This window comes from Saccopteryx bilineata, chromosome 2 (assembly GCF_036850765.1).
Source record: "Saccopteryx bilineata isolate mSacBil1 chromosome 2, mSacBil1_pri_phased_curated, whole genome shotgun sequence".
Taxonomy (NCBI): Eukaryota; Metazoa; Chordata; class Mammalia; order Chiroptera; family Emballonuridae; genus Saccopteryx; species Saccopteryx bilineata.
In genome coordinates this window covers 385,048,589-385,550,533 of record NC_089491.1, presented here as the reverse complement: position 1 = coordinate 385,550,533, position 501,945 = coordinate 385,048,589, and the positions used below count along the sequence as shown (strand labels likewise).

General features: G+C 48.1%; 13 protein-coding genes, 1 long non-coding RNA gene, 9 other non-coding genes and 1 pseudogene across 39 annotated transcripts; 18 read left to right on the top strand and 6 right to left on the bottom strand.

The window, feature by feature from the left end:
* Nucleotides 1-15,905: 15,905 nt before the first annotated feature.
* On the top strand, nt 15,906-16,069 carry LOC136327663 (U1 spliceosomal RNA). The gene has a single exon (XR_010729838.1). It is a non-coding gene; the product is annotated as a U1 spliceosomal RNA (small nuclear RNA).
* A 5,984-nt stretch (nt 16,070-22,053) lies between these two features.
* RAD51C (RAD51 paralog C) lies at nt 22,054-51,565 on the bottom strand. 2 transcript variants are annotated; one of them, XM_066264066.1, is made up of 10 exons: nt 51,398-51,565; nt 47,585-47,843; nt 46,486-46,652; nt 43,945-44,078; nt 41,248-41,379; nt 35,296-35,362; nt 33,436-33,496; nt 26,930-26,993; nt 25,826-25,983; nt 22,054-23,129 (listed from the first exon to the last, which is right to left on the bottom strand). In XM_066264066.1, exons 1-9 carry the CDS (start codon nt 51,513-51,515, stop codon nt 25,867-25,869), a joined length of 1,119 nt encoding a protein of 372 aa, XP_066120163.1. In that variant the 5' UTR covers nt 51,516-51,565; the 3' UTR covers nt 22,054-23,129; nt 25,826-25,866. The 2 variants fall into 2 exon arrangements, with proteins under 2 accessions (XP_066120163.1, XP_066120164.1); XM_066264067.1 differs by having other exon boundaries at nt 26,930-26,990.
* Nucleotides 51,566-54,763: 3,198 nt separating this feature from the next.
* Nucleotides 54,764-54,865, bottom strand: LOC136327373 (U6 spliceosomal RNA). Its single transcript, XR_010729608.1, has one exon. It is a non-coding gene; the product is annotated as a U6 spliceosomal RNA (small nuclear RNA).
* Nucleotides 54,866-55,819: 954 nt separating this feature from the next.
* On the top strand, nt 55,820-55,983 carry LOC136327637 (U1 spliceosomal RNA). Its single transcript, XR_010729817.1, has one exon. It is a non-coding gene; the product is annotated as a U1 spliceosomal RNA (small nuclear RNA).
* Nucleotides 55,984-59,822: 3,839 nt separating this feature from the next.
* LOC136327670 (U1 spliceosomal RNA) lies at nt 59,823-59,986 on the top strand. The gene has a single exon (XR_010729842.1). It is a non-coding gene; the product is annotated as a U1 spliceosomal RNA (small nuclear RNA).
* A 21,341-nt stretch (nt 59,987-81,327) lies between these two features.
* On the top strand, nt 81,328-180,328 carry TEX14 (testis expressed 14, intercellular bridge forming factor). Its single transcript, XM_066264063.1, has 33 exons — nt 81,328-81,382; nt 90,941-91,077; nt 112,608-112,722; nt 114,924-115,089; nt 115,861-115,997; nt 121,134-121,215; nt 122,474-122,604; nt 123,648-123,761; nt 124,766-124,889; nt 126,472-126,650; nt 132,031-132,182; nt 133,412-133,602; nt 134,396-134,546; nt 139,514-140,439; nt 143,762-143,865; nt 147,227-147,352; nt 147,561-147,637; nt 149,366-149,647; nt 150,898-150,998; nt 153,025-153,144; nt 154,958-155,033; nt 157,926-158,007; nt 160,479-160,541; nt 161,021-161,148; nt 161,746-161,948; nt 163,542-163,635; nt 165,041-165,115; nt 168,696-168,770; nt 169,507-169,603; nt 174,269-174,361; nt 176,211-176,314; nt 177,931-177,982; nt 180,037-180,328. The coding sequence occupies exons 2-33, from the start codon at nt 90,942-90,944 to the stop codon at nt 180,071-180,073; spliced, it is 4,593 nt and encodes a 1,530-aa protein (XP_066120160.1). The 5' UTR covers nt 81,328-81,382; nt 90,941; the 3' UTR covers nt 180,074-180,328.
* LOC136327627 (U1 spliceosomal RNA) lies at nt 81,736-81,899 on the top strand. Its single transcript, XR_010729807.1, has one exon. It is a non-coding gene; the product is annotated as a U1 spliceosomal RNA (small nuclear RNA).
* LOC136327628 (U1 spliceosomal RNA) lies at nt 88,337-88,500 on the top strand. The gene has a single exon (XR_010729808.1). It is a non-coding gene; the product is annotated as a U1 spliceosomal RNA (small nuclear RNA).
* LOC136327747 (small nucleolar RNA U3) lies at nt 97,633-97,846 on the top strand. The gene has a single exon (XR_010729869.1). It is a non-coding gene; the product is annotated as a small nucleolar RNA U3 (small nucleolar RNA).
* On the top strand, nt 111,947-112,160 carry LOC136327744 (small nucleolar RNA U3). The gene has a single exon (XR_010729866.1). It is a non-coding gene; the product is annotated as a small nucleolar RNA U3 (small nucleolar RNA).
* A 5,138-nt stretch (nt 180,329-185,466) lies between the features above and the next one.
* On the top strand, nt 185,467-192,134 carry LOC136322686 (uncharacterized). Its single transcript, XM_066254584.1, is given in 4 exon segments — nt 185,467-187,039; nt 187,680-187,730; nt 187,733-187,799; nt 191,783-192,134. Coding segments are annotated over 4 exon segments (2,043 nt in total).
* A 6,308-nt stretch (nt 192,135-198,442) lies between these two features.
* LOC136327156 (septin-4) lies at nt 198,443-209,758 on the top strand. Of its 5 annotated transcripts, none has more exons than XM_066264058.1 (12): nt 198,443-198,700; nt 203,501-203,794; nt 204,159-204,252; nt 204,693-204,779; nt 205,259-205,382; nt 207,899-208,033; nt 208,147-208,264; nt 208,354-208,455; nt 208,655-208,751; nt 208,845-209,007; nt 209,166-209,265; nt 209,535-209,758. In XM_066264058.1, exons 1-12 carry the CDS (start codon nt 198,458-198,460, stop codon nt 209,592-209,594), a joined length of 1,617 nt encoding a protein of 538 aa, XP_066120155.1. In that variant the 5' UTR covers nt 198,443-198,457; the 3' UTR covers nt 209,595-209,758. The 5 variants fall into 5 exon arrangements, with proteins under 5 accessions (XP_066120155.1, XP_066120157.1, XP_066120159.1 ...); XM_066264062.1 differs by having other exon boundaries at nt 198,619-198,700; nt 203,501-203,544; XM_066264059.1 differs by lacking the exon at nt 198,443-198,700 and adding an exon at nt 201,331-201,477.
* A 1,421-nt stretch (nt 209,759-211,179) lies between these two features.
* MTMR4 (myotubularin related protein 4) lies at nt 211,180-235,128 on the top strand. Of its 8 annotated transcripts, none has more exons than XM_066264056.1 (19): nt 211,180-211,201; nt 212,661-212,699; nt 216,438-216,527; nt 216,864-216,980; nt 217,511-217,593; nt 219,988-220,148; nt 220,239-220,335; nt 220,513-220,626; nt 221,434-221,630; nt 221,891-222,019; nt 222,416-222,527; nt 222,991-223,186; nt 223,432-223,617; nt 223,693-223,863; nt 223,989-224,143; nt 228,728-230,165; nt 231,997-232,107; nt 232,487-232,575; nt 232,867-235,128. In XM_066264056.1, the coding sequence occupies exons 2-19, from the start codon at nt 212,697-212,699 to the stop codon at nt 233,042-233,044; spliced, it is 3,627 nt and encodes a 1,208-aa protein (XP_066120153.1). In that variant the 5' UTR covers nt 211,180-211,201; nt 212,661-212,696; the 3' UTR covers nt 233,045-235,128. The 8 variants fall into 8 exon arrangements, with proteins under 8 accessions (XP_066120153.1, XP_066120148.1, XP_066120149.1 ...); XM_066264051.1 differs by lacking the exon at nt 211,180-211,201 and adding an exon at nt 211,362-211,475; XM_066264052.1 differs by lacking the exon at nt 211,180-211,201 and adding an exon at nt 211,726-212,011.
* Nucleotides 235,129-236,113: 985 nt separating this feature from the next.
* Nucleotides 236,114-288,238, top strand: HSF5 (heat shock transcription factor 5). Its single transcript, XM_066255521.1, has 6 exons — nt 236,114-236,777; nt 244,427-244,801; nt 257,525-257,622; nt 260,391-260,912; nt 263,010-263,187; nt 288,168-288,238. Exons 1-6 carry the CDS (start codon nt 236,114-236,116, stop codon nt 288,236-288,238), a joined length of 1,908 nt encoding a protein of 635 aa, XP_066111618.1.
* Nucleotides 238,389-238,464, bottom strand: TRNAA-UGC (transfer RNA alanine (anticodon UGC)). Its single transcript has one exon. It is a non-coding gene; the product is annotated as a tRNA-Ala (tRNA).
* A 4,656-nt stretch (nt 288,239-292,894) lies between the features above and the next one.
* RNF43 (ring finger protein 43) lies at nt 292,895-362,928 on the top strand. Of its 2 annotated transcripts, XM_066264064.1 has the most exons (10): nt 292,895-293,446; nt 294,478-295,110; nt 346,248-346,370; nt 352,520-352,594; nt 352,705-352,836; nt 353,441-353,545; nt 354,912-355,073; nt 355,602-355,704; nt 356,285-357,631; nt 361,466-362,928. In XM_066264064.1, exons 2-10 carry the CDS (start codon nt 294,859-294,861, stop codon nt 361,507-361,509), a joined length of 2,343 nt encoding a protein of 780 aa, XP_066120161.1. In that variant the 5' UTR covers nt 292,895-293,446; nt 294,478-294,858; the 3' UTR covers nt 361,510-362,928. The 2 variants fall into 2 exon arrangements, with proteins under 2 accessions (XP_066120161.1, XP_066120162.1); XM_066264065.1 differs by lacking the exons at nt 292,895-293,446; nt 294,478-295,110 and adding an exon at nt 336,312-336,457.
* A 1,786-nt stretch (nt 362,929-364,714) lies between these two features.
* SUPT4H1 (SPT4 homolog, DSIF elongation factor subunit) lies at nt 364,715-368,795 on the top strand. Its single transcript, XM_066255520.1, has 5 exons — nt 364,715-364,836; nt 365,329-365,435; nt 367,663-367,718; nt 367,988-368,041; nt 368,408-368,795. Exons 1-5 carry the CDS (start codon nt 364,723-364,725, stop codon nt 368,473-368,475), a joined length of 399 nt encoding a protein of 132 aa, XP_066111617.1. The 5' UTR covers nt 364,715-364,722; the 3' UTR covers nt 368,476-368,795.
* Nucleotides 368,796-374,708: 5,913 nt separating this feature from the next.
* On the bottom strand, nt 374,709-376,151 carry LOC136323653 (uncharacterized). The gene is made up of 3 exons (XR_010728997.1): nt 376,077-376,151; nt 375,833-375,913; nt 374,709-374,988 (listed from the first exon to the last, which is right to left on the bottom strand). It is a non-coding gene; the product is annotated as an uncharacterized lncRNA (long non-coding RNA).
* A 10,328-nt stretch (nt 376,152-386,479) lies between these two features.
* TSPOAP1 (TSPO associated protein 1) lies at nt 386,480-414,255 on the top strand. Its single transcript, XM_066264047.1, has 31 exons — nt 386,480-387,608; nt 388,403-388,510; nt 388,801-388,929; nt 389,501-389,680; nt 390,192-390,377; nt 391,612-391,692; nt 391,776-391,859; nt 392,114-392,203; nt 392,374-392,496; nt 393,146-393,250; nt 394,629-394,679; nt 395,031-395,051; nt 395,858-396,056; nt 396,646-396,818; nt 398,428-398,543; nt 398,817-398,926; nt 402,432-403,262; nt 403,420-403,571; nt 403,915-404,292; nt 404,376-404,615; nt 404,946-405,128; nt 406,087-406,950; nt 407,575-407,674; nt 407,770-407,924; nt 408,858-409,026; nt 409,432-409,476; nt 409,893-409,925; nt 410,101-410,204; nt 410,289-410,360; nt 410,576-410,686; nt 413,071-414,255. Exons 1-31 carry the CDS (start codon nt 387,279-387,281, stop codon nt 413,242-413,244), a joined length of 5,697 nt encoding a protein of 1,898 aa, XP_066120144.1. The 5' UTR covers nt 386,480-387,278; the 3' UTR covers nt 413,245-414,255.
* A 7,398-nt stretch (nt 414,256-421,653) lies between these two features.
* On the top strand, nt 421,654-431,275 carry MPO (myeloperoxidase). 2 transcript variants are annotated; one of them, XM_066264046.1, is made up of 14 exons: nt 421,654-421,783; nt 421,873-421,950; nt 422,105-422,198; nt 422,504-422,679; nt 422,882-423,005; nt 423,122-423,251; nt 423,328-423,534; nt 424,314-424,632; nt 426,915-427,075; nt 427,749-428,004; nt 428,420-428,590; nt 429,295-429,532; nt 430,250-430,464; nt 431,185-431,275. In XM_066264046.1, the coding sequence occupies exons 2-13, from the start codon at nt 421,875-421,877 to the stop codon at nt 430,455-430,457; spliced, it is 2,160 nt and encodes a 719-aa protein (XP_066120143.1). In that variant the 5' UTR covers nt 421,654-421,783; nt 421,873-421,874; the 3' UTR covers nt 430,458-430,464; nt 431,185-431,275. The 2 variants fall into 2 exon arrangements, with proteins under 2 accessions (XP_066120143.1, XP_066120142.1); XM_066264045.1 differs by having other exon boundaries at nt 421,665-421,950.
* Nucleotides 431,276-433,925: 2,650 nt separating this feature from the next.
* On the bottom strand, nt 433,926-454,189 carry LPO (lactoperoxidase). Its single transcript, XM_066254582.1, is given in 18 exon segments — nt 433,926-433,987; nt 433,990-434,132; nt 434,320-434,581; nt 435,205-435,398; nt 436,168-436,308; nt 436,310-436,420; nt 437,142-437,274; nt 439,254-439,340; nt 439,343-439,408; nt 439,840-440,094; nt 440,097-440,163; nt 442,514-442,720; nt 443,832-443,932; nt 444,331-444,474; nt 449,652-449,812; nt 452,582-452,669; nt 454,115-454,153; nt 454,156-454,189. Coding segments are annotated over 18 exon segments (2,295 nt in total).
* Nucleotides 454,190-461,202: 7,013 nt separating this feature from the next.
* On the top strand, nt 461,203-461,866 carry LOC136323652 (ubiquitin-conjugating enzyme E2 variant 1 pseudogene; annotated as a pseudogene).
* A 12,580-nt stretch (nt 461,867-474,446) lies between these two features.
* MKS1 (MKS transition zone complex subunit 1) lies at nt 474,447-487,485 on the top strand. 3 transcript variants are annotated; one of them, XM_066264042.1, is made up of 18 exons: nt 474,447-474,539; nt 474,942-475,051; nt 476,133-476,203; nt 476,624-476,779; nt 478,107-478,204; nt 478,378-478,506; nt 479,875-479,979; nt 480,629-480,737; nt 481,376-481,432; nt 482,874-482,916; nt 483,149-483,214; nt 484,427-484,497; nt 484,887-484,956; nt 485,064-485,171; nt 485,820-485,953; nt 486,430-486,512; nt 486,597-486,694; nt 486,791-487,485. In XM_066264042.1, exons 1-18 carry the CDS (start codon nt 474,460-474,462, stop codon nt 486,880-486,882), a joined length of 1,680 nt encoding a protein of 559 aa, XP_066120139.1. In that variant the 5' UTR covers nt 474,447-474,459; the 3' UTR covers nt 486,883-487,485. The 3 variants fall into 3 exon arrangements, with proteins under 3 accessions (XP_066120139.1, XP_066120138.1, XP_066120140.1); XM_066264041.1 differs by having other exon boundaries at nt 474,942-475,105; XM_066264043.1 differs by lacking the exons at nt 486,597-486,694; nt 486,791-487,485 and having other exon boundaries at nt 474,942-475,105; nt 485,820-486,016; nt 486,430-486,513.
* A 141-nt stretch (nt 487,486-487,626) lies between these two features.
* On the bottom strand, nt 487,627-501,469 carry EPX (eosinophil peroxidase). The gene is made up of 13 exons (XM_066264040.1): nt 501,286-501,469; nt 501,087-501,180; nt 500,695-500,870; nt 500,379-500,496; nt 500,147-500,276; nt 498,580-498,786; nt 495,944-496,262; nt 493,542-493,702; nt 492,758-493,013; nt 491,412-491,582; nt 489,172-489,409; nt 488,419-488,631; nt 487,627-488,104 (listed from the first exon to the last, which is right to left on the bottom strand). Exons 1-12 carry the CDS (start codon nt 501,413-501,415, stop codon nt 488,430-488,432), a joined length of 2,202 nt encoding a protein of 733 aa, XP_066120137.1. The 5' UTR covers nt 501,416-501,469; the 3' UTR covers nt 487,627-488,104; nt 488,419-488,429.
* Nucleotides 501,470-501,945: the final 476 nt, after the last annotated feature.

Genomic DNA, 501,945 nt, shown 5'->3' with positions numbered 1-501,945 from the left:
TGATTTGAGAGAGAGGAAAGAGAGAGGGAAAGGCAAGGGCGGGAAGTGGGAAGCATCAACTTGTAGTTGCTTCTCATATGTGTCTTGACCAGGCAAGCCTGGGGTTTCAAACTGGCGACCTCAGCATTCCAGGTTGATGCTTTATCCACTGCGCCACCGCAGGTCAGGTGATCTGTTTCTGTATGTGGCCTGATAGGGATCAAACAAGCAACGGGAGGATGCTGTAACCAACCCAGCTATCCAGCTAAGGCCAATAATTATTTAATATCTAAGAATTTGACAGGATGACATTTAGTTCAAGAGTACATAGCTTTCAACTGTAACAATTCATATCAAGCTATACCTTCCTACTTTGTAGGGTGCTTGCCTTCCTCATCTAGGTGACATTTATTTGTGACATTAATTTATGACTCAACCCACATAGTAAAGGGAAGTGTTATATGTTGGGGAAACATCACTGCTAAGAATGAAAGAAAAAGCCTACACCTCTATATTACAATAAATGAGAGGTGGGTTTGCTTATCTTAATAAAGATATTACTTCACAAAAGATCAATTCTAGTGCATCCATTTGACAGCGTAGCTTTGCCAGAAGGTTGCTGACAGCAGTGCTGGGATCTCAGAGCAGCTGTGTAGGATGATTTTGCCATTGTCAAGAAGTCTTTTTAGTCATTATTTTGCCATGCTTTACTTTCTTTTTGAGTTTCTTTCTTCTTACACTTCCCTCATTCCTTTCTTACTATTTAAACATTGGGTTTTGAAAAGCATATGTTGTCAAGGGTATTTAAATGTTTTGAGATTTTTTTTTCTCCTAAGAGTTGTTCTCTCTCTAACACTTAGCTCTTTGAAGAAAATGCACTATGTCCTTTCAGGAGCATTTATGGTTATGATGATATTTATAAGTTTAAAAAGAATTATGTCTGTTTTTTATCATAATACCCAGCAATTCCTTTCCCAGATATTTACACACAAGAAATGAAAATATGGCCTGACCGGTGGTGGTGCAGTGGAGAGAGTGTCCATCTGGGATGCTGAGGCCCCAGGTTAGAAACCTCAAGGTCACCGGCTTGAGCATGAACTCATCCAGCTTGAGCATAGGCTTGCCAGATTGAGTGCAGGTCACCAGCTTGAGCACAGGATCATTGACATGATCCCAAGGTCGCTGGCTTGAGCCCAAGGTCACTGGCTTGAGCAAGGGGTCACTAGCTCAGCTTGAGCCCCCTGGTCAAGGCACAGATGAGAAGCAATCAATAAACAGCTAAAGTGATACAACTATGACTTTATGCTTCTCATCTCTCTCTCTCTCTCTTCCTGTCTGTCTCTCTTTCTTAAGAAAAAATGAAAACATGTCCACCAAACATATGCACACTGTAAAACTCTTGTACATAATGTTTATATTAGCTTTGTTCATAATAGCTCAAAGTTGGAAATAATTCAGATGTTCATCACTAGGTGAATGGATAAATAAATTGTGGTATATTCATACAATAGAATACTACTTAGCAATAAAAAGAAAAAAAATCAACCACTGCCTGACTTGTGGCACAGTGGATAAAGTGTTGACCCGGAACACTAAGGTTGACACTTTGAAACCCCAGGATTGCCTGATCAAGGCACATACTAGAAGCAACTACGAGTTGATGCTTCCCACTCCTCCCCCTTGCCTTTCTCTCTCTCTTTCCTCTCTCTAAAATCAATAAATAAAATCTTTAATAAAGATTAACTGATAAACACAACATGGATGAATCTGAAAAACATGCCAAGTTAAAAAAAAATAACAACCCAGGCATAAAAGAGTACATATTCTATGATTCCACTCTAGTACAGGCAAAACCTATAGTGACAAAAAGCAGATTAGTGGTTGCCTGGGACTGAGGTGGGGGTGGAGGATTCATGGCAAAAGAGTAAGAGGAAGTTCTGTGGGGTAATTATAATATTCTATATTTTGATGGGGCAGTTACATAGGTATTCATTTGTCAAAAATTATCAAAGTGTACCTTTTTTTTTTTTTTTTTCTGAAGCTGGAAACAGGGAGAGACAGTCAGACAGACTCCCGCATGCACCCGACTGGGATCCACCCGGCACGCCCACCATGGGGCAACACTCTGCCCACCCACCAGGGGGCGATGCTCTGTCCATCCTGGGCGTCGCCATGTTGCGACCAGAGCCACTCTAGCGCCTGAGGCAGAGGCCACAGAGCCATCTTTGCTCCAATGGAGCCTTGGCTGTGGGAGGGGAAGAGAGAGACAGAGAGGAAGGCGCAGCGGAGGGATGGAGAAGCAAATGGGCGCTTCTCCTGTGTCTGGCCGGGAATCGAACCCGGGTTCTCCGCACGCTAGGCCAATGCTCTACCGCTGAGCCAGCCGGCCAGGGCCAAAGTGTACATTTTAATTAAGTGTATTATATGGAAATTATACCTCAATAAAGGTTTCTTTCGAAGTTAAAAATAATTGATTACGTTGTTACTCCTCATCCTTTTTGCTTTCACATCCATTCCTCCTCCCTTGTTCTGCTCTGTATTTTGGGAGGACAGACCTTTTCAGGCTGTGTTGACCATGTTCCTTGACAGTTGACCTGCAACTGAGATTTTCCCAAGGGGAGATATTGGCAGGAAAGGGGAAGGTGGAAGGAAAGGAGAAAGATCAGGGAACTTGTTCCCTGCCCCCTACCTCAGTCCTCATGCCTGCTGGATTTCCTTTTGTAGTTTTGCTTGCCCTGATCATGTCCACTGATTCCAGCTTTTGCCTGTAACAGCACTCCCTGAGCTCTAGAAATATCATCTTCTTCCATTTGTCTATAAGCCTAGAAGTGGTAGCAGCTTCTAGCTTCCTAATTTTGCCTGCTATGGACTGAATATTTTTGTTCTCCAAAGATTCATATGTTGAAATACTACCCACCAAAGTGATGGTATTAGGAGGTGGGGCGTGTGGGATGCAATTAGGTCATGAGGGTGGAACTCTCAGGAATGGAATTGAATACCCTTAAAAAATGGTCCAAGACAGACCCCTCTCTTCTTCCGCCCTTCTTTTTACTATGTCTACATATGTTCTCTGTGAGGACAAGACACTGGATCAGCCAGAGCCCTGATCTTGGACCTCCAACCCTCCTGAACTGTAAGAAATATATTTGTGTTGTTTATAAGCCACCCAATTGATGGTGTTTTTGTTATAGCAGCCCAAACCAACTAAGAATGCTGACTCACCTTCCCTTTTGACTTTTTAGCTCATCTATCACTTGTGTAACCTAGTACCTAAGTTTTCTTAGCTGGATCTCAATTGATACAATAGCAAATAATACTGTAAAGCACTATTAAATGGGTTAATCTATAAAAGAACCATAAACAGATTAAGCTGACATTAAAGCAAGTTTAGGTCTTCTTCAAAGGTGCCACTGAAACATTGGGTTTACTTGAAATTAGGAGTAAAAAATTTCCTAAGTTAAAGTTATGAATAAGTTGCCAGGGTCCCAAAGGGAGGCAAGAGAGGATGAATAAGTGGAACACAGGATTTTTAGGGAAGCAAAATCTATTCTGTATAAGATAATGGATATTTATCAATAGACATTTGTCAAAATCCACAGTATGTACAACACAAAGAGTGAACCCTAATGTAAACTATGTACAGTGCTTAGTTAATAGTAATGTACCTCACTAATTCAAGATGTTAATAATTGGGGGGGCCTGACCTGTGGTGGCACAGTGGATTAAATGTCAACCTGGAATGCTGAGGTCACAGGTTTAAAACCCTGGGCTTGCCTAATCAAGGTACATATGGGAGTTGATTCTTCCTGCTCCTCTCCCCCTTCTCTCTCTCTCTCTCTCTCTCTCTCTCTCTATCTGTCTCTCTTCTCTAAAATGAATAAATAAAAATAATTTAAAAAAATAATTAGGGGAAAATAATAATTAGGTAAACTATAGTGGGGGATGGAAGAGGACATTATATGGGAATTTTGTCCTTTCAATCTTTTGTTTGAAGATGTAAAATTGCTTTAAATATAAATTGTACCAAGTTTTTAAACCTAAAATATTTGATATATGTTTGACAATTGGTGTTTGTAGCTTTAAAAAATGTATTAACTTCCCAATTTATCTCCAGTTAATATTTTGTCTATTCTAAAGTATGCCTGTTTTATCTTTTTATGGGCAAAAAATAGAAAATTATTTCTCAAAAAAAAGCCTCAATTTTGTTATCTAATTGTAAAAAAAAATTGATTTGAAGCTGACACCACATCTCAAATTATAAAACATTTTGTGTACATAAAATATTGGCATTTTATATGTTTGAGAAAGTAAAATAACAATAAAGTATATATATATATATATATGTGTGTGTGTGTATCTCAGATCTTCGTGCTTAAGCAAATGCTTAAGGCTAGGCCGAATGATGAATGTTAAATTGCAAATGTAAAAATATGTAATTTTTTACTTATATTTTAAAAATTAAATTAAAGCAAAACTAATTAATATATAAGTACTTTTTAAAAGATATTAATCTGGCCTGACCAGGCAGTGGCATAGTGGATAAAGCGTCAGACTGGGATGCAGAGGATCCAGGTTTGAAACCCAGGTTGCCAGCTTGAGCACGGGCTCACCAGCTTGAGCATGGGATCATAGACATGACCCCAAATTTACTTGAGAAAGTGGTCACTTGCTCTGCTGTAGTCCCCCCCCCCATGAAGGCACATATGAGAAAGCCATCAATGAACAATTTAGGAGCTGCAACGAAGAATTGATGCTTCTCATCTCTCTCCCTTCCTGTCTGTCTGTCCCTTTCTCTGTCTATCTCACTGTCTCAGTCACACACAAACACAAAAGATATTAATCTGTGTTGTCAAACTGACAAGTAGGGCAGAACAGAACACCTGACAACTGAAAAAATTTGAGAAACATTTTCAAATAAGAATTTCTTTTTCCTTCTTCTTAATACACCCTCAGTACATCTTCTATAGCCCAGACCCCTGGTTGGCAAACTGTGGCTCACGAGCCACATGCAGCTCTTTGGCCCCTTGAGTGTGGCTCTTCCACAAAATACCATGTGCGGGTGCTACCTTGATAAGGAATGTACCTACCTATATAGTTTAAGTTTAAAAAATTTGGCTCTCTTGCCTAACCTGTGGTAGCGCAGTGGATAAAGCGTCGACCTGGAAATACTGAGGTCGCCGGTTCGAAACCCTGGGCTTGCCTGGTCAAGGCACATATGGGAGTTGATGCTTCCAGCTCCTCCCCCCTTCTCTCTCTCTCTCTTTCTCTCTCTCTCTCTCTCTTCTCTCTCTCTCCTCTCTAAAAATGAATAAATAAAAAAAGAAAAAAAATTAAAAAAAAAATTGGCTCTCAAAAGAAATTTCAATCGTTGTACTGTTGATATTTGGCTCTGTTGACTAATGAGTTTGCCAACCACTGGAATAACATAACTTTAAAATCGTCTCCATTTGCTGCCAGAAATATTACTGCTGTATTAATTTTTATTCCTTTTCTATTGTTGACTAATATGGTTATGTTACAACAGTCCAAAGCTGTCAAAATTAAAATTACCATCAGGTAATAACAGGCCAACATGCACTATTCTCATCAGTCTTAAAAAGCAAAGAAATTCCCCAAATAGGTTCTAACTTTTTAAAATTATTTAATCATTAATGGTAATGATCTTTGTTTTTATCTAGCATAGTTCTTAGAGAAACCAAAATGACTTTTGAACTTTCTGAGACATGCTTCTGAAGGAAAGGGCATGGAGAAGATGATTCTGAGGAAGAGGACAGGGGTTGATGGTAATTTCTGATGGAGGTAATTTATAAATGACTAACATGGTATATTCCTTCTATTATAAAGGTTCTTCTAAAATAGATTACTCTATTCTTTAAAATCCACTTTAATCTTTTGCTAGTTTTTACTTTTTTAATTTTTAATTTAATTTAGTTTTTTGGGTGGTTTTTTTTTTTGTATTTTTCTGAAGCTGGAAACGGGGAGGCAGTCAGACAGACTCCCGCATGCGCCCGACCGGGATCCACCCGGCACGCCCACCGAGGGGCAATGCTCTGCCCATCTGGCCTGGCCGGTTGGCTCAGCGGTAGAGCGTCCGCCTGGCGTGCGGGAGTCCCAGGTTTGATTCCTGGCCAGGGCACACAGGAGAGGCACCCATCTGCTTCTCCACCCCTCTCCCTCTCCTTCCTCTCTGTCTCTCTCTTCCCCTCCCACAGCCAAGGCTCCATTGGAGCAAAAGATGGCCCGGGCGCTGGGGATGGCTCCTTGGCCTCTGCCTCAGGTGCTAGAATGGCTTTGGATGCAACAGAGCGGCCCCCCGGATGGGCAGAGCATCGCCCCCTGGTGGGCGTGCTGGGTGGATCCTGGTCGGGTGCATGCGGAAGTCTGTCTGACTGCCTCCCTGTTTCCAGCTTCGGAAAAATGAAAAAAAAAAAAAAAAAGATTTTATTTATTCATTATAGAGAGGGGAGAGAGAGAGAAGGGGGAAGGAGCAGGAAACATCAACTCCCATATGTGCCTTGATGCCTTGACCAGGCAAGCCCAGGGTTTGTTTTTTTTTTTAATATTTATTTATTTATTTCAGAGAAAGCGGGAGAATCAGAGAGAGGAATAGATAGGGACAGACAGACAGACAGGAACGGAGAGAGATAAGAAGCATCAATCATCAGTTTTTCATTGCGACACCTTAGTTGTTCATTAATTGCTTTCTCATATGTGCCTTGACCACGGGCCTTCAGCAGACTGAGTAACCCCTTGCTGGAGTCAGCGACCTTGGATCCAAGCTGGTGAGCTTTTTGCTCACACCAGATGAGCCCGCGCTCAAGCTGGCGACCTCGGGGTCTCGAACCTGGGTCCTTCCTCATCCCAGTCCAACGCTCTATCCACTGCGCCACCGCCTGGTCAGGCAAGCCCAGGGTTTTGAACCAGCAACCTCAGCGTTTCCAGGTTGATGCTTTATCCACTGCGCCACCACAGGTCAGGCAGTAGTTTTTACTTTAAAAAACCAAAAAAGTGCTTTATGGTGGTAAAAAAAAACCAAACTCCATTTATTATTATCATCTAATTTTTAATTCTCTTTATATATAGACTTAGAATAAATACATGCAAGAATTGAGAGTGTATTGATCATGTTCTATTTCAGTTAGCAGATGCCCCTCCCCACTCTGGAGCATTCATCAAAAAATCCAACTAGTTTTTTAAATGAAAATTAAGGAACTAAATACGAAAACTCACAAAGATAGCTTCTGTGCTCAGATAGTTACTGAACACTTTATTCTTCAAGTGTGACGCTGATGGAATTGAGCCAAAATGACATTTGTGACTAGAAGGGAAGATGAAAATGATTCCATTAACCTAGAGTGCTGCAGCATATGGTAATCATGGGTGGTAGAATGGCTGTGTTGGACAAGGTTAGAAGTAAGCCATGTGGCACAGACATTATCAATTACCGCACATGGTAAGCATGCTGACACAATGTATCTTCTCCAGAAAGGAAATGATTTGGGCATATGAAGTGGTTTGCTGTCGTATGAAAGAGTGATCTACAAATGACATATCTGGCACCAATCTGGCACACGTGGTTTCCAGTAATTCTGCAAGTTGAGGACTATTAAGTTTTGATGAATCTCCATATTCCTAAATATCAGTACAATAAATTACAGTTAATTACACAAAGGCAGCAAAGCAAAAGATCTGTGCAAAATAAGCTTGAGTCCTTCACATATAAAATTATTTTTCAAATATCTTTAAAAATTGTCACATAAAATTCTGAAGCTTTTGTACCTGTGAATACATGCTAGTAATTTCATGATTCTTTAAGGTACAAAGTCTATGGGCATGGGCAAAAGTTCAACATTAGATCTGAGCTGTACTGGAAGATGGAGTTACAAAAATTTGTTCCAAGTATTGGTAAAAAATGAATTTGAAAGAAAATGATGAAGTATTTTGAGAAAATTTGGTATATAAACATTCTTTCAGGTGAGTGAAGAAAGATTGAAGGCTGAAAGATCAGTTGGGCAATGGAGATAGTGAGGATGGAAGAGAATGGTGTCGGGGGATGAACGTGAACAGTAGGAGCTAAAAGACGCTATAAAGACCTGAAATTCTAAGGCAGTAATTTTCCGATGGCTTTAGGCGACCCCTGTGTTTTGGTCGTTCGACCCCCACCGGGGTCACGATCCATAGGTTTGAGAACCGCTGTTCTAAGGCATCTGAAGACACAACTTGGGGAGAGCCGGAAACCCACCCGGAGAGACTCCAAAGTGGCTGTTCTGGCTATTACTACCTCAAAACATAGTGGCTAAAATTAAAATCATTGTACTCCATTTTATAGCTCTGTTGGTTGACCGCTCAGCTAGGTGTTTCTCATGAAATTGTACCCAGTTGGTTGTGGATAAATTCATGAAGACTCAAATGAGCTAGATATCCAAAATGACTCAATCATATTATACTTTTCATTTATATGTTTAAAAAATTGAGTGGAAATAAAGACTAGTATGTAAATTGTTTGCAAGATACTATGTTGTGAAACGGGAAACTAAAGCTGGCTGTTGACTGGGATCTCAGCTTGGGCTTTCATTGTAATGACTGCACATAAAGATTCCAACGTGGTGGCCTTAGAGTAGTCAGACTTCTTACATGGTGGCTTAGGTTGCCAAGAGTGAGTGTTCCAATGAATAAGGCAGGAGGAGTATAGCATTACTTCTGCAGTATTCTATAGGTCCAGGCTGTAATAAACCCATTCAGATTCAAAAGCAGGGAACATAATACACCCCACCTCCTGGTGGAAGAAGTGCCAAAAAAATCATTTTAAGGCCCTGGCCGGTTGGCTCAGTGGTAGAGTGTCGGCCTCGTGTGCAGGAGTCCCAGGTTCGATTCCCAGCCAGGGCACACAGGAGAAGCACCCATCTGCTTCTCTACCCCTCCCCCTCTCTTTCCTCTCTGTCTCTTTCTTCCCCTCCCACTGCTGGGGCTCCATTGGAGCAAAATTGGCCCGGGCACTGAGGATGGCTCCATGGCCTCTGCCTCAGGCGCTAGAATGGCTCTGGTTGCAACAGAGCAACGCCCCAGATGGGCAGAGCATCGCCCCCTGGTGGGCATGCTGGGTAGATCCCGGTCGGGCGCATGCGGGTATCTGCCTCCCTGTTTCCAACTTCAGAAAAATACCAAAAAAACCCAAAAAAAACATTTAAAAATTACCATAGTGACATTTACCTGCATGAATTTATGACAAAGTTTAGCAACTTGAACCTAGAGGCTCAGAAGTTTGAGTGTCCCAAACTTAATTAAACAGAGGGATACTACTACACTGACAGATCTCATAAGAAACTGATGTATATTAAAAAAAAATACACACCCGTATGATAACATAAGAATTTACAATGAGAACTGTTACTTCATTTGGGCTGTAACTAAAGCACCTGGCTGTCACAGGTTTATAATTGATGTGCAAGAAATCAGATGAATTTTTTATTCCAATATATAATAGCATCCAACTGATGCCTGATACAATCATTTCCACACTAAGAATCAGTTATCAGGACCAATCTAAGAAGAACCCTCCTGCCTGATCAAGCAGTGGCATGGTTGGTAGAGCATTGGACTGGGATACAGGGGACCCAGGTTCAAAACCTAGAGGTTGCCAGCTTGAGCATGAGATCATAAATATGACCCCATGGTCGCTTGCTTGAGCCCAAATGTCACTGGCTTGAAGCCCAAAGTTGCTGGCTTGAGCAAGGGGTCACTCACTCTGCTGTAGTCCCGTCCCCCCATCAAGACACATATGAGAAAGCAATCAATGGACAACTAAGGAGACGCAACAAAGAATTGATGATTCTCATCTCTTTCCCTTCCTGTCTGTCCCTATCTGTCGCTCGCTCTGTCTCAAAAGAATAATCCTCCTCCCCTTGAACAGGGTACATCAAAATATGCTCCATCTGACCCTCCTTTTTCTACATACGGTATTGTTTACCAAAACTTATTAATACATTTTAAGGGTATAGCTCCATGCTCTATTTTCCCAGGTTACAGTGCCTAACCTTAACATTATTTATGTTGTGGGCCAAATAATTCTTAGTCATAAGGGGCTGTAATGTGCATGTTAGAATGTTTAGCAGCATACCTGATCTTTGCCCACTACATGCCAGTGGCACCAGCCCTACAGGTGTGATGATCAAAATATCTCCAAATTACCAATGTCCCCTGGGAGGCAAAATCTTCCCAAATCGAGAACAACTTAATTGATATAATTAAGAGCAAGAACATGGGCTCTGGAGTTAGACGTATCCTGAATTCCCGATAGGCTGTTTCCTAGAAGTATGACTTGGAGAAAATCATAAACTGTGATGTGCATTCCTTGTTTGTGGTGCCCAGCAGCTATACTGCTTTCCTAGCAGCATCAGTCTCGCTGGGGGAACTACCTTTCCTCTGTTGTATAGAGTTTTTGCAGGTGTTAAAATCAGATTCCTGGCCTCTTCTTACATAAGCCGAAGATAACGCTACCAACTTCTCCCAGATGCTATCACATCCTGGGGTCAATAAAATATTTCCTCCCCAGGATTTGAATCCTGAGCAAGAAATAAGAAAAGAAGGGTGATAGTTCAATGGGCTCCCATCAAAAAGACCATTCCTTTGGTCTGGGCTGTCTGGTGCTCTAAACTATCTAGGTCATACCATTTCCAAACTGGCTCCTTAGCCTTCCTATTGTTTCTGTAAGTTTTTTTTACTTTTTAAAATTGATTTTAATTTATTATGTTTACATAGATTCTAGTGTTGCCCCGAATGCATCCCCCCTCCACTGTATTCCCCTCAACATCTCCCTTGCCCTCCTCCTGACAGCGCCCTCCCCCCTTCCCTTCAGGTTTATCCCATCCTATCATCCCCTTTCCCTCTGTCCTCTTTTCCTCTGGTCCCTTTGACCCCTCCTCTGTCTCAATTCCGTTCCTCAGTTCAAATTGTTCATTGGATTCCTCAAATGAGTAAGGTCATATGATATTTTTCTTTTTCTGCCTGGCTTATTTCACTTAACATAATAGTTTCCATGTCCATCCATATTGTTGCAGAAGGTAAGATTTCCTTCTTTTTCATGACCCCATAGTATTCCATTGTATATATGTACCCCGCTTTTTAATCCATTTGTCCACTGACGGACACTTGGGCTGTCCGCCAGATCTTCGCTATGGTGAACAATGCTGCCATAAACATGGGGGTGCATTTCTCCTTTTGAAACAGTGCTATGATATTCTTGGGGTATATTCCTAAAAGTGGGATAGCTGGGTCAAAAGGCAGTTCAATTTTTAATTTTTTGAGGAATCTGCATATTGTTTTCCACAGTGGCTGCACCAGTCTGCATTCCCACCAGTAGTGCAGAAGGGTCCCCTTTTCTCCACATCTTCACCAGCGCTAATTCTGTGTTGTTTTGTTGATGAGCGCCGTTCTGACTGGTGTGAGGTGGTATCTCATTGTGGTTTTAATTTGCATTTCTCTAATGATTATTGATGTTGAGCATTTTTTCATATGCCTATGGGCCATCTGTATGTCCTCTTCGGAGACGTGTCTATTCATTTCTTTTGCCCATTTTTTTATTGGATTGTTTATCTTCCTGGTGTTGAGTTTTACAAGTTCTTTACAAATTTTGGTTATTAAATCCTTATCAGACGTATTGTCGAATATGTTTTCCCATTATGTAGTTTGTCTTTTTATTCTGTTCTTATTGTTTTTAGCTGTGCAAAAGTTTTTTAGTTTGATATAGTCCCATTTGTTTATCCTGTTTTTATTTCACTTGCCCGTGGAGATAAATCAGCAAATATATTGCTGCAAGAGATGTCAGAGAGCTTACTGTCTATGTTTTCTTCTAAGATGTTTCACAGCTGCCTGACCTGTGGTGGCGCAGTGGATAAAGCGTCGACCTGGAAATGCTGAGGTCGCCGGTTCGAAACCCTGGGCTTGCCTGGTCAAGGCACATATGGGAGTTGATGCTTTCCAGCTCCTCCCCCCTCCTTTCTCTCTCCCTCTCTGTTTCTCTCTCTCCCTCTCTCTCTCCTCTCTAAAAATGAATAAATAAAATTAAAAAAAAAAGATTAAAAAAAAAGAAAAAAGATGTTTCACAGCTTACATTTAAGTCTTTTATCCATTGGAAAAGAAGTTTATTTTTGTGAATGGTGTAAGTTGGTGGTCTCTTTTCATTTTTTTGCAGGTAGCTGTCCAATTTTCTCAACACCATTTGTTAAAGAGGTTGTCTTTACTCCATTGTATGCTTTTACCTCCTTTGTCAAATATCAGTTGTCCATAAAGCTGTGGGTTTATTTCCGGGTTATCTGTTCTGTTCCATTGATCTATATGCCTGTTCTTATGCCAGTACCAGGCTGTTTTGAGTACAATGGCCTTGTAGTATAACTTGATATCAGGAAGTGTGATACCTCCCACTTTATTCTTCCTTTTCAGGATTGCTGAGGATATTCGTGTTCTTTTTTGGCTCCATATAAATTTTTGGAATATGTGTTCTATATCTTTGAAGTATGTCATTGGTATTTTTTTTAAACTATTTTATTTTTTTACAGAGACAGAGAGAGAGTCAGAGTGAGGGATAGACAGGGACAGACAGACAGGAACAGAGATGAGAAGCATCAATCATTAGTTTTTCGTTGCGCATTGCGACACCTTAGTTGTTCATTGATTGCTTTCTCTTTTTTTTTTTTTTTTTTTTTTCATTTTTCTGAAGCTGGAAACAGGGAGAGACAGTCAGACAGACTCCCGCATGCACCCGACCGGGATCCACCCGGCACGCCCACCAGGGGCGACGCTCTGCCCACCAGGGGGCGATGCTCTGCCCATCCTGGGCGTCGCCATGTTGCGACCAGAGCCACTCTAGCGCCTGAGGCAGAGGCCACAGAGCCATCCCCAGCGCCCGGGCCATCTTTGCTCCAATGGAGCCTTGGTTGCGGGAGGGGAAGAGAGAGACAGAGAGGAAAGCGCGGCGGAGGGGTGGAGAAGCAAATGGGCGCTTCTCCTGTGTGCCCTGGCCGGAATCGAACCCGGGACCTCCGCACGCTAGGCCGACGCTCTACCGCTGAGCCAACCGGCCAGGGCTGATTGCTTTCTCATATGTGCCTTGACCATGGGCCTTCAGTGGACCGAGTAACCCCTTGCTTGAGCCAACGACCTTGGGTCCAAGCTGGTGAATTTTTGCTCAAACCAGATGAGCCCACGCTTAAGCTGGTGACCTCGGGGTCTCGAACCTGGGTCTTCCGCATCCCAGTCCAACGCTCTATCCACTGCGCCACCGCCTGGTCAGGCGTATGTCATTTGTATTTTAATTGGTATTGCATTGAATTTATAAATTGCTTGGGTAATAGACATTTTATTTTATTTTATTTTATTTATTTATTTTTTTTTTGTATTTTTCTGAAGCTGGAAACGGGGAGAGACAGTCAGACAGACTCCCGCATGCGCCCGACGGGGATCCACCCAGCACACCCACCAGGGGCGATGCTCTGCCTACCAGGGGGCGAGGCTCTGCCCCTTTGGGGCTTCACTCTGTCACGACCAGAGCCACTCTAGCGCCTGGGGCAGAGGCCAAGGAGCCATCCCCAGCGCCCGGGCCATCTTTGCTCCAATGGAGCCTTTGCTGTGGGAGGGGAAGAGCGAGACAGAGAGGAAGGAGGGGAGGGAGGTGGAGAAGCAAATGGGCGCGTCTCCTATGTGCCCTGGCCGGGAATCAAACCCAGGTCCCCCGCACGCCAGGCCGACGCTCTACTGCTGAGCCAACCGGCCAGGGCCTGGGTAATAGACATTTTAATGATGTTTATTCTTCCTAACCATGAGCACGATATATACTTCCACTTGTTTGTATCTTCCTTGATTTCTTTCATCAATGTTTTATAATTTTCCGAGTATAAGTCTTTAATCTCCTTGGTTAAGTTTACTCCTAGGTACTTTATTTTTGGGTTGCAATAGTGAAAGGGATTGTTTCCTTAATTTCTGACAGTTCATTGTTGGTGTATAAAAATGCCTCTGTTTGGTTTTTTTTTTTTTACAGAGACAGAGAGTGAGTCAGAGAGAGGTATAGACTGGGACAGACAGACAGGAACAGAGAGAGATGAGAAGCATCAATCATTAGTTTTTCATTGCTCATTGCAACACCTTAGTTGTTCATTGATTGCTTTCTCATGTGCCTTGACCATGGGCCTTCAGCAAACCAAGTAGCCCCTTGTTGGAGCCAGCGATCTTGGGTCCAAGCTGGTGGGCTTTTGTTCAAACCAGATGAGCCCGTGCTCAAGCTGGTGACCTCGGGGTCTCAAACCTGGGTCCTCTGCATCTCAGTCTGATGCTCTTTCCACTGCGCCACTACCTGGTCAGACAAAAAATGCCTCTGATTTCTGAGTATTAATTTTATATCCTGCCACCTTGCTGAAGTCATCTATCAGGCCCAGTAGTTCTTTGACTGAGACTTTAGGGTTTTCTATATACAATATCATATCATATCATCTGCAAATAATGATAGTTTTACTTCTTCTTTTGCAATTTGGATGCCTTTTATTTCTTCTTCTTGTCTGATTGCTGTGGCTAGAACTCCAGGACTATGTTGAATAAGAGTGGTGAAAGGAGGAACCCCTGCCTTGTTCCTGATGTTTAAGGAGATTGCTTTTAATTTTTGCCCATTATGTATGATGTTGGCTGTGGGTTTGTCATAGATGGCCTTTATCATGTTGAGGTATGTTCCCTATATTCCCACTTTGCTGAGAGTTTTGATCATGAGCGGGTGCTGGATTTTATCAAATGCTTTTTCTGCATCTATTGAAATTATCATGTTTCTGTAAGTTTTTGATATCTTTGTAATATATTCTTTTTGTAAGTTTTCATTATTTATATATAAAGAATCTTCATAGATATAACTAACTTCTCTGAGAATAAAAATACCTACCTAACAAAATTAATGAATGGGCTACTTATGATAATACCTAAAAGGACTTAGCATTATCCCTGGAATATAGCAATCATGCAATAAGCAAGGGTCTTAAAGATTTCATGTTTAATTCTGAGAACAAACTTATTTTTCTAATCCCCAAGTCCTTAAGAGTACAACTTTCTGGCATTTGAGTGTACCTCTTACAGCATTAATAAATTGGCAACTGATTAAACATGTAGTTATCATGAGAGTAAGTATTTGAGAAAGGTTCTGACATTAAGAGAAATGAAGTAAAAAAAAAACAGTTTGGGAGAAAAATGAGGTTGGTTTTAAATATGTCAAACATTTGGTAGAACTGTGACATTGTTAATTTAAAGAGTGCAGTGGTGCCTGACCAGGCGGTGGCGCAGTGGATAGAACGTCGGACTGGGATGCGGAGGACCCAGGTTCGAGACCCCAGGGTCGCCGGCTTGAGCACGGGCTCATCTGGTTTGAGCAAAGCTTGGACCCAAGGTCGCTGGCTTGAGCAAGGGGTTACTCAGTCTGCTGAAGGCCCACGGTCAAGGCATATATGGGAAAGCAATCAATGAGCAACTGAGGTGTCACAACGAAAAACTGATGATTGATGCTTCTCATCTCTCTCCGTTCCTGTCTGTCCCTATCTATCCCTCTCTCTGTCTCTGTAAAATAAATAAATAAATAATAATAAAAAAAGTGTGGTGGTGGTTTGGAGCATGGGTGATAGAGCTTATAATGCTGATTTGGGTCCTGGCTGGATAGTTCAGGTGGTTAGAGTGTCATCCTGACAAATCGAGGTTGCAGGTTTGATCTTCAGTTAGGGCACATACAAGAATCAACCAATGATGGCATGAATCGGTGAAATCACAAATCAATGTTTCTCTCTTCCGCTTGCTGTTTCTCTCCCTTCTTCTCTCTCTAAAAATCAGTTAAGATTTATTTTTTTAAAGTTGATTTGGTACACAAAAAATGAATTAATATGGCAACTAAAATAAGGAACTACTACATACTTACCCGGCAGGGGAGATACCATGATCATGAATGTGGTTTCCCCAGGGCAAGGCTCATTCATTGCACTCCGAGTGTGCTGACGACCCCTGCAACTTCCCCAAATGTGGGAAACTCAACTGCATAATTTGTGGTATTGGGGGATGACTGCATTTACGCTTTAAAAAAAATAAGGAACTACAGTAATTCTTCCGAGGTTGGAGAGAAAAGTCGACGTCCAAAGGGATTCTTTCATTATAAACAGAAGCCAGTTCTGGCTGATTTAACCAAGAAACAATCTGTGGGAAGGCTATTGAAGTAACTCATTAGTAGAAAGTAATTCATTAGTAGACATAGGGTCACTTCAGCTATCTGGTTAGTAGAAACTACTCAACTATTCAACTATCTTACCCAGTCATTGCTGGTAGAATGAATGCATTTCTTTTTTTTTTTTTTTTTTTTTTTTTTTGCGAGAGAGAGGCAGACAGACGGGAAGAGATGAGAAGCATCAATTCTTCGTTGCAGCTCCTTAGTTGTTCATTGATGTTTTCTCATATGTGTCTTGACCCGGGTGCTGCAGCCAAGCCAGCGACCTTTGGGCTTAAGCCAGCAACCATGGGGTAATGTCTATGTCCCACACTCAAGCCAGTGACCCCGCGCTCAAGCTGGTGAGCCTACTCTCAAGTTGGATGAGCCCGTGCTTAAGCTGACAACCTTGGGGTTTCAAACCTGGGTCCTAAGCGTCCCAGGCCGATGCTCCATCCACTGCGCCACCACCTGGTCAGGATAGAACGAATGCATTTCAACCACTTTTTCCCAATCCTAGGTCTTCCGCTCAAGTTTCAAGATCCAGGCATATGAGTTCAATTGATTGGACTTCAGCCACGTATGGACCCCTCACTAACAAGAGAACAAGGCACCAACATTGACAGTCCCACTAACACTGCATACATTGGAGAATGGGAATCACAACTGTACAAAAGGCAAATGGGAAGCTATTAGCAAAAGGACATGTCTGTTGATTTTCAAAAAAGACCCTATGATTGTACATTCAAGGGGTCTCCAGTTTAGGTAGAGGAGCAGGATGGTCTAGTATCAGGGATGCCAAGGGAGGAGAGTTCCAAAGTGTCAAATATTGCTTAAAGCATACTAGTCAAATCCAAAGAAGACATACAGATGGCCAAGAGACATGAAAAGATGCTTGACATCACTAACATCAGAGAAATGCAAACTAAAATCACAATGAGATGATCACCTCACCCTCATCAGAATGACTATACTCAACAAATCAATGAACAGTACCCCAGTTGGTTAGAGCATTGTCCTGAAGCACACAGGTTGCTGGTTGGATCCCCGGTCAGGACACATACAGGAGCAGATGGACATCCCTCTCTCTCCCCCTTCCTCTAAAACCAGTAAAACAATTAAATAAACAAGTGTTGGCAAGGATGTGGAGAAAAGGGAACCCTCTGGTGGCAATGCAGATTAGTACAGCCACTGTGAAAACAGTATGGTTTCCGGAACTGCCTGATGACCGAGTGATTCTACTTCTGAAAATGTATCCAAAAACCCCCAAAACACTGACTCAGAAGAATATATGCACCCCTATGTTCACTGCAGCACTATTTACAATAACCAAGATTCGGAAGCAGGCCATGTCCATCATTGGATGATTGGATAAAAAGCTGTGGTACATTTACACAGTGGAATACTACTTGGCCATAAAAAAGTAAATCCTACTTTTCAGGACAGCATGAATGGATCTAGAGGGTATTATGCTAAGTAAAATAAGCCAGTCAGAGAAAAACAAATACTGTATCACTTACTTATGTGCAGACATAATATAAGGAAAATCAACAAAACAAACCCAATATAAACAGACTCACAGAGAACAGACTGACTCCTGTCGGGAGTAGAACTGGAAGGCTAGGTGAGAGGTGAGGGACCTCTCCAAACAACAAAACCCTCATGGACACAACAGTGTGGTTATTACCAGAAGGGAGAGGTGGTGGGAGCAGGTGGAGGAGGGTAAATGGGGGTACATGGTGACAAAAGACTTGCCTTTGAATGGTGAGCACACAGTGCAGTGATGATGTATTTGATGTATTGTAGAATTGTACACTTGAAATCTATATAATTTTATTGACCAATGTCACCCCAAAAGACTCAATAAAAAAGAATAGTAAGGTCAAAGGCCTATAAAACCAATGTTTTAAAAGATTTTATTAACTTTTTTAGAGGAGAGAAAGGGGGTGAGGAGCAGGAAGCATCAAGTTGTAGTAGCAGTTGCTTCTCATATGTGCCTTGACCAGACAAACCCAGGGACTTGAACCAGTGATCTCAGCATCCCAGATCAATGCTTTATCCACTGCACCACCACAGGTCAGACAAGACAATCAATTTTATTAAACTTTAGATACATTTTGTTAGAATAGTGAAAACCAGGTTAGAAAAGAAATGCAATAATGAGAAGTCCAGTTTTTATTTTTATTTATTTATTTGTAAAGATTTTATTTATTGATTTTACAGAGAGTGAAAAGAGAGGGGTGGGGGAGTGAGAGGTATCAACTCATAGCTGTTTCACTTTAGTTGTTCATTAAACTGTTTGTTGTGTGTTCCTTGACCCAGCAAGCCCAGGGCTTCGAACCAGAAACCTGAGCATTCCACGTCGATGCTTTATCCACTGCACCACCACAGGTCAGGCAAGTCCAGTTTTCAGTAAGTTTATAAAGTGCTTCCTTCATCCACAGTATCAGTGTACTTTATCTAGATTAAGCAACTCAAGGCAGCCTTGAAAGCATAGCCAAGTCTTTCAGTTTAGAGCACTGGTACTAAGAGTTTCACTTCCATTTTCATTGTGTGTGTGCGTGTGTGTACACACACATACCCAATTTTTTTTTTTTTTTTTTTGCATTTTTCTGAAGCTGGAAACAGGGAGAGACAGCCAGACAGACTCCCGCATGCGCCCGACCGGGATCCACCCGGCACGCCCACCAGGGGGCGACGCTCTGCCCACCAGGGGGCGATGCTCTGCCCATCCTGGGCGTCGCCATGTTGCGACCCTCCTGGGCGTCGCCATGTTGCGACCAGAGCCACTCTAGCGCCTGGGGCAGAGGCCACAGAGCCATCCCCAGCGCCAGAGCCATCCCCAGCGCCCGGGCCATCTTTGCTCCAATGGAGCCTTGGCTGCGGGAGGGGAAGAGAGAGACAGAGAGGAAGGCGCGGCGGAGGGGTGGAGAAGCAAATGGGCGCTTCTCCTATGTGCCCTGGCCGGGAATCGAACCCGGGTCCTCCGCACACTAGGCCGACGCTCTACTGCTGAGCCAACCGGCCAGGGCCCAATTTTTTTTTTTAAGTGAGAGAGATTCCCACATGTGCCCTGACTGGGATCCACCTGGCAAACTGTCTATGGCTGATGCTCGAATCAACCAAGCTACTTTTAGCACCTGATGTACACAGACTAACAGCAATCCTCAGTGCCTGGGGTCAAGACTCCAACCAATCAAGGCACTGGCTGTGGAAGGGGAAGTGAGAGGGGGGAGAGAAGCAGATGTTCACTTCTCTTGTGTGCCATGACGGAAAATTGAACCTGGAACATCCGTACACTGGGCTAACACTCTATCCACTGAGCCAACTGGCCAGGGCTGTCTATATTTTTTTCTTTAGTGAGAGAGGGATATGAGAAGCATCAACTCATAGTTGCAGCATTTTAGTTGTTCATTGCTTCTCCCATCCAAATACTAACCAGGCCCAACCCTGCTTAGCTTCCAAGATGACTGCTTCCTCATATGTGCTTTGACTGGGGGGCTTCAGCTGAGCCAGTGACCCCTTTTCAAGCCAACTACAATGGTATCATGTTGATGACCCCACGCTCAAGCTGGCAATCTCAGGGTTTCGAACCTGGAACCTCAGCATCCCAGGTCAACACTCTATCCACTGTGCCACCACTGGTCAGGCTTTCATTAGCTATTCGAGACCCAGTTGTGTGCCAGGTATACTGTTCTAGAACTCAGGAAATAATAGTGAAGAAGGTCCCTGCTGTCACAGGCCTTACAGTCCAGTGGAAGAGTCAATAAATAATGCCTTCGGATAGTGGCAAATATAGTAAATAACATTAGGGTACTGTACACCAGAGGGAAAGGGGAGTTCAGGGAGGTAGAAGACGGTGCAGGGGGATAAATGATGATGAAAGGCTTGACTTGGGGTGGTGAACACACAATACAGTATGCAGATAATGTATTACAGAATTGTACACCTGAAACCTATATTATTTTATTAACCAATATCACCCCAATACATTCCATTTAAAATTTTTAATTAGGGTATTTTGAAAGTAGTAAGAGAGGTCAACATTTTGTATGATGGGCAGGGAAGTCCTGTCCAAGGAGGTAATATCTGAGCTCAACCTGAACGAGTAAACCACGTAAAAACCCAGAAAAGCTTGTACAAAGGTCCTAAAGCAAAGATGAATTTGTGTGGGCTCTTGCCAGGTTGCTAAGTGGTTTGAGTGCTGACCAATATGCCAAGGTTGCAAGTTCAGTCCCCAGTCAGAACACATACAAGAATTAACCAATGGCGTGGTCTATGGTGGCACAGTGGATAAAGCATTGACCTGGAATGCTGAGGTTACTGGTTCAAAACCACAGGCTTGTCTGGTCAAGGCACACCTTAGAAGCAATTACTATGAGTTGATGCTTCCATTCCTATCCTACTCTCTCTCTCTAAAAAATAAATAATAATAATAATAAAGAATAAATGTGTGCCCTGGCCAGTTGGCTCAGTGGTACAGCATCAGCCCGGCATGTGGAAGGTTCAATTCCCAGCCACGGCACACAAGAGAAGCGCCCATCTGCTTCTCCATCCTTCCCCCTCTCTTTTCTCTCTGTCTCTCTTTTCCCCTCCCGCAGCCAAGGCTCCATTGGAGCAAAGTTGGCCCGGGTGGTGAGGATGGCTCCATGGCCTCTGCCTCAGGTGCTAAAATGGCTCCAGTTGCAACGGAACAACGCCCCAGATGGGCAGAGCATTGCACCCTGGTGGGCATGCCAGGTGGATCTCTGTCAGGCACATGTGGGAGTTTGTCTCTGCCTCTACACTTCTCACTTCAGAAAAATACAAAAATAAATAAATAAACAAACATGTGTATCTGAGGAACAAAGTTCAGTGTGACTGAGCATAGGAATCCAATGAGTAAATGGCATCATGAACATGAAAGGAAGAGAAGCTAGATCATAGAGCATCCCCCTGTAAGAAGTCTGGCTTTCATTCTATTTATTTACTTTTTTAGATTTTATTTATTCATTTTTATTAGAGAGAGAGAGAGGGAGAGATAGAGAAAGAAGGGGGAAGGAGCAGGAAGCATCAACTCCCATATGTGCCTTGACCAGGCAAGCCCAGGGTTTTGAACCAGCGACCTCAGCATTCCAGGTCGACGCTTTATCCACTGCGCCACCACAGGTCAGGCCTGGCTTTTATTCTAAATGCAACAGGAAACCAGTAGGGAGTTGTAAGTAGGGAAGTAACATGAACTAATGTATCTTTTTAAAAAGATCCCTTTGACCCTGGCCCACAAGCTTAGTTGGTTAGTGTGTTGTCCTGAAATGCCAGGGTTGTAGGTTCCATCCCCGAATCAACCAATGATTGCATAAATGTAAAAAACAAATCGATGTTTCTCTTTCTCTAAAACTGAGCTTTGTGACTAAGGAATAGGGGAGAAAAAAGACTGACTTTTCATTGAATTTAAAATCTTGTGCAAATATTAGTTACTAAAAAACAAAAAACAAAAGCAAAAATACTGTTTTTTTTTCTCTTAAAGAACTCGTATATTTCCTATTATTAGAGCTAGAAAGTTGTATAATCAATTATGTTTTTTTCTTTGCCTTGGTTTATATGAATTAATACAAATTCTCTTTACTTTGCTATTGGTTTTACTTTTTATCTGTGTTGACTTATTTTGAAAATAGAACATAAATTCCATGAATTCTCAACTTCTCCTGAGAGTACAAAACATTTATATTCTCATAAAATAAGCTACACAAAAAATCACTATCAGAGTAATGGTGTATTTAAAAACTCACATCTTACTACACATTAGAGTCAAAGCACAAAAAGGTCTATGTTAATATGAACTAAACCTGAAAACACACAAAGGAATATATTTTGGTCAAAAATCCAAAAAATCCTGTAAACATGTTTTATGCCAAAATCAGTTCTGAGGGAGCAAAATGTTCTGTAAAATTTAACAGTAACAGTAAATTTAGGTACTGATGTTAACTAAAAATACGTATTGTGAACAGCCAACCTCTCTTCTGTAACTAAATCTTTTATTTTAAAGCAACAGAACATTTCAATATTGTCGCAAAAATGAAAACCTTAATATTGATTTTAAAAATTAAAAATGTGTAAATGTCACTCTTCCCCTATTGCTCATTTAAAGTGAGTAATTATGTCTGTGACCTGTGGTGGCGCAGTGCATAAAGCGTCAACTTGTAATGCTGAATTTGAAACCCTGAACTTGTCTGGTCAAGACACATACGGGAGTCAGTGCTTCTTCCTGCTCTTCCCCCCTTCTCTCTCCCCTCTATAAAAAATGAATAAGTAAAAATATTTTTTTTTATTTCAGAGACAGAGAGTTAGAGAGAGGGATAGACAGGGACAGACAGGAACAGAGATGAGAAGCATCAATCATTAGTTTTTTTTTGCGCATTGCAACACCTTAGTTGTTCACTGATTGCTTTTCTCATATGTGCCTTGATCTTGGGCCTTCAGCAGACTGAGTAACCCCTTGCTTGAGCCAGTGACCTTGGGCTCAAGCTGGTGAGCTTTTGCTCAAACCAGATGAGCCTGCACCCAAGCTGGCGACCTCGGGGTCTCGAACCTGGGTCTTCCGCATCCCAGTCCAACACTCTATCCACTGAGCCACTGCCTGGTCAGGCTGAATAAGTAAAAATCTTAAGATGAGTAATAATATCTTTACAAAAGTAGAAATCATAAAATTTTAACCAATGAATTTAGTAATAATCATTTAGTCCTCTCATTTTATAAATAAAGGAAAGGCATGAAAAAACAAAGGTGACAAAATTGACATGGCTTATTAATGTTTCAACTGAAATAAAAATGCTGGTCTTCTTCCTGGGCCGGATGGCTAGGTTGATTATAGCATCTTCCTGAAGCACAGAGGTTGCTGGTTTGATCCCGGGTCAGGGCGGCTCCATGTTCCTGTCTCTCTCTTACCCATCCTCTCTTGCTAAAAATAATTTTAAAAAAAATGCAGGTCACCTGACCAGGCAGTGGTGCAATGGATAGAGCATCAGACAGGGACATAGAGGACCCAGGTTCGAGATCCTGAGGTCGCCAGCTTGAGCGCGGGCTCATCTGGCTTTAGCAAAGCTCATCAGCTTGAGCCCAAGGTCACTGGCTCGAGCAAGGGGTCACTCAGTCTGCTGTAGCCCCCTGGTCAAGGCACATATGAGAAAGCAATCACCAAACAACTAAGATGCCAAAACGAAGAATTGATATTTCTCATCTCTCTCCCTTCCTGTCTGTCTGTCCCTATCTGTCCTTCTCTCTGTCGTTCCCCCCCCAAAAAATTACAGGTCTTCTAAATTCAATAAATTAAAAAAATATAGGCCCTGGCCAGTTGGCTCAGCGGTAGAGCGTCGGCCTGGCGTGTGGGGGACCCGGGTTCGATTCCCGGCCAGGGCACATAGGAGAAGCGCCCATTTGCTTCTCCACCCCCCCTCCTTCCTCTCTGTCTCTCTCTTCCCCTCCCGCAGCCAAGGCTCCATTGGAGCAAAGATGGCCCGGGCGCTGGGGATGGCTCCTTGGCCTCTGCCCCAGGTGCTAGAGTGGCTCTGGTCGCGGCAGAGCAACGCCCCAGAGGGGGAGAGCATCGCCCCCTGGTGGGCAGAGCTTTGCCCCTGGTGGGCGTGCCGCGTGGATCCCGGTCGGGCGCATGCGGGAGTCTGTCTGTCTCTCCCCGTTTCCAGCTTCAGGAAAAAAAAAAAAAAAAAAAAAAAAAAAAAAAAAAATATATATATATATATATATATATATATATATATAAATATATATGTTTGTCACAGATAATCAATTGTTTGAATAATTTCCTTCCACTGGGAACCAAAGTAAATTTTGTGAATGTATTGAGAAGCACTAAGAAGAAGGAAATGCTGAAACATTTTTTAGATGATTTTTAAACTGCTCAATCCAAAATTTTAATTTACTTAAGCAGTGTAAATTATTCAAAGGAAAATATCAATACACCTAGAATTCTATAGTTGAATGAATCACACTATGTTTCAAAAATATAGAAATAATCAACTGTGAAATTATTTACTTGACTATTCTGGAAGATATACGTTCCAGACAATTTCTAAATGGAGTTCCAAAGTCCTTCCTTTAACATAAAATAAATTACAAATAAACAAAAGGCTTAGATTTTAGGACTGAGTTCACTAAGATCAGACTGGTCATCTAAAACATGTATCTTACTTACCTATGAAACGGAATAGACTGATATGCTGACTCAGCATGCTGAGTTTCCTTTATAATAATAAAATGGGTCATTTTAAGAATTATCAAAGCTACTTTTAAGGAGGAGAACACAAAACGAATGCAAAAAAAAGAATCTGTTCTTCCTAGGATTTTCTAGGCAATTAGCAAAGAAAAGAGGAAAAGCTTGATTGGCCACATGAGCTCAGCTTTCCACATTTGCAAAATACAGTGTGTCTGTAAAGTCATGGTGCACTTTTGACCAGTCACAGGAAAGCAAGAAAAGACGATAGAAATGTGAAATCTGCACCAAATGAAAGGAAAACTCTCCCAGTTTCATACCTATTCAGTGCAGTTCGATGTGGGCTCACGCACAGATTTTTTTAGGGCTCCTTAGGTAGCTATCCCGTATACCCTCTACAGACTAGTCACTGACTGATGGCCTACCAGAACGGGGTTTCTCCACCAAACTGCCGGTTTCCTTTAACTGCTTATCCCACCAAATAATGTTATTCCTATGTGGTGGCACTTTGTTATAAACACACCGATATCCACGTTGCACTTTGGCCACGGATTTGAATTTAGCGAGCCACAGAACACACTGAACTTTCCTCTGTACCGTCCACATCTCGACTGGCATGGCCGTAGGCTGCTCCGCTGTATACACGGTGTTACATCATCATCTGCACATGCGCACATGCTGCCACATCATCCTACAGAAACTGGGAGGGTTTTCCTTTTATTTGGTGCAGATTTCACATTTCTATTGTCTTTTGTTGCTTTCCTGTGACTGGTCAAAAGTACACCATGACTTTACGGACACACTGTATAACTGGCTCTGGCTGGTGGCTCAGTAGATAGAATGACAGCCCTGGCCTATGGATGTCCCAGGTTTGATCCCTGGTCATGGCACATGGGAGAAGCAACCATCTGCTTCTCCTTCCATCCCTCTCCCCCTTCTCTCCTTCTTCCCCTCCTGCAGCCAATGGCTCAATTGGTTCAAGCATGGCCCTGGGTGCTGAGGATAGCTCCAATGAAGTGCATCAGCTGAGGATAGCTCCAATGGAGCACATCAGCCTGAGGCACTAAAAATAGCTCTGTACTCAGGCATTTTCCCTAGATGGGGTTGCTGGGTTGATCCCAGTCTGGGCACATGTGGGAGTCTCCCTCACTATCTCCCCTCCTCTCACCTGAAAAGAAAAAAAATATATAGATAGATAGAGTTATACAGAGATATATCTCTATATAGAAAGATATATATAAAATAACTATCATCCCTCCTGAATGTTGCTAAAAATGAAAATAGGGCACAATTGTAGAACACTGCTTTAGAAAAATTCAGAGATTCATATAAATTAAGTATATATATATATATTTCACTTGATATATTCCTGATTCATTTATGCTATAGTGTGTGATTATATTTTAAAAAACAAGTCTACTACTTACATACATTGCATCTCATAGAATCAATACATAACACTTTGGAACTAGTCTTTGGATTCCTGTTCTTCTTCTGACTCTCGAGACCGTTTCCGGGAATTTAATGAACCTTCTGTTTGCAATGAGCATGCAGTAGCAACAACAGCATCTCTAAATCCCTGAGGCTGCAAGATGAAAAAATATATAAGTATGCTTTAAGAACATCTATCATAAAAATTGGTCTTCTGAATATTTTAAGTAATTGATGAGAGCTACTTTATTCTTGGGACAGAAATGATCAACTGTTATGAATGAAGAGGACAAATCTCATGGACAGATATCCAAGCCAGGGCTATACAGAATATTTTATATCTGGCATATTTTATATGTACATACACACAGAAAAAAACATTGCATTATAAAAATGTTCTCTAAAAGATAACCCTAACAAACTTCGTGGTAGCACTATTGGAAGAGGTGAAAGATTAACATGTAATAATTACTTAGGTGTTTTATAAACTTATTTTCAGTTAAATACTCTAAAATAAAGTTTTTTAATTAGAATACTTTAAATGCCCCTAAGCAATGCAAAGACTAAATGGATAAGTCAGTTTCAGAGTATTTATTTCTGTTTTTGTCCTTAAAATGAGATGGCAAGAATAAAACTATTGATAAGTATGCATATTTCAGTCAAAAATGTACATTCTACAATGTACAATTACAAAAAAATTAACATTTTAAAGTGGGATATATTTAGTGACTATGATAGAGCTATAATATCTATAGACCAAAATGAGTACAGCTAGTATTTTTTTATAATTTTTTTAACAACTTTCACTTTTTTTAACTTTCACTTTTAATATATTTAATATCTGATATAACATATGGCATGAACACACTACCCTATAAGTAACTATTTCCTCAGTTTTTTAAAATAAATTTCAGTCTGTGACTAGTATATTATGTACATATATATAAAACTGGTATTTTTGGGATAATTCTAAGTATCAAAAGCTGTTCTCACATTCGCTTGCTGCCCACAGAAATTAATAGAAACAATTTGTAAATACTCTCTTTAGATCATTATTGCCCACCAATACCAAAACTGTACTCTAATCAAATAATACTGACTGTGATTTGAAATAGTACTGTAGATTCCTTCTGGCTGGGTGATTTGTACAATGTTGCCAACCTGCTTAGAGAAAAAAATACACATAAACACATGATCTTAATTTTAATTAGTTCAGATGACTGATTTGACAATTTATAGTTTTGTAATATAATTCTATTATTTTGTTCTCTAAGGACACAGAAAGCAAAGAAATATCAGAAGTATTCCCTTCAAACAACAGCTACATGTACACATGTGATCATTTGTACATATATTATTACATGCTACAGTAAGTGAAAGAAAGTCAGTCACAATAGGGCAAATTTGGGATGATTCCACTTATTTGAGGTGCTAGAGCAGTCAAATTCATAGAGACAAAAGTAGAATGGTGGCTGCCAGAGGCCAGTGGGAGGGAGGATGGAGAATTAGTGTTTGATGGGTACCAAGTTCTAGTACAGGAAGATAAAAGTGTTCTGGAGATGGATGGTGGTGATGATCACACAATAATATACATGTACTTCATGCCACTGAACTGTACACTTAAATGGTTAAAATGATATGTTTTATGTTATATATACTTTACTACAACTTTAAAAAAAATTTTTTTTTATTTATTCATTTTTAGAGAGGAGAGAGAGAGGAAGAGAGAGAGAGACAGAGAGCGAAGGGGGGAGGAGCTGGAAGCATCAACTCCCATATGTGCCTTGACCAGGCAAGCCCAGGGTTTTGAACCGGCGACCTCAGCATTTCCAGGTCGACGCTTTATCCACTGCGCCACCACAGGTCCAACTTTTTTTTTTTAAGCAGGAGAGAGAGAGATAGAGAGAGAGAGAAAGGGGAAGGGAGAGAGATGAGAAGCGTCAACCTGTAGTTGCAGCACCTTAGTTGTTCACTGAATGCTTCACATATGTGCCTTGTCAGAGGGGCTCCAGCTGAGCCAGTGACCCTTTGCTCAAGCCAGCGACCTTGGGCTTTAAGCCAACCCCATGCTCAAGTTGGCAAGCCTATGCTCAAACCAGCGACCTTGAGGTTTTGAACCTGTGACCTCAGAATCCCAGGTTGATGCTCTATCTACTGCACCACCAGTCAGGCCTTTACCACAATATTAAAAAACTGACATAACTGCACTAGCTTAGAGATAAATTACTCTCAGAGTTAAAAGGGTCATATATTTACATATATCATTGACTTGTTTTCAAAGACAATTCATAAAGGACATCTTGATTTATGATCTGTTCCTCAGGCACAATTTAAAAGAGAAGCAATCAGAGACCATGGTCCATTAGCTTAATGTTTGGGTTAGTACTTTCAGGATGAAAACAGCAGAATCTAAAATGTCATTTACTCTATAATTGCAACTGTATATGCATAAATAAAATAACTGCTAACTAATATGTAATATAAGAATAATTGTGATAGGGAGATTATAAATTTTTATAATGCTTTTAGAAATACTCCATCTTTAATGTAAAATATAACAAAAATAGGAGTATGTTGTATTTTAATCCTTATTAAAAAAAACCTTTTTGATTCAATGTAACAAAAATTAGCTAACCTTCTGAAAATTAGTATCTAATACCATGTCCCAAAAGGTACCCAGTTCATTGGCCTTTCCTTAGAAAATTATCAAAAAATAAATAAGCTTTTAAGAAGCATTTACAGCCTGACCTGTGGTGGTGTAGTGGATAAAACGTTGACCTGGAAATGCTGAGGTCGCCAGTTCGAAACCCTGGGCTTGCTTGGTCAAGGCACATATGGGAGTTGATGCTTCCAGCTCCTCCCCCCTCCTCTCTCTGTCTCTCCTCTCTCTCTCTCTGTCTCTCCCTCTCCTCTCTAAAAAAATGAATAATAAAAAAAAAGCATTTACATGTTTATTAAGAATCCTAAGATCAAATGGGCATTAAGTATTCAAGTTAAAAATGTTCCTCAAATTTCTAATTAAAAATAAAATTTTATATTTTATGTCTGTATCTCAAGAGATCTTTTTAAACAACAAACTAAACCAAAGAATCACTTGGCTCATGGCCCCTGCTGAGATGAAACTTAACATATGGCTGAACTACACCGTTTGGGTCAGAAAGAAACAAGACAGAAGCACAATTTGTGCTCTGAAGCTGAGTACACATATGAAACACTATGTGGGGGTGTTGCTATATCATTCCACTCTACCATCAGATCTTGGCAAAGAGTGGTATAATTCTGAACAATCTCAGTCTCATATTATCATGAATATGTAAATTAAAGAACACGCACAATGTACATAGAGGCAAAAGTTTTTTGTTTTTTAAGTTAGAGGAGGGGAGATAGACAGATGCGTGTGCCCTGACACACCAGAGTCCACCTGGCAACCCCTGTCTGAGACCAATGCCCAAGTCAACTGAGCTATCCTTAGTGCCTGAGGTCGACGCTTGGACCAGTCAAGCCACTGGCTGCAGGAGCGGAAGAGAGAGAGAAGGAGAGGGAGTAGAAGAGAAGCAGATGGTCGCTTGTCATATGTGTCCCGACTGGGAATCAAACATGGGATGATGCTCTATTCACTAAGCAAACCAACCAGGGCCTAAAAGAATTTCTTTTAATAACTGTTGGAATGTTACTCCACTCTTAGTCAAAGGGTGAAGATCAGGTGTTGCTGGTAAAGAATGGGAAGGGACTTGGTCATGAAATGGGATATTAAATCCAATTTTCAATATGTATTTGGCTAGTCAAGGTTTTTAGTTTTCTGTTTAAACTGAAAGTGTTCATTTTCATAACTATTTTCCTCCAGTGTGAATTCCTATTTCCATCCTTTCAAGATAAACTAAAATTTAAACTACATATAAGATTTCATGCAACTTGAATGACTTCAAGTTAGTTGGTTTCAAACAACGAAGAACAAAACTACTTTAATTCTGGCCTGACCAGGCGGTAGCGCAGTGGAAGGAGTGTCGGACTGGGATGCCGAGGACCCAGATTCAATACCCCGAGGTCGCCGGCTTGAGCACGGGCTCATCTGGTTTAAGCCAAGTTCACCAGCTTGGACCCAAGGTCGCTGGCTCGAGCAGGGGGTTACTCGGTCTGCTGTAGCCCCATGGTCAAGGCACATATGAGAAAGCAATCAATGAACAACTAAAGTGCCACAACGAAAAACTGATGATTGATACTTCTCATCTCTCTGCGTTCCTGTCTGTCTGTCCCTATCTATCCCTCTCTCTGTCTCTGTAAAAAAACAACAAAAAAAACTTTAATTTTATTAAATAAAGTCAATTTCTTCTGGTTATAATAAAGTGTGCACATTATTTATCTTATGTCCACAGCCTGGGAAAAAATAGTTTGCAGAAACAGGATTTTACCTAAAGAGGATAAGAGCTATACCATCAAATGTGCTGGCAACAACACAGTACCAGAATTACATTCTAGAAACAGCAGTTGTAGGTGAAAAAGAATGAACTCTATTACAGTCAGCTATAAAATGTGGATACTACATATTTTATAAAGTTATTAGGAAATAAAAAATTATATACACACAGGGCTTAGATAAAAAAAGGACAGTTAATAAATATTCAATAAATGGTAGCTATTATTTACTAGTCAATTCATCTTCTGGGCCTTGATCTTCTCACTGTTAACAATAGGTATAGATTCTTATTGAAGGGATTATTTAAGTGTTGTACATAAAGTGATTGTACAAGCAAGCACTCAGTAAAATAATAGCATGGGACATAGGAAATGTTCTATAGAACAGTAAATTTCCCCTAAATCTATCTATTCAATGTCACTACACTATTCTCTAATTTCTTGGAAAGGATTATTAGTAAGAAGCTGAAGTCATAAAATAGTTAACTCTTCCCCCCCCCAAGTGAGAAGTGGAGGGGGTGGGAGGCAGACAGACAGACTCCCACCATGTGCCCAACAGGGATCCACCCGGCATGCCCACTAGAGGGCGACGTTCTGCCCATCTGGGGCATTGCTCCACTGCAATTGGAGCCATTCTAGCACCTGAGGCCGAGGCCATGGAGCCATCCATCCTCAGTGCCCAGGCCAACTTTGTTCCAATGGAGCCTTGGCTGCAGGAGGGGAAGAGAGAGATAGAAAGGAGAGGGGGAGGGGTGGAGAAGCAGATGGGCACTTCTGTGTGCCCTGGCTGAGAATCAAACTGGGGACTTCCACATGCCAGGCTCACGCTCTACTGCTGAGCCAACTGGCCAGAGATAACTCTTTTTTTTTTTAAGGTGAGAAGAAGGGAGTTAGTGAGACAGACTTTTGCATGCACCCCAGCCGGGATCAACCGGGCAACCCCATTTGGGGCCAAATGCTGGAGTTCCCAGCTATTTTTAGTGCATGAGGCTAATGCTCTGGGACCTCAGCAGTGGGGGCTGCACTTGAACCAGTTGAGCCACTGCCTGAAGGAGGGAAAGAGGGAGAGAAGGGGGAGTGGAAGTGGGAGAGAAGTAGATGGTTGCTTCCGTGTGCCCTGACTGGAGATCAAACCCAGGACGTCCATATGCTGGCCGATGCTCTATCCACTGAGCCACCAGCCAGGGCCTAAAATAGTTAACTTTTAAAAATTAATCATGCCCTGGCCGGCTGGCTCAGTGGTAGAGCGTCAGCCTGGCGGGTGGAAGTCCCGGGTTCGATTCCTGGCCAGGGCACACAGGAGAGGCGCCCATCTGCTTCTCCACCCCTCCCCCTTTCCTTCCTCTCTGTCTCTCTTCCCCTCCCGCAGCCGAGGCTCCATTGGAGCAAAAGATGGCCCGGATGCTGGGGATGGCTCCTTGGCCTCTGCCCCAGGCGCTAGAGTGGCTCTGGTCGCGACAGAGCAACGCCCTGGATGGGCAGAGCATCCCTCCGGGTGGGCGTGACGGATGGATCCCAGTCGGGCGCATGCGGGAGTCTGTCTGACTGCCTCCCCGTTTCCAGCTTCAGAAAAATACCAAAAAAAAAAGAATTAAAATTAAAAAATTAATCATGACTTTCTGATCTCATGGGTATCTAACCAATGCTAATTTATAGAATTAGATAAAGAAGGCAAACTTCTCCTTCTGATAAATACACAAAAAGATGAAACATCTTACTCTGCTTCTATTATTTTTCTCATTTCTTAGATGTATTCGACTAGTGAGTATTTAATAGAGCAACAGTGGAAGACTATTATTGTACACTAGCTAAAGGGAAATTCCTAAGAGAATAAGTGGATGTACTTTGCAGAAAACCTAAATCTGGGAAGGTATAAACAGTATGTTCAAGATTCATCTGGAGAAATTGTCAAATCTTTACAATAGGTTTTGTTGCTGAGAAAAAAATTCCTTTTGCGAATCCAGTTTATAATGATTTATTTATAGAATTGGGGAGTAGGAATTAATTGTAAAGCACTATGTATTATGGGGGAAAAGAGTGACCTGAGCTCTGGAAATGCCATTTCAAAAAGAAACACAAACTGCATGATTTAGTTGCAAAAAGTGTATGTAGGCCTGACCTGTGGTGGCGCAGTGGATAAAGCGTCAACCTGGAAATGCTGAGGTCGCCAGTTCGAAACCCTGGGCTTGCCTGGTCAAGGCACATATGGGAGTTGATGCTTCCTGCTCCTCCCTCCCTTCTCTCTCTCTCTCTCTCTCCTCTCTCTCCTTTCTAAAATGAATAAATAAAATTAAAATAAAATTTAAAAAAAAGTGTATGTAAATGTGATCAGTTCAGCTATGAGCTCAGAGTCTTTCAAAGAGAAATGCAGATAGAGAAACAGACAATATCACTGACCAGACCCAATATGCATTTAAGTAACCCGTTTCCCATCTTTGCCAACATGCTGTGTCAATTTTTCCCTTTCATTAGAGCATTTCAAAACCAAGTTCTCTAGGTTATACCAATTAATCTCAAAGCAAAGAGGCTGGCATAAATCTGACATTTCTAGAATGCAGAATAAAAGGTTCTGCAGCTTTCAGATGCCTATTTTTTAAAGAAAATAAAAGCTGGTTTGTTCACTTGCTCAGCAGCTTTAAAAACAGACACAAAGGTTTCATGCTGTCATAGTTTTATTTTAAAGAACAATACCAGTGAAAGTCAGGTAAGAAACTGAGTAACAAAAGCAAGATAGGAATATACAAAAGAAAACAAAAGTAGACACAATTTCATACAAGAAATATATTAAGCAACTAAGAATAACCATCCTATTTTCCACATAAATCAGTCCTAAAGCTAACTTTTTGTCCTGATTTTATTCTTTTCAATCCCTCACAGGAACACAGAGTACCCACCTCCTTCTGCAGGGCTAATAAATGGTACTTGATTTCTAAGAGCTTTCTTGATTTCTAAGGCATTCCTTAGGCACCTGCTCATTTCAGGTGCACCCCAGCATTCAAATATGCCAAAGAATTTTCTATGCGGATAAAAACATGTTCTTATGTTTGCTCTAGGTAATTAAGGACAAGGTAACAAAAGCTTTAGTTCATGGGGCACTGTAGATTTCATCCACTGGATTAGCTCTAAAAAAACTGGTAAGTGTTCAGTATAATTAGCTCAATATTCAGAATTATTAACTTGTTTCTATACTGACCTTTGCTTTTGATCCCAATGAAAAATCAGCCGTATTGTAGCTGCATGTCCCCAACTTTCCCCTAAAGAAAAAAGAATATAGTAATTGTATATTGCCTTACTGACTAGGTCTCTTAGAATGTCTCTGACCAAATATAGTTTTACCTTGCTTAATTTAACATGAGAGTATACTTGGTTTCAAAAAACAAAAACAAACAAAAAAGCTCAACAGATGTTACTGGATAACATCCTGAGATTAATGGCTTTTTACATATCAAAGGAAATACTGCAGATCAATATCTTCTATTTGTTTTTAGAAAACGTTATAGCTTAAATTAACATATTTGTTAATCTTCCTTAAATCAGAACTACTAACATATTTCTGACCCTTTCCCCCAGAAAAGCAAAAACTCTGACAGACTATTCTTAAAGATTTTTTTTTTTGGCAGAGACAGAGGGACAGATAGGGACAGACAGACAGGAAGGGAGAGATAAGAAACATCAATTCTTCGTTGCAGCTCCTTAGTTTTTCATTGATTAATTTCTCATATGTGCCTTGACCGGGGGCTACAGCAGACTGAGTGACCCCTTGCTCGAGCCAGCAACCTGGGGCTCAAGCTGGTGAGCCTTGCTCAAACCAGACGAGCCTGTGCTCAAGCTGGCGACCTCAGGGTCTTGAACCTGGGTCCTCCACATCCCAGTCCAACACTCTACCCACTGCACCACCGCCTGGTCAGGCTCTTAAAGATTTTAATAGAAATAAATCTTGCCCTGGCTGGTTGGCTCAGCGGTAGAGCGTTGGCCTGGCGTGCGGGGGACCCGGGTTCGATTCCCGGCCAGGGCATATAGGAGAAGCGACCATTTGCTTCTCCACCCCCCCCCTTCCTCTCTGTCTCTCTCTTCCCCTCCCGCAGCCAAGGCTCCATTGGAGCAAAGATGGCCCGGGCGCTGGGGATGGCTCCTTGGCCTTTGCCCCAGGCGCTAGAGTGGCTCTGGTCTCGGCAGAGCAATGCCCCGGAGGGGCAGAGCATCGCCCCCTGGTGGGCAGAGCATCGCCCCTGGTGGGTGTGCCGGGTGGATCCTGGTCGGGCGCACGCGGGAATCTGACTATCTCTCCCCGTTTCCAGCTTCAGAAAAAATACAAAAAAAAAAAAAAAGAAAGAAATCTTGAGCCTGACCAGTGGTGACACAGTGGATAGTGTCGACCTGGGACCCTGAGGTTGCTGGCTAGAGCATGGGCTCATCCAGCACAGGCTCATTAAGCACAGGCTCACCAGCTTGAGTGTGGAGTTGATGGCTTGAGTGCTTGAGCATGGGATCATAGACAGGATCCCATGGTCGCAGGCTTGAGTCTAAAGGTTGCTGGCTTGAGCACGGGGTCACTGGCTCGGCTAGAGTGCCCTGATCAAGGCTAGTCTTGTATGAGAAGCAATCAATGAACAACTAAAATGCTGAATATGAATTTGTTTCTCAGCTCCCTTCCTTCTCCATCCTACCTGTGTCTCTCTAAAAAGAGAGAGAGAGAGAGAGAAGAAATCTTGAAGCATTATATTCTAACAAAAACCATGACTGAGTTGTAGTATAATCTGGATTTGAGTGTATTCACCCTTTCTACTGCCTAAGATTGTGAGCTTTCTGAAGGCAAAAATCATCATATGAACATTATAGGCTCAGGACCTGACACAACAGTTTGTTATATAGTAGATGCTGAATTAATGTTTGGTAACTGAAAGATGAGTATCTAAGAGCACTGTACTAAGATTTATTAGTGAATAAGACTGATACAGTCTCTGCTTTCATGGAGTTGACACTATTCAAAAAGCATCAAATGAAAGAAGTAGAGCTAATATGTTTAACTGAAAATGTGTATCTGATTACCCACCCAATGCTGGTATCAGCAAGGCCTGATTTCTATCAATCTTTGTTGTCATCTGATTAGTTAAAATGACCTACAAAAACAAAATGTGAGAAAAGAGATCAGTCTCCCCTAGAACTTATCAATAGTTCTGTGATTTTTAGTATTCTGAATATAATCGAATTTAAAGAAAGACATATTTAATTAATGAAAACATTTCTGATAATATTTTTTTCTTTTTTACAGAGACAGAGAGTCAGAGAGTGGAATAGACAGAGACAGACAGGAACGGAGAGATGAGAAGCATCAATTATTAGTTTTTCGTTGCGCGTTGCGATACCTTAGTTGTTCATTGATTGCTTTCTCATATGTGCCTTGACCGCGGGCCTTCAGCAGACTGAGTAACCCCTTGCTCGAGCCAGCGACCTTGGGTCCAAGCTGGTGAGCTTTTTGCTCAAACCAGATGAGCCCACGCTCAAGCTGGCGACCTCGGGGTCTTGAATCTGGGTCCTTGGCATCCCAGTCCGACGCTCTATCCACTGAGCCACAGCCTGGTCAGGCCATTTCTGATAATTTTAAAAAAATGTATCAGACAAGAACAAAGATGCTTTCATTGTGAAAATAGAAAAATAAAAATAAAATAGATAATACATAAAGGCCCAATAAGACCATGTACAAAACTTGATAAATGGTAGAATCAGAAAAATCCTTGCTTTTAAATTTAAGTTTTGCATAAGCCAATAGGAACAACTAGTCCAACAGCAGCAACATCAGCAGTGGTAATAAACACTTTTGAATACTTAATAACTGCCAGAAACTAAGCTAAGTGCTTCCCTTGATTATCTTATCTAATTTCTACAATCACTCTATGAATGAGGCATTATTGTTATTATTCCAGTTTAACACATGAGAAATCAAAAGTTTAGAAAGACTGAGTCTTGCCTGACCTGTGGTGGCACAGTGGGTAAAGCGTCTACCTGGAATGCTGAGGATGCCAGTTCGAAAACCCTGGGCTTGCCCAGTCAAGGCCATATGGGAGTTGATGCCTCCTGCTCCTCCCCCTCCTTTCTCTCCCCCTTTTCTAAAATGAATAAAATCTTAAAAAAAAAAAAAGACTGAGTCTGTGTTCTTTAGCAGTGTTGCTTCTCTGGAATATGTTTATTCAAAAGAATTTAAAATCCTTAATAAATAACTCAAAGTTTACATTTTTACAGAAGAAACAAATACAAAATTATGATTTTACAGAAATAAAAAAGAAACTAAGGCAAAGAATTATGAGAAGACACCTAAAGTCAAAGAATGTACTATATAAAAATATAAGAACTGGGAAAAAATAAAACCCAGAAATTAGGCCAAATGATGCCAAATTATGACCATGCTAGTCTGCTGATAGTACAGGTGTGCTTTACTCAGACTGCTCTACACGCTAAAATGATTGCTAATTCTTTCGGATTAAATAGTGGCCTGTACAAAAGATCCCATGTTTTGAAAGTAGTAGTAGCTTTAAAGTAGAGAAAACAGAAGTGTTTAAGACTGACTTAATACAGTAAAAGTCAGATTATCTAGCAAGCTTTTTATCCAAAATGCTCCAGAAATGATTACTTTATATACAAATCTTGCAACACAAATCTTCCCTCCAGATATAAGAGATATGACTGCCAGCTGAAATGGATAAAGCACTTCTATGAAAAGGTATCTACTTTGAAAAAGTCATCAGTTTCATACAAAAACTAAGAAAGAAAAGGCCATTTGGCTATTCCCACTGCAGTGGGAACACCCTAAAATTTTTGTTTTACCTACAAAGGAGAAATATGCTATCCATCTAGATCTCAAGTAGGCCCTCACTGGATGACACGACTTTCTTCCCTTAAGTGCCACAGGGGCTTCCCCATGTGTTACCTCAGGTCGGGAATCTCAGGACAAGCTAAATGGAAGTTTAAGTTGGCAATTAATTGAAATATATGACCAACTGGTCTCCTCGACGTGCTCAATAATATAAATACCCTTTTGTACATACTACTAAGCTTTTAAGCACTAGCAACTGAGATAATTACTTATACTAGCACTTTTTGGTTAGAGGTGCACTACCCAACTCTGAAACCATTAGCTGCAACACGCTTTTAAAAATTAAAATAATAAAACTAGAAAATTCAGTTTCTCAGTACCACTAGCCATATTTCAAGAGCCTAACAGCCATACAACTACTGTATTAAACTGAGCCTTTACATCTGTGCAGAAAGTTCCATCAGATAGGGTTAGGAAGCTAACCCATTCCATTTCTTGTGGAAAATATAAGTAAACATACTGCTTACCAGCTGTTCAACATCCCAAAATTAGAATTTGCAATGTTAGCAAATATTTATAAAATAATTACACTGCTTCTGCAAAAATGTTGGATTTATCAGAATCCAAATGAAAAGTATTGTCATTACTCCAAGGAATCTTTAAAATGGTGAAGAAACAATCACTTTGAGATTATTAACTTCATAAATCACTTTGAGATTATTAACTTCATAAATACTTCCAAGTATCCTTAAATTGATAAGCAGATAAACAAAATGTGGTATATCAAGAAAACACAGAAGTAGTCGGTCATTAGAAAGGTACTGATGCGTGCTGCAGCACGGGTGAATCTGGAAAACAGGGCGCGAAATGCAAGAAGCCAGACACGAAAGACCACACAGTGCATGATTCTACTTACGTAAGACTATCCGGAAAAGACAGATCCCTAACCACAAAAGGCAGACTAGTGGTTAAGAGCTAAAGGGACGTGCCTGACCAGGCGGTGGCGCTGCTAAAGGCCCTTGGTCAAGGCACATATGAGAAAGCAATCAATGAACAACTAAGGTGTCACAACAAAAAACTGATGATTGATGCTTCTCATCTCTCTCCGTTCCTGTCTGTCCCTGTCTATACCTCTCTCTCTCTCTCTCTCTGTCTCTGTAAAAAAAAAAAAATAAATAAAAAGTCAAATATCTTAAAAAAAAAAAGAGCTAAAGGGACGTGTAAGGGGGGGGACAGGTAATGAGTAAGGGATTTCTTTTTGGGATGATGGAAATGTTCTAAAATCAGATAGTGGTGATGCTTGCACAACTCCAAATATGCTGAAAACCAGTGAACTGTATACTTTAAAACGGTGAATTTCAGGGAGTGTTAATTATATCTTAATAAAATTGTCAAATAAGCACTTTTGTTAATAATCAAATAAATGCATCTATAAAAGGACTCTTCACATCAGCTTGGCAAAGATTTAAAAGATTCAAAGTTGGTAAAGATGTAGAAAAACAAGAATTACCATTCATTGCTGTAGAGAACATACTTTGGAACATACTTTCTGAGGGTAATTTGATAATATATAACAAAATATTTAAAATAGACGTAACCCTTTGGCTTACTACTTTCAGAAATAACTGGATGAATGAACAAAGAAGTATATATAGAAGTCTGTTGATTGCAGTGTTTTATTTATTTATTTTTTTTCTTCTGAAGCTGGAAATGGGGAGAGACAGTCAGACAGACTCCCGCATGCGCCCGACCAGGATCCACCCGGCAGCCCACCAGGGGCGATGCTCTGCCCACCAGGGGGCAATGCTCTGCCCCTCTGGGGCGTCGCTCTGCTGTGACCAAAGCCACTCTAGCGCCTGGGGCAGAGGCCAAGGAGCCATCCCCAGCGCCTGGGCCATCTTTGCTCCAATGGAGCCTTGGCTGCGGGAGGGGAAGAAAGAGACAGAGAGGAAGGAGGGGGGGGGAGAAGCAAATGGGCGCTTCTCCTATGTGCCCTGGCCGGGAATTGAACCCAGGTTCCCCGCAGGCCAGGCCGACGCTCTACCGCTGAGCCAACCGGCCAGGGCCTGCAGTGTTTTATTTATATGTATATTTTAAAAAATTTATTCATTTTAGGAGAGAGAGAGAGAGAGAGAGAGAGAGAGAGAGAAGGCAAGGAGAAGCAGGAAGCATCAACTCCCATATGTGCCTTGACCAGGCAAGCCCAGGGTTTCAAACCGGCAACCTCAGTGTTCCAGGTCCACACTTTATCCACTGCAATAGGTCAGGCGATTGCAGTGTTTTAAATGGTGAAAAACTGGAGTCAACTTTAAAGACAATCAATTGGGAAGTTTTTAAAAACTACAATCATACAACAAAATACTATGTAGCTGTTGCTGACCAGGCGGTGGCGCAGTGGATGGAGCGTAAGACTGGGATGCAGAGGACCCAGGTTCGAGACCCCGAGGTTGCCAGCTTGAGTGTGTACTCATCTGGTTTGAGCAAAGCTCACCAGCTTGGACCCAAGGTCGATGGCTCGAGCAAGGGGTTACTCCATCTGCTGTAGCCCCACGGTCAAGGCACATATGAGAAAGCAATCAATGAACAACTAAGCTGTTGCAACGAAAAACTAATGATTGATGCTTCTCATCCCTCTCCGTTCCTGTCTGTCTGTCCCTATCTATCCCTCTCTGACTCTCTGTCTCTGAAAAAAAAAAAAAAAATACTATGTAGCTGTTAAAAAAGGTAGACATATAAAGTAAATATATGTGGAAACATGTTCACAATATATTAAGTGAATGAAATACTGCTTTGCATAATAGCATGCATAAGTGATCTTATTTAAAAACACGTTTATATATGCATATAAGTTTGGGAAAATGTGTATACCAAACACCAATTATCTCTGGGTAATATAATTGTGTACTTTCTACATTTTGATAGTTTAGAATTTTTTTTTACAGCAAGCACATAACTTAAAATTATAAAATGTATTTATTTTCAAAAGTCATACATGCTTCTATAGCTGCTACAAAAAATTAAAAATCAAGCTAAGAAGAATTTATAACATGAGAGAGGAAAATATGTCCTCAACCCCACAATATCCTATCTCTAGAAATAACCACTGTTAATGTTTCGGTCCTTTCCTTATTTTTCTTCAAAAATATAAATAGAAATGCTCAGATAATTTTTAATTTTCTCAAAAATGGATCCACTGAATGTACTGTTATGCTACTTAAACCTTTTTACTTAAGCATATACATGGATATACCTTGTTCCATGTTAGTGTGCATATATTTACATTACTCTCCTTAAACACTCTATAGTATTCCATGTTGTTTGGATTACTTTTTTAATCAGGAAAGATAAAGCCATCTCTGTTCAAAACAAACACCTAAGGAATTGTGCAGAACATTAGTCTTGAGTGCCCCCTACTGGAGGCTCTTCACTGATAGTAACAACACATAAAATTGCAAATTAATGGCAAGAAAGAATTCAAAAGGAGGACACTATGCTTTTCAGCACATGACAAAAAAAATCTAGTAACTCAGAAGAGAAGATGTATGTTTTGAAACAATTTTATCGAAGAATTCTTTATTTATTTCTACAGGCATGTGCTAAGGACTCGGGGTAAAGACAAAGAAACCAAGTTAAGCAGTTCAACCTCCCATCTCCCTCATGAACCAGGTTGTCTGTCCATGTTAGTGGTGGGACAGGGCTGCAGGGTGCGAAGTGCTGGCAAACAGGCAGCTAAAAAAAGTTTTTACTTCACTCCTTTTTATCTCTTCAGTTTTGAAGTTACCTTTACCTCTCTCGTCACATTCCAAATCTGGAAGCGGTAGCTCCACCTCTATAAACATCTTAGTTGTTTACACTCTGTAATTTTCCAATCTACTCGAGTCTGTGATTATACACTATGTAATAATCAAAGACTCAGAGTAAAAGAAAAAATTGGAATGTTGAAAAAACTTACCTAAAACACAACAAGTATATGTGAACAAAGAAAACACTGGAATTACTAAAGGTAGCATTTCTTCTTGATAAACTGATAAACAACACTTATGACTGGAATTAATTTTTTATAATAAAACAAAACTATACTTAAACCTGTCTATGTTATTTGCTTTTAGTGAGACAAATTCTATTGTTTCTAGACATTAATATTTGATACATTCTTATAAAAATTTTGCTATAAAATTAATTAATTATACTTACAGCTAATCTGTGATTATTTGCAAGGCTGATCATTTGCTGGGCTAGGCCATTTAGTAATCGAGTACGAAGGGATAGGTCATCAAGGTCATGACGAAAAGGAAAAGCAATACCATCCACTATCACTAATCGAACCTAAATACAGAACAGATAATGATATTAGGTTTGGTATTAAAAATAAAATTAACAAAAAGCATAGCCCGCTGTATAAAAAAAAACAATAATAAACCCTTAAAATTCAGGGTTCTTTTTTTACAGGGACAGAGAGAGAGTCAGAGAAAGGGATAGATAGGGACAGACAGACAGGAACGGAGAGAGATGAGAAGCGTCAATTATCAGTTTTTCGTTGTGACACGTTAGTTGTTCATTGATTGCTTTCTCATATGTGCCTTGACCGCGGGCCTTCAGCAGACTGAGTAACCCCTTGCTCGAGCCAGCGACCTTGGGTCCAAGCTGGCGAGCTCAGGGTCTCGAACCTGGGTCCTCCGCATCCCAGTCCGACGCTCTATCCACTGTGCCACTGCCTGGTCAGGCACAGCATTCTTCTTCCAACTCTACACAACCTTTATTTTGCATAATTACATATCTACTCACCTGACCAGGCGGTGGCACAGCGGACAAAGCATCAGACTGGGAGGCAGAGGACCCAGGTTCAAAACCCCAAGGTCGTCAGCTTGAGGGTGGGCTCATCTGGTTTAAGCAAGGCTCACCAGCTCAAGCCCAAGGTTGCTGGCTTGAGCAAGGGGTCACCGGCTCAGCTGGAGCCCCCAAGGGCAATGCATGTATGAGAAAGCACTCAATGAACTAAAAAGTGCTGCAACTGCCTGACCTGTGGTGGCACAGTGGATAAAGCGTCAACCTGGAAACACTGAGGTTGCTGGTTCAAAACCCTGGGCTTGCCTGGTCAAGGCACATATGGGAGTTGATGCTTCCTGCTCCTTCCCCCTTCTCTCTCTCTCTCTCTCTCTCTCTCTGCCCCTCCCTCCCTCCTCTCTATAATGAATAAATAAAATCTTTAAAAAATAAAAAAAAAAACAGGGGGGAGGGGGGAGAGGGAGAGGGGGAGGGAGAGGCGCACAAAGAAAACTAGATAGAAGGTGACAGGACAATCTGACTTTGGGTGATGGGTATGCAACATAAGTGAACGACAAGATAACCTGGAGTTGTTATCTTTGAATATATGTATTCTGATTTATTGATGTCGCCCCATTAAAAATAAAATTAAAAATAAATAAATAAATAAATAAAAACAAAAAAAAAAACAAAACTCACCCTTCTAAAAAAAAAAAAAGTGCTGCAACTATGAGTTGATGCTTCTCATCTCTTCCCCCTTCCTGTCTGTCTGTCCCGATCTGTCCGTCTCTCTCACAAAAAAAAAAAATTACATATCTACTCATACAATGCTTTTTGTACAAATTACCAAAAATTAAATGTACTCTGGTTTGATCATTTATCCACTTAGAAAAGTAAGTTAGTCCTGACTGGATAGGTCGGTTGGTTAGCACATCATCCTGATATGCAAAGCTTTTGAGTTCAATCCTCAGGGCACATACAGGAACAGATAGATGTTTCTGTCTCTTTCTCTCCTTTCCTCTCTCTCTAAAATCAATCAGTAAAAATATTTTTAGCCTAATCTGTGGTGGTGCCATGAATAAAACACCGACCTGGAATGCTGAGGCTGCTGGTTCGAGGCCCTGAGCTTGCCCAATCAAGGCACATTTGAGAAGCAACTACAAGTTGATGCTTCCCGCTCCTCCTTGCCTTCTCTCTCTCTCTCTCTCAAAATCAACTGAGAGATTCAGGAACTTTGATCTGTTCCCGTACGTATCCTGACCAGAGATCAAACTGGCAACCTCTGAGCTTTGGGATGATGCTCTAATAACTGAGCCATCTGGCCAGGGCCAATCAATGTTTTTTAAAAAGCATGTAACTCGGCAAAATTAAAAAGAAGCATCTGCCACTATACATAGTTTTTAAAGGGATATTTTTACATTGATAAAAAGCCCTTTTGAAGTGTTAAACAAGTTTCTCAATTAAATACATCACTTTTACCTTCAGGATCTTTTTTATGTTAAAAAAAATAACCCTCTTCAAATATCAAATTATAATACTTTCTTCAGAAACTTAATGGTATGCTTTTTTCCCCTTAATATTAATTTTTTCTATTGATTTGAGAGAGACAAAGGAGAGAGCAACAGAAAGGGAAAGAGAGAAAAGAAAAGGGAGAGAGGGGGAGGGGGAGGAGGAGGGGGAGGGGGAGGGGGAGGGAGGAAGAGAGAGAGAGAGAGAGAGAGGCATCAACTCATTCCACTTAGTTCCATTTAGTTGTGTGCTCATTGATTGCTTCTCATATATGCCCTGACCAGGGACTGAACCCACGACCTTGGTTCGCTAGATAGCAGCAGCAAAAGGGAAGTTTTATATTTCACTTTATACCTCTCTTTACTGTTTGTTTGATATGAGCTATTCCACCATTACTGGAGGTGGAAGCTCTTTCTTTGTTATTTCAATTTCTTACTTTGGGCATAATATTAGTATATTTGTGCTAAATAAATGTAAATATAAATAAATTGTAGGACAAGTAAGGAAGAGATTTTCTAAATTGGCTTATTGGACATCATACTATTTACTTATTTTTCATGCTAACCAAACACCTCCAAAGATACTTGGTTAGTTATATTTCAGTACTTTGAGCCATACCTTTGAGTGCTCTAAAAGGAAGTCTGAAAGGAGATAAACTTGTGCCAGTAGCTCTGGATAGTCATGACAACGAAAATAATAAATATGGGAAAGTATATTTTCAAGAGTGAAATTCTCCAAAGCCTTTGGGTACACTGAAAGAAACAACAAAACAAACTTAAAATAATTAGTTTTACCAGTTTTGATATATTGGTGACTACAGAAAAACAATACCTTTGAATAACAAAATGTTTCACTACAAATTACAAAATGCTTTGACTTTAATTGAAAGATGAGAAAAATTGTAGCAAAACTACTATGAACTATCATTTCACAATTCCTTCCCTCTTATTTTCACCTTTTCCACTCTTTCATATTAGTCTATCTAGAAATTTTTATACACATATACAACTAGTTTTAATGCCTGTCTTTTCATGTTTCTAGTTAGTGGTTTCTAATAAATAGAAGTAACATAATGAAATTCTTTCTTTTTTTTAGTGAGAGAGAAAGAGATGAGAAGCATTAACTCCTAGTTGCAGCACGTTAGTTGTTCATTGATTGCTTCTCATATGTGCCTTGACCAGGGGGCTCAAGCTGAGCCAGTGACCCTGCGCTCAAGCCAGCAACCTTGGGCTCAAGCTGATCCCATGTGAGTTTGCACTCAAGCAGGTGACCTCATAGTTTCTAACCTGGGACCTCAGCATCCCAGGTCGAAATTCTGTCCACTGTACTAATACAGGTCTGGCTCTTTCTTGTTTCTTTCCTAGGACTAAAAACTAATAGTTAAAAGGAAAAATCTTCAAGAGAAACAAAACATTTTCCCCTTAAATGCTATAATACAACAATAATTTAAATAAAAACGATTTATATATATATATATTTATTCTTTTTTGGTATTTTTCCGATATGAGAAGGGGGGCAGCAGACAGACTCCCACATGCGCTAGACCAGGATCCACCCTGCATGCCCACCAGGGGGCAATGTTCAACCTATCTGGGGCGTTGCTCCACTGCAACTGGAGCTATTCTAGTGCCTGAGGTGGAAGCCATGGAGCCATCCTCAGCACCCGGGCCAACTTTTGCTCCAATGGAGTCTTGGCTGCAGGAGGAGAAGAGAGAGAAAGGATAGGGGGAAGGGTGCAGAAGCAGATGGGTGCTTCTCCATGTGCCCTGGCCAGGAATTGAACCCCGGACTTCCACACACTGGACCGATGCTCTACCGCTGAGTCAACCGGCCAAGGTTATATATATTTATTTTATTTTATTTTTCTTAAGTGAGAGTAGGGGAGACAGATTCCCACATGCGCCCTGACCAGGATCCACCTGGCAACCCCCGACTGGGGCCAATGCTGGAATTCGCCAAGCTATTATCAGTATCCGGGGCCAATGTTCAAACCAAGAGAGCCACTGGCTGTGAGAGGGGAAGAGAGAGAAAAGGGGTAGAGAAGCACATCACTTCTCATGCGTGCCCTGACTGGAGATTGAACTGAGGACATCTACACGCTGAAGCTTCCCTCCCCCTTTCTTTCTTTCTCTCTCTCTCTCAAATCAATAAAATCTTTAAAAAAAAATCAATATACTAAATGCATTGAATATAGTGAAAGTGAATGCACTGAGACAACATTTTATATTAAAGTCTCCAACAGCCTGACCTGTGGTGGTGCAATGGATAAAGCATCAACCTGGAATGCTGAGGTCACCGGTTCAAACCCTGGGCTTCCCTAGTCAAGGCACATATGGGAGTTGATGCTTCCTGCTCCTCCCCCTTCTCTCTCTCTCTCTCTCAAAATGAATAAAATAAAGTCTCCAACAAAATTAGTTTACACTTGGCAGGCCCAAGTATAATTGGAGGGTTGGGGAATACAGAGGGACAAATACACGGTGATGGAAAATGATTTGACTTTGGGTGATGGGCACACAGAGCAGTCAACAGTTCAAATGCTCTAGAAATATTTACCTGAAACCTATGTACTCCTGTTGATCAATGTTACCCCATTAAATTATATTTCTAAATAAAATTAATAAAAATTTAAAAATTGAGTTATGTCAGAAAAACTATAAACATTTTTAAATGGTGGTTTAAAAAGAAAAGTATGACCTGACCTGTGGTGGCGCAGTGGATAAAGTGTCGACCTGGAAATGCTGAGGTCGCCGGTTCGAAACCCTGGGCTTGCCTGGTCAAGGCACATATGGGAGTTGATGCTTCCAGCTCCTCCCCCCTGTCTCTCTCTCCTCTCTCTCTCCCTCTTTCTCTCCTCTCTAAAATGAATAAATTAAAAAAAAATTAAAAATAAAATAAAATAAAAAAAAAAGAAAAGGATGGTTTGAAGTCACACAGTCTGCCCTCGAGCTGCTGCAGTAGAGGCCATTAAAGGGGGAAAAAAAGTCAATCCTGGTTGTGGTACTTCTCATTTTGTAAGACTGGGTATGAGAATTTAATACCAGTACATTGTCACAGCATTAAGTTTCACTTTCCAAATGGTCTCTCACTAAAGCTTGAGATGAGAACAAATGCAAATTTCTTTTATTATAGAGAAATAAAGAGAATCATTTGCTAACTTACCCTCTCCCATCTGTGTTCCTGCGATAAGCTGAAGGTGCTGAATGCAGGCAGTAGCAAGGTCTACCACTCTATCAACCATAAAACTTCCCTCTGTGTCAATAAAAACTGCTTCACCTTCCACTCCTCCAAAACATTCTGGTATCTGCACATCTACAGCCAACTGCATACTATATCAAGAGAAAGAAGTCAAATAAACAAATCGTTAACAAGATTTTTTAAGTTTTAAGGTAGTGCTTTTCAAACTCCAGATCACCACCCATTAGGTACCAGTAAATATTTTATAAATACAAATATATTCCCCCAACAACAGAGACGACTGATTCTCCATGACTCCAAATATGTGAATCAATTGATGCTTGGATTAGAAAAAGGGAAATGCCAGGCCCTGGCAGGTTGGCTCAGTGGTAGAGCGTCGGCCTGGCGTGCAGAAGTCCCGGGTTCGATTCCCAGCCAGGGCACACAGGAGAAGCGCCCATCTGCTTCTCCACCCCACCCCCTCCTTCCTCTCTGTCTCTCTCTTCCCCTCCCGCAGCCAAGGCTCCATTGGAGCAAAGATGGCCCAGGCGCTGGGGATGGCTCCTTGGCCTCTGCCCCAGGCGCTAGAGTGGCTCTGGTTGAGGCAGAGCGATGCCCCGGAGGGACAGAGCATCGCCCCCTGGTGGGCAGAGCGTAGCCCCTGGTGGGCGTGCCGGGTGAATCCTGGTCGGGCACATGCAGGAGTCTGTCTCTCCCTGTTTCTAGCTTCAGAAAAATACAAAAAAAAGAAAAAGAAAAAAAGAAAAAGGGGATGCCTATAAAATGATTAAGGAATTTCAGTGGTTTTTTAGGCCTCTGGGAATGGAACCCTTTCTTATTATATATAAATCTACTTTCAGACATTTAACTTTCCAATATATTCTCTGGTATTAATTAATGTAGTAACTCTTCAAGATGGAGCACTAAAGTAATACAAATGTTGTTGGTTTTTGTTTGATGCATGTATGCACATACAAAAAATTATGAACACATTCATGCCTTTTTTGGTCTGACAGGACAATACTCTATACTAATATAAAATGTTATGAAGCCCACCCTTAAGAAGAGAACGTTTTATTTTTACCATAATTGTGTTTTTCCAACACCTGGTGCACCACAAATTTCTGTTATTTTGGTTAAGGGCACTCCACCCCCAAGAACATTATCAAGTGCTGAACAGAAGGTTATTATGAAGTTCTGCGTGTGCTCCTGCTCAAGAAGATCCAGTGCTGTACAATTCTTGCCTGACTCAGCTGTACCAGCAAGTCTTGATTTATCTGTGACACATTCTCTTCTGATTATTTGCAGAGTTTCTAAGGCTTCCTCTTTAGATATCCCAATTTCTAAAAAGTAGAATAAGAAAAACAAAACCTTACTTACTTTAGTGATTTAGAACAGTATAACATTGCCTTACCTGTGGTGGCACAGTAAAGTGTCAACCTAGAATGCTGAGATCACCAGTTTGAAACCCCAACTTTGCTGGGTCAAGGCACAAAAGAAAAGCAATTATTAAAAATTGATAGGCCTGACCTGTGGTGGCGCAGTGGATAAAGTGTCAACCTGGAAATGCTGAGGTTGCCAGTTCAAAACCCTGGGCTTGCCTGATCAAGGCACATATGGGAGTTGATGCTTCCTGCTCCTCCCCTCTTCTCTCTCTCTCTCTCTCCCCTCTCTATAATGAATAAATAAAATCTTTAAAAAAAATTGATGCTTCCCGCTCCTCTCCCCTGCTTTTCTCTCTAATATCAAAATAAAGAAAATCTTAAAAACAAATAGAAAAGCTCTGGCTGGTTGGCTCAGTGGTAGAGCATTAGCCCGGTGTGTGGATGTCCTGGATTCAATTTCCGGCCAGGGCACACAGAAGTGCCCATCTCCTCCCCTCCCCCTCTTTCTTCTCTCTCTCTCTTCTCTTCCCCTCCTGCAGCCATGGCTCAATGGAGCAAGTTGGTCCCAGGCGCTAAGGATGGCTCCATGGCCTCTGCCTCTTTGAAAAAAAAAAAAAAAAAAAAGGCTCTGATTGCAAGGGTACATCGCCCCCTAGTGGGTTTGTTTGCCAGGTGGATCCTGGGTGGAGGCACATGTGGAGTCTGTCTCTGCCTCCCCTCCTCTCACTAATAAATAAACAAATAAATAATAAAACAGTGTAACCTTGAGCATGGAGTTGCTGGCTTGAGCATGGGATCATAGACGTGACCCCATGGTCACTGGCTTGAGCCCAAAGGTCGCAAGCATGAGCAAAGGGTCACAGGTTTGGCTGGAGCCTCCAAGTCAAGGCACATATAAGTCAATAAATGAACTAAGGTGCCGCAATGAAGAATTGATGCTTATCTCTCTCCCTTCCTGTCTTTCTCTCTCACACTCTCTCTCTCCCCCGCCACCTCTCTAAAATGAATATAATTTTTAAAAAAGCCCATCAGGCCTGACTTGTGGTGACGCAGTGGATAAAACGTTGACCTGGAAATGCTGAGGTCGCCGGATTGAAACCCTGGGCTTGCCTGGTCAAGGCACATATGGGAGTTGATGCTTCCAGCTCCTCCCTCCCTTCTCTCTCTCTGTCTCTCCTCTCTGTCTCTCCCTCTCCTCTCTAAAATGAATAAAAAAAAAAAACAACCATCAAACTTTGGGGGACACAATGTGTGATGTAAGATTTAAAACTAGTTAACATTGGGTCTACATTTATTTTTGACCACAGGTTGTAACCCCTTTATTTTACATTAAGGGCAATGACTTAAAATTCTCTTCTCTCTTGATAGCATAGTTCTAAGCATACCATAATATAATGGGTACAGAGAGACTGACCACAGACAGCTTTATTTTTGTATGCCTCAGGATGCAGTAGTTCCCACCAAGGTATTATCTTCAGTGTTCTGGAATGTGAGATTTAAGTTATTTTTTCTTTTTTAAAATTACTTTTTTGGGGGCGAAATATTGATTTGCTGTTCCATCCATTGGTTTTCTTTTTTTCCCCAGAAGAAAGAAACTAGCTATGCATTTTAGTACTTTTTTTTTTTTCATTTTAGTTTTTTTTTTTTTTTTTTTTTTGCATTTTTCCAAAGCTGGAAACGGGGAGGCAGTCAGACAGACTCCCGCATGCGCCCAACTGGGATCCACCCGGCATGCCCACCAGGAGGCGATGCTCTGCCCCTCTGGGGCTCGCTCTGTTGCACCCAGAGCCATTCTAGCGCCCGAGGAAGAGGCCACAGAGCCATCCTCAGCGCCCGGGCCATCTTAGCTCCAATGGAGCCTCGACTGGGAGGGGAAGAGAGAGACAGAGAGGAAGGAGAGGGGGAGGGGTGGAGAAGCAGATGGGCACTTCTCCTGTGTGCCCTGGCCAGGAATCAAAACGGGGATTCCTGCACGCCAGGCTGATGCTCTACCACTGAGCCAACTGGCCAAGGCCGCATTTTAGTATTTTTAATGGCATTTTTCCCCTGCTTTTTTGGCCAAAGGGCAAATTTTCATTTTGCACTGTACCCAGTGAATTATGTATTTGGCTCTGGGTAGTCAACACCTTCGGTTCTGGCAGGTGGACCAGAGGGCAGTCTGGGTTCAGCAGACCTCTCTGTAGTAAAATTTGATATAATGTTTTCCTGGAGTTATAGGCACTGGTGTTTGAAGCATTGGTGTCTTGGTTTTACTTTTCTTTTCTGTCCCTAGCTGGCTGCTTGCCTCTTCTCTCCAAAACAAGTTCTGCAGCACCAGCAGTATGACTACTGTTACAGACTTTCTGATCAAAATGAGCGATTTAGGGTTTATTACTTCTCACCCACCCCATAATTCATTCTCCCATTCTTAAATTCTCTGCTTACAAGCTCTCACTTCCTTTGCAACTGAGGGCACTCTCCCCCCTTCTTCCCATTCATTCTTCTCTGCCTGTCGGTTGTTTCTTGCAAGTGCCCCAACCAGGAATCAAATCTGCAACCTTGGCATGCCAGAACGATGCTCTGAGGTTTAGGGTTTTTCCAGTGTTACATAAAAGAAACGATGTCTTCTTTCTAGTGTTTTCTTCAGATCTAGGGATTCTATTTCTTTTTCCACTTTTAGTGTCTCTAGTCCTATCACTAATCCTTTATTTCTCAAATTTTTTCCCTGTCCCTTAGATTTGGGAAGAACGAAAATTAGGCTATGAGCCCTGGCTGGTTGGCTCAGTGGTAGAGCATCGGCCTGGCGTGTGGGAGTCCCGGGTTCGATTCCTGGACAGGGCACACAGGAGAAGCACCCATCTGCTTCTCCACCCCTCCCCCTCTCCTTCCTCTCTTTCCCTCCCCCCAGCCAAGACTCCATTGGAGCAAAGATGGCCCGGGCGCTGAGGCTGGCTCTGTGGTCTCTGCCTCAGGCGCTAGAATGGCTCTGGTTGCAACAGAGCAACGCCCTAGAGGGGCAGGGCATCGCCCCCTGGTGGGCATGCCTGGTGGATCCTGGTCGATGCATGAGGGAGTCTGTCTGACTGCCTCCCCGTTGCCAGCTTCTGAAAAATACAAAAAAAAAAAAAAAAGAAAAGAAAAAAAGAAAATTAGGCTATGTGAGTTCCAATCCTGGCTCCACAACTTCCTAGTCCAGTCATGAAAAGTTACTTAACCTCCCCAAGTATCATCAGTTCTTTCATCTGTATACTGGACAGGGTCCACCTTAAGAGTGTTAGTTCTTTTTAGCATCAATGAGATAATCCTCAGAGCATTCAGCAGGCACTGGCAGAGAAAGCAATTAGTAAAGGCTTCGAAGACCACAGTTCTAACCATGAAAACCATGTTTAAGTGTAGCCAAGAAGCCTTTCACTTTGTAAGGTGGACTGCAGCAGAAACTGCGGAGACTCGGCTGCAGCCGGAGGGCGAGAGAAGACATGGTGGCGGCACAGACGCCGGCCAGTATACCACGGTTTAATGTCGGGAGTCGTTACCTTTGCTGAGCTCGGAAGGTTTCACCTCCAACAATTCTTCAGCAGTCTGGAAACCTGCAGAAACCATCTTAACCCGCACCGCTGGGGACAGGGGAAAACTCAGTAAACCCCGCTGCATTTCAAAGCTGGACGTCTACGCGCGCAGTCGCAAAGAACCGCTCCACTCCAGACAGCGGAGCCCGGCTGCGCCCGGCCGCGGCCGCGTGACGTCAGGCGTAAAGCGGAAAGGGCGGGGCCTGCGGCCAGGCTGCCCGCGGCCTTGGGTTTTGCGCCTTTGCGGAGGCGGACTAAAGTTTCACACGACAGCACCGTTTCTGTCGTGAATCTTCGAAATTCCGTGACAGTTTCCCCATTAAAAGTACATCCTGACATTAAAAAGATAGCTGGAGACCCCAGGATGGAGATCCAGGCTCAGTGGGGCCTACATCCCACATTTTCTCACCACTGCCCAGGCCCGTTGGGTGAAACCTCAGGGCTGTTCATGGGAATGATCACTGGGGTGGGAGTAATGCGCCCACACACCGGCCATTTACCGGTTTCGCATATGAAACGGACGTATAGAGGTTAATCTGGGCCCCTGTTACAGAGTTCCAGTCCCTGGGCTCTTCTTGCCTGCTGTCCCGTCTTCCTCGTCCCCTCGCCTTTCCCGCCCTCGCGAGGCATTGTGGGCCGACCGGACCCCTCCGCGGGTGTCGCTTGGCGCCCAATTCCTGCACCCCCCTCGCCCCCCCCCCAACTGGCCGCCATTCTGAGACTTGAGAACGTTAGTTCTTAACCGCCTGCCAAGCTTAAAAAGTAGCTGGAAAAGTAAGCAAGTAATGTCCCCATAGTGGGCTGGGCATGGGCTCCCCTTGTTCTGAGACGGAGTAGTTGGGCTACGCAAGAGCTCCTCTTCTGGTACAGAGCTGGAGAGGGACTGCTTCTAACACAGAACTGTGAGGGACTTGAGACGTGGTTTACGAAGTCTTTCCTCGCCTAGGTGAGTTACGGTTTCTTTCGAGAAGTAATTCATTCCCTACCTTTGAGCAACAATTTTTTTTCCTGATGAAAGGTATTCCCTAAATAGGGCACACCAGAGCCCTTTAAGTACATAATATCTGAAGAAGAAAACACGTTTTGACTGTGACATCTTAGGACAAGCGGTGCAGGCCACCAGCCATGAAAACTGAGTACATCTAGTACATGGCTGGAGGAAAAAATATAGACAACCGTTAGAAATGTAGTAATATTTTCTACTGAACTCTATGTACCCAGCAGCAAGGAAGCCCTACCCTAGAGACTTAGCCAAGAATGAGGTCAGCTAACCGCACCTCTCCCGCCCTTGTAAACGCTGCTTGCTTGCTTAGACTAGATAACCACCCTATAAAAAGGAGCCATTTTAGAAGCTCGGGGCTGCAGTGTTCCCTTGCGTGGGTCCCTGCGCAGGTTTGCAATAAAACTTATGAAATTCACTTTGGGTTTGCTGTGGTCTATCTCCTGGGATGTAACACTGACCACTTTAGCAAATCCTACACATTCCAAATGCAACCATTCCACCAGAAAAAAAGGGGACACAGGAGCTCATAGCAGTTTTACTGAAGCCAAAATGAAAGCCTTGTACCCTTTTTATACCACGAGCTACCTCCAGATTGTGAGCTCCTCTTGGGGTAGGCGGAGAATTCGAGAATTGGTTTTCATATCCCATTTGGTAGGGCAGAGAAAGGCCAGTAGGACTGCTCAAAATGTGGTGGTTTGTCGTTCAGTATGTTGCCTGACCTCTACAGTGACTCACAACTGGCCACGCGGTGGACGTTTTGTAAATGTTGTCTGTAGGGAGGAGAGCTCATGCTTATGCTTGTAAAGCAACCAGGGCCTCGGGGGAAGGAAGAGATGGCGTTAACACGGTAGCTCTTCAGTTAGTTTGATCGGGTAGGTTGTGTTTAGAATTGTTTCATTGTCATTGGAGAGTTAAGAAACTAGCTGACTCTTATCTATAGCTATACAATTACGTGTTATTTATATCTTATTCTGACCCTTGAATTGCTTGTAATTATTGTCTTCATCATCATTCTTAAGATTTTTTAAAAAGACTTTATTGATTTTACAGAGCGAGGAGAGGGAGGGGGGGAAGCAAGAAATATCCACTCATAGCTGCTTCACCTTAGTTGTTCATTGATTTCTTGTCATATGTGCCTTCACCCGCAAGCCTGGGGCTTCAAACCAACGACCTCAGTGTTGCAGTTAGATGCTTTGTCCACTGAGCCACCACAGGCCAGGCAAGATTTTTTTTTTTAAGCCTGTATAATCAGGCTTTCAAACTGGGATCCAGGTTTATGGGGCCATGCAGCAGGAGCTAACAAAACCATAGGATTTATATGGAAGGTGCAATTTCCTTCCTGTAGAGTTGGGTTTTCTCAAATATTTTTTAGAGAAGAATTGAATGATTTAATTAGCAAGCCCTTTAAAATGTTTTCTGTTACATGAACTTTAATATATTGTAGAGTGAAATACAAACATAAAAATTTAAGATCAGCCTGACCAGGTGGTGGTGCAGTGGATAGAGCGTCGGACTGGGATGCAGAGGACCCAGGTTCGAGACCCCGAGGTCGCCAGCTTGAGTGCGGACTCATCTGGTTTGAGCAAAAGCTCACCACCATGGACTCAAGGTTGCTGGCTCGAGCAAGGGGTTATTCCTTCTGCTGAAGGCCCGTGGTCAAGGCACATATGAGAAAGCAATCAATAAACAACTAAGGTCTCGCAATGAAAAACTGATGATTGATGCTTCTCATCTCTCTCCATTCCCGTCTGTCTGTCCCTGTCTATCCCTCTCTCTGACTCTCTCTGTCCTTGTAAAAAAAAAAAAAAAAAAAAAAAAGATCATAAGACTTTCAAAGAAAGATCCTGTTTAAACTGAATACTTCAGTAGTTTTTAAAATTTTTTATTTATTTATTCATTTTAGAGAGGCAAAGTGGGGGGAGAGAGAGAGAGAGAGAGAAGGAGGGAAGAGCAGGAAGCATCAACTCCCATATGTGCCTCTACCAGGAAAGCTCAAGGTTTTGAACTGGCAACCTCAGATTTCCAGGTCAAAACTTTATCCACTGAGCCACCACAGGTCAGGCAGAATTCTTCAGTAGTTTCCCAAAGTTTCCGGGGTATATGTTTTTATTTTCACTTGCAATTGGGATTACGTTCTGAAAAAGTTTGAGAGGCACTGTGATGGACATATGAATTGGTTTTTATAACATTTCTAGAAATTACAACTGTGAGACTTTCAGCAAGTTTATTCAGTTTTCTCACCTATAACTAGAAGATAATATTTCATGGGGTTTTGCCGTGGCCAGGGTAGCTTATCTTTGTGTATAAACATGTGTGTATAATTTTTTATTTTTTAATATGGGAGCTTCACAACTTTGCATTTCATCCTTGTGCATGGGCCATTCTAATCTCTGTATCTTTCCAATTTTAGTGTATATATTGCCTAAGCGAGCCCCTGATATTTATTATGGGGACGTGAAATATGGAGATTATTAACCATGTTGCTTAAGACAGGATATACAGTACTCTTTTCAAAGAGTGTATTATGATTCTAGGAGGGCTCAGGAGTTTTTCATAGAATGGATTCTCTGTAGTCTTGTTCTGGATTCATAGGCACCTGTGACAAACCAAAAGGATAACCGTAGAAGTGTTGAGCACGAGAAGGTTAAGGATAGGTCAAACACCACTCATTCTTGCCTGGGAGCGGAGACACTCTTATGAAGCTGGATTTCCAGTGGTGAAGGCCATCATTATACTCCCGCTGTGCAGATAGCCCCGTGCAACTTCTTCAAATGTGGGAGTGTATGGAGGGGCCTCCGCATGAGCTTTTCCCTAGTTTGCTCAGTACAAAATTAGAATGTGTGCCATTGATGTTTCAAGTAAGGGTGATCATTTGCCACATATTTTGTACTTGTGCTTGAAACTTTGAACTGACAACCTATATTTAACAATACATGGTCAGCATTTTTAAATGTAGTTTTGCTAAATTTCATCTTTTCAAACTTGCTCTTTCAGTTATAGAGATAGCACCTTGATGACTTGCGCCAGACATCGCAGTGATGCCATTAGTTCTTTAAATCTGTAGCATCTTTATCTTTGTTTTCGAACAGCACCACTAACATAACAGCACCGCTAACTATACCAGGAAAAGGACAGGCTAAATGAGATCATCAAAAGGGGTGTGGAATATGTAGATAAGCACAGTGACTGCTGGTTATGCTTACGCTAGACATATATTACTTAAGATTTTGGCAATATCCATATATATAAAATATTGCTGCATGGTAATTATAGTGTGGAAACTCTTTCTCTAGAAGTAAGAAGGTCAACAGAATCTATGATAAAGTGATCCTATCTTTAGAGTGATTTGAATCTGAGGGTTAAGTGTCACAGAACATTTGCAACTCATACTTACCTGGCAGGGGAGATACCATGATCACGAAGATGGCTTCCCCAGGGTGAGGCTTACTCATTGCACTCCGAGTGTGTTGACCCCTGCGATTTCCCCAAATGTGGGAAACTTGACTGCATAATTTGTGGTAGTGGGGGACTGCGTTCGCGCTCTTCCCTGGTTTTGCATGTTAAAAGAGAGATTTGTGGGGAACTATTCCCCAATTTTGTGTAAATGATCGGTTCTTATGTTTCTTTTATATTTTCATTAGTGATTGTTTAGAGGGGAGGGGAGGAGAGGATCAGGAAACATTAACCCAGAAGTAGGAAGTAGTTATTTTCTGCTTGTAGTTTTATCTAGTGACTCTGTGGTTTTGAACTGGTGGCTTGCGTATCCCAGGTTGATACTTTAACTTCTGCCCCTTCATAAGTTAGCTTGCTTATTTTATTTTAGAGAGAGGGTTACAGAAGGAGAGAACACCAGTTTAGCTGTTCATTGGTTGAGGGGTCCGGCCGAGCCAGTGACCATTGACATGATCCCACGCTCAAGCTGGCGACCTTGAGGTTTTGAGTCTGGGAAATTTTCTATCCACTACACCTCCACCAGTCAGGGACTTCCTTAAAGCTTTGCTGTAGCAAGTTAACACAGAAATAAATTCCCTTACAGCCTGGAGGTCAGAAGTTGAATCGCATGGCTATCTTTCTTATAGTCTGGAATTTGTTTCCTTGTGCTTTGGTAGCTTGAAGAGGCTACATCTAGATGCATTCTTTGTCAACCCTTCCTCCATCACACAGCCAGCAATTTAGCATCTTTCCTTGACTGCACAATTTGTGGTAGAGGGTGCTGTGTTTTCACTTTCCCCTGTTTTCGACAATAGTGTATTTTGGTGTTGGCCAGAGTTCCTGTAAATTGATTCACACTGAATTGTCTTGCAAAGTAGAGTGTAACTGTTTTATTGACCAGTAGAGGGCTGACTTCTCACCACCTAAACTATCTTAATCTGTTTTTGTATTTTTGTACTAATTGTTACCAAGATATGATATATATATGGAAGGAGGTTTCTAGGGAAGATTGAGTAAAGGAGTACACTTAGGGTGAAGGTTAAAAAAGGAGTGTAGAATTCAAGAGGGACTGTTCTCAGTTTGTTGAGTAAGAGTGTTAAATCATAGATTATTTTGCAAAAGGCTGGGAGTTTCATAATTTATAACTTTTACTTTCCTAACTGAATAGTTATGACATCAGATGGGTTTTTCACTCTTTAATCAGATGTGTCTCATTAGCTGTATCCTTAGATTTCCCCACAAAATGAGAAAGTAGACAACAGTATAATCTGTGCTAGTGACAGTCTTTGTTTTCTCCTATAACTTGCTTTGTTTTTGTGTTCTCCCCCAAAATAAGGTTTACTAAAGTAGCATTATGTGATTTTTAAAATACCATATAGAGCCTGACCAGATGGTGGCACAGTGGATAGAGCGTTGGACTAGGAAGCAGAGGACCCAGGTTCAAAAAACCGAGCTCACTGGCTTGAGCATGGGATCATAGACATGACCCCATGGTTGCTGGCTTGAGCCCAAAGATTGATGGCTTGAAGCCCAAGGTCACTGGCTTAAGCAAGGGGTCACTGGCTCAGCTGGAGCTCCCCCCCAATCAAGGCATGTATAAGATAGCAATCAATGAATGTACAACTAAAGTGCTGCAACTACAAGTTGATGCTTATTTCTCTCTCCCTTCCAGTCTATCTCTCTTTCTGTCTCTCTTGCTATAAAAAAAGAATTTCAGCCTGACCTGTGGTGGTGCAGTGGATAAAGCGTCAACCTGGAAACGCTGAGGTTGCTGGTTCAAAACCCTGGGCTTGCCTGGTCAAGGCACATATGGGAGTTGATGCTTCCTGCTCCTCCCCCCTTCTCTCTCTCTCTCTCTCTGCCCCCTCTCTATAATGAATAAATAAAATCTTTAAAAAAAAAAAAAAAAAGAACTTGCCTGACCAGGCGGTGGCGCAGTGGATAGAGCATCGGACTGGGATGCGGAAGACCCAGGTTCGAGACCCCGAGGTCGCCAGATTGAGCGTGGGCTCATCTGGTTTGAGCAAAAAAGCTCACCAGCTTTAACCCAAGGTTGCTGGCTCCAGCAAGGGGTTAATCGGTCTGCTGAAGGCCCGCGGTCAAGGCACGTATGAGAAAGCAATCAATGAACAACTCAGGTGTTGCAATGTGCAACGAAAAACTAATGATTGATGCTTCTCATCTCTTCATTCCTGTCTATCCCTCTCTCTGACTCTGTAAAAAAAAAAAAAAAAAGAACTTCAGATAAAATGGAATCCTATAGTGTTTAGTGTTTTTTGTCTGACTTCTTTCACATAGCATAATGTTTTTGAAGTTCATCAATATTGCTACATTTATTACTACTTTGTTCCTTTTTATTGTTAAATATATAGTATTGTTACAGGATATACCATAAATTGTTTATCCATTTTTCTCTTTTATTTCTTTCTTTCTTTGATTTAGAGAGAGAGAGAGACAGGGAGAGATGAGAAGCATCAACTTGTAATTGCATCACTTTAGTTCATTGATTGCTTTTCATACATGCCTTGACCAGGGGATTCCAGCCAAGGCAGTGAGTGACCCCTTGTGCAAGCCTACGACCTTGGGCTCCAGCCATTGACCATGGGATCATTTTGATGCTCCCACACTCAAGCTGGTCGATTCTCTATCTACTGCACCACCACCAGTCAGTCATATTGTGACTTTTTAAAAATTTTTTAAATTAAAAAAAATTTTTTTTTACAGAGACAGAGAATCAGAGAGAGGGATAGATAGGGACAGACAGAGATGAGAAGCATCCAGTATTACTTTTTTCGTTGCGACACCTTAGTTGTTCATTGATTGCTTTGAAACCTTATTCCAGTTTTCAAGTATTACAATAATGCTGTTATGGGTATTTGCATACAAGTCATTATGTAGACATGTTTTCATTCTCTTAGCTAAATACATAACGAGTAGAATGGCTCAGTCATATGGTAAGTGTATGTTTAACTTTTTTTAAAAATTGATTTTAGAGAAAAGAAGGGAGAAAAATAAAGGGCATTGATTTGTTGTTCCATTTATTTATGCATTCAATGATTGATTCTTGTGTATGCCCTAACCAGGGATCAAACAGGCAACCTTGGTGTATCTGGATGATGCTCTAACCAACTGAGCTACCTGGCCAGGGCATTGACTTAATTTTTGAATAAAATGTGAGGTAGGGTCCCATCAAGTTGTCCCAGCTCTACTGTTGAAAAGACTGTTCTTTCCTCCAATAAGTTATTTTGTCACCCTTGTTGAGAATCAATTGATGATCAGTATGAGAGTTTGTTTTCTGGATTCTCCAATTCTGTCCCTTTGATCTATTGTATATGTCTACTTTAATGTCAGTACCACACTGTTATCATTACTGTTGCTTTGTAGTAAGTTTTGAAGTCAGGAAGCATGAGTCCAACTTTTTCTTCAGATTTTCCCCCCTATTTTGTGGGTATTTCCTTTGAAAAGTGGCCATTAGCTCTAAGCACTAGGGAATTGTTGGCGGTTGGATAAAATGGATATTGAGCCCAGAAGTATATGAATTAGCAAGAGTCCTTGGTTGCCAAAGAACCTCAGACTCTTCAGTTTTCTTAATTAGTGTGAAAATCTCCAAAGTGTTTTATTTACACCTGTTGTATCCTGTAATTCCCAGACACAGGTTAAAATTGTTTCTTTTAAACAAGATAGACATGAGGGGGGGGTGTGGGGGGAGACAAGAGGAAGTGATATCACGGGGCAAAGGGTGTGGATGTGCAAATAACATGCAATGCATGCTCAGAGCTTCAGGGATGCCAAGTATTCTGAAAATGTCAGAAAAAAATTAGAAGCAATATTGAAACTTCTGTTTCTTGAAATATCTAATGATACTAAAGTAGGTCTTGTGAATACTGGCTTTTGTAGTGACCATGTATAAAAAGTTGTGTGCACAGAAGAGTTTGGAGGCTGATGACAGGTGAATCCATACTTATTTGGCAGGGGAGTATTATGATCAAGTAGGTGGTACCCCCAGGGGCTTGCTCAACCCATTGTACTCTAGTTGTGCTGATTTCTGCAATTTCACCAAATGTGAGAAACTTTGGTTCATGATTTATGGTAGTAGAAGACTGTGTTTGCCCTCTCCCCTGGTAGTTTGTATTACAAAATTTGGTTTTCTGTTGACTTCATGTACTTTTATTTTTTTTTCAGAACAGAGAGGTATAGTTAGGTACAGACAGACAAGAATATAGACATGAAAAGCACCAATCATTAGTTTTTCATTGTGACACTTTTGTTGTTCATTGATTGATTTCTCATATGTGGCTTGACCATGGACCTTCAGCAGACTGAGTAACCCCTTGCTCAAGCCAGCAACCTTGTGTCCAAGCTGGTGAGCTTTGCTCAAGCCAGATGAGCCTGCGCTCAAGCTGGCAACCTCGGGGTCTCGAACCAGGGTCCTCTGCATCCCAGTCTGACGATCTATCCACTGCGCCACCATCAGGCATAATTTTCTGTACTTTTTGTTAGGTATTAATTCTTGATTAAGTTGTTTTTTTTCTTTTTCTTTTTTTTTTTTTTTTACAGAGACAGAACGAGAGTCAGAGAGAGGGATAGACAGGGACAGACAGACAGGAATAAAGAGATGAGAAGCATCAATCATTAGTTTTTTGTTGCGCGTTGCGACTTCTTAGTTGTTCATTGATTGCTTTCTCATATGTGCCTTGACCATGGGCCTTCAGCAGACTGAGTAACCCCTTGCTGGAGTCAGCGACCCTTGGTCCAAGCTGGTGAGCTTTTGCTCACACCAGATGAGCCAGCGCTCAAGCTGGCGACCTCAGGGGTCTCGAACCTGGGTCCTTCCACATCCCAGTCCACCGCTCTATCCACAGGCTTGATTAAGTTTTTGGAGAGAAATACATTCGCTCTCTTAAGCTTTTTTTTTAATTTCTTTTTTTTTGTTTGTTTGTTTGTTTGTATTTTTCTGAAGCTGGAAACGGGGAGGCAGTCAGACAGACTCCCGCATGCACCCAACCGGGATCCACCCGGCACGCCCACCGGGGGGCCAATGCTCTGCCCATCTGGGCGGCACTCTTTTACCACCAGAGCCACTCTAGCGCCTGGGGCAGGGGCCACGGAGCCATCCCCAGCGCCCGGGCCATCTTTTCTCCAATGGAGCTTCGGCTGCGGGAGGGGAAGAGAGAGACAGAGAGGCAGGAGAGGGGGAGGGGTGGAGAAGCAGATGGGCGTGTCTCCTGTGTGCCCTGGCTGGGAATTGAACCCGGGACTTCCGCACTCCAGGCCGACGCTCTACCACTGAGCCAACCTGCCAGGGCCTTTTCCTTAATTTCTTGAGGTGTTTTATTTATTCCACATTTTTTGGTAAAGATTTTGCTTTTCGTATTTAGCACTAAGAGTATTTAGTATTTACTCCTGCCATTAAGTTAAAAGATTTTATTTACTTACTGATTTTAGAGATATGAAGGGAGAGAAACACTGATTTGTTGTTCCCTGTATACATTCATTGGTTGATTCTTGTATATGCCCTGACTCAGGATCAAACCCACAACTTAGGGCATGTGAGGATGATGCTCTAACCAGCAGAGCACTAGGCCAGCATTATAATTACTATTAAAGCCTGCAAAAATTAATACCGAAAACGGTAGAATTGGGGATGATTGTTTTCCTTTGTACTCTTACATTTTCCCAAATGCTGAGTGGTTGCTTTTAAAACCAGAATGTTTTTTCCCCCAAAACATGTGTTTCTGTTTGGCTGTTTTTCTCCCTTTTAAATTTGAGAGTGGGTGGCACAGTGGATATAGAATTAACTTGGAACATTGAGGATCTAGGTTTGAGACCCCGAGGTCGCTGGCTTGAGTGCAGGCTCACCAGCTTGAGCGTGGGGTCACTGGCTTGAACATGGGATTGTAGACATGACCCCATGGTCACTAGCTTGAGCCCAAAAGTTGCAGGCTTGAGCAAGGTGTCACTGACTCGGTTGGAGCCCCCTGGTCAAGGCACATATGAGAAAACAATCAATGAACAACTCAGACGTCACAACAAGTTGATGCTTCTCATCTCTCTCCCTTCCTTTCCCTTCCCTTCCCTGTCTGTCCCTCTCCCTCCCTCCCTCCCTCCCTCCTTCCCTCCCTCCCTCCCTCCTTCCTTCCCTCCCCCCCTCTCTCAAATAAACAAACAAACAAACAAATAAATAAATACATTCGAGGGTGGGGAACTCTAAAGTCAGCTGCCTGGGACTTGTGATGTGGTCATATAAAGGAAAGGCTCTATGAGCTAAAAGCCTTTTATATTTACAGTGATGTCTTTGTTTTAAAAGTGTAAAGTGCTGCCTGACCTGTGGTGGCGCAGTGGATAAAGCCTTGACCTGGAATGCTGAGGTCACCAGTTTGAAACCCTGGGCTTGCCTGGTCAAGGTACATATGGGAGTTGATGCTTCCTGCTCCTCCCCACTTTCTTTCTCTCTCTCTCTTCTCTGAAATGAATAAATAAAATAAAAATAATTTTTAAAAAAATGAAAAGTGCTGCCTGACCTGTGGTGGTTCCAGGTTAGTGGATAAAGCACTGACCTGGAATGCTGAGGTCGCTGGTTCAAAACTTTGCTCTTGCCTGGTCACAGTACATGCTTCCTGCTCCTCCTCACCTTCTCATCCTGTCTCTCCTCTCTAAAATGAATAAATAGCCTGACCAGGCGGTGGTGCAGTGGATAGAGAGAGCATCGGACTGGGATGCAGAGGACCCAGGTTTAAAACCCTGAGGTCGCCAGCTTGAGCAAAAAAGCTCACCAGCTTGGACCCAAGGTCGCTGGCTCCAGCAGGGAGTTACTCGGTCTGCTGAAGGCCTGTGGTCAAGGCACATATGAGAAAGCAATCAATGAACCACTAAGATGTCACAACAAAAAACTGATGATTGATGCTTCTCATCTCTCTCCATTCCTGTCTGTCTGTTCCTATCTATCCTTCTCTCTGACTCTCTCTGTCCCTGTAAAAAACAAAAACAAAAACAAAAGTCATAAAATGAATAAATAAAATATTTTAAAAATAAAATAAAAATGAAAAGTGCTGCTATTTTATCCAGATTCTCTCTCTCTCTCTTTTTTTTTCTTACATAGGCAGAGATAGACAGGGACAGACAGGAATGGAGAGAGAGATGAGAAGCATCAATCATTAGTTTTCCATTGTGCGTTGCAACTTCTTAGTTGTTCATTGATTGCTTTCTCATATGTGCCTTGACCGCGGAGCAGACCGAGTAACCCCTTGCTGGAGCCAGCGACCTTGGGTCCAAGCTGCTGAGCTTTTTGCTCAAGCCAGATGATTCCACGCTCAAGCTGGCGACCTCGGGGTCTCGAACCTGGGTCCTTCCACATCCAAGTCGGACACTCTATCCACTGCGCCACCACCTGGTCGGGCAAAAGTGCTGCTATTTTAAATGGGTTGTGCCTTATGGAGTATTCAGGAACAGGTGTTTTGGGAAGTGGGAAGTAAATAGGGATAGAGGGGAAAGAAAAGGAAAGGTATGGAGATTACATACAACTGTGGCTGCAAAGAGATCACAAAATAGCTTTCCCAGTTTGCAGCTCATTTACTGACCCTTGCAAAGGATAGTTTGTGGTAACAGAGGCGGTAACTGGACTTTTTGGTTATGATCTGTTGAAAGTGAAGTGCAACCTGGCCTGTGGTGACGTAGTGGATAGAGCGTCAACCTGGAACGCTGAGGTCGCTGGTTCGAAACCTTGGTCTTGCCTGATCAAGGCACAAACGACAGGCAACAAGCAACTGAAGTGAAGCAACTATGAGTTGAAACTTCTCGCTTCTCGCCCCTCCCTCTTTCTCTTCTTCCTGTAAAATCAATAAGTAAAATCTTTAGCCTGACCAGGCGGTGGCACAGTGGATAAAGCATCAGACTGGGATGTGGAGGACCAGGGTTTCGAGACCCCGAGGTCGCCAGCTTGAGCACGGGCTCATCTGGTTTGAGCAAAGCTCACCAGCTTGGACCCAAGGTCGCTGGCTCGAGCAAGGGGTTTCTCGGTCTGCTATAGCCCCACGGTCAAGGCACATATGAGAAAGCAATCAATGAACAACTAAGGTGTCATAACAAAAAACTGATGATTGATGCTTCTCATCTCTCTTCGTTCTTGTCTGTCCCTATCTATCCCTCTCTCTGACTCTCTCTCTGTCTCTGTAAAAAAAAAAAATTAAGTAAAGTCTTTAAATGAAAGTCTAGTCCAGAAGATGCTCTGTGTTCCCACTCCCAGCAGTGCTCAGTTACTAGTAACTGAAATTCTTTTGGAGTTGACTATTGGCTGTTTATATTGGAGGGATAGCAGGCCATTTAGTTAACCAGCAGCTCAGGATTGGGAGCATGCTGTTGACGAGTATCATTCATAGATCTCTGTTGGGGCTGAGACAGAGGTGTGAGATGCAGATTTGGAAGTGAGCTAGCTACAGAAAGGGCCTAGTTCAGTGGTCGGCAAACTCATTAGTCAACAGAGCCCAAATATCAACAGTACAACGATTAAAATTTCTTTTGAGAGCCAGAGTTTTTAAACTTAAACTATATATATGTAGGTACATTCCTTATCGAGGTAGCGCCTGGACGTGGTATTTTGAGGAAGAGCCGCACTCAAGGGGCCAAAGAGCCGCGTGTGGCTAGCAAGCCATGGTTTGCTGACCAGGGGCCTAGTTGAATAGTTGAATTTACACCATAGTTGGCATCAGGAAAGTGGATGAATTTTTTTTTTTTTTTGAGGAAGGCAGCATGCAAATTGAGAAAAACATCATTCAAGAACTGGGCTTTGAAGAATTGTCCCAATTAGAGCAAGAGAGGAGAAAGACACCCTTGAAGGAAGCTGGGGAAAGAACAGAGGTGAGCACTGTAGTTAGGCATTGCAAGAAGAGGTCACTGCTGATGGTGCAGAGGGATTGCAGAGGAAGTGCACTTTCACAATTAGTAGTCATTTGTGACCTTTGCAAACATGCAGTAATTTTCTGCATTTGGTGGAGCAGGGAGAAATGGAAAGAAAACAAACCTAATATGTGCTGGCCACCATTAGGAATTTCTAATGAATGGTGGGAACACCAAGGTGATCAGTTTGTTTGATTTTAAATAGTATAATTAAAAAATATATATTTATTGGCTTGACCTATAGTGGTGGATAAAACAAACGTCGACCTGGAATGCTGAGGTCACCAGGTCAAAACCCCAGGCTTGGCTGGTCAAGGCACATACAGAAGTTGATGCTTCCTGCTCCTCCCCCCACCCTTTTCTCTCTCATTCTCTCTCTCTTCCTTCACTAAATAAATAAAAAATTTAAAAAATAAAATAAAAAATCTATTTATTGATTTTAGAGAGAGAAGACAGAAATATTGATCTCTTCCTATATGTGCCTGGACCAGAGATCAGACTCACAACCTTTGCATGTAAGGACAGTGCTCTAACCAAACAAGCTATCTGGCCAGAGCCAAGGTGATCAGCTTGAGGCTGAAGATGAAACAGACTTAGGAACTACCAGTTAATAATTTAATCACCCATTTTGCCTGACCAGGTGGTGGTGCATTGGATAGAGTGTCTGCCTGGGATGCTGAGGACCCCTAAGTCACCAACTTTAGTACAGGTTCACCAATTTAAGTGTGGGATCACAGACATAACCCCATGGTCACTGGCTTGAGCCCAAGGTCACTGGCTTGAGCAAAGGGTTACTTACTGGCACAGCTGGAGGCCCCCAGTCCAGGCACATATGAGAAAGCAATCAATGAACAACTAAGGTGCCGCAACTATGAGTTGATGCTTCTCACTTTTCTCCTTGTTTGTCCCTTGTCTGTCTCTAACTAAAAAAAAAACAAAAAACGGTCCTGGCCGGTTGGCTCAGTGGTAGAGCGTCGGCCTGGCGTGCAGGGGTCCTGGGTTCGATTCCCAGCCAGGGCACACAGGAGAAGCACCCATCTGCTTCTCCACCCCTCCCCCTCTCCTTCCTCTTTGTCTCTCTCTTCCCCTCCCGCAGCTGTGGCTCCATTGGAGCAAAGATGGCCCGGGCGCTGGGGATGGCTCCTTGGCCTCTGCCCCAGGCGCTAGAGTGGCTCTGGTCGCGACAGAGCAACGCCCCAGATGGGCAGAGCATCACCCCCTAGTGGGCATGCCGGGTGGATCCTGGTCAGGCGCATGTGGGAGTCTGTCTGACTGCCTCCCCGTTTCCAACTTCAGAAAAATGCAAAACAAAACAAAACAAAAAAAACCCCAACCAACCCAAAAAACAAACAAACCCCGTTTTACAAATTAATCAGTACATCTTGGAAACTCCTCATAGTCTCTGGGCTTGAGCATATCTTCATTGATTTTTTTTTTTTAAAGAGAGAGAGTCAGAGAGAGGGATAGACAGAGACAGACAGACAGGAATGGAGAGATGAGAAGGATCAATCAGCCTGACCAGGCAGTGGTGCAGTGGATAGAGCATCGGACTGGGATGCAGAGGACCCAGGTTCGAGACCCCGAGGTCGCCAGCTTAAGCGTGGGCTCATCTGGTTTGAGCAAAGCTCACCAGCTTGGACCCAAGGTCGCTGGCTCAAGCAAGGGGTTACTCAGTCTGCTGAAGGCCCACGGTCAAGGCACATATGAGAAAGCAATCAATGAACAACTAAGGTATCGCAACGCGCAACGAAAAACTAATGATTGATGCTTCTCATCTCTCCGTTCCTGTCTGTCTGTCCCTGTCTATTCCTCTCTCTGATTCTCTGTTTCTGTAAGAACATAAATAAAATTAAAAAAAAAACAGGATTCTATTTTAAATCACAACTAAAAAAAAAAGATAAAAAGAAGCATCAATCATTAGTTTTTTGTTGCATATTGCAGCACCTTAATTGTTCATTGATTGCTTTCTCATACGTGCCTTGACCGCAGGCCTTCCGCGGACCGAGTAGCCCCTTGCTTGAGCCAGAAATCTTGGGCTCAAGCTGGTGAGCTTTTTGCTCAAACCAGATGAGCCCTCGCTGAAGCTGGCGACCTCGAGGTCTCGAACCTGGGTTTTCCGCATCTCAGTCTGATGCTCTATCCCCTGCGCCACGGCCTGGTCAGGCTCTTCATTGATTTTGTTGACCATATCACATTGAAAGGGTCCATATCCTTTGTCCTCTTAAATTCCCTGATGCCAGAGAGACAGGAATTGTTCTGGAGGGTTTTCCCATTTTGCTCTCAGGAAATTAATTCCCCCAGTATTTCTAAACTGATGCTTTCTCCACAGATTAATATTCTCTGACTATAATAAAGTTTGATTACACTGGGGAACAAAATTTTTGTTGCATCCACAAAAACACTTGTTCTTACCTAATTTGAGTGTGCTGATCTCAAATCTGACATTAGTTTTTCTCTGTAAGTTACAGGGTTTTTTTTGGTTTTTTTTTTTCATTTTTCTGAAGCTGGAAACAGGGAGAGACAGACAGACTCCCGCATGCGCCCGACCGGGATCCACCCGGCTCGCCCACCATGGGGCGACGCTCTGCCCATGAGGGGGCGATGCTCTGCCCATCCTGGGCGTCGCCATGTTGCGACCAGAGCCACTCTAGCGCCTGGGGCAGAGGCCACAGAGCCATCCCCAGCGCCCGGGCCATATTTGCTCCAATGGAGCCTTGGCTGAATCAATAAATCAGGGTACATATATTCAAAGAAAACATGTCCAGGTTATCTTTTTTTTGTGTGTGTATTTTTCTGAAGCTGGAAACGGGGAGGCAGTCAGACAGACTCCCGCATGTGCCCGACTGGGATCCACCCGGCACGCCCACCAGGGGGCGATGCTCTGCCCATCTGGGGCGTTGCTCTGTGGTAACCAGAGCCACTCTAGTGCCTGGGGCAAAGGCCACATAGAGCCATCCCCAGCGCCTGGGCCATCTTTGCTCCAATGGAGCCTTGGCTGCGGGAGGGGAAGAGAGAGACAGAGAGGAAGGAGAGGGGGAGGGGTGGAGAAGCAGATGGGCACCTCTTCTGTGTGCCCTGGCCGGGAATTGAACCCGGGACTTCCGCACGCCAGGCCAACGCTCCACCACTGAGCCAACCGGCCAGGGCCCAGGTTATCTTGTCATTCAATTATGTTGCATACCCATCACCCAAAGTCAGATTGTCCTCCGTCACATTCTATCTAGTTTTCTTTGTGCCCCTCCCTCCCTCCTTCTCTCCCTCCTTCCCTCCCCCTGCCCCCCCTAACCACCACACTCTTGTCCATGTCTCTTAGTCTCGTTTTTAGGTCCCACCAATGTATGGAATCCTGCAGTTCTTGTTTTTTTTCTGATTTACTTATTTTACTCTGTATAATGTTACCAAGATCCCATTTTGTTGTAAGTGATCCGATGTCATCATTTCTTATGGCTGAATAGTATACCATGGTGTATATGTGCCACATCTTCTTTATCCAGTCTTCTTTTTTTTTTTTTTTGCATTTTTCCGAAGCTGGAAACAGGGAGAGACAGTCAGACAGACTCCCGCATGTGCCCGACCGGGATCCACCCGGCACGCCCACCAGGGGCGATGCTCTGCCCACCAGGGGGCGGTGCTCTGCCCATCCTGGGTGTCGCCATGTTGCGACCAGAGCCACTCTAGCGCCTGAGGCAGAGGCCACAGAGCTATCCCCAGCGCCCGGGCCATTTTTGCTCCAATGGAGCCTTGGCTGCGGGAGGGGAAGAGAGAGACAGAGAGGAAAGTGCGGCGGAGGGGTGGAGAAGCAAATGGGCGCTTCTCCTGTATGCCTTGGCCGGGAATCAAACCCGGGTCCTCCGCACGCTAGGCCGACGCTCTACCGCTGAACCAACCGGCCAGGGCTCTATTTTTTTTTTACAGTGATTAAAGCCTTTAAGGAAACTCTTGGCCAATACAGCAAGAATCCATAAAAGAGTTGTGTCCTTAACATGTTCACCAAGTCCAAGTTGGCACCATCATCACCATGCCAAATCCCTGAAAAATGCAACCCAACCCCAGTTCAGTCTGTTAGGAGCTATCACAAGGAGCAGGAGTCCAGGAAAAGTCCGCATGGCACTGGAATTGTTGTCACAATTCTATACTTTGCAGCTCACATCCAAGTCCCAATGATCACTGCTTCTAGCTGGTAATGATTCAGGTAGACTGGAAAAGCCATCTACAGCATGTGTGGATATGGAGCTTCTGTTCTCCTCTGCCTGGAGAGATGAGACCAGGTTGATTTTCCCTGGAGCTCTGCGACTGTTGTGTGGTAAAGAGAACCTTGGGATACACTAAGCTGAGTAAAGAGAACCTTGGGATACACTAAGCTGAGTGGCAAAGGTAGATTCATAATAGAAGTTGGCAAAAGGGGGAAAGAGAGCTCTAAATTAGGAGTAGGTCCCAGCCTGAAATATGTGTGGGGCATTGAGGTAGGAGGAATAGAAGAAACACTATATATTAAACAAAGCAGCAGAAAATAGGACTATCAACACCCACAGCAGAGATCTTCAAGGGAAGAATAAAAAACCTGACTATTCATAGTTAAGTGGCCCTTGTGCAAATGAGATCAGTTTACCTGCTTCTTGGAAGAAATACCCTAGGCTCGTCCACAGTGTTGTAGATGGGGCCGACGGCCCTGGGCACCTTCAGCCTTCAGTGGCAAACCCCAGCATTCTGGGCAAGGTTAGGTCATAGGTGGCTGGAGCAGGGCTGGAAGAGACTGAACCCTCCCTTAGAGGAGCGAGGGGGAAGCCTACCTTCCAGTGTCCCTGTTTCCTCACAGGAGAGGCATGTAGGTCTGGCAGGCTTTAGCTCAATGACCTTCCTTTCCACTATTGAAGCAGGACCCAGATGGCATAATGAGACCCCTTTGGGGCATTGGAGCCTTTAAGGGCATATCGTAAAAGCTGGTAGTTCACCTGATCTCTATTGGGCTTTTTCTGCCTCTTGGTATCTTAAAAGTCATGCTCAGAAGATCTCGCTGAGGGGTTTGAGGATCCTCATCTGCTTATATAAATCTTTTCCATATATCTGGAGCTATTTGAAAAAAGACAAAACAGTGTTATTAGCTGAATCAAATAAAGAAGGTAGTAGTTTGCAGGAGAAAAAGATTTGGCGTCTCCTGTTCATCAGCATTCAAAAGAAATTTAAAAATTTTTAAGTAAAAAGCATGATATGGTTAACTGTAGGAGTTCTAGGATATGACTCCCCCCTTTAAAAATTTTTTAAATTGACCTTAAAATATTTTCTGGGTACACTTTAATAGTACCTTGACTTTAAAGATTGTAAGAAATACACATAATTCGAAAGGTTTGACAAAATACAGTAAATGCTTTTGCTCCATATGCAGGAGCATCGTCAGCTTAACCAGTTTAGGAAATCCAATAATAGAACAATGCCTACAGACAATGAGCTATAACATGCTTAGCAGCCTTTCCTGTTCTGACAGAGGTTACTATAAATCCAGAATATGTATCCACTGTAACGTGGACATAGAGGACTGTTTGCCAGATGAAGGTATACCAGTAACATCCATTTGCCAAAGTTGTCCTGGTAGGGGTCCTTGAGGGTTAACTCCAAATGAAGGAACAGATTGTAGTATAGGACCTCTTAGACAGGATTTCCCAATCTGCCGTGCTGCTTCCCGAGAAAGTTGAAACTGTTTACACAGGGCTGCAGCGTTCTGGTGATGAATAGTATGAGACTGAATTGCTCGATCTGTCATGGTTGCTCCAAATAATTTTCTTTTGGGTAGCTTGCTCAACAAGGGCATTCCCTTGTGCTAAAGCTCCAGGGAGCATGGAGTGAGCTCGAGTATGTCCTATAAAACATGGAGCTCGGCCTGACCTGTGGTGGCGCAGTGGATAAAGCGTCGACCTGGAAATGCTGAGGTCGCCGGTTCAAAACCCTGGGCTTGCCTGGTCAAGGCACATATGGGAGTTGATGCTTCCAGCTCCTCCCCCCTTCTCTCTCTCTGTCTCTCTCTCCTCTCTCTTCCTCTCTGTCTCTCTCCTCTCTAAAAATAAATAAAGTAAAAAAAAAAAACGAAAAAAAAAAACATGGAGCTCTATGTTGACATACAAGTCTTTGAAGAAGGAGGAACTGCTGAAATAGTTCATCAGCATTTGTTCCTAAGACAGCAGTCTTTATAGTGGAAACACCATAAGTAAATATTTGCTGTCTGTATATAGATTAAAGGGGGAATATGGCAAATGTTGAAAAGCCATGATAATGGCATATAATTCTAGTCTTTGAGCTGATTTTAAATGGACAGTTTCAGTATAAAGTTGTCCATTGATTTGCAAGAGCGATTTGCCATTTAGTGGAAGTTTCCCAGAGCCATTGTTGTTGATCCTTTGAAAAAAGGAACAACAATAATTTTGAGGCTCAAAACTATAAACTGTAAGGGTCGCCTATGCCCCTTGATAATCCAGGAGGCAACAAGATCAAAATATAGAAGTGTATTCCGGGCCTGAGCTGTGGTAGCCCAGTGGATAAAGCATCGACCTGGAAATGCTGAGGTCGCTGGTTCAAAACCCTGGGCTTGCCTGGTCAAGGCACATATGGGAGTTGATGGTTCCAGCTCCTCCCTCCCCTCCTCTCTAAAAAAAAAATGAATAAAATAAAAAAAAAGAACTAAAAAAAAAAAAAAAAAAAAAAGAAGTGTATTCCATGGGCTATTAGATGGTTCAATGTGCCCAAGCTGTAGCTGCTCTTGTACCAATTGAGCAGCTGCCCTAAGTTTCTCCTGAGAGAGGGGCCATTGGTCTACTCATACAGGATTATCTGATTTCCAAGTAATTGGGTCTGCACAATGCATTATTGAGGTAGCAGGAGCTACCAAGGCCCCTATGCTAAATTTTGATATCCTAATCCACACCTTCTGGTATTGGGTGCCACTTCTATGGGGGTGAGAATTCCTCACTGTTCTTTCCCTAGTCCCTTGGTGGGCAAGAATCCCTGATCAAGCATCTGAATACTGACTAAACCATTAGGACTGACAAGCAATGCTCCCGTATTTTTTTTAAAACATCTCTACCCCACAAATTAACTGGCCATCCAGGGAGCAAATAAGGCTTAAAAAATCCAGAATGACCTTCTTAATCTTCCCAATGTAGAAAACTAGAACTTTGTTGAGGGGATTTACTCTGCCCTATACCTTGTAATTCTGTGGCTGCTGCATGAGTGGGCCAGGAAGGAGGCCAATGTAGTTTAGCAATAACAGATATATCAGCTCCAGTATCTAAAAGTCCTTTAAGCCTGACCAGGTGGTGGCGCAGTGGATAGAGCTTTGGACTGGGATGCGGAAGGACCCAGGTTCAAGACCCCAGGGTTGCCAGCTTAAGCGCGGGCTCATCTGGCTTGAGCAAAAAAAGCTCACTAGCAGCCCTGGCCGGTTGGCTCGGCAGTGGAGCGTCGGCCTGGCGTGCAGGGGACCCGGGTTCGATTCCCGGCCAGGGCACATAGGAGAGGCGCCCATTTGCTTCTCCACCCCCACCCCCTCCTTCCTCTCTGTCTCTCTCTTCCCCTCCCGCAGCCGAGGCTCCATTGGAGCGGAGATGGCCCGGGCGCTGGAGTGGCTCTGGTCGCGGTGGGGCGGCCCCCCCCCCCCCGGAGGGGCGGAGTGTCGCCCCCTGGTGGGCAGAGCATCGCCCCTGGTGGGCGTGTCGGGTGGATCCCGGTCGGGCGCGTGCGGGACTCTGTCTGGCTGTCTCTCCCCATTTCCAGCTTTGGAGAGGTGCAAAAAAGAAAAGAAAAGAAAAAAAAAAAAAGCTCACTAGCATGGACCCAAGGTCGCTGGCTTGAGTGGGGGGTTAGTCTGCTGAAGACCCACAGTCATGGCACATATGAGAAAGCACTTCAATGAACAACTACGGTGTCTCAACGAAAAACTGATGATTGATGGTTCTCATCTCTCTCCGTTCCTGTCTGTTTGTCCCTATATATCCCTCTATCTGACTCTCTCTCTGTCCCTGTAAATAAATAAGTAAATAAATGTCCTTTAAATTTATGCTCATGTATTTGTTAGTTCCATTTCAGGGCGTTCCGAATGACCTATTTTTTAAAAATCCAATTGGCAAAATCAGAGGAGTCAAATCACCAATTTTCTTGGGGCCCCTTTTGCAGGATGTGGCCTGAGAAGCAGAATTAGCCTCCTTATATTCTTCTTTTTTTTTTTTTTAATTCATTTTTAGAGAGGAGAGAGAGAGGGAGATAGAGAGAAACAGAGAAAGAGAAGGAGGGAGGAGCTGGAAGCATCAACACCCATATGTGCCTTGACCAGGCAAGCCCAGGGTTTCGAACCCGCGACCTCAGCATTTCCAGGTCGACACTTTATCCACTGCGCCACCACAGGTCAGGCCTTATACTATTCTTATGACTGCCTGAATTAGCCGTGAGACAAATTCTTTTTTTTTTTTTTATTAATTTTAATGGGGTGACATTGATAAAATTGTCTTCCGTCACCTTCTAACTGGTTTTCTTTGTGCCCCTCCCCTCCCCCAACCCTCTCCCTCTCCTCCCCCCCACCCTGTAACCCCAACACTGTTGTCCATGTCTCTGAGTCTCATTTTTTTTTTTTTTTTTTTTCATTTTTCTGAAGCTGGAAACAGGGAGAGACAGTCAGACAGACTCCCGCATGCGCCCGACCGGGATCCACCTGGCATGCCCACCAGGGGCGACGCTCTGCCCACCAGGGGGCGATGCTCTGCCCATCCTGGGCGTCGCCATGTTGCGACCAGAGCCACTCTAGCGCCTGGGGCAGAGGCCACAGAGCCATCCCCAGCGCCCGGGCCATCTTTGCTCCAATGGAGCCTTGGCTGCGGGAGGGGAAGAGAGAGACAGAGAGGAAAGCGCGGCGGAGGGGTGGAGAAGCAAATGGGCGCTTCTCCTGTGTGCCCTGGCCGGGAATCGAACCCGGGTCCTCCGCACGCTAGGCCGACGCTCTACCGCTGAGCCAACCAGCCAGGGCTCTGAGTCTCATTTTTATGTCCCACCTATGTATGGAATCATATAGTTCTTAGTTTTTTCTGATTTACTTATTTCGCTCAGTATAATGTTATCAGGGTCCATCCATATTATTGTAAATGATCCGATGTCATCATTTCTTATGGCTGAGTAGTATTCCATAGTATATATGTACCAAAGCTTTTTAATCCACTCGTCCTCTGATGGACACTTGGGCTGTTTCCAGATCTTTGCTATTGTGAACAATGCTGCCATAAACATGGGGGTGCATTTCTTCTTTTCAAACAGTGCTATGGTGCTCTTGGGGTATATTCCTAACAGTGGTATAGCTGGGTCAAAAGGCAGTTCGATTTTTAATTTCTTGAGGGATCTCCATACTGTTTTCCACAGTGGCTGCACCATTCTGCATTCCCACCAGCAGTGCAGGCAGGAAGTGAATCTTAATACTCATGTTACATCCAATGTCTCGGAAAGCCAACAGTATCCTTTGAACCAGAAGTTCATAGTTTTCTGCTTTTTTGTTGCCAAGGAAGTTCCTTGTAACTGCCACAAAAGATTGCCATGCTGCTTTCTCCTCCTTATTCAGCTTTCTGGCAAATTCTTCGTCACGTATGAGGGTTCGAATTTGAGGGCTATCGAATACACCTGCTTTTATCTACTCGAAAGATAAGGCAGGAATAATATGTTGAAAGCATTCATTTTCTCTACTTAAAGCCTGAACAAACTGCTTCATTAAGCCAAGTTTGATGTGAAGTGGGGGGAAAATGATCCTGCCTCGATTAACTACAGGTTCATTTATTCTTTTTTTTTTTTTTAGAGAGAGGGAGAGACAGAGAGAGAGAGAAGGGGGGAGGAACTGGAAGCATCAACCCCCATATATGCCTTGACTAGGCAAGCCCAGGGTTTTGAACCAGCGACCTCAGTATTTCCAGGTCGATGCTTTATCCACTGCGCCACCACAGGTCAGGCCTACTACAGGTTCATTCATAATATTTTGCATCCCTACTTCCAGAGCTTCACATTTTGGCCACTCTTTCTGTGTCCAGTGTTTCTCCCAAGCTCAGCTGTCCCACAAACACAGAAAGCAAGAATACTTTGTGAAACCTCTCTGTTGTGCTAGCAGAAAATTTACTATTTTAAGATTCACACAAATGATCCAGTTATGCTTCTCATGCTTCAGAAAGTTGAGGACAATTTTTATGTCATTCTTACTAAGTTATTCAATTCGGGTTGGCTAAACTGCTGAGGGGTTAATGACTGCTTGGCATCAGAAGAAGACCCTTCAGATTCTACAACCATTTCCTCATGCATCTTATCAAAATACATTTGATCACCATGTTCACTTTTTTCATCCTTAGAAGAAATAAAATCATTGAAAACTGAAACCAGGAGTGTCTCAGAGTGTAGGATAGGTCGTATTGCTGAAGGAATATTAGGATATGTGATCAGATGCCGTTTTTTCTTGCCGATGCCCTTTGTATGGATCAGACAGAAATAACAGTAACTACTGTGGTCCTTATACGCCAAACCATGGGAATACCAAAAGGTATTTCTTTGCATTTTCCTTTTGTCTAGTCAGGAAGCATTTTCTCACAATTATGACACACAATATGAGGAGCCCAATTCTTGTCTTGATCGCCAAGGGGAACTTGAAAATAAGCAATATATGCACGTGTCACAAATGATGAAATACTGTGCCTTTGATGTTGAAGTGTGTAACAGCCACATATATAACAGAAGGTGTCAGGACTATTCTTTTTTTTTTTTTTCCTTTTTTTGTATTTTTCCGAAGCTGGAAACGGGGATAGACAGTTAGACAGACTCCCGCATGCACCCGACCCGGGATCCACCCGGCACGCCCACCAGGGGGCGACACTCTGCCCACCAGGGGGTGTGTCGCTCTGTCGCGACTAGAGCCACTCTAGTGCCTGGGGCAGAGGCCAAGGAGCCATCCCCTGCGCCCGGGCCATCCTTGCTCCAATGGAGCCTCGGCTGCGGGAGGGGAAGAGAGAGACAGAGAGGAAGGAGAGGGGGAGGGGTGGAGAAGCAGATGGGCGCTTCTCCTGTGTGCCCTGGCCGGGAATCGAACCCGGGACTTCTGCACACCAGGCCGACGCACTACCACTGAGCCAACCGGCCAGGGCCATCAGGACTATTCTTACATTTACGCCTACTTGAAGAAGCCATGATTCAATCGTAAAACAAAATAAGAGGGTGTTTTTATCAGATAGTAATTTTTTACATTTAGAAACTAGTTATGTAAAAGTGATGTTTGTAAAACATTAATTGCCTTGTGGTTATGTTCAATCCAAGAGTCATTGCCCTTTAACTCCAATTTAAAAACCAATGCATGCCATTAACTATAACAAAAAGAAGTTAAAATTGCATAAAAACTAGAGCGTGCACCCAAAAACGGATTTCAGATTTGGAATCAGCAATGCAGAAATATATAGAAATAGTTCTAAAACCTCATGCAACAGAAAATGAAAAAATATTTGTTCCCCAGTGTTATATATCAGTCTATATGCCACTGAGTATAAAGGGTAAGAATATCTCCTCACTAGCTCTACTACTACTTAAGTGGGTTGAATTAGGTAAATTAGGAATAATGGTCTTGTGCCTCATTTTCTTTGTCTCTAAGATGCAGATGTTATAATAGTAACAGAACCAACCTAAAAACCTACTGGTGAAAATTAAATGAGATAATATCTGTAAAGTCATAGATCAGTGTCTGATATGTAGGAACTATTCCATTAATGTGATGTTAAGGCCCTGGCAAGGTCGCTCAGTTAGGTAGAGTGTTGTCCTGATATGCCAAGCTTGAGGGTTTGATCCCCAGTTGGGGCATATACAAGAATTCAACCAGTGAATGCAAAAATGAGTGGAACAACAAATTAGTGCTTCTTTGTCTCTCCATTCCCTCCTCTCTGTCTCAAATCAGTAAATAAAAGAACCCAACATAATTATGATATAAATTAATGGATTAACTCCTATGATCCAAGTCAATGAAAGAAAAAGAAGAGAATAGTGATGTAGGGGGACTATGCAAATGAGAAAGATTTCTTTTCTGGACAGAGGATATCTGTTTATATTTGAAAGGAGAGGCTCTGAATCCAGGGCAAAGGAAGGGACCGAGCCAGAGAATGAATAGGGAGCATATGTGGAATGAGAGTCTCATAAGAAAGGTAAGGTGATCTCTCTTCCACTGACAAAACAAAGCGCCCAGTGGTGGTGATTTTTTTTTTTTTTTTTTTTTTTGCTTTTGAAAGACAGAGACAAGCAGGAAGGGAGAGAGATGAGAAGCATCAGCTCAAAGTTGCGGCACTTTAGTTCCTTGGGCTCAAGCCAGTGACCAAGGGGTCACATTAGTGATCCCACGCTCAAGCCAAAGATCCCACACTCAAGCTGGTAAGCTTGTGCTCAAGCTTGGCAACCTCAGGGGTTTGGACCTGGAGTCCCAGGTTGATTGATGCTTTATCCACTGTGTTAGTACTGGTCAAGCAGGCCCAGTGGTTCTTAAACTTGAGTGTAAGAATTATTTGTAGGGCATGTTAAAAGCACACACACCAGGTCTCATCCTCACACATTCTGATTCAGTGGGTGATGTTCATACAGATAGTGATAACTTGCATTTTGAGAACACTGGTGGGATAGAGAGTTCACTATACTTAAAAAAAAAGAAACTAACTTATTTTTACTCCCTTAAAGAGGCTATATGGGTGTGATTGGATTAGGGTTGTTCTGTTTTGTCAAACTCAGAGCTCCCTTGTGTGGCAAATAGTAATGTTCCCTTTACTATCCTGAAGATGTTCATAGGACATTTAAGCTATATATACAGTGTGTCTGTAAAATCATGGTGCACTTTTGACCGGTCACAGGAATTAACAAAAGACGATAGAAATGTGAAATCTGCATCAAATAAAAGGAAAATCCTCCCAGTTTCTGTAGGATGATGTGGCAGCATGTGCGCATGTGCAGATGATGATGTAACACCGTGTATACAGCGGAGCAGCCCACGGCCATGCCAGTCGAGATGTGGACGGTACAGAGGAAAGTTCAGTGTGTTCTGTGGCTCGCTAAATTCGAATCCATGACCAAAGTGCAACGTGAATATCGGTGCGTTTATAACAGAGCGCCACCACATAGGAATAACAATACTCGGTGGGATAAGCAGTTGAAGGAAACCGGCAGTTTGGTGGAGAAACCCCGTTCTGGTAGACCATCAGTCAGTGACGAGTCTGTAGAGGCTATACGGGATAGCTACCTAAGGAGCCCTAAAAAATCTGTGCATGAGCCTGACCTGTTGGTGGCGCAGTGGATAAAGCGTCGACCTGGAAATACTGAGGTCGCCGGTTCGAAACCCTGGGCTTGCGTAGTCAAGGCATATATGGGAGTTGATGCTTCTAGCTCCTCCCCCCCCCCGTCTCTTTCTTTCTCCTCTCTAAAATGAATAAATTAAAAACATTAAAAAAAAAAAATCTGTGCGTGAGCCCACATCGAACTGCACTGAATAGGTATGAAACTGGGAGAGTTTTCCTTTCATTTGGTGCAGATTTCACATTTCTATTGTCTTTTTTTTTTTTAATTTTTTTTATTTATTCATTTTTAGAGAGGAGAGAGAGACAGAGAGAGAGAAGGGGGGAGGAGCTGGAAGCATCAACTCCCATATGTGCCTTGACCAGGCAAGCCCAGGGCTTTGAACCGGCAACCTCAGCATTTCCAGGTTGACGCTTTACCTGCTACGCCACCACAGGTCAGGCTCTATTGTCTTTTGTTGCTTTCCTGTGACTGGTCAAAAGTGCACTATGGGCCCTGGCCGGTTGGCTCAGCAGTAGAGCGTCGGCCTAGTGTGCGGGGGACCCGGGTTCAATTCCTGGCCAGGGCACATAGGAGAAGCGCCCATTTGCTTCTCCACCCCCCTCCCCTCCTTCCTCTCTGTCTCTCTCTTCCCCTCCGGTAGCCAAGGCTCCATTGGAGGAAAGATGGCCCGGGTGCTGGGGATGGCTCCTTGGCCTCTGCCCCAGGCGCTAGAGTGGCTCTGTTCGTGGCAGAGCGACGCCCCGGAGGGGCAGAACATCGCCCCCTGGTGGGCAGAGCATTGCCCCTGGTGGGCGTGCTGGGTGGATCCCGGTCGGGCGCATGCGGGAGTCTGTCTGTCTCTCCCCGTTTCCAGCTTCAGAAAAATACAAAAAAAAAAAAAGAAAAAAAGTGCACTATGACTTTATGGACACACTGTAACTTCCTCCATAAGTGATATAATGATATAATGTCAGAGGTGGATTAAGGTCGGTTGAGGTCCTGGGCACAGAAGAAAATATTGGGCCCCTTAAAAAAAGACAGGGAAAATAAAAATACATGTTAACCATATATCTTTGTGTGTGTGTGACAGAGACAGAAAGAGGAACAGATAGGGAGAGCTAGACTGGAAGGGAGAGAGATGGGAAGCATCAATTCTTCATTGTGGCACTTTAGTTGTTCATTGATTGCTTTCTCATATGTGCATTGACTGGGGGGCTATAGCAGACCCAGTTACCCCTTACTCATGCTGGTGAGCCTTGCTCAAATCAGATAAGCCCACACTTAAGCCAGTGACCTCAAGGTTTCAAACCTGGGTCCTCTGCATCCCAGTCCGACGCTCTATCCACTGTGTCACTGCCTGGTCAGGCAACCATATTTTTAAATAAATACAAAAATCATGTACTGTTAATGTTAAAAATGCACATATGAAACCAAAGTTGGTGTCACTGGAAAAAAAATGTAAAATTGAGGTTTTATAGGGCCCTTCAAAAGTCGAGGCCCAGGGTGCACACCCGGTGCACCCACCGTTAAATCTGCCTCTGTATAATAATGTCCTGCCATATAACAGAGAAATAAAAAATATGTTATGATAAAGTCTTTTCATATGTAAATGCTTGGTATGACTAACAGGAAACAAAAAAACCATCCCCATAAAATTGCAAAAGTGCCCCTTGGTAGTAAGTGGTGGCAGAGTGACTGAGAACCACTGGTCTAAGTACGGGTTTAAAACAGTAGTGTGGCCTGACCTGTGATGGCACAATAGGTAAAGCATCGACCTGGAATGCTAAGGTCACTGGTTCAAAACCCCAGGCTTGCCTGGTCAAGGTACATATGGGAGTTGATGCTTTCTGCTCCTCCCCCTTTCTCTCTGTCTCCTCTTTCTAAAATGAATAAATAAAATTGAAAAAAAAAATAAATAAAACAGTAGTGTGGCCTGACCTGTGATGGCGCAGTAGATAAAGCATCGATCTGGATTCCTGAGGTTACTGGTTCCAAGCCCCAGTCTTGCCCGGTCAGGGCACAAATGAGAAGCAACTACCACAAGTTGATGCTCCCTGCTTCCCCCTAACTCCCTTTCTCTTTCTCTCTCCTCTCTCTAAAATCAATCAATAAATAAAAATCTATTAAAAAAACCACCCAGTAGCAGGGAGGAAATGTAAAAGATATGTATAAAATGAAGATGTGAAACCCTGGGCTTGCCTGGTCAAGGCACATATGGGAGTTGATGCTTCCAGCTCCTCCCCCCTTCTCTCTGTCTCTCCTCTCTCTCTCTCTCTGTCTGTCTCTCCCTCTCCTCTCTAAAATGAATAAATAAAAAAAAGTGGCCCCTGAGCCACTTTTAAAGATGTGGGTGCAAGTGCATGAATTTGAGCAGAAGGGTCACAGCTTCTTCCGGTAGCACTGGGAAAACAGGAGTCAAGGAGAAGATGACTGACTGTTGGATCTCCAAGCAGATAGACTGAGGCAGTGTGCTGTGCTTCTGTGGAAAGGGAGGAAGATGAGGCGTTTGAGGGGCCAGTGGCTAAAATGGCATCGAGGGATAGAAGAATCGAGAGGCTGAAGAATCAAATGAACTGAGGTCAGACTCCCCCCTCTCCTGTGATAAGTAGACTGGAGCCAACAGACTTAACTGGTTCCAAACACATAAAATGCTAGGAAAACAGAATAACAGCAAAACAGGTTTTTCAGATACATTACTTATCTAGCAAACAAACCCCCCCCCCAAAAAAAACACAAACCTCACAGACTCTTTCTTCGCCATTATGGTGCATGTGGTTGACTCTTCTTCCCCCTGACTTCTCACAAGACTTTCAGAATCAAAGGGTTCCTGGCCAAGAAACAAAAACACAATTGGCCCTTTCTCTAGTAGATTTGGATGAAAATTCCAAGAGAAGACAATGGAGAAAAACCAAGCTGGGTCTATAAGAAATCGCACATTAAATGGCTCACATATTTATGCTGTATCCCGGTTGCTTGCATCTTACCATTTCACTGAAAAGATCACAGTTGTGGTGTGTTCTACCGGGAAATGATTGGAAGAATGGTTTTTTCTTTGTTAATATTTTTCTGCACTAGTAGGTTGGTTCAGTAATAAATGTGGGACCTTTAAAAAAACAAACAAAAGTAAAAAAAAAAAAAAGTCAGAAGAAAAAAAATCCATCACAAAACTTGGGCAGGAGACAAAGCCTGAGCTGCGTGGGACGTCCGACTGGGTATCTCCTCCCCATTCTGTACCAACTGCCGGAACTGACCCAGAGGGTAGAAGCTAATCTAGAGTCATGCAGTGTGAACACTGAACTGCAGTCCAGATCTTGGGTTTCTATCAGGTAAACAGCCTGACAGAAGTCACTTAAATCGGGGACACGGGGAGGAAGAACGGATCTTCTCAAGCGGTCGCGAGGATGCGCACTGCGGGCTCGGATTTGCCAGGCTGCGCTGACGTAACGCGGGGAGGCGGAGTATGTATATTACAGCTTTAGGGCCGTTGGAACTGTGCTCCCTGGGAAGATATGCATTATATTTTCTGTTCTCAATACTAAGACATCTGAGTTTTTGTACGAAATTCTGAGTTTTGGGTAGCTATATGTAGATCAGGACCAATTAGAGTCATTTCATGAGTCACCCTAATCTTACAGAGGTGTGCCCAGCAGCAGGTAATGCCGGGGATAATCTACAACTCATACTTACCTGGCAGGGGAGATACCATGATCACGAAGGTGGTTTTCCCAGGGTGAGGCTCACTCATTGCACTCCGAGTGTGCTGACCCCTGCGATTTCCCCAAATGTGGGAAACTCGACTGCATAATTTGTGGTAGTGGGGGACTGCGTTCGCGCTCTCCCCTGGTTTTATCCGGTTAAAAAGTTAGTTTTAAGTACCGCATGTTTGTGGTTTGTGAAGTAGCTGCAGACGTAAAGTGTTTTGACTTAACTTTCTAAAATGGGGTGTGTGAGGGAGAGAAGCAGATCCTTGTTAAACTGCTTTTCTGAGACTGAAGTACACACCGAAAGAGCATGTTTAGGCTTGTTGGCACATAACATGAAATTGGCAGGGCATCTGTTACCTGAGAAGAGGCCTTACAACCAGTAACATTATTTTAGTGCATTTTCTAATTCTAATTTTCCTTTAGGATACACATTTTTATAACATTTCAGTCGTCGTATACGTCGTATACATACCATTTCGTATCCCTTTTTCCTGTTAACCTTATATAATGAATTTTTTTCATTTTTTGTGAATTGTTAATATATTACTGTTATGTTTGCTAAAGGCTCCACTTCTCTGGCTTTGACATCTAGGGTTTTGGGGTGATTTTGGTTTCTTATCATTGTAAGTAAATCTGTGAAGGAGATACCCTTGTACATAGATAAGGACATTGTCTTTCTCTAGAATTGTTTCCTTTAAGTAAATTAAAAGAAATTTCTAAGTCAAAAAAATATGAACAGCCCTGGTTGGATAGTGCAGTTGGTTAGAGCATCGTCTTAATGCGCAGAGGTTCTCGGTTAGGGCACATATACAGGAACAGATTGATGTTGCTGTCTCTCTCTCCCTTCCTCTCTCTCTGAAATCAATAATTTTTTTAAAAAAGGAACTTTTTTGTAGCACTAGATGTATATAAGTAGGGTTAAATTTTTTATTTTACTGTAAGTAATATACTCATGTTGCACAGTATTTAGAGGGGAAAAGCTTTAGTCCAGGGGTCCCCAAACTTTTTACACAGGGGGCCAGTTCACTGTCCCTCAGACCGTTGGAGGGCCGGACTATAAAAAAACTATGAACAAATCCCTATGCACACTGCACATATCTTATTTTAAAGTAAAAAAACAAAACGCGAACAAATACAATATTTAAAATAAAAAACAAGTAAATTTAAATCAAGAAACTGACCAGTATTTCAGTGGGAACTATGGGCCTGCTTTTGGCTAATGAGATGGTCAATGTGCTCCTTTCATTGACCACCAATGAAAGAGGTGCCCCTTCCGGAAGTGCAGCGGGGGCCAGATAAATGGCCTCAGGGGGCCGCATGTGGCCCGCGGGCCGTAGTTTGGGGACCCCTGCTTTAGTCCATAGTTCTGTACTGACACTAACATAATTATGTTAGTTTGCATTCTGATATATTTCCTTTAAGTTTCTTAAACTTTGCCTTTTTAGAAATAACTTTAATCATAGTATATATTTAGTTTCGTATGCTGTTTTTGCATGCAACATTATACAATTGAGGCTTTCCTCTTTTTTTTTTTTTTGTATTTTTCTGAAGCTGGAAACGGGGAGAGACAGTCAGACAGACTCCTGCATGTGCCCAACCGGGATCCACCTGGCACGCCCACCAGGGGGCGATGCTCTGCCCCTCCGGGTGTCGCTCTGTTGCAACCAGAGCCACTCTAGCGCCTGGGGCAGTGGCCAAGGAGCCATCCCCAGCGCCCGGGCCATCTTTGCTCCAATGGAGCCTCGGCTGCGGGAGGGGAAGAGAGAGACAGAGAGGAAGGAGAGGGGGAGGGGTGGAGAAGCAGATGGGCGCTTCTCCTATGTGCCCTGGCCGGGAATCAAACCCGGGACCTCTTGCACGCCAGGCTGACACTCTACCACTGAGCCAACCAGCCAGGGCCTCTTTTTTTTTTTTTTAAGATTTTATTTGAGTTTACAGATGAGGGGGGAGTGAGAAGTATAGCCCATGGTTGTTTCATTGTAGTTGCTCATTGCTTACTGTTACATGTGCCTTGAAAAGGCAAGCCCAGGGTTTTGAACCAGAGACCTCAGTGTCCCAGGCTGACGCTCTATCTAGTACCCTTTTATTCTTAACTTGAAGTTCGTTTTTGTTTGTTTGTTTGTTTGTTGTTTGTTTTTTGTGGCATAGATAGAGTCAGAGAGGGACAGACAGACAGGAAGGGAGAGAAATGAGAAACATCAATCATCAGTTTTTCGTTGTGATACCTTAGTTGTTCATTGATTGATTTCTCATATGTGCCTTGACCCGGGGGCTACAGCAGACCGATTGATCCCTTGCTCAAGCCAGCAACCTTGCTCAAACCCGATGAACCCGTGCTCAAGCTGGCGAGCTCAGGGTCTCGAACCTGGGTCCTCTGCATCCCAGTCTGACACTCTATCTACTGTGCAACTGCCTGGTCAGGCTGAAGCTCTTTTCATACTTAAATATGAACCCTGAAATTGAAAAGAGAACTAGACTTTGAAAAATTAACTGAATCAGGGAAAAGTAGTTTCTAAAGAGTTTAAAAATATTTATATGTTACCTCTACTCCCCCAAATAAGCACTTCTTAAGGTGCCTAAAATACACTGCTCACAAAAATTAGGGGATGTTTTATAGCTTCATATTTATTTTTAAATATCCCCTAATTTTTGTGAGCAGTACATTAAAATAACAGAAAACAATTAGAAATTATCCTAAGAAATTAATTATTCACAAAGATATATCTACAAGTCTGTTCATTGCATAGATAGATAGATATATAGATAGGATGGCAGTAAACAAAGCAGAATATTGGCCATATGAATTATAAAACAGGGCCCTGGCCGGTTGGCTCAGCGGCAGAGCATCGGCCTGGCGTGCAGGAGTTCCAGGTTCGATTCCCGGCCAGGGCACACAGGAGAGGCGCCCATCTGCTTCTCCACCCCTCCCCCTCTCCGTCTCTGTCTCTCTTCCCCTCCCGCAGCCAAGGCTCCATTGGAGCAAAGTTGGCCCGGATCTGGGCGCTGAGGATGGCTCTGTGGCCTCTGCCTCAGGTGCTAGAATGGCTCTGGTCGCAGCAGAGCGACGCCCCAGAGGGGCAGAGCATCGCCCCCTGGTGGGCATGCCGGGTGGATCCCGGTTGGGCGCATGTGGGAGTCTGTCTGACTGCCTCCCCGTTTCCAGCTTCGGAAAAATACCAAAAAAAAAAAAAAAAAGTATAAAACAGTATAAAGTAGTTATGAAGTATAATCCTATTAAAATATATATGTATAAAGAATTGGGGCCTGACCAGGCGGTGGCGCAGTGGATAGAGCATCAAACTGAGATGCCCAGGACCCAGGTTTGAGACCCCGAGGTCACTAGCTTGAGCGCGGGCTCATCTGGGTTGAGCAAAAGTTCACCAGCTTGGACCCAAGGTCGCTGGCTCGAGCAAGGGGTTACTGGGTCTGCTGAAGGCCCGCGGTCAAGGCACATATGAGAAAGCAGTCAATGAACAACTAAGGTGTCACAACGAAAAACTGATGATTGACGTTTCTCATCTCTCTCCATTCCTGTCTATGTGTCCCTATCTATCTGTCTCTGTTAAAAAAAAAAGAAAGCGCAGAGGTTGCTGGTTGGATCCCTGGTCAGGACACATACAGGAACAGATAGACGATGCTCCTGTCTCTCTTTCTTTGTGCCTTCCTTTCTCTATAAGATCAATCAATAAAAAATTTTAAAAATACCCTCCAAAAAATAAAAGCAAAGCTTTTTAAAAAAAATCTTGTGGCTAAGAGGGAAACATTCTCAAGGATTATAGAATATGCTACTCCAAAATATACCACTTTGGCATAAGGATTATTTTGAGCTAAAAGCATTTGAAGAACAGCAGATGTATGAAAAGCATTCAGACCTTCTCTTTTCTTCCTGAAGGCAGGAGATAAAGCTCAGGTGTAAAAGATAAATTTCTCTATACAAGGGGAAAAGAACATTCCCAGAGGAAGGGAGTCGAACAATGCCAGAGAATTCTGTACAAACAGATCTTGTTAAAATAATTCTGCCTGACCAGGCGGTGGCGCAGTGGATAGAGCGTCGGACTGGGACGCAGAGGACCCAGGTTCGAGACCCTGAGGTTGCCAGCTTGAGCAAGGGGTTACTCAGTCTGCTGAAGGCCCACGGTCAGGGCACATGTGGAAAAGCAATCAATGAACAATGAAGGTGTCGCAATGAAACTGATGATTGATGCTTCTCATCTCTCCGTTCCTGTCTGTCTGTCCCTATCTGTCCCTCTCTCTGTCCCTGTAAAAAATAAATAAATAAAAATTTAAAAATAATAATTCTGATCTACCATTAGATTCCCCATTTATGTTACTTTTTCATAAGTGCCTCTCTTTGTTCAACCTAATATAAAAGCATTTAAGTTTTGCCACATCTTTGGGTCTTCATTTTCTTATGAAGGAGCCTGTGTCAGGTAAACTTACGTTAAATAAGTGTGAATGCTTTTATGGTGTTAAACTTTATCTGCCAATTTTATTTTCCTTTTTTTTTTTTTTTACAGGGACAGAGAGAGAGAGAGAGAGTCAGAGATAGGGATAGATAGAGACAGACAGGAAAGGAGAGAGATGAGAAGCATCAATCATCAGTTTTTCGTTGTGACACTTTTTTTTTTTTTTTAGTTGTTCATTGATTGCTTTCTCATATGTGCCTTGACCGTGGGCCTTCAGCAGACCAAGTAACCCCTTGCTGGAGCCAGCAACCTTGGGTCCAAGCTGGTGAGCTTTCTGCTCAAGCCAGATGAGCCCGTGCTCAAGCTGGCGACCTCGGGGTCTCGAATCTGGGTCCTCTGCATCCCAGTCCGACGCTCTATCCACTGTGCCACCGCCTGGTCAGGCATCTGCTAATTTTATTCTTAGGCCCAGCCAGAGACCCTAACAGTCAGAGGTAGTTTAGCCTCTACATCAGGGATCCCCAAACTACTGCCCCCACGGCCCCCTGAGACCATTTATCCCCGGCCACACTTCCGGAAGGGGCACCTCTTTCATTGGTGGTCAGTGAGAGGAGCACATCGACCATCTCATTAGCCAAAAGCAGGCCCATGGCCTGACCTGTGGTGGCGCAGTGGATAAAGCGTCGACCTGGAAATGCTGAGGTTGCCGGTTCGAAACCCTGGGCTTGCCTGGTCAAGGCACATATGGGAGTTGATGCTTCCAGGTCCTCTCCCCCCCCCCCTCCCCGTCTCTCTCTCCAAAATGAATAAATTAAAAAAAAAAAAAAAAAAAAAAAGCAGGTCCATAGTTCCCATTGAAATACTGGTCAGTTTGTTGATTTAAATTTACTTGTTCTTTATTTTAAATATTGTATTTGTTCTCATTTCGGTTTTTTCTTTTTTTACTTTAAAATAAGATATGTAAAGTGTGCATAGAGATTTGTTCATAGTTTGTTTGTTTTTTAAAGATTTTAATTTTTTTATTTCTTCATTGTAGAGAGGAGAGAGAGAGAGGGAGAGAGAGAGAGGAGAGAGAGAGACGGGGGGAGGAGCTGGAAGCATCAACTCCCATATGTGCCTTGACCAGACAAGCCCAGAGTTTCCAACCGGCGACCTCAGCATTTCCAGGTCGACGCTTTATCCACTGCGCCACCACAGGTCAGGCCATAGTTTTTTTTTTATAGTTGGGCCGTCCAACGGTCTGAGGGACAGTGAGTGAACTGTCCCCTGTGTAAAAAGTTTGGGGACCCCTGCTCTACATACACCACCAAAGCCTTTGATATTACAGTTGTTGCAGAGTTGTTTTGCCCAGATGCCTATCCAAAAGAGGAGAAAAGAAAACAAGTGTCATTTATTTTCATTGTCTAAAAGAGGGGAGGAGCAAGCGTCTTGTTACCAAATCCAAGCCAAAATGCTGCTTGCTTTATGCGGAGAACTGCAGACGAATAACCGTGAAGCAGGGCACCTCTGCTTCCTATGTACACCAGGCACCTCTGCAGGAGCCGAATGGCCGGGGTGGGGTGGGGTGGTAGAAGGCTTGAGGCTGCATGTCACACGCATTCTCTTATTCAGTCTTCACAGAAACCTTGTTAGGTAGGCAGGCATGTTACTTCCACTTTACAACTTGGGGAAATGGAAACTGAGAGAGACTGAGGGTATGACCAAGGCCCATAATGGAGCCGCGACTCAGACACGACATAACCACTGTGCTGCCTTCTTCTCTGCGGGCCGCAGGCCTCCGCCTCCCAGACTGCCCTGCCTTGTCCTGTCCTGCAGTGCGGAATCCAGACTCGTGCCCTGAAAGGCGAAGAATGGAAAACTATCCCCAGCCACACCTCCCGATTGCTTTCTGTATGTCGCAGGAATTAGCTAGGTCGAATCCGCTTCAAGTATGAGTGACGTAAGTGGCAAGAGGCGGGGATATGTAGATGAGAAGCGCGGTGACTGCTGGTCCGAGTATTGTTCACGGAGCAGAATTTCCTCTGGGCATCCAAAAGAATGCACCTTAGTCTCTGTTACATAAATATATTGCAGTTCCTAACCAAAGGCCTAAGGAACTCGCGATGTAATTCACCATGATTTAAAAGTATGTTGAGGATGATGGTGATGTATCAGGTAGTCCCTCCAACTCATACTTACCTGGCAGGGGAGATACCATGATCATGAAGGTGGTTTTCCCAGGGCGAGGCTTACTCATTGCACTCCGAGTGTGTTGACCCCTGCGATTTCCCCAAATGTGGGAAACTCGACTGCATAATTTGTGGTAGTGGGGGACTGCGTTCGCGCTCTCCCCTGGTAAATCGGTTTAAAAATAAGAAGTGTAGTTTTTTTTTTTTTTTTTTAATAGAGGGAGGGAGGGTAAGTACCAATGATTAGTTTTTTGTTTTATAGCGCCACATCGCGGGCCTGCTCTCAAGCTAGCTATCTTGGTTTTGCGAACCTGGGTTTTGGGTCCTTTGTGTCCTAGTTTGACGTTCTATCCATTGCGTCACCGCGTCGTCAGGCTAGATTTGATTTAGTTTTATGTATATATTATGCTGTTTCATTGGTGAGGGTTTTTTATTGTGTGCTATTTCTGTTAAACGCTGTTGATTACAGACTGGTGAGTGTGAAAATATATCACTAAACTAAGCTTCTTGACCTTTAACGCAATTCTACAGTGGCTAGCTTGAGTAAGGAATACTCAAGTAGCTGGGTGGAGTCTTCAGTAAAGACACTTAAGAGAAGGTGATCAGCCTGACCTGTGGTGGCGCAGTGGATAAAGCGTCGACCTGGAAATGCTGAGGTCGCCGGTTCGAAACCCTGGGCTTGCCTGGTCAAGGCACATATGGGAGTTGATGCTTCCAGCTCCTCCCCCCTTCTCTCTCTCTCTCTCTCCTCTCTAAAAATGAATAAATAAAATTATAAAAAAAAAAAAAAAAAGAGAAGGTGATCAACAGACAATTAAGGTGCCACAACTATGAGTTGATGCTTTTCATCTCTCTCCATATATATATATATACACGCACACAACTCTTTTTGTATCTGCAAATAGAAAGGAGGCAAAAGTGGGGATGGGACATGACTGCTTTCTGTAAAAGCTTCAGTTCATCTTTAAACATTTTTTTCATAGTTACTTCTGTTTGCTTAAGCATGTTTGCCCTGAGGGATTGTTTGGTTGGTTAGAGCAGTGGTCCCCAACCCCTGGGCCGCGGACCGGTACCGGTCCACAGAGAAAGAATAAAGAACTTACATTATTTTTGTTTTATTTATATTTAAGTCTGAACGATGTTTTATTTTTAAAAAATGACCAGATTCCCTCTGTTCCATCCGTCTAAGACTCACTCTTGACACTTTCTCGTAAGTTCGACAATTATATTTAAAAATACCAGTTTTTACGCCAGTTGCATACTTTTATTTTGTGCATTTATCCTTCCCACCCTAAAGGCTGGTCCATGAAAATATTTTCTGACATTAAACCGGTCCGGGGCCCAAAAAAGGTTAAGGACCACTGGGTTAGAGCATTGTCCGGAAGCACAGAGATTGCTGGTTCCGTGCCCAGTCCAAGTACATACAGGAACAGATTAGGGTTCCTGTCTGTGTGTGTCTCTCTCACCCTTCCCCTCTTACTAAAATTGATAAATAAACATTAAAAAAATAAAAAGAAAAGAACGTTGTGATATTGTATTACTAGGATGCTGCTTTTAGTCACTGGTGTGGATATTAACATATACAAAAGAAAATGCATAAAGTTAAAACACTCAAGTTATTCACACATTCAAGTTTCCCACATTCTTGTCAGTGGATAAATTAAGAAAGTGTTACTTCTCAGTAACCTAAAAGCCTCCTGGCTAGTGAAGACCTGCCAAGTGTGTCAGCCTTCATGGCTTTTCCTTTTACTACATCTCACATTACACCCTCTTCGTCCCTCCGTGCAGCACAGAGTTATGCCCTGATGTGCGTTTTTGCCGATTCATGTGGAAGGGACGTTTTTCTCTTACCCACTGTCTGTGGAGCATCAACATGGTGCCACTTTTCTGCCCTGCTAAACTGAGCATTGTGATGCAGCATTCCACTTTCAGGTGTCTTACACTTGCACCTGTCACATTTGAGACACATGTAGGTGTCGTGCAAACGTGACTGTACAGGTATTGTGGTCAGGTGTGAATGCCACGTGTAGAAAGTTAAAATTCCTCAGCATGGTTTGTATCATGTACAGTAACAGTTAACAACACAGAGGGCTCACTTGGTGCCACGCACACTCTAAGCTTTTTACACATATTGGCTTATTTAAACGTCTCAGCAACCCTCTGATTATTATTATCCCCATTTACAGTGGAAGAAATTGGGGTCTATTAAGGTTAAATAAATTTCCAAGGTCATAGAGTTAGGAGGGTGTGACAACTTCAGAGATTGAACCCAACCCACTACATTATACTGTCTACATTCTTACATAATGACTGCAGTTGTGCACTAACCTTTCAGAGTTAATATTCTCCTAGTTATCTGAGTGATACAACAAACATGCTTATTTCCAATTTTACTTTGTAATAGTCATCACTATCTTGGTCCTGGGAATTAGTAATGAATATATTCAGTTCTTCAATTTCAGCAGTAACATTGAGAATAAACATTAATCACGTAAGATTTCAGTAATTGCTTCCCTAACCCTGTTTATTATAAATGAAAGAATCTAAGTTGCTTGCTTACATTTCTGATTCACTTAGAATAAGCATGTTGCTTTCTTTTGAAACAGGATGTCTCGAGCTGTTCATCTTCCAATACCCTGTCCTGTTCAGATTGGTTCCTTAAGAAATGACACCTTGGAAGCTCAGCTTCATGAGTATGTCAAACAGGGGAATTACGTGAAAGTGAAGAAGATTCTTAAGAAAGGTAGGCACTAAAAAAAGAAAGAAAAAGGCCTGTGGTGGTGCAGTGGATAAAGCGTCGATCTGGAACGCTGCGGTCGCCAGTTTGAAACCCTACACTTATCTGGTTAAGGCTTGTAAGGGAGTTGATGCTTCCTGCTCCTCCCCCCTTTCTCTCTCTCTCTCTCTTCTTTAAAATGAGTAAATAAAAAAAATTTTTTTTGGCCCTGGCCAGTTGGCTCAGTGGTAGTGTCGGCCTGGCGTGCAGGAGTCCCGGGTTAGATTCCCGGCCAGGGCAAACAGGAGAAGCGCCCATCTGCTTCTCCACCCCTCCCCTCTCCCTCTCTGTCTCTCTCTTCCCCTCCCGCAGCCAAGGCTCCATTGGAGCAAAGTTGGCCCGGGAGCTGGGGATGGCTCTGTGGCCTCTGCCTCAGGCACTAGAATGGCTCTGGTTGCAACAGAGCAACGCCCCAGATGGGCAGAGCATCGCCCCCTGGTGGGCATGCCTGGTGGATCCTGGTTGGGCGCATGCGGGAGTCTGTCTGACTGCCTCCCTGGTTCCAACTTCAGAAAAATACAAAAAAAAAAAATTTTTTTTAAAGGTAAAGCACTGTTGAAATGGCAGATGCAACTTTGGTCCACATTTCTGAATAGTATTGGAAGGAAAAATAAGTATATCCTAAAACTTTGAGTTCTTAGAGAAGTCAGAAATTAAATTAATGAGGTGAGATGTTCTCTGCCGGTTCAGTCATACTGTTTAATGGAGGTCTTAAGTCTTAAATCACTGGAGACTGTTTTGATTTGCTTTGTGCTAAGAACCTTATGGTTTGTTTCTTTTCCCACCCTGGCCTCCTGCCTTTGAGTCTGCCTGGTTCCCTTTCTTCCTTTAAATCTACTCCCCCAAATGGGTCTTCTGGGGGCAACTTTCAACAGCTCTCTCGAGGTGTCAAATCTGGGACCTCAGCATCCCAGGTTAATGATGCTCTATCCACTGCGCCACCATTGGTCAGGCCAGACCGTATTTACTTTCTAATTACACATATGTTAACTGAACCTTGGGGTTAGAGCAGCCAAGAAAAGACGTATGATCTGGCCCTCTAGGAGTGTAGGACGGCAGAAGAAACAGACACGACTGAGTATCTGATGTACTGAGAAGGGCAGGAGAAGAAAGGAGCACACCTGGTACATCTCAGCCTCCTTGTCTTGAGGGTAATTGAGGGAAACTTCTTAGAGGAAATGATATGTAGGCCAGGATGTTAATAAAGAAAGGGAGTTGGGGTTAGAGTTGGAGGTCAGAGGTAAAAGTCAGAGGTAAGGGCCAATGAAAGGGATCCAAAGGCCTTGAGGATGGAGAGGGTGACCAGTTGGAGGAGAAAGGAACGGGGTAGGAGGGAATGGTGTGGGTTGGGGGAAACAGGCAGGGCAGGCTGTGGCTGCACCTGGCCTCATGGGCTGTTGGAAGGATTTTGATATTAGGTGCATACACGCATTAGATTGTTATGTCTTCCTGATGAATTGGCCCTATTATCATTATGTGATGTCCCCCTTTATCTCTGGTAATATTGTCTTGAAGTTTACTTTATCTGATATTAATATAGCCACCTTAGCCTCCTTGTGCTTACTGTTGTGTGAAATATCTATATCTTTATAGTTAAAATGTCTTCTTGAGAGAATATAATTGAAGCTTGTTTTTTGTTTTGTTTTGTTTGTTTTTAGCGAGAGATAGAGACAGAGAGAGGGACAGACAGGAAGGAAGAGATGAGAAGCATCAATTCTTCTTTCTGGCACTTTAGTTGTTCATTGATTGCTTCTGGTATGTGCCTTGATGGGGTGGGTGGGGGGGAGAATGTAGTGAGTCACTGACCCCTTGCTCAAGCCACGAGCTTTGGGCTCAGGCAGCGGCCATGAGGTCATGTCTATGATCCCATGCTCAAGCCAGCGACACAACACTCAATCTGGTGAGCCCGCACTCAAGCCAGCAACCTCGGGATTTTGAACCTGGGTCCTCTGAGTCCCAGGCAGATGCTCTCCTCAACTGTGCTACCGCCTGGTCAGGTGAGGGTTATGTTTTAAAATCCATTCTGAAGACTATACTTTCAGAGATCATTTCTATAGTCATTAAAATTCATTCTGACACACTCTGCCTTTTAATTGGGATGTTTAGTTCATTAATATATATTTTTTATTTTTTTAATTTTTCCTTTTTTTCTTTATTCATTTTTTTAGAGAGGAGAGAGAGAGACAGAGAGAGAGAAGGGGGGAGGAGCTGGAAGCATCAACTCCCATATGTGCCTTGACCAGGCATGCCCAGGGTTTCGAACCGGCAACCTCAGCATTTCCAGGTTGACATTTAATCCACTGTGCCACCTCAGATCAGGCTGTTTCTTCTTTTCTGTCTTCTTTTTACTTGAATATTTTTTTAGAATTCCGTTTTAACTTATGTGTTGACTTTTTAGCTATATTTTTCTGCATTATTTTTTAGTGATTGCTCTAGTGATTCGAGTATACATCTTTAATTTTTTTGTTTGGGTTTGGTTTTTGTTTCTTTTTAAAAAAAAACCTTTTTTTGGCTTAAATCTTTAATTTTCACAAGCTACTTAATATTGTACCACTTCACATAATATAAACTTTAACCATATAGGCTCATTTCTCCCCTTCCCCATCCTTTATCATAAAGATTCCATCAGGCCCTGGCCGGTTGGCTCAGCGGTAGAGCGTCGGCCTGGCGTGCGGAAGTACCGGGTTCGATTCCCGGCCAGGGCACACAGGAGAAGCACCCATCTGCTTCTCCACCCCTCCCCCTCTTCTTCCTCTCTGTCTCTCTCTTCCCCTCCCGCAGCCAAGGCTCCATTGGAGCAAAGATGGCCCGGGCGCTGGGGATGGCTCCTTGGCCTCTGCCCCAGGCGCTAGAGTGGCTCTGGTCGTGGCAAAGTGACGCCCTGGAGGGGCAGAGCATCGCCCCCTGGTGGGCAGAGCGTTGCCCTGGTGGGCCTGCCGGATGGATCCCGGTCGGGCGCATGCAGGAGTCTATCTGACTGTCTCTCCCCGTTTCCAGCTTCAGAAAAAAAAAGAAAAAAAAGATTCCATCAGTATTATATTTGTATGAGTTATGAACCTTATAATTTTATAATTTTTGCTTTGAAGAATCATGTATACTTTTTTTTTGGGGGGGGCTGATATTCTTTATATTTATCCTTCCTGGGTGCCATGAACCAGCACGGCTAGTAAATCCAGGTCCTAATTGAGAATGATGCAGAATGAAGAAATAAGCTCAAAGAGAAAAAGGATGGGATCTGGAGGCCTCTGCAACACCTTTAGCTTGCAAGAGAGCAAGTCTCCACCCCCAAACCTGCTGTATTTATAGGGCAGAGTAAAACCATTAGCAAATCAAAGATCTTTAAAACAAGGTCACAGCCTGACCAGGCGGTGATGCAGTGGATAGAGCGTTGGACTGGGATGCGGAAAGACCCAGATTCGAGACCCTGAGGTCTCCAGTTTGAGTGCAGGCTCATCTGGTTTGAGCAAAAGCTCACCAGCGTGGACCCAAGAACGCTGGCTTGAGCAAGGGGTTACTGGGTCTGCTGAAGGCCCACGGTCAAGGCACATATGAGAAAACAATCAATGAACAGCTAAGGTGAACAACTAAGGTGTCGCAACGAAAAACTGATGATTGATGCTTCTTTCTCATCTCTCTCCATCCCTGTCTATCCCTCTCTCTGACTCTGTAAAAAATAAATAAATAAATAAACACAATAAAAGGTAAATAAAGAAAAACTTTATAAAAGATATATATATTTATATATACATATAAAACAAGGTCACATTTCCAAGGCAACCCAATAATTCTCCCAAGTGCAGAAAACCCCCACCATAAATAATATCTTATCTTCACAAAACAAAGGATAAAAGGAAAACTGCCTCCAGCCTCTCTGAAGGACATGGGGGAAAGGATAGGTAAAAACAATCCAACATCACAGCTAACTTGGAGGTGTGGGGAAAGACTTAGCCAAGCAAGTGAGGTGGGGGGTTGGGCAGACTGTTGGCTTACTGCCAGTCCCCCACACCTCTGTCCCCCAAAAATCGAAACCATAAGGATGCTGTCAGCTTGCAGTCCCCAACAGCTGCGGGTTGCTGACCTTGAATATGGAGATTAAAATCTTTTGCCAAATTTGGGAATCATTCTGCTATTATTTTTTCAGATACTTTTTCTGTTCCATTCTTCACTTGCCTTCTGGAAATCCACTTATAATTTATATCAGACTTTTTGGTATTGTCCCACAGTTCCCAAAGCTCTGTTGATTTTCTTTATGTAAAAAAATTTTTTTAAAGCCTTGCTATTTGTTTATTTGAGAGAGAGAGAGAGAGAGCGCGAGAGAGGGAGAGAGAGGCCTGACCTGTGATGGCGCAGTGGATAAAGCATCGACCTGGAAATGCTGAGGTCGCCGGTTCGAAACCCTGGGCTTACCTGGTCAAGGCACATATGGGAGTTGATGCTTCCAGCTCCTCCCCCTTCTCTCTCTCTGTCTCTCCTTTCTCTCCCTCTGTCTCTCTCTCTCCCTCTCCTCTCTAAAAATGAATAAATAAAAAAAATAGAGAGAGAGAAAAAAAGTGTGAGAGAGAAAGAAGGGGTAGGAGCAGGAAGCATCAACTCCTATATGTACCTTGACTTGACTGGGCAAGCCCAGGGTTTTGAACCGGCAACCTCAGCATTCCAGGTCGATGCTTTGTCCACTGCGCCACCACAGGTCTAGGCTCTATTGATTTTCTTTTTCTTTTGTGTCCTTCGATTGGATAACTTTTCTTGATCTATGGTCAACTTGGTGACTCTTCTTCTGTCATCTCTAATTTGCTCTTAACCTTATCCCGGTTCAATAATTTACTAGATAGATTCGATAAAAAGTATAAATAAATACATAAATAAACTGCTCGAATGACTCACATAACTCAAGAAAACATGTTACTTACTATTACTGGTTTATTAGAAAGGATACAAGTTTCCATGCCCTATTCTTTCACACCACCCACTCAGCACTTCCTGCATTCACCAATCTGGAAGCCCTCTGAACCTTATTGCTTAAAACCTTAAAAATGTATTGTATAATAAATATGTATTTTCCGATGGCTTTAGGCGACCCCTGTGTTTTGGTCGTTCGACCCCCGCCAGGGTCGCGACCCACAGATTGAGAACCGCTGGCTTAGGGGTTTTACAGAGGTTTCATTACCAAGGCAGGATTGATTTAAATCATTGACCATTGGTTATTGAACTCAGTCTTTCTTCCCTCTCCCTTTCCAAAGGTGGGACCGGGTTTGAGGCAGTGGTGGGGCAGAAAGTTCCAATCCTCTAATCCTGGCTTGGTCATGACTTTTCTGTTGACCAGCCCCTCTCCTGAAGCTACCTAGTAACCCCTCCTCTTTCTTTAAAGGCTAAGGAAACCGGGTCTCTGCAAGTTGGTGGACTTATATAGCAGGTGAGAGGCAGTCGACTCTGACCAATAGCAGAAGCAGCGATTCCTTAACCCAGGGGTCCCCAAACTTTTTACACAGGGGGCTAGTTCACTGTCCCTCAGACCGTTGGAGGGCTGGACTATAAAAAAAAACTATGAACAGGCCCTGGCCGGTTGGCTCAGCGGTAGAGCGTCGGCCTGGTGTGCGGGGGACCCAGGTTCGGTTCCCGGCCAGGGCACATAGGAGAGGCACCCATCTGCTTCTCCACCTCCTCCCCTCCTTCCTCTCTGTCTCTCTCTTCCCCTCCCGCAGCCAAGGCTCCATTGGAGCAAAGATGGCCCGGGCTCTGGGGATGGCTCTTTGGCCTCTGCCCCAGGCGCTGGAGTGGCTCTGGTCTCAGCAGGGCGATGCCCCGGAGGAGCAAAGCATTGCCCCCTGGTGGGCAGAGCGTCGCCCCCTGGTGGGCGTGCCGGGTGGATCCCGATCCCGGTCGAGCGCATGCGAGAGTCTGTCTGACTGTCTCTCCCCGTTTCCAGCTTCAGAAAACAAACAAACAAACAAACAAAAAACAAACTATGAACAAATTCCTATACACACTGCACATATCTTATTTTAAAGTAAAAAAACAAAACAGGAACAAATACAATATTTAAAATAAAGAACAAGTAAATTTAAATCAACAAACTGACCAATATTTCAATGGGAACTATGCTCCTCTCACTGACCACCAATGAAAGAGGTGCCCTTCCAGAAGTGTGGTGGGGGCCGGATAAATGGCCTCAGGGGGCCGTATGTGGCCCGCGGGCCGTAGTTTGGGGACCCCTGCCTTAACCTATAGTGAGGCGGTGCCTGTTGTGGTGGGCAGGTTAATAGCATTTTGCTCTGGGTTAGAGTCAGATACATGCAGTGTGTGATTGGCTGCTAGGAAGACATATGTTAATAAGGCCTGTTGCTGCTTTGAAGCATTTCTGGAAGATTTACAAGTGAAAGTGATGTATTAAGCTTTGCTATTCAACAGAATTGTTATGATACATGAGACAAAATATATTTATAAGGTTAAATTGACCAAAATATGTCACCGTGAGTCAAAGGTTGTGCCTGCTATAGACCCACTGGAGAATGCAGAGTTAAGATTAAGACTATACTTTCAGGGATCATTTCTATAGTTTGTTACTAGAGAAGTTTCTCTGATCGTGTAGAGTACCCAAAACCACGAGGAGGAGTTGCAGTGTTCTCTTCTGAGCGTGAAGCTGGTTCTTGGTGTTGCTTGTGCAATTCCCTCTTGCCATTGATGATCGTTCTTCTCTTCTCTTGGGAGAGGAAGAGGGAGAGAATGCAGTCTGAGTGGTTTTTGTATTTCTGAGTTAAATGTGAGGCTATTTTTACTAAATAGATTTTGGGAGTTCTGTTTTATTTTCTCTTCAATGTTAGGAAACTTTTGCGTATTTTTTCAGTGTAGTAGTGTTAGGGAGGTAGACAGTCTGACTTTTGCATGTACCTGACTGGGATACCTACCAGGGCGTGATTCTCTGCTGCAATTGGAGTCATCATCCTTGCCCAGGTCAACTTTGTTCCAACTAATCTTTGGCTGTGGGAGGGAAAGAGAGGTGGAGAGGGGGAAGGGTGGGGAAGCAGATGGGCGCTTCTCCTATGTGCCCTGGCTGGGTGTCAACTCGGGATTTCCACACACTGGGCAGACTCTCTACTGTTGAGCCAACCGGCCAGGGCTAAGTTGGTCTTTTTTTTTTTTTTTGGAAGGGTGAGAGGTGAGAAGTATCAATTCTTCGTTGTGCCTCGATGGGGATGGGGGTGGACGTGTTACAGCAGACTGAGTGACCGCTTGCTCAAGCCAGTGACCTTGGGATCAAGCTGGTCAGCCTTGCTCAATCCAGATAGCCCCGCGCTCAACTTGGCGACCTCCGGGTCTCGAACCTCAGCCTCCCAGTCCAATGCTCTATCCACTGCACCACCTCCTGGTCAGGCTAGGTTGGTCTTTTTAAACTTTGTTCTATTGATGAGAGAGAGAGAGAGAGAGAGAGAGAGAGAGAGAGAGAGAGAGAGAGAAGGTAGAAGCTTCCATCTGTTTCTGTATGCTCTCTGAGGAGGGGGTTATCTGGCCAAGGCAACATGTTGTTTTGAGCAATGAGGTATACTGTATAGTCTGAGTGACCAGCTTTTAAGATTTACAGAGAAAAGCAGCTAAAGTAGTTTTAAATTTTTTTAAATTAATTATTTATTTATTTTTTATTTTTCTGAAGCTGGAAATGGGGAGAGACAGTCAGACAGACTCCCACGTGCGGCCAACCGGGATCCACCTGGCACGCCCACCAGGGGCGATGCTCTGCCCACCAGGGGGCGATGCTCTGCCCCTCTGGGGCGTCGCTCTGCCGTGACCAGAGCCACTCTAGCGCCTGGGGCAGAGGCCAAGGAGCCATCCCCAGTGCCCGGGCCATCTTTGCTCCAATGGAGCCTTGGCTGCGGGAGAGGAAGAGAGAGACAGAGAGGAAGGGGAGGGGGTGGAGAAGCAAATGGGCGCTTCTCCTATGTGCCCTGGCCAGGAATCGAACCTGGGTCCCCTGCACGCCAGGCCGACGCTCTACTGCTGAGCCAACCGGTCAGGGCCTAAATTATTATTATTATTTTTAAAATTTTTATTTATTTATTTATTTATTTTTTACAGAGACAGAGAGTGAGTCAGAGAGTGAGTCAGAGAGAGGGATAGACAGGGACAGACAGACCGGAACGGAGACAGATGAGAAGCATCAATCATTAGTTTTCCATTGTGTGTTGCAACACCTTAGTTGTTCATTGATTGCTTTCTCATATGTGACTTGAGCATGGGCCTTCAGCAGACCAACTAACCCCTTGCTGGAGCCAGCGACCTTGGGTTCAAGCTGGTGGGCTTTTGCTCAAACCAGATGAGCCCGCGCTCAAGCTGGTGACCTCGGGGTCTTGAACCTGGGTCCTCTGCATCCCAGTCCGACGCTCTATCCATTGCGCCACCGCCTGGTCAGGCTAAAGTAGTTTTAAATTATTTTTATTTATTCATTTTTTAGAGAAGAGAGAGAGAAGGTGGGGAGGAATAGGAAGCATCAACTCCCATATGTGCCTTGACCAGGCAAGCCCAGGGTTTTGAACCGGCGACCTCAGCATTCCAGGTCAATGCTTTATCCACTGCGCCACCACAGGTCAGACTTTTCTTAGTTGTTTCAAGATGGTCTGTTCTGTCTACAAAAGAAGTTCCAAACCTAAAGAAAGATTTAGGAGTTTAAGCCAAGGTTTTGTTCTAAGGTAACTAAATCCACAAATCCACGGGTGTTCGTAGAGGCACGTAGTCCAAATAAGTTTTTGAAGTTTTATTAAAGGAGGAAATTTGGCCCTAGCCAGTTGGCTCAGTGGTAGAGCGTCGGCCTGGCGTGCAGAAGTCCCAGGTTCGATTCCCAGCCAGGGCACACAGGAGAAGCGCCCATCTGTTTCTCCACCCCTCCCCCTCTCCTTCCTCTCTGTCTCTCTCTTCCCCTTCCGCAGCGAGGCTCCATTGGAGCAAGGATGGTCCGGGCGCTGGGGATGGCTCCTTGGCCTCTGCCCCAGGCGCTAGAGTGGCTCTGGTAGCGACAGAGCGATGCCCCGGAGGGGCAGAGCATCGCCCCCTGGTGGATCCTGGTTGGGCGCATGCGGGAGTCTGTCTGACTATCTATCCCCGTTTCCAGCTTCGGAAAAATACAAAAAAAAAAAAAGAAAAAAAAGGGAGGAAATTTATTAAATATGCCGGCCGCATCTGGCTGACACAGGGCAACAGACCCAAATTGTGCAGCTTCAAATATAGCCGAGGCAGGTTATATACCCTTGATCACACACAGGTTGGCGGGAACAGGAGGGGTGCATATGACACAATCATTATTGTTGGAATCCATGGGAGTCCGAAAAGACCAGAGTAACAGGCTTTTATTGAAAGGAAGAAAGGAACCCTGCCGGGCACTTCTTCGGGGAGAAGAGCACCAGTACAAGCTGGGGGACGCATTTTATAGGGTAAAGTGGGTGTTGAATCAAAAGTCCTGGTATGTCCGGAATGCTCCTCCTTGGGGCGGCTTGCCAGCTTCTTGGAATTCCTCTGTCTCAGGGGCGATAGTCCAGTGAGTAAGGGTGAGGTCCGACAGATAAGCGGAACATCAAAAGAGTAGTTGGAATTTCTGGTAAATTCATGTATTTATCATAGTTGGAGTAGGAGTTGTAAAAGCATTTGATTGTAGGTAATCCTGGAGATTTCTCTCATTCGGGCCTCTAGGAACTTGATAAAGAAAGGGGCAAGCATTAAAATTAGGCACAAAATTAGGATTGGTCCTATAATTGGTGCAAGGGGTTTTTCCACCATTGTTTGGAGTAGGGGTGTATTTATATGGTTCCAGATTCTTCTGTTTCATGAGGGCAGGTTTCAGGTGTAGGGTTAGGTAGATTTTCCAATTTTCTGATTGGCGAAGGTCTGCATGCGGTTTGATAAGAAACTGGTGAACAAACATAAGGGTCTAAAAGTTGGAAAAATAAATAGGAGAGTGAGTGGACTAATGAAAGGCAATATAGTCAAGACACCCAGTTTGTGTGAAACCACTGATTCCATGTTTACAAATTCACTGGGCTTCAGAGGGAGAGAGAGTAAGAATAAGACAGGGAAGTGGCCAGGCCCCCTGCCCCTAGACCCACTTTCATAAGAAATTCTTAAAGCAACAAGGAGAGGATTTACCTGTATAGCTTGTTTGGTCCTTAGATTGATGGGCAGTGTACTAGGAACTGGAAGAGGTTCATGGGGTGGAATTAGGTTGATATTTGGGGTGAGATAGATTAGGGTACAGGTTTTTGTCCAATTAGTAGGGAGACACATATAGGTGTTATGCCGTTTTTCTACTTTAGCAGCAGTGGGAGTTGTCAGGATCACGGTGTGTGGACCTGTCAACGTAAAAGTCAGTCCTTGGGTGATGTATTGCTGGAAGTGCCTCTTGGACAGTCTTTGAACAATTTGCTGAGTAACCTGTAAATCCTGCAAGTACTTAGGGAAAGGTGGTTAAATTTCTACACTTTGCAGTTAGAGTTTAAGTCCTAGTGACCACTGCTTCTAGCTGGAATTAGCAGCAGGTCCCAGCCTATAATAGGCATGGGGCATTGAGACAAGAGGAATAAAGGAGATACTATACATTAAATAAAGCAACAAAATCAGACTGTCAATACCCACAGTAAAGATCTTCGAGGGATAAATAAAATTCAAATATTCAGGCAAGGCATAGTAGATGGCCCTTGTGTTTACAAGAGATGAGATCAGTTTATCTGCTACTTGGAAGAAATATCTTAGGCTCGTTGTTGGACAGATAAAATATATTATGCTCACTTTGTTAAAGATGGTACTGCCCACATGGAAGCCCATCACCCAGGTGATATTAATGTATGTTGGGTGCGGGCTGTGGGCAGGCAGGATCCTTGTAGCCTGGGGCTTGGTTTTAGGACTAAGCTTTTCCCACTTTTTTTTTATTTACAGAGACAGAGAGAGACGAGAAGCATCAATCATTAGTTTTTCGTTGCAACACCTTAGTTGTTCATTGATTGCTCTCTCATATGTGCCTTGACCATGGGCCTTCAGCAAACAGAGTAACCCCTTGCCAGCGACCCTGGGCTCAAGCTGGTGAGCCTTGCTCAAACCAGAAGAGCCCAAACTGGCGACCTCGGGGTCTCGAACCTGGGTCCTCTGCATCCCAGTCTGACGCTCTATCCACTGTGCCACCGCCTGGTCAGGCTTTTCCCACCCTTTTTGATGTGGGGTGGTGCAATCCCATCATACCTCAGATAAGTGACTTTGTATTAGAGACTTCCTTCCCTATTTTGTATATTGGATTAAAGGTTTTGATTTCTGCACTATAAAGTGGGGCAGGCTGGGAGCTTGCTCTCTCTTGGTTCCTGGGATTCGCATTCGAGGAGAGAGCAGGGAAAGCCCACGTGGAGAGAAGGCCAGGAGAAGCAGCTAAGATGATGGAGTGCTGAAAGAGAAGCCAGTTGTGCAGAGTTTGTGTAGAGCAGCGGTTCTCAACCTGTGGGTCGTGACCCCCACCGAGGTCACGACCCACAGGTTGAGAACCGCTGGTGTAGAGAGAAGGAGATGGGGAACAAAGGAAAATGAGGCTAGTGAGCTAGAAACCTTTGATTCTAGGAAACTCGGATAAGTCAGTAGCTTTGTGAGCACTGAATGAGTGGGTTCTGGAGCACAGTGTGTGTTTTTACTTGCCCACTGGGTGCAAGCTAGGATTAAAGATGATGGCCCACCAGTTTTTGGCTCCATTGTTTTATTACCGTCTGTCCAAATGCAATGTGAACCTGCATGGGTCAGGCGGCTGTGATGGTGGCTGCAGCAACTGGCTTTACACTCGTGAACGATGTCCTTGGCCCTTCAGTGGCAATTCCCAGCATGCTGGGCAAGCTCAGGTAACAGGTAGCTGGAGCAGGGCTAGAAGAGACTGAACCCTCCCTCCATGAAGCAAGGGGGCAGCCTACCTTCTTGTGCACCTCTATCCACAGCAAAGACATGTAAACTGGTGGGGCCGGAAGCCTGGCAGGCTTCAGTTCAATGACCTTTCTTTCCACTCTGGAGCAGGGCCTTGATGGAATTCTATGAAGCCCTTTAGGGCGCTGGAGCCTTTAAGAGCATATGCCAAAAGCTGGTATTTCCTGACTTCTTTTGGGCCTTATTTGCCTTTTCTGTTACTTCCTTGGCCATTATAGACCTTAAAAGCAATGCTCAGGCCTGACCTGTGGTGGCGCAATGGGATAAAGCATCAACCTGGAATGCTGAGGTTGCCGGTTTGAAACCCTGGGCTTGCCTGGTCAAGGCACATATGAGAGTTGATGCTTCCTGCTCCTCCTCCTCTCTCTCTCTCTCTCTCTCCTCTCTAAAAATGGAATAAATAGAGTCTTAAAAAAAAAAAAAGCCGGCCCTGGCTGGTTGGCTCAGCAGTAGAGCGTCGGCCTGGCATGCAGGAGTCCCGGGTTTGATTCCCGGCCAGGGCACACAGGAGAGGCACCCATTTGCTTCTCCACCCCTCCACCCCTCCTTCCTCTCTCTCTCTCTCTTCCCTTCCCGCAGCGAGGCTCCATTGGAGCAAAGATGGCCCGGGCGCTGGGGATGACTCTATGGCCTCTGCCTCAGGTGCTAGAATGGCTCTGGTCGCAACAGAGCGACACCCCAGAGGGGCAAAGCCCCTGGTGGGCATGCCGGGTGGATCCCGGTCAGGCGCATGCGGAAGTCTGTCTGACTGCCTCCCCATTTCCAGCTTCGGAAAAAATGAAAAAAAAAAAAAAAGCCATGCTCAGAAGATCTCACTGAGGGGCTTGACTAAGAGAGCAAAATTGGGAATCCAGTGTCTAAAGAAGCCTATTAGACTGAGGAAAGAAAGGATTTGATTTGTGGTGGTAGGTGGTTGGAGACTGCAGAGGGTCTGAGTTTGATTTAGGGTGAGACCTCAGGTGGTGGGGCTTAAGGTGATGCTCAAAATAGACTACAGACTGAGAGTGAAATTGAGCCTTAGCAGAGAAGACACTATATCCCTTCATGGTGAGGAAGTTAAGAAGGGTGGCGGTGTGTCTCCTTGAGGCAGGCAGGGAGGGGCTACAGAGGAGTAGGTCATCTACATATTGTAAGAGAGTACTAGTTTTAAGATTGCATGATGTTAAATCCTGAGCTAGTGTCTGCCCAAACAAGTGTGGCTGTTTCTGAATCCCTGGGGTAAGACAGTTCACGTAAGTTGCTGGGCTCCATTAGTGTCTGGGTCAGTCCAAAAAAGAAAACAGAAAGTAAGAGTCAGGGAGTAGAGGAGTGGTAAAGAAGGCATTCTTGAGATCTAGGACCGTAAAGTGAGTGGTTGAGAAAATATGTGACAGTAACTTGTAGAGATTAGTGACTACTGGATGGAAGGGAATTACTGCCTCATTGATTAGGTGTAAGGTTTGTATAAGGTGATAAGCCCCTGAAGGTTTTCGAACAAGAAGGATGGGGGTATTGTAGGGACAGTTCGTGGGAATGAGTAAGCCTGGTTTAAGAGGTGGGTAATTAATGGTTTAAGGCCTTAGAAACAGACACAGTTACACGTTAAACAAAGACTTCAGATACACATTATGAATTAAGGAATTTAAATGAGCGTGCTTTACTTGTTTCAAATTCAAATTATACTAGAGATATTTTCTGACAAAGAGAAAACAGGTTACTCACTCACACAGCTCAATAGACAACTCTGCTTTTTTAAGCTTTTCGAGATGGCAGGGAGTTGCCAGCATAGAGGGGAGGAAGAGAGAAAGCAGGCGGATGGACAGCGTGAACAGCTGGACGGAAAGAAGGAGGGTCAGAATCTGCAAGAGGAGGAAGAGGAGGTTGAAGTGTTGGTGGTGGTGCCACGTGGTCAGAGGAGTTAAAAATATTTAGAGCTCTGAGGAGAGGGGAGGGGACGAGGGGGAGTGGAAGGCACAGTCAATCTCTGAGGAGGGGGAGGGATGGGTCAAAGAAGAAAAAGAGACAGAGCCGCCCGTCTGTAAGGAGGGAGGAGAGGTTTAAGAACACAGTGGAGAAGGGAGGGGCCCCTGGCCAGCAGGGGAGGAGAAAAAGAGACTAGTATTTGCAAGTGAATGAGAAACAGGATTTTGCGAAGAGAGGGGACTTTCTGGGGGAAGAGACTCAAGGGGAAGAGATTTGCAGAGGGACCAGAGAGGGGTCCCAAGAGAGGATTGCCCCTGGGGGTCTGGCAGGAGGGGAAGAGAGTTGGGAGTCCGTGAAGAAGGAAAAATTAGGAGCAGAGATTTTAGGTGAGATTTCTTTGGCCCAGAACGGCCTGCGTGTAGAACAAGCGGCACAGAAATTAAGGACAGGAGAGAAGGGAGAAGAAAGCCTGCACATAAGGAATCTCTGATGCCCTTCCAGTCCGGTGGCAAAAAATTGTCAAGATCTCTTAGGATATTGTAATTGAATGTTCTGTTTTCAGGCCAATGGGAGTCATTGTCTAATTTGTATTGGGGCCACGCTGTGTTACAGAAGAAAATGAGTTTTTTTGGTTTAAGGTCAGAGAGGCCCAACTTAGTGAGGTTTTTTTTGTTTTCTTTTTGAATTTTTTAATTTATTTTTTAATGTTTTTACAGAGACAGAGAGAGAGAGTCAGAGGGATAGATAGGGACAGACAGACAGGAATGGAGAGAGATGAGAATCATCAATCATCAGTTTTTTGTTGTGGCACTTTAGTTGTTCATTGATTGCTTTCTCATATGTGCCTTGACTGCGGGCCTTCAGCAGACCGAGTAACCCCTTGCTCAAGCCAGCGATCTTGGGTCCAAGCTGGTGAGCTTTTTGCTCAAACCAGATGAGCCCGCGGTCAAGCTGGCGACCTTGGGGTCTCGAACCTGGGTGTCTGCATCCCAGTCCGACACTCTATTCACTGCACCACCGCCTGGTCAGGCTTAGTGAGGTTTTTTTATGAGACATCGTAGAGGGGTCTGGTCGGAAGGCTTAGACTCTGAAGAGCTGTGGAGACAGGTGAGCAAGAGGGGGAGTCCCCACCTTTTGTCACTGTCCCAAGAGGAGAAACTTTCCATGTGGGGGAGTTGTCCCTGATAGAGGTCGTCACCACCTGTCAGGGAGTTCTGAGAGAGAGAGTGGAGAGGTTTGGCTACGCGCCTAGTCTTCCGTGCAGTCTACTGAGACTGAAAGTCAAACCCCTCAAAAGCTGAGGCGTGTTAGAGAAAACTGTCCGACCAGAGAAAATTTTTTGGAAAAGAGAAGCCGACTGGGAAAGGGGAAGGAAGAAACTCCTTACCCTTCTGGTCCAGCAGGGATTCAGGACAGGGACAGATCGCTGGCCAATAGACCTACAATTACACGTCCAAACAGAATCAGGGAGGAAGCCCGGGCCGAGCTGCCGCTGCCCATTGCTTCCCTGATTGTAAGTTTGGACGGCAAAGAGGGATCGTCCAGGCAGTTAGTACCCTGTCCTGGGTTTCGGCACCAAATGTTGGAATCCATGGGAGTCCGAAAAGACCAGAGTAACAGGCTTTTATTGAAAGGAAGAAAGGAACCCTGCCCAGCACTTCTCCGGGGAGAAAAGTACCAGTACAAGCTAGGGGGACGGCCTGACCAGGTGGTGGCGCAGTGGATAGAGCGTCGGACTAGGATGCGGAAGGACTCAGGTTCGAGACCCCGAGGGCTTATCAAAGCTCACCAGCTTGGATCCAAGGTTGCTGGCTCGAGCAAAGGGTTACTCGGTCTGCTGTGGCCCCCAGTCAAGGCACATATGAGAAAGCAATCAATGAACAACTAAAGTGCCACAATGAAAAACTGATGATTGATGCTTCTCATCTCTCTCTGTTCCTCCCTATCTCTGACTCTCTCTCTCTGTCCCTGTAAAAAAAGAAAAGAAGCTCGGGGGACGAATTTTATAGGGTAAAGGAGAATCTCGAGCAAGTGGGTGTTGAATCAAAAGTCCTGGTATGTCCGGAATGCTCCTCCTTGGGGCGGCTTGCCAGCTTCTTGGAATTCCTGTCTCAGGAACGATAGTCCAGTGAGTAAGGGTGAGGTCTGACAGATAAGCAGAACATCAAAAGGGCAGTTGGAGGCCCTGGCCAGTTGGCACAGTGGTAGAGCATCAGCCTGGCGTGCAGGAGTCCCGGGTTCGATTCCTGGCCAGGGCACACAGGAGACACGCCCATCTGCTTTTCCACCCCTCCTCCTCTCCTTCTTCTCTGTCTCTCTCTTCCCCTCCCACAGCCAAAGCTCCATTGGAGCAAAGTTGGCCCAGGCACTGAGGATGGCTCCATGGCCTCTGCCTCAGGCGCTAGAATGGCTCTGGTTGCAGCAGAGCAACGCCCCAGATGGGCAGAGCATCGCCCCCTGGTGGGCATGCCGGGTGGATCCTGGTGGGGCGCATGTGGGAGTCTGTCTGACTGCCTCCCCGTTTCCAACTTCAGGAAAATACAAAAAGAAAAAAAAGAAAAAGGGTCACTCACCTCCCTTCCAAAAAGCAAAGCTAGAACCACTTCACAGCCAGTAGGATGGCTACTATTAAAAAAACCCAAAAAACAAAAACAAAAAACCTCCAGAAAAAAGAAAAAGAAAAAGGGGGGGAGCAGTTGTAATTTCTGGTAAATTCATGTATCTATCAATTATCAAGCTTATATTTGTCTATAGGATTTATAAAAAAAACATTCCTATATATTAAAATTTATAAGGTAACACAATAGCGAAAAATGTTATTTTTCATATTAAAAGACATTCTCAAATCTTTTAGTGTTCATTGGCCATCCCTTTGTCTAGAGGTATATGAATTAATCACACATTTTCAGGATGGGAGGGGGAGCTTATGTGGTATCAGGGGATAAGTGTTTGTGAATGGTGTAAGGTATTTTTCCCCGCTGAGAAGGAAGGAAGAGGGCTTGGAGCCACCAAGTGTGGAATAACAAATAGGCTTTATTCAGTACAGAGCGCGCATCCCGCCCGGCAAGGTTCCCTGGCCCCGAAGTAAGATGGAGGCCAGGGAAGTCGCGCACTGAGAGACCGCGTGGGTAAATTTAAAAAGGGGTCCCTCTAGGGAAGTCGGGCTAATATGATGTAGTGAAATCTCACTGGCTGACAGTCAGTCGCTTTTTTTCCAAGGACTCCTAGGAAGTTTCTTTTGGCGCGCTTGGCTGTGGGCGGTCCTAGCCAAAGTTCGCGGGCCTAGGTTCCCCACGTGACCATCCCTTATTATCCACCAATCTTACAAATGGCCCATTAAAGAAAGAAAGAGGGGAAGAGGAAAGGGCCTGCTTAATCCTCCCTTTTTCTGCACCTGGCTAGCTATTCACCCCTCCTCCCATAGGTATGGGGAAAGGTCAGGGAATCCAAGTCTTCCTCTTCTGCATTTACAACACAATGCCATTGGCCATCTTAGTTTTGATGCTAATGACACAAGCATAGAAATCACACTTACACGCCTAGTCCAAACTAATAAAATGTTCTTTAAACTTCCTAAAATATTAATATTAATTCTGTAGCTTTTGACACTTTACAACAGTTTAGAGTTCAGTCCTGAAAGCAAAATTGCAAAGGATTGAGAAAATGCTTGAAGGAATAGCAGTTGTTTTTGTAGTTTATTTTATTTATTTATTTTTTACAGAGACAGAGAGTCAGAGAGAGGGATAGACAAGGACAGACAGACAGGAATGGAGAGATGAGAAGCATCAATCATTAATTTTTCGTTGCACATTGCGACACTTTAGTTGTTCATTGATTGCTTTCTCATATGTGCCTTGACCGCGGCCCTTCAGCAGACCGAGTAACCGCTTGCTTGAGTAGCGACCTTGGGTCCAAGCTGGTGAGCTTTTTGCTCAAACCAGATGAGCTCGCGCTCAAGGTGGCGACTTCGGGGTCTCGAACCTGGGTCCTTGGCATCCCAGTCCGATGCTCTATCCACTGCGCCACCGCCTGGTCAGGCTTTTTTATTTTATTGATTAGAGAGAAATGTTGATTTGTTGATTCACTTATTTATATACATTCATAGTTTGATTCCTGCATGTCCCCTGACTAGGATCAAACCTGCAACCTTGGTGTACCAGGACAATGCTCTAATCAACTAAGCAACCTGTTCAGGGCCTGCGGTTTATTTTATACAATAGAATCAATGGAGAAGATGTAAAAAGTTATGTGAAAATCGGGAAATCTCTAGAATTAGATAAGCGAAATGGTGAGAGATGCATACTTCTTTTACATTAGTGGTTGTAGAATAGGTAACATTTTACATATATAGTTTACAGAAGGGTGAGGGTAAAAGTTGATAAAAAATATTGGGGTTGTCCTGTTCGGTTGGCTCAGTGGTAGAGCGTCAGCCTGGCCCTGCGTGTAGATGTCTTGGGTTCAATTCCTGGTCAGGGCACACAGGAGAAGCGCCTATCTGTGTCTCCCCACCCCCTCTCGCTTCTCTCTCTCTCTTTCTCTCTTCTCCTCCCCTTCTGCAGCCATGGCTCGATTGGAGCAAGTTGGCTCTGAGCACTGAGGATGACTCCATGGCCTCCACCTTAGGCACTTAAAAATGACTCCAGTTGCAAAGGAGCAACACAGCTCCTAATGGGCAGAGCATTGCCCCCTAGTGGGCTTGCCGGGTGGATCCCAGCTGGGGTGCGTGTGAGAGTCTGTCTCTCTGCCTCCCCTCCTCTACTGAATAAAAAAAAAAAAAAAAGAAATACTGGGATTGAAAGAATGAATAATAAGTGTTTTCTACTAGGAAATCATCAAAGAGCTGTTATTTGTGTTTTGAGAACAGTGGTTTTCAGCCTATTTTTATCCCTAGCGTCCACCTGTATCCTCTCAAGAGTTGTTTAGTGCCTTCCTAAGTGATTCCTGATCCCTAGAGAAGTCCTTAGAGGCCATGGTTGATTTAATATATTTACTTCATGAATCCCAGGGATTAACTAGTCTGCTTCCCTTGACCGTGTTCCCTTCCTGTCAAGAATTATGAATAGTCTGTGATTTTACAGGTTACCCTATTATATAGGTTTATCGATGCAGGTAGAAGATGAGATTCCTGCTTCAGAATTGAACGACAGCAGTAGAGTATTAGCTAGCTAGAATATTAGAACATTAGTATGTTGGATGCTTGTTCCTCAAATCCCAATTCCTACAGAGCTATAGAAAGAACTATATATAACACTGCACATATAGTGGATTCTTTTCTTTTTTTGCTAATTTTTTTTAAATATTCTTTTTTGTTTTTTTTTTAAATTTTATTCATTTTAGAGAGGAGAGAGAGAGACAGAGAGGGAGAGAGAGAGAGACAGAGAGAGAAGGTGGGGAGGAGCTGGAAGCATCAACTCCCATATGTGCCTTGGCCAGGCAAGCCCAGGGTTTTGAACCGGCGACCTCAGCATTTCCAGGTCGATGCTTTATCCACTGCGCCACCACAGGTCAGGCCATATAGTGGATTCTTTTGTAGTAGTAGTACTCAGAATTTAGGGGAACTCAACCTGAATCTTTTATAATAGACTGAATATCCTTAGCTTCAGATGGAGACAGTCTTTATGTACTAGACAGTAAGCATGCCTGCACTTTGCTCTAAGGATAGATTCTGTCTTTCCCAAAGTTTGGTATACAAAGGTCTTCAAAAAGAGTCTAGCAAAGGGTAGTTACTGACTCACTTCATAATATGCAGAAATAGGAGTAGTTCATGGAGAATTGTCTTCCCACACTGGTGCTAATCTTCCTTACTCTCTGGCTAGCTTTCACGGATAAATTTACCAGGCGCTGAAGATTAATCAATTGGACAGTGCCCACCTCACAGGTTAGTGAGATAGTCTGGCGGGGGAGACAGATATGTAGGACCTTATAAGTTATTTAGAGAAGTTCTATGTTTAGTCCAAGAGCTGGGAAGCTAGGAAGCTTTAAGCAGGGGAATGATTTGTTAAAAATAAAAAACAACAAAATTCAACCACGTAAATCTGAAGATCTAATTGGCTTTATTAAACGATTCATGAATTGGGAACCAGCTCATCTCCAAACTAGAAGGACACTTGGAGGGGTACAAAATAGAAGGAGATTTTTATAGGAAGGAGGGTGGAGCAAGGGAGCTATTAATGCAAGAAAAGAAAGGGTCATTTTTGGGGCTGGGACATGTTTTCTTGGGGGAAAGAGAAAGGAAAGGTTTTTAAATCATGTAGATTGCCTCGTCTTTATATGGGGGATGGAGACTACTATGACAGATTGCTACTGGTGCTTGACTACGAAATTACAGACAGGTTAAAATTATATTTCTAGGAGAAGTTAAATCTGCAGTTAGATCAGGTATTAAATTTTGGTTTGGTATTGTAGCCAGGATGGCACCATTTTTGGATCTATGTTTTTTTCTTTAACAGATGTATTGTTCTGATTGTTTAAACACAATTCACAATTTTTATGTACGTAAAATCCCTTGATTTGGGGTGGGGGGGGGTCCGAAAGAACAAGTATATGTCTGGTACTTTAATCACAGGACAAAATGTAAAAATAGGGCTCGCTTTGCAAATGTCACGGAGTTTGGCTTTGAGTCGTCACTTTCACGTATTTATGGTGAAAGATCTCCGCTTCCACGAATTGGTCTAAATGAGGCTTGTCCTAACGCCCGCGCACGTTGTAGTCGTCAGCGTTTACGTAAATTTGACGCTGCGGAACGGCCGCGAGAAGCAGGGCAGGATTGGAAATCACTGGTGTATGATTGGCTGTTTGGCAATTATATGTTAATTAAGTGTCAGCTTGCACTGTTTTCGGAACTTCAAGAGTATTCAAAATGCTTTACTGAGCTTTGTGAACAAAAAATGGTTTAGAATTCACATGTTAGTATACATGTTAATAAAAGAGTACCATTAGAAAAATTCACCATCAGTAAAACGTGTGTGGTTTTTGTAGAGTTCGGAAAAGCAGAGATGGAGGGGTTAAGACTATACTTTCAGGGATCATTTCTATAGTTTGTTACTAGAGAAGTTTCTCTGATCGTGTAGAGTACCCGAAACCACGAGGAGGAGTTGCAGTGTTCTCTCCTGAGCGTGAAGCCGGCTCTTGGTGTTGTTTGTGCAACTGCCTTTTGCCATTGATGATCGTTCTTCTCTTCCTTTGGGAGAGTAAGAGGGAGAGAACGCAGTCTGAGTGGTTTCTCTTAATTTCTGGTTGAAAAGAGAAAAACATAATGGTTAGTGTTAGTTGGGGGTTAGTAGTATTGTATGTGTAATTTTGAGGAACTATTTTTAAGTTATTTAAGCTTAAAGTGATAGGATTACCCCCTTTCGATGTGTGTTATGTTTTGTTTTAGTTGTGTATAACCGATGAGAGCCTTTGTAATGCAGTGTAACTCTCTTAACCAATTGATCTTTTCTTTCCCAGTGCCAAACCACGTTTCTGGTGAAGGCTAATGTGGATTTCTTTTGGATACTCTGTGTAGCCTTTTTTTTCTGTGTGTGCAATAAAGTTCTTAATTTTTTTCTTTTTACAACGCAGTAGTTATAGGAGACAGTGCTGTATAAAGGAATTATAATTTTTTTCCTAGTTTTATCTCAGGAAGTGTCCTGTTATTTGCATTAATCCTGGTATTTGCTTTGCAGGAGTTTATGTTGATGCAGTTAACTCCCTGGGTCAGACACCGCTTTTCATTGCAGCATTGTTGGGCCTTACAAAAATAGTTGATATTCTGGTGGATTATGGATCACATCCAAACCAGTAAGTGCAATAATATCGCTATCTAGGAAATTAGTGTATGCTGTTAAAATGAGGTGGGCATTTGGAAACTGATGATATTAAAGTAACTTTACTAACATATCAGTGATATGTGGTACACTGGTACCACAAGATTTTTTAAAACATGCAATATCTGACTGTAGAGTCAGGGGCAGTGACCTCTTTTCCCTTAGATTGTCAAACAAACAAAAAACCCAAAATAGCCAACACAGCAATAGCCATTTGGTGTGAATAAATCAAAATTAGACCAATTTTTTTTTTTGGTTAGACTGACAAAAAAAAATTTTTTTTTGGTGTGCCACAGATTTTTAGTAGTTATGTGTGCAATGAGATGGAAAAGGCTGAAAATTGCTACTTTACACAGCTGTATGTGTTGAAAACATACCTGCTAATAAAAATGGGTTTACTAGGCCCTATAAAATAAATGAAACTTAGTAGGCATTCATTCATTTGTTAGTCATTAACAATTCCACCCCAGGTTATTATTTGTATGATTCATTTAAGCAGTTTAATATATCCCACAGTCAAGTTTTTACCAGTTAATATACTTGGCATCATTTTATGAAAGGATGGTTTTTTCCTAGTGTGATTTAAAAGAATCTGTGATGAACAGTTCCAAATTTTAATGTGGAGAAGCAACACAATGTAATGAATATTACCCCTTTTCTGTGTGTAACACTTTTGTCTTTTCCAAGGTCTTCCCAGGCACTGAGCAATCTAGATCTTTACAACCACATCCTTGACAGGGAGGGGACAGCATGTATTTTTACAGTTGACATCGGACAGACCCAGAAATGAGTTTTGAGCACTTAAATGATTCCACCTGATTTTCACAAGAATGCCAGAATCTGAAAACTCATAACAGTCATAGAGTAGCTTTCCCATATTACATCAGGAGGTCCTATTTATGTGCTTAAAAACTAGCCATATTGATGGCAGGAAGCTTTATTTTTCTGGGTTTTTTCTTCTGTTTTTTAAAAGATTGCTTGCTTAGTAGGAGAAAACTTGGAAGTTGGGAAAAGCAAAAGGAAAAAAGCCAATCAGTATGAGAATAATTCTGTAACCCAGAGATAATACAATGACCATTTTGCTGTGTTTCCATCTAGAATTTTTTTTTTTTTTTTTTTTTTTTTTTTTTTTAAAGCAAGAGACAGCCAGGAAGGGAAAGAGATGAGAAGCATCAATTTGTAGTTGGGGCACTTTAGTTGTTTATTGATTGCTTCTCATATGTGTTTTGACGGAGATTGGGGTGTAGGGGTGGTTTCCAGCCGAGCCAGTGACCCCTTGCTCAAGCCAGCGACCTTGGGCTTCAAACCAGCAACCATGGGTTCATGTTGATGATCCTACGTTCAAACCAGCAACCCTGCACTCAAGCTGGTGAGCTCCGGGTTTCAAACCTGAGACCTTAGCATTTCAGGTCGATGCTCTACCCACTGCATCACTGCCTGGTCAGGCTCTCACTGTAATTTGAACACAGTAAAGGCCAAGATAGTTTATTGGCTTTGGTTCAAAAATTTTTTCTTTTTAGATTTTATTTATTGGTCTTTTGAGAGAGGAGGGGGGAAGAAGCGGGAAGCATCAACTTGTAGTAGTTGCTTCCCATATGTGCCTTGATCATGGCAAGCCCAGGGTTTCGAACTGGTAACCTCAGCACTCCAGGTCAACGCTTTTATATACTGTGCCACCACAGGTTAGGCTGTTCAGTTTTTCTGAGCTGTAGATCCTTGACAGATTGCTGATGCCAACCAAGGTTTGGGGGTCTCTACCATGGGAGTTGGGAGACAGATGTTCTCGCATGAGAGAAATGACCTTTGATTAGGCGGGGCTTCACCATCCTGACCCCAGGATGTAGCAAACCGGAAGACATTATTTCAGGGCAGCCAGTGTTGGGTTAGTGGGGGCATAACATCGATTTGGAGCCAGCGCCGTACCTGGCTGTGGGGCTCAGTGCTCTTCTGTTCTTTATCTGCACCTTGGGAAATGGTGCATTGAAGGGTAGTGGTGAGAGGGGATGTGTATAATGCTCGTGCTGGCACAGACCAGGGGCTTTCCAAATGGTATAATTATATTCCTTGTCACTAAAGGTCGCCTCTGTAGAAAGGGAGCCAATGTCACCCACTGAATTCCCCTGCTCAGTGGGAGGGAGGAGTGTTGCCATAGACACGCATTGTATCCCCCTACAGTCGCTGCTTTGATGGGAGCACCCCTGTCCACGCAGGAGCATTTTCAGGCAATCAGTGGATCCTCAGCAAACTGTTGGATGCAGGGGGTGACCTTCGACTCCACGATGAGAAGGGTCAGAAGCCACAGACCTGGGCCCTTACTGCAGGGAAGGAGCGCAGTACTGTGGTGAGCCTGGACCTACCTGCAGTCACACCCCCAGCAGGCAGCGCACTGGGCTGGGAGGCTGGACAGGGCTGGAGGCTTCTCCTGGGGACAACACGGGGCTTGCTATTGGCACCGGTCACACAGGCCCAAGCTGAAACAAGTTAACCAGATGTAGAGCCTCAGGCAAGTCTAGTGAGCCTTTCTGGTCTTCTCTTCAGTGGGGAAGGAGAACAGCTGTGACTGTCTGATTGGAAGTAGCACTTAGTGTCAGACATTATAATTGAATTAGTTAAATATGAACTCATTTTATCTTCGCCACAGTCCTCCCAGGGAGATACTATTATTAACTGCATTTTACAGATGGGGAAACAGGCCCACTGACATGAAGTAGTTTTCCTGAGGCCACACGCTGGCAGGTGTGATGTGTTATGAGGACTGACTGACCTAAATGTGGGGGCCTCATTGCATGTGCTGGGCTCATGGAGGGAAGGGGGAGGCGGGCAGAGTTTTCTCCTCCACTCCCCTCCCTCTGGCTCTCCTGCTTGGTAGCATGGCCAAAGCATTTCCCTCTTCCTGCCTCAGTTTCTTCATCTGTTGAGGGAGGGGATTGGAGGAAATTATCGCCAAATCATCTCTCTGAAAACATTCCATACCATAGCTGTAGAAAATCACTTGGGCCCCTCCCTTTCCTGTCTAGGGCTCCCGGCCCCTCAGACCACAGTGCCACCTAGGGGCTGGAGGGGACGGCGCAGGGGCGGGGCGGCGCCTCACCGCGCACCTGTGCTGTTGCAGATGCTGGAGTTCATGCAGCGCTGCACCGCGCACATGCAGGCCATCATCCAGGGCTCCTCCCTGGACCTCCTGAAGATCGACTCCCCGCAGCGTCTGGTCTGCAGCAGCCTGCCCCGGTTTGGGGGCCTCATGCCCGGGTGAGTGCTGCCTCCAGCAGAGCGGGATCTCCCCAGCCTCCCTCACGGGACCCCTACAGTGAGGGCCGCAGGGTTCCTTTCCAACATCTGGCCCGCCCACAGGGATGAGCTCAGAAGGAGAAGATGTGGCCACCGGAAAAGGATAGCCAGGGGAGCACTTCGGCCGTGCTCCCTTTCAGGAATGTCAGGGGATGGGTTCTGGGCCCCATGGGAGCCACCTGTGCTCAGCAGAGGCGGAGCTTTTCCATCTGGGCAGCTTAGCAGAACACCCGTTCTCAGAGCCTCTGGGTGGCTTTTTTTTTCTTTTTTTTGGACATCTTGGAACTATGGAAAGTATGTTTCTTTATTGCTAAGATTGCAAAAGACCACAGATGTTTAATTGACAGTTCCTCAGGCTATTTTAAGCCAGTGTGAGAGGCTTGCTGCTAGCTGGGTGAGCAGCTGCAGGAGGTGGCCCCGGCTCCGAGTTACAGTGGTACCTTGAGATACGAGTTTAATTCGTTCTGTAACCGAGCTCGTAAGTCAGTCAACTCGTATATCAAACAAATTTCTCCCATTTAAAATAACTGAAATAGATTTAATCCGTTTCAGCCCTGTGAAACATCCCCAAACCGTTTTTGCCTTTTTGGCTGCACTTTCGGCACTTTCACTTGCAGGACTTTTGAATAAAAATCTATCCAGAGAGGTTTGCTTTTGCCTGCCTTTTAAAATGTTACAGAAATGTGACAAACAAGTGTCATTAAAATGTGCTGAAGCACGACCAATTGAAACTTTTTCTGGGGGTTTATTTTAAATGAAACTTGAAAGCTTCTTCCACATTGCCAGCCTGTCTTTAATTTCACTTGCAGAAATCACTTCCTCTGACTGGGCCTCCTCCTCACTACTAATCTCTTGCAGAAGCTCCCTATGTTGCATCATCTGTAGCTCCTTCAACTCCTCAGTTGAGAATTCCTCCTCGTGTTCCTTGACGAGCTCGTTTACGTAACCCTCATCTACCTCCAGACCCATCAGCTTTCTGAGGGACACAGTCTCCTTCAATGCTTCTACCTCGGTCTTGGTCTCTGGTTCGAATCCTTCAAAGTCCCTGTCTGCAACAACATCAGGCCATGACTTTTTCCATGCCGAGTTCAAGGTTCTTGTAACCTCTTGCCATGCCAAGTCAATAATGCGTAAACGTATCACGATGTTGTGGTGATCTTTCCAAAACTCTCGAAAGGTTATAATTGTATTCTCAGTCACCTCAAAGCAGCGGCGGAACAAGTGCTTTGTGTAAAGCTCTTTAAAGTTGGAAATGACCTGCTTATCCATAGGTTGCAAAATTGAAGTCGTGTTGGGTGGGAGGTAGAGGACTTTCACGAATTTGAATTCATCGAGAATGTCATCTTCAAGACCAGGTGGGTGGGCTGGAGCATTTTCAAGAATTAGTAATGCTTTCATCAGGAGTTTATTTTCTTTTTTAAAATTTTTTAAATTTAATTTAATTTTTTTACAGGGACAGAAAGAGAGTCAGAGAGAGGGATAGATAATAAACTTAGGCGGGAGTTTATTTTCTTGAAGAATTTCTTCAAAAAAAAAAAAAAAAAAAAAGAATTTCTTCACTGCAGGACCAAAGACGAGATTTACCCATTCAATAAAAAACTACCGCGCTGCCTGACCAGGCGGTGGCGCAGTGTCGGACTGAGATGCTGAGGACCCAGGTTCGAGACCCCAAGGTCGCCAGTTTGAGCGCGGGCTCATCTGGCTTGAGCAAAAAGCTCACCAGCTTGGACCCAAGGTCGCTGGCTCAAGCAAGGGGTTAATCAGTCTGCTGAAGGCCTACGGTCAAGGCACATATGAGAAAGCAATCAATGAACAACTAAGATGTTGCAACGAAAAACTGATGATTGATGCTTCTCATCTCTCTCCATTCCTGTCTGTCCCTATCTATCCCTCTCTCTGACTCTCTCTCTCTCTCTGTCTCTGTAAAAAAACCCAAAAAAACTACTGCGTAACCCATGCCCTAGCATTGGCACGCCACATAATGTGCAGTTTTTTTTAAGAATCTTGTGAGTCTTAAAGGCTTGAGGATCTTCAGAACGATATACTAGCAGTGGCTTTACTTTATAGTCACTGCTAGCATTTGCACACAATGCAAGGGTCCTTCATGGGTTTATGACCTGGCAGCTTCTTCTCCTCTGTGGTGATGAAAGTCCTCTGGGGCATTTTTTCCCAAAACAATCCTGTTTCGTCACAGTTGAACACTTGTTGGAGGATGTAGCTTTCCTTTGCAATAAGCACAGCAAAATGTGCGATGTACTCCTCAGCTGCCTTAACATCAGCACTCACAGCTCCACCATGCCTCACCACCAAGTGGATGCCAGATCTCTTCTTGAAATTTTCTAACCAGCCGTGACTTGCCTTAAATGTATCTTCAGCTGCCTCTTTTGAGGTTGGTGGTTCTTTCTTCTTCAAGTCACCATAAATAATTCGTGCCTTTTCACATATTACAGTCTCCATCACTGTATCTCCTGCCAGCTCTTTCTCTTTCACCCACACGAGCAAAAGCTTCTTCATTTCTTCATGGATATTTGTCCTTTTTTTTTTAAATTTTTTTATTTATTCATTTTTAGAGAGGAGAGAGAGAGAGGGAGAGAGAGAAACAGAGGGAGAGAAGGGGGGGAGGAGCTGGAAGCATCAACTCCCATATGTGCCTTGACCAGGCAAGCCCAGGGTTTCTAACTGGTGATCTCAGCATTTCCAGGTCGACACTTTATCCACTGCGCCACCAGAGGTCAGGCTTTTTTTTTTTTTTTTTTACAGAGACAAAGTGAGAGTCAGAGAGAGGGCTAGATAGGGACAAACAGGAACACAGAGAGATGAGAAGCATCAATCATCAATTTTTCGTTGTGGCACTTTAGTTGTTTATTGATTGCTTTCTCATAAGTGCGTTGACCGTGGGGCTACAGCAGACTGAATAATCCTATGCTCAAGCCAGCAACCTTGGGTCCAAGCTGGTGAGCTTTGCTCAAACCAGATACACCCATGCTCAAGCTAGTGACCTCGGAGTCTTGAACCTGGGTCCTCCGCATCCCAGTCCAATGCTCTTTTCACTGCGCCACCGCCCGGTCAGGCCTTTCTATTATTTCTTGCTTTACTTGTATTGACATCATTCTCTACTTCTCACTACTGTCCTTTACACTCACTTTCTTCGGCTCCATGATAGCACACAAAAAAGTTAGTAAAAAATGCAAAAATGATGCAAGAATGAGTACAACGCATGAGATTCGACTTGATTCTGCGGGTAACACATGAGAAAGAACGAGATATTGGTGTTGTGCTGCCGATACTGGACCTGTGCACCAACTAGCGGCAGCTTCCCGAATCACAACTCGTATCTCGGAATTTCGCTCGCATTTCGAACAAAAATACGGACTGAGTCGCAGCTCATATCTTAAAAAAATTGTATGTCGGTCTGCTCATATCTCAAGGTACCACTGTACTTTAAATTCTCCGTACTTAGGTTTGTATTCAGAGAATCCGTTTCATTTTTTTTTTTTTTTTTTTTTTTTTCATTTTTCTGAAGTTGGAAACAGGGAGAGACAGTCAGACAGACTCCCGCATGCGCCCGACCGGGATCCACCCGGCACGCCCACCATGGGGCGACGCTCTGCCCACCAGGGGGCGATGCTCTGCCCATCCTGGGCGTCGCCATATTGCGACCAGAGCCACTCTAGCGCCTGAGGCAGAGGCCACAGAGCCATCCCCAGCGCCCGGGCCATCTTTGCTCCAATGGAGCCTTGGCTGCGGGAGGGGAAGAGAGAGACAGAGAGGAAAGCGCGGCAGAGGGGTGGAGAAGCAAATGGGCGCTTCTCCTGTGTGCCCTGGCCGGGAATCGAACCCGGGTCCTCCGCACGCTAGGCCGACGCTCTACCGCTGAGCCAACCGGCCAGGGCGAATCCGTTTCATTTTGATTTTTTCTGATGGCATCTCTTTCTGTAATCAGGGTGGCTAGACTTGTCACACTCTCGAAGGCTTCCCCAGCTTGTCCTTCCATGCACATTGAGTCCTGGTTTTCCTCTGATGGCCTGGATGCCCTGGCTTCTTAGGCGAGATGAGTTCGAGAGAGTCCCCCAAGGACTCTGACTGCCTCCCTGCTGCTACTCTTACTGGTCTGAGTTCTTTACCCAGAAAAACCTGTTAAAAATGGAAATTGGGTTGTGCCACCCTTTGCTAAAAACGCTTTAGGGTCTTTCCGTTAACTATCAGGAGAAAGTCCTAAACCCCTCATCTGGCCTCTGTGCCTGTGTTGGTCTAACCCCTCCCCCCGATGACACTGCCTGGCATGCCAGTGTTTGGATCTTGGCAGACCAAACTCCTACTAACAGGTCCCAGGACTAGTGTCTGCCTCTGCTCTGAGACCCCAGGCAAGCAGTTTTCCCCTTTCTGGATCCACTTTCCACATCTGTAAAATGAGACAATTGGACAAGATAAGCATTATGATTCCTCCCAGCTTTTACTGTCTGCATTCATTATCTGTTGCTGCATAACGAGTCACCCCCACTTCCCGATTTAGCAAGTTTCAAACAGCAATGAACATTTGTATTTCACATCATTTCTGTTGGTCAGGAATCAGGAAATGGTCTCGCTGGGTGGTTCTAGCTCAGGGTTTCTTTTGAAGTTGTAGGAGAGATGTCAGCTAGGGCTGTCATCATCTGAAGACTCGACTGGGGCTGGAGGATCCAGTTCCAAGATGGCGCACTCCACAGTGGCTGGGTGTGGGCTTACCCAGTGGGCTGCTGGAGTGTCTTCATAATATGGCAGCTGGCCTCCTCCAGAGCAGATGACCTCAGAGGGGTCAGGGCAGAAGTCCTGGTGGATATAGCCTTGGAGGTCACACCACTCTGTCACTTCTGCAGTATCCTGTTGGGTTAACAGCTGAGCCCTGTCTCAGCTTTGAGGGGCTACACAAGGGCATGAATACTAGGAGATGAGAATTGTAGGGCCCTCGGAGAGGCTGGCCATTAGATCATCCTTAGTTCCATGATAAGTCAAGGAGTAAAGACAAAACCCACTATACAGTCTGAAAACTTGGTTTATCATTGTGCCTCTGGATATGGGTGGTTATTCCTTATTTTTTCCTCTTTTAAATATTTTTAGAAGCCCTATTGGCTCTCCTAACCGACCGCATAAAGCTGGAGTCATTTCTGCCCAAAATATCTACAGCTTTGGCTTTGGGAAGGTAAGAGGTGTTCAATGACGGCCAGTGTTTGCAGGACTAACTGGGAGTCACCGGGCCCTGGTTCTGGACCTGTGTCCCTCACCTTTGTCCAACTCCTCTTTCTTGTCCTCTTCAAAGCGCTGTTTTTCCTTCTTCACTGCTATGCAGGACAAGTACCATTGCTTAATGAATAAAAGGTGGAAAACCTTACAGAGAGCCCTTGAATGACCTTGAGCTAGATTTGGGGCATTTAGAAAATGACCCTTTAATTCCCAGTGAAGGTGCCAAACATGGTCTCCTGAAGAGAGGCAGAGAGCTGTGCTGACCTCGTCGGCCTTACTTATGATTGACCTTGCCCTTCTGCAAGTTTATGAATGTTATTGGGAAGCCTTTAAGGAATTGAAATTAAAAAAAAAATTTTTAAGTTAATTTTTACAGGAACAGAGAGAGAGAGTCAGAGAGAGGGATAGATAGGGACAGACAGACAGGAACGGAGAGAGATGAGAAGCATCAATCATCAGTTTCTCGTTGCGACACCTTAGTTGTTCATTGATTGCTTTCTCATATGTGCCTTGACTGGGGGGCTACAGCAGACTGAGTAACCCCTTGCCCGAGCCAGCGACCCTGAACACAAGCTGGCGAGCTTTTTGCTTAAGCCAGATGAGCCCACACTCAAGCTGGAGACCTCGGGGTCTCGAACCTGAGTCCTGTCGCATCCCAGTCTGATGCTCTATCCACTGTACCACCACCTGGTCAGGCAGGAATTGAAATTTTAAGTTGAGAAATGTTTTGAAAGGGAGAGTATCTTTGGGATCCTTGGTTCTGCCCATCAAAGAAAGAGTTGGGAAATGTTGCTGGGTGGCTGGGTGACATTTGCCCACACGACAGCTCAGCCCCCAACCCTGAGTCTGTTGGTTTTGCCAAGGTAGCCCGGGGGTGCGTGGGGGGGGGAGGAATGTCCGTTTTGGCTGTACACGGATAGGCCGGGGTTCTCTGGGGGCCACTGGAGACCCCTGAGCCCCTACCCATTGCTTCAGGCAGGTAGGTGTCTGATCTCTTTCCACGAGCCTCAGTTTCCTCACTAGTAAAAGAAGGCTGTTATAACTGCCAGGTTTCTAAAAAGATTAAAGACAGTATAGATTAAAGAATCATGTCCCCAGGGTGCTCGGCAGGTTGGTAAATAACCACCATCATTACTTTTATCTGGCTGATAAGATTCTGGAGGTATTTTACTTTTTCTCTTTTCCCCCCACAATTTGAAGCTGTGCTTTGCTTTCAGTTTTATCTCCCAGGGGGGACGCAGGTGGCCTATCTCGGATCTTTTCCGATAATTGGAGAAAAGGAAGTAATTCAAGCCGATGATGAACCTGCCTTCTCTTTCTGCAGTGGTCCCTACATGGTCATGACCAAGTAAGCAGGGGCTGGCCTGGGGGTTCTGATCTAGTCCCTTGGGACTGTGAGCTTTGTGTGTCTTCCTTATGTGTGGAGGGTTTCTAGTCTCACACAAGGAAACACTGAAGGACGTGTGTCCGAATCAGGGGCTCTCCACCTGGGCACCTTTGACATATTTGGCCAGATGTCCGTTACTGGTGGCTGTCCTGTGCATTGTGTGATACTTAGGAGCACCCTGGTCTCTGCTCTAGATGCCAGGAGCAGCACTCTTTCCCCTGCCCCATCCAGTTGTGCCTGTAACAGCCGGAATGTCTACAGACATTGCTAATGGCTCCCCCTTGAGAACTTGCTCTGGAAGATTCCTCATGACCGTTGTTAACCTCTCTGCTCCTAGAGGGTTGGAGGCAGCACAGTGGCAACTGTGGCCTCGGACACAGGTCAGAGGGCACTGAGGCGCCCACAGAGGTCAGTCCTGGCCCAGTGCAGCAGGGGTGCCAGTAACAGGATTAGACTGTGATAAAAAAAAAACCCCCCGGAGGGGGGACAGTTGTCCTAGCCACGGTCCCTTGGACTCCTTGAACCTGGAGATTTCCTGCTTAGAAGAAATACCCTTCTGAAAAGACCTCTGCCAGGCTCCCGAGGCTCCCTGTCCCCTGCAGATATGCTCCTTGTTTTCCCGCCCACGCCACCAATTTGTCATCACGTTCCTTCCTCCTCTCTCTACTGCTGTGGCCTCTGCCCAAGTCATCACTGTCTTCACCCAGCCTGCCTCCTACCTGGCCTCCCCTTCTCCAGGCCACCCCTGCCCCACCCTTTTCCACTCTGCTGGTGCCATTGTCTTTCTAGAACAACCTGGTTGAGTTGCTGCCTCCTTTAAAACTTTCAGTGACTTCCCGCCACCTGTGCCAAGTTCCTCAAGGTGCTTCCGGACAGGGGCGGGGGAGGAGTACCGAGCGGGTACAGTGCAGGTGCTGTGCAGACACTGCTGGTTCCCGGCTGGAGTTTCCTCCCGGAGGCCTGGGGCTCGCTCACGCCTCTGCCCGGCCCCTCCCGCCCTGCAGCCTGGTGTGGAACGGGAGCAGGGTCACGGTGAAGGAGCTGAGCCTACCCAGCTCCCCGCACTGGAGCAGGCTGCGGCTGGCTGACCTGGTCATCGCTGCGCAGGAGCACAGCAGGTGAGGAGGAGGCCGAGGGCACTGCCTGTCCGTGCTCAAGGCTGCTCGGGGCTCCCTGCGGCATGGAGACCACCCCCCAGAGCCACAGCATTTCCTGACTGTTGTCTGGTTTGACTTCCAAAGTCTCCTTGTTTAGTAGGAAAAGGAGTTAATGAAAAGCCTGAGGGGTGAGGTTGGTGGTGAGGGCGTCAGTTCTGACCCCTGTAGCCCGGGCTATGATGGTCCTGCCTCCAGCCCTCTGGCTGGCCTGCCCGATCCCAGCCCTGTGCCTCCCCTTCTCCAGACCCCCCTGGGGCACATGGGACAGCTCGTGCTGTCCTGGCTCCATTGATATGGCTGTGCATGGGATGCTCACGTCTGAGGAGCTGCTGTCCGCCGTTGAGGACCCGCCTGCGGTGCTTCAGGCCTGGGGAAGGGGTCCGTGGGTCTCAGCATCTTAGACTTTTGCTGGGCGAGAGCTCTTTGGTTCGCTCCAGGGCTGCTGAGGCCTGGGATGGACCCTGGCTCAGCCAGCTCTTTCCTGAGAAGGTCCCTCAAGTCCAGCAGCAGGTGTGTCAGAGGCCAAAGGGGCTTTTTTTGGGAAGTCAGTCTCAAGGGACCCAAGGAGGCTGGAGGGCTCATCAGCCCAGCATGGACTTTGGCATGAGACTGAGTGGGGTGTATGATCTTGAGCAGGCCATTGTCTCACCTCAGAAACGACTATAATGATACATTTTGCAGGTGATTGTTAGGATGGAGGTGATTTATGTGAAGTGCCTTGCTCAGTAGCTCTTAGTAACATTGTCCTTGACGACTCTACGCCCTAAAGGTCTGGTCAGTGAGACACCTCAGATTCTACTAACAGAGCCCCTCCCCACCCCACCCACACACTGTTTTTTTTTTAGAAAAACGTGTGTGAAGTGGTATTTGTGTAGAATGTATTCAAGGGGCCTAGAAGAAAGGAAAGCACCGATTTTTTCATCATGTCCTTCTTCCTTCTGCCTCACCCGAAGCTTTCTTTGTAGCAAGCTGCGGCACCCCCACCTGCTGCAGCTGATGGCGGTGTGCCTGTCCCAGGGCCTGGACAAGACCCGCCTGGTGTATGAGCGTGTCACGGTCGGCACGCTGTTCAGTGTCCTCCATGAACAGGCAAGTGGCTGTTCCCCTGGAGTTTTCCCCTGCTGCACTCCCCACTTCTCTCCCCTGCCTGAGCAGGAGGGCTCCCATCTGTGCACGCCTGGGGGATAAGTCTTAACTCTTTACTTCATTGTGCCTGTGTAATGCACCATTTAAGGCTAAGTGCATTAGAACTACTGGGATTTCATTATTGTTAGTCCTGTTCTGTACCAGACATCTAAGAGCTTACCAGGCCCGGAAGGCACACAGGTGCTTTTCTAGCTGACTGATCAAATAGCACTGGTCTTACTTCCTTGCATTTTCATTTGTGCCCTGCAGCACGCTGGCGGTAGAGAGAGGCTTAAGCCTCTCTCAGTCCTGTCTCACTGTTTGGATTTCCTGAGAGGTGGGGCATCGACTCTGGCCCACAGATTTTCTGCCTAGTGTGCTTTGGGCTGAGATGTGGCTATAGGAAGGTCCTGAAAGATAATGTTTGTTTGTTTTCTCCATGACTTTGTTCTAAAGGCCCCTGGTGGGAGTGAGAAGAGGCCTCCAGGAAGGGCCCTTTGTGTTAGTGTCCCACTTTCCCTTTCTGTCCCCTGGGCGAGAGCATTAACTTGAAATGCCACTTCTCCGGGAATGAGAGAGACTGGTATGACTTCAGTTACTTCAGCGTGTTGGTGTGAGTGATTTTCCACCTGCTTAGGGTGACCTTCCGAGGTAGTATGACGAGTGGGAGCTGGGTTAGTCCTCTGCGCCCCCAGTTTGTCCCCGCAGCACAGCTGGGTTAGTTCTCTGCGCTCCCAGTTTGTCCCCGCAGCACAGCTGGGTTAGTCCTCTGTGCCCCCAGTGTGTCCCTGCAGCACAGCTGGGTTAGTCCTCTGCGCCCCGCAGTACAGCTGGGTTAGTCCTCTGTGCCCCCAGTGTGTCCCCGCAGCACAGCTGGGTTAGTCCTCTGCGCCCCCAGTTTGTCCCCACAGCACAGCTGGGTTAGTCCTCTGCGCCCCCAGTGTGTCCCCGCAGCACAGCTGGGTTAGTCCTCTGCGCCCCCAGTTTGTCCCCACAGCACAGCTGGGTTAGTCCTCTGCGCCCCCAGTGTGTCCCCGCAGCACAGCTGGGTTAGTCCTCTGTGCCCCCAGTGTGTCCCCGCAGCACAGCTGGGTTAGTCCTCTGCGCCCCCAGTGTGTCCCCGCAGCACAGCTGGGTTAGTCCTCTGCGCCCCGGTTTGTCCCCGCAGCACAGCTGGGTTAGTCCTCTGCGCCCCCGGTTTGTCCCCGCAGCACAGGCTTGGGCGAGGGCGAAGGGGCGGAGCGGGCTCCTTGCTGGCACTGGTGAGACCATCCTGGGTGCCCTTAGCAGGCTTTGAGAACTTCCTTCTCCTTTTCCTGGTGTGAAGCAGCTGAACTGAGGGGAAGGGACCCAGGCTTGGAGCCAGGGGGCCTGGATCGGTGGGACCTTAGAGCAGTCACGTAGCCTCACCAAACTTCAGGTTCCCATCTGTAAAATGGGACCACAGGCAGCTGTGGAGATTGACGGGAAGACTTCAGAAGCTGCCCAGCGTTCTCGTGTCAGGGCCCGGCCTTCCGTTCCTGGCCAGCTTATGTCTTGCTTGCAGCGGTCCCAGTTCCCCCTGCTGCACATGGACACGATCGTGCACCTGCTGCTGCAGGTCTCCGACGCCCTGAGGTACCTGCACGCCCGGGGCTTTGTCCACCGCGCCCTCAGCTCCTACGCCGTCCACATCGTCTCCCCGGGGGAGGCAAGGCTCACCAACCTGGAGTACATGCTAGAGAGGTGGGTGCAGCTTCCCCATGACTTCCAAAGAGGGTCTTTCTGGGCACCCTTTGCTGGAGAGAGAGCCAGTCTGGGCAGGGCTCCTCCTCGTTGGTGGGCTGGACTGTCCATCAGTGGGACAAGAGGTTTCCCAGAGGCTCTGCCAGGGTTAGAGGGGCTTTGGGGAAGTTACTTCTGCTCAGTACATTCTCATTTTACACAGCGTTAAACAAGCAGGAGCACAGGTTACCCAACGTGTGTGACGTTCTGACCGTCCACTACAATATTTTCAGTGGCTTAAGAAAAGCAAGCGTGTTTCTCACTCACACTGCAGTGCAGTGTGTGTGCCCGAGGGGGACAGTCACTGTGTTCTGCGTTCCTCTCATTCATGGCCTCACCACCCCCAGGCCTCAGTGCCCCAGTGTGTCTTCTGCATCACTGGTCGGTGAGCGTGGAGGGCACACAGTGGGGTGTGGTGGGCTTGTCACTGCTTCCCGCTTTGCAGTGGTCAGAGCCAGTCACCCTGTCAGTTGCGGGGGAGCTGGGAGATGTGCCATAGGTGTGCATCCTGGAGGCAGGGGAAGGTGATGGGTGCTCCGCTGTACAGTCCTGGCCCAGGGGGCCCTGACGGTGTCCCGCCCTCAGGGGTCTTAGCAGTGAGGGAGGCAGTGACAAAAACAACACCTTCATTGATGGGCTGGTGGATAAGCTGCATTTCCTGGTTGGCAGGAGTCTAAGCCGTCCTGAAAGTTGGGGGTCAGGGGCTGACCCCCACTGCCTGCCCCTAGGCTCCGGGAGGCAGAGGCTCTCTGCTGCGTTCACAGCTCTGAGCCTTCGGCCATGTTGGCTCTGCTCGGCTGTGAGGCGTCCGCCTGCTGCTGGCAGGCCCCTTGCTTAGACCTGCCTGCTCTTGCTTGCCCTGTCCCCACCCTTCCACCTGTCACTGAGCTCCCCCCTGCCAGTCTCTCAGCAGGTCTTCGCTTCTCATGGACTCCTGATGTACTTCTCCCACCGCATGAAAAGCTCAGGGGCAGGGGTTTCTGTTGTCTCCATTGCTTTATGTCAGGCGCCCAGGACAGGCCTTCACACAGTAGGCGCTCTGCGTGTGTTCATTACGTGGGTGAAATGGGGAGACTCACTTCCAACCTTGGGTGCCCGTTGTCTCTGCCTGGAGAGGGGAGTCAGGGCCTGACTGCTTGACCTTGTGGGCCTTGGTGAGGACTTTGAACTTTACCCTAAGAACGCTGGGGTGCTGTGAGAGGTTTTTTACTGAGCAGGATGGTGTCCTGGATCATGTACAAGTTAAGAATATCCCTCTCGCTCCTGCATGAGCAGGGGCCATGAGGAGACAAGAGAGGCAGGGGGCAGGGAGGGTGACGAGCTGGTGGAGGCCAGAGCACTGTCACCAGCTCAGCTCCTCAGCCTCAGATCTGGTTTTCTCAGTCCCGGTTAAAACCTTTCCGGTTTTTAGCCCTGGTCAGGTATTTCGGTTGGTTAGAGCGTCGTCCTGAAATGCAGAGGTTACCTCCCTGGTCAAGGCACATATAGGAACACACAGATCAGTGTTCCTGTCTCTTTCTTTCTCTTTTTCTTTTTTTCTCTCTAAAATCAATAAATAAAAACAAACAAACAAAAAAACCCTAAAAAAATACATTTCAGGTTTTTTTTTTGTTTTGTTTTGTTTTGTTTTTGTATTTTTCCGAAGCTGGAAACGGGGAGGCAGTCATGCGCCCAACCGGGATCCACCCGGCATGCCCACCAGGGGGCGATGCTCTGCCCATCTGGGGCGTCGCTCTGCCCCAGTCAGCCATTCTAGCGCCTGAAGCAGCGCCCGGGCAAACTTTGCTCCAATGGAGCCTTGGCTGTGGGAGAAGAGAGAGAGAGGAAGAAGAGGGGGAGGGGTGGAGAAGCAGATGGGTGCTTCTCTTGTGTGCCCTGGCCGGGAATCGAACCCGAGACTCCCGCACGCCAGGCCGACGCTCTACCACTGAGCTAACCGGCCAGGGCCACATTTCACTTTTAAAAACTATTGCTTACAAGGTTAAGTCCAGGCACTCTACAGGGTGGGGCTTCGCCCACAGTGCCGGCTTTATTCCCTCCCCTCCCCCCGCCTGACCATCTGAAGTCCACACCATTTCACGTCTCTGCCCACACGTCCAGAATGCTTGGCACCCACCTGTTTGTCCTTTCAGCCCACTCAGTCTCCATCAGCTCTCGTGACGGCCGAGCCAAAGCCCTGTCCCAGCACTGCTTGTTTCCTTTCTCCACGCTCGGGTAGGTCTCACGCGAAGGCTCGCGGAGAGGGCAGGGCCCGTGGCGTGTCCACACTCAGCGCCCAGCTCAGGGCCTGCCCCTGGTCAGTGCTCAGTGAACTTCAGTTAAGGGAATGCATGAGTCTCAGCGAAGGGAGAACTGGGAGTGGTTTAGAACAGGGTTGACCGCCTGGCTGTGTGTTTGGGAGCACAGGAAGCTAAGGGCTTTGGCCATAATTGCTGTTGATAACAAAGGCTTTTCAGGGAGGCTGTGACAGAATCCGAGCCATCTGCCAGTGACGGGGTGCCACCTGTTGTTGACTTGAAGGTATAACCATTTCTTCTGTGGGCACTGTCAATGGAAATGTGACTCCTAGAGAGACTGGAGGTTCGGAGAGGCCCCGACCCCGTCCCCTTATAGATGGAGAGACAGAGCCCCAGGAGGTGAAGGGGGCTGTGAAGTCCCCCGGCTGTACCTAGAACCAGGTGGTAGAGGGTGTTTCCCGGCTGAAGGGGCAGGATGGAGTGGAGGCTAAAGGTGAGAAGACTAACCAGAAGGCCGTGGGGCGGGGTGTGGTGGTGACCGAGGACCCAGGATAGACAGGAAATGTGAGCTGCACAGAGCAGCTCGAGTCAGACTGGCCGAGGGAGGGTCTGGGAGGTAACTGGTAGGAAGGGTGAGTTTGCTGTTGGGCTCGTTGATCTCAGAGTGGAACCTCAGACAGAAATGCCAGTCGGCAAGTGGTTGCGTCTGTTTAGCAGTGACCCCTCTTTGACAGTTGATAACACGAGTTGATTATACAAGAATCCAAAGTAGCTTTCGGTTCCACATTTGTTTTTGGTTACACTCCATTGGAGTAGGCCAGTTTGTTGAATGTCGCTGTCGAGGCTAGCATGCCATCTCTTGCTGTAAACATCGTAGCAAGCAGAGTCTCCGGCTCTTCTGCTCCTTCCTACTGGAGTCCTGGGGGGTGGCGTTGGCCTTGGCAGCGGCATCACGTAGCCACAGCCAGGTGTCGTTTTAATGATGTCAGAGCTGAAGCCCAGAAAAGTAGCTGCCCTGGAGTGACAGCCAGGAAAGAAGCCTCCCTCCCACACTCAGCTGGCTCTGACAGAGGAGGAGGGAGAGGATCGGAGGAGAGGAAGGGGAATGGGAGTGAAAGAGGGAGAATGTAAATCCTGGTTGTAAGTGATTGCCCCTTGCTAGCGCCTTAGACTAGCTTGGGAGGTCCGACAAGATCGGTGACTGCCTCCCTGGGAGAATCACCCACAATGTAAAGAGCCAAGCTTGCTAGGTTTGCAGGGCGCAGCCCTGCCCGTAAAACACTCCTCTGCTTTTCCTGTGATGCTCACGTAACATCGGCGTGTGTATTCGTGCTGTTCACACTGTACCAGGGCACGCCTAACTAGTTAGCAGTGCACCTATAAAGTCAGTATCAGCTTTTATAACTTCGTGCCTTCCTGAACTCACTGCTGTCTCTCAGAGGCTCTGCTGGACGGAATATCATTTAGGGAAGTTTGTTCAAAGTCTGAGAAGCCCATCCTATCCTCTATAACCTATCCTTTACCAAACCAGCAAAGAACTGCTGGTCACTTTCTTTTTATTTTCCTTGTCAACAGAGACCTTTATTTTCTTTGTTCCTCTGCCGCTTTTACTTTTAGGGGAGATAATTTGCTTGGATCAGTTTCTCACCAGCCAGAAAGGAGCACTAGTACGGAATAAAGTCTCACTCACACCGCCTTAGAGCGCGTCCCCCTCCACAGACTGCTAGATGCGTGCTTGCCCTCACTTCCTCGGGCATCGCTCCTCCCTCTCCCGCAGTAACACGCTGCTTTTTAAAAGCTTAATATTTAGTTTAATTGTCAGCCTCTAGTCAGCGAGTCTTTACCAAGTGCTGGCCATCCCGTTCGCGTCAATTCTTAATCTCTGTAGTACTTTATGGCTCACGGAGTATCTCACGGGGGCCGAAGTCAGCGCCAACCTCACTCTGAGGACTCGTGCTGCCTCAGGATACATGAGGGATGCTCTGACTTAGCTCTCAAGGAGTCTGGTTGGGAAGTGGAGCTATTTAAGCAAATCTGGGACCTTTTGAGCGCTGAACTGAGAGGGCTGTTTCCCAACAGGGCAGAGTTCAGAGAGGAAGCCCCCCAGGGACTGGAGAAGTCCCAGAGGCTTTGTAAAGCAGCTGCAGCTTCAGGAGGGTCTTGAAAGAGTCTTGGTCAAAAGTGAGAGTTGAGGCCCATGTGTAAGTCTTCGGGGACAGTGATATAAAAGACAGTCAAGGCCCCCGCCTCCCCTTGAGGAGCTGACTGGTTGGGGAAGACAGATAGTAAACGATAAGTAAACAAAACCTTCAGGTCATACCTGCTGTGAAGCCAATAAAGTAGGACTACTTTATTTATTTATTTATTTGGGGGGGGGCTACTTTATTTTTATTTTATTATTTTATTTATTGATTTTAGAAGAGAGAAAGGGAGGTAAGAGTGGGAAGCATCAACTCCTAGTTGCTTTGTAAAAGAGGACTACTTTAAATTAGATAGTTGGGGAAGGCCTTCCTGGGAGGTGATTTTTTTTTTTTTTTAGTTCATTTTAGAGAGAGGAAATAGAGAGAGAAGAGGGGGAGGAACAGGAAGCATCAACTCCCATATGTGCATTGATCAGGCAAGCCCAGGGTTTTGGACTGGTGACCTCAGCATTCCAGGTCGACAGTTTACCCACTGCACCACCACAGATCAGGCCATGAGGAGGTGATTTTTGAGTTAATGCCTCTGTCACAAGAAGCAGCAGTCATGCTGGGGACTGGGCAGAACGGGCCAGGCGGAAGAAGCCACCAGTGCAAAGACTTGATGCAGTGATAAGCCCGGCACATCAGAGGGACTGGACGAGGGCCCCTGTGGTTTGGGAGTTAGAAGTGAACTGGGGAGACCAGCTGGTAAGGCAGGAGGGCGGGCAGGGCCCACCGGGGAGGGCTGGGGAGGGGTTGCAGGTGTTGGAACAGCAGGCAGCTTGGGTAGCCCAGAGTCTAGCTGAGTTTCTAGAAGCTCAAGGGGGTTGCTGGTCTTCAGAGGCAGATGTTTTACAAACATACCATGGGATGATCGCAATGGTCCTTTAAGACACTAGCCCTGCCTTGCTTCTTCTCCTGCAGCCAGGACAGAGGTGCACCCAGGGACTTGACTCATGTGCCCGTCCCGAGCCAGCTGTACAGCTGGGCCGCCCCAGAGGTGGTTTTACAGAAAGCAGCCACAGTGAAGTCGGACATCTACAGCTTTTCTATGATCATACAGGAGATCTTAACAGGTGCGTTGCAGAACACACGGACCGACCAGAGTTCTTGTTCTTAGGTTGGATTTCCCCTTTCCCCTCATGAGAAGTACTTAATTTTATGAAAATGCAGGAGGACATGGAAGAAAGATTTGTCCAAGGAAACCTCTTTCTGTTTATGGGAAATCTAATCTCCCGGAAAGCTTTCTCTTTTATTCTGTTCTTTTATTTTTATTTATTTATTCATTTTAGAGGAGAGAGAGAGAGAGAGAGAGAAGGGGGGAGGAGCAGGAAGCATCAACTCCCATATGTGCCTTGACTGGGCAAGCCCAGGGTTTCGAACCGGCAACCCCAGCATTCCAGGTTGACGCTTTATCCACTGCGCCACCAGAGGTCAGGCTTATTCTGTTCTTTAAGACTCAGCAAAGCCCACCTGTCAGTCTGACAACGGTAATACATTTACTTCAAGCAGAGTTTTAAACTGAATATAGGCATCTCTGTGAAGAGCCCCTGGGGAACTTGTAAGTGAAGGGGAAAGGCTGAGTTCTGAGAAGTAAACTGTGAAATTAAATACACCCAAGTTCCTTGTACGTATAACCAGTGTCACTTAAAGACGTGGAAGCTCTTCCAAACATACAGGACGCTCATGTGAAGGAAGTAGTCACAAAACTGAAGACAGAAGGAACCCTTCAGGTGGGGGACTCATGCACACATCATAAACCACATTTACCGTGGGCGGAGAGTCTGCCCGCATTTGGCAGTGTCCACAGTCTCCGGGCAGAACCACACCTCCCACGAGAGGAACGCATTGGGCAGCCAGCCTGACTGTGAAGTATTCCGTGTGGTCCCAGGTCTGTCAGTGGGAACCCGTGTGGACACGGTTCTGTGACGACTCTTTCCTGTTTCTACAGCAGGGATTTTTCTAGTAAATGAGTAAAGTGGCTCTTGTTTGTGATTGGACTTCCTGGTAGTTTTTCTACAGAGCTAAATTAATATTTAAAGGGGGTGAGTGTCTTGACCAAGGGTACCCAATTTCATTTGATTTCTTTTTTTTTTTTTAATTTATTTTATTGATTTTAGAGAGAGAGGAAGGAAGAGAGTGAGAGAGAGACAGAAACATCAATCTGTTCCTGTATGTGCCCTGACCAGGGTTCGAACTGGCAACCTCTGTGCTTCGGGATGATGTTCTAACCAACTGAGCTATCTGGCCAGGGCTCATTTGATTTCTTAATGTTACTCCCTCTTCTGACCTTTTCCTTTGACAGACAGCATACCCTGGGATGGCTTAGATGGCTCGGTCATTAAAGAAGCCCTAGTTTTGGGAAATTATTTAGAAGCTGATTTTAGGCTTCCGAAACCGTACTATGATATTGTTAAGTCAGGCATCCAGGCCAAACAGAAAGACCGAACTATGAACCTTCAAGATATCCAGTACATCCTGAAGAACGACCTGAAGGTGAGCTCGGAAGCTGTTGGGCATTTCTTCCTGTTTGCTCAGCTCGGGAGGGTCGAGGAATGGAGACCCCGGAGAAGCTAGGGGTCACGTTGTCAGAAGTTTTGGAAATCCTCACTTCGTTACACCTTTTCTGTGCTCCTGAGAAAAGCCAAACTGCCTAATTTGGTGAAGGCAGCCAGGAATTGACGAGGGAAGCAGGGGAGGGTCCTTGTATTGAAGGGAAGCAGGGGAGGGTCCTTGTATTGGAGGGCGCCCTGTAGGCACACCCAGTGCGAGTCAGTGAACAGTAGCTGTTGTGACTACTTGTAAAATAGTAACAATGAGTTAGCCAATTAGAAATGCAGTCAGTCTACCCAACAGGAGTAAAAGGGAGTTTATTTGATACCTAGATCTGTTTAAGAAAACACCAGTGACATTCAGATGATTGCAGATATGTTCTTTTTTTTTCTTTTTTTTTTATTTAATTTTTTTTACAGAGACAGAGAGTGAGTCAGAGAGAGGGATAGACAGGGACAGACAGACAGGAACGGAGAGAGATGAGAAGCATCAATCATTAGTTTTTCATTGCACGTTGCAACACCTTAGTTCATTGATTGCTTTCTCATATGTCCCTTGACCGTGGGCCTTCAGCAGACCGAGTAACCCCTTGCTGGAGCCAGCGACCTTGGGTTCAAGCTGGTGACCTCGGGGTCTCCAACCTGGGTCTTCCACATCCCAGTCCAACTCTCTATCCACTGCGTCACCGCCTGGTCAGGCTGCAGATATGTTCTTGACAACATCTCTCTCATCACAGAATTTGATCGAAGCCCAGAGAACTCACCCAGCTGAAAGCTCCCGAGTGCAGAGATATGAACTACACCCCGACGTCAATGTCTACCTAGGACTGACTTCAGAGCAGCCAGAAGAGACCCCTGACTTGGAAATAAAAGAGCTCAAGGAAGCAGGTATGGTCTCAGCCCCTGAGCTTTGGCATGAGTATGTTATGAGAGTCATAAACTGCCACTAATCTATTCCTCCAAACTGTTCACTTACACTGGGAAAAGATGAATGCCTGAGGGGGAAAAGTAAGATCCTTGAGATTATTAAGTTAATTTTTTTTTTTTTTCCATTTTTCTGAAGCTGGAAACAGGGAGAGATAATCAGACAGACTCCCGCATGCGCCCGACCAGGATCCACCCGGCACGCCCACCAGGGGCGACGCTTTGCCCACCAGGGGGCGATGCTCTGCCCATCCTGGGCGTCGCCATGTTGCGACCAGAGCCACTCTAGCGCCTGGGGCAGAGGCCACAGAGCCATCCCCAGCGCCCGGGCCATCTTTGCTCCAATGGAGCCTTGGCTGCGGAAGGGGAAGAGAGAGACAGAGAGGAAAGTGCGGCGGAGGGGTGGAGAAGCAAATGGGCGCTTCTCCTGTGTGCCCTGGCCGGGAATTGAACCCGGGTCCTCCACATGCTAGGCCGACGCTCTACCACTGAGCCAACCAGCCAGGGCCGTTAAGTTAATTTTTGAGTTCCATATATACTCCTTGGTTAGATCCAGAAGTAAGTAGTAGCAACAAGTTAATTTCTCATATGATTACCTTAGGAGTTTTATCTAATTGCTTCACAAATAAAAATGATTTTTTTAAAAAAAATTTTATTTTTCTGAAGCTGGAAACAGGGAGAGACAGTCAGACAGACTCTCGCATGCGCCCGACTGGGATCCACCCAGCACGCCCACCAGGGGCAATGCTCTGCCCACGAGGGGGCGATGCTTTGCCCCTCCGGGGCATCGCTCTGCTGCGGCCAGAGCCACTCTAGCGCCTGGGGCAGAGGCCAAGGAGCCATCCCCAGCGCCCGGGCCATCTTTGCTCCAATGGAGCCTTGGCTGCGGGAGGGGAAGAGAGAGACAGAGAGGAAGGAGGGGGGGGGGTGGAGAAGCAAATGGGCGCTTCTCCTATGTGCCCTGGCCGGGAATCAAACCCAGGTCCCCCGCACGCCAGGCCGACGCTCTACCGCTGAGCCAACCGGCCAGGGCCTGACGCTCTACCACTGAGCCAACCGGACAGGGCCTAAAAATGATTTTTTAATTTAAAAACTACTGCCTGGGCCCTGGCCGGTTGGCTCAGCGGTAGAGCGTCGGCCTGGCGTGCGGGGGACCCGGGTTCGATTCCCGGCCAGGGCACACAGGAGAAGCGCCCATTTGCTTCTCCACCCCACCGCGCGCTTTCCTCTCGGTCTCTCTCTTCCCCTCCTGCAGCCAAGGCTCCATTGGAGCAAAGATGGCCCGGGCACTGGGGATGGCTCCTTGGCCTCTGCCCCAGGCGCTAGAGTGGCTCTGGTCGCGGCAGAGCAACACCCCGGAGGGGCAGAGCATCGCCCCCTGGTGGGTGTGCCGGGTGGATCCTGGTCGGGCGCATGCGGGAGTCTGTCTGACTGTCTCTCCCCGTTTCCAGCTTCAGAAAAATACAAAAACAAACAAACAAAAAAAACCTACTGCCTGTTCATTATAAAAATTTTGAGACACTACAAAGAATAAAATTACCATTTTAATTTTGCCACTTAGAAATAATATGTTAACATTTTGGTGTTTCTTTCTAACTTCCCCACAACCTTACTGCTTTTTAGTATGTTTTGAAACCTTAAACCTCAGATCTGGAAAGGGCCTTGCAATCATCCTGCTTAATGCTTGTCACAGAGCTGGAACCCAAGCCACGTGACCATTCTCTCTGACATCTTTGGACAGGGGCAGAGGCTTCCAGATGGCCCCCAAGCTCTCATTGCTTTGGCTCCTGTGCCCAGTTCTCTGCCTGCTGTACACATCAACCATGGGCAATGGGTGGTCAGTCCTGGCATTTCTTACTGACGTCTTATTGTTCCCATGATGCAGTGGTGTCTCAGGCAGCATCTGCTTTTGTCAGATGCTCACCAAGAGCATGAGTTTAACTGACGTGAATATTCAAACTCTCGTGTGTGTAAAGGAAGCTATGAATTTAGTCCTTAAGATTTAGGGGCCTGCCTGACCAGGTGGTGGCGCAGTGGATAGAGCATTGGACTGGGATGCGGAAGGACCCAGGTTCGAGACCCGAGGTCGCTAGCTTGAGCGCGGGCTCATCTGGCTTGAGCAAAAAAAAAAAAAAGCTCACCAGCTTGGACCCAAGGTCGCTGGCTCCAGCAAGGGGTTACTCGGTCTGCTGAAGGCCCGCGGTCAAGGCACATATGAGAAAGCAATCAATGAACAACTAAGAAGTCGCAACGCGCAATGAAAAACTAATGATTGATGCTTCTCATCTCTCTCCATTCCTGTCTGTCCCTGTCTATCTCTGCCTCTGTAAAAAAAAAAAAAAAAAAAAAAAAAAAAGATTTAGGGGCCTGGCCTGACCTGTGGTGGCGCAGTGGATAAAGCGTCGACCTGGAAATGCTGAGGTCGCTGGTTCGAAACCCTGGGCTTGCCTGGTCAAGGCACATATGGGAGTTGATGCTTCCAGCTCCTCCCCCCCTTCTCTCTCTCTGTCTCTCCCTCTCCTCTCTAAAATGAATAAATAAATAAAAATTAAAAAAAAAAAGATTTAGGGGTTTGTAATTTGCACGTCCTGACAGTTATGCATGTTTTTTTAAACCAAGTATTTATTTATTCTTTTTTTTTTACAGAGACAGAGAGAGTCATAGAGAAGGACAGATAGGGACAGACAGACAGGAAGGGAGAGAGATGAGAAGCATTGATTCTTTGTTGCAGCTCCTTAGTTGTTCATTGATTGCTTTCTCATATGTGCCTTGACTAGCAAGGGGGCTAGTGACCCCTTGCTCAAGCCAGCGACCTCTGGACTCAAGCCAGCGACCATGGGGTCATGTCTATGATCTCATGCTTAAGCCAGCTACCCCACGCTCAAGCTGGTGATCTCGGGGTTTTGAACTTGGGTCCTCTGCATCCCAGTCCAATGCTCTATTCATTGCGCCACTGCCTGGTCAGGCTAACCTGAATATTTAATACAATTTGTAGGAATAGAAGGAATGCAACAAAGACCGGAATTTTATCATATACATTAGACATTTATGTAAGAGGTGTTGCTTTTATTTTCAAAGACATTTCTCTTATTTCCGTGTCTTTGCTGTCTTTTTCAGAGCAACAAACAGTATTCCCCAGTCTTGTAGGTAAGCTGCTCTGTTGTGTTGGGCAGCAGTTATAACTTTATGTTTCAAGTCGTTATCATTTCTTTTTTTCTTTTTTTTCTTTTTCTTTTTTTTTCCTGAAGCTGGAAACGGGGAGAGACAGTCAGACAGACTCCCGCATGCGCCCGACCGGGATCCACCCGGCACGCCCACCAGGGGCGACGCTCTGCCCACCAGGGGGCGATGCTCTGCCCATCCGGGGCGTCACTCTGCCGTGACCAGAGCCACTCCAGCGCCTGGGGCAGAGGCCAAGGAGCCATCCCCAGCGCCCGGGCCATCTTTGCTCCAATGGAGCCTCGGCTGCGGGAGGGGAAGAGAGAGACAGAGAGGAAGGAGGGGGTGGGGATGGAGAAGCAAATGGGCGCTTCTCCTATGTGCCCTGGCCGGGAATCGAACCCGGGTCCCCCGCACGCCAGGCCGACGCTCTACCGCTGAGCCAACCAGCCAGGGCTCAAGTCGTTATCATTTCAAAAAGGTTCCTTTCATCTGACTGCACAGTTTTCACTGCCATGCTCCACAGTGTGTGTAGCTCCGCTCCAATCAAAGAGCCTGAACAAAAAGCCAGAGGCCCCAGGAGGGTTGGGTGCTGAGTTAGTAACAGTGTCACTGGTGCCAGCCTTCTATTTATTTATATTATTATAACTGCAGTAATAGAAATGAAAGCTGCTTTAATGAGAAAGGAACTCAGGAATGAGATTATTAAATATAACTAAGTACATTTTAGATATAAATGCCATGTGTTTCCTGATTAGTGACAGGTAAATAGCTAAACTATCTTGAATCCTGTTCTAAGAGAAAAAGGTCCGAGACAGTTATGAAGAAGGTGCTTCAGATCATTAGGCCCATTTTGAAAACAGCAAGGTGCTCTGGGACAATGACTCAGTCTTTCTGTCAGAGATTTCTGGTGGTCCCTTGCTGGTAATCCATTTATGCTGGCATCCTCATAGCCTACTTTGCCTTTGCTTTTTTTTTTTTTTTTTGCATTTTTCCGAAGCTGGAAACAGGAGGCAGACAGACTCCCGCATGCGCCCGACCGGGATCCACCTGGCATGCCCACCAGGGGGCGATGCTCTGCCCCTCTGGGACGTCGCTTTCTTGCATCCAGAGCCATTCTAGTGCCTGAGGCAGAGGCCACAGAGCCATCCTCAGTGCCTGGGCAAACTTTGCTCCAATGGAGCCTTGGCTGCGGGAGGGGAAGAGAGAGATAGAGAGGAAGGAGAGGGGAGGGGTGGAGAAGCAGATGGGCGCTTCTCCTGTGTGCCCTGGCTGGGAATCAAACCCGGGACTCCTGCACACCAGGCCGACGTTCTACCACTGAGCCAACCGGCCAGGGCCTGCTTTTATCACTAGATTGGGAGGTATCAGAGGGTATGTGTGTGGCTCTAGGAACTTCTTGGACTCAGAGCAGACTGGAATGACAATATAGGGAATGCACCCCACTGCCCCAGTGTGAGTCCTGAACCACAACCACAGAGCCCACGTGGAATGTCCAGTTATTCGTGTTTTGGCCACACTATACTTGAAGTATAGAACATCCCCCCAGGGTTTGGTCCCTCCCAGATTTTCCACTGCAGCCCGTGTCTCCTGGGTTAGAAATACCCTCTCCTGCTCTGTGAGTGTAGCAGGTAGTCTTCCCCACCTGGGCAGGGCTGGGAAAATCGAAAGCTTCTTTCTGTATTCTTGGGTCACTTGAATGACCAGCTGGGCTGCTTAGCTGTCGCATGTGGTCACCTTAGACATGTGTATGTTGCTGCTCTTTTCAACAGGCAGTCAATTTCGTTTACCAAGGAGTCACTGCCCTTCCAGTGCGAGAGCAATACCAGATGCCCAGGCCCCGGATCCCAGTCTGAGGGTGGCCCAGGAGACCAAGAACCCAGGCATGGCTTCTCCTGCCCGCTCTGTGGCGGAAGAGGCCGGCAGCCCCAGCCCGGGCCGGGCCAGCCTCTGCAGCTTCAAGGCCGACGAATTCTACTCAAGCTGCCTGGACGAGGAAGGCGACAATGAGCGAGAGCCCCCGGGCCCGGAGCCCTCTCTCTGGAGGGCCAGCCCAGACCTGGGGGGTGAGCTGTGGCCCCTGGAAGAGGAGCTGGAGAGGATGGAGAGAGAGGTGTGCTGCTCTTGCGACGAGGACGAGAGCTCTTCGGAAGCTTTCACAGAGCTCTCCTTTGGGGACTGGGACTGGCAAAGAGGCTCCCTTAGCCCCCCCAGCCTGCCAGAACCAGCCCGCGAGGCCCAGGGCCGGGAGGGCGACAGGTCCCCGACCGAGGAGCACATCAGCAAGTGTGTCCTGAATCTAAAGATCGCGCAGGTGCTGCTGCGGCAGAACGAGGAGCTGCTGAGAAAGACGGAGCAGACGCTGAACGAGGTGGAGACGGCGCTGGAGGCGCGGGGGCGCGGGGCGCTGTGGGCTTCCTCATGCGTGCTTCCCGAGGCCCGCGACTGGCCTGCGGCCGTGGGCCCCCAGTCTGCCGTGTACATTCCTCCCATCTTGCAGCTGCCGGGCGGCTGGTTGCCAGAGGCAGGTGGCCACCACCTGACCCTAGCCAGGTCCCCAGGAACAGCTAGAAACTCTCAAGGGGGACATCTAGGGAGAAGGTCCAGGAAAAAAAGTAGCTGTGGCGGGAAGCCTTCCAGCCCTTTCACGTCTGTCTCTGAGAAAAGCCCTGGGGGGCCATCAGAAAAGAGCCACCAGGTAGAGCTGGAGGGGGGATTCGAGCAGACCCTGTGCTGGGTTCCACATGGCCCCTCACCCACGCGCCGGGACGGACGTGCATACAGCCAGCCTGTAGCCAGGTCCTCTTAGCTGTGGCAGGTGCTCTTAGTGATGGGAAGTGAGGACTTAGGATGAAATTCCAAGGTCGTTACTCTTCACCTCCCGTTCCAAGTCCAACGCACAGCTGGTGTCCTTCTCCATGAACTCTGTGTCAGGTTGAACCATATGAAATTGCTGGGTTTTTATTATTATTATTATTATTTTTATTTTATTTTATTTTTTTTTTACAGAGACAGGGAGTGAGTCAGAGAGAGGGACAGACAGGGACAGAGAGAGATGAGAAGCATCAGTCATCAGTTTTTCATTGTGCATTGCAACACCTTAGTTGTTCATTGATTGCTTTCTCATATGTGCCTTGACTGCGGGCCTTCAGCAGACCGAGTAACCCCTTGCTAGAGCCAGCCACCTTGGGTTCAAGCTGGTGGGCTTTTGCTCAAACCAGATGAGCCCGTGCTCAAGCTGGCGACCTCGGGGTCTCGAACCTGGGTCCTCTGCATCCCAGTCCGACACTCTATCCACTGCGCCACTGCCTGGTCAGGCTGAAATTGCTGTTTTATAGGTCAAAATAATCAAGTATTGACAATTTTACATGGTTCAGCTTAGTAATTATGGTATTAGTAAGGTCTTAATTCCCATTCTAAACTGCTTATTCAATCATTTACTCATTCAACAAACCTGTATGGAGCCAGAGGCTATATATTAGACCCTGTAACATGATGATTGAGCCACAAGCTCTGCCTATGAGTAGCTCACACATCAGTGGGGGGCAGAGGTACCTGCTGGTCAAAGAAGATGCGTCAAAGGAGGTGAGACGACACCATGTTGCTGGCTTGGGAGGTTTTGCTTGAGGATTAAAGAGGTTGCAGAACTGCTTCTCTGTGAGCTGCTTAAAGACAGGTCCTCGTTCTTACTCATTCTGTGTCCTAACACCTAGGTGGTCACTGAGGGAATGAATGAATGAATGAATCTGAACAAAGTTATGCATACAGAGCTGGCTGCCTCTTAATCATAGCATCTTAGTGCTGGATCAGCCCCGCCTTGCTGCACACAGAGCACGAAGGTCAAGCCCAGTGATGTCAACTGCCCAAAGTTCAGGAGTTACTAAGATGGGAGCAGAGCAGGAGAGGACGGCTCCCTTGGAGGGAGGATTTCATTACTGAAATTAATTAGAATTGCTGACCCATGGTGATACTCTTAGTGGGTTTTGTTACTGTTTTAAAATTCTCCATGTGCAGTGCCCCCCTTATTGCCTGCACAGGATGGGCAGCTGCCACCACCCATGCCTTGCTCTTCTATCTCCAAGGCCCACAGCTGGCTAGGGACAGGTTTCCTGACTCCTAGTCCACAGGCCTTTTGCTGTACCCTGCTGAATGTCAGTGAGGCTTCTGTCCTAACTTAGATGAGAACCATCAACTTGCAGTCTTGTCTTTTATTTGTTCATTGATTGCTTCTCATATGTGCCTTGATTGCTTCTCATACGTGCCTTGACAGGGGCTGTGGGGGATCCACCTGTGTCAGTGACCCCTAGCTTAAGCCAGTGACCTTGGGCTAAAGCTGGCGACCATGGGGTCATGTTGATGATACCACGGTCAAACTGGCGACCTGGTGCTCAAGCCAGTGACCTGCACCTCAGTGTCCCAGCTTGACTATCTACTGTGCCACCACCAGTCAGGCTGGCATTTTTTTTTGTGTGTGTGTTTTTCTGAAGTTGGAAACGGGGAGGCAGTCAAACAGACTCCTGCATGCGCCTGACAGGAATCCACCTGGCATGCCCACCAGGGGGCGATACTCTGCCCATCTGGGGCATTGCTCTGTTGCGACCAGAGCCATTCTAGTGCCTGAGGCAGAGGCCATGGAGCCATCCTCAGCGCCCGGGCCAACTTTGCTCCAGTGGAGCCTGGCTGCAGGAGGGGAAGAGAGAGACAGAGAGGAAGGAGAGGGGGAGGGGTGGAGAAGCAGATGGGCGCTTCTCCTGTGTGCCCTGGCCGAGAATCTAACCCAGGACTCCTGCATGCCAGGCCGACGCTCTACCCCTGAGCCAACCAGCCAGGGACTGGCATTTGTTTTTATAGAAAGAGAAAGCATAAAGAATTTACTTAGACTCTAATATTGTTTCTTTTGAAAATTGGAGTTTGCTAGAAAACTATAAAAATAACTTTTCTTGTATATTATGTTTTGGTTATCTATTGCTGTGCAACCAAGAAAACCCCAAGTTTAGTGGCTTTAAACAATAATGGTTTATTATTTCTCACTGTTCTGTGGGTCAGACATATACCAGGGTTCCTGGGGTGATTCTTCTGCCCCGTGGCATGGGCTGGCCTTTCTTCCTCTGCTGCATTCAGCAAGAGGTTGGTGTGGGGGGGAAGGCTCCCTTTCCCTGTGCGGTGCCCCAGGTTCCTCCAGGGGGCCTCTCTTTGCACTTGATCTTTTCTCATTCACTAACTAGTCTCACCCAGGCTTCTCTACAGCAGGGCAGCTGGCTTCCCAAGTGAAAGCTGAAGATGCCAGGTTTCTTAACAACTCGTCCCAGCCCTTGGACAGTGTCACTCTGTTGGCCAAAGTCAGGAGTCCAGTGGAGATTCAGGGGAGGGAAATAGATTACAGCTCTCAGTGGCAGTGTGGACAGAAGGGAAAGAGTTGGTGGCAGCCCTCTGGAAACCATCTACTAGTATATGTGACTGTGTATAAAACAATGATACCACATTTAATTTTTCTTTAAAACGTCTGCTCTGGTTCTTTTAGCATAATCAAGGAATAAGGCATTGTCACCTAAGTGAGTTTTTCAGACAATTGAAATTCATTCCTTTTTCTTTCTCAGTTCTTTTAAATCCTACTGAATGAAAGCATTAAAACTTCCCATTATTCGAAATACTTTTTCTGAATATATTCTAAATATATTATTGGTGACTGTGCCATTTTTCTGAACCTCTGTTACTCGGGCCCAGGACCCCACCACAAAGCCTGCCCCTTACTATAGCACAGGGGAAAGGTTTCCGATCTTTAGTGTCTGTTTTGTCTGCTCACTTTCCACTTGTGCCCTGTCTGGACTGAGATTCTAGGGGCCGACAGAATGTCCCCAGGTAAGAAGTGACTTACTCCATTTGGAACATGTGAAAGGAAGTTGTCTCAGTAGGTCTGGTTGTCTCCACACATAGAGCAAGAATGGCTTTAAAAACAGAGTAGAGAGTGAAGAGAAGAATTCCTTCATCAAAGCACTGAGACATGTTTACTGCTTTTCAAGCTGCCAGCTCTTTGTGGCCCTGGGGAACGGAGCACAGGTGAACGTCAGCCCACTCCAGGGGCCAAGGACAGTTTGGAAAGAAGTAGGAGCCGAAATACCAGCAGGTGGGTCAGCGTTTTATTGTTTTTTGTGTCATGTCCTTAGACTTCCTTGTGACCCTGAGGCCACTGAATGATCTTCTATGTCTCATAACAGAGAGTCTGTGAGTGACAAGAATAGTAACACCAACAGATCTTGGCAGGTTCTCTGTTAAGTGAACAAAAAGAGCAGTGTAGACCTGACCTGTGGTGGCGCAGTGGATAAAGCGTTAACCTGGAAATGCTGAGGTCGCCGGTTCGAAACCCTGGGCTTGCCTGGTCAAGGCACATATGGGAGTTGATGCTTCCTGCTCCTCCCCCCCTTCTCTCTCTCTGTCTCTCTCTCTCTTTTCTAAAAAATGAATAAATTAAAAAAAAAAGAGAGCAGTGTAATGGGAACTTTTAGGCGACATCAGAGCTAAAGCACCTGACGGGTGAACCAGACAGAACTCTTCAGCTGTCAAAAGCAAAGCATCTTGTCTAGCCAAAGCTGCCTGGGTGGTTTTTCTTACACAAAGAAATGCCAAGTATTCCATTTGCAAGTGCTCCAGAAACCAAACTGGTTCAAAATAGGTGTCTCTGACTGGAGGGCATAGAAGGGGGTGTCCCTGGTACTGTGCAGCCTCTGACTTCCAGCCGATCAGGAAGAGAGGGAGCTTCAGCAGTCACTAGAAAGAGAGCCTATGTATATGCTGGATTTTTTTTTTAACTGCCATATATTTTTTTAAATTATTTTATTTTATTTTTTTACAGAGACAGAGAGAGAGTCAGTGAAAGGGATAGATAGGGACAGACAGACAGGAACGGAGAGAGATGAGAAGCATCAATCATCAGTTTTTCGTTGGGACACCTTTTGTTGTGACACCTTAGTTGTTCATCGATCGCCCTCTCATATGTGCCTCGACTGTGGGCCTTCAGCAGACCAAGTAACCCCTTGCTCAAGCCAGCGACCTTGGGTCCAAGCTGGTGAGCTTTTGCTCAAACCAGATGAGCCTGCACTCAAGCTGGCGACCTCGGGGTTTTGAACCTGGGTCCTCCGCATCCCAGTCCGACGCTCTATCCACTGCGCCTCCACCTGGTCAGGCTGAACACTGGGTTTTTAAGAACTTGGGTAAAACTAATTTTATCTTGCATAGGGGGAATGACTAAAGGAGCAATAAATGTTTTTCGAGATAGACTAAAATGTCAATTTTAGTTTTCCTCTTTTGTGGTTAAATGGTAACATTTATCCACAACTTTGAAATCAATTCTGGAAAATAAAATTTTGGTTCCTTCCCTAAGTGGTGACTGAGACTAATAACAAGAGTCTGCTGCTCCTTTTGTGCTGGTAAACGTGTACATTAAGCGAGAATCGAGGAAAAGGCCCAGACACTAGAGCATAGTGTATTTTACCTTTACAAAGGGAGTGACGGAAGAACTACCTACCCAACATCAGAAGGGTCAGCACTCATTGCTGACAGAGCAGCTGGGCTGCCGGGATTGCCATTAGACGACAGAGCGAGAGCAGGGGCTGTGGCCTTCCCTGCCCAGCTCCGCCCTCTTCCTCCAGAAGAACAGACAACAGCCTGACCAGGCACAGTGGATAGAGCGCAGGACTGGGACATGGAAGACCCAGGTTCGAAACCCCGAGGTCGCCAGCCTAAGCGTGGCTCATCTGGTTTGAGCAAGGCTCACCAGCTTGGACCCAAGGTCACTGGCTCGAGCAAGGGGTTACTCAGACTGCTGTAGCCCCCTGGTCAAGGCACATATGAGAAAACAATCAATGAACAACAATGAAGAGTTGATGCTTCTCGTCTTCCTTCTGGTCTGTCTGTCCCTATCTGTCCCTCTCTCTGACTCTCTGTCTTTGTCACACACAAAAAAACCCGACAACAGACCAAAGTAAAGTTTAACATTTTGCTACCATCCACCTAGCCTTTTATGGATATATCTTGATTCCATCCTGATTACATTATTTTACTTATAATGTATTATTATATCCCTATTTTTCACTTTACATTAGAACATGAGCATTATCCCACATTGTTAGGAACACTGTTGTAATGTAAACTGATTTTGAAATTGTTGGATTTCACCCATCGTTGAATTAATTTTATTTATTTATTTTATTATTATTTATTTTTTACAGAGACAGAGAGAGAGTCAGAGAGAGGGATAGACAGGGACAGACAGACAGGAACGGAGAGAGATGAGAAGCATCAATCATTAGTTTTTCATTGTGCGTTGCAACACCTTAGTTGTTCATTGATTGCTTTCTCATATGTGCCTTGACCGTGGGCCTTCAGCAGACCTAGTAGCCCCTTGCTGGAGCCAGTGGGCTTTTGCTCAAACCAGATGAGCCCACGCTCAAGCTGGTGACCTCAGGGTCTCGAACCTGGGTCCTCTGCATCCCAGTTCGACACTCTATCCACTGCGCCACCGCCTGGTCAGGCTATTTTTTTTTTGGTGAGAGAGGGAGAGACAAGAAGGGAGAGAGATGAGAAGCATCAACTCGTAGTTGTGGCACCTTAGTTGTTTGTCAATTGCTTATCATACATGCCTTTATGGGGGGGGGGCTCCAGCTTAGCCAGTGACCCCTTGCTCAAGCCAGAGACCTTGGACTTCAAGCCAGTGACCTTTGGGCTAAAACCAGTGACCATGGGGTCATGTCTATGACCCCACGCTCAAGCTGGTGACCTCGGTGTTTCAGGTCAGTGCTCTATCTACTGTGCCACCACCGGTCAGGCTTAAAGATTCTTGATAGCTGTTGTTGCCAAATTGGTCTTGAAAGAAGGTGATCAGATTGACCTTTCCAATGCAGTAGTCTCTGCCCTCTGGTCCCATGGGAGAGCAGGGCATCTGGATAACAGGGAATTCATATACATGCCACAGATCACACATTTTTAACAGTTTAGTAGCTGGTAAAATATATATAATCATGGGATATTTAGAAGAGTAGAGACTCCCTTGTTTTGCCAACAAGGAAACCTTGGCCCAGAGATATTGAAGTTTGCCAGTCAGCCAACCTGTGGCTGGTCAGGGTCTAGAACTCAATGAAACTAGGCTGAAAATCTCTGGATGTCTTTAAGATCCCTGATGCCTTAAGTCCATCTTTATGAATGTCAGTTATCATGCTACCTCTGATACGCACGTTGGCCTCTTACAGAGAACTCGGATCAAAGGGCAGGAGCCACGACGGAAACATCACTTGTGTTCTGTGGCGTTGAGGGGGAAGAAGGGGCTCTGTGATAGCCTCAGGACCAGCGTCCTGGCCGGTGAAACTGCATTGCAGTTAGGGGTTTCTTCTACTTAGGAAAATTTTGCAAGAGCATTTTTATCTTGAAATCTGAACTTGTAAACAAACTAAAAAACACTAGAGACCTTCTAATCCAGTTCTTTAATTTCTTAGCCAGGGAAAGCCTGCAGATTCCAGTGCCCACGCCAAAGTGACACAGCTGAATAGTGCCCTGCTCGCCATGTCCAGCCACCTGAGAGGACCTCCAGCGATATCTATCCCTGTCCAGGACTCTGCCAGGTAAGGAGTCTTTCTAGCTTCAAGTTGGCAAGTTGGGTAGTCTGGCGCCCTCTCGTGGCAGGTAGGAGTTAGTGCAAACCCAGGAATGGCTCCAAGAGTGGAGCACAGTCCTTTGGGTGAACTGGTGGGCTCCGGGTTGTGTCAAGACTTGAGCAAACTGATGTGTCTGTATCTACCCTGCTTTTCCTCCAAAACACGTACAATTTAGGATTAATATGGACTCTGTGTCTTCTGCCAAATTAAGAAATAATGAAGATGTTGGAAAAGTACACTTAGAATGGAAAAGTAAGTATAAAGTCTTGGGTTCTGTTGGCCAAAATGAAATTTAAAGTCTATTTCTAGCCTTTTTTTTTTTTTTTTTTACAGAGACAGAGAGAGAGTCGGAGATCATTAGTTTTTGTTGCATATAGTGACACCTTAGTTGTTCATTGATTGCTTTCTCATATGTGCCTTGACTGCGGGCCTTCAGCAGACTGAGTAACCCCTTGCTCGAGTCAGCAACCTTGGGTCCAAGCTGGTGAGCTTTGCTCAAACCAGATGAGCCCGCGCTCAAGCTGGAGACCTCGGGGTCTCGAACCTGGGTCCTCTGCATCCCAGTCCAACGCTCTATCCACTGCGCCACCACCTGGTCAGGCCTCCAGCCTGGTTTTTATCTCTAATACACAACCTGTCTTGCACTGTCGACTTTCTGTTAGATCACTCCATTTGAAAGTAAGGCCTTTCTGATTACTGACTAGAAGAGAAATACTTTTTCCAGTTCTAGACCATAAAAGAACATTTCTAGTATATATTACTGTATGTTACAGAACAAATGTACTGAACGATGTAGATATTTAATATATAACATTATCAAAGTAGAAAACATGCAGTGTCACTCGCACATTCCCTGTGGGCATTATTCTCTTGTATCAGTAAGTAAACTTAAAACAGTACACTGTCCATTTAAAAAAAAATACTAATGGTAGGTGACATTAACAAATTGGATCAGCCTGACCTGTGGTGGCGCAGTGGATAAAGCGTCGACCTGGAAATGCTGAGGTCGCCAGTTTGAAACCCTGGGCTTGCCTGGTCAAGGCACATATGGGAGTTGATGCTTCCTGCTCCTACCCCCCCTCCTTCTCTCTCTCTCTCTCTCTCTCTCTCTCTCTCTCTGTCTCTCTCCTCTCTAAAATGAATAAATAAAAAAATCTTTAAAAAATAAAAACAAAACAAAGAAAAGTTGGATCAAAGGACAAACATGTATGCACACTCTCAACATACGAACTCACCGTGACCTGGAAAGGCTAACAGACTCAGAGAGAACCCTGTAGGACCTCCACAGACTGGGGGCCTCAGAGGTCATCTTCCCGTGAGACCCTCACAGCAAGCAGGTCCATCTGCAGGTGTCTTGCTGCCAGAATTCAGCAACAGGGGCCGTAACTAACAAACTCTTTGCCCTTTCCTCACATCAGTTCTCCCCTCTCCTCCCGTTCAGTGTAACAGTGTGAGCTAAGGGTGATGCAATTATTGTGACAATATGAGCTATGAGAGTATATAGCTCTTTAAGAACCAAGAGCTTTTGTTTCCAGTGTTCACAGCACTGTTTTTATTTTTTATTTTTTTAAATTTTTTTGTATTTTTCCAAAGTTGGAAACGGGAAGGCAGTCAGACAGACTCCTGCATGCGCCTGACTGGGATCCACCCGGCACACCCACCAGGGGGCGATGCTCTGCCTATCTTCGGGCATCGCTCTGCTGCAATCAGAGCCGTTCTAGTGCCTGAGGCAGAGGCCACAGAGCCATCCCCAGCACCCGGGCAAACTTTGCTCCAGTGGAGCCCTGGCTGCGGAAGGGGAAGAGAGAGACAGAGAGGAAGGAGAGGGGGAGGGGTGGAGAAGCAGATGGGCGCCTCTCCTGTGTGCCCTGGCCGGGAATCGAACCTGGGACTCCTGCACGCCAAGCTGACGCTCTGCCACCGAGCCAACCGGCCAGGGCCACAGCACTGTTTTTAAATATGACTTTCTCTTGTGTCCAGTGGAGGTGAAAGAAATGGCAAAGAAAGCAGCGACCGGGGAGCTGGCCGTGCCTCAGTGGCACCCTCCGAGTAGTTTGATTTCAGAGAACGAGGCTGAAAACCAGCCGGATCTCTTCCCGCGGCCTCCCAGCAGGGACCCTGCGAACGTGACTTGGTGGCGTGTTGTAGACTATCCCAGGAAAAGTGATGAGCCAGGAGGGCGTGGCAGGTGTGACAGAACGGCCAGCAGTGACCACAACAGTGACCAGCATGGCAGACAGCCTGGGCCTGGAAGCTTTACCAGTAAGTTCAGCTGGAAGAATTGGGATCGGTGAACTCTATCAAGGTATCAGCTCTCAAAAATAAGTAAGCCTCCTGGCATTCCTTCCCAACTGTCTGGGAACCCTGAATTTCGGGGGAAAACAAACCCTTTTGATTCCACGTCCTTCCCACAGGTAAAGAGATTCAGACACTCATGAGTTTTTCTCTTGGGGAGCAGACCCATTTTCTCAAATGAAGTGAAATAATCTTCATACCCTGACCTCGGTTCTGGCTGTGACCTAGCAGGGAATTAACCGTTCCTGCCCAGGGGCAGTGTGGGCAGCCAACCCTGCAGCTCATTTCTTTGCATTGTATGTATGTATGTATGTATGTATGTGTATGTATGTATTTAGAAAGTGAAAGACAGGAAGGGAGAGAGATGAGAAACATCAACTCATCGCAGCACTTTAGTTCATTGATTTCATTGATTGCTTCTCATATGTGCCTTTGGGGGGGGCTAAGCCAGTGACCCCTTGCTCAAGCCAGTGACCTTAAGTTTCAAGCCAGCAACTGTTGGGCTCAAGCCAGAGACCATGGGGTCATGTTTATGATCCTGTGTTCAAGCCAGCGACCCCACACTTGAACCTGCAACTTCAGGGTTTCAAACCTGGGTCCTCAGCATCCCAGGCCGGTGCTCTATCCATGGCGCCACCTCCTGGTCAGGCTCTGCATTGCATTTTATGCTGAAAAAATTCCACTCGCTCCCAGCTAGTCAAAGGCAGAGGAACCTTTGGCTGTCATCACTTTATAGATTTGTGAGTTAAAACTAAAGGCTCTGTGTTTCTACCTGGTAGATTGCTTGCAATCAAGGCGTGGTATGTTATTTCACAGTTGTTTGCAAGTCAGAGGAAGGTACATCTGAAATGATCATTTGTTTTAGGTAGAACATCTATTGGCTTTTTTTCAGTATTTCAAATCTATTCCTTGTCAAGCTTCACTTTTGTTTTGTTTTGGTTGTTAGTTTATTTTGTTGATTACATTCCACAAATCAGTGGAATTCAAGCTTCACTCTTGCGTGGGTGAACAAAGGGTGATGGTGCAGGGCTGCATGTGGGGGCAGGATGCACTGATAGTCTCCGCTCTCTACACTGAACCTGGCCTGGCCGTATGGGACATGGTGCCCTTAGCAGAATATGCAAATGTCTCTTCTGTCCCGCTGCCCGTTGTCCTTCCAGGCCTTCTGAAGAGCACTGAATGACTGACTGTGGCCCTGGTTGTGTTATAATCATTAGGTATCAGACACCTGTGCCCCAGAAGAAACGAGCAGCCTGAGCTTAGTGAAGTTTTTCCAGCAAGTTTGGAAGCATCTGCGGCCATTGAGAGACCTTGCAGTGTAAGTTCTATGTTCTGGGGAGCCGAGTTGAACCCAAGGACCTACTAACGCAGAACTGAGTTGTTGTTAGGTATTATAACATTGAAATGATATCTGTGGTATTTCTTTTGTTGGAGTATGTGCCCTCATGTCTCTGACATGAATGAAGAAATATAGCTCACTGTGTATTACTTTTTTTTTTGTATTTTTCGAAGTGAGAAGTGGGGAGACAGAGTCCTGCATGTGCCCGACCGGGATCCACCCGGCATGCCCACCAGGGGGCGATGCTCTGCCCATCTGGCGCGTCGCTCATTGCAGCCAGAGCCATCCTAGCACCTGAGGCGTAGGCCACAGAGCCATCCTCAGCGCCCCGGCCATCTTTGCTCCAATGGAGCTTTGGCTGCGGAAGGGGAAGAGAGACAGAGAGGAAGGAGAGGGGGAAGGGTGGAGAAGCAGATGGGTGCTTCTCCTGTGTGCCCTGGCTGGGAATCGAACCCGGGACTTCCACACGCCAGGCTGACGCTCTACCGCTGAGCCAACCGACCAGGGCCGCATATTACTTTTTTTTTTTTTTTTGCGTATTACTTTTTGAGTCAGTCCAGCTCAGCGTTGTGTATTGTAGAGCTTGAGGGGAGCACATGCAGGTGTCAGATTCAGCTCTGGCTCTTGTGCTTCCCATCTAGCCAGGTGGGCAGGACCAGCCCTGGAACCATGGCACGAGGTTAGCTACTCAAGCCCCCAGCAGGTGACCGAGGCCAGCCTGGAGAAGGAGCAGAGCTGGGACCGTGAGGGGAGGCCCTGTACTGGATGTCCTCTAAGACCCACAGTCGGTTCTCAGCTCAGCGAAGGAGTGTGTTCAAGCCTGACAACTGTGTCTCAGCAGGGGCAGCGGGGTTCGGTCATTTTCTAACATTTGTGTTGAGGGGAGAGCTTCGCTTTGGGGGTTAATGCACCTTCGCTTTGGGGGTTAATGCACCTTTGCTTTGGGGGTTAATGCACCCTTGAAGCCTGTGATTGGGTCACTGTCCAGACAGATGCAGGAACCACAATGTTCTGTCATCACTGACATGGGGCCACAATCACTGAAAGGATAGGAACAGTAATGGAGAGTGGGGCAGTGTAAAAATACAATTGTGATAACATTTTAGGTCTTTAGAGAACATACTATTGTATTTTGTCATTGCACATAAACTGCTGTCAGGTAATTTATTCTCCTGTCGCGGGATGGCTGGAAGGACGTGTCATCGTAGTCAGCTGGCGTGGCTGGAGAAGCAGGCCATGGGGAGCAGGCACAGGACAGCAGGCGGGCTCGGGGAAGACGCTTCAGTTGGATATGAGGAGTGCAGGCGGGCAGCTGCGGAGTGCCCAGCTGCGGAGGAAGTGGGGGGCGGGGTTGGAGTCCAGGGAGTAATAATGCACAGAACCCCTGCAGAGGGGGGCTGAGGTGGGGGAAGGATACACCAGTGTCCGCCATGTGGAGACCGGGGCCTGGCCACAGAGCAGTCAGCAGCCAGGGGAGGGCTGGGGCCGAGGTGCTGAAGAAATAACTGTTAGGTTCAAGTTTTTAATTTTTATTTTTACTGTTGAGAATCCATTGCTATTTTTAAAATCACAATTCTTCACTTGCCTTTAAACTGTAACAGCACCCGAGGGACTCCAGCTCTGAGCAACCTCAGCCTTCTCCTCTCGAGGATGAGGCCAGCACATGGTCTGTGGCCGCAGGCCTGAGGATCAGGGTGTGTGGATTCATTTCCCAGCTCGAATGGTCTGGGCCCTTTTCTTCCTGGGGTTCTGGAGCGGAAAGGTTGCCCACCCCCTGCGCTCCACTGTGCAGGGGCAGACGCTGAGACTCGGGCACGTTCTGGTCCCAGCTCGCTGTGGGGAGAGGGCAGAGGCCGGTGTGCAGGCAGGCGGCGGGCAGCTCGGGGTTCGCCCTGGCTGCTGACTAGTTTTAGATACCCTGTTACTGACACTGCATCCAACTGGAGAGGAATTCTTTCTTTACAATGGACACCAACTCAAAAGTGATTTTCTGCATTACTAATAGGATCAGTCGGGGCAATCAGCTTGTTCACCAGAGTCTTCTGAGGACATAACAGATGAATTTTTCACTCCAGAGAATGAATATTTTTACTCCTCGACTGCTCAAGAAAATTCAGCTCTAGAGGTAAAAATGTACAGTTCTGGGTAAAGTACATGTTCAGCTTTCTCTACTGCCTTATTCTTTCTCAATTATTTTCACTGAGGAAAAATAGCTTACACATTGGAAGTATATAATGTCGACGTATCAGTGTTTTCATGTGCTTTGGAAATACATCTGCAAAATAAGACTTTTGCAAATAGAGCTCAAATGAAGTTTCTGCCAAATTTGTGGTTCCTGCATTTATTTGTACAGCACTTTGTACTTTTTTCCAAAGCACTTTCTTTCATGTTAGCTAATTTACATATTCTTTCTGGGGGCAGAGAAGAAGGTCTGCTGTTATTCTCCTGTGAAAAGAGGAACTGGTGACCACAGATGTGGGCAGTGAGCGCTGGCCTGCCAGGCGTTAGTGCTGGGGTGCAGGTTAGAGCAGGGGTCGGCGAAGAGGAAGCTGTCCCGTACGCCAGGGTTTGTCACAAATCTGCTTCGCTTTTACGAGAACCAATTTGTACAGCATATTTTCATTTATAAAATGAAGCTCATCAGATTCTCTTATTTACTTACATCATTTCTACCTCATCTCCCCACTAATTGCCACCTCTTTTTGTTTTTTTTTTTATCAGGATAGAAAGTGGGGTAGAGGAAAGGGAGGAGATAGTACATGTCAGTCACAGTGTTTGACTGACAAGAAGGATTCAGTGATGCATCAGAAAGCATCGCTTCCCCTTGTCGGTACTTCCGAGAACTCAATCAGACCAGTTTTCCATTATTAACCCTTTAAACATTCTTGATTTTACTGTGAGCAGACTGGGAAATTATTAAAATCTCGAACCAAAAGATAAGTGTGTGTATATATATATACACACACACATACACACTTATATGCATATGTATACACACACGCACATATATGCATATGCACATACACACATACATATGTATACACACATATATGCATATGTATACATACGCATATATATGTATGTGTGTACGCACATGTATATGTATATACGTGTAACATATACATGTATTTAAAAAGTATAACAGAAAAAAGTGCACAGATCTGAAGTGTTCAGCTCATGAACTTTCCCAAACTGAATACATTCATGTAACTGGCACCAAGATCGAGAACCAGCACATGTGTTGGTCCCAAAAAAGACCCACTTTGTGCCTCCGCCCTGTCACTGCCTCCCCTTAAGGATGCAGTGTTCTGGCTTCCTACCCCAAGGAGTAGCTTTGCAGTCTGGGCATTTTCCTAGCTCTTTGGCTCCCCTGATACAGCTCCCAGGAACCAAAACATCTTTGTTGGAAGGTTGGGGTGAGAAGGGTCTAACAATGAAGGGAAGGTCACCTCGCTCCTCACAGTGAGAGGTGGCGGGATGCCTCATGGTCAAGGAGGCGCACACAGCACAAATGAGTTCTTAGTGTCTGCAAAGCAGATCTGTTGTTTTTCTATAGAAGATGCAGGGATATTATAAAGATTTTCAAGGCTTAAGAACATCAGGAAATTCTCTCTTGACCATTTTTTTTGGTTTGTTTGTTTTGTTTTGTTTTTGCAGCAAGTAAAGGAAGAATTTATGGGCTACAGGAAGAAAGTTAGAGAAAAGGAGACAGGTTCAGGAGGTCAGCCTGGGATGAGCTGTCGCTGCTACTGCTCCCCTGGTTGTGTCATGGGGGCCCTTAGAGCTGAGGAGAAAGCGAGGGGCAAGGAACACGTGCCTGAGGGAAGAAGAGGAGAAGAAGGGGGAAGGGAAAGGCACCGGTATACCCAGAAGGGAGCGCGCCATCTCTCACGACCTTTCGATTTATCTGCCTCCTTTGAACCTCCTTTCTTTTGCAGACCTCAAGTCCCGTAGAGGAGGACTGCGAAGGAATGCTAGATGCATACTCCCAACACCAAGGACATCAAAGCTCTGGTAATAAGCCAGTAGGGCAGAGTCCTTTGAGCCCACTTGCCTTCACGCTGTGTTGGAACACAGATGTGTAGAGCTGGAACGGTCCTCAGAGGAAATCTCCGGGCCTTTCATTGTACAAAGGAGAAAGCCGGGGCTCATGAGTGCCCTCATTAGAACGACCTCCTGCCTGTCCCTCACCAGCCGCAAGACATCTACACATCACGTTATTTATAGCTAGTTCCCCTTGAGTTCTTTTTAAAAAGATTTTTATTTATTGATTTTAGAGAGAGGAAGGGAAAGAGAGAGAGAGAGACAGGAACATCGATCTGTTCCTGTATGTGCCCTGACCAGGGATTGAACCAGCAACCTTTGTATATTGGGACGATGCTCCAACCAACCGAGCTATCCGGTTGAGTCTTCATGACATGTGTTGTAATTGTTGCTTCTTTTCCTCTAGTCTTTCACTAGATTTCAGGCTCCTCCGTGGCACATATTAGGTATGCATTTATCTTTGCTGGGCTGACCTGAGGGATTTTCCCAGGCCACACGGCTAGTTATTGATACAACAAGAACTGGAACTAGGTGTCCATGTCCTTCTCCACCCCAAAAGGCAGAGTTTCACCATCATTTTCCTTTGCTTGCTAAGCATCTTAGCGAAGAGTTAGTAACAACCACTAGGCAGAATCAGCGTAATGCCTTTCCCTTGGGAGGCCTTAGGTTCTATGTAGCTTAGCAACTGCTTTCTGTTTGTTACCTGGGAAGTTGACCTTGGATCAGCGGATAGGGTGTGGCACAAGCCAAGATTTAAATGTACCACTGGTTCTGATACAGACATTTAAAAAACTGTATACTTTGCTCTTTTAAGGTATGTAGCTATCTATTTTAAAACCAGAGTTATCCACCTACAAAGTCATGTAGCTGTCCATTTATGTCTCAACACTTTTTTTAAAATTATTTTTTATTTTTAAAAGAGAGAGACAGGAAGGGAGAGGGATGAGAAGTATCAACTTGCAGTTGCGGCACTTTAGTTGTTCATTGATTGCTTCCCACGTGTGCCTTGATGGGGGGGGGGCTAAAGCTGAGCCATTGATCCCTTGCTCAAGCTGATGAGCCCACTCTCAAGGTCCAGGACCTTGTGGCTTTGGACCTGGACCTCAGTGTCCCAGGTCGGAGCTCTGTCCACGGTGCCAGGCCACCGCCGGTCAGGTGTGCCTCAAGACTCAGCCCAGCCAGGCAGGGCGGGTGCGGGCTCCGCACTCCCTTCCTCCTGCTGCACACTCCGGCTTCCCCTCCAGCCTGGCTCAGGCCCCGGTCACAGTTGGGAGCGTTTCAAGAAGCTGTGTGCTCTTAGATGAACAGTTAAATTCTCAGGATAACATGTACTAAAAGTCCCCAGGCCTAGGTCTTGGGCCACCCACTTTTTCCTGCGGAGGTTCTGCCCGTGATCGTTTCTGAGTGGGCCTGGCCTGCACGTGGCCACTGTGCTGGTGTTTGGAAGAGGGTCGGGTGGAGTAGAGAAGTTGTGAGGCAGGCAGGTCAGGAAGCCTGGGCCAGTTTGGTCCAGACATCTGCGGGGCATGAAGAAGGCTGGTTCCTCCTGTGTCATTCTTTCAGTCTCTCCCCCCCTGTCCCACTAGGGCTCTGACATATAGCCCTTGCACTGCAGGTGATGAAACAGGGGTAACAACTGGGCACGTGCTGGCTTCCAAGCCCAGTTCTGCCACTGCTTTTCTTTCTACGTGACCTTGGGCAAGTCACTTCACCCCAAGACCTTACTCTCCCATTGTGTCAAGTAAAGGAGATGGTTAGCCTCTAAAATCTCTAAATGCCCCTCCTGCTCTAAATTGTGCTTATTAGGAACTTGTGGGTGCTTTCTAGATATTTGAAAGAGGGTCACAGGAAGAACAGCTCCAGCCTTCACTGGTGGGGTTTCAGAGCTCCTTGGTATCTGCTAAATGCGGCGTTGTTCTTGTGCGCCTGCCTGCCTATCCATTGCCCAGCAGGCTACCTGGCCATAAGGAATGGCAGGGCAGCATGAGCATTTGCCAGTAGGGCAGGCTGTTTCGTCCGCTTCTCTGTAAATCACAGCAGCACGGGGGAGGGGAGAGAACACGGATGCCAGCCCTGTCTGTCCGGAGGTCTGCACAGCATCTTACTGAGGACTGGGGAGGAGTAATGTCAATCGCTTGCTGCCAAGGGGAACAGAAGACAGTTGAGTTAGCTCCTTAGTACTCAACACCCCACTTCCACTTCTTAAGTGGTATTTGATGGCCAAGGGATGCAGTTAGCAATGGGAAAACTCAGCTAATGGTCTTTTCTATTTGGAATCTACTGAACAACCAGTTCTTGGTTTCAACGCCCCCTGGTGTCTGTTGACAGGAAGCAGGTCAATTTGCCTTCCTGAAAAGACAAAACAACATTTGTCCCCAGAAATAACTGTGTGGTTGTAACTGTGGAAGGCCAGTAAATGGCTTGATTGTATTCTGAGTGTCAGAGTTCTCCCGCCTGAGCAAGGAAAATAAACGTTCAGAGCAGAAAGCTCTCCTCCAGCACTCAATCCAAACCCATTAGGAGGCACTTCTGTTTGTCCAGAGTGTTTCTTTTTATTTATTCATTTTTTTTTTTTTAGAGAGGAGAGGGAGAGACAGAGAGAGACAGAGGAGAGACAGAGAGAGAGGAGAGGGGGAGGAGCTGGAAGCATCAATTCCCATATGTGCCTTGACCAGGCAAGCCCAGGGTTTCGAACCGGCGACCTCAGCATTTCCAGGTCGACGCTTTATCCACTGTGCCACCACAGGTCAGGCCCAGCGCGTTTCTCAGTCTGGACAAGACCAAGGGAAATGGAAGGGAATGCAGAGAATAATTCGGACTGGCAGAAACTCAGTACAGAATGCATTTCCTTTATTCTTTCAGGTGAAAGACAGTTCCAGGTGGGCAGAGACCTCGGAGAGAGTGCTGAGCCTTCGACCAGGTCTCAGTTCCAGCCAACACAAAGGTGTGTGCTGCTCTTTTGTTCTCGATCCCAGACTCAGAGACGAATGTTAATTGGTGATCATGCCCCATATTTATATAGTACCCATCATAAAATGGACTGGCCACCATGCAACAGAAATGAGCTTCGGCAGCTTAGGTTTGTTAGGACTTGCTCAGCAGAATTGCGAGCAGTCGTGAAAAGCAGTCCTTGTCAGTGTTCAGATTCTGACTGCCTCTGCGTCCAGGTCACCTTGGTCAGATTTCTCCTCTTCCTCTTTTCTGTGTCCCCGTTTGTAAAACAGGAATAGGATTTTTACTGAGAATGTTGACATACATTGATGAAAAATGATGAAAAATAATAACTCCTGGGCATTCATCGCAGAGAGATGAAGACTTATGTTCACGAAAAGACATACGTGAAAATTAGAGCCACTTTTTTTTGTTACCCAAAACTGGAAACCGATATTTTCTCTAACAAGTGAATGCTTTAACAGGCTATGCTGCTTCCATGCCATGGACTACTCTTCAGTGATAAAAAAGATGAACTATTGATACATTCAGCAACCGGCATAAATCTCCAGAGATTTCCACTGAGTGCAAAAAGCACCCCCCAAAAGTTATTTATGATTTCACTCACATCACATTTTTGAATTGAAGTTACAGAAATGAAAGACACAGTTGTTCCCAGTAATTAAGGAAGAGGTGGGGAGTGGGAGGGAAGCAGACAGGGCTGTAAGAGGCAGCAGGAGGTACCCTTGGGGTGGCGATGTCTCCTTCTTCGCTGTGTCCATGTCCGCATCTCCGTTGTGAGGTTGTCCTATAGATTTGCAAGATGTTTCCATTGAGGGAAATTGGGTAAAATGTCTTTCTTAAAACTGCATGTAGGCCCTGGCCAGTTGGCTCAGTGGTAGAGTGTCACCTGGTGTGTGGAAGTCCCAAGTTCAATTCCCGGCCAGGGCACACAGGAGAAGTGCCCATCTGCTTCTCCACCCCTCCTTCCTCTCTATCTCTCTCTTCCCCTCCGGCAGCCAAGGCTCCATTGGAGCAAAGTTGGCCCAGGTGCTGAGGACGGCTCCATGGCCTCCACCTCAGGTGCTAAAATGGCTCTGACTACAACAGAACAATGCCCCAGATGGGCAGAGTATCACCCCCTGGTGGGCATACTGGGTGGGTTCTGGTGGTCAAATGCATACGTAAGTCTGTCTCTCTGTCTCCCTGCTTCTCACCTCAGAAAAATACAAAAACAAAAAACCCCTGCGTGTAAATATACAGTTATCTCAAACTAAAAGGTTTAATTAAAAAAGAATAGATGCAAAGGGCCTGGTACAATGACGTTCAGTTTACTTCCCCCTTCTGGGCCTCAATTTCCTTATCCATTAACAATTATAGCTAGTACTTCTACGCAGTGCAGTTACCGTATGCCAGGTACTCTGTTTTGTTAAATTCAAATCCTATAACAACCCTCCAACCCTTGGAGGTATGTACCGTTATCTCCATTTTGCCAATAGGGAAAACAAAGTTCAGAGGGTTTAAGAGTTTTTTCTAAGGTTGAACAGTTGATAAGCGACTGTATCAGTTAGGATATGCTGGGCCATTCCACAGAACAATTCCCAGATTTTAGCGGCTTACAACAGTAGCAGCTTATCTTTGCTCACCCTCGCGGAGGCAGGAGGGTCCTGTGCTGTGTTACTGTCAGTCAGAGATGCCGCTGAGGGTGGGCTCCACCTTCACCCTTCCCTCCTCGCTTAGGCAGCGAAAGGGGACACGATGAATTGTGCACTGTCCTTTCAGGGTTCTGTCCAAGAGTTACATCACTTCCACTTACATTTCACTGGTTAAAATAAGTCATGTGGCCATTTATGTAAATTAAGAGAGCCAAAAAGTGCTGTCCTACTGCTGCTTTGGAAGAGAAACAAATATTTTAGTGAAGAGAATAAAGCCACAGCTCAAATTTAAAGTCCATCCTCTTTCCCTTTTACCAGTGGCCTCAGAGGACTGTTGCAAAGATGAGAAATGTGGAAACATGCAAGGAGTTAGTGTGAGCTCTGGCTCAGAGCTTGTGTTCAGCAAGTATTGGAATTGAACCCCAAGTGCTGTTAGAGTAGAAACAGATCAAATTCGTCTGCAGCATTCCTTTCTGGCCATTCGTTGGCCCCAGCCGCTCTTGGCCTTCCCTGCCGGTGTGTGCCAGGGAGCTGCCTCGGGAGGCCAGGCCCGCCCTTCCTGCGTCCCCCACCCGGCGGCGGGGCCTGTGCTCCGCTAGTGTCCTCACTGCCCCGCCACACTGCCAGCTGGTCCAGGTGTGCTGACCCTTAGAGAGCATTTATTCAGTCTGAGAGGAGACAAGACGTGCGTGGCTAGTTGATGATGGAGCCCGGACCAGAACCCCACTTTCTGCTTCCGAGCTTAGGACCCTTTCCTGCTGCTTCTCAGCCTGGTCAGTCTCACTCCATTGGCAGGGAGTTCCCAGAAGTTTTCATTTGTCTCTTACAGTACTGCAGGTGAACAAGAGGAGACTTTAAAGGAGTCACCAAAGGAACTGAAGGAGAAGGACATGTACGACCACTGGAGGGTTGCCGGAGGGTACCTGTAAAGGTTTTGGCTTTAGGGAAACAGCATTTCCTGGTGTGTGGGAATCGGCATTCTTTCCATTTATGTGAGCCTGTTTCTTCTTTCACCAACAAGACGTGATCTAAGTCACGGGCGCTCGCAGTCAGGGAAATACAGCGATGCTGATAATAATAGCCCAAATACGTTTGTACTCGAGGTATAAACATTCTTATGTAAACAGATTAAACCTGGTGTCCACACAAATACCTTTCATCAATGAACATAGTTTATTTTTAGCTGCTGAGATATATTTTAATATAGTAGCTTTTGGTAAGATATTCTTTAATATTCTCTGCAAGATACATATATAAGATATATTCTCTAATTCTGGCCTGTTGCCAAATAAAGATTTTTGTCAAGAGTATCCTTAAAAAGTACCTCTCAGGAATATATTGCTTCATTTTTCCAAATAATCTCTTTTATAGATCATTGACAGACATTCAGGACCTGTCTAGTATCTCCTGTGAAAAAGATGGTTCTTTTAAGGAAGTCTCCTGCAAAACACCCAAAATAAGCCATGCACCTACCAGTGTCAGCACCCCGCTCAGCCCAGGTAACCCCTGCGGGGAGCAGCAGCATTTGGGAGAGGGATGGACACCCTCTGCCCTGCTGGCTCTGAGAAGCTAGGCCTCAGAGGCACACCTGGCATCTTAGCAGGTGTGTTCTCACAGTGCGGAGGTGTTTCTTTAGGGCCAGAGCACGAGGGGTGGTGGTGGTGATTAAGCAGTGACGAGGAGATGTTTTTACTTTAGTGGTAGAGATGTGCAAACGTAAAGAATACTCTGTACCCTGCGCACTGTTGAATTAGTGCAAATACATTGCATTCTGTAGAGTTTGTAACTTCAATCAGTCCCTGGGCTTAAACGTGCATAGTTCTGAGTCCTGCAGCTGTGTGCAGCCAGCATCAGTCCTCTCAAGTGTCCTTATTTCTACTGTATTTGTAGTTTAAATAATCTCCCTTTGTTTTGATGGCTAAGTTTAGAGACTGTCATTTTTTATCCCTTGAGGAGTATCTCAGATCACTGATTATTTCAGTTATTAACAATTTAGAGAATCCCTGGTATAGGTATAGAGTCATGTGGGTTTTTTAAATTTTGTTTTTAAATAGTATAAAGGATTCAGACACTGACTACCCTCCTTTCTATACCAGAGCCAGTTTCTTCAGTGCCTAGTAGCTATAAAGACTGCCCTGAGAGCATCACGTTTCGGGCTGAAGCAGGGCCCGTGTGCTGGAGCAGTCAAGACCCGGTTCTGACTGTGTCTGAGAAGTTTGTAAGTGTCCGAGAGAGAGCCAAGAGCCTGGAGTCCCTTTTCACTTCCCCCGAAACTCTCCCTTCGAGACGCATTGGCCTTGTAAGTATCCCAGCGCTGTGTCAGGCTCTCGTAGAGTCAACGTGAAGACCTCTGTGTCCCAAAATGCCACCATTTCTCCAAATCCATTTTACAAGGACAGCCAGCCCCAAGCCGGGTCCTCTCCAGGCTTCCCTGGTTCCTCTCTGAGTCTGTGCTGTCAGGTAGAGCCTGGGTGTTTGTGCCTCCCCCGCCGGAGATAGTGGTAGGCAGTTTCTCTGAAGAGCCAGCCTCTGCCATGGCTTGTGACGCTGCCTTCACCAGCTCGGTTCTTTTTCTCTAACCATATCCTACCCATTGGAGGCTCGAGTTCTGCTTCCTCCTGAAGCCTCCTCTGGTTAGTTCCCTGAGAGTTTTGATTGGTACCCATCTTCTCTGAACCCCTGAACTGTCACTTCTCAACCATTTGGCTAAGATGAAGTGAACTCCTCAACTAATTGTCTGCAGTGAAAACAATTGTGTACTGCCTTCTTTTCTTCTCTCATTGCTCTTTTCCTTTTCTCTCTTCCTCATATGTCATATATGTAGTCTCTTCTAGAAAACTACAAGTTCCTTGCTTGGTACCACACATTAAGAACCTGTGGTTCTTGGCCCTGGCCGGTTGGCTCAGTGGTAGAACGTTGGCCTGGTGTGTAGAAGTCCTGGGTTCAATTCTCGATCAGGGCACAAAGGAGAAGTGACTATCTGCTTCTCCCCCCACCCCTTCTCTCCCCCTCTCCTCTCCCCTCCTTCCCCTCCTATAGCCATGACTCAAAATGGTTTCAGCAAATTGGCCCCAGGTGCTGAGGATGGCTCCATGGCCTCGCCTCAGGCATTAAAATAGCTCGGTTGCCCGAGCAATGGAGCAGTGGCCCCAGATGGGCAGAGCATCACCTGGAGGGGGCTTGTCAGGTAGATCCGGGTCGGGGCGCATGCGGGAGTCTGTTGGTCTGCCTCCCTGCCTCTCACTTAATAATAATAAAAAAAAGAGCCTGTGATTCCATTCCTTTGCATTGTAATTTTGCCTGTCCTGCCACCACCAAGGCCTTAGACACGTGAATCCTTCAAACCACTATCCCCCCTGCCATCATGGGAGCACTTCCTGCCCAGTGCTGCCTGCAGCTCTGACTCCCAGAATCACAAGTAATGAAGTAGTTGTGTTTATTCACTAAAAATCAAAGCAAAAAGAACCTGTTGACTGACCATTCTATAGCAAATTGATTACTGGATTTGGCCCTCAATGGAAAACCAACTTTTTTGGGCATTTGACTTGCAAAAGGCCTGTCTCACTCTAAAGTAGGGCAACAAAGAATTGTATGCTTTCCCTCAGGAAAGGCCTTCTTCCAGGCACCCAAGTGTGAGTATAAAAGACAGTCCTGCCCAGAGGAGCTCACCACCTAGTGAGAAAGACTAATACAGAGGTGACTGCTGAGGGCTGCAGGAACCAAGGGGCTGAGCAGACTTCCTGGAGGAGGTGACATTTGAATGAGTTTGACTCAACAAAGAACTAGTCTCTTCCAACAGTAATACGCAGCCTTAATGTTGGAAATGATTGAGCTGTATGAGCCCTTTTATTCAATACATAAGTCAGTTACCATATTTCTGTCTTACTTTTAGAAAAGATCTACATTTCCTGGGGCTGGTCCCTCCAGCAGTGCGGAAGGGCCTCATGCTTCAAGCCGTGCTGCCCAGAAAAGGAGTCTGCCGAAAGGTGCCTGTGTTTAACGTTCAAGCACAAGTTTGTAGTCATTAGTCTCATCTTTGATGCTGTGTTAGATGTAAACAAAAATACTATTTTCCCCCTGATTATAAAGCAAAACACACTCATTATTGAAAACTTGGAGAATAAAGAAGAGTTTAAAAAAGAAAAACATTGAATTCTACTACCATTTCTTAACCTCTTGGACTATTTTGTTACATACCTTTTTTATATTTTTAGAAATATACAAAAAACATTGTTTAGCATGAATGAGATTATATTGTATACCAGCTCTGGCCTGCTTTTTTTTTTCAGAGACAGAGAGAGAGTCAGAGAGAGGGATAGACAGGGACAGACAGACAGGAATGGAGAGATGAGAAGCATCAATCATTAATTTTTCGTTGCGTGTTGCAACACCTTAGTTGTTCATTGATTGCTTTCTCATATGTGCCTTGACCGCGGGCCTTCAGCAGACTGAGTAACCCCTTGCTTGAGCCAGCGACCTTGGGCGCAAGCTGACGAGCTTTTGCTCAAACCAGATGAGCCCGCGCTCAAGCTGGCGACCTCGGGGTCTCGAACCTGAGTCCTCCGCATCCCAGTCCGACGCTCCTTCCACTGCGCCATCGCCTGGTCAGGCGGTCTGCTTTTTTCTTGGATGATGTATTTTGAGGATTTCCCCTTGTCAGTAAAAATGATTTGTAAACCTATGTAATGGCTACATAATAGTCTATTCCACATGTTGCTTAACCATGACCTTATGTTGAAGAATTGTACAAAACCTGTGCCTGCACCCCCACCCCTTCCCTCAGGACAGACTTAGAGACAGTTTCAAGCAAAGGGTGCGAGTGTGTGACGCCCTTGAGACAGGCTTATTGTCTGTGCCCCATTAGTTTGAATGTCTCACATTTTTGGTACAAGTCTTAGACTCTTTCTCAGGGGGATAAAGACTTTGTGATTTATGCTGAGGGGTTTCAGTTAATGTTGTAATTGAGCATTTAGGGGAGAGCCCAAAGTATGGTTGCTATGTCCTCTGGCCTCATAATGGAGAGAGAAAGGCCTTCTACTTTGTGTTTTGTTCATTTTGACTAGTCCAGAGCCTCTGTGTCCCTCAAACAGTCCCCCAGCCCCTCAGTAAGAATTTGTACTTCACCTACCCCAAATGTCCTTGGGGAGCCAGAGGCACAGATGAAGCAGTTAGGGGGTAGGGCTGATGTAGGAACGGGTTTGGAGTAAAAGAGAGAGTAAAGCAATTCCCATGTTTGGAGGTCTCAACTAGAACTGTTAAGTAAGAGGTCTTCTCCCTGCCTTAGTTTGTTTTATTGTCGAGAAATCCGAAATCAAATCCATGTGAGAGCCTAAAAAGTCCAGTTTAGGTCCAGGAGGGTGTTTAGTCATTTTCCCCTTTATCTTTCTTAAGAACTAGTGGAAGCCATCTTGCAGTGTCACATTGACGAGCTGCCACCTCCATCTCAGGAGCTACTTGACGAAATAGGTAAGGGCTGTTCAACACAGAAGGCACTTGCTGGCCCCGTTCGCTGCGGTCACTGACCACAATGTGCTTCTTTGTCTCAGGTACGAGGACTGGTAGGAAGGCCCTATGAAGGTCTGATTGAATGTCTAGAATTCAGGAAGGGACAGTTTTCCGATAAAATGGACCTCAGATTCCTATGGAAGCCTGGCCAGGGTGACTAGCCTGTGTTTTGCTGTCATTTTATTATTTAGAGGGTCCGTGGTAATGGAACTAAGAAGAAATAACAACATTCAATGGTTTATTATGATGAACTTCTATTATTAAAGGAATGATTTCCTTTTCAAACCAAACCAGCCACACCTTGGAGGCATGATGTCTGGCTCCGAGGCCGAGACACCCTGTTCTTTTAGTTTTGCCATTAGCAGGAAGTATTGGAGGTATTGGCGTTGTGGATGAATCACTCTCCTGAGGGCAGAGCAATCAGTGGCACAAGACCTAATGTGACCGAAATTTTCCATTTTAGGCAGAGACTGAGCAATACCAGCTCAATTTAGTTGTTGTTGATTGGCTGGCCCTTCCTAGCTGAACTGATGCTGGAAGTACATGTCACAGAGACTTTGAGGCAGGTGGTTTGCTTCCTCTGACTGCTCTTTTCTTGAACAGCTGGCCAACCAGCCTCTTCAGCCTCAGAGGAACATCTTGTCCAATCTCTGATATTCAGTTCTTGGTATGGGGCCTCAGAGAACTGCCTGAGGGGTACCTATTGGTTTGCAGCATCTCAGAGGTTTTGTGTCTCATCAAGAAGAGACAGGTGAATGGGGACTTACCTGGTCTGACTCAACAGAAAGCTATTGTTTATGTTGTCACAAGCCCCAGCCCCATTGGCCTGATGAACTTGAGTAGAGCCAGTTGGAGCTGCCAAACCTTCCTTATATTCTTTTTCTATAGTTTAGGCCAGGGGTCTCAAACTCGCGGCCCGTGGGCCGCATGCGGCCTGCCGAACAATTTTGTGCAGCCAGCAGACTAATCCACGAAGTTCAAAATATTTTGGATAAAATTAAGTAAGCCTAGGGGCCTACTTGTATTTTTCATTTCTCTAGCATCCTAGCTAGATATTAGCTTAGTTAACAGCAGTTGTGATGCAAACTACAGTTTCTGATCGTTTTGTGACACTGAGTAAACTGCATGTACGATTGTGCTTGTTGTACTGATTTTTTTTTGTTTTCAACTGCAGTGAGAAAAGTGTTGCGTAACAGTTGCCTTTTGTAGACCTAGTGCGGCCCGCCTAACGGCTATGATCTTGCTCTGTGGCCCACATGCTGAGTTGAGTTTGAGACCCCTGGTTTAGGCCCTTCATGCCTCACTGCAGCCCTCCTCTGATGCTCTTGGGTCACACGGGTTACAGGATCATTCTCTGGGCCCCATCTCCATACCTACTTCCACCTCTGGAACTCCCTAGGGCCGTGATGGCGAACCTTTTTATAAAAACCACCTACTTTTGCAGTGCTGGTCAACCTGGTCCCTCCTCCCCACTAGTGGGTGTTCCAGCTTTCATGGTGGGTGATAGCGAGCAACCAAATGGTGTCGCGATTGGCCCACCATGAAAGCTGGAAAGCCCACTAGTGGGCAGGAGGGACCATGTTGACCAGCACTGCAAAAGTGGGTGGTTTTTATAAAAAGGTTCGCCATCACGGCCCTCGGGAGTCCTTACACAGTTCTCTCCAGTGGCTCTTTTTTTTTTTTTTTTTTTTTTTTTTAAGTAAGAGGAGGAGAGATAGAGAGACAGACTCCTGCACACTCCCTGACTGGGATCCGTAACCCCCATGAGCAGCTGATGCTCTGCTCATCTTGGGCCCATGCTCACAACAGAGCTATTTTTAGTGCCTGAAGTGGAGGCTCAAGAGAGCCATCCTTAGAACCTGGGGCCGATGTGCTAAAACCAATCAAGTCATAGCTGCAGGAAGAGAATAGAGAGAGAGAGAGAAGCGAGGGGGGTGTGTGTGTGTGGAGAAGCAGATGGGCGCTTCTCCTGTGTGCTCTGACTGGGAATTGAACCCAGGACATCCACACACTGGATCAATGCTGTACCACTGAGCCAACTGGCCAGAGCCTCCAGTGGCTCTTCTTAATATAGCAGTAGAACTGCCACCATGAGAGCAGAGATCACCACACATGTCCTGCTCAGGTGTCGGTTCCCTGGTCCTGGCTCAGGTGGTACTTGTAGGCTCCTTTGCAGTGTGACTTTAGTGATGCCTGTCCTCTGGGTTTGGCTGTCTTCTCTCTTCAGTTAGCACACAGAACCCCCACTTCAGCATCTGTCCCCAGGCTTCTTCCGGGCTCCTGTCTCGTGGCACTGCTGTGTCCCAGTGCGCTCTGCAGAAACCCTCCCTCATTTTGCTTATGGGAATTATCTGGGCCAAGTTTCTAGGTGATGTCTGCCCTCTGAGATGGGTCAGTAATTTTCCAGAAAGGCAAGGGCAGAGGGCATGTGGGGAGTTTCTCCCAACGATGGGTGCTCCCTTGTGGCTATTGTATGTCATCACTCTGTTTTCCCTTAAGTGAGCTTTGGGGGTGACCTGGGGCTGCCACCTGTGCTTTGGGAGCACTTACACCCAAAGCCCTCCATCAGATAAGGACCTAAATGAGAGGGTCCTTTAGAACCCTAGGACATTCTTTGAGGTCAACAAGGAGAAAATGTTTTATTTCAAATTATATTACATGGTCTTATGGGCCCCTGGATGGCCAGGAACCGCTGCGGGAAGGGGAGACCTGTGTGTGCACACAATGGGCTGTGCCGTGCGCGGGCCCAGGGCTCGTGTCTCTGCTCTGCCCTGGAGCACTTGGAGGAGACCAAGCACCTAACAAACACACAGCAGTGTGCTGAGATTAGCAGACGCTTGTCTGGGTCTCATGAGCAAGCTTTTAGGAACTGGATAATATAGGTATTCTTTGATCTCTGTCTTTCCCATAAACTGGGTAAAAATATAAAATATGGTCCAACAGAGATGGGGAAATTATGGATTGCTCCAATGCTGTTACAAACTGAGAGATTAGAAAATAGAGATTAACATAAACCTTAGAGCTAGACTACTTGGATTCAAACTCTATTTCTATATCTTACTATCTGTGATTTTAGGAAAATTCCTCCTTAACTTTTCTTTACTTTTATTCCCATATCTGTTAAACAGGAAAAACTATAATGTGATCAATATTATAGAGTTGTTGTGAGAATAACGGCAAACATTAATCTTGATTTACTGTAAGTTAGAAACCATACCAGCTGCATAGGGCTCTGCAAGTGTTACCTGTCATCATCACTTCATATTCATTGTTGTATGGGATTGAATGTCCTCAAGTAGTGGTTTTCAAACCTTATAAGGCATCAGAGTCACCTGGAGGGCTGGTTGATCTACAGAGCGCTGGACCCTAGCCCCAGAGTTTCTGATGCAGTGGGTTTGGGATGAGGCAGGGAGTGCGTGTCTAACAAGTTTTTACTGTGGCTCTGGTCTGAGGACCACCCTTTGAGAGCCACTTCCCTAGAGAAGGCGTGGCGTGCTAAGGGAGAAGTGAGTTAACTGCCTTCTGCTTTTGTGTTGGACAGAGCAACTGAAACAGGAGCAGGCCTCACCTACAGCGCTGGGGGAGAACACAGCCAGTCCGTGGGGCATCCCGAACGGTAAGCCAGGGACCCAGGTCTTTCTCGTCAGGGTCTTGCTGTGCTGCCGCCCTTGACAGCACGGTGGTGCATTTGGGGGAGTGTGGACCTTGAGGTCAGGCATAACTCCACCTTCCCCCACTTTTGTATCTAAGACCATTTCATGTCTCTGAGCCTCAGTCATTTCCATCTTAAAATGGGGATGATAATTCCCACCTCATGATGGGCATACTAGCTCCATACACAGGGCCTGGAACATTGAAAGATACTGAACAAGCGTTAGTTCCCTTCGCTCGCTCCGTAGGACTGCTGGCAGGGTGGGAGGAGAGAGCGTGCGTGTGTAAAATGCACTGTGTGCGTTGAAGGGCACTACCCTTCCCCACCCACGGACTGCCCCTGGGCTCCAGCCCAGAACCAGCTAACAAGTGAGAGCAGGGTGGTCTGTTTCCAGGGTCTCTCCCTCCTCCCTTGCGTGCCCTTTCCTTGCTGTGCTTGCTGTGTCCTTCTGGCCTTGGCACAGGCAGGGTCTCCTGTGGCTCCACCTGGCACCAGAGAGCCCCTGAGACCCCAGAAGCAGCTGCTGCGCGTCCAGGCACCCGCAGACCGCCACCTGGCCCTGCTCTCCTGGGAAGGGGGAGCTAGTGGGTTGCAGACTGCAGGGGCCACGGACTAGCCCCGAGTTTTTTGCCTCCCATTTTAGGGCAGTCTTTCTCCATTATTATTTTGTTGTTCAAATAAAGTTTTTCATCTTTTTTAGATCAAAGTCATTTAGAAGAACAAGAAACCAGTGAAAAAGAAGCCAGCAGTATGCTTTGGACCAAAGAAACTCAAGATCTAGAAGAGGACACAGAGAGGTAACAAAAAGCTGGACTTTTTCAAGGATCTGAAATACTGGATTACTTTTTCCTCTGCTATTGAAAAATAAGGGAAAAATGGTCTTTTTTCATACTATTCTAATAGCCCCTATTTCTAAAAGGCTTAATAATTTTTTGATTGTCGTAAAATACACATAACCTAAAATTAAGTGTGCAGTTCATTAGTGTTAATTATATTTACATTGTTGTGCCTCCAATCTCCAGGACTTTTTCGTCGTGTGAAACTAAAACTCTACGCCGGTTAAATATCCACTCCCCACTTTCCCCTCCTCCTGGCTTTGACAGCCACCGTTTCTACTTTCTGTTTCTGAGTTTGACCATTTCTGATAGCCTCATAGAAATGAGATCATATAGTATTTGTCTTTTTGCAAGTGACTTAATTCACTCAAGGTCCATTCATGTAGTGTGTCAGTGTTTTCTTACATTTTTAGGCTTAATTCCATTGTGTGTGTTTGTGTGTGTGTGTGTGTGTATCAGATTTTGTTTTTTTGTTTTTTTGGGTTTTTTTATTTTTTATTTTTTATTTTTTTTAACAGAGGCAGAGATAGACAGGGACAGACAGACAGGAATGGAGAGAGATGAGAAGCATCAATCATCAGTTTCTCGTTGCGCGTTGCGACTTCTTAGTTGTTCATTGATTGCTTTCTCACATGTGCCTTGACCGCGGGCCTTCAGCAGACCGAGTAACCCCCTGCTGGAGCCAGCGACCTTGGGTCCAAGCTGGTGAGCTCTTTGCTCAAGCCAGATGAGCCCGCGCTCAAGCTGGCGACCTCGGGGTCTCGAACCTGGGTCCTTTCGCATCCCAGTCCGACGCTCTATCCACTGCGCCACCACCTGGTCAGGCTCAGATTTTGTTTATCCATTCATTTGGTGACACCGGGTTGCTTCTGCCTCTCGGGTATTGTGAATAATGCTGTTGGGAATACACAAGTGTACAAGTATCTTTTCAAGGTACCCTGTTTTCAATTCTTTTGGATGCATACCCTAAAGTGGCATTGCTGGATCATATGGTAATTCTGTTTTTAACTTTTTTAAGTTTTTGTTTTTATTTTTATTGATTTTAGAGAGAGAGGAAGGGAGAAAGAGAGAGACAGGAACACTGCTTCATTCCTGTATGTGCTCCGACCAGGGATCAAACCGACAACCTCTGTGCTTCAGGATGATGCTCTAGCCAACCGAGCCATCCTGCCAGGGTTATCTTTAATTTTTTGAGGAAATACCAGTCTGCTTTCCACAGCAGCAATGGGAATGTAAAAACCATTTTACATTCCCATTGACATTGCACAAGGGTTCCAGTTCTCCACGTTCTTGCCAGTGCTTGTTGCTTGTTACTTTCTGTTGTTTTTTCTTCTGGTAGCCATTCTAATGGATGTGAGGTGATATTTCATTGTGGTTTTTTTTTTTTTTTTTTCCAGAGACAGAGTCAGAGAGAGGGATAGACAGGGACAGACAGACTGGAATGGAGAGATGAGAAGCATAAATCATTAGTTTTTCGTAGTGCGTTGCAACACCTTAATTGTTCATTGATTGCTTTCTCATATGTGCCTTGACCATGGGCCTTCAGCAGACCGAGTAACCCCTTGCTCGAGCCAGCAGCCTTGGGTCCAAGCTGGTGAGCTTTGCTCAAACCAGATGAACTCGCACTCAAGCTGGCGAACTCGGGGTCTCAAATCTGGGTCTTCTGCATCCCAGTCCGATGCTCTATCCACTACGCCGCTGCCCGGTTAGGCTCATTGTGGTTTTGATTTGCATTTTCCTTATGATTAGTGATGTTCAGTATCTTTCTATATGTGCTTGATAGCCATTTGTATATCTTCTTTGGAGAGATACCTAGTCAACTTCTTTGCCCATTTTTAATAGGATTATTTGCTTTTTTTTTCTTGTCAAAGTTTTTTTTTTTTACTTTATTCTTTGAGGCAAAACATAGGTTTTGGCTTTTTTCAAAACATTTTAGTTAAAGGTATTGGAAGAGAATTGTTAAATCCTTTTGGTCAAAAGAGAAAAAGGAGTCAATCATCTAGACAATTAGTCTAAAAACACAAGGTTGCTCAGTAAACGTGGCTCGCTCCCTGACTCGGCTCTCTGCTGACCTGTGGTGGTTGGTGAACCGCTTCAGCTCATCTGCATTGCCTCCTGACTTCTCTCGTCTGTCCTGTCAATCAGGGCAAGGACTCGGATGGGACAAGGGGCACACTCTGGGCACAAAATTGAAGGAGACACCAAAAAACTCAGGAGTCAAGATGAATACTATTGTGATGCAATATCTTTTTTAAAGATTTTATTTATTGACTTTACAGAGAGAGGGGGAAGGGGTAGGGAGTGAGAAGTATAGTTGCTTCAGTTTAGTTGTTCATTGCTTACTTGTTGCTTGTCGTATGTTCCTTGACTAGGCAAGCCCAGGGTTTCGAACTGGCGACCTCAGTGCTCCATGTTGGCACTCTTATCCACTGCACCACCACAGGCTTAATGCAATGTTTTTAAAAAATCAAAATCAATACAAAAGCATCCATGATGAACAAAGATCTGAATTTATTGGGGTGACAGTGGTGAACGAAATTGTACAGGTTTCGAGGACACAATTCTGCCTCACATCTTCTGCACACTGAGTGTGTGCTCACCATCCCCCAAGGCCAGGCTCCATCCATCACCATCAGAATACCTGAATTTTAAAGAAAGGCGGATTTGAGTCTGCCCTTGCACCCCTTGCTTCATCCTCATTCTTGTCGTCCTTAGGGTAGCCTGCAGCATTCTTCCTGCTGCAATGACAGAAGCCCCACCATCGTACTTAAATGACTCTGTCTCGCATACCAAGAAGCCCACGCACGGGTTGGCAGAGCGTGGTTGGTGTAGCAGCTCAAAGGTGCCACCAGGGACTTAGGCTCTTTTGATCTTCCTGGTCTGACACCTGTAGCAACAGAGAAGTATATTGGCCTTTATTTTCAGACTTGTCCCCTTCTGGTTGCCAGATGACCGCTGTGCACACACTGGGCAGAGATCAGAGGATGAGGCAAAGGGATATTCTCTGCCCTTTTTTATTTGGAAAGAAAAGTTTTCCCAGAAGCCTTTCCCAGCAGATGCCCACACCTCTCTCACTGGACAAAGGGGGTGCGTGGCCGTCTGCAGTTACAGGGGAGACTGGAGACAGCTCCTAGCTGTTCAGCTGCTGTAGAAGAGGCCCAGGAGAACAGTGTTATGGGTAATCCTGTTTTTGTCACACTCTCCAAGGGCAGAGTTATTCTGCATGAAGAAGGAAGAGAGAGAGGCCTGGAAGTTCTGGGAAGTGGAGTTGGGAGGCAAGGGCCCTGGGACCTGTGAGGGATGGGAAGAGGTTTTGAGGGGAGACAGAAGGAAAGGAGGCAAGGACAGGAAGATAAATATGGTTTTTTTTTTAAGTTTTAGAAATCTTTTGACTGTAGTGTATGATGTAACTCCAGTCCTTCTGTCTCCTCAAAACATCTCCAGTAACATCTGTGCCATTACTCAAGGCTCAAGAAGAGCAGCTTGAGAAGGCCAAGTTCCATTTGATTGTATAAATATAAAGTGTTTTGCACATGATCAGAAGTTAGCTACTATTATTGTTGTCTTTCTTTCCAGCAGGGGTGGCTGTGCCGGGCACAGGGAGGTGCCCATGTGCTCCGTGGTACCAGTCCTCAGCACCAAGCCAGAGGGGAATATACTGTTCACAGGGCAGGATGTTACAGGCTGAAAACACACACTGCTTCCTTTAGTGTCAGAGACAGTTCTTTTTTTTAAGAGGGATGAGGGAGAGAAAGGGAAGGGGGTGAGTACCAGGAAGCACCAACTCACAGAAGTTGCTTCTCGTTAGTGCCTTGACCAGGCAAGCCCAGGGTTTCAATCTGGTGACCTCAGCATTCCAGGTCAATGCTTTATGCACTGCACCACCACAGGTCAGGCTCAGAGACAGTTTTTTAAAATTTAATTTATTATTTATTTATTTATTTATTTATTTATTTTAGTGAGAGGAGAGGAGGCAGAGAGATAGACTATCGCATGTGCCCCAACTGGGATCCACCTGATATGCCCACTAGGGGGTGATGCTCTGCCCATCTGGGACCATTGCTCCATTGCAACCGGAACCATTTTTTAGTGCCTGAGGGGAGGCCATGGAGCCATTCTCAGTGCCTCGGACAACTTGCTCAAGCCAAATGAGCCATGGCTGCAGGAGAGGAAGAGAGGGGGGAGGGGCAGAGAAGCAGATGGTCGCTTCTCCTGTGTGCCCTGACCAGGAATCAAACCTGGGATATCCACACACTGGGCTGACATTCTGCCACTGAGCCAGCCAGCCAGGGCCCACAGTTCTTAATCCAAAAATAAATTGTAGGAATGAGTGTACGGTTCTAGCCTCAAGTAGAAATTGACTCAATGACCAAGAATTAAGAGTCTAGCATCAGATTTTGGAAGGTGGTGATTTCATAGCTGCTGAAGCATTTTGTTGAGGGATTAAAGGAGGGTGCTGTGCATATTTCAATCAGACCTAGGTGACCTCTACAACTGCACACAGTCTCAGCGAGCTCTCGTTGTCTTACGCGGGTAGTGAAAACACAGGTCGGAGGTCCTTTGCACTCCTTGTCAGGGCGAAGTGAGATGACGTGGTCTCAGTTCTCCTCACTTGCCCTTGGACAGAGCTCACTCCTCTCTCGATGAGGACCTGGAAAGATGGCTGCAGCGACCTGAGGACGGCTCAGAGCTACAGGATCTCCCCAAGGGCACTGCAAGGTTATTTCTTGTCCTCCAGCAGGGGGTCATTTTCTTCTTTTTCTGGAAGGGGGGGCTAGATTTTGGTTTTAAAAATAAATGCTTTGACTCCTTAGAGAAGGAATGCCTGATGATGGCATTGCATTGCTGTCGATAAGCCCACCCTGACTCCTGTCTGCCCCTCTTGCTCCAAACACCCACAGCGCTCAAGATAGTGATTAGCTGATTGCTCTCAGTATAGAGAGAGGCCTCTGAGATTGCTGTACCTTGGCCCTGTCCCTGTCACCATCTTCATCAGTCATTTAAATGGTCAGAAAAGGCATGCTTATCAAATTTTTAGATAACACACATATAAAATGGATACTAATTTGATGGGTGGGAGGCTGGGATTCAAAATGGTCTTGATGGGTGGAAATGTTTGATTTCTCTAAAGAAGGAAGCTGAGCCTTTGGATCCAGAAGTCTAGATTGTGAGAGATATGACCTAACTGAGGGTTTTTTATTGGAAGCAGATCCTGCTCACTGTAATTTCATTGAAGCAGGAGTATGTCTTATTTTAATATGCCCAGCATTTAGCGTGCATTTTGAGACAGGGTAAGAATTCAAGCAACTCTTGTCAAGCAAGGGATGGACAGTGACCCCACGAGGCCTCAGTTTGATGCAGTTGCTAAAAAAGTTAAGGAAAAAGAAATAAATAAAAAGGTTGGTGCAGCGTGATGAACAGGCAGGAATGTATGGACCAGATCGCAGAAACCTCTCATGCAGCGAGAGGACTCCTGGGACACCGGGCGGGGCTCCTTTCTGGGTGTCACAGTTTAAAGGGGACATCACAAACAGAAGCAGATGGCCCGTAGACAGCCAGAAGTCTGGAAGCTGTGTCGCCTGAGAACAGCTGAAGGAGCAGGAGGCTCGGCCTGGGCAGAGCAGATGGAGCAGAGAACTTGAGAGCTATCCTCACATACCTGAAATTTTGTAACGCGAGGAGAGGCAGCTTTCTCTCTTCCTCCCCAAAGGGCAGAGCTAGTGCCTAGACACTGCCGAGTAAGGGGTCCTTTATTCACAAAAGCTCACGCTTTCTCATGGCCATCGCTACCTGGCAGAGGGCACAGCTGCCTTCCCCATAAGCACAGGCTGGGTGGTTCTCTGGTCCAGGCACTATGACGGGGAAGAAGCTAACCTGAAGGCCTCCTCTGGACTCAAGACTATGATTCTGTTAGTGATGAGACACCCTACCTGACTCTATTGTCTCTCTCATTTACATATCTGTTTTGAATATCTACCGAATGAAAGCAGAAGCAAAATCTCTGAACAGGGTCAGTTTGGGGGCTGTGCCATTCTGGGGGTACAGAGGGACAGATGGCTCTGCCCTTACGGACTCCCCGCTGAGTGGAGAGACCGTTTCTGTTTCCGCTTGCTGGTCCGACAAATGTGCTCTTAAGTTGTTAGATACTCTAACTAGATATTTCACTTCCAAGAGAGTTTCAGGAAATGAGGATGAGGTAATCAAGTGGCGGTTGTGAAAGGACACCAATTACAGCCTAAGTGAAATGCTTTTTTCCTTTGGGACAATACAGCCTAGTGATTGACTGGAGAATCTGAGACAGACTGCCTCGGTAGGATCCCAGCTCTAGGGCTTAATGGCATGTAATTTAACTTCTTTGTGCCTCAGTTTCCTTATCAGTTAATGGGGATGGTAATGGTTACTGCCTTATATAGTTGTGATGAAAATTAAGTGAGTTCATACATATTATGGCACTTGAACCGATGTCTGGCATTCCATTAGTGGTAGCTATTATTGTGTTTCCTTTGGAGCGCAGTCCTGTTCCTCTAGCCATATGTGAAAGTTTTACCAAAAATCATTGTCATTGAAGGGAGACAAATACCAAGGATCGTGAAGTTGGTGAAAAGAAGAGAAAAGAAGAAGGCATGAAACCAGAGAGAATGTCAGAGAGCTTTTTGGGGACTTCTGCAGAAGGTGTGTATGAGTGAACAGTCGTCTTGAATGTGGCTTGGAGTCCTTGGGCTTTGATGAACATCAGAGTTACTTAGAAACGTTTCCCAGATGCTATGCGTAATCCTCCTACACTACAAATTTTCCCTGTAGTTCAGCTCAGGATTTCTTTTCATTGCCAATCATGTCTTCATCACAAAACAGTAATAACATCCAATTTCATTTCTAAAGCAGGCCTTCAGCCAGGCTCATCATTCTTTATCTAGCACATTGTCTGGAAAGATGTTTGCTTCTAACTGTCTAGGCAGGCGTCCCCAAACTACGGCCCAGGGGCCGCATGCGGCCCCCTGAGGCCATTTATTCGACCCCCACCGTACTTCTGGAAGGGGCACCTCTTTCATTGGTGGTCAGTGAGAGGAGCACTGTATGTGGTGGCCCTCCAACGATCTGAGGGACAGTGAACTGGCCCCCTGTGTAAAAAGTATGGGGACCCCTGGTGCCTTCAAAAGGGTTCTAAATTTAGCTCATACAGAGGCTGCAGAATCCAGTAAGAAATCATAAATTGTGGTCTGCAAGTAATGTGAAAGGTATAAATTTACCTTAATTTCAAAACAATTTGAAAGAGCTTTAAGGCATCATTCGCAAATGACATTGTCCCATATTGAAGTTCCTTCTGCTCAGGAAGTTAGGCACACTAACTCTTCCAGGTCATCTGGTCTCCCTTTTCTCCCTTCTGCAGTCCATTCTCATCCTCCTGCTTTCTCTGCCCCGCTCTGTGCCCTGGGTGCTGGGTCTGCAGCTCCTGGGCTTCCTGGCCAGCTGACTTCCTGTTGTCTGGTGGCAGGTACCAACCTGTCAGAGGACAGGGGAGCAGCAGGTGTATTACTTCCGCTGCGTACCCAGTGCAGCACCTCATCTCTGCACAGAAGTGCTGCCCGTCCACAAGCACAGCCCAGCCTTCCAGTCCCGCTCCCACTGGGCTCCAGACCTGTCCTGCCCTGCAGCCCCCTTCAGTCCTTTCACGCTTAGTGATCATGGCTTCCCGCTGCTGCTGGTCACTGGCTGCCTTGCCATCCCATTTGCTCTCTAAGTAGTCACTTCAGTCAAGGGCCTGGGGTCGCATTCTGTTTCCTCCAGGCCCCTGACTGGACAGAGCCCCGAGTGTGTGAGCCATTAGCTGGTACTGAATTCACTGAGAACGTAATGCGGAGTCTTTATGAATTGGCATTGTGGCATCATAGCTATGACAGGGAGCTGTGGGGTACTAGGAGGGGAAACCCACCAGCTGTGTTTAGAAAGATTCTCATAAAACAGTCTGCCCTAAGCTAGACAGAGAGCACCAGTGTGACTTCTGGATACTGGTGCTCCTTGACCTAGACCCATGGTCGGCAAACCGTGGCTCGTGAGCCACATGCAGCTCTTTGGCCCCTTGAGTGTGGCTCTTCCACAAAATACCACATGCGGGTGCTTCCTTGATAAGGAATGTACCTACCTATATAGTTTAAGTTTAAAAAATTTGACTCTCAAAAGAAATTTCAATCGTTGTACTGTTGATATTTGGCTCTGTTGACTAATAAGTTTCCGACCACTGGCCTAGAGAGTAATCAGGTTGTTTTTCCTTCTTCCTGTATTTCACCCAGAGGAACTGAAACCTTGTTTTTGGAAGCGACTGGGTTGGTCGGAACCATCCAGGTAATGAGATATCAGGTGTTTATGTAGGCCAGAGTTCACTATTGCTAGACAGCATGCACACTTTAAACATGTATCAGCATCGAAATGAACATTCATGACAAAGATTTGAATTCAAATTTGCTAATTTTTTTAAACGACATAATAGATCCCAGAGAGATTTTTTTTTTTATTATTCATTTTTTTAGAGAGGAGAAAGAGTGAGAGAGAGAGAGAAGGGGAGGAGGAGCAGGAAGCATCAACTCCCATATGTGCCTTACTAGACAAGTGCAGGGTTTTGAACCAGCAACCTTAGAGTTCTAGGTTCATACTTTATCCACTGTGCCACCACAGGTCAGGCCCCAAATTTGCTAAAATTTTTTTAAAAGGCTTTATTTATTGATTTTATAGGAGAGAGGGAGAGAAGCATGGAGAGGAGGGAGTGGGAAGCATCACCTCAGTCATTGCTTTTCATAGGAGCTTTGACTGGGCAAACCCGGGGTTTCGAACCAGTGACCTCAGAATCTAGGTCAACACTCTATCCATTGTGCCACCACAGATCAAGCTAAAGTTGCTCAATATGTATGTATGTATGTATGTATGTATGTATGTTTTTCTGAAGTTAGAAGCAGGGAAGCAGTCAGACAGACTCCCGCATGCGCCCGACTGGGATCCACCCGGTACGCCCACCAAGGGGCAATGCTCTGCCCATCTAGGGTGTTGTTCCGTTACAACTGGAGCCATTCTAGCACCTGAGGTGGAGGTCATGGAGCCGTCCTCAGCACCCCGGCCAACTTTGCTCCAATAGAGCCTTGGCTGTGGGAGGGGAAGAGAGAGAGAGAGAGAGAAAGGAGAGGGGGAGGGGGAGAAGCAGATAGGTGCTTCTCCTGTGTGCCCTGGCCGGGAATTGACCCTGGGACTTCCACACTGCTGAGCCAACCAGCCAGGGCCTAGTTGCTTAATTTTTAAAATGTTAACGTTTAGCCCTGGCCGGTTGGCTCAGTGGTAGAGTGTCGGCCTGGCGTGCAGAAGTCCCGGGTTCGATTCCCGGCCAGGGCACACAGGAGAAGCACCCATCTGCTTCTTCACCCCTCCCCCTCTCCTTCCTCTCTGTCTCTCTCTTCCCCTCCCGCAGCCTAGGCTCCATTGGAGCAAAGATGGCCCGGGTGCTGGGGATGGCTCCTCGGCCTCTGCCCCAGGCACTAGAGTGGCTCTGGTTGCAACAGAGCAACACCCCGAGGGGCAGAGCATCGCCCCCTGTTGGGCAGAGCGTCGCCCCCTGGTGGGCGTGCCAGGTGGATCCCGGTCGGGCACATGGGAGAGTCTGTCTGACTGTCTCTCCCTGTTTCCGGCTTCAGAAAAATACAGAAAAAAAAAAGTTAACGTTTACACTTCTTTAAACATAAGGTAAAGTGCATACTAACTTTGGCTAAGCAGTCAGTAGAGGCAGCACAAGAACAGGTTTGGACGGAGGTGTACAGAGATGCTGCTACTAGTTGCTTTGCAGTCATTTCCATGATACTCTGGTTGAGCATGTCTCCCTTGATTATAAAAATGAAAATTATGTTATTAATCAATGTTACTTTAATAAATTTGATAAAAGATTTTTAAAACTTAAAAAAAATCAAAATCTCTTTGCTTTAAGTTCAATTGAATAGAAAGAGGCAGTTTTTTATATCTTTAAAAAATGTATGCACCAGCCTGACCAGGCGGTGGCGCAGTGGATAGAACATCAGACTGGGATGTGGAGGACCCAGGTTCGAGACCCCGAGATTGCCAGCTTGAGCGCAAGCTCATCTGGTTTGAGCAAAGCTCACCAGCTTGGACCCAAGGTTGCTGGCTCGAGCAAGGGGTTACTCAGTCTGCTGAAGGCCCACGGTCAAGGCACATATGAGAAAGCAATCGATGAACAACTAAGGTGTTGCAACGAAAAACTGATGATTGATGTTTCTCATCTCTCTCCGTTCCTGTCTGTCTCTGTCTATCCTCTCTAACTCTCTCTCTGTCTCTGTAAAAAAAAAAAAAATGTATGCGCCAACTCAAAACCCCCTTTTTGTTTTTTAAAAACACACACACAGGATAATCGTGCTGGATCAGAGTGACTTGTCCGACTGACCGGAACTGGATCAGAGGCAGACTCCTGGCTGAGTGTGAGCGTTCGGTTTCTGAGCGACCTTCTTCCCTGCCCACCTCAGTCACCCTCAGGGCAGCGCTTCCGTAATCCACACTTTGTTCAGGTGCCACAGCACACAGAAAGCCTTGGTCCTGTCTGTTTATAGCACACGGAACCATTTGTTTGCAGTCAGATTTCCGAAAAGTGAAAGGTAGTGTCACTCATAAAAATTCCTCATTGTGCCCAGAATGGCTTTGGTTTTGTTGACATAGATTTTTGGAAATGTTTACTTCTGTTATATAATAAAGTGTTCACTTTTAATACCAGTGGGTTTCAGCTGTGTAAGATATGTTTCTTATGGTTATTGGGAGAGAAGCCACCACTTAAAGAAGCTTAAAGATCTGTTATAAAGTTTGACAAAACCAACGTACATAAAAATGTCAGGACTAAGAGCAGAAATCCCATGTTAAATGGTGAGTTATGATATTGTGCATTATTTATTAGTATTTAGGAAGGCTACAAGTCCTACACAAACTCTCACTGATGTGGTTTGTAACCTTTTGTCTAGCAGTCTGGCAGAGTAGATGCTTCTGTCTGGCCAGTGACCCATAATAATGGCTAATGTTAACAATAATAATGTTGGTAGATAGTGTTGGTTGGTTGTGGAGCACGTCCTTGTTCCAGGCCATTTGTAGAAATGAAACCTTTTCCTGGACGTGGCAGTCCCACTTGTTTCTTTGGTATGCTGCTTCTCCCACTCAGCAGCTCTTACTTCAGACTTCATCCTTCACTTGCCAAGACATTCAACAGATGACTTCACTTCCAACTTCACAGAGAAAATAGAAGCCATCAGGTGGGGACTAACTCAGCTTTCCACCCCTAAACTACTAACGTGACTGCATCTTGCACTGTAGACTGGAACAGTGGTGGGTGAAACAGTCTATCCTAAGCTAGAGATGGAACTGCCCTATACCTAGTATTTGTACTGTCCTTCCTGTTACTCTGAAGGAAGTGGCTCTCTTCCTGTCCGAGGCCAGAAGAAAACACACTTGGGTTTTTTCATCTTTAAAAGATATTCTTTGGATCTCACCTATGTTTTAGCCACTGTCCTATCTCTTTCCTCTTGCTTCAGTTAGAGTTCTTAAAAGAATTGTCTGCACTTGCTGTCTTGAGTGCTTCACCTCCCACTCACTCCTTCACCCACCATTCTGTGAATTCTGCTCCTTCCATTCTCTAGCAGTTCCGAGTTCACCAGAGACTTGTATATTTCCAGATCCCAGGGATCCTTTCTGGTCTCATTGTCTGTTTGCTCTCTCAGCCTATTCTTGGCTCCCTGGTGTTACAGTCTGGGTTTCCTCTGGCTACTCTACCCCAGCCTCCTTTGGAGCGCTGCCTCTACCTTTTCCCACTGCAAGCCTCCCTTCTAAGAGGCTTTGTTCCACTTGAAGTTGATTCACACGGAGAGAATGACCTAGCTTTCCAATCAGCTCAGCGGTTGTGTGTCTCAAAGTATATTGGTAAGTTGCTATTCTGGTTTACATATCGGGCTCTGTGTTTGGTTAATGAGAGTCTATACTAGAGAAATGGGACCTACAAAATCAGTTTTGAAGAAATCACCTCCAAATATCAGTGATCTAAATCAACAACAACCATTTATTATTTCTAACAGTTTCTGCGGCAGGACTTTGGCATGGCTCAGCTGGGCAGTTGTGTCTCAGGGTCTCTCATAAAGTTGCATTTTGATGTTTTCCAAGTTGGCTCACTCTTATGACTGGCAGATTGGTCTTGGCTATTGACTAGGAGCTCAGCTTCTTTCCATGTGGCCTCTGGTTTCCCCCAGAGCGAGCCATCCAAGAGACCGAGGCAATAGTTGCAGTGCAGTAAAACGCAATGCCGTTATGATCTGTCCTCAGCAGTCACGTACCATCATGTCTGCCATATTCTGATGGTCACACAGGAAAAGCCCCAGGACGAGAGAGGACCACACAAAGGCGTGAACGGCAGGAGGTGAGGGTCACTGGAGGCCGTCTTGGACACTGGCTACCACAGAGCTCATCAGCCAGGTGGCCATCCCTCCTACACCTGTACCTCACTACATGCCTTTCATTCAAAATAAGACAGTATACTGTAGCTTTTTCATCTGTCATTACAGTTAGCTCTTTGAGTCCTGAGTTTTTTCATGCTCACTAACCTCTAGGAGTGAGTTTTTTTGTTTTTGTTTTTTAAGGAGTGAGTTATTTTTCAAAAAGTGAAATTAGTTCCAGTTATAGTTTTATTAACTTAAAATTATGTTTGGTTTGATAACCAATTTATGGAAACAAGAACATACATTTGCCTTTTTTAAATGTTGCCTTACACATTTTTAAAATAAATTGATCATACTCTGGATGGTCAGGAGGCACGAGGACATGCATGAACGTTTGTACTACCCAAAGGGTTAATCTCCCATAGGGAGAGCAAGAGAATGGGATCCCCCTTGACCCCAAGCTGTAACTCAGACACAGATTGATTTGAGTTAGACTCTTCACAATGAGGAAATGTCAAGATCTTGTGTTTTGCAACATTTCTGCTAAATCACCCTTTATTAAATCATACTTGTATGGAAATTGAACACTGCATGGAAAAAATACATAGTCTCCAACATTAGGAAAATATAAAGAATTATTCAAACAACTGTGCTGATTATAAGAAGATCAGAAAAGTGATAGCAGCCTGACCAGGCAGTGGCGCAGTGGATAGATCGTCAGACTGGGATGCACAGGACCCAGGTTCAATACCCTGAGGTCACCGGCTTGAGCATAGGGTTGCTGGCTTGAGTGTGGGATCATAAACATGATCCCATGGTCGCTGGCTTGAGCAAGGGGTCACTTGCTCTGCTGTAGCCCCCTGGTCAAGGCACATATGAGAAAGCAGTCAATGAACAACTAAGGAGATGTAACGAAAAGTTAATGGTTCTCATCTCTCTCCCTTCCTGCTTGTCTGTCCCTCTCTGTCCATCTCTCTGTCTCTCTGTCACAAAAAAGAAAGAAAAGTGATAGCAAACGTAATGTTACATGTTGATGGAGTAATTCAAACTCCCTTTTATTTATTTATTTATTTATTTATTTATTTATTTATTTATTTTAGAGAGGGGGGAGAGAGAGAGAGAGAGAGAGAAAGGAGGGAGGAGCAGGAAGCATCAACTCCCATACGTGCCTTGACCGGACAAGCCCAGGGTTTTGAACCGGCGACCTCAGAGTTCCAGGTCGACGCTTTATCCACTGCACCACCACAGGTCAGGCCTCCCTTTTATTTTTTTAATTAAAAATTTTAAATTAATTTTAATTTATTGTGTTATCATGGATTCAAGTGTCCCTCTCAATGTAACACCCTTACCCTCACCCCCGTGTCCTCTATTTCAAACTCCCTTTTAATAAACTCACAAAGAGAAAATCTTTCTAGACAAACAAATAAGCATTATAGTCTCATGGTTAAAGGCTCTACATCAGTAAACCATCATATTTAAAGTAGAATCTCATAGGAGAGCTTTGTTCAAGTCAGCAGGTCTCAATTTTATGATGCCAACATAACAAATAACTACAAATCAGTAAGAACCATCTTCACTTCAACCTGTCTTACCCTTAGCATCTTCAAGATATCTGACTTGTTCCCTGTAGGGGTAGCTCAGTTGATTATAGAATGGTCCCAAAACAGCAAAGTTGTGGGTTCGATCCCCAGTAAGGGCACAGGGAAAGGAATGAATGAATGCATAACTAAGTGGAACAACAAATGAATAATGCCCTCTCTCCCCCTTCCTCTCTCTGTCTTGCTAAAATTCAATAAAAATATTTTTTTAAAGGATATCTGACTTATAAACATTCTCCCACTTTTATCCTTTTCTATATATATGTAAAAAATATAATGGCTAGTCAAGTATTTTACATTCTAAAGACTTATACTTGTAGCTCAAAGTTTCTTAATCTGTCGAGATCCCAGCTACCTAAAAATTTCAACTTTGTCTCTAACCAAGACTGAATATAAAGATTCAGAAACAATGAATCTGACCAGGCTGTGACTGTGATGACCCTTCAGAGTCAGCAGTGAAATGTCGGATGTAGAATGGTCTATGTCTGACAGAGACAGAGAGACACAGAGAGAAGCCTGTGAAAGGGAGAGAAAGATGACAGTGTCTCACTTGTTCAAAATGGTCATCTACATTGGAAAGTCACTTCAAACCCAGGAATCACCCGAGTCCAGCTGATTAAGAGAGTTGAGAGGAGAGGATCACAAGAAAGGACACTAGAATTTATTGTGACACCCACCTACTGGACAGTGGTTTCCAGATGAAGAACCCAAGGCTCAGGCAAGCCAAGTAACTTATCCAAGGTGCACAAGTCGTCACTTATAATTGAAACGAGTGACTTAATTCCAAATCATTTCTACAATTCTGTTCTTACTCCTGATATAAGAATGTGAGAGCCTGACCAGGCGGTGGCGCAGTGGATAGAGTGTCGAACTGGGATGAGGAAAGACCTAGGTTCGAGACCCCGAGGTCACCAGCTTAAGCGCGGGCTCATCTGGTTTGGGCAAAGCTGACCAGCTTGGACCCAAGGTCGCTGGCTTGAGCAAGGAGTGACTCGGTCTGCTGAAGGCCCGCGGTCAAGGCACATATGAGAAAGCAATCAATGAACAACTAAGGTGTCGCAACAAAAAAACCTCTGATGATTGATGCTTCTCATCTCTCTCTATTCCTGTCTGTCTGTCCCTATCTATCCCTCTCTCTGACTTTCTCTCTCTGTCTCTGTTAAAAAATAAATTAAAAAAAAATGTGAGAATTTGTGACCTTGGAATTTTACCCCAGGGTCAACCAAACCACCCATGGCACCTGGAAAAGGTTGGACCCTATTTTTGACTTGTTTACAGTGCAGTTCCAAACCAAGTTGGGACAGATTTGGACCTTGCACCTTATTAAGACTAGGGCTAACAGTGTGATTGATGTGAGTAGCCTTTCCGTAATAGGGTATTCGGGCTGATTCCTTCCCTGGATGAGTCTCTGAGAATTCTTGGAATCTAGGGAGAGTCAGGGAGGGTATGGGGCCTTCCATGTACATCACAGAATCCTGGTTTTGCTAAGAACTTGGCCAAAGCCTTGGTGTTGTCAACTCCAAAGACAAATCCAACTTCCTTGCAGTTACTGCTTGAGATTCTCTGAAGAATTGTGGTCACATGCCAGGATATTTCATAGGAAGCTCCTTCCTTTATGACATCACCAGGCAGGTAGCTAAGGGGACTATTTGAGACACCTCTTAGGACAACAACAGCCACTTTTGTGGGAATGCAAGAACAGCAGCTTTTAAAACTGAGGGTAAATATTCAGGCTTCATTAGGATCCTGAATATAAGCCAGCTGGTAAAGTATGGGTTCACACCAGAGGGGCAGCCTCTATCAAGAGGTCAAGACAAATAAAGTTGGGTCCAGGGTAACAGTTTCAGCACCGAAAGGGGCTGAGATTACTAACACAACCCCTCAGCGAGGACGTGCATCCATTCCTGCTTCAACCCCGCGAACTGCTGCAGGCTCTGTTAGCCCTTCGGGGCATCGAAGATCAGACCTTACGCATTCCATCATTCCCTCTTCGTCAGACTATCATCGCTCTTTCTCCCTCCAAGCAGGACCCAGCGTCTCTGGAACGCCCATCCCTAGAGGAACCGAGAACCGATCAAAGTCAGAAGCGTACCGCCATTCCTCTCTTCAGCGAAAGATCCAGCAGACCCACACACCAGCTTCCCCTGCTTCTCAGATGCAGCGGAACATTAGTCCAGTCAGAGAGGAATCAACACGAAGATGGGGTGAGAGCAAGTCAGGGCGTAATCGTCACTCAGTCGCAGACCCCAAATCCTCTCACCAGTTGAGTTTTATAGACCAGAAAGGTAACATACAAACCTTCCAAGAAGACCCACCCTCCAAGGTGCAGTACCCACAAGGGGTCCGAGTTCCCCGTAAGACTTCGGTTTACCCAAAAGATGAAGCAGTCCAAACTGAGCCTGTCCGCAAAAGTGTAACTGCTGCTGAGATAAGATCTCCAAGAAAACCTTCGAGCCCAGAACACGGCAGCAGCCACATCTTTGCGGACTCTCGGACAGCTCAGAGAAGGCTCCCTGGCCAAGAGTCTGAAGTAGGTCGTCAAAGCTCAATTTCTGCAGAACCCAAGGCCTTGCATAGGAACAAGGACGTGGAATCTGACCTTGTGCTCTCTGTCCTTAAGGACTGGGATAGTAGATACCGAGTTCCTATGCACACAGAGCCTGAGTCTTCCCTCAGGGATTCAGGCCACACCGAAACCAAGCCCTCAGCAAAAGTCTTAATGTCATCAGAAGTGGACGCCAACGTGAAGTCCTCAGTGCGAAGAAATGGAGAGGTCCGCCGCCGAGTCACCATCTCAGAAGTACATTCGGCACCGTTAGCTCACTGTGCGACATCTCAAGCACTGCCTGTTACCTCTCCCAAGCCTGTCTATAAGCAGTCCACTCAAAGATCCTCAGAAAATGTCTGCACGTCCCCAGGATCCATACTCAAGTATCCAGAATCCTCCCAAGGTTCCTCTGTTCATGCAAAAGTAGAACTGACCCCTCGGCCCTTACCCCCGCGGTCCTTACCTAGGTACGGACCTGAGTCCTCATGGTGGGCCTTACTCAATACTGAGGTTGAGATGCCCCAAAGCCGGCCAACAACACCTGATTACGAGCCTGAATCCCCCTCTCCCGTAGACTATTCAATGCCCTTTTTTGAAATGGACTCAAGCCCTCTCTGTGAGGACCTGATGTTCCAGAGAGAGAAGACACGTCTGTTACCACCACCGGTACCAGCATCACCACCGTCTCCACAATTATCAAAGGAGCCTCCAAGCCGGGCGCCACTGAGGGAAGTGCCACAGGCCCCCAAGTACACCTCCAAACCACCCATTCAAAGGTTTAGTGCTTTCTTCTTGGGTATGTGAAGAAGCAGACTGCCCAGGTGCCACCCCGATGTAGTGAGGTGGGGCGTGGGCAGGGGAGGCCCCCCACCTTCATTTTGGGCCTCGGAGCTGCTCTCCTGCCAGTGCCCAAGCTAGACCCACCCTTAAGCCCACTGCTCCATTCCTTCCCTGCCAGCTTCTCTGAACTCCAAGCTAATGACATTGATGACGATGCTTGGGTCGGCGTCAGGCATTGACTCTTCCAGGCAACGCTGCTTAACCTTTCAATGGAAGGTAGTAGAAAGTGGTTTGCAGGGTGGGGAAGCTGCTTCCTGAGAGTGGACGTGAAGGACTGAGCTGGGGTGAGGCCGGTAAGGGCTAGAAAAGAGGATGAGGTCCTCAGGCAACTATCCCGGTGGCAACAAAGGGGAGGAGGCGGGGCATAGATGAGCTGAGACTTAAGTCTTCCCATAGGGGAAAGGCTCTCACAGCTGCGCAGGGACAGGAAGAGAGGGAATGTGACAGTCCTGGACTGGAGGGGCTTTTTGGAGAGGATCAAAGGCTGAGGGCACTTGGGGTGGAGAAACATGGAGTCTGGAAAGGGAGCCGTTAAGGAGTGGGGGGAAGGGAACGTGTGTTCTGCAGAAAAAAGCACAAATCTCTGTTCCTTTCAGATGTGTCTGAGGAAATGTGCAATCGTGTCATCTGGTGGCTCAAAGGTCTGTGCCTTCCCCCCTCTGGGTCCACTGTGGGGGTCTGGGAGGCAGGAGGAGAGGCGGGAGGGCAGCCTTGACGTGTGCACAGAGCTGGGTCTGTTAAGATGTGGTTCTCGCTGGGGTTTTGGCTTGAAGGAGCAGAGGAACTTATTGACTAAAATTCTACTATTAATTATTCCTTTGGGATTTGGAAACTTTTTTATTTTTTTAAAAGGATTTTATTTATTGATTTTATAGAGAAGAGAGGCAGGGTGGGGGAGGGGCGCAGAACGAGAAGTATTAACTCATAGTTGCTTCACCTTAATTGTGTATTGACCCGGCAAGCCTAGGGTTTTGAACCGGCAACCTCAGCGCTCCAGGTCAACACTTTATCCACTGCACCACCACAGGCCAGGCTGGAACCTTTTTCTTTTCTTTTTTTTTAGAGAGAATCAGAGAGAGGGATAGATTGGGACAGACAGACAGGAACGGAGAGAGATGAGAAGCATCAATCATCAGTTTTTTGTTGTGACACCTTAGTTGTTCATTGATTGCTTTCTCATATGTACCTTGACCGCGGGCCTTCAGCAGACTGAGTAACCTCTTGCTCAAGCCAGCGACCTTGGGTCCAAGCTGGTGAGCTTTGCTCAAACCAGATGAGCCCGTGCTCAAGCTGGCGACCTCGAGGTCTCGAACTTGGGTCCTCCACATCCCAATCCGACACTCTATCCACTGCACCACCACCTGGTCAGGCCCTTTTTTGTTTTTAAGAGTCTCCTTTTAATGGGAAAGTCACTTCTGGACTGGAGAACAGTTTAAGCCTGTAGCCTTTAATAAAAGCCTTAGCACCTGACCAGGTGGTGGCGCAGTGGATAGAGTGTCGGACTGGGATGCCGAGGACCCAGGTTCGAGACCTCGAGGTCACCAGCTTGAGCACGGGCTCATCTGGTTTGAGCAAAAGCTCACCAGCTTGAACCCAAGGTTGCTGGCTCGAGCAAGGTGTTACTTGGTCTGCTGAAGGCCCGCACTTAAGGCACATATAGAAAGCAATCCATGAACAACTAAGGTGTCGCACCGGAAAACTGATGATTGATGCTTCTCATCTCTTCGTTCCTGTCTGTCTGTCCCTGTCTATCCCTCTCTGTCTTTGAGAAAATAAAAAAGCCTTAGCTGATCTTACCTACCATGTGCTGTACAAACAAGCCCCCCAAAACAGACTGCCTGCTTCAGAGCCTTCCTCAGGGCTAAGCCCACACAGTCAGGTTGAGGGGTTTCGTCATGTGTCCCTCTGGAGGCTCAGAACCCTCCTCACACCCCTATTCTAAGACCTGGGAGGGACTTACTAGCTGTTGCCCAGTGGGATCTGCAGGGATGTCTGGGCCTCCGCCTGGAGGCCGTCAGTGGGTCCCGTGGCCAACTCTAAGGTCCTTAAGAGAAGGGTCATCGGGGCCTGGTGACCCCCTCATCCCCTTGTATCTTGGCTTCTCTGGTGGGAGGGAAGGCAAGGACCATCCCTTAGACCTGCATGTTAGCGGCAAGGAGTTTCTGCTTCAAGCACTGGGGTCCAAAACATGTTCCAAGCCTGTGAGAACGAGGGAGGCCAGGGCTCTGGATGAGGAAGTTCCTAGGAAAGAGAGCTCTGGGAACGCAGTCCGATCCCAACCAGCGTGGGCCTCAGCAGAGACGGGCAGCCCTGCCCCGCAGAGGGAGCAAGGCTGGACACGGTAGAGGTTTAGTCAAGTATGGATTCCAGAGGTATGTTTTGGGTTTGAGCCCTGTGCCCACTATTTTCTAATTATGACATGGGTAAGTATTTACCTCTGTGATCATTAGTTTTCCTATCTCTTAATGGGAACAATGGCTTCCTTTGAAGGTTCTTGTGGGGACTGACCAAGCTATCACATGTAAAACACTTAGCATGGTACGGTGCCTGGCCATGGCAAACACGCAGTAAATACTAGCTCTTGTTATTTGGGCAACTGGCATGAGAAGGGGACTTGGGCCAGGGTCTGCCCATTTGTAGTAAAATTGTCTCTTTCCTCTCCTGTCGGCACTCTCTGATTTCCATGTGCTGCCCTCTGGGAACGCCTGGCTTCTACTTCTCCATGGTGGCAGATGAGGAGGTAAGAGGGCCCCTGGAAAGTGACTTCGGTCACTGGTGCTCCCCCCATCCAAGGCCCTGCCTGGCCCTCTGATGACAGCAGGTGTGGAGGGAGTCAGAGCTGCTCCCTGCTGTTGGCAGGTTGTTCACTGCACAAGGGCACCTGGCAGAAAAGGCCGGCGGGGGCTGAAATCCAGCCGGAGTGCCACTCGCCAAGTAGCGCTCTGATGGGGCCGCACCTCCCTAGAGGGGAATTTGCAGGCGGGTGCTATGAGCTAGTTGCAGCCTTGGAAAGAAAGAGTAGAGACCTTTTGGCAAATGATGAATCCTGCCAACAGGGAAGGCTGTCTGGGAAGCCATGGTCGGATTGGTCCCCACTTAGCTCTCCCCTCTCCAGCCTAGGGCACTTCAGAAAGGGGACACTTTTCTGGGTTACACACTATTTGAGTCCTCACCTTGGAGAGCCACAAGGTGAACTCTGCTCTCAGCAGCCCTGTGTCCTGAATTTGGCAGTGCCCTGATTTCATAGTGCCTGGTTCCCATAAGTAGTCTAGTTCTTGGCCCATGTTTGGTGAGATAGTTTAAGCTCTTCCTACCTCCATTCTGTCTCATGCCATCTCTCTTTCTCAGCCAAAGCCTAACACGGCCTCTAATGGGGCTCACCCATGGGCAAGCCCAGGGTGGACAGTAGACTACAGATGAAAGGCGGGGTGGCAGGCAGGACAGCCCGTGCTCAGACTGGGACAGCTGCCCAGGAGTTGGTCCAAGTGCGGCTGCCGCCCCTCTGCCGCGGCTTCTCCAGCCCTGGTCCGTGAGCCCCGCTGTGGGGGTGCAGCTACTTTTAGAGATTATCTCAGTGCAAGACAGTAAGTCCTTCTCTTCCTCCCTTTCTCTCTCCTTTCTTTCCTCCTTCTCTCTCTTCCTTCCACAAACATTTTTTTTTCTTTTTATAGAGACAGAGAGAGAGTCAGAGAGAGGGATAAACAGGGACAGACAGACAGGAACGGAGAGATGAGAAGCATCAATTATTAGTTTTTCATTGTGTGTTGCAACACCTTAGTTGTTCATTGATTGCTTTCTCATACATGCCTTGACTGCGGGCCTTCAGCAGACCGAGTAACCCCTTGCTTGAGCCAGCTACGTTGGGTTCAAGCTGGTGAGTTTTTTGCTCAAACCAGATGAGCCTGCACTCAAGCTGGTGACCTCGGGGTCTCGAACCTGGATCTTCCGCATCCCAGTCCAACGCTTTACCCACTGCGCCACCGCCTGGTCAGGCCACAAACAATTTTTATTTGGATGCCTAGCACTCTGCTAGGCACTACTGGGGGAGCGTTGAGGCCAAATAGCACACCTGTTCTTCGGCCTTGAGAAACTTAACCATCTGGACGGGCAGAGAAGGCATGAGCAGGAAACACAGTATGAAGTGGTCTGTGCTCAACTGTCCAAATCAATGCAACAGTCGCAATAGGTGCTCCTAGGAGAGAGGGATTGAGCCAGGAATTTTTTTTTTTTAATTTTTTTTTTATTTTATTTATTTTTAGAGAGGAGAGAGACAGAGAGGGAGAGAGAGGAGAGAAAGACAGAGAGAGAGAAGGGGGGAGGAGCTGGAAGCATCAACTCCCATATGTGCCTTGACCAGGCAAGCCTAGGGTTTCGAACCGGCGACCTCAGCATTTCCAGGTCGACGCTCTATCCACTGCGCCACCACAGGTCAGGCCGCGCCGGGAATTTGATGGGCTCAGGGTACCCTCGACTTCCCAAAGCCAGGGGGAGGATCTTAACAGCTAGCCTCTTGCTCAGCCCTTGAAGCAAATCTATACCTTCGGGAAGGGTATTTCCCCTATCTCAGGATATGATGTTTTTTGATTGAGCAAGTTCCTCCCTGTTCTCCCCCATCTTGTTTGAGTTTAGGAAGTCAAACGCCTTGGCAGCAGGACAGCTCCTTCCCAAAATAGACCTTATCCTGTCTGGGTGCTTGCAGCCCTCCAGCCCTGCTCAGCAGCAGAGCCGCCCGAAGCCGGGAAGGGAAGACTGGCAGGCAGCTGGGCCTGCTGCTCTTCTCGGCTCTGGAGGGGAGTGGCATGGAGGCGGGCCAGGTACTGTCCTCACACAGGGAGAGAGCTGGGCCTTCCCCAGCCTCCCTAGGCTACGGGGCCCCTGGGCGGTCCCAGGACAGAGACTCCCTGGTGCTGGTGTCCAGGACCTCTGGTGCCTCTGATCTGGGCGTGGTTGACTGTGGAGTCTTCCAGACCCCGTTCCCAGCAGAAACTCTCTGGTGTCCTGGCCACAGCGCCCGGCTCGTGGACGGCAGCATGTTTGCTGTTGAGCTCTAAGTGCCCTTCAGGGTCCACAGCCAGTGACAGAGCACAATTCAGCTCGTGTCTATGTGTCAGTCTCCTCCCGCAGCTCTCCAGGCCCTCCTGTCTAAGGGGTCAGCTGGACAGATGCTCCTCATCCTTGGATTGGGACAGGGGCCAGAGTCTTTGCAGAGGAGGTTGTAGTATATTGAGGGACACATTCTTGATGTTTTCTTTTTGTTGTTGTTGTTTTATATCAGAACTAGCCAAAGCTCAACAGGAAGGTCCTAAGGGTGCTCTGTGTGGTCAGTGGGAGCTGTCCTCTCACACAACCATTGGGGATTCTACAGACTAAAATAGCTCTTGATGGGAGAGGCTACCACACTCATGATGGGATGGGAGACCCTAGCCCCAAGATCCCGTGTCCTCAGGGCACCCAACCTACTTGTCCTTGGATGTGGCTTCTCAGGCTGTCAGTGGACAAGGTGGCTTACTTCCTGCTATCTCTATCAATTATGCAAGAAACCAACTCTGGAAAACAGGCCAGGAACCAGAGGAGGCTGGCTCGGTGATACTGAAGGCGGACTTCAGCGTCTGTAGGGTGCCATGTCCTTTGGCCTCTGGGGATGGTTCAGCTAACCTCCTGTTGGCTCCAGGCCACAGGGCTGGTTTGCCCATGGAGGCTGTGTAGACAACTCCAGGGCAGGGAGGAACACAGCGGCTCCGCATCCATGGGGACCTGAACAGAGCCTGGGATGTGGTCTCAGGAAGGAGCCCTGGAGCCATCTTCCCCACTCCTCTCCTTTTCTCTCGCTTTGTACAGACACTCATAGTTGAGAGGAGAGGGAATTGTTGAAAGAATGAGGCAGAGATGCCGGAAATGGGACAGGGCACCCCAGGAGGCCTCTCGTGGCAGCTTGGCCCCACTCCACAGCTGCTTCTCCTGTCAGATGGCACCTTGTTCGTTTCCAGTCACCACAGGCAGTCAAGTCCAGACCAGGATGGGAGGCTGGTGACCTCCAGCCCAGGCTTGCCGTTCTGGGGACAGGCTAAGGTGACCACCTCATCTGGCTTTTCCCAGGACTCTTTTGATTCTGGATCTGCAAGGAGTAGCGCCCTGAGAACTCCCTAGTCCTGGGCAGCCCAGGGCGATTGGTCACCCTCGGACGGACAGGCTGGGCTGCGGTGCGGGTCAGTAGGGGCCACCGGAACCCCCAGGCAGAGGAGTACTGATGCCCTGCCACCTGGGCAGATGTCTGCGCTGCCTGTAGAAGCGGGCAGGAGAAGCTGCCCCCCCCAGGTGTGGTGGGGAACAGGAAGCCCTGAGCTCTCTGTTCTGCCCACAGTGGTTCCAACGTAGGGAAGATGCTAGCACATCCATTCTGGACTTTTTCGTGTATGTCCAGAAGCTACTTGGTTCTCTGCCTGGAACCATCTCCAACATTAGGTCTTTCAGGGCAGATTCGTGATGTTTGAAATGGAGGGGTTTCTTTCAAGTAAGAGGAGAAACGGGGGCCTGTCTAGATTAGGGAGCTTGGCTGCAGAGGGCAGAGTGCATGCTTGGGGGAGGGAGCAGCCCTGTGACAGAGAAGCCCCCTGACAGCTGCTCAGCCAGAGTAAGGAGTGGCGGAAGTGACCGTGTCCCTCAGCCTTCCCTGCTCAGCTGCCGCGGGCCAGCTGCCATGGAAGGAGAGCCCGGGACAGCTGTAGCCCAGGGGCTGGGAGCCGGCCTGCGTGCAGGCCTGGAGGGGGCACGGAACGCCAGGCAGTTCCTGAGAAGGCCGCTCTGCCCTGTAGGTGGGAGGGCCAGGCCAGCCACGGTCATTTCCTGGCACACCCACCGCAGGCAAGGTCATTGAGCTCCAGGAGCCTCCACAGTGGCTGCTTTTCAGAATCCGGCTCAGTGAGTCCCAAACCAAGACCTGTTTTCTAAAGACGGAGAGGTGTCTAGCTGGAGAAGCCGACTGCGCAGTGGGTGGCAGTGTGGTGGCTCCCGCATCACTCCAGTCTGAGGCTCTTCTCCCATGGCTGCACACCCAACACCCTGCACACGGCCAGTCCTTTGGAGAGGAGGCACTTGAAATCGTCACCGTTGGCAGTTGCTGCTTCGGTATTGATCATTTTCTTGTTAGCTAAGATGATAGCTACCACTCATTGCAGTGATTATTCCATCCTAGATGTGTTGCCTTAGTGAGCCTTCAGAGCACCCCGATGAGGCAGACTTTTTTCTCCCCGTTTGGGGAAGAAACAGGCTCAGAGCTGGCTCATTAAATCTGGGAGCAGTTGAGGGAGCGCCCCGCCTCAAGGGTTCAGATGGGGTGTAGAGACCCTTCTTCCGTAGCCTGGTCTTCCTGGGAAATAATTTCTCCCTAGTTCAGCAGCACCTTCAGAGATCTAGGATGGCAAAGAGCAAGGCTTCGGTGGGGGTAACATCTGTGTCCCTGCACCCCGCATGGGGACAGGGAGGGAGGCTGGGAGATGGGTGTGAGCTGGTAAGCAGCCAGAATGAAGGGCAGGCTGTGGGTCAAAGCAGCCCAGAGCCTCCAGGCTTGTCTGTGCTGCACAATCAGAGTGGAAAACTAATCAATGAATCCTTCTCGTCGATCCATATTGATCAGATGTCTCCTGGGGGCAGAGGCCTGGTCACTCACCCAAGCAGACATCACATCCCTCATTCACTGAATTGAATAGAGGTTAAAATAAAAGACATAGTCCCTGTTCTTGAGGGGCTTGTTGTTGGTTTGAGAGAGAAAAGTATACAGATGGGTCACTTGAGAGGGTGTGGGCATCCCAGGACAAAGCACAGTCCAGTGAAGTGGGTGAGCAAAGCTTCTGGCATGGAGGCACTCGGAGGTGAGGGTCAGGGAGACAAAGTCCAGCTCAGTGTAACCACCTCGGGAACTCACTGCCTGGACATGGAAAGGCCATTGTTAGGGTCAGTGAGGTTTGGTCACACGAGATAGTCAGCGGTTCGGAGGTCAGGGGGTCCTTCAGGGACTCAGACTCCAGGGCGTGGTGGCATCCTTTCTCTCCCTGAGCTGTGCCCTGCCTGCTGTTGAGACGGGGTTGGAAGGGCCCTCCGCTGCCTTCTAGCATCCTGCCAGTTCCGAACTGCAGCCATTCAGCAGGTGCCAGGAAACACAGCAGTCCCTGGCCTTGCCACCCACACCCCACACCTGCCAGTGTCCCCGGATCATGGGGCTCCGAGGAGCAGAAGGGGAGGAGTAGGGCTCAGGTTATTTTGGTTTCTTGCCTTTGTACAGACCTTGCTGGACAGACTGGCTAAGTTTTCTTTGAAAGACACAACCCCATGCTAGCCTTCCGTGCTCGCTTAGCAGCATGTACCCCGACGATAGCCTTCTGGTCTGCTCTGCAGGGCTCTCGGACCATGTCACCAGTGCCTCCTCACCTCTGGGGGGAGGGAAGCACGATTAGTTCTTGTACCACGTAAGGAAAGCTGCTACTGAGAGGCAAAGTGGCCTTTGCTAGTCATGCAGCTCTGAAATCCTGATTCCCTGTGGTAATTAATCACTCTTTTAAAAATTAATTAATTACTTAAAAGGTGTTAAAGAAGTGGGGGGAGAAAGAGAAACATCTATTTGTTGTTCCACCAATTTATGCATTCATTGGTTGATTCTTGTGTGTGCCCTGACCGGGGATCGAACCCGTAACCTTGGCAGGGCCAAGTGCAGCATTCTTGTCTAATTCTGCTATGCAACCTTCACTGATGGGAGGGCAGGAGAGAGCCAGTGGAGGGGCCAGGAGGTTTTCCATGTAGACCGTCTTGGTCTAACCCGAGCAGAGAGAGCCCAGGACAGCAGGCTAGAGCTGTGGTTGCTGGTCTAAGTTTCCCAAAAGAGGCACCCTCTGTGCCAAGCTAAGTGTCCACTCCTCAGACCTCTGGCTTGAATCCCCCACCCCGGCAGTGCCAGGGAAATGGTGCTCTAGTCAAGGACATCAGTGCCTGGAGCGATGTTGGACGGTAAGGGAGAACCAGAGCTCCAAGAGCCAAAAGGCACTGAGGGGAGCTTGGGCAGGCCACCTGATGGCTGGAGGTGGAGCAGGCGCTCAGAACTCAGTGACTTTCACAGAGGGCTGCTGTATCTGAGTCCTGCTTCTGACCAGGTAGGTGTCAGACTCTCCCTGCACCAACACAAGGAGGGAAACAGCCCCAGGGAGGGGGAGGGGCTTGCGGGGAGTGCAGTAATCGCCAAAACCGACATGGCCACGTTCTCTCAGAGGTCCCTCATGTTGCAGGGTTGGCATGAGGGGGTCTGCTCATGCGGAATGACTCACAGTCTGTCTGCAGCTTCTATTTCGCCCAGCATGCCTCATGTCGGGCCTGTGGTGCGGTGATTGCAAAGAGACTGACCATCGAGACCTCAGGATTCTTGGCTTAGGGATGAGTTCTCTGGTCCCAGGCCTCTCTTGGGGCCTCCCTTCCCTCAAAGCAAGTTGGCTCCAACGTGCCGCAGGACACACAGGACTCTCTGGGGCCTGGGCAGCAGGTGCCAGCACAGAGCTGGGATTCCAGCCGCAGCTGAGGGCGAGCTAGCCGCATAGCCTGCTGAGACGGTCTGTGTCCACACTTGGACTGCAGCCGGGATTGGGGGAAGGAGGGATGTTATGATTGTAGAAAACAAGGCTTTGTGCTGGGAACTTTCTCCACTGACGTAGGCTTTCTCCCCTGGGCCCAGCACCCCAGCCCTGGCCGTGCTGGTGGCAGCACCCAGGAGGTAGTTTTATGGGTGTGTGTGAGCACTAGCGGCCTCCAGCTAGTTCTCAATAGTGGGGCTTTGTATATAGCCCAAGTCTGACATCTGGATCCGATGACAGCAGCTGCTGCTGCTGCTTCAGACTTCCAATAGCCTTTGGTTTCTTTCTAAAGAAACTTCTTTATGTCTTTGTTTTCCTGAGGACAGCTTCAGATCTCCTGATCTCTCCTAGACCTTTTCCCGGAGACTTTCTCAGCCTCACTGAAGCCAAGCTGCTGACTCTTAGCCTGGTTTAATCCCCTCATTTTCAGGTGTAGAAATTGAGACTCAGAGAGGTGAAGCGAGGTCACCCAGCTAGAAAGGTTCCTCTGCATGAACTGATTTCTTGTTGCGAGACCTTAGTTGTTCATTGATTGCTTTCTCATATGTGCCTTGACCGTGGGGCTACAGCAGACCGAGTAACCCCTTGCTCAAGCCAGCGACCTTGGGTCCAAGCTGGTGAGCTTTTGCTCAAACCAGATGAGCCTGCGCTCAAGCTGGCGACCTCGGGGTCTCGAACCTAGGTCCTCTGCATCCCAGTCTGACGCTCTAACCACTGTGCCACCGCCTGGTCAGTGAACTGATTTCTTTATGCACCAACGCCCCTTCCATCCCGCAGCCTACCTGTGTCGGATACCCACTACCATCTCCAATAGCAGCCCCTGGTTTTCTGAGCGGGACCTCCTCTGCCTACCCAGGCCCCCTCCCTCCATCTGATGAGTTTTAACTGATCCCAGCTATGGCCACAGGGTCACAGATCCTACCGAAATAGGGTAGGCAGACCTCTAGCGCTTCTACTAATAGGGCTGTGACTGTGGGCTTCAGTTTTGTCCAAAGTGTATTTAGTCCAGTAAGCCTGCTGTGTGTGGGGCGGGGGGCTCTTGGGAGCCAGGGAGGGGCATGCTTCTAGAAACTTCCATAGAAACCTGACCAGCTCAGACCTGTATTAGCTCAGGAAATCCCCACCAACTCCCCACCCCTAAGGTCTCCCCCCAGACTGCTGCTGAGACTCTGAGCCCCTGATGCCTCTAAAACTGCTAGGGCATCTATGCCCACAGCCTCTCACCTGCCTGCCCAGCGTGCCTGGGCCGGTCTCTCTGGGGACCACCCCACTTTCCTCCGCCACAGGCAAGGCCGCTCTCCTGCAGATGATCCCTGGGTAATTTATGCAGCAAATCCTCTTTCATCTTTAATCCAGGGTCCTGCACAAAGGGCACCTGCTGTCCCCTCCTCACAGCTTGGGTGGAGATGGAGAATGTCTGCTATTCCACCTGAGGAGGTGTGGAGGGGGTGTGGATAATCAGTAACTTGGACATCAGTAGGATTCGCTTCCCGCAAACCTCGAGGACTCTGGGGGAGCTAATGGTTTCTCTCCAACGCATGGAGCAACCCCCCCCCCTTCCAGAGGCTTCTCCTGGGGATGCCAGGTGGCCCTTTCTTCTTCTTTGGGATCTGGCGCAGGCCCTGGGACTGAGGAGCTGCCCCGAGGCCATCCTTTAGGTGTCCCGAGCTGAGTAAGGACGAGCCAGGTGACAATACAGCATTGTCCCGAGCGCCTTTTCAAACCCTGCTCCTCCGGGAGTCGCAGGCTGCAAGACTCGCCTCATGCTGGCTGTCCCCAGACTGGCCGCCCCCTGCCCTGCGCGCGCCCTCACCTCCCTACCCACTTCACCGAGGTGCAGACCCCGCCTCGGGCTGGCTCGCCCCGCCCCGGGCCCCGCCCCCGGCCTGTCCGCACTCGGGGCGGCGGGCGGGGGCCGGCGGTGCAGCGAGGTCGGCGCGCAGCTCCGCCGCGGGTCCCTCGGGCGCTGTCCAGGCAGAGCTGGCCCTGCCCCGGCCGCAGTCATGGTAAGGCCGGGGGCGGGGGCGGGGTTGGGGGCGCGGGGCAGGGCCGGGGCGCGCAGGGCCTGCGGCTCCCGGGCGGCTCGCGGGGACCCGCGGCGCCGCAGCCCTGGATGTGCCGGTCAGGAGGCGCTGTCGCCGGCAGTGGGCACAGGCGAGCACTGCTGTGTCGCCGTTCCCAAGTTTCTATTTCTGATCTCAGCAGCTAGAAGCGGGCCCCAACCCCCGGGTTGTTACCCCTGATTTTAGACGAAGGGGTGAGTCCATGCTGGGGTTTGGGGTGCGCCGGCAAATACGCCCTTGTTGTGCCTGGGAGGGCGCGTCAGCGATGATCGGAGGGAGGGTCCCTGTCCTTGAGTGGGTTAGCTGTTATCTGGGTGAACCTTCCTCACCCACCTACCCTAAGCTCAGGGACCAGCACCAACTTCCTTTGGAAAACACAGAAGAGGCCCATAAACAGTGCCTGCCTCCCCAAGAGGTATGGTGAGAGACGCGTGGGCCCGCCTTCCCAAAGCCTGGCAAGGGGCAGCACCTAGGCCCGTCCCACAGGGCCATCTTCCCAGGGCCGGCTGGCAGAGGGAAGTCCAGCCCACCATGTATGCAGGATCAGCTATAGCCCTGTGCCTCTTAGAAAGGAACCATGGGAAAGCTGCTTCCTGCAGCATCCTAACCCCCACCACCACCAGGTCCCTCTGCAGTGGTGGGGGTTGGGGGAGACTCATTCCTGCCACCTGCCTGTAGTGGGAGGAGGAGCCAGAACCCCAGCCAGCCTCCCTGGAGGCTCCCAGGTAGGAAGTTTGGATGTTTGGCCATCTCTCCTCCTGCCATTGTTGCCAGAGCCTACCACAAACACTATGCCAGGTGTCAGGGCCTCCAGGCCCAGTGCCAGCTTCTCCTCCCAGTCTGGAAGCCCCCCAACCTTTGCCCTCCACGTTAGGAGGCAGGGGCTGTTTCCAGCAGGCGGAGATCCGTGACCAGCCTGGGGGGCAGGATGTTGACTGTGGGCAGCCTCCAGAAGGGAGCTCCCCGGGCCCCATGGAATCAGAAGTTTCTGGGTCTGGAAAGGACAATCTTTTGGGCTCTTGTCTCTCAAGCTGTGTCCAGGCGGAGGCCCAAGTCTTGGCCAGGAAGTCTTGGTGACCCTGTGACCTTCCTCAAAGGGGGGTTCCTGGGAGAGGCCATGTGGTGCCTGTCTTTATCCCTGCTTCCATCCTCCTCCCCACATGGGGATGGACAGACTGATTGTCCCGGAGATGGAAGCCTGGGGGGGGAGCACTGCTTGTCCCTCGTGCCAAGCCCAGCGGAGGCCAAGAGGGGCTTTTTCTGCCACACACTAAGTTCAGTTCAGCTGAGGTCTTCGTGCTTATAACTCGGCTGAGGCCACCCTGTTCCTCTCTAATTAAAGACACCCCACTGCCACCAGAGTCCTCAGTCTGTGGCCCCTGCCACCAAGCCAGCCCAGTCCTTAGACTGGTTCATATCAAGCCACACTCCTCTGTCAGGGTCTCTTTGTGAAAGGAGACCAGTGGGGAGAGTTCCCCAGCCCAGGAGCCCCAGGCGTTTTAATTCGCATGCAGAAAGAGTGGCAGGCCAACGTTCAGAACCATCCTGGGACTTGTGAGGCACCCTCCTCAGGTTCAAAGCATGTGAGGTGTCTGTCATCTGGGAGTGGTTCTCTCCCTAGCCTTCCTGGGAGTCCAGGAAGGGCCATTCACAATTGAACATTAAGGCCCCGAAATGAAAACACTAGTCAGAATCACAAAAGGTGTTTCTGGCCAAACCAGAAACACTGGGCTCCTGACTCCTGTAGAGTGCTGGCCCGCACACTCCCGGCCAGACCGCTTAGTCTGTCTCCCACCTAATTGGCAACAGAAGCCACTGGGATGCCAGCCTCCCCTGGGCCTGAACTCATGCCCCTCAGGCCAAGGGCTAGCAGCGCCCTCACTGACTCTCTGCAAGAGATGGAAGTGACACAGGTTCCCATGAGTCAGAGGTCAGGTATCCTTGGGTTGGAGGAGTCCCTGTGGGGCTCTCTGCAGGAAAATCTAGGGGCAGATTTCTGAAGAGAGTGGGGTTCTTTGCTGGGAAAACACAAAGGGACACTTGGAAAGAAAACTGGGTCGGCTTCCACGAGAACCTATGACTGGGGTTATAGGGCATCTCATGCTGCTTCAGCACTGCTTCAAGTTAAGCTGAAAGAGAGAGATTGGAATCCGCTGGGAGTGGAGTCGCTTGGGTAGCCAGTCTCATGTACTGATGGGACAGGTCACCTTGGGGACAGCTCCCAACCCTCTGACAGGTCTTGGTGTCCTTGGGGGTTAACAGGAGGGGCCAAGCAGCTCCAGATCTTGTGCTGCAGACAGGCGGGGGAGGCTGCTGCTGTGCCCACCAGGGTAGGCAGAGGACAGGCCTCAGGGGGCAGCCAATCAGAAGAGGAAGGAGCTGCGGAGAAGCCCAGTGATCCCGCTGCAGCTGAGCTGTCCTTGGAGGGTGGGAGCCAAGGGAGGGGAGGAGGAGGGATGGGGAAGGACATTCCACAGGCTTTTTTGGCCCCTGACAGAGACGGGGGTGGAGTGGGGGTCACACAGAAAGGAAAGGAGCAAGCCTGGACTCCGGATTACAACAAGAGCATCAAGACCAGGCTGTATCTGTGTGTGAGGAACTTTGCGTGGCAAATAAAATTAGACCTAGAGCTTGCCGACAGGGAGTCTGAAGCGTGGGACATGGACCTTTCAATGGGATGTGGAGGCAGTTCTGTCCCTGAGGACAGGGCCGAAGCTGGGGTAAGGTGTTGCTCTGGGGAATGGGTGGACCCGACCTGTCTTCCCCGGCCTTGGCTGGAATTAGGGCTCAAAGTCAGAAAATGGTTTGGTCACTGCAGAGCCAGGGGTGGAGAAGGACAGACAGGAGGAGAAGCCCCCTGTGGGCTCCATGCTGCAGAGTAGCCAGGGCTGGCAGGGAGAATGGTGCTGGATTCCTGCAGCTCTGCTGGAGAGTGGGGGTAGGGTCTCCATCAGTGCCTTCCCTCGCCCTCCCCTCTGTTCAGGGCTCCTAGGGGAGCCAGGTGGAGCACAGTCCTCTCCCACCCTTAGCTGAAGCCCAGACCAGCTGCTGGGCCACTATGGGGTTGTCCAGAGGGCGAGATTTCCTGGAATTCCCCAGACTATAGCCACCAGCCCCATCCCTTCTCTACCGCCATATAATTCATCGTCCAAGCTGGGACACTTTTGAGATTGGGAAGGGACACAGTTGATCATTGGACAATAAGCAAAAGCTGGAATGTATGGTCACCCCACTGGACTCGACAAAGAATGTGGGTGAGAAAAGTCTGTAAGGTCAGGCTTGCCTCAGGACAGCCTCTTCTGGTCACTAGGCCCCCACCTGCTGGGTCCAGTTTTGGGCTCAAGGGCCTCTTTTCCTCCCCCATCTGGGCAAGGCCTGGAGACTGTGTCTATAGGCAGTATGGTGACAGCCTGGACGTAGCTCTGAGGGACCTGTCCCTCTCACCTCCCTATCTCAGTCCCTCCCCTCTAGCATAAGCCTGGCAGTGGGCATGCCACCCCTCAGCCCTCCCCTTTGTGAACCAGGGACCTGCAGGAGCACTGTGACCATCTGACCTCCCCCGGACCCTGGCCGGGACCCCACAGTGGTCCTGGGTAGCCCCCACTGGCTTGGCCATTCCCACAGGGTGAGCCAGCCTCTGAAGCCGGCCCTTGTCCATTGTCCGGGGGTAGCACGTGGCCACTGTGAGGCAAGCTGAGCCCAGCACCGCCAGGCACACCACAAAGGGGGCTGCCCCCCAAAGGAGAGTGGAAGGATTCGGGTCTAGAGCTGAGGGTGAGTGAGGGGCGTGGCCTCTCATCCAAGATGGAGATGGGCTGGAACCAGTCTCTACTCAGGAGCCAGCCTGCCACCCCTGTGGTTTCTAGTTCAGAGCAGATGGCCTCCGAAAACCCAGCTCCAGACTGTGAGGACAAGGGGCAACTGAGGGGTGCTTCCTCCTGTAGGCCCCTCCCAGCTGGGGCTGTCCGCAGCTCTGGAGGCCAGTGTCCTCCTGCCCTACATCACCAGCCCCTCCCAGCTCCCCTCCACCTGCACAACGTCCATCAGCAGGTTGGCCCTTCTCCCCAGGGCCCAGGCTCTGGCTCTGGTGCGGCTCACTGTCTGGGTACGGGAGTCTGCTTGGCTGTGCTGAGCTTGGGCAGTCAGCCCTGGGGAGTGAGCACTCCCGGGGGAGTCTGCACCTCAGCCCCTGTGCCCTGAGCCGCTGAGGCAGGAGGCACGGAGCCCCCTGCTGGTTCTTGGTTGAAGGTCAGGCAGCTCCCTTCTCTCTCCCCTTCTCCCCTCTGTCCCTACCCCGTCTGAGTCTGGGCACTCTCCTGGAATCCAGCGCCCCTTTCTCTCCTCAGCTCTAATGCCTCTGTCTGCCGCCTCTCATTCAGTCTGACTTTCTGGCCTTTGGGGTAGTCCTTGGCCCCCAGCTTGGCCAGATCCCAGGAAGGGCAGCCTCAACCAGCACCCCACTGAGAGGGGGTACAGGGGCTGGAGCTGCTGGGTTCCCATTTGCCATTTCTAGGCTTCGGGTTGCCCAGGCAGCTCCTGGAGCCCGGGCCCTCCAGGCACCTGACCTGTGTGAGCAGGCGAGGGGCACGGGGAGCACTTGCTTTGGCTTGGTTGCTAGCGCAGTTTCCTTCCCTTCTAACCACCAGCGCTTTCCTTTCTCCCTCTTGCCTTCTCCTGTGTTCCTCCTTCCTTCTTCCCTTCCTGCCACCTGCCCACCTACCCCGCCCCACCCCCAACCCTCAGATCAAACGCTTCCTGGAGGACAAGGATGATGCAGAACTGAACAAGTTCGTGAAGGATTTCCCAGGGGACGAGAGCTGCCACCAACCAGAGGCCAAGACCTGGGTGTCCCGGCCCCAAGTTCCCAAGCCAAGGCCCCAGGCCCCCGACCTCTACGAGGATGACCTGGAGCTCAGACCCCCCCTGTGGCCCCAGCCCTCTGACAGCCAGCAGTGCTTCTCGGCCTCTGCCCCTCTCAGCCCCTCGGCCCGGCCCCGCAGCCCGTGGGGCAGGCTTGATCCCTATGACTCCTCCGAGGTAGAGCCATCAGCCCTGTCCTTACTTTTCCTTGGGCTGATGCAGGAAGACCCAGGGAGGGAGCAGAGAGAGCCTGAGTGGATGTGCGTGGATGGGCACGTGTATATGTGTGCACGTGCACACGTGTTCGTGCATGTTGAGCCGGGGCATCTCTCTCTCCTGTGTTGGCCCCAGCTGTGCCTTGGAAACTGACCGCATCAGTGGAAGCGGGAGGCCAGCTGGTGGCCCCAGATGGGGCCTCAGGTGTCTGGCACTGCTCCCCTAAGGCTGGGCAAAGACCTCGGACAGAGGTAGAAGGCCCGTGGTGGGTCCTGGGGCCCCTCCTGCCTCTCGCCCTAATGTTCTCTGACTCCTTATACACTAGGATGACAAGGAGTATGTGGGCTTTGCGACCCTCCCCAATCAAGTTCACCGAAAGTCTGTGAAGAAAGGCTTTGACTTTACCCTCATGGTGGCAGGTAGGCAGGGGCAGCGTTGGGCTGGGTTGGGGTGCTTAATGGGGTGCCTCAGGTGGGAATGATGTATATGTGGGGAGGGGGTATGGCTAGGGAAGGAGGAAGCAGCAAGCAGCTATCCCTTTTTGCAAAATAACTTGGCGCCATGGGGGCCCCAAAGTGTGCACGCCAGCTAAGTGGTGCAAAGAACCAATAGGTTTCTTATATTTGCCTTTTTCTGGGTGACCTTGGGCTATCTCTCACCCTCTCTGGGCCTCGTTCACATGAGAAGGCTGGACAAGCTATTCTCTCTGCTTCCTTTCAGCTCCAGAATGCTATGGTTTGGTTGGTCTCATGCTAACTAAATAAGAAGCAGCTCCCTCACACCCTGGTCTCCTGGGGTGGCCTCTTGGCTGCAGGTCTACTCTTCTGACTTGGTGCTTTTGTCCTGTCTTCCTTGTCAGGAGAGTCTGGCCTGGGGAAGTCCACTCTTGTCAATAGCCTCTTCCTCACTGATCTGTACAGGGATCGGAAACTCCTCAGTGCTGAAGGTGAGGAAAAGGGGGAGCATGAAGACAGGCCCCCTACCTGCCTTGGGAAAAACTCGCTCCGGAGTCTGGGGGATGGAGCCTTCCCCAGCATGCAGGAAACCATGGTTTCTAGAGAGACTGACAGCATCTCTCTACAGGCCCGTCTAGCCTGGCAGCCCACCAGGCAGCTCCCTAAAGATTTGGGTGCCGAGGCAGGGCAGAGACCAGAACCCTGCCCTTTGAGTGAGCCTCTGACCCCCAAAGGATTCCAGGAATCCAAGAAAAAAGCCGGGAGCAGCAAGAGGCTGGGGCCAGAGCCAACGGCCACCGGCATTTCCTGTTGGGAAATGTGCTCCTTGCTGGTTCCCAGAGAACAGTCCCCCAGGCAGCCCTGGGGTGGGAGGGGGCAGTCTGGGCAGCCAGGCTGGTTGGGGTGGGCGGCCTGTCCTGATGGGGCAGGTCCTTGCTCTGGGCCTGGCCTCAGTTTCCCCCTGCTCCAGAGCGGATCATGCAGACTGTGGAGATCACTAAGCATGCAGTGGACATAGAAGAGAAGGGCGTCAGGCTGCGGCTCACCATTGTGGACACGCCGGGTTTCGGGGATGCAGTCAACAACACAGAGTGGTATGTCCGCTCCAGCACAGCCCCAGCAGCCTCCCTGCCTACCACCCTTCCATACACATGCCCAGGGCACACACAGGCACAGGCATCTTCAAAACTGTCGAGGGGGAAGAGGCTGGTGACCTTGAGCATGCACTGCTCCTTGCTGGAAGCTGCCTCCTCTGTAAAGTGAGAGGCAGAGGATTGGAACAGCAGATCTCTGAGGTTCCTTCCGACTCTGACCTATAATTCTGCAGCGGGGATGAGGACGGAAGATGAGAGAGAAGCGCCTCAAAAAGGCAGAGGCGAAACATGTCGAACAGGGCCTGACCCGTAGTAAGTGCTCAATAAACAGCACCACTCTCCTCCCCTTGCCTTTCACTGCAAGGCTTTAGGCACCACAGACAAGTGAGGCTGAACGAGGGAGGAGCAAATAGAAGGGGAAAAGAAGAGACAAAGGGAAAAAAGTGGAACTTTGTTTAAACCCCACATGCCCTCAAAGCTATCTGCCAAGTGAGAGGGTGGCTTTGTCACACTGTCCCTCACCCCCACTGTCCCTGCTTTTCTTTGCAGCAATGGGAGGAATAATGGTCAGACCTAAGTGAGTAGATGAGGGGAAGAATGGATGGCCCAGATGGGAGAAAGGGCGGGGCCTCTGTTGAAAAAGCCCGGCAGGGCAGTGCTAAGGCCTCTAGGCCAGTGTTCACATCTCAATCCAGCATTTAGTAACTGCACGATCTTGAGCGAACAACTGCATTCCTGGGTCTTCCGCTGAAAAAGACTGGCCCTTACTGCCCCACCCCATTGATCTGAGAATCACCTAGAATGATGTGTGTAAATGTGCCTCGAACACTGTAAAGGGCTGTTTACATTACGCTCATGAATTTTAAGATGATAACTGCACTGTAGAATCAAAACCTGCAGCTCCTTGTTCAAAATTATTAAGAACTTGTAGATGGTCACAGCAGTGACTCAAACCAAGTGTGGACTGTTCTGAACACAGGGCCCTGCGTGGCTACACAGCTGCCTGTGCAGCTGACCCTGGATAATTGCTTCATGGACTAACCAGACCCTTACAGTTCCTTTCTGTGCTCTGAACCTTCATTACATGCTTTATCATTACAACACGTGACTTCGGGCTCAGCACACTGGTTCATCTTTGACTTCCTAGTCTAAGCCTGGAAGGAAGGGCTATTCCTCACATGTTTGCTACAGCACTGTGCTAGTACATGTTTGTGGTCTCTACAAATATTCCTGGTGGACTGAGGAGGCCTCCATGTCACCATCACCCTTCCTGCTCTAGGACTAGTTCTCAGCAAATGGGGCTGACCCTGAAACTCTAACCTCAACCAGCACCTGGTTCCTGCTGCGTCATCCCCTCTTCAATCTACTTCACTCCTCTTACCTCCCATAGTAATATCTTACGTGCCCAGCACCTCACAGTCTGCTGTGCTCCTCCACATACACTCACTTAGTCAACCGGCGGGGATTTATTGAGCATACACTAGGTGTCTGGCCTGTGCTGGACATTTTAAGGGATGCAGAACAAGTATGCATGATCCTGGTCCCTGAAAGGCTTACAGCCTAATGGCAGGGCAGTGGGGAGCAATGGTTCTCTAATACGTGTATCACTTGGGGAACAGTAGTGGCTCAGGCAGTGTAGTGATAAACACACCGAGCTGAGTAACAGAAGGCCAGTGACTCGGTGGGGAGGGAATTTTCTAGCCAAGGTGATCTGGACCAAATCTCTTAGCTGCTCTGGATTTAATTCTTCATGTATAACATGAGAGATGATGTTCAGAATGTCCCCTTGTCTGGGCACCTATCAGTGAGGATTCAACTAGATAACAGAAGAGCAACGGACTTGAAAATTGAGGGTCTTGATAGAAATATATAGACAGATAAGTTCACATTAAGATAACCTCACTCTTTACCACACAGTGAGGTTATATATATATAATCTCTCTATAATAATATTGAAGAACCTCAGTTTTTCTATCTATATATCTATCTATCTATCATCATCTATTTATCTACCTACCTGCCTGCCTGCCTACCATCTATCTGACTGTGTTGTGAAGAGAAGGGTGAGCAATGTGCATTGGTATAAAGGAGACTTGGTGGAAGAGATGGTTCTTGGATGTGGCCTTGAAGGATGGAGTGGGTTTGGAGAGGGTGGAACCATATGAACAAAGGCCGAGGCTGGACCGTGAACCTTAGGGCTGCCTTGGCTTCCCCCAACTGGTGTTCACCTGCAGGCCCCTTCCTATCCTTACTGCTTGGTTTGGTCATCGGGGCTCTTTCCCTCTCATCAGACTAGTATTTATTGAACTCTGCCTGTGGGCTTGGCCTGGTTTCCCATCAGGACACGTCAGCGGCCCCCCTGTCCCACAGCTGCCTCCCTGAAGAGGTAGTGAAGCAAGCCAGGGAATAACCAAGTCTTGCAAACACTGCTCAGGGCGGGAGCTACTCTGCAGTCTCAGAGCTCACTGGGCAACGGCCACTGTCACAGTTTCTCTGCTTGTCTGTCCCTGCCCCAGCTGGAGGCCTGTGGCAGAATACATCGACCAGCAGTTTGAGCAGTATTTCCGAGATGAGAGCGGCCTGAACCGCAAGAACATCCAAGACAACCGGGTGCACTGCTGCCTGTACTTCATCTCACCCTTCGGCCACGGGTATGGTCCGAGCCTGAGGCTCCTGACGCCACCGGGTGCTGCCACGGGCACAGGCCAAGAGCACCAGGGGCAAGGCTGCCACAAGCAGGTGGTCACAGATTCCTGTTCCCCAGCCTCCGGCCACTGGATGTTGAATTCATGAGGGCCCTGCACCAGCGGGTCAACATCGTGCCTGTCTTGGCGAAGGCGGACACACTGACAGCTCCAGAAGTGGAGCGCAAGAAACGCAAAGTGAGGGAGTCCGGTGCAGGGAGGGAAGCAGGTGGGCCTCTGGAAAGGACGGGGTCCCCAGAACTGTGGGCCCCTCGTGTGTTTGCCAGATCCGGGAGGAGATAGAGCACTTTGGAATCAAGGTCTACCAGTTCCCAGACTGTGACTCTGATGAGGATGAAGACTTCAAATTACAGGACCAAGCCCTAAAGGTGGGGCCACCCCAGGGCATCCCTTTCCCATCTTGTTTCTTCTGGGCAGAAGGAAGAAGTGGAATTCTATATAAGGGTGGGCTGTTTGGGGTGGGAGAGGACCCTGGTTTCCTAGAGTGAAGCGGAGAAGGTGAAGACATAGGTGGAAAGAAACAGGTGAGGATGGGGGCTGTTGACAGACACCCCAAACTTCTTCCAGGAAAGCATCCCATTTGCTGTAATTGGCAGCAACACTGTGGTAGAGGCCAGAGGCCGACGAGTCAGGGGCCGTCTCTACCCTTGGGGCATCGTGGAAGGTAAAGCACTGAGCTCCTGATCAGGGTACCTCCTTGCTCTCAGTGGCTCTCCCTTACCCATGCCCCTGGCTGACCCCTAGCCTTGCTATACAGTGGAAAACCCAGGGCACTGCGACTTTGTGAAGCTGAGGACAATGCTGGTGCGTACTCACATGCAGGACTTAAAGGATGTGACGCGGGAGACACATTATGAGAACTACCGGGCACAGTGTATCCAGAGCATGACCCGCCTGGTGGTCAAAGAACGGAATCGCAAGTATGGTCAAAAGCCAGGACACAGCTGGCAGGGGGGACCCCAAGCACAGCCTTGGGCGAGACCCAGCTCTCCCTTTTTCTTCTACAGGCTCTGGGCTCAATCCAAGCAGGTGTTGGGGTCCCCCTAGTCTTACCAACCCTTTTCCCCCTTTCCCTCAGCAAACTGACTCGAGAGAGTGGTACTGACTTTCCCATCCCTGCTGTCCCACAAGGGACAGATCCAGAAACTGAGAGGCTGATCCGAGAGAAAGACGAGGAGGTGAGAGCAGTGTGGGGTGGTAGGGGCTGACAGCCTGGGAGGTCCCCTGCTGATTATAGACTTCAGTATCTCTCAATTTGGGAATAGGAAGACCCCTGGCTCTGGAGCCTATCTGAGTCCAGGATTGGTGGATTAGTAGTTCTACCCAGGATCTCCATCATACACCTAGGCTACCAAGCCTCTGGCTCAAAGGATTAGAGCTTGGGGACACTTCCTGACACTATAGGGCTCTCTGAAAGTACCCATTTTGATGCATGTGCCTGTTTCAGCTGCGGCGGATGCAGGAGATGCTGCACAAGATCCAAAGACAGATGAAGGAGACCCATTAGCTGGTGTTCCACCCCGGATATTTAATAAATCTCCTCGTCACCCTGCCCACGCCGGCCCCTCCCAGCACCAGCTCTGCTCAGGCCCCTGCAGCTACTGCCACTTCGCCTTACATCCCTGCTGCCTCCCCAGAGACTCAGAGGAAATAAAGTTTAACAAATATGTAGGTGGCTTCTCGTGTCTGTCTGTATCTTGACGACCTCATGGAGATCAAAAAGATCCTAGGACCCAGTTTTGAAAGGCTGCTGGAGGAGGGAGCTAGTCTGTACGGCTTTCAGTAAGAAAGGAGGAGTGGGGGAAATCTCCCCTGATGGGGTTCAGTCCTTGCCCAGAATCCTGTCTGACCCCTCTTTTTTACTGACCATATCTCTCCTGCCTCTATATCTGGGGCCCGGGCCGCTTCATTTTTTTTCACATACAGTATATTCACTTCTACAGAAGTTTTGGATCTGATGATATTCGCCCTTAGGAAAACATGGTGTCAACGGCATGCAGCCTCCTGACTTCCTGTTCCTCGATTTGGGGAAAGGGCTATGCAGAATTACGCTTTGCGCTCTAGGAAGCCCGTGTGATAAAGAGCATTGAAAGTGTTGAAATCTCTGTAAGCACCCAACACTACAGTACAGGCTGGGGATGAAAAAAGTAGTACCTGCCCTGGAAGGGTTCAGTATTTAACAAATATTCATTAAGCATCTCCTAGGTTGCAGACCGTGTTCTAGCTAGACGCTGGACGTAAAGCCGTGAATACAGGAAATCTTGTGTTCCTGGAATTTACTAACTGGAGTAAAAGTTCCCCTTGTTCTAGAAGCAGACACGTTACAACATTTTGGCTCCGAGGGCTGTAAAGCATTCCGGCCTCTTCTAGCTCCAGCTCTCGACGGAGACTGAATAAACTTCATGTCAGGATTAGTGGTGTCGCGGGGCCACGGCGCCCTCCAGCGGCCACCCGGCCCGCTGTCTGCTCCGGCTCCCCAGGAGAGGAAGGGAGGAGCGAACCTGGCTCTCGGGAGTCCTCGTCCCACTCCCTTTCCACACTAGAAGGTGGCGGCTCGCTAGGAGCAGTCTCAGATCCAGGCCTCCGGTCTCTCACATAGGAGATCTTCACCCAGGACTGACGGCACCACGCAGGTCATGAAGGGCGGCAGGGCTGGTTCGCCGATGAAAAGTGACGGTCGGAGGATCCCGTTAAGACGCAGAAGAGGGAAAACCCTGCCGCCGCCCGTTGGAGAAGACGGAGACGGAGCCTCAGGCCCAGCCCTCGTTCTTCTCTTAGCCTGCGGGGTCTTTTCTCCCATTCCGGCTTTGGGACTGGACGACAGCAGCGAGACCAAAACGGGAAATGGATAAACTGAGGTTCCCCATAGGGGTCTCTTTTCCAGAAGCATTCCCAAGGCGGGGTCGTCACCGGAAGTGGCTGTAAAGGCCCGTGCCCCTACAAGGCCCCGCCTCCAATTGCGCTACCAGTAGGCGACAGGCCTCTCCCACTTCCGGCCCCTGGAGCTTTAGCCAGCAGTCCCCCTTTTACTGCTCTCCCATAGGCTGCCGCAGCGACGCGCTGTGATTTCCCATTGGTCGCGTTCTTTCTCCAGCACCGCACCTCCTCCTCCAGGTATAGTCTGGTCTTCCGGCACCCGATAGGCTAAAGGTTGGGAAGGCGTCTGCCCATTTTGACCAATGAGTGGCGTGAAGAGTGAGGGCGGTGGCTGCGTGATGGGGCAGGGCGGGACTTGGTGTGGCGATTGGCCAGGGCGGGCACAGACCAGGGATACGATTGGTTGGGGATAGGGGCACCGTGGTGGGGTCGTAGCTGCGCGGCCGCAGCAGCTGCGGGAGACGGAAGTGGTGAGAGCGCGGCCTCGGAGGGTCGGGCGGACGCCGCCTGGGTGAGTCACCGTGCCCCGTGCACTACCAGTCTTGGAACCGCAATTACCGCGTCCTGCCCGGCCCCGCCCCTACCCCACCGGCTTTCGTGAGCCCCGCCCTCTGTCATCGGGGCTCCGCCTCCGGGCCCTTAGGCCCCGCCCCTAGAACCTGGCACTTGGGCTTCCCTGCCAGCCTGACCCGCCCCCCTTCCCCCTCCCGAGCTAGATCCTTTAGGTCTAGGAACCCTGGGCCTCTCAGGCTTGGTCCATATTTCTTCCTCCGTTTCTTCGAGGCTGCGTGCCAGTGGGCGGTGAGGCAGCACCTTCGGCTTGCCGCTTGCTGGCTCCCCCATGAGGAAGCGTGGGCTGTGATCAGGGAGGTGGGCAGGAGTACAGATGGAGGCTTTCATCCCTGCACCCTTGGAGGGGGGGTACTATTGGACTGCCCGAGCTCAGATAGAAGGCATAAAAGAAAGTGTCAGTGAAAGCTGGGCCTCGCTCCCTAAGTGGGCCAAGCAGGCCCATCCTGGAATTTGTTGCTTGTGCCCATTTGACAGGTGCGTACTTTGAGGCCTGGGCTGGCCTGATTCTATCCCTGTTGTGTGGCCTCTTCTCACTAACCTGCACCCCACTAAGTGTCAAGTACATTCAACAGGACCAGTCCAGCCCTGCTGCCTTCTGATCACAGATTATGATCCCCTCCCTCTTGTCCTCTGCTCTGGACTCTGCCCCTAGTAAACAGGTCAGGTGGGTGCTACTCCCAGACTCAGAGACTGCAGAGCATTCCTGTGGATTCATGTCCGCACCAGGGCCAGAAGTGAGTCCTGGTTGAGCAGCCTCTGTCTCTTCAGAGTTGGCAGTTCTTTTGTTCTCCCACAAAGAACAGGGTTTGGAGTGTTTTCTACTTCTCCTTCTGGACCTGGGAATCAGGACTCTTGAATTCTGCTGAATAATCTTGGATAACACTCATTCTTGCTGCAGAACTTCATGGCTGATTTCATACCCTGCAGGATCACTTGTTGCTTTCTCCCCATGTTGCTCCCATTACCTCTCTCTGGCATGATGGTTTGTGGAGGGTCTGATTCTCCGTGAGGAAGGTGAATAGGGTTGTAGAGAAGTTCAGGAGTAGATGTATATATAGCATTTGTTGATTCTATGGTGATGTTAATGGTGTTCTTCACTTTACGTTCCCCTGTCTCCTTACAGTGAAAAGCAGGCAGCCAGGACCCTCACCACGGTAGAATGGTGAGTAGTTTCTCTTCCCTCAGACTTTTGTGTTTTCTGTAATCCTTGTGTCCTCCTCCGTGAAGCTGCCCAGCCCCTCCTGGACCTTGAGCTCCAGGCTACTCTGTTCAGTTGCTCTGGATATAAGTTAAGGTTTCTTTAGATTGCAAAACAGCCAATATACGGCACTGGGACAGGGAGCCTCCAGAAGTCTTTTTCTGCATGTGTTGTGCCATGCTTTCCCCACACTGCCATTGGCTCTATTAGCCTTTCATAATGGCCTTTCTTTTGGGTCTCTAGTAAAGCTCTCTGTTCTAGTCTGAAAAGTCAAGCCTCTTTATCTCAACATCCTTATACTTCCTAATGGGCCCTTGAATGTTGTAGGTGCTGTATCAGGAGTGACTTCACCAAAGCTGTGGGGCTTTTCCAGCTCCAAGATGCTGTTGTCTGTGAAACTACTGCAGGCAACAGATGGCTGGATATATAGTAGGATAGCACCCTCAAGGGGCCAGAATATCTCTGTGGGTGGTGGGGGTGGTTTTACTGATCCCCTGTATTTTCCATTAACTGTAACTGCGTAATTTCTCTCTAAGCCTGAAGTCTCACTAGTAAAACAGGATAAGGCTTACTTCTTGGAGAGTTGAAAGATTTTAGTGAGATAAAGTTTGAAACATGTCTGGCTCATAGTAGATGCTTAATAAAATGTCAGTGTTTTCTCCCGTTCTTCCCTTCCTCTGAAACCTATTGGGGACCGAAAGCCAACAGGGTCTCTGCAGTTTAGATTTTGGGGGACAGAGGTGTGGGGAACTGGCAGTAAGCTGACAGTCTGCCCAACCCCTCACCTCTCTTGTCCTGTGAAGTTACTAAAGGCTATTTTTTCCCACACCTTTCTGTTAGCTACAGTGCTGGGTTGTTTATACTCATCCTACCCCCCATGTCCCTGGGAAAGACTTGAAGCAAGTTTCTTTTTATCCTTTGTTTTGTAAAGTTAAGATGTTAGGTATGGTGGGGGTTTTCAGCACTTGGGAGAATTCTTGGGACGCCTTGGAAATGTGACTTTGCTTTAATGGTCTCTTTGATTTGCTAATGGCTCACTTTGCCCTCTAAATAAAGCAGGTTGGGGAATGGAGGAGTGCTTTTTGCAAGCTATCTTCTGCCTGGCAAAAAGTTCTCCTGAGCCCATCCTATTTCTCTTTAGGTCTATTTTCTTAATTCCAGGCCGTTCCCACTCAAGACCTGAAATTACTAGCCACATTGGTTCACAGCAGAAACCCAAGGCCAAATTCAAACCCAAACCCCAATCCAAATTAAAGCCTTGGTTTCTGAAAGCTATCAGGCGCAGTAAGTGTGGGATTCCAACAGCTCCTTCTGTGACTCTTGGTGATGTTCTGAGCCTGTTAGCACTGCTCCTTATTCCTTGGCCCTCCACCCAGCTCACACCGTCCCCCTACCCTTAGGTTTCAAGTTTTGTTTTTGCATAGCTTCTGTGATCCATAGTTCTAGCTCTTCTCTATCTCAACATAAGAAATCCTTTCTGTTCCAAGAAAGATGTTCTTACCCAGAAGTCAGAGGATGTGAAACAAAGGAGAGACGGAATGGAAGCAGTAGGTTTGGGCAGGGGCCTTGTTGTAATACAGCACTCCAAGAATTTCTCTTTTAGGAGTGTGGAAGGTCCAACCTGGCATTATCAGTGTCCATTCTACGTGGCAAAAAGGGAGTGGGATTTAGTGAAGTCGGGGACTGGAGGACACTGATGGACACGGGTACGATGGGTGGTGGTTTTGGAGGGAAATGACGAAGCCTTGAAACTGGAAAGGGCATGAGATGGGAGTAGGTGAGCTCCATCTTGGGAATTCAGAACAGGTATTGAGGGAACTCAGAGGTGGGAAGGGGCACACCGAGGGTCGGATTTGTGAAAAGAGGGGTGTGGGCGGCTCACCTGGGAATATGGGAAATGAAAAGATGTAGGCATCTCACCTTCCCCTTTCACGCGGTCTGGGACAGTCCTGCAACCCAGACTCCCGAAAGCCCCTAAACGTCCCCTGATGACGCCCTGAGGGGCTGCGGGGAGGGAGGGGCCTGAGGTTGGGGGCGGGGCCCGAGGCCCGCCCCCCCCCCCCCTCGCGCTGTTTCAGGCGCTCCCTGGCTGGGCTCCCCGCCCTTTCGCGCTCGTGCTGGAGGGCGGAGCTGGGCTCGCTCCATTGTGGAGAGGAGGGGAGCGGCGCGCGGGAGTCGCGTCGAGGCCCTGTCGCCAGCGCGCTTGCCTCCTGGCCGCCGCGGCTGCACCTGGCGGGCTCCGCAGCCGGGATGCGGCGAGCGCCTGGAACTGGCGGGCAGCGCAGTGGCTCCGGGGACATGTGCACTGGCCCAGACCTCCCGCGACCATGAGCCTGACCGCCCGCGTCTCCTGCTCCATGCTCAGCTGCTTTGTAAGTGCCGGGGGGCCCCAGCGCTTGCTGTACCCGCAGCCCCGCCCAGGGCCAGCCCTCGAGATTCCGAATTTCAGCCCATCCCCCTTCCTAAGGCCTGTGGCAGGAGTGGGGGTGGTTATTCCTTTCATTTCTTGGGGGTTTCCTTTGATCTTTGGGTGCTGGGGGTTGTCGAAGGCCGGGGATGGAAATTCTGTGACCCGTGCTGGTCCCGCAGCCACTGCCCTTGACTGCAGATCTCTAGGCCCCGCCCTGCAGGGGTACATCCCTTTACCTCCGCCTCTCCATCTTGGTCCCACCCGCTGCATTCTTGCTAGGGGATGTGGGATGTGGCAGTATGCCGTCTGGGATGTTAGGGGGCTGGTTGGGGAGCAGCGGATGTCTGAGCTGTCTCCCTGGCTCCAGTCCCCTCCCCCTTCCACCACTCCATCCCTCACCTAACACGACAGTCTTTTCTCCTTGACTGTCCCCCAGACAGCCTCTGTTCTCCATCTTCCCTGACTCTGCAGGCCTCCCCTCCTCCCCTCTGGTTCACTGCTCCTTCCCAGCTTCCCCATCTGTCCTCTCAGATGTTCCCACCCTCCTCTCCTCACCCCCTGTGGGTGTCTGCCGGCCTCGCTACCCTGGCTGTCCTTGGGTCTCTGTTCCTCCTGGGCCCGTGGATCCCCACTTCCCCCCTCCCTGGTGGTTGGGATAGGAGTGACTTCTGCTTGCGTGTGTGGGTATCCTCAGGAATTCCCCTCAGATCAGCAGCCAGGGCCAGTGGCTTGGCAGGTGTTGGGGGCTGGTTAGCAGTGTGGGCCTAACTGGAAGATAAGCTCAGCTCCAAAATCCATCCTCCCTTTGCAAGCATCCCTGAAGGCCCTCTAGAGGCACAGGACTGAATCCCCCAGCCCACTCCTTTGTCTCCGTCGCCCACCGGTCTGAAGGTTGGGTGGCCTTAGGTGCTTTCTCCCCTCCTGTCTCTAAACAGCTGCCACGTTTGTTCCTTTTCCTCAGGGCAGCACTTCCCAGTCCCACTTCTGTCTTACTGTTTGTTATATTAGTCTTTCCTTTTCTTAGTGGGAATTTTTGCTTCTGCAGGAGATTCCCCTTTGACAAGTGTAGATTCCTAGTTCTTTGGCCCTTACTCTTCATGGGGCTCACTAGGCTTGAGTACCCCCTCCAGCCACCCCTTCCATTGAGCCAAGTCTCCTTTCCCTCCTCTGGTCTCCTTTCCCTTTGTAAGTGTCTATGGGATGTCTGTGGGTTTACTGAGGAGAGGGGAGCAGAGTGAGGCCTAATGGGTCAAGTGGAGCCTGGTGACTTAGGACCGAGGCCTTCCCCACAGGGTGAGGAGGGGCCCCCCAGCCTGGAATACATCCAAGCCAAGGATCTGTTTCCCCCCAAGGAACTAGTGAAAGAGGAGGAGAATCTGCAGGTAAGGAGGAGTTGGGGGGCCCAGGGTGGGTGAAACTCTCAGCCTTCCCTCTCCCCAAATATCTCCAGGGGCCCTTAGTACCGGAGCTCTGGCTTCCTGCTCCCAGGTCTCTGAAAGACAGGGAGCCGGGCTGCATGTGCACTCTGGAGCCTTGGGCCCCAGGGAAGGAAAGGCAGCTTTCCTGTACAGCTGTTGCCTGGTTCCGTCACCGTGGAGAGGACTCTGCGGTCCTGCCTAGGCCCAGCTTCTCTAGCGCCGATCCTGCAGGTCAGGGGCTGGGGAGGGGATTGCGAGGGTGACTCCTTCTGGACTGAGGGTTCCTCTGCCCCTTGGCAGGTGCCCTTCACAGTGCTGCAGGGTGAGGGAGTGGAGTTCCTGGGCCGGGCAGCTGATGCCCTCATTGCCATCTCCAACTACCGGCTGCACATCAAGTTCAAGGACTCTGTCATCAACGTGAGTTCCTGTCTTGTTCTCTCAGAACCGAGCCAGAACCCTACAAGGTGCAAGGTGGGACTGTGCCGGTGGTGCTCTACTTGATCATGTCTCTTGAAAGTTGGGGTTCCCTGTTTTTTGTTTGTTTTCCTGCCTCGTTCTCCCAGCGTTAGGTCTTCTGTCTCTCTTACCTACTTACTGTCCCTTCCCTTCTTCTCTCTCTGACTCTGTTGCTAGCTTTTCTATGGGGCATAGTGGCGTTGTTGGAAGAGTGCCACACACAGTGTGTCCATGGTCAAGTCACCATCAGAGGCTCAATATCCTTATAAATAATAAGGGGTGAAAGCACTTGCCTTGCAGGGTTCTTGTGATTATTAATTGGGATCACATATGGAGAGGGCCCAGCACAGTTACCGAGCGTATAACAGGCACTCAGTAAATGTCGGTGTCCTTGCTGCTGTTGACACACCCGCACCTGGGCTGGGGTGGGGGGGGATGAGGAGTGATGTGGAGAGCGGGGACCTGAGCTTCAGTTGTCCCTTCCTCCAAAGGTCCCCCTCCGGATGATCGACAGTGTGGAGAGCCGTGACATGTTCCAGTTGCACATTTCCTGCAAGGACTCCAAAGTGGTGAGGTGAGGACAGAGGGGCCTCACTCTGGTCCTCACACCCCAGTCTTGCCCAGACCTCTCTACTGCAGGATTTCCGTGGAGCAGGATAGGAAAAATAGTGTCTCACCTTCGCAATTTGAAAAAAAAGAGGTGAAAACTTTGTCTGGGTTGGGAGGTCAATTTTCTGATCCAAAGTATTTTGACATGAAGAAGTGGAGATAATACTTAGCTCGTGGGTTGTCCTAAGGGTTAAATGAGGTAATATGTATGAAAGCATATAGAATGATACCCTGATTGTTGGATCATTTATCTATTCATTAAACGTACATTTATCGAGCACCCTACTCTATGTCAGACTGTTCTAAGCACTGAAACAAATAGACAACATTTTCTATTCTCATGGAGTTTGTATTCCCATGGGGAGATACTAGCAGTAAATACTAAGTGAGTAAAATATGGTATATCATGCCAAGTGTAAAGGAAAAAAATATATAGCAGGGAAAGGGATGTGGAGCGCTATGGAGGTGAAGATTGTAGTGATTTGAGAAGGCTGTACAGCAAAGATGACATTTGAGTTCAAGACCTAAAGAAAAAAGTGGCCATGGGGATGTTCGGGGAAGGGTGTGCCAGACAGAAGTGACAGGTGGGCTGGTAGCTGGCATATTGAAAGAATGGTAGGGTGGTTAACATTGCTGGTGTGGAGCTCACGTGGCTGAGGGTACTGGGGTATTAGACCCAAGAGGTCAGGGGGGTGCCAGGCTGTCATGTGACTGGCTTTTACTGTGAGAGAAGTGGGAGACCCTTGGAGGGTTTTCAGCAGAGTGACATGGTCTGATTAGTGTTTTATAGAATCACTCTCACTGCTGTATTGAGAATAGATGGAAGAGGACAGGGGCAGAGCAAGGGCAGAAGCTAGAAGACTAGTTAAGGAGCCATTGCAGTGACGCAGGCGAGAGAGTATGCTGACCTGTGTAGGGCTGTAGCTTTGCTATTCTCAAAATAGCCAGAAGTGGTTAGATTTTTTTTTTTTTTAAGTGAGAGGAAGGGGAGATAGTGAGACAGTCTCCTTCATGCGTCCCGATTTGGATCTATCTGGCAATTGCCATCTAAGGCTGATGCTCAAATCAACCGAGCTATCCTCAGTGCCTGGGACTGAAGCTTGAACCATTCGAGCCACTGCCTGTGGGAGGAGAAGGGGGAGAGAAAGGGAAAGGGAGGGGGTGAGAAACGTGTGCCCTGTCTGAGAATTAAACCCGGCAGGTCTGCACGCTGAGCCCACGCTCTGTCCACTGAGCCAACCGCCCACGACCCGTGGTTAGATTTTTGAAGTTAAAGATGTCAGGATTTGCTTATAGATTGGATATGAGAGGAAGAGGAGCCTGGAATGGCTCCAGGGGTTACTGAAAGGATGCCCAGTTTAGAGCCCGCCATGTGCTCAGTCTGTAGGGATGCAGGAGACTCCACGTTGCCCTTCCCTTTCGGTGAGGGTCAAGTCTAGTTCTGAAGGAAGAATTATCATGTGGAATTATCATAGAAAGCCTTACCGGTTAATACTCCAAGCACATTAAGAATAATAAAGGAGCCTGACCAGGCGGTGGCGCAGTGGATAGAGCGTCAGACTGGGATGCGGAAGACCCGGGTTCGAGACCCTGAGGTCGCCAGCTTGAGCGTGGGCTCATCTGGTTTGAGCAAAAATTCACCAGCTTGGACCCAAGGTCACTGGCTCCAGCAAGGGGTTACTGGGTCTGCTGAAGGCCCTCGGTCAAGGCACATATGAGAAAGCAATCAATGAACAACTAAGGTGTCGCAACATGCAACGAGAAACGGATGATTGATGCTTCTCATCTCTCTCCGTTCCTATCTGTCTGTCCCTGTCTATCCCTCACTCTGACTCTCTCTCTGTCTCTGTAAAAAAATAAAAAATAAAATAAATTAAAAGAATAATAAAGGAAAGGTCTGGAATGAGTAAGCTGGGAAGACCTCAGGAAGAGGTAGGACTGGGACTGTCTTCAAAGTATCAGCAGGATGTGCTGGGCCGAGAGCAGACATACCCAGCAGAAGTGAAAAGAGAGGAGGCGGGAAAAACGTGAGCAGGACCCCCTGCCTGAAAAAGAAGGTTTGTGTTAAGGAGGCATGAGAGATAACACAAGGAATAGTAACTTTCGGGGCCACATGGTGGCCTTTAGATGTGATATGAGCAATGGTCGGATCCCATCGGAGGAGACGTGTCTCAAGGACGAGAGTTCTTGGGAGGAGAATGGTCACAAAGACAACTTACTTTTGAGTGCAGACTGGGGGCCCTGGTACCTCCTGCTTTGCAGCCTCCTCCTTCCGCAGCCTTCCTGTGGCCGTTTTTGACCCTTTTGGCCCCAAATCACACTTGTCTTTTGCTTCACTCAGTGCCTTCTTGCCTGGCAGGTGCCACTTCTCCACTTTCAAGCAGTGCCAAGAGTGGCTGTCACGGCTGAGCCGGGCCACAGCGAGACCTGCAAAGCCTGAGGACCTGTTTGCCTTTGCCTACCACGCCTGGTGCCTGGGGCTGACGGAGGAGGACCAGCACACCCACCTGTGTCAGCCAGGTGAGGGAGCTTGTCTGGATGCCCGTCCCTCCGCTCCCCCAGCCCTGGGCCTGGAGCTCTGGCCGCTGACAGACATGGGGGCTCTTGCAGGAGAGCACATACGATGTCGGCAGGAGGCGGAGCTTGCACGGATGGGCTTTGACCTGCAGAATGTCTGGCGAGTCTCTCACATCAACAACAACTACAAGTGAGAGGGCGGGGGTGGGCGCCCGAACACAGCCCAGACCTAGGCCCCCCACGTGGATCAAGCCCTGCGCCACAGGGAAGAGGGCTCCCAGACCCTTGTTCCACAAAGCCAACCCTGGGGACCTTGTTATTGCCTGTCTTGGATCAAGCTCTCTGATCCTCTCTGGTCTCTTCTCAGGTTGTGCCCCAGTTACCCCCAGAAGCTGCTGGTTCCTGTGTGGATCACGGATAAAGAGCTGGAGAACGTAGCTTCCTTCCGCTCATGGAAGCGGATCCCCGTGGTTGTGTACAGGTGAGGCGGTGTGGGGTGGAGACGGGATGTTTTTATGCAGCAAGGAAGGAGTCAAAAGTGGGGACTTGTGGGAGCAGGTGGACTGAGAATTGACACCCTGCAGGGAAGGAGTATGAAATTATTTTAAAACAAAAACTGCCTCGGTTTTCTCTCTCTCAAGGATGAGGCTTTTGGGGAGCTGATTCACTTTCATTTTTGGGGAGATGTGTGTGTGTGTATAAAATATTGCATTACTATAGGTAGAGGTTGGCAAAATAGCCCATGAACCAAATCCAGCTTGCAGCCTGTTTTATGTAGAGTCTGTGAGCTGTGAATGGTTTTCACATTTTTAAGGGATTACTTAAAAAAATAAAAATAAAACAGAGAGAAGAATGTGTTGACAGAATGGCCAACACCTGCAAAGCTGAAAATTTATCGTCTGGTCCTTTACTAAAAAACTTTGCCTATGCCTGACTAGGACGTTGTAACTAAGACAGAGTGAGGCAGGTGTTGAGGTTTGGCGCTGTTCATGCTCTGGGCTCAGGCTTGTTCTCCTGCTGGGTGTTTGTACCTGGAGCCGGTGCTGTGCAGATTTGATGAGTCAAGGTCACCTTGGGACTAGACCCCATCCTATTGGAGAAACATGCATGACAGCGCTTTGGGAACTATAAAGCCCCCTAGGGACTTTTGTTTGCTCTTTTCATGGCCTGGGTGAACTGGTAGCCTCTCTTGGCTTTGCAGATGATGGTCTGTCCCCCTGGCATCTCAGTGGTGGCCTCTGGGGTCTGTGAATGCCAAGGGCATGACGGTTTTCCTTTGCTCTCTCAGACACCTACGCAATGGGGCTGCCATCGCCCGCTGCAGCCAGCCCGAGATCAGCTGGTGGGGCTGGCGCAATGCTGATGACGAGTACCTGGTCACATCCATCGCCAAAGCCTGTGCCCTCGACCCCGGGACAAGGGCCACCGGGGGCTCTGTCAGCACCGGGAATAGTGATGTCAGCGAGGCATGTGACACTGACTTCGGTAAGGTGTGGGTGGTGCTGGCCCCCTGTGGAGCAGGTCCCCACTGCGGCGTCGTTGGCTTCCAGGGAGTCCTCAGTGAGAGGATGGGAAGAAGATGACAGCACTTGGGCACCCAGGTCCCTGCCGTTGGGGAGGCCGTTGGGGAGGCCGTTGGGGTATGCGGAGTCTGTAGCTGTACCTTCTTCTGAAACGGAGTGCCCCGCCTAGTGGGGGGCTGGTTGGAGGGCTGACACGGGGTCTTCTCCCTGCCGTGTTTTCAGATTCCTCCCTGACCGCGTGCTCCGGGGTGGAGAGCACGGCTGCCCCCCAGAAGCTGCTGATCCTGGATGCTCGGTCCTACACGGCGGCAGTGGCGAACCGGGCCAAGGGCGGAGGTTGCGAATGCGAAGGTACTGCTGTTCTAGCGTGTCCACAGGCAGCTTGGGCTCCAGGCGGCCACTGAGAAGGGCCAGACCAACCTGGCTGAGAGTCAGGACTCCACCACTGAGTAGCTGTGCCTGTGCTTTTAAGTCTCTTAATCTGAGCTTTACTTTCTTCTCTGTAAACGGGGACGACACATACCTCACAACGTTGTTGGGGAGTTAGAGATTAGGTATGATTACAGCTATTAGTGTATGCTACCTGAGGACCCAGATAAAAGGTGCTTGAGGTTTCTGGAGTGTATTTAGTTCCCATCCTGGAGTGGTGGCCCTGCCTGGGGAGCTTTGCTCACTGGGACCGCCCTTGTCCTGCATGCCTGTTTCTGGGACGTGCTCTTAGGTGCCCCTTCCTCTCCGCGTCTGCAGAATACTACCCCAACTGCGAGGTTGTGTTCATGGGAATGGCCAACATCCATGCCATCCGGAACAGCTTCCAGTACCTCCGGGCTGTGTGCAGCCAGATGCCGGACCCCAGCAAGTATGTGCTCCCTGCCCAGCCTCAGCCCTCGCCTGGTGCCTCGTGTTCTTGGGAGGTTGGATGGGGAAGGGGTGTGTGTGCAGGTGCAGCAGACCTGAGGGCCTGGTTGCAGGGAGCCGGTTCCAAGAACACTTCCTCCGCTCCTCAGCCGCACTTTGGCACAGCCGCAGGACATTGGGTTCCTTTCGTTTGGATCAGTTGTTCTACTCAAAGTACACAGAGCACCAGAGAAAGAAAGTAGCTAAATGTGCATGTGATGCTGCCCAGTTTCGCTACTGATCCTGAGTTCTTGTTCGCCTCAAGTCCTGGTTTCCTGCTCTCTCTCTCGGGAGAAAGGCCCAGGCTGGGCTCTTGCTTCAGCCCCCACTGGGGACTTGGTTAGGTGTGGCTGGCCGTGGGCGGTGGAGGGACCCGTGTAGCCTCAGTGCTTTTTGTAACCGACTTGATTTCCGCTCTCGTGCAGCTGGTTGTCGGCGCTGGAGAGCACCAAGTGGCTGCAGCACCTGTCGGTGATGCTGAAGGCCGCTGTGCTTGTGGCCAGCACCGTGGACCGGGAAGGCCGGCCGGTACTGGTGCACTGCTCCGACGGCTGGGACCGGACGCCGCAGATTGTAGCCCTGGCCAAAATACTGCTGGACCCGTATTACAGGACGCTGGAGGTACTGAGCAGGTGGGATGGGGTGGGCTGGCAAGGAACAGAGGGAAAGGGGGTGGGGGGAGGTGCTGGGCCTTTGGGATCTGTCCTGAGGATTTTTACCAGAGGCCATTGATGCTTTGAGTCCTCTTCTACGTTCATTCCTATTCTTTTGTGAAGTTGGCAGCCTCTTGCTGCGGGTGTGCCCTGGGGAGTAGCACACTAGCCTTGCCAGAGAGGCCCTGTGCTTCAATTGTGTCTTCTTTTCAGGGCTTCCAAGTATTAGTAGAGTCTGACTGGCTGGATTTTGGACACAAGTTTGGAGATCGCTGTGGCCACCAGGAGAATGCCGAGGACCAAAATGAGCAGTGTCCTGTGTTCCTCCAGTGGCTTGATTCTGTTCATCAGCTGCTCAAACAGTTCCCCTGTCTGTTTGAGTTTAACGAAGCCTTCCTGGTAAGTTCTAAAGCCTGTGACCTGGATGGGGGATGGCAGCGGAGGCCCCCGGGTGCAAGCTGTCTCGCCCTCTAGGTCAAACTGGTGCAGCACACGTACTCCTGCCTCTACGGCACGTTCCTGGCCAACAACCCCTGTGAACGAGAGAAGCGAAACATCTACAAGCGGACCTGCTCTGTGTGGGCCCTCCTGCGAGCTGGCAATAAGAACTTCCACAACTTTCTCTACACGCCTGGCTCAGACATGGTAAGCCTGAACACCCATCGTGTAGGTGCTGCTTACAGACCTGGAGGGAGAAAAGGCCGAGTCAATGGTGAGGACGTAGGGCCTTGGACATCACACAAAACACTGGTATGGGCCTGCTTCCCTAGGTCCTGCACCCCGTGTGTCACGTCCGGGCTCTGCACCTGTGGACAGCTGTTTACTTGCCAGCGTCGTCTCCGTGCACACTCGGGGAGGAGAACATGGATCTTTACCTCTCCCCCGTGGCTCAGAGCCAGGAGTTCTCTGGTCGCTCTCTGGACAGGTGAGCTTGCGCTTCTTGCTCTCTTCTCTCTGCCAGGAAGGCAATAACGTCTTTGTGTCTTGCCTAAATGTTCTCTCTCTCTCTCTTTCTCTCTCTCTCACTCTGTCTCTCTTTGTACCTTGTTTTAAAAAAAATTACAGTTTACATTCAGTATTGTTTTGTATTAGTCTTTTTAAAAATGAAATATTTAAAAGCAACTTCTTGAGTTGGTTGAAGGAGAACCTTGCCCCAGGCCTTGTAGCTGGCCTGGATTGCACAATGTGCATTGCAAGGTCCTTGCTTCAGAAGGGTCACCTTGTTTCCTGGAACTGCTATCTCCCTGTGACATGCCCAAGCAAGAAAGGGAACAGGACAGAAAGGATAATTTCAAAAGCCTTGTGGGAATGATCTTTTGTTCACGGATAGAAGGCGTAGGGAGCTTGCCATCTCAGTGGTAACCTTTGCTGTGGCCAGCATTAGCTTCTAGAAGCTTCTGACTCTCAGGGAAATGGGCTCCCAGAAGCAGCGCGGCCTTCCTATTACTTTCTCAGAAAAAGGCCAGAATTTAAAAGGAAACATAAAAAGTAAAGTTATCTTCTAGTTGAATATTTGAGGGGAAGTAGGGTGAAGGTTGTTTAAATTATAAGAGTTATACATATTCCTTATTTAAAAGGAAGTCAAATAATGTAAAAGAAAATAAAAGGCCTCTCTCCCTGACCCTGTCCCCACAGGTACCAGTGCTAACACTTTAGTGCCTGTCTGTCCAGATCTTTATCTCTGCAGAGCTATGTCCACACTCACACAGTTATATAGAAACATTTTTTAAAATACAAAAAGCAATTATATTTTGCGTATTCTGCAAGTTGTTTTTTCCCATTTTGTGTTGGACTGTCCACTCATGACAACGTAAAATTGCTTTATTGTTTTTAGTGGCTGCATAATAGTCTAACATTAGAGTATATTATTATTTGTGTAACTAATTTACTATTGGTCATTTAGGTGATTTCCATTTTTGTGTTACTACTACAAGTGTTTTAGTTATTGTTATATGGTATCTTGTTAAAAAATTTGTGGTACGATACACATAATATTTACCATATAAACCATTTCTAAGTGTACAGTTCAGTAGTATTACCTTATAGGTATACCTTCGCATTTGTGCTATTTCCGTCAGATAAACTCCTGGCAATGGAAATGCTGGGTTTACAGGGTATGTAGTACGTACATTTCAAATTTTGATCTTTGTGTACTGGCAGAAAGTTTCTAAAATTAAAATATACCTTATGTAATTGGTTGACTATTATGAAGGAAAACAAAGAAACCCCTAAATTATCAGTTTTAGGGTTTTGGCGATATACCCACGTCAGGGGCACATGAAAAGGCTTCTGGAATTCTCTGATTTTTCTCCTTTCCCAAACTATGCAGAATGTGGGTATAGTTTCATAAGGTTACTTTTCTAGGGAGAAGGGCCAGAACTTTTTATCAGGTTCTCAATAAGTTCTGTGACCCATTTAATATCACTGCCTTAAATCAATGTAATTTTTCACATCAATAAATGTTTCTTTAATACCCACAGGTTGTCTGGTGCTATACTAGGTTTTATGGGCTATTCTAGTGGTCGGCAAACTCATTAGTCAACAGAGCCAAATATCAACAGTACAACGATTGAAATTTCTTTTGAGAGCCAAAATTTTTAAACTTAAACTATACAGGTAGGTACATTACTTATTGAGGTAGCGCCCGCACATAGTATTTTGTGGAAAAGCCACACTCAAGGGGCCAAAGAGCCGCATGGGGCTCACGAGCTGCGGTTTGCCGACCACTGGGCTATACCAAGGAAAATAGATAGTTAAGATACTTTGAAAAGCTGTGAGATACAATATAAGACAATTAGAGAGCAACTCTTAAGTCAGCTTCTAAGCAAATAAGACTATGTATAGTTCAAAGCTGTTAGAGAAATGAGAAGTAAGAAAGAGGTCATTTGGTGACTGTTTACCCAGAGGACTTCTCATGGAAGACCAGGTAGGAACCATGGCTCTTTTGTACTCTAGTATCTGGCTCAGGGTCTGGCACGTAATAGTAAATACTTAAATGAACAAACAAAAATGGAATAAATAGAGTTGTGAGCTTGGTAACAAGGTTAGTGAAGAGGGGGCAAAAGGGAATTGAATGCATGAGAGATAGCTTTATTAAAAAGAAGAAGCTCTCGAGCTGGCAGGGGTTGGCAAAGGGCTGTTTTGAGTAATAGAAATAAATAAATAGAGGATAGTTAATTTGAACATACACTGAGTTTATTTTGATTCAGTTGTCAATAGTAAATCATTGTAGAAGACATTGTGGCCTGGTGACAATGGGATTTTGGGAAAACCAATTACTGAGCCTGGCAGTTGGAGGCACAGAGACCAACAGCACTGTTGTAATTCGAATATAAGGGGAAGAGTCCTTGGAGAAGATAAAGACTGAATTCAGGGATGTTCTAGACATTAGCAGGCTATGGAGTTGATTGAATGTTGGAGGGTAGAAGTGAAGAGGAAAGAGGATCAATGTCAGGTCCCAAGTTTCTGAGCGTAGAACCCAGGAGGACATCAGTACCACCTATAGACATTGAAAGCTGAGGAGTCAGTTTGGGGAGAAAGGAGATACAAGCAGGTTGGGACTGAAATGTTAGTTGACCGCAAAGGGGGAGGGTTGGATCTGAAGGAATAAGTGGTATGAAGGCCTGAAAAGAGATGGTTTCTTTAAAGGCTGACTTGATGTAGCTTTGGTTCTACCTTTTCCTAGATTAAAAGTGGCCTGCCTCTTGCCTCTTCTTCCATTCAAGTCCAACACATTATTCTGTACCCAGCTGAAATCCTTCCTTCTGTGTGTAGCCTTCCCTGACCACCCTAGCTGGATGAGTTCTCTCGTTGTTCCAGACTCCTCAGAATTTATCATCTCTGCCAGCGTTATTTTATTTATCAAACCTTGGGTGCACGTAGGAGCCCACTGTGGAAGATGGTAGACTGTCCATACTGTGAATCTGGTTAAAGAGCACGGGGGAGTTATTCATATTCTTTTGTCTACTTCTCCTTTTGCATGTTTGAAAGTTTCCATAAGAAAAGAAAACAACAACTAAAAACTAAAAAGTTGCCAGGCTGGGGGACTCCAGGGACTGTAATCACTGCTATTGCCTTCCTGAAATTCATGCCACACAAAAAAATCCAAATTGATTACAAAAGTCAAATCAAACACTAACACATCTTTCAAACATAGTAAGTTTTGAAAACCAAACTTAGGAAGTCAGCTTATACTGTAATTCTATCTTTTTTTTTTTTCTCCTTATTTTTTTGCATTTTTCTGAAGCTGGAAATGGGGAGAGACAGCCAGACAGACCCCTGCACGCCCACCAGGGGCAACGCTCTGCCCACCAGGGGTGACGCCTGCCCCTCCGGGGCACCGCCCCCCCGCTACCAGAGCCACCCCAGCGCCCGGGGCAGAGGCCAAGGAGCCATCCCCAGCGCCCGGGCCATCCCCGCTCCAATGGAGCCCTGGCTGTGGGAGGGGAAGAGAGAGACAGAGAGGAAGGAGGGGTGGGCGGAGAAGCAAATGGGCGCCTCTCCCATATGCCCTGGCTGGGAATCGAACCCGGGTCCCCCGCACGACAGGCCGACGCTCCACCGCTGAGCCAACCGGCCATGGCCTGTAATTCTATCTTTAGGAGATCTTTCTGTATGGCTGGACTGAGGTATCCGAAAATAGGAGCCAAGTGATGTCTATGCTGTTTCCTGGCAACGTTTTCTGAAGTTTTTGTTGCTCTTAAGGACTTTTGTACTGTGTTAAAAAATCAGGGAGGCTATTCTGAAAATGTTGCACATCTGGCACACACAAATGCCTCTAGAACTCTTTTGAGTGCTGTATGTAGACTAGAAGTTTCCATGGTGACTCAGGAGCAGAGTACTGTTCAGTGTTGTAAAAAGCTGTGATCGCTGTTACTGTGATCGAGGGGTAATTTATAAGTTATAAAAGTGAGTTGTAAGTGTAGTCTTAATAAAATTTGTGGTTGGTTGCCTATATTTTGAATCATAGCATCTCTACAAGGTATAATGTATTGTCATTTTGTGGAGGAAGAAACCAGGTGTCTGAGAGGTTAAATACCTTCCTTGTAATCATATAACTAATCATTGTCACAGCCAGTGTTGTCTAGCTCCAAAACCCATCTTTCTGTCTTACCGAGTGTGACAGAGGCAGTGGAATGGTAGGGTGGGACTCAGGTTCTCCCGGCTGGAAGAGTAGCTTTAGAAGCCGTCAGCCTGGAAGGCAGTTACCACCCGGGAGTGGTTAAGGTTGAGCATGGGGTGGGTTGCAAGGGGAGCCACGACTCCGGGGAGCTGTGTAGAGTGAGGACTGATGAAAGCTTGGGACAGAGCCTGGCTTCTTCAGGACAGAGTTCATGTCCTACACTTTTTTGCAGAATAGACTTTTTTTGCAGTGAGCATTGGTTGTTCTTAATCTTCAATGCCATTATTTCTTGTGAATTCTATCTTTGAAATTGCTTTGATGACCTGATTCTATACATTGGATGTGGCTCCCATTTTATGACCTAGAGGTGTTGTGTTGTCATTCCAGATTACCTAAAACCAGATCTATGGATAATCTTCTTTCTGCCTGTGACACAGCCAGCCCACTGACGCGCACATCCAGTGACCCGAACTTGAAGAACCACTGTCCGGAGGCCAGAGGAGGCCTGGAGCCCTGGCCCAGCCATCCCGACGGGTCGGAGACGGCCTTTGGGGAATGTGGGGTAGGAAGTCCTCAGCAGACTGCAGGAGAAACGGGTCTTTCTCCCCCTCTGCCCAGCAGCCAGAAAGACTACTTGAGCAATAAACCTTTCAAGAGTCACAAAAGCTGTTCTCCAAGTTACAAACTGCTTAATGCCACAGTGCCCCAGGAAATGAAGGGCGACACCTCTGATCCTGAGATCAAAGTCCTGGAGGAGACTACGGCACTGGCACCGGCTCCGGCTCCGGCTCCGGCTCCAGCTCCAGCTCCGGCTCTGGACCTCCCTGCCCAGGATGAGCTGTGTAGGACTTTAGATGGCACAGAGGAGGCGCCCGAACGTTGTCCTGAGAAAGCCGCCAGTGCGGTCTCTCAAGTCATTTCCAGCAAGTGCGGCGGACTTCGTGATTGTCCTGAGTCTTCCCAGGGCTCCCTTCCAGGTGCCCCCCCACAGGCTCAGCTAGACCCTGTGCTCGGTGTGCCCCCCGGAGCTGCCCGGGACCACAGCCGTGGCTCCCTTTGCAACCCACCACGTGCTACCTGCCACACTCCAGGCGCAAGTGCTGACTGTCTCAACCAAGACTCCCCAGGGTCTGGGGCAGGCGCCCCCCAGCAGGAGCCGCCCAGTTCTGTGCCAGCTCTGATTCCTGGGGAGGAAGACACAAGCAAGAGAGGGAGTAATAGGAATGGGCAGTTATTGGAAAATCCTCGCTTTGGGAAAGTGCCATTGGATTTGGCTCGAAAGCCAATTTCGCAGAGCCAGATCAGTGAGTTCTCTCTTTTAGGGTCCAACTGGGACAGTTTCCAAGGGATGGTGACTTCGTTCCCGAGTGGGGAGACCACCCCTCGGCGCCTGCTTTCCTATGGTTGTTGTAGCAAGAGATCAAGCAATAAGCAGATGCGGGCGACGGGGCCCTGCTTCGGGAGCCAGTGGGCTCAGAGAGAAGGGGTGAAGTCACCTCTCTGTTCTAGTCATTCCAATGGACACTGTACTGGTCCAGGAGGGAAAAACAACCGGATATGGTTGTCTGGTCACCCAAAGCAGGTCTCAAGTGCAAAGCCTGTTCCCCTGACCTGCCCTTCTCCAGTGCCTCCTCTCTACCTGGACGATGACGGACTCCCGTTTCCCACGGACGTGATCCAGCACAGACTGCGGCAGATTGAAGCAGGGTACAAGCAAGAGGTGGAGCAGCTACGGCGACAGGTGCGGGAACTGCAGATGAGGCTGGATATCCGGCACTGCTGTGCCCCTCCGGCAGAGCCGCCCATGGACTACGAGGATGATTTTGTAAGTGTTCACCTCCTGCCACCCATCCACTCATTCTGCCCACCAGCCTTCCATCCATTCAACATCCATTCATTGGCTACTTGCTGTGTGCCACTATTAGGTGGTTGGGCTGTAGGCTAAAACATAGAACGTGCTCTCAAGGTGCTCACAGTCTGTTGGGAGAGACAAGCAAACAATTAGAATGGTTATTTCTTAAGTGTTACTTGAGGGAGGCTTCTAGTGTTGGGGGCCAGGGTAGGGTGAAAGGTCAAGGAAGGTGTTCCCGTGAAGATGATGCTTGAGCTGAGTGATGAAGACCATGTCATATTTAGCTTGGTAGACAGTGAAAAGGAACTAACCATTTGCAGAAGAATGGAGGCAAAGTATTCCAATAGTGTGGCTTGAACAAATGGGTAGTGTGTGTGTGTGTGTGTGTGTGTATGTTTGTTTATGTGTGTGCAGGCACACTAGAATGGTCAGGGAGGCAGTTGGGTAGTGTGGTTGGTGGGAGGTGATATTGGAGAGGTAGACAGGGATTGGGAAGGTCAGCTTGAGTTCTCTTATTGTTTGGATTCTATCCTGAAGACAGTAAGTAACATTTTTGGCCAGTAATAACATGGTTGGAGTTGTATTTTAAGAATATTGCTCTAGCCTGACCTGTGGTGGCGCAGTGGATAAAGCATCGACCTGGAAATGCTGAGGTCACCGGTTCGAAACCCTGGGCTTGCCTGGTTAAGGCACATATGGGAGTTGATGCTTCTAGCTCCTCCCCCCTCCTCTCTCTCTGTCTCTCCTTCTCCTCTCTAAAAATGAATGAATGAATAAATAAAGAAAGAAAGAAAGAAAGAATACTGCTCTAACAGTAGTGTGCCCAGTGGGTGAGGCAGTTGAAACCCAGGTTGGGAGGCTGGTAAGGATGTTTTGGAATAATCCAGGTGAGGGGTGACGAGGACCCTTCAGGCTTGCTGTGTTGGGACCTCAGCTTCTGGTATGATAGTCCCTGGGGAGCTTCTAGGAGTCAGCACTTGCCCATAATATCTTGTCACCTACACAGGCACTTGACTTCCTCCTGTTAAGACATCCCACTTCCGTGCTGCCCACTTGCTGGGGTGGGATGGGCAGTGCCAACAACTTCTAACTCTTCAGGATGGTGATTTAGAACAGGAGTCGGCAAATTTTGGTAAGGGGCGAGATAGTAAACACTTTAGGCTTTGTGGGACATGCAGTCTCCTTTGCAGCATTCAGCAGAAGCAGCTTTAGACAGTATGTAAGTAAATGAATAGAGCTGTCTTCTAATAAAACTTGGTTTATAGCAGGCATCCCCAAACTACGGTCCACGGGCTGCATGAGGCCCCCTGAGGCCATTTATCCGGCCCCCCACTGCACTTCTGGAAGGGGCACCTCTTTCATTGGTGGTCAGTGAGAGGAGCACTGTATGTGGCGGCCCTCCAACGGTCTGAGGGACAGTGAACTGGCCCTGTGTGTAAAAAGTTTGGGGACCCCTGGTAGGAACAGGCAGTGGGCTAGATTTGGTCTGTGGGCAAACCCCAGGTTTAGATGTAAGACCAGAAATACAGAAATAGTCTTCCCATACTGTGATATAGCATATTGTTTAAGAGCATGGGTCGGAAGCCAGAATCCTGGGTTCAAATCCCAGGTTTAATATCAATCAGCTCTTAACTTTCTCTGTGGAGTAGTTTCATTATTTGTAAAGTGGGGATAATAATAGTATACGTCATAAGATTGTTATGAGGAATTAAAGAAGTTCGCACATGTAATGCACTTAGAACAGTGAGTGAAACACTGTAAACAGTGTTAGATGATGACATTGACGTTTTCGTCTTTTCTTCAGACGTGTTTGAAGGAGTCAGATGGCAGTGATACAGAAGATTTTGGCTCTGATCACAGTGAAGACTGCCTTTCAGAAGCAAGCTGGGAACCTGTTGATAAGAAAGAGACTGAGGTATGTGCAGGCAAACATGGGCACATATGCCAGCCAGTGAGTTCTCATGTTTCTGAGATGAGTGACATGCTGGAGACCAGGTGTTTTCTTTGTAGGCGAGTAGTGGCCAACTATAAGGACAGGCCTTTCTTGCCCTGGCCAGATAGCTCAGTTGATTAGAGCATTGTCCTGAAGCACAGAGGTTCTGGCTTGGTCCCTGGTCAGAGCGCATAGGAACATCATTTCCTTTGCTCCCCTCTTTCTCTTTCTCTCACTAAAATCAATTAAAACAATCAAACAAACAGGCCTTATCTTTCTTCCTGGGACACTCTCCTTTTGTGGTGTTGCTCTTCTGCTTGGCTGACAAGGGCCTGGAATTTTTTCTTGTCCCTTCTGTTAGGTGACTCGCTGGGTTCCAGACCATATGGCATCACATTGCTATAACTGTGACTGTGAATTCTGGTTGGCCAAACGAAGACACCATTGCAGGTAGGATGTTTTATATGAGTTGGTATGGCTTGAAAACCAGTGAGGTACATCTATATGAATGAATTTGAATTAATCTGAAAATGGAGACATCACTATAGGAACTATTTCTGTTCACTCCAACTTTCCTTTATTTACTCATGTAAGGCCTTTTAGTGTACATTTGTTCTCAGCATATTGACTTTCATTTTATTTTAAAAGTTCCAGTGTACATTCAGTATTTTTTTGTATTAGTTTCAGGTATCCAGTGTAGTGGCATTTCTGATGAACTCTTCCCTCTTTGTGCTTTGGCAGAAATTGTGGGAACGTATTTTGTGCTGGCTGCTGCCACCTGAAGTTGCCCATTCCTGACCAACAACTCTATGACCCAGTTCTCGTCTGTAACTCTTGTTATGAACATATCCAAGTATCTCGTGCCAGGGAACTTATGAGCCAACAGCTGAAGAAACCCATTGCTACAGCTTCCAGTTGAATGCCGGAGGAGATGACCTGTCCAGTGATAGCAGGTTTGAAGGGAGAATCTGCTTCAGGTGTAGTTATGAAGGTTCCTTGGTGTGGCTCATGAAATCACAGAGCTCAAGGATACCATCTTGAGAAATCCTCATTATCATGAGACTGGCACAGAGGAACTCCATTTTGACAGGAGGTCCTCTACGGGTGAGACGCTCACCTTGGGGCAATGGTCCTGATCCAGACCCAGAGTCTGGAAGCTTAACACTGAGTTGGTGACTCCAGCTTCTTTCTCCTGGGGGTCACAAGATAATGATTTCATAGATACTGCCTGGTGATGTGTGCCCCAAACAGCAATAGAAAGGCATATGTACAACCAAACTCCAAGTGATAACCAGATCCATCTCTCCTCCACCTTGAAAAAAGCAGATTATAGTATATAAGATAGGAATTCCTATCCTAGTTGAAATGAACTATATCCTGTACCTCTGTGCTCTGTGTCTGTGCATGAAGGCTCAGTCTTTAGAGGCATTTCCTCTAGTTGCATTAGTTCTGTCTTTCTGTGGAGTTTGGTTTAAAGACTGGTTCAGCAAGCGGAGGTTTTGCTGTATTTTTCACTTGGCTCATCAGCCAGCATCAGTGAATCTTCAGGTTAGGGGGACAGTTCTAGGGAATGAGACATTTTTGGGAGCAGAGGAAACCTCTGCGGATATTGAGTCCTGGCAAAAATCAGTTATTTTGAGCTATGAAGGCAGTAATCTGTGTTACTCAGTGATGGCTCTTGAGGTATGCACTGTGAAGAATAAGAAGGGAAAAGCAGAAATTATTCTTGTGAAATATTTGCTGATTGTGCCCTACCTTCGCGCCTGACTTTTCCTAGTTGTCCTGGTGCTAACACCTTGCTCCTCGCCTGGCATGAAAAGAAAACCATGGTTCTTTTTTTGTTGTCGTTCCCTTGCCACTTCCCTCATGTTGTCCTTCCCTTGGCTGCCTCCTCTGGGTCACACTGCTTCTTATCCTGAACACTTGACACCTTGAGGGTAGAGTTTAGTGTTTGGTTTTTACCTCCTAGAATATGCTGTTTGGTATGTGAGGGTTTCAGTACAAATGCTGCTGTTTATTTCTGTGCACTTAACAATGGAACCCAAACAGAAGAGAATAAAGCCTTGATACCAAAATTGGGAGAGAAATGTGTCCGTTTGGACCAAACATTGTTTTTTTGTTTTGTTTTTTGGGTTTTTTTCCTTCTCCATCTTAATATGTACCCAGTGGCACTTAACCAAAAGATACAGTGATATAGCCATGTACTGTGGGTGGGGCAGATACAGTCTTCTTGACCTATAATGAAACCGCTAGGATTTCCTTTTTATGTTCTTCTTAATTTGTTGGTGTATAATAGGTAAATTACACTTAGGCTTATCCTGTTTTAAAACTACTATGGTAGCTGTTACTTTTCATATTGCTTCCTAGAAAAAAAAATTTTTTAAGTTAAAAAAATAACTAGGATCTGCATTTAGAACAAGAATCGTATTTGTCCTGACCTTTTCTTCAATCCTACAGAGAAGCATCTGTGCTTTTATACTTGCCATGGATGTAACCTAAAAAGTTTTGGCGTATTTAGGTCAGCCTAGCAGAACTCTTTTTGGTTTAAATGGAGTTGAATAATGGAGATTTTGTTTCTGGGAAATTCCTGAGATCATTGAAAAAGTAACAAACTATCCCTTGTCTCTGACACATAAAATTCTTTTAAGCATTTTCTCAATCATTAAAATTTACTGCCAGTTGTGAGTGGCTTTTTAATTAACCTGACTTTCATTGCGCTTCACCCGTTTTCACGGGGAGTAAGATTGGTAAAGTTTGAGGGGACTGTATCTGTCTATTTCCTTTGGCTGTTTTGAGGGACTTATCCCATCAGTGAACATACTGCATGGCCTTGGAGAGAGACTGGGCTCTCAGCTCAGCTGTGTTCATCAAATACTCCTTTCAGAGCTCTTGTGGGTGTAAGTGACATGATGTGGCCAAAAATCCAAACTGTGCAGTTGCGTTGTGACAAACATGCAATGTGCTGTAAAAACTCAATACAATTTAAATAAAATCTCTATATTAGTGCTGCTTTGTTGGGTCTTTTTGTTCTTTTCATTTCTAAGAAAACATAGCGCGTACTCATTTTTTTCTCTGACCATGAGAAAGGACTAACAGATTATACCTCTTCCTCCCATGTCCTTTTTTTTTTTTTTAATGGACTTCTCTTTTGATCAACACAGCTCCTCTTGCTCTCATTTATTGCTCGAATAGGCAGTTGTCCTTATTGATACAGTGGAATTCTATCACATCTTGTGAGGTTTATTTCTCTTTAAAGGCTAAGATTTCGCCAGCCAGTTCGATCAGGCACACAGGATTGTGTCTATCTTCTGATTCCCTCCTCGAAGTCAGCTCAGTTCTCATCCCACCTTGAATAGATTGTCCTCAGCAAAATCTTGGTTTAAAAGTGTATTTAAAAATAAAATGCTATCTAAAAGGTGAATTTGTTTACTCAGGATACTCCCCCACCATCACCATTTTTATTTGGAGAGATGAGCAATTCAATTGTTAGTACTAAGATGATAGAGTTAGGCCCTTCTGTTCTCAAGAACAATTGACTTCTATTGCCAAGCGCACATGTCCTCAATTCTGAGTCCCGCACCGGCCTCGATGAAGGAACGGAATCTCAGAGTTCCACATCGATTACCAGGGCTTGTCTTTGCAGGACCTAACCCAGCCTGGCGGGCGCCAAGCCCTCACCGAGGCGGGCGATCTGCGGGAGCGTGGCGGCCTCCCGCCGCGGTGCGCCCTGGGCTCATGCTGCCGCACGTGGCCCCGGGGCCTCCATGCTGGGGGTGCGGCGCCCTGCCCACGCGCGCGGGGGGAAACTCGAGGCCCCATTGGCCGCGCAGCGAGGCGCGCTGGGGGCTCGTACACCAACGGTCCCCAGGTCCGCGAAGGCCGGGCGCCGGCAGGAGGGGGCAGGGCGAAGGAAGGCCGGCGGGGATCGAGAACGGGGTAGGAGAGCAGAGTCAGGCTCGGCGGGCGAGGCCCGGGCCCGGGCGGGGCGATGGAGGAGGCGCTGCTCTCCACCCCCATCAACCCCAATAACTTCCCGGCCAAGCTGTGGCGGCTGGTGAACAGCCCTCGGTACCGCTCCATTCGCTGGGACGGACGCGGCGAGGGGCTGCTCATCGACCAGCCGCTCTTCGAGGCCGAGCTGCTCAGCCCGCCCGGGGCGGGAGCCGGCGGCGGCAGCGTCGGGGGCGCCGGGGCCGCGGGAGCCGCGGGGGGCGGCGCCGTCGGAGGCATCGGCGCCGTCGGGGGCGCGGGGGCCGAGCCCGAGCTCTTCAAAACCACCAACTTCACCAGCTTCATCCGCCAGCTCAACCTGTACGGCTTCCGCAAGGTGGTGCTGGGCGGCCCGGGCGCCGCGGGGCCCGGGCCGGGGCCGGGGCCGGGAGGCGGCGGGCCGGCGGGCGACGGGCCGCTCCACCACTTCCACAGCCCGCACTTCCGCCGCGACCAGCCGCAGCTGCTCGTGCACCTCAAGCGGCTCACCAGCGCCAACAAGGCCAAGCTGGCGGCCGGCCTGAAGGTGCCATGCCGGCCGCCCAACCGCTTCCAGCGGCTGCTCATCACGTCGGCCTCGGCCTCCGCCTCCGCCTCCTGCAATGCCGCCGCCGCCGCCGCCCCGCTGCAGCCCCCGGAGCCGCCGCGGCCCGACCCGCACGGTGAGTCCCGCGGGGCCGCCTGGCCCTCGCCCTCGGCCTCCGCGGGGCACACGGGCTTTGCCAGCAACCACCATCTCAAAGACATTGTCGCACGTCTTCGTCTTGGGGGTCTCTCTCCGCTGGGCATCCCTAGAATGAGGTCAGGGCCCGTCATCGCTGTCCCTAGCACCAGCACCCCCTTTCACCCTGCCTCTTGCGGGAAGAGCCCCTAGGCTTTCAGGCCCCAGGTCCACCAGCAGCCAAAGGGACCTCTGCCTGAGGCTCCCATTCCCCTTTCCTGTCTCCTCTTCAACGCCGTGTCTCCATTCCGTAGCCAGTTACCTTCTTGAGACCCGGGAGCATCTAGAATATATAGCCCTTTGTTGAAGCAGAGGGTCTGGAAGAAACACAGAAGGTTCTCCTTCGTTCTAATAGGAAGCAGAACGGAGTTACTGTACAGGGAGAGAACTGGTGAAGGGGTCAAGGTAGGAAGGAACAACGTCCGAGCCAAGTTTCTAAGAAAAGCTTTAGACCATTCATACCAACCGAGGGAAAGTGAACCAAGGTACCAGGAGGGGAAGCTCGTCCTTGAAGAGACATACCATCTTCCACCATTGACACACTAAGAAATCTTGAAAAAAGTGTCTCGACAAGAATCATATTTTAGGCTCTAAGTAATGTATAGAAGGTTAAGACGGTTATATATTTTAGAGCAAAACTATAACAATGTATTTTATTGTTAACCAGATATTGTTCCTCAGTGGAATGAATTGGCTAAACAATTCTTGCTTAGAGCTGATGCTTATTTTAAAAGGTTATGGTTGGACACCCAGGCAAAACTGATTTTCTTTATAGCTGTTAAGTTTTAGTTACAAAGAATCTTAGAAAGCTCACATTTATGGCTTTTGGATTTTTCACTTTTTTTTTTTTTACAGGGACAGAGAGAGGGATAGAGACAGACAGGAACGGAGAGAGATGAGAAGCATCAATCAGTTTTTCATTGCACGTTGCAACACCTTAGTTGTTCATTGATTGCTTTCTCATATGTGCCTTGACCGCAGGCCTCCAGCAGACTGAGTAACCCTTGCTCGAGCCAGCGACCTTGGGTCCAAGCTGGTGAGCTTTTTTTTTGCTCAGGCCAGATGAGCTCGTGCTCAAGGTGGCGACCTTGGAGTCTCAAACCCGGGTCCTTTCGCATTCCAGTCTGACTCTCTATCCACTGCGCACCGCCTGGCCAGGCAGATTTTTCACTATTGGCAGTAATCTTTCAGTATTTGAAAAACTTTGTATTTATAAATCTGTATTTACTAAAAATAGAGAAATTCTTTTTTTTTTTTTTTTTGTATTTTTATGAAGCTGGAAACTGGGAGAGACAGACAGTCCCGCATGCGCCGGACCGGGATCCACCCGGCACGCCCACCAGGGGCTACGCTCTGCCCACCAGGGGGCGATGCTCTGCCCCTCTGGGGCATCGCTCTATTGTGACCAGAGCCACTCCAGCACCTGGGGCAGAGGCCAAGGAGCCATCCCCAGCGCCCGGGCCATCTTTGCTCCAATGGAACCTCAGCTGCGGGAGGGGAAGAGAGAGAGAGAGGAGATGGGGTGGAGAAGCAGATGGGCGCTTCTCCTGTGTGCCCTGGCCGGGAATCAAACCCGGGACTTTTGCACGCAAGGCCAACGCTCTACCACTGAGCCAACCGGCCAGGGCCCAGAAATTCTTTGAGATAGAAAATTATGAACTTGAGTACTGATGCTCTTCCTCTTCTTCTAGGAAGGTAAGAGTAGCAATATTCCCCTTGTCTGTTTAAGGATCTATAATAGGACCTTTAAGAAAGCAACCAGATATAATACTGAGAATTCATTCCTTACCTTCAAGTAGGAGAATAATAGAAACAGCTTTAGCATGTTAACATGGATTTAACATAAAGATTTCAGGGTTACTTTTCAGTCATGGGAAACTTAAAAAAATAAATAAAGGTAACACTGTGTTCAATTTAAGCTAAGCCTAGAGTTATGAATGAGACAGTACTTTGTTCCTTTGGAATTTAGAGGATAAGGGATCAGGTTATATCTGTGGAGTTTAGAAAAGGGATTAGGTAAGAGTTCTAGTAACAAGTTGGAAAAATAGCAGTGGCATAGGAATGTTCTAAAGGAATTCTGAAGGAATATTAAGCTACTTCCATCTGATGGCCATTGATTTTGGTGGGGAATTGACTGGGGCAGGGCAATGGAGACAGTATCATGAATTACATTTGGCAAAAGAAATGAGCATAGAGAGAAAAGACTGGGAAATGTGCTCTTGAGAGAAATAGGATAACCATTTCAAACAAAGAAACATACATACATACATGTAAACATAAAAACAACTCTTGCTCACTTTTTTCTCTTCTCTGATTTTCTCCCCCCCTCCACATACCTTAAACTCAATTGTATTCTAAGGATAGAGAGCCCATTTTTAATTGAAGAAATACAGGGTTTAGCTAGGATCTGATTTTCTTCTATTTCAGTTGTTCAGCATTTTAAAGATTATTTGTTGAAAAATATGTATTAAATACTAGTTTGGGTGGGATGTAATTCTAAGTTCAAGAATACTGGCCCACCTTTGTTTCGCTTTAATTCCATGTTCTAAGTCCTTGGCTCTTCTATTTTTGCTCACTTAATTTTTATTTTCCATGATTGTCTTGTTTCTGTGCCTGACTATACTGCCATGTCTTTGTTTCCCATTTTGTTTTTTGTGTTGTACTTCAGTTTAGGGTTTAAAAATACTTATATCTCTTTTACAGTACAATCCTCTGGGTTTCTTTTTTTTTTATTCATTTTTCTGAAGCTGGAAATGGGGAGGCAGTCAGACAGACTCCCGCATGGACCCAACCGGGATCCACCCGGCATGCCCACCAGGGAGCAATGCTCTGCCCCTTTGGGGCGTTGCTCTGTTGCATCCAGAGCCATTCCAGTGCCTGAGGCAGAGGCCACAGAGCCATCCCCAGTGGCTGGGCCATCTTTGCTCCAATGGAGCCTCAGCTGCGGGAGGGGAAGAGAGAGACAGAGAGGAAGGAGAGGGGGAGGGGTGGAGAAGCAGATGGGCGCTTCTCCTGTGTGCCCTGGCCAGGAATCGAACCCAGGACTCTTGCATGCCAGGCCGACGCTCTACCGCTGAGCCAACCGGCCAGGGCCTGGGTTTCTTTTTTTTTAAGCAAGAAGAGGGGAGATAGACTCCTGCATGCACCCTGACCGGGATCTAATTGGCAAACCCCGTCTGGGCCAATGCTTGAATCAGCTGTGCTATCCTCAGTGCCTGGGGCTGATGCTTGAACCTATCAAGCCACTGGCTACAGAAGGGGGAGAGAAGCAGATGGTCTCTTTTCCTGTGTTCCCTGACCAGGGATCGAACCCAGGACATCTATACACAGGGCCAATACTCTATCTACTGAGCAACCTGGCCAGGGCTACAATCCTCTGTTTCAGAGTGTATTTCTTATATCTAGATCCTTGAGCCAGCTGCCCTTTTTACTTTTTGAGAATGTACTTGTTAAGAAATGTGAGGTTCACATGTTTTCCCTTTTTTTGTTTGTCTACTTTTGTTATTTTGTTTTTAGTGGCAATTTAAAAAATATTTGTTAAAACTTTCTAAACTAAGTAACATAAGGCTGAGCAGTAGATAATCTATCTTTGCCTAGGACTGCCAAGCTCTCAAGAGGCAGGTTTTGGATAAGAGGCAAGTTCTTTTCCTGGGGATTGATTAGTTCTGATTTATTCATACAGAAGGAATAGACTAAGAACAGAAATTCATTTTGCCCTACATTTCCAGAATTCTGAATTTAATTTTTGCCAAATATATCTTAAAGGCATTCTGAAGATCTGTAGGTGATGATCTGTAAAGTTAGAATAGAATACCATGAGGTCACCCTTAACAGAATAAATAAGAACTGAACATGGTTTAGATTTTTATTTCAAAAAATAATTTAAATGAGTGTCCTTTTAACCTGACCAGGCAGTGGCACAGTGGATAGAGGCCAGTTATCCGACCCCCGCCGCACTTCTGGAAAGGGCACCTCTTTCATTGGTGGTCAGTGAGAGGAGCACTGTATGTGGCGGCCCTCCAACGATCTGAGGGACAGTGAACTGGCCCTGTGTGTAAAAAGTTTGGGGACCCCTGGGATAGAGCATCGGACTGGAATGCAGAGGACCCAGGTTGAAACCACAAGGTTTTTGGCTTGAGTGTGGGGTCATAAATATGACCCCGTGGTCACTAGCTTAAGCCCAAAGGTTGCTGACTTGAGCCCAAGGTCGCGCTGGCTTGAGCAAGTGGTCAGTTGCTCTACTGGAGCCCCCCGCCCCCCTTCAAGGCACGTATGAGGAAGCAATCAATGGACAACTAAGGAGCTGCAACAAAGAATTGAGGCTTCTCATCTCTCTCCTTTCTGTCTATCTGTTCCTGTCTGTCCCTCTTTCTGTCTCTCTCTGTACCACACACAAAAAGGAGTGTCCTTTTAATTCTAACAGCATCCTTATGTTAGCAGCATCTAAAATAGGTAAATATTTGGCCGTTACTCAGAATTTATCTAGATAGAAGTAGAATTTATATTTTAATTCAGGTCTAAACCAGAAATTGAGAAATCAAGGTAGAGAATTCTTTAATTAGGTGCTTAAATGAACAGTTTGAAAGTTCATCAACAGCTTAACCCTAAAAATCGTAGAAAAAGGATTACTGAGCTGTTGCACACTGTAGCAGTATGTAATTTTTAGCATGTGAGGAAAAGTCGAGTGTTGAGTAGTTTTGGACCTTAGAAATACCTATTATGAAGAGCAAAAAATGTTTCTAGATTTCAAGAGGATTGTCAGTGGTAAGGTCAAAGTATGTATACATTTGGAATTACTAGTCAAGTGGTATAAAAACTGCCTTTTTTACTTTAAAGTAAAAAAGGAAAAAGTACTATAGTTTTTAAGAACTATACAATTTAACAGGGCCCTGGCCTGTTGGTTCAGTGGATAGAGTGTTGGCCCCTTGTATGGACTTCTGGGGTTGGATTCCTGGTCAGGGCACACAAAAGAAGTGATCACCTGCTTCTCTCCCCCTTCTTCTTCCTCTCAGCCAGTGGCTCGATTGATTTGAGGGTAGGCCCCAGGGCACTGAGGATAGCTAGGCTGGTTCAGGTTTCCACCTCAGGCACTGAGGATAGCTTGGTTAATTTGAGCATCAGTCCCAGATCGGGGTTGCCAGGTAGATCCTGGTCGGGGTACATGCAAGAGTTCTGTCTTCCTATCACCCCCAACTCAAAAAAATAAAAACAAAAATATAAATAAATAAATAAATGCAATCTTTGGAACTAAGATTATTTTCCCCATTAGGTTTAGAGCTCTACTTCCAGGGTTCCAGATTTTTTTGTGCATATTTGTATGTTTGCATTTGTTTATTTTTATTTTTGGCATTAATGCTTTTTCTCTCTCTTTTTTTTTTTTTTGGACAGAGACAGAGAGTCAGAGAGAGGGACAGATAGGGACAGACAGACAAGGACAAGAAAGGGAAAGATGAGAAGCATCAATTCTTCATTGCGGTACCTCAATTCACTGATTGCTTTCTCATATATGCCTTTGACGAGGGAGGAGGGCTACAGCAGAGCAAGTGACCCTTGCTCAAGCCAGCGACCATGGGGTCACGTCTATGATCCCACGCTCAAGCCAGTGACTCTGCGCTCAAGCCGGATGAACCCACGCTCAGGCCGGCGACCTCTAGGTTTTGAAACCAGGTCCTCTGTGTTCCAGTCCGAAGCTCTGCCCACTGCGCTAGTGCCTGGTCAGGCAATGTTTTTTAAAAAATTTTTATTACTTTTTTAAGAGTTTATTTGAGCAAAAATCAATTCAAATTAGGTAGAGCCAAATCAGAAGTAGAAGTACTCCCTAATGCGTTATTCTTTAGAGCAGCGGTTCTCAACCTGGTTGCGACCCCGGCGGGGGTCGAATGACCAAAACACAGGGGTTGCCTAAAGCCATTGGAAATATGTATTTTCCGATGGCTTTAAGCGATCCCTGTGTTTTGGTCATTCGACCCCTGCCGGGGTCGTGACCCACAGGTTGAGAACCACTGCTTTAGAGGAACTAAACACCATAGAAATAAAATGAATGGTGTGTAACTTGTAGAATGGATTTACAGGTTAAATATTTGAAAATTAAGTTTTTGAGGGCCATTTTTTACCATGTAGTTTAACAGATGAATAGCATATAAATTAGACTTTCCCTGTTTTATAGATTTGTTTAATAAAACAATAGAACAGCATTTGTGAACCATGTAATTTAATACATAAAGCCCTCTAGGAATCAATTAGGCTAGCTTTGTTTATGTTCAAGATATACAGTCTGTAAGTTTAGTTTGAGTTTAGCTTGTAAACATATTTTCCTTGTTATATATAGTATTGCCCTTTCTCTTCCTCATATCTGCTCAAAATTTTACTTAATTATTTTTAGAGAGAGAGGAAGGGAGAGAGAAACATCAATTTGTTGTTTCTCTTATTCATGCCGTCATTGATTGATTCCTACGTATGCCCTGACGGGATCGAACCCGCAACCTTGGCGTTATCTGGATGATGCTCTAACTAACTGAGCTACCTGGCTAGGGCAGTTATGTGGATTTTTTTTTTTTTACAGAGGCAGAGATAGACAGGGACAGACAGACAGGAACAGAGAGAGATGAGAAGCATCAATCGTTTCTCGTTGCGCGTTGCTACTTCTTAGTTGTTCATTGATTGCTTTCTCATATGTGCCTTGACCGTGGGCCTTCAGCAGACCGAACAACCCCCCGCTGGAGCCAGCGACCTTGGGTCCAAGCCAGTGAGCCTTTTGCTCAAACCACATGAGCCCGCGCTCAAGCTGGTGACCTTGGGGTCCCGAACCTGGATCCTTCCGCATCCCAGTCCGACGCCCTATCCACTGCGCCATCGCCTGGTCAGGCCAGTTATGTGGATTTTTAACGAACAGACTCTCCAGGAAACTCAGATGTAAGTCAGTTTTTGAGAGCCACTGAGATCTTGGCTAGAGATATTCTGAAGAAAAAAAGGACATGGGAAATTATCAATTTAAGGAATGAAGAAGAGAATTAAGTCAGAGTTTTCAAGCCTGACACCTCTGTAAGAATTATCATTAAAAAAAAAAAAAATTGAAGGGGAGCAAAGAACATTTCATTTCTTTTTTGGATTGTATTATAATTTTTATTTTCTCATTTATGTATATGGTAGACTGCTTATTTTTGTGCTTATTATTAAGGTTCCTAAATGATTTGAAAGACAGAATGGAATTTCTAAAGCTTTTAGGAAGTAGCTTACAGATCGGAGAAATCTGGGTGAATAAATTGAGGTAAAAGGTAAAATGACTGAATATAAAAGGCTTTTAACATTGAATATTTGATTTAATATTTGATTTGATGATAGAGTTTGGCCATTTTGTCCCTTATGATAGTCATATTGAGAACCAAACAAAAGTTTGATTATTTTTTCAGCATCATACATGTAATCTCATGTCCTGGATTCTGAACTACTTTTTACAGTACTTAATTTTTGTTGTGTTAAAAATGGCTGAAAACATTTCATAGGTAAAGAGTACTATGTATTTCTTAACTGTTGATTTACTACCAGTGGTGCCATTAAAATTAACAAACGTGCTCTTCCTCTTTTATGCAGGACCAGTGGCTGTAGGACAATTTCATCGGTCATTTCGGCGAGATAGTCTGTCTCCTTATTCCTACATATCAACATCATCCCACAACCACAATACTTTCCCTCTGAAAGGTTTAGATCGGACCCCGATTCCACCTAGAACATGGCAGAACTCTCTTGGCATGCACCCAGGACAAGTAGAAACGTCTCCCACTTTTTCAGATAAAGGGATTCCATTTCCTGTACTGCAGAGGTTTCCAGCTGAAGTTACCTATACCCTGCAGCCCAGCGCCACATCTATACACGTTCAGCAAGGTCCTCAAGCAATGGTCGGAGCCTCCCCAAAATATAGTAACTACACACCCTCCACACAGTACTCCCAGGCCTACTATCCTACAGGTATGAGAAATTCAAGTTCAACAGCTTCTCTTACGGGCCTTTATAAAGTGCCTTTATTTTTTCAGTGCATTTCTGCAGGCTTATAAATACTAGGAATATTAACCTAAGAAATGTCAAAGATGTCTCATCAAGACATTTTTAAGCAATATATAGAATTTCATGTGTTCTTAAGGGTTGTGAGCATTTTGTTGGTGTATGTTTTTAGTGAAGCTTTTGTACCCTCAAAATGTGTCCTAGTCATGAAATTAAAACGTAGTACACTGAGCTTTGCTATAACTGTCCTTGGTGCAGAATTGCTTTTTCTTTTTTAAAAAATATTTATATACATATTACGTATTTTATATATTTTTAATTTTATAGGTGAAATTACCTCATAGGACATTTTCGTATCTCAGTAGTGAAGTTTAATAAAAGAGCACGCTCTCCATCTCTTAAAACTAAATTATATTCTTTTAGTAAAAGTGTAATGGTGTGGTTTGACAGTACAGTGCCTGCAGTGTTAATCCCGGCCAGCTAAGAAAGGGGGGGGGGGGGCAGAGAGACGAACCTGACGATGACAACTGACTTAGAGCTCAAGCAAGGGCCTTGAAGACATGTTGGGAGATAGATCTCAAGCTGCTAACTGGGAATCCTTATGATAGTGACCATCTGTTTAGCTTCTGGGGGGTCTTTTTGGGGGGGTACATTTTTGCAAGGTATTTTGTTCAAACGTAAATTCCATTTTGCAGAAGCACTGTAGCTGTAGTGTGCGTTTCATGTAGCGTGCTTTACACAGAGATGAGATGGGGCAGTAGAAGCAACAAGACAAGGGTCAGGGCTTTCGGAAAAGGCCGGAGAAAGAAGAAAGGGGGCATCTCTTTGCCCTATTAGTTACAACTCTAGAAATATTAATTTACTCAAGATATGTAGATCTGGAAGCAATCTCTAGAGGTATTTTTTAGACTACAGTATTTCTTTCCGGCAGGATGACATCAAAAGCTAAAATAAATAGAAGGAATGTAAATTAGATAAAGGAATTGAATATCATAATTTGTAACTGTTCCATTTGTAGCACTACTCACTGTTTTCTAGCTGTAATATCCAACTGTATTTTGCTATCGGCTCATTGCATTCTACCTAAATGTAGTAGTAAAAGGGGTTAATTTCCCCAAAGCATTTAACTTCAATAATATTAAAATAATAAAACCAGAGTTTAAATTACATTGGGTTTTATAGATTTTTTTTGAGCTGCTACTGTTTTTGATGATGGAGTCGAGAAGGAAAAGGGGAAGGGATTAAACCGAGTAAGGATGATTTAGCAGTTTTAATCATTTTGCCTATTAGAAATTAAAATTTTTTTCTCTTGTTTATATAGAACAAGGTTGAAGCCTAGTATTTTTCCAGATTGTCAGCTTCTTCTTTGAAAAACAAAAATATCTGTGTGAGCTTTAAAAATTGATGACTAATTTTATGTTATATATCTTATGCATAACAACAAGAAGGATCAGATATTTTTTTCTTTCTCTTTTTTTATTTTTTGAGAGAGAAACAGGAAAGGATGAGAGATGAGAAGCATCAACTCATAGTTGTGGCACTTTAATTATTCATTGATTGCTTTTCATATGTGTCTTGACCCGTGGGTGGGGGCTCAAGTTGAGCCAGCGACCCCTTGCTCAAGCCAGCGACCTTTGGGCTCAAGTCAGCAATTGTGGGATCATGTCTATGATCCCGTGCTCAAGTCAGCAACCTCAGGGTTTCGAACCTGGGTCCTCAGTGTCCCAGTTTGAGGCTCTTTCCACTGTGCCACCACCGGTCAGGCAGGATCAAATTTTTATTAGTGAGTTTAACCCAGTATTTTAATAAACACATTAAGCATGGCTAGCTACATTATTATTTTGGCTTCATTCCCTGTATTCATTGAAAATATATGTAGAGATAGCTGTGTCTTCCTTATACTTGCTTTACATTTTGTAGCCCGTAAACTAGACAGTAACTCTACCTCCCCTCCTTTTACAATAAATGTTTTACAAGAAATGTTTCTCTTTCCTTTCCTAACTTCCTTCTAAACCTTCTCAAACTTCCTAAAGACTTAGAAACTTCTGGGGAGTTGAATTTGGAAGGACTGTAGCAGGGAGCTGTAGAATGTGCTTGGCCTTCCAATTTGGAATTTTAGAGGCATTTTCCTAGGGCAGATTAGATATGGTGGTTAGGTTCTATATTGCTATTAGTCATACACTTAAGGTACAGCTGATTATAGTCTGGCTTAGGAGCCAAACTAGCCTGTATGATGGTGTTTCTATGGGAAAATATGTTCCAAATTCCAAACAATCCTCTTGGAGACTCCTGGTTCTAAATTTTGTAAGAACCAGTTATATATTATTTATCAGAAAACACTAGAAATAGTTAATATTATTTATTCATTATAGGAAAACTGTTAAATTATGATTTAGGATGTTACTTAAAAATAGTTTATATTGCCGTGGCCGGTTGGCTCAGCGGTAGAGCGTTGGCCTAGCGTGCGGAGGACCTGGGTTCGATTCCCGGCCAGGGCACACAGGAGAAGCGCCCATTTGCTTCTCCACCCCTCCGCGTGCTTTCCTCTCTGTCTCTCTCTTCCCCTCCCGCAGCCAAGGCTCCATTGGAGCAAAGATGGCCCGGGCGCTGGGCATGGCTCTGTGGCCTCTGCCTCAGGCGCTAGAGTGGCTCTGGTCGCAACATGGCGATGCTCAGGATGGGCAGAGCATCGCCCCCCTGGTGGGCAGAGCGTTGCCCCTGGTGGGCGTGCCGGGTGGATCCCGGTCGGGCGCATGCGGGAGTCTGTCTGACTGTCTCTCCCTGTTTCCAGCTTCAGAAAAATGAAAAAAAAAAAAAAGTTTATATTAACTTGTATATAAACCATAAATTGCAAATTGTCTCCAAGAATTTAAGGTAAGGACTAAGAAAGAAACATTAAAAGAACAAGTAAGTGCTGCTGAAGTGTTTAATATGGTACACTGCATATGAAGTAGAATCTTGTGTTATCTAAATGTTTCTTCCTTTTTTAAAAAATTTAGAAATTAAATTTAATGGTGTGCCATTGATCAATGAGAGTACATTGGTTTCAGGTGAACGTCTCCATGACATTGGAACTGTTGATTGCATTGTGTGCCCATCACCCAAAGTCAGATCATTCTCTATCACCATATATTTGTCCCCCCTTACTCTCTTCCCCGCCCTCCACCCCTCCCTCCGGTAACCACTTCAGTTTTATCTGTGTCCATGAGTCTCAGTTTTATATCTTACCTGTGTGTGAAATCATATTGTTCTTAGCTTTTTCTGATTTACTTATTTCACTTAGTATAATGTTCTCAAGGTCTATCCATGTGAATTTTTGTTTTGTCTTTACTAGGGATAGTTGAAATGACTATAAAGTTTCTGAGGTTATGAGAATAAGAAACTCACAATCACATGATCACTTCTAATAATGTAGAGTAGTTCTATGATGTAATGTATGTAAAACTGCTTTGAACATTCTGAAGTACTATATAAATAGAAAGTTGTATTGTTACACACAGAGGATCTACTGTGGAAAAGAAAGTGCCATAAAAATATTGTACAAGTACTTAATTCTTTCAAACTTTAGGTAAAGGAAACAAAATATAGTAAGCAATTTAACCAATAACTTAGTAATTACCTACTTATGAAGAGCATTACAAATAATTTCCCCTTGAGAATAATGTTCTATTTAACATTAAGTAGATATTATTCTCAGAGGCAGGATGATAATCACTCCCAAATTCAGTTCTGTAAGTCGTAATAAAGTAACTAATTTTGGAATAATGTCCATATTAAATGTCCATTAAATCCTTTCAAAGTGAGCTACAATATATGACTTGAGGTTTTGATCAAGTTTTAGTAAAAAAATCTAACTTCATTTAACAATTACTTACATTGAAAATAAACTTGAATCTGGTCTTTCTATAGTTTAACCAGTAAGTTTTGAATTTTGTTGTATTTCATTAATTACTCTAGTAAAGCCAAACACTGAGACAAAAAAATTGCCATCAGACTGACTGATAAAATGACTCATATGAGTCATTTCCTACATTTTCCATTCCTCTCTTGAAGTGTCTGTTTTCTTTGCCTAGCTCATTTACAGTTTTTCACTCTTATCTCTCCTTCAGAGACAAAATGTTGTAGACCAGTAGTAGTTGGTCTGTTTACTTTTGTCCTATATTGAATTCTGAGTTTTTCCTTGGATGTTATTTTCACAGTGTGCTACTATAATTTAATTTCCCTTTTTAATAAAAAGCTTTATTTTAGGCCTTTTTATTTTCCTCATGATACATATATTTGAATGAACATAAGAATATTAATATATTCATATTTATAGAGAGAATTCTATATTGAGGAATTCTTGTCCTTTGACTAATGTTATAATGCTGAATTGACTCAAAATCAACTTTGCCTTTTTTTCAAAGTTAAGTTTTAAGCTCAAAACAGTGTTTAGCAATTTGTAGCTGCCCTTCATCTCATTTTTTTTAAAATTTATTTATTTGAGAAAGGCAGGGGGAGAGAGACAGGAACATTGAGCTGCTCCTGCATGTGCCCTGACCTGGAATCGAACTGGCAATCTCCGTGCTCCGGGATGACGCTCCAACCAACTGAGCTATGTGGCCAGGGCTCATATTTTATTTAACAAATATTTATATAACAATCACTATGACCAGGCACTGTTCTGAGTACTTTTCAAATGCTCAATCATTTAATTGTCACAACAACCTTATAAGATAGGAAACATAATTATCCTCATTTAATAGATTAGGAAACTGAAGCACAACCAGGCAGAAGCAGAGCTGGGCACAACCCCAGGCGGACTGACTCAAGAGTCCGTTCGTTTGGGCACTGGGCCCTGCTGCCTATCTGCCTCTCATACCACGAGGGCAGTTTTGCTTTGTTTAGTTTTGCTTTGCTTTTTATTTTTTTTATTTTTATTTTATTTTTATTTTTTTGTATTTTTCTGAAGCTGGAAACGGGGAGGCAGTCAGACAGACTTGCATGCGCCCGACTGGGATCCACCTGGCACACCCACCAGGGGGCGATGCTCTGCCCATCCGGGGCGTCACTCTGTTGCGACCAGAGCCATTCTAGCGCCTGAGGCAGAGGCCATGGAGCCATCCTCAGCGCCTGGGCCAACTTTGCTCCAGTGGAGCCTTGGCTGTGGGAGGGAAAGAGAGAGACAGAGAGGAAGGAGAGGGGGAGGGGTGGAGAAGCAGATGGGCACTTCTCCTGTGTGCCCTGGCTGGGAATCGAACTCGGGACTTCCGCACGCCAGGCTGACGCTCTACCACTGAGCCAACCGGCCAGGGCTTGCTTTGCTTTTGAGGGACTCTTTTCTGGTATATCTCCTCCCCAGAGTTAGTTCTTTCCAGATAGGGTAGACAGCAGAGATCAGTGGAGGGACCTTCCTGTCTGTACTGCTGGTGGCAGAGGGACTGTCCTGAGTTCCTGACTTGTTCTACTGCAGTAGAGGGAACATATTTCACCTGCTAGAGCGGGAGGTCCAGGTGGGGGCCTCTAAAGAGGGGGACTCCCTCTAATTAATTTCTGTATCTCTGTACACCTAGCATAGTGCCTGGCTATACTGGGCCCTTGGTAAATAATTTATTGAGTGAATGAAATAATTCTAGTTTTAGCTTTGCAGTGAATCATCTGACATGACCTTCAGCGGATTATTTCATGTCAGTCCTCCTCAGTGTCCCTTTATATGAAATGGCAGTGATCATTTGGATCAGGGATTAAATGAATACATTTATATGAATACACAGTAAAATTTAAAACACTATACATATAAAAGACAAGATATTTTAAAAGCTGTCTTTCAAATAAGACTAGATATTAACACTTTAAAGGCTAAATATTTTGTAATCATATATACTTCCCCCCAAGGTACATAGGATTTTAAAATTTTTATTGAAAAATATGTATCATATCATTATTTAAAAATTTTTCTGAATTGACTCGGGCAAAAAGTGCTGCTTATTATTGTTTTAAAGTACATTTAAATTCTAAAGATCTGCTCTTTGAGCTTCTAATCTTACCTAATGAGCATAAACAAATGTAGGCTTTTGGCATGACCAAGAGTGTCCTCATGCTGTCACGCCTGCACTCAGGCAGTCTGTATTGTCAGCTTCTCTGAAAAGGCTGGATTTCGTTCTTAATGGAAAGAGGGATTTGGTGTAGTTATACCAGGAGGTTCTCTTCAGCTGCCACAGGAAAAGCACAGTTATTATTTGCCTTTCTTTTTTTATTGAGATAAAATATACATAACATAGAATTTACTGTTTGCTTTTTTTTTTCTTTGAAAGAGAGAGAGAGACAGGAGGAGAGAGAAATGAAAAGCATCAACTGGTTGTTGTGGCACTTTAGTTGTTCATTGATTGCTTCTCATACATGCCTTGATGGGGGAGGCACTCAAGCTGAGCCAGTGACCCCTTGCTCAAGCCAGTGACCTTGGACTCAAGCCAGCAACCTTGGGCTTCAAGCCAGCAATCTTTGGGCTCAAGTCAGTGACCATGGAATCATGCTTATGATCCCTCACTCAAGCTGGCCACCTCAGGGTTTTGAAACTGGGACCTCAGCGTCCCAGGTCAATGCTCTAACCACTTGCACCATCACTGATCAAGGCAGAATTTACTGTTTTAACCATTTTTAAGTGTACAGTCTGTGGCATGAAATGCATCCATATTATTGTACTATCATCATCATCCTCTACCTCCAGGACTTTTTCATATTCCACACCTGAAACTCTGTACCCATTAAACACTGACTTCACGTCCCCCTATTCTCCCGGCTCCTGGCAACTATCATTCTACGTTCTATTTTGAAGATTTTGACAACTATAGGAACCTAATATAAGAGGACTCATATAATATTTGTCCTCTTGTGACTGGCTTAGATCTAAGGTGACCAACTTTTTTACAATGAAAAGAAGGACAAAAATAAATTGAAGAAAACAATATTGTAAATAAAAGAAACATTTTATTCATTGCAACAATAATACACTATAATATGATAAATGCATAATTAAAACATTTGTAGTATTTTATATTGTAATTATGCTTACATGCCTATTAATTTTTAATAATTGTAAGAAAAAAGTACTCATTTAGATACAAGTACATCACATTACAGGCAATGGATTGACTGCATCGATTGGATACAGACATTTACAGATTAGTCTTCTAATATCAAAAATAAGGATTCATAAAATAAATGTTTTTGTCTCAAAGGAAAAAAAAAAGAACATGTAGGAGGACACTTCGAGAGAGGATGGAACTTATAAAAGAAAGACTGTCCTCCCTAAAGGGAGAAAATTGGTCACTGTTGGGCAGATAAAATATATTATGCTCACTTTTTTAAAAATGGCGCTGCCCACATGGAAGCCCATCGCCCAGGTGATAATATTAGTTGCCCTTCTTGCTTGGGATGGGCGTGATTATGTTAATGTGTGTTGGGGGAGGGCTTTTGCGCCAAAAGGTCTTTTGGTTTTTTTTTTTAATTTTTTAAAGACTTTATTCATTTTAGAGAGGAGAGAGAGAGAGAGAGAGAGAAGAGGGGAGGAGCAGGAAGCATCAACTCCCATATATGCCTTGATTGGGTAATCTCAGGGTTTTGAACCGGCGACCTCAGCATTCCAGGTCGACGCTTTATCCACTGCGCCACCACAGGTCAGGCTGCGCCAAAAGGTTTTAAAAGGAAGAGAGATTACATTCTAGGAGAGCAGAGAAAGGCCACGTGGAGGCCAGGAGAAGCAGCCAAGATGGCAGAGTGTTGAAGGAGAAGCCAGTTTGTGCAGGGAGAAGATGGGGAACAGCGGTGAATAAGGCTGGTCAGGTAGAAACTTTGATTCTAGGAAAACTCAGATAAGTCAGTGGCTTTGGGAACCTTTAATGGAAAGGGAAGTGTTTTTCATTGTGTGTATTTATTGCCCGCTGGGTGCAAGCTAGGATTAAAGCTAATGACCCACCAGTTCTTGGCTCCATTGTTTCATTACTGTCTGTCCGAATCTAATGTGAACCTGCATTGGCCAAGCAGCTGTGATGATGGCCATGGCTACTGGCCATACAGTCACCTTATTGTATCATTTGGCAAAATATCTTTAAGGGGGTCGTTGGTGTTGTGGCATGTGTCAAAATTTCCTTTCTGTTTTTTTATCGCAAGAGAGACAGAGAGAGGGACAGACAGGGACAGACAGACAGGAAAGGGGAAGAGATGAAAGGCCTCAACTCATAGTTGTAGCACTTTAGTTCATTGGTTGCTTTCTCATACGTGCATTGCCCCAGGGGGCTCCAGCTGAGCCAGTGACCCCTTGCTTAAGCCAGTGACCTTGGGCTTCAAGCCAGCAACCTTGGGCTTCAAGTCATCGAGCTTTGGGCTCAAGCCAGCAACCATGGAGTCATATCTATGATCCTGTGATCAACCTGGCGAGCCCACGCTCAAGCTCGTGAGCCTGCACTCAAGCCAGATGAGCCAGCGTTTTAGCTGGTGACCTCAGGGTTTCAAACCTGGTCCTCAGCGTCCCAGAGGGATGCTCTATCTACTGTGCCACTGCCCAACCAGGCCAGATGACCTTTTTTTTTACCTCATCAAAAATAAGGAGATATTGGGGTTCTAGTTACAATAGTTACTTATCTTGAAATTAAATTTACTAGTAAGATGTTTTTCCTTTTGAGCATTTATATTGAGCATATTCTCACTGTTGACACTGTACTATTCTGGAGTGGATTTAAGTTCAAAACATTTTAATTGTATATTTGAGTTACTTCCACAGGATCAAGTATATGAACTTATTTTCCTAACCTATAGTGGGAGTGAAAAATTTTACCTTCATTTTTTTTTGAAAATTTTTACCTTTAGATAACTTTTTGTAATTCGGCTTTTTAAAAGTGCTAGAATTGTTTTAAAAATGTAATCAACTCTTATAATTATATCTGAAATAGAATCTTGTTTATTATTCCAGTTTTTCACACTACATGCGATTTAATGCCTTCACACTGGCTTTAGGAGGACACTGGATGTTTTTTATGTGGAAGAATGTATTTTAGGACAGTGCTAAACTCATAATACAGACTAGATTAATTTGTCATGTATTAAGGACACAGTTGCATTTCTTAGATGGATTTTCATGTTCAGTAAGCTTACTAACACCTGGCCCTGTTCTATTTTGTGGACTATACAAAGTAGGACCGCGCTGGTAAGGAAACATACACTAAAGAATCTTTTTGGAGTATCTCTTCAAGTCCTTTTTTCATGAGGTATCTTTCTGCTTTCCTTTGTTCCTGGACACTTTAAAGGACATGCACTGTTTTGCCATTTCCTCAAGTACCAAATCAGCTATCAATCAACTACAAATATTTTATCTGTTGTATAGTCTATTTTATTCAAGAAATTTATTTTAAAATACACTTTTTTAAAATTTTAATTTTATTTATTTTTTACAGAGACACAGAGTAAGTCAGAGAGAGGGATAGACAGGGACAGACAGACAGGAATAGAGAGAGATGAGAAGCATCAATCATTAGTTTTTCATTGCGCGCGTTGCAACACCTTAGTTGTTCATTGATTGCTTTCTCAAATGTGCCTTGACCACAGTCCTTCAGCAGACTGAGTAACCCCCTACTGGAGCCAGGGACCTTGGGTCCAAGCTGGTGAGCTTTTGCTCAAACCAGATGAGCCCACGCTCAAGCTGGCGACCTCAGGGTTTCGAACCTGGGCCCTCTGCATCCCAGTCTGACACTCTATCTACTGCGCCACCGCCTGGTCAAGCTAAAATACACTTTTAACAACTTTTTTTTTTTTGTATTTTTCTGAAGCTGGAAACGGGGAGAGACAGTCAGACAGACTCCCGCATGCGCCCGACCGGGATCCACCCGGCACGCCCACTAGGGGGCGACGCTCTGCCCACCAGGGGGCGATGCTCTGCCCATCCTGGGCATCACTCTGCCGCGACCAGAGCCACTCCAGCGCCTGGGGCAGAGGCCAAGGAGCCATCCCCAGCGCCCGGGCCATCTTTGCTCCAATGGAGCCTTGGCTGTGGGAGGGGAAGAGAGAGACAGAGAGGAAGGAGGGGGTGGGGGAGGGAGAAGCAAATGGGCGCTTCTCCTATGTGCCCTGGCCGGGAATCGAACCCGGGTCCCCCGCACGCCAGGCCGACGCTCTACCGCTGAGCCAACCAGCCAGGGCCTTAACAACTATTTTAAATGTGTATTTTTAATAGTCAGACATAACAATATCAGAAAAATAAAGCTAATAATCTTTATTTAATTTATTTTTAATGAAACATTGATGGGTGTAAACCTGCAGCTTCTGACTGAGGTTTTTTCTGCCGCTAGGGGGCTAGGTTTTCCTCAGCTGTTAAAACTAGAAACAAGTCCAAGTTTTTTCAGTTTTGGCAAACCCTGCAGACCCTCCTCAGTGTTCAGCTTTTTTATTTTATTTTTTATTTAATTGATTTTAGAAACTGATAAAGAGGGGAGAGAGAGAGAGAAACATGGATTTGTTGTTCCACTTATTTATGCATTCATTGTTGATTCTTGTATGTGCCCTGACTGGGGGTGGAACCTGCAACCTTGGCGAATTGGGACAATGCTCCAGCCAACTGAGCTACCCAGCCAGAGCTTTGTTTGTTTGTTTCATTTAATTTATTTCTTAGGATATTTATGGTTTCAAATATTCTGGCAAACCAAACTCAAATCCAAAACATTTAAATTATACATTTGAATATCTCCAAGGATAAAGTATAAGAACCTGTTTACCTAACATATGTTAGAAGTGACAACAGCTTGAATTTTACATGGCCATCTTAGTAACACCTGTATTTGAATTAGAATTTTGTCTGTTGTTTCAAGTTTTTTCTTTCATGTGCAAAATTTAATGCCTTAAATTACACATTGATTTAATAAAATTTTCCATATACATTTATGAATTTCTGACATTTTAAATATCAATAGTCAATAATAGAGAAATAGGGAAACATTTCAATGCATTTTTACAATCCTTGGGCTAATTTACTTTCAGAGATTATGGAATGAGATTATTTAGTAATTTTACTAGCACACTGGCAATTTGAAAAATGTGGACATAAAAAGAGAAAGTTTCACCTTATAATAAAGACACTAAAAGCCCTGGCCGGTTGGCTCAGCGGTAGAGCGTCGGCCTAGCGTGCAGAGGACCCGGGTTCGATTCCCGGCCAGGGCACACAGGAGAAGCGTCCATTTGCTTCTCCACCCCTCCGCCGCGCTTTCCTCTCTGTCTCTCTCTTCCCCTCCCGCAGCCAAGGCTCCATTGGAGCAAAGATGGCCCGGGCGCTGGGCATGGCTCTGTGGCCTCTGCCTCAGGCACTAGAGTGGCTCTGGTCGCAATATGGCGACGCCCAGGATGGGCAGAGCATCGCCCCCTGGTGGGCAGAGCGTCGTCCCTGGTGGGCGTGCCGGGTGGATCCCGGTCGGGCGCATGCGGGAGTCTGTCTGACTGTCTCTCCCCGTTTCCAGCTTCAGAAAAATGAAAAAATGAAAAGAAAAAAAAAAAAAAAGACACTAAAATATTCAAATAGAGTTCTAGTAAAGTCAAAATGTTACATTTTAGGAAGAAGGAAAGACTTGGGAAGTATTGTGGGATATTAAAGGCATATGCTTTGGAGTTTGATTTCTGCATCTGTCATTACCAGCTTTGTGACTTTGGGGGGATCATTATCTCTGAGCTTTAATTTCCTTATTTTGGGGAAGTAATGTTAATACCTCATTCAGTTGTTATTTGGATGAAAGGAGGCACCACATGCACCTAGTACTGCGCCTGGAACATGGTAGGTGCTCAGTAAAGGTCATCCTCTGTTTAATCCAAAGCTGTGAAGTAAGAACTGATTCTCATTCATTCTGAAGAGTCTCTCTCTGGAAAAGAGGAGACTCAACCTATTATTAAGACTGCTTCTGTAAATATAACTCTTCCAGTATAAAGAGTTCAACCTTTTCATGGTATCCTAGCTATAAAGAGAAAGTTTGGAAAATGTACTTTTTTACTTAAAATAATAGCAGTGTTAGCTATTTATTTACTGGCTGCTTACTCTATGCCAGTACTATTTTAAGTGCTTTATGCATATCAACTCATTCATTCCTCACAACAAACATGTTAGGCAGTTATTATTATTATCTCTATTCTAATATGCAGAAATTGAAACCCAAAGAGATGAACTTTGCTCAAGTTTATACAGCTATCAAATTTTTGAATCTGGGCTCCAAAGCCAGGCAGTTTGGCCTAGGATCCAAATTCCTAACCACTTGTCTAAATGCTTAAAACATTTTTTGCATAGATCTGGATGCACCATATAACGGTAGGAACGTCTACAGAGCATTTCATACTTATCCTTAAAAAGACATCCTCCTCCAAATGTTTACGATTAAAATAATTATTTTGGAATTCCAAATATGTTCTGATATTTTCAACAAAAAGAAATTACTTTTAGTAAGAAAGGTAGCAAATGTTTAGGTGCTAAAGAAATCCTTTATAAAATTAGACAGGATACTTGTAAGTGATTTTTTAAATTAATTTATATTATCATGTTTTCTGCAAACAAGAGCACCTAACTGGACTAAATATATTTTATTGCACCCACAGAGGAAAGGTATTTTCCAGAGGAAAAGGAGAATACCGTGCACGCTGCCGAAGTTTATGTCGACTGATGGTTTTTCTGTTCTGACTTTGTTCCAGCTGTGTTACAGTGCTGCTCACCGTCTACCCACATGGACACCCTGAGCAACTGTGTCAACCCCACTGCCTCCACCTATGCACACTGCAACTACTTCCAGGTAAGACCTTGCCACAGCACACATGCTCCATGCGTCAGGTGCAGCGGTATTGACCTTGCAGAGTTTCAAAGTGTAATTTTATCTACATGGATAGCCAGAGGTAAACTGTGGATTATGGCCTCAGTTTTCTCAACTCTAAAAAAAAAGAGAGTTGATATCGATGGTGTCTGAGGATTCTTCTAGGCCTGCACTGTCCAAGATAGTAGGTACTAACCGCATATGATTCTTTACATTAAAATTAAATAAAATTTATTCCTCAGTCACACTATCCACATTTCAAGTGCTCAGTACTCAAAAAGGCTAGTGGCTACCAAGCCGTATAGCACAGATGGAGAACGTTGCCATCATTGCAGAAAGTTAGTTGGAACAGGGCTATTCTAGGCTCTTCCATGGTAAAATGAATACTAGATAAACTCTAAAAGTATGTAAGTCACCAAATGACAGATTCTTCCAAGGTGTTGTAGATGATTACTTTTTTAAGAAGAAAAGAAATATTATGTAAAAAATGAACAATTTAAGTGGTGTTTCCCTTGGGCCTCCATGTTGTAAACACTGTATTTCAATGGTTTTATTTATTATGAAACAATTGTTTTAGATTGCTATTTCTAGGATGAGATTAAATTCTGTGCTTTATGCTGTAATTACTTAAAGATTGGAATTATGTGTTTTCCTTTGATATCTTGTAGCCAAGATAACTTCTATTATTAAGACAGTATCTTACTAGTGGCATTCTAGTACTTAAGAACATTCCTTTTTTTTTTTTTTAGTAAGTCTGCATTGGGAGTCAAATTGTAATCAGATTGTTCTTTGCCAAGTATGGATGTTTTATTTAATCATAACTTTTCTGTATTTTAGGTTTATAATCTGAGATAATCAACAAAGTTTCTACTCTGTGCAAAGTACAAGGTATAAGAGAATACATGTTGGCCCTGGCCGGTTGGCTCAGTGGATAGAGAGCATGGGCCTGGCGTGCGAGTGTCCCAGGTTTGATCCCGGGTCAGGGCACACGTGAGAAGCAACCATCTGCTTCTCTTCCCCTTCTTCTTCCCCTTCTCTCTCTTTCCTCCTCTCGCAGCCAGTGGCTCAGTTATCTGAGCATCAGCCTCAGGTGTTGAGGATAGCTTGGTTGATTTGAGCATCAGCCTCAGATGGGGGTTGCTGGGTGGATCTTGGTCAAGGTGCATGCAGGAATCTGTCTATCTCCCCTCTTCACACTTAAAAAAAAAAGAGAGAGAGAGAAAGAGACTACATCCTAAAGATCAATCTGAAAGTGACAGCTATTTTTTAATCTACATTTTATTATTAAAAATAATCTCAGGAACCAAAGGATAGTTGATATTTCATTCATTTTTTTCGCAGATCATTTGGAACAGTACCTTCCCCTGAAACTTTAGAAGATTGGTCTTAAAATGACAGCTTTTAAAATCTATTGTTTTATTATTATTATTATTATTAATTTTATTTTTAGCAAGACAGAGACAGAGACAGGAAGAGAGAGAGATGAGAAGCATCAACTTGTAGTTGTGGCACTCTTAGTTGTTCATTGATTGTTTCTCATATGTGCCTTGACCAGACGGAATCCAGTGAACCCTTGCTCAAGCCAGCGACCTTGGGCTCAAGCCAGTGACTATGGGGTCATGTCTATGATCCCACACTTAAGCTGGCAACCCCACGCTCAAACTGGTGAGCTGTGTTCAAGCCGGGTGAGCCTGTGCTCAAGCCGGCAATCTCGGGGTTTCGAACCTGGGTCCTTAGCATCCCAGGTCGACACTCTACCCATCGTGCCACAACCTGGTCAGGCTCTCTTGTTTTATTATTAAAAAGAAACAATTGTGAACCAATGTCACCGCAATGAATTTAATTAAAAAATCGCTCAGACTTCTGTATGGAGAATAGAGAATAAAGAGCGGAACCAGTGGGCCTGATTAGAGCCCTACAGTAATCCAGAGGAGACATTGTGGTGGCTTGAACCCAGGGAGTGACAATGATGGTTAGCTGGATTCTACTTAGGTTCTGAGAACAGAATCCACAGATTTGTTGATAAACTGGATTTGAAGAGAGAAAGAATGAAGGAAAGCATTTAAAAGATTTGAGTAGAGCTGCCGTTAACCGAGAAAAGGAAGCCAGAGAAACAGTTCTAGTTTCCCAGAACCCAGTGAATTGCTCAGTACATAGTAGACACCCAGCTATTATTTGTGAATTAAATTTAACTGAATAAATTCCCCAAGTGAAGCAGTAAAACAAACAAACAATCTTAGGAATCAAAGGCCATTCGATACTCCATCCATTCTTTCTCAGATCATTTGGAACAGTCCCTTTCCCTGAATCTGTAGACGCATGGGTGACTTGTAGGCATCCTGTGTTTGAAATTTCCTTACTGCTTTCTCAAAACAGTATATGATAGATACAAGTGAGGTGTTTGTCTGTTGACCTTTATGGAAGAACTTGGTATATAGACATTTTATCAGCAAATTAGGTATGTATTTGAGTACTATATCTTTTTGATTTTGTAAACTTTAACCCTGAGATATATTGGTCCATTCCAGTATTAAACTTAGAATAATAGTTGACATGTACTAGTTGCTAAGTAAATGTTAACAAGAGAATTGAAGCTACCATTGCTAAAAAGTTGATTGGCGTTCAAGTGTTTTTAGTAAGCTTTAAGTTCAATCTACTTATGTTTAGCATTTATCAGCCTATATGTTTCTTTCCTCCTTAGTCTTATATTTGATTTTCTATCCAAACAGTCCTATTTTCTCTTTTCCCAGAATCCTCCAATGCAATCCTCCTATCCAGTTGAATTTCTGCCTTCTAATTGGCCTTGCAGTACCACTGATGAAAATAAAAAGACAGAAGTAAACCTAGAGGCTGTTTTTCGGATCTTAGATGAATTGCATTCCTCCCCTAAACTGGAGATGGTAAAGGTGGAGCCTGTCGAGAATCAGTGCCCAACATCTCAGTCTAACAGAGGCCAACACATCCTGGCTAATTCAGGCGGCAGCCATGTGTCCTCCACAAGTCAGGCCAGCCAGCTGGAGCCCCTTACTCCTGTAGGTTCAGATATTACATCTTTTGTGGTCGGAACAGAACAAGCAATGACTTGCTCTCTGCCACAGTCCCCTGAGTACATGTATACCATCCACACAGCTCAGCCTGTTGAAAATACGCCAATGCAGGAATCTACAGCCATTCAACAAGCTCATGTCAAACCGAAGGAGCAGCTGAGTCATAACCCATCTCCATCTTCAGTAGTATTTGTGCAGGAAGGGCTACCGTTCAGCCCACACCAGGTAAGGTGAAAAGAAAAAATGGTAATACAGCCTGAAGTACCTAGTTTTCTTGCTGTTCTAGTGGACAGTTTATTCAGATTTTATTTGAGTTTAGTACCAATTCACTGCGCTCTCTAAGAAGGATCACACCCCAGTGGTTATGCACAAAAGATTCAGAAAGAAGTATGTCCACCCTCAGGCATCCTCTCACTGTGTTGTGGTCTGAATTCAACTTCTAGAGAGGCAGTCTGTTGGAGCGTTGTGGTATAGGCTTATTTTCATGTTAAAAGCATACCTTGAGTTTTGCTTCCTACCGTAATTTAGATGGACGAGTTGTGCTTGGCTGATTAAAGTTCACTAAGAAGGGATGGTGTATCTGACATATGACATCAGGGCTTCCTAGCCATTTGTAGCATGGAAATGAGATGGTTGGGGGTCTTTTTATACGTTCTTACCACATTATTGAATTCTAATTGACTTGTGAATATACTGTGTTTGAATTTCCTTACTAATTATCTGCATTCCTAAAGCAGAACTCAGACTCTAGTTTGAGGCACTTCCTGAAGGTAGAGGCTTTTCTTTTATTGCTGCCAGTATTTGACCAGAAAATGAATAAACTTTTGTTATAAATAAAAGTATATACAAAATAAAATCACTGTTTAAGAATGAATAAGTATTTTTTTCCTTAATAACTTAGTAATTTTTTTCTTGATTTTAGTCTGATGTATACATTTTTTCATTTTGGATTTTTTTTCTTTAATGGGACTGAAAAATCTTTATTGTTAGAGATTCCCAAGATAACTTTTAAGCATTTTTGTGTTTGTGTGTGTGTGTGAGAGAGAGAGAGAGAGAGAGATACACAGACAGAAAAGGGAGAGAGATAAATATCGTAGTTGCATCACTTTAGTTATTCATTGTTTGCTTCTCATATATGCCTTGACCAGGGGGTTCTAGCCAACCCCGTGACCCCTTGCTCAATCCTGTGACCGTGAGCTTCAAGCCAGTGACCTTTGGGCTCAAGCCAGCAACCTTTGGGCTCAAGCCAGCGGCCATGAGATCATGTCAGTGATCCCACGCTCAAACCGGTGATCCCATTCTCAGGCCGGTGACCTCAGGGTTTCAAACCTGGGACTTCTGTGTCCCCGGTTGACGTTCCATGCTACCACTGGTCAGGCTAGGCAGTTTTTTTTTTAATGTATTCTTTTTTAGTTCTAATTTTAGATTCAAATATCTTAAGGTTTCTATCAACTGATTGTCCTTTTTGAGCCCAGTACTGAAACCCAGTATATTAGGAGTTAAAATAATATAAATTCAGTAAACCAAATATAGGCCCTTTATGTTTCAAATATACCCATAGAAAGAACACAAAATTTGTCTTTGTTCCTGCATAGTCACATCCAGAATATTTTATTTTGTACCTTAAAATTGCAGTCACATAGTTACTTTTCTTTAAAATAATATATTTGAACATCATAGCTTTTGAAAGCTATGATTTTAACTTCTAGCTTTATTTCATTGTATAGTTTTATTTAAAATAAATTTAGGAAGAAATAGAGTATTCTCAGAAGTTGATCACCTTGACACAGGGATTTGACATTCCAAAGAAAACTTAGGAACTCCAAGAAGGAAGCTCATATCTCATAATCAGGGCAGAGGGCCTCTTTAAGACAAGGAACATAAAATTAGTGGAATAAAGTGACCACAGCCCCACTGACATCATCCCACAGGAGTCTGCCCCTGGCCGTTCAGTCTGACTGACCAACAGGGAAGAAACCTGATAGAAGGGTGGCTCAAGTGGAAGAAGACCGTGATCTCAATCATAAATTTTGTGTGTGTGAATTTGAAAAAGATCAAGTTTCGTGGTAAATCTTCCTCTGAGTATAAGTAAATATTTTAGCTCCACATACATTGTAGTGGTTTGTTTATGGGGAAATATACATCTTACTACTGAATGTTCAGATTAAGTCAACAAAATCAAAGGTAGTATCATTCCTAAGGATGCTTACAAGCCCGTTTATGGATTATGTTTCTATAATAGAACCCCTCTGATAAAATACCTTAACTTTTAGTGTGTATTTGGGGGGAAATTCAGAATAACAAGTGGGTTTAACATTTTAGGTGGATGCCAGTATAAAAGGCCAGACCAATCCACCTGAGAATATTTTGCCCTCAGAACAGATGGGATTCCTTATTTCAGAGATGGGGCCTGCTAGCAAGCTTAGCAAAGACACCAGTTTATCCACTCCAGCCAGATACAGAGAACGAAGAAGCAGCTCACAGCAAGGAAAGTCCCCTGGTAAGATTATTGTGCTATAGAACGTTAAAACTTGAACCATGGTGTATAACTAACATATGAATGACAATTTTTCTGAATCTTCATTAATTATTAACTGTTATATTTATCGCATTGCTATTTGACATAACTATAATTTAACTCTATTTTTTCTTAATTGTACTTGAAAATTATGTAAAAGTTTTTTTCCTGATATTTCATGTAAGCATTTGAGCTTTTGGCCCTGGCCGGTTGGCTCAGCGGTAGAGCGTCGGCCTGGAGTGCGGGGACCCGGGTTCGATTCCTGGCCAGGGCACATAGGAGAGGCGCCCATTTGCTTCTCCACCCCCCCCTTCCTCTCTGTCTCTCTCTTCCCCTCCCACAGCCAAGGCTCCATTGGAGCAAAGATGGCCCGGGCACTGGGGATGGCTCCTTGGCCTCTGCCCCAGGCGCTGGAGTGGCTCTGGTCACGGCAGAGCGACGCCCCGGAGGGGCAGAGCATCGCCCCCTGGTGGGCGTGCCGGGTGGATCCCGGTCGGGCGCATGTGGGAGTCTGTCTGACTGTCTCTCCCCGTTTCCAGCTTCAGAAAAATACAAAAAAAAAAAAAAAAAAAAAAAGAATTTGAGCTTTTGAAAGGGTAGAACAGATTAAGTAAAAGCAAAGGAATTTGAGTTATTTAACTTGGAGAAGGCAAGGGGGAAGGGTGACTTAATAACTGCTTCAGATGCCAAAGACTTTGTAATTATAGATGTACTTGTTTTCTTATTAACGGACTATAGGACAAGAGGGAATGTGCTTAAACTGTGGCAGAAAACAAGTAGATGAACATTAAAGACATTACCCTGAACATATTATAAAGATACTGTATATATGGCTCTATCAATAGGATTGTTTCTCTTGTGGTTTGTAAGAACCCAAAATTTGTGATTGTTTTAGGCACATACAGTTGGTTTTACTCCTTCTAGGGAAATTGAACAAAATAATTTTTTAAAGAAAATAGTGACATCAAATAAAATGTTTTTGTTATGAGGTCCAAAAATAAGTCATCAAAGTCTCCAGTGGACAGACAACTTTAATATTCTCAAATTATATGTATGTCAGACGCATGCAATTCAGATAGAATTAGTCAGGTCAAACAATTTCATAATCTATAAAAATTTGAAAAATGTTGAGAAGTTCCGTGAGAATTTTTCTAGAAAGTTAACAGTGATTGATCAAGATGTTGCTCAGACTCAGGTGCTTTCTGCAAAACCTTCAAGACTAAAAACTGTCTTGATCACTCATTTATTAAACTCAGCTTGCACACTTTTATTTGAGTATATAATCAGTCCTCTGATCAAAGATGAAAACTTCTCTCCACTGAAAATGCTTGAAACAATGACCATTCACTTTTAAGATATTTTAGAAAAGGACAGGAACTAATATTACTGGATACCTGTTATGCCATACAAAAAAAGTTTATGAAAGTAGTATTGTTACTATTTTGAAGATCAGGAAATTTGGGCTTGGAGAGGTTAAGTAACTTGTTTAAGGTTACATATTAATTAATGTAACTAATATTCTACTCACAATCACTCTGTTGATTGTGTCCTTTGATGCACAAAAGTTTTTAAAGTTTTTTTTTAAATTCTGTTTCTATTTTTGCTTTTGCTTTTGGTGTTGAATCTAAAAAATCATTGCCAGGTTCTATGTCGTGAAGTTTTCCACTATGTCTACTTTTCTTCATAGTTTTAGGTCTTAGCATAACAAGTGGAACAACAAAATGATGTTTCTCTCTCTAAAAATAAGTAAATTTTCTTAAAAATTAAAAAAGATTTGAGCCCCTCAGAGAAATCAGTACTCATAAATGCAAATTAAATCAACCAAAACTGGTGGGGTTTTTTTTGCCAATCTAATTGGCAAAACTGAAACTACTGCTAATATCCAAGTTTGACAAAGGTGTTGGGGGAGGGGAGGAACTCCTGTGTACTGTAATTGGAATGTCGATTTGTAGGGCCTTCTGGAGGACCATTTGGCATTATCTGTAAATAACGAAAATGTTCATGTGCTTTGACTAAGAAACTCTACTCCTAGGACTCTCTCCTATAGAGTTTACTATAGTGTTTGATAACAGCAAAAATTTGGAAAAAGCATAAGTGCCTGTTAATAGGGAACTAGATAAATTATGAAAAACTCATGTAATAAAACACTGGGCAACCATTTAAGAAAATGAAGTAGCCTGACCAGGTGGTGGTGCAGTGGATAGAGCGTCAGACTGGGATGCGGAGGACCCAGGTTCAAGACCCCGAGGTCGCCAGCTTGAGCGTGAGCTCATCTGGTTTGAGCAAAAGTTCACCACCTTGGACTCAAGGTCGCTGGCTCCAGCAAGGAGTTACTAGGTCTGCTGAAGGCCCATAGTCAAGGCACATATGAGAAAGCAATCAATGAACAACTAAAGTGTCACAGTGTACAACGAAAAACTGATGATTGGGGGGAGAGAAGATGGCAGCGGAGTAGGCGGATGCACAGACACCCAGCTCTCAACACCAAACTGGAATACAAATCAATTTAGAAAAAATCAGCATGAAAAACCAACACTGAACTGCAAAAACAGCTCTCAAAAACCAAGGAGCAAAGAGGAAGCCACAATAATCCTGGTAAGGAGTGCCTGAATCTCCTCTGCTTACAGGAAGGGAAGGAGGGGGGTGAGGCTGAGAGCCCAGAGAGGATTTCACAGAGGAAAAAGAGCAGAAACTACTGCTCACAGCCACTTACCTGGCGACCAGGGAGCAAGGTGGGTTGAAAAGACCAGCTTATCTCCCAAGTGGAAAAGACAGGGAGAGGGACAGACTGTGAGGGGCTAAGGTATGCAAGAAACAAAATAAAAAAGCTGACTCATTCGTGCTGGAGGCGGCCATAGCTGGGGGAGGGACTGAACCTTTCACAAAACAGAGCTGAAGTGCTTCCGGATCAGAGATCTCCGGACATCTATCCAGCTCCAATCAGCACAACAAGACACAGCTGAAAACAAGAAGTGGGGAGGAGGGGCAGTAACTCAGGTCTCCATGGAGATCTGAGATACACCTCCCCCTACTGAAGCTGAGAGAAAAAACCCTGCCCCCAGTGAGATTAGTTGGAGGAAGAGACCTTCAGCGTCTCAGGTTACACCCACAGCATTCCTGGATACAGTTTCAAGGAAGCCCCCTGCTGAGATCAGTTAACAAGACTATCACCTGTTAAGAAAACAAACAAATCAAGACTTCAAAGCTGCCCAAATCCGAAAGTGGATTACAAATAATAGCTGATACCAACCCACGAAGACCTAAAAATAACACAACTGAAAACTGGAGGCAGACAACACCAAGCCTAGACTCAATCAACTCTACAAATAAAAAAAAAGAAGAAGAAGATGAGAAAACAAAGGAGTGCAATCCAAATGAAACCACAAGAGACACTTTCGAGAGATGAACTGAGTGATATGGAAATAATCAAACTTCCAGATGCGGAGTTCAAAATAATGATTGTAAGGATGCTTAGGGATCTTAGAACAACAATGGAGGGGGAGTTTGAAAACCTAAATAAAGAAATAGCAAGTATAAAAAAGAATCAGTTGGAGACGACAAATACAATATCAGAAATAAAGACCACAATGGAAGGAATTAAAAACAGGATAGATAGAGCAGAGGATCGAATCAGCGAGTTAGAAGACAACTGGAATGAAGGCATGAAAGCAGAGAAGAAAAGAGAAAAAAGACTCAAAAAGTCAGAGGAAACTCTTAGAGAGCTCTGTGACAACATGAAGAGAAATAACATCCGCATCATAGGGGTTCCCGAAGAAGAAGAAAAAGAACAAGGGATAGAGACTTTGTTCAATCATATCATAGCTGAAAACTTCCCTAAATTAATGCAAGAGAAACTCTCACAAATCCAAGAAGCACAGAGGACTCCATTAAAGAGAAACACAAAGAAACCTACACCAAGACACATCATAATTAAAATATCAAAGCTAAGCGATAAAGAGAAAATATTAAAAGCTGCAAGAGAAAAAAAAGTTATCACCTACAAAGGAGCCCCCATAAGGATGACATCTGACTTCTCAACAGAAACACTTGAGGCCAGAAGGGAATGGCAAGAAATATTCAAAGTAATGCAGAACAAGAACCTACAACCAAGACTACTTTATCCAGCAAGGCTATCGTTTAAAATTGAAGGAGAAATAAAAAGCTTCCCAGACAAAAAACAACTCAAGGAATTCATTACAACCAAACCAATGCTGCAGGAAATATTAAGGGGCCTGGTGTAAACAGATAAAGTGGGAAAAGAATACAGAAAAAAAAAAAAGAAAAAGGAATACACCTTTAAAGAAGAAAATGGCAATAAACAACTACATATCAATAATAACCTTAAATGTAAATGGATTAAATGATCCAATCAAAAGACATAGGGTAGCTGCGTGGATAAGAAAACAGGACCCATACATATGTTGTCTACAAGAGACACACCTTAGAACAAAAGACACACACAGATTGAAGGTAAAAGGATGGAAAAAAATGTTTCATGCAAATGGAAATGAAAAAAAATCTGGGGTAGCAATACTTATATCAGACAAATTGGACTTTAAAACAAAGGATATAGTAAGAGATAAAGAAGGCCACTACATAATGATAAAGGGAGTAATCCAACAGGAAGATATAACTATTATAAATATCTATGCACCTAATATAGGAGCACCCAAATATATAAAACAGACTTTGATGGATTTAAAGGGCGAGATCAACAGCAATACTATAATAGTAGGGGATTTCAATACCCCACTAACATCACTAGATAGATCCTCAAGAAAGAAAATTAAAGAAACAGCAGACTTATTGGAAACACTAGATCAACTCGATTTAATAGATATCTTCAGAACCTTTCACCCTAAAGCAGCAGAATATACATTCTTTTCAAGTGCTCATGGTACATTCTCTAGGATAGACCACATGTTAGGGCACAAAAGTGCTCTCAACAAATTTAAGAAGACTGAAATCATATCAAGCACTTTCTCCGATCACAACGGCATGAAACTAGAAATGAATCACAGCAGAAAAGCTCAAAAATTCTCAAACACATGGAAACTAAATAGCAGGGTGTTAAATAATGAATGGATTAAGAATGAGATCAAAGAAGAAATAAAGAAATTCCTAGAAACGAATGACAATGAGCATACAACAACTCAAAATTTATGGGACACAGCGAAAGCAGTGCTGAGAGGGAAGTTCATAGCACTACAGGCACACTTTCAGAAGCTAGAAAAAGCTCAAATAAACAACTTAACCCTGCATCTAAAAGAATTAGAAAAAGAACAGCAAGTAAAGCCCAAATGTAGTAGAAGGAAGGAAATAATAAAGATCAGAGCAGAAATAAATGACATAGAGGCTAAAGAAACAATACAGAGGATCAATGAAACTAGGAGCTGGTTCTTTGAAAAGGTAAACAAGATTGATGCACCTTTAAGTAGACTCACCAAGAAAAAGAGAGAGGACTCAAATAAATAAAATTAGAAATGAGAGAGGAGAAATAACAACTGACACAACAGAAATACAAAATATTGTAAGAAAATACTATGAAGAACTGTATGCCAAAAAACTAGACAACCTAGATGAAATGGACAAATTCCTTGAAACGTACAATCTTCCAAAAATCAATCTGGAAGAATCAGAAAACTTAAACAGACCAATTACACCAAAGGAGATCGAAACAGTTATCAAAAAACTCCCAACAAAGAAAAGTCCGGGGCCCGATGGCTTCACAATGGAATTCTACCAAATATTCAAAGAAGAACTAACTCCTATCCTTCTCAAACTATTTCAAAAAATTCAAGAGGAAAGAAGACTTCCAAACTCCTTTTATGAGGCGAGCATAATTCTGATTCCAAAACCAGGCAAAGACCACACAAAGAAAGAAAATTATAGGCCAATATCTCTGATGAATATAGATGCTAAAATCCTCAACAAAATATTAGCAAACCGGATCCAACAATATATGGAAAAAATCATACACCATGATCAAGTGGGATTTATTCTGGGGAGGCAAGGCTGGTACAATATTCGTAAATCAATCAATGTGATTCATCACATAAACAAAAAGAAGGAGAAAAACCATATGATAATTTCAATAGATGCAGAAAAAGCATTTGATAAAATCCAGCACCCATTCATGATCAAAACTCTCAGCAAAGTGGGAATACAGGGAACATACCTCAACATGATAAAAGCCATCTATGAGAAACCCACAGCCAACATCATACTCAATGGGCAAAAATTAAAAGCAATACCCTTAAGATCAGGAACAAGGCAGGGGTGCCCCCTTTCACCACTCTTATTTAACATAGTCCTGGAAGTCCTAGCCACAGCAATCAGACAAGAAGAAGAAATAAAAGGCATTCAAGTTGGAAAAGAAGAAGTAAAACTATCATTATTTGCAGATGATATGATATTGTATATAGAAAACCCTAAAGTCTCAGTCAAAAAACTACTGGACCTGATAAATAAATTCAGCAAAGTGGCAGGATATAAAATCAATACTCAGAAATCAGAAGCATTTTTATACACCAACAATGAACAGTCAGAAAGAGAAATTAAGGAAACAATCCCCTTCACAATTACAACCAAAAAAATAAAGTACCTAGGAGTAAACTTAACCAAGGAGACTAAAGACTTGTACTCGGAAAATTACAAAACATTGATAAAAGAAATCAAGGAAGATACTAACAAGTGGAAGCATATACCGTGCTCATGGTTAGGAAGAATAAACATCATTAAAATGTCTATATTACCCAAAGCAATTTATAAATTCAATGCAATACCAATTAAAATACCAATGACATACTTCAAAGATATAGAAAACATATTCCAAAAATTTATATGGAACCAAAAAAGGACACGAATAGCCTCAGCAATCTTAAAAAAGAAGAATAAAGTGGGAGGTATCACACTTCCTGATATCAAGTTATACTACAAGGCCATTGTACTCAAAACAGCCTGGTACTGGCATAAGAACAGGCATATAGATCAATGGAATAGAACAGAGAACCCAGAAATAAACCCACAGTTCTATGGACAACTGATATTTGACAAAGGAGGTAAGGAAATACAATGGAGTAAAGACAGCCTCTTTAACAAATAGTGTTGGGAAAATTGGACAGCTACCTGCAAAAAAATGAAACTAGATCACCAGCTTACACCACTCACAAAAATAAACTCAAAATGGATAAAAGACTTGAATGTAGGCCGTGAAACCATAAGCATCTTAGAAGAAAACATAGGCAGTAAGCTCTCCGACATCTCTCGGAGCAATATATTTGCTGATTTATCTCCACGGGGAAGTGAAATAAAAGACAGGATAAACAAATGGGACTATATCAAACTAAAAAGCTTTTGCACAGCTAAAGACAACAAGAACAGAATAAAAAGACAAACTACACAATGGGAGAACATATTTGACAATACGTCTGATAAGGGGTTAATAACCAAAATTTATAAAGAACTTGTAAAACTCAACACCAGGAAGACAAACAACCCAATCCAAAAATGGGCAAAAGAGATGAATAGACACTTCTCCAAAGAGGACATACAGATGGCCAATAGGCATATGAAAAAATGCTCAACATCACTAATCATTAGAGAAATGCAAATTAAAACCACAATGAGATATCACCTTACACCAGTCAGAATGGCGCTTATCAACAAAACAACACAGAATAAGTGCTGGCGAGGATGTGGAGAAAAGGGGACCCTCCTGCACTGCTGGTGGGAATGCAGACTGGTGCAGCCACTGTGGAAAACAGTATGGAGATTCCTCAAAAAACTGAAAATCGAACCGCCTTTTGACCCAGCTATCCCACTTTTAGGAATATACCCCAAGGACACCATAGAACGGCTCGAAAAGGAGAAATGCACCCGCATGTTTGTGGTAGCATTGTTCACAATAGCGAAGATCTGGAAACAGCCCAAGTGTCCGTCAGAGGACGAGTGGATTAAAAAACTTTGGTACATATATACTATGGAATACTACTCAGCCATAAGAAATGATGACATCGGATCATTTACAATAACATGGATGGACCTTGATAACATTATACGGAGTGAAATAAGTAAATCAGAAAAAAAACTGAGATGAATCCATACATAGAAGGGACATAAAAATGAGACTCAGAGACATGAACAAGAATGTGATGGCAACAGGGGCGGGGGGGTTGGGGGAGGGGGGAGGAGGTGAAGAAGGAGAGAGGGGTTAGGGGAGGGGAGGGGCACAAAGAAAACCAGATAGAAGGTGACAGAAGACAATTTAACTTTGCAGGAGGGGTATACAGCACAATCAAATGTCAAAATAATCTAGAGATATTTTCTCTCAACATATGTACCCTGATTTATCAATGTCACTGCATTAAATTTAATAAAAAAAAATAAAAATAAAAATAAAAAGCAGTGGTACATATATACAATGGAATACTATGGGGCCATGAAAAAGAAGGAAATATTACGTTTAGCAACAACATGGATGGACCTGGAAACTATTATGTTAAGTGAAATAAACCAGGCAGAGAAAGAAAAAAAAAAAAAAAAAAAGAAAAACTGATGATTGATACTTCTCATCTCTCTCTGTTTTTCTGTCTGTCCCTGTCTATCCCTCTCTGTCTCTGTTAAAAAAAAAAAAAGTTAAAAAAAAATGAAGTAGCTTGATATATTGTTACCTGGAAAAATAGTGTTTATAGTATGGTATGTGAATAAAGCAAGTTGTAGCATAATATGTCTAGATTAGTCCCCTTTCTAGAAAGTATAAAAGAAAAAGTATATACTATATAACTATAGAAAAAAAGTCAAAGTATATGATAACACTGACAGAGGTAACTAACCACTGTTATATGTATGTAACAGTGGTTAGTTACTTCTGGGAAAGTAGAATTGGTGTAGAGAAGTATTTTCTTCCCTCAATTTTATATGAATCCACACAATGGTGGGATTATGGGAAATTTTCACCCCCTGTTTTGTGTTTTCCTAGGGTTTCTTTAAATTGAAAAAACTCCAAAAGTAAATAGGAATGAGTGATTTAAAGAATGTTTTGAGAACATATTTATATCCCAGATATTAATGTCGCTTTTGAGGTTTTTAAATATTATTGATTCAGTGTAATCTTATCCTACACCAAAAATGCTTTTCCAAGATTTCTGAGAGTTCTAGAGCTTACAGTAGCTTTTATTTTGGAGTCTGCTTCTGCCTAATTCCAGACTCATCCACTCCTCACCTTCTAAAGCTGCGCTTTCCTTTCTGCTCCATGCCACCCTAGCTGCAGAGTGCAGCCCCTCCTTTGATTTCTCCCCTCCTTCCAGCTTTTACACTGGGCATTTGCATGTGTAGCACCTTTTCTGAAGATTTAGGGAGGCAGAAAAGGTTTGCATTTAAAATATTGCAAATAGGCCCTGGCCAGTTGGCTCAGCGGTAGAGCGTTGGCCTAGCGTGCGGAGGACCCGGGTTCGATTCCCGGCCAGGGCACACAGGAGAAGCACCCATTTGCTTCTCCACCCCTCCGCCGCGCTTTCCTCTCTGTCTCTCTCTTCCCCTCCCGCAGCCAAGGCTCCATTGGAGCAAAGATGGCCCGGGCGCTGGGGATGGCTCTGTGGCCTCTGCCTCAGGCGCTAGAGTGGCTCTGGTCGCAACATGGCGACGCCCAGGATGGGCAGAGCATCGCCCCCTGGTGGGCAGAGCATCGACCCTGGTGGGCGTCCCGGGTGGATCCCGGTCGGGCGCATGAGGGAGTCTGTCTGACTGTCTCTCCCCGTTTCCAGCTTCAGAAAAATGAAAAAAAAAATATTGCAAATAATTTAATGGGCTGTTAAACATCTTTCTTTTTGAAAGACTTTCAGTCACTTTTCTACCTTCTCACCTTTTCCGTCACTAGTAGATATGGCCCCTGCTGTGTTGTCTCCTTACACTAGCAACACACCTTCTTCTCTCCCGTCTCTTTTTTCTGTTCTTCCCATGGGTCCTGAATTCTTTATGTGACTTAAGCAGAGAAGGTCGGGTATCTCTTCTATTTCCTAATGTCCTGGAGGCCATATCTCACACCAAAACAACCTGTCGAGGTCTATTCCTCAACAATAACAGTTACTTACCCAAGAGGAACTTCGGTGCCTGCTGTTAAAATAATAGTTTCCTCTGTTTCACTACATGTACTGGTTATAAGTGTAACTGATAAAGTAGCACATTAGTTATCTTTATTAACTCTCTCTGAGTTTTTTCTTCTTTCTGAGTAAAGCCTTACCCTTTAGGCGGTGGTGTTGATAAATGAGTTCTAACTGAACTTGGCTTCCTGCTGTGAAACCGAGGGGTTGTGAAATGTTGGCATTATTATGACATCTAATTACATTTTTCTTTTATTAGGATCAGGGAGCAAACAAGGGACTTATGCTTAGGCTAGAACCTCTTTGCTAAAAAGTTAGCTTTTGTGATGAAAGTGTAAGCAGACATGCAATTTATAAACTTGCAAATTATTATTCCTTGACAGAACTTTAGTCTGATAGTTATTCTATGAAAACACGGTCCTGTGGCATTAAGAGACCTAACCAAAGTCAGTGTAAGATTTACTGTTAAATACTTTCCAAATGACCAGTCTCACTTAAAATTCCCAGTGTTGGGAGCAATTCTGTATTTCACTAGTCAGCGCACTCACCGTTTTCCAAAGACATTCTCATCTCTCTCCTCCAGCTTCCAACACCCTTCCTTTCTTTTCATTCTCAGCTATGATCTTATTTATTTTCCTGAGAAAACAGAAGCAAACCAACCTCCTGTTGTAACCCCACACCCTGCCTTTCATCCTCTTACAGTGGACGGAGGCCAGTCCTTTCATTTGTGTACAGAATCCCACCCCTCTGTGTACTTGTGGCCTGAGCGCTTACCATTATCGCGGCACTCCTCAATAATCACAGTTTACCTTTTACATTAGATAATTCCTGTACGCATACAAACATGCCATCATAAGTTCTGTGTTCAAAGAAATTCCTTTTAGCTTTTCTTGATTTATAGTTCAATCCGGCTACTACTCTATTTTATTTTTTTTACTGAGAGGCAGGAAAACAGAGACAGACTCCCACATGCTCTCTGACTGGGATCCACCCGGCAAGATCCCTACCGGGTGATGCTCTGCCCATCTGGGGTTGCTGCTCTGTTGCTTGGCAACCGAGCTATTTTAGCATCTGAGAGGCCACAGTGCCATCCTCAGCACCTGGGGCCAACTTGCACAAACCTTTTGAGCCATGGCTGTAAGGGGATGCGAGAGAAAGAGAGAGAAAGAGAGAGCGCAAGCAGGGGGAGGGGTGGAGAAGCAGAAGGTCACTTCTCCTGTGTGCCCTGTCTGGGAATCGAACCTGGGACTTCCACACACCAGGCTGATGCTCTGCCACTGAGCCAACCGGCCAGGGCACACTCCATTTTTTTGTTCCCCTTAGAGAAAAGTTCCTTGAAAGCATGTCCTGACCTCACCAGGTTTTCCAGTCAGGTTTTCATTCCGCCACTCAACTGAAACTACAGTTGTCAAGGTTTCTGGTGACTTCCCTGTCACTGCGTCCGGCGGCCAGTTCTCAGTCCCTGTTTCGCTGTACCTGTGCAGCACTTGGACAGACTACTCTGGCCTTCCTGAAGAGCTTGCTTCACTTGGCTTCTGGAACGTCACCCTTCCTGGTTTCCTTCACCCTCACTGGTCGTTCCATGCATTCTTTCACTGTATCTTCATCTTCCCTGACTTTTAAATACTGGCGAGTCCCAGAGCTCAATTCTTAGACCTCTTTTTTCTCCTCTCTGTTTAATTCCTAAGTAATCTCAACCAGTTTCATTGCTTTTATTCTCATTTTTATTGTGGTGACTCCTAAATTTGTATCTTAAGCTTCAGTCTTCTTTGAACTCCAGACTTGCTTGTTTTAATGCCTGGGCTGCATTTTGGGGGATGTCTAATGGGTATCTGTTTAGTATATAATGTTATAGTAATTAAATATATAGAAATATAAAAAATATGGAAGATATATAAAAATAATTAAGATATATTAAAATTAAGGAAATTAAATAAACTTATGATGTCTGGATAGGAATTAATATATATATATAGTGTGTGTGAAGTTATACATAGATAAAAAGTGGCTTGATGTCATAACTCTAATGTGATAAACAGACTTTGACTTTTTTTTTTTTGACTTTCAAGCAGGGCCCAGTTAGTGTGTGTGTGAAGTTATACATAGATAAGAAGTGGCTTGATGTCATAACCTTGTAAGTTAACGTAAATAAAAACATCTTAAAAAGTGGTTTGATGTAACATTTCAATAGATTAACATAAAAGGAGTTCCCTATAAGGAACTCTCAAAAAGGTGGTTAGAGGTGATAATCCTGTAGATTGACACCTGTTAGAAGGCGTTGGCCAGAAAAGATACTAAAGCTGAGGGGCCGCCTGCTGCAGTAGTCGCCCAGACTCCAATGTGAATGTGGATTGTCTCCACGCCGCTCTGAACTCTGACCAAAGACAGCCGAGAGGAGCACGCCGACGGGGCCCCCTTAAGCTGTACCCAGGCACGCCAAAAGGATTTGTGAGTAATAAATTGCCTGTGTGATTCTTGCAACTAACTTGTGTGTTGGTTGTGTTTTTCCTCTGGTGGCAGTTAGTGTCAGCACTTATCAGTAGCATCTTCACAGCCGCCTCAAGAGTAGTCTCGAAGAGGCCCTGGCTGGTTGGCTCAGTGGTAGAGCATTGGCCTGGCGTGTGGAAGTCCCAGGTTCGATTCCCAGCCAGGGCACACAGGAGAGGCGCCCATCTGCTTCTCCACCCCTCCCCCTCTCCTTCCTCTCTGTCTGTCTCTCTCTTCCCCTCCTGCAGCCGAGGCTCCATTGGAGCAAAGATGGCCCAGGCGCTGGGGATGGCTCCATGGCCTCTGCCGCTAGAGTGGCTCTGGTGGCAACAGAGCCACGCTCCGGATGGGCAGAGCATCGCCCCCTGGTGGGCGTGCCGGGTGGATCCCGGTCGGGCGCTTGCGGGAGTCTGTCTGCCTCCCTGTTTCCAACTTCAGAAAAATACAAAAAAAAAAAAAGAGTAGTCTCGAAGAGGCTGCCAGCTTGCTGATAAGCAGGAGTGTCCCACTGCACGGGGAAGTCGATCAGGGACACCTGATCGATGTAGAGCTTGGGCTCTACTGGGACAGTATCTCAGACTGAATATATGCTACCCTTTCCCCAGTTTTACTTATTTCACAAACTAGTACTTCTAGCCACTTCTAGTCAACCAAAAATCTTAGAATCATTTTTCTTTTTAAAGATTATATTTATTGATATTTTTAGGGGGGGGAGAGAGAAAGGCATGGGGAAGAGTGGGGATCATCAGTTCATAGCTGCTCTCATACATGCTCTGACTGGACAGGCCCAGGATTTGGAACCTCAGCATGCCAGATCAGTGCTCTGTCCACTGCGCCACCACAGCTCCGGCTCTTAGGGTCTTTCTTGACTCTACTTTCACATCCGATATCCAGCCCACGAGTAAATCTGACCAGCTCTATCTCAGTGTAGACCGAGAACCTGACCATTTCTTACCGCCTCTGCCCGCTCTCCCCGTGGTCTCAGCTACTGCCATCTCTTCCCTGGGTGACTGCAGTAGCTTTTTAACTGGTCTTCCTGTTTCCAGTGTTGGCCCCTATGGTTTTTCCTCCACACAGTAATCGGAGTGATCCATTTAAAACATTATTTCCCTGATTAAACTTTTTCAATGGTTTTGCATCACATTTCGAATCTAAAAATCCTTGCCTTGGTCTGCAAGATACTGAGTGATTTGGCTCCCGGCAACTGTGCTGACTTTGTCTTCTACCTCCGACTCCCTCATCGGTTTGCAGCCACAACCATCTCCTCACTGTTGTTTTAACACAGCAGACATATTCCTGCCTTCACACTGCTGTCCCTTCTGCCTGTGTGTTCTTCACCCAGGTTTTCACGTGGCTTCATTCTTCATTTCATTTAGTTCTCTACTCAAATGCCAGTTCATCATAGAAGCCTTTTTGATCATGCTGTTTGAAATAGCACCCTATTCCCCATGTCCTGCCTGCCCGCAGTCTCTATTCTGTATCCTTCTTCATTTTTCTACTGCAGTGTTTATCACTTCTTCATATTTTCTATTTATTTTTCTCCCTTTTGAAGGTTCTATGATGTTTCATTGCTGTATCCCAGCACCTAGAATATTACCTGTGGCACTCAGTGTTTGTTGAGTGAATGAATGAATGAATGGATTGGGATTGTTACTGTGAAAGGTGCTGCTTTGAACGTACCTGTATATGTATTTGCTTGAGTATCTGTTTTCAATTATTTTGGATACGCATGCCTAGGAGTGACATTGCTGGGTCACATGGAAATCTGTGTTTAATTTCTGAGAAACTGCCAGACTCCTTTCTTTCACAGCTGAACCACTTTACATTCCCAACAGCAATGTACAAGAGTTCTCATTTTTCCACATCCTCTCTAACACTTATTATTTTTATATTTTTATTATTATTATAGTCATCCTGGTGGGTGTGAAGTGGTTTTATTAAAAATTAAATTTATTGGGGTAACATTGGTTAATAGGATCATGTAGGTTTCAAGTATACATGTCTGTGATGCATGATCTGTATATTGCATCATGTGCCCACCACACACAATCAAATGCTCTTCTGTCCTCATATCTTTGGCCCCCATTACCCTTTACTGCGCTACCCCCTTCCCTCCGGGACCCACCACACTGTTGTCTGGGTCTCTGAGTTTCAGTTTTCTACCCCCATATGAGTGAAGTCATATGGTTTTTAGCTTTATCAAGTGGTTTCTCATTGTGGTTTTGATTGTATTTCCTAATTACTAATGATATTGAGCATCTTTTCGTGTGCTCGTTGGCCATTTGTGTATCTTTTTTTGGAGAAAAGATTTTTTTTGACAACTATTATAACACTATTCTATTTGATGAAGTCTTCTCCTGTTTTGGTTAAATATCTCTTGATTATAACCCTAGTGTGTGCTATTAGAACAGAAGTTGGTACACTATGGCCTGTGGACTAAATTTAGCTCACTGCCCATTTTTATGTGGCCTGCATGGTAAGCATGATTTTTACCTTTTAAATGGTTTGGGGGAAAATCAAACGAAGAATATTTCATGACACACAAATGATATGAATTTTTTTTTTTACAGAGACAGAGAGAGTCAGAGAGAGGGATAGATAGGGACAGACAGACAGGAACGAAGAGAGATGAGAAGCATCAATCATCAGTTTTTCGTTGTGACACCTTAGGTGTTCATTGATGGCTTTCTCATATGTGCCTTGACTGCGGGCCTTTAGCAGACCAAGTAACGCCTTGCTCGAGCCAGTGACCTTGGGTTCAAGCTGGTGAGCTTTTTTTTTTGCTCAAGCCAGATGAGCCCGCTCTCAAGTTGGTGACCTCGGGGTCTCGAACCTGGATCCTCCGCATCCCAGTCCAATGCTCTATCCACTGTGCCACCGCCTAGTCAGGCAAATGATATGAAATTTAAATTTCAGTGTTTATAAATAAAGTTTAGTTGAAGACATAGCCGTACCCATTCATTTATATACTGCCTGGCTGTTTTCACACCTTAACAGCAGAGTTCAGCAGTTGCAATAGAGGCCATATGGCCCACAATGCCTAAATATTTAATGCCTGACTCATTGCAGAAAAAAATTGCCTGCTCTGTGTCCTACTCTGTTCAGGCTGTTATAACAACAGATACTTATTTCTCACAGTTCTGGAGGCTGGGAAGTTTAAGATCAAGGCACCAGCAGATTTATTGTCTGGTGAGGGCCCCATTTCTAATTCATAGATAGCCACTCACTTACTGTGTCCTCACATGGCAGAAGGGACAGGGAGTTTTTTTGGATCTCTTTTATAAGGTCACTAATCTTATTCATAAGGGCTCCACCCTCATGACCTAATTACTTTCCAAAGGTCCCACCTTCTAACGTCACATTGGCGGTTATGTTTCAACATATAAATTGGGCGGGGGAACACAAACATTCAGTCTGTTGGACCCTGTATTAAAAAGTCTTTGTACTTAGCTTCTGACTTTTTTAAAATTTTTTTTATTTTTTTTATTTTTCCGAAGCTGGAAACGGGGAGAGACAGTCAGACAGAGTCCCGCATGCGCCCGACCGGGATCCACCCCACACGCCCACCAGGGGGCAATGCTCTGCCCCTCCGGGGTGTCGCTCTGTTGAGACCAGAGCCACTCCAGCGCCTGGGGCAGAGGCTGAGGAGCCATCCCCAGCGCCCGGGCCATCTTTGCTCCAATGGAGCCTTGGCTGCGGGAGGGGAAGAGAGAGACAGAGAGGAAGGAGAGAGGGAAGGGTGGAGAAGCAGATGGGCGCTTCTCCTGTGTGCCCTGGCCGGGAATCGAACCTGAGACCCCTTGCACGCCAGGCTGACGCTCTACCACTGAGCCAACCGGCCAGGGCCAGCTTCTGACCTTTTAACAACCATGTTCATTGATGACCAGACAAGCCCTTAGGAGAGTAAAAATATACTTGTGGAGAGGGCTCAAAAGTCTAGTATTCAGTTTAGTTCTTATAGATGACCAAATGTTTTTTTATTTTGATAGATCTTAACTCCAAGGTTAAATGATTAATGATAGGAACAAAATGTAAAATTCCTAAAGCATTACTTAAATTCCAACTATCACTATCATTGACTAGTGATAGTAGTGGAGTCTCAGTAAGGTTCCAGCTCTCACAACACATTCTAATTTCATGATGTCACCTCTAAACACTCCTTTGGCTCTGAATTCTGAAATTATGATTCTAACATTGAATGTCAGCACTTTATTATGTTGCTCAATATCCCATTGAACAGGAGCATTCTGTATCCCAGAACTTACAGAGCTCTTCTGTAACTCAATTATTTTGAAGATTTGTCTGCTCTGTTTGAGTAACAGAATCTTCTTATCCTTCAAGATTTCTTTGAATTTTTTTCAAATGAGACTTCAATTTGATTTGTATCCATATTGTATTGATTTCAGTAGATGTGCATTTTGTTAGGAGGTTGTTAATGAGTCATTGACATGCTCTGTGTAGGCCTTTTGTTGTTGTTGTTGTTTTATTTTTTCGTATTTTTCTGAAGTGAGAACCAGGGAGACAGAGAGGCAGACTCCTGCATGCGCCCGACCAGGATCCACCCGGCATGCCCCTAGGGGGCGATGCTCTGCCCATATGGGGCGTTGCTCCTTTGCAACAGGAGCCATTCTAGCACCTGAGGAGGAGGCCATGAGGCCATCCTCAGTGCCTGGGCCAGCTTTGCTCCAATGGTGCCTTGGCTGGAGGAGGGGAAGAGAGAGACAGAGAGAAAGGAGAGGGGAAAGGGCAGAGAAGCAGATGGGTGCTTCTCCTGTGTCCCCTGGCCAGGAATTGAACCGGGACTTTCACACACTGGGCCAATGCTCTACCACTGAGCTAGCCAGCCAGGGCTTTGTAGGCCTTTTGAACATATGTTGACTTAAGGAAATATCTGTGGTTTAAAAATACCAAGAGGTACATACAAATGGCCTACAGATATATGAAAAGATGCTCATCTTCACTTACTGTTAGAGAAATGGAAATCGAAACTATAATGAGATACCACCTCATACCTGTTAGATTAGCTATTATCAACAAGACAGGTAATAAGTGTTGGAGAGGCGTTGGAGAAAAAGGAACCCCGTTCACTGCTGGTGGAAATGTAAACTGTACAGCCACTATAGAAGAAAGTATGGCAGTTCCTCAAAGTATTAAGACTAGAACTACCGCCTGACCTGTGGTGGCGCAGTGGATAAAGCGTCGACCTGGGAATGCTGAGGTCGCCGGTTCGAAACCCTGGGCTTGCCTGGTCAAGGCACATATGGGAGTTGATGCTTCCAGCTCCTCCCCCCTTCTCTCTCCCTCTCTCTCTCCTCTCTAAAAATGAATAAATGAAAAAAAAAAAAAAAAAAGACTAGAACTACCATATGACTCAGCATTCTCTCTACTGTGTATCTCCCTCCAAAACTAAAAAACATTGGTACGTAAAGACACATGCATCCCCATGTTCATCACAGCATTATTGACAGTGGCCATGACATGGAAACAACCGAACTGTCCTTTGACAGAGGATTGGATAAAGAAGATGTGGTACTTATATACCATGAAATACTACTCAGCCATAAGAAATGATGACATAGTAACATTTACGACAACATGGATGGACCCTGAGAACATTATACTGAGTGAAATAAGTAAATCAGGAAAAGCTAAGAACTATATTATTTTATACATAGGTGGAATACAAAACTAAGACTCGTGGACACAGATAAAAGTGAAGTAGTTACCAGGGGAAAGAGGTTGTGGGGGAGGGGAGTAAAGAGGGACAAATACACGGTGACAGAAAATGATTTGACTTTGGGTGATGGGCACACAACATGATCAACAGCTCAAATGCTATAGAAATGTTTCCCTGAAACCTATGTACTCTTATTGATCAATGTCACCTTGTTACATTTAATTTTCTGAATAAAATAAAATACCAAGAGGTAAAGAAAATTACACTCAATCATACACCTCCAATTTCTATAACAATATAGTATTACCATAAACGGAATACTGTATACCCAAATAATAATGTTATTGTGGAATCTACACTCTTATATTCTGCTGAGATATTTATAGTTAAGGGAAACTGAATTTTGTTTTTTGTTTTTTTGTATTTTTCTGAAGTTGGAAACGGGGAGGCAGTCAGACAGACTCCCGCATGGGCCCGACCGGGATCCACTTGGCACGCCCACCAGGGGGCGATGCTCTGCCCATCTGGGGCATCGCTCTGCCCATCTGGGGCATTGCTCTGCCACAATCAGAGCCATTTTAGCGCCTGAGGCAGAGGCCACAGAGCCATCCTCAGCGCCCGGGCAAAGTTTGCTCCAAAGGAGCCTCAGCTGCAGGAGGGGAAGAGAGAGAGAGGAAGGAGAGGGGGAGGGGTGGAGAAGCAGATGGGCGCTTCTCCTGTGTGCCCTGGCTGGGAATCGAACCCGGGACTCCCGCATGCCAGGCCGACGCTCTACCACTGAGCTAACCGGCCAGGGCCGGAAACTGAATATTTAAGAGTCAAGTTCAGTTCATTCCTAAAGAAAGAAAATTTGTAGCTATTGAATTATGGGTGAGATTTTATTAAGGTAAGAGCCCCCAAACCCTAGAGAGTGCTTACAGTAGGTATTAACATCACCAAATAAGTAGATGCAGTGCTCTTGTCCCTCAAGGCCTTTCAGCTTTCAAACCAACTCAGCTGCTATGATTCCCAAATACTTATCTTCTCTCATGAGGATACAAGGTTCTCTTCTGAATGAAGTCTTGTAAACCTCTAGTACAGTGGTAGTCAACCTGGTCCTTACCACCCACTAGTGGGCGTTCCAGCTTTCATGGTGGGCGGTAGCGGAGCAACCAAAGTATAAGTAAAAAGATAGATTTAACTATAGTAAGTTGTTTTATAAAGATTTATTCTGCAAAACTTAGTGAAAATCTGACATAAAGTACTTGGTAAGTAATTATTATTATATGCTTTAACTTGCTGTAACTCTGCTTTATAAATTTTATAAAGTAAAGTTACTTCCCTACTTTATAAATCACTATTACTGTGGAAATGGTGGGTGGTTAGAAAATTTTACTACTAACAGAGATACAGAAGTGGGTGATAGGTATAAAAAGGTTGACTACCCCTGCTGTAGTAGAACCAGGCTGATGTATGTCTTTTTGTATTTTTATTGATTTATAGATTCTTAACTCCTTGATTGGTAACTTTGCTAATTAAGGAAGCTCACTTTAATAAAAGTATTGTGTTTAGATGCTTGTTATTAGAAGCTGTGTGCCAAATGCTATTTAAAAATCCAATCATTGCCCTGGCAAGTTGGCTCAGTGGAAGAGCATCGACCTGGCGTGCAGGAGTCCCGGGTTCGATTCCCAGCCAGGGCACACAGGAGAAGCGCCCATCTGCTTCTCCACCCCTCCCCCTCTCCTTCCTCTCTGTCTCTCTCTTCCCCTCCCACAGCCTGGGCTCCATTGGAGGAAAGTTGGCCCGGGCGCTGAGGATGGCTCCGTGGCCTCTGCCTCAGGCGCTAGAATGGCTCTGGTTGCAACAGAGCGATGCCCCAGATGTGCAGAGCATCGCCCCCTGGTGGGCATGCCGGGTGGATCCCAGTCGGGCACCTGCGGGAGTCTGACTGCCTCCCTGTTTCCAACTTCAGAAAAATACAAAAACAAAATTTTTTTTTAAAAACACCAATCATTAAGGTTAAGAAGGTTTATTGCTCACAGTGCTTTACATAACTGACTCCAATGGTGTTACAGAGCCATTGATCTAGTGTTATCTTAAACATGCCTATCTGTGATGTGTTTGTCCATTATTCGAACCTATCAACACAATAAAGTATTTTTTAATGTTTATTTTATTGATTTTAGAGAGAGAGGAAAGGAGACAGAGAGAGTGGAACAGGGACATTGATTTGCTCCTGTATGTGCCCTGACCAGGGATTGAACTGGCAACCTCTGCGCTTCAGAACAATACTCTGACCAACTGAGCTATCCAACCAGGGCATGATCAAGTCTCTTTTTGCAAAAGAGAGGGAGAGAGAGAAGAGAGAGAGATGAGAAGCATCAACTTGTAGTTGTGTCACTGTAATTGTTCATTGACTTGCTCATATGTGCATTGACGTGGGGGCTCAAGGTGAGCCAGTGACCCCTTGCTCAAGCCAGCGACCTTTGGGCTCAAGCCAGTGATCTTTGAGCTCACACCTGTGACCATGGGCTGTATGAGCCTGCTCTCAAGCCAGCAACCACGGAGTTTCGAATCTGGGTCCTCAGCATCCCAAGTCAACACTCTGTTTACTGTGCCACCACTGTTCGGCGATAAAGTCTTAATAGTCAATTAAATAAACGACATTTGTTCACTGAAAAAAAGAGAGGGTTTGTTGCTGTTGTGCTTCAGGCTGCTACCCCATATGAAATCTGTAGTTGCTTTAATGGTATTTACTTTGTTATCAAGAATTCCTACTCTGCTTTCAAAGTTGGGTTCCACTTGGGTCTGTTTATATTCTAAAATCTTATTTTAGTATTTTCCATTAGGGTATGGCTTATCCTCATCTGATGTAGAACTGAGGTGTTTAGAGAATGAGCATAAGTAGGTGTTACTTCGTCTATATCCTTTGATCAGCTTTTGAAAATCCAGATACCTAGGTTGCACTTTTTTTTTTTGGTATTTTTCTGAAGCTGGAAACGGGGAGAGACAGTCAGACTCCCTCATGCGCCCGCCCAGGATCCACCCGGCACGCCCACCAGGGGCAACGCTCTGCCCACCAGGGAGCGATGCTCTGCCCCTCTGGGGCGTCGCTCTGCCGTGACCAGAGCCACTCTAGCGCCTGGGGCAGAGACCAAGGAGCCATCCCCAGCGCCCGGGCCATCTTTGCTCCAATGGAGCCTTGGCTGCGGGAGGAGAAGAGAGAGACAGAGAGGAAGGAGAGGGGGAAGGGTGGAGAAGCAGATGGGCGCTTCTCCTTATGTGCCCTGGCCGAGAATCGAACCCGGGTCCCCCGCATGCCAGGCCGACACTCTACCGCTGAGCCAACCGGCCAGGGCTAGGTTGCACTTTATACCAAGTAAATCAGAATGTATGGAGTAAGAGCCATGGGTATATATATATATTTTTAAAGATTGCATTGTTCAGCATGGTTTAGAAACCACTGCTTTACTTATTAGCCATATAACTTAGAGCAGGGATAGTCAACCTTTTTATACCTACCGCCCACTTTTGTATCTCTGTTAGTAGTAACATTTTCTAACCGATTCCACAGTAATGGTGATTTATAAAGTAGGGAAGTAACTTTACTTTATAAAATTTATAAAGCAGAGTTACAGCAAGTTAAAGCATATAATAATAATTACTTACCAAGTACTTTATGTCAGATTTTCGCTAAGTTTGGCAGAATAAATCTTTATAAAACAATTTACTATAGTTAAATCTATCTTTTTATTTATACTTTGGTTGCTCCGCTACTGCCCACCATGAAAGCTGGAATGCCCACTAGTAGGCAGAAGGGACCAGGTTGAATACCACTGGCTTAGAGCAGTGGTCCCCAACCCCCGGGCCACGGACTGGTACCAATCCGTGGGCCATTTGGTACCGGTCCACAGAGAAAGAATAAATAACATGAAACATTGTCAGAATAACAAATTTAAATACAGCCTGAATAATGAGGACATGCTTGTTCCTCCTTTAACTTATCCCAATAAATATCGTAAGTTCGACAATTATATTTAAAAATACCACAGTTTTTACGCCGGTCGCATAATTTTATTTTGTGCATTTATCCATCCCACTCTAAAGGCCAGTCCGTGAAAGTATTTTCTGACATTAAACCGGTCCATGGCCCAAAAAAGGTTGGGGACCACTGGCTTAGAGGGTCTTACCCCCAGTGTCTATTTACTCCTCAGCATTAATTAGATGGCCTTATAATAACACATTTTAGTTACTTGGAAAAAATGTGCTATATATATTAACATTATCATTATTATCACTATTATTTAGATGGTAAAAAAGCCATTTTTGTGATGAAATATACATAATAAATTTACCATATTCATTTTTAAGTGTATATTTCAATAGCGTTAAACACATTCACATTGTTGTACTACCATCACCATCTCCAGACTCTTTTTCATCTTCTCAAACTGAAACTCCAGGTCCATTACACATAACTCCCTTCCCTGCAGCCTTGGTGACCAACCACCACTCTACTTTCTATCTCTATAAATCTGATGACTCCTGGGACCTCATATAGAAATCATACAGGATTTGGCTTTCTGTGACTGACTTATTTCAATTAGTGCATGTCTTCAAGATTCGCTCATGTTGTAGCTGTGTCAGGATTTCTTTCCTTTTTAAGGTTGAATAATATTCCATTGTATGTACATACAGTGGATAGCATGTATTAATAGTATATACCCGTGGTGGAATATTAGTGTTTATCCATTCATCCATTGATGGACTTGGATTGCTTCCACCTCTTGTCTATTGTGAATCATTTTGCTGTGATCATGGATGTGCCAGAAGCCAATTTTATTTATTTTTTTGTTGTTGCAATCGTGAAAGGGATTATTCTTTTGAGTTCATTCTCAAATGTTTCATTGTTGGCATATAGAAAGGCTATTGACTTTTTTTTTTAATGTTATTTATTTATTTATTTTAGAGAGGAGAGAGAGAGAGAGAAGGGGGGAGGAGCAGGAAACAACTCCCATATGTGCCTTGACCAGGCAGCTCCAGGGTTTCGAACTGGCAACCTCAGTGTTTCCAGGTCGACACTTGATCCACTACGCCACCACAGGTCAGGAAGAAGCCAATTTTAAGTGATAAACTGATGGTCTGTTCTCCCTTAAGATGCTCATCTGGAGTTGCTTGGTCTTTGTGGGTAGATGTTGGTGGAGTGCACCAGATGCGCGCGCAAGTACGTGCCCGTGGTGACTGGTCTTTTTACACAATATGGTAGAAATTAGATATTGCTTTCTAGATTTACTCAAAGGTGGTAGTGAGTTATTTTATTAAATCTGCTTTCTCGCTCAAGCTGTGGATCAATCCCACAGAAGCTGTGTTTTACTAACATAGTGACAAGAGTCCCTGTCTAGAATGAAATAAAAGATTCATGCTGTATAGTTTAATCTAACTCTGAAATGCCGATAGGGCAAAATTGTAAGCTTCAAAACCAACCTAAAAAGGCTCCTGTATATGTTACGACTTTAGAAGTCATATGAACTAATTAGATCCAACCTAGAAGCCTCATTAGCATCCTTTTATTTCTGTCTGTGTTACTCAGATAAGCCATTTAGTCTACTTCTGTATACAATCTTAGTTTTTTTGTGTTACGGAACCTTGTACCTGAACTGGAAGCTTCCTTTTTTTATTAGTTTATTTTAGTTTTTTACTCCTTTCCATTCTTAATGAACCACTCTTTGTCTCTTGATGTCTGGAAGAGTATTGCTTTTTTTGGTTTGCTTCTTTTTTCTTTTAGGTGAGGGGAAGAGGGAAGATAGGCAGACTCCAGCATGCACCTCCACCATGACCTCGACCATGATGGGGATCCACCCAGCAACCCCATCAAGAGCTATTTTTAGCACTTTAGGCTGATACACTCCAAAGGAGCTATCCTCAGCACCAGGAGCTACGCTCCAAACCAATCAAGCTACTGGCTGTGGGAGGGAAAGAGGGAGAGAAGGGAGAGAGGGAGAGGGAGAGGGAGAGAAGCAGATGGTTGCTTCTCCTGTGAGCCCTGACTGGGGATTGAACCCCGGACGTCTTATCCCGGACCAGCCCTCTGTCCACTGAGTTACTGGCCAGGGCCTGCTTTCTTTTTACAGATAGTTCAGATAGATGTTTTATAAGAAATCCACTATGTTAGTAAGTGAAAAAGTCATAGGGGCACACAACTTTGAAAAAGTAGTGATCACTTGTTTTAATGTTGTATTGTATTTTTCTTCCCATTGGTTTGAGAGAGAGAGCGAGGCAAGGAGGGAAGGGAGAGAGAGAGGCATCAACTTGTTCTTTTCACTTAGTTGTTCTATTTTAGTTTAACACTGTATTTCTGAAGGCATTTTTACATATTTCCACAACCCACCCACCGATTCTTACAGCATCAAAGAATGAATTTTCATGTGTATTTTTCACCTGCTCCCTTTGACACATTCTTAATCTTTCATTTATAATACAAAGCATTGTATATAAGTGAAACAGACTTGGCCACATCACTGAAGGGCTAGAGACTTTCAACTCTGCTGGTCTTGTTGGGTTAGTAAGCAGGCTGCATCTGTGCGCCCTAAAAGGGAGCATCTGATGAGACAATGATTTTAGAAATATGAGCAGCTCGTTCTTCTTGTCTGAAGACTTGTCTGTCAGATTCTACAGTCTGAGGGGCTATGAGTGAGTAAACAAACCTTCTTTCTTTCCAGATCTCCATCTGCTGGTGGACGTGGCCTGCAAGCAAGAGCACTTTCCAAAGGAGGAAGAGTTAAAAGAGTGAGGATGGATGACAAATGGGATATTGTGCACTAGCTGTGGCTGGAAGCAGACTAGCCTTGCACATAACACACTGTTGGGATTTTTTCAGTTCTGTTCAGGAAACATATTTTTGTTCTGTTTAGAATTTTATTCATTGGAAATTGGGAATTTGGTATTTACTACCCTGTTCAGTTCAGATTGTTTACCTTGACAAACTACTATACATCTAGCAGCCTTTTTTTTTTTTTTTTTTTGCTGCCCAGATCCCTTTCAAATGAAAAGTCCTGGCCTTCTGTTACAGCCAAGAAGCATCTACAAACTGCTGCATCTATGGTACTGGAAAATAATCTGTGTGTGCTGTGTGCTGATTTGTCATCTTGCCACTCAAATTATGGTCAGCACAACTCCAGTGGGGACTTGATCTGTTTCAAATCACAGTGTGATTCTTTTAGAGAAGATTGTGTGAGAAACAAAGGCATGTAAGGTCACCAAGATCACAGGTCTAAATGGTTCGGGAATTCCAGGGAAGTAACTCTGGGAAAGAGCTAATTTTCTAAGTGATTAACCAGGAAATGCTCTTCACTTCCTAACCCAGCATTCTGTTTCAAGAGCAAGGCATCCGGACTGGGACCATCCATCACACTTAACAACTCCTAATTCTTTTATATTAATGGGAGCATTCTTCTATTTTCATATCTTTCTTTAATTTTAATGATACATTATTACAAATAAGGCTTTGTTATATATATATCACTAATTTAAATGTCTTCTAAAGAAAAGTGTTTAACTTGCTAAATATATTTATAAATGCTGGTAGATTTAAAGGTTTAAAGTTTTATATCTTTATTAATATTGCAGGATAGAAGGATAAAGGATGTATGTGTAATATTTTTACTTTGAGGGGAAGTGTACAATGTGTGAACAAAAACATTAAGAGATTTAACACAGTGCTTTCTTATTTTAGATTTTTACACTCAATAAGTATAAATTCTCATCTGTATAGGGTGTATGTGAAAATTTTGGTAGAAACTGATTAGTAGTCATTTAACAGAAGCTTTAGCACCAATATTTTTAATAGTTTATATCTGATTTCGCTTCTGAGAAAATATTGGATAATGGGATAGACTACAACATTTTTATCTTATCTCCTCTGTAGGATTATAAACTCGAGTAGTAGGATTGTGGCACTGGGTTTAGGAGAGTAGCTTGGTTGTCCACTTCCTGTGGTTGGTCCCTCATTTGCTCAGACCAGGACAGCAAGAAACTTTCTGATTTAAATAAAGTTTCCTAATAAGCACTGCAGAAACAAATGGAAAGCCTAGGAATATGAAAGTAATTAAAAAGAAAGGCACTTAGCAATATGATAGAAGTACTATGGTAGTATTGTGGGTATAACGATTCAGTAAATTGCACTGTGCCTTCCCAGTGATGTCAAACCCTACAACTGTTACAAAGATAATTTTTTGGAAAAAGATGAGCTCTGCATTGGTGACTCAGTTTAGATATGAAAGTAGGTTCTGAAAAGTGACCTGTTTGGTTCACCTGATTCTACTGGTTGATGCCCATGGGATGGGCATTTATTCGTCTTAGCAAGGTTTAAAAGATGAACAGATCATCAAGAGGCCTACATCTTTTGACCAGACTGTGTCTTTTGGCAGAGTATGTGAAGAGGAGGCCCAATTTCCAAATGAAGGAACTTTGTTTTTTCTCTGTCATGTTGAAAGGTGATATACCATGGTGATATTTCTTCCCTTAAATATATCTTTCTTCGCTTTGTATGTTAAAGAGATAATATCTTCTGAGGAACATGTGTCAAGTAGGAACCTTAGCATGGATTTGGTTTCAGTTGTTTTTTAAGGCTTAATGAATGAAATAGTCTTTATCAGCTTTCCAAAGTTGTTTTAAAATATATGAATACAGCAGAGGAAGGAGCTAGCTCTCCTGCTGTGCTCACATGCCTGCTGCCTATCAGCTATAACAATCATCACTGACTTGAGTAAAAGGGAAAAAGATAAATGAAATCTTTGTGTGAATTAGCCAGTCAGGTCTGACACATACTAACAAGGTTCCTGACTAGCACTTCAGTGTTTCAAAGCCTTAAGCATGATAAATTTCAGTCAGCAATAAAGTGAACATTTCAATTTGACTTGTCTTGCTTGTATTTACTGTTTAGTTGAGTATTAGAAACCTCGGTCATTTTGACTATTAATCATAATAGTAATGTTCAAAAGAGAATGTACTGTTTTTTAAAGAATCGGCTTTTTAAGAGAATGTCGTAACTTTTTAATTTTCTAACTTGCACTTGAATAGATATTATATTTTTTAAATGCCATTAAGGTTAAGGACAATTCTTAGACCTGTTTATAGAAGCCTAGTTTTTTGGAATAGGATGCACGGTCTTCAAACGTTAGTCAATCCAGATGAGAAAGTGGGTCCTGAAGGATGACCTGTCTCCTGTGTAGGAGCACATGGTAGATATCAGGGAGAAAGCATTTCATTACCTCGGCGATAGCATCTTTGTGACATCGCTGTGGAAGCTGAGGCAGACCAACCCCTGAGAGATAACTCCCAAACTTTAAAGCCGAGAGTCATTTCCCGTGCTTGTCAATTCTAGTGACCTAAGCAAACACAGTGTATCAGTGAACTAAACCACCCAGAGCCATTTGGTTTGGTCCTTAGTATCTCAGGGTACCCAGGTTCAGAAGATCATCATCAGTCCCAGATCCTGGAGTTTCTTTAAGGGAGGGTAACCCCATTTATTTTTTTTTCCTTCTTTCAGCTAAATGTGTGTATTAACACTTAGGTTTGATTTTCTTAATTCCTTTGCAAGATTCAAGCAGGAATAAGTGAAGCAAAGTCCTTTAGTAACTTACTTTTTGTTTAGTTTAACTTTTAATATATTTTTGTATATATCATATAATGTATATTTTGCATTATTTATGCTGTACATAGCAAAAATAAAATAAAAATATAAAACCATAAAATATTTTTAAAGTTCTTTCCAGAAGAATTAGATCTATTTCTATTCTGTTTTTGTTGTTTTTGGGTTTGGTGTGTGTGTGTGTGTGTGTGTTGTGAGAGAGAAGAGAGAGAAAGACAGGAAAGGAGAGAGATGAGAAGCATCAACTTGTAGTTGTGGCATTTTAGTTGTTCATTCATTGCCTCTTATATGTGCCTCAACTGGGGGGACTCAAGCCAAGTCAGTGACCATGGGATCATATTGATGATCCCACTCTCCAGCCAGAGACCCCACCATGCTCAAGCTGGTGAGCCCATGCTGAAGCCGAATGAACCTGTGCTCAAGCTGGCGACCTTGGGGTTTCAAACTTGGACTTCAGTATCCCAGATTGACGCTCTATCCACTGTGCCACCATCAGTCAGGCTATTTCTATTCTTTTGAAAGGAGCTATAAGAAGTCTCTGCTTGCAATATATTCTTAGTGTTTAACCAATAAAGAAAAGGTGCTAAGTTAAGAATTTACATTAGAATTTATCTCTTTATGTTAGTTGTTAAGCCTAAAATATCAAAACCATTCTTATGAGCCTTTAGGGGAAAAAAGCTCAAAGTGAATAGCACTAGTAATTTTTTCCCAGTCAGGGCACATACAGAAACAGTTCTTGTCTCTCTTTCTCTCTTTTTTCCTCTCTCACTAAATCAATAAATAAAAGAATAAAAAAATTAAAAAGTGTACAGTTCAATAGTGTTAATCACATTCCCATTATTATACAGTTGTACAATCTGGAAAGATTATTGGTAGCAGGTCAAACAATTGTCTAGCCACAGTTAAATACAATCTGGTGAATTTAAAAATTCAAATTTTAGAAACATTAGAAATGCATTATTTCAAATGACGAGGTTACTAGAAGGGTTATAGTTCATGAATGTGGTAGTGAGCTAAAAATTAGTTTTCTTTTTGCCTACATTCTTCTCCTTAGGCATATTTATTTCCCCCTGTGCTTGCATTTATGACACAGACTTCCCTGCAGTCTTACATTGAGGGTATAGATCTTCTCACACAGGTGTGAGAAGACAAGAACATTCCAGCCCTCTGACATCACCCTGATCTAAAAGCTTTAGACAGAAGCACAATTTAGAAAAGCGCCATTGCATTTAAATCAGTAAGAGCTGAAGAAAAACTATGCATGAAATAGAGTCCTTACCAGGGTAGTAGACATAAGGGCAATAAATCAGTAAGCACCAGAGCACAGGATCACTTTATTCTGGCTTGGTGCCATTTATAGACACTAAAACCGGAAGGAGCAGAAATCTCTTTGAACTTATATTTGCAAAACCCTGTGCCTATTCTTTTTATCTTCTGGGTTTCCTTTATTTATTTATTTTTTCTCTTTATTTCCTCATACCATCATGCTCTCTTAGGTGCAGAATCTGCTTAGATATCTGTTTGAGGGGCCCTGATTTACATGGGGTAGCTGGCTGGCTTACCCAGAGATAGGAATGGAGGACTGAATTGGATGCAATTTGGATGTGGCTCGATAGAGGGAGTAGAGGAGCTGAGAGAAGACAGAGCGAAAGAACGTGTCTGGTGCGGTGTGCGCGCCCAAGCCGGAGCCCTGGCTGGCCAGGAGGAGGAGGGGCAGGCTGGGGGTGGTTGCCTCTAGCTGCTCCACCCTCACTTTGTGTCAGCAGGTAGAGAGCGTGATTGCAGTCTCAGGGGAGGGAGGCCGAGCTAGAACACCAATTACAAACCACAGGCTTCCTCCTCTAGGGGGTTGATCCAGAATTGTCTTTCTGGAAGGGAAGCACTCGAGTCCTTCCGAACTTTCCAAGTCCATCCATGATTCAGAGATACTGCCTTCTCTCTCTGGGATTTTTTTCTGTGTTCCTGGTAGTGAATTGTTGCTTTGCTTCTTGTCTCTGTCAAGATTTGGTCATTTTATACGCTGTTCGGGGAGAAAAAGAACTTTTGTTAGAAAGGAGATTTCAGAAATGACTTTGGATCCTCTAAGTGTTTTTAGAGTTCTTGGGGACAGTAGCTCTAACCCTGGAGTAAGTTTCTGCCTTTGACCTGCATGGCTTGTTTTTTCAGGCTGCGGAATTCCTCGGCACCTACCTGCAGTGTGGGGCACTTGGTTTGGTTGCAGAGTAAGAAGGTGGAAGAATGAGCTGCACTTGGTTAAACAGTTGAAATCTTTTTTTGAGCAGGATCTCTAAAAGCATAATTGAATTTGTTACACCCCCGTGGATTCCAGTGGGCCCTACAGCGCAACAGGTTTGCAGATTTCTTTTGAAATTCTTTTTTTTTTTTTTTCTCCCTCTGCCTCAGCAAAAGAAAGAATCTGTAGAACGGGTTCATGTTCAATTGCTTGGCTTTTCAGCACTTATTCTGAAGACTTTATAAGATTTTTAAAATTTGACCTCTGAACACTGGGCTTTGTAGTTGAAGTGTATTTATGTTTATTTAAGGGTGCTCATTTTAACATCTTAGAATCTAAGGTTTTGTTTGTACAAAGACCCAGATTCTGAGGTGGGCCTAGAAATAGCACAGACACCCTCCTCAGCCTTTTTACTTTTTCAGGGTCTTCTTAGAGCCTGTAGACTAATCACCTCCCTAACCCCCCCCTATCTTTTGTACCCCACCCCCTCAAGGAATTTGAAAACGTGTTAGGAATAGTCCTTTGTTTTACTTAAGAACTGAGAAAATTACAGATTATAAAATCGGGATAATAAAGCAGTTTCCAAAACACCTCATGGGAAATCAAAGTGTTGGGCATTCTCAAGCGGGAGAATAAAAGCTGGAATCCTTAAGAGAGGAAGAAAAGTAAAGATAGACAGTTTTTAAGTGGAAAGCTAACCTTTTCAGATGTTTTCCTAATTTGAAAGTTGGGAAAGGTTGCGATGCTCAGGATTATCCTGTAATATGTAAGGACATAAATTACCACCTGATTTATGGGCAAATTTAGATAGAACATTTAATAATTAGAGTATATTTTAAGTTCTTAAAAAATATCAATTCAATGGGCCTAGAACTTTGGCCACATTGAAATACTTTAATGTGTAAACGTTTATGAATACATTGCTGTAGCATCTTTGGACATCTCTCAAGGTGTGACCTGAAATGTTGTTCCCTATCCTTCCTCATTTAAAAGGAAAACTCTCCTGTGATCATTAGCCTTTTACCATTGACAAATTATGTGGCTTATAAAGGGCCATCTCTTTTCTGAGCTGGAGTTCTCTCTCACCTTCAATGCATGGCCTTAGTTGTTTACTTTGCCTTGTTTTGTTCATTAACATTGGGTTTAGTGGCTCGACAACTTGATGCATATGGAAGACCAGCACCAAGTGATCTGACATAATAAAAATTCAGGATGTGACATTCAACATCAAGCAAAGCGGGAGACTCCGAAGAGAAGTGGTGATATCTTTACTAATACCAGCGAAGATGGGAGAAGAGGACATGCCAGCCACAGAAGTGGGCTGAAAACACCCTCTGTCCCCCCGGTCCGGAATGCTACCTGTTCTTGGGAATATACTGTAGAGAAAGGACAGGCCCAAACTCTGCAATGGGTTTCTGAAACTGCAGCCTAAGTTCTTCCTTCATGTGTCTGGATCTGAGAACCTGCATTTGGTGTGAGCCGGTGGAAGCAGTATGCATGGCCAAAGAGCATTGCCGCAGCTGGTAGCATGAGTGGCGGCCACCAGCTGCAGCTGCCTGCCCTCTGGCCCTGGCTGCTGATGGCTACCCTGCAGGCAGGCTTCGGACGCACCGGACTGGTACTGGCAGCGGCGGTGGAGTCTGAAAGATCAGCAGAGCAGAAAGCTATTATCAGAGTGATCCCCTTGAAAATGGACCCTACAGGAAAACTGAACCTCACTTTGGAAGGTGTGTTTGCCGGTGTTGCCGAAATAACTCCAGCAGAAGGAAAACTAATGCAGGTAAGGATACCTTTATTATACTTCCCTTTCCATCTGTTTTAAACATCCCTTTTTTCTTTTGTTTCCCAAGCCAAATACTATTCAAGGGGCTTCTGTTGCTTAGCTGTTTATTTGTCTCATCTTCTAGGGCTGTTACCTTGTTGGCATTCTAACGTGAATTTTTATTTTGTACTCGAGAAGAAACCTATAAATCCTGCATTTTAGAAGCTTCTTGGCTTATTTTTAGCTCTGATATTACATTGCCTTTTTAGATACACATAGTAAGTAAGGCCTTTTACAAGTGATATATTCTAGACACAATTTTTTGATAGGTGAAATGTATGGGCTTGTATTTAATTGTGGACTGTACTTTATATCCTGTTTAAATTTGAAGTGAGCACGAAGGAGGCTGATTTTAATGGTCAGTAGCACCCTGAAATTCTAGAATGCCCTTGGAGCATATTTGATCACTGTGTCACTTTCAAAATTCAGTCAAGCTTGAATGCTATTGCTGGCTTTAGACCACGTGTGGCACCCTCTTGTTAAGCCCAAAATGGAGAGGACTGGATTACAAAATGGACACAAGGTGTAAACTTGCCTCCTTGATCACTTTGGTCCTATCTGCACATAATTTTATTATTTTCAAATTTAACCTGGTTTTTATTGACCCACTGAGTTTTTCAGACACAGTTTCAGACCAGGTGGTGATTTTGCCTATAACTCATTCATAACCCATTCTGTGTTGAATTTATGAACTGACTGGGGTCAGAGCATTTCACAGGTAAATTTGCTCTTTCCTCATGGTGAAGAGAGAGCCGACAGGGCTGTGTACCTTTCCACTGTGGCCTTTCAGTGTCTTAGTCCATAAAGTCCTGTTCTTTATTGATCACATTTTATGCTATGAAAGGGCTCTTCTTGCTGTAGCTCTTGGGCATAGATTAAAATGTTGTTAAATATGATTTATCTCAGCATCCAAGCTCAGATTTTTATTTTAGGATATGAACAAAACCAAAGTATTGTATGAGTTTATATTCTGGTCCACTTTGAAAAAGAAGATAAGAAAATTTAACAAATTATAGAATTCTCCTTTCCAAACATGGGTTTCTATATATATGATTTAGTGGTTTTTCATGATTACTTTTTAGGCAATATTTTGAAGCTGAGATAGTGAAGGGGAAGAAGAAGTGGTTGAAATGGAAGGCCTCGCTATTTAGAAAAATAAACAGGGAAAGAGACTGCATCTGGAAAAAACTGAAGAACTTTTGGATAAGGGTCGAATCATTTCATTTGAACTCTAGGATGGATGGAATTAGGAACATTTAAAAACTGAAACATAAATCATTTTGAATACAACAATTGCAAAGGAAACTTCCTTCCTGGCTTTCCCTTGTTAACACCCTGAATCATGAGGAATGTGCTCCATTTTCATTTTTCACTCTAAGCTATTTTACTCTAGAACCATACTTTGGTCTCAGGTCTTTGGGAGCCGTTCTAAGCTTTGTGCCTTCTTGACATCCCACAGCAGCGGCATGTCCAGCAGGTTAGTTATATACTGCATAAACTCGTGTCCTTTTTATCTTAAATTTTTTGTCTTCTCTCATAAAGCTCTACATCAAGTTTCTGTGTGTTCATAAAGAAGAAGGTGTATCAGAGACACTATCTGGCATTCCCTTTGCCAGTTATAATTTTGCCAATCATTATATCTTCTCTCATTTTGCCCTTTTCCTCACTCTGGTAAAATTTGTTAAATTTTTTTAGCTGTTAATGTTGAGCCTGTTAGTATACTTTAAGTACTGGCTATTTTGTGAAGAGGAATTTCACTGTGTCTGTTACTTAGCAAGGCCTTGCAGGCTTTGTGCTAGATTCACAGTTGGCATGATTGGCAATTTTCAGTCTTTCTATACCTTTTTATGTCCATATAAGCTTCTTCTAGGTCCACAATAAATTTGTCAACTGGCCTAGTATTAGTCTGGAGACTTTCAGTATTGCTCCTGGTTTATTGTCTACAAATCAGTTTTTAACCTACAATAGTTACTCAATTTTCTTAATAGTCTCTTAGGAGAGAATTATTTTTGAACTGCAAAAACAACCTTTTGAATGATAAGCTTCAGTTTTTCTTTATTCACTGTTTGATTAACTCTTTCAAAGAACTCTCGTATGTTGGGGACACACGGTTTTACAGTTCTAGAACCCAGGCTGTTCACTTCTTATCAGATCACACTGCACTCAGGTCTACTCAGCTGTGGTTAACCAAGCCTTTCATTTAACCGAAGGTCTGTTTGTATCTCCTAGAGGTGTGCTTTGCTCTACTTTAGCTGTCCTGGTGGATAGGTGTACCCTGGTGCCACAGATCTAGAGGGCTCTTGTCTGTTGGCCTTGAGGAATTTTGGATAAGTCTATGTAACTCTATCTATGAATGAATTATTCCAGCTGCCTGTTAAGCTAGATTGTCTCTGAAGATGCAGTCAGGTCTTTGTAAAACTGGGGGGGTGGGGGAGGCGGTGTTATGGATTGGGAAATGTAAAGGCATGAAAACAGTGATTTTAAAAAATAATAACCTTATTGTGGTTTCTGGAATTCTCTGGGAGTTTCAGAAACTCTTTAACATAATGCTCAATGGATTCAAGGAATATAGTTTCATAAGGAACAAATCAACTAGATTTTCACTTGTATTACAATTTTAATATTTCTTAGACAATCAAAGACATACATCCCTTGACAGTATGCCCCCAATTTGTTTAATAATAGACGGACCATAGAATTGTCTTTAAAATAATGTTGCTTGTCTCAATATCATCTGATAGCTGTGCAAACGAGGATGTTAAAGGCCAGGCCTTGATGAATTTTTGCCCTGATTCTTATACCTCACTTTTTGTGCTTAGTGTTTTTTTTTTTACCACAGTAATAATACATTTTACAAATGAAACTAGACCACCTTCTAGCTTCTTTTTAATTTTCCCATTGATTTGAGAGAAAGAAGCATCAACTCACCGTTCCACTTAGTTGTGTGCTCATTGATTGCTTCTGGTGTGTGCCCTGACGGGGGGTGGAACCTGTGACCACAGTGCACCTGCGGCGACACTTTATCCATTGAGCAACACGGCCAGGGCTACGAGATATGTTTAAAATTTTAAATTGTAATATTCTTTTTATAGTACTAGAAGAAAAAGTAGAGTAAGGAATGTTGCTTTTGCTATATTCTTCCGTTTCAAAACTCCCCATCTTAGCCCTAACCAAATCATGTTTTCCTTTCTTCTTTCCCCAGATGCTTCTCTGCATTACGTATCATTCCACACCCCTGTGCCGTTGGCCAGTGTCTTAGGTTCGTCCTGCGTTTGCCACAATCTCTGCCTCTGCCTTTCTTCTCATTTCCTTCTACATTTTTGTCTGATTCCACTTAATTTTTATATTTGGGATAACTTCCCTTCCACTGCTATTCTGGTCAGTATTTTCCTAACTAGCCATCAAAAATCCATGCCAAAAAGGACTTCTAACTCTGTGTAGTGATGGATGTTAACTGAACTTATTATGATAATTATTTCACAATATATACCTATATCAAGTTATGCTGTACACCTAAAACTAATACAATGTTATATGTCAATTATATCTCAATTAAAAGAGAGAGAGAGAGAGAGAGACAGTGGGAGACCAAAAAATCCATTTCAAGGAAACTTTCTAGATTTCCTAAGTATGGAAGTGACGGATAAGGAAAACTATCAATAAATAACAGTGATCATAACTTCTTACTGTTTTTATTTTCCATTTGAATACATTCTTCTCTTGGTTTCTACCATTGTTCATGGGAAATGTGCTAGAGCTTAGGTATTGTAATTGTTCTATTTTCCGGTTTGTTTTCAATGTTTGTTTATATTATTGCTAGTAGTAGGGTTGCCACCACTTCTAAAAGTGATGTCTTATCTTCTTTCTCGATTTTTGTTCCTTATTCACAAATGTTATTAGAGGGACAACCCCAAGTTAATCTTTTCTTCTCAAAGCAAAAGAAACAGAGGATCTTAGTGTAGTGCAAGAGAGGTCACCAGGTCTTCAACCATCACACTCTTCCTGTTCAGCTGGTTGTCCTGGATTTTCTTAGACTTCAGGATAAATTGATGCTCAAGATTAGAATGTGCTGCCCTGAGGCTTCAGACCTGCAGTGGGAGCTGCGGCAGTGAACACCTCCTAGGCAAATTCCCCCTTGCGTGATGTCTCTGCTTGCCCCTTAATTTACCGATTAGTCAACATCTAGTTATCCTATCTTTGCATTTTCACTTTATTTGTAGTCAGGTCCTGAACTGAATAGTTTGGGGAGGGAAAGAAAACTTTATTATAAAGTTTTGGACAAAGTCAGAGAGATAATGCTATGTAGCAAAATGGTAGGTAACAAAGTGACTAAAGTGTGACTCAGGGGACTGACTCTGAGCTCTGACTCTGTCATTAAGCAGTTGGGTGATGTGAGACAAAGTGGTTTTCACTTTCCTAGGCTTTAGATTTCATATCTGTCAGGTGGAGGGATTGAAATAGAATAGTGAACCACAAACTTATGTTGTGAACTTTACAGGTATGAACTCACTGACTCTTCACAACAACTTCATGAGCGAAGTACAGTACTTTTATTTTTCACATTTTTACAGCTAGGGAAACTGAGACTCAAACTGAATATCTGCCAAGGTCACGACCGTAACTAGTACAGGGCATAGTTGGAACTTGAACCCCAGAGCACAGGCTTTTCCAGCTCTGAAATTCCATACATCTAGGAATGCCATAGAGGCTTTGTGTAAATGACCAACTCCTGTCTATAGTAGAAAGGAATGACAATGATGGGCGTTATTCTCTGAGATTGATCCAGAAAACACAATATCCTACTAACTTCTGATAACCTCTGCATTTCTTGTACTCTCTGATTTGTGTTTCATCTGCAAAGATATTTGAGAAGCAATATACCAGGCCTATGGTCAATTTCTAATAAGGAATGACATAATAGATTTTGAAACAGCATCCATTGAACCATCATTGTGCAAGTTAAGAGTTCCTTGGAAGCAGAGATTTCAAAGATTTTGTGATTTTGCTTTGAGGCCAGCCTTTAAAAGACGTATTAATATTCAGGGTGCAGTCAACTGCCAGTTATTTATGTTAATGGAGGTGCAGATAATCCAATTAATTTATAATTGACTTTGGAAACTAGTCAGAAGTGCATTATCAGATGTAGTTCCTCTGTGTGCACAAACAGTCGTGGGTGCCTGCCTCCTGCAGTGCCAGCTCTGAGCCTTCTTGACTTGGCTTTGTTGTTAGAGGCCTGGCACCCAGAGGACAGAAGGGAGCTGCAGAATATTGTTTTTAAGTTAAGAAGATATCTCTTTTATGAGTAGCCATCAAACGGACTTGTATATATAATAGTTTAATACTTCAAGTGGATTCCAGTGAAAGTTTTGGAAGGTCAAATTCATAAATCTCTGTGGTCAGTAGGAGGTAATGAATGAGCAGTGCCCTGGTTATTGTCCCTGTCAGTCTAGTTAGTGTCCACTTAGCTGATTCCGGGGCTATAAATTTCCATGGCTTTTGTAGTAAATGTGTGTGTGGGTGGGGCTAACTCTTTATCTAAAAATTAGCCATAGTTTAATTTTTATGCAGTATTAAGGATATTCCTGGGCTTGTGGTTAGTTTGATTTGTTTGTTTTCAATAGGTTTTGCCTTTATATGTTATTCAATGAAAAGTGTTTTCTTGGAACTTTTTTTTTTTTTTGCTTTTCTCTTTTATTTTTTTCAAAGTGCTAAGTAGAGTAAAGGAAAAAGATGTTGTAAATGATGAATATAGTATTATAAATGTACTGTCAGGAACCAGAATCATTAACAAGGTATTATTAGAGAAGAATGTGATAACGATGTTCCATTGAATTTATGTTTTCTTCCAAGAAGCTTAAAATGATTCACTAATATGTGCAAGCCAGATAAGAACAGGTGATATTTACTTTATTTTACAGAAAAGAAAACATAGTGGGGAAGAGAAAACAAGTACATTGTCCAAGAACAAAGCTACACAGAGATGGTCCCGGGCTCTTTGTAGGCAAGAGATGAGTGATCCAATTTTTAGGATATCCAAGGCTGTGGCCTTCTCAGGGGCCACTTCTACCAAGTGAGAATCCTGAAAAGCTAAAAGATTGTCAGTGCCCGAGATCTCCTCTGTTTGGACCTACACGGCTCAGTGTGAAAATTCAGTCAGAAAACTATTGGGGAAGTGCTTTGCCAACTCCGGGTCTCAAAAAGCCCTGTGAGCCAGTGCCCTGGCCTGCATTTATTGTTCTTTTGAGAATTGTAATTAGAGTAAAAGTCAGCCTTTACAGTGAATGGTAGAGCTCTTGGGATGGCCTGCACCCTCCCCTCCCCTCCCCTCCCCTCCTCCCTTCCCTCTCCTCCCCTCCCCCCTTCCCTCCCCTCCCCTCCCCTACCACCCCCCCCCCCCCAGCCACTCTGACCGCCTTGTTGTCCTTCAGCTGTCCTTCAATTAAACCAGGCAACTTCCACTGCAGGGCCTTTCTGGTTGCTGGTCCCACTTACACCCCAGTTACTGTCTACTCTTAGTCTTTCAGATGTCACCCCAAGTGTCAAATGTACTTTCTCTGTGAGGCTTGTCTAGACCAGAGGTCCCCAAACTTTTTACACAGGGGGCCAGTTCACTGTCCCTCAGACCGTTGGAGGGCCAGACTATAAAAAAAACCATGAACAAATCCCTATGCACACTGCTCATATCTTATTTTAAAGTAAAAAAACAAAACTGGAACAAATACAATATTTAAAATAAAAAACAAGTAAATTTCAATCAACAAACTGACCAGTATTTCAATGGGAACTATGGGCCTGCTTTTGGCTGATGAGATGGCCAATGTGCTCCTCACTGACCACCAATGAAAGAGGTGCCCCTTCTGGAAGTGCTGCGGGGGCCAGATGAATGGCCTCAGGGGGCCGCATGCGGCCTGTGGGCCGTAGTTTGGGGACCCCTGGTCTAGACCGTCCTATTCCGAAGGACTCTTCCTATCTGCCCTCCCCAGTCGTGTCTCCTCCCCTGCTTTAGTTTCCTTTATGACCCCATTGCCACAGGGCGTACTGTAGTGTGTTACTTCCGTAGTTGTCCGACTCCCCATGTAGGTTATGAGTTCTGTGAAAGCAGGGATTTTTGTCTCTAGTACGGAGCTATATTCTGGGGAATAGTGCCTTGGTATATACTTAGTGACTTAGACACAGTAGGTACTCAATGAACATTTAATGAATGAATATAAGGAACGTGATGGTGCTAACTGATAGCTGAGAGATAACTTGAGGATGGAACAGCCTTATTTATCTCATCATACTTGAAGTGCACTATGAGGTCAGTTATTTTGAGTGCCTTGGGTTTGATATAGCATGCTCAATTCATTAACTGCTCTGTCCTACTGACAGTGTCTCCTTGATTGTTATTTCCAAATTATAAACAATATGTTTGAGGTGCTCTTTATACAGTATATTTACATATTTTTTTCTTCTAGCAAGAGAGAGAGGAGGCCTGACCTGTGGTGGTGCAGTGGATAAAGCGTCAACCAGGAAACGCTGAGGTTGCCGGTTCAAAACCCTGGTCTTGCCTGGTCAAGGCACATATGGGAGTTGATGCTTCTTGCTCCTCCCCCCCCTCCCCTCTCTATAATGAATAAATAAAATCTTTAAAAAAAAAAAAGACGGAGAGGAAAGGGGACAGGGGTGGGGGTGGGAGGGAGGGAGAGAGATGAGAAGCATCAACTTGTAATTGTAGCACTTTAGTTGTTCATAGATTGCTTCTCATACTTGCCTTCACTGGGGGCTCCAGCTGAGCCAGTGCCCCCTTGCTCAAGCCAGTGACCTTGGGCTCAAGCCAGCGACCTTGGGCTTCAAGCCAGCAACCTTTGGGCTCAAGCTGTGACTATGGGATCGTGTGGATGATGCTAGGCTCAAGCTGACGACCCCGTGTTCAAGCTGGATTGTGTTCAAGCCAGCAACCTTGGGGTTTTGAATCTGGGACTTCATCATCCCAGGTCAACACTATCTACTGTACCACCACCAGTCAGGCTAACAACATTTAATTTGGTTTAAGAGCTCAACCCTTGCTTTTTAGGAAATTTTGATTTTCCAAGAGAGATTTATTGGGGTACTGACTTTAAATCAGTAATAAATTATTGGCATATAGTATATCCAAAGGACCCCATCTTCTCAATCCTTAAGCTTGTGATTCCCAGTTCTTGTTTTGAGATATCCTAAAACAGAGCTTTTCAATCTTCTTTTTGTGTCACAGGCCCTCTTAGACTGTGATGAAAGTTATTGGCCATATGTACTTAACATACAATTTTGCATAAAGTCTCAGTGAGTTGAGAATCTTCGAGACATGTGTAGGAATCTAAGGATACAAGACCAAGAGCTGCTATCTTAGAATAATCCTAATTATTTCAAGAAATGAAACCAAATTCTCAAATTTGCTGTCAGTTTACTTAATTTAAAAGGTATTTGTGTACATTATTTGAAGTCAAACAGATAATATTGTGATGCAATTATAAGAAGGTTAGTCTGAACTAAGATCACCTTAAATGTAAAAATTGGTATCTGACAAAGATCTGCTTATGTGTAGTAAAAAAAAAAGGTGCTCTCCAAATGTTAAGCGAAACTGTACATCAATTAAAAGAATGCTTACAACTTACCTTATGGTGATTTCACTTAAAAGACTCATGCGAATAAAGACTATTTTACTAATATGTTTTGATGTAAATAGAACAGTTGTGACTGTGTATATTTAGCTAGTAAATTGGGAGAACAGAAGCTATTATATAAAACTAACTTTGGTTACTTTCAATCTCTGTGGTTTCTATTCTTTAAGCTCCATTGCTTTTCCTAAGGTAGGTTTCCTTGGGCTCTTAAGTTTCTATATGCTATAATAGAAAACTTTGTATCTCTTTTTAAAGGTTTATTGTTGATTGCTGGTTTGTTTATATTTAAAGAATGGATAAGCTACTTTACAGCTGGTTTGTTTATATTTAAAGAATGGATAAGCTACTTTACATACTCTTATCTGAGTTCATGGATATATTTTGTTTTGGTTTGATACTTTTTATACATTAGAGTTTGCGTATAATTTGCAAAGTCAGAAACATCAAAATAATTTCTTAGGTTTTTTTTTTTTTTTTTTTAATTGTGAACACAAAGGCTCACATTTTTCCTGGAGATAGGAAATTAAATTCTGATCCCTGAATATAAAGCAGTGGTAATTGTTCCTTTGAGACCACTGTCTGTTTGTTTTAATCTAGAATACTTCCCTTATGATAGAAATCAATCACAATACAACTGTAACTTTAACAACATTCAGTTATGTACCTAATAATTTCATCCATGCTATAATATACCAAAGGTGTACTATTGTTCATATATGAATATATAACAATTGAGAAATATTGTTGCTATTGTTATTTTGTAGAAACTTAGGATAAGACTAAAGGCCTTAAATCTTACTCCTACTAATCTTGCAGTTTCCTAAAAAATGATTACAGATTCCCATTACTCTCCCCCCTAAACAATCTTGTGTATTATCCACTGTAAAAAAATCTTTTATGTGATTCAGGTTTCATGTTTGGTTTTTTTTCCCATTTTTATATCTTTTATGTAGCAGTATATTGGTTATCAGACTTTAAAATTCTTGTGGTCAAGTATTATTTATTTATTTATTTATTTATTTTCTTGTGGTCAAGTATTTTTTAAAAAAACTTTGTGGCCTGACCAGGCGGTGGCGCAGTGGATAGAGCATTGGACTGGGATGCAGAGGACCCAGGTTCGAGATCCCAAGGTCACCAGATTGAGCGTGGGCTCATCTGGTTTGAGCAAAAAGCCCACCAGCTTGAACCCAAGGTTGCTGGCTCCAGCAAGGGGTTACTCGGTCTGCTGAAGGCCCGCGGTCAAGGCACATATGAGAAAGCAATCAATGAACAACTAAGGTGTTGCAACATGCAATGAAAAACTAATGATTGATGCTTCTCATCTCTCTCCATTCCTGTCTGTCTGTCCCTATCTATCCCTCTCTCTCTCTGAAAAAACAAAACAAAAATACAACTTTGTGAAAGACTTTATTGGTTGTGTACTGGAATTAAGTCCTATTTGGTTTTTCATACTGAGGGTCAAATACTTTTGGGAGAGAGGGGAAGAGGGATAGGCTCTTCCCATTTGTAAAATATAATCATCAAATTTCAAGCTAGAAGGAACACGTAATTTAGTCATTTCATTTTACAGAGGAAGAAACAGACTCAGAGGTGTTAGTGGTCTGCCAGTCAAAGAACTGTCAATCTCCTGCCATATCTTACTGGCCACGATGTTCAGTAAACCCAGTTTATTTATTTAAATTATTTTGGATCATGGCAGGGAGATGAGAAAGCAGATGTTGGCAGAGATTTTTCCCCTGAACATTCTATAAAGAAGATACTAAAGACTGCCATAGGATCTCTTTCCTCTTTGGTCCCTAGTCAATTAGAAGGCATACTTCACAACAGGTCAACAAATGCCTCGCTGCAGCTTAGTGTTACATTATGGGGTACATATGACATTTACTCTGCCGTGGAATCACTGCACAGCAGTAGAGGCTCTTTATGAAGCGCAGGCTAGTAATCTTCCTGACTGCGGGAGCTGCACTGGGTTCTCTTGATGTCTTATGATGTGGGTCTCCTACTGGGGACCAGATGCTGTGGCAGGTCCTGTAGGAACACCGAGAACAGCATCCGAGCCTAGCCCAACTGAGGAGGGTCAGCTTAAACAGCAGAAGGCAGTCTGTGATGGGTGCCAAATGAGGGTGCAGGCATAGACACATTAGAATGCTGAGTTTCATTTTCTCAGGACTCATTCAAATGACTGGTAATTCTGTCTCAAGGAGTTAGTTCCCTGTAATTGAAGAAAGTACAAAAAATATAAAATTTTAACCTAGGCAACTTAAAGCTACAGGACAACTAAACCCAGTCATACTTTCTAATTTTCTCTATCAGTTAAATATTGGTTATAATATTGCCTGTATAAATATTTCTGTATGTGTAGTACTCATCTGTAGCATGTTTTTTAGAAGTATAAGAAACTAAACACCATGACTTTCTTTTCAAATTGCAAACTGAATTTCTATAATGTGTGAGAAGTTCCTGTTAAATTGTATTAAAATTAAAAAAGAAGGTTGAGCTATAAATACAATTTAACATATTGGAAATTCTGTTTGAATTGATAATCTCACATTCTTGCTTTTAATTCTTCTGCATAGGGAAGAAGTAAGTACTAAGACCATGTGGAATATAAAGATTATATGACTGTCATCTTAATTTAGCAAAATTTGTTTTTAATACCAAGGTTTTTAAAAATTATTGAGGTTAGTCACTAGTATCTATTATTCCCATTCTCTGAAGTTTGTTGCTTTCAGTATAATATCAGGGATCTGAAGGACCGACTCAAGAGGATGTGCATTATCCGCTGTGCCAACAACAGGTTATTACTTGCTCTAGAATTAGTAAGCTGTATGGTATATAGTGTATATTTTTATCATCCTTAGAGATTACGTGGGTTTGGTTGTCCCCTTTGGATATGAAAAGTCCACAGGTGATTTATGTTCATTTTAAAAATAAAAGCAAGTCACTTAACCTTTCATCTGTTGGGGTAGAGTTATGGGGTAACTACAGAATCTTTAAGATCCTTTCTTTATTTAAATATTTTAATTTTGGTGTTTTATTATTTTACGTTTTTATTGACTTTATGGAGGTGACACTGGTCAATAAAACTATAGGTTTCAGGTGTACAGTTGTAGAATACATCATCTGTATAATTATTTATTTATTTTTTACAGAGACAAGGAGTGAGTCAGAGAGAGGGATAGACAGGGACAGACAGACAGGAATAGAGAGAGATGAGAAGCATCAATCATTAGTTTTTCATTGCGTGTTGCAACACCTTAGTTGTTCATTGATTGCTTTCTCATATGTGCCTTGACCGCGGGCCTTCAGCAGACCGAGTAACCCCTTGCTGGAGCCAGCGACCTTGGGTCCAAGCTGGTGAGCTTTTGCTCAAACCAGATGAGCCCATACTCAAGCTGACAACCTTGGGGGTCTCGAACCCGGGTCCTCTGCATCCCAGTCCGACGCTCATCCAAGTCCACTGCACCATCGCCTGGTCAGGCGCATCTGTATAATTAATGTATTGTGTGTTCACCATCCCAACAGCTCTACACATTTAGAGTTTATGCTTATTCTGGAAATAGACTTCGTATACTAAAGGGATATGGGATGTGTAACTTGCTTATTTATTTCTTTTCCCTGACATGAAATTTGTTTGGTAGTTGGTACAAAAGAATCTGACCAAAGTCACACAGCAGGTTGTGGCAGACTAAGCATTGGACTCGGTAGTGCTCCTGTTCCTCTGGCCCTGAACTGTCTTTACATTCAGTTAACACACAGAAGGCGTTTTTCTCTGGACTTTCATGTTTTAAAGTGTCTGTAGTGAATCGAGGGCCCTTATTCAGAATCCTTCAAGGCTGTCCCAGTGGCCAGACCACGCTGCCTTCAGTCACCTCCATCTAAGTGAGTCTGAATCTCTGAATCTTAGGAAAGGGCCACAGGAGTAGAAGAGGGGTGATGCATCTGACTTTAAAATACTTTGTGAGGTTGCTTTTAGAGATAAGCTGAATACTGGAAGTAAGACAGCTGGTAGATATGTGGGGCTGGGAGCTAGAGCCCCAGTGTGTAAGCATCTGGAGGTGTCTGGGAGGAGTGGAAGTAGGGCTATCTGATTAGGAACTGTGCTTTGTTATTAAACCACGACTCTCTGCATTGTGTGTCCCAGAGCTGGAAAGCTGCTGGCAAAAAAAAAAAAGAAAAAAGAAAAAAAAAAAAGAAGTGAAGGGCTGTTTGTTGCTGAGGGCCCTGAGGTAGACACCAGAGCGTCTTCTCGTCTTCTCGGAGGCCCACACGGAGGCAGCTTGTATGGGCAGGCCCGCTCCTCAAAGGCCGGGAATCGGATTCTTTCCCCAGGGGGTTTCCAGCTAGTTTGCACTTCAGAAAAATTTTTTCTTTCTCCTGCTATTTACGCATTGCAAAGAATTTTCTTCCAGCCAAAGAAATGGTTTTATAATCAAAGATGCTTGTCCTTAGTTGTTGAACATCAAAGAAAGTTTGGAGGAGACTGGGGGGATTATGTGAACGCCTAGAATTGATTTCAAATGCAGACTTGCAACATTAGCAAGTCCCAGAAAGAATATGCTCATCTCAGAGCCAGGAGAGAGCCTGAGATGACTGAGTCTGTACTCTTCCCTAAGATACAACCGAGTTGAGTAGCTCTATCTGGATTTAACCCCTGTCTGTGTAGTTACTGAGCTCCTTACTGGAAGAGAGGTACCTTCTTCTGCCTGCTCTTAACACCTGACAGACTGGGAAACATCAGATTCTAATGATAAACTTGAAACAACAACGACAAAAACACCTTTTTTAACCTTCACGACTTCAAGTCTTAGGGATTTCAGGTTTCTCCCTGGGCAGTTGATGATATCACCAGTGTTGGGGAGTCACATTCCCTGCATACCCTGCTGTCTTTGAGGTATTGATGATGTCATTCTCACCCATAGAGGAAAACCTCTGCACCCCGAGGGCCTGAACTCAGGTCTTGGCAAGTAAATGAAGGAGGAACTTACTTTTGGATTTAAACTGTTTGCTTGAGTCAGGTATAAAGAGGCACAACCACTCTAAGTACTAGCTTCACGGCCTCATCTCTGGGGCCTGAATAGACCATTTGTCATTTAGGGAGAACCAGGATTGCAACTTTAAGAAATTATTTACTGGGTAAGAACAATGATTCATTTAACATTTTAGTTCTTGCACTTTGGGACATTTATAGGACATTGTTCTCAGAGATTATGGCTCCTTCTTAAAGATCCTTCTCTGAACCCATGCATTTTTCCAAGCTTTTCTGGAACCTGTTTATAGATTATCCAATTTTCCTCCCTAGAGCAGGTTAACAACAAGAATTAAGCAAAATAAAGTGATGGACAGGACAGATGCAGGCAGAATTATGCCCCAGGCAAAGTACATTCTTGTTATTTTAATCTTGGCTCTGTGATTATGAACAGAAGAAAGAATTTGCTCTAGAAGACTTCCAACCTCTTTCTATCCCTTCAGTCACGACCACAAAGTAGTGGTTGGAAATAGAATTCCAAGAACACCAAAAATGCTCAGTTTCCAATAGTGGCAGCTACAGTGGCCCCACAAAGATACTTTGAGCACTCTTCCTCAGAGCCTTCCTTTGGTGTCCTTGTGGTGGCCAGGAGCCGGTGCCATCAATCACAAAGGCTTGCTCAGAAGACAAACCTGGTACAAATGTCAGCTGTCTCGCTTTGCCACCAGCAACAATCCTTCATATTTTCACTCTGTTCTGAACTAACCGTCTTTTTGATGAAATCATCAGCTCACCAAGTCTCACAAAATTTCAAATGCCCTAGGCCAGGGTTCAGGAACTTACAGCTCGCGAGCCAGATGTGGCTCTTTTGATGGCTGCATGTGGCTTGCAGACAAATCTTTAATAAAAATAATAATAACGTTAAAAATATAAAACATTCTCATGTATTACAATCCATTCATTTCCTACCGCTCATGTTCATGGTTGAGGGTGGCTGGAGCCAATCACATCTGTCCTCCGGGACAACACCAAATTTTTGTTGGATAATGCATAACATACACGAGTCGTTGTGAGGTCAGGAAGTAAACTTCCCTCCTTTTAATCAAGTAGTCAGCTAGCTAATTGCAGAAACCCTTTTGACGAAGAAGATGGCTAAAAGAAAAAAAGATGAGGAGTATCGTACATTTCAGCAGAATTGGCCTTTGTGGAGAGGGCAGGTTCTGCAGTGTGTCTAATATGCAATGATAAAATTGCATCGATGAGACGGTCAAATATAAAGCAGCACTTCGACACACGCCATACTACATTTGCATCGAAATATCCAGCGGAGGACAGCTGGTAGAAAGCATGTCAAGAGCTACTGTGCAGAGTGCAAGCTAGTCAGCAGCAACTCCATGTTTGGACCCAACAAGGTGAATGGAATTCAGCTAGCTTTGCTGGTGCTTTAGCAATTTTGAGAAACAGAAAGCCATTCACAGATGGGGAGTGTGCCAAAACATTTATGCTTGATGTTGCCAGTAAACTTTTTGAAGACTTTTCGGATAAAGACAATCAAACAAATAAAAGACATGTCTCTGTTGGCAAGAACTGTTCATGATCGTACCATCATGATGGCAAATCAAATTGAGGCAACACAAGTGAAGGACATAAATGCAGCACCATTTGTTCTCTTGTTTTGGATGAGTCAACAGATGTAAGTCATTTATCCCAATTCACTGTGATTGCAAGGTATGCTGTCAGTGACATACTACGTGAAGAAAGTCTTGCTGTTTTGCCTATGAAAGAAACAACAAGAGGGGAGGATTTATTCAAGTCTTTCACTGAGTTCACTAAAGAAAAAAAATCGGCCCTGGCTAGTTGGCTCAGTGGTAGAGCATCGGCCTGGTGTGCAGGAGTCCCGGGTTCGATTCCCGGCCAGGGCACACAGGAGAAGCGTCCACCTGCTTCTCCACCCCTCCCCCTCTCCTTCCTCTCTCTCTCTCTCTCTTCTCCTCCCGCAGCCAGGGCTCCACTGGAGCAAAGTTTGCCCGGGCACTGAGGATGGCTCTGTGACCTTTGCCTCAGGCACTAGAGTGGCTCTGATTGCGGCAGAGTGATGCTCCAGATGGGCAGAGCATCGCCCCCTGGTGGGCATGCCGGGTGGATCCCGGTCAGGCGCATGCAGGAGTCTGTCTGACTGCCTCCCCATTTCCAGCTTTGGAAAAATACAAAAAAGAAGAAAAAAAATCTACCGATGGATAAACGTATTTCGGTGTGTACTGATGGTGCACCGTGCATGGTGGGGAAAAACAGAGGATTCGTAGCGCTTCTTCGTGAACATGAAAAGAGACCTATCCTAAGTTTTCACTGCATCCTACATCAGGAGGTGCTTTGTGCTCAGATGTGTGGAGAGCAGCTTGGTGAGGTGATGTCGCTGGTCAATCGGGTGGTCAACTTTATTGTTGCCCGAGCTTTAAATGATCGCCAGTTTAAAACACTGCTGGATGAAGTTGGGAATAATTATCCTGGTCTGCTTCTGCACAGCAATGTGCGTTGGTTGTCAAGAGGGAAGGTGCTCAGCCGTTTTGCGGCTTGTCTTTGTGAAATCCGGACTTTTCTTTTTTTTTTTTTTTGTATTTTTCTGAAGCTGTAAACGGGGAGAGACAGTCAGACAGACTCCCACATGCGCCCGACCGGGATCCACCCGGCACGCCCACCAGGGGGCGATGCTGTGTCCCTCCGGGGCGTTGCTCTGTTGCAACCAGAGCCACTCTAGTGCCTGGAGCAGAGGCCAAGGAGTCATCCCCGGGCCATCTTTGCTCCAATGGAGCCTTGGCTGCTGGAGGGGAAGAGAGAGACAGAGAGGAAGGAGAGGGGGAGGGGTGGAGAAGCAGATGGACGCTTCTCCTGTGTGCCCTGGCTGGGAATCGAACCCGGGACTCCTGCACGCCAGGCCAACGCTCTACCACTGAGCCAACCGGCCAGGGCCCGGACTTTTCTTGAAATGAAAAACATCAAGCATCCTGAGTTAGCTAACACTGAGTGGCTCCTGAAGTTCTACTATCTCATGGACATGACTGAACATCTGAACCAGCTCAATGTGAAAACGCAAGGCGTTGGAAATACAGTCTTATCTCTTCAACAAGCAGTGTTTGCATTTGAAAACAAGCTGGAACCCTTCATCGCTGACATTGAAACAGGTCATTTACTACACTTTGAAAAACTGGGAGAGTTTAAAGATGCATGCACAGCAAGTGACCCTGCTCAACATCTTGGTCTCCAGCAGCTAGTGGGCTTCACATCTAATCTCCTGCAGTCATTCAAAACGCACTTTGGAGAATTTCGTGAGCGCACTCGTCTTTTTAAGTTCATCATCCATCCACACAAGTGTGCAGTGGACAGCACCGACCTGAGTTACATCCCTGGTGTCTCCATCAGAGATTTTGAGCTACAAAGCTGCTGACCTGAAGGCCTCAGACATGTGGGTGAGTAAGTTCAAGTCCGTGAATGAAGATTTGGAAAGACTTGCATGACAGCAAGCAGAGTTGGCGAGCAAACAAACACAAATGGGGAGAAATGAAAAAACTTCAACCCATGGACCAGCTGATTGTCAAAACTTGGAATGCGCTTCCCGTCACATACCACAAACTGCAGCGTGTGTGTATTGTTGTGCTGACAATGTTTGGCTTTACATATGCATGTGAGCAGTCTTTCTCACATCTAAAGAACGTTAAGACCAACCTACGATCACGTTTAACGGGTGGATGTCTCGACGCCTGCATGATGCTTAACCTCACCACAGATCAACCAGACTACAAAGCCATCAGCAAAACCATGCAGCACTAGAAGTCACTAACTTTATTCATCATTGGTTAGCAACAGCATAACAGCGTTATTAAAAAGAATTCAGAGACTTATTGTATTGAATATTTTAAAAGTGTTGGTCTTACATAAAATGCACACATTTACTTGTATTTAGTGTTAAACATACTGTATGGCTCTCACGGAATTACATTTTAAAATATGTGGCGTTCATGGCTCTCTCAGCCAAAAAGGTTCCCGACCCCTGCCCTAGGTTGTACTAGGAAGGGAAGTCAGGATGTGTGGGGTAGGCAGGATTTGCTGAAGGTTTATTATATATATTCCACTCTACAATGCGAAATTGGTTGTTACTCCCGTGCAGGTATTGGGTTATAGTTTGGGAGGTTCTTTTGTTTTACACTAAGAATTCATGTGTCAATTTCACTGAAATATAAGTGTCCCTTTAGTTCATATAGGGGACTAGGGAGGGGATTGAACTGTATGGGAAGATCCCAACCTGCCATTGACCTCTCCTGTTTGTAATCTTCTTTCTCCTGAGCTGATAGATAATTGAACCAAATTAGTGGTGTTATATAAAATACCCTAGTTTTTCAAGCAGTATCCATCTTCAAGGTATGGAACAGTATTTGGCATTTTTTTTCCATTTTTATTGTTTTGTTTCTAAGGGGAAGTTTGAGCTGGAGCCTGTCTGGCAGGATTCCACACTTCTAGCAAACCACCTGTCCCGACAGACAATGGCATCAAAAGTCAAGTTCTTTATGACTGCACCTGCCTGGTGAGTGCTGCCGGCAGACCTGATTTTCTCCTGTTGGCAGACTCAGCCCAGAAACTATACAGTACTCGGCGATTCAGCAGTGGGTGCACACGCCCCAAAACTTGGATGCCCCAATTTCAGGGCTGCTAGTGCTGGCTCGCCCCTTGACTTCTAAGATCGTTTTTTTCATTGCAGTCAAGGACTGTTTTACTGTTTAATCAAATGGAGGAGATGTAAAATTCTGGTTCACTCGGGGTTTTTTTGTTGTTGTTTTTTTAAATTTAATTAGTTTATTTATTTAGTCACAGTAACAGAGAGAGTCAGAGAGAGGGACAGACAGACAGGAAGGCAGAGAGATGAGAAGCATCAATTCCTCGTTGTGGCACCTTAGTTGTTCGTTGATTGCTTTCTCATATGTGCCTTGACCGGGGGTGGGGGATGGCTACAGCAGACTGAGTGACCCCTTGCTCGAGCCAGCGACCTTGGGCTCAAGCTGGTGAGCTTTGCTCAAACCAAATGAGCCCACACTCAAGCTGGCGACCTTGGGGGTCTCGAACCTGGGTCCTCCGCATCCCAGTCCGCTGCTCTGTCCACTGCGCCACTGCCTGGTCAGGCAGGTTCACTTGGTTTTTAAGATTCTTTTTTGTGAGGATCTATTCATGATAATGTATCATTTAGAAATTTATTATTTGGAAATTGCCTTGTGCACTTATGCATCTAGTAAATACGAAGGAGAGTTTGCTCTAACCAAGAGAGACCAGGAACATATCTCCAAACCCCAAACAGCATTCCCAGGACTGAGAAGCTACCATCTGTCCCTCCTTCTTTCCATTCTCAGGAATATAAGTTACCCTATTGGCCACCAGGTGAATGTCTCCGATTAGGCGGTTGTTTCAGAGGCAGTCTGACTTCCTTGATGAGGACTTGTTTCCTCTTGAATTATCCGAGCAGTTTCTTGGGTTCCCTTAGGGTAGAGTTACTGGATTAGCTTCTAACTTTATGTATAACTGGAGGCCTTCTGGCCTAAGAAAATAATTTCTATCACCAATCAGATAATTGAAGATAATGTGCCCATCAAATAGTGCTCTTTGCACAGTATCCACATGTAATGATATAATATGATAATAAGGCATAAAGGGCATTCTAAAATGAGTTGCAACATCTTCTGGTGAAAAGAGCTCTCAGTAGTCGTGTGTTTTAATGTCAGTTCTGATCCTTCTTAGCTTTATGACCTTAAGGGAAATTGGTTAACCTCTTTGAGCTTGTGTCCTCATAAGTAAAATGGGGATAATAATAATAAATCACCTGCCTATGTGAAATGAAATAACATATGAGAATTGTCTTTGAAAATTGCAAATGCAAGTTTTTATTACCACCAATAATAATTAGACATAAGCTCTTATTCACCTAATTACTGTTAGAAATATCAAGTTTGAAAGTGATTGATTTGGGCCCAGTTAACCTATTTGAATTCAGTTTGGCATTATCCTAAAATAAGTAGGCAAGACTACAAGTATTTTTTATGTAGCTAAAAAGATGAAACTTTTAATTCGAAATTTTGTCAGCCAAAGGACTGGTTAAATGGTACCATAATGTGGTAACAGGTAGCCTCAGTGTCTTAGAGAGTGACGAACAGTGTAGGGTCTAGGGTGGGAACTGCAGTCCTGCTGCCTGGCTTGGGCCAGGGTGAGTCACTTGCCCTCCCTAGACCTTTGTACAGGTGGTTGTTCTCCATTAGTAAGCCCACTAGCTTCTTTCCACGATCACTGACGCAACACAAAGCGGCTGTTTTCAAAGTTGTGACTTCTCAGAGTCAGAGGGATCATAGACCCATATTACCTCTTGTGGGGGACCGAAAGCCAACAGGGTCTTTGCAGTTTAGATTTGGGGGATAGAGGTGTGGGGAACTGGTGGTAAGCTGACAGTCTACCCAACCCTCCACCTCACTTTTTCTGTGAAATTGCTAAAGGCTATTTTTTTTCATACCTTCCTGTGAGCTATTGTGCTATATTGTTTATACTTGTCTTACCTCCCAGGTCCCTCGGAAGGACTTGAGGCAATTTCCTTTTTATCCTTTGTTTTGTGAAGTTAAGATGTTATATATGGTGATGGTTTTCTGCACTTGGTAGAATTCTTGGGATGCCTTGGAAATGTGACTTTTTTTTTAATGATCTCTTTGATTTGCTAATGGCCTCGCTTTGCCCTATAAATAAAGCAGAGTTGGGGTGGAGAGTGCGCTCTGTTCTTGCCATCAGCTTGCAGAGGCCTCGGGACCCATCCAATTTCTCTTCAAGTTTATTTTCTTAAGTCCGCACGGTTCCCACTCAGGACCTGAAATTACTAGCTGTGCTGTTTTGTGGCAAGATATCACTCTGAGTTTTCCCAGTTTGAAATTTTGGAATATACTTGTAACTGCTGTGCCCGTGAAAGCATTGCTCAGAATGCTGAAGCTCCAGCTTCTCGTCCACCTTTCCAGCCTTTTCTAAGGGGTTGAGGGAAGGCAGCTCGGGGTTGTGACTCCCTCAGGGAAGGGAACTAATTCACCCAGTTCATTTTACTCACACTATGCTGGTCCCAACATCTAGATCTTTGAAGCTCAGCAGATAAGTTTCTATGGCCAACCTAGAAATCATCCAACACGTGCCTGAGACTCCCAGTTCTCCATCTGAGAAGTAGTCGATCAAAATGAGACTGAGCAGTTTTAGCCAAATCGTTGGGGCCCAGAAATCATTTTGAGGTGGAGATCATTCTTTGAGTCATTTCAGAGACTAATGTTTTACAGTATGGAAAATCTGTTCTATACTGTCACTTTACCAACTTGAAGTCTCCCCCCAAAATTGGTGAATAATGAGATAAAGGTAATTACGGGTTTTCTCATCTATTTACTGACTCCCTGTTATGACTGAACACACAGCTTACTGTATACTTTTAGAAACAAACTCAGTTACCACGGTTATCCTTTCAACACTTGCATGGCACTGTAATCCACGGTAAGCACAGTGCGAAGTAGCGCAGAAGGCAGGGTGTGTGGGAGAAAATGGAGAGGGGCCCACGTTTGCCCTGCTCTTGGTTTGGGGGAAGCGTCCTCCCTCTCTGATGGTGCTTCTTGGGGAAAACTGTTCTCTTCCCAAGGCCTAATCAAGATTAGTGAGAGATGTCTGCAAAGTCTGTGAAGCTCTTTGAAATAAAGGCGTGGATAAACACTCAGTATCACTATCATTATCATTAGAAAGGAAAGACCAGCATGTGATGTTTTGGGTCACTTCCAGCGGGCCCTTGTTTGATGTTCATGGTTCCTTTTTTGACCTTTACCTCTTGATATCTTTATACATTTATTGAGGCTGTTGGACAAAGTCTTGAGATCCTAAGCAATAGGGTATTAAGAATGAATGATGCCAGCCTCCATTTTTATGGGTAGAATGTCTAAAAATGTGTTTAAGGTAAATAGTTCAGTCTTTGGATACCTTGTTCAAATTTGGCAATCTTAGTGGCAAATTTAATATCTGATCATTTGAGTTTTTATTTCCAATTCTATTCTTTTATTTTAGAACCAGACTTTTATATAAAATTTATTAAGTAAATAACAAATGAACTGGGATTTTTTTTTTCTGTACTGTGCTTATGTGTTAGAGATAAATTAAAAGAAAGAAGCAGATACAAAGGACCTAAAAAACAAGTAAGCTTCCTAGGGACATTATACGTTCAGCCCTATCATGTATACCTCAGAATGTAAATTATTTCATACTAAAAATGACCATAATGATATTCTTGTAATGTTGATAAGAGACCAGTGATACCAAATAAAGGCTAAATTATGTTCAATGACATGTATTTAGTTAGGAAAGTATACCAATACATTTTTGAAAGGGTTTCAGTAGTACAGATTAAACTTTTAAAAGGACTTCCTGCCTGTCCTTGGAAAGCTAAATAAATCACAAACTTTCATTTGGTGGCTTTTATACTCGAGTACTTGAGCTCATCAGAATATCCAATTCCATGATTGGCAGCTGTATTTGAGAATTGAATGAAATTATCACTCAAATTTTTATTAATGCTTTTGAGTGTGTAGGGTTGCTATGTTGTTATGTAAAATAGGGCATATTCTTCATAGCCCTAGTTGATGAATTGTTTATTTGTTTTGGATTTTAAATGGTCTTCCAACAATAAAACTTGCTTATACACACACACATATTTTTCGCCTCTAGTTTTTCAGTTGAGTTCTTTCAGTCTCCATTCCAATGTATGTATCTCTACATACAGAGATTGAAAAAAAATTTTTTTAAACTTAGCTTTCACCACATAAAGGTAAAGTAGGAAAAAAATACAAATAAATTTCCATCAGAAGCAAAGAAACTCAATGGATACTATAGGAAACTGAAGAGAAGAATGATGTAGAGCAGTGATTTTCAACCTTCTTACACTTGGGGACCAATGAAAATAGGAGAATTATTTCGTTGACCGCTAAGGCAGAAATCACCCTGAGCATAAGCTAATTCAGCTAAGATCATTGGGGTCTATACTCTTCATACAGCATCAGGGTGGTCAGCTCTTTCACAGATGGCACTAACTTTCTGGCAGACAGGCTGGCCAACTACTAATACAAAATTATTTACAATTAACATCGTGCATAAGTAGCAACCCTGAGACCACTATGGTAATATATGTGTTTCTGTGTATATAGACATAAATATATATTATATATACTTATAAATAATGTAAATACTTTCATATATTATGTATATTCTATATGAATGAAAAATATGAAATGTAGAATATATGTACATATTCTAAATACTTATTTTCAAACCTTCAGGGGAAGCTACTTCCTCTAAGCAAACCTTGGACCGGTCTTTGTAAAAAGCTGCCATTTAGACGCTGAAGCCAAATTATCTGGCCTTTGAAATTTCACCTGTTGGGAAAACGATCACGTGCAAAATGGATAACCTTAGGACAGTTCCCTCGCTGTAGTTCTTTCCCGGAAGCCTGCTCTTCCACCTGCAATTTCAGTGAAGTCTACTTAGCAGAACATGGTCAAGTCCAGCCCTTCACAAGGCGAGGTCTTTCTCGGTTTCAGCTTTGTCTCACAGCCTCTGGAGCTGAGCGTCTCCTCTTTCCTTGTAAGTTCTGCTTGTTTATCTCTCTCCTCAGCTTTGCTGGCTTTCCCCTTAAATGTCAACCTACAGAATGGCCCTTCTGTGTCTTTTCTCTCATTTTCATGTTGGGTTGTTAAAAAATTCTGGGCCCACTGTCCTATTAAATGTCTCTTCTCACTGTGGAACTGTGTCACTTTTGCATCTTCCCAATGATGTCAGTCTTCCTGAGGTTGGGCCTGTTCCCATCTGGGCCCTGTCCTCTGTATGGGTTCCATATGTGCCATAAAATAACCATTCTTCTGTTGGGTCAGCGGCTGTGTTGCTGCTGTCGCTCACCTGGAGACGGTGTTCTGCGGGCCGTGTTAACGGGCCAGTGCGCACCAGGTCACACGTTGATGGCTGTGTCTTCCCAGCAGAGAACGGCCTCTTTCCCTCCCTATCAAATGAAGGCTTAGATTTTAAAGAAAATTATAAAATACAGAAAATGAAAGAGAAGAACTGAAATCACAGCGTCTGTGGTTTTCTCTGTCTTTCATGGTAAGGCAGCTTCCTAGAGGATTTTATTGTAATATGTTTTTGAAATGTTCCGAGTCATCCCTCTGCAGTTTGTTTAGAATGTAGTTTCTAAGCAGCAGTTCCTGCATCATCTAGAAAATTTTTAGCTAGAGAAACCACATTTCTCTTCTTTCTTAAGCTGTAGAACCAGTCTAACCTTTTTTATTTTTTTGCATGCATGCATTTAACACTTCATTCTTTTTTTTTTTTTAATCAACTGAGAGGCAAAGAGGTGGACAGACTCCTGCATGCACCTCGACCGGGATCCACTTGGCAACCCCTGTCTGGTGCTACTGTTCTGCCCATCTGGGGCCACTGCTCTGTTGCTTGGCAGCCAAGCTGTTTTAGCACATGAGGTGAGGCCATGGAGCCATCATCAGCACCAGGGGCCAACTTGCTCATTCAAGCCATGGCTGTGGGAAGGGGTGGAAAAGTAGGTGTTCGCTTCTCCTGTGTGCCCTGACCAGGAATCGAACCTGGGACTTACACATGCTGGGCCGATGCTCTACCACTGAGCCAACCAGCCAGGGCCTAACACTTGATCTTTTTTTTAAAAACTTTTTTTTTTTTTACAGTGACAGAGAGACAGATAGGGACAGATAGACAGGAACGGAGAGAGATGAGAAGCATCAATCATCAGTTTTTCTTTGCGACACTTTAGTTCACTGATTGCTCTCTCATATGTGCCTTGACTATGGGCCTCCAGTAGACCGAGTAACCCCTTGCTTGAAGTGAGCTTTGCTCAAACCAGATGAGCCCACGCTCAAGCTGGCAACCTCGGGGTCTCGAATCTGGGTCCTTCCTCATCCCAGTCCGAAGCTCTATCCACTGCGCCACTGCCTGGTCAGGCCTAACACTTGATCTTTTAGGTCCCTTGGCGAGGGACCAAGTTATATGGTCTTCCTTCCCAAAGAATGTTTCTCAGATTTTTATTTATTTATATATATATTTTTTACAGGGACAGAGAGAGAGTCAGAGAGAGGGATAGATAGGGACAGACAGACAGGAACAGAGAGAGATGAGAAGCATCAGTCATCAGTTTTTCCTTGTGACACCTTGGTTGTTCATTGATTGCTTTCTCATATGTGCCTTGACTGCGGGCCTTCAGCGGACCGAGTAACCCCTTGCTCGAACCAGCAACCTTGAGTCCAAGCTGGTGAGCTTTTTGCTCAAGCCAGATGAGCCCACGCTCAAGCTGGTGACCTCGGGGTCTCGAACCTGGGTCCTCCACATCCCAGTCTGACGCTCTATCCACTGTGACACCGCCTGGTCAGGCTGTTTCTCAGATTTTTGTGTTTTACAGCTTACTGATTTCATTGCCATAATAGATTTACTAATCAGGGAACTGGGACTGTTTCTAGGAGTTTGAGTATATGTAATAATAAACTACCCCTCATAAATAAGGAATAACTTCACAGCTAGTGCTACGGATAATAGGTTTGAATCTTACCAGGAAACTGAACCTCTGAAATAATTGCATCACGTGTGTGTTATAGCTAGGGAATTGATAATCACTTGTGTTGCTTCATATTGACAATACCCTTTCCATAGTCTTGGCGTAGGTAGGTCATGCTATGACAGAACATTTGGCTGCCTCAGAGCCATTACCTTATGTTTTTCCCCCAAAGGAATTTCAAATCCTGTTTAATATTTGCTAGTATTGTTAGGTACTGAAGTGGGAGAGCTTGTAGTAGTAATCTCATGGAGAAGGAAATCAGGGCTTCTTATCTATTTTCCATATATTGTCAATCTGTGCGAGCAAACTGATTATATGGAAAATGATAAGGAATTTTGTTTTCCTCCTGATATACTTGCCTGCACAGCACCATGCCCCGCTTCAGAGAACCCCGTGGCAGAGTTTCGGCTTTCTAGATAAGAGGGAATATCTGTAAAATAGCTAAACCATTGTGCCTCCATAGATTTTTGCAGCCCAGGTGAGAGTATGGTTAGGAGGATGAAAGAGGGCCGTTCACCTCACCTCCACGAGTCCTAAAACTCAAAGGTGCAGCTGCGGTTCCAATGGAACCAAATATATCTGGGCTAGTCCAGTCACGGCGGAGGAAACCGTTGTTGCGCTGAGCCTTCCTGGTGTTATCCTCTGCAGTGCTTGTCTAGGTGGCCCTGCCCTCCCTGTGAGTCATCCAAAGTCCACCTACCCTTTGTTGGCCTGCTTTGAACTTCTTGTGTATGAGTCTCTTGTACAAACTCTCATGTGTGATTCTCTTGTACAAACTTCTTGTGTATGAGTCTCTTATACTAACTTCTGTGTGTGAGTCTCTTGTACAAACTTCTTGTGTGTGAGTCTCTTGTACAAGCTCTCGCGTATGAGTCTCTTGTACAAGCTCTCGCGTATGAGTCTCTTGTACAAGCTCTCGCGAATGAGTCTCTTGTACAAGCTCTCTCGTATGAGTCTCATGTACAAGCTCTCGCGTATGAGTCTCTTGTACAAGCTCTCTCGTATGAGTCTCTTGTACAAGCTCTCGCGTATGAGTCTCTTGTACAGTCCTTAGAGGGCTCTGAGCAGTGGATGATAAGGACTCCAGGTGTGCTCTCACCTGCGCTGTGGGAGGTGCATTGTTGAACTGTCTTGTTTCTGCAATAATATCACCTCCAAGTCCTTGCTCACTTGATTTCTTCTGCTTTCCCAATAACTTTCTAAATTATTTATCTCCATTTGTACGATATCCAATGCATTACTTTTTGTTTCATCCTGTCTGATATCAATCACTGGTAACCAGTCACATAGAGAAGCTGGAGAAATGTTCTCTCCTCTCTTTGAGTTATTTTCTAGAAAAGTGGGGGACAAAATTCAAAGGAATTATCTGGAATTTCTTCATAAAAATTCACCATCAATGGACAGGATTTACTTTGGTGGTTTTAACCTCTCAAGCTTCCCACTGACTCATATTCTTTCTACAATTTCAGTGCAACCAAGATTTTGATTTGTATTCTCAGGATCAAACTGAACACTAATCCTTTCCCAGGAGAGGAGTATCCCCAGCAGAGGGGAGCCTAGAGAATGTTGGAAGTGCTTCTGCGGGGCAACTTAACAATATCCAGTTGCGTTTCTATTCAAGTAAATAAATGCACTTGGGTTGTGGTTTGTTGTAGAAAATATAACGTTACAATGAATCTCAAAAATCTGATCAATCCATTTCCTGACATACACTGTCATCAAAAGAGTGATGTCATGTTTATCTCCACCTCAAGGCAGGCAGTTGGAAGAATAGCCTTTTACCATGAAGGCCTACCCACCACCTCGCAGGGTGGGTCACCAGCTGCCCCGTAATAGGCCGCGTTCCCCAGCAAGTTAGGACAGGAGACGAAAGCAACCATACCCAATTGATGCTGCAAAGGAAACTCAAGGAAACAATGTAGTGATGATGATTATATTCATCTGTGGATAAAAGGGCATGAATTACAGCCACTGTCCCCAAATTTTCTAGGGAGAGCCTTTTGTAATAAGTTATTCCTGTTGCCTCAACATCAGGTCATGCATGGAAATAAAAAAGCCATATAATCCCTCCTTCGATTTTGAAGACAGGCATTCCCTTTGAGAGAATTGTAGTAATAAGAATTGTTTTGGAGTGAATGCGCAACTATCTTATACTTGACTTCAGATTTATAGGTCTTAGTTGTGGGAGCTGTCTTTTACTCCACTTTCACTGTATCCAGAGGCCTCATAAAGAAACAGTAAACACTTCTATCTTCTTCTGTAGTCCATAAGGTAACATACAACTAAATAATAACTAGACGCAGTTCTCCCTGGTGGAGTGCTGCTTAAATATCTGCTGCCCCCAGAAAGCTTTTCTGGCGTTATGGTTGTTGTCTGTTCTTCTGTCACAAGCTAGCGTGTTTCCCATTAGTATCTCGTGATTAATACTCATGCGTATTTGTGTGAAAAACATTCTGATAATGCTCGAGTCAATGCCATTCAGTCTCTTGGGGCTCACCCCAATAAAGAGGAGTCCCCTTAGCTCTCCCTAACTTCATTTACTATCATTATTAAAGTCTTATATTCCTATCTTAGTCTTGTGATGATGTTCACCTTCACCTTGTGTGTTGTTCTCAGAAAAACCGATCTACTTTCCTCTCTCCTCTGTCTGCCGCCCTGAAATGATACACCCAGACGCCCAGATGTGCTGTGCTATGCAGTAGAGCGGATCTCTGCTTCGGCTCCAGGGTCTTGTGGCCTCACCCGCATCGTCCTCTAGCTGCCGCCTGTGAAGGCTCTTTAGCTGCACCTCCCAACCTGCCCAGAAAGGGCTCTGGTTCCCCCGGCCCCAGGGCTGACCCTGACCCTTTCCTTCCCCTGTCCCCAGCGGTCCTGGAAGCCTAGCCCCCCAGCACCTGATCCATGCCCGATACTCTTTCCTGCTCTGGCCTCAGGAGAGAGAGCATATTCTGAACACTCCTTTTGTGTCGGCATCTCTGTGAGGTGCTTTGGAAGGACTCCAGCCAGGCATGGAAGGGCTCTTTGATAATATCTGGCGGGTGGGTAAGAAATTTGGGCACTTGGCCAAGATACACATTGCCTGTAATCGTTAACTCAGTCTGTAAACAGTTCCGACGGCACTGCGAGGCCGTCAGTTATTACATTAGAAGTCTTTCATCTCCCCAGCTTAGAAGCCAGCGCCCGGCATTGCCCCCACGGTGGCAGCTGCCGCGTGGTACTCTGAGCAACCAGCAAGACCCAGAACACGCAGGGACATACAATGGAACCTGTTCCGAATGACTGATTCCCAGCTCTCAGCGTTGGAGGGGTCACTGAATCATTTATTTCCTTTGTTCTGTACCTGCCTGGTGCAGAAGAGAAGAAGAAGAAGAAAAAAAAAAACTTGATCAGGAATAAGTGGTGGGGAAAGAATGATCTATCACATGAGATCGGAAATTCATTTTTCAATTCAATTTTCCTACCTACATTCATGCTTTGAAAGGTTTACAACCTCACCATTCACCTTTTTAGTTTGCCCCTGTACTCCAAATTGATTCTAACGTTGGTCCTTAGCATGTCCCATGTCTCCAGTTAGCTTTCCAGTTATTCAGAATTACTAGACTCTTCAGTGCAAGGCATAGCACTGGGCCCTGGAGAGGGACAAGCAGAAAATAACAAGCAGTCCTGTCCTCAGAGTGCTTACTAACTGAGACCTAAAGGTGTAACACTAGATACATACTAGAGAACTACCATCATGACCATTGACGACGAATGCTGAAGAAAGTGTACAGTGAGCTTCTGGAACCCTAATGAGAAGGAGCAGAATGTGGACAGTGGAGATCAGGGAAACTCCTTTCTAGTTCTGTGAAAAGAACTTTTTATTTATTTTTATTTTTTTATTTTTTTGTATTTTTCTGAATCTGGAAACGGGGAGAGACAGTCAGACTCCCGCATGCGCCCGACCGGGATCCACCTGGCACGCCCACCAGGGGCGACGCTCTGCCCACCAGGGGGCGATGCTCTGCCCCTCCGGGGCGTCGCTCGACCAGAGCCACTCTAGCGCCTGGGGCAGAGGCCAAGGAGCCATCCCCAGCGCCCAGGCCATCTTTGCTCCAATGGAGCCTTGGCTGCGGGAGGGGAAGAGAGAGACAGAGAGGAAGGGGGGGGGGTGGAGAAGCAAATGGGCGCTTCTCCTATGTGCCCTGGCCGGGAATCGAACCCGGGTCCCCGCACTCCAGGCCGACGCTCTACCGCTGAGCCAACTGGCCAGGGCTAAAAATAATTTTTTAAAAAAGAATTTTTTCAGTACTTTAAAAAAATTAGTTTATTTTCCTTCATGTTTTACATCCATCTTCTTTTGCTTTTTCTTTTCATTAAATTGCTAATTTTCTAAGCACTTAGAAAATGGAACCATTAAAGCCACTTGTAGAATTTTTCTGAGTAGAATCTGGCAGAGATGGAGTCATGAGACCTGCCTTCCCATTGAGAATTCTGGTCCCAAACGCGGGAAAACCAAGCACAACTCGCTCTAAGCTAGCGGGTCTCAACCTGTGATATATAATATGTATTTCCCATGGCTTTAGGCGACCCCTGTGTTTTGGTGTTCGACCCCCGCGGGGGGGGGGGAGGTCATGACCCACAGGTTGAGAACAGCTGCTCTAAACAGAGCAATTGCTGAAGGCCCTTTTTTGATGAATGTTTTCAAAGATGTTTAGATTTGCTTAGGGCTACTGTTGCTGAAGTAGTTTGTTCACATTGCTCAGGAGCAAAACTTTGATTCGGCCATAGGTTTTAAATAAGCCAGGGAATAAAATCCTTTACTCGCCGGATTTAAGGTTAGTCTCCAAGACCTGGGCACCCCTTACACCAGAATTGGAAATATAAAGCATCAAGACTCATTTCCTCTACAAACAATACCGAACACTTGCCTCACTTACTTTAACTGAAGGAAAATGTTAGAGCACTAAGACATTCTTCCTCCAAAGCAAGTGGGAGGGCACTGCCTTATACAGTAAGTCAGGGGTCCCCAAACTTTTACACAGGAGGCCAGTTCACTGTCCCTCAGACCTTTGGAGGGCCGGACTATAAAAAAAACTATGAACAAATCCCTATGCATACTGCACATATCTTATTTTAAAGTAAAAAAACAAAATGGGAACAAATACAATATTTAAAATAAAGAACAAGTAAATTTAAATCAACAAACTGACTAGTAATTCAGTGGGAACTATGCTCCTCTCCCTGACCACCAATGAAAGAGGTGCCCCTTCCGGAAGTGCAATGGGGGTGGATAAATGGCCTCAGGGGGCCGCATGCCGCTGGGGGCTGTAGTTTGGGGACCCCTGCAGTAAGTCCTCAATGTCACCGAAAGCTTCTCTGAAAGTGCGACTTTAAGCGAATAGACATAACGAGACCCTGTTACCATAGGCTAACTGACCTAAACAAGAAGAGTTAAGTTTCCATGGTATATTTCCAGTCAAAAAATATAACTGGTTTTCTAAGACCCAAAACACTTCCAGTATTAAACAGAAAATAAATGTGAGCTATACAGACATTTAAGAAAGATGACTAAAAAGCAAATAAGGTCATTCTTTTCCAACCTGCTTATTTCAATTCAAGGTTGCAGATGGCCAGAGCCAAACCCTGGCAGCTCCTGGTGCCAGGCAGGAAGCTGCCCGGGGTAGAACACCCTTCCATCACAGGGCACACTCACACATACACCCACACTCCCTCAGACGGGACGATGGGGACACCCCCATGACCCACACGTGCACGTCTCGGGGATGTGGGAGGAGATGAGAAAACCCACGCAGACCTGGGGAGATCATGCAAACTCTAGCCCTGGCGGGGAATCAGTTCCATTTCCCTCATCAATGTTGTAAGGAAACAACATTGACCAGAACGATGTTCCTCGCAGCCCTCATAACTTATTAGTTAGAAAACTGATCTCATGCCTCTTTATTTCCTTGTTTCATTTATCATGTTGCTCGGCTTTCTGGGTCACCCTCCCATTCCCTTTCCCGCTCTGGATCTGAGGTTTGCCGCGGGCCGACACCCACGCTTCTTTGCTGCTTCTGAGTATGGGCTGCTTCGGAGGAGCACGGATAAAGCAAAGGGGAGGCCGGCTGCAGGACATGCATCCCACACGCAGTTCGCATGCACTCTGCTTCCGCTTTTCCCGTCTGCCTCTCTTACCTGGGGAGACCCATACCTCACCCTACTTCAGAGCAAAAAGCAGCTCAATCTTGAGAACAGAAATTGAATCCTTTAGAAGAACCCAGGCGCTAGAGCAAACAAAATCAAGTTTCTCTGCTATTTGCTCCCCATTGTTATTTGTTCCTGGTAAACAAGAGAGTGGTTATTTGAAAGGATGTGTTAAATCCCATGTAGAGTTGTAGAAATGGAGAGTTTATAAGGCACGTTGACAAGGAAGCTTTGAGGCATGCTATCAGATCCACCCATTTCAATGCCCTGGTTAATTGTGAGGTCATTCACAAGTGTAGTGTGGTTGGGAAATACTGGAGGAGGCCCCTGCTCTTCTACCTGAACTTAGTCTTGCTTTGGAGAATGACACTAAGGAAACGGTCTAGAATTATTTCAGACCCTCTAGATCAAGGGGTCACAAATTTTAATGTGTATCAGAACCAACTTTAGAAAGCTTGTTTAAACACAGTTTGCTGGGCCCTACCACCAGAATTTCTGATTTGATAAGTCTGAGGTGAGGCTAGAAAATTTGCATTTCTAACAAAATCCCAGGTGATGTTGGTGCTGCAGGGCCTTGGGGACCATATTTTGAGATCCGCTCCTCAAGGATATGCAGTCTGCTTGCTAACCACGATGACTTGAACAGATGTTGACTGCCTTCCCATGACCAGAACATCCAGCTTGCGTTGAAGTGACTGTGGCTTTAATGTCTGAATGTGAACACTTCAGTATGGGAGATCTTTGTCCTACTTGCAAAGATTAAGTGGCCTGAAGGGTAGGTCATTTACCTGCAGGCACCTGGCAAATGGCTTACTGACTCTTTCAAGCAGCAGCTAGTAGGTGGGAACTTGATTTTGGAAAGAAATAATTAGCTACAGAACATATGATACGACCAATGCTTTTGGTTGGTTTTTCTGTCATCCTCAAAAAGAAGATTCCAAGGTTGTCATGCCTTTAGAAATTCTCATTTTTCCTCTACTTCCCTGAGCTATGGAACCTCTCAGGTGGTATATTAGCTTGTTTTAGAAGCTAAGTGATTTGAGTTTCACTCTAGCGTAGCGGGTTACACAGCACCATTCCTTCCGGATTTACTGTAGTGGGACTAGCTCAAGTGAACCAATAACGACGAATTATACTTTTAATAGGATTCAGTTATGCAGCCATTCTAACTTCTTCTAAGTGTTTTCGTGCATCAAGTTTAACATTGAACAATGTTACATCAACAATGTTACAGTGTTGGCCAAATTTGTATCTGCAGCCCTGTCTTTTCACTCATACTTGGATTCTTTTTTTTTTTTTTTTTTTTTTTGAGAGAGAGAGAGAGAGGGAGAGGAAGAGAGAGAGTGAGAAGCATCAACTCATAGTTTCAGCACTTTAGTTGTTCATTGATTGTTTCTCATGTGTGCCTTGAGCAGGGGGCTCAAGCCAAGGCAATGACCCCTTACTTAAGCCAGCGACCTTGGGCTCAAGCCAGCGACCTTGGGCTCATGTCTATGATCCCAGGCTCAATCCAGCTACCGCATGCTCAACCCGATGAGTCTGTGCTCAAGCTGGTGAGCCCACACTCAAGTCAGCGACCTTGGGTTTCAGACCTGGAACCTCAGTGTCCCAGGTTGATGCTCTATCCACTGCACCACCACCGGTCAGGCCAAATTTCAGTTCTTATTTCAAATTGCTGTAGGATTTAAATGTTCATCTCTAATTCAGTATTCCCAAGACAATTAAAACTTCCTTGCTCAAAATTAACTTCTTTTTCCAATATTCCTTTTTTGGTTGATGCAACATTTTCTCCTGTCAGTTCTCCAGACTTAGAACTTTTCATTTCTTCATCCCTTTAGTTCAGCTTGTCTGCAAGTACTCACAGCACTATCTTCATGACTTCTATGATTCCCGCCTTTGCCTCGGAACCGTTACACCAGGGTCTGGGCTCTCACCCAGTGCTAGGTCACTGGGATGGCTTTCTACCTGGTTTTCCTACCGCCAGCTTTCTCTGCATTCCTCTGTAGTTTCTACTCTGATAGCAAATTGTTCTGCTTAAAATACTGTTTTGATCTTGAGATCCCCTTGCTTAAAAATTCAGGATGAGTCCTTTTCTATTTCAAATATGCCAACAGGGTCTACTTTTATCATGACGTTCAATGGCCTTCAGAATTTGACCCTACCTCTGCTACCCAAACTATCTCTGCAGATCTATTTTCTTTCATTTGGGTCTTTCTATACTTTCTGGACTTGAGAGAAACGGGTCAGGAACCCTACTTCTCTCACTTGGCCCCTTGTTTCTTTGTCAAGGCTGTAGCTGGGGAGTTCCCCAAATTCATTTGGCAGATGCCCCTGGGCCACATCCTGCTTATTTTACTGATGGAGTTACTTTTCTCCTATTTGAATTCTGTCTTCCTGAAGGGCTCGCTGAAGATCCGTCTCCTCCACAAAGCCGCGGGACCTCTTGGCCGTACCACACAATGTGACACTTGATAATTCATCATCCGTGCCACCGTTTAGTTTGCGTATATGTGTATGGTCACTCTCAGTAAGATTGTAACTCCTGGGAAGGATCTAGCCCAATTTCGGGAAGAGGATAGGTGTTCATTAAACACTTGCCAGCTTAAAGGCTGTATTTCAGGCCCATTCTGATGTGCCCACGGGGCAACCTCCGTGCGTGCCAGAGAGCGTCCTACTCAACAGAACGCTCACTCAACAAGAACATGAGGTGACTGCATCTTGACAAGCAACATTTGGGAGCCATTGATCTTCCCTGTTACAAAGGGTTTGGGTGGCAATTGCAGTAGCTGCTGGCTTAGGGGAAAGGGTGGCTCCAGAAACAGGCCTGATAACGGCCAAGCTGACAATAAGTGTAGCCACAGACAGCAGCTCCGCTAGTCAGGTGTTTGGCAAGGGAAGGGAGTTCAGCCTCTGAAGCATTTCAGGTAGGTGTGGGATGAGCAGTTAGATATGCTGTTACATTCTGAGGTAAGCCTCCCTAAAGGCAAAAGCAGGGCCTGATGACTGGGCGATTACTCCTGCACCGTAAGTGCTCGCGATAGGCATCTCTGCACGGAAGAATCCACCCGAACAAACACTAGGAAGAAGCAAAAGAACATGCCCAGGACCTAGGCATAGTCACTGTGTCAACAGCAATATCAGATAAGGTGTTTCTCTAATGGAGGGGAGTAGTGGTGAGGGTAAGAGTGGGTGCACCTGTGGGTGGTGATTCAGAAACTTGGTGCCACATTATATGGCACCGTGAAACCACCTTGTGTTCCAGCCACCCCATGGTGGCTGATCTCATCCAATTGCCCACTTGCTAACTGGGCCAAGAGGAAGTGCATTGGCTGAAAGCCAAAGTGTGGTATAGTTAAACCTCCTAGCTGAGGCACACTCCAGACCTATGCAACCGAATGGCTTTTTGGAACTCCTTTTTATACCAGTGAAGCCATTGTTGTCATCAGCCTAACAGTGGTTGATTTTTATAGGTGTCATGCATTGTTGCTTGCCTATCCCTAAGACAAATGTGCTCCCATCTAAATATATTCAAACGAGCTCCCGTGGCTTATGCAAGTTGCCAAATCATGATGTGCCAGGCAGGAACAGGGGTCCGGGATTCCTGTTGGCTGAGCTAGCACTGAGCTTAGCCCTAGCCTGACTCAGCAGCTCTGCTAGAGTTGTTTGAAAGGCTGACATCCCGCCAGACATTGTTTCTGAAGAGTTCCCAGTGTGAAGGATGAATCACAAATGAACGAACTCTCAGGAGACCTAAAGTGAATGTGAGGGCGTCGCGCCCTGTGGGCTAGAATGAGAGCCTTGCCCTCAGCTGAGTCCATAAGACTACAAAGCCGAGGGTGGAAAGTGCCATACAATAAACACAAACACACTGATTGGGAGATTTCAAATGAAGAGTGTCTTCACGACAGAGGTCATGAAGGACAAGTAGGATTTTAAAGAGTGACAGCCTAAGTAAGTGTAATCGGCATCCCAGGTGAAGTGACAGGTAGTGAGTGACATCCTTTGGTGTGGCCAAGTAGTATAGGACAAGTAGGAGGGAAGTGGAGGTAAAGCTGAAAAGGTAGAGGGAGAGAGGAGGAATGAATACTTTTTGAGTGCCTACTATGTGCAGGAACTGCAGGCACTTTAAATATATGTTATTTCACTTGCTCTCTATAGCAATCTGCTTGGGTGGGTGGTAGTGTCTGCATTTTTGTTGTTGTTTGTTTGTTTGTTTTACCAATAAGGAAACCAAGACTTAAGAGGTTAGACCACCCACTCAAAACCACACACATCTTGTAAGTGATAGAGTCAAAATGTGAAACCAAGTTATCCAATTCCAGAGCCAGCGCAGAACCTTGATTTCATAGACTGAGGATGAAGCTGGATTTACAGAAGGCAGTGGAGAGTTTTCACGGTATTTGAACAGGACAATGATAGGACCAGTGCTAGGTTTAGGAAGAATGTTCTTGTGGAGACCTATAAGGAACTGTAGAGTGGTGAGAGCCTGCAGAACAGTTACAAAAGTCTACTGTAATGATTCAGACTCCAGAGACACAGAGAAGGTAGATTTCCAAGGGCAAATTTAAGTAATTGGTTCTAGAGAGGAGGAATCATAATGATGCTGAGGTGCCCAGCCTGGGTCCCTAGGAAAATGATGGTGCCATTAATAAAAATAGGTAAGAGGGGTTATTGGTTTAGGGTGGAGTGCAGGGAGGAGATGATATATGTGGGTTTGGTTTGTCTGAGCTTGGGTTACCAGTAAGAACAAAACAATAATGTCTGCAGGCCTTTTGAAGTGCAGAAGAATTTGACTTTGGACAAATTTGAAAATGATCATTGAAGACTGGAGTGAATAAGAACCTCAGAGAGAGGTATTAATATCAGAGAATATATCTTTGTATTTAAGTGAGAGGAAGAAGAACAGGAGAGAAAGATGAGAGACAGAGAAGTAGAAGAACAAGAATAGCGTTATGTCACAAAGACACAGTGAGGAGAGTTTCAGGAAGGGGTGTGCGACAGATGAGAAGTAACTTTGGGATATGGACCTTGCTTTAGCATCCGTCCTTTAGGAAACAGCCGGCACCATTAGGTTCAGGTATGTCTTTTTTTCCTTTCTGCTTTCCTCTCTTACGGAGGAAATTAGGCAATCAAGAGTCTATTTTCCTATTCCAGTTGTGTGTGGTGGTCACATTTTTAATTTAAGCGAGTACAGGCTCTTAGTTTTACTGCAAGCAAAATAAAGTAAAACTTCCAAGTCTTGCTCTAAATGATTGGCGTTTCAGTCCCCAGGAAGGCTCTTATAATTTTGGTGCCTCTGTTCTTTTACTCTGTGACTCTTCCTGTGGTCCGCCAAGTCTCATTTCATTGCATTTACTACGTGCAACCCATGCCCAGAATTCACGATTCCTGGTTGCAAGCCCAACATGCATTGCGTTGTCTCCTTCACTTAATTTGTGCAATGAGTGGTACTAATAAAGGGAAAATGAAATAGCTAATGAAGGATTATAAAGCACTTTGCTAATATAAAATACAACATCAAAGCTGAGTAATAGTCTTAATTTAGGGTAAAGGGTCCCGTTAACAGGAAAACTAGAAGGGACAAAGGGTAGTGTTGCTCTGTACCTTGATAATGGTGTGCAAATCAGAAGAGCTGCTATTGATCCTCACTGCCCTGTGAACTCTCAACCCAGGCGCCTGGCTCCCCTCCCTGCTCTGCGAGTACTTCCCTTCCCCACCGAGTCTGGTGACTGCACCTCCTCGGTCTCCTGAAGAGAGGGACGCGAACAGGAACTTCTGTGCCACCGAGCCAACTTGATAACTGAGATTTCTCCTCTGTTTATCAGCACTTTGATTATCTTTTCGTATCTCTTACCATCTGCACTTAGCAAGAAAAATAAAGAAGTTTGAGCAATTAGGAGGTAACAAAGAGCTCCTAGTTCATGAAGAGCAAGTCAAAGGGTGTTTGGAATATGTGAGCACAGAACCACATTGGGGGTAAACGGCCGCGAGCACCCTCAGGGCCAGAGGTGGCGGGAGCCGGCAAACGGACAGCAAGGGAAGCCGGAGCTCTCAAACAGTTTCTCAGCTGAAGTCTTTAAAATCTGGACTTTAGACACATCCGCTTTCCAGGGTATCCAGGATGGATGGAGAAGAGAGATATAATTCATCTCTCATTCTATGGGAGGGAGGGAGGGAGGGAGGGAGACTATTGGGAGTAAATCAAGTCTGGGTTTTTCTAGACCAGTGGTAGTCAACCTGGTCCCTACTGCCCACTAGTGGGCGTTCCAGCTTTCATGGTGGGCGGTAGCAGAGCAACCAAAGTATAAATAAAAAGATAGATTTAGCCTGACCTGTGGTGGCGCAGTGGATAAAGCGTCGACCTGGAATTGCTGAGGTCGCCAGTTCGAAACCCTGGGCTTGCCTGGTCAAGGCACATATGGGAGTTGATGCTTCCAGCTCCTCCCCACCTTCTCTCTCTGTCTCTCTCTCCTCTCTCTCTCCCTCTCTGTCTCCCTCTCTCCCTTTCTCTCTCCTCTCTAAAATGAATAAATAAAATTTAAAAAAAAGATAGATTTAACTATAATAAGTTGTTTTATAAAGATTTATTCTGCCAAACTTAGTGAAAATCCAACATAAAGTACTTGGTAATTATTATTATATGCTTTGACTTGCTGTAACTCTGCTTTATAAATTTTATAAAGTAAAGTTACTTCCCTACTTTATAAATCACCATTACTGTGGAACTGGTGGGCGGTTAGAAAATGTTACTACTAACAGAGATACAAAAGTAGGTGGTAGGTATAAAAAGGTTGGCTACCCCTGCTCTAGACCTTTTCCATGCAGATCACTGGTCAGTTCCTCAAAGATTCTTGGGAGGGACTGAAAGTCATTCACCTAGAAGGTTCAGCTAGCACCACAGCCTAGGAGGCAAGAGTATGAGTCAGTGCTATAGGGATAAAAAATAATTAAAACCAGTTTTAATAGTTTCTATAATAAATGGCTCCTGCCCTGAAGGAGCTTCCCATCAAATCTGGGAGATAGAACAGAACAACAGGCCCCAAATGGCTAGAGAGTACTTCTAAAGCAATATGGGAAGCATGAGCGAGTTCACCATTCATTCCACGTCCTCCCAATGCACGAATGTGTGCTCTCTGGATTTGCGTTCCGTGAGCTGTTTGACAGACGGCCTTGAGACCATGTGTGTGAGCACATGGATACATAGGTGGCTATCGGTCTACAGTCAGATTCTAGGCTCCTGAGAGCAGGGGCCACTTCTGTTTTTTGGTGAAGAGATGCTTTCTTGTCCATTCGGGATTAAGTTCTATTAGCACATCCATGCAAGGGAGGGCAAAAGAGTAACCAGGGGTAGGTTTTTAAGTAGGGAGTGTTGGTCAAATAAGTTTGTGAATATGACGTATATGTTTACTCGCTTATAGTTTGCATTGGGTGTGGGAGACAGGCTGTAAACTGGCAAAGTCCTTATAGCCTAAGGCTTAGTTTTAAGACTAAGCCTTACCCACCTTTTTAATACTAAAGATATTTTCAACACTCTTCTAATACTAAGATCTTCTCAAAACTAAGTTTTTCCCCCCACCCTTGACTCTTGCATGATGTGTGGTGGTACACTCTTATGAGGAATCCCATTTATGTCTCAGATAAGTGACTTTGTATCAGAGACTTCCTTATTTGTATATTGGCTTAAAGGCTTTAATTTTCTACACTATAAAATAAAGCAGACAGGGGGCTCTCTAGCGAGGTTTCTGCCATCTGCATTGCAGAGGAGAGGCAGGCAAGATAGCGGAACGCTGAAGGAGAAGCCAGTTTGTGCAGAGTTTGTGCAAAGAGAAGGAGATATGGAACAGAGGTGAATAAGGCTGGTAGGGCCATTGACTGTAGGAAAACTCGGATGAGTCAGTGGCTTTGGGAGCCCTGAATGGAAAGGGAAGTGTTTTCCCACTATGTGTATTTACTCAATTGCCAGGTGCGAACTAAGATTAAAGGTAATGGCCCACTAGTTCTTGGCTCCGTTGTTTCATTACCGACTGTCTGAATCAAATGCGAACCTGCGTTGGCCAGGCGGCTGTGATGGTGGCCGCGGCTACTGGCTTTATGGGGAGGCTGTCCTGAAAGAAGTGAGTTGTGTTCAGGGATACAGGGGAGATTTAAGCATGATAGGAACAGGGAGGAAGAGATCTCTCCCTTTCCTAAGAGGTCAGCAACGTAGAGGGAGTATACAGAAGCTTTCTGAAGAGAAAGCAGAAATCTGAAAAAAATCATGTCCTGATCAGATGACAATGCAACCACCACAGTTATTTGATCTCACATCTGTTTATTGAAACAGATAATTCAACCTGCACACACCCCATCTACCGTGTGCCTGGCATTATGCTAAGGGATGAATAAGACCTAGTCCCTGACTTGAAGGGGCCCGGGATCTGCTTCACAAGAGGGTGGAAAGGACTCGTGTTCTGTTGAACATCTAAGAACCAGGCATTCTGCTAGAGGAAGGGGGGTCAGAGGCTGGGACACAGTGGAACACTGCTGGATACAACCAACCGTAAGAGGAAAAAGTGTCATTTAGTAATTTTGAATCTATCACTTTAGGGGACTGTATGGGAGAATGTGTGTTTAGTTCTGAGGACTGAAGACTGGTCAGAGGGCCTAGTTTGGGTGGGCGGGGAGGTCGAGGTCAAACAGAAGTGGGAGCTGTAGGACTCAGATCTTGGAGTCCCTGGCTCACAGGGAAAGGGAGGTGCCACTTAAATTTTCTCTGTAGAGACAAGGAGATAGGGAAGGTCCATGGGAAGAGAAAGTAAAAGGAATTTAGCAGAGAACTACTTTTCCATCGCATACACTTTCTGTGAAAGATTTAAGAGCAAAGACAGAGGAGTTTCTTTGTCGCTGTTTCCTTCTCCTTAGTGCCTAGACCTCTGCTGTAAGAGGCCACTTACATCTCTCTTTCTTTAGCTCCTAGGAGCTCAAGAGATGCCGCTCTTAGGAATTACTAAAACATTCAGAGCGTGGAAATGTCAGCTGGCACCCACGCCAAGATATCCAGGCACCATCCGTAGAAACCCAGTGAAATGCTGAGTCCAACATGGCAGGCCCTCCCAACCCCATCTCTTTTCCTTTTATCCCCTGCCTGGAAGGCTACACCGTGGGTGGGAATAAAAATCTACTCTCCTGTTGCATCCAGGCAGCTGCCAGGAGTCTGTTTGCCTTGTTCTTTTCTGGCAAATCATTAAACATTCCCCCCAAAGCAGGCCTCTTCCCCAGGGCCACCCCGTGGACAGGGCTTCAGAGTTGTGGTCAAAGGGCTGTCAGCAGTCGGGCTGAAGGCCCTGGGCTTCCTCCAACACAAGCCTCTCCTGCCTGCTGCCTCTTCGGAACAGAAGCCGCCTTGGCCCCATCTCAACCCCTGCTGGCTTCTGAGGAGGGACTCTGGGCATCTGTGCTGGCTGGTGGCTTGAATAATTTCGTCCTTCTCTTCCTGATGTAATTCTAAGTGCGGCGACCACTCTATCCCCTCTATTGTTTCTTTACTGAAGCACAGGCCCGTGTTCAATCAGTTTTCTGCTATGCAATGGAAATGCAGTATTAGTATTGTGTGTGACCGCCCAGGGGCTGGGGACGGGATTGGCCCTGCACACTCCACAGCTCCGCCCCCTCTCCGCTCACAGTGTGCACTGGGATGCTGGGAGGACAGTGCAGCCAGCCCATTGGGACACGCTGTCTGCCCTCAAAGGGCTTGGAAGCCAGTGGTGGAAGACAGTCGTCAATGTGGAGCAGAGTTTGCAGGGCAACTTGGAATCCCTACAGCCTCTGAGCAGGAGAGTAGGCCTGAGGGCCGTGGACTGCGTGTGAACTAACCGGGTGAGTTTAGCCAGTTCAGACCCTTGCACTGAAACCACCCAGCTTAGTGATGCTTGACAGCTCTGCTGAGAGTCCTGACGGGCCTCTGGCATATTTAAAGACATATTCTGATCGCCTTGAGTTTCATTTCTTCGGTCTTTTTTCACAAGGACTGTCTGGACTTTGTCTTTGGCTATTTTAGCATTAAAATCTTAACCTAAATGCCTGACCTGTGGTGGTGCAGTGGATAAAGCGTCGACCTGGAAATGCTGAGGTCGCCGGTTCGAAACCCTGGGCTTGCCTGGTCAAGGCACATATGGGAGTTGATGCTTCCAGCTCCTCCCCCCTCCTCTCTCTCTGTCTCTCTCTCCCTCTCTGTCTCTCTTTCTCCCTCTCTCTCTCCTCTCTAAAAAAAATGAATAAATAAAATTTAAAAAAAATTTTTAAAAATCTTAACCTAAATAATGACTTAAAAACAGACTGACCAGGCAGTAGTGCAGTGGTGACCTGGGACACTGAGGACCCAGGTTCGAAACCCCAAGGTTGCCAGCTTGAGCGTGGGCTCATCCGGCTTGAGCGTGGGGTTGCCGGCTTGATTGTGGGATCATGGACATGACCCCATGGTCGCTGGCTTGAAGCCCAAGGTCGCTGGCTTGAGCGAGGGGTCACTGGCTCAGCTGGAGCCCCTGATCAAGGCACGTGTAAGAAAGAAATCAATGAATAACTAAAGTGATGCAACTACAAGTTGATGCTTCTCATCTCTCTCCCTTCCTGTCTGTCTGTCCTTGTCTCTCTCACAAAAATAAATAAATACATACATACATACATACATACTTAAAACCAAACACTACCTGGACCCAGCAGGTTTCTAAATTCCTGCTATCTCTGGCATGAGTTTGACTGGAACAAGAATAGGAAGGAAAAAATTAAAAGAATAGCAAAATCATAAAGCACACTGTGTCAGGGCTGTTTGCAAATAGCACATGGGGTCCAGTGCGAGAGCTCGGTTAACTGCCTCACTGTGGTAAAGAGTGTTGCCATACCTGGGGAGATCCCGGGACAAAGCCCTTTTAGACCCTCATTCTGGAAATGTGAGGATAGGTATTACCCCCAGCAATACTGTCCCCTGTGTCAAGACCTTAGCCTTCTGTAGAGGACCACTTTGAACAAGACAGCTAAACGGGGTCCCTCAAATGGTACTTTCGATAAGGTGAAGGTCAGTGAAGGTGGCAAGATCTCCCTGGGACAGTGGCTACTAACTGAGTGGCAGAGCTCAGATGACATTTCAGGCCCTCCTGGGAGGAGTCTTGGTGGTTGGAGCCCTGAGTCCCTCACCTGGTAGAGGGAGAGAGTCCACACTGTATAACTGGGGTATTTCTCAGGCCTTGACCTTCCGGGGCTTTGAAATCTTGAGATCTTATTTCACAGCCTTCCTTCCAAAGAGCGCTGGTGTGACTAAAATTATTGGATGGACTTCCTCTCTTTTGCTCCTAACTCATGAGTATCTTCCTGGTGCCCCTATAGCTAGAGGTCTTCCTGGCCTGAGCAAGGCCTGTTTCTACGTGGGAATATAATGGACAAAAGCTCTGCCTCTTGGGTCGTTGAGGTCTTCCTCCTGTCTGTGACTGCCAAGTCAGCTTCCCTGACACAGTATATTTCAAAAGCAACTCAGAGTTCGCTCTTTCTTCTTTCTCTTTCCTTTCTCTTTCCTACTTATAAATCTGGTTATGACCCTGTAAACCACACAAAGATGCCAGGCAGAGTGTGGAGTCAGAAAAACCCTACCATGGGGCCCACTGGAGGGTAAAGAGGTCCAGTTACTTCATGGAGCTTGAACCCAATCGAGACCGGATAGGTGAATTCTCCACTGAGGCATGCCGTCTGGAGTGGGGGGTGAGTCGTGAGGGATGCGGTGATCCGGCCGGAGGGCCGTTACCTGGGTCTGAGCGCCTGTGACCTCTCATTTCAGGGCGCACTGTGTCACCCTCAGCGAGCGGGGACTGTGCACTGGGAGGGCCTCTCAGAGCAGCGCTGGGTCTGGCCGCCTGGTTGGGCTGGGAGTAGCCGTGAACTAAGCCCCGGGGGAGAGGAGGGACTCTGAGGTGGCTGGGCAGCAAGAGCCGGGGCCTGGCAGGAGAAGGAGCTGAGACCTTGCTCCTGTCTTGTTGCTAAGAATCATCCAAGTTTGAAAATTCTAGACATGGAGGTCCTGACGCCGTTGATGTGCATTATAATAGTCGGCTCATGTTTGTCGCGCCACGCGGAATACTTCCCGACGTGCATACCTTGGAGTAGACAGGGTACTGGGGTGGCATTTAGGGGACCTCAACCTCCTTGAACTAGTTGTAGGACCACAAGCAGTCTATAACCTACCCACATTCCTCACCTTTAGAAACCAAGTTTGAATGTCCCTTACGGGTATGAACAGGCCTCAGCTCTCAGCACTCACAGCTCCTTTGTATACACTGAGTGGCAACTGGACTTAAACTGAGTTGTACTTATTCTTCTACCAGATACTACGAGTCTGCAATATGCCAAGCTCCTGGCTGGGCCTTGGATGAGCTCAGTTTGTCCCTTCAGATTTTGTCACCCTGCTTCCCGTTAGATGGTGGCACATTCCGGTTCTCTCGCCAGCCCTCTTGCTCACCCGCGCCGGTACTGCCAGGACAGTTTTGGGACCAAGTAAGAAATACTTGGCTTTCATCCATCCTGTCTCTGCTGGTCCCTTCCCATCTGGTGGCTCAAGGTCTGCTTCTCTCATCCCACCAACATTATTTTCTTTTGTACTTAAAAAAAAAATCACACAATTAAGCTGGAATACATTTTCCTGGTAAAAAGAAAAACATTTTAGCAAAATAGACCAAAGGAAAACTCTCTTGCCAATTCCGTGTCCTCCTAACTTGATTCTTTAGAGAACTCAGCTATCCCAAAGAGGTAGCCACAGGCTACTGTAAGGATAAGAATGAGGTCTAGAGGTTTCCAAATCCAAACCTAAGCAATCACCGTTAGGATTAACCTGTAGATTAGCATTGGCCTCTTTAAATAAAGGCAAGATGGCCAAAGTGGGCCTGAGAGGCTGCTCTGGGGCTGGGAGCCGGAAGCAGCAACTCCAGGCCCATCTGGGGTTTCCCAGCCCCCTAGCTACAGCAGCTTGACTTTATGGTGCTGGTGAGCCCTGCTGCCCGAGATAGATGGCAGGTAGTTCTAAGTTCAGGTAAGGGAGGCTGCACACGAGAGGACGATTATAAAATCTGAAAAGAGGAAACGGGGAGAAGGGTGCCTTTGATGCCCGGCCAATGTTCCTGATTACAAAGGCAAAATTGTAGCAGGCAGTAAAGTTACCTGTCCGAGACCTGGATGAACGTCTGGACGTGGAATCGGAGAAGCCAGAGATCATTACGCAGGGGTGCGGGCGGGAGGGTGGCTGGGAAACAGGAGACAGTAAAGAACTGCTTGTAAAAGCACACACCCCACGAGAAGGAGATGCCAGGGGTAAAGGAAGAGCAGCAGTAAGTTCGGGGCCCACCTGAGCCCTGGAATGCCCTTTGTGAGGAGGTAATGAGATCACATGGCCACTTTCATGGGAAGGAGTCGGGCTGGGAACTGGAAGAGCTTGTTCAGTGGGGTTTGCAGGGCTGAGTACAGAAGGGAAGTGACCGTGGATAATGAGCTGTCCCAGACTGCGCCTCGTGGAACGCTGGCATTCAGAGGCGCTGTCGAGATTGCTCAAGGGAGGAGCAGTCAGAAAGCTTTGTCCCTTCCAGGAATAAGGAGGCACTTTATTATTACCAACGCAACGATAAAAACGGCTACCATTCGGTGAGCACAGGCTGTGTCAGGCTCTGGGCTGGGCACTTCCATCCGGTATCTCCAGTCTTCATGCTGATCAGGGGGTGTTTATTACTCCATTCTGAAATGAAGACGAGGCTCAGGAAGGCTAAGCAGCCTGGCCTAGGTCACACAGGTAAATGATGGAGTCAGAATTTTGAACCTTAGGTCTGTTCTTGGAGGTGGTGGTGGGGGATCAGAACAAATAAGTTTGAAGAGGAAGACACAGACATAGAGAACAGACTCAAGAACATGAAATACAACACACACCACTAAAGGACAGTATGCGCGTCTCTACAGAAGGGTATAAAACCTGTGTGTACAACGCTGAGTTCTCAGCGTGGCCCGGACCCTGAGAGCAAGTCCTCCTAATTTGCCCCTTGAGGCAGCATCTGCAGCAGGGGCTTTCCATCGAGTCCTCAAGTCCACAAGTTTCCAGGAACCCTCCCCAGCCCTACTCTGCGAGCCCATTGCTCTCGGCTCCCACTTGGTGTCACTAACAGGATAGGTGGCCCAATGTATGGAATTACGTTTGCATCTTCATTATTAGGAGACCATGCATCTAAAGGAAGCAGATGCATTTGGATCTGTTTTCTTACAAGCTCTCTTCCCAGCTGAAAGTTCCCTGCAGGAGGGGGCAGAGACCACCTCGGTGTCCCACAACCACCGAAGATAGCACAGCCTTGCTAGTAACGAAGAGCGTCCTGGTTGAATTACCTCTTTTTTTGTTGTTCTTTAATCTGAAAATACTTGAAGAACTCTCATTGTAAAAGACTCAAATCATACAAAAGTGTAGTGAGTACGGTTTTCACGCCACAAGTACAAGAAATATGGTATTTTCTTTTTATCAAATGAAAGCTGACTTCAAGGCCCTCTTCCACTAACCGGGTGGAAATTTTTGTCTTTGTGACCGCTTTCCCTCATAAAGTAGCCAAAACCAAAATATCTAAGGGACCCCTCTGTTACTTGTCCATGCTGGTCACCACAAATATGCCCAATGTCCCAGCACAAGTATCCCTTGAAGTCCATGTAAGCCCATCTTTTTTGCCAGGGTCTAGCCTCCCAGGGCCCGCCTCTTCCGGAGCATGGACTATGCATCCTCAGGGCCCTGCCCCTTCCCTCAGGATTCCAGGGACTCTCATTCCCCCTCCACCCACCCACACACACACCACACACTCCTTTCTGCCTTGGGGACATTCAGTGTCCTTCACAAAAGCCAGGAAGATAGATCTGTAGCAGATGCACCTGAGGCAAGGGGGCTGGCATTTCAGAACGGAGGAGGGAACAGAACAAAATATAAATAGCTCTCACTTTTTTTTTTTTTTTATAGGGACAGAGAGAGAGTCAGAGGGATAGATAGGGACAGACAGACAGGAACGGAGAGAGATGAGAAGCATCAATCATCAGTTTTTCGTTGCCACACCTTAGTTGTTCATTGATTTCTTTCTCATATGTGCCTAGACCACGGGCCTTCAGCAGACCCCTTGCTCGAGCCAGCGACCTTGGGTCCAAGCTGGTGAGCTTTGCTTAAACCAGATGAGCCTGCACTCAAGCTGGCAACCTCGGGGTCTCGAACCTGGGTCCTCCACATCCCAGTCCAACATTCTATCCACTGCACCACTGCCTGGTCAGGCTGCTCTCATTCTTTTTTATTCCACAACAGCAAAAGATAAAACTCTACGATTGAAGTATGCAATGCCAGCCCCCAAAGACTGCCATCCCCATCTCCTCTCTGATTCCCTCCCAAAGCCTGCATGGTCGGGACTTTGGTGTGCACTGTCTTATTTTTAAAGGTTGCTTTCAGTAATCTGGTTGTCGACCTTCACTGTTGAATAAAAGAAAGCCATGTAGCCGGCACCGAAGGGGCAGTGGAAGTCATTCGTAGCCTGGGTAGCGGGAGCCCTAGGAGGACAACTGGAACACCCCAAGGCAAGTCTCTGGGAAAACAGGGTGCTCAGGGGGCCCAGGGGGAGAGCCCTCTCACCTATGCTGGCAGCAGCAAGTGCCAGAAGTGGGGACATGAATCAGGTTATTCCTGGAGCATGCCCCGCAGGGAGGAGGAGGGACAGGGATGGAGCGGAAGCCCCGAGGCCGAGCTGGAGGGCACGGCCTGAGCAGGTAGAGGCTTTTCAGCTATATTTAAAAGCACAGGGTGTATTTCAAGAGCTGTGAGAAGTCTTTCAAGAGCTGAGAGTGGAAGCGGGCATGCTCATGTCAGCATTTTAGGCCATGTTGGCTCCGTTATGGAGAACCGAGTGGGGTGAGGGGACCCCCATCAAAAGGTTCTTCCGGTAAATTAGAGTTGCAGTGACAGTGGGCCTGTATCAGAGAAGCCGTCTTGCGAATGGAGGAACGAGGACAAACAGGAATGTGGAGGAGACAGACTTGTCAGAGTTCGATGGTTGGTGGCACATGGGGTGGCGGTGGAGAGGGGACGGGGGACAACGTCTGACCCAGGGAACCGGTAGAGAGTCGTTCCAGTCCCTCAGGTCGAGAGCACTGCAGGAGCACTTTTGAGGGATAAATGCGTGAGTTCAGTTTGGAGCATGCTGAATCTGAGCATGTCGTTTAAGTTTCTGCAGGTGGAAACTTCTAGGCCCTGCCTGTTGGGCAGAGTCTAGAACTCCAGAGCACAGATGTCATCAGCAACCTCAATGTGGCAAATGGAGCCACAGGATCGTCTGGGTGACCCTGGTGCCATGGAGGGTGGAGAGGGAAGATGGCCCAGGACGGAATTCTGCAAGACGCCACTAATAGTTCAGGGGCTATGCTGGGCCCTTACGCTTTAGGAAGGTGTCATTAGGAAAGCAGGTTTTCTTGGTCATGAATTGAGGGCAAGTATCGTATTGTCAGTCAAGTGGAAATTCACAATTTTTTTTAACCTATCTGATACTCCTCTGCCTTCCATTTCTTCTGATTTTAGCTGTCTAATCCTAGGCATGTTACTTGACCTCTTATGGCCTCTGTTTTCTCATCCTTAAAGTGGAGGCAATAATGGTTTCTCCCTCGTAGGGTTATGAGGATGAAAAAAGTTAATTCAGAACAATCGATGGCCCACCGTATTCATTTGGTAAATGTAAACTAGCAGCAGCAGCAGCATAAACAGTGGAGGGCTGACTATATGATTCACCTGGAGTTACATGGCTCCAGAGGGTGGAATCAGATAGAGCTGGGCTCTAATCACGTGTGACCTTAATTTTGAGCCACCAACGTCTCTCTCTTTAAATGGGGATTGCGATACCTACCTCGCAGTGAGATAACATCTAAAGGCCCGGGCACACCAGAGGCATTTACTAATGGTTCATATTCTCCCCTTCCGTCTTCCACAGTTGTGAGTTCAGGACCAGGGCAGTCTGGTGACTCTGACACCATGTTTTTTTCTCTCCACCTCCTTAAAGGCATTCTACAACATAGAACTGTGGAGGCCTGGGGGCCAGAGAGGCGGTTATATATTTGCAAATCCTTTTCTAAAGGCTACTCTTCTCCAAAGTAACTTTCTCTCCTCTCCCAACTGACGCTCCGGTCAGTGAGAGGTCTCTTGGAATTCTCTTGAGAGAGCTGGATCACGGGTAGCAGGTGGGATTAGGGGGGAGGGGCGGAGAGCAAAGCAGGACGCTTGTGGTTGCAACTTACTATTCCTGAGGGGGGTCTCACATCTTGGGTTCTACTGGAGCAGTTGAGTTTGTTTTTTGGTTTTTTTTCAGAGATAGAGTCAGAGAGAGGGATAGACAGGGACAGACAGACAGGAACGGAGAGATGAGAAGCATCAATCATTAGTTTTTTGTTTCGCGTTGTGACACCTTAGTTGTTCATTGATTGCTTTCTCATATGTGCCTTGACCGTGGGCCTTCAGCAGACCAAGTAACCCCTACAACCTTGGGTTCAAGCTGGTGAGCTTTGCTCAAGCCAGATGAGCCCGCGCTCAAGCTGGAGACCTCAGGGTCTTGAACCTGGGTCCTCCGCATCGCAGTCCAACACTCTATCCACTGCGCCACTGCCTGGTCAGGCTGAATTTTGACTCCTCACCACCCCAGACTGTCCGCTGTTGTCACCTAGGACAATCCTTTTCAAACAGTGTTCTGTGCCCCCTGCTGTGTGGTCTGGTTCCTGACCTCTTGCCTTCTCTTGTGCATTAGACCTGATTTCCCACAGTCCCTCCCAACCCTGAGCCTGTGCCTCCATGCCAGGGCACAGGCCGCTTCCTCTGCCACGAAGGTACACTCCCCTGTAAACACATACCTCTTCCGTCCCCAGGAAGCACTGAGTCACCCCGCCTTCCCTAGGGGATTGTCAGTCCCCTCTCCTGTGCCCCTCCACAGGCCCTTGAGTGAACCTGCATTATAACATCACAATACAACATGTTTGCACACCTACCTGTGTCCGGAGGTTCTTTAAGACAAGAACCTACCTGATTCATCGTCGACCCCTCGGTGTTTTGCGCCTGGCACCAAGGGGGCCTTCATTGTTGGTGGAATGAAGAAATGAATGGTGCATGGTTGGACAGATGGACAGACAGACCAATGGAGCTCGTTGAGTCGGAGTACAGCTTCCCTGAAGTGCGCACAGCCCCCCACCTAACCCCCAGCCTCTTTCTGGCAGTGAGTGGGTATATATATGACCTTCTTTCCCACACTAAGCCTTGCTTACCACCGGTCCCTAAGTTCTAGGGGCAAGAGTAGAGCTCCTCCCATCTCAACATCCTCTGCCCAAAGATTTTTATCCACAGGGATTTAATTCAAAGGAAGGTGGGCGTATTTATTGAGAACCTACCATGTTCTCAATAACATGCGACACAGTGACAGGAGACAGCCTGAGAGTCCTTTCAAAAGTGGCTGTGCTTTTCAGTCTGTCATCGACACGGTCATCTTCCTAGTTCAAAGTTCTCTGGCTCTTCTGATGGTTCTTTCTGGAAGTCCTTTCGACAGCAACAGAGAGGGAGAGTGGCCTCCCCAGCCGGGACACACTGGCTTTCCACCATGAGGGGACCCCTGGCCCATAGGATGACCTGGGGCCAAAGAAGTCATGCTCGGGTCTCAGCACCCTGGGAAAATTCGGTTCTCGTGGGTATTTGAATCACCTTAAATGAGAGGAGAGTGGGTGAAAGGGCAGTCTTGTCCCTGTGATGAGGGGACCCTGGTCGCTCTTAGCACCTTTTGGGCCCACTTCCCGCTTGGTTGCTGCTCAGCACCAGGAGGGCTGGAGCCCGGTTCCGGACTGGACCTACCATACCCCTTGGAGCCAATGGCTGGGCTGGCCCTGTCTCCACTGCACCGTTCCCGGGAACAGCAGGAGCCCCTAGGACTTGTGCTGTTCAAGGCTTAACTCCTAGCCAAGCCTACCCCCCACCAAATTGTCTCTTCTCCCTGTGGGCACCCTGCTTAATCCCTGCAAGTCAGGTCACAGGGCGGTGGTGAAGGGGGGTGTGGAGGGGGGGCGAGGCAGCACCAGTCAGAAGACCCAGGACCCCTGAGAGATGGGACTCCACAAGGCAGCAGCCGCGGGGCGCGGGGGGCCATGCTGAGGGGACAGGAACCACCATCGACACCCAGCTCTGCCTGGTGTGGGGGGCGGGGAGGGAGGGCAGGGTCCTGAGAGCACTGATAGGCCTCTTAGCCCAGGGCTTCGGGGCTTCGGAGCAGGAATTTGGAGGGAGAAAGGCTGGAGCTGGGAAGACAGCCCTTTGCGTCTGGCCTGTTTGGAAAACCAGGGCTTGAGGATCAATGGGGCTGGTTTGCGCGGGCTCCTCAGTTAAACCCCCTACCGGACACTTCCCACTCCTGTCTGCCCCCACCTCCGTGAGTCCCGGGCCCGCGGTGACAGTGGGTGCTCAGTGCTTGCTGTGGGGCATTCTAATAAGAATGCTCACCTTTCGTAGCACAAGGACCTGCCTGGCACCTCCCAGAACAGTGGAGACGAGCGTGGCTCGCCCGGCTTCCTCCAGGTCCCTAGAGCCTCCCTGACATGTCTCTCTCTCTCTCCATAGTCGCACCCTCTGTACCTCTGCAACGCCAGTGATGACGACAACCTGGAGCCCGGCTTCATCAGCATCGTCAAGCTGGAGAGTCCCCAGCGGGCCCCCCGCCCCTGCCTGTCACTGGCCAGCAAGGTAGATGCATTCACACGGCCCCACGGACACCCTGACCTTCACCCAGTTCCGGGCTGAGAGGTCCCGTGCGGTGTGCCTGGTTCACTCGGGGTTCCCTACGCCCTGACCTGTCAGAGAGCGGAAATTCAGGCCTGGTTTTTCCCACCGCCCACCCACCAGCAGAGCCTTTTGACTGTCGGCTAGTGCACTATGTCACCTCCTCCCCTCACCTGAAGTTCCTGAGCTGCTGCCCCTACGCAGAGCAAATGGGGCCAGTGGGGGGGGGGGCTTGTCCATCTTGGAACTGTTTACTGAGCATGACACAAGGCCAGCAGGCACAGAAACCACTGCCCCTGCCCTAAAAGAGCCCCACACTTCCTCCAGATTGCAAACTGGTGGCCCCACAGGTCCACGGGGCACCACTGGCTGGTGCTGGCAGCGGCCACTGCCTTTCCAGATGTGGGCTGGCTGGCTGGCATGCCGCCTCACAGGCCCGTAAACATCTGTATCCATGTGACCCCTGCTTTAACGTCAGTTACTGTTCTCTGTGTGCTTACCATATGCCCGGTGGGACAGGGGACAGATTCTTTAGATATAGTGTCTCATTTACTTTTCACAACAGTCAGGAAGGCTAGACATTATTATTTCCTACTTGACATAGAAGGCAAGTGAGGATCAGAAAACTGAAGTCACCTGACAGGATGACACAGCCAAGCAGAGTGGGGCTGAGGTCTGAATTGGGCCTTGTCCTGTTCCCAAACCTGGGCTTTCCCTCTGCTCTGCTGCTTCTCATTCTGGCTGGGAACACGGAATATGTGTTTTCATGGGGACATAAGCCAGAGTGTAGTCGGATTGCGTGTGGCACAGTCATGTGGACTTGAGGGATGAGGTCCTGCTCCCAGGAAGGTGACAGTCCCTACCTGTACACCTGTTCCCTGTGCTCAGGCCCAGATCCTCTGAGGACTTTCTGATGCCCCTTGAGTGCTGTGTCCTGAACCGCGAGTCTCAGGGAAACGGCCCGGGTCCTTACGTGATCCCGTGGGGGGCAGGGATGCGGGCAGGGTTCTGAATGTGGGGCCCACAGGAGGTGAAGATACTCTCCCAGCCCTGCCAAGGGGACGCAGAGGGGGCTGCAGGGCAGGTGGGAGGCGGGCCAGGGCGCACACCTGGAGCTGGGGCGCGTGGTGACTCTGTAAGGCTGTGCCGGTCCTCAGGGACAGCAAGGTTTTACGAGGCTGGAGCTGCTCTGCCTCTGGCTGTTCCGTGTCCCTTGCTTTACAAAATACGGGCAGAGGTCATTCATTGGTCGCTGGTGGACAAGCACTCAGTTTCAGGTAGTGTGGCTGTGGGGGCAGAGTATGTATGAGAGAGAGATGGCGAGAAGGGTTCAGAGAAGTTCTGCTGTTCTTCTAGCGGAGTGTGCGATCTCACATACCCGTCCGCGAACGCTTGGCAACCTGTCAGGACGTGTCCGCCTGGGAGGCTTTCTCCTGGCCTCCAGAAGAGCACGTGCCTGTCGGAGAAACGAGGCACATGCAGCGTGGACACTGGGAGCCGAGGAACACGTGGTCGGTGCTCTTTGAGGCGCTTGACCTCGTTGGGCCTTTGTGTCCACCACCGTAAAGCAGGACTTTCATTTCCTCCCCCAGTGATTCTTGTGAGGATGAAAATAACACGTGTCAAGTGCCAGATGGTGCCTGAGCTGAAACAAACACAAGCCAGAAAAGCAGTTAGGGACTTAGGAGAAGCACTTGGACCCCTGCCCTATGACGTCATCGTTCTTAGCCACCGTGGTCACTGCCCACGCTTCCTCTACCCCTCCCCCTGCTGCACTCTGCCCTCAGCCTCTCTCCGGCATCTCCCCCATCCCTGGGTGGGAGCCTCTGCTGGGGACTATTTTAGACCCACGCTGTCCCCACTGGTCAGGTCCAGGGCTTCCCTCGGGTCCCCACCTCTGACCTGACCGAGCAGCCCCTACCTGGGTCCCGCAGCACAGAGAAGGGCTGCAGCGGTGATAGTGGGTCTTGGAGCTACTTCCGACATTTTAGAATCCCATAGCCTTCGCGAAAACACGCAAAAGTTCAGTGTGCTAATCATACAAGTTATCTTATAGAAAAATGCAGTACATAATAAATGCAGCTAGTTTGGTAAAAAAATAAAAAAAAATATATATATATATACACACTGCTCACAAAAATTAGAGGATATTTCAAAATGAATATGAAGTGATAAACTATCCCCTAATTTTTGTGAGCAGTGTGTGTGTGTGTGTGTGTGTGTGTATATATTTAAATAGCTCAATGGAGGCATAGGTAAAGGGTAGGTCTTTGTAAAGGGAAGTTTGAAAGCCACTGACCTTCATCAGCTCTGCTCTGACCTATCATTAGTGTCAGTGGTACCATCAGCACGGACAGCTGGGCTCTCGAACCAGACAGCCCTGGCATCCCCACTGCCCCTCAGTGTGACCTGCACATTTCACTCACCTCTCTGAACCTCTGTTTCCTGATCTGTAAAAGGGGAATAATAATAGGACTTACATTATAAGGCAGTTGTGAGAATTTAAGGGGATGGTCCAGATGGAAGCCCTCAGCCTCATGCCAAGCACGTAGTAGTCGCTCAGTAAATGAGTGCAGCATCGTGGTTGTCTTCATCCCGGGCTTGCGTAGTGAACAAGGTGGGTTTTTCTTTCACCGCTCTCTCTCTTGATCTCTGAAACCATCATCATAATTCTTGTGGACTCTTCCATTCTTGTCACCACCCACCCCTACTCCTTCATCTGATCCCCAAAACTGCTTGCTTTTCTTTATTAGCAACTCCACAGCCATTCTTGTGATTGATTACCCAGACCCCCTGTCCGGACCGGAGCAGTGGCCTTGGCCTGGTGGGGGGAGCTGGCTCTGGAGGCAAGCAGATGGCCACAAGCCCGGCCTCTCTTACTATAGAGACCACTACCTGGCCACCAGGGATGCAGAAGGCTAAAGTCCTGGATCTCCTCAACTCAAAAGAGGGGCCGATGACCATCTTACAGAGTTGTGGGGAGTAAATGAAATCACAGACACAAAGAACACAGTAGTAACCGATGTAATAATAACTAATGCTGAAGGAACATCTATGTGCCAGGCACTATTAAAAGGCTTTACATGGATTAATTAATATAGTTCTCCAAACGACCTTGTGAAGGAAGTCCTAGTGTCAGCCCCAGTTTACAGAAAGGAAAACTGAGGCACAGAGCAGTGAAGTGACTTGCCCAGAGTCTCACAGCGAATATGTAGTAGCAGATGCAGGACTCAAACCTAAGCATTCTGGGCAGAGTGGGTCTCAGTAAAGGGTCTTAGCCCTTCTGTTTCCTCCTACCCTTGCTTTCAAGCCTGGAATGAGGTCCACCTCCTCCACTGAATCCTCCCTGACAGGCTCAGCCCAGCTAGACCACTAGGAGCAGAAGCCCCGCCCTCCTGGCACACTGCCAGGGTCTCCCCACCTTTCACGGCAGAGCCTTTGGGAAGGGGGAAACCAAGGGTCCCTCTTAGTCCCACCTCAGCCTTGGCTCACTTTTATCTGTTTTGGATATTGAAGATTTGTGACAGATTGTGTGTGTGTGTGTGTGTCTGTTATGGGGGGGCTGGGAGAGAAGGGCTCTCTGCAGTGAACAAAGGTGTGGAAACTACTGGTCTGTTTCATTTATTTGTGCTCTAGAAGGTTACCACCAGCATTATAATTTTATGTGTATGCCTTGTCTCCACACCTAGATTATGAGTTGCTCTGGAGGCCTGGCCTTCCCTGGCTTGATGCCCTCAGTCAGTCTCTGAGGAGGAGGAGATACACAGAGACTGTCCCTTCTTCTCCAGGGACTGTCTGGAGAGGAAGATCTAGGGCCCAGAGAAGGGCAGAGTGTGTGTGGAAGTCCTGGGCTGAGTGGCTCCCTTGCTGGAGGCTGTGGGCAGCCTTGCTTGGTGCCCCTAGGGGTCTGGCTGAGGCATTGCAGCTCCCAGAGGTCTCCGGATTGTCTTTCCAAAGCCCAGTCTTCCATTCCTTCCTGCCTTCCAGATTCCAGTCCCTGAAGAAGTTGCTGCCTTTTCTCTTCCCCCACTTTCTCTGGTGCAGGCGGACTGAAGGGCACACGGGTAGCCCCAGAGTGGGATGCTGTCTGGCCCCCAATCATGCTTTCCGTTCCCTGGAACTGTGGACACAGGCACCCACTGCCTGAAGTCCTTTTTGTTTTCCCTATTGGCCAACTTTCTCTCTTTGATCACTTTTACAGCTTTGTAATTATGGGCTGTAATGGGCTGGGGTGTTTGAACGTCAGGGTAATTACTTTCCACTGTTCCTAACCCAATCCTTCAAAGAGAGGGGGTGAGAAGGAAGACTATCTCCAGAGAAGGAAGTCTGTGCCCTTCCCTCGTGCTCTTCCCCGGGCTGGGTCCAGGGGCTCACTCTGGGATAAGAGGCATGAGGCTTTGGCCATGAAAGATTCTGGAATCTCAATTCTATGACTACTGGGGCAACCTCCCCACCCCTTGGCCAAGTCCTGGACTATGAGAGTAGCTGTAGGAGCCCCCTACCCTGGGCCACTTCTGTACCCTAGCTTGGAGGGCTCTGAAAATTGGAGAGCTTTTTGCCTGGGGTCCCCTTGGGGGTGGCGGTGGGGGTGGGGGGACTTCCTAGGAGGAAGTGGGCAGGAGGGGGTGTGTGAAGGCTGTGACCTCTCAACTTTATCAGTAACTCCATTCTGGAGCCCTGTGAATTTCCAGTCAGTTAGCCTGGCGAGTTTGGGCCTGGGCTGGGCCTGGGTGCCCGTAGAAGGCCCAGCTCCTCCAGGAGAGAAGAGGGAAAATGAGAAGTCATCCTCCTGACCGGAACGGGGCCCGGCTTGAGTGTCTCTGCCACCATCCCCTGGCACCCCTGCCTCCAGGCTGTCTGTTCTGAGAGGCCCCTGGCCCTGGTTCCCCTGGGGTGTGGGGAGCAGGGAGTGGGAGCACTGGCCGCTCCCTGGGCCTGCCTGGCAGGAGACCTGCCCCAACAGGCTCTCCCCAGGCAGGGAAGCAGAGATCAAAGCGCTGAGAGTGTGAGTAAGCCCCGAGCTCTGGCTCCTCTTCCTGCCACCACCTCTTGCGGAAGGATTAACTCCTTCAGTGCCTGCAGGAAGGCCCTGAAGTCTCAACAGGCCCCCAGGGGCATGAGGGCCTGGCCTGATGCCATTGCAGGATGAGCCTTGCTGTGAGGAGGAGGTCTGGAGGTGGCTGTGCAGGAGGGAGACCTGGCACTAAAGCCAGGGGCAGCGTCCTTGCTGGTCCTTTGCCCTCGTGCCTCCGCCACCCTCAGCTCTGTCTCCCTTCTCTTACCCCACACCCAGAGCCCCTAGATTCTTGTGTTGTGTTCTCTTTCTGGCTCTTCTCTTTGCTCTGCCGAGCTGGCTAGACTCTGCCTCCTCAAGCCTGTCCTTTGGCGAGCATGCATGTGCCATGTGTACAGCTTGTGGGGACAGCCTTTCAGGTCCCTCCCCACCTGAGTCTCTGGTGCCACCCCTGAGGGAGAGGAGATAGGGATAAAGCACTGGACAGGGGCTCCATTAAGGCCTTGCGCTGGAGCCAGAGAGAGAGTTGGCAGACTGGAGTGTGGCAGGGAGAGAGAGCCCACGGGATGGGCTGAGCCTGGGACTCTGCCGTGGAGACCTTGGGCAAGGGCAGTGTCCCAGGCTCTTGGAACTTGGCCTGAGCTGCGGGACGCCCTGCAGGCTCCTCCGGCAGGCAGGGCTGGCCCTGGGCAGCCTGGCTCTCTTCTGAAGCAGCTCTCCCTCTCTGTTCCTCCTCTCTGCTCTGGGACTCGCATCCTCACTCCTGGGGGGCCGGCCACTCCCTGTCCCCATACTGCTTAGAGAAGGCAGGCTGCTGGGACCCTTATTGGGGCGGCTCTTATTTGGTCTTTTCCTAGAGCCTAGTGGACCACTTAACACCTACTAACCCCTCATTAAGGGCTTGTTCCATTACAAAAGGAAAGCCTGAATGTTACCCTTGAAGGCCGTGGGACCTGAGTGAACTCAAGGCCGGGCAGGGCAGGAGTGTGCAGAGGTGTGGTGTGCACAGAAGCCTAGGAAGAGGTGGGGAGGTAAGATGGGGCCTGGGTGGGCAGTGTCCCCCTCTGACCCCAGCCACCTCTGCCCTGTGTCTCTGTAGGCCCGAATGGCCGGTGAGCGGGGAGCCAGCGCTGTCCTCTTTGACATCACTGAGGATCGAGCTGCTGCTGAGCAGGTACCCAGGGACATTGGGGTGTTTGAGGAGGGGCTGGACAGAGGGTGATAAGGTGACCAGGGGACAGAAGTTAGGACACAGCAGCCCTTGTGAACACTCTCCCTCTGCAGTTGCAGCAGCCGCTGGGGCTGACATGGCCAGTGGTGTTGATCTGGGGTAAGGATGCTGAGAAGCTGATGGAGTTTGTGTACAAGAACCGAAAGGCCCATGTGCGGATTGAGCTGAAGGAACCCCCAACCTGGGTAAGCACTGCAGACCTCCAGACCCTGCCCCAACACCTGCTCTTCCCCTCCCATCGGCTCACGGTGTCTCCCGCCAGAAGCGTGAAGACCGCTGGAGCTGAAGAGACCCCTAGTCCAACCTCATCCACCAGCTGTGCACCCCTGGGCAAGTTTCTTCTCTGCGCCTATTTGCAGAAAGAGCAGATTAGGCCAGCTGAGTTCTGAAGTTGTTTTCAGCTCTGTGGTTTCATGGCAGAGTAGCAGAGCCAAAAGGAAAGCTGGTCCCTGGCTCCCTGGCCCCCTGCCCCCTGGTGGTATTTCTTTGCTGGCTAAGAATCTCACACGGCTGCTCACAGAGGGGTCCCTTCCACCTTTCCCCAAGCACACGGGTCTTCAGATAGTACCCCTCACAGTTGACATCCTGAGGACCCTGTCCTACGAGTGCCCATGGTCAGAGAGGAACCACCTAAGCTCACCTGCAGCTTCCTCCCACCCCACCCGCTGGAAGACTCGAGGGGACCTTTAGCAATCTTTGTGTCACCTGGGCTCCCGTGTTGCTACCAGACTGGCCCAGCTGCTCCCAGAAGTGTGACCCTTTCCCTCTCTGCTCACACCCCACCCCCAGCCTGATTACGACGTGTGGATCCTCCTGACGGTGGTGGGCACCATCTTCGTGGTCATCCTGGCTTCGGTGCTGCGCATCCGGTGCCGCCCCCACCACAGCAGGCCGGTGAGCAGGGTGGGCTCCCGGGTGGAGGCAGCATGTGCATGTGTGTGGGAGGGTGGGGAGCAGGAAAGGTAAGTGAGGGAAAAGGTGCCTTTACACCCATGGCGTTTGACTCGTTGACTTCCATAGGTTTGCTCATTTGTTCATTCATTCATTCAGTAACTGCAGTGAGCTCCCTCCCCTTTGTGTGCCAAGCACTGTTCCAGGGGTTGGGGTGAATGCAGGGAACAAAAAAGACAAGAGACCCCTTCCCTCGGGAGCTTTCATCCTACTGGGAAGAGACAGACAATGAGCAAAATAAAGAAGTAAAATATCTAGTATTTTAGCTGGTGCTATGTTCTGGGGAAAAAATTAAGTAGAAAGGGAGGGAGGAAATGCAGAGGGGACAAGGTTGATTGAAAATTAAGGCCAGGAAGACTCACTGAGAAAGGCATTACAGAAAAGGCCCAAAATGGGCGAGAGGAGGACCCGTGCAGGTGGCTGGGGACACAGTGACTGAGTGGAGAAAGCAGGAAGCGGGGAGGCCGGGAGGAGCAGTGAGGAGGTCCTGGGACTGGGACCGGTGAGTGACAGGGCAGAGCTGGAGGTGAGGGCGGGGTTCACGAGGGCCCAGTTGTATTGGACTGTTTAGGCCATTGTCTCAGCAGGACTTTGTTTTTTACTCTGGGTGAAATGAGAGCCACTGGAGGGTTTTGAACACAAGGAGTGCCATGATCTGACTTCAGTTTTAACATGATCCCTGTCACCGCTGTGAGAAGGCCGGGTTACAGGGAGGCAGGGCTGGAAACAGAGAAGCCAACCAGGAGGCTGTTACAGGAATCCCGGTGGCAGTAATGGCAGCTTGGGCTAGGGCGGTGGCAGGAAAAGTGGTGAGAATTAGTTACCTCCTCCTTACATTCTGACGGTAGAGCTAACAGGTTGACTGGTGGGTTGACCATGGAGTACAAGAGAGAGGAGTCAAGAATAACACCAGGATTTTTGGCCTGAGCAATTACAAGAATGGAATTGCCTTTGACTGAGAGGGGGAATTGGGGGAGGGCAGGGATGTGGTTAGGGGTGGTTCACTGGGATTAGGGAATTCTGTTTGGGGCACGTTGGCATGTTTGAGGAGGGGGCTGGGCAGAGTTTGACTTGCCAGTTAGATACAGGTCATCAAGGGAAGGAAGCTGGGTGAGTGGGGGGTGGGGTGCAAGGCATGGCACGAGCCATGCTTGGCAGAGCCACATACGAGTTTGAAGGGGACAAACTCTCAAAGGTTGTCAATTGACCACATGATCTCTCTGGGTAACCGGGAACTGAGTACAAGCTGGGGTCCAGGGGGGGCGGAAAAGGAGCCCTTGCCCATTCTGAGCCCGACCCTTCTTCCCAGGATCCCCTTCAGCAGCGAACAGCCTGGGCCATCAGCCAGCTGGCCACCAGGAAGTACCAGGCCAGCTGTAGGAGGGCCCGGGCTGAGTGGCCAGACTCGGGGAGCAGCTGCAGCTCAGCCCCTGTGTGCACCATCTGCCTGGAGGAGTTCTCCGAGGGCCAGGTAAGCGGGTGTCATGGTTCACCTCTGCAAGCAGGCTGGGAACGGGGGCTGGAGCCTGGGAAAAGAGGCACTTCAGGCTGGTGTGGGTGCTCTGGCTGCATCTGTGTCCTTTGTATCCTGCGTGGGGCAGAGGCAGGGGACAGCCCGGAGGTTTGGTTGTTTCCCTGGTCTTCCAGGGAAAGAGAGCTATTGTTTGTTGAGTGTGTACCACGTGCCAGGCTCTGCAGTGGGTGCTTAGATGCACTATCTCTTTAGTCTCATGACCATGATGGGTGAGGGTAGATTAGTTTTTCTATCCTTCTGTACAGAAGAAAACTGTCTGTTAAGAAACTTGCCCAAGGTCATGCGGCAAAGCGCACAATCAGACCTACCTCATACCAAAGCCCTTACCGTTCCTATTCCACTAGGAGGTCTTCTGCTGTAGATGACAGCAAAGAGCAGAGGCCAGAGGGCATTAGGAGGACGTCTTGCTTCCTTGCCACTCCTGTAGTGACAGATAACTGGTTCGGGTCCCTTTGTTTTCTCCAGGAGCTACGAGTCATTTCCTGCCTTCACGAGTTCCACCGAGCCTGTGTGGACCCCTGGCTCCATCAGCACCGGACTTGTCCTCTCTGCATGTTCAACATCGTAGGTAGGAGGGGGGCCGAGGTCTCCCCCACGCGCAGGCAGATGGGTCCAGAACATGCCTTCCCTGTAAGAAAGGCTTTTGCCTTGAAGCTGAGGAGAAAGCAGCAACACCTCAATAGTTCTTAAGCTGTGCGCTGTTCCGGGGTGCCTTCTCGGAGGGGGCGGGCCATTATTTTAGAAGTTATTTGTATTTTTATGAGAACTTGATTCTAAATCTGAATCTGTATATGTATTATTCCAACTTGCTGGCAATAAAGTATCCTATTCTAACAAAACCAGGATATTTTGGCAATTTTCTAAAAGATGTAAATGAAGTACCATGAGGAAGAAAGAGCCTCTCTCTAGCTCACCCCAAGGTGCAGTGGGGGCTCGCTGGGGCCTGGGTCAAAGAGCCCCACGTGACTGATGGGAGGAGCCGAGGTCAACAGGCATGGTGGGCCTCCCAGGGGACAACCTGACCGGAGGGAGCCAGGGCATACGCAGATTAGGAATGGCCTTGGTGCCCCAGACTCCGAGCTCCGAGGCTGCGCAGACTCCAGTAGGCATGCTGTGGCCACACCTGTGCTCTGGGTTCTTTCTTGCAGAGGGAGATTCCTTTCCCCAGTCCCTGGGACCCTCCCGATCTTACCAGGAACCGGGCCGGAGACTCCACCTCATTCGCCAGCATCCCGGCCACGCCCACTACCACCTCCCCGCTGCCTACCTGCTGGGCCCTTCCCAGACGGCAGTGGCTCGGCCCCCACGACCGGGTCCCTTCCTGCTATCCCAGGAGCCGGGCCTGGGCCCCAGGCACCACCGCCTCCCCAGAGCAGCACAGCCCCTGGCTCCCGGGGAGCCGCCGCGCCTGGCAGGGCCCCAGCACCCGTTTGCGCAGGCCTGGGGTTTGAGCCGCCTGCAGTGCGCTGCACAGCACCCCACCGTGTGCCCTGCACCCCCACGCCGGGCCAGGCCGCACGACAGCAGCGGGTCTGCAGAGAGCTACTGCACTGAGCGCAGTGGCTACCTGGCCGACGGGCCGGCCAGTGACTCCAGTTCGGGACCCTGTCACGGCTCTTCCAGTGACTCAGTGGTCAACTGCACAGACGTCAGCCTGCAAGGCATCCACGGCAGCAGCTCCACCTTCCGCAGCTCTCTGAGCAGTGACTTTGACCCCCTGGTGTACTGCAGCCCCGAGGGGGAGCCCCGGGCCCAGGAGGCTCAGCCCAGTGTGACCATGCGGCCCCGCTCCTTGGACTCAGTGGTGCCCAGAGGGGAAGCCCCGGTTTCCAGCCATGTCCACTACCACCGCCATCGGCACCACCACTACAAAAAGCGCTTCCAGTGGCACGGCAGGAGGCCTGGTCCAGAAACTGGGGTGCCCCAGTCTAGGCCTGCTGTTCCTCGGACACAGCCTCAGCTGGAGCCGCCCTCTGATCAGCAGGCCGCTGGAGCCAGCACTGCAGCCCCTCCAGGGCAGCCCCCCAGCCCGCAGCGGCCCAGGGCCCTCACAGAGCCAGCCCCAGCCCGAAACGAAGCTTCCAGCCCTAGCCCCGGCAGTCTCTTCCACCCGCAGAAACCCAGCTTCCCCATCCGGCATCCACAGAGGAAGCGGCGGGGGTGTCCCTCAGAGCCCACCCCAGCCTCTCGGCCCCAGGACTTGCCTGTACACCCAGCTTGTCAGAGTTTGCCCCACTGTGGCCCCAGCCAGACATACCCTTGGTCTCCGGAGGCCCACCCACTGATCTCTGGACCTCCGGGCCTGGACCGGAAGATGCTACCAGAAACCCCAGGCCCATGTTACTCAAGTTCACAACCAGTGTGGCTGTGTCTGACTCCACGCCAGTCCCTGGGACCACATACACCTGGGCAAGGGCCTTCCAGATGGAGTTCTGCCACCTCAGAGGGCAGGCCATGCCCTTACCCACATTGCCATGTGCTGCCAGCCCAGCCTGGTGAGTTTTCAGGGGAGCAGGTATGGTGTGGTGGGGGGAGACTGGATACTGAGAACGAATGAAATCAGACAACCAGGGGTTGAGGGAAGCTGAGTAGAGTACAGAAGAGGTGACATTCAAAATACTCAACAACTGCCACATGTTAGTCATTGGTCGCCAGATCATAGGGAGGGCTCAGGGAAAGTCCTGGTGTGACTGAGACATTAGAAAGCACTTGGGGTGGTTTGGGGCAGAGCTCAAATGGAAGCGTTTCAATATTGTAATAATTGGTCCAGCTATTTTTTTTTTTTTTTTTTTGTATTTTTCTGAAGCTGGAAACAGGGAGAGACAGTCAGACAGACTCCCGCATGCGCCCGACCGGAATCCACCCGGCACACCCACCAGGGGGCGACGCTCTGCCCACCAGGGGGCGATGCTCTGCCCCTCCAGGGAGTCGCTCTGCCGCGACCAGAGCCACTCTAGTGCCTGGGGCAGAGGCCAAGGAGCCATCCCCAGCGCCCGGGCCATCTTTGCTCCAATGGAGCCTCAGCTGCGGGAGGGGAAGAGAGAGACAGAGAGGAAGGAGGGGGTGGGGGTGGAGAAGCAGATGGGCGCTTCTCCTATGTGCCCTGGCCGGGAATTGAACCCGGGTCCCCCGCACGCCAGGCCGACGCTCTACCGCTGAGCCAACCGGCCAGGGCGTGGTCCATCTATTCTAATGCACACAACTCAGTATTAGCTTTGACTGCACAGAAGGCCACAAAGTGATCCTTGCCCCTGAGGAGAACATGGAGGGGAAGTAGGTACTGATAACCATAATACTAGGTCATCTGTGAAGAACTATGTGAATGATGCAGAAATAATAAAATGGTTATGGGGTGGTTTCCAGCAGCCCTGTGGGTCCTTTCCTCTGAGGTAGAAGACCAGCTAGGGCTTCCCTTTTAAAGCAGTCTTGTTAATAAGATGGACCTCATTTTCTTGGAGTCTTAGTGCATTCCTGTTACTGTATGAACAACCAGTGATGCCCATGTAAATCCTCGACTTTAACTTGGCATTTATTCGCTCAAAGCCTTCTACCTGCTGATCTTCCCTGTCTTCTCCCATTGTGTGGATGACACAGTTCTTTGCCTGCAGATATATGTAGGAGGATTTCTCCTTTCCAAAAGGGAACCCAGAGGTCTTGAAATGTAAGACCTCATGCCGCGAACAAGCGTGGCTAGTAATTCCAGGTCCAGAGTGGTAACTGCCTGGAATTAATAAAATAGACCAGCCTGACCAGGCAGTGGCGCAGTGGATAGAGCGTCGGACTGAGATGCCGAGGACCCAGGTTCGAGACCCTGAGTTCGCCAGTTTGAGCATGGGCTCATCTGGTTTGAGCAAAAGCTCACCAGCTTGGACCCAAGGTCGCTGGCTCGAGCAAGGGGTTACTCAGTCGGCTGAAGGCCCACGGTCAAGGCACATATAAGAAAGCAATCAACAACTAAGGAGCTGCAACAAAGAATTGATGTTTCTCATCTTTCTCATTCCTGTCTGTCTGTCCCTATCTGTCCCTCTCTCTGACTCTTTCTCTGTCTCTGTAAAAACAAAACAAAACAAAACAAAATAAAATAAAATAGACCAAAAGAGAAATAGGATGGCCTCGGGAGGACTTTTTGCAATGCAGAAGATAGCTTGCAAAAGGCAGCCTCCACCCCAGTACTTGACCTGCTTTATTTATAGGGCAAAGTGAGGCCATTAGCAAATCAAAGAGATCATTAAAACAAAGTCACATTTCCAAGGCACCTTAACTTCACACAACAAAGGATAAAAAAAAACTTATCTTCAGTCTTTTTGAGGGACATGGGAGATAGGATGAGTATAAACCAGGGGTCCCCAAACTTTTTACACAGGGGGCCAGTTCACTGTCCTTCAGACCGTTGGAGGGCCGGACTATAAAAAAAACTATGAACAAATCCCTATGCACACTGCACATATCTTATTTTAAAGTAAAAAAACAAAAAAGGAACAAATACAATATTTAAAATAAAGAACAAGTAAATTTAAATCAACAACACACTGACCAGTATTTCAATGGGAACTATGCTCCTCTCCCTGACCACCAATGAAAGAGGTGCCCCTTCCAGAAGTGCCAGGTGGAGGCGGATAAATGGCCTCAGGGGGCTGCATTCGACCCAGGCCACAGTTTGGGGACCCCTGGTATAAACAATCCAGCACTGTAGCTAACAGAAAGGTGTGGAAAAACATAGCCTTTAGCAACTTCACAGAACAAGTGAGGTGAGGGGTTGGGCAGACTGTCAGCTTACTGCCAGTTCCCCACACCTCTGTCCCCCAAAAGCTAAACTGCAAAGACCCTGTTGGCTTTCGGTCCCCAACAACCTCAGAGTCTAGGCAGGACCTGTGAGCTGCATTCATTCATTCATTTCATCCCTCCTCTGTACTGTATGCTTGCTCTGTGCTAGGCTCCATTCTAGAACCCAAGGACATGGCACTTGTCAGCCAGGAGACCCGGGCCTAAGGGGAGACACGTATGCAAACAATTACAGTAGGAGAAAATACAGAATGGGGCAAAAGTAGGTTTACAGTTGTTCGTCTGGAAAATAATACAGTAATTAACAAATAATAATATAAGAATAAACTAGGTGTCACATACTCAAAACTGTAAACCTACTTTTGCACACACACAGGCACCCGCACCCCTGGAATTGCTTTCATAGAGCCATGTAATGCAGGCTTTGGCCGTGTGTTGGCGGATTCTGTGTGGCTCCTGTCATGTGTGTGCTCTCAGTGCTGCCAGTGACACGCCACCACCTCCCCTCTCTCCCAAACTCAGAGCGAGTTTCAGTGACTCCCTTTGCCCTGCTCCTCACATCCAAATCAGTGCCAGGTTCTGTTAACTGGATCCCTGTGAGCTTTATCATGTTCTCCTCCAGCGCTGGGACCCCTGCCCACGTCTTGGGCACAATCTAAAGACTGAGGCAGGATCTCCTGGCTCCTCCCTTCCTCTTACAGGGCTGTGAAGGCAGGACTGCACATCCGGTGTTGTGTCCTGGACAGCTGTGCTGCACAGCTGCCCTGCCCACCTCCCCTCCACACTGCTGCCAGGGTCATCTGCCTCCAATAAGCTGTCCAGAAACTCAAGTGTTCTGTTTGGTCCACAGTAAAGAAAAATCCAACCTGATTTGGCCATCAAAGCTCTAGCACCATCTCTCCTCCGTCTTCCTCCCCAAACTTACTACCCACTTCACCCCTTCTCTTCCCTTGCTCCACGCTTTAGTAAAACTAGGTTGATAGTCCTTGAAGTTTCTGCAGCCCAGAATATGCTGCTGCCTTCCTAGTCCCATAATTCCAATTCTTACCTATTCCTACAGGGCCAGCTCATTTATCTCCACTTTCAGGAAGCCCTTCCTGATTACTCCACGTGGACATGATCTCTCTCCTTCCTCCATTCATCTCTTATGACCCTAGTCCGGTTCCACTGGCATAATTGCAATTTGCATGCAAACCTTCTCTCCTACAAGGTTGTCAGGTCGCTGCTTATTCTTTTTGGTCTTCGATTTGGCACATGGTGGCTGGTCAGAGTCACAAGCACTTAATAAATATTTATTGGGTGAATGAATGAATAGTAAGTATTGGTAACACACTGGTTGCTATATATGTTTCTCTTTGTCTAGATTTGTTTTTCTCCCCGCTGTCTCCCAACTGGGGCTCTCAGCTTTCATCCTATCACCCCTTCTGGACACACTCCCTGCTCTTCCCTCTCTGAGTTTCCCTTCAGCCAACTCCACTGCAGGTGGTATAAGCAAGGGGCTGGCCTGACCCTCGGTGACCTCTTTTCTCTCCTGTCTCTAAATGCAGGCTCGGAGGAAGAGCTTGAGGCCCTGTGTGAACAGGCTGTATGAGGTGTGCAGGTTTCCCTCCACCCAACGGTGTGCTCTGGGTGACTCAGGGCCTCCCTGGCGCCGAGCCCTGCTCCCGAGAAAAGAAAGGATCTCAGACACCCCTCTTCGCCATACTTCCTGGAACCACTGGAAGAGGAGTGGTGACGCTGGGTGGCAGGAGGTGCTGTTTCCTGCTCCCAGCTCCAGAGCTTGTCTGCGGAACCCGTGTGCAGCACAGCCAGCCAGCCTGTGTCCCGCAAGGCACCAGCCACTGCCTGCGTGGGCAGGCTCCCGTGAAGGCTGTTTTTGGAAAGCAGGAGGATGGTAAGGGTAGACAGGTGTTATAAAGGTGCTGCTCCTTCCCCTAGCCCCGGCAGGTCACCCTCATCCCAAGCCTCGTGTTCATACCAATGAACCCAGCTGAATGCATGACCCCTTCTCACCTCCTTTCTTGGGTGAGTCCTGCACACCAGTTTGGCTCCTCCCTAGTAAGGCTGCCCCATCAGCAGCAGCCCTGACTCTTCCCATTTTTCTTCTCTGCGAAAGGGTCAAGAGCAGAGGTGACTCCTGAGCCTTAAAAGCTGGGGAAAGAGGGGTGCTCTGCATCTTCTCCAGGCAGTGCCCACCCTGGCTGGCACACAAGGGAATATGTTTTTCCCTTCTTGTCCTTAATTTTCAGCTACACTATAATAAGTCAGAAGGGAGGCTTTGGAGGCCATCGTATGGAGTTCTCTCCCCAAGGTGGTAAGAACCTGGGGTGAAGCCTCTGATTTTCAAACTCCCTTGTCACTCCAGCACCCCCATTTCTCTGGGAGTTGGGGATGAAGATAGTGGGAGGGAATAGCTCCCCTGGAGATCTTCTGTCTCAAAGTCCCAAAGTGGACGGAAAAAGAGGATTTCTGTTGGACTTTTTTCTGGGAAGAGGGAATGAAGGTAGAAAAGGCAGAGTTACATTGAACAAGCACAACAAGGAATCCTTCTCTGGGTTTTTTTCCCAGAACAGGGATGGGGAACAGGACAGACCAAGGAAAAGCAAAGAGACTCATGGGTTTAGATGGCCTGAGGATCAGCTTCCCAGCATAAGCCAGACAGGCCAGGGACACACAGGAAGGTGTCACGGGAGAGTGGAGTTGGAGCAGGAATCTGGTCTGATCAGCTGGTACCGAGTGGGCAAGGGCTGGGGGGCCTCCTTAGGGTGACATTCACCCCAGGGCAGCTTGACCATTGCTGGCCCCTCAGGCATTATCCCATTTGGAATGTGAATGTGGGAGCAAAGTGGGCACAGGACCCCACCAGGGAATCTTCTTCCCTCCATCAGTGGGGAACTGGCACTGAGGGCCCCACATGGTTATTTATATCTGAACCAGACAGAAAGACGCTTGAATCAGGCACTATGTTGAGAAATGTATTTATTTGCTAATATATTTATCCATAAATGTGGTCTGGTCTCGTGGTTTTGTTCTATCCCTCAGGGGGACAACTTCATCTTCTACGTCGACAGAAATAAATTCTGATAGCAGAGGCTAGGCTCTGATTTATGAAAGAATTGGGTAGAGTGCTGGGCTTGGCAACAAGAATTGGTTTGTAAGCCCCTGAAAACATGTGAGACAAGAGGAGAAAGATTCTTGCTGTTGTTCAGTCTGCATGATTATTGCACTAGTTAGTTCACACTCTAATGTCTGGTACTTCAGTGACTTTGTGACCTGGCGCTAGTTCTCTGTGCCTCACTTTTCCACCCATAAAATGGGTCTACTTCACAGCTGTTATAGAGCTCCCCTGAGAACAGAGAGTGAATGCATGTTCAAGTAGAAAGTATTCAGGGGTAGAGAACATCTGAACCCGGCACAGCCCAGCTGGATGCTGAAGAAACTCAATTTCAGCTGGGGGACTGGTTGGGAAGATGGAACAGCAGGGCCTGTGAAAGGCCATTGGCTGCCGCCATGGCCATGCAGCTTCTCATTGGATTCGGGCAGAAGGTAAAGGAACCGTGGGGCCAGAAAATAGTGGGCCACTCCATTCATTCAAGTCCTGCGGTGGACGAGAAAGCAGGCAGGGAAGACCGCTTGCCCCTCTCTCAGCACCCACCAAGTTCAGCAGGGCTCCCTCAGCACTCTGCATTCTCCAGATTTACCAGACTCTTTCTCCAGGGCCCCCCAGCACTCTCAGCTCTCCCTCTCCAATAGCAGATAATGGCCCCCTCCCAAGCAGAAAGGCAATCCACAATTTGCAATCTGCCGCCCTGAGGGCAAGCACGGCAGCCTTACATAGATTATACACACATGGTGCTGCCCCAGGTCAAGTGAGCAAACCTAAAAAAAAAACCAACCACGCATATACCCAACAGCCTGAAACTATCTACCCAAAGCTCCAGTCAGACAAACACAATGGCTGCTCAGCACACACACGGACTGTTGTGGATCAAGGGAACGGGCGCCCTGTCGGTAGGAAGTCCCACGGGGCCTGGAGAGCCTTTGCTGCCCTCACAGAGCACCTGCCCTCCTGCCTCCCTGGGAAGGACGTGGGGGGCTGGGGGCTGGCTGGGCCCAGTTCTGAACCACAGAGCGAGGCATTTGGCTTCCTCCAGGGTCAATTGAAAAAGAAAAATGAAAGGACAGTCTCCTGCAGATGTTCTCAGGTAAAAGGACTATCTAAATGCTAAAGGCTACACAGAGCATAAATTTTCAGCTGGAACGAGGAAACGTACAGTTTTAAAAAACAACTACGCATTTTCTTCCACCCTGCCTCCCGCTCCCAGGCCCGCATTCCCGCGGACGGCAAACGGACACCCCGTAACGCTGTCGCAATTAGGAGGGAGGGGGCTGTCCCGGGGCGGCTTTTCATCTCCGCACAGATAATCGCGGGGGAGACAGTGGACTCTGCCCCGCGCTTTTAAAGCGGGAGGATCCCAGAATCTTCCTAAGGGGACCAGCGGACAGCCTGGTGCCAGCGGCCTAGATCAAATGGCCCGCGCCGCGGCGTGTTCCCGCGCAGGCGCCAGCCGCACCGCCCCTCCCACAGGCCCAACGGCTGCCCGGGCCTCTCCCTCGCGCCCGCCCAGGTGGCTGGGGAGCGCGCCGGCCCAGGTGACTCCCAGCCGGCCCCGCCCCCAGGCGGAAGAAACCATTCCCTAAAACCGGGGGAGAGACGGGGCCAGCGGCCTCCCACATCGGAAGCGGAAGTCGAGCTACCGGAAGAGGTGGGAATTCTGGGTAATTTCCTGCTTATATTCAACGAATGAGGGAGCGCTGGCGGTGTCCTGCTGTTGTTTTGTCCGAGATCATGGCTCTGGAGACGGTGCCCAAGGACTTGCGGCATCTGCGGGCTTGTTTGTTGTGTTCGCTGGTCAAGGTATGCGTCGGGGACCTGGTGGTAGGGGGCGAGGGGATCACACTGGGGGAAGGTGTGGAACAGGACGTGAGAAGCTTCAGGAGGACCTGGTGTAGGAGCTGGCCCTGCAGCAGTAGTCACGGGCGGTCTTGCATGCTTTTGAATCCTCAACTCTTAGCACAGGCCTGACCCTTCACAGACGTTCAGTGAACTTCCGTTGGAAACGAGGGACTCTTGAGGGTCAGGGGTGAGGATCAGTAGCAGAGGGAAAGTAATTGTAGATAGGTTGCCCGACCCTGAGGAGACCAGGGAAAGGAATAGGTAAAGTGCAGTTGGGAACAAGAGAAGGAATGTGAGCGTGAAACTTAGGGGCTTTGGTAGTGTAAGTGGGGGAGCTGAAGTGACAGGCAGCATAGGGAGTCTTATGCTTGCCCAGGAAGTATGGAGAAAGCCGCTTTTTCTTTTGGCCTGTTCATGCTCACTTTCCTTCTTATTAAAATGTTTCTCTTTCAGACTATAGACCAGTTTGAATATGACGGTTGTGACAATTGTGATGCATACCTTCAGATGAAGGGTAACCGAGAGATGGTATACGACTGCACCAGCTCTTCCTTTGATGGGTAAGCCCCGTTAGACTTCTTTATTCACTTCTACATTACCTCCACAGCACCCCACCAGGTAAAAGAGGGCAGGCTTTTAGACCATAGTCCTGATTGATCTCAGATATTTTCAGTTACACTGTCCGTACAGTAGCCACTAGCCATGCCTGGCTTTCAGCACAGGAAATGTGGCTAGTCCAAGTTGAAATATGCTTTAACTGTAAAGTATACACTGGATTTCAAAGATTAAGCTTAACAAAAAAAGAATGTAAAATACCTTAATTTTTCTATATCAATTGCATGCCAAAGTGATGATACTTTGGATATATTGTATTAAATTAAATATGTTCTGGAATTAATCTTACCTTTTTATCTTTACTGTTTTAAGCATGACTTAAACTGGAGTTTTTAAATTTTTTTTTTAGAGAGAGAGAGAGGGATAGACAGGGACAGACAGACAGGAACGGAGAGATGAGAAGCATCAATCATTAGTTTTTTGTTGCACATTGCAACATCTTAGTTGTTCATTGATTGCTTTCTCATATGTGCCTTGACTGTGGGCCTTCAGCAGACCGAGTAACCCCTTGCTGGAGCCAGCAACCTTGGGTCCAAGCTGGTGAGCTTTGCTGAAACCAGATGAGCCCGCACTCAAGCTGGCAACCTCGGGGTCTTGAACCTGGGTCCTCTGCATCCCAGTCTGACACTCTATCCACTGCGCCACCACGTGGTCAGGCGGAAAAATTAAAATAACTGTGGCTTTCTTTATATTTCCTCTGGATATTTCTCCACTAAACTGTTAGCTCATTGATAATGGTATCTGTGCACCAGGACCTGGCACAGGGCCTTAAAGGTTATGGATACTTAAAAATTATTTGTTGAAGGCATGAAGATCCTTTTTGAAAATGAAGGGTAGATACAGTGATGGTAAATTGTCCCAAAACTAATGCTTTTAATATTTATAAGAGAATTTTTCCCTTGTTGAGATTATGCAAGGGGGAGAAGAGAAAGTCATATAAATATAAGTGCCCATGTCTCAGTTTTCCTTCCCCAAGGTCAGAGCAAGAGGACAGTATTCTTTGGGGGTTAAGAGTATTTTTTTTTTTTTTTTTTTTTTTTACAGAGGCAGAGATAGACAGGGACAGACAGACAGGAACAGAGAGAGATGAGAAGCATCAATCATCAGTTTCTCGTTGCGCGTTGCGACTTCTTAGTTGTTCATTGATTGCTTTCTCACATGTGCCTTGACCGTGGGCCTTCAGCAGACCGAGTAACCCCCTGCTGGAGCCAGCAACCTTGGGTCCAAGCTGGTGAGCTCTTTGCTCAAGCCAGATGAGCCCGCGCTCAAGCTGGCGACCTCGGAGTCTTGAACCTGGGTCCTTCCATATCCCAGTCCGACGCTCTATCCACTGCGCCACCACCTGGTCAGGCGGGGGATTAAGAGTATTATTTCTTTTGCCCTTAGCCCAGTTAAGGGTTTATACACAAATTAGTCTCAAACCCAGCTTGCTAAAGTTCCTTTAAGGTGGGCTAACTCCGTTCCTTTTTTTTTTTTTTTTTTTTTTGTATTTTTTTTCTGAAGCTGGAAACGGGGAGAGACAGTCAAACAGACTCCCGCATGCACCCGACCAGGATCCACCTGGCACGCCCACCAGGGGCGATGCTCTGCCGCAACCAGAGCCACTCTAGCGCCTGGGGCAGAGGCCAAGGAGCCATCCCCAGCACCCGGGCCATCCCTGCTCCAGTGGAGCCTTGGCTGCGGGAGGGGAAGAGAGAGACAGAGAGGAAGGAGGGGAGGGGGGTGGAGAAGCAAATGGGCGCTTCTCCTATGTGCCCTGGCCAGGAATCGAACCTGGGTCCCCCGCACGCCAGGCTGACGCTCTACCACTGAGCCAACCGGCCAGGGCCATTCCTTTTTTTATTTCTTTTAAGAAGAATACAGGATTGGACAAAAAATATTGTCATAGAACCTTTACTTTTTACAGATACATGTGCACACTCAGTTACTTAGTCACTTTGTTCATTTGTTAGCACCGTTTAAAAAGAGTAAACAACAGGCCAAAGTAGAGTTGCTCTGCTCAGCCAAGGCACCAAACCAACACTTAATGAGCAACCAAAGCCAAGTTTCAATTAATCCTGGGTTTCCTTTCCTAGAACTGTTGTGCTGGCCGAGAACAGAGGAAGAAGGCAGCTTGTCAGTCCTTCTCTTTAGTAGGCGAGGCTCTGGCTGACTTGTTCTTTCTCTTCCTAGAATCATTGCAATGATGAGTCCAGAGGACAGCTGGGTCTCCAAGTGGCAGCGAGTCAGTAAGTATCTCTCTCTGTTCTGCACTAGAGTTGTGGCTGGCTGTCAAAGTGGGGGAGTCATAACTTTGTGGGCAGGTGGCCTCAGAAGTGAGAGGGATGGGGTTATAGAACAGACGAGGAAAGTGTTTTGTGTCCTGTCATTTAGTAATTGTAGCCGGCAGAAGTGATTGCCTTTCTCTTGGAGTTAGAGCACTTCTTTTTTATTTTTAGCTTGAGCCTCCATCTGGTCATTAGTTTTAAGTCACTCTCCCTGCAATCTCTTCTTTCAGGTAACTTTAAGCCTGGTGTGTATGCGGTGTCAGTCACTGGTCGCCTGCCCCAAGGTAATAATTATGAGAACAGCCCATGTTTATTGCCTGTGCCAACTTCTGTGGAAGTCCTTTATGAGAATTATCACTAGTCCTCACAACTCGGAGGGAGCCCAGGCTCAGAGAGGTTAAATAACTTGCCCAAGGTTATGCTGCTGGTAAATTTGAACCCAGGCATTCTGGGTCTAGAATCCTTGCTTTTAACAACTACAATTTTCCTCTCTTCTTCTCATTCTTACCAAGTTATTGCAAAGACTTGCCTGGATCTCCAGTGGTAACAAGCCAGCCAGGCAGGACTTTCGATGAACAGTCTAGGAATTCCTCCCTACCTCCAGAGTGGTAGCTGAAGGACCATAAAACTGTTTTCTTTTTCTGCCACAGGAATAGTGCGGGAGCTAAAAAGCCGAGGAGTGGCCTACAAATCCAGAGACACGGCTATAAAGACCTAGCAAGATGTGTGGCTGCCAGTGGCGTTGCCGCCACTCCTGCCTCTCCTTATTTATTGCTGTGAAACTGAATGGACAGAACCTTGAGTGCTCACTCCCCCGTTCTGAGGCTCAGCAGACTATTGGGAGCGCCCAGTGTGTTCCTGCGCCGTTTTACCTGCTTTGGACTGCTGGGGGCTGGGAACAGTGGGTTGGTGGTAACGGAGCGAACCGAGTGCAGAGTAGGATGCTGTTTTTCCTACCCACGGCCCTGGGCTGCCTCCTCCCCATGGGTAGGACTCTGTATCAGGTCCAATAAACATGAACCCACAGCCCATGGCGGATGTCTTGCCTCCCTCCTCTTTTCTCTTAGCTGGGCCTGATGAGAGCTCACTCACCCTTTAAGCACCTTCCAAGAACAGTGGCCCTGCTTGTCTGAGCCTCCGGGGTGCAGGCTCTGTAGTGTGCTTCCTTGGGTCTTGTTGGAAGGTCTGCTGTTGGGAGTCTAGGCAGTCCTGTCCTGGAAGTCCTGGTGGCTGGGACCTGCCACCTTCTGCCCTCAACCTGTTAGAGCAGGTGTCTCTTGGAGAAACCCTGAGACTTGGTATTCTTTATTTATTGACCATGTTTAATACTTTCATTTTTCCTTCCTTGTCTGTTTCCTCTTTACCGTTCTTCCTATACCTCAGGCCGGCCGGTGGCACCCGTGACCTCCCCTTCTTCCCCCGTTACCCGCATTCTCCTGCATTCCCCTAACGGATCCTCAGATGGTCTGGCTAGCTTGTGCCTCCATGGGAGGTGGGCTGCTCCCGTTCTTCTCTGGCCTAGTGTAGGGGCCCTTAAATGATGTCATGCTATTGGCCAAGGGAAGTTACTTGTTTTGGAATTAAAAATTTATGGTAAACCCTTCTTAAGTTTCCACGAAAAGTCTCAGTATCCCCGTTTTGAATTCCCTGCATTTCACATTCTTCCTCTGGGAAATGAAAATAATAACTGCCTGTTCACATTGGGGTTGTGATTATAAAAATGAAACAATGTGGAGATTCTATAACTTAAGTTGTATAGAAGTAAAAATCATTTGCTTTCCCGATAACCATTCTTCAATATGAATGTTATGTGCAGTCAATCAAAACAGTAGGGGAGCCTGACCAGGTGGTGGCGCAGTAGGTAAAGTGTCAGCCTGGGATGGTGAGGACCCAGATTCAAAAACCCAAGGTCACAGACTTGAGCTCATGCTCACCAGTTTGAGTGTGGGATCATAGGTGTGACCCCATGGTTGCTGGCTTGAGCCCAAGGTCACTGGCTTGGCTGGAGTCCCCCAGTCAAGGCACATATGAGAAAGCAATCAGGCACATATGAGAAAGCAATCGGTGAACTAAGGTGCTGCAACGAAGAATTGATGCTTCTCATCTCCCTTCCTACCTGTCCCTGTCTCTGTCTATCTCTCTCCCTCTCCCCATCTCCCTTCCTGCCTGTCCCTGTCTCTGTCTATCTCTCTCCCTCTCCCCATCTCCATTCCTGCCTGTCCCTGTCTAGCCCTCTCCCTCTCCCCCACCACTTCTCTAAAGGGGGGAGGGCAGGGAAATGTCCAGACCCGGCACTGCAGGGTGCACTGAGGCCAGCAGAGGCTGGCACTAGGGCGGTGTGCCACCTGGGGTTGCTAGTGAGTCCGTGTCTTGTTACCTGTGGCCTGGAGTGTGGGAAGGAGGGAGAGATGCTGACTCAGGTGCCCGCGCCTCCCGCCCCTGTCCTAGGTCTGTTCCCACGACTGCGCATGTCACCACTCACAGCTCCTCAGACCAGAGCTGTTTCTCTGATGCCTTCAGGTCTGAGGGACTGGTCTGTAACCCCAATTCCAGCTGAATTTATCAAGGATTTTCCCAGCTGAGCAAACTAAGAGAGCTCCAGGCTTAGTGGTTTCTTTTCTGTTAAATTTCAATCTGGAAGGAGCTGTGGGAAGTCCCCCACTGCCCCGAGTGAGCACTTACATCCCAGAGGGAAGAGGTGTGTTTCAAAGTGGCCAGGCCGTGCAGCCGACACCCAACTTTCACTGGCTTTCTCAAAAAGTCCCTTGGAAATCCCCCCTTGCTGTCCTGCGTGTCTGCCCCGGACGTGGCTGCTCGGTGAGAATGGAAACCAAGGTGGGGAGGGGAGGCCAGCGGAGCTTTGTGCAAGTAACCACACACGGGCTGCATCAGCCCCACACCGAGCTGGGGCCCTAGCTGTCAGTGCGCAGGAAGCCAGAGACAGCGCTGGTGGTTGTGGGGGAGGGGTGGCCGGTCCCAGTAACCGGATTTCACAGGCTCAGTGTGCCAAGGGGGCTCCACCTGGAGGCTGCTTCCGAATTCGCTTCTGTGCTTCCTCGGCCCTTGAACCTGCTGCCACCGAGCAGCCGGACCAGGTGGTAACGTTCCGGAGTCCCGTGCCTTGCTGGCGTCCAGGGCAGCAGAGCCAGGGACTGTCGGTTCTCCCAGGCTCCCTGGGAGGGAGCCATGCTGTGTGGAAGAGGTTCTAGGTGCTAGTACTGCAGGCCTGCGTTCCACGCGGGAGCGTTCCACGCGGGAGCACTCTGCCCTGCTCGTGGCAGCTGTCAATGTTTGGCCCCGTTTTTTTTTTTCTTTTTTTTTTTTTTTAATAAAGCAAGAGAGTGAGACAGGGACAAGAAAAGAGAGAGATCAGAAGCATCAACTTATAGTTGCATCAGTTTAGTTGTTCATTGATTGCTTCTCATACGTGCTTTGATGAGGGTCTCCAGCCCAGCCAGCGACCCCTTGCTCAAGCCAGTGACTGTACCTTGGCTTCAAACCAGCGACCCCCACACTTAATCTGGTGAGCCTGCTCTCAAGCCAGATGGACCTGCACTCAAGCCGTCGACCCCAGGGTTTGGAACCTGGGACATGCCAGATCGACACTATCCACTGCACCACCAGTCAGGCTCGGCCCTATTCTGGCAGCTGAGGTCCCACATCTGCCCAGGGTTTGGCTTCTGGACTTCAGAAAGGCAAGGCTCCTCCATAGTTCAACAAGAACAGACTCGAGTCAGGCAGATTAGAAACAGAGTAGTAACCAAGCTCCCTCTCCCCTTGGAGAACTCATTCTCCACTCCCTGCCCACCCTAGGCTGTGGGGTTAGGGTGTGTCCCAAAAACTAAAAGGGCTACATTGCAGTGCATTGCTACATGGAGCCTCCAGCTCAAGACAGGGATTGGTAGCAGACAGAACAAGGGTCAGAACACTCTGGTCTTTAAGGGGAGCGGGTTCCCCGAGAGTAATGTGGATGGGCCGCTGAGGGCCTATACTCAAACTGGGCTCTTCAGGTTTGGGGGCTGAGACTTCACCCTTCTGGCATGGCCACCACCTTCTAGCTCCCAACCTGTCTATAAGCAGCTCTTTAATTCTCAGATCCTCTCCTGACACCTGACCTCTGTGTGCATTTAAGAGACAGGTGATGTTTAAGAACAGACTGACAGCATCTTGCTTTGGTTCGGGTTTAGCATCAGTAACGCCTCTTCTTTAAATAGCATTTTACAGTTGACAAGGGACTTTTCTGTCCAATATCTTCTCTGATCCTAAAAACCTGTGTCATAGTTAACATCTTGTGTAGTGATGAAGGGACTAAGGCTCAAAGAGTTGAGGTGTCTTAGTTATGATCAAGTGGTAGATAGAGACTCAGTGCAGAAAGTACCCTGCCCACACCCGCTCTAGGGCTGCTGTTTCCGGCACAGCTATCCCCAAATGCAGCAGGGGTTGCTCCTGTCATGAGTATTCCATGGAACCCGCGTGACGGATTAGCTCGTTGGACGAAAGTTACATGTCCTTGCACAGTGAGCCCTCCCCCTGCACAACCACCCTGTTCCCCAGCACCTACATCTCCAGTCTCTGACTCTAAAATCAGCTAAAGGTAGGGAGGCAGTGTGAGGAAATGGCCCAAGAAAGAGAACCTGGGGGTTTACTTAAGAATCCCTGTCTTGCCTGACCTGTGGTGGCGCAGTGGATAGACCGTCGACCTGGAAATGCTGAGGTCGCCGGTTCGAAACCCTGGGCTTGCCTGGTCAAGGCACATATGGGAGTTGATGCTTACAGCTCCTCCCCCCCTTCTGTCTCTCTGTCTCTCCTCTCTAAAATGAATAAATAAAATTTAAAAAAAAATTAAAAAAAAAAAAAAAAAAAAAAAAAAGAATCCCTGTCTTGAGTGTTGTGAACCTGACCAGTTCTCCGATTCCCTCCTGGCCCAATCTTATGCTCCACTCCAGCAGCTCCTAGATATCTGCTGGCCTGTGCCTCAGACCTAACCCAGGTGTCGGGAACCTATGGCTCACTAGCCAGATGTGGCTCTTTTGATGGCTGCATCTGGCTCGCAGACAAATCTTTTTTTTTTTTCTTTACAGGGACAGAGAGAGAGAGAGAGAGAGTCAGAGAGAGGGATAGATAGGGACAGACAGGAACGGAGAGAGATGAGAAGCATCAATCATCAGTTTTTTTTCGTTGTGACATCTTAGTTGTTCACTGACCGCTTTCTCATATGTGCCCTGACCGCGGGCCTCCAGCAGACCAAGTAACCCCTTGCTTGAGACAGTGACCTTGGGTCTAAGCTGGTGAGCATTTTTTATTTTGCTCAAGCCAGATGAGCCTGCGCTCAAGACGGCAACCTCAAGGTCTCGAACCTGGGTCCTCGGCATCCCAGTCCAACGCTCTATCCGCTGCGCCACCGCCTGGTCAGGCCAGACAAATCTTTAATAAAAAAAAAAATAATAATAACATTAAAAATATAAAACATTCTCATGTATTACAATCCATTCATACCATGGTTCATGTTCATGGTTGCGGGTGGCTGGAGCCAATCACAGCTGTCCTCCGGGACAATACCAAATTTTTATTGGGTAATGGACAAGGTACACAGGTCGTTGTATGGCTCTCATGGAATTACATTTTAAAATATGTGGCGTTCACGGCTCTCTCAGCCAGAAAGGTTCCCGACCCCTGTTCTAACCTCTCCTGCTTGTTTCTGCTCGCCCCTCCCTCCACCTGCGGCCCAGCTATGGCGCCGTCACGCCCCACTGGAACACAGACTTCCGTGATGAAAATACACAAATCTTCCTAGCGTGCGGAGGACCCGGGTACGATTCCCGGCCAGGGCACATAGGAGAAGCGCCCATTTGCTTCTCCACCCCTCCGCCGCGCTTTCCCTCTCTGTCTCTCTCTTCCCCTCCCGCAGCCAAGGCTCCATTGGAGCAAAAGATGGCCCGGGCGCTGGGGATGGCTCTGTGGCCTCTGCCCCAGGCGCTAGAGTGGCTCTGGTCGCAACATGGCGACGCCCAGGATGGGCAGAGCATTGCCCCCTGGTGGGCAGAGCGTCGCCCCTGGTGGGCGTGCCGGGTGGATCCCGGTCGGGCACATGCGGGAGTCTGTCTGACTGTCTCTCCCTGTTTCCAGCTTCAGAAAAATGAAAAAAAAAAAAAAAAAAAAAAAAAAAAGAAAATACACAAATCTTACTGGGAGCATTGTCCCTGCCTCCCTGCCCTGTGGTCTTCCCCACTCATCAGCCCTGACTTTTCTAAGTCATTTCACTTCTCTAAAATGAAGTTTCCTTCAATGCAGTTGGCAAAACTTCAGCATTGGGGAGCAGGATAGTGGTTATCTGGGGAAGGTGGGGATGCAGAAGGTAATGGGGGTCCCTCCACCGCCAGTCAGAGGCTTGATCTGGCTGCTGCTTACATAGGGTTGGTTCACTTTCTGAAAATGTATTGAGTTATACACTCATGATTTGTGTTGTACAGACTTTTCAATTTGTATGTTATACCTCAAAAGTTCCCTTAAAGAGGTGGATGGCCAGCCCTGTCTTAGGGTCATTGTGAGGATCAAAGACATTAGGTAAAAGCAGTTTGAGGGCTGTAAATGATTAAGTGTGTCTAACAGGGGTCCCCAAACTTTTTACACAGAGGGCCAGTTCACTGTCCCTCAGACTGTTGGAGGGCCGCCACATACAGTGCTCCTCTCACTGACCACCAATGAAAGAGGTGGCCCTTCCGGAAGTGCGGTGGGGGGCCGGATAAATGGCTTCAGGGGGCCGCATGTGGCCTGCGGGACGTAGTTTGGGGACGCCTGGCTAAGGGATTGTCATGATCCGAAATCGTCCACCTCCAGCTAAGTTCTAGGTCAGTGTGACAAAGCTGTCCTTCATCCAGCACTGCTGGTCTGTAGATGTCCCAATACTCCTATCATACATAAACACATCAAAACGGAAACATTTTCCTTCAAGTCCATGGCTTTTTATTTTCATCTCTTCCTGTTCTCTCATGTTTTATGAGTTGAGTTGTTTTTTAATTTTTTTTTTGCCCTTTGCTATGTGGAGACGAGATTCTGGATGTGATTTAACCTCCACTTGGCTCAAACTCATTGTTACAAACCTCCATTTCTGTATCATGTGATGAAACAGTTCTGGGACGGATTATTTTTCTACCTCTTGGATTCATGTCAGCCTGTCAGCTGTCACTTCTGCTGTTCATGTGTGGCTATCCCCCTTCCAGTCTTGTTTGAGCTGAAAGAACAGACAGCCATGCTTGGTGAACATTGCTATGGGGGGGAGGGGAGCACGTGGCTGCCCACCTGGGCCTCGGGGCTCAAGGCCTGCACTCTGGACAGGGGTGGGGGAGGTCCAGCCGGCTGGGGCTGTCCACAAGGTGAAGGCCGATCACACAGCGTGTGCGTGGCCTGGGAGAGCCATGCCTTCGCCAGCCCTTCACTTTGTGGGTGAGATGACCGAGTCCCAAAGACCATGGTCAGCCTGACCTCAAGAGGGGGGACACTGCTACTTCGTCTGACACTGCCTGCCTCAGTGCCTTTTGTCTACTGATGCTGGTATTTCTCTTTGCTTTGAGATCCCAGAAAGCAGGAACTGAGTGCAGAGAAAATTCTGCCCCGTGCTGTTGGCACCAAGATGCTGGGTCCTCTGAGAACTATGATAGAAAGATCTCCCTTCTAGCCCTTGGCCCTCGGCCCTCCTATTCTCAGCATGCCCCCCCCCCACACCCCCCAGAGTGGAGGGCAGGCATTATGGAATCATGGATGGAGGATTTGAAGCCCAAGCTTTTTGGGGGGAGCACCTCTCACAGCACAGGGAAGTGTGGGGCTGAAAGAAGTCAGGGAGCTAGCAGGCCCATTCCGGGATCCGGGGTGCTGCTTCCTGCCTGGGAGCTCTCCCCTCCGCCCCCCACCCGAGCTCCTGTGCTACAGAGGGAACTGGAGGGAAGAGAAGGAGCAGCTTCAGGTATTAGGGTGGGGGGCCCTGCTTCTCTCCCGAATGGATTCCTCATTCTTTCTTCCCCAAACCCAGCCACCGCCGCCCTTTTGACGCCGACCCCGTCCCCGGTCCCAGAAAATACCTGGAAGGAAGTGAGGGCTCTGAGACCACTAGCAGGAAGAGGGTGTTTAACCGTCATCTGGTCCCTGGGGGCTTGCGCAGCCTTGAATAGAGAGGGCAGAGGGGGAAATGCAAATCCACGCTGAGGGAGAGGAGAACTCCACAGAGAGGAAGAGGTGGCAGCCACTGCACAGCCTGCCTCTGGGCTTGGGGTCCCAGAGGAGCCGGGGAAGGCTTGGGGAGGCCCGAGGCAAGGGAGTACTCACAGGTTCTGGGAGAAGCCAGCACCGCCCCCACCCTGTCACCCTGTGCAGGCAGCTGTGGCACTGGCACTTTCTCTGGGCAGCTGGGTAGACTCACTTCCTCAGCCACGCACCCAGGGGGGAGCAGGGCGATGGGGCGGGGTCTGGAGCTCGATAGAGCCCAGCGGGAAGATGAGAGGCCGGAGCTTCAGGTGGGCACAGCCTGGCCAGAGCAAGTCTATTCTGCTCCTGTAACAGGTGGGCCTAAGCTTAGATTGGGAGCACCCACACTCCCAACACCTTTCCCATTACAGATACCGGGGGCGGGGGGCCAGAATCGAGAACCACATGGTATTCTTACAGAGGGATCTCTCACAACAACTGGGAGGCAAGAATATGAGTGAGGCTCAGCCCTTGCTTGGGCCAGTGTCTCTACAATAATAATCTATTACATCAGTGTGGCATTACCAGGTTCAAAACCAGCCATCTCCATTATTGCATTTGATCCTCAGTACCACCCTGTGAGGCACTGTTCCCCTTTCACAGATGAGAAAACTGAGTTTCAGTTACGTCACGCGTGACTACAATGGTGTTCCAGCCCGGCCGTCCTTGTGGCTTCCTGTCTGCTGTGGCACATGGACAGCTAGGGCCCATAACTGGGGTTAGGGGTGAGGGGGTCCTCCTTGTCTTCCTTTTTTCCCCTTGCACCCCAGCCTACAGGTGTGGCTCTTGAGGGTGTGGCTCTACAAACCTCAGCACCAAGGTCTTTGGGGGCTGAGGGCCCCATACCTCTCTGTGCTTATCCACCCTTGGCCTTTCCTGGAGGGCCTGGGCCTCCTGCCCCCAGCCCTGGCCCCCATTTTACTCCAGTTGTCTCACCTCCTTCCCCCTCCCCCTTCCACCGCAGCCCCATGACATGCTGCCGCAGCCCCATTGGCCAGCCTGGGAGCATTTGCCCTTATTTGGCCGGGCGGCTCCAGACCGGGCCTCCGGCCCAGCCCCGCCCCCGCAGGCTTGTGTTCTCACTTCGTCTTTTTGAGGTTTGGTGCTGGGGCCCTGGCGGGCTTCGCTTCAAACGCACTTTCTGGTTGAGTCACTTTTTAACGGCTCTCGAGTGCTGTGCGCGAATGGAGATCTGGCTGCCACAGCCAGCCCTCCCCCATCTGGCTGCTTAACCGGCTCAGAAGGAAGAGGCTGTTTGCTCGTGGGACAGGTTGTGCAGACCACTTGGTGACCCATGTAGACACCCCCACAAGCCTGGGGACTGAGAAGTCTGCCCTGAGTTCCAACCACTGCTTTTCCTAACTCCCTTCTTGTGTCTCGTGTGTGAGGAGACAGATACAGACAGACAGACACAGGCTGCACCCCCTCTGAGGTCTGCCGGGCCTGGTCCTTTTGAAGATACTTTGAAAGGAGTCCCTTAGAGGGACAGAAACTACGCAGGCTGATAGAAACTATGCAGACTGTTGGCCGGATTTCAGGAAGGTGAAATTTAACTGTTGGCCAAATTTGGGTTCCTCATCTCTGAGATGGGGATACCATCGTACATCACTGGGTCCGCCTGATGATCCAACGAGCTTCTGATTGAATGCACTTTATAGAGTTCTCTGGATCCTCCGCTGCCCCCTCACCCGCAGTTCAGGGTGCAGATCGTGCGGGAGAGGGAAGAAACAGCCCGGGGTTGTTCTAGGGGCAGTGCTCACAGAGCTGTTCTTCCTGGCCCCACTCCCTGCTTCTCCAGCTGTCCCTGGGATGGGAGGAATGGGGGGCAGCAGTGGCATAGGGAATATAACTGGCGCCCGAGGCACGACACTTCATTGGCGCCCCCCTCCCCTTCAACTGTGCTTTTCTTGTTTTCCTTGGAGACCATTTGGCACCCTTCTGTTAGTGGCGCCCGAGAAGTGATAGACCCCCTTTGCCCCCCCATGCTACTGGGGGGCAGGATGCTGGCAGGAGAGGTGACAAGATAAGGGGTCTCCCAGCCCTGTGCCCCTCATTCCTAGCCCCCACAGGGAAGACTTTCAGCCCAGACCCATTCCCAGCTGCCGGCCTCCTCGGAGCTCAGGGAGGTCTGCCCATCGGCCAGCAGGGAAAACCCAGGGCCTGCTGCTTCCTCCTCTGAAGTCCCAGGGCCCACTTGCTCTTGGGGACTTCCTAGAGTATCAACAGGCCATTTGGTTAACTTCCTTCTCAATTTTATAGGTGAAGACACAAAGGCAGGGGGTTCAGGGGCAAATTCAGTGACTGGCCCAGAGTTACTGTAAATAGCCACAGGGTAGGGACTGGACCCCTAGGCTCCTGTCCCCTAGTTCTGCCCTCTATTCAGTGATCCTGATGTTGGGGGTAAGGAGTTAGGCTGATAAAGATCATACCGGGTTCCAGGCAGGGATGTCATGCCTGGTTCCACACGCGCGCGCGCGCACACACACACACACACACACACACACATTTTATTTGTAGCAGTTAAAGCTGGAGCAGACACAGCTTTGCGAGTTAGCCCGGGCACTGTGTGTGGAGGGCGCCAGGAGGGAGCTTTCTCTCATTCCCCTGCTGGTGTCCCTAGGGAGCTCCCAGGGGAGAATACTTCCGGTTTCCTGGCCACTCCCAATAGCAGTGGTCAGGGTGGCCTCCTTCCGCACCCCCTTTCCTACCCAGGCCAGCCTGCCTCTTCCCAGATGCCATGGACAAAACCCTGAACTTGGCCCTACTGTGCTTTGTGACCTCAGGCAGCCCACTGCCTCTCTCTGGGCTTGCAGCTCAGAGTCAGCGTCCTGACTGGCGCCAGTTTGCTGTCTGACCTCGCTACTTAAAAAGCCTAGATACTGTGACTGGGAGGTCCGGAGCAGTGCTGGCCCCAGGGCGCGCTGCGCTGCTTCTCAAATGAATAGAGGATCCGCAGAACATCCGGGCAGAGAGGAGGGACCGGAACCCCCACACTCCTTTCCTGGGGGTCTCTCAGCATTCCCGCTGCTCCTCAAGGCTGTGAGACCAGTCAGGGACTCCTGAGTCTTAGGTGCTGAGATGGCCTCTGCAGGGGAGGTGGGCTGGCTTAGGTTTTTGAGACATTGTCCTCTCTCAGCACCTGCTGCCCTTGGCAGCCCCTTCAGGGAAAGGGGTGAACGCTCCCAACATTTGGGACTATTGACTCCAATGGTCTTCAGCCCCATTTTGCAATGCCTGGGGCTCAGTTTCCCTCCTTTGTGGCCAGGCCTGTCCCCAAGCAGAGCTCCCCGGGGGCGGGCCGCTCTGCCTTCTGACTTCCTGTTTGTGAGTGGTTAGGTCCTGTGGCTTCTGCCTTGTTGTCTCCTCACAAGGCAGGTTATCTGAGCTGCCATCTCTGCTGCCTGTTGAGTGAGGGCCCCGTGCAGCTGGGGGCGAAGGCCCGCTTCTCTCTCCGCCTTCACGACAGACAGTGCCCTCCGTCACCCCCCACCCCCGGGCTGGCTCTCCCTTGCAGGTGGCAGGCCTTCAGAAGACCGTTTTTTCGCTGCTCCTCCTCCGTGCCCGGTCGGCTTCTGCCCTAATGCCACCCCTTCGAACCCTCTTCTGTCCATACTCACTTCCTCTGGGGAGCCTTTTCCATCAGCCCAGCCCCCTGGGACCCTAATCCCACCCTGTTGCTGTCATTTTGTAAGATGTAGGTACGTGTGGAGGTTTGTATTTGTGTTCTACTTCACTGTCCAATTCAGCACTTGCTCAAATGGAAGCCCACTGTCCCCACTGGACCCGAAGCGCTGCACCTGCCTCTGATACAATTGCTCGTTTACACTAACTCACGAAGCCCTCACACCCCGCGTATGTATGTCTGTGTCTTGCCCATCGGACTGGGAGTCCCTGAAGACAGGTTCTGTGTCCTTCTCTCAGGCTCACCTTGACCTGCCTGCAGCCTCAGCTTGGCACACAAAGATGGCTGCCTCCTAGGTCAGCAGGGTTGGGTGGGAGTGAGGGGCTGTGAGCCTGGAGCCCTGCAGTACCCCAAGTCCCGACCCCAGCCAACAAAGCCCTGAAGAACCTGAGTGAAGGACCATTTCCAGCTTGTTTCTGATGTCACTTCCCACCCCTACTCCTTCTTTTCTTGGCCCGTGCTGCCCCCTCCCCTTTTGCTTCCTCTGAGCAGGCATCTGATTCCTGGACTTGGGGTGTCAGACCTGGGAGAGACCCTGCAGGACATTTTCTAGCAGAGTCCACGTGAGTTCAGGCTGCCCAGCGAGTCCCTGGCTGTGCCCAGGCCAACTGCCAAGGGGTGGAGTTTGAAAAGTCAGCTTGAACTCTCCTCCACCGAGAGAGGCATCCCTTCCTCACCTCCTCTCTTAGCCGCTGGCCCTTGTCAAGGGCGTGTTCGGTTTATCTCGTCCTGGGGAACTAAGGCAACAGGCAGCTCTGAGGCGGCGTGGGAGTCGCCTGTCTCCGTGTTCTGAACCATCCCCAGTTCTGTCCAGACACCTCCCAGACGCCGGCCTCAGATTCCCAAGTGACCTTTCCTGGGCGTTTCTGGGAGGAGGCAGGTGTGCCCAGGAGTGTGCAGCAGGCCTTCTGCAAGGTGTGTCTGCAGGCCTGAGCTAGCGTGCCACCCAGAGCGTGTCTGTGTGGCTCTGGGCCCACTCTGCCTCCCTGAAAAGAGACTAGCAATCTTTTGGGGTCTTTGGGCTCTCTGTGCCCGTTGTGTGTGTGTGTGTGTGTGTGTGTGTGTGCGCGCGCGCGCGCTTGCCCACGCTCGTGCACAGGCCGGCACCCCCTGCTCCTCCTGTCGGCTGGTCACACAGGCCACACCTTTGGGGTGTGCTCCTGTTCCAGGCAACTGTCCCCGTGTCCTTATCTCTGGCCATGCCCCTTCCTGCCCTTGATTCGTCTCTGGCTCTGTCCTGTCTCTCCTGGTTTGAGGCAGCAGGGCTGGGATTGCATTTGTTGCTGGACGAGGGGGAATTCCATGGCACACGGACCCTGAGGGCCCCCTCACTTCCATCCATCCCTTTTCAACCCCAGTCCCAGCCCCTCCAGAAACTCTTGTCCCAGGATCTCTGTGGATGAAGAGGCTGGGACTTAGTCTTTCATCTCAAGAAATTGAATACTTTTTAAAAAGCCATGGTGGTTTTCGGCCTCGGGAACCTCAGGCCTGACTTGTCGCATGTCACATGCTGAGGGATTGATGGCACGCTGGGCCCTGAGGCCAGGCCCCCGGGCTCCCAGCCTGTGGCCCCCCTTTGTTGGGACAGAGCACCTCTGAGGTGATGGCCATGGAGGCGCTGTGGGCAGAGGGTGGGGGGCAGGATGCTCTAGGAGGAGGGGCCCTGGAGGGTGGGGGTCCAGGAGCCCAGGTTACTGCACAGCTTCGATATTGTTATCCTCTTATCGCCTGGGACAGCCGCTTCCCCTCCGCCCAGGGTCTGAGCAGCGGGGGTCTGTTAAAGGGGCACTGCCCCGTTTCTGGCCAGCCGCCCTCCTCGCCCCGTCTTCAGACCCTAGTAGTGTCCCCCTTCTCTGTCCCATTTAGGGGTTCGGGGTGGATGACAACTCTCCAAGTTGAGGGTTTCCCTCCTGAAGAAAAGGCTACAAGGCCATCCATGCTGCCCCCCACCCCATGCCAATCCTCTTCTGGGCCCTGAATCTGAGAGTCCCTCAGGTCTGCATGGGAACCCAGAGGAGAAGCCCATGGCCTTCTGGGAAGGAATCTGGGTGATTCCTGTCCACTCTATCCCCCTCTTCCTGCCCAGTCTTTTCCTCTCGAGGCTTGGATGACCTAGGGAAAAAATGTGTGGCCTAGACCCAGCCCCCTCCCCAGAGCCTCCCCAGCCCTCTGCCCACACCCAGTTCCCCTCCCCATCCGGGGACCCTGGGATGGGCAGCCTTCTGCCTTCCCCATGGGGAAAGTGGGGGTGGTGTGCAGGTGGGCAGGCCCCGTGCCCACATCCGGTGACTGCCAGAACCTCCCTTCAGAGCCCTTTCCCCTCCCCTCCTCTAAGACAAATGGCACCCGCGCTCAGCCTGAGACCCTGGTCCCTGCCACTGCTCTGCCCTGCTGTCCTACCCTGTAGGCCCTGAGGGGGCATGAGCAGCCAGTCTAAGGCCAACAGGCCTGCCTGACCCCAGTGTGACCCCCAAACTGTGCCGAGGGTGCAGGTCTTGTCTTCTGCAGGCTGACGCCGGGGGAGGGGTGGCTTTGTGGGGTGCTGAGGGCGACCGATTACGTGGCCGTCGTTGTGGTGTGCGGGCCAAGACCCCTTCATGCACCTGCTCCTCCTGACCTCTCTGGGCAGCATGTGGGGAGGGGTCCCAGCTTTGTCTGAGGGCCACCGTTGTCCTGAAGGGAAGGGAGTTTCTGGGCTGAGGTCAGTGGTGGAGGGACTCAGAGAAAAAGGCCTTTTCTTTGCTAGACTTCAGAAATCTGTGGTTTGGGCACTCACGGAAGGCCCTGACAGGAGCCCCAGTGCCCTGAGTCAGTCCCAGACCCCGAACCATCTTCTGAAGCTGGGGCCATGGGGGCAGGGCAGGCCTGGGGTCCCGGAAGCCACCTGCCTCGGGAGTGTAAGATGGTCCCTTCAGCCCCCCTCCTCCCAATACCCAGCCTTGTCTTTGGTTTCCTGTCAGTCTGTCCTCCCCAGGGAGGGGAGGGGCACACTAATCGCCTATGCGGTGTGGGGGCGGGCTCCAAGGCCGTTGGGCGCCCTGAGATCTGGCCCACGTGGCCTCGGGGTTATAAGCCCTGCCCGCCTTGAAGGGAACCCCACTTGGGAGCCTGGAGCACAGGGCTTGCTCCCCTCAGCCCTGCAGCACCAGGTAAGGGTCTGGACCTTCACTGCAGCCCCAAGAGGGGCGCCTCGACTCGGCCTCAGGGGCGATGAGGGACTTGGGGTGCAGGCCCTGGGTGGAGATGCTTTCGGGAGGGGCTTCAGGAGCTTGGGTGCTAAGGCTTACCAGCAAAGCTTTAGGCAAAGAGGTGTGATAACCCTCAGTTCTAACGCCTTCATGGCGGGACAGCTCCTTAAAGTCCTGGGTCTTCACCTTCCTCCTCTGGAGGAAACGGCCTCTGGTCCTCAGATGAAGAAAGAAGGGTCCAAGGCTTCAAGAGACAAGAACCAGAGAAGAGGGTGGGGATGGCAGAGGGGGGAAGAGGCTGAAAAGTGGGACTTGGTATCAGCGAGAAGCCCTGAGCCTGTCCCACCACCCAACATGGCCACCAGCTCTGTCGCGACCGTGCTGGTTCCTGCCTGGGGCGCCCGGGGCAGTGGAGAAGTCGGGTCTCGGGCTGCCTGCCGAGGAGGCTGCAGGCCAAGGCCTCAGGGGAAGGAAGCTGGGGGCCGGGGCCTTGTGGGCAGGAGGCTGTGGCTGCCTCAGTTGCCTCTGGAGGGCAGGTGGTGTGGCTGGGAGGGGTCGCTCAGGGGGTCAGAACTGGGGACTGGGGTGAGACCTGGTAGGTGGTGGTTGTCTCTACCTGAGTGCCCCTGAAAGTGGGAGGGTGGGGTGGAGCTCTAGGGGGGAAGGGAAGAGGGAACCAAAGAGGAAGTGGGGGGAGGGAGGTAGAGGAGGCAAGATCTGGCGCCATGCTGAGTCACCGCCCACAGCCCCAGGGCGGGCCCTCTGGAGGCCCTGGGGCTAGGCCTTAGGGTCTTAGGGAGCCCGGGGGCTGGGGAGTGTTGGGGACTCTTGAAGCAGGAGTCAGGAGGAAGAGCGGGCGGCCCGAGGAGCACCCACAGACAGACAGTGCAGTCACCCATAAAGTAGAAAGCACTACTAACAGCACTGGAGGGTGTAGTGTTTCCTACTTTATGGATGAGTGTACTGTGGGCTTCGGAGACCACGCCACTGCCGCCGCCCGCCACCGTCCTCCTTCACGCTCCGGACCGCATGTGACACAGGTGAGTCCCTCAGGCACCCCTCATCCTGCCCAGAACCCGGAAGGGTCCCCACTGCCCCCCCATGGTGCTGTCCTCCTGGTTCTGGCCCACCAGGGAAACCCCACAGCAGAGCCTCTGCTGCCCTGAGGTCTGGGAGGGCTGGCCGCCAGCGCCTGATGCGGTTGTGGAGGCCGCGGGGGCCCGGCCGCAAGCGGACAGACACCAGGATGAAGAAGAGGCGGGAAAGGAGGGAAGGTGGAGGGGAATGAAGGGTGATGTCTGGGCCCAAACTAATAAACGATGGATTCTGTGTCTCTTTTGTCTGAGACTCTGTGACTGGGGGTTGGGTGGGAGGCGGTGGGTGAGTGGGCTTAGCAGGCACATGGGCGGATGGGCACACGGAAGGCTGGGAGATATGGGTTTGGCCTCCTTGCAGGGCCCGAAGAGGGCTCAGGGCCTGCCAGGCCGCAGCTGGAAGAGGAAGGAGGGGCCCGGGTGAGACCTCCCCCCCAAGTGAACCAAGTAAAGAGGACAGGACCTGGAGGGGCGGGGTTGCCAACTTGTACCCTAGTTCCGACCCTGCCCTGTTTCCCACTTGCTCTCCACAGCCCCAAACTGAAGGCTGCCTCTCCCGACAGTTCTACCTTAGGAACGCTGGGGGCCCTGGGAGTGTGACAGTTTGGCACAGACACATGGACACACACACACACACAGAATCTGATGCTTATATACAAAGCACACACCTCAGCATGCACGTCCATTTACACAGGAGCCCTATGCACGTATGCTATCAACATACATGTACAGTGATGTGTACATGTGTGACACGACTGGGGTAGACACGCATTCAGGATACATACATATTCAATAGTGCACACACGTGTGTCACAAACAGGAGCATACAACTACACATATAGTGACACATTCATATATGGTGATAACTATACAATAGCTAGAGGGTGAGATATAGATATATAGATATATAGATGCAAATAAAACCATATCGTATGTCATTGCACATACTTATATGACCATATGAGAGTGTGTCATTATACATTGTGTAATGCCACCCATATAAACATTACGACATGTGTGTTATATATAACTTAGGCTCACACAATCAGAGTCTCACATGCACATAAGAATACAGACACTGCATCTGGCTGGTGGCAGAGAGAATAAAACACTGACCCTGTGCGCCAAGGGTTGCAGGTTCAACCCCTGGTCAGGGCGCGTCCCAGAAGCAATTAATGAGAACACAACTAAATGGAACAACTGCGTGAAACGAGTTGATGCTTCTCTCTCTGTCTTTCTCCCTTCCCCCCTCTCCTTTTCTCTCTCTCTCTCTCTCAAAACCAATGGAAAAATTAAAAAAAACAGACACTGTGGCAAGTAGACACATGCAATGGCATACAGAGAAGCAAGCGTGCTCCCTGAGACCCATAAACACAGAATAGCACATGCATATGTATGTGTGCACATATACAAAATAACGCCACGCCCCCCCCACAGAAATAAATACATCTAGTTTATATTTGCCTACTCTGCACATGCATGCACATAATGGCATGCATTTATACCGACAGAAACAACGGCGACACCCATCAGCGCACATACTGATCCACACAGCCTTAGGAAAGTGAGGGTGCTATCGCCTCTACATTTTTCCCCCCCACAGTTCCAGCAGCTCTGGCCTGGCCTGGCCCATGGTCCGGGGTTCTGAGGTCCAGGATGACTGCTGTTATTCCCTGGGGGTGCCACATGAGGGCTCAGACCTTGGCTGAGGCTGGCCATGTGCAGACGGCCCGAGCCCAGGTTCAGAGAGGACAGGGGTAGCCTCCCTCAGGCCTCTTCCCAGCACCCTTGCCTCTGAGGACTCCATCGGAGCTCTTGTCCCCACGTACTGCCTGAATTGCGGGTGAGAGTTCCCACGTCCTTGTCCCAAAAAGCCATCTTCCCATAGTAAAAAAGCCTGTGGCTAGACAGAAGATGAACTTCCCGACAGTGTGGGGCAAGCCAGCCCAGCAGACCATGCAGTCTCCTCTGCTGGCCCGGGATAGCCAGGGGCCCCCCCAAATGCACTCTGCCGGGAGGGACCTGAAGCAATCCTCAGCCTATTTCTGTTACTCTCTCTTCACTTCTGTTTTCCTGTTTTCATTCTCTTAATTTCTGTTTCTCTTTGTTTCTTCTCAAATCCAATTTTTTCTATTCCTTCCCTTCTCCATGGCTGGGTCTCTATCTGTCACACCACCTCTTGTCTCTGTCTCTACCATCTTGGGCTGGGGCCCATGTGGGGAGGCTCGTCCGCAGCCCCCTGATCTCTGTACCCTGGAAGGTATGGGGGAGTGGGAGGCCACATGTGGGGGCGTTGGGCCCTGATCCCCTGAGAAACCTGCTCTTCGCTCTGTCCGGACCCTGCCTGCTGGTCCAGCCCACCAGTCCAGCGCCATCACCATGGAAACCAGCAGCCGACTTCCTATTGGTGGGCAGGAGGGGAGGGGGAGGGGAGGGAAGGCTGGATCTCCCCTGCTCACCCCCCAGATTCTAAGGCTCAGCCTCCTCCGCGCCCACCATCTCGGGGTTCCGGGACTGTAGGGGACCTCTGCCGTTCCCAGAGCTGAGGCCAGCAGGGACAGAGACTATGAGGCAAGCAGCCCACAGACCCAGGCCTCCTTAGGACCAGCAGACCGCACAGCAAGCTATCCAGCTAGCGAGCAGCAGCAGCAGCAGCAGCAGCGGAGAGAGGAGCAGGAGATAAAGGATCACATCGGACCACTGGGTCCAGCAGCCTGCGGACCCTAACCAGGCTGAGGGGTCGTGATGGATCGCCAGACTCACAGACGCTGACGGATACACAATGACAGCGATGCACAGAGCTGCACACCACTGAGATGCTCAGAGACAGCCAGTGACAACATCACACACTGCCACAGCCCTGCAACGCAGACGCCCACACACAGAAACAACTCCGAAACAGGCACAGACAGTGACACACAGAACCACTACCCTCTGACACACACAAGTGGGGGCACCATCCTCCAGACACACACATACGACAGTGTGACCCGAACAGACAGACCTGGAGACTCACGCGCACCTTCACCCCGACTCTGCTGTCGGTGGCCTCTGCATACCCACACAGCCCCCACGGGGACACCCTTGCATACACACAGCCCCGAGCAGACACAGCGCACATACCCCCAGCTCGAGCGCTGGAAGCTCCGACTCTGTAGCCTCCTACGTGGGTGAGGAAGAACTCGGCCAGCCTTGGATGGAGCCCCGGTGGAGCTAAGAGCTCAGAGAGGAGAGCCTGGTCCGGCATGACCCTCGCCAGCCCCTTCCCTTGGCTGGGTGATGTCCCCCGGCCCAGGTCCTGGGGCCCTTTGGCAGTACCATGGAGCAACTGACACCCCTCCCACAGCTGAGGGATCCCGGAGCCATGGAGCCATGGGCACTGCCCGCCTGGCAGAGCTGGACTCCAGGCAAGGGAGGCGAGTCTGGCGGTGCAGCCCCGAGCAGTGTCGGTGCTCCGGCAGCTCTGCAGGTTGGAGAACCGAGCCCTTTGGAGAGCTCCGAGCCCGAGGGAGCCCAGAGCCCCGAGCCTGTGGGGGACACTGACCCTGAGGGGACAGGAACTGGGCTGCCCAGCCCGGGGCAGCACACAGTGAGCTCAGGACCCAGTGCCCGAAGGCCGGAGGATGAGGAGGTGGAGGCTTTCCATACGGTAAGGGAGCTGTGGAGGGCTTGGTCTGAGAGGTGGGGGACCTGTCACCATGCCCTCCAGCCTGTGCATGACATGCAGCCCCACTGCCCGTCCCTCCTCTGCTGGCCTGTCTCTGTCTGTGCGTCCATTTCTGTGACTGTCGGCTCTCTCCTCTTTGGGCAGGAATCTCAGTGGCTCCATTTTTTGCCATCTGTCTGTCCTTCTGACTCTCTGCCTGTCTGTCTGCATCTGGCCCTGCCCTTTCCCCTTTCTTCTGTTAGTCTCTAACAGTCTGTCTGTCCGTGTCTCCTCCTCCGTGAGTCTCTGTCCTTGGGAGCTGGAGGGTGCTGGGGTGTGCGGAGGTATGTGGTGGAATTGGGGTGCAGAGGAGGCCGATTGGGGGAGGCAGCTCGGTTTTGGGCTCAGCCGGGGAGGACAGGGTTTGTGGTGGGTGTGAGCAGTGTGGGCAGTCTCCTGTAGGAGATGGAGGGAGCAGGACTTTGAAGGAGAGGACGGGGGGGCCATGGAGTCTGGAGGGGTGGGGATGGGAGCTCAAGCTTGCATTTCCCAGGAGGAGATGAACGGTGATGGGAAGAATTAGGGACTACAGAGAGGGTCCCAGGGTTGGGGGTGCCCGTGCGGGCAGGGAGGACTAGATGGCCTCTTCTCCTGGACCTCTTGTGCTGTATGTACCCTGAAGGCTTGGGATGTGGTGGGAGAATCTTGTTTCCATGTCTTCTTGGACCATGGCGGGAGTGCTTTGACCGGACAGGGTGGGTTCCTGAGTCCCTGTGCCCTGTCCTTTCCCACGCCAGGGTGAGCTGAACATGGGCTTCGGGGACAGGCCCAAACTGGAGCTCCTGAGGGCCTTGGGGGAGCTGCAGCAGCGCTGTGCCATCCTTAAGGAGGAAAACCAGATGCTGGTGAGGCTTGGAAAGCAAGTCCTGGGCCTGGATTGGAGCTGGGGGAAGGCAGACTCAGTCACTCTGTCCCTCAGCCTCAATGTCCTCCTCTTTGCCCCATATATGCATCTGTCCCAGTGGGGGGCCACATGGCGATGACATGATCCCTGACCCAGAGAACGTGAACCCTTATCTAGCGTTGCGGAGGACTCCACTGTAAGCCCAGGACCGTAGCCCAATGCCTGGGCAGTTAGCATCAGGCCTGCAGGGGTGCGTCCCACATGCCCCTGTTCTGGCTGATCCCTTGTCAGAGGAAGAGCAGCTTCCCCGAGACGGAGGAGAAGGTGCGGAGGCTGAAGCGAAAGAACGCCGAGCTGGCGGTCATTGCCAAGCGCCTAGAGGAGAGGGCCCGGAAGCTGCAGGAGACTAACCTGAAGGTGGTGAGGACTGGAGGCCATTGGACGGAGGCTGTGTGACCAGGGAGTGGGGAAAGCCAGGGCTGGGCCCGAAGGGTGGGCTTTGGGAGTCAAGGACTCTTTAACACGTAGGAAAGCAGGAACTCAGTATAGGAAGGGCAAACGCTGGCCAGGCTAGGAGGCTGAGGATTTCTGGAGCCACAGGAGGGAAGGGCTGGGCGGGGAGTTCCTGAGCAGGCAGGGAGCAGGATTCTGGATTACCACGTGCTGGTGTGGGCTCCAGCTCCTGCTGAGCTCATCCCTGGGTGCAGAGCCCGTGGGGGCAGGGATGAAGACCCATCACAGTGGCAGCCCGAAAATAGCAGCGTCCTTTGGGCTTAAACTAGGATGTGGGGTTAACCCTGTCAGTCCTGCTCAAGTATTGCTGCGATGGGGTAAAATGAGGTTATCGGTTCCCTGAGGCCCAGACCCAGGGTAGGAGCAGGAGGCCACAGTTCCAGGTTTTCACCGTAACCCCTCTTTTGGGAGGAGGTGAGGAGTGGGAGAAGTGCTCCAGCCCTCAGATGACCATTGGCCTTACCCCTCCTCTGGCCAGGTGAGTGCCCCTATGCCCCGTTCAGGAGCCAGCTTGGAGTTGTGCCGGAAGGCTCTAGCCCAACAGCGGACCCGGGACCTCAGTGAGACAGCCAGCGCCCTGCTGGCCAAGGACAAGCAGATCGCTGCTTTGCAGCGGGAGTGCAGGGAGCTGCAGGCCAGGCTCACCCTGGCGGGCAAGGTGCGAGGAGGGCCTGGTCACCCTATCCAGCTCAACCCTACACAGTACCATCTGCTTGGCTTGTGCGATGTGGACCGAGATGTTAATGAGATGCAAATGAAGCGGGAAGGCGGAGGCTGCTGGAGTGTAGGTTCCCCTGGCAACGGCCCAGGTGGGAGCCTGAGAAGTCTGAACTGAAGGGGGCGGAGCCAGGAGTCCCAGACCTGGGAATTTCTGTGCTCCAGGCTTCAGACTGTATGCAAATGAGTATAGTTGTATAAATCAAATGTTGTTCACAAGGCATTTAGCGCAGTGCCGGGCACACCGTGAGTGCCCAGTAAATGAGTTAGTGTGTGTGGCAGCACACGAGATAGCAAAAGCATGTGTTTGTATATGCCCGCACCTATGACCAAAGCATGTATGCATGGGAGGATGTGCACGTTCCGGCGCATCGGAGTCCTTCCAGTAAGGGAACGACGTGGGGGCGGGGAGGGGTTTAGGCCAAACTCCCCTCCCTGTGCTCCCAACCTAGGAGGGTCCCCAGTGGCTCCACCCGAGGGACTTCGACCGGCTGTTGCGCGAGTCCCAGCGGGAGGTACTGCGGCTGCAGAGGCAGATCGCCCTGCGCAACCAGCAGGAACCGTCCCCGCCGCTCCGGCCCCCAGGTCCCTCTGTCCGGGTTAGAGCAGGAGCGCCCACCCCCAGGGCCACGGGAGAGGTGAGCATCCGCACAAGGGAGCTGTGTGGGTGTGTGTAAATGGGCGTGGGACGGCTCTGGGATCTCCTGAAACGCGCTCTCAGAACCCCGAGGACCCGGTGGTGGAGTGCGCACTCCACGGTTGGGGAGCTTTTCCGACCCTAGTGGTGGGGTCCGGGTCCAGCCTCCCAGCGCTCGTACCTGCGCCGTGCCCGCTCCCGAGAGTTCGGGGTCCGCCCCCCACAGGCCCGCGCCCCGCGGTGCCCGCCCCGTCGCCCCTGCCGTGCTGCCAGTGGTATAGCCCGGCCGCAAATCCCTGGTTGCCTTGGCAGCCGCCCGGGGCCCAGCGCGCGCCACCGCCTCCCGACGCCGCGGTAGCGCGGGGACGCCCGGTTCAGCGCCTGCCTGGTCCGCCAGGCCCGGCCCCGGTTACTCGGGGGTGGCGGTGCGTCTGCCCCGGCTCCAGGTATGGGCGACCCGCACTGGGCGCCGGAATTAGACAACCTCTATCGTGAAGGCTAAGGACTCCACTCCGGACCCCCAGAACTTAAGAGGTCTGGCTCTTCTCCATCCTCTGTCCCTTGGGCAGCACCTAGGTCCACCTTCTTCTGGACAGAGGGGTGGGAGAAGGGACTCTATAGCGACCAAGGGCTCAGCGTGTGGGGTGCTTCTTGCTCAGATTTTGCCCCTCTGCCTGGCCCAGGGAGGGAGATGAGCCTTCCATCAAGACCTGTCGTCCCCCCGTGTTTGCACAGACGGACGGGAGGTGCACAGGGCAAGCTTTCCTGGTGTCTGGCCAGGTTTGCGTTGCTAGGCCAAGCCCAGATTTGGATGGTCCAGAGCTCCTAGCTCTGGGAACACCACATTGCTGGGGACCCAGGTGGCCTCCTAGTTCTCTGCCAGTCACTGAAGGACACCAGGACAGTTATTGAGTGCAGAGCTGGGCTGCTGCTAAAAGGAGCTAAAAAGGGAAAGCTTTGGCCTGGATAAGGGACCCATCTCCCCGGGCACACATGGGTCTCAGGATCTGAGAGCAGTGTGTCTTAAGGACACAGGAGCAGCGTTTGCACTGCCACCTCAGCTGGAGATGACGGCAGGGGGTTCGGTGACAGCACCCTCCACCCCCTCCTGGCCAGGGATCCCTTTGCTGACTCTTAGATGGGGTGGGAGCCTCCTATGGACAGGCTGGGCAGGGTGCAGGCTGCCGTGGGGCCCTATTCTCGGGTGCCAGTTCCCTGCCCCTGGGCATTTCCAGGCTATTCCCCGGAAGGACGTGGGAAGCCCACCCGTGGTCATAGGGGAGCCAGAGAAACAGCCTCTGCTGGTGCAGCAGCTGGTAAGTCCCAGATCATGGGCTGGAGGCCTGTTGTGGGCGGCTCTGCTCTCCCATGTAAGAAGCCCTTGGTTCTGATCCGATAGGAATCAGAGCTTAGCAAGAAGCGGAAGAAATGCGAAACCTTGGAGCAGGAAGCCCGGAAAAAGCAGAGGCGATGTGAGGAGCTGGTGAGCTCCGGAGGGGCCCCAGAAGCCAGATCCCCCAGGCCATCCAGGTGGTGGGTTCCCTCTCAGCACGGCGTTCATTCCTCTTGTCCTCAAGAGCACACTTCCCTCCTGGGCCACAGGGCTCTCTTTTCCTGGCTGATTTAGGCTCCAGGTTGGGGAGGAAGACCTTGTTTGGGGGGAGGGGGTTCTCTGTGTGGGGAGGGGAGGAAAATGTGGGTGCCAGGCCCTTCCCCAGAGCTCCTCTGGTCTCTCAGGAACTGCAGCTGAGAGCAGCCCAGAATGAGAATGCCCGTCTGGTGGACGAGAACTCTCGGCTCAGCGGGCGAGCCACGGAGAAGGAGCAGGTAGCCGCTCTGCCCAGGTGCTGTGCAGCCCGGGATCCCGCTCCCTGGCGAGGGGCTGTCTCCTCCACTCCCGAGCGGGGCTGCAGTATGAAGGGCACTCTTCCCCCTGGTGAAGGAGCTGGCGGGACAAGGCTCACGCACCCAGCTCCCTGCCATGCCCCCCTGTCCAGGTGGAGTGTGAGAATGCAGAGCTGAGGGGCCAGCTCCTGGGGGTAACGCAGGAGAGGGACTCAGCCCTTCGCAAGAGCCAGGGTCTGCAGAGCAAGCTGGAGAACTTGGAGCAGGTGCTGAAGGTGAGGGGACTGTGTTGGTGGGTGGGGAGGCTGCTGCTGGTCCCTGGCACAGCGACAAAGCACGGCAGTAGGGTATGCCCTTTGTGGGCATTGGGTCTGAGGCCCAGTGTTGGACCCACCAGTCCCTTCCCTTTTCTAGGCTTAGTTTCCTGTGTGTGTGTGTGTGTGTGTGTGTGTGTTTCTGAAATGAGAAGCGGGAGGCAGTCAGATAGACTCCCACATGCGCTTGAGTGGGATCTACCCGGAATGCCCACCAGGGGGCGATGCTCTGCCCATCTGGGGCATTGCTCTGCTGCAATCAGAGCCCTTCTAGCACCTGAGGCGGAGGCCATGGAGCCATCCTCAGCACCTGGGCCAACTTTGCTCCAATGGAGCCTTGGCTGCCAGAGGGGTAGAGAGAGATAGAGAGAAAGGAGAGGGGGAAGGCTGGAGAAACAAATGGGTGCTTCTCCTGTGTGCCCTGGACGGGAATCAAACCTGGGACTTCCACACGCTTGGCCGACGCTCTCCCGCTGAACCAACCGGCCAGGGCCTAGTTTCCTTTTTAACAGAAGTATCTGGAACTCATGGCACCGAAGGCTCCCCCATCTTAGATCTACAGAAATGCTGGAGCGGGGCTCAGGGTTTGACCCACAGTTTTGTATTCCAGCACATGCGGGAGGTGGCCCAGCGGAGGCAACAGCTGGAGGTGGAGCATGAGCAGGCTCGGCTCAGCCTTCAGGAGAAGCAAGAGGAGGTCCGGAGGCTGCAGCAGGTGGGGATGGGCTGTCCGGGGGCAAGGGTGCTGGAAGGTGTTAGGCTGCTGGACCCCAGCTTAGTCATCCACTCATCCAACAAGCATTTACTGAGCACCCACTATGTGCCAGGCACCCTGACCAATCAGCAAATAAGCAGATCTGTGATGGAGATGATCCCAGTCACTGGCAAGTGCAATGCCGATGAGCATAGTGGGGGAAGTGAACAGCATGATGTGACACGGTGACTTGGGGTGGGGTGAGGGGCCACTTTACAGAGGTCAGGAGGGAGGGTCTCAATACTTCAAGGATAAGAAGGAGCCAGCTGAAGAGCACTCCAGGTAGGGGGCTAGAAGTGCAAATGCCCTGTGGCAGGAATGAGGTTGGGGTCCAGATCAGAGTGGCTAAGAAGGTAGTAGGATGGACAGAACAGTAGGAGTAGGCCAGAGCCAGATGCCTCAAGCATTAAAGGCTGAGGAAGGAGTTTGGGTATTGTGCTCTCTGAGTGGTTAGAAGCTGTTGGAAGGTCCCAAGTAGAGAGTCACATGATCTGATTTCATCATTTAGAAGATGATATTGGCAGCACTGCGTGAGATGGACTGGGGGTGTGGGCACGGGAGCAGCCACCAGGTGGGGCTTTGCAGGGGTCCAGGTGGGAGATGATGGCTGTCTGGGCCAGGGGGGCAGGCAGTGAAGGTGGAATCAAATGGTGCATACAGGTGTATTTTGGAGATAGCAAACGGGCAACAGAGTGGGGACTGTCACTCCATGACAGGTATCCATGGAGTCTTGTTGACTCTATCTCCAAAATCCTTATAAAGGATGGGGCTTCTCACCCCTGGGGGGTGAGAGATGGAAGGCAACAGACCTGAGAGGCAGGGAATCCTGAGTTCTGGGTTCTGTTTTGGCCAAGTTTGGGTTGTGTGTTAAACAGTTAAACGGAGATGTCCGGAGACAGTGGGACCTGTGAGTCTGGAGTCAGGGGGAAGCTGGTCTTGAAGAGAGATTTTGGAGTCACCCGTGTGTCTAGTCGTGTGACTAGCGGAGCCTCTTGGGCGAGAGTGAAGAGTATAAAGTGGGTGCCGCCAAACCACACCATTCAAAAGGGGAGAGAAGGAGGCTGAGAAGGAGCACCCAGAGAGATGGGGGAAGACGGGGGCAGGGGGGTGGGTGTCCCCGGAGAGGAACAGCAGCAGGCCCTGCTGCCTTCTGGCCTAAGGTGTGGTTCAGGGGTGGGAGTTTGGGAAGGGGGAACCCTCAGCCTCCCCCTTCCCAGCCCTCCTTCCTTCTTCCTCCTCCCGCCCATCTTTCTGCCCTCCCTTCGCCCCCCCCACCTCTCTTTCTCCCACCCCCAGTGCTCCCCCTCTCCTCCAGCACTGTGCCTCCTCCCACCTGTAGGCCCAGGCAGAAGCCAAGAGGGAACATGAAGGGGCCGTGCAGCTGCTGGAGGTAGGTCCCTGGAGGTGGCCGCCAGCAGCACAGCTCGGGGGCGGAGTGGACTGTGTGTGGGGTGTGGCGCTACAGGAAGGGCCCTTAATAGTCCAGTGCCTGGAGAAGCACTTCTTCCCGTTGACCTCGGGCTAGGACACAGCCAGGCGGGGCTCCTGGGTGTGATGGCAGGGGTCACTCATTACCACCCACCCCCCAGAGGCTGCCTTCATTTTGACATATTTCAATTTAGGGACTGTTCGGTCAGTGCAGGCAGCTGACCAGAGGGTGTCTGCTCGGGCCCCGCCCCACCCTGGGCCACGACCCCCGGCCCCAGGGTCTAATCTCTCCTGTGCTTTCCTTTCCTGCCAGTCTACCCTGGATTCCATGCAGGTAAAGTCTCCCCACTCCCCGCCTCCCCAGGCTGTCTCCTCCCTGCTGCAGGCCCCTGAGTTACACGATCTCCCTCAGGTCCAAGTGGTCCCAACTCTCATGTCCAGTAGGAGTGACTGGAGGAGTGACTGGGAGCAGACCTGGGTGCCCGTAGGTGGGCTGGGGTTCCCACAGGACATGTGAGCCATCTCCTCGTCCCAGACCTGCCACTATGCCAGGCAGACATGGGGCCTTCCCTCCTTTAAAACCTAGCCACTCGGCCCATGAGGAAGTTCACCACCAGTCTAACCCACGATCTTCTTGGTCCTGGTCAGGGGAGAGACTCTGGGGATACCTGATGAAGATGTTTTGAGAATTGGCTCATTCTTGTCATAAGATATCCCCGGCTCCCATGTGTGATCTCATTGGGGACCTCTGTGAGGGCAGGGATTTGGGTTACAGACTGTGGGAGGGTGACTAGCAGTGGAGCCAAGGAAACTCCTAAGGTGATATTGGTGGTAGTGACGGGGGTGGGAGCCATCCCTTCTGGCCTAGAAAACAGCCAGAAGCAGGAAATGCCACTCTGGGGCGTGAGGGTGTGCTGAGTGTGAGGTGGCCCCAGCCTCTGGGGGGAGGGGTGGTGAAGATGTCACATAGAGCCATCATGTCACCCTCAGCCCAGACATTAGTGAGGGTGATGGGGCAGCCAGGCCCCGGGCTGGATGACGTGGTCTGAAGCCCTGTGTGGGGCTCTGTGGAGATGGCACAGGCCAGGATGGGGCCGCTTTGCTGGGCTTGGCGGCTCATGGTGGTGGGTGTTGGCTCAGGCCCGGGTTCGAGAGCTTGAGGAGCAATGCCGCAGCCAGACGGAACGCTTCAGCCTCTTGGCCCAGGAACTCCAGGCCTTCCGCCTGCACCCCGGCCCCTTGGATCTGCTTACCTCGGCCCTGGGCTGTAGCAGCCTCGGGGACCGCCTGCCACCCCCTTGCTGCTGCTCCACCTCCCACTGGGGGTCCGGCCCCAAAGGTAAGATGGATCCTCAGTGACATTAGCCTAGAATCCTCAGGCTTGGGGGATTTTGTAAGGAGCAGAGAGTTTGGAGTCAGAGAAGGCTAGCAACTCAGCCTAAGTCACACAGCAAGTTAGAGCCAGATCTGGAGAGGCTGTCCCGGAATCTGGCCCCGGTGTCTCAAGCCACTGCTCCTTCCCTCCAATAAACCTCTGAATCAGGGTGGAGATTTGGGCAGTGGGACTCAGCAGCAGGCAGTATGAGCTTGTGGAGTCTGGGTCGGGTGTCGGTCAGAACCGTGGGTCCTGGCTCTGCTCGCTCAATGGCCCATGTAAGTTTGGACTTGCTGCTAGCCCTCTGGGTGCCCTGGTATCCTACACGGTGAGAAAGGAAGAACTCAGTGCGCCTCATCAAGCAGCTCTGAGGGTCATGTGAAATAACGGGAGCGTTTCCTCCCCTGCTGCTCAGTAAGTGTCCTGATGTTTCCCCTCGTAAGGACACCCAGTTTTGAGGGGCCTGACCTCCACCATCCAAACAGCTCGACCCCTGGTCGCTGGTCCCTCCTCAGGCCTCAGACCCCACAGCCCTGTGCTGTCTTCTCTTTAGACCTTGACCTCGCGCCGGGATCCCCAGGACGCTGTCCCCCTAAGCCTTCCGAGCCCGCCCCTGCCACCCCTGCGGGCCTCCCTCGCAGGACGACCAAGAAGGTGGAGTCTCTCTCCAGCTCCTCTCGCTCGGAGTCCATCCACAACAGCCCCAAGTCATGCCCTACGCCGGAGGTCAGTGCCAGGGGGGGTGCCGGGGCCTGGCTCTGCCTTGGCGAGGTGGTAGGGGAGGTGGCTCTGACCTCTCTGGGGTCTCCAGGAGTTGGAGGGGCTGCTGGCCTATGTGGGGTCCCACGCTGGGAAATGGAGCTGAGCCCTGGCAGAGAAGGACCTGTGGATTCCTCCTGGCGGGCCGAGGGCTCAGGAGAAGCCGTCTTGCTCACCAGGGCCCAGCTGTAGGCCCTCCTTTGGGACCACCCAACCCCGCCCCTCTGGGGCTCAGAGAAGCCCTAGAGCCCTGGGCTGGGTGCAGGGAGCCACTTTGGCGCCAGGATCCACATAATGAGACTGTCCAGGAGCGCGTCTTTAGCAGAAGTGATGGGTATGTGACTAGGAACACAGATCCTGGGATTCAGATCTCAGCTTCGTCTTAGGGGAGACCCTCTCTGGGCTCAGTTTCCTTGTCTGGATTTTGGAGCTAATAAGACCTGCCTTGTAAGTTTGTTGTGAGGATTACATGAAAAAAGGTAAGGGAAGTGCCTTCCTCGGTGTACAGCATACAGTAAATGCTTAAGTGTGGCAATTCTTATTACCAGGTTCTTGGGCATCACTCAGAACTCTTCCGGTCACTTCCTACCTGTGCTCTCCCTCTACCTTCCAAACTGCAGGAAGGGGAGAGGGCAGGTCAGGAGCAGCCCCCTGTCCCAGGTTGTGGCAAGTGGTTGAACCCTGCCCTTGACCTCTACTGCCCCCTTGTGGCATAGAACAGTGGTGCTGGCTTTAGATGCCCAGGGCAGGGTCAGCCCTGTCTACTTACCTGCTCTGTACACTTCTCAGGGGGACTTCTTAGTCCGTCCGCCTTCTTGCCTTCACCTCTTTATAGTTTGAATGTTTTGTGGGGGGTTTTTTGTGTATTTTTCTGAAGTGAGAAGCGAGGGAGGGGGAGGCAGACAGACTCCCACATGTACCCAACCGGGATCCACCCAGCATGCCCACCAGGGGGCGATGCTTCGCTGCAACTGGAGCCATTCTAGCGCCTGAGGCAGCGGCCATGGAGCCGTCCTCAGCGCCCAGGCCAACTTTGCTCCAATGGAGCCTTGGCTTCAGGAGAGGAAGAGAGAGACAGAGAGAAAGGAGAGGGGGAAGGGTGGAGAAGCAGATGGGCACTTCTCCTGTGTGCCCTGGCTGAGAATTGAACCCAGGACTTCCACATGCCGGGCCAACGCTCTACCGCTGAGCCAACTGGCCAGGGCCCTATAGTTTGAATGTTTTGCTGTGTTTTTACCTTAAGGAGACAGACGGCCACGGGGCATCCACCCACACCAGTGCGGCTGGGCTCTCCAGCGTTGGGGAGATTGGTCACTTCCTGGTCCGGGGCCAGAGAGATCAGGGCTCGAGGAGGGATCCAGGTTAGGCCCATCCCCTCTGCCCAGGGCAGCCGGGCCTCGTGAGGACGTGTGGCTTGGGTGCTGAGTTAGAAGACAGCCGGGCTCATTGCTGCCGGCCTGTCCTCCATGTGCTCTTTCCCGTCTCAGAGGGGCCTCTGCGGGCTCTGCCCGGAAGCCTGCTTGCTTTGCTGTCGGCCTGGGTTCTGAAGAGGACTGGCCCCTTCTGTTTCCCACAGGTGGATACAGCCAGTGAGGTGGAGGAGCTGGAGGCAGACAGCGTCTCCCTGCTCCCAGCAGCACCAGAGGGCAGCCGGGCGGGAGCCAGGATCCAGGTCTTCTTAGCGCGCTATAGGTGGGCCTCTCACCCTTGCCCACCCTCCAGCATTTGGGGGATGTGGAGGGAAGGGACCAGGAGAGATTGGGACATCTGGAGATGATGATGTTTATACAGGGATTCCAGGTGGACATGTCCTCTTAACCCGGATGGGCCGTGGTGAGCATTCCACTTGGCTAAAGGTGGACAACCAAGTCTCTCTAGAGGCCTAGGGCAGTGGGGAGAGGAGGTGGGACATGGAAGTCGGCTGCAGGTCACTGACCCCCTGGTCCTCTGCACCTGCTCTGACAGCTACAATCCCTTCGAGGGCCCCAACGAGAATCCGGAGGCCGAGCTCCCGCTTACGGCTGGCGAGTACATCTACATCTATGGCAACATGGACGAGGACGGCTTTTTTGAAGGTAGGAGGGTAGCGGGGTCATTCTGCCCATTCCCCTGCTTTTCAGCTCCTCTTCCCAAAGACCTCCACCCATCCGTACCCTCTCCCCGGCATGCTCAGTCCACCGTAACTTTGCAGACTCCCCCAAAAGGCAGCGGAGCTCTGGCAGCCCGTGGGGAAAGGGAAAGGAAGGACCTTGGGAAAGGGGCAGCTGGTCTGACTGCAGGTCTGCCGCAAGCAGGGCCTACCACAGCCCAGATTATGGACAGTGACGCAGGGAATTTTGGCTGAATTCTCTCCTGTGCTGGCAGACAGAATATGGCAATGTTTAACACTAGTGATGTCAAGGCCTGGCCCGTAGCATAGGTCTGATGCTGGCCACCAGTGGCTGCAAGGAGGAAGAATCAGGGCCCGGAGCACAGGAAAGGGTATGCGCAAGTAGTTAGCAGGTGTTAGGGCCTCCGGGCAGTTCTCCAGTGCCCACGGGAAGATCAGGCAGCTGAGGCAGCTGCCCCATTACTGAGACTGGGTGCCAGGGTGGGGCCTGCGGAAGACTCCCCAGGGTGGTCCTGGCCAGGCACCGGGATTTTTTGTTATGAAAAAAGCAAAAAGAAAACACCTTTTTTTGGTGGTGGTGTGGGGCAGCAAAATCATGAATATTAATCAACTACAAATTGCTAGAATTTGAGCTATGCAACCGGGATAGATTTAATGGCTTGTCGACAACTGGATGTAGGATGCCATATTTCTCACCAAACTTTAGCTAAATGACTGCTTCATCTGCATCTGGTCACACCTGGACCGCTCTTGGTGGCACAAGCACTGGCGCCCGTGCCTGACTCCAGGGCCCGCCTTTCAGGGCTGTGGATCTGCGTACTGTCACAGTCCTTCGAATTAGGGCTTATATTATTAATTTTCTTGGGCTGCCATAACAAGTTAGCACCAACTGGGTGGCTTTAAACTACAGAAATGTATTCTCACATCTCTGGAGGCCAGAGTCTGAAATGAAGGTGTTGGCCACACCACTTGCCCTCTGGAGACTATAAGGGAGAACCTGTTCCTTGTCCCTTTTAGCTCCTGGTGGCTCCAGGTGCTCTTTGGCTTGTGGCCACATCACTCCAGTCTGATCTGTTGTCACATTGCCTCTTCCTCTTCTCTTTTTTCAGTGTCTTTTTCTGCATGTCTCTCATAACATTTTTCTTTTAATTGAGAGGCAGGGAGGCAGATAGACTCTTGCATGCGCCCTTACCAGTATCCACCCAGCAAGCCCATTAGAGAGTGTTGCTCTGCCTATCTGGGGCCACTGCTCCATTGCTTGGACAACTGTGCTATTTTATCACCTGAGGCGAGGCCATGGAGCTATCCTCAGTGCTCAGGGCCAACTTGCTCAAACTATTTGAGCCATGGCTGCAGGAGAGAGAGAAAGAGAGATAAGAAGCGGAGGGGAGGAGAAGCAGATGGTTGCTTCGCCTGTGTGCCATGACTGAGAATCGAACCTGGGACTTCCACATGCCGAGCCGACACTCTACTGCTGGGGCAACTGGCCAGGGCCTGCATGTCTCTCATAAGGATACTTGTCATTGGATTTAGGACCCACCTAGATTATCTGAGATGATGTTGTCTCGAGCTCCTTAACTTAATTACATTGGCAAAGATGCTTTTCCCACATCAGGTCCCATTCACAGGATCCACGGATTAGGACATGGACATATTAATGGAGTCCAGTATTCAACCCACCACAGCGCTTATATTATCTTATTTATTGGAAGTCCCTGTTGTTTCTTCTTCAAGTTTTCTTACTTGTTTCTCTCTCCTAGCCTGAGAGAAAGAGAGGGTGTTGGGAAACTTGCAGGCCCTCCTGTGCTCAGACCTGCCTACACCCTCTGCTTCCCCTGCCTCCCACAAAGGCTCAACAGCCACAAACTCTTCCGTTCCCTGGGGATCTTTTCATTCTTTCCCAAATTAGCTCCACATGACATGCTATGTGCCCAATTTCTTCCTTCCGGGACATCCCCCAAACAAACAACAACAAAGGTCACAATACTTCCCTCTGGTTGCTACCCAGGCCGACTGCCACTCGCGCTCCCAGATCTGATTCCAGTTAGAACGCCCCAGAGGCTCTTCTCTGACATTTGTGTCTCTGGTTTGTAGAGTCCTTCCCTGAACCCTGACCGGATGGTGCGTCCCTCTTCCTTTGAAGATGTCTGTTGTCCGAGGGGCACCGCGCCCCCACACCTCCGGCCTGTGTAATGTGAAACTTGTCAAATCAAATGTACAGAAAAATTAAAGAATAATACCGTGAACACCTAAGTACTCCCCCACCTAGATTCAACAGTTGTTCACATTTTGTTCATGTGGGTGAACAAAGAAGAACAATTGAAAAGCAAGCTGTCCACGTGACATTTTACCCAGACATACTGTGATGCCCTGCTTCTCAGAGCACAGACATTCATCTACACCGGGGTCGGGAACCTTTTCGGCTGAGAGAGCCATGAACGCCACATATTTTAAAATGTAATTCTGTGAGAGCCATACAATGACCCGTGTACCTTACACATTATCCAGTAAAAATTTGGTGTTGTCCCGGAGGACAGCTGTGATTGGCTCCAGCCTCCCACAACCATGAACATGAGCGGTAGGAAATGAATGGATTGTAATACATGAGAATGTTTTATATTTTTAACGTTATTATTATTTTTACTAAAGATTTACTGCGAGCTAGATGCAGCCATCAAAAGAGCCACATCTAGCCTGCGAGCCATTTTCCCGACCCCTGACCTACACCCTTGTGGCTTCATTGTCCCCTGTGAACCAGTTAGAAACAGTCTCAGCTCCACCCAGACCTAACAGAATTAGAATCTGCATTTTAACAAATCTCCAGGTGATTCATATGCACATTGAAATTTAAGAAGCACTGTCCTACATAAGCATGATACTGTTATCACACTTATGGATAAGAACAGTAACTCTCTAATCCAGATCTTGACGACTCTTATATTTTTAAAGTGCCGACAGGGAAATGTTGATTTGAATCAAAGGCTTAAGTTTGCCCTGGCTGCCTAGCTCAGCGGTAGAGAATCAGCCTAGTGTGTGGAAGTCCTGGGTTGGATTCCCAGTCAGGGCACACAGGAGAAGCACCCATCTGCTTCTCCACCCTTTCCCCTCTCCTTTCTCTCTGTCTCTCTCTTCTCCTCCCACAGCCAAGGCTCCAATGGAGCAAAGTTGGCCCAGGTACTGAGGATGGCTCCATGGCCTCCATCTCAGGCACTAGAATGGCTCTGGTTGCAGCGGAGAAATGCCCCAGATGGGCAGAGCATCGCCCCCTGGTGGGTGTGCCGGGTGGATCCCGGTCGGGCACATGCGGAAGTCTGTCTCTGCCTCCCTGCTTCTCACTTCAGCAAAATACAAAAAAAAAATAAAATAAAAAGCTTAAGTTCATCCACTGACTCTTGCTAGATTGCATTTATTGAACTGGCTTTTTCTCTACCTCCTCTCTGTCTTCCCCTTCCTTGCCCTCCCTCTGCCAGGGGAGCTCATGGATGGCCGAAGGGGCCTGGTCCCTTCCAACTTTGTAGAGCGTGTGTCCGATGATGACCTCCTGACCTCCCTGCCTTCGGAGCTGGCCGAACGGTCCCACAGTTCAGGCCCTGAGCTCAGCTTCCTGAGCGGAGGGGGCAGCGGCAGCAGCGGCAGGGGCCAGAGCATGGGCACACACAGCCAGCCCCGGTCGGAGGAGGAGGCTACAGGGGATGAGCTCAGTCTAAGCCCCCCACCCGAGGGCCTGGGCGGGTCCCTGGCTGCGCCTTACCCTCGCTGTCTGGCCGTCCTCAAGCAGCTGGCCCACAGTGTGGTGCTGGCCTGGGAGCCGCCTCCTGAGCCAGTGGAGCTGAGCGGCTACCGTGTCTGCGTGAACGGGGAACTGCGTCAGGCCCTGGGCCCCGGGGCGCCCCCCAAGGCTGTGCTGGAGAACCTGAACCTGCGGGCGGAGCCCCTCCGTGTTTCTGTGCAGGCCCTGACCAGCAGGGGCAGCTCAGACCCTCTGCGCTGTTGTTTGGCGGTGGGTACCCGGGCCGGGGTGGTACCTAGCCAACTGCGTGTCCATCGACTGACAGCCACATCTGCTGAGATCACCTGGGTGCCCGGCAATAGCAACTTGGCTCATGCCATCTACCTCAATGGGGAAGAGTGCTCCCCTGCCCGCCCCAGCACCTACTGGGCCACCTTCTGCCACCTGCGGCCTGGCACACTCTATCAGGCCCGTGTGGAGGCTCAGCTCCCACTGGGAGGGTCCTGGGAACCAGGCTGGGAGAGACCGGAGCAGCGGACTGCCACCCTGAAGTTCACGACACTCCCAGCAGGTATGCGGGCTCCAGCATCGACTGTCACACCCGGGGGGGTCACGGCCATGGGTGATGGCGGAAGGGGAGACTTGTGCTGTTGGCATTTCCAGGGGATGGGCTGATGTCTCCGGTGGCAGGTGTCCTGCATCACTGGGTCTGTGTCCCCTTCCCGCAGGCCCACCTGATGCCCCCCTGGATGTGCAGGTCGAGCCGGGGCCCTCCCCGGGAATCTTGCTCATCAGCTGGCTCCCAGTAACGATCGATGCTGCTGGCACCTCCAATGGCGTCCGGGTCACAGGCTATGCCGTCTACGCAGATGGACAGAAGGTACGGCCTGGGCGCTCTGCCCACCTGTCCCCGGGAGCAGGATGCGAGTCTCTCCCTGCCGTGCTCTCGGAGGCCTGGTTTCCCCAGCCTGGCACTGTGGTGCCTGGCCCCCGGCGTTTGGGCACTAGGTAGCATACTGGTTAAGAGCACAGGCTTTGGTCATTGGGATTTAAAAAACTGCTCTACCACTGAAGCCCTGTGCCCAGGCCGGCCGATGAGATGAGGCATCCCACGGGCTTCCCATTGGCGCCTGGCACATGCTGCTCACCACTGTTGTTGCTGTGTCCTCCCACTTGGCCATCTGAGCTTCTGTGTCCCCTCCTGTGTTCCCTCCGCCCTGCAGATCATGGAGGTGGCCTCGCCCACAGCAGGCAGCGTGCTGGTGGAAGTGTCCCAGCTGCAGCTGCTGCAGGTGTGCAGCGAGGTGGCCGTGCGTACCATGTCGCCCCACGGCGAGTCGGCGGACTCCATTTCAGCTCCTGTTGCCCCGGCCCTGGTCGCGGCCTGCCTGCCAGCCAGGGTCCCCTGCCCCTCGCCACGACCAGGCTCGGAGGCCAGAACGCCCCTTGCTCCAGCCTCCCCTGGGCCTGGCGACCCCAGCTCTCCCCTCTGGTGCCCTGAGCACCACGGAACTCAAGATCCCCTTGGGGCCGCCCCAGCAAGTTCTCCCGGAGAGATGCTGAAAGGATCGCAGGAGAAGCAGCCAGCACCTTGCCCCCAGGTACCCTCCTGGGGGCGGGGAGCAGATGGACACTGGGACAGGGGCCCGGGGCTTGGGCCCTTGCTCAGTGCCTCCCGTTGTAGGAGGACGCTGGGGCAGCTGCGCCAGGCACCTCAGAGGCCAGGAGGGCCCGTGATCCCGCCGTGGGTGAGAGAGCTCCTGGCCCTGCAGCTCCCTCCCTGGCCCGGGAGGAGGCTGGGCGGACCACGGGAGAGGCCTGCCCGTCACCCTGCCCCACAGAGGGAGCACCGGCCCAGAAGGTGCCCTGTGTCGAGGCCAGCCTGGGCAGGGACACAGAGGCTGGGCTGAGGCCTGGGGCTGAGGTACGGGGTTAGGGACACTCTGCCATCTCAGAGAATTGCAGCCTGTCTCCTTGTGTCCTACCAGCCAAAGTCTGGTCACCGTCTCCACTGGTGCCCTCCCCGGCCTGTGCTGTGTGCCTGTCTCTTGGCCACTTTATCTTCCCAGAGTTCCCTTGCCCTTTGGCGCCATCCTTGTCCTCCACCCGTATTGTGTGTACCCCCATTTGGGCCATGGCCCTCTTTCCCTCTGCCAAGAGAGCCCTTTCATCCTGGCAGGGGTGACCCTCCCAGAGCGCCCCCAGCCCCAGGCCCCTCACTGCCCTTCCACCTCCTTTGTCTCACTTCTTGCAGAAAAAGGACGTGGCAGAGCTCGGGGTCTGTCTAGTGAACTCCCTCGGGGACCATGGCCGAAACTCAGATCTGTCAGACATCCAAGAGGAGGAGGAAGAGGAGGAGGAAGAGGAGATGGGTCCCAGGGCTGGCCCTTTCTGGAAGCAGGCTGCTGGCAGCAGCGTCAGGGAGAATGGGCCCAAGGTAACAGGGCGAGGAGGGGCTGGGGGGCCTCGGCCTCGGGTTCCCAGGACCTCTGCCCCATGTACCAGCCACCCTGAGAGCCAGCAGCGTTCCAGGTGTGTGGCCTGGGCCCTGTCCTGAGCCGCAGACAGGAGGTGGCTCGGGGTGGGCTTGTGCCCGCCCGGGAAGGGAGGGGAGCATGAGGAGCTCTTTGCAGTCCCTCTGTCACCCCGCCCGCCGGAGGCAGCACCCTGCCTTGGAGATCCTGTGCTGGGAGCCCCTGGGTGGGGCAGGGGCGGGGAGCCCTCTCTGCTCTTACAGGCAAGGCCTGCTCCTAAGGGCTCGTGGACCCCGCAGCCTGTTCCTTGGGTGTGTCCCCTCCGTCTTTCTCTGGCTCTGCCGGGTACACCGTGTGACTTCGAGCCAGTTGCCTCTCTGGTCCTTCCTCTCGGAGGAGGGTGCGGGAGGGCTATGGGGTTGACTGCAACTCCTGCCGTCGCTTGAGGACAAACGCTTCCCTCTTCCGTGGACCTCTCTTTCCTGCTGTCCTCCTCCCCAGCCCCAGCCTCTGCCCCAGACACTGCTCCAGACCCTGTCCCAGCCCCTGCCCCAGCCCCAGCCCCTGCCCCAGCCCCTGCCCCAGCCCCAGCCCCAGCCCCTGCCCCAGCCCCAGCCCCTGCCCCAGCTCCAGCCCCTGCCCCAGCTCCAGACCCTGCCCCAGCCCCAGACCCTGCCCCAGACCCTGCCCCAGCCCCAGCTCCTGCCCCTGCCCCAGCCCCAGCCCCAGCCCCAGCCCCAGCCCCAGCCCCTGCCCCAGTCCCAGCCCCTGCCCCAGTCCCAGCCCCTGCCCCAGAACCTGCCCCAGCCCCAGCCCCAGCCCCAGCCCCTGCCCCAGTCCCAGCCCCTGCCCCAGTCCCAGTCCCTGCCCCAGCCCCAGACCCTGCCCCAGTCCCAGCCCCTGCCCCAGAACCTGCCCCAGCCCCAGCCCCAGCCCCTGTCCGAGCCCTTCTCCGAGACTGACAGTGACGAGGAGATCCTGGAGCAGATCCTGGAGCTGCCCCTTCAGCAGTTCTGCCGCAAGAAGCTCTTTAGCATCCCCGAGGAGGAGGAGGAGGAGGAGGAAGAGGAGGAGGAGGAGGAGGAGGAGGAGAAGCCAGAGGCAGGCCCTTCTTCTCAGGATCGCAGCCTGCCTGAGCCTGTGCTGCTGAGGCTGGGCTGTGATGGCAGTCGACCCCAAGGACCTGGACCGTGTCCCCTGTCTCCTGAGCCCTTCAGTGCTGGGGACCACCTGGAAGCCATGCCTGGACTAGGTGGTGGAAGCGGCTGGAGGAGAGGAAGTAGCTCCACTGAGAAGCCCCCAAACCGCAAGCGGTCCCCAGATCCCCGTGAGCAGTGCAGCCGCCTCCTCAGCAACGGGGGGCCCCAGGCCTCCGGACGAGCCGGCCCCACGCGGGAGAGGGCTGGCCCACCTGCAGGCGAGGGCACCAGGGGTGGACCGGAGGCTGGCGGGCGAGGCTGGATGGCCCCTTCCCGGAGGCGCCCGCGTGGCCGGACCCCAGAAGCCAGCCTGGCCAGCTGCCTCTCCCCCAAGAGCTTGGAGATCAGTATCGAATATGATTCTGAGGACGAGCAGGAGGCAGGCGGCGGGGGTGTCGGCGTCACCAGCTCCTGCTCCCTCGGAGACGGGGAGGCCTGGGGCCCGGCCCCCGGAGGAAGGCACAGGGGGGCTCTGAAGGCCGGTCCTGGCCTCACCCCCTCCTCACGCCTCCCGGCCTGGGAGAAAGGGGAGCCAGAGCGCAGAGGCCGAAGCGCAAGTGGCAGAGCCAAGGAGCCAGCCTCCCGGGTCCGTGCCCACCCCCTGCGGGCCGCCCCTGCCTGCTCCCGCCCGCCTGCCGGCGGCTCTGCTTGCTGCCCACCGGCCGCTCCCATTCCACGCTGCCGCCTCCATCAGCAGAGGTGGGGCTGGGCCTCTGGGCTCCCTCACCTGTCTCTCACCCACATTCCACTGCTTTGCTGCTTCTGCCGATCGGAACTGGGATGCACAATATTCTGTTATTAGTCGCCAATTGCCGCCAGCCAGCCCCCTGCTCTGGGCAGGGTGGCTCTTTCCTCTGCTTAGGACACCGACTGTGATGTCCAGTGTCACCGACCCTGACGCTGAGAAGAGGCCCTCCTCTCACATGCTTCTTGGTCAACTCCGAGATCTCACCTTAGCCCCCCCGTACTGCACACATCTACTAGGGTGTCTGGAGCCGGGCCCCACCGCCTGGCCTCCCCACAGGGGGCATCTGAAGTCTCCAGTGAGCTTGGGCCCAAACTCCAGGAGAGGAATGTTGTGTCCCGGCTCTGCTGTGCTGCTTATGCTGCCGGGGCAGAGCTGGGGAGCACTGTGGGGTCCTGCCCCCGCTGTGGGGCCCGCTGGAGGCACGGGGTGACATTTCTGCCCTCTGTTGCCCCCTCTTTGCAGGCAACAGAAATTGAGGAGCCCCGAGGGCAGGACAACTCTGGGAGGAGGGGACCCCTGCAGAGAGGGGCCCAGGCCCCCAGGCTGGGCAGCGCTGAGCTGGGTGAGCACCTCATGGGACTGTGGTAGGTGGAAGAGGCCTTTGCACCCCTTGGCCAGAGCTCACTGTCATTGCTCTTTCTCCCAAACTCTCCACAGAGCCTCTGAGGAGCCTCCCGGAAGAAGTGCTGGCTTACCAGGACCTACCTGTCAGGGTTTTTGTGGCTTTATTTGACTATGACCCCGTGTCCATGTCACCCAACCCGGATGCTGGGGAAGAGGAGCTTCCCTTCCGGGAGGGCCAGATCCTGAAGGTGACTCCCTGTCTGGGTCCTTCCTCATCCCTCCTTTCCTGCTTGGAGAGATCACAGCCGTGCCTGGGCCAGATGAGGTGGGGCTGCCGCTTCTGGCTGTGTGACCTTGAATAGATGAACTCCTCTGGGCTTCAGTTCCTCACTGGTAAAATGGTGATAGTGTTAGTGTCTACCCCACAGGGTTCTTTCAGGTTTGAATGACTCAAAGCACACAGCCCAATGCAACTGCTGTGGTTAATATCACGACTTTTATTACGCTTCCAAGTTGGTTTTTTTTTTACAGAGATAGAGAGAGGGACAGATAGGGACAGACAGGAAGGGAGAAGCATCAATTCTTCATTGCAGCACCTTAGTTGTTCATTGATTGCTTTCTCTATGTGCCTTCACGGGGGCGGGGGAGGGGGACTCCAGCTGAGCCAGTTACCCCTTGCTCAAGCCAACGACCTTGGGCTTCAAGCCAGTGACCATGGGGTTATGTCTACGATCCCAAGCTCAAGCCAGTAACCCCGTGCTCAAACTGCTGAGCCCATCATGCTCAAGCTGAAGGAGCCTGAGCTCAAGCCGGTGACCTCGGGGTTTTGAACCTGGCTCCTCTGCATCCCAGGCCGATGCTCTACCCACTGTGCCACTGCCTGATCAGGCTACTTCTAAGTATTTATTGAAGGCTTTTGCTGTTGCTCTGAGGCTTGGGAGACCTAGTCTGGGGTGGGCTGGAGGAATGGACATGCAGACAGTGGGTGATGATAATACAGAAAGGGTTATTTTCTGTCATCTTTCTGATCCTTATTCTTGGCTCTCTCCCCCTACTTTCTGTCCCACAGTCTGAAAATGCAGAGCATTCTGCAGTTGCAGGGGCCGTGCTGCGGGGCTGGGGCCTGGGGCACCGGGAGCAAGCCGAACTGGCCTCCTGAAACGACTGGTCTTTGCCTCCAGGTGTTTGGGGACAAGGATGCCGATGGCTTTTACCGGGGTGAAGGTGCGGGCCGGACGGGCTACATCCCCTGCAACATGGTGGCCGAAGTGGCTGTGGACAGTCCTGCAGAGAGACATCAACTGTTTCAGCGGAGATATTTGTCCCCAGATGTTCTCGGTGAGGGCTCAGGTATGACCTGCTGCTGTCACTTATCCATGTCCTGCCCCCCGCCCCCCAGTTCCAATTCAACCTTGTATGTCTAGAATATGGAGAATTCGTGAGTGTGGAGTGGTGAGATGCCTCATTTATGGAGCTTAGCGGAGCCCCCAGGCCTCACTGAGACTGAGGCCAGCATGGCCATGGCAGTGAGCCTGCCGCATGGAGCGGGCTCCGCTGTGAGGGGGATGGGCTTTGTATTTGGATCCTGGGATTTGTGGGTGTGAGAGGAATGCTTTTTAGAAACTTGTGCGCAGGGACCCTGGCATGGCCCCCAGAGGAGACTCCAGAGTCACTGTCCTATCCCCTGCCTCGGTTTCTCTCTTACTTCTACTTGCCTTCCTGGATCAGGGAACGGTCCCTTTCTGTATTCCACAGCACGCATAACTGGGCCTCCCCCGAAGCCCCGCCGCTCCAAGAAAGGTGAGACCCCCTTCTCCTTCGGGAACCTGGGAGGGCGAGTGAGGATGAGGGTCACTGCGTGGCTCCCTGGGGAGACGCATGTGGGGTTTTGAGCAGGTAAAGGTAATCAGAATAGACCTTCACCACGTCCGTCCGTCCCTTCTCGAGAAGGGTAGTTTATTCTAATGGGGACAGGGAGTGGCTTGCTGGGACATCTGTTCCAAAAAGCACTTGACTATAAATTCTGTGGGACCTGGAGGAAGTCACTTCTTTCTGAGCCTTAGTTCACTACCCAAACCAAAGGGCTGGGCTCATGTCTCTCTGAGCATCCTTCTCCTGCATCCAGCCTGCCCTGCACCGTCCCCAGCCTGGGAAGAGCAGGGCTGCGAGGGGCGGGGCTGCGAGGGGCGGGGCTCACACACACATTCTCTCCGCAGCTGAGTCAGAAGGTCCTGCCCAGCGCTGTGTGGGTGAGGGACCGCCCCTGTGCAGGGGAGACTGGGAAAGGGGGGCGCCGGCCAGTCCCTCTGGTCCCTCCTCAGGGGCTACAACTAGGGGAGGAGGTGGTGACTAGGGGTTCAGCAGGCCTGTGGTGCAGAGGTGGGGAGTCTAGAGAGTCCCAAGTCTTCTTCCCTCCCCTTGCAGGCCCCCCACAGCTGGTCTCGTCTGTCAGCCTGAGAGTCCCCCGCTCCATGGTGGCTGCATTTGACTATAACCCCCGGGAGAGCTCCCCCAACATGGATGTGGAGGTGAGGACCCTCAGAGAGAGCCCAGCCAACAGGGGGGTGGCGGGGGCCCCCAAGCCTGACACCGACCTCTTGGTCTCTCCGCAGGCAGAGCTTTCCTTCCGAGCAGGGGACGTCATCACTGTGTTTGGGGGCATGGACGATGACGGCTTCTACTATGTGAGAATGTGGGGGGGCATGCCCCCGCTCAGCTTTCAGAGAGGGCTCTCCCAGAGCTGGGGAGCACATGGGCCAGGGTTTCGGATGGGTGGGGAGGACGAGCAGGTCCCCTCCCATGACAGATGGCCCCAGGCTCTTCTTCCAGTGGCTTCTGGGTCCAGGGGACGGGGCTGAGGCCTCTTCAGATCTCGGTCTGATCCCTGTCTCCTCCTCAGGGGGAACTGAACGGACGGAGGGGCCTGGTTCCATCCAACTTCCTGGAGGGCCCCGGGCCTGAGACAGGTGGCCCACACAGGGAGCCTGGGGCGCCCCAGGCCGAGGGTCAGGTCAGTGAGGAGCTGGGCTCCCTGCTTTACAGTGGGGTCTCTGCCCTGCTGCTGTGGTGTGGGCCAGGGCAGTGCAGTGGAGGGGTGCAGGCGCAGGGCTGATGAGCCAGCTGGGCCCCGTGCCCAGGCTGGCACTGCCGAGTTCCTGTCAAAGAGAGCCCGGCCAAGCCCAGCTCCCTCCTAGGAAGCGGGGACCCCTCTCTGCAGAGGGGTGATGCCGCCACCCGACCCCCAGCCCAGCTGCCCACACCCCAGGGCTGGTGCAGGTGAGGGGGCCTGGGGAACAGGACCCGGTGTCCCCCATACCTCCAGCCGGTCACAGTCCTGGTGCAGGGACTCCCTACCCTGCGGATCTCCCCATCTCCCAGGAGCCTCTTAAAGCCCATTGTCCACAAGGCCCAGCTTCCTGGGTTCCCATTCTGAGAGCTTGCCTCTTCTTGGGGTGGGTGGGGGACCCTGAAAGCTCCAGCGTCACAGGGAAGGGAGAGGGTAAGGAGGCCTGCACCAGAGAACCCTAGGTTTCCATCTGCATTCGCTCCAAAGGCAAAGGCAAGGCACAGAAAATGCAAAGCAGGACCAGTCCCTGTGACCTGGCGGCCAGGTGACTGGGCGGAGAACTTGTGGGTCTGTCTATATAACCCAACTCCTCTCTTTGTTCCCTGTTCTTCAGAGAACGAGGAAGAGGAGAGTCCAGTGCTAGCTGGAGATAGATCTATGTAGACAGAGCAACATGTAAGTGGGGGACCGGCCCCTGTGTCCACGTGCTCCCCGCTTCTCACATCACCGTAATCCCTCAGCACTCCTTCGTCTCGTGTGCTGGAGCTGACCTGGCTCTTCCAGGAAGTGGGGGCTTTTGCTCCAAGCCAAGTTTGGGTATAAGACTATCCCCTCCCCTTGCCTTTGGCCAGTGCCAGCTGTCACAGGAATACATGTCATCTTAGTGTAGAATGCCCCATATTAGCTGACTCCTCAGATTCTGTAACACATACCGCTTATAGAATATTACATGACATTCATATTATGACTCTTCAATGTATTATGATACTATATGATGATGGTATTATAATATTATGATTAGTATTGGTGGCAGAAAGAAGACACTGTAAAGCCATCGGTAATAATAGTGTCTCTACCCTTGTCCTCTGTGTCATGACCTTTTAGGGGCTCAGATGCATGATTTTACTTCCATTTCTCAGTTCCTTCTGCTAAGGGGAATAAAATGCGGGGGGGTTGGGGAGGCTTAAACAGTTGGAGTCCACCGATAGCCCCACACCATTCATCTCCAGGGCTCAGAGACGTCCTTTGTTTCCTCCACAACCAACCCCTTCTTCGTGGGATGTTGTGGAAGGAGTCCCGGCACGGAGTGGGCAGCGCCCGCCGTCAGCCCGGCGGTTGGCAGTAGATGCTGTAACCTCTAGGTGCTGGCAGACCTCTTGATGGCAGGCCCTGCTACCTAACTGGGGCCTTGGTGGGCTGGGCCCCAGGCTGGGCACACAGCTCCCTGCTCTGGTCTGGGCACCGTGGCCCACTCTGGCCAGGAGACCCCCAGGGTCTGGTGGCAAGGAGAGAACTGAGGAAGGAAGTACAGAGTGGGGTGTGGGGAACATGCAGGCGGGCAAGACCTGACTTTTGCCAAGGGATGTACCAGGCACCGGAGAACGTGGTGGGGAATGCGGGAGTCCAGGGTGTTAGGGGAGACGTTCTGGTGGTGGCACTTCTGTTCCCCCAGTCCCTGTCCTGAGGCCACACACAACCCTGTCTGGGTGGGCTCTGGCAGGGGGAGCGCTCCCAGCTACAGATGGAGCGAGGAGAGCTGGCGAGGGACAGCCTACACACTTGTGCTGGGGACAGTGACAGTGACGCCTGTCACCCACCCCAGCCCCCACGCCCTCCCAGGGGCCATTCCAGGGGAGCCCTGGTGGCTCACTCCCTGAAGGCCCTGGGCAGGCTCACCTGGAGGGCGCGCTTCCTTGGCCCTGAGGGTGCAGAGTCACCTGCCCCGGAGAGGACGGCTACCTCTATGCGGTCCTGCGTTTGCTCTCCCTTCTGTGGAGGGGGTGACATGGGGAAGTTGGGGTACCCGTCCTGAGGGTCAGGTCCAAGTACTTGAGCTCTGTCAGGCCAGTACCCTATAGAGAGACCCAGAACAGGGCAGGGGCTGGCCCAGGTCCCAGCCAACTCTGCCTCTGTCCCTCCGGACTCCTAGCTCAGTGCCCTCAGCATCACTGTCTCGTCCACGTCTCTGTGCTCTGTGTGTGGGGCAGTGGTGGGTGGTGGGGCTCTGTGACATGGGGGGCCGGAGGCCCCTGAGGCTGCAGGGTAGAAGAGTCAGGTTAGGGCAGGGAGTTGGGCCCTGACCTTGTCCCTTTTCTCTCACATTCCAGGACTGGGCCAACTCAACACAAGGGCCCCGAGTGCCTCCAGGCTGGCCCTGTGACCCGGGCCGCCTCCCCAGGATTGAACTGGGGGGGCCACAGGGCACAAGCGAGAAGGTGCGGGGTCTCCTCTCCAAGGGGAAGCAGCTCTTCAGGAGACTGGGCTCTGGAAAGAAGGACTAATGCTCTGGCTCGTCCTGCAGGGAGCAGTGGCCCCCGAGGCCCCAGATCACTGTCCTGGTCGGGGGTGGAGGGATATCGGGGGAGACCCCAGACTTCTGTTCCTCTGAGTTAACACTGTGGCACTTGGCGTTCCATTCTGTGGAATGGAACCAGAGACATGGTGAAGGTTGGAGCCAAATGAGCCCTTGCGAGTTGAATCCTCTGAATGGGCACCTTCCTCTTACAGGAGGGGAAACTGAGGCCCAGAGAGGAAGTAACTCGCCAGGGTGGCTGAACACCTCAGTCACAGAGCCAGGACTGGAGCGGGGACTCGTGACTCAGTGTACGCTCCTGTGCCTGGTTTCTCCACGCGATGATACTACTAGTCCCTTCTCTGGCCCGCCCTGCTCCCGGGACAGGGACCCTGGGGGAAGGAAGGCTCCCTTTGATGGCGCTGGCTCTACCGATCATGTCTTCCCTCCCCTGAAGGAAACTTTTGCACTGGATTGTACCGAGCCCCTCCCCACGGGCCAGCGGCAGCGGTGGAGCCATGTATATATGTACATACTCAGTGCCTCAGTCCAGATTCCTCCATCTCGCTCCCACTGCACAGGCCCGGGAAGGAGAAAGGCCATGCCAAAGTGGGCCTGCCCCCGCCCCCAGAGTGCACCATCCCCCCTGCCGGCCGGCCTTTGGCCGGTGTGTCCCCAACCCCAGAGACCCAGGGGCCAATGGGCAGAAGGCAGGAGTTGGGTTTGCCTTATTTTGCTCATCGGATTCAGTTTCTCTTTTGCATCATTTTCCTCTGTCCCCCGTCGGAGACCGGGGCTGGGGACTAGGACAGATTTATGCAGCTATTTTCATACATTCCCAGTTCAGAGTGGGGTAGGGCTCGCCGCCCTGCCCCGAACCATCCGTCCCCACCCGCCTGCTGGGTGAGTGTGTCTGCATGTTCCCTTCGCTGTGGTGGGAGATTGTTTGACTGAACCCCGCCCCACCTCCGTCTCCAGGCGTGAGGAAAGGTGGGGTCATTTGTTTAAAAAGACATTTTATTATAATAAAGTCTATTTTCACAAAACCCATGCTGAGCTCTACCGGGGCCAGGGACCCCTCAAGGGGCGGGTCATGCTGGACTTGAGAACCCAGAAGTTGCACCCCAGAGCGCCTGGAGGAAAAACTAATGAACAGCAAGAAGACCAAGCAGCTCCCGCAATTCCTCTGAGGAGGAAGGATGGGTGGCGTCCCCGTCCTGAGGCACTGGCTACAGGGCCAGGTGTTTAGAGTCGGGGCGCCGTCCTGGGGGGGGGGCGAGACCTGGGCGAGGGGAGTAAGAAAACGCAGAGAGCCCCATTCCGCAGTCCTGAGTCCCCCGTACCACATTCAGGGAAATAACGGACGTAAGAAAACCCAGCCAGACAAGTAAACACGCACCATGCATAGTTCCACCGAAAGCAAGACATCTCAGTGGGTGAGAAATGGCAAGATCCCAAAAAAGACAAACATGGGAGATGGTACTGAGCCCTCCCTGCAGGGGGCCTGGGAGAGCTTGCACATTGCCCAGGCCCAGGGGGGTGCGGAATGAGAGACACCGTGACCAGCTGGGGTCCCAGGCGGGAAGTTCCAGGGTGATGGACTGTTTCGCACTCTCCTCCCCATGGGCCGAGGGGCAAAGGTAAGGATGTCTGCCTTTAGTTTTGATTATTTTTTAATTTGATTTACTGGGGTGACATTGGTTAATAGCATTACATAAACTTCAAATGCACAACTTTATAATACGTCATCTGTATATGGTACTGTGTTCACACCCAAAGTCTAGTCTGTCTCCGTCACCATATATTTGACCCCCTTTACCCTCTTCATCTCCCCTCAACCTTTCTTCCTCTCTGGTAACCACCGTTCTGTTGTCTGTGATGATGAGTTCGTCTTGTGTGTTCACTTGTTGCTTTCTGTTTCATATTCCATGTGTGAGTGAAATCATGGTTCTTGCCCTTTTCCATCTGACTTTTTTTCCTTAGTCTGATACTCTCAAGATCCATCCTTGTCGCAAATGGCAATAGTTTATTCTTTCTCATGGCTGAGTAGTATTCCATTGTGTAGCGTATGTATCAAGATGTCCGCCTTTAGATGAGAACAGTGGGAGTGGCAGCTTCGACCAGAGACCAGGTGGCACTCTAGGTGGCTGGCAACCGCTGGCAGAAATAAGTGGTGTCACTGCCCAGGTGAGGAGCCACCAAAGTAGAGCCCACTGTGTCTCTTTCCCTCGCTCCTAGAAACCCCCAAGTCAGCAGCAGCCCCGCCCCCCAGCTGCCCTGCAGGGACTCTCAACTACTAAGGCAAGGACACAATTAATATTCAACAAATGGATCAATTTGGGGACGATTGACACTTGAGCAATGTTGAGTCTTCTGATTTCTGAACAAAGCATCTCTCTGCTCTCACACAGGCCTTTCATTTCTCTTAACAACATTCTCCGGTTTCCAGTGCGGATCTCACACCTCCTCTGTCAGCTTTATTCCCATTAGCTCCTATTTTAGATGCGATTATAAGTGGTATTGTTATTTCCAATTTAAGTTTCTGAATCTTCATTGTTGGTCTATTGAAACACAGCTGATTTTTAACATTTTGGCCCGAGTATCCCACCTCCTTACCCAAGCTCACGTGTTAGTTCCGGTAGCATTTTACAGATTCCTTAGAGTTTTTCTATATATGTGATCATATCATATAAGAACAAAGACAGTGTCACTTTTTCCTTTTGAATTTTGAGGCCTTCGATTCCTTTTCCTTGCCTCGCGACACTGGACAGTCCCTCCAGTTCAGTGAGAAATGGGAACAAGGGAGCGACACGTCCCCTTCGTTCCCGGTCGGGGAGAAAGCGCTCAGTCCTCACCATGGGCGTGGTGTCCGGAACATGGTTTTTTGGAAACGCCCCTCACCAGGTTTGAGAAAGCTCTCCTCCTAGTCTGCTGAGATGGTTTTTATGTTTAAATAATCAGTATAGATGTTGGATTTTATCAAGTGATCTTTCTACATCTGATGAGAGATCATGTGGTTTTTCCTTCGTGTTTATACGGTACATTTTGTTGATTGCGCTTGGAATGTTAGACCCAGCTTCCCTTCCTGGGATGAACGGCACTTGGCCATGACCTGGGGGGAGAGGGGGGGAGAGAATGGAAAGAAGCATAGTCAATTTTTTATCTTAGGAGTGGAGGAAGGGGACTGGAATCGGGGCTGGTACAAGACCCCAATCTAAAGAGAGTGTCAGCCTGACCTGGGATACTTTAATTTTACTCAAAGGAGCTCCAAGGATGACCTGTATAATTCAGAATTAAGTTTTGAAATTTTAAACAAGGTTTTTGGGTTGGGTGCAACTGATGTATCCAACGAATCATTGCCCCCCTTCACCCCCCTTACTCCCCTTCCTGCCACCCTACCCCCTCCACCTCCCCTAGCCCCCCTCCACCTCCCCTATCCCCCCTCCACCTCCTCTATCCCTCCCACCTCCCCTAGCCCCCCTCCACCTCCCCTAGCCCCCCTCCACCTCCCCTAGCCCCCCTCCACCTCCCCTAGCCCCTACCCCCACCTCCCCTAGCCCCCCTCTACCTCCCCTAGCCCCCCTCCACCTCCCCTAGCCCCCCTCCACCTCCCCTAGCCCCTGCCCCCCACCCCGTCCACTCACCCCCACCCCGCCCCGGCAGCTTCCATGGCCTCCTGCTCTCCAACCACACACACAGGAAACCCAGCTGTAATCCCAACTGAATTGTTCCCCGAACAGCGTGAAGAAAGAACAAGCTGTTTTGCAAGCAGTGGCAGAGGGCCTGTTGTCCCACAGGCGGTTGGACATCACCTTAGGGGGGTGAGGGGGGCACCCTCAAAGGATGATTATCTTGAGATGCAGCAGTCCCAGCAGTGCCCTGCAGAGGCGCCCCCAGGACGGGGAGCTGGGGGTCACTTACGGGACAAGGCTGGTTTGGAATAGCTCCTCGGGCAGACAGGTTCTTCCTGGGCTACTCTGCATGCCGGGATCAGCCCTTTGAGCCTCAAATACATGTGGGCCAGATAAATGGGACCTAGATGAGGGGTTGGCAGGGGTACACTGGGTGGCCGTGTAGTGATCCTGGTTGGGTCATTAATTGACTGGAAATATTGTAAAGTCCTGCATGCAGATGCAGACCCGCAGTCCCAGCCCTGAGCCAAAAAGCAGGTGGTTTGGAGATTATGCACCTTGAGAATTCTCCCACCACCATGTGGATAGAAAGCCAAGGGGGTTTTCACATCATTCTTTGAAAAGGCTTTAGTTTTTTCCAACATTCATTGCCTCATTGTCTCCCGTGAGAAAATGGAATGGCTACTTACAGCCCAGGAATCCCTCAGATGCCTCCTGCCCAGCTGTCGGCCTCTGGACCTGCCCTGCCCTGCCCCAGGGCCCCCTTCACTCTGCTGCCAGAGTGAGCTTTCTAGAATGAAACTCTGACGTGCACTGCACAGCCATTAGGGCTCTCTGGGCCTTCTGGACAAGAACACCTCAGTAGGTTAGACAGCGTGGGGTCCTGGGCCTCCGCCTGCCTTACCAACCTCAGCCTGCCCTGCCCCGTGTGGAATGGGCTGAATGAAGCCCACCTGTGTCGAGGCCTTTGCTATGTCATTCCCTGGGGCCAGGGTGTTCTTCCTTCCTGTGTCCACTTAGTCAAGTTTTTATTTTTATTTATTTATTTTTATTATTATTTTTTTTGTATTTTTCTGAAGCTGGAAACGGGGAGAGACAGTCAGACAGACTCCTGCATGCGCCCGACCGGGATCCACCCGGCATGCCCACCAGGGGGCGATGCTCTGCCCACCAGGGGGCGATGCTCTGCCCCTCCGGGGCGTCGCTCTGTTGCGACCAGAGCCACTCTAGCGCCTGGGGCAGAGGCCAAGAAGCCATACCCAGTGCCTGGGCCATCTTTGCTCCAATGGAGCGTCGGCTACGGGGAGGGTAAGAGAGAGACAGAGAGGAAGGAGAGGGGGAGGGGTGGAGAAGCAGATGGGCACTTTTCCTGTGTGCCCTGGCCGGGAATTGAACCCGGGACCCCTGCACGCCAGGCCGACGCTCTACCACTGAGCCAACCGGCCAGGGCCACTTAGTCAACTTTTTAAAAAAAATTTTATTTATCAATTTTATGGAGAGGACAGAGAGAAGGGAAGGGGAGTGAGAAGCATCAACTCATAGCTGCTTCACTTTAGTTGTTCACTGACTGCTTGCCGTATGTGCCTTGACCAGGCGACCTCAGCGTTCCAGGTCAACGCTCTATCCACTATGCCACCACAGGTCAGGCCACATGATCAACTTCTAAACATTCTTCAAGATAGTCTCAAGCAGCAATTCCTTAAGGAAGCTTTCCTGGGTCCCTCCAGTTGGTCCAGTGCGGTTCTCTGATGAGTCTAAGAACCCTGCGCAAAGCTCTTGGGGTGACGATGGTTTGCCTTCCCGCATCCCCCTGTGCAGTCCTCGGGGACAGGGTTGCACTTAGCTCAGTGTAGTCCGCCCAGTGACCAGCTCAGCACCTGCCGGGCATGTGCAAATGCCAGCGAATACCTATTGAATAAATTCCTGAGGTAAAGGTCAGGGAGCGTGTGCAGAGGCCATTGGGAAAGAGCTCTGGTGTGGCAGTCAAGAGACCGACTGCTAGGTTCCTCTGAGCTGTCACCCTGCTGCTCTCGGCAAAGTCACTTCTTTCCCTGGGCTCCGTCGTTCTCATCTGTGCCACAAGGGGCCTGTATTAAATGTCACTCCCCTCTTGAGCCTTGACAGTTCCCCTAAAAGAGTGAAGGCACACTACTTGTGAGAGTCGATGAGGGTGTTGGGAACGGGTGCTCCCATGCATGGCTAATGGAAGGGTGAGGTGCAATCTTCATGAGGCCATTTGATAATTAAAAAATATATATATAGGTGCCCCAATGTGCGGCAATTTTGCTTCTAGAACTTCTTGCCTAAGAAAATGATCGAAGAGGTTGACTAGAGATTGAACTCCATGGATGTTGATCCTACTACTGCTGATAATAGTGGAAATAGGAGACAACCCAAGTATCTGACAAGAGAGGATTCCTGAATATATATCATAGTGTTTCCTACAAAAATATTATGCAGACATAACAATAAAATAAATCTATATTTGTTGTTATAAAGAGATATCCAGACTAAATTGCTAAATACTGAAAGTAGATTTATAAAACAATATTTAAAGTATGGTCTTACCACTATTTAAAATACATATTATATCTACACATAGGATGTCAAATAATGAAATGAGGTTATCAGTGAATGGTGGGATTATGGGAAATTATTTTCCTTCTTGCCTCTTATTTATGTGAAACACAATAACAAATCTGGAAAGAAAAAAATTACCCATAACCTCACTTGATTGTAAGTAATTTTGATTTATTTTTGCTTGTGTTCTATATAACATTTTGTGAATGAAAATATGTATATTACTTATAAGATTAAAAAGATATTTTCAGCCTAACCAGGTGGTGGCGCAGTAGATAGAGCATCAGACTGGGATGCGGAGGACCCAGGTTCGAAAACCCGAGATCTCCGGCTTGAGTGCCGGCTCATCCGGCTTGAGTGCAGGCTTACCAGCTTGAGCGTGGGGTCGCTGGCTTGAGCATGAGACCATAGACATGACCCCATGGTCGCTGGCTTGAGCCCAAAACGCGCTGGCTTGAGCCCAAGGTTGCTGGCTTGAGCAAGGGATCACTTGCCCTGCTGTAACCCTCCCCCCGCCCCAGTCAAGGTATATATGAGAAAGCAATCAAGGTTCCGCAATGAAGAATTGATGCTTCTCATCTCTCTCCCTCCCTGTCTTTCTGTTCCTCTCTGTCTCTGTTACACACACACACACACACACACACACACACACACACACACAAAAGAAGTATTTTCAGAAGTCTATAAAATTGTAGAACCTGATTCACGAAGAGTTGCTTGTCCAAGTTCACAGCAAGCCAGTCACTGGCTGAGCAAGCCTGGAAGAATGGTTTCTCTGTCATGGGCCCCTGGGCTCCGCTTCCCAGTGGACGACAGGATCTCTGGGAACGCTGGAAGGTGCTCTGGGTGTGTGCTGTGCCCTGTTCCTTGGCTGAGAAGATGTGGTCTGGGCATAGAAGACAAGACAGAGGGCAGGCGGGTGGCTCGGGGAGGAGGTGTGGTTGGACCAGAAGGAGATGGGAGCCATGGTTGGCATGTGCCTAGTCTGACAAGATCCCAGGGGGGTGGCAGTCCCTTTGTCAGCCTTTGTCAGGGGGGAGACTTTTCTCTCTTCTATTTCAGAATGAGCCTCAAGTTTAACCTCAGTCCTCCTCACTGCACTGATCGTGTTCTAGAGTCCTTGGGCTGTATCACCCACCTGACCAGTAACCATAACCATCACTGCTCTCTCCTAGTTCCTGAAATCTAGGAGCAGATGGTGGGGATGGTGCAGGCAGCCCCTACCAAAGCCAAGAAGAAAGGGGGGAACAGAGGGATAGAGGAAGTCACCTCGGTCCCGTAGCCCCCAGGGTCCTCTTTCCTGTGAAGCCCAACCGTCTCCAGCCAGACTTCCTGTCCCTGTAGCCCTTACAGAGAATGGGGGGCTGCCCACAGGTTGGCCTCAGGGCCAGGTTACTGTTGGGGGCGGGGAACACCCCCCCAGGCTGATCGGATTACCATCACTCCCGGTCTCCCCTTTTATCTTCCCTCGTCCTCTGGGGTCTCTGCTTCCCATAAGTGTTTAGGCTGTTGGTTCCTGACTTTTGTTCCTTTCAAAGGAAGCCTGGATACTAGGTTTAATCAGAATTTGGGAGGGGAGAGTATAGAGAGAAATTATATATATATATATATATATATATATATATATATATATATATATATATATATATATATATATATATCTCCCACATAGGTGGGATATAAAACTGAGACTCATGGACACAGATAAAGGTGAAGCGTTTCGGGGGGGGCAGGAGTAAAGGGGGACAAATACACGGTGACGTAAAGTGATTTGACTTTGGGTGGTGGGCACACAACGCAACCAACAGCTCAAACACTATAGAGATGTGCACCTGAAACCGAGGTGCTCCTATTGATCAATGTCACCCCTTACATTTAATGTCTAGATTAAAAAAAAGTATAAAGTAGATCAAAAACTGAAGAGAAAAAGAATTTGGGAGGGAAGTTAGTTATCTGAACCCCCTCGGGACAGCACTAGTTTAGGCACACAATGGGGAGAGAAATTCTGGGGACAGCTCTGGACCCTCCTTTCCTTCCCTTCTTTTCCATATCGGGGACTTCTTTCCACAGTCCCCAACCCTAGTGGGGGAGGAGAGAGTTTGGTCCCCAGGGGCGGGCCTCATCGGCCCCACCCCTCCCCCAGGGGAAGATATAAAAGCCTAGATGCAGCTCAGGTGCTGCCAATGCTGGGCGAGCCTCAGAAGTGAGGGCCGGGGGCTTGAGTGACCGAAGCTACAAAAGAAGGGGCACCGTGGACCCCTTCCTCAGGGAGGCCGGGCTTCGACCATAGGCAGGGCCCACTGAGCTGGGACTGGGGTACAGAGGGGCGAGGGGGGGCCGGAAGGAGCGGGAAGGTGGGGCTCTCTTCTCCCAAGGACACTGTGAGCTTGGGGCTCTGGTTGCAGAGATGAAGCTGCCCCTGGCCCTAGCAGGGCTCCTGGCCCTTCTGGCTGTGCCCTGGCCCTCAGAGGCCGCTGCTCCAGGTAACAGATCAGAAGGAAGGGACAGGTGGGATGCTGGGGGCAGGCCTGAGTTCCAGGTGTGCCTTTCTCAGTGCAGGCCACCTTGGCTCGGGGCCTCATGGGAAGGGGGGTGCTTTGGACTCATTCCTGACCTTGTGACCCCTATTATTGGCAGCTGTGCTGGGGGAGGTGGAGACCTCCGTGGTTCTGACCTGCATGGAGGAGGCCAGGCGGCTAGTGGACAAGGCCTACAAGGAGCGGCGGGCAAGGTGGGATGCCGGGCACAGCCCAGTCTGGGCAAGGCTGCCTAGGCCTTTCGAAAAAGGAACAGGCCTGGGAGTGGGTGGGGCCCTTTTTCTGTCTGTGAGGCTTTGTGTGTGAGAACATTTTCCAAACCACCCCTCCCATGGCCTTGCCACTGCGTGGGCACTCAGATCCGTACCCTGTTTGTAAAGGAAACCTTCTTTCTGTCTGTGGGACTGTCCACACTGCCCTGTGTGCCCATCTCCCGGCTGGGGCTCTGCTGAGTGTCTCTGCCCGTTTCTCTGGCTCTCACTCGCCCTTCTCCGAGCAGCATCAAGCAGCGGCTTCGTAGTGGCTCAGCCAGCCCCATGGAACTCCTGTCCTACTTCAAGCAGCCTGTGGCAGCCACTAGGACAGCTGTGAGGGCTGCTGACTATTTGCATGTGGCCCTGGACCTGCTGGAGGGGAAGCTGCGACCACTGATGTCAGGGCCCTTCAACGTCACAGGTGCTGTTGCCTCTACAACCTCAACCCCTGCTCCGCTAGTGACCCTCCACGCGACCCTACCACCTTCCAGTGACCGCCCCCAACTCTTCCATTCAGGGAGTCTTCCCTCCACGTCCTCGGACTGCCCCCCACCCCCGACCAAGGTTTCTCAGCCTAGTATAGGAAATGGGGGTCTCACCTCCCACTCCTCTTTCCCCTGCAGACATGCTGACGCCTGCCCAGCTGAACCTGCTGTCCAAGTCGAGCGGCTGCGCCCACCAGGACCTCGGGGTGACGTGCCCTGAGAAGGACAAGTACCGCACCATCACGGGGCAGTGCAACAACAGGTGTGCCCAGCGCCGGGCTGCCCCACGGCGGGCGGGCGGGCGGCTCCGGGCGGCGTCCACGTCCCCGGGTGGACCCTGGCGCCACCTAGTGTCAGCGTCCTGGCCTCGCCCTGCAGACGCAGCCCCACGCTGGGGGCCTCCAACCGCGCCTTTGCGCGCTGGCTGCCCGCGGAGTATGAGGACGGCTTCTCGCTGCCCTACGGCTGGACGCCCGGGGTCAGGCGCGGCGGCTTCCCGGTGCCCCTGGTGAGCGCTGGCGGGCAGAGGGGACGCGGCCGGGCTCCCGGGCGCCGAGGCAGCCCTGACGCTACGTGTCCCGCAGGCTCGTGCCGTCTCCAACGCCATCGTGCGCTTCCCGACGGCGCAGCTGACGCCGGACCAAGACCGTTCGCTCCTATTCATGCAGTGGGGCCAGCTGATTGATCACGACCTCGATTTCACCCCTGAGCCGGCAGCTCGGGCCGCCTTTGTCAGTGGGATTAACTGCGAGATCAGCTGTGTGCAGCAGCCGCCCTGCTTTCCGCTCAAGGTGCCCCCTTCCCGCCCTGCCAGTGCCTGCCGATGGGGAGGGTGGGCATCACTCCTGGAAGTGGCCACCACTCTCTGTGCCCAGGTTCCCATCCCTAGCTCCCTAGGAAGGCTGGCCTTGCTCTTTCTAACCCCCAAGGATCTTCCCACTGTCCCTCAAACCTCTGTGTGGGTACCCAATGCTCAGTCCTCTTTCCTTCCTGCAAAAGGGCACCTTCCCCAAGCCCGTGTTACACAGAGCCTGGGTCGTGGGGCTGGAGCAGGACTGAGAGGGGACTGGCTGGTTTGAGCAGGGGGAGTAGGGGAGAAGGAAGGAGAATCCCAGAGGAAGACAGAGGCCAGGGAGAGAGGCCGGAAGAGGCCAGGGAGAGAGAGAGACCGGAACAGGAGAGGGAAAAGACGGGAGCCTGGCCAGTGTAGAGGTTACATCTAGAGGAACGGAAGGAGGAGCAGACACAGAGGAGAAAAGTAGTGAGATATAGGTTTAGGGGTTCACCTCCAAGGAGCCCCACGTTCCCCAGGCCAGCATTCTAGGCATTGGCCCTGAAGTTCAGAGGCACTGCAGGTGGCACCTTCCACAGTGATCCCTTGTGAGCCTTGGTAAGCCTCCCTGTAGCCTGAGGGAGCCCTGTTCTGGTGTGTGAGTTTCCCCTCCGGTCCTGGGCTGCAGGCTGCTTCTGAGTTGGGGTCAAGGCCTTCACGTGGACCGACGGGGGAAGAGCTGCTCCAGCCTGCTGTCCCTGCCTTGGTGTGATGGCTCAGTCTCCCTCTGTGTCACAGATCCCGCCCAATGACCCCCGCATCAGGAACCAACAAGACTGCATCCCGTTCTTCCGCTCCTGCCCTGCCTGCACGAAGAGCAACGTCACCATCCGCAACCAGATCAACGCCCTCACCTCCTTCCTGGACGCCAGCATGGTGTACGGCAGCGAGGACCCCTTGGCCAGAAAGCTGCGTAACCTGACCAATCAGCTGGGGCTGATGAAGGTCAACAACCGCTTCACCGACAATGGCCGGGGCCTGCTGCCCTTCGACAACCTGCACGACGACCCCTGCCTCCTCACCAACCGCAGCGCCAGCATCCCCTGCTTCCTGGCAGGTCAGACTGGAGCAGGGACCAGGGATGATGGCACGGGGCAGGGGCGGGGGCCGCTGGAGCCACAGTGGGCCTCTTTGTAAGCAGCTTGTGGGTTTGCGTTTAGAGAGACTCTGCCCTCACCGCCTTCATGATATTAATCCAGTTGCCTTGTTGACAAGTTGGATGGAGCCAGAAAGGAAAAATATAAAGCAGAAAACAATAACTCAAACCTAAGAAGGAGACTCGGTGATGGTGGAGGAGCCTCTGTCCATCCATTTCTGTCTCTCTCTTTCCCTCTGGACTCTGGCAGACAGGAGAATCGAGTCCCTGAGGAAGAGGAACCAAGGAGACAGAGCAATGGGGGGCCTTCCCCTCTTGAACCACATCATCAGTTAGGTAGCCACTAACTAGCCACATGTGGTTATTTGCATTTAAATTTAAGTTAATTTAGATAAACGGACATTAAAAATTCACTTTCTCCACTGCACTAGCCACGTTTCATGTGCTCAGTAGCCTCGTGGGTTAGTGCGCTCTGGGGCAGCACAGCTGCGGGACATTTCCATCAACTCAGAAAGTTCCACTGGACAAGGCCACTCCAGAATGTTACCCCCTGCCCACCTCGAGTTCCTGTAATTAGAGAGGGCGGGGTTTTAAATTGAAACAGCTGTGAGCACTGGGGATACCAGGGATACCATTGGAGCAGTGATGGCGCCCATGCTCAGACACTTTCCAATCTTTTTTTCCATTGGGTCTCTTACTTGTTTTGGACTTTATTATAACATTTCTTTTTCAGTTACAGTTGACATTCAATATTATTTTACATTAGTTTTAGGTACACAGCACGGTGGTTAGACATTTGCATAATTTACTCCAATTTTTTTTTTTTATTCCTTGAGGGGTGGGGGTGGGGAGGCAGAGAGACAGACTCCCACAAGCCCACAAGGGGGCGATGTTTTGCTCATCTGGGGCGTTGCTCTATTGCTCAGCAACTGAGCTCTTCCTAGACCTGAGGCGAAGCCATGGAGCCATCCTCAGCGCCCAGAGCCAACTCACTCCAATCAAGCCATGGCTGCAGGAGGGGAGAGAGAGAGAGAAAGAGAGAAGCAAGGGGAGGGGGGAGGGGTGGAGAAGCAGATGGGCGCTTCTCCTGTGTGCCCTGACCAGGAATCAAACCTCAGACATTCACATGCCAGGCTGATGCTCTACCACTGAGCCAACTCGCCAGGGCTATTTTTTGTTGTTGTTTTGTTTTAATTTAAACCCAATAGTTGGCCTGAAGCCCTTCCCTCTGATCTCCCAACCTCTCCTCTGGTGGCTTCTAGTGGCCGAGCCCTGGGGAGGAGATTTAAGGTCAGTGACAGTGTGGACTTTCCTGGGCTAGTGAGGGAAGAGCTACACTCCTCAGCAATCATGGCTGCCTCCAGCCTGGTGTTAGCGAGCTGTCTGTCCCAGGCCCGGGTCGTCACGACCTCGGACAGCTAACAGGATGGAAAAGCTCCTCTCGGAGTTTCCCTCCCACCAGCCTCTAGAGCTGGTGAGGACCAAGCCCAGTGTCCTGCTGAAGTGGGCCTCAGGGCCTCCCAAAGAAGGGCTGTTGGGGGGAGGACTAGAGGGATCAGGGGTCTAATCCAGTTCTTCTGAAGTCTCAGGGGTGGACCTGAACCACCCTGCGCCCTCACCCCCTTCCCTGAGTGGGCTGCACAATCCACATGTAGTAAGGGTAGGTTAGGGGTGGCGACTCCGATTGGATGGCAGTGGCTTTCTGGAGTTCTGTGTTGACAAAGATTCTGAAGTTGCATCCAATTTGAGCACGAGAGAGTGCTGGGGTCGTGGGCCGTGTCTGACATGAGTGTGGAAGTGGGAGTGCCACATGCATGCTACTTTTTGGCCTTCTCGGAATCAAGAGAAGTCAACTAGGCAGTGTTCCTGGCTCTCCGACTTTGTACGAAGCACTGTGTTATGTTAACCCCCACGTGTCTATGTGTGTGTTGGGTGAGAGGGTCAGAAAAAGAAAGGCAAAAGACAGCAAGCCTTGCTCTCAAGGAGCTCCCAGATGGCAAGGCAGAGGTCAGATCTGACACCCATCGAATGAATGTCTCTGACCAGCAGCCCCTAAACTGAGGAAGAAGCTATTATGGTGGACCAGGGCATCAAGGCAGGGGACGTGTCATCTGAACATGGTGGGGAAAGATGGGTGGAGAGGTGGGCTGGGTGGGAGGCATCTTAAAGGAGGGAGTTTCAGCAGAGCAAGGCCATTCTGGGATGGAGGTCTCAGGAGTGACGGTACCTTTTGCTTCCCCAAGGGGACACCCGCTCCAGTGAGATGCCTGAGCTCACTTCAATGCACACACTCTTTCTGCGGGAGCACAACCGACTGGCCACACAGCTCAAGCGCCTGAACCCCCGCTGGGATGGGGAGAGGCTCTACCAGGAAGCCCGGAAGATCGTGGGAGCCATGGTCCAGGTAGGTGGTCCTGAGCCTCTGTGATACCAGGGGTTGGGCAGAGCTGGGATCCGAACGTGGCTCTGCCTCATCCTGCCAGACAGTGGCAGTGCCGAGGGTGAGTTTTTGAGTTGCACCAAGAACTTAAAAGGAGATTCATTTAAGCCTCAGAGGAACTCGCAGAGTCTCGACTCTAGAGTGAGACTGTTCTGAATCTCCTCTTCACGGGGGCAAATCACCTAGGTGACCCTTCGCCTCCTAGCCTCCTCCCCTTCCACAGTCATCGACTGAAGCCTACTGTGAGCCACAGGCTTGCTGGGCACCGAGTCATTCCAAGAGAAATGAGATAAAAGCATTGCCCTAGAGGGGCTTCTAAGTTAGTAGGAGAAATGAGGCATTGATAACTCACAATGACTAACAAAGCCATTTGTTATTTATGCAGAGAGCAGCATAACTGCCCTTAATTTATATTTGAGGAACTGGGGCTCAGAGAGGTTAATAACTTGCCCAACGTCACACAGCCGGCAAGATTTCTGTTTATGCCCCTTGGTACCACTCTGTTAGACCTATATCCACTGCTGTGGAAATAGTTCCCTGGCCATGGAGGGACAAGAGGGATCCCCCAAGCCAGGAGCAGATAAAACTCTGCAGGGAGGGGTGAGTAGAGAGGCCACTCTGAGTAACTTCCCTTTAGATCATCACTTACCGGGACTACCTGCCCCTGGTGCTGGGGCCAGAGGCCAAGAGGAAGTACCTGCCCAGGTACCGTGGCTACAATGACTCGGTGGACCCCCGAATCTCCAACGTCTTCACCAACGCCTTCCGCTATGGCCACACTCTCATCCAACCTTTCATGTTCCGCCTGGACAATCAGTACAGGCCCGTGGGGCCCAACGCCCGCGTTCCACTCAGCAGGGTCTTCTTTGCCTCGTGGAGGGTTGTGCTGGAAGGTGAGCGGGGCCCAGGCCAGGAGAGAAGGGGCTGGCAGCTGAGGGTGGGGAGGGCGGGCTTGGCCCCAGAGAGCCAGCACAGGAGAAATCCTCGTTTCTTCCATTTTGGGGGATCTGATCTGACTCCTCCTCCTTCCTGGTGTACCAGACTCTGCTTCTACAACTAACTACAAGGAATGGGACGGAGACGGCCCCGAGGGAGATGTTGGAGGCACCCCAACCTTGCTAGTCTGAACAGCATGATGAGAGATGGCCTAGTGAGGACCTTCCCCCTCGGGCCCCGTTGGCACCAGGAGCTGGAAATGCCCAGCCTTCTTCTGCAATCCCCCAACCCTACTTTGAACTTGTCCTCGACTCCTATCTGAGCTCTGACACTGAGCCAGACCCCCCCCAACATTGCTCCTCTGGCCCCCAGGAGGCATCGACCCCATCCTTCGGGGCCTCATGGCCACCCCTGCCAAGCTGAACCGCCAGAACCAAATCGTGGTGGACGAGATCCGGGAGCGGCTGTTCGAGCAGGTCATGAGGATCGGGCTGGACCTGCCCGCCCTGAACATGCAGCGCAGCCGGGACCACGGCCTCCCAGGTGCGGGGCGGCGGGCTCCCCTCCCCCTCTCCAGGGCCCCCAGCTGCCCGAGGCTTCCCTGCCCCCCCACCTGGTTCTTAGGGATCCGTCTGAGGTCAGGCCCCTACCACCCCCCGGGCTCCCCAGGCCCATTTCCAGCAGTTCCTTAAACGGGAGCCTCTTAATAACCACGAGCCCTCCGGTCCCTCTGGTCTGAAAACCCATCTCCATCATCATTTCACTTTGCTTCATCATCCATGACCTTCGAGGGCAAGAGGCTAACTACTGTCACTTGTTTGGCTGAAGAGGAAACTGGGGCTTTGCAGAGGTTCAAAACCTGCCTTGGTTTTCCAGTCGAGTCCGTGACTGCACTGGAATATGAACACAAATCAGCCCCACCCCAAAGCCTGTGCCTTCGGGCTGGGACGGCAGTGTGGCCAAGCCTTCTGGACACACTTCTCCCCCTCACAGGTCTGAGGTCTCCAGAGGGGGACGATGAGGTGTCCCTACTTTTGGTCTTGGCAGGAGTTTGAGCAATTTAGGATTGGCCTTAGGGTCCTGGCGCGACTCAGCTGTCCCCTTGGCCTGAGCCAGGGGCTCAGGGCTCCCTAGAGGTTTAAAGCCTGGGAGAAGCCCTTCTGTGACTCTGTAGATGGTCTCAGTGTGTGGGGAAGGATACTTTTTTAGGGTCCACCCACAGCCACCCCTCCCGTCCCTCCACGCAGGCTACAATGCTTGGAGGCGCTTCTGTGGGCTGCCGCAGCCGCAGACAACGGGCGAGCTGACCACGGTGCTGAAGAACGCGAACCTGGCGAGGAAGCTGATGGAGCAGTACGGCACGCCCAACAACATCGACATCTGGATGGGGGGCGTGGCCGAGCCCCTGAACGCCAACGGGCGCGTGGGCCCGCTCCTCGCCTGCCTCATCGGGACCCAGTTCAAGAAGCTCCGTGATGGCGATCGGTGAGGAGGAGGCGGGCGGAGCGCCCTAGATGTGCCTGTGGCCCTGGGTCTGTCCTGAGCCTCCAGCATTTTCCAGTGAAATGAAGGGCTGGAAAGAACCTGCGACCTCCCGCTGTGTTCCAGGGAGCCCTAACGTGCTCTGAACCTGCTAGGGGGGCCGCAGGGAGGGACCTGGACCCCTGGTGGGGAAGGAGGGGAGACAGAGAACATGCCTCTTTATTCCTCCGTGTTTCCGGGTGCAGCCAGGTGCTGTCAGCCACTACTGCACAGTCCCGTCCTTGCTTCTCCTGGAACCACTTCATCAGGGTTCTGACATCTGTCATACTTAGTGCTCACCTAGCTCATATTGTGCCTTTGGGAAGATGAGAAAAAGGTGTCCCTTTCTGGGTGGAATTATATACACCTCCAAGATTCTCTCCACCCCCATGGGTGCAGCTGGGGTCAGGGCACAGGCTTGGTGAGTGAGTGTGGGCTCGGCTCACTGTCCAGCTGGGGTCAGGGCATCCGGGAAGCTGGACTTTACCCTGTGCCACGAGGGGGGCTTCTTCACTTATCTGAAAGCCCCTGGCTGCCTGAGGGCTTGGAGCTCTCCTGGGCTGTAGAGTGCTGTCCACTGTGACTGTGGTTTTTCTGCATCCAGGGAGTGGCTCAAGCCAGGGGATGCCCTCCCAGCCCAGGAGAGCCTCAGGCGTGACGCCGCTGGGTGTTCCCACGCAGGTTTTGGTGGCAGAACGAGGGTGTGTTCACCACGCAGCAGCGGCAGGCCCTGGCCACGATTTCCTTGCCTCGTATCATCTGTGACAACACGGGCATCACCACCGTGTCCAAGAACAACATCTTCATGTCCAACACATTCCCTCGGGACTTTGTCAACTGCACCGCCCACCCCGCACTGGACCTGGCTCCCTGGAGGGAAAGGGACTAGAGGCTGGGTAAGGGGGAGCAGAGGGGACGCGAAGGCCGGGCGCGGCCTGAACCCCAGACCTCCCTTCCCCAGGCGAGCCCATTTCTGTCCCACTGCTGGCTGGGAAAACAAATGACTAGACATTGATTCGTGTGTGTCTGTGTGTGTACACATGTGCAATGGATACAAATTGCATTTTATGTGTGTTCTCTGTGAACATGGATGGTGTGTTGTGTGTATGCATGTGTGTTGTTTATGTGAGTGTGTGTTTGCTGTTCCTGTGAGTATCGAGTATATGGAAGGCAGCAGAGCAGATGGGTAAGGAGCACAACTCAGGAGCCAGACCGCTGGGTTCAAATCCCTGCTCTGCAGCTTACTGGCTGTGTGACCTTGAACATATTGCACAACCTCACTGAGCCTGAGTTTCCCTCTTTGTAAATAAGAAGGAAACAGCCACTGTTACAGCTGTCATGGCTGCTCATAGGCTTGTGGGCACCCTCTAGTTCTTTATCAAGCACTGACTGCCCGCCAGACCCTGTGCCAGGCGTGGGAAACAGAGGAAGCCAGACACCGGTTCTTCCCCCCCAGAGCTTACACTGTGACAGTGTCCTGGTTAGCGGAGGTGAACTGGTGTCCCCTGGAGCAATGGCCACTGGCCATTGGGCTGTGTGTGGTGGGTCCAGGTGAGCCAGGCTCAGCCCATGGCTCCCCTCTATCTTCCTTACCCCGTTCTCCTGCTTACCCACAGGGGCTGCCAGAGAGGAACTGGGGCGCACTGGCTCTCATGCACCAGTTGTTTGTACCTGACATCTATGACAATAAAGTAGCACTGATGGGGATGTTTGCTCTGTGTGCACAGTGGGTGGAGTCTGAACTTGCCACAGGGCCTTGTGTTTTCTGAACTGTGGTGAGGGGATCCAGGAGTCTTCCTCTGGCTGGTCCATACCTGGGAGGCAGTCAGTTCTTAGAGGCCTGGGTGCCGGGCCAAACAGAGCACACTCTCCTCCCTCTCCTTCCGCCCTCACCATGGGAGGACAGGCATTGTGGCAAAGTCCTTATTCATTCGTCACTAGTAAATCTGTGTCAGGTGTGGGGACATCGAGGGGACAAAGCTCTGTCCTGGAAGAGGAAAAGAGGAGAGATGTGATGGGAAGGCACCTCTGGGTCTGGCATCTCTGTGGCCTTGGACAGTGGTTCGGGCCCACATACAGCAGGCTCCCTGTGGCCTGGGACAGTGGTTCGGGGCTGCACACAGCAGGCTCCCTGCAGCCTGGGACAGTGGTTCAGGGCTGCACACAGCAGGCTCCCTGTGGCCTGGGACAGTGGTTCGGGGCTGCACACAGCTGGCTCCCTGCGGCCTGGGACAGTGGTTCGGGGCCCGCACACAGCAGGCTCCCTGCGGCCTGGGACAGTGGTTCGGGGCCTGCACACAGCAGGCTCCCTGCGGCCTGGGACAGTGGTTCGGGGCCCGCACACAGCAGGCTCCCTGCGGCCTGGGACAGTGGTTTGGGGCTGCACACAGCTGGCTCCCTGCGGCCTGGGACAGTGGTTCAGGGCTGCACACAGCAGGCTCCCTGCGGCCTGGGACAGTGGTTCAGGGCTGCACACAGCAGGCTCTCTGTGGCCTGGGACAGTGGTTCGGGGCTGCACACAGCTGGCTCCCTGCGGCCTGGGACAGTGGTTCGGGGCCCGCACACAGCTGGCTCCCTGTGGCCTGGGACAGTGGTTCAGGGCCGCACACAGCAGGCTCCCTGCGGCCTGGGACAGTGGTTCAGGGCTGCACACAGCAGGCTCTCTGTGGCCTGGGACAGTGGTTCAGGGCTGCACACAGCTGGCTCCCTGTGGCCTGGGACTGATTCAGGGCTGCACACAGCAGGCTCTCTGTTGCCTGGGACAGTGGTTCAGGGCTGCACACAGCTGGCTCCCTGTGGCCTGGGACAGTGGTTCAGGGCTGCACACAGCAGGCTCTCTGTGGCCTGGGACAGTGGTTCAGGGCTGCACACAGCTGGCTCCCTGTGGCCTGGGACAGTGGTTCAGGGCTGCACACAGCTGGCTCCCTGCGGCCTGGGACAGTGGTTCAGGGCTGCATACAGCTGGCTCTCTGTGGCCTGGGACAGTGGTTCGGGGCCCGCACACAGCTGACTCCTTCTCAGCCCTGGCTTTATGTGGCCAGCGCTGACGCAGGGGAGGGAGGGTCTGTCCCTATCGCTTGCAGTGTGACCCTGTATCTGAAAGGTGGATTCTCTCCCGCTCCTTCTCCCCACATTTAGGGAGGGGCAGCCACAGCTGGGAGCCTGAAGGTGTGTAGGATGCCAGAGCTAATAAACCCATAGGAGCCCCAGACCACATAGGACCCCCCCCCAGCAGGACAAAGACTACTTATCTTGGGGTCACTGATGAGGAGCAGGGCGCTTAGAGATGCGAAGGGGCTTATCCGGGGACCTGAAGAGTGGGTATCGGAGCCAGGGCTGCAGCCCAGGTCTTCTGCTTCCTGGGCTCTTCCCACAAGATGGTTAAGTGCCTCCCATTCCCATCCCCACTCCGCCAGTCAGGGGACCTGGAGGTCTTAGCTGGGCTGACCTTACCCAGAGGGTCATTTTAAAAGAACACATGAATCGGTATTGGGTAGCAGCACAAGGAATATTCTGGAGATGCCTATTGAGAGGCCTCCCTGGCTCCAAAGTCTGCCCGAGAAGAAGAGGGTATTTACCAGAAGGGCCTTTGGGACGGAAATTAACTGTAGTTGTAGGAGAATCCAGGCTCAGATTTCCTTTCTGTTTGGCCCCTTGGCATTAACCCAAGCCTTCTCTCCTGCTTTTCTGTGGCCGATGCTTCTTTTCCTGGGAGCTCATTGCCTCCTCTCTTTCTTGGAGAGCTCTCTGAAATTCCACCAAACCATGCGCTCTCCTGGCAACCGACCGGTGCACACATCTTAGTAGGGAAACTGTCAACACCTAGTGACTCCAATGGCAGTCTCTCCTAGGCCCGCCTTCCAGAGGGAACAGTGCCCTCGCGGCATCTTCAGTAGGTCATCCGATGTTTACGGAGTGCTTACGGTGTGCCAAGCACCTTACTGGGTGGCCTGAGACCCTCAGAAGCCAGTCGGGTTCCGGTTCAAGGAACTCAAATCTGGTTGAGAGGAAAGGAGGAAAGATAAGGGTGCCAAGACCATGGCCTCCGCTGAGACTTGCTCCAGGACGAGGAAAGGTGACCTCAGGCGAGCCCGACTGGGGGCATCGCAGCAGGTCTAGGCCGTGACAGAGAGGGCTTTCTCCGGGCAGAGGGGGGGCAGCAGCGGATTTCAAGAGGAGGAGCCGGAACGGCCGAGGCGCTGGCCTGGAGCTTGCATGGGGCTCGCGCCTGGCGAGTGTAGCGAGACCCGGCTGAAAAGAGGGGCCGGGACAGGGCGCGCGGGATGCCGGGACTGGTCACCGGACTTGTTTGAAATGGCATCGTGGACCAAGGCGGCTGGGCTATTCAGTGTGGCCCCTAATTTCCCGCTGAGACCCAGGGTGAGAGGTCCAACTGTTCGATGGTTGAGCAATTCACAGGCCTTGGGGGTAGCTGTTGGCATGGAATGGGTTCAGCGGGACCTTGGTGACATGGGTGTTGACACAGACAAGGTGTGAGGAGGCCGTTTTCTGTAGCGAGTCCTGCTGCTTCTCTGTGAAGACCCCTGGGTTCTCCCACCAGAACCTGCAGAGACAGAATCACCGTCTCCCTATACAGCCCAGCCCCTGGCCTTCCCGCCCTGCCAAAGTGGAAGGACAGAGGTCACTGGGGACACACTGTGGCCGGGTTAGTCCTCATGCAGAGGGTGGGGAGGCCCACCACGGGACAGATGGACAGCCCTCCCCTGCCCTCCGGCAGAGCCTTCCCTTGCCTGTCTCCATCTCGAATCTTCTGGAACTGCTTGCCCAGGAGGCAGGCCAGGAGAGACCCCACCCGGCTCCTTCCTACCAGAGGCTCCGTGACGCCCCCGAGCCAGATGTCAATGTTGTCAGGGGTCCTGTAGAGATCCAGTAACTTCTCAGCCAGCATCTTGTTCTGCAGCACAGCTCCCAACTCTGCCAGAGTCTGGGGCTGCGAGAGGTCACAGGACCCTCTCCGGGAGTTATACCCCGGGACGGAGGGGCGGAAGCTGTCTCATTCCGGAGACAACCGGCCCAGGGCTCCTCTCGGGGACACACCTGCTGCAGGGCCACCAACCCCAGAAAGTCTAGACTCATAGCCTTTGGGACAAAGTTCCATTGCTTTCTATCTGTGGGACTTCAGTCTTGAGAGGGCTAGCAGGTTATGTGGGGCCAGGCCCTGCTCTGAGCAAATATATAAACTGAAAAACAGAGATAGGAAGTAACTTGCCAAGGTCACAAACTAGAAATGGCACAGGTAGAATTTGAACTCAGGTAGTCTGGCTCTCGATTATAACACTATATTGCCTTTCCTGTGTATCAAAGAAAGGATCCATAGTCACTGGTGTCTATTTTCCTTTTCTTAAATTTTTCTGGACTTTCAAACTGGTTTAACAAGTCAGTTGGGGATCTCTTTTTCACTTGAGGAGTTCCAAGATGGTACCAGATATGTTCCCTTATCTCCACATTAGGGAGAATGAAAGATTCCGTTTCACAGAGGAGCAAATGAGTTTTAAAAACTGGTATCCCTGCCTTCTGTTTTAGACTTGATCAGAGCCTCAGGATTATAGAAACGAGTCCTCTTGAATTCCAGAAAGCAGCTGAAAGTTCCCCAGGCCTGGCCAGACCCGGTCCACTCATGGGCATTCCATGGTCCTGGCAGCGCTGCACGTTGATGGCAGCCAGGTCAAAGCCACGGACCCCGTGGGTGGGCTGAAAGAGCCTGTCACGCAGCTCTCCTCACGTCATTTTATTCTGCTTCATCAGCTTAGACTTCCTGGCCAGTGGGCCCTGCACCAGAGGGCCAATGCCACCTGCAGGGGAGCCCACCCTGGGGGTGGCGGGAGGGTGGGGCGTCCTCCACCGCTGCTCCCTCCCTCCGCCAGACACTTCCTCTTGGGTGAAAGCAGAGCCCACTGAACATCTCGGCTAGACATGGAGAGGGAAGAGCACCGTGCAGCCTGCAAAGGGGGTAGCCAGACTGCCTGCCTCGGGGGTGGAAGAAAGGTCATTCATGAGATGATGGCTTGACTATGAGCTTCAGGCTTTTTCCTGAGCTCTAAGAGGCGGCTCCTTCTCCTTCTGTCTGTTCCCATCAGGAACATGGCAGCATGGGAACAGGTACAGAAATCTACAGAAAATGGCCATGACTTGTCAACACAGCCCAGTTTTGGCTGAAGGGAAGCTGGTTCCAACTTTTGGCACTAATGGAGGTGGAGAACCCTTGAAGGGAGTAGAGTAGAGCAATTTATTTATCAAACCCATGAATCCTTTCTACAGGGGTCAGAGGAGCCGGATGGCGGGACTACCTGGCGCCTCAGGGGCTAGTGAGGAAAGGGTGACTAGTATTTCCTGACCCCCTCCGGTGTGTCAGGTGCTGCTGCAGGGTGCTCTACACGGATCTATCAACTTTCTGTATACCCTAGTGAGATAGGTACTATTGCCTGCATCTTACAACCGAGAAAACAGAGGCTCAATGAGGAGAACTCCCTTGTTCAAGGTCACGCAGAAAGTGCCTGGAATCTGACTTCCAAGCCCGGTTTCCCTAAAGGCAGGCTGCAGAGTGAGACAGCCAGGTGACAGCGCTTCCCTGAAGGGACTCATCCTCGACCATCCTGCAGCTGTTGAAGAAGAGGGTATGCAGGGGGAGCTCCAGTTTTGGACCCCAGGGCTGGTAGTGCTCATCCAGGTAAGACACAGTGGACGGGACCTCTAAGCGGCCGAAGCGGAAGGCAAAGGTGGACATTGGAAATTCAGGGTCCCCCAGATTTGTTGTAGCCTCGGTATCGAGGCGTCCATTTCTGCCTCTCAACACTTATCACAATGGGTAGGTAGTCCCTAAAGGTGATAATCCTGAAGGAGAATCAAGTCGTGAGGAAAGGGAATGAGAAGACTTAAACCAGTGGAGTTGGAGAGGGGCTGCAGCCAAGAGGGATGAGCGGTCAAAAAGGAAGGATGGCAAGTGGATAGCGTGTGTCCAATTTCCTATCCCGTGACCCTGGCAGACATTACTAATTGATCATGGCATTCTTTCTGCTGACCGCTCATGATATGTCTCAACATAGGCTCTACTAATCAGTCATTTAAACTTGGCACTTGAGATGTACTCTCTGCCATCTTTGCTCTAAGTTTATGATCTTGAATCTAAAGTGACAGTCCTTGTGTGTCACTTTACCATGACCATGTCAAGCTATTAAACCTTTTCCCTTAGGCCAGGACAAAGGGGTGAGGAATCACAGTACCGGGTCACAGGGTCATCAAGATCATTCAGCTTCCAGTTCTGAAAGAAACACTACACCATGGAGAGATCAGTTTCTGGTGTTGTTTCACTGAGAACAATGAACTAATGCACGTGAAGAAAATTTAAATCATGCTACCACTGAACAATAATTATGTTAATTTTTATTCTTTCTAATATTTGTCTAAACAATACACATTTTACATGGTTGTAATCCTAGAGAATGCAAACGTTCGCATTCTTTTTCACTTAACGTTTGTCACATTTCTACCTGGCTCACACTTAGAGAATTAAATGCGTATAATTTTCTGTTGCACGCACGGGTCCTTCTCTTACTCTCTTACTCTTAGGTTGCTCCCAATCTGTTCAGCAGCACAGACTCTGTGGATGTCGTCCTTGGAGCAGGCGGTCTGCTCCTTGTAGTATGGGAAGCAGCAGGAGACAGAACCCTGCCTTTGGCCACAGTGGACTGGCCCAGATTGATGGCACTTGATCCGAAGGGACAGTAGGGTCATGTGGCTTTTCATTTTCCATCATGTGCAGAAAAGCAGAGAAAACCCATCTGCAGAGAGAGAGAGAGTGGAGAACAAAGAAGAAGCGAAGAGGGCAGCAGAGAGGAAGGGGGCCCAGAGCGAGAGGAGCTGCTTTCATTCCAGATGGTTTCCTGTCTCGGACTCTAACCCTGGCTGAGGCCCAGCTGTATGCCCTGCCCTGGGGTTCCAGGGAAACCCTTATCAGCTCCTAGTTGGCACATGTATGCGGCTGAACCAACATTGAACATGTGAATTGCCTGAGTGGGTTTCTTTTCCCTGTAGTCCAGAAAGCCTTGTTATGGGTGGAAATGTGTCCCCCTCAAATTCACACATTGAACCGCTAACCCAGGGGTCCCCCAAATTTTTTTTTTAATTTTTCTGAAGCTGGAAACGGGGAGAGACATTCAGACAGACTCCCGCATGCGCCCGACCGGGATCCACCCGGCACACCCACCAGGAGGCAACGCTCTGCCCCTCCGGGGCGTCGCTCTGTCACGACCAGAGCCACTCTAGCGCCTGGGGCAGAGGCCAAGGAGCCATCCCCAGCGCCCGGGCCATCTTTGCTCCAATGGAGCCTCGGCTGTGGGAGGGGAAGAGAGAGACAGAGAGGAAGGAGAGGGGGAGGGGGTGGAGAAGCAGATGGGTGCTTCTCCTGTGTGCCCTGGCCGGGAATTGAACCCGGGACTTCTGCACGCCAGGCCGACGCTCTACCACTGAGCCAACTGGCCAGGGCCAGTCCCCAAACTTTTTATACAGGGGGCCAGTTCACTGTCCCTCAGACCTTTGGAGGGCCGGACTATAAAAAAAAAACTATGAACAAATCCCTATGCACACTGCACATATCTTATTTTAAAATAAAAAAAACAAAAAGGGAACAAATACAATATTTAAAATAAAAAACAAGTAAATTTAAATCAACAAACTGACCAGTATTTCAATGGGAACTATGCTCCTCTCACTGACCACCAATGAAAGAGGTGCCCCTTCAGGAAGTGCAGCGGGGGCCGGATAAATGGCCTCAGGGGGTCGCAGTTTGGGGACCCCTGCTCTAACCCCTAATATATTTGGAGAATGGGCCTGTAAGGAGGCAATTAAGGTTAAATCAGGTCATAAGGGTGGAGCCCTAATCCAATAGGACTAGTGTCCCTGTAAGAAGAGGGAGAGATACCAGGTTGGCACAGGCACAGAGGAGAGGCCATGTGAGGACACGGAGGGAGGGCAATCATCTCACAAGCCAAGGGAAGAGGCCTCGGAAGACACCACACCTGCTAACACCTTGATTTTCCAGCCTCCAGAACAGTGAAAAAACAACAAAAAACATTTTCATTATGAAGCTGCCCGGCCTGTGATATTATATTATGGTAGCCGGAGTAAACCAATACAAGCCTTAACTCAAATCATCTTTAGGTAGATATCTTTTATTCTTTGGATGATTTCTTATAAATATATACATGGTTAATGTCAATGTATCAAGCTTTCCAAGCTTTTTCTAGCCAGTCAACTAGCCAATCAACAAGAGCAACTGACTACACCTGTGACAGGTGGTTTAAGCGCAGAGAATTGAAAAAGTAGATAATCCAAACAAAATAACCAAAATAACTGCCCTGTAACAGCCCCAGGAGTGATGGAACCTACAGTCCTGGTGGTGGCACCTGACGGGCACACCGAGTGACCAGCGTGTGAATGACTCTGTCCAGTACTCTGTGTGCGTGGGTTCATTTCGGGGAAGAGAAGTCTGAGGAGACAAAAAGGAAGGTTTAAAAGCAGGAGACAGCAGGAGAGAGGCAGCCGAGGGAAGAAGGGGAAACGAGCTGTGGGAAGCAGAGGAGGGGACTGGGGGGGGCAGCGAGTGAGCCAGGGCACAGCCAGCCCCCCAAGCCCGGGAGCCTGTGGGGACGGCGCCGGCCTTCCTCACCTCCACAAGGGCTCCCAGGGTTTCGGGCTTCCTGGTTGAGTTTCTCTCCGCCCCACTGAGGGTGGAGCCCCCCGCCTAGTGCCCGGGGCTGTGCCCTCGGAGGAAGAGGGGGTGGGAAGTGGCCCGCAGGAGGTACTCAGAGGCTCGGGAATCTCCTGCAAGCCCAGAAGGCAGGCAGGTGGGTTCCCTTTGAGCAGCCCCAGAACCAGTAACCTGCGCAGAATAATACATGACGGTGCCCCAAGGGACCCTCCCGCAAGCCCCTCCTTACAGTTAATCTAAGGGAAGTCAGGTGGAGAGAAACCAGGGTGGAGACCCACAGGGTTGAATCTCAGCCTCACGCACACACACACTTTTTAGCTGTGTGACTTTGCACAAGTTACAGAACAATTCTAAGCCTCAGTCTTCGTATGTGTCCCAGTGCCAGAGGCAGTGGTGGCTTGGTGTGTATTTTTTCAGAAGATGATGAGAAGAGGCAGGACAAAGCCTCCCAGACGCTACCTCGCGGTCTCCTGAAGTCTCTCTGGCCTCCTCCTGCTCCCAACCCCCAAGTTCTTGGACCCCTCTGTCCCTATCCAAGACTCACCGGCCAAGAAGCAGGGTACACGGGCAGTGGTGTTGACGAACTCGCAGGGGCTTCGCTTCTTGTTGTCTATGGGCATGTAGGCCAGCCCATGGTCCCAGACCTTCTGGTTGACAGCCAGGAGGCCCAGAGGACTGCTGAGGTTGCAGAGATGGCTAAGCAGACTGGACTCGGGGCCATACACAAAGCTGGCGTCCAGGAAGGCGGTCAGAGCTTTGATCTGCTGCCGGGCCAGGGTCTGGCAAGGCGGAGTGGGGAGACAAACCCGGCTCGGAAGAAAGGCGTGCACTTCCCTTGGGTCCTCACCTTGGGGTCATTGCGTGGGAGCTGCAGAGAGATTGGGGGTGGGGGACTGGGCCGAGGTGGTACAGCTGGGCCCTGGCAACCACTGACGTGTCTGGATGAAGATGGCAAATGTAAGGATCAAGGAAAGATCAAATTGTTAGATTCAGGAAAGTGTGCTGGGATTGCCGGAGTGTAGACGCAGAGACAGGGAGGTAAGGATAGGGACCCTGTAAGGCTAAGAACAAAGGAAGACAAACGTTTGCATTCCATTGGTTAGAGACCCTTATCAGAAGTTTATGTTTGAAGTTCGCCAATGAGCTAGACCCAGCCCCTGTTGCTATGCTATGTACAACTCCCTTAGCAAATAAGTGACCGCTATTTTTGCTTCTGTATTTATGCTTGCTTACTTAGGATATATAAGGAACTAGCTGTAAGCGCCCGGGGCGGTTCCCATTTGCAGCTCACGGTGTCTCCGGACATCAGAGAACTCGCCTCTGCGCAGGTGAAACTGGCCAATAAAGTTACATCTATACCTACCTCTGAAAGTCTCCGACATTTGTTTTTATTATACCCGGTGGATGCTTCAGCAAAGATGTTCATGGTGTCCCGCTGGGGCCCTCATGTCAGATAATGACTCTACACACCTCCTGGGCCCATGATACAGGGGGTCCTTGGGTTACGACAGTCTCAACGTACGACATTTTGAGTTTACCATGCTCACTCCCATAAAAACTTTAAAAAATTGAGATATATGAGTGTTTCAAATTACGCCGTTAGCATCGTACTTACAGACTATGTGGGCGAACTAGTTGCAGATGAGCCTGGAACAATTCTTTAAGAAGGCAGAGAGGCCTGCAGCAGGTCCTGAACCCTCTACATCAGCTGCTTCTCAAGCTGAAACACCTGTAGTACAGGTAGAATCCTCTCCAGTGTCTCCTGCATGCTCCTTAGGCAACCCTGAGTCACCTGACCCAGTATCTCCAGCACCTTCTGCAGGTTCTCCTGCCTCCCCAGCTTCCTCCTCCCAGTAGGTCACTCTCTCCCACTTGCAATGCCCCGTCTAGTGTGCAAACCAACTACAGGAATAAGGTAAGGAATTTTTTATACTAATTTTTTGTCATTTTTTTCTGTTACTACAGTACAGTGTACAGTACAGTATATCTATGTCCTTTTCCTTTTTCTGTGGCTTAGTTCTGTTCTTATGTTCTAGATTATGGTTTTACAACTGTTTTAGGATATGTAAGTGACTTAGGCTAGGGTGTGTTTCAACTTACACCAAAATTTGGGTTACGTCACTGTTGTAGGAATGGAGCTGGGTCATAACCCAAGGACCCCCTATACCCCGAAGCTTGTTACATCCTGCTGTATAAAAGGGCTGAGGGGATCATTCAATCTTCCAGAGATAAGGTGCTACATGTTTTGGGGGGTCAGAGTCCTGAGAGCCCTGCACAGGGAAGCAGGCCTGAGAGAGTAGTTACCACCAACACCAGTTACCGTGTACGTATTGTGGACCTACCGTGGGCTAGGCATTAAGCAAACTTTCTCACTTTGGTCTTCATAAACCCCTGTGAGGTAGCTAATTCAGTCCCGTTTTACAGGTGAGGAAACTGAGGCTCAGAAAGGTTAGCTGCCTTGCCCAAGAACCTGCAAGCTGGAAGGGAAAGATGTGAGGTTCAGCTCTGGATTGGCCACACTCCACGGCTCAGGTTCCCTACACTGCAGCACATAGCCTTGACCTGCTTGTTGTTTGTGTGAATAAATCACTCTGTAACCCTAAAACCTGTAAATTAGAAGAAAAGGGACACCATTGCAAGTTCCTCTCTCTTCCTGCTGAAAATTCCCACAATTTCGGATTCACCCATCAAGTTTCATCTCTTCCTGGGAGTAGCCTTCCCGGACCCCAGGGTGACTTATTTATTACAGCAGCGTTCTGCAAACTTTACTGTGTATAAAAACGAGTCTCCCAGGGATCCTAGTAAAGTGGAGGTCCTACTTCCCAGTGTCTGGGATGAGGCTTGAGATTTTATACATCTCCTAAGTCTCCACGTAGTGCCAGAGCTGCTGGCTGGGGCACAGACAACCCTTCCCAGAGCTTCCTGATTTTGTCATTAGTGATTCATTGTCCATTTCTCACACAGGCCCTTTGTCTCGGGGAAGGGACAGTGTCTCATTCTCCTTTGAGTCCTCAGCACATAGTGCACTGCCTGGCCCGAGGTAGATGATGAATGTCTATTTACTGAGTAACTAGATGAATGAATGAGCGGGCACGTGATGATTGGGAAGCCTGTCAAATCAGCATTCACAATGTTCGAGACCCTGGCTGACAGGCTGGAAATGTCTGCCTAACCAGGGAGGCAGGGGCTTGTCAGGAGCATGTAGCTGCAGGGCCTACCACGATGGGGAAGGAGCTGTCTCCCTGGATACAGTACTTGTTACATTGCGCTTTGGACTACTCGCCGCTCCCCAGCTCAGTGTCAGGGGCAAAATCCAGGTCGTAGTGTACAATTTTACCCCACTGCACGAAGGGCAGGAACATACTTTGGTCCGGAACACCCTCCTCATCCAGGTAGCATGCAATCTGGATGGATACCTCGCTGGCCTGCAGAAGGAGAAAGAAGGGGGCAGGAAGGTGGGAGGAAAAAGGACTTTTAAGATTCAGATGCGCCTGACCAGGTGGTGCCGCAGTGGATAGAGTGTCGGACTGGGATGTGGAAGGACCCAGGTTCGAGACCCCGAGGTCGCCAGCTTGAGCGCGGGCTCATCTGGCTTGAGCAAAAAAAAAAAAAAAAGCTTACCAGCTTGGACCCAGAGTCGCTGGCTCCAGCAAGGGGTTACTCAGTCTGCTGAAGGCCTGCGGTCAAGGCACATATGAGAAAGCAATCAATGAACAACTAAGGAGTCTCAACACACAACGAAAAACTAATGATTGATGCTTCTCATCTCTCCGTTCCTGTCTGTCTATCCCTCTCTCTGACTCTGTCTCTGCTAAAAAAAAAAAAAAAAAAAAAAAAAGATTCAGATTCAACTGCAGTGTTTTTAGTACCTGCGATGTAACAGGCACATTTATTGAATCCCCATGACAAGCTTGTGAGGTGCATAGCATTAGCCCCATTTCGTAGATATGACAGAGTCCTAGAGAGGTCTCCAAGGCCAGCTACAAAGGGGCATGGATGGGATTAAACACAGGTCTGTATGACCTGATGGCTTGCAGGGCCCGTGCCCTTTCCACCACGAAGAGGAAGACAAAGACAGGCAGCCTTTGAAGTGCCCAGAGCTACCAGGTGTCTGGGAGGAGAGGAGCTCAGGGGAGGGGCTACCAGCTCAGATGAGGGCGACAGATAGGACCCCCAGGCAAACGACAGCTGATGCACTCCAGGGGCTGGGGCAGGGTAAGCACGAGCGGGATGGGGCGCGGAGGCCATCTGCCTAGGAGACCCCAGGGTATCTGGCCTGCGGGCATGGGACGTGACAGCCACGTGGCTGGGCTCTGGGCTCCGAGCTCTGCTGCCCTCTTCTGGCACTTGAGGGAACATCGCCAGGCCCGAGACCAAATGTCCCATCTCTCCTGGGGACTCCACCTAACCTCCTCTGTCCCCTCGCCTATTTCTTCTCCATCCTTGTTTTGTGGGCAGGGAGGGCATCTCGTCCCCTCTGACTCCCATCCTTCCCCCTTCTGCTCGGAGCTGGCCCCACCGCCAGCCTGGCCTCACCAGCGGGGTCCAGAAACCATTCCGCTTCTTCCAGGGCGCCCACCCGAAGGACCGGGAGCGCCGGTCCTCGTACTTTGCCAGCAGCCAGCGCGGGGGTCCTCCTGAAACCGAGCAGAACCCGCGCTCAGCCTCGGCCAGTCCACTCCGGGGCCGGGGTCGTGTCTCCGCAAACCCCTCGGGGGCCCCATGGAAGACTGGGAGCCTCTGCCCGATGGAAAGGGGGCGCAGAGGAAGCGCCTCTCAAATGCGCCGTTTCTGAACGACCCCTGCCCCCTGAAGTCACAAGGGTGCCTCTGTGCTTGGGAAAGGGACTGCTCCCGGTGGGATTAGTGGTCTCTTAAGAAAGTGCGGGAGGAAGGGGGAGGGATCTCCAACCAAACAGATTCTGCTGGGGCTCCAAGTTTAAGAGGGGAAGGCAGTGGGTGTTCTACATGGAATGCCGAGCGCAAAGCCCCTGGCAGGCGTGGGCAGGTGGGCTGGGCGAGCTGGTGGGGAGGGCTGGTGCCCGCAGCTACCCGGGCGGGTCACCTGCTATTACAGCCCCCTGTAATGGTGCGGTAAGGGCTGCTGTGGCGTCGCACCACAAGGACGGGGGCACCGCAGCCCGCCTCCTGAGAGAGCTCACTCAAATCTGGACTGGAGTCTGAAACAGAAGGGACGCCCAAGGGCCTGAATGCTTTTTCCACTCTGGGCCGCGGGAGGGGAGGGGGGATGCAGGAAGGGGAAACCAGGAATGAACGGAACATTTTTGGAATGTACCCGGAATGCATTCTATGTTCTAAGCATGCATGTCTGAGGTCGTTTATCATTTAATCCTGACAACTCATTAAGGTAAGAATTTGAATTCCCATTTTACAGAGAAGAAACTGGGATCATAGTGCTCAGGAGCCTTGCCCAGGACCACACAGATAATAACTTCATACATCCCCGGAATTGTTAGTGATTCTTTGTCTGTCCGGTCAATTGAATGACACTGGGGAACAATTTTTTTTCCATTTTCTATTGCATGAGGTTTTAGAACTGTTTCTATATATTTCTGCATCACTGATTCCAAATCTGAAATCCATTTTTTGGTGCATGCTCTAGTTTTTATGCAATTTTAATTTCTTTTTGTTACAGTTAATGGCATGCATTGGTTTTTAAATTGGAGTTAAAGAGCAATGACTCTTGGATTGAACATAACCACAAGGCAATTAATGTTTTACAAACATCACTTTTACATAATTGTAGTTGTTTTTAAATATAAAAAATTATCTGGGCCCTGGCTGGTTGGCTCAGTGGTAGAGCGTCGGCCTGGTGTGCAGGAGTCCCGGGTTCGATTCCCAGCCAGGGCACACAGGAGAAGCGCCCATCTGCTTCTCCACCCCTCCCCCTCTCCTTCCTCTCTGTCTCTCTCTTACCCTCCTGCAGCCAAAGCTCTACTGGAGCAAAGTTTGCCCGGGCACTGAGGATGGCTCTGTGGCCTCTGCCTCAGGCCCTAGAATGGCTCTGATTGCGCAGAGCAACGCCCCAAGATGGGCAGAGCATCGCCCCCTGGTGGGCATGCCGGGTGGATCCTGGTCAGGCGCATGCGGAAGTCTGTCTGACTGCCTCCCCATTTCCAGCTTCAGAAAAAAAAAAATTATTATCTGATAAAAACACCCTCTTATTTTGTTTTACGATTGAATCATGGCTTCTTCGAGTAGGCATAAATGTAAGAATAGTCCTGACACCTTCTGTTATATATGTGGCTGTTACACACTTCAATGTCAAAGGCACAATATTTCATCATTTGTGACACGTGCATATATTGCCTATTTTCAAATTCCCCTTGGTGATCAAGACAAGAATTGGGCTCCATATTGTGTGTCATAATTGTGAGGAAATGCTTTGTGACTGGACAAAAGGAAAATGCAAAGGAATGCCTTTTGGTATTCCCATGGTTTGGCATGAACCTAAGGACCACAGCAGTGACTGTTATTTCTGTCTGATCCATACAAAGGGCATCAGCAAGAAAAACGATATATGATCGCATATCCTAATATTCCTTCAGCAATATGACCTATCCCACACTCTGAGACACTCCTGGTTCCAGTTTTCAATGATTTTATTTCTTCTAAGGACGAAGAAAGTGAACATGGTGATCAAGTGTATTTTGATAAGATGCATGAGGAAATGGTTGTAGAATCTGAAGGGTCTTCTTCTGATGCCAAGCAGTCATTAACCCCTCAGCAGTTTAGCCAACCCGAATTGAATGGCTTAGTAAGAATGACATAAAAATTGTCCTCGACTTTCTGAAGTATGAGGAGCATAACTGGAACATTTGTGTGGATCTTAAAATGGTAAATTTCCTGCTAGGACAACAGAGAGGTTTCATAAAGTATCCTTGCTTTCTGTGTTTGTGGGACAGCTGAGCTTGGGAGAAACACTGGACACAGAAGGAGTGGCCAAAACGTGAAGCTCTGGAAGTAGGGATGCAAAATATTATGGATGAACCTGTAGTTAATTGAGACAGGATCATTTTCCCCCCACTTCATATCAAACTTGGCTTAATGAAGCAGTTTGTTCAGGCTTTGAATAGAGAAAGTGGATGCTTTCAACATTATATTTCTGCTTTTCTTGCCTTGTCTTTCGAGAAGATAAAAGCGGGTGTATTCGATGGACCTCAAATTAGAACCCTCATACATGATGAAAAATTTGCCAGGAAGATGAATAAGGAGGAGTGTCGTAAGCCGATCCACAACTGCTGGCTAACAAGGTCACAGCAGGAAAAGATCCACAACTGCTGACTGACAAGGTCACAGCAGGAGAAGATCCACAACTGCTGGCTGACAAGGTCACAGCAGAAAAAGATCCAAAACTGCTGATTGACAAAGTCACAGCAGAGAAGACCAATGGCTGCTGGTTGACAAAGTCACCACAGAGAAAAGGCACGATACTTCCCCCTTTGACCTTTTGAATTAATTTGGCCTTATATCCCCCCTTTTCTGGGTGTGTGCTATCATTGATGGCACAGGGATAATAGCACCGTGCTTTCCCTGCAGATTCGTAGTAATTTCTTTGGAAATGAGACAGAGGGTGTGAGTTCCACAGAAAAGCCTGTAAGCCCCTTTGCCTGGGCTCATAGAAATAAGAGGCTGGCTATGATATCCCTCAAAAAAGGTTAAGTTTGTAGGAGAATTTCTTCTTATTAATCATGTTATAAAAAATAGATTGTGACTTATGACTAGGTAGGAAACAGTAACTATACACAGAAGCACCTTTCAACCTTCACTTAATTCATTACTTTACCTCCCTAGCCTTTTCATGTGGTAGAGTAGAGAAACTTTCCTTTCTTCTTGCATACCTGATCTGCAGGTAATGGAACACTCTGAGAAAAATAAAGTTAGAACTTAACTAGTGTATGAATATAGTAGATAAATAAAATTTGACAAGACAATAGAATCTTAGGTAAGGTAGAGTTATTAATCAGTACTGACCTTTTAGAAGTTTGTACCAATATTGTTATTGCTATTCAAGTTATTGTATAACTGTACTTTGAATGACTTACCACCTGATTTATAGCTTATAGAAATGAACTAACTGTTGCCTAGAAATATGTAACCATAGTGAAACAAAACAATGATTAATCAATGTATTCTGAATACCATGTGATTGTAACTTAGTGTGTCTGTATAAAAATAAAGCTAGACCAGCCATTGGCAGAGATGCCTGGCAGTAAACGCTAAAGAGAAAAAAGAATTCAGCTCTCTCACTCAATTCATGCGGACACCATCTCTTCCTGTGGGACCCCTGGATTCCCCCCGTGGCTGGACCCCGGCAGAGGAGAAAGCAGCATGGCAGTCTTTTGTGGCAGTTACAAAGAACTTCCTTGGCAACAAAAAACATAAAACTATGAACTTCTGGTTCAAAGGATGCTGTTGGCTTTCCGTGACACTGGATGTAACATGAGCGTTAAGATTCACTTCCTGAACAGTCACCTTGATAAGTTTCCCGAAAATCTTGGAGCTGTTAGTGATGAGCAGACTACTGCTGAACGAGATTGTCCTCAACAAGTACACAAATGCAAGAGCTAGAAACGCAAATTTTTGCCTGAATAGAATTTAAATAAGTTTTGCGCAAATTTTATGGTTAAAATAAATGTTTTAATATGTTCTATTTTGAAATTGTAGACAAATTCTGATGTAATCATATCTTTCAGTGTGTTAGTGTGTTTACTGCATTATATAAATTATTCTATTTTCACAAAGATGATGCCCAAGAAGACATTCTACTTCATTATGTTAAACTAAATGCTGAAAATTTTACAATAAGATGAAAACCTAAAATCTTTTTTTTTTTTCATTTTTCCGAAGCTGGAAACGGGGAGGCAGTCAGACAGACTCCCACATGCGCCCGACCAGGATCCACCCAGCATGCCTACCAGGGGGCGATGCTCTGCCCATCTGGGGCGTCGCTCTGTTGCATCCAGAGCCATTCTAGCGCCTGAGGCGGAGGCCACAGAGCCATCCCCAGCGCCCGGGCCATCTTTGCTCCAATGGAGCCTTGGCTGCGGGAGGGGAAGAGAGAGACAGAGAGGAAGGAGAGGGGGAGGGGTGGAGAAGCAGATGGGTGCTTCTCCTGTGTGCCCTGGCCGGGAATCGAACCCGGGACTCCTGCACGCCAGGCTGACGCTCTACCGCTGGGCCAACCAGCCAGGGCCCTAAAATCTTGACTTGCAAAAAAACCTGTAGCTTACAGAAAAAAAACTAATGTCAGATTTGAGATCAGCACACTCGAATTAGGTAAGAACAAGTGTTTTTGTGGATGCAACAAAAATTTTGTTCCCCAGTGATAACAGGTCTTTCTTTTAGAATAAAAATACCCCAGAAAGGTTAAGTACATGTCAGTATGAGTTAGTTTAATAAGACTGCTTTTCTTCTAAAGCTTCACTGACATCTAACGTGCCAAGCAAGCGGGAGTCTAGTCAGGAGAGAGGTTGGGGAGGGACAGGTCATTTTAAAGCAAGGAGTACTGTGGTCTTGGGAGGAGTACCATAGTTGCGGGGCTTGGGCACCAGGGGCTTCCATGTGGGCAGGGTGGAGAGGGCTCCAACCTGCCAGTGCAGCCTGTGACCCATCCGAACACCTACGATGTCAGGGCATCCGACCCTATGGGGCTTCCTTAGGGGACCATCTGCGAAAGTTGTCAGGGGCTGGGGCTCCACCACTTCTCCCTGCCTTGTTCCAGTTTCCCTCTTTTGGAACTTTGGAGTGTGCCCCAGTCCTAGGCCCCAGCTTCCTCGCTGCGTGTGCTCCCAGGGAGAGCCTGCACACCCTTGCTCGGGCCAGAACCAAACCCTTTCTCCACCTCCCTCCAGGAGCTGTGACGTTCAGTTGGGGGTGGAGGTGGAGGGGTTGGAGGAAGTCGTGGTTGATCCATCAGCTCATTGTTTCAACTCCACATTCCCCAGAACAAGTTGGAAGTCCCCTCTCCTGTGATATAATCCAAATAAAAACCCAGACAAAGCTGGCTTAAATGTCTCCTTCACAGGCAGAAAGTGGTGACACTGTGGTTTGGAACAGGGAGCCCATGTTTGCTAACATTAAGTATGAGTGTCCCGGCATTTGGAGTTGACGGTGTGACCTTGCTGGGCTTTGAGTTCCTTTCTCTGCAAACACAAAGGGCGTCGGCCTGGCTGTCCTCAGCCCTGCCCTGCTCTGCCGTTCTTAGAAGGGAGGCACAGGGGTGCTTCTCAGAGGAGACGGGTCCTCGTGGGGAGCGCAACTGTTGGTGGCTTCTGTTCTCTCCTGCGAGGAGACGACCCTTCCTGCCATCAGGGGGCTAGTGGGTTTTCTGTACCTGTGACGTTGGTCAAGGTCGCTTTCTGCCTCAGTCTCTTTAAGGACTCCTCTCCTACTTGCCCATTGCGGATGGCCGTGCGCGTCTGGCCCTTGGCATGCTTGAGGTGCTCTGAGAGCTGTCGGGTGGTGGGGGCCTCTGAGTGCATGGCAGCCTTCAGCCTGCAGTGGAGGGCAAAGGGGTAGTCGTGACCCGGCCTGTGGGCTGTGACCCTGTGGGAGGGCTGTGAGGCGGCGTGCGTGTAGGGAGGCCACGGAGGGCTTCGGTAACACGCAGGGACAAGCCTTTCTTGTGAGCTCTCAGGGTCTTTCCCGTTATCTGCTGATGCTTCTGGAAAATCTCTCCCTGGAGGAGGAAGCTGCCGTGTGCCTTTGAGCTTTGTAGGGTCTGGTTCTGAGGGCTGGCCAGCAGTGGACATCGGTGCTGCCTGAATTGGAATCAGCTGGGAAACGTAAAAACACCCATGTCCCGGGTCATACGGATTCAGACTGAGGAACCCCTGACGTATAGCTAGCACTCATCAAGCCCGGTGGGCTGAGAGTTCTAGAAATAACATGCCCATGAAACACCCTCAGTTACCTCTGGCCCCAGTGTTAGTGTGGGGTTTGTTTAGATGTGGGCGAGAACACCCTCTTGCTGACAATTTCTTGGGCCAGATGTTCAGCCTTTTTATTTCTCAATTTCCCATGTGTAAAATGAGAAGCCAAAACCCCTTTACTAAGTTTGGGGTGACACAGAGGTGACCGAGGGCAAGGTGGTGTCAGAAAAGTCCCCCCGTGAGAACCCTCTGCCCTTCCCTGTGCCTCAGTTTCCTCATATGTGAGAGGAAAGGGTTCTCTGAGGTCAGCTGCAATATTAGAAGAGGTTCGAATTCACACAAAAGACGGACCTGCTTTGAGGGTACACACAATTCAGTGGTTGTAACACCTGGCCTGTCACTATTAACTCTATTTCAAGTGTGAGGGGACATGGTGTCTCAGCCTGAGGGACTAGATGTAATAACTGTGATAACTGGGCTCTAGTCGCCAGGCCTTCCCCCTTCTAGCCTGTCCAACCTTGATAACGAGGAACCCGAGAAGACGGGCCAGGTGGCGCTTTGCCGCGGTTGTGAGACACATCACGGCCCAGTGGCCCGGAACCCCCGCTGCGCTGTCCAATACGGTAGCCGCTGACCACCTGTGGCAGTTTAAACGGAAATTCGCTAACATTAAATGAAATGCAGGATTCAGCGCCTCAGAGGGACTAGCCACCTTTCGAGTGCCACAAGCAGTTAGTAGCTTCTGTGTTGTACAGCACAGACAGACCTTTTCATCCTCACAGTAAGTTCTGTTGGAGGGCAGTGGCCTAGCGTTTGGGCCTGGAGGCAAAGTTTGAAGTCTGGTTCCGCCAGGGCCAGTTTGCTGCTAGGACCTCCTGGTAACCCGCCCCTCACTGCAGAGCCCCAATCGGAGTATTACTGACATCTGGGCCTCGCGCGTGGCCTTCGGAGCACACGGCTCACTTGGTTCCTGCTGCCACTGTCTAGCTGTCTGCCTGTGGGCAGCTTACTCGGCCTGCCTGTCCCCAGTTCCCCTCTCTGTAAAATGAAGATAATGATCATAACCTTAGTTTGAACCACCTCGGAAACAACCGTATTATATAGTTTGATTGAACATTTCCATGGGATTCGAGGGAGGAAGGAATGTCAAGCGCCTAGAGCTCTATCTGGCACAGAATAAACACTCCTGTGTTAGTATCAGTGCCGTCGCCATCCTCAGCCACGTCCCTGAGGGCCCTCACCCCATGAGCAGAGAATGGCCGCTGGCCTCCCGGGGCTCCACCCGAGCGACCCCTAGCAAGGTTCCTGCTCTGCCCTCGCTGTTCCTTGCTGTTCCTCGCCTCTCCCTCCCGGCCCAGCTTCCATCTTGTCATCTCGAGGTCAGCACAAAGCTTGTGAAACTGCTTGAAAGTCCACTCAAGGGTCAAGGAGGAACGAAGCCCCAGTCCAGCGTGAAGGACAGCAGGAGGAAAGAGTGAGGCGGTTTTCTGCTCAGCGCAGTAGGCACTCTTGTTCGTCCGCTTCTCTCGCTTGACTACGGGCTCCCTGAGGGCAGGGACCCTGTCTGCACTGCTAATTCTGGAACTGCCAACCTCAACGCGTGGTTGGCAGCTGGCTGCCTCTGCGGGTCCCCTGTGGGATGCCTGGAAACCTTCAGATCCTCTGATAGGGTTGTATCAGTCCCTACCCACCCGGGGGCAGCTGCTGATCTCATCATACCTTTGACTTTCTTGGACCATTGCTTCTGACCCAATGGGTCCAGCTGGCTGGCTGGAGCCGCCTGGGGCTTACAGGTGTGCTACACCTCCCACCACCCTGAGCCACTCCGACTGAGGTCAAGGAAACACTCAGCAGACGAAAGCTCCGCGCCCAGAGGCCAAGCTAGGACAGGCTGACACTCTAGGTCTCCCTGTGGGGTCAGCTGAAGCTAGACCTTAAACCACATCCTTCTTAGCTCCTTTCTCTTACGTCTTTGCTCCCCTCACTCCATTCCAGCTTTCTGGCTCCCTGATCAGACAGCGGCATGTGAACCCAGGTGTCAGGCTCTGCTTCTAGGACCTGACCTAAGTCAGTCGATAGGAGTTGAATAGAGACCTCCTATCTGCAGGCTTTCTGACACTCTGGAACCATGACCCAAGAAAACACCAGCCATGCTGAAGGAAGTGCTTACGGGATCAGATTAGACATCCTCTTCAAAGTAACCCATAGGATGAGGATTTTAGGAGTTGTGGGTTTATTGCACTTGCCTGACGTGGGCTCCGAGGAGGGCAGGTGGAAGGGCAGGCTGTCTAATTGCTTTGGCTCATTGGCTTGTCAGGGCCAGCCTAGATGTGCTTGTTGTTAACAGGGAGCCTAGGAAGGGCAGTGGGCTGTGTGCACGTGGCTCATGTACCTGGTCCGGGAATCCAGGAAGGCCTTGTTGACTTGGAACTGGACCTGGCTCACAGCATCGGAGATGACAGTAGTCCCGGTGGCCTGTGCTGGGAGACAGAGGCTCAAACACTGGGGTGTCAGACTCAACTGCCTCAATGCCCTTTCCTTCTTTCTCCCTCTTTCTCAGCCATTTACCTACTCTCAGCACCTCTCCAACCTGAGCAGACAGAAGATCAAGACCAGGAAACCAGCACGAGAATCCTCAAGGACAAAAGCACAGAGTGAGGAGAACAGTCTATGATCCTCAGTAAGATGTCAAAACTGGTCTCCAGGGATGGGGTTAGGAAGGTGTGTGTCTGCTCAGATGGGCCCAGGATGCTGGGCTGTGGGGATTTTTCTGGTTCTTGAGTCCACTAATGTCCAGGGATGGGGTTAGGAAGGGATGTGTCTGCTCAGATGGGCCCAAGACGCTGGGCTGTGGGGACTTTTCTGGTTCTTGAGTCCACTACTATCCAGGGATGGGATTAGGAAGGTGTGTGTCTGCTCAGATGGGCCCAGGATGCTGGGCTGTGGGGACTTTTCTGGTTCTTGAGTCCACTACTGTCCAGTGATGGGATTAGGAAGGTATGTGTCTGCTCAGATGGGCCCAGGATGCTGGGCTGTGGGGACTTTTCTGGTTCTTGAGCCCACTACTATCCAGGGATGGGATTAGGAAGGTATGTGTCTGCTCAGATGGGCCCAGGATGCTGGGCTGTGGGGACTTTTCTGGTTCTTGAGCCCACTACTATCCAGGGATGGGATTAGGAAGGTATGTGTCTGCTCAGATGGGCCCAGGATGCTGGGCTATGGGGACTTTTCTGGTTCTTGAGTCTACTACTATCCAGTGATGGGATTCGGAAGGTGTGTGTCTGCTCAGATGGGCCCAGGATGCTGGGCTGTGGGGATTTTTCTGGTTCTTGGTGAACCCTTGAGCAAGTCCATCAAGGACTTAGCAGAACACTAGGACTCTGAAGTAAGAGAGAGATGAGATTCCTTTTTTTCTACTCATATTGGGGTCTGGGGTGGAGTGGGCATGATGTATTCTCTGAACAAGGAGAGTATAGTGGTTTAAATAGTATGTCCCCCAAATAAATACCTGAACAGAACCTCAGAACGTGACCTTATTTGGAAACAAGGTCCTGACAGATATAATGAATTGAGATAAGGTTATACAGGTGCAGGATTACCACCTCCAATGACTGGTGATTTTACCACAAGAGGAGAGGACTCACAAAGGATACAGAGAAGACAGCCATGTGAAGACACAGGCAGAGACTGGAGGGATGCTGCTGTAAGGCAGAGAGACCCAGGGTTGCCAGGAGCCACTGAAGCTGGAAGAGACAAGGACGGATTCTCCTCTCAAGGCTTCAGAGGAGCGTGACCCTGCTGACCCTTTGATTTTGGACTTCCAACCTCCTGAACTGTAGGAGAGTAAACTTCTGTTGTCTTAAGCTAACCAGTTTGTGGTCCGTTGTTACAGCAGCCCAGGAAAGCAATGCAGGGAGACACTTACCACTTGTGGCGGGCGCTGCCGCGTGGAGCAGAGTCAGAAAGCTAGGAGACCTGGGACATGAGGAGGGACCCGCATCGCTGAAACAAGATCTGGACCCCGGTGTGAGCCTTGTAGAGGCCCCACGGGAGGGACCAAGTCACAGAAAGGGGAAGGTGATGCCGAGAAGCCCAGGGGACACCCGGCACCCTGACATTGGAGCAGAGAAGGGGAAGCTACAATCACCAGCATCTACCACAGGGGCAGGCCCGTGCTAAGGGCCAGGAAAAGCAGTGGAAGGGAACTCAGGCACTGGGGTCTGGAGGTCCTGAGCTGCAGTTCTGCACTTGCTCTAACGAGCTCTATGACATTGGGCAGGTCACTTAATATCTCTGGGTCCCTGGCCTGCCACGTGAGCAGGGTTAGACCAAGTGACCCAGGATTTTCAATTCTGCTCAGACAGCCCGTGACCCAAGATCCTGCACCAAGCTTGCCACTTGCCTTGAAGGGAAATGTTGTGAAACCTAGAATAAGTCTGTGGGGTTCCCCTCCCTCTGCCCACTCAGGGTGTATTGCTCCCTGCAAGCTGTCCTCCTCTCGCCCCACTCCAGGGGCACGCACCCCAGAAGCGGCCAGTCAGCTCCTCCCTTCAGAACGGGCAGGGGCTTCACCCTCCCTCAATAAACCAATCTGATGGGAACAGAGAACTGAACATGTGGTGAAGCTCAGACTCCTCTGAGCTAGGACATCCCAGCTTTCTCATCATGACCTTGAACTCTGATCCTAAATCATCAGACTAAAACTTGTGCAGCTCTGTTTGCTTAGGAGAGGCTTAGAGGCTTAGCGTATTCGTTAGGTTTGAGGAATAGACCCCAAATAGCTTCTGAGGAGATTCCAGCTCCAGCGTAGAGGTGTCCGTTTGCAGAAGGAATGCCCACGTGCTCAGGCTATGCTCTGGGCAGGCCCTCAGCCTTCACAAGAGGGCACAAGTCCTCCCCTCGGTGTGGGTTCACTGGTGGACACCAGAAACCCACCAAGGAGAACATTCTCAGATTGGCTGCCTCCTCCATATCTACTCGAGGCTCCCGATGAGAAATCCTAGTTGCCGAGCTTTGCCCGAGAGAGCACACAGGCAACCTTCCGGACACTGGATAAGATGTCCTGGCTTAGGCCAGACCAGAAGAGGAGAACCGTACCTCTGGCCCAGGTCATTTCGGCCTCTCTCGCATTCCCCCAACCTTTTTCTCTGCTGTTTTATAATCCTCCTAATGATTTTTATCTTATTGAATGTACTTTGTATAAGCTAATTCTAGAAAGAAAAAAAAAAAAGGCAAGGTATAAATAAATACCTCTCTGGCCAAGATTCTCCTTAGCACTTTTTTTCCCAAAGAGGAGTTCTCAAAGAGCTTGACCCCTCAGTGGGTTCCTGTCCTTACACCTATACAGACCCGACTAGAACCAGAGTCCTCCTCTTTGTGACTTGAGGAGACCATTGAGCCAGCAGAAACCTGCCTTTTCAGGCAAACGAAGATGATGGTTTTGGAGTAAAAGGTATCTCACACACACACACACACACATTTAATTGTGGTAAAAACACATAGCATAAAATTTTCTATTATAACCACTTTTAACCACACAGGTCAGTGGAGACAAGTATATTCACATTGTTTTACAACAGGTCTCTAGAACTATTTCATCTTGCAAAACTGAAATTCTATACCCACTAAACACTAACTCCCCATTTCCCCTCTTCCTAGCCCCCGGCAACTGTCATAGCATTGATTTTTTTAAAGAAGGCTGGTGGGTACACAAGTATTCATTATACTATTCTTTCAATGATTAATGTAATTCATAATAAAAACAAAAAAATAAGAGGTTAATCTATGGAAAAGGAAAAAAGCATCATCTGAGATAGACTGAAGAGAAAAATATAGCCGAAGACGTGGAAGTTGAGAAAACTGAACAGGAAAAATAACCTTAGATTCTCATTTTCCTCTCCTGTCCTTGGAACAGCCTTCCTAGTCCTCTCACTGGGCAGCTGTGGGGGGAGGGAGAGATTACCTCAAGGCCAAAACTAAATTATTTTCCACCTGTTTGTCAAGTTTCCTGGTGGGTACAAAGCAAAGATGTAGGACAGAAAGCAGAGCCAGGCAAGTACAGGTCATGCCACTGGGACAAGTGAATGAAAAGGCCCTGGGGGACACTGTCTGCAGCCAGAGACAGGGCGGAGGGCTGTAAGTGTCCCTGGAGGGGGGACGCTAGCTACAAGCAGGGCGGAGGGCAGAAGACATGGGGCTTCGGACTATGAGTCCAACAGGAGGCTTCTGTGATGTTTGGGTGTTTACCTCCATTCCCATCACCACGCTCAGTGCAGAATCATTTCCCAAGCCCTTTAATTGGTGGCAAGGCCTGGTGATTTCCCTGGGACGTGAGGCACTGTCTAGAGGCAGAGCCACAACCTCTGCCCCTCAAATGCCAGGCTGGTCCTGAGTCCCCTGCCTCTCTTCCCACTCTTCCCTGTGCAGTGCCTGGCAAACTCTTATTCATTCTTCAAACCTCAAGCCGAATGCCACCTTCTCTGTGAAGTGTACCAGACTTCTCCAGGCCAATTTAGGTCATTTCTTTCCTTTTTTCTTTTTTTGTCTTCCCACAGTACTTTAACTCAGATCTCATATTACTGTTTTCACATCTGTCTTCCCTATCAGACCACGAGCTCCTCAAGAGATAGGTCGTATTTGTTTTTGTTTTTCCAGCACCCAAGCCTAGCGTCAGTGCTGAATGGGTGCTGGGTACAAGCTCAATAAATGCAACTGCTAGAGCAGAAAAGTTCAGCATCTGGATAGCGCAGTGGGGGAGAGTGTGACCCTTCCTTAGCAGGCTTCTCATACATTGATGCGCCCACTGATGACCTGCAGATTCAGACTCAGGAGGTCAGACAAGGGGCCCGAGAGTTTGTACTTCCAACAAGCTCCTGTGCAATGCCAACGCTCCTGGTCCACAGACCGCACGCTGAGAACCTAGGCCTTCCGGCATCTGGCTGTCAGACTCGCTGAGAAATCACCCAGGAGACTGCAGAAAGGCTGGGAAGGGAAGGGAATAAGCGGGGTTCTTCTTCATGAATGGCGAGGTCTTCGTTGAGGGAGGTGGATGAGCCAGTAGGAAAACCAACAAACACCCCAAAACCCCAAAGAATGCGCTATCTCATCTTTTGAGCAGCTCCAGGATCGAGGAGAACGAGGTGGAGATAGCTCTCATCAAGCTGTCTACAGCAGAAACAATCCTCTATCTCAGCCACGGGGTTTAGGACGTCCAAGCACATATAAAACAACATGATTAAACCACATCATTCTCCCTAAAATGAAACCCATCTAATATTGCTTCAATTCATACACTTGATTGAGAGCTAACTGTCCAGAGGGCACTGGAGACACCTGGGACTAGACATTCAAGGATAACTAGCTGTTCGGCTCTGCTGTGGGTGGCGGACATGAGACGCTGGAAACAGGATGAAGACCTTATAGCCCGGGCTTAGGAAACCCTTTAAAACACTGATATGGGCCCTGGCCGGTTGGCTCAGTGGTAGAGCATCGGCCTGGCGTGTGGGGGACCCGGGTTCGATTCCCGGCCAGGGCACATAGGAGAAGCGCCCATTTGATTCTCCACCCCCCCCTCCTTCCTCTCTGTCTCTCTCTTCTCCTCCCGCAGCCAGGGCTCCATTGGAGCAAAGATGGCCCGGGCGCTGGGGATGGCTTCTTGGCCTCTGCCCCAGGTGCTGGAGTGGCTCTGCTTGCAGCAGAGCGACACCCCGGAGGGGCAGAGCATCACCCCCTGGTGGGCAGAGCATCGCCCCTGGTGGGCATGCCAGGTGGATCCCGGTCAGGCGCATGCAGGAGTCTGTCTGACTGTCTCTCCCTGTTTCCAGCTTCAGAAAAATACAAAAAACAAAAAAACAAAAGAACCCCCCAAAACACTGATATGTTCATAGGACATCACACCAGTCTCAGGTGAACAGTCTCAGGAACACACAGGATCATTCTGTTGCTATCTCCCTCCCAACTTTCTGTGTGCCCAGAACACGTGGGTGAGAGGTTTGTGGTACCTTGAAGCCCTAGGACTTTATAATTCTGTGAGTTAGTTTCAGACTCAGAAAAGCCCCTTAGCCCTACAATGGATTTAATCACAGTCTCCCTAACACCAAGCAGGAATAACCTGCCATCGTAGCTGTCAAATCTGGCGCCAGAAAATACCCAGCAAATCCAAATCCAGTCATAAGCTTTCTGCGGAGCCTATAGGAAACTTCACCAACTTTGCAGAAACCAGGAAAGATGAAAGTTAATGGTTCTTTTTTTTTTTTTGTATTTTTCTGAAGTTGGAAACAAGGAGGCAGTCAGACAGAATCCCGCATGCGCCCAACCGGGATCCACCCGGCATGCCCACCAGGGGCGATGTTCTGCCCATCCACAGCATCGCTCTGTTGCGACCAGAGCCATTCTAGTGCCTGAGTCAGAGGCCATAGAGCCACCCCCAGCACCAGGGCCAACTTTGCTCCAATGGAGCCTAGGCTGTGGGAGGGGAAGAGAGAGACAGAGAGGAAGGAGAGGGGGAGGGGTGGAGAAGCAGATGGGCGCTTCTCCTGTGTGCCCTGGCTGGGAATCGAACCCGGGACTCCTGCACCCAGGCTGATGCTCTACCACTGAGCCAACCAACCAGGGTCGAAAGTTAATGATTCTTACTTGCCAAATGCCTCCGTCTCCTGTAGCAGCCAGGGGAGTCGCTCTGCTTAGAGGAACTGGTCTTGGATAACTTCTTCCAAGAATTTCTTTCTGGGAAAGGCCAGAAGGAAAGATTTTGAGGGACTGATGTGACTTGGAAGACTGGTTTAGGCTTAGCAGGGAACACCCTTTGACTCTAGGCAGATGCGTGAGAACACTGCAGAAGGGTTGATGCAATATCGCTGACTCTGGGTGAAGCGGGTCCTCTTCCCATTTCCCAGGTTACATACGTGGTCCTGATGCAGTCATAGAAGGCAAAACTCCAAACTCCGAGCAGGCAGTCCCTCATATGCCCCTCACAGGATCTGAATTACTCTTAAAATTAGAAACAAATAAATGGCTCTCTTTCCCCATTCATTTACTCTCCACTGTGTGGTCTCTTCCTTACCTTTTACCCAATCCATTGTGGAAGCCAATAAATAGAGTAATCTTTTGGATTTAAAGTGATTTTTTATTTTTATTGCATTTTTCCAAAGTGAGAAGTGTGGGGGGGGGGACAGGCAGGCAGACTCCGGCATGTGCCTGACTGGGATCCACCCGGCAAGCCCACCAGGGGGCGATGCTCTGCCCATCTGGGGCATTGCTCCATTGCAACTGGAGCCATTCTAGTGCCTGAGGCAGAGGCCATGGAGCCATCTTCAGTGCGGGGCAACTTTGCTCCAATGGAGCCTTGGCTGCGGGAGGGGAAGAGAGAGATAGAGAGAAAGGAGAGGGGGAGGGGTGGAGAAGCAGATGGGCGCTTCTCCTGTGTGCCCTGGCTGGGAATCGAACCCAGGACTTCCACACGCTGGGCTGATGCTCAACGGGCCAAGGCCTAAAGTGATATTTAAATTTGACATTTTTCCTTTTTTGGTCCAAATTTCAAAATAATGCCACTTTTTGGACACTAGAGAGGTAAGAAGACACTTGGACTTGATGTCAGGCAGTGGGTCTCGTCTCTGCCTCTGTCATTTATGTCTCTTCACAAGTCACATTACCTCTGCTGCCTCATATGCTCTAGTTGCAAAATCGATAGTTGGCTTAGATCAGGGGTCGGGAACCTTTTTGGCTGAGAGAGCCATGAACACCACATATTTTAAAATGTAATTCCGTGAGAGCCATACAATATGTTTAACACTAAATACAAGTAAATGTGTGCATTTTATGTAAGACCAACACTTTTAAAGTACAATAAGTCTCTGAATTCTTTTTAATAACGTTGTTATGCTGTTGCTAACCAATGATGAATAAAGTACTCCTTACCATTAATGCGACTTCTGGTGCTGCATGGTTTTGCTGATGGCTTTGTAGTCTGGTTGATACATGGTAAGGTTAAGCTTCATGCAGGCATTGAGACTTCCACCCATTAAACGTGATCGTAGGTTGGCCTTAACGTTCTTTAGATGTGAGAAAGACTGCTCACATGCATATGTAAAGCCAAACATTGTCAGCACAACAATACACACACGCTGCAGTGTGTGGTATGTGATGGGAAGCGCGTTCCAAGTTTTGACAATCAGCTGGTCCGCGGGTTGAAGTTTTTTCATTTCTCCCCATTTGTGTTTGCTCGCCAACTCTGCTTGCTGTCGTGCAAGTCTTTCCAGATCTTCATTCAGTGACTTGAACTTATTCACCCACATGCCTGAGGCCTTCAGGTCAGCAGCTTGTAGCTCAAAATCTCTGATGGAGACACCAGGGATGTAACTCAGGTTGGCGCTGTCTACTGCACACTCGTTTGGATGGGTGATGAACTTAAAAAGATGAGTGCACTCACGAAATTCTCCAAAGCGCACTTTGAATGACTGCAGGAGATTAGATGTGAAGGCTGCCAGCTGCTGGAGATCAAGATGTTAAGCAGGGTCACTTGCTGTGCATGCATCTCTAAACTCCCCCAGTTTTTCAAAGTGTAGTAAATGACCTGTTTGAATGTCAGCAATGAAGAGTTCCAGCTTGTTTTCAAATGCAAACACTGCTTGTTGAAGGGATAAGACTGTATTTCCAACACCTTGCATTTTCACATTGAGCAGGTTCAGATGTTCAGTCATGTCCATGAGATAGTAGAACTTCAGGAGCCACTCAGTGTTAGCTAACTCAGGATGCTCGACATTTTTCATTTCAAGAAAAGTCTGGCCTGACCAGGCGTTGGTGCAGTGGATAGAGCATCAGACTGAGATGCAGAGGACCCAGTTTCGAGACCCCAAGGTTGCCAGCTTGGTGCGAGCTCATCTGGTTTGAGCAAAGCTCACCAGGTTGGACTCAAGGTCGCTGGCTCGAGCAGGGGTTACTCGGTCTGCTGTAGCCCCACAGTCAAGGCACATATGAGAGGGCAATCAATGAACAACTAAGGGAAGAAGGGGCCGGCCTTTGAGCGACAGCAATGCAAGATGGCAGCCACCACAGGCTCGGGAGTAAAAGTCCCTCGCAATTTTCAACTGTTGGAAGAACTCAAAGAAGGCCAGAAAGGAGTAGGAGATGGCACAGTTAGCTGGGGTCTAGAAGATGACGAAGACATGACACTTACAAGATGGACAGGGATGATAATTGGGCCTCCAAGAACAATTTATGAAAACTGAATATACAGCCTTAAAATAGAATGTGGACCTAAATACCCAGAAGCACCCCCCTTTGTAAGATTTGTAACAAAAATTAATATGAATGGAGTTAATAGTTCTAATGGCGTGGTGGACCCAAGAGCCATATCAGTGCTAGCAAAATGGCAGAATTCATATAGCATCAAAGTTGTCCTGCAGGAGCTTCGGCGCCTAATGATGTCTAAAGAAAATATGAAACTCCCTCAGCCACCTGAAGGACAGTGTTATGGCAATTAATCAAAAAGAAAACCACAGGCCCACCCCTCCCCCCATTCGATTTAAGCAGTCTTCATTTTCCACAGTAGTAAATTTTCTAGATACGTCTTGTAGACCTCAAAGTACTGGAAAGGAAGTTCCCATTCAAAGGCAGTTTATCTTAAGATACTGTAAATGATACTAATTTTTTGTCCATTTGAAATATATAAGTTGTGCTATAACAAAAAATAAAAATAAACAACTAAGGTGTCGCAACCAAAAACTAATGATTGATGCTTCTCATCTCTCTCCGTTCCTGTCTGTCCCTATCTATCCCTCCCTCTGACTCTGTAAAAAAAAAAAAAAGAGAAGTCCAGATTTTGCTCAGACAAGCTGCGAAATGGCTGAGCACCTTCCCTCTTGACAACTAACGCACATTGCTGTGCAGAAGCAGACCAGGGTAATTATTCCCAACTTCATCCAGCAGTGTTTTAAACCGGCGATCATTTAAAGTTCAGGCAACAGTAAAGTTGACCACCTGAATGATCAGCAACATCACCTCACCAAGCTGCTCGCCACACATCTGAGCACAAAGCACCTCCTGATGTAGGATGCAGTGAAAACTTAGGATGGGTCTCTTTTCATGTTCACGAAGAAGCGCTACGAATCTTCTGTTTTTCCCCACCATGCACGGAGCACCATCAGTACACACTGAAACATATTTATCCCATCAGTAGATTTTTTTCTTTAGCGAACTCAGTGAAAGACTTGAATAAATTCCTCCCTCTTGTTGTCTCTTTCATAGGCAAAACAGCAAGACTTTCCTCACGCAGTGTGTCACCGACAGCATACCTTGCAATCACGCTGAACTGGGATAAATGGCTTATGACGTTGACTCATCCAAAGTGAGAGAAAAGTATGGTGCTGCATTTATGTCCTTCACTTGTGTTGCCTCAATTTGATTTGCCATCATGATGGTACGATCGTGAACAGTTCTTGCTGACAGAGGCATGTCTTTTATTTGTTTGATTATCTTGTCTTTATCCAAAAAATCTTCAAAAAGTTCATTGGGAACATCAAGCATGAATGTTTTGGCACACTCCCCATCTGTGAATGGCTTTCTGTTTCTCACAATTGCTAAAGCACCAGAAAAGCTAGCCGAATTCCAGTCACCTTGTTGGGTCCAAACACGGAGTTGCTGCTGACTAGCTTGCACTCTGCACAGTAGCTCTTGACATGCTTTCTTCCTGCTGTCTCCCGCTGAATATTTTGATGCAAATGTAGTAAGGCGTGTGTCGAAGTGCCGCTTTATATTTGACTGTTTCATCAATGCAATTTTATCATTGAATATTAGACACACTGCAGAACCTGCTCTCTCCACAAAGGCGAATTCCTCTGTCCATTCCTGCTGAAAAGTGCGATACTCCTCATCTTTTTATCTTTTAGCCATTATCTTCATCAAAGGGTTTCTACAATTAGCTAGCTGACTACTTGATTAAAAGGAGGGAAGTTTACTTCCTGACTTCACAAAAACTCATGTACATTATGCATTATCCAATAAAAATTTGGTGTTGTCCCAGAGGACAGCTATGATTAGCTCCAGCCACCCACAACCATGAACATGAGTGGTAGGAAAGAATGGATTGTAATACATGAGTGCCGGGGTCCAGCCCGGGGGGAATCCAGGGGTCCCACAGGAAGAGGCGGCGTTGATGCTAATTGAGTGAGAGAGCCGAATTCTTTTTTCTCTTTAGCATTTACTGCCAGGCATCTCTCCCAATGGCTGTTCTAGCTTTATTTTTATACAGACACACTAAGTTACAATCACATGGTATTCAGAATACATTGATTAAGCATTGTTTTTGCATATTTCTAGGTAACAGTTAATTCATTTCTATAAGCTATAAATCAGGTGGTAAGTCATTCAAAGTACAGTTATACAATAACTTGAATAGCAATAACAATATTGGTACAAACTTCTAAAAGCTCAGTACTAATTAATAACTCTACCTTACCTAAGATTCTATTGTCTAGTCAAATTTTATTTATCTACTATATTCATACACTAGTTAAGTTCTAACTTAATTTTTCTCAGAGTGTTCCACCACCTGCAGGTCAGGTATGTAAGAAGAAAGGAAAGTTTCTCTACTCTACCACATGAAAAGGCTAGGGAGGTAAAGTAATGAATTAAGTGAAGGTTGAAAGGTGCTTCTGTGTATAGTTACTGTTTCCTACCTAGTCATAAGTCACAATCTATTTATTCTAACATGATTAATAAGAAGGAATTCTCCTACAAATTTAACCTTTTTTGAGGGATATCATAGCCAGCCTCTTATTTCTATGAGCCCAGGCAAAGGGGCTTACAGGCTTTTCTGTGGAACTCACACCCTCTGTCTCATTTCCAAAGAAATTACTACGAATCTGCAGGGAAAGCACGGTGCTATTATCCCTGTGCCATCAATGATAGCACACACCCAGAAAAGGGGGGATAAAAGGCCAAATTAATTCAAAAGGTCAAAAGGGGAAGTATCGTTGTGCCTTTTCTCTGCTGTGACTTTGTCAACCAGCAGCCGTTGGATCTTCTTCTGCTGTGACCTTGTCAGTCAGCAGTTGTGGATCTTCTTCTGCTGTGACCTTGTTAGCCAGCAGTTGTTGATCGGCTTCCGACACATGAGAATGTTTTATATTTTTAATGTTATTATTTTTTTATTAAAGACTTGTCTGCGAGCCAGATGCAGCCATCCAAAGAGCCACATCTGGCTCGCGAGCCATAGGTTCCTGATCCCTGGCTTAGACGATTTTTAGGATTCTATGATTTCACGCCTTCCATAGGGTGGCCCATTAAGAAACACCAATATCCGGGAGCTTATTGATTTAAAGCACAAGCATAATGTATGCCATCCCTACCTCAATGACTTGGAAATGTCAAGTTCATTAGATCCATGCAGGAAGGAAACAGGAAGGGTCCAAGCAAATAAAATTTCATGAAAGTGTATTTTACTGACAGACAATTTAAAACGTAAGCCTCTTTGTGAAATTATACTTTGGGTTGAAAATTTCTGGGGGACTGTCAGAAATGCATCAACCAAAAACCAAACCCCTGGGTTTACTTTCTAAAAAATGATGTCCTTTTCTCTAGCTGATGGAACGTAGTTAAAAGCCGCTTCTCTTGTGATGGGTCCAGGCAAATGAGCTGGGCATTCCAGAGCAAGGCAGGTGGCCAGGCAGGTGAGTGAGGGACTTTAGGCTCTTCTTGTTTTCTTAGAAAGACAATTCCACTCCTCAGCCAAGCATTGCTTTTCTTTGACCATTGTCTAAATTCTGCAACGTGCTTCTTAAGGCTCAGTCTTCCAGGCTAATGAAGCTGTGTCTTTACCTAGTTGGTTCTAACTGATTTCAAGATGGAACTTCCTTGTGGAAGACCTGGTGGGCTAATACTGCTTTCCTGTGTGCAATACAGTGAGATACTGGGGTTGGGGTAAAAGTAAAATGCAGGTCTTCGGTCTCTGGGTTTTAATCGTGTGATGACAAGATACGATATGTCCCAGGTTTAAACTTTTTGTGTTGGGCAGGGATGTGTCGGCTTCGGATCAGTGTGGTCCTTCCTTTGTTTCTTGGCATAAAACATCCCTGGAGGCAGTCACCATGGACATGCCATTGTCCTACGGTTAGTTTATATTTGCAGAGCTTTGCTGACACGTGGTGACATGTGTTTCCCGGATCTAGCTTAATCTAGTTAAATATGTTTAGGACAGTTAGATGTCTCCCCATTAAGAAATGGAAAATTGATACTGGAAGACAGAAAGTTCAGTAAACGGCTATAAAAGCCAATAGCTCCTTATGTATCAGCACAGAGATTTCAAGAAATTTTAGTAATAGCAGCAGCAGCAGCAGGAAGTACCCAATGAACATAGAATCCATCCTTGACTCATGGCAACACACACACACACACACACACACACACACACACACACACTTTCCAGGAATTCACATTTTATAAATGAGGCTGACCTTGGACATGGTTGATTCTCTTCTGTCCCCTTCTGGAAGGAGAATTCTGCATGCTATACATGAAATTTTTGGCTGATCAATGGGACATTCATGGCCAGTGACAAAGTGTTCATTCTGTTTATATGAGGTGATCATAGCTCTCACACTGGGCCAGGGCCTGCCAGTCATCCCTACCATTACAAATGTCATATTCCTTTGGAGCCTAGCCAGTTCCTTCCTCAGCTGTCCGAGACCCCAGCTCCCACTGACCTGGCTGTAATTCACAGCTTGACAGGTTATTTTTTTTCCTGGCTATAATGCATTTCCTCTTGCTGGTTTCCAAGAACACCAAACAAATAGACTTCTTGTCTCCACCATGGCTCCACATGCCAATGTCTACCTCTCTGGGACTCATCCATCTGTTCTATCACAGAGACGGGAGGAACCCAGGCACTCTGGCATAAACCATCAGGGCTTCGGAGGGGTGTTGGAGAGGACAATGTTTCTCTGAATGGCGTCTCAGGGTAACACAGGCCCTTAGGGAAGGATGGGAACATTGCCAGGCAGGCCCCTTCAGACTGAGAATTAATTTGTGGAAGAGCAAAATGTCTGGGACAGTTTGTGTATCTCCCTCAACAGACAGGAAACGGCTCTGCTGTCTTCTCTAAGTACTTTTTAGAGGGAGGAGTCCTCAGATGTTTGATGGCTTCTGAGATTAGCATAACATCAAGGATCTGAGCAACATTCCCAGCATCAATGAGTTTTTTCAATTAGCCACAGAGTGTTGGGGACTGAGGTCTTGTTCAGGGCAGCCCCAGGAGCCCCCTGGTGGAGTGGGCACACTGTTGCCCCTCCCTTCCCTTCATTAATCAAACATCTTTTTTTCAGTCAAGACCATTCTTCTGTTTCCCATCCGCGTTCTGTCTCTTCTTCTTTTCTTTTACCTCCCTCCTGGATATTCACTGAGCACCTACTATTATGTGCTTCCTATTTTTACTTTTTCATTCAATCCTTTTTCTTCTCAATTAGCTTTACAAATGATGGCATTTTACAAATTTGCTTTAAATGAAAAAGGTGTCAGATCTGTGCACTGTCTCGTCAGGGCAATGTAGGGATAGGGCTGGGAAAGTGACAGATCTCAGAGCTCAGCCAAGATAATCTGACCCCAAAGAAATTCAGAGGTGATCAGGGTCGGGACAGGAGATACGCTAACTGTCATGTCACAAATAAACCGAGGATTTCAAACTAGAGCCAACCTTGCATTATTATTGTTATTATGTGAGGAGTCTGATGAAATATGTTTTGTGATAAATCCACAGAGAAAATATCATCCCAATAAAATAAATGGTCCCTGTTGCTCAAGCAAGCACACGTGTGTGCACACGCACCACACAGATAAAACAGCAGGTGATACGTGGACATGCAAGGAGCGCCACATTGGGCTTCATAAAGCCAGGCTCTAGGCTGAGCTTGCTGCTCACCGGCCGTGTGACCTTGAGGGAGCCATCTTCATTTGCAGACCTCAGCTTTCTCATCTGTAAAGATAAGTGGGCCCACTAACTAGTTGTGGGGCACCCTTAGGCTCTGCTGTTGGGGAGTATGTTGTGAATCATCAGATCTAGTAGGTCTGAGTACCAAGTCTCCTTCCGCCCCATCGTACAATCTTGTACAAGTCACGTGTCCTCGGATTCTCTCTCCACAAAAAGGGAATCAGAACCCTCTGTTATTCACGTTTAGGACCAGCTGAGATGAGGATTTCTTTCATTCTGAGAAGAATCTTATTGAAGGAGGCAAAGAAAAGTTCTGCTGGGATGTGATCCTTCACTCTGTTACTCTGGTTGGAAACCAGGGAGTCATCCTGGGTGCTTTTGCTCACCTTTTTTCTCTTCTTCTTTCTTCCTCCCATCTCACGTCTCAATCACCAATTCCTATCAACCTGTCCTTCATATGTCTTGTACATCAGTCACTTCCTTGCCATCCTTGCATTGTTGTTCTGTCCTAAATCATCTCAGTTTTGCTCCAATGACACATTCTTCCCGCCGGTCACCCTGCCACCACTGGTCTCCACCCCTCTCCCACAGTGAAGTTTTCACTGCCGAGCTCCCCACGAAGTCTCAGTGTCAGCCAAGGTTTTATCCTGCCTGCCCTCCTATGTCTTCCGTCACACACCACTCCCTTACCCAAGCTCCTCGTTCCACCGAACTAGCCTGCTCCGGTTTCCCCCAGCACTGCTTCCACCCCTGCCCTCCGCCATGCTCCACGCCGGCCTGGTTCTCTCTCTTCTTGTCCCAGTCCAGTGTTTGGCTCGAGCAGCAGCTTTTCCGAAGCCTTTCTGTCTCCCAAGCCCAGAGAGAATTGTATACTGGTTCTCTTTTCCTCTCCTTTTCCTGTTTATTCCTCTTCACACATCCTTCCTGTTGCCCCAAATAGGTCATAAATGCTTCAAGAGCTCTAAATTGCATTGGGCAACTGATCATCTTTGTTTCGATGGTAAAGATAATGACATTGGTGTAAATATTACCTTGCCTTAACGTAGTCATTCAAATCCAAGTTCTTGACAGTCAGTTCTAAAGCTGTTTCTGGAAACCATTACCTAACCTGATTAAAATACTGTGTTTAAAGTGTAGCTAGAGGGTATGGTTTCTGGTTTATTCTCTTATCTCTTCCATTTTCCCCAACTCCAAGCCCCGCTGCACATCCCACACTGCACAGAAACAGAGACAGCCAAGAGAGTATGAGGAACGTCTGAGTCTCAGCCCTTTTACAGTTGGGAGAAACAGCAACTTGAGCCCTCTGTTGAATCTTTTTTTTTTTTTTTTCATATTTCCGAAGCTGGAAACAGGGAGGCAGTCAGACAGACTCCCGTATGCGCCCCACCGGAATCCACCGGCATGCCCACCAGGGGGCGATGCTCTGCCCATCTGGGGCATTGCTCTGTTGCATCCAGAGCCATTCTAGCGCCTGGGGCAGAGGCCATGGAGCCATCCTCAGCGCCCGGGCCAACTTTGCTCCAATGGAGCCTCAGCTGGGGGAGGGGAAGAGAGAGACAGAGAGGAAGGAGAGGGGGAGGGGTGGAGAAGCAGATGGGCGCTTCTCCTGTGTGCCCTGGCCGGGAATCGAACCCGGGACTCCTGCACGCCAGGCCAACAATCTACCGCTGAGCAAACCGGCCAGGGCCCCTTTTGAATCTTAAGGTGGAACTTCAACACCTTTCAGAAGCAACAGGACCCACGTGTCCCAGTCTGGTGAAGTTGTATCCTTCGGTCTCTGGGATGGATGAAGATGGGAGTCCTGAATGGACATCCCTGAGGAGGCACCCACTCCCCTGCTGACTATGCCAACACTGATGGGTGGTGCCCACTGGGTGCCAGGGTGGGTGCTCTCTGGGACTTACTGCAAATGGCTGGGTTCTCACTAGTTCTTCCTGGGGTTCTACCCAGATGATTTGGGGGTGTGCAAGAATAACATGTCTGGAAGATTGTGGTGGAGGCTGGAATGGGGTGAGGTCTACTTTGTGGTACTAGAATCCTATCCTGCTATCCTGCTTTTTTGTTCTTCTTTTAATAGAGGCTTTTCAAGATGTTGTAGACTGTCTTTCTGCAAACAACAAGGAGAGGGCGGTGTTTTTTAAACGCTGCCTCTGCCATACCTCTACCAGGCGCACTGGTACCTCTGACCAGGTACCCCTGAAGGAAACTACAATTTCTTTGATAGCTCACATTTTTTTTTAAATAAAGATTTTATTTCAGAATAGTCTTAGATTTACAGAATTATTGGAAAAATAGTGTTGGGTTTCTGTATACCCACACCCGGTTTCCACTATGGTTACTATCATCTTACATCACTATGAGACATTTGTCACAAATAATTGTTGCATTATTACCAACTCAGAGTTCAAGATCTCACATCTTAAATAAATAAATAAATAAGTCACCTTTTTGTGTCTTGCTCCATAACTTATCTGTGTTTGTTTTTACACAAAAAAATTTTAATTTACTTCACATCAGGTTAAAATGAACACCCTAAGGGTGGTGGACCACACTGAGCCTGTGCTGTGTTCCCTGGGCTACTCCACCCCCCACCCCGAACCGCACCCTGGGAGGTGTCCTTCCCACTTGGGCGGCAGGAGTCTGGGAGAGTGAGCTCAGGGCAGGCTCAGTTCTCTCTGGGTCCTGACAGACCTGTTCAGAGGCTGTACACAGACAGTCGTTGGGTCTGGGATCCTCAACTACTTCTTCTGGCAGACGGGAACAATAACCCCAAGACTTACCATGGTGCCCCTCCCCTGCTACAGAGAAGACCAGCAGTAGATATTCTTTAAATGAATGAATGAAGTGAATTAACTAATAAGTTGTAGAACAAACTCATAACTATCAACTCTTAGGGGCTAAGACAGGATTGCTGAGAATCCTTACAGAAAATAATGTGGATCACCACCTAATTTCAACCCTGATATCTATAATCAAATGATTCTTTTGAGACAATAGCCAAAAACTTAATTCAAAATTATTGCGCAGATGAATATAGACTTTTCAAAAAGTCATTGCTGATTTGGGAACATTCAGTAGACTTGAACAAGATTAAACTTGAAGAATCCTACAGTTGGTAGAAAATTCTGCCACTTATTAGAATTTATTGAAGAGGTTAATTCCTTTGAATTTCTAGGTGAATACCAAGAAAGGGAAGAGCCTGGAAGGTGAACTTTAAAGTCCCTGTATTTCTAAAAGTTGAAATGCCTTCTTGGAGGGGGAGAGGCGATAGAAGTCAAAGTCATCTGAGTCTAACTATTTAGGACACTGTTGCTCCAAGTCTTGACATGTCACTGAAGACCTGGGCTGACCTGTTGGGACACACTGTAGGGAAAATGGAGCTTCCCAAGATAAAAGCAATTAATTATCAGAAGCTGAGTATGTTTCTTGGGAAAAGGTAATTGAAACCAGGCTTTAATATACAAATGAACTGTTTCAGAGGCGGAGCTTCTGAGTACTGCTGACTTATTTTGTTCTCTAACTGACTCCGATAATATCAGTTCGGTAATACCCATGTTGTCCCACCTGTTGCACACAGGCTGGAAGGGGCTGGGAAAAGGTAGGGATGCTCACTCTCTTGGTGCCCTGCCCATGTCCTCTTGACCAGCTGCTGAGCACGTTGACTGTTAACATCTCATACCTGTACCCATCTCAGGATTCCCCTCAGCTGGGAGCTCCCTAGCCTGGAAATGCCTAATAGATTCCATTATGCATCTTTCAGGGAATAGATCAACTCTCCAATGAGACTTGATTACTTCATAATGGAGAATGGTATTTAGAAACCAAGATCTGGGCACTGTGAGTGCTCATTTCTTTTGGGGAGTGACTGCTTCTAGACTGTCTCAGTGGATAGAGCTAGGAACTGTATGTGTGGATACCAACTCATGCATACATAATGTATAACTAAGTCATTTCTGACCCCATATTTTACATAGAGAGGGAGGTAAATGTAGGTTTACAGTTGTGAGTATGTGAAACATAGAGTTTATTCTTGTATTATTATTTATTAATTATTGTATTATTTTCCATATGAACAACTGTAAACCTACTTTTGCCCCACCCTGTATATTTAAATACCCATGAGCTTTTATTCCTTTCTCCAACTATGATCCACATGGTTCATTGTTGCCTTTACCTCTTTCCTTATTAGTAATTTCCTTCTCAGACAGTGAAAAATATGGCTCTAGCTATCTATAATATATTTACTTATTTTTTTTCAACCTTAGTATACATATAGTTTCAGGAAACCTGGACTTACATCCCAGGCTCTATGCTTCTTAGTTATAAGACTATGAGAAATTTAATTAATGTTTTAGTTTATAAATATGTAAAATGGAGGCAATAATATTTACCCTTAATAATGGTTTATGCAAGTGTTTTCTAAATCAAAAACTTTTTCCAAATTACAGTGTTATTTTAGGGAGCACACAGAGTAAACAGCTCTGAGCCCCCCTGGTTGGGGATGAGGGTAGAAGGGTTGCTGCTGGTGGAATGCTATGTAATCCAAACTTTTGACTTTTAACAAGATGTCCATATATAAGTGTAGTGGGGATCAGGTCATTCCTTTCTTTAATTTAATTTAATTTTATTCAGTAAAAAGAGAGGAGACAGAGAAAGACTCCCAGGATCTACACGGCAAGCTCACTAGGGGTGATGCTCTGCCCATCTGGAGCATTACTCCATTGCAACTGGAGCCATTTTTTAGCACCTGAGGCCAAGGCCATGGAGCCATTCTTAGCACCTGGGGCAAACTCGCTATAATCTAGCCTTGGCTGCAGGAGGGGAAGAGAAGAGAGAGAGAGAGAGAGAGAGAGAGAGAGAGAGAGAGAGAGAGAAAGAGGGGTGGAGAAGCAGATGGGCAATTCTTCTGTGTGCCCTGACCAGGAATTGAACCCAGGACACTTACACACCAGGCTGACACTCTACCACTGAGCCAACTGGCCAGGGCCAGGAAATTCTTGATATCAGGGTACAAACTCCTTCAAGAATCTGATAAAAGCTATAAACTCCTTCCAGAAAATGCTCCTGAAAGAATTCTAGGAAAGAGTTCATAGACCCCTTGAGCACCATTCACAGACCCCAGTTTTAAGAATGCTGATTTAGAGATACCAGTAAACAAAAAACATACAAATATAGTTTACCTGTATAAAAATAATTCAATTATAGTTACTTAAACAAATAACTTTCCATACCTGTTTTGCTTATAATGATACCAAATTGGGGCCTGACCAAGCGGTGGCGCAGTGGATAGAGCGTTGGACTGGGATGCAGAGGACCCAGGTTCGAGACCCTGAGGTTGCCAGCTGGAGCGCGGGCTCATCTGGTTTGAGCAAAAAGCTCACCAGCTTGGACCCAAGGTTGCTGGCTCGAGCAAGGGGTTACTCTGTCTGCTGCAGACCCACGGTCAAGGCACATATAAGAAAGCAATCAATGAACAGCTAAGGTGTTGCAATGCGCAACAAAAAACTAATGATTGACGCTTCTTATCTCTCCATTCCTGTCTGTCCCTGTCTATCGCTCTCTCTGACTCTCTCTCTGTCTCTGTAAAATAAATAAATAAATAAATGGTTAAGATACCAAATTGGCTTTGCTATAAATCTAATTTGGTTATAAAACTAAACTGTTGATTCAGTCTCCATATTTATTATTTGTTGTACATATGGCACAGCATTGTCTATTGACAACTTTATTTTTTTGACAGAGACAGAGAAAAGGACAGATAGGAACAGTCAGACAGGAAGGGAGAGAAATGAGAAGGATCAGTTCTTCATTATGGCACCTTAGTTGTTCATTGATTGCTTTCTCATATGTGTCTTGACCAGCAGAGCCAGTGACCCTTGCTCAAGCCAGCAACCCTGGGATGATATTAATGATTCCACGCTCCAGCCAGCGACCCTATGCTCAAGCTGGTGAGCCCACGCTCAAGCCGGCGACCTCAGGGTTTTGAACCTGGGTCCTCTGCGTCCCAGTCTGATGCTCTATCCACTGTGCCACCGCCTGGTCAGACTATTGGTAACTTAAATGGAAAAATTAGAGAGACTGTTTCTTAAGAGCTAGTATTCTGCCTCCACGGTTTCATCTGTTGAAATAAGTATTTCCCAGGTTGGAAATTGTGTGCTCTTATGGAATAAACGGTTCCATAAGGAGAGAGAGAGAGGCTGCGAGGTGGAGTGGAAAGTGGTCAGGTTTCCCAAGAGAGACCTGGGTTAGAATCCCAGCCCCTTCACCACTTGCTAGAGTTCTACCTTAGCAAGCTCTTAAAGCCCTGGCCTTCACTAACTTCATCAATTAAATGGGAGTAGGAATACCTGCTGAAGGGGTCTCTATGAAGATTAAGGACAATGCCAACAAAACGCTCAGGCTGTAGTAGATGTTAAATACTGATGTCATGACGATGGTGAGTCCCTTCGTGTTACACAACAGCAGCTATGTTGCCCGGGATTCCCAAGGTCATATAATCAAACTGACATAAGATTTCTGAGTTCAGAGGACAACTGCTTACTCTGTTGGAGGGAGCAGCAAATGTCAAAGGCTGCTAACTATTGACAGCACCTTCGGGAAGCCAGGGAGCCAGACTAGAGGTAATGATTTGTCTTGCCTTTGATAGTCCATTGAAGCATGACTTCTGAATGGTGCTTTGGTGGGTTTTCAGGAGGCCAATGTAGTATCTAAGGTTTTAAAATTGAGAACTAACACAAGCAAGGGAAAACCAGTTCAATAACATCCTTTCTTTCCTTACTACTAGCTTCCTTGTCTTTTCTTTCTCTGGCTTAGTGAATACCAACACAAGGACTCATACATCTTCTGACAGTTTCCTATTTCCCCCAAGAATATAGGTTCACGTCTGTATAAGTGCCATCACCTTCCCTGACTCCTCTGGGAAGGGAAACATGGTATGAGTCACGTCCACCAATTTTCAGGCCAACGTGCCAAGCATTCAGTGGACATCAGTGTGGTCTGGTGGCAAAAGTAGTGGTCAGGACTCAGGGCATCTGGATCCGGCCCTTATCACCATTTCTGAATCCATATGGAAAGGGCCAATAGCTCTGCTTTAGTTTCCTCATCAAGTTGGCCTTGGGTGTGCACAAGCTTTGCTCACACTTGTGGAAAGCGGTGATCCTGCCACGAGGACGAACGGATACTTGGCCTCTGCTGGGGATGCACTGGACTGGCGGAGGCGCAGCCCACTGAGAACCGAGAGTTGCGCGCGCAGCGTTTCCCCCTTCCTCCGGAACTCAGCGTCTCCGTTGCCGAGGGAACGGGGGGCGCCGCGCTTTCTGGCGCAGTCGCAGTCGCGGCGCCTTGCAGCTGTCATGGCGGAGGCCGTCTGGAACACTGACACCGGGGAGGCTGTGTATCGTTCCCGAGACCCCGTGCGCAACTTGCGCCTCCGGTAGTCGCACCGTCCCGGAGCCCTGTGCTTTTATGCTCTCAGATAATTCGAGCTGAGCTTCACTTCTTAGTGTTCGGCGGCCCTCATTTCCGCTTACAGCTCTGCTCTGTGCCTCCGCGATCTCTCCATCCCGCCCTCACTACCCCGCACCGTCTTCACGCACAGCTTCCAGCCCCCACCCCGGAACCCCTCCCCAGGTTCCTCGGAGTCCTGTGTCCCCAGTACGGCCCCTCATCCTCACTCTTCCTTAGGATCCCGCGTCCCGCTCACACCCCTCAGTTGCGTGTACCCCGCACACCTTGGGACCCCACCCTCTTCTGTGTTTCCCCCATCTTTGCTTCGTGTTCATCTCCTGGCTGTGGGTCTTTTAACGAGTATTTGGGGCTTCTCTTTCCCTGACAGAGTCCACCTGCAACGAATTACATCAAGGAACTTCCTCCATAACCAGCCTGCTGCCCAGCGCGGGAAGGACCTCATAGACTTGGCCACATTCAGGCCTCACCCAACCTCCAGTGGGTGTATGGTGGTGACCTGCACCCTTAGGTGTCTGCGCAGGGCCTACGGTGGTAGTTACCTATTAAGACAGAATAGAACCAGGGCTGTGGTCTCAGAAAAGGCACAGAGAGGTTGGGTTCCTTGCCCAGGGTCACATGGCTGGTAAACGTTGAAGCCATGGTTTGATTAGGCCATTTTAACTGCCATATTATGTTGCATATGGAATTTGAATAGGGCATGATTCCTGCCTCAAGATTTTTATTTTAATTGTGGTTAAATGTAGTGACATAGTAAATACCATACTTTAGATATGTTATACATTTTCCTGGCAACCTAAATTCTATTTGTGGCCTTTTTTTTTCCCCCTAAGGGAAAAATATTCTCTAAGTTCTAAGTACTCACAGAAACACTTTTAAAAACAATTTAAAAATTGGGGTCTGCTTGAAAAATGTGCATATTAACATCAACTGTGCTCCTGCAGTTTTGCTAGTCTGGGAAGGCAGGGGAGTGAGCAGGAGAGGACAGTGTGCTTGTGTTAGGCCTCTAGTCTCTCTGCTTTTGTTTCCATTAAAAAAAGTAGCCCTGGGCAAGAGTGTGGGCTGGTGGGTTGTGAAGCATGTGTCTCTGAACAAGACATGCTCAGCCAGGAGTGTATTAGGTTTGGTTCACTACTTATGTGCCTCTCTTTTTCTCTCCTGATACAGTGTTTGTGATTCTAGATCTGTGGCTTCAGGAATAGTAAAGATAAATATGTCATGGTTCATTTTAATCAAATGTAGACAGTTGGGATTGGGAAAGAGCTATTCGGCCTAGATCTAAATTTCAGCTACTGACATGGAATTAGATCAAATAATTCCTACAAGGCCTGTCTTCCTTTTATTCAAATTAGAGTAGTGATTCAAACTTCTTGGGTCTCAATCTTGGCTTCTGTACATCCACAGCCTCCCCAAACTTTGTCTAGAGTGAGTACTTAATACATCACTGAACTCCAGCTGGTTTTGTGGCAAATATAAGAGCAGGGGCTTTGATTAAACTAACCACAGAGCCAGAAGTGGTGCTGGTTTGGCTCAAACGTTGCTCGTCCTGTTGTCTCTGGAGGTGGACACCGCCCAGATGAAGATGAAGAGGAGGAGGTCTTGATTGGGTGGCAGGAGAAGCTCTTTAGCCAGGTGAGCCCATGTCGTTTGTCTGCTCAGTCTACTTTCTCCTGGTTCACTGGTTCACCCCCACCTAGCTGGTGGGCAGGGAAAGAGTGTTCATACAGACTGCCAAACCGATTTCCAGAAAGCTTATTGCACTTTATTCTCCCTGCTATTGTGTTAACAAGGGCAGTGAGGCATAGTAACTGCCGTTACCCAGTTTTATGATCCTGGGTGAGGCACTTCTTACCTCTGGGCCACATGCCATCACTAACAGCATCACTCTGGCTCCTTTTGGCGCTTACATCCTTTGAATCCCCTGCCCTCCATTAGTTTAGGTAGTGGAGAGCTGGCTACAAAAACATGTCAGATTGTATCAGCTCTGTCCAACAGTTATGGGAACAAAAGTTTGACACAGTACAGTAGCTCTCTCTTTCCTTGTGACCTCAGTTTGAAGTAGATCTGTACCAGAATGAAGCCGCCTGTCAGAGCCCATTGGATCATCAGTACCATCAAGACATCCTGAAGCTGGAGGACTCGGGTAGAAGGAAGAACCAACGGATCTTTACCTACACCGACTCGGACAGATACACCAATTTGGAGGAGGTATTGTTCTTTCCGAGGTCCCATGGCTTCCTTCTCCTTTACCTCCCTGAGCTTTCTGGCCTTGCTGGGTTCTGTGTGTTAAATCAAGAGCCTGCTAAGGGGTGACAGAGAGCCTGTCTAGGAACTGCTCTGTAGTAGAGTGGGCACAGTCTACGGGAGGTGTGGCTCCTGCTCCCTCCTCCACCGCTGGAGAGCCTGGGGGAGCTGGCAGGGCCTCTAAGGGGAGGCGTGCAGGCTGCAGACAGGGAGAAGCAGCCACTGAGCTTGACATCCTCCATGCCTCATGAGATGACAGGTAGATGGAGTCGAGAACCATTTTCAACCTTTGTCATCTCACGGAGCTCATAAACTAATTGCTAAAAGTTTGCAGCCACTAAAAAATATTTTTTGCTGATGTGACAAAAAAAATAAAGGTACAATTTGATTATTCACACTGGGCAGATATTGTTGTATTGGCTGTTGTCATTTTTTTTATTTGACAGTCTAAGGGAAAAGAGGTCAGTGCCCTTGACTGAATAGTCAGCCCTTGCATGTTTCATCAAAGTATTGCGGCAAACCAGTTGAAAATCACTAATCTAGATAAAATTCACTATGGGATTCAGCCCAAGCTCTGAGTGTATGAGTTTGAGAAGTTCGGTGCAGCCAATGGCGTTTGTCCTCAGTTTACCTCAAGTATGCCAACACACCCTGGTGGACTTGTTTAACATTGTTTTTTAGTCCCTGGCGGGATCTGTCTTCTCAGTGAGATTTTAACCCCTTTGAGGGATGGTAGAGCCGCTATTTTCTGATTTTTGTCTACAACCTGGTAGATCTCTGCAAGGAACAGTTGTTCAAAGTGAGTGTTTTTTGGAAGGTTGATGCTTTTATTAGGAAAGCTGTGGGTTGGGGACATATAAAATCTGGGTTGTCTGTTTTGGGAAAGTGAATAAAATTACAGTTAGTGCTCGGTTCCCTTGTAAGCATTTTCCACAGAATATTTGTGTCTCGTTTGGGATCTCTTAACTACCTAGTTAATGTCAACAGCTACCAGGCAAACTCGCCCAACTTTTTGTTGGTACATGCTCAGAAATAGCAGGCTCATTTTCATGTTAGCACAAATGAGCTCATTTCTGAAGGCTAATATGCTGAAACCTTAGGGCACATCAGGAAGTAGTGGGACTCTAACCTTCGGCTTGCTTGTGTCTTGCTGCCTCCATTAGCATGTGTTTTGTGGGTACTTTTAGGTTCAGGTCCCGGATGAGGTTTCAGAAGGAAGACTTCCCTTTGGGGCCTTGGTCCTGGGTGGCCCTGATCAGCTGGGTCACACAGGGCTGCTCTCTTTTCCCAGCACTGTCAGAAAATGACCACTGCGACCAAGGAGCTGCCATCGTTCTTGGTCGAGCGAATGGCGAATGTCAGGCGGCGACGGCAGGATAGGCGGGGGACGTGAGTGCATGTGCATGTGGGGGGCTGTGTGTCCTCCCATGCCACTGCTCACGGCATGGCCACCCATTCAAGCTTCCACAGCAGACCTCCACCTGGGCATGCTCCCCCATGTTCCCTCCTTCAGGCTCTTCAGGGGGTACCAGGCAAGTGACCCTTCCTGTGGTGTCTCCCAGGGAGGGTGGCATCCTCAAGTCACGAATTGTCACCTGGGAACCGTCAGAAGAGTTCATCAGGAACAACCATGTCATCAACACCCCTCTTCAGACGATGTACATCATGGCAGACCTGGGGCCCTATGGGAAGTGAGTGCAGCTCCTCACTGCCAGCCCAGATCCGCCTCCTTGTCTCCTCCCATCACCATCTCCTTCTATCACTAGCTCCCCCCCACCACCTCCCCCCCCAGTGTCTCCCCCCATCACTAGTCCCCCCCACCGTCTCCCTCCCCCACCGTCTCCCCCCACCGTCTCCCCCATCCACCATCTCCCCCTCATCGCCGTCTCCCCCCCACCGTCGTCTCCCCTCATCGCCGTCTCCCCCATCACCGTCTCCCCCCACCACCATCTCCCCCCATCCACCGTCTCCCCCCACCCGCCATCTCCCCCCACCATCGTCTCCCCCCACCACCATCTCCCCCATCACTGTCTCCCCCCACCACCATCTCCCCCCACCATCTCCCCCATCACCGTCTCCCCCCCACCGTCTCCCCCCACCGTCTCCCCCATCCACCATCTCCCCCTCATCGCCGTCTCCCCCCCACCGTCGTCTCCCCTCATCGCCATCTCCCCCATCACCGTCTCCCCCCACCACCGTCTCCCCCCATCCGCCGTCTCCCCCCACCATCGTCTCCCCCCACCACCATCTCCCCCATCACTGTCTCCCCCCACCACCATCTCCCCCCACCATCTCCCCCATCACCGTCTCCCCCCCCACCATCTCCCCCCATCACCGTCTCCCCCCACGACCGTCTCCCCCACCACCGTCTCCCCCCCTCACCATCTCCCCCCCACCTCCCCCCACCATCTCCCCCCACCATCTCCCCCCCACCGTCTCCCCCCATCACCATCTCCCCCCATCACCATCTCCCCCCACCGTCTCCCTCATCACCGTCTCCTCCCCCACCATCTCCCCCATCACCGTCTCCTCCCACGACCGTCTCCCCCCCACCGTCTCCCCCCCTCACCATTTCCCCCCACCTCCCCCCACCACCTCCCCCCATCACCGTCTCCCCCCATCACCGTCTCCCCCCATCACCATCTCCCTCCTGTTGTGGTTAGCCTAGGGGCTGTGGTTGGCAAACCATGGCTCATGAGCCACATGCAGCTCTTTGGCCAGCTTAGGAGTACCCTAATTAAGTTAATAACAATGTACCTACCTATATAGTTTAAGTTAGTTTAAGTTTAAAAAATTTGACTCTCAAAGGAAATTTCAATCATTGTACTGTTGATACTTGGCTCTGTTGACTGATGAGTTTGCCGACCAGGGCCTAGGGTATCTGGGAGGGACGGGCCTTTTCTTCTTTTTGTTCCGCTTGGTGGTCCTCAGAGGAGAGTGTTTTACTGTGATAATTCTCACTTCTGCCTCTGTCCTCTCCCCTAAAGTGGTCTGACTCCCCCTTCCTCTCCCTGGAAGTGGGACCGGTGATCCTGAGCCTTGTTCATTCTGGTTTCTAGGCTTGGCTATAAGAATTATGAACATGTCCTCTGTACCCTGAAGGTGGACAGCAATGGTGTGATCACAGTGAAGCCGGATTTCACTGGCCTCAAAGGACCCTACCGGTGAGGAGAGAAAGGGGGGTGGGGCTGGCATGTTTTCCCTTGGTTTCACTTCTTGCCCCTAGCTGAGGAGATGTGCAGAAATGCCTTCATCTGCTCTGACTTGCAACCCCCCAGGTGGTGGTTCATGTTCTGTTCCGGGTCATTGACCCCTAGGATACTGGGGATCCTGTTCTCAGAAAATGTGCCACCACACCAATTCAAAAGCAATAACTCTAGCAGTGTAGTTAAGTGAAATTACTTCTCTGCGCTGCTGAGCATAGGAACTGGCGGCAACGGGGTGAGCTGAACTCAGCCGGGTCTTCTGGGCACTGTGTTTTCATTTCTCCGTCCCGGAATAACAGAAGCGTAAATTAGAAGTTCTCGAGATACCCCTGTTCGTTTCTTAGGTCAGAGAACCGGGTGCCAGGGATGTCACGCTTCACGGTTGCACCGTGACTTTGAGGCAGAAACGGGCCCAGACCCTACCCTCTCCGAGTCTGGTCCGGCGCCCTTGCTTTGCCGTTTTGTTTCCGTCTCCCAGTCACTCCGTCCATCATGGTCATTCCATCCTGTAAAGGAAGCGTGTGGCCAGCGGTGGCTCAGCCCCGGGCTAGAGCTGGAGGGCCCCTCTCTTGTTAGAGCTGGTTGCTGCGTGGCTTTGACCTTACAGAATCGAGAGCGAGGGGGAGAAGCAGGAGCTGTGGAGGTACACCATCGACAACGTGTCCTCCCTCGCGCAGCCGGAGGAGGAGGCGCGGGAACAGCGCGTGTTCAAGGACGTAAGAGCGCACTGACCCTGAGTACTGCGAGGGCAGGGTGTGCGGGGGTGAGCCCCAGAGCCTGAGGGGGGTGAGCCCCAGAGCCTGAGGGGGGTGAGCTCCAGCACCTGGAGGGGTGAGCCCCAGCACCTGGGGGGGTGAGCCCCAGCACCTGCAGGGGTGAGCCCCAGCACCTGGGAGCTGAGACCGAGTCCGAGGGTGATGTCAGCAGCTTTGGGGTCTGTTCTTTATGCCTCTTGAAGTAGGAAGCATCGCTGACATACCAGACCCCAGTTTTTGATCATATTAGAGCGTCATCAACAGAGCATTTATTTGAGCACTTCCCATGCTCTGGGTTAGGTATCTGACATACTTTATTTCATTTAGACTGTACGACGACTCTTTGAGGTACATACTTTCGTTGCTAGCACTTATAAGTGAGGACACTGAGACTGAACAGCCCAGTAGTCTGCCCAGGGTCACGTATGTCCCAGGACCGTCCACCCCCCCGCTGCTTCCCTTTGAAATGTCCGTGGCTGGGACGCCAGGCCTCCAGCGCGTGTGGCATCTCCCATTACCACTTTCCTTCCCCCGTTCAGAACTGAACCCTGGTCTGGCGTGGGTCACATCTTGGGTTCTGGTTTGGTTCCCTTCCACAGCTCTATGGCCGGCACAAGGAGTACCTCAGCAGTCTTGTGGGCACCGACTTTGAGATGGTGAGTGCTGGGCACCCCATAGGCTGTGAGCTGGTCAGCCAGGGCCTCTGACTGTGGCTGGTAACAGTACCTCTTTTTTATTTATTTATTTATTTATTTATTTATTTATTTATTTATTTATTACAGAGACAGAGAGTGAGTCAGAGAGAGGGATAGACAGGGACAGACAGACAGGAACAGAGAGAGATGAGAAGCATCAATCATTAGTTTTTCATTGCGTGTTGCAACACCTTAGTTGTTCATTGATTGTTTTCTCATGTGCCTTGACCGCGGGCCTTCAGCGGACCGAGTAACCCCTTGCTGGAGCCAGCGACTTTGGGTTCAAGCTGGTGGGCTTTTCCTCAAACCAGATGAGCCCGCACTCAAGCTGGTGACCTCGGGGTCTCGAACCCGGGTCTTCTGCATCCCAGTCCAACACTCTATCCACTGCGCCACCTCCTGGTCAGGCTGGTAACAGTACCTCTTAAAGGTCCCGAGACTACTCTTCAGTGTCAGAGGAAGTCAAGCAGCACACGGAGGATGGTCCCTGTTCATGTTCTTGAAACATTGTGTGTTGATATAGAACAGTTACTACGCAGGAAAAGGGCTCTCAGGGGCACACATGCTGCAGCAGCTCTTTCTGGGGAGAGCGTGGACTGTGGGTAGTAGATGGTATGGGGTGGTGAGAGTGATGCTTCAGGGATGTTTACTTATAATTCTCTAAGCTTAGGTAGTTCTGAATTTTTTCAGTGGCCATGCATGCATGTATCACTTTATAACTAATTTTAAAAATAAATATAAAGATGAGAAATGCCACCCTCACTTCACGTAGATATTTTCCTAAGGGCCTCGTAGAGAGGGGAGGGGTGTCACTTCTGTGTGTCAAATAGTTTGGCTCTCTGAAAACAAAACAAAACAGTGGAGGTCAGTTATTTTATGGTCCTGTTCTTTGTGTGCCCTCATTCCAGGAGTTCCATTTCTAGATCTGAAACAAGGCTAAAACAACCCACTGGTCTCTGCCCACCTCCAAAAAACTAACTTTCATTATAGTTATATTGCATTCGTAACAGATGGCCAGTGTTAAAAAGTTAGGTAGGATAACTACACAGATAGCCCAAACGGGAAAGCCCCTCGCTTCCTGACCTCAGCCGTTGAAAGGGAACAGGGCTCCCGGCTCCCAGCACGCCCAAAGGACAGCTGTTACAGCTTCCTGTGGCTGTTCTTCTAAATCTCCCATATTGTGATGCCCCCCCATTTAAATTATGTACTTTTTTTCTACATTACGCATTTTAGATGTTTTAGGAAACAGATCTGTGAAGTGGCAGGGTGGGGAAGAAAGACATTAGTGACATATCCCGACCTATCATCCAGTGTCAGGGCTGCCGGGGATTTGCGGACAGACCGGCCGGAGAAGTGGCCATTCCCGCACACCCCTCATCTTTCCCGCTTCTCTCTCCCTTAGACTGTCCCGGGTTACCTCCGGCTCTTTGTGAACGGAGAGGTAGGTAAGTGTCTTGCTGGACAGAGAGCTCTTGTGCTTGGTCAGGTGCCCTGATGGAGCTGTGAAGTAATCCACCCGGCCCAGCACTTGGGAGACTCAGCCAGGAGTCTTCCCTGGAAACACAGAGAGTTCCTGGCCTCGAGGGACTTTCTTCCAGAAGTGTATGGACCCTTTAGGACTGGGTGGGTGTCAAAGGGAGATAGGAGAATCAGAAAAATTATTTCTTGCTTTCTTAGTTTCAGCCCAAGGCTATGAGTATGACAATATCTACGTCCACTTCTTTTTGGAGTTACCAACTACTAGTAAGTAACATTCATAAGTCTCTCTTTTTATACCCATTCTGAAAGTTTTCTACAGGCATTTGGTCAGGCCTCCTTCCCTGCTCCTGCTCTGTGAAACTTATTGTTCTTTTCTTTTCTTTCTTTCTTTTTTTTAATTTGGTGAGAGGAGAGGAGGCAGATAGATTCCCAAATGCACACAGACTGGGACAGACCCAGCAAGCCCCCTAGGGGGCACTGCTCTGCCCATCTGGGGCATTGCTCCATTGCTCAGCAACTGAGCCCTTCTTAGTGCCTGAGGCTGAGGCCATGGAGCCATCCTCAGTGCTCAGACCAACTTGCTCCAATGGAGCCTTGACTGCAGGAGGGGAAGAAAGAGAGAGAAGGGAGAAGGGAAGCAGATAGGCGCTACTTCTGTGTGCCCTGGCTGGGAATTGAACCTGGTATATCCACATGTCAGGCTGATGTTCTACCATTGAGCTAACTGGCCAGGGCCTGTTACTGTCCTTTTCAGGGCCATCGATCAATTGTCCTTTACAGGGCCGTCGATCACTTCCAAGCTGTCAAACCCTGTGGTGACTTCTCTGCTTTCCCCTTACTCGACCTCTTAGAACCATGTGAAATGTTCACTTGTCCTCACTCGTACCCTTCTCTTGGCTTATGGCTCCATGCTTCTCTTTCCTCTCTTTTTGGTAGGTCATCAGCCTCTTTGGCTAATTCCTCAGCTTCTGTCCATCTGAAGCTATTTGAGTATCCAAGGCTGGGCCTTTTCAGGGCCACGCCCTGTGTCTGGAACCCTTTCTGTTAAATCTTTGTACAACCGGTTCTTCTAGAACAGCAGTTCTCAACCTGAGAACCGCTGTTCTAGAGTTTAGGTCTCAGCCCAAGTGTCGCCTCTGAGAGGTCTTCCCTCACCACTCCACCCAAACGAGCCTCCGGGTCACTCATTCCGCCACCCGTTTTAGTGTTGGTGCAGCAGGGATCACTACCTGCTGGTCTCTTGTTGGTTGGTCAGCTCCCTCCCATAGAACGTTAGGTCCATGGGAGACGGCAATCTTTTCCATCTGATCACCGAGATATCCCCACTGACTGGGCCGAGCATAGAGTAGACACTCAGGAAATGTTAAGTGAATGATTGTGTGAGTGAGTGCACGCGTGGATGAAGGAGCGTGGTCTGTTTCTCAACACTTGCCCTCCTCCCAGGGAAACTGACAAGGTATCGCCTTTGGCTTTCAGAGTGGTCGGGCCCAGCGTCGCAGCAGCTGTCGGGAGTGACGCAGACCTGTGCCACCCGGTCCCTGGGAAAGGTATGGAGAGCGAGAGCCAGCGCCTGGAAGGGGGCAGGACTCAGCTCCTGGGCGGCACCTGAGGAGTTCACAGGCCAACAGCCACGCCCTCTGGGGACATTCCGGAGCTGGGCCCAGCCCTCCTGGGGGCGCTGTGGGGCTGCTTCATCCCCGGCCCTCCTGGGGGCGCTGTGGGGCTGCTTCATCCCCGTCCTCCCACTGCTATTGTGAGAATGGGAGCAGCTTGTAACTGGGGTCCCTTTGCCTCAGCCTCTTTCCTACCTGCGGTGACAGGTTTTCTTTTTCCCTGGTGAAGGTGACCTCGTCGTTGGCCACAGGGAAAATAAATCTCGGGTGAAGCCTTGCCTACCCCGTGACACAGAGTATAACGTGACACTTCTCTTTTTCAGGACAAGGTGGCCTACTTCTCCTATCCATTCACGTTTGAGGCCTCCTTCCTCCATGAAGATGAGTCAGCTGGTGAGTGGCTCAGCAGTCGGTCCGAGGCCCTGGGCCTCCCCGGGCGGGGCCACCTTCCCGCGAAGCCCTGTGACCTGTGACCCGCCACTTCTCTCACCTTCCCCCAGAGGCTCTCCCGGAGTGGCCTGTGCTCTACTGTGAGGTCCTGTCCCTGGACTACTGGCAGCGGTACCGCGTGGAAGGCTACGGGGCTGTGGTGCTGCCTGCCACCCCAGGTGACCTCTTGTCCCCGCCCTCATGTGGCCCACCTGCCCCAGCACCTAAACAAGACAAACACTTCCAGAAGATTCAGCCGCTTCCAGTGAGAAGTAGGGATAGTTAGGGGTCAGGAGCATTAACGGGCAGATTCCTTGCTGCTGTTGAGGGATGTCCCCTCCAGGAGAGGCAGTGAGGGAAAGGACAGCTGACCTGGGGCACCCAGCGCCCGTGTGTGTCTGCCATCTGCCTCGGCGCCTCTGCTTGGACCCGCAGCCTTCAGGGAGAAACTGCGTGGCAAAGCGGCCGGTATTTATTTAAACAATAGCCACCATTCTTTATTGTGTGCTACGTGCTTCTCTCTGATTCCCCCAGCTCCTCTGGAGGTTGAGGTGGTGGTGGTATTTCCATTTGACTAGATGAGAAGAAGGCAGAGAGGTTAAGACACTTCACCTGGGTCCACAGGTAATAGCGGGCAGCACTGAGATTTGAATTTCTGTCTGGTTGACTTCCAAACAGGTGCCCTAACTACTACCCTGGTGGTCCTCCCCAGAGGTCAGACTGCCACCAGAACAGTGCTGTGGTGACCAGGCCAGGGTCATCGCTGGGGAGTCAGCAAGGGCCGCGTGCCCTTTCTGGCCCAGGTCTCACTTCCTCTTCCTGCCCAGGCTCACACACCCTGACGGTGCCCACCTGGAGACCCAGGGAGCCTGGCACGGTGGCTGAGCTGAGGCGGTTTTTCATCGGTGGGTCTCTGGAGCTGGAGGACCTCTCGTACGTGCGCATTCCGGGAACCTTCAAGGTGATGTTTGTCTCTGGGGACACTCCGTTCTGGGCCCTTGCACTCCCATCTGCTCTGTAGAAGGTGGGCTTGGGCTAAGGCCTCTTATTGTTCATCACGTCATTATTAGCCCCTTCCTTCCTGCTGCTCACGCTGAAAGTCATAGCCACATTTTGAACCGGGTGCAGATGTCCACGCTACTCCCCTAGGAGATCTCCCCTGGTCCCCAGCCCCTCCCCCAGCCCATCACTGAGGTCTCAGGCGGACATGGGGAGGGTAGTCAGGAAGCTTGAGGGAGGGTTTGTTCTCAGGTTGGAATGTTCCCTGCTGTGCGGTCGGGAGCCCAGTGTTAGCCTGGAGGTGATAGTCTGGGTGCTGGAATGAGGTGTCCCCAACAGAATGTTCTCCCTAAGAATGGGGATAGGAATGGGAGCGAGGCCAGCGTGGCGCCCGGGTCCGCGACAGCGGAAGCCTGACACCCTCTAACCGCGCCGCAGGGGGAGCGCCTGAGCCGCTTCGGGCTCCGCACGGAGACCACGGGGAGCGTCACCTTCCGCTTGCACTGTCTGCAGCAGTCCCGGTGAGTGAGCCTGGCCCTCGGCCTTGGGGCTCCTGACCCCTGGGGCCGGAGAGTCACGGGGCCACGTGGCACGCTCCCCTGCAGGGCCTTCATGGAATCGAGTTCTCTCCGGAAGAGGATGAGGAGTGTGTTGGACCGTCTGGACGGATTTAGCCAGCAGAGTTCCATTCACAACGTGCTGGGTAGGCGCCCCCGCCCCCCCAGCGGCCACCCAGGGTTCACGTGGGCCGTGGTCGCCCCAGCATAGTAGCTGACCGCTGTGTTCGCTTCCCTCTCAGAGGCCTTCCATCGCGCCCGGCGCCGCATGCAGGAGGCCCGGGAAAGCCTTCCCGAGGACCTGGTGAGCCCCTTGGGGGCCACGGTCTCCTAGCCTGCTGCAGCCCTCTCCCTCCGTGTGGGCGTAAGAGACGAGTGACAAGTGACAGCTGAGGCCGGTGCTCTCCACCACCTCCTCCTCTTTCTGGTCAGAGACCCGCCGAGACCGGAAGAGTTAGAAAATCCCCAGGCTGTCCCCTCTGCCTCGTCTAATGCAGGGTCTTCCCCTTGCCATGTGTCAAGAAAGCCAGAGACCCTGCGGCCCACCCTCCTATTTCAGCCCCTGCAAGTGGGCATCACAACCAGACAGATTTCTCTGCCCGAGGCTGGTGTGGGACGGCCCCAGAGCAGTCCTGTCCTTGACACAGCCTCTTGCCTGGCCTGCCTCAGTGTCAGCTGCAGTGGGCTGCAGGTACCCACTGCTCCACAACCTCTTTACAAGTGGAGGCCAAGAAAGGAGGAAAGAGGTTTTAAGTTCCCAGCTCAGGATCTCAGCCTCTTCTCTCCAGGGCGACCTTGTCCCACTGCTCGAGGCTTGTTGTGTTTGAGATACAACTATTTCTGGAGCAAATGAAAGCTGAAGACATGCCCAGTCCTCTCTGCTAGTTGGGTGGTATCTTTTATTGTGTTTTTTATACATAAAAGATTTTTATACTGACTGATGTTCCGTTGGCTGTTTTCTGCTCAGGTCGCGGGTGTGCTTGAGGTATTCACCCATGGGTCCCCTAGTGCTGCACCCTACCCCTTTTATGCTTTTTTCTACTCAGGAGTGGTTCTTTTGATTCTCTTAACGCAGCCCCCAGGAGAGGCTGAGAGGTCAGTGCCAGCTGTGTCTTAGCAGCAGTCCTGAACAGCTGCAGCAAAGCCTGGAACGAGGGCGCGCCCTCCCCGGCCGCCTGGGAACCAGCTCCTGCCCTCAACAGTGCTTCACTGGCAGAAGCAGGGCGTGCTGCCCAGCCTGCAGGCCCCCGGGGAGGATCGGGGTGGCTAGAGGCTGGGACGGGGTGGTCTGCCAGTCCTGGGCAGAGGTCAGGGACGGGCTGGGAAATCTAAGAAACTGGCTGGAATCTTCCAGGTCACTTCCTGCGTAGGCCTTGAGACCTCCTTGCTGGGCTGGCCGGGGGGTCGTTGCTGCTGGGCCCCCTGGCTCTCCCAGCCCAAGAGCCAGCTCTGAGCCGCAGCCAGCCGATCATCAGCAGGATGTGTGCTGGGGGGTGGGGGGGTGGGGGAGGTGAACAGGTTCCCTGGCTCCAAGGGCAGAGGCTTGGGATGGAGTCCTGTGGAAGCAGCAGAAGTGGACATGTGAGGACCCTGCTGGGCATCCAGAGGGGACGTGGTCTCAGGGTGTTGACAGCTAGGCTGAGGCTAGCTGGTCCTTCCTAATCGCCTCACCACCAAGTCCTCAGCCCTGGGTGGGCTTACCTATCAGCCCGGAGCTAGCGTCCTGGGAAGCCACTAGGAGAGAGGACCCTGCCCCGAGTGACAGGCTCTGTTGTCCCTGCTTTGAGGCTCAAGAGGACTCGACCATCCCGTCTGGGGAAGGCGAGGGCCTGACTCGGCCCAGGGCTCCCGGGGCAGTGCCTCCTCTTACCTGCGGATGCCTCACTTGCCCGCCCAGGCTGACAGGTTCAACCCGCGGATGGAGCTGCAGCTCACGAAGCCCTGGGGGTAGGTGTTGGCCCTGAAGATGTCCCTTGAAACGGTGGTGATCCCGGTATTGTCACACACGATTCGAGACAAGGAAATCTGGCTCAGGGCCTTGCGCTGTCTCTTGGTGAAAACGCCTTTTTTCTGCCACCAGAACCTTCCAAAACAGTCAAGAGATGTGGGTGAGGGTGGGGGACGTAACATGTAATAGAGCACCTGTGGTGAGGTACACGATTTCATTCAGTTCTCACAGAATTCCTGCAAAATGGGTATTATTCCCACTTTATAAATGAAACCAGTTCAGCGGTCAAGTAAATTGCCCAGCATTAAATGCACAGTAGTTTAAGTGGCCAGGGTGGATTTGGACCTAGGTAAAGGCCAACTCCAAATAAGAAGTCAGCTCTTAAACCAGAACCTTATTGGAGGTCCACTGTGTTTTCTGGGATCCTATGGTCTGGAACAGCAAGGCTGAGAAGTCTCTCGCCCGGGTTAAAGGTGCCTCCAGCCCAGGCGACATCAGCCTTCCTGGGTCAGCGGTCTCTCCCCGCCTGACCAAGCTCTCCAGGATCCTCCTGGTCTCAGACCTTGTGAACTTGGAAGCTAATAAGAGCACTTTCCCCCACTGCTGAGTCTTTAAATGCTAGCGCTTTTCTTCCCTGCTCTGGGGCTATAGTTTCTTGAGGTCTGGGTCACTTACCTGTCTCCGCTGCGGGCTCTTATGAACTGGTTCTCAAAAAGACAAGCCAGAAGAGGCCCCACCCGGGCCCCCGGCAGAAGAGGCTCCGCAATGGCCCCAATCCAGATGTCGATGTTGTCAGGGGTCCCATACAGATGCAGGAACTTCCTCGCGAGACCTCGGTTTCTCAGCACTTGGCTCAGCTGGGCCAGGTTCCTGGGCTGGGAGAGCCCACAGAAGCGCCGCCAGGCATTGTACCCTGAGAGGAAGGAGGAGCCAGCAGTTGCAACCTTAGCCCCGCTGTCTTCCCATTAGCTTGCTTCTCTCCACGTTTCTCCTGAGGGCTCTGGGGTCAGGTCATACCAGGCGGAACCGGAGCCTGCGGGCGGAGGAGGCCCTGAGCCGGAGACCAGATGCATGCACACAACCATACTGCGTGCGTGTCAAACTGGAGTGCGTAACACTTAGGACAGCACCCAGGACGCAAGAGACTCGCAGTTGTGTAGAGTGAACGAATGAAGAAATAAGTGAGTGAACAAAACAAGAAATGAAAAGCAAGGATAAAGTTTACTGAGAAAAGAGCCACGTGCTATAAGATTCCATTGTATGAAAGGTCTGGAAGAGCAAATACATAGCAGAATGAGTGGTTGACAGGGGCTGGGGTGGGAACAGGGGTTGACTGTTATTATGAAGTTTCTTTTGTGCCTGATAAAAACATTCTGATGTTTGATATGGTGATCAATGCACAAGTTTACACTAATGTCATTGAATTGTGTATTTCCTATGGGTGAATTTTATATGTCAATTATACCTCAATAAAACTGTTTTTAAGTTTTTTCACCTACTGAGAAACTTCCAAAGAAAAATCCATGCTGATGTCTCAGCTGTCAGGGTCTCACGCCAGAATCAGGCCACCCTGATGTGGTGGGACCATCACCGTAAGGGACAGTTTTGCCATAACCCGAAGGAACACGAGCCCGACTTCGTCCACTGACTACAACTCATAAACACCATCCCCCAGCTGAACAAGGGACAGCCACGTCATGTTTTACCGTACTCAGCTCTGTTGCACGACTGTATGTCAGAATCCTCACAAATTATAATCCTCATTTTATCAATGGATACTTGAGCTTAAGCGACCATGACTTTTCCAAGGTCACTCTACTATTTAGGGGAGTTCAAACCAGGTCTTCCAATCCCCAGTTTGATGTTGGACTTGGGAAGGGATAACAATAGGCTGTAAGAGGTAGTATCAGGGAAATGTTTCGGGGACAGCTTGCAGGGAACAAGTATTGGGGGAACAGTCTCCGTGTGGCATCTTGGGTGGCTAGCAATCTCAGTTCTCCAACAAGGGGCACCCACAGCTCTGTAGCTTTTTAGTGTAATGAAGGAAAGCAAGTTGTTCTTGAACACCTGCTGGGTCCCTGCCCAGCGCTGTGCTAGGTGCAGTGAAATTCCCCCCATTCTGCTAACACAGCTTCAGGTTGTATGTGGACAGGAAAGTGGAAGGTGGGGAGAGGGAGAGCGGAGCCAGGCAGTGGCCAAAGCCTCCCTCTAACACCATCGCCTGAACAGGGGACGAAAGGAGAAATTCTGAATTTGATTCAAGTTTTACTAATTCTTAGATATGTGGCGTTGGGAGAATTTATGTCTCTGAGCTTATTTCCTTTTCTGTAAAAATGGCTGTGGTCACTGGAGAAACTAAATAACTTAATATCCATGACAGTTCCTAGCAAAATGCCTAACTTGTCTTCTTTCCTGGTATAAAGCTTTCTGTGTCTTCACCAAACACTCAAGGCGGCCTTAATCTTACCCCCTGCCAGGCTCCCGCTCTCTCCACTGGAGCCGGAAGCCAGTTTCTCTCTCCCTGGAAGGTTAGCCTCTCTCCTCTGAACTTGCGTGCTGGGGAACGAAGCAGTTATTCCCTGCCTTTTATATCTGTTTCTCTCTACTTAGAAAATCTGGGTCATCTTTGTTCGTCTCCTGGGCCCAAGTCCTGGTCCTGTTGTGAACCTAAAGCTAGAGACCCCGCAACAGACAAAAAGGATGTGGCAGGATGGCGACAAGGTGGTCCCAGGAACGCTCTACGCCTACGGCATTAGCCTGGGCCTGGCATGCCTCTGAACCACGGAACATTCCGCAGACGGTCCCGCTCGGGAAGGGGGCACCAAGGGTCGTCTCTGAAACCCGTCACCCCTACCCCCACTCCTAGCGGCCCTGGTCCTCGCGAAGCCTGGGAGAAGGGGTGGGGGCACCCTCACCTGGGAGGCCGTGGTCCCGGCTGCGTTGCATGTTGAGAGCCGCCAGGTCCAGCCCGATCCTTCTCACCTGCTCAAACAGCCGGTCCCGGAGCTCGTCCACCAGCATGGAGTCCTGCTGGTTCAGCTTGGCGGGGGTGCCCATGAGGCCTCGGAGGATGGGGTCAATGCCACCTGACAGAGGGGAGTGTGCGGAGCACAGGTTGGACCAACCTCTGGGAAGCCCCTGAGTCTTCACGTGGTGCCAAGGTAGCGCAGAGCCAGATAAGTGGGCTGCTTATATTCTTATTATGATGATTATTCCAGAAAACAGAGGCATGGGTGAGCTTGAAGAGAGCTGGGGCTGGCAGGGGAAGGGATCACCCCTACATCTTTTACTTAATTGAATATACTGGAGGTGACACTGGTTAATAGAATTATACAGGTTTCAGGTGTACAGTTCTATAAGCCATCACCTGTACGCTGTACTGTGTGTTCACCACCCAGGTCGCGTCTCCCTCCGTCAGTCACCGCTTGTCCCCCACCCCTCCTCCCTCTCCCTCCCCCTTCCCTCTGGTAACTGCCATGCTGCTGTCTGTCTGGAAGTTACTATTTTGCTTAATGCTTTCACCTTTTTCACCCCTACCTCTTCTTTTATTTTTTATTGACTGATTTTAGAGAGACAGACTAAGGGAGAGAGAAGCATTCACTTGCTGTCCCACTTAGTTGTGGGTTTATTGGTCACTTCCCACCTGCGCCCTGACCAGGGAAGCCTTGGTGTTTCGGGACGACACTCTAACTGACTGAGCTAACCGGCCAGGGCCTCACCCCTACTTTTCTTTATTTTTAATTTTTCCATTGATTTGAGGGAGACAGAGTGGAAGAGAAAGAGAGAAAGAGTGAAGAGGGGGAAGGGGGGGATGGAGAGAGAGGGAAGGAGGGAGGGAGAAATATTAACTCGTTTCATTTAGTTCCATTTAGTTGTGTGCTCATTGATTGTTTCTCGTATGTGCCCTCAGCAGGGTCAAACCCGCGACCTCTGGCACACCGGGTTGACACTTTATCCACTGAGCCACCCAGTCAGGGCCTCACCCCTACTTCTTAAAGGAATGGAAGGCAAGCTTCTTTTAGGCCCACAAGCCACCAGTCGGACGTTGGTCTCCTCCCCTTTTAAAGATCTCCAGTCCTGGAGGGGATGAGAGGCCGATGGCTGAGGGGTTTGGTGGCACCTGCCTTGTTTTCCCTGTCCTGGGAAGATGATTAGCAGTGGCCCGAGCAGCTGCCTGGCCTGCTGGCAGTAGGCTTGGCTCACCCGGGGAAGGGGGTGCTCGCCAACCCCACTCCCATCCGCCTCTGAAAAACCCGGTCACCTTCATGCACGATTCGCCAGCTGGCAAAGAAGGTGGAGCTGAGCGGAACACGTGAGTTGGGTGCTGAGGCCCGGTACTGACTGTCCAAGCGGAACAGGAAGGGTTGGATCATGGTGTGCCCAAAGCGGAAGACCAGGGTGAAGACGTTGGCCACACGAGGGTCCACGTTGGGGCAATACCCGTCATAGGGCCCCAGGGTTCTCCTGGCCCGGTCCTTGCCCAGAACCAGGGGCAGAAAGTCTCGGTAGGTAATGATCTAGAAGGGAAGGCGGAGGAGGAAACTACTTTCGTGGCTGCCTCCCCTGCTCCCTCCCCTTTGGATGGACTTGCGGCTTTTTGAAGGACTGCTCAGACATATTAATTCTTGAATGTCACCCTGTCAAATGTAGCAGTGTTAACGGCCCATTGGCTGCTGGAGACAGAGAGGCCCGGAGCAGCTGAGCAGCACGGACAGGGTCCCACAGTGTTGTTAGGGGCAGCACTGGGGATACAGGCAGAGCTCAGGCACGGACAGGGTCCCACAGTGTTGTTAGGGGCAGCACTGGGGATACAGGCAGAGCTCAGGCACGGACAGGGTCCCACAGTGTTGTTAGGGGCAGCACTGGGGATACAGGCAGAGCTCAGGCACGGACAGGGTCCCACAGGGTTGTTAGGGGCAGCACTGGGGATACAGGCAGAGCCCAGGTGCACACACAGCCCTCAGACCCAACGTGTTGAGGCATGTCCCTGAGGATGCGTCACGGCAGGCTGTCTTCTGGGGGAGGCTGGGCCCCAGGCTCCCTACCTGGACCATGGCCCCCACGATCTTCCGAGCCTCCTGGTAGAGTTTGTCCCCAGTCCACTGCGGGTTCAGTCTTCTCAGCTCGGCAGCCAGCCGGTTGTGCTCTCGCAGAAAGAGGGTGTGAATGGCGGCCAAATTGGGGTTCTCGGTTGATCGAGTGTCACCTTGGAAACCCCAGGTACAGAGTCACCGTAGCTCTTCCCAGAGACACGTCCTTCTGCTAGGGCAGACCGGATTCTGGGGCCCAGAGAGAGGTGCGGGCTTCTCGGACCTGCGCCCAGCTCCGGGCCCGCACTGGACCCCCATCTCCTGGGCTGCACTGTGAGGGACATGCGCCCAGCTCCCAGCCCGCAATGGACCCCCATCTCCTGGGCTGCACTGTGAGGGACCTGCGCCCAGCTCCCAGCCCGCACTGGACCCCCATCTCCTGGGCTGCACTGTGAGGGACCTGCGCCCAGCTCCCAGCCCGCACTGGACCCCCATCTCCTGGGCTGCACTGTGAGGGACCTGCGCCCAGCTCCCGGCCCGCACTGGACCCCCATCTCCTGGGCTGCACTGTGAGGGACCTGCGCCCAGCTCCCGGCCCGCACTGGACCCCCATCTCCTGGGCTGCACTGTGAGGGACCTGCGCCCAGCTCCCGGCCCGCACTGGACCCCCATCTCCTGGGCTGCACTGTGAGGGACCTGCGCCCAGCTCCCAGCCCGCACTGGACCCCCATCTCCTGGGCTGCACTGTAAGGCTGCTCGCCGACCACCACCCTCTTCCCAACCCCGGAGGGGAGGAAGCCCGCTCTCAGAGGCCTGAGCGACCGGAAGAGGTTCCGGTGAGACGGGGACAAAGCTCAGCGCAGCTGCCAGTCTGGGGCAGGACAGTCTTGCCTAATGATTCCGCTCTGCAGGGTGACCGGACCCACAGCAGCCGGGGGGAGCTGGATGACTCTGAGACCCTTGACTTGGGGACCTGAGCCTGCCTGTCCTGTGAACAGCCTCCACCTGCATGTTCTCTTCCGAGGGTCGGGTCTTTACCCAGCTCTGGACTAGCAGTCGTGCAAGAGCGAGGGCTGGGCGGAGCATCTTCTTGGAGCCAGGATTTCTCCTGGAGGCCAGGACTCCCAGCAAATTCCCGGAGGCGGGCCCTACTCACGGGCCCTTTCTGCCCTTGAACTAAACCCTTTCATACAAGGCCTTACTGAATTCTCTCTTTAGTAGACTACTCGCGAAAGTGCAAAAAAATATGCAGTCTTGCCCTGGCCGGTTGGCTCAGCGGTAGAGCATCAGCCTAGCGTGCGGAGGACCTGGGTTCGATTCCCGGCCAGGGCACACAGGAGAAGCGCCCATTTGCTTCTCCACCCCTCCGCCGCGCCTTCCTCTCTGTCTCTCTCTTCCCCTCCTGCAGCCAAGGCTCCATTGGAGCAAAGATGGCCCGGGCGCTGGGGATGGCTCCTTGGCCTCTGCCCCAGGTGCTAGAGTGGCTCTGGTCGCAACATGGCGACGTCCAGGATGGGCAGAGCATCGCCCCCTGGTGGGCAGAGCGGGGCCCCATGGTGGGCGTGCCGGGTGGATCCCAGTCGGGCACATGCGGGAGTCTGTCTGACTATCTCTCCCTGTTTCCAGCTTCAGAAAAATGCAAAAAAAAAAAAAAAAATGCAGTCTTTAAAAAGGGGGGCTGGAGCCAAGTCCCTGTGGGAAAGGCGGTGGGGATGGCGTGGGAAGATCCCAGACCTGGACATCTTGCTGCTCGGCGTTCCCACTGTGGGCCCCGCCACCTGCACTTTGTGCTCTGGGCCACGTCAGTCCTCTGCCCTGAGCCTCAGTGTCTCGCCCGTAAAACAAGGGTGAGAACAGTGGCTTCCTGCCAGGGCTGCTCTGAGGATTAGAGACAGCCCATTTAAATACCTTAACTAACCAGAAACAATGCCCGTTGTCATAACCTGTGCGTGGGGCCAAAGAGCCCGAGGAGAGTTCAAATTACGCATCCAGAAGAAGGTACCAGGTAACAAGGTACCAGGTAACAGTGTCTAGTTTAGGATTAAAAAATTTAGGCCAGAGAAGAAAAAAAATGTAGGTGGAAATCAAGCTGCTTTCAAGTAAAGAGGCTATGACTGAGTAGAAAGAATGCTTCTATATGAGGTTCCAGAAACATGATAAACAGCCAACAGGTGGAAGATGGATTAAAACTGGGGGACCTTTCCAAAAGTCAGCGCTTCTGGGAATAAACAGGTGTTTGCAAAGGAACTCCTAAGAACTTATGAATCCTGTGATGACTACACAGCGATCTGTCCCATGGTGTGCCTGATACTGAGGTCTGAAGACAGGTACCCTCACCACACCCCACCGTGGCCTCCCACCTCGGAACCCAGGGACAGGCTGCGTCCTAGAAAGACACCTCTGCACCCCGGTCTGACCTGCCAGGAAGCAGGGGATGCGCGCGGCGCGGTTGGTGAGGAGGCAGGGGTCGTCGTGCAGGTTGTCGAAGGGCAGCAGGGCCCGGCCGTTGTCGCTGTAGGCTTGGTTGATGGCCAGTAGCCCGTGGTAGTTGGTCCGGTTGCGGAGACGCAGGGAGAGGCTGACCTCGCTTCCGTACACCATGCTGGCGTCCACGAAGGAGGTGAGTGCGTTGATCTGGTTTCGAACGGTGTTTCTGTTTTGGGGGCATGAGGGTGACGAGCGGAAGAAGGGGATGCAGTCTCGCTGGTTCCTGATTCGGGGGTCACTGGGTGGAATCTGGGATGGAAGAGGAGCCCGTGACCTGGGAGTCCAGGAAGAACAAGCCCACTGCTTTTGGTCATCACACACTTGCCTCAAAACCTTGCGGAAAACTCCCCTCCTTCAGGAAACCCTCCTTGACTCATCCAGACTCACACTGCTCACCAGGTCAATTTGAACGTCCTTAGTATTTTGTATCATAGAGTTATGAAAGGTTAGAAATGGATGAAACCCAAAGCATTAATTTGAAAGAATAAATGCACCCGCATGTACAGTGCAGCATTATCTGCAACAGCCAGGATTTGAAAGCAGCCCAAGTGCCCATCAGTAGATGAGCGGATAAAAAAGCTGTGGTACATTTACCCAATGGAATACTGCTCGGCAATAAAAAGGAAGGAAATCTTGTCCTTTGCGACAGCATGAATGGACCTAGAGAGTATTACGCTAAGCCGGGCAGAGGAAGAAAAGTACCATGCGCTTTCACTCCTATGTGCAATCTAAGGAACAAAATAAACTAGCAAGCAAAATAGAGGCAGACTCATAGACAGAGAGCAGGCTGACTGCTGTTGGGGTTGGAGGAAGGAACTGAGGGAGGGGGGATGGAGGGATTGAGTAAAAAAGGGAAAAAAAGGCAGAAAACTCCTAAACATGGACAACAGTGTGTTGATTGCAGTGGGGGGCGGGGGAGGGGATGTAAGGGGGTACAGGGCGATGGACGGAGACTTGACTTGGGGCGGTGACCACACAATGCAGTGTCCAGGTGGTCTGTTGTAGGCCTGAGCACCTGAGACCTGTATAATTTTGTTAACCAGTGTGTTACCCCAATATACTCAATGAAAAGGGAGAAAATAGATAAAGTGGCAAATAGGAAAGAAAGAAAGAAAAAAGAAAGAGAGAGAGAGAGAAGGAAGGAAAGAAGGAAGGAAGGAAGGAAGGAAGGAAGGAAGGAAGGAAGGAAGGAAGGAAGGAAGGAAGGAAAGAAAAATGCCTGAAGCCTTACAGCAGGGGTAGTCAACCTTTTTACACCTACCGCCCACTTTCGTATCTCTGTTAGTAGTAAAATTTTCTAACCGCCCACCAGTTCCACAGTAATGGTGATTTATAAAGTAAGGAAGTAACTTTACTTTATAAAATTTATAAAGCAGAGTTACAGCAAGTTAAAGCATATAATAATAATTACTTACCAAGTACTTTATGTTGGATTTTCGCTAAGTTTGGCAGAATAAATCTTTATAAAACAACTTACTATAGTTAAATCTATCTTTTTATTTATACTTTGGTTGCTCTGCTACTGCCCACCATGAAAGCTGGAACGCCCACTAGTGGGCCGTAGGGACCAGGTTGACTACCACTGCCTTAGATCCTCATTTTCCTCATGGGGAAACTGAGGCTCAGAGAGATGAGAAGTGACAGCTCATTAGCAGGAGAGGAAGGATTGAAACCTGGTTCTGACACTTAGGCCTATGCCCCTTTCATTCCATTAAATTCACCAGCTATTTTCTATGCCCCTTTCTGTGCTGGGTGCTTCAGAGATATGAAGAGCAACAAAACCTAGTACAGGTGGCAGGAAGCTGGCAATTCAGTTGACCACACACACACATGTAGAGAATGTAATGTTTCGTTGATGTGCCATTTGTTACACTTGATCTAAAAGCCAAAAGTGAAAAGTGAAATAGAAAGATCCGAGGAGGCTCCCTGGAGGAGGCGCCCCTGAACCAGAACTTGAAGAATAAGTAAAGTTGCAACAGGGAGGAGCCTGCCAGATGTCGTTCCTTGTGCAGATCCTGCCCCATGGATACCGCCTTACCTATTAAGTGTGAGGGAAGGTGTGAGGCTGTGCGTGTGTGGGCTCGTGTGTACCCCGTTTCCCCAGTAGAGGCTCTGCCCCCCCCCCGCAGTGCATCTTTTCCTCTCTCTTGTCCACAGCACCCTTGCTCCTCAGCCTGAAAGATAGCAGCCTGCTCACAACCCCATTCCAGGAACGAGTAATTACGCTGCAGGCCCCTCGCACCATGGCAAGAAGGAGAGAAAGGTGAGAGCTAAGAGACTCAAAGGCTTCCAAAAGCAGCAGCCAGAGGCTCCCCCTGCTGGGCTCACTCCAGTCTCAGTTGCTCCCCCCTCTGTGAAGCTGCACCGAACTTCCCGCGGAGTGCCCCAACCCCGCCCCTCAAACGTGCACAGAACTGGGGTCTGTGCCTGGCGCTGCTTCTTGTCTCTGGCTGATGGCCCAGCATCGCAGACAGCTCCGTAGGATGGTACTTTGGTCTTTCGGGTCCCGTCCCCAGCCCTCGGCCCAGGAGGGGAGCCAGGGCCCCCGGAGGTGGGCCTGGGGTACCTTGATGGGGAAGCAGGGGGGCAGCTGGGCACAAGTCTTCTCACAGTCGACGCCTGCGGTGAAGGCCACTCTGGCTGGGGACTCAGGGGAGAAGTCCAGGTCATGGTCGATGAACTGACCCCAGTACGTGAACAGGAGAGCCCGGCCCTGGTCAGGGGCCAGCCTCTCTCTGGGGAAGCGCACGATCTGGTTAGAGACTTCCCGGACCTGGTGGGGAAATAGGTCAGCATTGGGGGTGGGCTTCTGGAACCCGGAATGTGTTAGAGCCAGCCCGGGAAGACACACAGTCTCTCCTCCTCTTCCCCTGCCCTCCCTGCCCTTTCCGACTTTGTCCCCCTGCCTCTGTGGCTGCCATTCCTAGAAAGATGGCGTCTGGTCTGGCTCCTGAGTCTTCCAGGAGGGAAGAGAAGGGGAGAAGCAGCTGGCTCAGACCCTACCAGCACTTCCAGAGAGGTTATTAGATCAAATTGATACATCCATCTATAAACTAATGGATAACTGGATGATAGACTGATTGATAGACGCACAGACTGGTTACTAGGTAATGAATAATAACTATAGAGAGAATGGATAGATCAAGGGAAGAAAAATTAGTAAGTAGATGTTGATAGATGGGTAGATGATAGATTGTTATATTGATATATTAACAGAAAATTGATAAATTGATAAATGTGAAACAGCATAGATCAGTAGGTATAACTAGATTAAGGTGTATAACCCTTTATACAGTAGTGGGTAAAAGTAGGTGTACAGTTTTTTTGTTTTGTTTTGGTTTTTTTTTCCATTTTTCTGAAGCTGGAAACAGGGAGAGACAGTCAGACAGGCTCCCGCATGCGCCCGACCGGGATCCACCCGGCACGCCCACCAGGGGCGACGCTCTGCCCACCAGGGGGCGATGCTCTGCCCATCCTGGGCGTCGCCATGTTGCGACCAGAGCCACTCTAGCGCCTGAGGCAGAGGCCACAGAGCCATCCCCAGCGCCCGGGCTATCTTTGCTCCAATGGAGCCTTGGCTGCGGGAGGGGAAGAGAGAGACAGAGAGGAAAGCGCGGCGGAGGGGTGGAGAAGCAAATGGGCGCTTCTCCTGTGTGCCCTGGCCGGGAATCGAACCCGGGTCCTCCGCACGCTAGGCCGACGCTCTACCGCTGAGCCAACCGGCCAGGGCGGTGTACAGTTTTAATATACATGAATAATACAATAAATAATAATACAAGAATAAACTGTTTCGCATCAACTGTACACCTACTTTTAAGAACCCCTGCATTTAGCAAGATACTTTGACAGTAATTCTTTTCATAAAAAGTATGTAATGGCTGGCATTAATAGGTTATATCCTATACGATGTTTATTTACTGTTTATACCAGCAGCATGAAGCAGGTTTTACAGCTGTTTTGCAGATGAGGAAACCGAGACTTGGCTCTATCACTTGCCCAAAGTCACCCAGCCAGCCAGGGGCAGAGCCTGGGTTTCAGTCCCGTCTGGCTAACACTGGGCTGTTCTTCTCCTCATGCCCCACCCCCAAGTTTAGGAGGATCAAGCATCGCCCAGGTCCTCAGACCCGACTCACAAGAGGGAGGAGGAAGCCATTGCGCCTCTTGCCAGGAGTCCAGCCGAAGGGGAGTGACAGCCCATCCTCATACTCGGCCGGCAGCCAGCGAGCCAGGGGGGTGTTAGAGGACCCCAGCCAGGGTACCTTCCTGCAACAGTGGGTGGGCTCGGGTTAGCAGGGTTCCAGAGCTGGAGACCACTCAGTGCGTAAGGCAGGGGTGAGGGAAGGGAGGCACGCCCCTGGGACCCACTTGTTGTTGCATCTCCCGGTGATGGTACGATACTGGTTACTGCACTTCTCGTCCTGGTCCTGGACAGCACAGCCACTGGCCTTGGACAGCAGCCACATCTGGGATTCCGTTAGCACATCTGGGGGTGAGGCAGGTGGACAGGGTTCTGGATCCCAGATCCTGGCTCCTTTCTGAGCTGATCTGTTCTGTGCTCCCCATCCTTTACCCGCTCCCTTCCCAACACCCCAAGGCTGCACACCCTGCCTCCCCCTCCTGGCTTCCTTCCGCTGCTCCCAGGCCAGGGCAGCCCTGGGGGCCCGGGGGGGGGGCACAGTACCAGTGACATTGAAGGAACTGGATGCCGAGACTTGTAGCTTCTCCTCCAGCAGCCTCAGGGCCACGTGCATGTAATCGGCAGCCTGGACGGCTGTCCTGGTGGCCGATGTGGGCTGTTTGAAGTAGAACAGGAAGTCCGCGGGGTTGGCAGAGTCGCTGTGAAGGCGCTGCTTCATGCTGCCCAGAAGAGGAGGGGGAAGGGCGGTCAGAGGAGGCAGACCCACCCCGCAGGGCCCGTCCCGGGTGATCAGCCGGCAGGTGTGTAAACAGGTAGATGGGTGGAAGGGAGGCTCTCTGCCAACATGTCACTGTCCCTCGACGCCCCGGGTGAGAGGCCCTTAGCTGGAGCCCGTCTTCCTGCCCAGGCCCAAGCAGACCCCAGCCCCAGGCTACCTCCTCTGAGTCTGATTGTAGGCGGCATCCACCAGCAGTTTGGCTTCTGTGATGCAACTCTGCAGGACCGAGGTCTCCACTGCCCTGGGGGAAGCTGCTCGGAGGGAAGGGGACTCGGGGTCTGGAGGGGTCCACAGCCCCCCGACCCAAGCACTTCCCCCTCCACTGCCCGTCTCCTTGGCTATCCAGGGGCTGTTACCTGGCGCAGTACCCCCACAAGGCTGGGCCAGCAGGAGAGTGACGGCGACCCCGGCCAGGGCCGAGAGCAGCTTCTTCCCCACGAGACCCCCAGCCACAGTGGGGCAATGAGGGACCCCCACATCTTGCATACCGGTGGATCTCCGGCTCCCTTCTCACCCAGAGGAGCCCAAGCTGGCCTCTCCTCTCCTCCTGCTCTTCTTTGGCGGGAGCTTGGAGGGGACTTTTATCCTGTCCTAGGGTGAGGGAAGGGCCCCCGAAGCCCAGCCTCTTGAGGTGGAGCTCTAGGACTTCCCTTTGATTTGGGGACAGTAGTGAGACTGAGACACCCACCCACCCTGATGCTCATCACCCTGGAGATCTTCTTTCCTCCTCCCCACTCCTCCCCCCTTCGTGGCTGTTGAGATCCCCGATAGGTTTCCCCCCGGGCCCAGGGTGCTCAGTGGACATTTGCTGGATGATTGAAGAGCAGCATGCTCAGAAAAGGACTGGGCCTGGCCCTGTCACTCACTGGTTGTGTGGTCGCTTCCCCTCTCCAGGCCTCAGTTTCCATACCCCTAAAATGGGACTTGAGCCAGATGATTGGGAAGGCTCCTCTCCTTCCCCAACAGGGAGGAAACTGGGTCTGCCTTACCCTAGTATCTCCCCATAACCCCACCCC

Bases quoted from the DNA above. Each gene is read 5' to 3' on its own strand.
- RNF43 (XM_066264064.1), top strand. From the start codon at position 294,859: ATGAGTGGCGGCCACCAGCTGCAGCTGCCTGCCCTCTGGCCCTGGCTG. The intron at 295,111-346,247 runs GTAAGGATACCT...CTCTCTCCATAG, and splicing joins CAGAAGGAAAACTAATGCAG to TCGCACCCTCTGTACCTCTG. The intron at 352,595-352,704 runs GTACCCAGGGAC...CTCCCTCTGCAG, and splicing joins ATCGAGCTGCTGCTGAGCAG to TTGCAGCAGCCGCTGGGGCT.
- SUPT4H1 (XM_066255520.1), top strand. From the start codon at position 364,723: ATGAGGGAGCGCTGGCGGTGTCCTGCTGTTGTTTTGTCCGAGATCATG. The intron at 364,837-365,328 runs GTATGCGTCGGG...TTTCTCTTTCAG, and splicing joins TGTTGTGTTCGCTGGTCAAG to ACTATAGACCAGTTTGAATA. The intron at 367,719-367,987 runs GTAAGTATCTCT...CTCTTCTTTCAG, and splicing joins CTCCAAGTGGCAGCGAGTCA to GTAACTTTAAGCCTGGTGTG.
- MTMR4 (XM_066264049.1), top strand. From the start codon at position 216,390: ATGGGTCAAGTGGAGCCTGGTGACTTAGGACCGAGGCCTTCCCCACAG. The intron at 220,149-220,238 runs GTGAGGGAGCTT...GGGCTCTTGCAG, and splicing joins CACCCACCTGTGTCAGCCAG to GAGAGCACATACGATGTCGG. The intron at 220,627-221,433 runs GTGAGGCGGTGT...TTGCTCTCTCAG, and splicing joins ATCCCCGTGGTTGTGTACAG to ACACCTACGCAATGGGGCTG.
- TSPOAP1 (XM_066264047.1), top strand. From the start codon at position 387,279: ATGGAGCAACTGACACCCCTCCCACAGCTGAGGGATCCCGGAGCCATG. The intron at 390,378-391,611 runs GTGAGCATCCGC...GGGCATTTCCAG, and splicing joins CCCCCAGGGCCACGGGAGAG to GCTATTCCCCGGAAGGACGT. The intron at 403,263-403,419 runs GTATGCGGGCTC...CCCTTCCCGCAG, and splicing joins GTTCACGACACTCCCAGCAG to GCCCACCTGATGCCCCCCTG.
- MKS1 (XM_066264041.1), top strand. From the start codon at position 474,460: ATGGCGGAGGCCGTCTGGAACACTGACACCGGGGAGGCTGTGTATCGT. The intron at 476,204-476,623 runs GTGAGCCCATGT...TTGTGACCTCAG, and splicing joins AGGAGAAGCTCTTTAGCCAG to TTTGAAGTAGATCTGTACCA. The intron at 478,507-479,874 runs GTGAGTGCAGCT...TCTGGTTTCTAG, and splicing joins GACCTGGGGCCCTATGGGAA to GCTTGGCTATAAGAATTATG.
- TEX14 (XM_066264063.1), top strand. From the start codon at position 90,942: ATGTCTCGAGCTGTTCATCTTCCAATACCCTGTCCTGTTCAGATTGGT. The intron at 124,890-126,471 runs GCAAGTGGCTGT...TCTTGCTTGCAG, and splicing joins TCAGTGTCCTCCATGAACAG to CGGTCCCAGTTCCCCCTGCT. The intron at 126,651-132,030 runs GTGGGTGCAGCT...CTTCTCCTGCAG, and splicing joins CTGGAGTACATGCTAGAGAG to CCAGGACAGAGGTGCACCCA.
- MPO (XM_066264046.1), top strand. From the start codon at position 421,875: ATGAAGCTGCCCCTGGCCCTAGCAGGGCTCCTGGCCCTTCTGGCTGTG. The intron at 423,535-424,313 runs GTGCCCCCTTCC...TCTGTGTCACAG, and splicing joins CGCCCTGCTTTCCGCTCAAG to ATCCCGCCCAATGACCCCCG. The intron at 424,633-426,914 runs GTCAGACTGGAG...TGCTTCCCCAAG, and splicing joins CATCCCCTGCTTCCTGGCAG to GGGACACCCGCTCCAGTGAG.
- EPX (XM_066264040.1), bottom strand. From the start codon at position 501,415: ATGCAAGATGTGGGGGTCCCTCATTGCCCCACTGTGGCTGGGGGTCTC. The intron at 496,263-498,579 runs GTACCCCAGGCC...CTTCCATCCCAG, and splicing joins CCCCCTGCTTCCCCATCAAG to ATTCCACCCAGTGACCCCCG. The intron at 488,632-489,171 runs GTAAGTGACCCA...CTGTTTTGGAAG, and splicing joins AGAGCCCGCAGCGGAGACAG to GTTCTGGTGGCAGAAAAAAG.
- HSF5 (XM_066255521.1), top strand. From the start codon at position 236,114: ATGGAGGAGGCGCTGCTCTCCACCCCCATCAACCCCAATAACTTCCCG. The intron at 236,778-244,426 runs GTGAGTCCCGCG...TCTTTTATGCAG, and splicing joins GCCGCGGCCCGACCCGCACG to GACCAGTGGCTGTAGGACAA. The intron at 263,188-288,167 runs GTAAGATTATTG...CTTTCTTTCCAG, and splicing joins ACAGCAAGGAAAGTCCCCTG to ATCTCCATCTGCTGGTGGAC.
- RAD51C (XM_066264066.1), bottom strand. From the start codon at position 51,515: ATGCAGCGGGGTTTACTGAGTTTTCCCCTGTCCCCAGCGGTGCGGGTT. The intron at 46,653-47,584 runs GTAAAAATAAAA...CTCTTGATATAG, and splicing joins GTTGGAAAAACACAATTATG to TATGCAGTTGGCTGTAGATG. The intron at 35,363-41,247 runs GTAAGTATAATT...TTGTTTTTGTAG, and splicing joins CAAATAATCACAGATTAGCT to GTCATTTTAACTAATCAGAT.
- LOC136327156 (XM_066264058.1), top strand. From the start codon at position 198,458: ATGCTGGCTGTCCCCAGACTGGCCGCCCCCTGCCCTGCGCGCGCCCTC. The intron at 208,752-208,844 runs GTAAAGCACTGA...CTTGCTATACAG, and splicing joins CCCTTGGGGCATCGTGGAAG to TGGAAAACCCAGGGCACTGC. The intron at 209,008-209,165 runs GTATGGTCAAAA...CCTTTCCCTCAG, and splicing joins GTCAAAGAACGGAATCGCAA to CAAACTGACTCGAGAGAGTG.